The sequence below is a fragment of the Limanda limanda genome, chromosome 5 (genome assembly GCF_963576545.1).
Source record: "Limanda limanda chromosome 5, fLimLim1.1, whole genome shotgun sequence".
Classification (NCBI taxonomy): domain Eukaryota; kingdom Metazoa; phylum Chordata; class Actinopteri; order Pleuronectiformes; family Pleuronectidae; genus Limanda; species Limanda limanda.
This window is the reverse complement of record NC_083640.1, coordinates 14,438,933-15,015,648: the sequence shown is the minus strand read 5'-3', so window position 1 is coordinate 15,015,648 and position 576,716 is coordinate 14,438,933. Positions and strand designations below refer to the sequence as shown.

Sequence of the window (576,716 nt, the reverse complement as noted above, 5' to 3'; positions counted from 1 at the left end):
CATTACGTTCAATGCATTTTCGAGTTTTTGATGAATTGTTTAATTTCATAAGGGTAACTGAAGGTTTTATTTTTTCACCTCTGTTTGTTTGCTTCTAAGCATAACCTCGAGGAAGGATTAACACATAACTTGGAGGGTTCTGTCTGGGTCAGGAAGGAACATATTTAATATTGGTGTAGATCCGGAACAGGCGGTGGATCAAGGAATTGTTTTCCATTCTGTTGGGCCAGTGATGATATATGAGCGGTTTGTTCTTATCAGAGCAGCTCTGTGCTGCAGTGCAGTTTGAGCTTTACTGCCTGTACGCCCACTTCAAATGCTGTGAGAGTTGCCTATGGGGGGGTGCTATGAATACTCCCATTTTATTCAGACATCAATCTATAGTGCCTGTAAGAAGACAAATTGTTATGCCTGCTTCGATTGAATGCATCGATCCAAAACGAGCCGATCTAAAGGTGTGATTTTACATGCTCTGGAATCAACATCACATGTAACATGACTGCACCTGTGACTGTCCTGCCGCGACGGCTCTCGCTTTTGTAAAGGCATTCATTCGGCTCTGACTACCTCTGTCGCTGGCCTTAAGACAGAACAACCATCTCCCCCCCTTGTCCAAGTTTGTACCTTTTTTTTAACAAACAAAATAATGGAGAAACTTGATGTGAAAGGAGCTAGTATTAGTCTCTATCGATCCTGATTCTATCTCACTTGTTGTCTCTGCTTTAACCTTCTGTGTTTTAAGACGTTTGTCCTTGAGCTGGTTGTTCATGACCAAAAGCCTCTGAATGAGCTAATTCCACACACAGGTTATTACCAAGACCTTTTATGTTTGACTGTAGACCCCATGCATCCTATGTTCCCATACTTGTTTGTCGCAGTATATCCTACTCATCAATAGAGGGTGCTGTCTGACCTCTGTTTTCCCCTGCTCGGCATTTCTTGCCTTTCCAATTGATCTTCTGTGACGGCCGACCATAATCTGTTTCACGTGGTTATAAGGGCAGTATTATTATCCTTTGAAATCCACTTGATGGTTCACAGTATTTATCCACACTGTAGTGGCACAAATGGAGCCTAATGTTTTCCTTCAACCCATCATCTCAGTTTGGCTGACACTAACTAACGCTGCTGCTGAAATCTCTGCTGTGAGCCCCAGTTGATGGTGCAGAGGATGACACAGGCCTGCAGAATACTGTATCTCACTTTAGACTGTGGACGTGTGCCAGCTTACACACTGGAGACTCACTGTATTAGAGCTGCTGAAGTTATTCAATATGAGCTGCTGTTGGCTGTATAAGTGCATGGGCCACTGCTACTGCTGCTGATGATGTGTGAATGCCATTGATGCAAAGCAATAATGTGCATTATTAGCTTTCCTGTCATTATGACTAACTGTTTAACGAAGTGTTTGTTTTTTGGGATATTCTCCAGACCTGTGCGCCCGTGTGATGTGTCCCCCATGAGGCCAATGACTAAATTAGAGATGGGAATGAGAATATTGTCCCAGGAGTGTCACCTGCAGTGTGGGTGTAAATGAGTGTAAAACCAACATTTGCCTTTATGAATGACTGGAAATGTTCTGTAACTCCTCACCTGTTAAAACCCACTAGACGTGCAGGATGTGACATTTCAAGACACTAGTGCTGTGTTGGTTCTAAACATGCATGTTTGGAATGGGCTGTTTGTTTGGCCTGGGGTGATGCTAGTTGCATCTTTCTCTCTGTAAAATAAATCAGTAGTTAGTGAGCAGCTAAAGAGTGAATGCAGGTCTCAAGTTAAAGAACTCTGAATCTGGACCACTGCTGCACAAAGAGCTGTTCACCTGTTCATTCAGAATCAGTTGTCAATGTCGCGCGTGTCATGAGCGCCATTTGTTTGGTCCCAGCCGAAGCTGCCACAGAGCGCTGGTGGTCTGTTTATGGAAAGTTGATAAATATTGAACGTATATTGTATCCAAATAACACCATATTCAACACTGCAATACTTGGGCCCTTAAGAATACATACACCAAGTGTGAAGCCGGTAGGATGAACGTTTCTCGAAGTATGCCAGCCACATGCAGAGATTTTTGGAATTGGGCAATTGAAACCAGCATGTTTCACTTTTAGTTTCAGTCTGAGACATCTCACAGCAGATTCCGGCTGCACTTACAAGACTTGAGTAAATGTGATGTTATCCTGAGGCTTTTGATTTGATAGTGTGGTTATGCTTCCATGTGTTGAAGGTCTCCGTCTCTATTCACTGTGATGCGTGTGTGTGTGTGTTTGGTTCTTTCGTGTCCTCTCCACTGTTTTTAGAGGAGCAGCGGAGCGGTTAATGTGCTGGTTGTTATACTAAAGAGAGCTCCGTCAGTAGCAGTGTGTTTCTTTCTCTCCTCAGGTCCACACAACCTGTCTCTTTTGTGTCCCAGGCAGGACCACCCCAGGGTCCGTCTATATACAGGACACTGGGTGCACTCTGAATCACAAAAACAGACTTGCATGTGGTCTTTAGCAATGATTCCAGTGTTTTCACTTACTACAGCAAAAATTTGCAGGACTATTGCCACCATTTGAGTTCTACTGTACATAAACACAGTGCTTACCAATAATCTTTGGAGCTTGATCATATGATATCACATGATCCTAATTAGCAGATGTTGTTTGCTTGCTTGTCATGGAGTTACAGATGTTCTAATTATGTTGAAGATGTTCATTAAGAAGTTCTCAAAGCAGTAAACCTATGCAGTTGATGTAATGTCACAGTAATAGACCCATAAAATGGAAATTCTAACATACAAAATATTAGTTTGAGGCCTGTTGCAACAAAACATGTGATTGCTGTTTACATTCCGATCTCTAATGGTGTTGAAGGCACGTTGCACAATGATAGATGCTCATCAATTAGTAATACATTAGTTATATGCGAATATTTGGGGATTAGTGAAATGAGTCAAAACGGACATTGAGGAATAAATCTCTAATTTAATTTTGCAATCAGATGAAACAGATCAGCGACTAAATCAGTGATTTCCACAGTTCCCAGTTTTAACTAACTTCTTACAGATTTGTCCAGTTAAACTATAGTCTAACAAGTTAAATATACTTGAGTCATTGGTTGGTTCATCTTCTGGTGTGATATCGCTATTTTAAAGTTATTTACATTAGGTACCTTTGCCAAGGACGTTCTTGTTTTCACCCCAACTGTCGTTTGTTTATTTGTTAGTTAGCAGGATTGTACAAAAACTGAGGCTCGGTTTTCCATGAAACTGCAAGGATGTGCTCAGGGATGACCCCTGTAAAATGTTGTTGCTGATAGAAATCAACGTTGTGAGATTGGGGTATAACTCCATGGATGTTGATAAATGGAATCGGGCACATTTAGAGGACTGATATCTATGGTTTTGAGTAATTTGGTGACAGGACTGTTGGGCCTTTGCTCTACTTTCGCGTTCTAGTAGAAATAGTTTCAGTAAACCTTTTGTGGCTGCTTTCCTTTTCCAAACCAAAGCACTGGCTTTCATGAAATGGGTACGGAGCAGTAAGAAGCATCACAATACAACAGAAGTTACTTCACTAATACATGGTAATAGTTACATACTGTTACTGTGAATACTTCTTCCACGTAAACTCGTGTCTTGCAGGTGTTTGAACCTTGTTGTTCTGGTATAAACGTCTCTTAACTTGAACCGTCGGTGAATCTGTAGGTTTGGGTCTGTAGGTCAGTGATGTGATGGTGGTTGGACGTCCTCTCCCCACATGGTCCCTCCAGGCTCAGCCCCAGATGATCTTACTGCAATAAGTGGTCCCACCGGCTGTGTTAAAATCCACTGTATAATACCCCCCCCTCCATTAGTACCTTAACCAGACCAATGCAGTTGGCTAAGCAAAAAGCCTCCTTATTACCAGTGCAGTCAGTGCCGCTGGTGATTCATTCAGGCACATTCCCCAGGAGCTCGATATTGTGATGGATCTCTTGCCACAAAGCTGTCAGCCCATCAGTATTTGTGTTTGTTTGTGTCATAGCTTGGGCCACATGAGCAAGGGATTTTTGCAGTAACGTTGCAGACGGACGGCAGTATCACCAGTCCTATTCATTATGCTGCAGCACAGAGAGAAAAGGGCTGCTATCAGATGAAGGGAATTCTCGCCAGGAGAAACGGAGAGAGACGGACAGACATACAGCGATATGGACATAAAGCCGCGGCAGATGATGATGGAAATGAGGATATAGCTCAAAAGATGGAAATAATCATTTTGTGGTGTTTTTTTCACATTAAATAATAAATAAATAAGCCTACAATTCATCTAATTGCATTTTTTCATTCAAATTGGGTTCAATATCAAAATTCTTTAAACATAACTGTTGGACACGACTTTACAGATTGTGATAATATGCTGCCTGTTCTTGCACGTTTCGTAATGTGGCCATCTGAAATAACTAATGGATGAAAAATGAGGCACAAATTAAGCTATTCAACAACTGTCGCTGTGTGTGTGTGTGTATTTTTGTGTGTGTGTTTGTTTGTGTGTGTAAGATCGGCCATGCGTGTGGACTGTATGTGTATGTTTGAGTCTCTGTGTGAACTGTACGTGTGATGTATAGTGAGCCAAGCAAAGAGAGATGTTACAGGATCTTTTTTGCCTGCGTCAGCAGCATTGCAGGGAGGAGGAGAGAGGGAGGAGGGGAGGAGAGAGGGGGTGAGCGAGGGAAAAGAGAGCCAGTATACAGGAGAGAAATACCAGTAAACAGGTGCCAGCTCCATCACCAGCTCCCTTATTATAGAGTATCCATACCGTACATGAGCACAATACATACAAATCATCCATACATTTATGTTTAGAGCATCCGCTGTATTTTTATTGTATCCGCAGCTGTAAGGAGAGATGAAGGAACGGAAGGGACCAACCAGAAGAAGTCAATTAAGGGAAGCTTTTGTTGACGTTACTCTATCACACTTTATAATAGATGCTCAGGGAGTGCTGTGGACCAGCCTTATTGCTCACAGCCTCACTCTAATATACACCAGCACACTGCACCAACATCCTTGCACGGGTACCAATCCTGTGTGCTGCAGCGCCTGAACAGTAAAAAGGGAGGAGGGAGAGAGAGAGGGAGGGAGGGAGAGAGAGAGTAAACGAGTAAGAGGCAGTATTGTTTTATTTTTCTCCCTCATGCATGTTTTAGATTTTTTTTTATTTCCTCTCGTGCGTGTGTAAGTGTGCATGTGTGTGAGCTGGTGTGATTGGCTGTGGTGATGTCGGGTTCCCTGTGCAGCCTAGAGATCCTCCACAGATGGACACGCAGCAGGGATGTGAGATACTGAGAAATGAAATACAGGAAAAGGAAACAAAATCAATAGAATGTGAGGATGGAGGGCTGACTTTGGTTTAAAGCTGCTCGGGCTATTCCTCAACTCACTTGTCAGTTCCTTCCTTTTTAATTTTTGTTGAAGGGGAGGCGGGGGGGTGGATGCAGATTTTCGGCATTTTAAAGCAGTGGAGAGATAGGTGATGTAAAGAGGAGAAACAACTTGAGAATAAGAGGGGAAACCTGTGTGTTGGGTTGTTTATCCATTTTCTTCCGCACAGCAGGAGGAGGAGGGAGGGAGGGAGGGAGGGAGGGAGGGAGGGAGACCGGAGTGGAGAGCAGTTACTGAGCGAAGTGTACATGAGCGATGGAGAGAGGGAGCCTGTGTGAGCATGGGGTAGAGAGAGAGAGAGGGAGAGAGAGAGTTGCGCTGCAGTAGCATCCCACAGCAGACGGCTGAGGACTGCCGATGTGTGTGTGACTGCACTGCTGAAGAGGAAGAGGAGGAGGAGGAGTAGGAGGCAGAGGTTGAGAGCGCTCGCAGACTCCGCAGGAACACACGGCAGAGGCAGCGGCAGCGGCTACTGTTGGCCCGATCCAGGTAGCCCCCCCCCCCGTAGTCCCACCGCCGGTCAGGATCTGCACACGCCAACAACGACGCCGGCCCGACCCACGCCATGGCACAGGCGGCCAAACATCTCCGCAAGAACAAGGATTTAGAAGCCCAGCTAGAGCAGGAGCGCAAGGAGAAGGAGGAGGAGAGGTCTAAAAAGAGGAGTCGCTCGCGGGATAAAAAGCGCAAGGTACTGGGACCCATTCACAGGTGGGGTACAGTCAGGGGTGTGGGTAAGGTGATTGGGGGGGGGCAGGACGGTTGAGATGTCCCCCCCCCCCCCCTCCCTTCTGGTCTTTCTCTGTCATGCTAAGCTGTGGTCAGGGGGTTTGGCGGCACACATGGAAAGCCCAGTCTTGAGCGTGTTTCCACTGTGTGTACTCACAGTCTCCCTGCACACACATGTATGTCCCGCACATACACAACCCAGGGAGACGGCACCACACACTGCATGCTCTCCTTCTCCCCCCTCGGCTGCTTCGTACCTGCTTTATTGACTGTCCTGTCCGAGTCGTCTGATAAGGCAGCGTTGTACTTTACCTCTCACCGTGTCTCTGTCCCTCCTCACATCTCTGTCTCGTCTTCTCTCTCTCTCTCTCTTTGTTTTCACTCTGCGGTATCGTGTCAAGCGATTTAGAACATTTCACCATAGCAGTAATCTTGCACGAGGAACGGTGAGCCTTTTTTCCCTCTGCGTGGCATTGTAATGACTGCAGAGCAGCACCTGCAGCCCTCTCCCTGTCTGACCAGTCCCAGGCTGAGCTGAGCTGAGCTGGAGCGACTGGTTGTAAACAATAAATCTCTGTTCCGCCAGACACAGACTGCGGGGACGTTGTCATCAAGTCTACTTCATCCCTTTTGGCCCTGCTTGTCGCATTTCACTCCAACTCATTAATGACAATGAGTCATCTGCAGATTGTGCTGTTGTGTATTGGCGGCAAATTGGTCCTCAGCAAGCGAGCGCGAGTCCAGTCGCCCTGTGAGGCTGCGCCGTGCCAGGCTGGCTGTAAACCAATCTGATGCTGATGCAGTAGAGACAGTGTTATGGACAGACGCACACAGGACCACTTCCACTTCCACCAGAGAGCGGAGGCAGCACAGAAAGGGCTGGTGCAGGGATAAGATTTTTAGTTAGAAGCTCAGAAGGTGTGTTGTAGCAAAAATCAAAGAGAGGAGAGAAAGAGGAGGAGGTGGAAAGGTGGTATGACTCAGACGCACCCGGGTGGTTGTCTCTCAGCAGGGATTTTCTCCTCAGCTCATTTTTGTTTTGTTTCTGAGTGTCAGACTCCTTTCAACACATTCACCTACATGCTTCCAGTCTCTGTGATGACTGACAACTCCTGAGTTTGCATTTCTCCATATTTTACTCAATGTTACATTTTAGCTTGAATCAAAACCAGTAAACAGATGCCTGTGTGTAAAATGTGCAAGATCATAATTAAGTGGGGGAAGACCTGCAGCTCTTAACAGCATGGACCGAGGCAGGGGATGAGATTTCTGGGGAGGGTACTTGCGCGGCCCAACTTCGACTGGGAAGTGTGTGGTTTCAGAGGATCCCATATCACTTACGTAACCATGCAGCTTAAGTCGTTCAAATAAGCTTCCTGACTCCCCTCCAGCTCCCCCCTCCCAACCCCTCTCCTTTTTTTTTTTAAACAGCGGCTTACAGCCATTCCTGGTTTCTAGAGCAGATGTTAATACAGGGGGGATTCTCTCGTCTTTATCTCTCTGGTGCCCTCTTTGTTTCCTCTGCGGTGCCTGCAGCCACATAATACAAATTCTACACACTGTAATTCATAACTGGTTAACCTGATTTTAGCTAGTTCCTCCATCACATGTCTGGTGTATCGGCCTGTCTTCATTCTCGCAGTGTTGTCCAGGTCAGCCTTCTACGACAAAGCCACATTTTTAGTTTTAACACACTATATACATTTTGCCCAAACACACATTCATAAACTCATCAGTTTTGTTATTGGTCACAGGCAAACCAGGCTTTTGTTATTTAAGCTTCATTTCCAATGTTCAGTGGAGACATTTCAATCATTCATTGTGTACATCTGATGTGTTTTGTGTAATTAACTATGCTGAGGAGGTTTGTCTGTCTGTTAGTTGGCAGCATTACACAAAAAGTACGGATCCAGGAATTTTTTTCACTTTTAACATGGCAATTTTCAATATTTTCTTAGATTTGTCCGGGAATAATTCATGGATCTTGATGAAAAAGCAAAGTCAGACATGTTTAGAGGACTGATATTTCTCAGTGTGTGCAATTTGGTGCAGATCAAAAAATAAAATGAATAAAAATCCAGATCTTATGAATTTATATGTGGTTTCACAAGGGGACAGTTGGGCGGAGCTATGCTTTCTCTTAGTGCCATTCTCGTTATGTGAAGAATCACTGAGCTTCTTTTATTAATCTTCACATGACTTTTGCAAACAAATATTTCAACTCCTAGTGCTTGATTTATTGTTGCTCAGATCCCAACAGTAGTTCCTTAAATGGATGGCTGTGTCTTTCGGTCAGCCGGCTACTTAAACCTTCGTCTGATTAATCTCCTCTGGTTGAGTTCGGTCTAATGAGTATTACGGCCTCTAGGGGATGCTAGCTGCTGTTTTAGAGTCAAAAGCCTTGGTTATATTCCAGTAATTATTTTTAATTTGGTCTTTTTTGGAAGACATTTCCTGATTTGCTGATCCTCTTAATTGTTTTAATCCCTTTAATCTGCGGTTGGTGTTTTACATGATTATTTCCATCCCTGTGGGACATGAATCAGTGGCCGCTGATGAGCGTCCGGAGTCATAAAGCTAACAATTCGTCATCAAAGGTTGAGAGTGCCAGTTTAATTGGCTTCATGGTGTAGTGGTATTATACGGCGCAGGTGCTGAGCAGTGGATAATGTTGTCCTCAAATTACTATAATTGATGAGTGGGCTCATCTTGAAAAATGAGCATTGTCAGGATGTGAAGAAAAACCTTTTTTCAGAGTCAGCATCTATTTTCACCTTTTGGTTTGTGTCCACGTATGAAGCTGCTTCAGAGTCAAGTGGTTAACATGACAACCGTGGCTCTGAAGTATGAAGTGGTGATTCGTTGGTCTCATATCGTTTGCTTCATCAAAGACTGTTCCAAGGTCACAGGAAATGTACATCGTCTTAGACAGAAGATGTATTAACACTCCACGGATACATGATTTATTTGTTTGTGTTTTACTTGTCGTTGTGGCCCGTGCATTGTTAAGATAATCATCTGCCTTAAATCTAATGTATAAAGACAGAAAACTAGGCCAATATGATCAAACTCTTTTGTTTCTCATTATAATGAAAAAAAGTGACCTTTCCCAGTTTTCAAGAAAATAACAAAAAAAACGTACAACTCAAAGTTTAATATCTAATTCCAATTCTTTAATAATAAACTAAATATGTCTGGGAGCTGATAATAAAAGCCATAAAACTATTTCAGTTGGACTCTTTATGATCGTATAGAGAAGTGCTTCCTGCTGTTACCGGTTGTGTTAGTGCGACAATAGGGGATCGTTATTTGGTGAGGCCCCAGGCTGTTTTACAAATCCAATAGTCCCGGGTCAGGACGTATGTACAGAGCTATATTTTTCTGTGCAATAATATGGATTTCTCCATGGTGTCATTTGCCTTTTGCTCATTTGGTTGAATGGTTATGTTTTCTGTTACAGAGCGCACTTGGTTTGGAACTATGGGGTTAGCAAAACTACTAGGAGTTCTCTGTCGAAATGTTAAATCATTTAAAGGTTGTTGCATATTCATTTTTAGTTGATCACACATTACAATGACGTTTTTTATCCTACAATGAATTGCAATTATTACTGTAGAACTGGATTCTTTTTTATTACTACTTAACTTTTTTTGATTGATAATTTGATCAATGAACCAAAACTTATCAATACATATGGGCTATTAAAGAACAAAGCACAGTATAAATACCTTTCACAACTTACTGGAGTCCAAAGTGATCATGGGATATTAAATTCCAGTAAAATAAAAAACTTATGACATAGTTTTTTGTATTACTGGAATTTAATATTCTCCTGTGAGAAGCTGAAAACATCAGATGTTTGGTGATTGTTCTTAAAAATCACTTAATTGCTTAGCTGCTTACCCATTGAAGTGAATGGGTTTGTGACCTTAAGAACCCCACTATATATAATATTGTATCTATAAATGTAAGTCTGTATTTGCTGTGGCCAGAAGATCATTACTAGATTTTGACTTGTCATGGCAGCTGAGGTCTGACCTGTCTGTGGCTCAGATTTTCAGACTCGTCAAACAATGTCTTGTCGGAATCAGGCTGCACTGTATGTCTCCCTTTTGCTGTTTATTGTCTAGCCCTCTCTGCTGCAGTCTGCAGACCACAGTCCACCAGGCGTCTTTTCTAAAACTTAAAACACTGTCCTGTAGATGCTCAGGCAATTAATCAGCCGTGGTGCAGAAATATGGCTGCCGGCGAACATTGCGATGTTAAAAGTACCATCAGAAGTGCAATCTCCGTTTTCATATAAAGCAGAAGTGGCAGCCCTGGATCAGCATTCCAGCCTCGTCTCCGTCTGCCCTCCAAAATCTCTTACCCTCCCCGCCTGAACAAGAAGTGGAGCCTGCACTGAGGCTAATGTGTCGATGTCTGAGACAGATTGGTACTGTAGTGCTGTCGAGGTGTTGATGCGGTGGATGTGTGTGTGTGTTTCGGTGTGTGTGCTCAGGTTTGGTGCAGTGGATTACGGGTGATGCGGCAGTGATTAAGACCATCGGAGCCAGCACTAGTTGGCTGTGATCAGAGAGATGAATTTTAAATGACCCTGTTGTCCAGGTCAAACCACTGGCAGATGATTAATGGTTTTGTCATTGGCTGCTACAACATGTAAATATTTAGTTTTTATAAGTGCCGTTAATATCATTCTGTTCAAGGCTCAAGATAAATAAACAGTGGCAGCAGGATTGCATTGTTTTTTTAATTGTGGGTTTGGCACATGGGTTTTCATTAAGTCGGACATTTCTTGTTTTGTCTGAGCAACAATTAAAATCCTGAATTTTGTATGATTTTCAAAGTGACATAAAATGGAGAAAAGCCGATAGGAGGTAGTGTTTAAATGCAAGTGCTTCAAGAATCAATCATTATCAAAAGTGTTGACTCTACACTTTTTGTCTGACTAATCAATAAGTCAACAAATCATCCAAATCCAGTAACGTAATTTTGGTCTTGGTTGGTTTCAGCTTGTGTTTGAAAGATGAGATTTTGATGGATGGAGGAAAGAGCATACTTAAAAACATGAATGTGTGAGCATGATGGCCTAAACTACCTTTCAGTGATGGAATTCTAATCCTATAAACATTAAGAGCCCGACCAATTCATGGATGGCCCTTAAAAATCAGCCGATACGAGCCTTGTATGGACATAACGGCATCTGCATATGTGATTGCTGTTATGAAAGCATTTAAATGTTTACCTGAAGAGTTTTGTTGTATTTTTTTCCCCATTTTTATTTAGTTATTTGTAAAAAGTTTTATAGTTTTACTTCTTAGCCCATGATTTAATTTATTTCTCAATAGGGCTTGATATTGACTTCTGAGGAATCTCTGCCAATTGTGTGTTTAATATATTCAGGTATTGGAAATGTTTTCTTCTCCCCTATATTGGTATCTGTATTGTTTGAGTCTTCTTCAAAGCCAAGCTACAGTAAAGAAATGGAATTTGGTGTTTTTATGTGAAGCTGGTCTAACTAGTAAGTTAGTACTTTGTGAAGTTGGGGTTTTAATAAGGCCAAAATGTGGCAACTGTATTATGGCATTTTATAACACTTCCATAAAGGTCTTGGGTTTAAGATTGGTATAGAAGTTGTGATTGTGTGTGTGTATTTGTGTGTTTTTGTGTATGGGCCCAGATGGCCCTGTGGAACCCCTCAGACAGATGACTCAGCAGCCTGGCTGAGGCACTCACTCATGCTGATGGAGCTCGAGAACGAGTCTCAGTGAGTCCGGCCCCCGGCTCTACAGTAAGTGCTGCTGGGGCAGGTTGGCCAGGAGCTGCATCCTACTCTCCTGTAATTAAAATGGGAATGGAAGGTGCACGTGAGGCCAGTCCGCCAACCCCCACCTCTCTCTCCTCCATTTACCAGGGCAACAGCATTTATTTATGAGCGAGCAGAGACTGAGTGAAATTTTTTTCAGAGCAGATACCTCACCCCACCCATTTAGGATTTGAGAGGAAAAGTCCATAATTTGTTAAGATATAAAAAGCAATGAAATAAACAAGCAGCATAGCAACAAGCATCCAGCAGACACTCCTTCTCTGCGGGGGTTCGGCTTCCCCCAAAACTCCAAAGCCTGAGGATATTTTTACATTGTGATGAAGACGTGGTGATTCATTCTTTCTGTGCTCTAAACATACTCGCCTTCTTATTTTCTGCTAATGTATCTGGAATGAAAGAAGGCTCCATTGTTTTGCTTCTGCTCGTAAGCCTGCGAGACAGAGACGATGATTGTAAATGAAGCTGAACCGACACGTAGGACTGCAGTGCTTCAAGCAGAGCATTCATCTCCGAGACAGGTTTATGAAAACCTCCCAGAAAAAGAGAGACCGTGACAGTAGCAGCATCTGTCGGAGCGGGTCCCTCCACTGCACGGTTAACACGGCACGTGAAATGATGTGTCACATTGAGAGGGGCTTCCTCAGATTTTCCTCCCAGTGCCTCCCTCCCTCCCTCGCTTCATCATCCTCCTTCCTCTCTCTCCTTGGCTGCTTGTGCTAATCTCTCCTCCCAATTGTTATTCTGATAGTGCAGCTGTTACGTAACTCCCTGAAACAAGAATTGAGAGATCAGGCTTATTGAAATGGATCCTCATCATGCCCAAATAAGAGAGAAAGGGGGAGAGAGAGAGACGGAGTGAAGGAAAATGAGAAAGAATGAGGCGATACCTTCCTAGAGGAATTTGATAGGTCATTGCTGGACAGCTTGTTTTGAGAGAAGGATGGCTTTTGGTGTCCGTCCCCCAACCTGAGCTCTTTCCCTTAAAGTGTCTTCTGGCTGATGAGAGAGGAGAGGACATACAGTAACGGGGGGGGGGGGGGGGGGGTTGATGTCCAGGTACTCGGAGTCCTGCCTTGATATCCTTGGACTCTGCAGCATCCCTCCCACTGCTCCATACGATCGTTGTGTAGCCTACCAATTAAAAATATGGATTTTCTCAGGTTAAATGAAATATATCAATACTTTGACTGACCTTATGATCTTGTCACTGTCATATGTTTTCTTTTCATTCATGCTTGCAAAGACCTTTGCTGTTTTTCTGAGCCTGCTACAGCTGCATGGTTTTGGGTATGGCAGTACCAGTCAGACAGTCAGTCCAGACTAGTTGAACATTTCTTTATATAAGAATATGTTGCTCAATAACAGACCATGTTTCAAACTATAATAATTGTTACTAATTTCTATCAAATTAATGTTTCCGTAAGTGAAAAGGGAGTAATGAGGACACCATGTGTATCAGAAGCAGAGTGGATGCATTTTGGAATGAAAATGTAGGAGTGTGGATGTAGCATAACTACAGTCTCAGTGTTGTTTGCATGGCGGAACATTCTTAAGGCTCATCAATGCTACAAAAAGAGACATGTCTATATCAGACGCATACTTCCACAGGTAATTTACCTTTGTTAAACAAAACATCATCTGGAGGGCAGCGCAGAGTCGAGAGTTTCTGACAACAGTAAACATGGTGTCGGTGGAGGAGGTTGTGATAACCTGAAAGAAGAAAATGTGTCCGCGAGCAAAGTCAAATCATGTCGATGCCTGTGGTTTCTCACCAGCTTGCAAAGTCTTGTCTCAAAAAATGTCTGACAGTGATCACATTTCCACCATTTGTAATATGGTCATCTTGCCTAAACTGTCGGCTACACTGCCCCCTCTGGATTCCTGGTGGTACTGCTCCATTTTGTATGAGTATACCAGTATGGACAGAAGGAAGATTCCGTTTTTGTAAACGTATCTAATGTTAAGCATAAGTCTTAAGTTTAGTTTTCTTAGGTGGACAACTTTTGCCCTGCAGGTGCAATTCTATATTTTAGAGCATGCAAAATTGTGTGTCTGTGTGTGGTTGTGTGTTGACTGAGTATTTAAGTAGGACTGCATGTGTGTGTCAGTGATTGTATGAGAGTGTTTTGTGTGAGGATGAGTGCACAGGCTTAAGGAATGTAGCCCAGGGTTAGAGCCAGAGAAGAGGAGAGTGATGTAAAAAAGCACTGAAATATCAGGAGAGAGTGGGTGACCCCAGGGTGACTCTGCACCCTTCCCTTTTGTATTGGGTGACGGGTGTCTTATTTACCTGATTGATGCTATGATTACTTTCTTTTGTGTCTACCGGAGGGAAGGGGAATAATTCAATTCCCAACCGAGCATTACAGTAGAACAATCCTGCAGCACATCGGCTTCCCGACTGTAACTCTCAGTTCCAGTTCTCCGAGTACGGACAATAGAGAGAACGTCTGATTCGTTTAATGCGATGGGCTGGAGAAGATTGAGTTCACGATTGGGGTCTGAATTTTCTGACTAAATAAACCTGCATAGTTGAAAGTGGTGTCCAGAAATGTGTGTGTATATATGTTTTACCCGTTTACTGGACTTTTTGAAGAGGAGATTCAGATATGAACCTTTACAGATGATAATATTGAATTTAGGCGTGGGCGATATGGCCCAAGATCATAAGGTAAAAAAAAAAGAGTGTGATTCCCCTTCACTGCACTTACAATCCAGAAGCATTATATTGATAAACAGTGGACTTTAAATGTATTGCTATCGATGTCAATTATATAGCGATAATTATTGATAAAGTTTTATCACCGAGTCCTAGTTTGGCCTTCGTCTGTGCCTCTGAGTTTCTCGCTGTTATCCCTCATGACAAATCATACTTAGTGCAGTGCGGATTTCTTGAGTCATCTAATCCTTGTGTCAAGTGTCATCACAGCGTCGTAGCATCATGGACCCGTTATTAAAAGCTTATAGCCATTTGTGAACCCGTTCATCTGAATCCCCTGAAGCCAGAGGTGGTGTCACTTTGATTTGATCCTCTTCTCATCCCACCCAGGACGAGATGCTCTGCTCTCCGGGAAGACGGCCAATGAAATGTTGATCAGAGGATAAAAAACATGGCACCGGACATATTAAAACCTTCAGTCATTCATCCATTCCTCTGATCAACACTCCATATCTGTAGTCACTTGGGTAAACATTTCTGTGGAAATACCTGGGCTGGAATATTACGCTGCTTTTTAAAATTCTTATATTTTCGTTCTGTAGACTTCAATGTCAGTTGTTTCTGCATCTGTGTCATTTAATTATACTCAAGTCTGAACTTAGTGATGATTTGTTGATGTTTGAACAACATAAGTACAACACAATACAGAGATCTGCTTCAGTACAATGTAGGTAAATTAAAATTAATTTGTGATACTCTCCACATCGAAAACTACATTTATTTCTATAAACAATGTTCTGGATATTCCGGATAAATATCCAAAAACCTCTCAAAATTCCACTCAGTAGTCATTCTGAAGCTTTTGATCATATTCAATTCAATACCTTGAAATGTTACTGCACAGTGTACAATGTAAAGTGTCCCGGTGATACAGATAGTTACATAAAGAGAAGCAGTCGCGTTACAGTTTAATAATTAATTATAAAAACATACTATAAATAGAATAAAATATATGATAGGAGTGTATGGGCTCAGCTATGTTGCACATAGTATCATTGCACCTATTTCTGCACTTTGTTGACTTGACACTTTGTGACTTAGTTACAGGTCTTGTCATTTAAGAGACTATTTGCTGATTAGTGTTTTGAGCAACATGGGCAATTCTTATTTCACTTCTGACTACTACAAATAAAATGCATAACAGCACAATAAGTGTTGTCCATCGTTGTGGAGGCAGAAAGAGATGTGGATCTTAAGACCTAAAAAAGATAAAACCAAAATGGTCTTCCTACTTGGCTGCGTGTGGGCAGATGTTGGTGTGGAGTATAGTAGTAGTAGGTGTGTAGTAGTTTTGAGTGAATAGCCACGATACAGCATACGACCATTTACCTCTTTGCCATTCAAGCAGGTGACCCTGGTACTTAAACCCTTAACTGCCCCTGTTTTATAAATCGCCAGTCTCACAGTGTAATTACATTTTCTTCTCTGTGTGTGTGTGACTTTACAATTTCCCGTGTGTCTGAGTATGAGCTCACACGTTCATTGAACAGAGGCACGTGGCTTGTCTTGTGGCGCAGGATTTACTAGCTATAGCTCGGAGGATAGTGGTGTCACCCAGCCTTTAATTGGCTGACCCCAGAGATGTTTCTCGAGCAGATGCAGCGCCAGGTGCCCAACCCCTTCCTCTCTCTCCCTTTCCCTTTCCCTGCGTACATTCCTCCATTCGTCCGATAATCAATTCTGCTGCTTTAATATAGACCGGTACTCCTACCCAACCCCCCCCCCCCCCCCCCCCTCTCTTGCTGCCGCAGTTACTTGCAGCACATTGCAACACTGCAAGATCATGCCTTCAATCCTTGACACCTCCCTCGTTCCTCTCTCAGCCTCCAAGTGTGCACCGAACGTTATGGATCGGCATATAGCGAGAGAGAGAAACTAGAGAGATTAAGTGAGCAACAGAGAGAGACAGGAGGGGGAGCATCAGTAATTTTTACTGTTCCATGAGCCCAATGTTTTCATTCGGCAGGGAAAGAAAACAAAATGGGAGTGCTGATGAGTTAGATATAAAATCATCAACTTCCACCTTTTGTAAAAACATCTTTTGATGAATATAACAGATATTTGCCCAGATACTGTTTCAGCTGCACTTCCACCCCCTCCCCTCCACGTTATATCGGTTTCGATCGAAGAGGAGGGGGTCGATCCTTGAGGACTGGGGCGGTATTGGCTCAGGATGTACAGTATGAGAATCCACATTTATGCAGCAGCTTCACAAGGTCATCCCTACCTAGCACTCCATCACATGTAAGCACACATGTATGTAGAGTGGGCACACACACACACACACACATCTCACTGATAGCCAGTCCTTAGTCAGCACACTGCTGCTCTGTGGGAGGGTTGGATGTCGCCACCTAGTGTTGACATAGAGGATCTTTAACACTGACATCATCTCGTTCACTCTCATGTGTGTCCTCTCTCCCACAGTCAGATTCTCTGTCCCAGCATCAGCTCTAATTATTTCCCTTCAAAAACATTGTCCTTTAACTGTTGCCTATACACAAACGGTATATATGCCCACACACACTCACACATATTTTATTTCCTTTATGACCACATGCTGCACTAAAATCCATTTGAAGCTAATTTTACATTAGGTCACCACCTTTGAGCGCTGCGTCCTCTTTTAAAACAATCTTTTTCCGATCCAGGTTTGTCCGACGGATCGTAGACAGATTGATAGTTTCAGAAAGATCCCCAGGTAAATTATTCATTTATATTGACGGCCGGAGTTGGATTCTTTTTGCATTTGGCCGCGTTCATCATGTCCTCATCTGTTTTACTGCTCTTTTTCCAACTCTTGCATAAAGTAGCACCTCCTCCACCTCCTCCCTTCGCTCCTGCCGCCACTCTCCTTTACACCGCTGCCTCCCTATGAAGACTAAGTGAAGGAGAATAGATAGTTGAGCTTGAGGCGGTGCGGGACAGATAGTCTGCTGGTAATGAAGAAAATGTTTGTCAGAGCATAGAGGACTGTGACTTTGGCCTCTGCAGCCCCCTAGGCACAGACCATTAATGCACACACACACACACACACACACACACACACACACACACACACACACACACACACACACACACACACACACACACACACACACACACACACACACACACACACACACACACACTCTCTGGTGGAACGCTTCTGCATCTGACATAAATACAGTAGACGTGTGGTTGTGTTCAATCAATTAATGTCATTTGCATACGATTTATTGGATGAAGATATCTACATATCACAATAGGCTTCAGTGATCTCAACATGGTGTGACATCTTCCTATCTTACCCCTCGACTAGCAAGGAAAAACCTTTTTTCTTATCAAGATTCTTTGATTTGTAGACAAAAGACGACATTAAAAGACATCACTCTTGAGTCTGAGAATCATGAAGATAATCAGGATATTAATAGGTGATAATTCAATCATTGGTTGAAGCCTTAAACAGGTTGATGTTCTGTTAAATGCTCAATCATCTTTCTGTATCCATGAAGAAAATATCCCTCACATTTTACACTTTACAGCCTTATGGGCATTTCTTCCATTCAACCAATGTTAATAATAGAGGGGAAAAAAACATATTGAAATTTAAAAAAATCATCCACACTCGGATCTTGTTTATCTTCAATCTCTTCTGTCGCTTCAAGCAAACACGATTGTAGAGGATCAGTTTCTACGTGGTCAGGAGGCAACTAAAGCAACTTTCGTTAAAAAATGTTTCCCATCATTCATCAGTTTTCCTGTGCCACATCCTCCCCTGTCAATCCGTTTCAGTCCTTTTTGCATTATTCTTGCTTCCTGCTGAGTCGGCGAAACTGAATACACTTAAACACTTAACTCACAGTTTTTATTTCCACCTATCTGTGAGCCCTCATGCTCACTTAGTCCATCTTCAATTTTTCACGTCATCTTCATCTGATTAACTAGACCATATTTAACAGGAGCTGTGTATATTATGATTTTAATGTAAGTTACATGCAGAGGGTGATGTTATCATATAAACGATCTTAATTGCATACAGTCCACAACACCAGTAAATGTTTGAAAGGTTTATTTTCCAGCTTTCACCTCTCCTACAGTTTGAACTTATTGTTTGAATGTGAACACATTTATTTCATCTAGTTGTGCACGTTATCGTTCCAGGAAACATTTTTCTAATATGGTTTCTTTGTTATTCATTTTTTTCAGGGTTATTTCTGTGTTTCACTTGCCTGGTTTTACACACTTGTGGTTGTTATGTAATATGCTCAGAATATCCTGATACTGAGCAGAGGTGCATGTGTTAGTGAGACATTTTGGCATGTTCGACCAGCAGCATTCTGTTGGGTGAAAATCTTCCTTATTTCATCCAACAGATTTAATCCACTCTGTTAGTTTAGATGTGTCCTGTTGAGTCGTCTGCTGCAATCATAAAACAAGTTTAAACATATATGGCCTCATTGCCCCTCGTCATCTGTGTATGTAAACTGAAACTGATGTGGATGCAAATTTGAGAGTAAGAAAAACATTTTACTTTCAGTATTACCTGTGTGAATTGGGGGAAGCATGCATATGGGTCTTAGGTATCCTGAACCGGAAGGTTATAGAGAAATGCAAAACAGCTGGGATGAGAGTGGAACAGTAGAAGTTTGAAAGAGTATGTAGAGGAATGTGATGTCAAAAACATTAAAGATGGATTGTTTCACCGATGCCTGATGAGGTGGTCTTGGCTCCCTCTGCTGGTCAGAGCAGGGTGTGATCTCATCTGTGTTTGACTTGACTGGGACTTCGCTGACAGCACAGCATGATGCAGGCATCGGGCTGACAGTTGGTGCAAAGGTCATCCACAGACACGGTCCTCGAGAGAGTCGGAGGGGAGAGGACAGGAAATGTAGAGGACAGAGCTTCACACTGCCTTCACAGGGAGCTGCTTGTGTTGTGTAGTGCTGTTTTGTGTGGGATGCCTGGAGGACTCCGTCTTTCTCCGTCGCACATTGCCCCAGATAGCAGCCGAGTGTGCAGAACACACACAGGCTGTGTTCACACCCGCCTCTCCCTGTGATCTAGTGCAGCAATTCAACACTGTTCTGCAATACTGTTACGCAGAGTCATCAATTATTCATTAAGGATATCTGCACTTGTTCAGTCATCGCCTTCATAGACAGAGAGATGGAATTCGGGGGTGATGAAGTTAAAAAAACTGATTTAATTTTGCCAAAACCTCAATGAAACAGTGTATGTAGTCCATTACTCTTAAAAAAATAATTCTGATCCTGCTGTTATCCTAATGAAACAGTTATTGGGTGGGCAGATAGATGATGGTGCAACATATAATGATTTATTTGTCATGCGGGAAACATCTGTCGGGCCAATGAAGCATGGACATCTATGCGCCCGCCTCATAAAACCAACAAATAGCTCCATCATCTCTGCATAGATGACATGGGTCAGTCACCGGGGCGATTCTCAAGCCGGCTGCTTGTTGGAGGACACAATTCAACAAAGTCATCGAGCAGATCTTTGAGGAGCAACAGGAATGTGCAGGTTCATTAGCTCCTAATAAGTGGAGGAACATTTTGGCCAGGAAGGGGGACGACCTTCCAGGAGACGGGAGGACGATGGACGAGGGAAGCCCCTCTGCAGAGGCCAGGCCCTGTCACGTCAGACCCTGTGCGCAGCTCATGAATATGGACACCTGGCTGATGTATGGTGCAGGGAACGAGGGACTGTCAGAGGAGGAGGAGATTTAGACATATTTCATGGATTGATGCGGCCACTGAGGGCAGCGGAGGATACAGGTGCACAGAGACACAAATAAACGCTGAGTGTTTGTGAGTGTGCGTGTCCGCTTGGATGAACATCTGTAATTGCTGTCTGCAGAGGCTGATTTTAGTGCAGAGCTGAAAACAGAGTGTCCAGTGATGTGTGTGTACTGTCAGAGCGGAGAGGCAGATTGGTGGAGGCAGGTCTGGCACCGTGTGGTCCACAGCACTGCAGGGTCATGAATGATTTAATGGCAGAAGAGGTGAGTGCCCTCCTCCAGCTCTCAAGATGCAGAGGCATTTATGTGCCGCAGAACAGATTCATTTTCATGACCGAGCCAACCTTTGTATCGATACTCTGAATAAATTTCTATCAGTTATATTTATGATGATATGTGTTCAGCTGGGCTCCGCACGCTGTGCTGTTGCTGCAGTTTATCAAGTTCACTCCTACAGTCTTGTGTCGATGTTATTCTCGCCTAGTTTTGGTTGAAACTTATGTAAGTTACAAAAAACGTGGCGGAGGAGGATCTGCAGGCACACAATCTTAAGTAGTATGTTACAGAAATACTCCTCGTATCAATATTTTCCTACTTTCCTAGGTTAAAACATCTCTTCACCTCCTTCTTTCTACTCTCTCATTTTCAAATTCTTTTGATTTTTGGGCTTTCCATCGTCTCTCGTTTCTAATGGTTCAGTTTTACTGTGATATCAGTTTGATGGGTCATTGCAAACATTAAACTAAATGCAGATCTAAGGGAAAGAGCTGAGAAATGGTTGCATTTGTTTATTGACACATTTGATGCTCCTCTGGCAACAGGAGAGTCGATGTGAGATGGTCTCAGAATAAACTACAGTGCCCACGTGCATGGTAACGAAGGAGGATGTCACGGAGTGAAACAGCATATTATTTATGGTTTTAATAAAACGATGGAGCTTGGAGGAATAACTGCGTTATGCTTTGGCAACACACAAACACGTGCGCGTTCACACACACAAACACGTGCACACACACACACATGTTAATGCGATCAATCAATTGCTTTTGCTTGTTTGATGAGATTAGCTGGAATAACTCCGCAAAAATATAAAGAAATGACCAGTCTTGACCTTTTTAAGTTGGATTTATACATTCAATACATCTTTCATGTACTGTATAAAGAGGTTGGTTTGTGGCGAGGTGGAACAGTGTGCAACCTGAAACAGAAAACCTGTGAGAGAGAACACATGTCCAGCATCACTGGCAGAAGGACGAGTGTGGCAGAGATTAATAACACAGCATGACGGAGTGGCCATTGGAATAAGAGAAGGAAATAAACCGAGAGAGGGATGATGGGCTCAGGACGGTGGGGATGCAGCTCGGCACTTTTTTTTGGCTCTTCGTTCCTTTGTTATGCTCCATTTACTCAAAATGGGAGCCAATGTGCTGTCTAAGGTTGAAACTATTTTGAGGCATTGCTCCTGGTTATAGACTTTGTTTTCTTACATGCTGATAAAGCCGTTTCTCTGAGGCGGTTCTATACATTCAGCACTCTTTAAGCAGTGTGTGTCCCCTTGTCCTTTGTGGTAAGAATAGAGCAGCCAATATTTTACACAATGGGTTGTCCTTCATGTTGTTGGACTGTTGAAACTGTGTACACTACGAGGGAGAGTTGGTTAAATTCATCTTAACTTCTATGGCTGTGCAGCAGCCGTAAGTGGCGCCATTATGTTTTCAGGTTTTCCGTCCATCTGTCTGATTCTTGTGAACACAGTATTTCAAGAACTCCTTGAGGGAATTGTTCACTCGATTTCAAGGATGAACTGAATCAATTTTAGTGGTTGAAGGTTAAAGGTCAAGGTGTCCTATGTTCTTGTGAATATGACACATCAGGAACACTCATATGGCAAAGACATTCACTTGGCCTCAAGGATGTTTTGAATTGGTTCAAGGTCAAGGTCAAGGTCAATGTGGCCTCACAGAACTTTTTTTCTGTGAGGCACACTCAAACTGTGATAACACACTCAAAAGGCCTTTTGAGTGTGTTATCTTAAGAAGGCCATGACAGAATTCTTTCAAATTTGGAACCAACCTTCACTTAGCTTCATGGATCAACAGAATTGGAATTTGGGTGGTCAAAGATTATGATATCTCAAATCTGACTGAAGGGAATTTCCTCAAATATTTACCAGTGGTCATTTTGACTCAAAGATGAAGATTTCAGATATCAAAGGTCACAATGACATTACATGTGTCTGGAAGAAAATGTAAACAGCACTGTTCTATGGAGGCGTACAACTGTAATTATAGTTTCAGTGAATTATAACATGTCGACTCTGCTGGAGATATTTATTGAGTGGGACTCTCCAGCTTTGATTATCACACTAACGTGATGTTTGATTTGTTCCACTGTGCTTTAATCAGAGCAGAAATGACCGTCCCTCTCACTTCAATCCAAAGGATTTGTTATTTTGCTCACCTCTCTCTGGTGATAATTTATGCAGATTATTTTCCCACACATTGTGCCTCCCAGTACAAACATGTTCCTTCAGCAGGAGCAACAGTGTGTCACCTTTTCACTTTCTGCTTTTTCTCCCTCTTGACCCGCTCATCGTGCACAGCTTCAGATACAATGTGCGCTCTCATCACATCCAAACCTTTCCGCTCTCTCCACTCCTCTCTCTTTTGTGCTCCTTCTCTCTGTTCCTCTCCGGCTCTCTACTTTCATACAATGCTCACATTTTTGTCCTCTCCCCTGCTTTTGATTTCTCTTAGTCCTTGAACTGACCCCGAGCCTCTCAATGTGCGCGTCTTTGTGGGTTCTCGGCTTTGACAACCCCCTTGAGCCACTCTCCCCTAAATCCCAGCTCGAGTGCTCTCTTCCTGTTTCTGAGGGCTTTGCCAAGGGTTAGGGACTTGTCTGTGGTTGGTCTGTGTCTCTCCTGGAAAGGAGGAGGGGGGCTGTGCTTACATTGTGAGAACAGGAGTGTGTTTTTCTCAGGCCACAGGTGTGCAGCAGTGGGGAGGTCTTATTGTATGTGTCTCCTCTTGTTTGAGTGATGTGAGAGGAAAGTTAATTTAGACGTTGAGTGATAGTGGGGGGGTTCAGAGTTTGGAGGATTTATCCCAAATGGCCACTACAGAGATATTCAGCAATCAGCAGGTCAACGCGAAATGTTCATAAACTGCACGACACAGTTATCTGGAACATTTTCTCCAGCTAGACTTCCCTCTCACCTTCCAGCTCCGGGAGCATTAAATGGATGCTCTTCATTTTTGTGGAAGTAAACTTGCTCAAAAGGGCAAAAACAGCCTATTCTTTTTTTGTCAGTTCATTTTTCTTCATAAGAGTTTACCAGCCTACTTTTAGAGCCCATTAACTTTTAGTGCCTCTGGATATTATAAAGTCACTAAATCCTATTTTTCTTGGTTCTGTGTAGGTGTGTGTATAGAGTATGTTGTCATTATAACCTGTGTTTAACAAACTATAGATCTCACTTAATTACCAAATCAGTCTGATTAAGGATCTTTGTAAAGATAGCCGTTGTGCTTCTTTTTCAGGTGTAGAGCTGGAAGGATTCATCCGTTAATGCCTTTGTCAACTGACATTACTGCTCCGGTGCTGCACTTTGCTACTGTGGTTAGCCCTGTTGCCTCAAAGCAAGAAGCTTACTGGTTCTAACCATCGATGGGATCCTGAAATATTCCAGAGTGGCTGTATGTGAGAACACAAATGTCTAAGTCACTTGTTCCCGACATTCTCCAGTTTTTTCCCTGCCAGCCCTGAGTAAAATGTTTAGAACTTGAGGAATTCACAGCGACTGAGTGTGTTGATTTCTAACACCCCATGGACACCAAACTGGAAAAAACTAATATCTCAGGATTAAGAAGAGGTGTCACATATAGTTGACCTGGATTACGACATTATTAGAGGTTTAGCTGATAAGAACCAATGATGATGTTGATGTGTTGCCTCCTGCTCACTCTACCTAGAAGCTACCTCTCACCTGAATGCTCCGGACATTTTCCTGTTGTTGTGAACATACTGAAAAGGCAAAGTCCGAAGAAAGTCCGGACCCAGACATTTTCTGGAGTTCATGGCTGAAAAATGGCTCTGGAGATATAATTGCGACCTGTCGAAGATGTACTTCACTTCTTGTTGGATGGATGACATCGTTTTGGCTTCTCAGCTTCTCAGATAATATGCTGCTTTTCTTTGTCCTTTCTGAAAATCATCAGAATATGCTTGGATCTGGACCCAAAACAAACCAATGTCACAACGAATGACCCTATTTTCACTATTGTATGAATAATCTCTGACTTAAAGATTAATCGTGAAGTAAGAAATCAATGAGCACTTTAATCGATGATGGAAATAAGTGTTGTGATTAAGGTTGCTGCCAATAGCAGGATTTACATGACATGACATACTGTAGTGATGCAGACCTTATTACAGGTTTCAACTGCAGCGTGTTAAAGAGGAGCATCTCTTACTTCTTTTCTTCCTTTCGTTGTTTCACCATCTCATCTCTGCATCTCTCTTTTCATCTCGTTTCATCTGCTGTTAGTTGTGGTTGATGTCATTACATCTTCTGTATCAGTGGGTCCTCTTTCATCGCTCTCTCTCTCACTTTCATCGCTCTCTCTCTCGACATACTGCAGTGGGTGTCACTCATCGGTGCTTCCCGCTAAGCAGAGAGCAAAAAAGGGGGGAGGAAGGGACCTGGGGATTCGAGATGGAAATTTCAGAGAGGAGAGATGGAGGACAAGAACTGAAAGGGGGGGGGGGGTGTCAATGTCTATGGGGAGGTGAGGAAAGCTCCATGAAAGCGGCTTGACTGTCCACCAACTGAATGAGCCCATGCTGCCGATAAGGACGATGAAAGGAATAATGATGGCAGTGGGGGTGCCAGAGTGGGGGGCTATTTTTAGATGCATTCAGCTTGGCTGCGTTGTATGACTGTGCATGAGAGAGTACACCTCCCTTTACTTAGACCCCTCTATGTGTGGTTGTGTGTGTAGGTCATATGTGCAGGCATGTGCAGAGGGGAATTAATGCAGAGGTGTATGTAAAGGCATGGCCCGGTTGTGTGTGTGTGTTCGTGTGTGTGTGTGTGAGAGAGATAGAACGTGTTCACGAACGTGTTTATCTTAGCTGACGTCCTGTAGTGCACATGGGTATAGGTTTAAGCCACGTGCCGTTAGTGCTGACTACAGAATAAGGGAAGAGCTGCAGTAAGGAGCTCAATGTGCCCTCTTCATGTACGTGCAGAAAATGGCTTTTGAACAACACTGTGTGTGTGTGTGTGTTGCCTCCTAAGGACCTTTTCCAGCATAAACACTAATCATGTTAGGACCAGGCCTCATGTGGACCAAAGCCTGGTCCTAAAAATAATTTCTGAGCACCTGGTTAATATTAGTGGTGATATGTGAATAGTGACTATAGTTTTAGGTCAGGGTTAAGACTAGGGATAAGGTTTACTTTAGGCTGTTCACAATTAATGGAAGTCAATGCAAAGTCCTAATAAGAATAGTTGTGCAAACCTTTGTGTGTGAGATTGAGTGTCAGTGCTGTGTTTGTCAATACTGCAGGCAAGTTAAAGAGGTGTATAGGCTTGTAATGGCTTTTCACCAAGTGTGTGTGTGTGTGTGTGTGTGTGTGTGTGTGTGTGTGTGTGTGTGTGTGTGTGTGTGTGTGTGTGTGTGTGTGTGTGTGTGTGTGTGTGTGTGTGTGTGTGTGTGTGTGTGTGTGTGTGTGTGTGTGTGTGTGTGTGTGTGTGTGTGCGCGCGCGTGCGTGTGTGTGTGCGCGTGTGTTAGGGCTGCTCGATTATGGAAAAAATCATAATCACGATTATTTTGGACAAAAACTAAATCACGATTATTCAAACGATTATTAATATGTGCCCTTATTTTTTTTAATGACTAACCGGAAGTACCAGTCACTTCCGGTTCCGGTAAACACCGATTACGGCTGCGTGTCTTATTCCTCCGTGAAACCATGCAGGATATCGGTGCCTTGTTATTCAAACCCTTAACGATGGCAACATTCTCCATAAAAACACTTTGTAACTGAGAACCTTGAAATTTCCTCTCATTATTAAATGTTAGGGTTAGGGTTAGGGTTACCCAATAATGACCCAATAATCGTAATCACGATTATATTTCGATTAATTGAGCAGCCCTAGTGTGTGTGTGTGTGTGTGTGTGTGTGTGTGTGTGTGTGTGTGCGTGTGTAAGGTGTATCAGTGCTGTGTGTGTCAATACTGTGGAAAAGATGGGTAATGGGGAATGTGTGTCCTTCATTTTGATGTTGATCCAGTAGAAAACATATAAAAAAACAGTGTTAAATGCTACAGCAGCAAACTGCTTTAAAATGTCTGGCCTTTAAAATGTAAACTAATTGCACATGTCGTTGCAGCTGTGTTATTGTGTTATTGTCTGGTCTATAGAAGGTGGAACAGTAAAGATTTAGAAGCAGTCCACAGTTTTCATATTTACATCCTCTCTCATACTGCACAGTGTTACATACCGATACAACATGTATCTCTGCTTTTTGTAAAGTAATCACGTCACACTACACTACATTTGCATATCCATGTCGTGTGTATACTCCGGCACACAAACACACACACAAATCTTTACCATGGGCAACAGTACTTCAGCCTCACTGAAACCAAGCCAGGGCTGGATGGGGGAGTCTCTTGGGGACTGAGTCAGCAACAACAGGAGGGAAGGAGGGAAGGAATCAAGGAATCAATCTGAACATCAGCGACAGCAGATTTTACGCCTTCCCTGTCCCCTGCTATAAATAGCACTTTATATGCGTTTTCTTAATAGTCTGCTGCCATCTTTTGTCCTCATTACTTTCTGATAACAATCATATCCAGATTCTGTATTTATTCAGGTAAGTCATCAGCTTACTTTGAATCCAGTGTAGCTGAGTGCATTTGTGAAGGTTCAACATTGCTAAATGAAAATACTTCATTATCATGCAAATTCACAAATCAGAAGGCAACCACAGTGCTAACGTTAATTACTTCACACCAAGCTTGTACATTAAAGATCTTCAGATGTAATTTCCTCCGCTCATCATCGTTTCTCAGAGCAGGTGTCGTGGCCTTTCTCTGCCTAAAGAAATTAATGTGCGATTGGACCGCCTCTCTCCTCCCCGTCGCACCCTCACAGCTCACTGGCTGCTGTCTTCACCTCCTGAGAATATTACCCTTCAGTTTCAATATATCTGCTGTGAATCTAATAAAGGATCAAGGGCGTTTTCTCTTAATAGCTGTGCAGCAGCCATTTATTTTATTGCCCATCCACATAATGGCACTGCAGTGTGAACGGGTCTGCCTCTTAAAAATTCCACGGTAATTGGGTTAGGGTTCACTTCAGGTAAATTAACTCCAACGCTCAAACGCATCACGGTATGTTTTTTGATTTATATGAATATTGTTGTGATGCGTCAGTGTTGGCTGCAGCTGAAGAGGTTACGTGTGAAAATAAAACAAATATGTGGGTGTAGAGTCAGAAAGACCTCTGTAGCCACTGTCGCCATGGTAATAACTTGATATGATCTGCCTGATGTACATTCACTAATGTGTGATAATTTTGATTTTGGTAAGTTGTAACTAGTCTATGGTGTCTCATTTAAATAGTTTCCTGACATCATAGGAAAATAGAGGTATACTACAATATGCTTGTGACGTTATTACAGCCAAAAAAGCTACTCCCTGCATACTCTTTACAAATCTGACACAAGGGTTTGAAATGCAGTAGCTAATTTGACAAGAAGAATATATTTGGATTTCCCCCACCCCGTCCAATGTCCTCCATTTTGTTGCAAAATACCATCTCTGACTTACTTTGCTGGTCAAGAGGAAATATTATGTCAAGCTGTCAGTGGGCACCTTCTACTGGATCGTGGATCACACTACTTCAGAGGGTCTAATACACTTTATACTTCTAAATTTGAACCAACTCGAGTATTAAACTTTCCCCCGACGTGTGTATGTGTGTGTGTGCACATGCTTGTGTGTGAGCATTTAAACCACTGCATACAGGTGAGATCGGAGGACCATTTTCCTACCACAGCATATATAGGTCTTTAATGGGCACTACATGAAGCAGTGAGAGAGGTGGCATCAGTCTTTCTGTCCCAGGAGGGAGCAGGAGAACGTGAGGATGCAGCTCTGATGGATGACCACCAGAACCTGCAGCGCTGTTCTGCCAACTGCTGAGCACAGACCCACACATTGCATACAGTTGTGCACACATGAACATTACACTCATGCCTACTAGATTAATACTAGTGATAATGTAATAATAAATGAAACCTTACAATCACGTACTGTGATACAGGACGCTAGAAACCCGCCGCTGCAGCCTGTTGAACCCATTACTTAATGGGGCTAAAGTAATTAACACATAATCACAATTATTAATATAACCAGAGTTTGGCAGTATACTTTGTAAATATTGTATGTTGTATACTGCGGTAATCAGCGACTTTAATTAGCTCGAGGGTCAATTATAAACCTTGAACCCCCCCCCTTTTTTAACCGTTGTATTTTAAAGAATGATAAATGTAAATTTGTACAATCTCCACCAGATGTGTTTGTCCCGCGTTTGTCAGAATAATTTCTCATACCTCTGAATACATGCAGACCTTTTGTACCGACATGCATTGTTTGAAGGCTTATATTTTTCAGGTCTAATGTTAAGCAGCGACACTACATGTTGCGTTTTTGTTTCCCAAGCAGACGATGACCTCAGGCTTTTCTATGTCAAAACAATTACTTCTATCACTTCTGAACGTCTAATCTTATTGGCGTTCGGTTTTGAGACATGATGCTCTGTGGCTAGACTACGCACTGCATGCTGATTATCAGTGGGCAGCAACATATTTTGTCCAGTGCTATGATAGCGGTGCCCTGGTTTAAAGACCTAGATGTATTGTGTGTGCTGATATTTGCAGCACAGCAGCTGTTCCTGTTGGTTTAGTCCTGGCATGGCTCTTTGGCTACACTTATTAAAGCATGTAACGTTCATGCTACACTTGGCAGGGTCGATGGCTGGACTGGTTGGTGGCTCTGTCGTGGGTGTTGACGTGAGTGTGGGTAATCCACCGGCTGCTCTGTTATGCCCGTGCACAGCTCAGGGCTGGCCCCATACAAAGGAGCAGACCTGAAAAGCACCATAATGAGGCAGGGGCTGAAAGAAAAGGCATGTCTCTTTCCATTTCTCTGAGCGAAAAGAAAAGAGCAACATAAAAGAATAGGAGACAAGAAAGAAAGATGAAAATAAGCCTCTCAAATCCAGGTTCTTGGCTGTGCTGTCTCTTTGAGTTTATCTTTTTTTCATGCATGTGTTTTATTATGGTAATGCAATGTTGGATAAAAATAGTCTGGTGTGGAAGAGCAACGCCTTTCAATGGAAAAGGGAGAAAAACAGGAGGGAGGGGCAGGGGCTACAGCTAAATGTCATTGATAAAACACATAAAGAAATTTCAACTGGCTTCCCTCTCCCTTATGCTGTTCATTTATATGCCTTCTCTTTCTTTTCATCTCGTCTTTATTATACAGAGCTTTACTCCAAACGTTACCAGGGGTAAGTCCCAGGGGTTCTCAAAACATTGTTCGCTCCATGTTGTGTTATCGTTAAACGTCACAGAGCTCCAACTACAGTAAACACTAAAATTTCATTGTTAGTTTCAATTATCCAAAAAAATCCCTTTGTTGGTTTGTCTCAGTTTCATCTCCTCCACTGCTCTTTTTTTTTTTAAATCTAGGCTAACAGATAATGACTTGTGATTACTTACAGCAGCCATATAAACATGAAGTGCACCTCTATCAGTAGAAACTCGTAATCAGCCCCTGAAAAGCTTCTTGAGATGAAACGTGCTCCTCAACAAACCTTCACCATCCTCTGAGTAAAACGAAGAAAGCTACAAACAGAGCGGAGGATCAGAAGAGGTTGTGCTTTGTCTGCACTGCAGTGAACATCAAAGTGGGGTGTCCTCTGTGCGCCGCGAAGTTAATCTTTCTGCTTTAATGACCTCTGACCTCCACAGACTGAGCACAGTATGGGAACAGGGGGAAAAGGGAAGGTATTGAGTACAGTTCAATCCATTGGCCCCTGTGTAATCTATTGTTCTTGAAATACAGGAGATTGTAATTTGTGGTTTTGTTAAGGAAATATCCTGCTGAGGGTCGACATGCTCTCCTCTTTTCTAATGAGCTCTTTGTCTTTTTTGTTCGGAAGTTAATTTGACTCGTCTGACTTTGTGTGCATTAGTCTTTTCCCTGTTCTTTCTCTTATCACAAATGAAACTTAGGAACTTAAAGAGAGATGGTGTAGTCTAATGGTCTAAAATCATGGTGCATGTTTTTACTACATTTCATGGCTGGAAAACTGAACATTTTTAATGAAGAGGTCTAAATCACAGAAGACCCTTAATATACAAAATAAATGTAAACCATAACTGGATTTTGCAGACACAATATTTTAACAATTTAAAGCTTTTATGATGAATGTGATAGCAAGTGTGCTTAACATCCCAACAGATCTGAATCAAGTTTATCATTATAATCGAGTTATGCATGTGCAATTGTGTTTGTCCACTTGAAAAATGGTCTCTACCAACTCCTGAGTGGAAATATCTGGCTCTTTAACTGCAAGATGCTACATTATGTTCACATGCTTGTTGTTAACTGGGCCTTGCTGCTGTTTTGAGCTGGGAAATAGGCGTACCTTGTGTTATAAGAGGTTTTGGACTGAATACAGCTTCCTGATGTGGGTAAAACACTGTGAGAGAAGTAAGAGTGAATCAAAACGTGAACATTGCGTGGCAGAAAACCAAAAAAACAATCAGCTGAATTTTGCTGTAACCTTTCATTGTGCAGAGAAGAATTAAAGTCGGGTTGATTTGTCACTATAACCTTTTTGTGATGTGATACACATGCCTTTTTAATATGTATGTCAGAGTTTTCATAGAGTTTATGAGTGGAGAATGCAAAGTGGCCTTGTAAAGAATAGAGAGCCGTGGCTGCACGTGCTCCCACAGAGTGACTGTGAACCCAGATGGGGAGTTGGACAGATAGAGGCAGACAAACGGAGGCTGTAGAGGTGATAGGTGGAGGTGGATGCACCTTCCTTCTCTTTCATCCCAGCTGGCGGCTCCACCTGTGCCACCTCTACTCTGCTGACGGAGCTCAGGCTGGCTGCTCCTGGGCACAGAGCTGGCAGCCGTGTATTATTATACAGGCTGTGATCTCCTCATCTCCGCTCTGTTGTCTCTTTACTCTCCTTGTCTATATGTGCACTTAGTTACACCTGCTTTCATGTAAAACCTGCCAACCAATTTCTTGTGTTGGGTTATGGGATTTCTCTGTCATCATTATCAGCATTCATAAGTGTATTGTTCAAGTGTCAATATGACAATAGTATTCAATGAAATAATTGACAAGACAGCGCACACAAGACAGTACACACTTGATTTACTGTTACACAATACACCAGACAACCTTTCAATCAACTAAAAAGAACAATTGATTGTTGATTTTTAAATTGAATCAATGATACAGTTTGATGGTAAAGGATTTTGCTGACAGTTGATTTAAAATATTCCACCTTCCTCAACCTTTTAAATATTTGTAAATTGAATTCTGCTAATAAGTACTGCAAAAATACATAAATACTGCATTTAACAAACAATATGAGAACGGCTTATAGAATTTTCTTTACTTCTCAATTGAGGAGTAGCAACTTCTTTTTTCCATTCCTCTCACATTCAGTGAATGTCCCCTGTTCATGTTGAATCGTAACTGCAGACCAGATGTATCGGGTGAGATCTGAAGAAGCGGTCTCTCTGTGCCCCGGCACCTTAGTGAAGTTTCTATCTTGCTGTGTATTTTTTTTCCTCTCTCTCAGGAGTTGAATAATTTAGTAGAGGTCCATTTAGTTTATATACTGTGTCAGCCTTTCACAAAGAATAGCCAGGCATTGGCCTAGTTTGAGTCATGACATCAGAGCGTCATTACTTGATGTTTGTGCTGCACTTGATGATTATGGACAGGGAGCTGGAAGGAGACGTGGATGCACTGCAGGACCAAAATAAACTGGACTGATTGAGAAAGGTGCCTGGTTGTTAATGCTGCAGTCTTTTGTGTATCGCAGCTCCTCGGTTCCTTATTGTTTCTCACAGAGCGAGTGTGAGTTATGGAGACAGTGCAGGTCCATCGCTCCCTCCCTCTGGAGCACTTACTCTAATGAAAGCTCTGTGCACAACGCTTCTCAGTTTAGTGAAACCCAGTCACACAACCAATTATATATTGGTATTCCACAAATAATAATAATGATAATCATAATGTCAATAGCACAGACAACCTATGGGCCATTTTTAAATGGATGATCAATAAGCATTAACTATCAAATTGAAAATATCCTCTGAGTATTAACTCAGGCCACTGGGATTTGTCAGTTTCTTTCTGTTCTCACAAAACATTTAACAGTTTCTCATTTCACTTCCTTAATGTTCAGGAATTAAGGATCATGCTAAAAACATTATTGAAATATAAGTGACTAAAACATGAAATTACTTGTTTTACATCTGCTTGGTAGAGGACCATGTTATGCCTCTTACGGTGGGTTTATTGCCTCTGAGCCATCAGTAGCCCGACCCAATATGGTTTGACTGTCTGTCCTATTCTTTTTTTATAGTTTCTCCAAATTTGTTACAAACGTTAAGTTGGACTCAGAAATATATAACAATAACAAGCACCTGTACGCATTGTGTAGTAAATAAACACTTGTCTCTTAATGGGTAACTGAGGGACGGCTTATTAGTGCGGACACGTGTTTTTATGATGTTGTATTGTTTTTTCAAGCGGTGATTATTGTGTTGACTGTAACCATCAGTGATGAGCCGGCTTTGAATACAAATCTAAAAACCTGTTGTAGATGTAACACACTGTCTGTGTCGTGACTGATCAAGGAAAAGAAAAAGAATGTGTTTGTTTATAAACAGCCTTACACATAAACAACTGAACAGATATGATATCCATGGAATTGTCGTGGAGGTGGAGAAGTGAGGATCGACCCATTGACTTTTGGTGCAGATCTGCATCTAGGGGTTCATTCATATTTCACGGATAATAATTAATGGATCTAATATTTGAGTGTTTGCAGTTTGGTGCAGATCCAAAAGGTTGTGTTGGGCCTTGGTGGAGATATATGTTCCATTCTAGTGTGATAACATTTTGTATGGTTTCATCCAGTAAAAGCACTTTATTGAGTTCCAGTACTTTTCTGATTGTAACTTTCTTACTTTGATCAATTTCTCTGGTCTCCTTGAAGTCATCGTACATAGAACAAATGATGCTTGTTACAAATAAAGCGTCATGAAATTGTAATGTGATGTTTCACCAGTGCCACTTTCTCAGTGGGTTACTCCTTGACCATTCCTTTCTCTCTCCCAGTCCCCCTACTTTCACATTCCTTGACTGAAATGTGGCGAGATAACGGCCTCCAAAGTGGCCCTATACTCCGGAGGCCATCGGGAAGGTTTAAAAGCCCATAAAGCAAGCAGGGACAAAATGAGGTGGCCTTTTTTATTTTCTGCTGTACATGACTCATGCTGGTGGTCCTGTGCTTGTCTTGGAGTTTGACAAAGAGTGTGCCCTCAGATGCCAAAAGTCTGCCGGTTAGTTGTCCAGAGAGGGCGAGTGTTATCCTCTTATCCCTCTAATCTACAGCGTAACCGTTTGAGTTCTGTTAGCTTGTCTGTTCACTGCCCAGAGCCTCCAACAGGCTCCACACAACATGGCCTGTTACCCCTTCCACCCTCCTCCTCCTCCTCCACCAACTCTTCATCCCTCTCTCCCTGTCATCACTAGCCGTCTGCTACTTAATCCAATTATTCTTTTAAGCTGACACGCTCTGTAACTCACCACAAACTCTTTTGGGATTGACGCTGCTGTGCATCAGGCGCACACACACACACACACACACACTCACACACACACACACACACACACACACACACACACACACTCCTCACACACACACTCCTCACACACACACACACTCCTCACACACAGCCAAATGCACAGACAGTATTACTACAAATACCTCTCACAGATAAAGGTCGTGCAAAGTGCAAATTTATGCTTAGAAAGTTTAAAAAAGGATCAAATGCGAAACAGTGCCTTCAGGTTCTACATTTAGTCCGCCCCTTCTGCTTGCGTTATCTATTTTCGGGCGTCCTAACAGAGGCTTCGGCCTCTGCTGTCACCAACAGATTCACTGTACCCTTGAGGTGACTCCTTCTCTTTCTATGTGTTGTCCTCCACTTCCCTGCAATGTGTTCACCATCGAATAAATTTGTCTTTGACGACACACACCTCCGGACCCACAAGCCCCTTCTCCCTCTTTGTGGTCCTGTGTCTCTGTCCTTTTGGGGATCAGATTGGTTGAAAAATTTGGAAAATCTTATGATCTGTTCCTCACCTCGTTGAAATCATTTTCCAGGTTAGGCTTTAGGATTACGTGTGAAATTAACACTTTTAGTTGGTTAACATTAGAATGAAGTTTAAAGGAGCCAATATATGTGGTTGGACTGTATGTCGTTATTCATCAGCTGACCCTAAGGTTGGGTACGCAGAAGCTTGGTAATATCCTCACACTCTCTACTGATGTTCTGTGTAAAAGAAGCCGATCTGCAGTTTTCTCTTTCCCTCCTTCCCTCTTGTGCTAAATGGTCCTTCAGTGTGAAATAAATGTTGTTCTGCAGTGTGAACGTTTGACAGCCCGCATCGCTGCATCTTAAAAATATAACACGAGAGCGGAAATTTATGGCGTAAAGTAATAGTAAATAGTGCAGTCGTGGCCATGACAGGGTAATTAATCCTGTGATGCTGTCATATTTTTTTTTTTTTACCCCTGTGCAAAATCTGACACGTATTTCTGCCGCAGCGGGGCAGCGAGTGACACGAAAGAAGCTGTGTTTAGTCGTTTTTTTGGTGCTGACACAACAACAGTCAAAGAGTAACAGATGGTTGTGTGTGTAGGCACCCTCGTGTGTGTTCAGGGTGACTGGGGCCAGAGTTGGCTGCTGTGTATATATTTTATCTGAATCTCAGCTGAGGGAGTCGAAGCAGACTTGATCTGCCTGTCTGTCTGTCTGTCTGTCTGTGTATCTGTCTGCAGGGTGAAATCTTTGTGTTGTGTTGTCTGTGATTCGCTGATCTGGGCAAAAATACGTGTACTCTGGTCATTTTCTGGCTCTCACAGACTATTGTTGTCTTTTTTTCATTGTTCCAACAAGTCCTGCTGCCTTTTGTGCCTTTTGTATATTCATCACTGTCCATCTGTACACTGTATATGTTATGAGGAAAATTGCTACGTTTTTTTGCAATGAAACTCTTCTGAATACAGAAGCACATACATTGGTTCTCGGTGTCTCCCTGTCAGAGGTCAGATGTGGCCTCGCTGTATGTTTTTCTTCTGTCTGTGTTACTGACTTAAAGATGTGATTATGTCGTGTGTTTTGATCTGCACACATGTGGTTGCACATTTCAGTTGTGGGTAAGTACACTACACCGTGTGTCCGGATGCCACTCGCACCGACGCGACATGAAGGACTCCATCCACTAGGTCGCGGCTCTCCACAGAGACACGGCTGATTCATCCGTGAGCCACAAACCATCCACACCTCCAACAGATCTTCCTCCATCACCATCAGTGTGGCGCCGCCCGGCGACCACCACTGTATGCGTGATGCTCTCGTGTGTTTCATGCCCCACCATTGCTCCCACACTCATGCCACTCATCCTAACCCGACCCGTTTCCTGCAGAGAGAGAGAGTTTACTTCCCGGGGAGGGTGGGAAGGAGGGAGGGAGGGAGGGGTTGTTAAAGCAGGGTGGGACGGGACAGGGTGGGGTGGGATGGCTCCTCTTCCTCCTCTCCTTCCCTCTCCCACCTTGTTTTCTACCTATTTCGCTAAAATAATGTGTACCCTGTTCCTCTTTGAACCTTCTCATTTCCTTGCCATTGTTTTCTGTTTGTCCTCTTTCTTTCCTGCCCCACCGCTCCTCACCCTCTCTCTCTCTCTGTGCTGTCTCTCCATCCCTCTGTCTCACACAGTTGCGATTAACCGGGCTCTGTCTTTATGTCGTATGTCCTTTTAGGCCCACGCCGTGCATCGCTGGCTAATCGATCAGGACAGTAGTGTGAGCTCTGAGATGCCGGATGGCCAAGGAGTATGGCACTTTGATGATGAAGTAAATATCTGCAACACGTATATCTGGCTTTTCCTATTTCTATATATCTATATGTATATATATATATATCTTCTGTATTTATGACCATCCTGTACCTGTCACTTACAGTTTGTGTTACTGTTGTTGCTCTGCTGTTGTTGTTTTTATCTTTATCTCTCTTGTTTTCGTTGTGTGTGGCTTATGGTATCGTAGTTCTGGTTCCTTTGACTTTCTAGTGTTGCTGTTGTGCTGTGAGCTGACTCAGTCAGGTGTCGTGGGATCAGGCTGGAGCTTTTTCTTTGTTCCTGTCCCTGCTCGATGTATCGTACTAACTTGCTGATTTTAATTTCTTCATTTGGTGGATTATGTTTTGTTTTGCGTACCACACATTTCTATATGACATGAGTGTGTATCTGTATCTATATTCACATCTATATCGGTGTCTGTGATTTTCTCTGAACATAATGTTGACAAGCAGCATATTACACGCAAGAGTCCACGGGCAAAATATAGCTTTGACGTAATTTCCATAGACTCGAGTTTCAAGTTTCAAGTACGTCTGCGTTTTTCCTGCTTCACCAAGTATTTCTTGCAACACAGGTTCATAGTAGTAATAATAAACAATACTAATAGTAGTTGTACAAGTATTTTTCCTGTGGGTTCTTCAGATTCATAGAATATGCTCGTGTCACGTGTATCACTGTGTTCGTGTTCAGGACAAAATCAAGGTGTGTGAGTGTTTGAGAAAGTGATTGAAAGTGAAACTGTGTGAGAAGTGTGTGTGTTGGGTTGGTCGGGGTGGGACCTCTATATTATGGGTGTGTTTGTGCATGCTCTCTCTCCGTCCTTGCATGGCTTCACCACAAAGTATGATTTGAGTGTTCGTCTGTGTTGTGTCTGTGCTTCAGTCTGTGTTTGTGTGGGTTTCCAGTGGAGTGCCGTACATGTTGTCGTGGTGCCTCGTCTTTTCCCGACCCTTTTGAAGTGTGCAGTGTTGTGTATTGTGGCCGTTTTGTGTATTTGCCGTGTTTGTCTTGTTCTGTGCCTGTGTTTCCTCTGGTGTTATCAGTTGAAACAGTCGGGGATACGTTTGCCAAAGGTTTTATTGCACCTCTATCTAACAGATGATCTTGAATCCAGTGTTGCTCTATGGAGGGGAGATCATCTAAGTTGCAATAAAGCTGCTGGGAAACCTTTTCCAGACGACTCGAGCCCCTGATGATATCCCCTCAGATCCTAGCTCCCCCTTTGCGCCTATGTTATATTCCTCAACCTACTCTCCCGATCTCCATACTGCATCATTGGGTTAATCTCTTGTAAAATATTTCAAAGAGGAAAAGAACACATGACTTTAAAAAGATGGGTTGAACACTAAATTAATAGAACACACAGAAGGCAAGTGGATAAGTGTGTAAACCACCACTGGCCACACACAACAATATGGAGGACCGTCTTTCCCTCAGTGATGCTCATGATGCTGTGTGCATTGGGCAATTGTGTTCTTTTGTTCTGAATTTTCTTTTCCCATTTGGGTGAATGGATGAAAGATGATATTATAAGTTCATTATTAGTCAGGAATTTAAACATAATCCTGTTATAACTGCAGAGCCAGTATAGTAGACGCCCATGGAAGTCAGCGGGAAGGTCGTAGATGGAGTAAGGTGATCCCGTGTCATTTTCGGAAGGAAATATGGCGATCGCTGGGTGAGAGCAGAGCTGCACACTTTGCATGTGTCCAGAGACAGAGGGGGGGAAAGTGGTGCAGTGATAGATTGTCCTGAAGAGCTAGATCCCCCTTACTGGCCCTGAGCCAACACAGCAGTGGAAAACAACAGCAGCATAATCCAGATCCGACACCAGGGTGTCTGCTTCTCTAACTAGCGTTTACTAGAGACTGACACTGACTCCTCATCCCTCTCAACCTTATCATGCACTGCCCCAGTGCTGCCATCTAACAGGGCTTTATGAGGTTTTCATTTTAACAAGTCTAACAGAACACATTATTTTAATCTTAGAAGGCAGCAAATTGCAAAAAACTAGGTACAAAAAGCCAACAAACATGAAAGGTCAAATTGATCAGACAGTTTGTAAACAAGCTAACGGAGTAGCCTGATAATCTAAACATCTTTAGGATGGGGTTAGCGGGTTGTATCTTAAAACACTTTATCTCAGTTGTTGAAATTATCTTCACATACTGATCAGGACCTTGCAGGACAAAGTTGTTCAAACATCAGAGAGGCATACATCACTAAAGCTAAGACGATAACCAGAAGTTAACTAGTCAAGGTAAAAGGCGTCTTCTAGCAGTTGCCAGGCAGTGCACATTCACATATTTTAGGGGCCTAGCTTCGACAACAGGGCCGATGGGAGGAGGTGGGATGAATCGATTACAGAGTTTCAAATGTGTCGCCTGCCCTTGCTAGTTTTTCAGGGATTCCCAACCCTTTCTTTAAAACAGAAGTAAAGCCATAAATAACAGTGCTTGTACTGCCGCTTAAAAGCAAAACTGTGTTTACAACTCACAACTAAAGCATTTACCATAAGTCGGGGGGGAACCAGTTGGAAGTTGGCTGTATGCTTGGATTAATAAACACAGCCGCATGCAGTGCCACTGGTGAACCTTAAACTTTCATTTAAAAGATTTTACCCGTAAAGCTAATGACGAAACCATAAATGTATAATTGTAAACAATTATGTTTTTAACAGACAGTTTAGGTCCTGATTCTTCCAACAGCCTTTGTTTGAGTGTCTGAACAGGAAGTTTGTTTACAACCTGTTTCTGATCACTTATGTTTGTTATACACTTGAATCTGTTTCGAGAAAGATGGCTGAGTTAAGAGATCTTAGCAGCCAATGAATGAATGTCAACTAAAGCTGTGTAAATACAAACCTAAATTGTAATACGCCATAAGTTCCCTCCAGCTTAGTTTTTATTGTTCTCAGCTTTGGGAACGGGATTTAGTCCAAAAGCATTTAGTATCATGCAGATTGTCCACTCAGCATCTTAGCCATTGAAACTCTCCCCAGCTCTTAAACTGGTCACACAAACCACAACTCTCTCCCTGAGGGCCGATTTTAATTTACACAAAAATCAAACGCTTCATCAAGCGCCCCATCCTACCCCACCCCCTCCTGTAACAGAATTGTGAGATGTCAGAAGTCTGTGTAAAGGCGCCGTCCCCTTTGCCACCATTAATAGTCAGTGGGCCTGGTGAATATCCCTTATCATCCCATAGCTCTAATTACCCCTCAGTGAGTCCTCAGAGACAGATGCTGTGGGAGCCAAGCCCCATTCGTCACAGTACGGCTGCGTGGCAGTCTCAATATGAAAAAAAACAAACTGTCACACTCTGCACTGTCACATAAATTCTCCCCCGTCTCAGTTTGTCTGCTCCAGCTGCTCCCCGGCCCACTGTAGATGCAGACTACATTAGGAAGCCCATTCATGTCCAGCCACCAGCAGTTGGCTGTAATTTGTTTCGGCTAGGGGGGCAGAGTTTAATTTACATGTGAAAGGCCACGGCGTATTCAGATATTGTAACTCATTTTTGTCCCAGGGTTATTGATACCAGCTTCACAGAATTCAGATTAAAGGTTGAAGGGGGCTTCGCTGCCATTGTTCAACACCGCAAAAGTCGTGTAATAATGTCTCAGTTGGCCAGATACCAAGTTTAGGAGGAAGACGGGAGAGCAGGATTCTCCTCGTCTTGCTGACCCACAAGAAACTGATGTTTTCTGGCTTTTTGCAAAAGAGAGATGCCTCAAGGGAACAATATGGCCTACAAAGAACACTTTCAATGGAGCCATCCAGAGTAACTATAACCTAAATGGCATTATAAATGTAGACCACACCCAGTGAGTACAGCACTTGCTGGGTTTACTTCTAAATAATTAGAGCTATGTTTAAATTTGCAAATGTCAAACTAAAGAAGTCGCAGGGGATGAAAAACTGAGTGAATATAGTTATGACAAGTTCAGGGAAATGTTTATTTTTACCCTCAAGTACATGTGAAATTGTGCGGCTTTTGTCACATGAGCAAACGTCGTATACGTTGAATATTGCAAGGTCAAACTCAACAGCAACATCCAATCAACTGACTATAGGGTAGAGATTAGAAAATAAAATGTATTTGTATTGTCTCAAATCAACATGTCGATGCTCCAGTCAGTGTGGAGCGGCTAGCTCAGGATTAATGGAAACCATGGCCATACTTTCCTATTATCAGGTTATACCTTCTTTTTTCTTCACCTTACTCATAATTTTATTTCACATTTCTAATATTATTTCAATTTTCATTTAACTCAGCTTTGACTTCAGGTCATTCATGACTTATGTTAGTTTACCGACATTATAAACTTCTAAACCAGACACACATGACAGCTTTACATTGATTAATCTTCAAACGGCACCATTTGTTTTTACACTTCCATTGCATTTTAGTTATCAGTTTTTGTGTGATCGCAAAGAGAGCGAGAGAGAAACTGACCGAAACTGTGCATGCAGGCGTGCACGTGCATGTGTTTAAGGTGAATGCGCAGAGTGCATGACAAAGGTGAATGTACTGTATACTCCAAAAGAAGTGCTGGTCGGAAAGTCTGAAAGCTGCAGGTTGGTCAGGAGTGTAAAGTAGGTGCGTCCAGATCCAAATTCTGTAGAATATTCTCCTCATTCCTGCTCCCACACCGTCAGCATTAGCAGTGATGAAGACCCGACTGACTGGCGAGGTGGATCGAGACAGAAGTGTCTAAAAGAAACTCTAACAATGACCAGGATGAATCTGCTTTGTGGAACAGACTGAGAATCTGTGTGAAAAACATTCTCTAGTAAAATCTTCATGTTCAGCACAGACCAGAACAGGAACATGAAGTATCTTTGCTCCCTGTACCTGCCACACTGTGATATTTGTATGTTTTAAATAAATTATTGACAAAGGACTTTTGAGAAGGATTTAAATTTAGCACTTAAAAAAAAGAACATGTTACGGGTATACATTTACATTTAGCTCTCCATGAAAACCTTCCAATACTAGTGTGAACTATGTTTTTACTTTATTATTTAAAATGTCATGTCCAGTTTTCTGATGTTTGAACAAAAACTTCCAAAGCATCATAGCATTTTGTTGTCTTACAGTCTAACACCATTGAACCTTAAACAAAGGTTTATGTTGATTAATACTGGTGTATGGTGGTGTGGCCATGAAAAAGCTGAAATAGAGTAATTGTAAGGTGTATAAAGCCCATATACTGTATATAAAGATGGACAATATCCTGGATACATACGCTGCCATCTTGCACCAATGAAATCATGTGGAGATATGATTGAAGGATGAAGCGGCGATTTAAAGTCCTGCTAATAAACCACCAATCATGAGTCAATATCAGCCGTCAAATATCATCTTTCGTAAAAAAAAAAATTATATATCTTGGGTTTGGACTATTTAGTTTGTCCCAAGTCCCATCCACTAACACGGAGGAGAAGGGTTCATTTCTATGTACTATTCTGCAGCAAGCCCCTAGTGGATGATCAAGATTATTTGGCTTTACTTTTAACAGCCGTCATGTCGCCCATCTTTATATACAGTGTATGATACATTGCAACCAGGGCTTATGTGTAGATAGTGTTAGTGGCACAAAAATAGATCTCTGTTAAAGAAAACATTGTTTAGATGATACAAAAGCAGGAATTTGTAAACAATGTATAATGAAATCTTTGATTGCTATTTCCAGTGTCTAACAGAAACATTCATATCTTAGCCCCCTGCCTCTCTTTGACGACCAACGTCTCCCAGCAGCATCATGTGTCCTAACAGCAAACTTCAAACATTAACTCGGCCACATGGTCAGTTTGAGTATACGGCTCCCTCGACTGAATGCCTGCATATGGAAGGTTGCTGTGAGCTGCATATCAGTGTGTTGACCACGAGTGAATGTGTGTTATGCATCTGCATGTATTGCACTGTAGTGGGTTGGATGTGTGCGTGTTGATGAGTACGTGAGTGTGCATTTGTGAGCGTGTGTTTTAACATGTGGGTCTGTGCAAGGCAGCACTGGAATAGAGGCAGTTGATTATTTGGCGTCAGTTTTATCATTTTGCTTTTGACTTCCCTCGCCCTGATTGGTCACTTAATTGCATATATTCAGTATTTATTAACGAGTCAATCTCATATTCAGCAGGTAGCTCTGCATCAGGCCCCCAAGGCAACAAATAGTAACTGTTCAAGTGGAGAGCAGCATGGTAGACACATCAAATATGTATTTGTTAATTAAGAGGTTTCCGTACACCGTAGTCTGAATGGCTGCCTCTTTGCTGTAGATAACATTGTGATAGTGTGCTTGTGCTTGTGCTTGTGTGAGAGAGAGAGAGATCAGAATCTGACTCAGCTAAACAGTGCTGATGAAGCTGCCATCATACTGTCGACAAGGCTGGGGAAGAAGATGCGGCACACACACACACACACACACACACATCCGCTGAGGCATACACACACCCATAAAGCTCCCATGTATTTATTATCATTCACCACTGCGCCCAGAACGTCCACCCTTCTCTCTCTGCTGAGCCATGCACCTCCTGCTCTTTCCATCCATCTTCTCTTTCATCTGTTCCTCCCCAGCTTGTTTATCTCCCTTGTCCATGGTGAGAAATGAGGCTGGTGACGTCCACACCAATGTTTGGAAATACCACTGTCACCATCCAAATGATCACACTGTTAGCTGACAGACTCAAAAGCAGCTGCCCTGTAAACATGTGATGCAGAAAGGCAAAGGACTGTGGGTGACGATGGGTCCAACATTAAAGGTCCAGAGTGTAAGATTTAGGTGAAAGGGATCTATTGGAAGAAATTAAATATAAAATAATCCTATAGATTTGTTCACTAGTGTGTAAAAACCTAAATTGTACAAATTGTTGTTTTCTTTACCATAGAATGGGGCCTTCATATTTATATACTTTATATTTATATCAGGAGCGGGTCCTCTCTAAGGAGGATGCCATGTTTTTTTTACTGTAGCCAACACTGGATAAATGTTTTGAATGAGGGGTGTTAACCCCCCCTTTTTTTTTGCCGGGACGCATCAACAATATTGATACAGACCAAAAAGTGTCAGGTGTCATAGCGATGATTCCTCAAAGGAAAAGGGACAGTTGAGATTCTTGAGTAACTTCAAGTAGAATATCTGTCCAGGTTAACAGAGTCATGCAGTCAGTGGCAGGTTGAAACTCATAGTTTGAGGACAGTTAATAAAGTCTGAATGGAGTCTGAAAACGTCAGCTCTACGTATATTAACCAGACTGATTGAATTATGGTCTGGCTGCTGGGATCCTGTCTGAAGTTGATGCAAGCCCAGTTGGTCCGAGCTTTTGTTTTAAATGATGGAGTCTGTGTTCAGGCATACAAATCTGATAGAGCGATTCTTTCTCTCCTCCAATCTTGCACATCTTCACTCTGTGTTTCCCCATCTCTACCTCTCTCGCTTATGAAGATGAATGGGAGCCTGACCCTGCACAGACATATTGCCGCTGTCATTCTCCTCTATTGCATTCATCTTTTCAGCGCTTCCCCCTCGTTCGAGCATTTCTAACTCCCTGTTTTTGTCTTCCACAGGTCAGTCTGCCTTTGTCACGCTGAGGCGCATGTGCTTTTGTTGAAGCTGCTTAATATACCGTGTGTATGACGATATAATGTAAGTGGCTGAGAAGCAGTTCTCTGACGTGTGATATGTAAACTGTATGCAAAGTGAATGCAGTTTTACCACCAGCAGCTTTAAAAACTGTACGTCTGACTGTTCACGTTCATGCATCTGTGTGTGTAGGTGTGTTTTAACACCGGCTGCTTTTAAAACTATGCCTCTGACTGTTCAGGGACCAGACGTGTGTGTGTGTGTGTGTGTGTGTGTGTGTGTGTGTGTGTGTGTGTGTGTGTGTGTGTGTGTGTGTGTGTGTGTGTGTGTGTGTGTGTGTGTGTGTGTGTGTGTGTGTGTGTGTGTGTGTGTGTGTGTGTGTGTGTGTGTGTGTGTGTGTGTGTGTGTGTGTGTGTGTGTGTGTGTGTGTGTGTGTGTGTGTGTGTGTGTGTGTGTGTGTGTGTGTGTGTGTGTGTGTGTGTGAGGGAGAGGGAGAGGGAGAGGGAGTTTTGTGCCAGGGCTGCAGTCATCAGTCCGGCCCAGCCCATACTCCCCTTGGCAGCTGCTGCAGGCTAAAACTGCAGAGTATCACACTGCCACTAGATGGCCATTTGGCCAATCTCACATTTAGAAACATCATTAACACATTTCAATTCAAAACTAGGAATTATGTACAGTATATTTAGTTCTAAATTAAATAATCCTACACCGGTGTGTTTCTGTGTTATGAACCTGCATCTTTAAATGAGTTGTTAATACATCTGTTTACATAATACACTGGACATTTTACAGCTTTTTGTCTAAATGATTCAAATCCAGTTCCGTGTCTGTAATGTTCCCTGCTCTGCCTTTTTCCCCTTCCCTCTGTTGGCTTGGAGAGTCTGTAGATTATTGTATTCCTGCCATTCACATGTCCTTAGCCACTTCTCTTCACCTGGCAGTGGGGATGTTAACCAGCAAGATGAATGGCACAATAAGGTTCATGCATTCCTTCTTTAACCTTTCCATCACTGAAGAGTGATGAACTGACCAACCTGCATCATTATCTCAGCCAGGTACTTTGTGATATTGGTTTCCTGAAGCGTCAAACACTGCTTGAAATATTGCAGCGTGAGTTCAGACCTGCTGCGCACTCTTAGGTGCAGGTGTTTTCGATGCTTAAACCTTCAATTTATAACTGCCTCATCTGTGCAGTGTTAGGCATCATGTGAGCGTGTGAGAGGCAAAGAGAAGAGAGGCCATTGGAGGACAAAGAATAGAATGTGACAGGTTGAAGAAAGACAGCCGACAGACTGTCAGTGTTTATGTTGATCCCTCCCCCTGCCACCACCACCATCAGGACATGGGCAATAAACCGCAACAAGCGGCACACGTGGAAAGCTGGAGCCCTTTATCCTGCCAACAAGAGGGGCTCGACACCGGGTGCAGAGGGCACGTCTGTACCAAAACTAAATCAACCCTGTTACAAAAAGACAGGAGTGTGGCCTGCACTTTATAATGACTTGAAACAACACTGGGCCACAGACTGACAGTGAGACTCCCGTCTATTCAAGAGAATATATTAGACTCCATGCTGGCACCGAGCTACAGCTGAGGTACTGGGATGATGCTGTGAGCAGCCAGTCTGCATCATATGCAACCCTGGTTTCTTTCTTCATGCCAAAAGATTTCAGTTCGCTGACCTATAATGGTTTATACACATGTTCTTCTGTGAAAGATATGTTAAAATGTCATCTATTCCTCTCGCCATGAAAAAGCAAACATTTAGGAATATAGAAAAAGAACAATCCCCAAAGTTTAAAGGTTAGCTTTATGTTTGCACTTCTTGCTTGTTATAATCATCCCTCCTAGCTACACACACCTAAGAAAAGAAGATATAACTAACATTATAGACAGTTCACGTTCTGTACAACAATGGATTCCAGTGTCTGAAGTTATCTGGGTCGTTGGCACTTTAAGTTGATAAAAAATGTTTATTCCAAAGTCTATTCGTATCAAATTCATGCTTAAACTATCTACAAATTGTGTTTCTGTGCTGAGTTCAGACAAGTCAAGTATCTTCTTTAGTATAGTTGCCAAACACTTATCTTAGCCTCAGACAAACTGAATAAAGAGTCCGAAAACAGGGAAAACAACAAGAATAAACCTCTTCAATGTGCTAATGTGCACTTGACTCTTAACACATATCCCGACCCAGCCAAGATGTCTTTCACTACAAAACAGATTTGCAGTGAAGCCTCCACATCAGACCAGTCCCCAAATAGTTGTTGTCACACACTCTAACCTGTGCAAACACAACTTAAACTCAGCTCCAAGGTGAACATAGAGAAACCTGGGGGAAATCTCCCTCCCCTTTACACATGGATGTGAAAACAATATCTTAGAGCCCAACAGTACATATGCCTCATTGCGGTGAAGTTACACATTTCTGATTGGAGGAGGACTTTGAGTCAGACCTCCAGAGAAAACCTCCATCATCGCTGACTGGATTGTGCCACACCTTAAAGTCTTATCATCTGGGACCTGATAAGTTTTCCTCAGAGGAGTCGAGGAGAAGGCTGAGCCAGAGGAGGTTCATGTCACAGGGGAAGACATGCAGTCCCTCACCGCAGAGGACCGCGGGATAATTTGTCATGTCTTCATGGACATTAGTGCCTGTAAACCCATGCCTCACATTCTTTGGCAGCGGACCTCTCATCACTGTCCAAACTCAATGCTGTGGACAGGAGAGATGTCCCACGTGATGTTTTTGCCCAGGTCACGGTCCACTGGCACTAAGTAGTGCGTAGCCTCCTTTCTACACACCTCCCCTCCTCCCCCTCCTCCCCCTCCCCAACCAGCATTTATCTCTCTGCATGGTTTTGGCATCGATGTGCTTTTCCCAGCATTTAGCCAGGAGAGGGAGAGAGGAGGGGAGAGGTAGAGAAAAGGAGGCCTTTTCAGCCGGGGAATGACGGACGCTTTATTAAAAGAGGCAGGGCCTTTTCAGAGGCTGGCCCCTCCGTTCTCCCCCCGCCCTGCGTGTCTGGCCCATTGTCACGGGGCAGTGGCCGCCCCCCCCACCCGCCCCCACCCCATCCACCAGGCGCTTTGTCACTGTAAGTCACCTCACAGACCGAAACAGACCCACTCAAAAAAAACAAACCCATTCTCCACAGTAACTCTGGGTTATTCTGGTATTGCCTGGTCCGTGAAGAAAAAAATGATTGTGTGAGTGTCACAAAACATACAGGGGACGCAGAGACGGGTGTGACAAGTGGGGGGAGAAGGGACGGGAGAAAGGAGGGATAAAGTTGGGGTGACACAGAGAGTTGGGGTGTAACAAAACGTGAAGAGGACAGATGAGGTGGAGAATGGAAGGAAAGAAAGATGGAGATGGAGGAGGGAAAAATGAAAGGACTTCGAGGTAGAAGGCGACTAAGGACCAGGGAAAACGGAAAAAAGTAACCAGGATGTTGGCAGGAGACCTGGGGTGCGAGTGTGGGGCACCCATCTGTTTTTGGCTGTGTGTGAAATGTGTGTCTTTAGATACAGACAGCATTCCTCCAGAGATAAACCCATGGGCCCCTCCACCCCCACCCTCCCCGGTCTCTCCACCCACCATGCTTACTCAAGTGTGTGTGTCTGGGCGTGTGTGCATGTGTGTGTTGGTGTTTACGTTGGACGGGGGGTCTGCGTGCCCGGTACCGCATGCAGCACTCGCAGGGGGCAACAGGAAAGACAGCTGTGCGTTTGAGAGAGACAGAAAACGTAAGAAAGAGAGAGTGGAGGGCCGACAGGCATGCCAGTCAAGACCGTCACTTTTGGAGTGAGTACCACAAACTCTTCTGTTCTCCTGCTGTCCGTCTCCTCTTCACCTTCCTCCGTCTACACTCTCATTCTTTCCCTTTTCACTTTTCTCTCTCTCTCTTTTCATATACCTTTCTCTACCAATGAGCTTCTCCATCACTCTTGTTGTGTTGATGTCTTTTTTGTTTTTTGTTAAAGTCTGAAAAAAAATCCATGGTTGCATTTTTTTCTGATGTAAAGCACCTGCAAGTGCTTCCTGTCTCTACCACATCAGAGAGTGATGAACCAAGACTTCCACTTGCTTTCTCTCTCGGACATGAATGTATTGATATTTCCCTTTTTTTTAATTCCCTGTGTCTCTGTTTGCCATCTGTTTACCATGTAGTACTCTTGTTTTTCGTCTCTTCACGTCCACTGTTTTAGAGACTACCTGTTCTGCATTTACTGTCATTTCTCAGACCGACACTGGCAAAGATAAATGAAAGACAGGTAAAAAAAGATGCAGGTCATGGACTCAAACATTGCTCCTGCTTAGTACGAAAGTGATGTGTCACTTTCTTATTGCAGACTAACGTACTATTTAAAAAACACAAAAATTGATGGAGCATTAAAAACTCAAAGCGAGCCATAACTTACAGACGCAAACATTAACTTGATCGAACTCTTCAGTCGGAGTCTCCCACAGGGAGGGAGCTCAATTTCTTTGAGAGTATCTCTGAAAGTTGTGATGTGTGCACGTCCAAGATTAGTGTGTTGTGCGTGTTGGTGTGGGTGTGTATCATGTTCTGTTTTCCTCCTTAATCTTGTTTTCGACTTTATTCATTCCACTGTTTGACGTTCAGATTGTACCATGTCAACCAGGATTAGCTGTGGTAAGTAAACCAGAGGTCAGTAAAGTGATTAGCGGGTCAATTAATGAGATGCTTTTCAGCGTGGCTTCACCAAAGACTATAGACTTCTTAATCTACTAAACCAGTAATGGCAACACAGGGCACACGATCACGGACCCTGTTATGTGGATTTGAAACTGAGCAAATTTTTTGTCAACGGGAGTTTACCTGAGGTGATGTAAGATGCCGTTTGTTTGAGGTTTTAGTGTCGATGCAACTCGTAGAAATGTGTTTATAGTGAAGCAGTGTGCGGATGAACTACAGTCAATTTACAATACTGTCAGAAAACTTTATTCAAAACTCTTAATTTTATAGCATTTTATAGTTTCCTTTTTTAGTTCCATCAGTATTTTCCTGCGTCAGAAGAACAAGGGGAAATGTCTTGAAACCAAGTCTTGGATTGAATGAAGTTGAATCTTAAAATTCTTAATGAAATGATCAGAGTAATTGTCAGTATCAGCCCTGTTTTACTTTCACTAATGCTTTAACGGGGTAGGTGGCACTAATTTCAACTACTTTTAGTTTTACTGTTAAGTATTGACATTTATAATTTTATTAACAAATTTAATGTTATATTGGTAAGTTCATAAACAGAAAAAGTAGTGAGCCTCTATATCAGTCAAATGAATATTTCTTTTGTCTTTAAAATGTGATAAAGAAGCATTTAAGCAAAGTACAAGATCTAAAAATGTTAGTTGCTTTCCTCGTGTGTGTGTTTGAGTGTGTATGTGTGTGTAAAACTTACTTATTTCAGAGCTAGACATAGGTTTTACAAATTTAAGAACAGTCCATCATTTTGACAAAAGTTATATTCTTATTTATTCCCTATGACCCCACAACTGCTTTTATTCTGTATGACTATACTGTTGTGCAGTAAAACAGCATGTTTACAATTTGTTGGTCCTATGCTCCATAGGTTTCAAACTATCGCCACCTTATGGCTTTCACCCTCTTTGTCATCTCCACAAGAGATCACAGTAACCATGACAATCTCATCTACAGGCACCGAGGCTGCAGCAGGGCCAGATATAAAGAGACAATGAGTATGGCAGGGACAAACAGTGGGATACAGAGGGGGAGGCCGGGAGTGTGAGAAAGTAAATAGTAAAAATAGGATGCTTCATACAGGGAAGAGAGGCAGACAGACTAATGGTGGCATGGACAGGCAGATTTACATACAGATAGTGTTTAGTAGGGGGAATGTAACAGTTTCATCCCAGTGGCTCCGCTCGCTGGCTTCCTGTAAATGTGTCCAGGGCTGAGCAGTCCCATGGGTCTCAGTCGGACCGACTCTACACTTACTAGATCTCCGTATCCGGCAACAGCCCCAGCTCGCTCTACCTCTTCAAAGAGCCGCAGAGATGAATGCGGTGATGGAGGCCCAAGAAAGAAAAAAAAAAGGAAAGAGAAGCCGAAAATCAATTTCCAGAGTAAATGCAAGTCAGCAGAAATGGGTGATGAAATAGCTGTTTAAGCACTCTGCAGGAAATATCCATATCCGTTGTTAGGTGTTCCCCTAAAATGTCTATAAACGGTCAAATCACGTCGTTTAGTTCAAACACGTTAGTACATATGGTTTAGGAGAGAACAACAGCAGGCAGAGGGTTGTGCATTTTCTAATTTACTTTTATTTAAAGTTCAGGACATTTTTGCAAGTAAAGCAGGATTTGTGACATTCTGAACACACGTATACGCACCTTACTTTCACTTTTGTGTCGTCTGCACAAAGAGCTGTGGTGGCACTTTAAGTATTTATGATTTGCACCTGGTGCTGCGACTGCAACATCACGTGTGTGTACATGTGCGTGTGTGTGTCAGAGAGAGAGAGATTCTGTGTTTTGTGGATTTGTGTTAATTTTAATAGAAACACTGAGATTCTCTGAAGCAGAACGTAGATCCATATCCCAGAAACACCGCCCTGGTCTTTGGCTGAGAGATTCCTTCATCGACATTCGGTGGCAGAGCTCCAGGCTTTGTGTCTCGATTGCATCGTCTATTGGAAGTAGACCTGGTGCAGATTTAGACTCAGATGTGACCTGTCTAGACTGTAAGGACACATTAAAACAGTAGATCCTATAAGTCTTAGTGGTTAAATGATTACAACTTTCTCTCTCTTTCTGCCCGTTTCTGAGTTTTCTGTTGTGCAAAGCTTCCATGTCTTGAAAAATGGGGAACAGCTTCTGCTTGATCCATATGAGTACAGTCATAGGCTTGAGTAAATAACTCTCATATGTAATGTACAACATATGTTAAGCCGTGATGAATGATAAGAAATAAGCTGTAGAAACTGTGGGTTATTGTAGTGTGGAGTCGGTAGACTGCATCCAGGTCTCAACTGAAATGTGTCTACTTGCAACTCACACAGACATTTAACAGAATGTTTTCTTACTGAGCTGTAGTGGCTTTTACATAATATTTCATACAGATGGAAAGATAGCGAAGAGAGAGAAGAAGAAGTTCTAATTCCAGTCCCACTGTGGACATGGAACAGCTTGTCCTCTAATCCGGATCTTTACAGTTCGATCAAAGACTCTGTTTTAAGCTCGTCAGTCTGGTTCCTGCGATCCAGTATCACTGGCTTCACCCTTTACACACACAAACACACACATTCAATCTGGTTTCATTCAGAGTCATCACAAACACGCAATCGACCCTCTGGTGACAACAATGATCTCTCAGGTCTAGCTGTATGTTGCAGAGGATCCTCGTGGTCGGGACGTAGATCTCAGACGTCCCTCCTCACGCGCTGTATGTACACATTGAGTTTTCAAACACTGCAGTCCACCAGCGAGGGGGTGACGTCATTGTCTCTGCTGCAGCACCAGCAGAGGAGGCAGGCGAGCGGGGGGGGGGGGGGGAGAGAGAAAGGGAAGTGGCACGGGATGGAGAAGGGAAAGAAGGCAACAGGAAAGGAAAACTGAGAGATAAGGATGAAAATAGAGGGAGAGTTCAGAAGAGAGGGTTTTCAGTGAAGGGATGAATGGGATAACATTACTTGGTAATTGTTAGCGCATCATGATGAGGGAGCCTGGTGCTGTCTCACCCTGAGGACAGTTGCATGCAAAGCGTTGGACAGTCTCTGTTGATATTGCTATTATAAACCGTATAGCTGCTTAACAGGTTATTGTGTTGTTTCCTTTGTTGCAAACAGTATGATTAATGTGCTCGCTCGTTTCATGCTCAGCCCCCAGGGCCTGAAGCGTGTCTGCTCTCTGTGGCAATAATCAGAGAGGGGCTCATTCATCTGAATCCTACCAGAGTCCGACAAAACACAGCAGAGCAGTTACCACAGGACATGTCTACACTGCTCTGGATGTGTTTTTCCACTGGTATGTTCCGTGTGCATTGCACCTGTTTACGGCCGAGTAAGTGAGGGTGTGGTTCCCCTGCATCTTTATCTCACCACACCACACATACTTAATGACGCAAGTACACACACGCAGAAACACACACACACACAAAAACATGCCGGTTTGACGTGTGGGGACGCCTCGTCATGATGAGAAAGAAAATCAGCTGTAACCAGCAACCTCTCCCCGGAGTCTTTTCTGGGGGATTAGAGTCGTCTTGTAAACTGCAGCAGGTTGCAGTGCTCTGAGTGCAGGGGGGGGGGGGGGGGGGCTGTAGAGGGGCCTCTGTCGGGGTCAGCGCTGTGTTACCATGCCACCATACTGAGAGCATGTATGTTATGTGAAGTTGTGGGTGTCTCTGCGTCAGCTGTATTTGCTCCTGCTTTGATGATGGGTTTCCTCCTGGTCTCACCATGGCAGTGTGCAAACATCCCAGGCAACAGTGTGCTGCAGTGTGCATAGCTTGTGCCCTTTAATATTCATACTTAGCTTTAACAAACATAAGTGAGTTAACAGTGTGAAAAAGGTCAAATGTTTCAATTATGAAACATAAAACCTATTCATATATTGGATATATAGAATATTTTGTATTGACTACATGCATTAAGCCCAACTTATATAGGCTACTGCAGAACATACAAATCTTATGAAAAATATATTTGTTTTCATTTGGGTCCCCCTTCTAATGCTATATGGACTCACACACACACACACACACACACACACACACACACACACACACACACACACTCAACTATCACAAGAGTTGCAGTCACCATCTGTAAAGAGTGTTTTGTCATTCAAATCTTTATTCAGTGCATAACTTAAAGTGTGTGAGTTTGTGAGTGTGTGTGTTTGTGTTATACTGCAGAATGACATGTTTCTTAATTGTCTGTGACCAGAAGCTAAAAACAAATGTTTACTTGAGACAATGACTCCGAGGCTCCACATGAGTCAATGTTCTCACACAAAAGCTCAGGATTTATGACTTTGCACACAAGATGCTCCATGTTCTACTATATCTGATAAGTGGATACACTTTAAATATAGATATCTCCATCCCAGATACAAAAAAACAAAACTCACCCTGTCAGGTTGTCCTGATACTTCAGTCAGCTGGAGGAAACTTTCCCTTTTTAAAATTCAGTTCCTGCCATTGCCCGCTACTTTTATTCTTCTTTTTTTTAAAGTGACCTCTCTCTTTGCCCAGCGCTGTGCCACTGGTGTCATGCTGAGTGTGTGTTGTGTCATTTGTTGCTATGCCTTTACTCCAGGCATGTGGATCTTTTCTCTCTCTTTTTCACTCCCTCTCTGTCAAAGGACGACCAACAACCCCGTCACAATAGACGGCACAGCTTAAAGCTCTGTGTTATGAAGCAGTTTCTTTGGTGTGTGTCTGTGTGTGTGTGTGTGGGATGACAGCATACGTTGTTTTTCATTTGAAACAGAAAACCATTAATTTCTGCAGTCGTGCAAAAAAGCATCCGCTGAATGACTGGACGGCTGGTGAGTTTTCCTGACCAGCACTCTGACATGGCTGGTCAGAGGAAGGGCAGGGACGGAGACGAGGAGTGAGGAGATTATGCAGATGAAATTAAAAGGTGCAGGGTTTGCCGCAGTCGACTTTCTCCCTGTGGTTCTCCCTTGGTAGATCCGGCTCTCCCTCCTCTTCGCTCCCCCCCTTGTGCCGCATGAGTGATCCTGTTTCAGCAGCACCCCTCCTGGCTGCCTGTGAGAGGCATGAAGCACTCATACACTAACAGAACGCTGGGGGAAAAAACACTGGATGTGCCATGTGCCGGCCCATGCGCCAGGAATCACCAAACTCTCTCTTTCTCTTGCTCTCTTTTCTCCAATCACCTTGTGTGTGTCTTTCATTCAGACCGACACACCAGGGACTGTCGGTATTATCACACTTGCCTGAATAAAGAACATCAAATAAACCTAGGAACAATTTTATGGAGGTTTTATGGGAACAAGAGACCAGTTTACAGTCTGAGTGCTGTTTCTACATCACTGGCGTGCCCACCAAACCCCATAACATACAAAACTCAAGGTACAAATGCAGATTCTCAAACTGCGCCTACCAAAAATACCAGGGAGGAATGAAATGAGAGGAAAACTGATGGTTAACTGCTCGCTACTGAACGTTTTCAGTCTTAAAATGCTGTTTTTCATAAATAAAATAATAACCTAACTCTGTCTCCCTCTCCATTTCCCCTCTCTATTCCTCCACTTTATGTGCCTCTCGCTTTCTCTTACACCCCTTATCCCCCCTCTCGTTCCCTCTCTCCGTTTCACTTATAGGCAGATGCTGGCAACAGTTTTCTCAGAGCGGCCCGTTCTGGCAACCTGGACAAGGCCCTGGACCATATCAAAAATGGCATTGATATAAATACAGCCAATCAGGTGAGAGAACTGCATATTCCCCAGAGTGAAATTGGTGGAAAGTTATAACCTGTGACTGGAAAACTCATCAGCCAGTGAACCACTCTTTTTATTCACATATTCATTTTTTGCCTATCTGCAAAAATAATCTTCAGCTGTACTCGTGCATAGCGGAAATAGAAACAGAAATATTCAGTATTCTTATGCCCACAATTGAATCCTGCCAGGATCTAGTCTTCTCTCTCACTATCTGCCAATCTGAGTAAATCAAAATTCAGGAGGCGGTTGGGCTGCCCACTTTTTGTTGAAAAAAAGAACAGCAATGTGTGAAAGGAAAAAGGAGTTCATTTAATAACAGTGAAATGATGAGCCATTTTACATTCTTGTGATCAGATGTAATCCGAAAAAAGACCTGAAGTACAGTTGCTTCCACATCTGTTCCACATTGAAACGTTATACAACAAATATATCATTTATTTAAGGGTTTAGGTAATAACAGTATGTATGGCTCATATATTGTCCATGTATATCACCATTTGTTCTAACAGTATTTCTATATATATGTGCCTTGAGTGTCCAGTGTGCATGATGTGTCTGAGTTGACCACTGTGCCCATTCATCTGCCTGTGCACTCAGTCATGCACTGTACCACATGAGCATGCTCAGGTAGACTTAATCAGTGTCTGGAGGTGACAGGTGGAGTGTACAGAGTCTCCGGGGGAGGTGTTAAATGGAACAGGATCTTCTCCTTTGCCCCGTCTCCTCCATCCTGCCTCTTTTACTCTGACACTTGTTCCCAGAGTGTCCAGGAGGAGGCAGCGCCAGTGGGCTAGGACCACCGCCTTCAGGCTGCTGAGACAAGGCCTACACTGTGTGTGACAGAGATTCCTGTAGCTCATTAATCTAGCTTAGTCATGGTTTCCCTTGCATTCACTAATGCTGTCCCCAACATTTTGTTATTATAGCTGGTAATGCTTCTGTCAGGTTTTCTCTGAGGTCTATTCATAAGCCTCATTACAGACCCCACAATGCAATGGGGTCACAATTCATTTGTAGTCACCATTGTTGGGAAATGTGATGGGAAACATCTCATGGATTAAAAATGGAATTACATGCATAAAGTATGATTCCAGAATATGCAAAATTAATTATCTTGGTTTCATTGTTTGTGATGATAACCATCATATTAAATTGAGTGTTTGAGTTAAAGTGATGGTCTACAACACATATACACATTTGCATAGATATTTTTTTACACTTCCAGCTCCTGTAATTCAAATATTTGGTGGCTCTTTGTTCATAGAAAAATAAAAGTATGAAAACTGGTGCAGTCTGCTGTTCGTGTTGCTGTCAGCCAAACTACAGACTTTTGATTTCACCACCAGATGGCAGCAGAAATTAGATTTTACAAATTCTGCCCAGGCTCACTGCAGCATAAGGACAGTTAATGTACTCTATGCCATTTTATATATCTCCACGTTTTTACTTTACAATTAAACACACAGGCTGAATATCTACATGCTGCAACTATTGATATCCATAATCATTCATGTTTAGATGAACTTCTCAATGAATCAAAAAAAAAAATTACTGAAAATATAGTTGCAGAATTATTTTCTATCTACAGACCACTATAGCATTTCGTTTGGTGACACAGAGCAACATGATAATTACATGAAAACAGTTGTAGACCGTCACTTTAGCACTGGTTTGTGTTTGTCCTGATGCTGGTGTACAGAGTGTTGTGTGGATTTGACTGTGTTGGTCGTGTTGCTGTTCACGTGTCTGAGCTCTGCCGTGGTTCACTCACCAGCACGCTGCCGTTTCTCCTCCTCCCCTGACTGTGTTTTCTCTCTTCCTCTAAACCCTCACAACTGCCCCACTTCCCTCTCTCTTCCGATCGGGTCCTGGTTTACTAACTCACCTTCCGTTCTTTTTCTTTTTTGTTTGCCTTCCCCTCCTCCATCTCCTCCCTCTCTCCCCTCCCTCCTTCTCTCCTCTGTCTGCAGTAGAGTGATGGTGTGCTGTGGTCTCCCCCCACTCAGAGGAATAATATCAGTGGTGTGGGAAAGGTCCAACCTCACATGTCCTGTGCGGCTGTAGGAAGGCTGTGTGAGGTCAGACCTATTCCACACGGCTTGTATTCTTCCCAGCCACGAGACCAGCGGCCTGCCATCCCCCTCCCGTCCTCCTCTTCCTCTTCCACCTCCTCCTCCTCCTCTCCCCATCATTAATCAAATGGAAATGTTCACATCCTGATTTTCATCCCCGTAGATGTCGTTTTTGCTAATGACCACTTTGATTCTGAGAGTGCTGCATGCCTGGTGTAAGTATTTGCCTGCCATGTGTCGTGAGTTCTTCAGTCTCTGTGATAACAAGCCCAGTTGTTTTGTTTGGCATGGCCTACATGCGTTTGTGTATACATGTGGTTGTTTCTTTGAGTTTAGAGAATATTTGTATTCCAAGTGTGTTGCGGACCCTTCAGTGTGACGTCTGCTCTCTCACTCAGAATGGGCTCAACGGGCTGCATCTGGCCTCTAAAGAAGGCCACGTCAAAATGGTGCTGGAGCTACTCCACAATGGAATCGTTCTGGAGACCACCACGAAGGTAAAATCCCCTGGAGAAGAAAATATTACCCACCTGTTTTGTACCAAGCACAATTTGTGAAACACTGAAACTTGCTCAACCTGCTCAAATGTGGCCCTCTATTCATCTCCCCAATCCACATCAAGTTTGCATTTGCATGCTATATTGTTGTTTTGTTTTTATGTACAGTGGCAATTTCCAATATTTCCAATATATGCAACTGTTCAGTTTACTAAGAGGTTTACTTAGTTTAACCTCAGTTGACAAGTCACCAGAGTTACTTTTACACACAACAACACACACACACAGCTGTTTTCTTTGTTAATGAATATTAACTGTCACCGCCTATTCCAAAAAATCTCTGCACCTTAGTACTGTACGTGCCCATAACTCTCTCACTGTATATATTGTTTCGTTATATATATATATTGTTGTTTAATGTCTGATTGTTATGTGCACCAACCACACCAAGGCAATTTCCTGTATGTGCAAATATACTTGGCAATTAAAAGAATTCTGATTCTGATTTTGTATACTTTCAATTTATGGTTGTGCTCGTCCCTGTGTTTAAACAGAAAGGGAACACGGCCCTGCACATTGCGGCCCTGGCAGGGCAGGAGCAGGTGGTCGCAGAGCTGGTTAACTACGGGGCCAATGTCAATGCTCAGTCCCAGGTGAGATTGAGCGCTGCTCTCGTGGCGGTGTTCACAGGACACACTGAGGCCGTGCGTCAATACTATGTCAACTTTACTGTGAAGCAATTCCATCAGTTAACATTGGTCTTTGTTCCTATATTTCTGTGTTTGTTTCTTTTCACTGTTCATCCTTGTGACCGTCCTCCTATCTGTCACTTTCTGTGCTTGTGTCCCCTCTGCTGCTGTGTGTGTCTGTGTGCGTGCGTGTGTCTGTGTCTTTCTGAGACAGAAGGGTTTCACTCCACTCTACATGGCTGCGCAAGAAAACCATCTAGAGGTTGTGAAGTTTCTTCTGGAGAATGCAGCCAATCAGAGCACTCCAACTGAGGTATCAAAGAATTGAGAGAAGAGCAATCTTCAAAACCCCTCAACCCCATCCTCGCTGATCCGGTCTCGCTGTGTTCTCATTCTGTTTTGTGCTCAAAAGCCTCTTTCCTCACATCTCTCCAATTTTCTCTCCCTGGGTGAACCTGCCTTCTAACCTCCTCTCCTGTGTGCTTCAGGATGGATTTACTCCTCTCGCCGTGGCTCTGCAGCAGGGACATGAAAATGTTGTAGCCCTGCTCATCAACTATGGCACCAAGGGAAAGGTCCGCCTCCCTGCGCTGCACATTGCAGCACGCAACGATGACACGCGCACGGCCGCGGTGCTTCTGCAGAACGACCCCAATGCTGATGTGCTCAGCAAGGTGTGTGGGTGACCAGAACCCATCGCGTTTGGTGTCCTCGTTTGGTTTGTCTTTGTGTTTCTAAAGTGCAAAGGTAATGACAATGACGTGCACTCACCCTGACGTGTCCTTGCAGACTGGATTCACACCCCTCCACATTGCTGCACACTATGAAAACTTGAATGTAGCTCAACTGCTGCTCAACAGAGGAGCCAATGTCAACTTCACCCCAAAGGTAGAGAATAACTGACAGAAGGTGAATCTCTTGTCCTTGCTCACGTGTGTCTAAGTGCATGTGCATCTCTGTGCAGAACGGAATCACGCCTCTGCACATTGCAGCCAGACGGGGGAATGTGATCATGGTCCGTCTCCTGCTGGACAGAGGGGCGCAGATAGATGCCAAAACCAAGGTACAGCAGACACCTATCCCAATGTTTCCTAAACTCTTTGATTCACTTAATGCCTTTGATGCATCATTCACTTAATTACTGACATTCGTCTCTTGTCAGGACGAGCTGACTCCTCTGCATTGTGCGGCCAGAAACGGTCATGTCAGGATTATAGAGATCCTGCTGGACCATGGGGCCCCCATCCAGGCAAAGACCAAGGTAAACCATCTGATGTAGATGCATGAAGAAAAGGATTCACTCCTTCACTTGTTTATTTTACTCTTTAAGTAATGAAGATATAATGTGTAAACAATTCTTTGTTAACGTGTAAAAAAAAACTAGACAGACGGAGGAAAATTACATTTCTAGCCAGTTAGTCAGTTTTTCTCTTCCCACTGTTTTAATTGGTGACTCGTAATGGATCACGATTCATATTTGTCATCTTCTTCTGTCCAATCTGTGTGGAACCAAGAGGATCATGGGACAAGAAATGGTGGTCTTTAGTTTTTTTTTTTCTTTTTCAGAATGGCCTGTCTCCAATCCACATGTCAGCGCAGGGCGACCACATGGACTGCGTCAAGCAGCTCCTGCAGTACAATGCAGAGATTGATGACGTCACAATGGACCACCTGACTCCTCTGCATGTGGCGGCACACTGCGGCAACCACCGCATGGCTAAAGTACTCCTGGACAAAGGGGCCAAACCCAACTCTCGGGCACTGGTCAGTGACAAACACTAAGGTTAACACCCAGTTAATGCCCAGTTCTTTATTATCTTAGTGGTGATAACTGCTCCTTTTTGTTTTTACAGAATGGTTTCACTCCTCTGCACATTGCTTGTAAAAAGAACCACATGCGTGTGATGGATCTCCTGCTCAAACACTCTGCATCATTAGAGGCTGTGACTGAGGTGAGGGATCAGGAGGGAGAAAAGGAATGAGGATCATTTATCTAAAAAAGGGTTCAAATTAAAAGCACCTCAATGTGTGGCGGTGCTTTAATAAATCTAAAATGATTCTAATGCTGCTCTCTTTCTGAACAGTCGGGCCTGACCCCTCTGCACGTGGCATCCTTTATGGGTCATCTCAACGTTGTAAAGATCCTGCTGCAGAAAGGAGCTTCCCCCAGCGTCTCCAACGTGGTCAGTTCCCATCTGAAATTCCAAGAGCCACACAAATAACCAAATGACATCGTAGTGTCGCTGTTTGTTTCGACTCTGACTGTGTGGTTTGTCTGTTTGTGTGTGTGTGTGAGCAGAAAGTGGAGACTCCTCTCCATATGGCATCTCGGGCAGGGCATCATGAGGTGGCAGAGTTTTTACTGCAGAATGCTGCACCGGTGGACGCCAAGGCCAAGGTAGAGCTTTCACACAGCACCATCTGTGTATCCATGGACACAAGCAAAACATTCCTCACTGCCATATCATAAATGTGCTGAAAGTCTTGTTTTGATAAATGGAAAATGGGCAATATTTATGTGCCACTTTTTCAGTCTTGTTGACCACTGAAAGAGCTTTACAGAACAAGATGCACTCACCCATTTAGACATCCATTTATACTTCTATGTGTAGTGATTTTTCTATTAAACATCATTCACGCACTGTCTGCACAGCCCTTGGGGAGCAGTTTAAAGGCTCAGTGTCTTGCCTAAAGCAGACCGGAGCAGGGATCAAACCAGCAGCCTTCTGGTTAGTGGTCGACCCTCTCTCACTCCTAAGCCACAGCCATGAAAAAGTGCCTTTGCTCTCCTGAAGATTTATGCGAAAGAGCTTTGTTTCAAAACAGCCTCAACTTGACTGGTAGTGAAGATGACAGTGAAGACACTAAGAGCTTTAAGCAGGATGATAGAAGACCGTTTTTTCAGGTGTCTAACACATTAAGCTGTTACAATGCGTCTCAAGTCCTCTCTCCTCCTCCAGGACGACCAAACCCCTCTGCATTGTGCTGCTCGGATGGGCCACAAGGAGATAGTGAAGCTGCTGCTGGAGCACAAAGCCAATCCCAACTCCACCACCACAGCAGGACACACCCCCCTGCACATCACTGCCCGGGAAGGTCATGTACAAACCGTCCGCATCCTATTGGACATGGAGGCTCAGCAGACCAAGATGACCAAGGTACGGCCTCCATTCTGCGTATTCTACACAACCAAAGCAATATCTTCCAGAACCTAAGTCATTCATAACGTTGTGTTCCATTTGCTGCCTCTACAGAAAGGCTTCACTCCGCTGCATGTGGCCTCCAAGTACGGCAAGGTGGATGTAGCAGAGCTGCTGCTGGAGAGAGGAGCCAACGCTAACGCTGCAGGGAAGGTAAATAAATCAAAAAGGTCTTGGAGAGTGTGGGAGGAAGGATGTAATGGAACACATGCTGATGAAGGCTTCATTGTGTTTTCACAGAACGGTCTGACTCCGCTGCACGTTGCTGTACATCACAACAACCTTGATGTGGTCAACCTGCTTGTCAGCAAGGGAGGATCACCGCACAGTGCAGCCAGGGTAAAAGAATAAAAACACAAATGCAAACACAATCCCGAATGTTTAGTGCTTGTTTCTATGTCTGACCACTCCTCTTGGTGCGCTCCAGAACGGCTACACCGCCCTGCACATTGCATCCAAGCAGAACCAGGTGGAGGTGGCCAACAGCCTGCTGCAGTATGGAGCTTCAGCCAATGCTGAGTCACTGCAGGGGGTCACACCTCTCCACCTGGCCTCGCAGGAGGGACGGCCCGACATGGTCACCCTGCTCATCTCCAAACAGGCCAATGTCAACCTCGGCAACAAGGCAAGAACAATGAAAGAGGGATTGAAACTGTTATTTACTTTCAATTGTACCGTCATAATGTCTGATGTTTGTCCTTTGACCCCTGTCACCTGTAGAGTGGATTGACCCCTCTCCACCTGGTGGCTCAGGAAGGACATGTTGCCATCGCTGACATCTTGGTGAAGCAGGGAGCGTCAGTCTACGCTGCCACACGGGTAAAACCCCTTTTATGGCGCTGTAATCAAAACAAAACAAAGAAGAACTAGAAGAGGTGTCAGAAGTGCATAACTGTACCAAGGCCCAGCAGTCCCCTTATATCCAATCAAGCAGCACAAAATTGTAGGCTATACACATAGATATCATAGAGTTTGTTCATCTATAAAAACATTAAAAAACACAATGTTAAAAAGTAAAAAAAGATATTCCTGGATCTGCCCCCTGATCGAGGTCTGCACCAAAATTGAATGGATTCTTTCCGGACTGCTACAACATCTGTCAAATAATTGTCCTGGTAATCCGCCCTGTATTCTTTGTGTAATTCTGCAAATTAACAGACAAACAAACAAACAAAACACATAACCTATATTTCACCTGTAACTGAGGTCAGGGTAATCAGTGTAGAAAATCCTTCAGTAGCGGATAGCGTCTAAGTTCTGTAGCACAAATAGCCTGATGATGTCATGGCAGAGGGTCGTGTTACCATCAATACAAGGCAGACGCTAGTGAGACCAGATCATTCACATCCCTGGTGCATTGGTTTTACAGCTGTGTATTGACATAGAGTTGAGACAGTAGTTTGTAATGATTAATTTATGTCTTAATTTATATAATGTTATCAGAAGAACAGATCCACAAACTACAGCACTAAAGAATGACACCTATTTGTATTGCAATACTGTACTGTAAATGAGAAACAATTTGATCCACTCTTTCTGAATGTTCTTTTTATTATTGCTTTCTTTTCAAAATAATTTTGTTTGTGCATTTGAATTTGATCAGTTGATGTAATATTTAAGACGCTGACCACAAAAAGGATCAGATCTACATAATGGGATCAAAATGTGGTTGAAAAAATAAAAATCCATAATGACAATACTGCTGTATGATATTGATGATTTCTTTGTTTCTATTATGTCTCTTTCTACTCTCAGATGGGTTACACCCCTCTCCATGTAAGTTGTCACTATGGCAACATCAAGATGGTTAAGTTCGTCCTGCAGCAACAGGCCGATGTCAACAGCAAAACCAGGGTGAGTGCCAGTCAATGCATAGGGTCGAAGTTACTCCATTTGACGTCATGATCTGCTGTTTGTTTCAGAAACATCTCAAAAACAGTTGTGGTTATAAACTGTTGTTTTTTACTAATGTCTTTATGATGATAAATGTGTCGTGATTAGAAATACCGTCTTTTATAGAAAGTCTGGCCCGAAACACAATTTCTGCTCATGTCAGAAAATTGTGAAAAGGCATCCATCATGAGTTCCTGCAGCCCGGTCGACAAGTGGACATAGGGTTACATTTTGCTTGTTTTGCATTGTCTTTGGTCGCTCTTCCAGCTGGGTTACACTCCTCTGCACCAGGCGGCCCAGCAGGGACACACAGACATTGTGACGCTGTTGCTGAAGCACGGAGCTCAACCCAACGAGATCACTACAGTGAGCATGAACACAGCATATCTGCCCTCCAGCTCGTTAATAAGTTTGGTTGCCAGTGATCTGATCAGTCTGCCTCTCTCTTTTTGTTAGAATGGCACTTCGGCCCTCTCCATTGCTAAGAGGTTGGGCTACATCTCTGTGATTGACGTCTTGAAGCTCGTCACAGAGGAGACAGTTTCCATGGTGAGAAGTTTAGAGTTGCTATTACCGTCTTTCACATGGAATTTCACTTTTCTTTACAAAAATATATCAAGTTTAAAACATTTTCTCTTAAATTTGTATGTGTAACTTCCTCTTCTGTTCCCTGCAGACGACCACAGAGAAACATCGCATGAGTTTCCCTGAAACTGTGGATGAGATACTGGACGTTTCTGAGGATGAAGGTAGAGCAACAGAATTGTCATTATATGACTAAATCTGATTTTATTATGTATAAACTCGTCAGATACATTTATGTATTTGTTCAACTCTTTTGCCCTTTACCCTTTTTTAGGAATTGCACAGCTAACATTAGGTATGAATGTCTCTTTCTCTCTTCGTGCGGCATTCATAGGTTGTTGTAATAAAGTGTTTGGCTCCATTTCAAGCGCACTCTCTGCATCTTTACCTCTCTGCCTCTCTCTTGCGTCCCCTCTGTGGTGGTGCTCACTGTGATGGTGGCTCTGGTTTCTCATTGGCATGCTCCCATAGCACCCATGTCTGTAACCTCTAAACGTCCTTTTGATGACACCCTCATCCTCTAACTGTCCAGGTTATATAACAGCAGTTCTTGCTTTTACAGTCATAGTTTTATTCAGTATCAGCCCTATAATCATTGTTACCGATATCACATTTAAATCAATTGAATATTTTGCTGCTCTGTGAGCATTATGTGTTCCTAGTTGATTCTCCTGTCATTCTTTTTTATGACTTAGGTAGAGTCTGCATTTAAATCCGTCTCCCTGGTGCATCAGTGTGATTTGTGTTTGTTGGACATTAAGGGGGAATCGTCATTTAATAAATTGGTATAATCAGTATTTTTAAATGAACAATATACCTCACTACTTGTATATAAAGGGAGTTGATCGGATCACCCAGTGCCAGTTACCCTCAGCACTGCAGAACGAGACTTTCAGTGATTTTTGTGATTTTTCGAACCTGTAATGTTGGAGTTGTTTTTCAAGAAAAAAATGTAAACAATCAACTGTATTCTACTTCCCCAGCAGTCAGATACGGTTCACAGTTAGTTTGTGAACATATAGCATGTAGCATTTAGTAGCTCAACAGCCAGATATTTTCACCCATGAGTTAGTAGAGACCAAAAGCAGCTGAAAGGAGAGTGATTGTTGTTCGTAGTTCTTGCTGTAAACATGCAACCAACTTCAGAGAAGACAATCTGCTTCCTTTTATACCGGTACACACATGATGACCGGGATCATTACTGATGCAGAGCTAAAACACTCATGCCAACAGAGATTTTTATACGTCAGAGACCCCAGTTTAAAACGAAGAAGTGTTAGTGTGGATGTTGCCATTTTGTCTGCTCATGGTTAACGACCTGTTTCTGTTGCCCCCACATGGTCAAAAAGGTCAATAATTGTAAGTTTAACTAAGTAATACCTGAAGTTAAGAACGCCGACTTTACAGTGTGTCTTGATATTTTTAAACCCCCTGATAATTCAGCTGACAGATTGTCACTGTTACTCTAAATATAGAAAAATAGAGTTGCCTTCTAAAAGACACATCTCACATCCGGAATGGTAAAACGATATATAGCATATTGCAATGCTTAGCCTACCTGACGTGGCACATATACCTGGTTCACAAAACCGAACCTGTGGGAAGTGCGATGACACCAACAGTGTCACGTTGGCTCTGCAGCTCACACGGACGCCCACTCACACAGGCTGAGCTGATACAGTCACATTTACAAACACACTGGGGAGACTGACTTTTGTTTGCTGGTGAATTTCTGAAAATCACAGCCATTTTCGGGGGGGTAAGTAACCGAAACATCAGGATAATACTGTACTGTGCGTTCAAAGACGAGCAAGGAACAGATTGTGCTCCTGTCGTGTGCGTTGTAGTGTCCTGATGCTGTTGTGATTGTGTCTGTGTTTGAAGTCATGTGATTTTTTTTTTAGAGCAAATCTCCCCACACATCACTCAGGGCCAGACGATAGCTCTGAAACCTAAAGCTCAATAACTGTTTGTTCTCTAGACAGCAGATTTCTGGAATGAGATTATGTTGCTCTGTGCACAACTACCCAGACTACGTTCACCAGAAGTCCCCTCCTGTTTCACTGTAGTAATGTTTAGATGTGTTGAAGTGCCAGATTCAGCAGCCTGAAACAGTGACCTGCTGGACTGCTGAAGTGTTTTAGGTGATCTGTAGAAGTGACTGTATTTCAGTTTTTGCTATGGTAAGAGCAGTAAGGTCAGTGTACAGATCATCATCACTAATGGCTCATTTCACCAGTCCACCCCACAGAGCCATCACCTAAATCCTGGGTCATCATGTTTTCTAACCCGTCTAACCAGCGGTTAACCATCGTCTTCTTTTCTTTTCTCTTTCTCTTTGCTGTTTCACCCACCTGACCACGGTCTGTTCGCTCTCTTTGGCATGTTCTCTGAAGGAGAGGAGCTCTTGGGGACAGAAGGGGCCAGGTACGGGAAGATGGATGACATGAAAGACCATGATGACGATTTCCTCTCCCCCAAGAAATCACTGGAGTACGAGAGAGGGCTGGGCACAGCGTAAGGGGGGCTGGGTGGGGAAGTAGGGGGGAGAGCTGAGCTGGTAGCCACAGGCTAATAAGTGGATGGATGGATGGATGGATAGAGGGGGGCGCACCATAGACAATCACTGAACACCAGGGATGAGCTCTTGGGAGGAGGTGAGACGTAGATAAACTTCTTTTACCTGACTTTTTTTTTTTTCCTCTTTTCATACAACAGAAATTACTCGCCAGCGATTCCCAGGATCCCACGAGTCTCTCCAGAGACTGTTATCCTGAAAGAACATGAGATGGATCAGGTACTGTACTGACCAGCATGAGGAATATACAGCAACATGACAATATTAAAGGGGTAACAATTTACTATTGCTCCTCGGTAATTGTGGGTGACTGAAAAGACAGATTCAAAAATATAAATGAATTGTTCACATTAAAGCAGCACAGCCCAACACTGGATCCTTCATTTGCCATAAAAAAATAAAAAAGTAGCATCTTTCTTTAGACTTTCCTTAACTGATGTATGGCAACATCTTGGCATATACCAACTTGTCACCTCGTTTGCAAAGCAAAATTTCTGGTATAAAAGTGTCCAAACCCAAGATCAAATGACTCAAATCAGCTGAGTGGCCTTTATACTAAAGGTCCACTTCTACGTCTCCATTTTTAGTGGAAAAAGTTTGCTTAAGTCTCAGTCACTATGAAAACTAATAAACCAATAGACCATGACTGTGAGATGCAGTTGAAAGCCAAGAAACAAGGGAGTGAGTTGAACTTGAGTAAAGATCCACTTCTTGCATTTTACCTAAAGTCAAAAATAAAATTTCACAGAATGCATGTATTTAATGTTTTTTTTTTATTATTATATGGAGGGTTATGATTTTGTGGAGATGCTTTAATCTAAATACACAGTTTGATATTAAAACTACGAAGAGGATACTTACTTACTAAGCATGCACCGTGATCCAGTCATTTACAAATTCAATTTTTTGTAATATGACCTCTGTGGATGAGGATCCCTCCTCGACAGTCATTTGAAGATAAAAGATGTTTCATCTTCATTATCCACTGTCAAAATGATCGCTTCAAAAATAAAAACGGATAATCAATTTATCATATCCCTCTCCATATCCTCTCCTATACACAGATGATAGTGTAAGTAATACAGTTTGGGTTCCTATAAAAGATGATGCTGGACTTTGCTCCTTAGAGAATTCATAGATTTTCTTTCTGTTGCAGCAACACACTCCACTTCCACTTCCCAAAGAATATGATGATGACTCACTGATTCCCAGCAGCCCAGCGACTGAGACGTCGGATAATGTCAGCCCGGTCGCCAGTCCCATACACACAGGGTCAGCATAGCAGTAATGCAGAAAAATACAAAATAAATTCACTTAATCTCTGTTTGATATCGGATTTGGCAGCTGATTATCATAACCCACGTCTGATGGCAGGTTCCTAGTAAGTTTCATGGTGGATGCTCGGGGTGGCTCCATGCGAGGCAGCAGGCATAATGGTCTGCGTGTCATCATACCTCCGCGGACCTGTGCGGCCCCCACCCGCATCACCTGCCGCCTGGTGAAGCCACAGAAGCTGACCAGCCCCCCTCCCCTGGTGGAGGGAGAGGGGCTGGCCAGCAGGATCATCTCCCTGGGTCCAGCTGGGATGCAGTTCCTGGGGTGAGGACGCTTTAGAGCCGCCTTTATCTACGTCTACCTTTTTATTTCGTGTCAATACTGCCTATAAATGGGGGGGCAGTGACAAAAACGTTCTTCTCTTTATCTTCTGTTGGAAAAGTCGTGATTATTACAATAATTTCATTTGTGTTGTTTAGACCGGTGATCGTGGAGATCCCCCACTTTGCTGCTCTGGGCCGTGGCGACCGAGAGCTCGTGGTGCTGAGGAGCGAGAACGGCTCTGTCTGGAAAGAACATCGCAATCGCTACGGTGACGAGGTGCTAGAAACAATCCTCAACGGGATGGATGAGGGTAAGAGTTCAGACGCGTCACGCTTGATTTCAAACTGACTGTGCTTGGTATTGATTCTGAAGAACTACAACCTCCTCTCTTCTCTCCCCAGAATTAGAAAGTCAAGAGGAGCTCGGGAAGAAGCGAATTCGCAGAATCATCTCCACCGACTTCCCCCTTTACTTTGCTGTCGTATCACGCGTCCAGCAGGAGAGCGATCTGATTGGCCCGGAGGGAGGTTCTCTGACAAGTAAATTGGTGCCGCTGGTCCAGGCCACGTTTCCCGAGACGGCAGTCACCAAGCGAGTGCGACTGGGGCTGCAGGTGAGATTGGACGATGTGGAAAAGGATGGAGAAGAGACAGAATCGTTAATGCCTGTGTTGCCTGAAAAGAAAAAGCATGTTGGATGGATTTTTGATTGATTTTGTAATGAACAGATCATATCAGCCGAGTTTTCCTGATATGACGTTCTATTTCTGTTTGCTTATTTTCCTTTTGGTATTTCTAGAGGTCCTATTTTTCCTTTTATTTCACACAGTGCATGCACTTGGCACCTTTATATGACACAGACTGCTCATTTAGTGCTGATATGTTATTGTTATCTTCAGCGATGTCTTTCTTACTAATTAATTTATGTCACTGGTGAAGCCCTGTATTAAGTATATTTAACAGATTCATTTGAGATGCCTATCTCAAACAGGACCTAATGGGAAATCATCTGCAATCATGGTACAACCAGTACAACAACTGTGTTTGTGTTTATACTTATACTGGCCAATGGTTTTGGTATCACGAATGTCTGAAAATGTACTAAAGAGCCTTTTTATAAGAACTGAAGTGTTTCCCCATCCTGAGCACCTTCTCTGTTTGTACAGCAAACACTATTCAAGTGTCAAGTTCAGGTTCCCTCAAATATACACACCAAAGATAAGAGAATTCCCTTTTTAGTAAACTTTATCACACTTATATACAGCAAATATTTGTTAATAAGAGGACATATTTACAATGAACCTATGAAATTAGCACTTTTCAGCAATCTCACCTTTCTGCCTATCCTGTCACGTGAAACCAGTTTTCTTTGCACAAGCATCCATCCAACAGGACCCAGTCACATACGCAGACAAAACATAAAATAATAGACTTTCATCGGACTGTCCGCTGTAAATTCAAAATCAGATTTTTTTTTTACAGGGTTAAATTGCAGATTGTACAATCTAAAATCAAGTGTTTTGTCATTATTTTAGACTCAGTGATACCTTTCACTTAAACCATTTTCAGTTTTAAATAATTCAAATCTTTATTAAGGTTTAAAAGTGAAAGGGTCCGTAAATATCACATATTTTCCGCTGTCTGTTCTGGAAATGATTGCTACTTAAATACATTGAAAGTGAAATATTTCTAGGAAACTAACACAGAAGAAACCACACATGCTGTTACCTCAAAGCTGCAAATAGTTAATATAACCAAATGTAAGTAAAATAGACACAATTTTCTTCTGCAGTTTTATTTTAACCATTTCGTCATTTTCTGAATCACATTATATTGAACTTAAATCTTGCTGTAGTATCATCATGTGGCCTTATGAAACACCACAGAGCCTTTTCTTTGATTTCCTTTTTGTAATAATGATTGTAAAAGCTTCTTGTTAACACACTCTACTTTTCACAATAAAAAATGATGATTAAGCTCTACAACCAATGTGTGTTGCTATTGTCTTTCCAAATGTATTTATCAAAACCTTGAGGAATATTATTCACTCTTCGCTTCTCTCTCTCTCTCTTCATCTTTAATTTTTTCCCTATTCGGTTGTCCTCTCTTTGACCCTATTTTGCTCGTCCATCTCTCATTCTACCTGTTATCCCCAAAACATCTCAATTACCTGCTCATATCTTTTATTTTATTTTATCACTTCTTTCTTCCACATCGTCAAACCTGTGCCCTCGTTACGTTTCCCCCTTCCCCCATCGTTTGCCCTCAACCTCAGGCTCAACCAGTTCCAGATGAATTGGTTGCAAAGCTTCTAGGTAGCCAGGCAAACTTCAGCCCTGTGGTCACTGTGGAGCCTCGTCGGCGCAAATTCCACCGACCCATCGGCCTGCGCATACCCCTGCCCCCGTCCTGGAAGGAGAGCCCCCGAGATGCCGGGGAGGGTGACACCACCAGTCTGCGTCTGCTTTGCTCCGTCATAGGTACTGCATGCAATGACTGGGAGTTTTGTGGGTGGATGAGTAAGTGTGTGTGTCTCTGTTTTGACGTGGCCAGTTTCTTTCGATTACCAGGCAAGTTGAGAGGCAACATTGCTGATTCGCCGTGGTGATGTCAGTGCCATCGTTAGATAACAATGTTTCTGATCTATCTTAGAACAACCCTTAGACTATCTCTTTATTGGTTGTGTCGAAGCTAGATTAACCAGTTTGACCTTTCTCACCCTGCCGGTTTCCCAGGTGGCACAGCGCCAGCCCAATGGGAGGACATCACTGGCACGACCAAACTTGCCTATGCTAATGACTGTGCCGGTTTCACAACCAATGTATCAGCACGGTGAGTTCAGTTGGCACAACGCATACAAAATGTCAGCTGTTATGTATCAAGTTTAAATGTCCCTGTGCCATCTCAAGTTATCCGGTCAATCTGATGATGAAAGACAAATATATATGTTGAATGCTGTGATTACATTTCATTATGTCCTCTCAGGTTCTGGCTGGCAGACTGTCCTCGGACAGCCGAGGCCGTCTCCTTTTCCAACGTGCTCTACAGAGAGCTGTCAGCTGTTCCCTACATGGCCAAGTTTGTGGTGTTTGCGAAGATGAATGAGCTGCGCGAGGGCCGCCTGCGCTGCTACTGCATGACCGACGACAAGATGGATAAAACCCTGGAGCAGCACGAGAACTTCACAGAGGTGGCTCGCAGCAGAGACATAGAGGTCAGTCCAGAGACGAGTTTTCAAAACCACTATCAAACACATGAGACTCATCACTTGAAGTATGTTGAACTCAATGAAGGTGAACATAGGTACTGCTCTGCCATGCATTTCTACCATAGACTGTGTATAAAAGGTGGAAGACATTTATAACATCACATAACTACGTAAAACCAAACTTTTCAGAAACATGAGCACTTGAAGAGAAATCAATGTGATAAGAACTTCCCAAAATTAAAGAAAACATCTTGAGAAAGCCTTTTTAGTTTGGCCCATGTCCCATCCACTCACATGGAGGAGGCAGATTTTATGACCTACACTGCAGCCAGCCACAAGGGGGCAATTGAAACGGGTTGGTTTCACCTTTGGCGAGCTGTCGTTTCATCCATCTTAATATGCCGTTTATGGTTTCTACTGTAAGTTGTTGGGACTTTGGCTAATGTCTGAGTCACATGCTGCAGGTGATGGAGGGAATGCCGCTTCATCTGGAGTGTTCAGGAAACCTGGTGCCGGTGAGAAAGGCCACCCAGCAGCCTCGCTGCTTCAGCTTCCAGGCCTTCAAAGATAACAGAATTCCTGTGTCTGTTAAGGTACCTCCATTTTCTCTTAAAAATCTTTCCTGGATTTTATTTTACTTTGTTACTAACCATTGCACTACCAGCTCAATCTCCCAATCTATATCTCTCTGTGTCTTCATTGATCTCTCCTGTGTCTGTGATTCTAAGGTGAGAGACAGCAGTAAAGAGCCCAGTGGATTATTGTCCTTCCTGCGCAAGAGCACCAAGTATGAGGACAGTCAACACGTGCTCTGTAACCTCAACATAACCATGCCTCCATGCATCAAGGTAAAGCGCTGCAGTTTAGCTCACATAAACACAACATGTTAGGCATCTTTATTAACAGTCTAATTCCCTGAGATGTCTGACCTCTGTGGTGTTTGCATGTGACTGACAGATTGTGGGAAGTGAAGACCGGAGGAGAACTCTGACCCCGCTGGCTTTAAGAGAAAGATACAGCGCCCTGAATGAGCCTGCAATGGGTATGAGACTTCAACTGTACCACAGCATCATTCCACCCCATTCACAGCACTCTGTGTAGTATACACGGATAATCTCAACTTTACCTTTAATTGACACGGATGTTTAACTTTCTGTTGTGTTTTAATTTCTGCAGCATCAATGAGTGCCATGGAGAGGACTGAGCTGAAAATGGCTGTGATTGCAGAACAGTTGGGACTGAGCTGGGCCGGTAATGTACAGCTGACTAGTGTGTGTGTGTGCTGTAAACTGTCCATGTTTACCTTATGTCTGACAAGCTTTCCTCGCTCGTTGTTGATCAAACAAAGTTAGAACATGGCAACCGGCCATTCAAACTAATTACTGTTTTCCAGCCGTGGCTTTTTAACAGACAGAATATTTGTTTTCATCTGGTCGGAGCTTCTGTGAAGCAGGTTTTTATTTCGAGAGCAGCACAGTGACTGCTGCGACAGCATGTCACACAGGATATATTATACAAATATTGCCCCTGCTTGATCCAGATCTTCTCCTTCACTTTTTTAAAAACAGAGTTGGCTCGTGAGCTTCAGCTCAGCGTGGACGACATCAACAAGATCCGTGTGGAGAATCCCAACTCGCTGCTGGAGCAGAGCTCGGCACTGCTCAACGTGTGGGCCACCCGCGAGGGCAAGAGGGCCAAGAGTGAGTTCATGAGTTTTACGATAGAGCTCAACAGCGTGGATCCGGAAGTAAATATCCCATTCATTTAAAAAAAAAAAGAGAGATTTTGATGATCAGCCATAATATTGTTTTAAAAAATCTGTAGAAGACACAAGTCTGTATGATTTCAACTGCATTTTCGGGAAACTTATTTTATTCACAATGTCAAGGAAGTTTTAAGTTTACTTCCGGAACCAGATCCACTCTAAAAGTGGGCTGTCATGGTTACGCTCTTTATTCTTTAAGGTTCTGCCTTTTTAATCCAGTCAAAGTTCAGATTGGTGTTGTAATTGTGTTGCTGTTTGTCCCGGGAACCCCTCTCCTCCTTCCCCTTCTTCCTTGCTTTGTGTGTCTCCGGCATGTGTCGTTACTGCAGTGGAAAGCTTGTACACGGCTCTGAAGAGCATTGACCGCATGGACATCGTCAGCATGTCGGAGGGCCAGCCGCCTCAGCCTGAGAGGCGAGGCTCCCGTGATCTGACCCGGCGCCGAAACAACGAGAGAGAACACCTCTCCCCTGGTATGACCAATGGTAAGGTCCTTCCCACGTGCAGCCTCGTCCCTGTTTCCCTTTTTGCCTCAACCCCTGAGCCAATTTTCCAATAAAAACAAATCCTCTTTCCCTAAAATCCCCTGAAGGTAAAGTGAAGTTTGATTTCTCCTGTGTTGTCCCCTTGTCGTTCTTATTTATTCCCTATGATGCTGTTGGGTATGAAAGCTTCCACAAACGTCAAACTTTTGCAAGACTTTACCTCCAGCAACATGCAGAGGGACTCAGGACACTCCTACTACAGCCTCTCTAGTTCTTCTGCTTATACATTTATTTATAATGATGAAGGGTTATAGTGAATGGAGGTGAAACGCAAATGGTGAATGCCTGGGTGTCATCCAGCACTCCATAGCCATTGATCATAACACTCGAGCTCTAAGTTATTCCTCATACAAAAACAATAAACTCTTTTATAAACCTAAATCTTTGACTAGTTATAGTTTTATTAGTGTTTTTATTATTATTACCATTGTTGAGATTAAGATGTGTGTGCCTTTGGAATAGCAAGATAAGTCCGCTGATGGTTTAGTTTTTAAGCATCGTTTTAATTTAGATGGACTTAACTTTAGTTTGGATGTTTTGTCTAGAAAATCCCACTTTGTCATACATGATCAGTCCATGTTGATCACAAGTATAGCTTAGCATTATTGGGCTTCTTACCAACTGTCAGTCCTCAGTCTTTTACTCCTTTTCCTCATGGTTTCCTTCACACATGCATAACCTACATCTTTATTGACTCCATTTTCACCTCTGGACTGGTGTGAGCAGCTTCTGGTGCAGGCGACGAGTCCGTCCGACAGGTGAAAGGTCCTCTCTGTGAAAACTGGAGCAATAGTCCGAGATGTAACCATGCATACCGATATGACCATGAGTGTCAAAGGGAGAAAAAAGGGAGACGTTCAGATCACAGCTGCAGTGAATCTGAAAAGCGTGTATCTGTGTTGTCTGTCTATCTGTCCGCCTATCTGCCTCCAAAAGGCCGTTCCCGCTTTGACATTTAATGTAAAAACGCTGTGCCGCTCTGAACACTGGGATATTGTGTCTTCTGTTTATTTCAGAGTGACGGGTTTTCAGAGATTCGTAACTTACAGTTCCAGTTTTGTTTTTTTACCAAGCAGGAGTCCGAACATAACTTTTAAGGCCATAAATCCATAAATAATTTGTCAGATGAATGAGAAATAGTCAAATAAAAAAATAAAACACGCAAAGAATTGATGAATAGATCATAAATGCTCAAAGAAATTGAAAGTAACTCTCCTTAAAATACATTAAAATGTGAAATTATTCTTGATTTCCTTGTGCATTAGATTTATTCAGACTTATTTCTCAATTTGTCTCAAGAGTTAATTTATTGACTATATTAAAGGAATAGATTTGGAAATACGCAAATTTTCTCTCTTGCCGGAAAATGTCACGAATATGAAGCCTCAGACAGCAGCTAGCTAGCTTAGCTTAGCATTAAGACTGGAAACTGCAAGCCTAGCTCTGTCCAGGTTTTGGGAGAGGACTCTGAGACTGTTCAAGAATATATGGAGGACTGAGCCTGACTTAAAGTAATAATCGTTTGTTTAATCCGATCACAAGTTGTGGTTTTAGGCAGATTTTGTACTTTTAGTAATTCCTGAAAAAACAAAAAAATTAAGGTACAGTACCTGACCAAAAAAGAGATTATTTTCAAAAAAGCACAGAGCTTGGTCTTTATGCTAAGTTAAGCTAAGCTAACTAGCTGCTAGCGGTGGCTTCACATTTACCGTACAGAGATGACAGTGGTGTCCATCTTGTCTGCATTTGAAATCTTTGGCATGGAAGGAAATAGGTAAATTTTCACAGATTTGAAATTATATATATATACCATATATTTATTTTTTTATTAAGTCAGGTTCAGTCCTCCATACAAAAGACGCCATTTCAGTGTATTGAGAGGTGCTGAAGAAGTAACCTGAATATTTGCTAATAGAGTGGAGAAGTAAATTAGACTGCAGACTTGATTCTATCTTTACATGTCTTTTTTCTATAGTTCTAGTGCACCTCTATTATAGGTTAGCACATTTCTATGGTTTTTCACGACCATTTCCAGGTCAGCAAATAAAAGTACATGATATAAAACAGTAAGAAGCCTTCTCTCGGGCTTCTGTAATAGGAGATTAAAGTGCTGTCTGCCTGTGGTTGCATGAGGAGCAGTGAGAGACTCTTTAGGGCTAATGTTGGTGCACTGAATGTCCTTTTGGGAGCCCTGTTTTCATTCCCTGTGAATCTGTCCCTCTCTCTGTGTTTTTCTGGACATGTCATCTGCAGCCTAGCCGCCCTACTCTTCCTCCTTCTCACTCCTCTCCGAACTCTGACCTCATGCCGACCTCATGTTGACCTCTGACCCACATATTTATCTTTTTCCCCCCCTTTTTTTTTTGCGACCAGCCGTGCATTTTCTTTATTTTTTGTATTCTTGAAAACCCCACCTTTTTAAGTGTCTGCTCTGTGACCCCCTCACACAGACTTTACTCAGCACCCACTGGGAGGGGGGAGGTGACCCTCTCTGTCTCTCACCGTTTCTGTGTTCATCACCCTATTTTATATTTCTCTCTCTCTCTCTCTCCCTCTCTCTCTTCCTCTCCCCCTCTCTCTCGCTATTGCTACCTTTCTTTTCTCTCTTTCCGACCCTGTCCTCTCCCTTCTTTCCCTCCCCTCCTGCCTGACTGCATGTGCGTGGAGTTTGACTTCCATCGCTCATTTCACCCTGTGTTTGCATGGTGACACTGGGATGAGGAGTATCACTGGCATGTTGGACAACTCAAACACTGCATTGGAACCTAATGCTGCTTGACCGTCAGACGGGTGTTGTTGCATGGCACGAACACAGATAATGATCCTATAGTCTGTCTCTGTTCCTCCCCAGGGCTCTTCTGGTCTTTGGGGGTTAAAAAGGCCACAAACCTTTTTTGTGAGCTGCGTCTGCTCTGTTCATGTATGAATGTTGCTGTTGTTTCTATGTAAACTTTGTCTGTCTGATGGGTTATTTAAAATCTATGTTTTTAATGTCTTTGTGAGTGTTGTACAAGAGTGGGTTATTGTAAACGTGCTCATTGTTTAATGTGAAACTCATCAATCAGTCCGTGTGAGTTTATCAGTGTGAGCTTCTTTATTGTAAAGTGTTTGTGTCTTTCATTCACATATGTTGCCAGTGTTTAAGTCTATGTGCAAAAGGATTATATTTACTTTATTTATTTTTTTATGTGAGCTTCACTGCTTTGTTGTTGTATTTATGTATTTCAATCAATGGGGTCGCAAAAGCCACATTTTTTCATATTTCACACTTCCATTAATTTCTTCCTCTCCAAAAGGTCTTTCTTTTTATGGAAAACTGACTACAAGTCCTTCAAAAATATAGAGAATAGGTTTTTATAGGGATATCTTCATGAAATAAACAGTGAAAACTGATTTTTTTATTTAAATCCCTTTGAGAATATGCACTTTCCAATAAACAATATTTAAGAGTAATAGTTTCTATAGACAAATGACAGTAGTTGAGAGGCTGAGAGACACAACAGAAAGTAGGACGAGACGTCTTCTTGGCCGCTTGGTGTCACAAATATCTCCTGCACTCTCAGCAGTGCTCAACAGCACTGGTGCTAAACATGAGTCAAGTTACACCATGCAGCTTTCTCCTCAGTGGAAAGTGTACACATACAGTCCCTCTCTCTCAACACATCTCTCTCTCTTCATCTCTCTCACTCTCTCTCTCTCTCTCCTGAAGGGAAGTAACCTCTACTTCCTCTTCTTGTCCTGCACCATATCTCCTGTTTCATTTTCTGGTTATATATTTCTATACTGTAATAGTACCGCTCACACTTTGATTTTTCTACATTGCCAAAAGTATTAAAAGTTTCACATAAACTTTGTGCAGGTTAGTCAGTTATTTTCAGCATAATTAACTGTAAGAAAAATACAAGGCACATTATTTGTACGCTTAAAGAGTAAAAGCACACTCTTCATAGACTTCAAATATAATTAATGTAAAATATACAAAACAATAATTCACACTGCTGTGACATTGAGCTCGATCACATCCGATCTGCCTCTCCAAACAGGAGGAGTTATGAACGTGTGTTCAAGAAACACTTGTAGGAGTGACCTGAGTCCACAGCAAATTAACAGTATGCAGTTTGGATGAGTGACATAGCTTCAGTTGAAATAAATGTTCAAATACATTTTTGAGACAGCAACCATGTAGCCTATGTGTGTTAATTATATGTTATTACACTCAGTCGGCAGTTTATTGGGTACATATACCCCAAACTAATACAGTCTAATACAAAATGTCCTCCTATTAATCCTAAATGGTCATTTTGGAGGCGGCAGTTTGCCTTGTTTTGTGATGCATGGACATGATTTTGTCATCGTCCACCCATTGTACCAAATAGGGTAGGTTGAATAACAGAATCACATCTAAATATTTAATGAAATGCAATTCAACAGCCACACATTCTACAGCCTGTGTAATTACCATAGCTGCTGAATCAACAACCCTCTGAAATAACTTCTATCAAAGGAGGGATGTAAACAGGATTGTTTGTTACAGACTGTATTAGGTTTTGGTAAGTTCACTAGATAAACTGCCGACTAAGTGTAGCTGTGTTATTCGGTGCATTTTGAAAATTCTATGTGTCAAAGAGAGAGTCAGCACCTGTGTGGCGTGAGCTGGTGTGCTTGACAACGTGTGTTAGGACAGAATGAGATTGCCTGCATGCATGCTATCCAGCCTGGCAACGATATCAACCTGCCTGTTTTTGAGAGGGTTTAAATGCATGCATACATGAGAGTGAGCGTGTGTGAGAAAGAATGAGACAGTGAGAGAGTGTGTTTACGGCATGTGTACGTAGGACAAAGTGTGTGTCACTGTTGGACAGGTGTGTGTCCCAGCCTCAGGCAGAGGCAGTAATTCCTGTCCATCTCCCTGCAGGTGGCAGACAGCAGAGCAGCACCAGTCATTGCTGGGTTTGAACCTCGGTTTCTGTCTCGGTCCATCTGGCCGTGTCTGCTGCTGCTGCCGCTGCTGTCCTCACCGTCAGCGCTGGCTGATCGAGCTTGACACCCCCTCTTCCTCTTTTGTCCTAAGCTCCTTGCACCTTTATTTCAGCTCCTATTGTCTTGGCCCTCCCCCTCTCTCCCTCCCCTCTTCTCTCCCATTTGTCCCTTCAGCCTCCTCTCCTCCTCCCCTAAATGCCCAGCCACCTGGGCAGGGGTACCTATCCCCTCCCAGGGTCCCGGTGCTGTGGGGTTGAAGTGGGGAGCGAGGTAGGGGGGCCGGGTGTCAGTATGCCTCTCTCTGTCTCGCTCCAGGTTATGGGCTCGCGCAGGATGAGCTTCTCTCGCCGGCCTCCATGCAGTACAGTCTGCCCTCCCCGCTGGGCGCTGAGCCTTACTGGCAGGAAGTCTCCAGTCTGGACTGTGCACCCATTGCTACCACAGAAGAAGACACCCTCATGGAGATGTCTGATGTGCAGGTGTGGCCCTCAGGCAACAGTCCCTCCCTGGTGCCTGTGGAGGACTCCTCGCTGGAGTGCAGCAATGCGGACGATTCAGAAGGTCTGCTGGGGCTGCCGTATGGAAGTCTGGGTCGGCCGGCCAGTCAGGCCAGCGCAGCCAGTGGAGGGGGTGGGGTGCTGAGTGGTTCCATTGAGCTGCCCGAAGACGATTCAGAGATGGGCGTCGAATCGCTCAGCACAGCCACGCCAGCCTCGCTTGGGGGCACCATCGCTGGGATCAATCTTAACGGTCTGAACAATGGTCAGGGGTCAGAGGCAAGCTCGGAGGTTTCGGGAGTCACCAGCACAACTGGTTGTGGAGGAGGAGGAGGAGGAGGGACGGGCTCAGACGAAGGGATTTCTCTTGTTGCAGGACAACAAAGGGTGTATGCTCGGCTGAGTGAGTCACCTGGTCTGAGCTGTGTTGCAGATCGAAATGGAGACAGGTGAGTCAGACCCCTGTCTGCCCCACAGGTGCCTCTGAAAAGTTACAATTTGTACTTATTATCCCTTCAACTCTTTTGCACGTCAGCAAATGTCATTGATAAACTGGAGTTGTTCCGATGATACCATGAAGAGAAAGTGAATCCCCAAAGTTTATGAGAGTTCTTACTTTCCATGCATTGAGTAGCAGTGCATGCACGATGTCCTCACTGATCTGTTCTCTCGTTCCAGGTCAGGTAATGGTGGAAACGGAGGCGGTGGAAGCTCTTTCATTTCCTACCTGCAGGAGCAGGCAGGCCCGGGTTGGATCCCTGCTACTGACCCTACTCAGGCCTGGGTGGGCAGTCAGGCTAAGCCCAGGCAGGCCATGGACACCATGATGTCATCAGTACGTAACGCTGTGGATGGGGACCAATCTCCTATTTCCCAGGAGGCCTTGCTTCAGCCTGTGAGAGACATGGGTCACTCTGAGATCTTACGGGGTCACTTCAGAGGTACCCAGCCGTTTGAGAAGGGGCTGGGCTTCCCACACAGAGTACCAGAGCTGAGGGCCTGGGACGACGTTCGCCTGAAGGGCCAGGTGAGTGTGGTGCTCCTTCCAAGCAAAGTAAGAGGAATGTTTGTTCTGCTTTTAGAAATAAACTGCCGCAAAGTACTGAATCAGCTGAACAGATATTTTCAAGGTTATTTTTGCAGATACAATCAAAACTAGAACTGGATTGTAAACACACACACACACACACACACACATAGTCCCCAAGATGGGCACAAACAGTAAGTCCAGCCAAATATAGCGCGTATTCTCACTGTCCCACCCATGTCATATGATCCCCACCACACTCATTCCCACGTCTTGACTTTCTGGGACCACACAGACACCTCACACTGTAAAATACAAACACTGCTATGAAACTCTAAATAAAACTAAAAATAGAGTGTTGTGTTTAGGTCCCCTGTGGTCTTGATAAACCTTAAACCAGCTCATACAGCTCATTAAAAAGTCCACAAAGGCTGTATTGTGTGCTGCGTAGTTTCGGTTGCGTAGAGTTATGATCGATTTTGGAGAAATGTACCTTAAAGGCTGTGAGAATCATAGGGAAAGACAACTTAGTAACCAGTGTATGCTTAAAGTGAGGGGGCAAGTTTGTCAGTGCTCCTACCCCAGCATACACAGCCTCACTGGAGCAGCCAGAGGTATTTAAAGCCCAAATGTCACATGGTCAGAAAGAGAGAGAGGTGGGAATAGAATCCTCCCAAGGTTAGATTTGTCATTGAGTGGTTACTTCTTACCGGACAGTGAGACGGTCAGGGAATAGAGACTAGGGGAAAGGGTCCACAGCCCCAGCAAGAGGAGGACGGATACCAACTCAAAGTCACAAGAGGGCGAGCACTGCAGCTGTTACCCTCTCTCTCTCAGCTGAAGGAGGTGCTGCGTTGGCATACAGCAGCCGTGGAAGGTTGAGGGGGCGTGAAGTCGTGCATTGTCGTGTGCAGGCCGTGATTGATTTACTGGGAATCAAAGTGGGGCGATGTGGGCCCTGGTGACTGAGCTCCTCTTCAGCTTCGTGCTGCTGGCTTTCCTGGTGATCAGCTGCCAGAACGTCCTCCACATAGCCAGCGGCTCGGTGCGGTCCGTGCTCACCTACATACACGTTCAGCTGGACCGGGAACTCGGGGAGGTCGAGGGCGTTGCAGACGAAGAGGAGAACGTCACTACCAGGGTGGTGCGCCGCAGGGTCATCCTCAAGGTACACAGAGGGGGGGGGGGGGGCTGAGACTCGGTGAAAGAGCTAACGGGCAGGAGAACCAGGAAAGAGAGGGAGGAAAATATCTGCTGTGTGGAAGCTTGAGGGATTCAGGTCGTAAAGGATTTTGCTGTAGTGATGTAGGCATAGTGAGCGAGATGGCTGTCGGGATCAAATAAGGACACTGTGTAAATAAGGGAAAGGCAATGTACTGGGAAATAACTTAACTAACTAACTTAAGTTAAATCAAACTACTATGAGAATGGGACTTAATCGATTCGTCTGCATTAACAGATTATGTTTTTGGCTCAAGGGGACATGTCTTAAAAAAAACTTTTCTTCCTTTTTGTATCTTTAACATCATGGGCGTCGGTACAGTTTGAATTTTAACTTCACCGGCGCAGCTGACTCTTCTTCACTTCACTTGCTGCAGGAATTAGTTTGAGCTTAAAAATAGATGTGCTCACATGCTGCAAATTATCATGGTCTATAAATGTATTGTCATGAACTTCACCAACTGTAATTATCAATGCTACTTAAAAGCATCCATGAGCCTCATATGTTCCCAGCTGTTGGAACTGACATGCTTTTCTAAAACAATGCTCACAGCCCTCACCCATCTGTCGTTCATCTCCTCCTCTGGGTTTCTGATTAGTGGGTTGCTTGGCACACTAGTCCACTGCTGTGAAAACTATTTCCACACACTGTAGGCCCATAATTTAGTGCTAATTCTGACACTAAGATCGGGACTTTGCTGAGGAGGAAAGTGTATTTATGGATTATTATTTTAAAGCAACAATATTATTAAATGGTCCAAATGTTTTCACAGGGCGATGAGGCTGAAGATCTTCCAGGGGAGCATGTAAGCGAGGAACAGTTCGAGGACGAACATGGAAACATTGTCACAAAAAAGGTCAGTTAGTCTGTTAGTTTGAACATAACCAAACATACATGATTTCCTTGTGTCAGTGTCACAATACTCTCATAGCATCTCACCACACAATGATTATTACCTTTATAATCATTACTTTCACTTCAGCCTTCATCAGTGGATTTATTCCCAAAAATAAATTGTATTTCACCAACACTGTCTTTTTCCCATTCTCCTTTCATCCATCTCTCTCTCCCACCCTCCTGTGTGCTTCTGTGTGTGTGTGTACGTGATAGATTGTGCGTAAGGTTGTGCGCAGAGGGAAGGGCTCGGGTGAGGAGGGGGTTCAGGAGGTGTGCATGGAGGGTTCCCTGCAGGACGCCAATGAGCTGGAGGTCGATGCTGAGCAGTTCATGAACTACGCCATCCTGGGTCGGGACGGCAGCAAGGTGGGATTCTGATCTGCCGGCCGCTCTCTGTTGGCCTCACAACACCCGAGGCTTCTGTTACGTAGCTAAAGAAATGCGCTGGGAGCGATGGACTGAGGCCCTGTTTGATTTAGACGTCTCTTTGAACAGGGGACTCTGTGCTGCAGTGAGCTTCATAGTTTCACCTCATCCTGGTTCCCCCCCTCCATTAGTCCCTCTGTAGATTAACCTGCATGAGCCTGACAGACTGAAAAATGTTTGTGTTCATGTTTCATTATGTGAAGAAGATGGTGAGATGTGTGTTTGGTTGTTTGGACGCTGACCTTCTGTAACATTAAGCTCCACTTAAATAACCATGTCTTGCTTTGGTTTAGGTGCTCACACTCATTATCAGAGTCTCATCATTCGTGTCATCACTAAGCAACACCAGTTTGTTTTCCTGAACTGACTGTGGCTCCTTGCCGTGGTTTATATTCTCCATCCATCAGCTTTCTCACCTTTTCTGTCATTTTTGTTAGTTTTTTTTGCCTTCATTAAAGTTCATAGTCCCTCAACTATGACTGTGTGCTGTGTCACTCAAACCTACTAGAGCTGTGTCCGATATGATTTACAGGCAGTGGTTTTGTTCTTAGCGTTCAGGAAGGAGCAGAGGATTGGGCTTTAACAAATCAAGATCATTCAGACAGTGTGAAACCTAACACTTTGGAACTAAATCAAAAATGTCTGTGCAAATATTTTTGACGCTACTTTGAATCCCAAATACTGTAGATGTTTCTGATGCCATCTTATCTTCAACTGCCATCCATCTCTTCTGTCCTTTCCTCATTGTTTGTACATGATTTCTTTCTTTTCTTCCCTCTTTCTTCTCCCTTGATGCATTTCTCTCTTATGTTACTGTTTTTCTGTCCTCTCTTTCCCTGTTGCACTATTTTCTCCGTCTGCTTTCCTCTCTCCTCTGTCTCTTTCTGTCCCCTCTACTTGATCTAACTACCCTGTATCCCGATCTAACGTCCCTTCACCCTCTTCTTCTGCTCCTGTCATCCCATCTCTCCTCGATCCTCCTCCGCACCTTTTCTGTCGTCACCCTCCTCTCCCCCCCGATGTAGCCCGATACTGTGGATGTGAAGAAAGGTGCTCAGATAGTGAAATGCGCCAGTCTGCGGAGAGTTAAGCAGTGAGGCAGACTGAGCGCTGCGTCCCCTCAGGTACGGGACCGAGCCACGGTGCATCGTCTGACCCTTGGGCTAGACCATTTAATCCAGTCTCCCGGGATTAAATGCATCTGAATGTACCTTTAATTCAATACTAATGATATGTTATGTGAGACTGGCACAGCAAAATGACTATTACATAGTTATTTTAAGTTATAATTCAAAAAGAATTGACACAAAGAAAGATAAATGTGTCATTCTCAAAATATGAAAACATCAGAAAACCCTACTTGCCTGAAAAATAACCTGCTAACTCATGACCAATGTTGAGTTGAAAATTGATTTTGGTATTGGGATCTTTTAGTCTGTATTACTACAGGTAATATAAAGATAAATCCATAGAAACCTGATATGGTACTTTATGTATTAAGAGTCATCTATTTCTGTCTATGAATCTCAAAATTTGGATAAGTAATACAAATTCAGGCTGCTTTATGTTTACTTCATATGTATGGAGATATATATGTGAATATCTAAATGTGTTGGCGTCAGAATATGATATTTATTTGCTCAAATAAATCATTTGTAGAATTTGTTTTAGGTGAATACAAAATTTCTGTTGAAAAGGTCACATTGTGCAAACAGAAATTAAACACAAATATAATTCCATACAGGTGGATGACGGAGATTGAGTTTGATGCAAATAGATAAATAATATTGCAATAAATGGTACCAGGTCACTTCGGTGTCTTCATGCATGTCGTAACAAGCTGGAAAAGGGTTGGCACAACGTGCACTCAGCAAAACAACCGACCAAGAAGGATCTCAAGGTCACAGCTGCATAGCCAGTTTCCCTACACGTGTGTGTGTGTGTGTGTGTGTGTGTGTGTGTGTGTGTGTGTGTGTGTGTGTGTGTGTGTGTGTGTGTGTGTGTGTGTGTGTGTGTGTGTGTGTGTGTGTGTGTGTGTGTGTGTGTGTGTGTGTGTGTGTGTGTGTGTGTGTGTGTGTGTCTTGCCCTTTCTAATTTAAAGGCCGTGACATTACTGATATTTCTGGCGACTCACTTGTGAATGTTAAAACACTTCTGCCAACCATTTTGCTTGAATGGCTTTTGCGGAACTAATGTGCTGTGTTGTAGTTCTACAGTGAGTGATACAAATTTTGATCAACTTCAGATAGACCTTTTTTTAAATAATGCACATAGCTGTTAAAATCTGCTAAACATGTTCACTTTTGCACCGACTCACTGCAGCTTGCATGCCACCTGCCTTGTATGAAGTTTTTCTGTGATCTGTTGAGACAAACGTTTCTCTCGTCCTGACTCCGCCTGTCTCTCCTTCCCCACAGACTTCTTCGCAGGATTCAACCCCTTCACCAAACCCATCCTATATGGACACATGACCAGAAGCAGCTGGCAAGAGGAAGAACACGTAAAAAAAAAAGAAGCAGACAGGGAGAAACAAAACAGCTACAGACAACAACTTACTGACATCCACAGCGGCTCTGCTGACCATCAGCACGTGCCAGAAGAGACGGATACAGACTTACCTGTAGTTTTTATTACTTTTTTTTCCTTTTTTTTAAGAAACTGTGGGTAAAAAAGCATCTATTACTAGGCTAGAAGCATGATTTCGTATAAAACAAAAACCAAACAAACAAAAAACTAGCAACCAAAACGTGCTTCCTGTTATCTGTATCAGCATGAGTGACTGCTGCCGCATGGCCTGTCTTAAACTACAAATACTGAGGGAACACAGGGGTGGGTGTAAGGGTGGGCGGGATGGGGAGGAGACACTGCTGTATATGGGACAGGCATGCATTGTAGGGTATGGTCAATAACTGACCCGTTTTCTAAACCAACATGGGAAAATTTAGGAAAAAAAAGGGAGATGAATAAAATAATGAAGAATCTCTAGGCAACAGGTTCCTCCCCCTCCGACCTGCCATACTCCTCTGAGCATCTCAAACCTGTCCCAGTGCTCTCAAAGTCCAGTAAAGCTACAATTATCACGAGGATATTGGTGTTGTACATAATATCTTATGCACTAAAATGCTCTGCGTGACTGTGTTACGTGTGTTGTTTATGTTAAGATCCCTAAGCGACGCCACTGATGCTGCTGTTTCAGGTACATAAGAAATTCCTCCCTGTTTTTTTTTTTTTGTTTGTTCGTTTCTCGTTTGGTTCGTTTGGTCTGAACCTATGTATTATTCTATATATCTCGAGATCTTTGTGGGTACAAGAACATACAAATGTTGTGTCGCTCTGCCTGTTTTTAAACGTCAAGATTTCTGTGTGTCCGGCTGTTTGTTTCTTTGTGCTTCTCATGTGCGTTCACCCTTTTGCTTTGGACGTGTCAAACTGTCGAGGGAAGAGTGCAAATCATGACTCTCAGTAATGTTGGTTTTTGAGTGTTTGGAGGCAGGTTTCTGCAGCGAACCTGTCTGATAGTGACACATATGACAGGTTGTGAGAGATTAACCTACCACCCCAACCCTCCAACCGTTTTGGTCCACAGTTCGCTGTGTCCTTGTGAGGTCTGCGTTAATCCGACGTCTGTCTAAAATCCCAATACCTCTCTTCACTCCATGTTGCCCTACCTCCACCTCTCACCCCCTCACCCCTTCAGTCAGCCTCTCAGAGTAGATGTAGCAGTCCTGTCCCCCTCCAGCAGGGGGCAGGATCCCACCTTCGGCTCGTAGCAGTGTCTGTTTGACCTAATCGTGCAGAATCTGACGCCAACACCCATCAGGTGCACTCACAGACCATCTTACCACCACCAGAAGGTGTGACTTGATGAGGGCGCGGCAGCTGAGATGATGGTTGATAATGTAATAATAATAATGTAGCACTGGTTTGACTGGGTAGAAGACGAGGAGTGACACGTGTCAAGGGTCACAGACGTGTTGAGCTGTGGTGTTTGTCTCCTTGTAGCAAAGACAGTCAGTCAACGATCACTGTGATGAGAAACTGTAATACTGACCCGCAACTGTGAGCCTGACCCCCCCCTGAAGCGTGTCTCACCCCGTCCCCTCCTCTTGCGTCTTTTAGTTGTTCATGGTTTACTGTCTTGACTGTACTTCAGCAGAAGCAATAACTGCTTGGAAAAGGAGAGGATTGTTTGTGCGAGTGTGTTTGAGTGTGTTCGAGTGTGACAGACGAAGAGACGGAGAGAAAGAGGATTTTAGGATCATAGCTTCTGATAGCTAACGATCTGTTCACTACAGCTTTAGCCTTCTCCTCACTACACTCAGAAATGATGTCAGCACATTAGTATCCCGCAATTCATCACTCTTCTTTAGATTAGAAAACTACTACGCTTAAGTTTTACACTTAAGAAGTATCGGTATGACTTATGTACCAGCCATCCCATTTGCAAAGTTCCCGGCGTCTGTCTGGTCATGGTTTTTAAACCTTAATAACATTCATATGCACCTTGAAAGGAATCCGCGTGTGTGTGCATGTGTGTGTGTTTGCGTGCGTGTGTGCGTGGTTTTAATATCATGTATTCAGTCCTGGATATTGGGACATATCAACGTTGTGATAATATCACAGGAAGTAATATTGCAAATGGACAAAGAGCAGCAGCTCTCAGATTATATATAAATAGACGTGTAATTCTAATTCACATATTTTTTAAACATTAATTTACCTCAATAAGCGCATCATCTCACATGATATTGATTATATGCATTATTCTGTAAACATCAAACAATATATTAAGGGAAAAGTTGTAAGTCACAAAACCGTTGCAATAAGCACCCATCAATAATAAGTGTTTAGTTTGGCATCACAGCCAGAGATGATGAATGTAAAGTCTTGGTAAACTGTACGTCTTGTTATAAAGTAGACATCTGTGTTGGCTCTGTACTTTAGTAGATAATAGAGTAATTCACTCTGTTGTTTCAACTCAGTATCTGCTCGTGTCAGTTCATCGTCATCTCATTGCAAACACGCACACAGATCATGTAAGAAGAGTGATTTTAAGAGGAGCCTCTGTTGTTGTTTTTTTGGACATTTTAACAAAATATCCCTTCATCAGATATTGTTTATATTTTCTTATATTTTCTATGAACCACAAAAGGTCTGATGTCAGTTAAGATTGCACTGCAGTGTAATGGTGTTGCACCCCTCATGTCTTATGGTTTGCTCTCTAAGGGCTCATGATTATGGTATTCTTGGTTTCTGAAGCAGGGGGCTGTTTTTTAAATGCACAACTGATGTCAGGGTTGGAGCGAGGGGTGGGGGGGTTAGCTGCATGGAATTGTGTGAAAACTTGGTGGCTTCCATTGCTAGTCTTTCGAGATGACAAGCATTTTTACTCAACACAGCCCACTCCTGATCTATTTCTGCCCCCTTATCAAACACGAGACTGAGCCCATTCTAAGGCCTCCACGTGGTGACAGTTTGAACACAGTCTGAACGGAGGAGTCGGACTAAGTGCAAGCAGAGGGAGGAGTGGTCACGTCGGAGGAAACGAACAATGGAGAGTCCTGCACTGAGGGACGACTGAGAAGATGCCATGCACCAAGTTCATGCAAAAATATTAACTGTTGCAAAAACTAGAGAACACATGTATATTCCCTTAGAATGGATTGAAGACATTATTAACGCAATAGCATATTACTCAATACTAAGGAATGCAACTGCGCACATGCACAGAAAATGTTTTTAACATAAAAGGCTATATATATATACATATATATATATGAAATATATTAAAATATATATATATTTACTTAGAATGCTATGCACCCTTACTCGTCAACTGGGATTCTAGTTATGTTATGGATGTACTTTTAGCATCATACAGCTGTAGCTACCAAGAGACTGTTGAGTTCTGGGTAATGCCTGTAACCTGGGGAGAAATTGGGGTCTTGTGGGTATTTTAACATTTTTTGTTTGCTTTTTTTTTATTGTTCTGGAGAGTCCAACATGAATTTAAAATACACATGTTAAAAGCCTTTTAATCCAATCAAATCCGAGGACATCTATTGAAAATTTACTCTGTACACCAGCTCAACATTTACAAAAATTAATAAAGAAATGAAATGTCCTTGTGTAAAGCGTGTTTGTGTATTGTGTGAGACACTTAAATCCATGTGCACTCAGCTCCCGACCAATTGTGCCCACAGGCTTTGTCCCGTGCATCGTGTGGAGAACTTTTGCTTCTCATCCAACGTTTAACATGATATGGTCTCAAGCAAGGTTACTCTTTCAAACTCTGCATAAGCATGAGTGTCTACTACAAGTCATATAAACATACACATATACATAGCCTTACTTTCTGGAAAACAATCAAATGAGAAATGCACCATTTTCAGAATACATTTAAGAAATGCATTTTTACAAAAACAGCAGGTATTGCTTGAGGTTACAGCTCCTCTGACAAGGAGGTTATGTTTTTATTTGGATTTATTTGTTTGTCTGTTGGCAGGATTAAGCAAAAAGCTCTGGACGGAATACCTAGAAAATTGATGAATGCAGCAGGGAAAGACCAAGGATTTATTTATTTTTTACTTTCGTGATTGAACAAGTAAACATTTTCAATTTTCAAAATATATTCAGTGATATGTGGCTGATAAGGGAACTATCCCTTTATTGTTCCAGTAGGGGGCGCTGTAAGCCCACCGTGTGCAGCTGAGTGTGTTGTTTTGTTTGCACGCAGCAGTGAGTGCAGGAGGAAGAGGAGCAAGAGGAGGAACGTGTGCTCAGCTCTCGGTTAACAAAGAGCCTGGACGCTGTGTGTGTGTCCGTGTGAGTGTGTGTGAGACTGTGTGTTGTGATGTGTGATGCAACCTTTCCTCGTTTGCACTTATGATAAAAATACGTATTTATTTGTCGTAGCGTTAAAGTGGCCGCGCATCGGACACACACTCGGAGCCTGTGAGGTGTTTGTACATTTCCACTAGTTTGAGTCGGTCGCTGCTGAGAGAAGATGTCCACCGACTGTCAGAAGACCACGGCCAAGGCCATCCCGTCCACCCGGAGGGTGACGGTCAACGACGCGGAGCACATGCCCCACGACTACTGCACCACCCCGGGAGGAACCCTGTTCAGCACGACCCCTGGAGGTGGGTGCCCTTCATCGTGTTTACTCGTGTGTGTGTGTGTGTGGGGGGGTCGGTGTGTGTTGTTAAACCTTAGACACACACACGAGTTCTAATCTCAAACTGTTGCAGTGTGTGTGTGTGTGTGCGTGTGCTGCAGTGGCTCAAGCTAACTCCCATGAGGTCCACTCCTGTCAAACCACACAGGGCTAGCTCCGCCTCAGCTAGCTGCTAACAGCTAACTGAGGCTAGCAAGTGTCAGGTTGTCAATAAACACGATGAGGTTCAGACTCTGAGGCAGTAAAGTTCTGTCGGTCACAGTCATATGAGTGATGTGTACTTGTATCACTGTGATGTGTACTTATAGCACTGTGATGCGTACTTGTATCACTGTGATGCGTACTTGTATCAGTGATTTCTCATTTTAAAGGGACGCGTGTTTAGTTTGTATTGTGGCTCTCATCAGCTGATCACTGGCACTTTTTTCTCTGATACAACTTTATTCACAAGATTGTACGTGTACAGACATGACGGACAATACCCATTTACACTTAAACAGTCATGTTAACAAATGCATATTTCTTATTGCTCATCGAAGACTTAATGTTACACTTAGACAGTTACGTTTTAGTGTCTACAAGTTGTAGAATTGTCATGTGTATATATATATATATACATATATATATTTCCTGTAAAGTTGGGGGTATTGTTTGCCTTTCTGCAGTTATGGATATGAAATAACTGTACAGGATCATCAAGTTTTCAAAAAAAGTAAATGATATACAACTCATCTTTACAATGTGTAATGACATTTCTGCAGTAAAAGATCAAACCGAGATCAAATTTACACATATCTTCATTCAATGGAGTCGAAGAAGTTATCGAATGGATATATTAGTGAAATGTGTGACAGAGATTCTTACTGTCCGCCTCTGTCACAGACAACTAAATAACTTAATTATGTATAAATACGTATAATATATAAATAGATACTCTAAAGAGTGGCAGAGTGCTATATTTGTATCTGTCATTAGCACATGTTTCATGAAAATATACTGAGACGTCTAAACAGGAGATTTTCTTCAAACCTTTTGGCAAAAGGACCCTAGATCAAACTAATCCAACCCACTGATTAATTTATTATCAAAATAACAAAGTACACACTCATGCATCTTTACGTTATAGTCTTTAACCACACCTCTAAAATTATTAAGCTTTTGGCAGAAAGTTTGTAGCGATGGGGTCTCGTTGGGTTTCCGACCTTGAGGTGTGTAAACTTAGCTGATCATAGAATTTAAAGAGGTTCTTACAAAATTGTCTTTGCTGTTGGCTAACATAATCAGCCCACAGCTCGGACAATTGTCAAAAAAAGACTGGACACCTGCACACATACATGTATGAAGCATGGCTGAAGCAGTAGATGCACCTGCGACCTGAGTGCTCCATCTAAGAGAATGCAGTGCTCCGCTTCTCTTGGTCTTCCTTCACATTTCCTGCCTCCTCATACAAAAGGTACCCGGATCATCTATGACCGGAAGTTCCTGCTGGAGCGTCGCAGCTCTCCGGTGGCCAAGACACCTCCGCGAGGTCTGCCCAACATTCCAGGGGTGACCAGTCCTGCCACCAAAGACCCCATCAAGAAAGAACTACTGAACAATAATGTTGCTTCACCTGAGAGCAGCCACACTGGTATGTTTACACGTCAGACACACACCACAGGGTGACATATGGAAGAAGGGATTCAGTCCTATTGGCGTGTGAATAAACCATTAGATCGTACAATGCCGCTCTTTTCTGTCTAAAATAAGATGAGAAACGAAGATCATTTGTGTAGTTTCACATTATTGAGCACGGCCGTCAGGAGCAATGAGGGGTTCAGTGCCGTGACCCACGACACTTTAGCATACTGACTGGAGGAACTGGGAATCAAACCACAAGCATTTGATTTGATGGATGGCCCACAATTTTTCATATGTTTAATCTTTCTTTTTAAGGTGACGACGCGCAGTTTGAAATGGACATCTAGGTGGAATGAGTATTAAGATGCCAGACTAACCATTGTGATGCTGTGAAGAAAGGTTCCAGAGCACCTTCCCCTTTCCCATCATCCATTCCAGGAAGACAAAGGTTCACCTTCAGTATCCACAGCATCTTATGGTCTTCAAGTCTTCGTCAGTCTCGTTTACTCGTTTTGCCCAAAACAAATGTGTAATGAAACCAGGCCTCAAAGCTCAAACCTGATTTACGTGTGACAACAAGTGTGCCTTCCTGTAGTGGCTACGAGTCTGAAACCAACACTGGGAAGTACTTAACACCAACAAAGCCTCATCATTTGTTACAGAGAGAAAATAATAAGAATAAGAATTTTTCTGAATTTACGTGTATTCCAGAAGGAGAAGTCCGTCACTTGATGTGCTTTTATTTCTACACATTTCTTGACACCTCCCCTCAGATGTTGCCTTGATCATTTTGAAGTTTCTCTATAAGTTCAGGTACAGTTGGATCATGCTCTTAAGAAAATGAAAAAGTACTTCACCTGAAGTGTCATACAGAGAATGTAAAATAGAATTTTGTTAAGGACATTTTGAAACAGATTTTCACACGGTTTGAAGAGTGATTAAAAGCATTAAAGGAAAAGCAAACAACACTTTGTGTGTGTGTGTATTCACTGTGTGCTATTAATGAGTCTTGTACTATCATGTTGGATGTGAAAAATACTTTCCACTGACATAATTTGAACAATGTCTTCAGTGTTTAACTGGTTTGAATACACATTTCTCTTGCTTGGTGCCATTCAGAGACCTAAAAGACATATAAGGTCATTTCATTTCATGGTCTATTCATTTATAAAATGAATAGAACAGTTTTGGTGAAAAGAACAGAATTTTTAGTTTTTCAATTTTCAAAGTAAGTGGGAAGCTAATATACATTTGTAAGTGATGATTCCTGACTTGGGCTTGCATTGCAGCCTGTAGCACTTCCTGATCTCTCCTGATTCCGCACAAGCTAGAAATCAGGAATTCCTGAAGCGGCTCCCTGATAACCTCGGTCAGTGGACTGTATAAAGAGAGGTCAATATACAACTCTGCATAACTGGGAGGAACTCCTTTTCCTTCCATTGAACATTTTGACCTCCATGTATGCGGCTTGCCCCTTGTTGATTTACTGTATAAATGTTACTATTAAAAAACCTCACCAGGTCAAAAGGTCTTCTTAAATTCAATTCAATCAAGCTGCACCAAATTTCCCACAAATGTACCTGACTTTTTTTTCATCAAATTCCATTAATTATTTCCTGGGAAATCTGTAACAGTCATAAAAAAGTGGACTGGACAGCAATTTATCCCAATTTATGAAGGTAAGGAGTTATATTGAGCCTGTGATGGACTGGTGATGTGTCCAGGGTATCTCCCTGTCGTACATGTATGTTGTTAGAGGCTTCAGATGTCTATGACTCTAAATACAACTAAACAAAACAATACAATTATATTGATTTAATGTGATCATGTTTTGGGGCTTGCAGTGCTGGCACAGACAGTGACGGTAGTGAACTACTGCTATGGTCTGACCAACATGCTTGTTCAGGATGAATAGGACGGGACTTGATTTGGAGGCGATGACACCAAACTCAATCTACTCTGGGTTGTAGTATAAGAAGAAGAAGATGACAAAGCAGAAGAATAAACTTTATTTCTATTACACCTTTCAATTGCAGAGTTACAAGGTGCTTCACAAAATAGAAATACAAATGTGAGGATAGCAAATCATAGAAAAGACAGATCATATTCAGCACTGCAATGAAACAAAACAGATAAAACAACAACATTAAAACTAAGAAAATAAAAGCTTTACAAATGCCAGTCTATAGTTGAGTTTTAACTGCTTTTTAAAATGGTCCCTTCCTGCCCATTTCTATATCGAACATACACCAGCATGAGTATGAGGACCTATATTCTTTCATTCTTTTCAGAGTGTGAAGAATACAAAAGTATGTCCGAGCTTTTTATCTACTTATGGTCTGGACTGTGTAATTAGTGTTATTTAATTAAGAAATAGAAAACTCATAGTTCCATTTGTGGTGGTGTAACCTTTCTAAAGTGGTGGAAATCTTACGGCCAAGGACAGAAAAATAAAAAAATCGCAGAGGGAGCTGAGTCGGGACGTGTCTCGTCTCTCAGTGTGGATTGAACAGTTTCAGATGATCAGTTCCAGTCTGCCCTGTCCTTCCTCCACAGTAGCCTCAGCATCCAGACGTTGACTCTCTCCGTTCCCCCTCACACTGCTGTCTGTTTGTTTGGGGTCCGCTTGTCACCTCTGCTTCCTGATACCCACCCACCACCACCCCGCCTCCCCAAAACAAACAAGTGCTACTGCTTCTTCTCTCCCCCCATTGATCCGTGCTTCAGGGTACTTTGTGAGTGGCTCCACTCAGTGCGCCTGTTTGATCACAATCAACAAAAGAAGCCTGGCCAGAGAGCAGCTAATGACCTCTGATGATGATGATGATGTGTGTGTTTGCACTGTGAGGACCAGAGATGTGGATTGGAGGTGAGGAAGGCAAATACACTAAACTGTTCGATGGTAAACCACAGAGAGAAGACAAGTGGGATTAAGATTTGAATGAATATCTACGAGCAGGTTGAGGGTCTGAGGAGTTTGTTAATCCAGAGGGATTCTGTATAACAAGGTGTGTGAACGCACAGTAGCTGGTGGTGAGAGGTCGAATGGACATTGCTGCAAATGGAGCTGAAAGAAAAGTTAACGCTTCTACAGCACTGTTCAATTTTCAACAAATAAATTGTGTATAGAAGAAAATAGTACGTTTTTCAAATCTTGCAGATTAAGCAAATGAATGCTTTTCTATTTTAGTTGAAATGCCACAAGATGTTTCTTTGAAAATCGTCTTTTTCATTTATGTGGTCTGTTCCTCTTTAATATATATAAAATGTGCAATTTCACAAACTATTCAGAGTATAGATATAGGTTTTTGATCATCCCCTTCCTCCACTTTTTTTAATAGAGTTCAAGCAGCCTGACGGAAGCCTGACATCCTGTGACAAACATTAAAAGTAAAAAAAAAAACGTTCAAAAGAGTGATAATAATCTTCATTTAATAAAAAAAAAACGGCCTTTTCAAGGATTTAGATTTTGCTGAATTTACGGTTTCCTGCAGCAGTGGCAGAAAATTAATATATTTCTACAGGTGCCCAGACTTCTGTTGGTAAATACAAACTCTCTCCCTGTCCAAAGGCAGGGTCTGATGTATCATTAGAACAATACTGTACTGCAGGAGGTTATATTGTGTATGGATATCAGAATGGCAAGAAAAAGACCAATAAATAAAGGGGGGCAGACAGGTTGTTCAGGGTCTCAACCTACAGACAGACAAACAACACAGTCTCCAGACACGAGACCCCAATTTGGTTTGAGATGACAGGAGGTGAAGCTTAAAGTTTTTGTCAGGAAAAAAATTCTTACTCCACATTGCAAAGAAAACACCATAAATATGTTTGTCTTAAAAGTAAATGAAATTCAAATTTATTTATTTTATTTATATACTTTTACCTCCACTAAGGAGATAACCTTTACACCACTGTTCATATGTTTGTTGGATGATTTGTATGCAAGATCACACAAAAACTACAGGTGTGATTAATCATGAAACTTGATATGGTGCAGAAAGGAACTCCAGGACTTTAACATTGGTGATTTTGGTTGGTTTCAACATTTTCACTGATTTCCCAGGAAATTATTATTGGACCTAATGAAACAAATCTGTCATGTTCAGGGAACTGATATATATGATTGTGAAATTTGGTGCAGCTTGATTGAATTGAATTTACGGGGACTGTTGGGCCTTGGTGGAGGTTTGTGCGCTGCTGACTGCTCTTCTCGTTTTCTATGTTTTATTTTCAGAAACATTGGGACATTACACTGTACAAACTTCAGCAACAATGGGGGTGTTCTCAAACACTTGACTTGTAGTTTCCATGTTTGTCATTGCACCAAATTTATTCAAACCTAAAACAAGAGTAATCCATTTTTCAAAAATGAGTCAAGTTCTCAATAGCAGAGTGTTTGAAAAGACAGAAAACTCCGGGTTTGTCAAAATAAAATGTTTATTATTTATTATTATATACAAAATATACATTTCAACGTATAAATAGATACAACATATAATACTTGTATAATGGAGCTCACTCCACACCAAAGATAGAAAATACATTTGTGCAACACCCAGTATGGATGAAATATACTTTGAGTAATTCAGCCTCATCTGATTATGTGTTGGAAAAGGCCATGAAACAGAACTCTCACTTTAATATTTGAACATTAATGTCATGAAAAAAGTAAAGAAACATATGTATGCTCTGTCAGAAGTTGCTCTTGTGACTCATGGGAACACCGAGTGATGGGGGGGGGGGCCTTCAGTGACAGCCACACTCCTCAACAATCATTTCCTCGTGATGACGCAGCATCAAGTCGTCGTTCTCATAGTAGAGCATGGAGAGTGGGCTGAGCCGCGTCGGCACGCAGGACGGACAGGACACTCTCTCTGAATGGCGATGACGCATGAGGCTCTGAAAGATAGAAGAAGAATTCACATAAACAAACAAACAACTTCAGAAAAACCTGAAGATTCTAACAAACTCAATTCAATGAAAACCAGAGCTTCCATCTTACCTGCATGTATGCATGGTTGGTGGGCTGGAAGGACTCATCCAGGGGCGTCGGGCAGTCTCCCTCACAGCGATATGCGTTGAACCGCTTGGGATGCACAATCCACTCGTCCCAGCCAATTTGGTCAAAGTCCACCCACATGTCTACCTTGCGACACAGCAGCCTCTGCACCGGCTCCGCTGTCGGAGCAGCTCCACCAGCCACTCTCATCATTTCCATTCGGTTCCTTTTGTGCCGTCGACCCTGGCTCTCACTGCTGACTCTGTCCATGGTCACATACTTGGAGTTCTCCACAGTGTGAATGAGACTGTATGCCGCGTGGCCTTCCTGGGGCAGGTTGTGTTTGGAGAAGATGACCATCATGACCCGGTTTGTTATTGAATGGTTTATTTTTCTCTGCCTAAAACCAAAATTCTTGAAGAGGGACTGGTCAGTTGTCTGCCTCTCCTCCCCAGCACCGCTCCCACTGCCTGTCTCAGCCTCTCCGGAGGCCTCCTGGCTCGACACTCTGTCTCCTTGGTACAGCCAGAATTTCAACAGAGCTGTAACATTAAAAACCTTCCAGGAAGACTTTGTGCTGTTGGGCGACGTGCCAAAGCTCCCCAGGAAAAGGTGATTGTCCTGGCATGATGTGCTGCCCGGGTCACAGCTCTGCTCCCGGGAGTGATATAAATCCACAGTGGCTCGCTCGGAGGCAGAGAAGGCTGGTAGACTGATCCGAAGCTCTGCCAGCTGGACGAGATCGCTGGCAGAGATGGCTGACATGTCAAATGTGACTGTCCATCTGTCACCCACTTGGTGGCAACCTAAGAAAAAAAGAGACGTGTAAATGAGAACTCAAACAGTCAGCAGTTTGGGGGGATTCTTGGAAAACCAGATCCCTGGACAAATGTCAAAACAGTGGAGTGGGAGGGTGAACAGGACAGGATGTGTATTGAACCCCCCTGTGCAAAGATCGTCTGAGGGCTAATATACACACCCTGTCACATAAAACAGAGAAAGCCTTTAAAGTGGAATAGGCATTTTGACACTTGCTAGGTTGTAAAAAGGGAGGGTCTGATAACACAGAGTGCAGCAGCCAAAGAGCTGCTGGACAACAGAGTCTACACACACAGAAACAGACACTGTCTAACTAGTTCATGCCCAGAATAAGCTTTATTCGAAAAATAACAATTAAGTGTTTACTCACTTTTAGCCTTCAGACTTAGGACAGAATCAGAGCTGTACGCTGATGAGGTGTCACCTGGCGTGTTGACGGCGTTGACAGCTAATGGTGACGAGGAATCGACGGTCCTGAAGGAGCGGTACAGCTGCATCATGTACAGAGGGTATCTGCTGCGAGGATTAACTGAGAGGTTTCTGAATGAAAGACTTCTCTCGAGGCCGGAGCGAAACCTGTGGGCCCGACCGGAGAACATATTTCCCAAAGAGCCGAGGAGGAGTGTGCAGAAAACTGTCAGCACTCTTGTTTCCATTTTGACTGAAACTCACAGAGAGAGAGAGAGAGAGATAGAGCGAGAGAGAGGTGAGAGCTTCTTCCTTCCTTCCTCCAGCTGGTCTCAGGCTGAACTGATGCTGGCTGCAGACGGAGCTCCAGACAGGCCCCTTTATAGTGGACAGCTGCCCTTTGATGACCCCTGACCACGCCAGGCATCTCAGCAGACCCTCTGATCACCGGAGCACATCAGAGGGCCACAGACAAGAAAACATTTAGCCAAGGTCATTGTCCTGTCAAGCTGACCCGGCCTTTTTTTATTCAGCCTGATCCCTTTTCAAATGTAACAAGCCATTAACAAATAACACTTTAAATCTCGTATAGCCATTAGCACCAATCTGTTTCGTATCAGTGGCACAAGTTCCATGAAGTTTCAATGGATGATACATGTAAACAAATAAATGAACAAATTGATAAATCTTTATTTAATAATGAAGAATAAATACAACACTTGTCTCGTTGACTAGTTCCAGTTAGTCAGGAATGAATAAAACAGTAACAAGCTAAAAGAATCTGTGATGTTCAGTAAACTGCATTTCCATATGGTCCCAGTGGTGATCACACAGATTTAGTTTATAATTTACACTGGCTCGAAAACAAATTGACCGATCTGTGTTTCAATCACAGGAATATGTGAATTATTGTGTCAAGGAGAAAAACGGTTCTCGAGACTCTAACTAACAAACAAGCAAACAAAATAAACAATAAAGAGCTGAAAAATGTAACAGTAAAAGGCTCTACAACAGACATTCATATACAGACAAAAGTTTCATGTGTCATGTAGAGATGGAGGTTTATATGGTCTGTTTTATAATAGTATTATTACATAATATTATAAAATTGCTTCACTCCGATTGGCTCGTATGCGTTTATGTGTCACCTAACTAAATGACTGACGGCTGGTCTGTTGATGTTGTCTTGAGAGTGTTCCCTCACAACGAGCTGAAGAAGTTCTTCACCTGTGAATGAAAGATCACAATTGATCAGAACCGGGAAACACATCAAACATCCAATCAGAAAACAAATGCACCAGCGCAATGAGCTCTCACTAAACCAAAGGCACATGAAACATGACAGTGACCCCATGTGGTTAACGATGGCACAGCACATAAGAGATCCACTTAACGAACGCATACCTTTGTAATAAGCTGCTCCTGCACCTCAGGGTCCGTCTGAAACTCCACATTGGCATCGAGTCGTAACACAGGTATCTGTTTTAACTTCTCAAAGTGTATTCTGAAAAGACAGAGCCGAGCCGGTTAGACACTTCACCATGGCAGCAGACCACACACTGCTGAGCGTCATCTGTTTACAGCTGAGCAGCAAACAGCTGCTATGACAGCCATGTAGAACACAGGCTGTCAAACAGGAATCTGAGCAGAGCATCCTGTAATACAATGACTGCGCCACTCCTGGTGTCTTGGATTTCAGTTTTAAATTTCATTTCAAACCAGATTACTGAGGGACGATTTGCAGTCTGCATTCATAGGAAGCAACAAATAATGAAGTTGACTGAACATTGGTGAGCTCAGCTTATCCTCCATAGTAGTAACTTTAAATGTTGCACCTCAGAGGTTATGTTTGGATGATTCAAAAAACACATTTCAGCGGTCGATGGAAAATATTCAAACAGTAAGGGGCTGGAAACGACAGCCACGAAAAATCATCACTACTCACTCAGTACTTTTCTCAACCAGCCACCGCTCATGTTGGACATGGAGCTTCTCCAGGTAGTCCAGCTTCACTCCCTCCTCCTCGGACCTTCCCCGACTCGCCAGACGCTCCATACATTTCTGGGAGATGCACAATTGCTGTGTCATAATATCGTTTTTATGTACGTATAAATTACAACATATACAAAAGTGAATTGACCGAAATTTTAACCGTGTAATTCGGTTTGGAACAATGAATATTTAATGTGCATACCTCTGGTGGAGCCGTGAGGTAGATGATGCCCTCCAGCTCCACCTGGTGTCCAAACTGCTCCACCAGCAGGGAGTGCCAGTCCTGGTAAACGGCCCATTCTGTGGAGTTGATGCAATCCAACTCAAACATGTTCAAGGCAAAGATGTATCTGACAGGACAGAGAGTCGGGGTTATTTTACAAACACAAAATAAAAAATAATGTATTCTCTCGGTGAAATAGTTCACATATACATTTCCTACTAGTTCTATCCTAATTATTAAAGACAATAATAATATGGTAATATAGTTTGAATTCGGGGACAGCGCAGTGTATTGCTTCCAAACTCAGCCAGGTTGATCTAGTTTGTGTTAAAGTGGACATTAACCCCTTAACACCCATAATGATTGATAACGTGTCGTCTAACTGAAAGATCCAGAACTATACTTCCACTACCATGATCAAACTTCACTTTTCTGTCCATCTCGGTCTCACTCACCTGTCGCTGTAGACTGAGCGCTCGTACACCTGGACAGGCGTTCCCTCCGAGCTGAGCAGGCGAGCTGGAGGAGGCTGCAGCTGGGTCCTCAGTCGGCTCATACACGAATATGTCTGAAATGTGTAGGACCAGCGCTGGGGGTCCTGGTACATCATCTGCAGCAAGTTGCTGACTGTCGTCTGGGGGGACGAGTCTGCGCCCTGTCAAACACACAGGCAGAGATGGTTGGCCCTCTTTGGTTATTTTGTTTTGAACTGATAAGGATTTCAGGGAGAGTGCGCCCACCTTTGACGTCCCGCTCTCTATGTTCTGCCACTTGCTGACGGGTTCTGCCATCACCTCCCAGTCCGGACCAGCTGACTGCAGGAGTCTGGCAAAAGTTGACTTTCCAACAGCTGATAAAGGACATCACATAAAGCAGAGATTTTATACAGACAAGCCACAAACTGTTTGTGTGTTCCAGGTATTACCAATGCTGGAGGGGTCTAAATCTGTTTACATACTGGGTCACCCTTATGGGCACAAAATGCAACGTAAACCATTGCATTTTAAGGTGAAGGTTAGCTTAGGGTTAGGATTAGGTAACTAGTAACTATGACTAGAGTAAGTCTCCAGGAAATTAATGTAATGTCCTCTGAAGTCATGTAGAAACGACTCTGAGTGTGTGTGTGTGTGTGTGTGTGTGTGTGTGTGTGTGTGTGTGTGTGTGTGTGTGTGTGTGTGTGTGTGTGATTATAGTGAGTCTATAGTTTAGTTATTCTCATTTGCTTCAGCAGGACCTTTTCTTCTTGGGCTCCACAAAAAGCTTCACATGTGACAATTCTTTCTACATCGGAACTAACATCTTAAAATAAAGCATTATGAAATAAACAGGACTAAAGACACACACAAACCCGCCGGACAATACAACAACCAAGTATATGAAACAATTACTTTAAAGAGAGCATCCACAAGATTTGTAAATGATTTCCCTTATATTTACTTATAACTTTGCAATTAGAATCAACATAATGTAGATTCCTTGGTTATAATATAATAATATACCTATGTATATACAGAATTATCTAAACTCATTTCATAAACACACAACACTAAAGCACATCAGTTTTGTTTTATGCTCTGTGATCTTACCTATGTTGCCTTCAATAGAAACTCTCTTCACTTTGGATTTTGCATCTGGAATCGAGGTTGAACTCAGACTCCTGGAACCAGAAGCACTGATCATCTCTGCTTTCCTCGCCACAGAACGTGTGTTGCTAGTTGTCTGTGTGTTTCCAGCTCGTAACAAGCTGCCAGGTGTTTTCCACTGAAGAGGAAGAGGAGGAGGAGGAGGAGGAGGAAGAAGACCGAACCTCCTCACCTGTGTTAAACCGGTGTGTTTGTTAAACTTGGCCACAGGGTTGAACAGGACGAATCGCCACAGGCCGGCAGCCATGATCACAGGTACAGACACACAGCGACGCTCATCGCCATGCTGCTCTGTTACTGTCAGTGAGCTCTCTGTGGTCTAACACAAACTGAGAGGGTCATGTGACAGCTGTTTATGTGAATATAAATTATTGATACGTAACGATCGGTTGGTAATATTGCTCCTATTGCGTCCACTTGATGCTGTTTCGTATATTTGCTGTTAGCAGGTAGAATTGGTCAAGTTAAGCTAATCAGGAAGTGAGCTTAAATGCTACAAACAGTAGCAACAACAAGTACTTCCGGTTCACGCATTCGCCACTTTCACAATAAAAGCCGCCTGAGAAACACATAATTTACTATAAAGGTCAAATTCATATTTTATTGCTTTGAAACACTACATATAGCGATACACTGGCTGTGCTGTGTATTATGTGTTTGTACACAATCTGTGGTATAAAGAGATTAAGGTGGTTGCCCATGGTTACAGTTTTACAGTATGTGTTTGTTTGACAAACCGGAAGTTAATGATCTTGGCCGAAACATTTGGTTTTACAGTTGGATAACAAGGTTAAGCTTTTTGATTAAGTCTATACAGAGAATAATATTTTCAGGAGACAAAATCTAAAAAACATGTTCTTATCTTCACAAAATTAGACGATATAATTTTTCTCTCTATTCTGGCCATTACATCTTGTCAGAGATTCATCTGGATCATTTCTTTCTTATTTACAAGATATAGATGTGTTTTTATAAAGAAAATTACATATTTACATACAAGGAAAATACAACTACACAAAGATTCCATTCTGTAGATCACAAATTATTTTCCTTTGTAAAGTAGTTTAAGGTGAGTTAATAATGAAACTTTCACTTGTATATATAATTTATGTTTATTTTTAAAAACAAAAAAGTCCACAAACCTCCAGAAACTCTTTATTTAAAAAGCCATCACTACTTAAAAAAAAGGCTAAATTATATAAGAACATGATTTGACAAATCACATACAGAAGTTTGTTCAGTCTAAATTACACGACAGTTTTATTCAAGGTTAATCGAAATGCAGCACATCTGAGACTGTTGAAGTATTATCACTGGTTGAAATGACAAATGATGGAAAGAAACCTAAGAGTGAATCGATTTTTCTCAGTAGCTGGTGTTTTTGATGGTGATCTTCTGAGCCGCCTCAATCTTGAAGTCATTGATACCTGAAAGAGCAAACCAGCATTTTTGTTAACCAAAGTGAACTTAAAGCAACAGATCAAATGAACAAAGAGACTGAATATTACGGAGTCACAGTGTAACAGTATATGTGTGTGTGTGTGTGTGTGCGTGTGTGTGTGTGCAGGACCTTACCCTGACTGAGTGCGGTGCCATCAGAGGAGAGGTGCCAGTATCTGCGGTCACTCTGTCTGGCCTGCTCTCCGTTCACCACACTTAAGAAAGGTCCCCACAGGCTGGACTCATTCTCAAACCTGCCAACAGCATCAGATATTACTAGATATATACAATCATATTTAAAAAATCGGAAATCCATAGAGTTACATTAACTTAACTCACATGAAGCCGACTTCTCTCCCTTTGAGAAGTTCCAGGGCCTCCAACAGAGAGCTGCCCTTTGCCACATCGACAGAGTAAAGAGCTGCTTCCCCGCTGGACGTCACCACTTCCACTATCACAGCCACTTTGGTGTCACTTGGTAAAACCACCACAGGGTCTACGGGCTCCAGCACCAGAGTGTCTGTAGGAGGGCACATGCCATTACAAAACAATGATGGAACATAACAGTGACCACAGAGGGCTGGAAACAATGCTGCACATACCATCCTCGTTGAGACACTCCTTGTTTTTTACTGTCAGGTAGGATTTCTGCTGGAGAGCTGGCAGGATCTGAGATATGGCCATGGGGTTGTGGTAGGTGTTGCTTCTGGCGTCTGTCCTCATGGCCTCCATTGAGGCTGCACACTCTGCAACCGGGCTGCCCATTGCCAACAAGGCCTGGATCACATTGAATAAGTAGATTGAAGGTACAAAGAGTTATTTCTGCAGGATTTCATGCAGTGAAAGAGACAAAGTGAGCGGAATAAATATAACGGGAAAAGATTCTTACTTGGACTGCAAGACCTGTGCTGAACTCATTCCCAATATGGCCATCGGCCCGCCTAGAGGCCAAAAGCTTCCGCTTGATTTTGTCCAGGGCTGTGTTGAGCTCAGCAGCGTTTCGCACATGGAAGCCAGTGTCCTTCACACACTGAAGTGCCATCCCAGCCATTGCATAGGTATCTAGAGAGAGAGAGAGAGAGAGAGTCACATAAATTGTGAATGTGGCCGACATAGGAAGATTTAAGGCATGATAATCTATGCTGTTACAGGTCAGGTTTCTAGATTTCTTTCACACAACATTTTAAAAAATTTAAATTTTTTCCCAGACTTGTATACTAAACCTTCACTCTGTGTGAGGACCTAACAGAAAACAAGAATCTTACACAACTTCATGGAATTTCTAAAATATCTAAAATATGACTTAAAATATAGTATCTCAAACTAATTCTAAACAGAGAAAACACGATTCTTATCATACGATTTGAGACACATCCCTGCCTGTATATACAGTCATTTATACAACACATAAAATATAGGCCAGTTTCACTCACCGATGCACTCAGCATCTCCATTTTTAAAGTACTGGTGTTCCACCGCCTTGATGAGTTTGTTGCTGACATGGTCGTTGACCCTGATGCCACTGGTGCACAGAGCGAGCACACCCAGAGAGTACTGGTAATAGTTGGTCAAAGGGCGGTGGATGTCTGTGTAAAGGAGAGATCAAATAAAAGAAAACAAATTATATTGAATCACGACTTCCTCTATTTTCTCCAGTGCCTTTCGAACATTTTCTTATTTCACCTTAGAATAGAATTTGTCAATAGAGTCTCCAATTGCTCTGTTGATTTCAATCACAACTCGAACAATACCTATTACTGGAGACAAAGGAGCCATTACAGCTAACAATAAATAGCCTACATAACAATAAATGCTGAGTGGATTTTCTTTTTGTTATATTTCCTTGGATTTTCTTTTTCAAGAAATATCTTACAGAGGATTGTGTGGCCCAGTGTAAAACATCATGGTCGGAACCTTTTATGAAAATTGCTCACTTTCCCAAAAAATCACAGGAAACTTACAGGCAAGACGCTCTTTTTCTTTTTCCATCTGCTTCTTCAGGTGTGTCAGCAGCGTCTCACTGGTGTCGCTGACGGTGAAGGTAACTGTGTTGAGGTCGTAGCAGGAGGCTTTCAAAGCCAGAGTGTACAGCGCCAAGAGGCCGACCACAGCCGGACTGCTAGAGAGAGAGCTGAGGACGGCACAGGAGGCAAAGGGTCAGGTGAGAACGTCAAGAGAAGAATATATGAAATAGTTGCAAGACTAATTGAAGAATTTGGAAATGTTGAATTACTTTTGTAGGTCATTGTGCAACTGGGTGTTCAGTCTAATTAGGTGCTCGCTCTCCTTGGCAAGGTTGTGGTAGCTGGAAATGCGTAAAGCCAAGTGCACACTGGGGTTGGGGAGTCCTTCCTGCCTCCCCAGAGAGCGCAGCAGATCCTTGTTGAGTGACAGGAGAAGCTCATTGTTGGATGCTTCATTTTCTGGATAAATATTTTTCAAAAAGAAAGAAAATGTTTCTCAGACATTGTGATAACAAGCGTGAAATTGCTCAGTGACTCTCGCTTCTCGCTGACATCCACTTGAACTTTTGTATCCTTGCAAAACCAGAAGTGCAGCATCAGCAGACACAAGAGGAAATAAAGGCCGTGTAGAGTTATCTTTCAAATCCGGGTTCGACATCCAAATATCTTAATGTTGCTCAATATTTCTCCTCAGCACTGAAGACTGAAGAGACATCACGATTCTCCGCACTTTGACAATTTCACAACTTATGTCGACAACAGGCAACATGAACATTGTGTCCAGTGTCAAGACCAGTGAGTCAGTGTATTTGGGAATCTAGGTTTTCCCCATTGTTGACACAGATTGAGAAAGGACAGTGAGGTTTTTTTAATGACTGGTGATAGCTGTATTTATTTTAAATGTTACGTACCACATGGTTTGCTAGAGGCAAAGGCCAGCAGGCATATTGTAATGACCCAGGACAGCATTGTGGTGGATAACCTGCTGGATAACACAAACAGAGGAAATAAATCAATATGTTTGAGTAAAGAGATAAAGCAAAAACACGCATAAACTATAAAATGAAGAGATTCATAAATATAGTAAAGTTTTCATGTATTTGAGAAAGAAATACATATGTCAAACTGTAAATTTAAAAATAATTGCAGTAAACTTTGGGATTAGACATATAATCTCTTCACCCATGTTATGTACATATTACTGGATCTGTAATACATTACAATTACAAATAATGTAGCATTACAGGGATTTAGCTCGTATACGTATTGAATTCTTGAGTGAAGAGCGGCTCCTTACCTCCTCATGGTGATTCCAGTGTGAGGAATCTGAGCTGAGTTAGAAAACAACAGCTTCGACTATTTCACTGTCACATGACTCGTCACATGATATAAAGCGTAGGAGAAAAAATAGCTACGGGAGCCTTTAAACCAGCTGGGGCTCAGGCTAGGAGCAGGAAGTGGGAGAGAACTATCTTGTTGGCAGTTTGTAGTCTTTGGTAAGAAGAAGAAGGCAGGAGGTATATCTTGTTTGACGCATGTTAATGTTTCTATTGTCAAACCAAAAAACAAAAACTTCACTCTGCTTCACTCTTTCTTTCTTTCCTTTTATTATTTCCAAAGGTTTTGCAATAGCCAGGATCAATAGAAGAACAGGTTACGAGCCTACAAGTTCACTGAGTCAATCATAGCCCCTCCATACACCCCAGAAGCCCAGGTACACAACACAACACAAAGAAAGAGGGAAATAATAATACAGAAATAATAATAATAACAATAATTAGCGACAAATATAAATCAATGCAAATTGCAATAATGCATCTATAATTTATGGTGTCCAATACCCATAGAGGCTTAGGGTAAAAAAAATGCTCCATGTCTGTCATTCATAAATTCTAGGAAAGTTTTCAAAGTAAGATAACATTCTGATATTTGATCCAAAAACAGCTTAAAGGTTGGAGGGGATCATTACACAATTTGTCATTGTAATCAATAATCTGCATTTTGTTTCTCATCTAAATGGTAACCAAGCAACACATCTAATACACACGGGATTAAGTCAAATTCTATCTCCAAAACAGATTGGGGGAAACAGTGAATCCAAATCCTAAATTATCTTTCTATCCATCCATCAATTAATTCATTCATTCATCCATTCGTTCATTCGTTCATTTGTCCATTTCAACAGGTTGCATTTCCAAACCAGATGCATACATGTTCCTTCTGTTGTTTTACATCTCGGACGAGTATGTGAATTATCTTTGGAAGGATTTAAGCATCGTTACCCTAACGAGTTTCGACTTAACAAGACGATTACGTACTGGAACTACAACTCCCATGACCCCCCCCCCCCCCCCCCCCTTCGCACTTCTAGTATTTTGACGACTCTTCTGGCGCGACTCGTTTCTCCCCCCAGGAACAGTTCGCTCACGTCCTCTTCACCCGGCTCTCCCCTCGAACCTGTCTCCCCTGCAGGAGGTGTCACGGTGTCAGTGCTGCTGCGTGCTAATGCTAACAACTCAATGGAAACCAGCGTGAAGTGAGAGCGGAGTGCAGCTAGCCACACGTCCATAACAACAACAGACCCAGAGAGAGAGAGAGAGGGGCGGGACGGCTGCACAGGTCGGTCTGCGACGACACCAACTTTACAAGTTTCCTTGTGGCGTTCTCCACGGACATACGACGGGCATTGTGCGTTGTGTGTTTGTTCGTGTTACGTTGTATTTGTAGTTTGAATCACATTTACGTGCGGTGCGTTGTGGCTAGCTAACAGTTAGCCCAGTGTCGACAGACGTGTAGCGTGTGTGGCGTCATGTAAGCAACATCCAGTGTATCAGCTGATTCCTGTCGATCTCCCAGTGTTTTCAATTCAAGTGACCAGCATGCATCCCTCTGCCCCCCCCAGCAGTGAACCGGGCTGTCTGGCGGCCATGTATTCGTTCTCAGGCCCCACCAGCCTTCCTGAGTTTGACCTCGGACCTCCAAGCACGTCCGGTCACCTGCAGAGAGCATCAGCCTCTAACAAGTAGGTGTAGGTGGTGGTCTGCTAACCCCCCCCCCCCCCCCCTTGTGTCTGGCCTTAGCCTGACACGTGTTTTCTGTTTTTGACACATCTGTCTCACAGCAGCTGGGAGACCCGATGCCTCAGGAAGCACAGGAGGAGAGTGGATGATGAGTAAGTGAGAGAGAGAGAGGGACTGGCACAGTTTAACCTTTCACCCAATGCCTGGATTACTCACTATGGGAGTTTGTGTGTTGTGTTCAGGGGATGCAGTGCCAAAAGGAGAAGGCTAATGGTGGAGGCTGAAGGGGACATTGTAGAGGATTCAAACAGGAGCGCTCGCTGTGACTGGCCCACAGCAAACAGCTGCCCGCCCCTCTCTGAGGAGCGAGCACCTCGGCGGCCCTGCCCGGAGCCTGAGCCGCGGACCCCGCCTTCACATCCCTCCTCTGCCCTGTCCCGACCGGAGGCCGAGAGTTCCTGCATGGAGGTAGAGGCCGCTCAGAGGAGGCTTCAGGAGATCGAAGACAGGTACGCAGTTTGGAAACTCTCAGTCATCCAGGTCACGATGTCGTCGTAAGTAAGTTGTAAATGTGTCCAAAGGCCTCCCGGGATTGGACTTTGGATGGACACCTCCTTAAGAGAGATCCCAATTCCACCTGCCCTGTTGTTTATGGGTATAACATATATAAAGATATTAATGTTACTTGTCCAAGCAGGTCCAGACTTTATAGACCTCCTGTGTCAGCAGGGGTTATGAATGTAGCATCATTGTACGTAGAAGTCGCCACAGTCACTCCCCCGGCTGGCCAACACTTACAGTGTCAGTATCTGTCAGTGATGTGCTTACATGGAATGAAAACCATATGCTGGAATAAGTAAGGGCTGTTGTTAAATATTTGAGAGCATCACTTAATTTTAGGATTTAGTTTTAAAGAGATTGATCATTTCTGATTTTGAACTCTTAACTTGAATCACAAGTCCAGTGCATCTACAGTGGGTGTGTTGATCATGAAACATTGATCTATATTGATCTATAGACAGTTTAAAGACCTGGTAAATTATAAATTGTTGAGAAGACATCTGCTAGTTTTCTTCTTAGTGTTACAGCTCAACCCATTTATCTGCTAAATTGTGTTGTACAGCTGTGCAGTGACAATAAAGGCTTCTATTCTATTCTCAGCCAACCCAGTGAATTTGAGGGATCATGATTGGTTTGGGAATGTGTATCACATTGAAAGCTGACATCAACACATTCTGTTACCTCTCATTGAATACTGTGATATTGATGTTTCACAGAATAACGCTGGAAGACGATGACGAGGATCTGGACGTAGAGCCTGCCCCAAGACGTCCAGTGCTGGTGATGTCAGACAGTTTGAAGAAGGACCTGCAGCGCGGCATCAGCGACATCCTCCCCCACCAAGTAGCCCAATCTGTGTATGTTATCTTTATTTTGTATTTAAGAATAACATTTTTTCTTGGTTATATTTGTCTCACCGGCATCTCCTAATACTTTTAGGAGCCATTCCTGCATGGAGCTGGTGCTGTGGCGGCCACCGGACGACCCCTTTTGTCGGAGGCTAAAAGGCTCTTTACAAAAACAGCGTAAACAACAGACAGTATCCCGGCAACCCCCAACTCCGTCTCCTGTGCCTCACAGTCCTCTGAGCCTCCCCAGCGCCCCTGCAGACTCAAACTCTCTAATGTACAGCTTTCCTGCGGCCCACAGCTCTGGAGAGGAGGACATGGAAATGTAATTCTGTTTAATGACTTTAAAAGCCACACCAAAGTAAAAGAGGGGACTTGTAGTAACACAAAAGACACAAAGGACCCAGAACCACTTTGAGTTGGTCACTTTGGCAAAGGATGTTGGGCTTTACATGAATATTGTGCTGTTTTGGACAGTTTGTGCAACAGTATTTTCATTTTCAGTATCATGACATATTTTCAGTTTTCTGACTAGAATCCCAGCCAATTATATGTAACATGTACGATTAGCACTTACCTAATGGATTGGTTAATTTATATCTCCGATGTAAGTTCGGTCAATGACAGCCTTACATGACCAGTTTCTTATTGCTGAGGGAAATGCCCTTTGCCCTTACAAATAAGATCATTTGTATAGGAGGTTGCCAAAGCTTGGCCATTGTTCACTGGTGTATAATGAGTATGAGTTTGTTCTGAGTGACACATCAGTGTGCAGCACCTGAATTTGTACAGTTTTTACATTCAGCTCGTGGGCTTTATTAACGGGACACTAAAATGTGTTGTTGTGAGCTCGCTGCATGGCTTGCAGTTGTACTTGTGGTAGAAAGATGATCTTCCTACAGTGTTTAGCAAGTACGCTATCTGTGAGCCTTCAGAGTTTTGTAAAGAAGTCGTGGAAATGCACCTTTTTATGATTCGATTGTATTTTCCAATATGCATTACCAGAAATGCAGCCAGCCATTAAGTATTATCACTTTATATTTGTTTATATTAAATAAACTTAAATTGTCATTGTAAAGATTCTGTGTCACTTTTTACTGGAAGAAATTAAGCTTGAATTTAGTGAAAGTTTCTTTTTTCATCGTTAAATTCAGCATATTAGGAAAAGTCATTTTCAACAAATTGAAAATTAAAAACTACATTTGGTAGCTAATGTCATTATGGAGAAACTATATTTTAAAGTTAATTTATTCCCACCATTTTTATATCAATACAAACATTATTGTAAATAAGGCATATTAGATGCTACAGACAGTTTTTGTACCAGAAACCTACTGAACTTTATTGTACAGTTAAACTTCACAGAAGGTTTATGATTACACAAGGGATTCCTCGAGAAAGATCTGTCAGCTTTATGAGGTTATTTGACATAACTCACATGATCTTCACGTCTCTAGTAAAATGTCAGTTCATCACTCATTCACAGTTCACTGTAACAGTCAACCATAAAATGTGACTTTCTTAATACAGAAGGAGGTGAATGTCCTGACTCTTCAGTTGTGTCATTTGTCACTGTGACCTGCTTGTTAATATGCAATCTTAAGCATGTGTGACTGTAAATGATTCACCTCTGTGGCCCGGAACAACGACTTCGAATTCTCAAGGATCAGACTTTATTCATGTTTCATAAATGGCATTCATTAACACATTCTGTAAAGCATTTCCTTAATTAACTTGGGACGGTCCTGATCGCTGCCTTGCTCAGAGCTCCAGCACTGTCTTGTCCATGAGCGATCTGTGGAGGAGAGACCAATATTAACTGATATTATAATGACAAGCACAGAAATGATAATGAAATGCTGATGTAGTATTTCCCAGGTCTTGAACAGTTTTATATTTATGTTCCAAATGCTCTTTAAGAGGAGCAGCACCAGCACTCAAAACTTGCAGGAAGAACTTCTCCAATTCTGGTGCAGATCCAGATCATTTCCCCAGGGAATAATTCATGGATATTGATGAAAGAAATCAGGCATATTTAGGGGGATGATATCTATGAGTGTGAATTTGGTGCAGCTTGATTGAATTTAAGGGGACTGGTGGACCTTCGCAGATGTACACTTCTAGTTTTACCTCTAATCTTGTGACAGTGGTTTTAATTGGCTGCTCTGTGTGACCACACTTAACCTGAGTTATGAAAAGTGCTTTACAAATAAAGATTATTATTATTATTGCAACTGCTGGAACACATCTTCGAGGATCACGGATCTGAACAGAAATGGCTCACATGGCCTTACGGTACATGTACTAATATTTGCACCTCTTCACACGAAGCAAGTGTTTACCCTGAAAGGACATGTCAAGAACCAATGGCACTCTGCCAGTAGAAGAATGTACTCACTGCCCTAAGATAGGATCCTGAGTCAGGAGGAGAGGAGTTCCAGGTGTAGGCCTGGTTTTCTAGACGGAGCTGCTTCACTCTGCTCTGGAGGTAACGAAGGAGCTTAAATGAAGCCACGTCTGAGGGGCTATGGGAGGCTGCAGGGTCCACAACATGGAGGGAGGGGGAGCAAACTAAAGTTTGGGCATCCTGGTGGTAGGGAGACACAGGAAGAGATGTAACATCAGAGCAGCTAGTACCTACAGTGTAAGATATTAGTTACGTTAATGCTCACATGGGAACAGTCAAACATTTACCTTTACACTAAGAGCCTTCCCTCCTTCAGGCCTCTCTGACTTTCTCTGGCCCTCCCCCTGAGCCCCTGATATCTTTCTGTGAAACACACAAACCTACATTTGAAAGGTCCTGAACTCACAGGTGAGGAATTGTAGCATGAGATGGGTTGAGATGGGTTTATGTTTAGTTACTGTTAAATCTACGGTCTAAATAGCATATCACTGTGAGTCGAGGTGAGATCATGCTCTTGCATGGACAGAGAACTGGTTAGTATGTCATCCATGTTTCACACACACAGAAACCAGTTACCTTCCTCTTAACAACTTTGTCTTGCACCTGTGGGACGGCAAAAATTAGAGCACTGTTTGATTTCTATTTTGTGGACCAATAGGATTCTAAATGTAAAAATGTAGAGAAAACAAAGTAGCGACAATTATTGCTTCAAACTTTAAACTGTCCAACATGATGTGGCTGTTATTTGAAATAGTAGAAGAATGTTTTTATTTTTAGCTTGTTACCTTTCCAGTTCAGCGGTCAGCTCTTCTTCAAATTTGCATGCCAGACGAGCAGCAGTCTGTTGCTTCCACTGAGCCATGCTCCTCTGAACCTGCCTGAGCTCCACGTCTTTGGCCTTCAACTGCTTGCGCAGAGATCCAGCTGCTCCTCCTCCTTCAGCTCCTCCATCAGTCAGCTGAGTCCTGTTCAGGCTGCTCAACTCCTCAATGTGCTCCTGCACAGATGTCACAAGTCACAACATTGCAGTGACGCTTTAACTGTTGTGTTTTTGACCAAACATAGAATAGAGTTACCTGAATGAGACGCTCCTTCACAGAGTCTAAGGCTCTATCTCGCTCCACCCTAAGCTGCTGCCTCTGGGCGCTCAATTCTCGCTCCTGAAAACAAATGAACATTTAAAAAGTTGTATTTGCAAACACCATGCCCTTTGCAGTATGTAAAGCCCAAACTGTACCTTGTCCTTTCTCAGCTGCTCGGTAGTTTGCTTCTGTGAACCCAGCTCCTGGTGAAGATGAATAATCAAGTGCTCCAGCTGCTCTCTCAGCGCTCTCAGGGTTGTAAGAGCCTCAGCTACTGTTGGACTGCACAATACAAAGGCATCAGCAGGAGAAGCTAATGCAGCATGTGGGCTACAGAGTATCTACTTCTAAACCAGATAGAGATGTATTCCGGAGCAGGACATTATACCAGGCAGGCAGCTTCACAGCTCTTTGTTTGGCTCCACTCTGTTCCACTAAGAGTTGTACATGCTGGCACTCTGCTCCCAGCTCCTGGGCCCAGTGTCTGTGCTGCTGGTCCAGCTCAGCAGTGATTCTGTTGTGACCTCGCTCCCTTTCTTCCAGCGTCACCCGGAGCCTGTCAGCCTCTTTCTTTGCCAGCTGAACAGCCTTGTCAAGCTGCAGCGCCGTCTTCTGGTTCTCCTGTGACCACAGACCACAACATGATAACCCTATTAATAACAGTGTCTCCTTTTATTTGCCTACAATTGATTCATTTTTGTGGTTTCCTTCACCTGTGCCATCTGTTTCTTCAACCTCTGCAGCTCAGCCTGGTGCTCCTCTTTAAGTGATCTACAAATAACAGCCAGCAAAGACTCCTGCTCCCTCTGCTGTGCACAACGTTCACTCTCCAACTCCTGCATCCTCTTGCAGAGAGAAAGCAAATCATGCAAAAAACAGACTGAAAATGTATTCTGATTTATTTAAGATGGTAAGGTTGCATTTCATGTTTGCGAATCCCCTTACTGTTTTTAGTTCCAACACTTTATGTTGTAGAGCTTGTGCTCTACTCTTCTCTCGGTGCATCTCTTTGTTCTGCTCCTCCAGTATCCCACAGTGCACCTGCACAGCCTCCACTTTTTCTGCCTCCCACTTCCTCCTCTTCTCCTCTATTGCTTTGTTCACCTAAATGAGAGCATGCCGTCCATTTCATGTAATCGTACTGAATAATATTGGCATATTTTAGGCACATGGATTATCAGAATACCTTTTCAGAGGCATCTTTATGCAGCTCCTCTTCGTGGTTCTTTGCCTCCTCCCTCTGCTGCTCCAGAGAGATCCTTAGCTGCTTTGCCTCTTCTTCTTTTATCTGCCAGAACAGAAGAGGAATTTGAAAGTAACCATGTAGTGTTTTTACTCACTCTGTATTTTAGAGTATAACAAAAATTAAAACAACACAGAAAATGTTGGTTTCATAGCCAATAGAGGATTCCAAATATGTAGATTCCTGACAGAGTAATGTACTGTAGTGCCAGAGTAGTTTTACATGTTCCCGGTGACACACTGACCTGAATGGAGCTTTGCATTGCCTCAACGCATCGCGTCAGAACACGTGTGTGCTCTTTCAAAGCACTTGCTTTCTCCTCCTCAGCCTGCTGATCAACCTGAGGAGGAATGAGATGAATCAGGAATTTAACTTTTCAGACTCATTTGCCACCTTTTAGATGTTCTGCCTATGAGCCCCGCATTAACTCATTCTTCTCTTGAAGATGATAAATTGGAAATAATACGTTAGAAAAGTAACTTGTAGAATTACTAAAACCTCAGAAAGCCTCAGCACTCACCACCAATCTGTAGGCTTGTTCCTGGGCTTCCTTCGCTGCTTTGTAGTGCTGGCTTTTCAGGTGATGTAGCTCCCCCTTCAGGCCATCTCTTTCTGCTTGCAAGACCCCATGTTGTTCGTGGAAATCCAGCAGCTGCAGCTCCTTCTGTGCCAACCTCTCCTCCACAGCACCCACCCGGATCTTACCTTCTCCCAGTTCAACCTGCAGCTCGCTTACTTGAACCTCAAGTGCCTAAGTATAAGAGAGCATCGATCATTAACGGCATAAAGGATCTGTTCCGTTCAGGTAACATCAGTGTTTTCCTACTATTTCATGTAAAAATGAATGTCCCTGAAATACTGAAATATCTATATTAAGGAGAGTAATAGAGGAGAAAAGAATTACAGGATAGCAGAGGCCTACAAGTTACTATGTGCTTGACAGATTAAAATGTATAATTAGTGTGATGATAGAAGGTGTCACCTCAATTTGCTCCTTTTTCTCGATCTGTTTCTCTTCCAGAAAAACACATTTGTTCCTCAGTGAGCTCTCTGCCTCCGTGGCCTCCTGGAGTTCTTCACGAGTCTGCTCTAACTTCTGTGGAAACACAAGGATATTTTAAAACACAGAATCCAGATTTTATTAAAGTTTGTTATTGCATGTTGTTGCACTTGAATTGATTGACAGGTCTTCTGATACACAAACATATTTTTTTGTTTTACAACTATCATTCAATTTATATAAAGTTTTCACAGTGTGATGTGCAATTGATAGTGTTGACCGTAATGAGCAATTAGCAGCAAGAATCAACACCACGTGACGGATGCAGGAAGTGAAGCGTTTATCCTTGCCACAGTGCATACAACATGTGAAACGCTTCAAAATGCATGTGCTCTGTCCCATTCAGTGCTGCTTTTCAGTGCTAGAAATTGTCGAATATTTTTGGTTTTACTGTCAGAGTTTGTTTAATTTAATAATTGAGTATTTCTACTACACTGTCTTAGTACTTTTACTTGTTATGGGATATTACTTTACTGTCTTGGTACTTTTACCTAAGTGAATGATTACAATTCTTCTTCCACCATTGGTTAAGTTTATTTTGTTGCTTATACTTTAGTACTTTTTTAACTAGTACTTGTTGAGTATTTCTACTGTGCCGTATTAGTAATTTAGTTTCATCTTAGTTCTCCAGTCCAACAGGGGTCGCTGCTGGCTCGGAGCTCGGAGTCTCTGTTTCCGGTCGCTCGTTCTCTTTGACCCCTCAGAGACTCAGAGCGGCAGAGAGGAGGAACATGGCCGCCGTGCAGCTGCTGCGGGTGTCGGTACATGAGCGGATCAGCGCTGCCGCTGAAGACTTCCTGCTGCAGCTGGAGAAAGGAGGAGGAAAGGCTCGAGTCCCGGAGCTGAGAGCGATGCTCACCGAGCGGCTCGCGGCGGCGGGGGAGGACATCCTCGCGGTGCTTGAGGAAACCGTGGCAGAGTACAAGGAGCGAGTGGAGCGGTCAGTCCGGTCCGAGCGGGAGATCTGCCACCAGAGGAGGCTGCTCGAAGCCGCGATGCAGCCCGTAGTCCGGCTGAACAGAGCAGGTCAGTCCCTAGAGCAGTGGTTCTCAAACTTTTTCTGTCATGCCCCACTTTGGGTCTAAAATATTTTTCATTCCCCACCCGCTCCCCCGCCCCAACAAAATGGGCAAAGTTTAACATGTGTATTTGCATAACATACACATGAACAGTAAATCCACATTACTTTCAGGAATTTCTGACAAGAAGTTGTTTGAAAATCCTCTTTCAAACAACTTTTTGTGACATTTGTTGCTTCTTTCAAAAAAAGTGCCATAACTTTGCTTAAATTCAACATAATTGAAGTTCTTTTGGTGACATTTATCACTACATTCCTCCATCAGTCTGTACTTTTTCAATAATAGAGAAAAAAATAATTCAATTAAAATCACTTTGTTACAAAGATAATAAAGCTCAACCAAAAAGAACACATGCATGTGACTGGGGTGTAATGTTTCTAAGTGTCTTCTTAATTTGTTTGGTTTCATAGAGTTTTCACTTTTCAGACATAAAATACACACTGGTCTCTCCTCATGTCCTACCATATTGACTGTGGACCCAAGAGCAAGACAGGTTTCATCATACTTTCTTTTCAACTTGGTTTTTGAACACTGTCTCTTGTTTGTCCCTGACCGTCTGATATTCAGTGTGGGTAGTCAGAGAGGTCCTGAACACAGGCATATCAGTCTGACTCTGGAATTATTGATTGATTATTAAGTCTTTTTATAGTATTTTGAAATATCCAGAAATTACCTACTTGAAGCTACAAATGTGTGACTTTTATTTAGTAAAATCTCTTCATTGATACAGTAAAAATGCTTTTCATAAAAATGACACAGGTAAGACGATATATACTTCTTCTGAATATAATCCAATACATTTTACCTTCAATTATGCATTTTTTATAGGCGCCATGTTAACAGTTTATTTTGAAAACCGGACGTAGGCCCACATGTGTTCTTCCTCTAACTTCGAGTACTCAGCTGCCGTTCCCGGTCTGGGCGTTTTGGATGCGTTTACCATAAATGTCAGTATATGAGTGCAGTAGAATTTCTGTGTCAGCTGATTTAACCACAGAGATGCGAGTGTCGGCCTGCTTGACCGCAGTCGGCTGCTTCACGTGAACGATGCTCTCCACTGTGTGTGTCTCTGAGCGAGTGAGTGGGGGCGAGGGCGGAGCCCCGGGGCCTGAGCGTGTGCGAGACGTGCACAACACTGCACAGGGAGGGGCTGAAGCCGCGGGCTGCCGACCACTGGCTACGGCGAAAGAGCGATTTGTTTACAGCTCCGCCGTTAAAGAGATGCAGACGTCAAAACATTAGTTCGGCTCTAATAATAGTTCCGCCTCACATTTACTCCTCCCGGTCGCGCGCCCCACAGTTTGAGAATCACTGCCCTAGAGGAACCGCTAACAGGCTAACGTTACCTAGCATCAGCTCGAGCAGCGGAGTTAATACACCACTTCCTGTCTCTGTCTGCTGCATCCGGCTGCTCCACCCATAGATGTATATAAAGGCTAGATGTCACGTCCGCGTTGCCTGCCAACGGAGTCGAGCGTCTGCACATGGCGGCCATCCTGCCAGAGTCAGCTTGCTCACCCATAACATTGTAGTTGTACATGTACTTTTTAAATGAAATTAAGTAATTCTTGATATATATTTGTAAAGGGAAATCTTGTAGGCCTACCTATTTTAGAACATTATTCAATTTTTTAGAACATAACATAATTATTCATTAGTATGCAGTGTCGTAACTACATCTCTGCCGTTACAACAAACCAAACCGTTTAAAAATCGGTTGAAAATTGAGCAAGTTATGGTTATTTAAAAAGTACGTACCACCACCAACACAATGTTATGGGTGAGCGAGCTGGCTGTGGGAAGATGGCCGCCATGTGCGGACGTTCGACTCTGTTGTAGGGCTGCAACTAATGATTATTTTGGTAATCGATCAATCTATGGACTATTTTTTCGACTAATCTAACGATTATTTGCAATAGCAAATTAAAATAATGACTCAAAATGTTGGAATTTGAACTTCAAATGTATTTCAGGAACAAGTTGTGTAAACATGTAAACATCATAATAAACACACAAAATTGTAATACAAATTAAAGTGCAAATATGCTTTTAAAAGGAGAGAAAGGGCAAATAAAGTTTTAAAAGTAACTCAAAAAAGCAATCAAGCCTCTGCAAGTGTAAAATAACTCAAAAATAACTGACATTCAAAGTCCAAAAGTGAAAAAGTAAGTGCAAGTAAGGGTTTAAAAGTAATTCAAAATGACTTCAGGGGAACACACAATTAATACACATTTCAAATTGCAATGTAGAAACGTGAGCATATTGACATGCTCTGGAGTGAGGCTGGCTCTCTTCATGGAGGCGATGTTCCCAGCTGCTGAGAAGAGCCGCTCAGAGGAAGTAGAAGCAATCTTGTTCTCAGTTGCTTTCAGAGCATCTTTAACCCTGGCAAGTGTAGCTTCATACTTTCACTCCATGTGCTTTGTAAAATGAGTTCTGCAAGGTAAGGTGTAACCTGGATGGAATGTGTTGACCATCTGCTTTAAGCCCTCATCCGCAACCATTGATAGAGGTCTCATGTCATTGACAAGCATGTGTAGGATGCTCTCTGTCAAGACTCCTGCCATCTGAGGGGTGCATGAGCCTCTCTTCAGGACAAACTCGTCCACACGCCTTTGCTTAGTACTAAAAGAGAAAGAGAAAAAAACACAGCTTTAATTATCACGTTGTAGGCTATAGTATCATAGTTTTGTATTATGCTAGAGCATATCTTTTTTAATTGTGTTGATATGAAATTATTTTTTTCCACAATCTTTTGTTTGAAGAATGCTAAGTGGAGGAGGTTAACTTTTCAGAACTAGGGTTGCAAAAGGGCGGAAAAACACTGTTATGTGCAGATTAAGTGAACTGCATAACCGAAAATGCACTAGGCATACGGGCTGTAGACGTGATTTTAAGAATCAGTTCACAGCTAAAAACACTTTGGTGGTTTAAGAACACATTTCTAGCTGTTCATGAATCCGACTTTGAATATTCCCGGAATTTTGCAACCCTATTCAGAATGAACGAAAAGACGGGCTATTCTGATAATTCACTGATTTACTACATTGCACTTAACATAACTGAAATAGCGTTAGCAAGCATCCTCCATGAGACGCTCTGTTTTCCAACATGTAAACTTAAACCTGACGATAAGTTAACAAGGCTAACGCTACTCAGGAAGTGAATGTAAACTTACCCATCAGCAGGAGAAGACATGGTGGCTCCGGGATGCTTCCGTTTCAAATGTTCATTCATGACGTGGTGCTGCTATGAAATGCTAATTCCGTTTTGCAGATGCTACATTGTACATTTTTATTTGGTTTGCTGGTAAAATATTCCCAGACTTTTGAAAGTCTCAGTCTAGCTTGTTTCGGCTCTCCCACTCTCCGTTCCGCCATGATTCCAATACGTTCTTCTTAGGGATGGGACTTTACAGGAGTTTTCATGTTCCAATATTCATAACGTTATTGAACAATTATTCGAATATTCGTGACCCCCCCCCCATGTTTTTCCCCCCACCCATCACCCCCACACGCATTAGGGTCAAACACGCACACAACAGGACTGATATTTCTCAAAAATAGCTTCATTAAGGAAATGCACCATTTTGTCAAGTTTAACTTTTCATAGCGCATTATGCCATCCGACGGATTTTAACAGGTTGCGATTGCAACGCATCACTGCCTGGCTACAGCATAGACCCTTGAAAAATGAATAAATAATAATAACATTGGAAAATAATTTGAAAAAGAAATAAACACAGTCTAATGACTTACATCCATCCTTTTAAACGTCAGGCTTCCCGACGCTGGCGGCAGCCTAATTATTTGACAATTGAGTTTTAACTTAGCCTACGCTACTTAACGTAAAACTATGAGCGAAGTTGACTGGTCATCAGACTGGACACAAATACACAACAATAATAACAAAACATGGCTTAATGCCAAATTAGATCATTGTTTTAAACTGACAGTCATGGCAATTTATAAGCGAGATGTAGGCTATAGCTACCTTACAGGCTAGCCTACTGCATTGCGATAACTTCATGCCCACCGTGGTGCAGTGCACTTAAATTACGTGTTGAAGTAATATTTGGTGAGTCTCTGTTCGCTGATACTAAATTCGAATATATACTGAAGTTCTATTTTATTGCTTGAATATATGTTCCATTATCTGAATGATAAATAAATATACATGTATACAATAAATAAATGTGTTTATTTTTCAGTTAAGGTGTTAACTTTTTTTTCCTGGTCTGTGTGTTTAAGGCAGGGGGCCCGCCCGTTATAGGCTTGAGAGCTACTCTTGAAATTACCAGCTCAATAAGACCAGCTCTCCCCCATACAAAAATGTACTGGTATAAGAACAAATGAAGGTTACGCTGCATTGTTTCAAAATCAATTAAGAGATATATTAATAAACTAAAAGGTAACATGGAGCTATAGCTTTAACTTTTACTTATATTGTGGCGTGCACTCATGGGTGTGTCCTCTCACCCAGTGGGTCGATGGGAAATGTAAAGTCTGTAGCTATATATACTTCCCGTATGGGGAACATGTGCCTGTTCTTCCTGACTACTGATTAAACAACAGTAAGCAGTACCTGCGTCTCTGCCTTTCCTTGTCCTGCCACATTGGTGACCCCGTTTTTTTGAACATGTTCGAGGTGAAGGAGGATAGTGTCCCTTCCTCATCGGGGGAAGACGTTTTTTCTTCCCCGGCTCCCGTGGACCGTGTCTCCACGACGACCATGGCGCAGCAGCTTCCAGGATCGACCAGCTCCGCGGAGCACGTTAAGCTCCCGGAGTTTTGGCAGAACGACCCCGCGCCGTGGTTTCAGCACATCGAGGCTCTCTTCCATCTGCGAGGAGTGACGGCAGATGACTCCAGGTATTTTTTGGTGGTCGCGGCTTTGGACCAGCAATCCACCCGGCGCGTGATGCAGCTCCTGCGAGCCCCGCCGCTGTGGGGAAAGTACACCGCCATCAAGCAGCTTCTCCTCCGGCGCTACAGCTTGTCAGCCGCGGAGAGAGCGGACAAGCTACTGTCGCTTCCCGGTTTGGGTGATGGTTCGGCAGTGGACCTGATGGACGAGATGCTGTCGTTGCTGGGCTCCGAGGATGAGGGTTTCCTGTTCCCGCACATCTTTCTGCGCCAGCTCCCGCTGCAGGTGCGCGCAGCCCTCGCCAACTCTTCCTGTTTGGCGGCCGGCGACTTCCGTGGATTAGCTGAGCAGGCGGACCGGATCCTGCTGACTTCGAGGAACGTCTCCGTGCAGAGTGTGGCCGTGGAGTCCTCGCAGTCGACGTTGGAGAACGAGGTTCCGGCAGTGACGGCTGCAGTCTCCACCCGCACACAGCGCGGCCAGCTGTGTTTCTTCCATCAGCGCTTCGGCAGCAAGGCGCGCCGCTGCGTTCCTCCGTGCGCGTTCCAGGCACCGGGAAACGGAAGAGCCGGCGCTCGGTAGCAGCCGTGGGCGCTGGTGATCAAGAGGAGCTGCTGTTCGTTCATGACTCCATATCAGGTAATCAGTTCCTGGTGGACTCCGGCTCGCAGAAGAGCCTTCTCCCTCCTGCAGCTACGGACCTCTCCGCCCGTGGCAGTGGTCCGCGTCTGACAGCGGCTAACGGCTCGGCTATAGAGACGTTTGGTACCAAGTCTGTGACTGTGTGTTTCAATGGACGCAAATTTCTGTGTGATTTTGTTGTAGCCTCCATTACGGTTCCTATTATCGGAGCAGATTTTCTGTGCACTAATGGGTTGTTAGTGGATGTAGCTAATCGCAGGCTCATTGACCGTGCGGCGACTTCCGCCGTTTAAATAACATTACGGCCCATGACCGTTACCCAATTCCGCATGTTCAGGATTTTTCGATTCGTCTGGCGGGCATGACAATTTTTTCTAAAATCGATTTGGTGCGAGGTTATCATCAGGTGCCTGTGCGGGCAGAGGACGTGCCCAAGACTGCTGTCATTACGCCGTTTGGGCTTTTCGAGTTCCTGCGGAAGCCGTTCGGCCTTAAAGGCGCAGCGCAGACGTTTCAGCGATTGATGGACTCGGTGCTACGTGACCTCGCGTTTGTTTTCGTCTATTTGGACGACATCTTGGTGGCCAGCCCGTCGGCTGATGAACATTTGTCGCACCTTAGGCAGGTTTTCCAGCGCCTTGATGGGCATGGTCTCATTATCAACACAGCCAAGTGCCAGTTTGGGCTGTCTGTCATAGACTTTTTGGGACATCGCATTTCGTCGCAGGGTGCGGTTCCTTTGCCCTCGAAGGTGCATGCAGTTGCGGATTTTCCCCGTCCGGTCTCGGTCAGGTCGCTACAGGAGTTTTTGGGCATGGTAAACTTTTACAATCGTTTCTTGCCTAGTGCGGCCCAACTCCTGCAACCATTGTATGGTGCTTTGAAGCTTAAGAAAGCCAAGGACCAGGTTGACTGGACCCCTGTGAGGATCCAGGCTTTTGAGGGGGCTAAGGCTGCCCTGGCTAACGCGGCGCACCCCGCGTCTCGGGCGCCCATCGCCCTCACGACCGATGCTTCAGATGTGGCTGTTGGTGTAGTTGTTGAACAGCGTGTTGCGGGTGCGTGGCAGCCCCTTGCATTTTTTAGCCGCGGTTTGCGAGACAGTGAGCGAAAATACAGTGTGTTTGACCGGGAACTGTTAGCGTTGTACCTGGCTACGCGTCATTTCCGTTTCCTGCTGGAAGGCCGCCCTTTCACAGCCTTTGTTGACCACAAACCATTGACGTTTGCTATGGCAAAGGTGACAGAGCCATGGTCTGCTCGCCAGCAGCGCCATCTAGCGGCGATCTCCGAATTCACAACGGACATCCAACATGTGGCGGGTAAAGCGAACCCGGTTGCAGACTGCCTGTCGCGGGTGCTGGTGTGCCCTGTGCATCTTGGGGTTGATTTTTCCGCTCTGGCTGCCGATCAACCTGGGGACCCGGGTATCGTTGCACTGAGAGCTGCGAGTACCGGTCTGGAGCTGGAGGAGGCAGTTGTGCAAAATGGTGGGCCTGCCCTCCTTTGCGACGTCTCCACGGGCCGCCCCCGCCCGGTGGTGCCGGTTGCTTGGCGCCGTCGGGTCTTTGATATGGTGCACTCTCTTTCTCATCCGGGTGTCCGGGCGTCGGTGAAGTTGGTGTCTTCAAAGTTTGTGTGGCCTGGCCTTCGCAAAGAGGTCAAGGAGTGGGCGGCCACATGTGTGGCGTGTCAGCGAGCTAAAGTTCACCAGCACACTAGGGCGCCCCTCGAGCCATTTTTGATTCCAGCCAGGCGTTTTGATCATGTGCATATCGACCTTGTGGGGCCTCTTCCCCCTTCCCAGGGTTTTACACATCTCCTTACCATGGTAGATCGGACCACTAGGTGGCCAGAGGCGGTTCCTCTGTCTTCCACGACATCTGCGGACGTGGCACGCGCTTTTCTTTCAGCTTGGGTCTCACGTTTTGGTGCACCGTCTGATATCACCTCTGACAGAGGCCCGCAGTTCATTTCGGAGCTCTGGTCGGCGCTAGCAAAGTCTTTGGGCACACAGGTTCACCGTACCACTGCCTACCACCCCCAGGCTAACGGTTTGTGTGAACGTTTTCACCGGTCGCTTAAGGCGTCATTGCGGGCTGCGCTCTCAGATGCAAACTGGTTGGATCGGTTGCCGTGGGTGATGCTCGGGTTGCGCTCGGCTCCTAAGGCTGACCTGGATGCCTCGCCTGCAGAGTTGGTACTCGGTCAGCCGCTCCGCATCCCAGGGGAGTTTCTGCCTCACAGCTCGGCCCCCTTTCCGCGTCCTGCGTCACAGTCCGCTTGTGCACCGGTGCCCGTGCATCATTTTTCTCCTCGGTCTTTCGTGCCAACGGATCTCGCGACCGCTCGGTTTGTTTTCGTGCGTCACGATGCTCACCGGTTTCCCCTCCAGCCCCCGTATGACGGCCCGTTTAGGGTGTTAGAGGCGGGTTCTAAAAGTTTCATTCTGGACATGGGCGGGCGCAGGGAGCGTGTTTCGTTAGACAGACTTAAGCCAGCTCATCTGTAGGTACTGACTTTTGTCCCATTTTGTATTTTTCCCTCTGGGTGTTCGGGGGGGGGGGCTGTGTGGCGTGCACTCATGGGTGTGTCCTCTCACCCAGTGGGTCGATGGGAAATGTAAAGTCTGTAGCTATATATACTTCCCGTATGGGGAACATGTGCCTGTTCTTCCTGACTACTGATTAAACAACAGTAAGCAGTACCTGCGTCTCTGCCTTTCCTTGTCCTGCCACAATATAACTATAGTAGGCTCTCTCTCAGTTCTTTGCTTTTAGCTGTAAAATAGTTTGTAGTTCCAGGCCATGTGTAGAAAATGCAGGTGTGATCTCTCTGTCCCTCTCTCAGACTGTCCATTCACTTCCCTGCATGTAAAAAGCGGAGGTACCTCATTGGGCGCATCGGTAAATTAACTCTGACACTTCCGCGTCCGGTGTGAACCGGACGCGGAAGCGTCAGAGTTAAATTACCGACACCGCCGCGCTAATCCCTAGAGCGCCGGCTCTTGGCTGTTCACACCGGACGCTGAAGTGCCGCGCTAATAATATCACATACTTTCGCTGTTATCAGCCTGCAGTAAAAACGGCATTTCATCATGTTTGCTCCGTTCAACGTCGGGTGTGGAGGGTAAATTACGTATTCTCCACTCAAGCCTATGTGGTGAATACGGAGCCCCCCCTGTCTCTTTTTGTCTATGTGACTGCTTGTGTGGCTGTAGTGCAGGGGTGCGCACCCCCCTCTTTTTTTTTTGCCGACACGCTGTAGCGGCGCACTGACGAAAAGTCCACCCCAGTTGACGATCGAAACATCGTCCACGGTGAAGGGGGGCGTGGCGGCGGTGGCAGCAAAAAAAGGGGGATACGTGCGCCGGAGCCCACGTGACTGCCTCTTGTCCAGTCGTGCAATCGACCCACACTGCCTTCGCGATCGACGTTTTGGGCACCCCTGGTTTAAGGGAAGGGATGGGGCTGTTGGAGTGAATACATATTTTATTTAGATGTACACAGTGACCTGAACTAATAGTCCTTTATAGGGCTGCTCAATTATGGAAAAAAACATAATCACGATTATTTTGGACAAAAACGAAATCACGATTATTCAAGCGATTATTAATATGTGCCTTTATTTTTTTAAATGACTAACGGGAAGTACCAGTCACTCCCGGTTCCGGTAAATTGAAACCGATTAAGGCTGCGTGTCTTATTCCTCCGTGAAACCATGCAGGATATCGGTGCATGGTTATTCAAACCCTTAATGATGGCAACATTAACACTCATAAAAACACTTTGTAACTGAGAACTTTGAAATTTCCTCTCATTATTAAATGTCCCCACCTCCCCCCCACTACAAGCACACAGAGAGAGAGAAAGAGAGGGGGGGGGGGCTATGAGGACCATCATCATTTACCCCCGAACTCCGACATTGAACGGGTTCCATACAACAACAAGCGGAGAATCGCGAGCTGACCCGAACGGGTCTGGTGTGAACAGCCCGGCGGGTGCGCGCTGGAGAATGGACGCTGCGCGGAGCAGCCGCTCCACTGTGTGGTGCTGCTGCTCGTCGGATTCTTCCCATACAACATAACTTTTTCTACAGTTTTTGTCGATCAGACGGGGCTGCCCTCCGCCATTTTCCACTCGCGCTGTTTTATAAATACCTCCGGTCCCCACACAGACAACTCGCCTCCTTCACTTCACAGCTGCTTGAGAGTGAAGGCCAGTCAGCGGGGCTGCGTTGAATGCTTTGGGGGAGGGACTGAATTCTCTTTCGAAAAAAATGCCAAATAATTGTTTCAACTCGATTATAGTAGTTTGGAGATCGTTTGACCCAATAATTGTAATCACGATTAAATTTTGATTAATTGAGCAGCCCTAGTCCTTTAACTAAGTAGCAAACACCCCTCCCGTGGTCGCCTAGCAGGCGCTGTTTTACTGATCAGCGTTATTTACAGAACTCTGTCGTACAGCTAGGTACTACCAACATATCATTAGAAAGCTACGATTCTTCTGATTCTACTGATTTAAACCATTTCAAGATCCGATCACCACAGCCGGTACAATCAGCGTAACAGTCAGACAACTTACATTAAAAAAAAATTAAGATAGTCGACAACATTCAACTATGAAGCATCATATTAATCCACAGGTCGATAACATTCCAACAAAAACGGTGTTGGTACATTGCCAAAGGTCCAGACAATCCAATCCAGTAACATAATCACTCCATAACACACTATTTCATCAAAGAATAGCCACAGCCAGCTGATGCGTAATCTCAGAGTAGCCAGCAGCTACGTGCCAACTTTTACTTATTTTCTGTTCTAACTTCTGTTAGCAAGTAAACAAAGCAGCTCTCTGGATATCAAAATGGTGGCTGCACTCTGAACTTTAGATTGACAGCTCATTCGACCCAATTGGAGAAGGCATGGGCTGTCCACAGCCTGCAATAGCCAACTAGGCACCTTGTTGTCGGAAAGAGCCTGCCCCTCTGCCAATTGCAACCGATTGTTCTGATGACTGGCGTATCGTTTGGCCAATGAAATTCCCTAAATAATGATGTGCTGTTTGACGTGGGGAAAAAAAGTTCACACCACGCAAATCACTGCGCAACAGTGTCCAGCTGGTCCCAGAGCACCGTGCGTCAGTGTTTCGTCCCCGTCGTGACTGCTACATGCTGCTAAAAAAAATGAAAGATGTTTCTTTGTATAAATTTTAAACCATATGACCGGTTTTGTCTCCTTTATATAAAAGTATGATTTTGAGTCTAAAATTTGCCTTTTTAGCCTGGTTGGTTACCATGGTTACACAGGGTCCTTCGGAGTCTCCAAATGGCCTTTGTGGAAACGCTTAGACATGCGCTTAGGAAAAAAATCTGTCAAATATTCATTTTCTGTGGTATTGTTAGCAAATTTGAACTTGGGCTAGTCAAGGCTTCATGCTAGGGTCCCATTGTGTTTTCCAGCTCTTAAGTCCCAGCTAGAGTCATCAGCAGGCCTCTGTTTACCAAAAATATTCAGGCGAAAATAAAAACCTTCTACCTCACTGTGTGCCATCTGATATTACTCAATGCCAATAGCACTTAGAGTGATTCTGACTGTTTGGGGGGAAAAGATCAGAATGTTACCTTTCAAAATAGACCAATATCATGCATGTACTTCAAATGGTTCAAGAACAGCTTTCAATATAATTTGGGTGTCCTCAAACAGGCGTTTTAGGCGAATTTCACCCGCCTCTTAAGAGGTTAAGATGTCTGACGGGGATTTATCACCCGTTACACTCATCTGCTGTAGGAAGTCGGCACGCACAAGATACCGGAAGATGTTCTCATAATGCGCGGGACTAGAACGATTATTCATTATGCTTGGATTTTTATTCAAATAAATTCTTAATGACGAATATTCGAATATTCATTACCAACCCTAGTTCTTCTTCTACGCCTTGGTGCATATACACAATGGAAGCGATACTGCCCCCAGCACTTTCTGTAGTGCATTGCAATGCCGCCCGCCGCCGCCGCTAGCTTCCCCCGGACGGCTGTGAACCCCGGTCCGGGTCCCAGTCCGGCTCCCGGTCCGGCTCCCGGTCCCGCTCCCGGTCCGGCTCCCGGTCCCGCTCCAAAGAGCTGCAAAGTTGGTGAACTCGCCCGCGGTTGACTTAGAACTGGTGCGGACCAGGGGAATCCGACTGTTTAATTAGTATCGGTATCGGATCGGTATCGGCCGATACTAAACCTCAGATATCGGTATCGGTATCGGAGGTGAAAAAAGCGGATCGGTGCATCCCTAGAACAAGGCTGTGCAGAAAACCTGCTGCTGTGTTGCTCATGTCTGAAACAGAAAGCCTGGAAACATTTCTCTGAGTTTTACCCACAGGTCCCGACGGTGGCGGCAGAGCGTCGCGGGGGGTGAGAGACAGGGACACAAAAACTTAAAGGAATTCATGATGTTAATGTGTTTCTTTTAATGATTTTGAACTTTACATTGGATTTCTTACCGGCGTTGACAGGCTATTCTTTGATGCTCAGACATCATGTCTTTGTCCAGTTTGTCCTTTCTGTAGAACTGGCAGGGAGACTATAAATGGCCGGGTCTGGTTTCCTCTCCACCTGCCTGTTTATGCTGTCTACGGATTCGACAGAACATACCTAAAACCAAAATGAAAACTGAAATAATCCCCTATTCATTCTCTATGAACTGTAATTTATCTATTTATTTATGCATGCATGTATACATGTATGTATGTAATGTATGTGTTCACTGACTTCCATACGTAACCTGGATTGCCGGAATCCGGAAAAATTTTGGATCCGGTACTTTATGCTTATCGCGTCTGTCACGAAAACACGGAAACGCTGGAGCGGAGTGGTTGAAATCGCTGTAAAGACGTCATGGAGCATGCGCATAAAGTGAAAGAAGACAAAAGTTGAGATCCTACTAGCAATCTTCCCATAACGACTTCTCTACCACCTGAAAGCACTGTTACCACAGCAATCAAACAGGACTAGTTAGAATAGAGCACCTCCCCATAACCCTCGTTTGTGTTAAGTTACCGTTTTGAAACTTCCGTCTGTAATAAAAATATTTTCACGTAAGATTTGCCGTTTAAACAGTGATAGAAGGAAGTAACACAGCTGGATTAATAATGGTTCAGGCTGAAGTTGCGAGGCGAGGTGCGTTCACAGTTAAATACAACAAGCGGAGAAAGCAGAATCGAGGGCTGGACCGGCGCTGAGAAATGCGCGTCCCGTGAGAACAGCCAGGCGCCTGCGCGCTGGAGAATTGCGTCCGGTGTAATACTTACCAAGATCAGTCTTGAACAACCAGGGGGAGTATTTCCTAGAGATGAGCCGGATACTCGGCTGAAACGAGTATCCGGTACGGATAAAGCACTTTTGCCGATTACGAGTATAATACGAGTAATCGGAATCATTATCTGTGCTCGGACTGAATGAAAATCCTCACACAGCGTCACAGCGCTCCTCCCGTCACACACGGCTCTGCTCACTCACTCAAAGAACAGCTCTCTGTCTCTCAGTCACTCAGGTTCACTGCGCATCGGGACTGTTCCATAGGCTCAGTCAAGGAAGCAGAAATGATTGGTTCATTTCCCGACTGGGTCTTCGGGTACGAGTCTTTGGAAAAATTTTCACGAGACCTGCAATGGCTCAGTAGAGTAGCGCTGGAGATGCAAGGGACGTTCACTGTCTCCCGGAGAAATGAACACTGTGTTTTTAGTATAGAAAGACGTGAATTATATTTGTTCACAAGTCATAATGACTGGTTTTTTTATTTTCACTTTACATTTACACTTACTTTACAGTAAAGTAAACCTCTATTAAATACAGTACAACATGACAGTTTGTATGGTTTGAAATTGTCATCTATTATCACACTGGCATTTAATTATCACGGCAAACAATTACACTGCACTAAACTTTAAGTGTTAATGTAAAGTGAAAATAACAAAACCAGTCTGTATGACTTGTGAACGAATATAATTCACGTCTTTCTATACTAAAAACACAGTGTTAATTTCTCCGGGAGACAGTGAACGTCCCTCGCATCTCACTCACACACACACACACACACACACACACACACACCTGGTGTGGAAATAAATTTTAAAAAAATAAAAATAAAAAAATCATAAAAAGATTTCAAAGTTAATAAAGAAAGTTATGTTGAACCAGCCCACTTCCGGGTTAAATCACACCCACTTCCGGGTTAGGCCCCGCCCACTCCGAGTACGGATACGGATAATTCATAAGATTAACAGATACAGATAATGCTGTACTCGCTCATCCCTAGTATTTCCCCTCTGAAAGCCAAGCTGGGTCAGAACCTGTCATCTGGAGGTGACTGAGCAGATATTGTCTGGGGCAGGGCGTGTAACACGTGGGCTCTTCTCTGAACTCGGACCTGGAGCAGGAGAGCTCCACCTGTGTGTGCGCGCACGTGGCGCGATACAGAGAGCAGAGGAGAACTCTAACCGCGCGACCATGTCGAGACAGAAATGCAAGCTATAGACCTGTTTTATAAGAAATGTAACCTTAAAATGATTCATGTAGAGATCTGGCGCTATATTAAAAAATAAAATAAATAATTAACTTGACCTTCCAGGGGGGGCTGGAGATCCCGTTGGGGGGGCGCAGCGCCCCCCTAATAGAATGGTAGGGGAAACACTGCATTTTTACCAGAAACCCTTTGTTTTATGCTGCTTCCTTTACGAGCTGCGTTGTAACACCAACTGTAAACATCCTCAACATCTCTACGTCTTGAATGTGATCATTCAGAAATCACAACAGTTGACATTAAACGACACAACACAAGTTTTTCAAAACACTTCAGGAAACTCTGAAATGATTAACAGGCGTATTTATGTTTCAGTGTGTCCTGCAGACATCCAGCAAGTGAATAAAGAAGAGGTTCCCCCTGAGCAGCAGCAGTGGGGGGCCCCTTTTGGACCAGGATAACCCAGAGACCCCCCACATTAAAGAGGAACAGGAGGAACAGTGGACCAATCAGGATGGACAGCAGCTTCAAGGACTGGAGGAGGCTGATATTAAGTTCACATTGACTCCTGTCGCTGTGAAAAGTGAAGAAGATGAAGAGAACCTTAAATCGTCAAAGCCTCATCCGAGTGAGACGAAGGAGAACAGAGCGGACTGTGGAGAATCAGAACCAGCCAGGAACTCAGGTCCTGATGGACGTTTACAACAAGGTACTGAGGACAAGATTGAAGAGAGTGAGGATGATTGGATGGAGACCAGGGAACCTCAGACTGGTTTAAATACAAGAAGTAACAAACAGCCTCGAAGTGATATGAGAAGTAAGACAGAAAAAAAATCGTTTAGTTGCTCTGAGTGTGGTAAAAGGTTTAACCGGAGGGGCAATCTAAATTCCCATATGAGGGTTCATACAGGAGAGAAACCATTTAGTTGCTCTGAGTGTGGTCAAAGATTTAGCGACAACGGCAGTCTAAATTCACATATGAGGATTCATACAGGAGAGAAACCATTTAGTTGCTCTGAGTGTGGTCAAAGATTTAAACAAAGGGGCCATCTAAGTTCCCATATGAGGTTGCATACAGGAGAGAAACCGTTTAGTTGCTCTGAGTGTGGTCAAAGATTTAAACAAAGGGGCCATCTAGATAAACATATGATGAGTCATACAGGAGAGAAACCGTTTAGTTGCTCTGATTGTGGTAAAAGATATAACGCAAGGAGCAGTCTAAATACACACATGAGGATTCATACAGGAGAGAAACCATTTAGTTGCTCTGAGTGTGGTAAAAGATTTAACCAAAGGAGCCACCTACATAAACATATGATGAGTCATACAGGAGACAAACCGTTTAGTTGATCGGAGTGTGGTGAAAGATTTAAGATTGAGTCCAATTGTACAAGACGTGAGGATTAATAAAGGAGAGATGTGATTCAGTTGCAACCTTTGCAACAAAATATTTATTAGGATTTATCAGCAGATATTCATATTATACATATTCATATTTCGCTGTTTTAAATAGACTCAACCGTTTTTATGTCCCTGGAAATAGAACTCATTAATTAATACATCAGGTATGTGTTCTTATATCTTGTTTCTGCTGATTTCTACATAATTTATCTATTTTTCATAATGTCCTTCAAGTTATTTTAAGGTTAAAGTTTGTTCCTTGCACAGTATGAATGTGTGTTCTTAAATATGTTTCTTTTAAAACAATGGTTTCTTGGTTTGTGAGATTCAATGACAGTGTGTGTTCTTTTTTATGTATTGAATGTGTTTCCAAGAATAAAAGTCTGATAAAAAGATAGCGTCGTCGCCCTCCTCCTCTTTGTTTCTGTACGAACGGAGGCTGCACTGGCTACAGTTGAATTGTCTGATCAAGAGACAAATTAATCAGCTTCTCACAGTAAGAGATGTTTGTTTACGTTTGACGTGAAGTCGGAACTGGTCAATTTCAGGTCAGAATATCTGACATACGAGTCGTCTGGAACGCAGCATTACACTCAAACACACGGACAGTGAAGCAGCGATGACGAAGGGATTTCGTTGGCATGAATGACGGTAAAGGTCAAACAGCAGGATTGTTAAATTCAGAGACAGCTGTGATGTCCCCAATCTATAAATTGAAGATAATTATTTTTATATGCTTGTGTTTCATTGCTGCTTTGCAGTCCTAGAAACTGTAATTTTAATGTTTAATTGTTTTTGTTTTCATCTCAATTTGAAGTTGATCTGATGTAAACCTTGGTACAAGTACCTCAAAATAAAAATGTGGAATATGGCCAAAATGGCCACTAACTTTTTATTTTATTCAATTTTTTAATTTATATCTATTTTTTTTAGGGCTGGGCAAGTTAAATTGTTATAATCGAGTTAACTCATCACTTATTTAACGCAGACAATTATTTTATCTCGCATTAACGCAGGTTTGATTATTTATTGTTTTATTGTAAAAGTCAGGCTTTTATTTTGTGAAAGTCTGTTGCTGACTGCTGCGGAACTGGAAAAAACAAAAGAATTGGCGGATAAACAACCATGGATAAGGATACAAAGCTTTTACATGGCCATTTTCATTTTAAAGTTCTTCCAGACGGCGGAGTCGACAGAACCAAAGTTATTTGTAGCCACTGCCAAGGTGAATTTTCTTATCACCGGAGCACTTCCAGTCTAAAATATCACCTAAATGCAAAACACACAGTTGATATCAGCAAATCATTCAACGAAACAGCGAGTGGAGCGAGGCTTCGGCAGACTACGTTAGACGCAGGGAGGAGTATAGATAAACAACGGCAAGAGAAGCTAACAGATGCCAAAGCGAAGTGGATAGCTACAGACTGCAGGCCGATGAGTGTTGTGGAAGACGTCGGTCTGAGAAACATTTTGAGAAATGCAACAAATGACAGCAGGTATGAGATGCCCTCAAGACACACCATAACACAAAGAATACACGAGTTGTATGAAAAGGAGAGGACTGCAAAAGCGACAACTTCACAGCGTGCACCCGCTGTTGCGCTCACTGGGGACTACTGGACATCACTCGGTAACCACAATTACCTCGGAGTTACAGTGCATTATATTGACGAAAAGTGGGCGCTGCAGTCACATGCTCTGACTGTGATGAAAACAGAGGAGAGACATTATGCTGAAGCATGCGCGGGACACTTTACTGACGTTGCACAGCAGTTAAATGTGTTAAATAAAGTCACCACACTTAGCACAGATAGTGCACGAAATATGATCGCTGCTGCGAGACAATCGCCTTTTGATCATGTCCCCTGCTTCGCGCGCAGTCTCCAGCGTCCTGTCACAGTATCCCTGAATAACAGTGCGTTTGACAAAGACCTGGCTAAGTGCAGAAAGGTTGTGGGGCACTTTAAACATAGTCCAGCAAGTGCAGCAGAATTAGAGCAACAACAAGTTGAAAATGGACAGAAGAAGGAGTCGCTTATGCAAGACGTTCAAACCAGATGGAATTCTACTCTGGACATGATAAAAAGCATCCGCAGAAACGAACAGCCACTGAGGGACGTCCTCACCACAAACACCAAGATTGTCATGCCAACTACAGCTGAAATGGACAAACTGCAGAGGTTGGAAACGCTATTGGAGCCTTGCAGGTATGTTTTACATCATATTTCTCACTATCCTGTCTGAGTGCATGTAAGAGAGAAATTGTGTAAATGCAGAATGAATATGTAGAGGATAATTTTTCTGTATACTGTAAGTGAATACAATTTTTTTTGACTGAAGTGGAGTTGATTTTCTGTTGCAGATATTTGACTGAACTTTTGGGAGGAGAAAAGTATGTCTCATGCTCTGTGGCTCTGCCTGCTTTTTGCCATCTGTCCCGGGTGATGGAGAGCTCAGATGATGACCCTGCCTACGTGACCAAGTTCAAGTCTACATTCAGAAATGACATGGAGACACGCAAGGGAAATGCCAACATAGCATATCTGAAGATTGCTACTGCATTGGACCCTAGATTCAAGGACCTCAAGTGTATACCCAGAGCTGAGAGGAGTGAGGTGTGGGTCACCAACTTAGTCAAGGAACAGATGGTTATTGCAGAGAAACCTAGGGAAGAAAAAAACTCAGAGCCACCAAAGACAAAGTTAACCCTATTGGCTGTTTCATCTGAGTCTGATTCTGAACAGGAAGAAGACTCAATTGAGAACAGTGTGCGTCGATACAGAGCAGAGCCCGCCATCAGTTCAGATTCCTGTCCATTAGGGTGGTGGTCCAAACATGCAGGCTCACACAGCAGGCTGGCCCCCTATGCACAGAAGTACTTGGCCACACCGGCAACCTCTGTCCCCTGCGAAAGGTTGTTTTCTCTTGCTGGTCATATTGTCCAGAAGAAGAGAGCTTCTTTATCATCTGAAAATGTAAATAATCTTGTGTGCCTTAGCAACTGGCTTAGTGCAGAGGAGTAAAACACATCAAGTTTTAGGAATCTACACTGAAAGTGTTTCTTGGTTATTTTATGACCAAAGGAAATCCAGTATAAACATACCTTTGGGGTGCATCACCACACTCTAACATTAATGCCCTGGCAGTGGCAATAAGTTTTAGTTCTGTGTTTGTTTTGATAACATTGTTTAAGTTGAGATTTACACAAAGTATTTATTTTATTTAACTGCTACTATATAAAAATGCTGATGTTAAGTGTCTGTTTGCACAACATATGTTATGGCACTTTAGTTCATATGGCAGTACATTTAAAATAACAGTGTCTAGGTATTGGCAAACTGTACTGAAAGTGTTTTCTGTTGTCTCACTAACAGGGATATTTGGTACTAGACTGGTTATGCTGCTCCCTGAAGAAAGTAAAATGTTTCTGCTGTTACCTCAGAAATTGCCTCAGGATTTTGTGGCCAGTTTTTTTCTTTTTCAAAACGAAGAGGATAACATTAATGCCCCGGCAGTGGCATTGAGCTTTAATTTTGTATTTTCTTTGATAACATTGTTAAGTTGAGATTTACACTGAATATTTTATTTAACTGCTACTGTATTAAATGCTGATGTTAAAAGTGTTTGCACAACAAATGTTATGGCACTTTCGTTCATATGGCAGAACATTGAAAATAAAAATGCGCTATACACTTCTTTTTAATTCATTATTGGATTTTGCGTATACAAATGCGATTAATCGTCATTAATCAGGGAAATCATGCGATTAATCGCGATTAAAACTTTCAATCGTTGCCCAGCCCTAACTTTTTTATTTACAATAATTAAAATTTTTTAACTAAAAAACAAAACAACTATCATTCGATTTACATACAATTTCCAGAGTGTGATGTGGAATTAATAGCGTGGACCGTAATGAGCAATTAGCAGGCAAGGATCAACATCGCTCTACGGACACAGGAAGTGACGCGGTTATCTTTGCCGTAGTGCGCAAAACGCATGGTTATTGATCGTTTCTCCACTGACCGCCACAGGCTTCAAAACACCTGTGCTCGAGCCCGTTAGGGCTACGACGTAATTATTTCTAATTTGGTTGCTTAATAACATTTTGATGTTGTTATATATAAGCGGTGGTTTTATTACTTCAATTATATTAAAATAGATATGGATTACAATTTACATCGTGAAAAGAATATGACTGGGCCTTGATACTGCACCTCTTGCATGGACTCTAGCTTCTCTCTTGCACGGCTCTGCTCAGCAAACAGTTCAGTCTTTGCACCGTCCAGCTGTCTTTCCATCTCCTCCCTCTCCAGCACTGATATGATGACGTTGTTCTGTTTGAGTGGAGCATCGAGAAGAACAATAAATCTGACATATTAAAACATGTGACTTGACCAAAGAACCAGTTGATCCGTTGGTTTACACAGGTTTCATTACCTTTGAGCAGAATCCGTCCTTTAGAGTCTTCTGACGTTGACTCAGAGTTTCAAGTTCTTCCTCCATGTCTCTGATCTCATGGAGACAAGAATCTCTTTGTCTCTGCAAATTTTCCACTTGGCAACTACAACACATTCATCGTTGTGTTACTCTTTGACAGAACAAAGATTTAAGACCAGAATCCTTTTGGTTCAGTGTGACGTTGTCCATCTGCCTCTGTTTATAAAAAAAAAGAAGGATAAAGTATTGGGATACCTGAGAGAGTCTCTCTCTATCCTGCTGTCTCTCAGACTGGACTCCATAGTCTTCTTCTCCTTCTCCACCTGTGCTCTCTGTGCAGTCACTCGCTCTAATTCCTGCAAGGCATGCTGGGGGAAAAACCAATACCTATGAATATGTTTTTATAAGTGAGACTTCTATGCAGAGTTTACTAGTGAAGATGCCAGTTACCTTTCTTCTTAGCCGAAGTTCAGAAAGGCAGAGCTCAACGTCTTTTAACTGTGTCCTCTTCAACCTGAGTGTCTCCTCCACGTTCTCACATTTCTAAAACACACACACACACAAACATGATGTGAACTCTCTTGCACGTGTTCATGGAAGAATTTACTAAATAACATAATAAAATTCATTCTTACTTGTCGGAGATAAGTGTGCTGAACTTTCATTTTTATCCTCTCAGAACTTTCCTCATCTGTGTCTTTGTCGTCGTCTCCCAAATAAAACTTGAGTCTGGGAGATGTAAAGATAATCGGTGTATGAGACTGAAAAACTGTGAAATAATTCCTTTAATGAAAAGACTGCAGAGAAGACACAGATTTAAAATGTTGCTCCCTTTGCTTTACCTGCAACTTTCTCTTTTTTTATGCTGAGTTTTCCGAAGTTTTCTTTTTTGACAACTGCCAAACAAGGATCTGTGGACTTTACAATCAAAGAAAACAATGTTGTTTGTCGGAAAACTCTGAGATGAAGTTACTTTTAAGTCTCCACAGCCTCTTTGAATAAGATAATTAATAGTAAACTCTTACTTTACCTGATGTAGACTGAGGGTCACTTTCTTCCTGTGTGGGTGTGTCATCGTCACTCTGGTTAGTAAAGTAATCCTCCACGCCTGCGACAGACTGAATGAGAGAGCGCCATCCTGTGGGGGTGGGGCGACACTCACAATGTTAACTACAATTTAATACACATCTTTTTCTCTCATGCTCTAAATATTTTCTACATATCATTGTTAGCTCTTAGTAATGTGTACAGGTGATATTTTTTATATAATGTGGCAAAGTGCAAATCACAGCAACAAATAACAATACACAACAGAAAATCCCAAAACATGTTTTGTCAACTTTTCCTATTGGAGGGAATTGATTGGACGGATAGTGCCTCCATCCAATCAGCGACAAGCCTTGTTGATGGTTGGCACCATCGTTTGCTAGCGCTGTTGTGTTTGTTTACTCGCTGTTGTGTTTTGTGGTTGGTTCTTGTGTTTTCACATTGTGATTTGCGCTCCCGGGCCACTGTAATGTTTAGTTTTCACTGGTTCTGCCGTCTCTCACCCAGCTGTGTGTGGATGTGCTGTCTGACTCGCTCTGTGCTGACTGAGTCCAGGTCACTTGCAATGGATACAGAATCAAAACTCCTCACAGGTACTCCTGTAAAACACACGCAACCTCCAGTCACTGTTTGCAGTGAACAGATGCACAAGAGGATCAGTTGGACTGTGCAGCAGATGCAGTGTAATCTGTGTGTAGTACCTGCCAGGCACCTGGCCTCAGGAGAACAGCTCCTGTTGTGCTGTTTGTTTTCACGTTCTGTTACAACCTCTGTTCTGTGAGACACTGAGAGGGAAGTGAGAGAATCAAAAGGTGTAACTGGGTCGTAATGGGATCACGAGCAAGAGTCAAGAGCCAAGTTAGCAGAGCTCAGAGGCAACGATAACAACAAACGTGCTGGAACAAACAGTCCCCTTGAATTCAATCAGGCTGAATCAAACTCGAAATTTGCCTGGTTAAAAAGCAAATCCACATCCATGAATTCTTGCCAGAAAAAAATATATTTAAAGAAAGAGAAAATTGTGCAAACTTACACTAGGTTAAGTCGAAATCTGTTTTTGTGTAATCTTGCTGACAACAAAAATAAACAAATAAACATAACAACAAACAGACAGCGCTATAAACATAAACTCATTGGAGGAGGTGCTTACACCAATTTGCTTTTGTGAATCTTAAGGAAATCTCCACGTGAGGTAAAAAAGCTCATGTCCTAAATGGAAAGTTTGAATCCTCTGGGGATAATGAATGTGTTCAGCTATTTTCAGGGAAACCGGCCCATTAGTTGTAGGAAGACAAATTCTGTGTGCATAAGCTGTAATGTTCTAGTTACAATTAAGATTTCTTTATTAAATGCCTGGTTAATGTGGGTAGAGGGGAATTTTGACATGAATTTAGTTCTAAAGACAATTTAGAGTTGACAAACTGGTTGAGAATCATCCCTGGTGCATTAATACTAGTCTTATTACATGTTTAATGGCAACTGTCAAGTAATGGTTGAGTTAACCTGCTCTGGATCAAAATGTTGGACACACACATACAGACAGATGGATGAACGAGTATAGAGAGATGAATCATTTTCTCTTAATCCTAACAAACATCTCAAATTGGAGCTCTTTTATTGTCTTACAAAGAGATGGAAGGTTTTACTTACGGCTGCTATTGTGACCAAGCCTCCGTGGAGCCTTCTCACTATGTGATGTGTTCACTCCAAAGTTATTTGAAAGACACTTCTCCACTTCCTTTCGTTGACCTGGGCTGTTTAACAGGGAATAGTGAGAAGTCACTGCTTCTTTACTGCTTTTACGCTGTGCTGCTGATCCTCGTCTTTTAACATGAAGAACATTTAATCCTTTTTGTTCACTGTCAGATGTCTCTGTCCTCCCAGCCTCTTCTCCTATGTCTTGCTGTCGATAATGACTCTCGGGCAATGGCACTTCCACCATTTCTTCCCCGAAGCGCATGACAAAGTCCTCAGTGCAGACACTGTCTGAAAGAAGGTGTGCTTCCCCTGTCAATGTATCCTCCTCACAAGTGTCCCCTAGCAGCCTCCCGAGTCTCCAGATGACCTCCTCTCTCCGAGACTCCATTTCCTCTTTGTCTCTTGTTCTTCTGTCCAACCTCTTCTGAGTGTTCTCTTGAGTGTCAGGACTTCCCAGGCAGCCTGTGTTCCTCTCTGGGTTACAAGAGTGGAAAGATGTGTTGTTTTATTGTGGAGGGAAAACTTTTCCTTTTGCAGTAAGCAGAGAAGCCTTACATATAGACATATATATGTAAACACAGTATTTGCATACAGTATATATACATGTAAACATCTCACTCATTTCACTTTTGTTTTGTCTTTGCAGATTCAACCAGACAAAAATAAGTAATTTCCCGATAAATCCTTCAGCATAATTTGGCTCCTAACTTTTAAATAGAACAGTTTTTCTGCAACAATATTGAAATATTACCTAATGTTTGCTTCATTGTCGGAGTGCGTATTAAATCAAGACAAGACATGGGTGTGTCATGTGTCTGAGTTGTACTTCCAAGGCCTGTGTCTTTGCTTGGAGATCGACTCGGAGCTAGAAAAAAAGCAAAACACAGAATATTATAAAGATTCAAAATAAAAATCACATTAAGTTTTAAAATTACAGGAATTACCGGTATCGCTGCAGTCATGCTTTCTGAAAATGTCCTGCTGTTTGTGGGGCTGGACCTGGAATTGGAGGTAATCACATTATTGCTTAAAAGCTGTATTCCTGAACCCACATGCAGAGAAGCAGATAGATTGTGTCACAAACCTGCAGTTGACCGAGCTGAGCATCGATGGCATCCATCAGGAGGTCGCAGTGATCCAGTCTGAGAGGCCGAGGCTGCAGGTCCAACTCCCTGCTGCTGACATCCAGATCTGTGGGGTCACACATCAGGGTTAAACTCACATTAGTGGGAAGTAGATGTTAAAACAATGTGTAACAGATCAGACCAGTGAAGAGAAGCTCATCGGTGTCCTCTGCATCCGCCTCTGCTCCGTTATGGTGTTTCCCCTCCATGCTGCATGGGGACAAATGTGCAGAGGTTCAGCAGGAGAACAGACACAACACGACCAGTGAAAGAGTGTGTGTGTGTTTGGGGGTGTGTGGGGGGGGGTTATGTTGCTCGGTTGTCCAGGAAACCAAGACCATTCAGCTTGTTAGCTGGACAAACAGACTTCTTTTCACTAAGAGTACCATAAATTCCTGAGTCTGTCCCTCTTCCACCGGGATGAACATCAAGTGCAGAAGAGGAGCAGGTCCATGAAGGATCTCTCCTCTCAGATGTTTAGCTAACGTCGGCCACAATGACTTTAAATACCCGCGGAAAAAAGCATTTTACACACATTCTTCACAGACGTCACTCAGAAGATCGTTTCACACTGTTCAATTCTATAATCAGTGGATTTTGAAAACACAGTAAAGTTTAACTCAAGCATGTGGCTTCACCATGAGCACACAGTTAACCTGAATTCAGAGGCTTTTCTGGGTCAAACTGGCTTCACTCACCTGTAGCTGTGTAATACTCAGACACAAACATATACATCACATGTAAAATCTAAATCCCTCCTCCATCGCAGCTCTGGAACAAACTTATTAACTTTGTATCAAACTTACTCTGAGGAAACAAACCAGGAGACTCGACTCTGCGGACCAGCTGCTGCTCGGAGTCCTGATTGACAGACGCTTCCCTCCGTTGTCCTGGAAACCGTCAAACAGCTCGTGACGCCGAGTGGAGGCGCGGTGGCGCGCGCACTGCGGCAAGTTCAGCGCCACTGGCTGCGTCACATTGGATACTTTCACATTTAAAGAGAGTGAGATAAATAGTCAATGGTTTCTGAGAGTAACCGCAGCCTCTAACAAACACTGAGAGCAACACAGGGTCCGTACATTGATACAAATATTTATATAAAAAATATTAAAGTGAACAGATGGTTGATAAATATAAGGGAAAAAGTTGTTATGGTGACGATTGCCCTAGTTCTTGTATTTGTGTAATTATTTTTCCACCTAAAATGTAACTGTGGTTGGTTAAACTATTTAATATATGGTCAATAGAATAAAAAAAACGTATATTATGTAAATACAAAATTATAATAAAGATCTCACTTAAAATAAATTGCAGGAATATATATAGAACTCCTTTAAACTACCGAAGTTAAATTGTATATTTTGCATAATTTTTTCTTTTCTTTTTGATGAAGAAATTGTGATTATAAAGGTTAAAGATTGTGCTGTAGATAAGATACTACCACTGGTAAATTGTTAACCCCTGCTAAGAATACATAAGACACAGCCAGTGCTGCCCTTACTAGTACTTATAAGGCCCTGACAATATATATAACATAATATAAGATAGCAAGATAAAAAAAATATGGCCATCATAGTCCTGAGTTTTCCCTCAATTAAAAGAAATTGAGTGTGCCATTGCATGTAACTGAAGGTTTTCTCTATAGTGCAGATATATAAAAACACTAATATGAGGACAACAGTCATTTAAAACCTGTGACAGCTCCTTCAACAAATGTATGCAAGCCTTTTGTAATATGTTGTTTTTATTCTTGAGTCATCCCATTAAAGGTGTACAGTAGTTTTAGTTCTGGGAGTTGTGCTGTTACAGTGAGAGACAGTTTTTCATTCTAAAATCTCCCATACACCAAATATATTGATCCCATCTTCACACTTCCACTGAAAGTAAACCAAGCAGACAGATATTCAGTGTCAACAATAACAACTTTATTATCCTCATCTTCCATTATTGTGTCTTTGCTGTTTAAAGACAATGTTACAAGTATAAACGAAGGGAGAAAATGCACAATTAAAAAAAAAAGGAAAAACCTCAGTTGAGTCAGCAGTTTCAACTGAATACACTGTTGTGTATTTTCAGATGGTGAGTAGTAGTCAAGGCAGGTCGGTCACCTTTGACCTCCTGTGCCAGGTCGCTGTTGTGACGCGTTTCAGAACTTTTATACAGATTTTTTAACCCCAGTCTCACCTCTGTGAGTCACAGTCTGAGAAGAAGCAGGGTTCCGTTTAGACACCGTGAGGAAAATCTCCTTCGTCTTCATCAGTGAACCTCTGTCTCGAAACTGAGCATGAATGAGAAGGACGTGTGTGCAGCATGTGCACACATGTCCTTCTCATTATCCATACAAACAGTATGAAACATAAGAAAAATGGCACCCATGAGAAGATAGAAAACATGGCAGAAAAAGAAAGCATAAAAATTAAAGCAAAAAAAAGATCACACCACAGTGAATTAAGAGTCGGGTGGGATGAAACGTGAAAAACAGTGGGGGAGTGTTTACATTAGATCCCTCTGAGATAGGGAAGGCAGATGAAGAGCTTGTTTTAGTCTCAGTACACTCTCCATTTACACTTTGGTTGTTTTTCCCCTTTCTGCATGAGGGAGACAACTGTCTGAAGGAACAACAGCCATTATCTAACAAATCTACACCTCACTGCATTATTGCTACAGCTGTCCGAGACTGTACAGGCCTCAGTGGGGCAACTTCAACAGGAGTGTCCCCGTCACCCACTGAGGTCAAGTTATTTGAAAATATATTGACTAAAACGTATGATGAGCTCTCGGTTATCATTCAAAATATAATATGTATTCTCAAGTATAAAATCATCTCCAACACAATATATTAAAGTAAATCTCTAGTGAACTTCATATTGATCGCTGAAGAAAAAGGAAAATCTACAAACTAACTCTCCAGTTGTACAGTTTCCTTGGCACCACTCAGCAGTGATATGATGTCATGACTGTGCCGGATGATACAGAACTAACTGCACAGTTTTTGTAAATAGCAAAAAATAAAACATCTCGCTTGATATTTAGATTCAGATTTAAAGTGTGCAGAACTTCGACATTTTGGGAAATAAGCTCAATTGTCTTTTTCTGTTAAACGCTACATGAGAGGATTAATACCACGCTCATGACTATTTAACATACAGAAAAGACAGCAGGTACTTAGCCTAGAAACTGGAAACTAATCTGGCTCAGTCCAAAGGTTTTTAAAAAAACTAAATCCAGCTATATTCAGCTCTATATCTGACAAATTAACATCTCATCTTTGTTTAAAACACAAAGTGTGAGACTTGCGGTGATGATAGTGGCACGAAGGCGCTCTGCTCCGATGCACTTTGATACTTTCTGCTGCTAAAGCAAACCTAAGGTATTACAAATGTAGCCGACAGTCTTTCTGAATTCCTTAATGTGCCGACAAAAGGACGAGATTCTCAATGAGCTCCAAACACAAAGTGTAATATGTGAAAATATAACGTGTTTGTGAGCTTGAGATGCTGGTGGGTAGATTCTTTAACTTCAGACAGTACCCGGGTAGTTGTTTCCCCCTGTTTCCAGTCTTAATGCTAAGCTAAGCTAACCAGCTGCCGGTTGTAGCATCAGAAATGACAGAGGTGAAAATCTTTTCATGAAAGAATCCCAAACATATTTCCTATAAATGCTAAATTACTTCTTTTAGTTGGATGTTCCAGACAAGAGATTTAGAGATTGAGCATCAAACTGTGCTCGACAACCACAAATCAAAAATGCATTAAAACCGTTTATGTCGATGGGTAAAGAAGCATCTCTTGTGCAAAAAAAAAGCATCAATCATCTCAGCATCAAAATCATTAACATCAGTGAACATTGTAAGAGCTCATATCATCACATATCAGCCCACACGGAGGGGCACTCTATTATGAATGAATCTCTTTTCCACTTCATTTTTCACATCAGAGGAAATGATAACTGAACCACAGTTACTAATGTGCTACCATAAAGGACTCTATTAAAATTATTTTCAGTGTGTTAAGACAGTTTATGGAAATATAAAAGATGAATCGCCACACGATTAACTTCCATCTTCACGGAATTAATCTGGTTTAAAAATTAATATTTCAGGAAACTCTTCAGGCTTATTCAGTCAATTATGTCAGATTTTAAATATTCTGTACAGATAACTTAATACTCAGATTAGTATAGTTATTCTTAAATTTACATTACAGTATCATTCTTTTATCACAAAATATTCACAGAAATAGACAAACAATAGATACAATACCTCCAGCCTTGAAGTCTACATTCCTAACAATAGTTACAAAAAATACTAACTGCTTTTCAAAACTCTTGTCACTGTAGACATGTAGTGCACAGGTCAGAGGATTCTTTCCCTTGTTCAGTCGATTTAAGGCAAAAGACTGAGGGTACCCTTGTCAGCTGATCTCAGATCAGCGTGTCCACAAACACTGAATGAGAGGAGCGACATGTAAGCTGTGGTGAGTCTGGAGCAGCAACTGCGGGAGTCCTCTGTGGCTAAAGCTGACTGACACAGTGGTGTGCTACAGGAACCAGCCCTGACCTCCCGTCAGCTGAAGCCACTCCGGACCCCTGAGAGAAACCCCTCCAGTCTCAGGTAGAGTAGTCCTGCTGGAACCACTGGTTAGTGACTGATGGGAGGCTGTGGAGCTAGTGCAACATACACTATAGAAACCAACAGGATGCCCTGGGTGGCAATGACTGAATGCCTCATTGGTGATTTGGCGCAGAGTTAATACTTTGTACAATCACTGAGAATGATGTCACTCAAAATGGTCACCAAGGATACGGTATGTGTTGCTATGGGAGAGCACCAGGGGACGAGGTAAAGGACATGTACGAAGTGAGATCTTCTAAAACATTAACACAGAGCTATGTTCTAATCTATGGTCAATCACAGTGAAACGTGCATGTTCAGGTCTTTGATGGTGATTCCTTAAGTGATATGAATGTTTTACTGTTGAGTTACAATTAAAGGACTGATTATTGTAGAAATCTGACTCCAGAATTACAGATGTCTATAACATGTTTATACGACTGAAATGAAGCATTAGACATGTCTTATTTTCAAAGTGTGAAATGGGCCAGCAGCTATATTACCACTACACGGACTACAGTCTAACTGACTAGAGAACAGAAAACTACTTATTTGTTTGGAGCTGGAAGGAAACCCCAACATTCACACCAAGTAAAACACAATTCTACATCGCTGCATGTTTTATCATTTAGGATGAACCAGCCTCTAGTGTATAAGAACAAGATCATTTTCTCAGGCAAATATTAGCTGTTGATTATGGAGAACCAAACTGCTGAAAATGTCATAAATATAAACCAGCAACCATATAAATGAACACAGATATAACCACAGAAAAGGGAAATAACCAAGTATTTAAACTTAAATTTGTTGCAGCCCATTCTAATTCTGTTTAGCAGTTTTATTAGGTTTTGAAGTATTTTTTCCAATGACTATTGTTTGTGACTATTTACCGATCACATCATAAGCTTTTAACTAAAGTTAATATTTAAAATAAATAAAACTGCTGGAATAAGATACAACTGCAACAAAATATATGATTACTAATAAGCAGCAAGACATTTTATTAAAAAGGAGTTATATATATATATACATATATATATAATTTTAATTATTTCCAAATTTTATGTTTATATCTCGTTGTTTTGCATTTATTAATATGATGTTTTTATTTATTTGATTTGACACTTTGGTTCTCCATAATAAATCTTTTAGACACCATGTTCAGGCGTTAACTTCCCTCTTTAAGAGAAAATGAGCACTTGAATTCAATTCTGCGAAGGAAAACGTTAACTAACTTATAAAGTAGCTTAATATCAAATGTGATAAATATAAGGATGGGAACTTTCTTAAAATACCTGGCTGATGTGTATTCAACCCTTGTGTTTCTATGATGTTGTCCCTGTTTATAGTTGATAGTTGTGAGCTGCTTTGAACGGAGTTTCTATCCAATTGGTAAAACTCTGTGATAGGGTGATCCCAAAAAAGTGCATTGTGGGTAGCATTTACGGAGCACCTGATTTCAGGAGTGTGCAGGGGCCTTCATTGTGTGATGTCACCACCTCATTATCGCACATCCACACTTTACCTCACTGCTGTTTCAGTATGGTGTCAAAGAGGAGGACTCAGGGAATGCCCCTTCTTTTCCCCAGTGTAAGAACAGAGTGAGTGTATACATTTGGAGGTACAGTGTTATCCGAGAGCGTGTGAAACATACACGTTTGCATCATCACAGAAGGTTCAAATAGTGCTCATAAGCCAGGACCAGAGGCTGAGCCGTTTCCTGTCTGCTGAGGTTGGCTGTGATCTGGGGTCAGTTCCTGGGTTAGAAGATGTCAGCGCTCGTGTTCCAGTCCTGTCTCTCCTTGGACTCCCAGTAACCTCCCTTGTACACAAAGTTTGTCTCTCCAGTTATCGAGTTCCTCCTCTGGTGAAACCACAGCGGCTGGTAGCCTTCGTATTCTCGACCTGTGGGGAGAAGCTCAGGTGTCAATTCAACCACCATCATTCAAATCGCACCCTCTAGTGGAGAAGCCACACTTGCAGGCAATTCACTGAGAAATCAAATCACCTTCATGCAGCTCTAAACTTGGGACAACTAAAAAAGTGCAGTGATAAGTGCAATGCAAAACCTACATCACTGGCATCATGCCACTAGCATCAAGCATAACGTTAACTTGGTTTAAAGTAACTTATGCTGGGAAGTATATCAAAGTATAAAGTCAATAATAGCGTTGCAGAACAAATTAATCACCTGCCAATGTGGCTTCAAACTGAGAACGTTTGTAGATTTTAAAAGATTTTAAAGTTTAAATGTTACGTGTAATATATTATTGAGGCTGGCCCAATGTACAGGAAAAAGTATTTTTTCCTTTTCCTCCAGGATCTGGAGAAGTTGAGAGGGGCATCATGCAGTTCCCACACAGAAGCAGACCACACAGGGGACACACAGAGGGTGTAGTGTATGTATGTATGTATGTATATGTGTGTGTGTGTGTGTGTGTGTGTGTGTGTGTGTGTGTGTGTGTGTGTGTGTGTGTGTGTGTGTGTGTGTGTGTGTGTGTGTGTGTGTGTGTGTGTGTGTGTGTGTGTGTGTGTGTGTGTGTGTGTGTGTGTGTGTGTGTGTGTGTGTGTGTGTGTGTGTGTGTGAGATAGACAAGGGGCATAGGGCAACCCCACTCACCACAGTCATAATCACACTCTGATCACCAATAGAGGGAGGAAAAGAGAGACAAGTCATGGGTAGATTGAATACAGTCTAGCCTACGCACAACCCACACACAGGAAAGCCACCATGATGAAACATTTCTGCTGAGTTCTCTGTAAAGTTCAGTCTGGCTTCTTTAACATCAGGCTCCTCTGAGCTCTTCTCTAACTTCGGACCTTCAGGAACTGTTGTACTAATAGGAATAAGCAGGGCTTACCCAAATTTTGTCATAGTTTTAGTCAATTAAGTTGTTTTCTTACACCAAAAAGTCATGATTTCTGGGGAAAAATGCATTATTTTATGAGAACAGAGTCGTCATTTTAGGTGTGTCATTTTCCAGGGGGCATAATAGAGGACCAGTCTGTTGTCTGAGGAATAGGGAGCAGTAATAAAGTAATAATTTGGTAATATTATGACTTTTCTCTGAATATTATGACGTTGTACTTTTTTCTAGTTACATTTTGAGTTTCATCTCAATTATAACTTTTTTCTCGTAATATTACAAGTTTCCCCCCTTCCGTCTAAAGTCTCCCAACTTCTTTCTTGGAGATTAATTCCGCCATTGCTACAGAAAAAACTCTTTGTTGCAAACATAACACTGCATCATAGAAATTTGACCCAGAATCTAAAAGCTAACTGATTATAACTACCTGATATATTATGTCCGTTAAAACAATACAATTTAGCTTCCACATTAAATAATTTCAGCTACATTACTGGTGAACCAAATGCTCTTTGTTCAATGGTTAATTCTCTCCTACTGTTTATTACTATTTATTCTTTTGGGCTTTTCAAACCACAAACCAGGTATTTTAATGCGTAATTCTAAGCCAGTTGTTTTCTTTGTTATAATAAAAACATTATTTAAAACGATTAAGCATAAACTGAATTTGAATTTGACTCTGCGCCCTTTGCCTCACTTCTTCCTTTCTTCTAACTCTGCTCGTCTCTGTCTTTTTTACTCAGCATCTCTTTGCTTATCAGACATCACACTTGTGTTTTCAATTTCATACCGTCATCTAGTGCATCTGAGGCCTCTGCTTCTCTCCTCCTCCTCACAGCTCTCTGCTTCTCCTCTAGCCTCTGTTTTTCTGAGTTTGCTTCATCCCATCGCCCTGCCTCCATCAGCCTCTGGTCGGGTCTCAGGCGGCTATCAGTTAGTCCCACTCCGTCCTCCAGCTCATTCAGGGTCAATGCCAGAGCAGAGAAGTGGTACATGTTCTCTGCGTTCTCCCTGAGATAGCAAGAAGTACACTTAGTGTGTGATGATCAATAATATTGACTGAACATTGCAGCTGTTATACAGCTACAATGACTCATATATTGCACTGTTGTCCCTTATGAAGCTGTTGAGGTAAGCGCTTACGGGAGAGGGTATTTCTTCCACAGCAGTTTGGGGGACAACGTCTGATACACGGTCTTCTGCTTGCCCTCTGATCCACTGCCCCCTCGGCTGCTCTGAACGATCTTCGCACTCTCCATCTTATCATCCCAGGTACCAGAGAGGATGTAGTGAGCCTGGCCCCCGCTGTCTGACACTACACCTGTCACCTGATATCAGCAAAAAGAAAATCAGAAAATAGGCTTATTCAGACAGTCAAGCCAGTCATCTCACTGAGTGTATAGGTATTCCTAATGCTGAGCTCCACAGTCCCCCTGGGTCAGGTACATTTTCAATGGCTTATCTCAAATCAGTCACTACTAGGGTTGCAAAATTCCGGGAATTTTCAAAGTTGGAAACTTTCCATGGGAATTAACGGGAATATACGGGAATTAATGGGAATAAACTGGAAATGTTGTGGGTCATTTATACTAACTGTATTTACCTTGTCATATATAGACATAAATATAAACATTTTGTTTTGTCATAGGCTGATTTTATCCCTGAGGAAACTTTGGGCACTTGACTATATGCTTCTGCGTCGTTGTGTCATTCTTAACATAGGTCTTTGCACAGTATTTGCTAATGTACACAGCCTTTCCTTCTACATTGGATAGGGTGAAATGTCTCCACACATGATATAGTGCACGTGGCATTGTTCTGTAGAATAAGATGAGAAAAAAGTTTGTAAAAAAACACTAATGCAATGCCAGAGATATAAATAGTTAGCCAAACAATTGGAATCGTCTGTAAAAATATTTTACAATTGAAAGATAAATGAATAGAAATAGGCTAAATGAACAGATGAACAATCCTCAATCAGCATGCTAATATATTTTACCCAGTAATATCATCGAATCTTACCTGACTAGTCCTGCACACTACAGCAGGCCTCAATAGCCCTGCTGTAGTGTGCAGGATGCTGGAAATTATCTGTGCACCCTCCACAGAATATGTGTCTGGTCATGAAACACAGGTGTCCCGATTTTGTGAAGATTGGTGAAAGCTAACTGAGGGGCTTTTCGTTAGATGGCGCTGTTGAGCCATTTTGCCATGCCCATTTCAAATTACTCCCAAATTGAAATACTTTTTAGGGTTTTGAATTTCCTGCAATCTTTGGTGAGAATTTGAGCATGTTTAGGCCCTGAAAAAGCCCCAAAAGGGAAATTAAAATCCTTCGAAATACAGCATTTGACAAGTAACTTTGAACTCTATGACATCATACCAAGGTCAAAAATTGTTTACCTTACGTGGGACGTCCCTGGAGAAATAGCTGTAGGGAGAGAACTTGAGTTGGCAGGTCTCCTTTGTCCTGTGATTCACAATCTCAATGTCCCCCGACTGCACAAATACAAAAATATTGCAAGAGTGAGAAATACAAACACACACACACATAATGATATTTGAGTGAGTGTAAATAGGAGAGGAAAACATTCCTGGACAAGAAGGAGACTGACGGGTGCACAGAATGACAGACTAACCTGAAAATATAAAACAATGCCTCTGGACATGGCTGTTAAAGACGCATTCAAAACTTAAATACAAGGTAGAGGAAAAAAGAAGAATCACATTCTGAGGAGACAGAGAGATGTGAAGCCTTCCCCTCCTCCCCATGAATAACTAGGCCTTCACAGAAAGAGGAAGCTGTTATTTTAGGGTGTTACTGGAGATCAAAGCTACAGATAAATCCTTAGAAATTGTGATGCACCTTATTCATGTGCTGGAAGGCTTTGCTCTGATTCCCCTCTTCACTAAGGAGAATGAGAGCTCTCCTGGACTGTACCACTAAGCTTTTCACACAAGGTAAAGGCCAGACGTAGTAAAGTAGGGCTGCGGGTTTGAAGCTGTGAGTAGTAACCAATGAGGAGTGGCTTGAAAACAAACCTGGTCAATCCACAGCTTGCCCACGATGATGTTATGCACTGTGGAGGTGACCTTTCTCCAAACATAGTGGTTCCCACTGGATTGGAAGTGCAGGTGAATGGCACCTGGCGAGCAACAGGAACAAAAGGGTTTAAGAGAAATTAAATATCACAGCTACCATTGTTCCCAGTCTGTCACTACAGACCTGAAAGTGATGTGTTAGACTGTGGGTTGGTTTGTGTGACTGTAATTCTGTTTGTGACCATTGATAACATGTATTCCACCGTTGACACTTTCCACTTAACTTTATTACAGCTGTGTGACAAAAAGTGAGAGAAGTCAGAATAATATCCCTGTGTCCCTTGGTAGGCCTGTATTGATCAAATCTCTAATTTATCTAAACCAACAGACCACTGCTCGCTACTGTCCCACAGATACAGAGACCTCCATTTATACCCATATTTTATGTGCATGTCAAAGGGATCATAAAACGCTCCTGACTCATTTTCACACGCTCTGATGTGAGATTGTGTGGGAGGCATATCAGTGTTCCACTTCTGTCAGGTCTGAGACTGTGGCTTTTCAGTTTGTATGATGGAACCTATATTTACAAACGTAGTTTGCTAGCTTCCCAGCTGAATGTGAAATGTCTTACCTAGAGGCATAATAGAGAGGTATTTTCCACGGAACTTGCTGGCAATGGTGATTTCCTGCCACAGGGTCCAGCCTTGTTTGGAAATCACATGATGTGCAGCAGCAGGGGGGTGATGGCTCACCTTAGAAGATAGAGAGACAAAAAAGTAGAAAATAAGGAATATGTTCATATAAGCATGGAGAACACAGTCAGACCTTGTGCATGCACATCAGTGCCTGTGTTAACAAAAACTCCCTGTGGCCGCGCCGTTACCTGCTCACACAGCGAGCGATAGCCAAACTCTTCCAGGCGATCGAGCTCGTAGGTCTCGCCCAGGAGGGGGTTGAAGGGCTTGGCTGTCCGATGGACCGTGGTGGAGTAGGAGGAGACGGAGAAGGCAGCGACCAGGCACATCTGCTCCAGAGAGGAGTCGCAGCGCGCAGCCCTGTCCAGGAGCTCGTGGTACTCCAGGTCCTCGGTGAGTCGCTGCAGCATTGACAGCGGCTCATTGAAGTTCACCTGAATGGACGAGAAAGAAGTGAAGATGTAATAAACAATTTATGTCAAGCTGTCAGCAAGAGGAGAACCGTGCCTCAATCACTTACAGGCATGGGGATTTTAGAGAGCTCCTTGCCAATGCAGTTCTTCATAATGCTCCATAAATTGAGGGAGTAGTTGGGTTTGTCTGGGATGTGAGTCCGCCTCCGTCTGCGGGGCTGCAGCTCCTTCCCTGACACATCGTTACAGCCTGGAGACATCTGGGATTAGGGGGGGGGGGGGGTGAGGAAGGTGGGATTGTAACTTTGTGTAAAAATAATATTTGATGTATAACAGTTTGAAGAAAGGCTTTCAACTTGTGCTTGGCAGCCCACCACCAGACACAGTGACAGAGCGAGTGAAAGACAGGAGGAGAGGGAACAGAAGACATGTGTTTGAGAGAGAGAGAGAGCGAGCGAAGCAGCGAACAAGGGGCGAGGGAACAAGAGAGCAGATGTTTGACTGGTAATTAAGATTTAGTGGAAAGATGCAGCTGTGTATCTTTGGCACCGCAGGGATGACAATGAGACAACAGGAAACACAATAAAAGGCTGTGCGTGTGTGTGCGTGTGTGTGTGTGTGTCTGTGTGTGTCTGTGTGTGTCTGTGTGTGGATAAATGTAGGTTAGGGTGAGAACAGCAAGTAAAGATGGGTGCATGAATAAAGCAACGGAGAATGAGTCTATTTGAGATCAGAAAAGTCGGCAGTGTTCACAAATGTCGATCCTATTAGTCAGATTTGTTAGGAGCAGAGACGCTTACATGGTCGTCCTGGATCCAGTCGCTGGGGTGACCTCCGCTTGCTCCGCTCAAATTACTGGATCGCCTGGAACAGAGTGAAAATGTTCTCTTCCGTGGCTACTGGTCACGCACACACTCTCACATACATAGAGATAAAGTACATTTCTCTACATCCTTTACCACTTCCATACACACCCACTACACACACAATGCACACAAGGGAGCTGAGGGTTATTTAAGAGAGAGGAGAGAGAAGAGAGGAGCCATACTAATGAGTTGCCAGAACAAGACTGAGTCCAATGCAGTGAATAAATATGCTCGAGAGCAGAAACAAGAATAAGAAATTGTTTTTCTTTGCTACAGGAAAGAAGAAGCTATTTTCATCTATCTACTAATTCCAGAAATCAAAGGACCCAAGGAGATGCAGTGTCGAAATTGGTGCTAATTGGACAAGTGATATGTTTAATATTAATAAACTCTGAATAACAATGCAGAGTAGCAACGGCTGCTGGGAATCATAAAGTATTATTGTCAATCTCGACAACAGCACTTTCCTGACAACGGTAAACACTCTGCTTCACTGAACTTTGAATATACCCCATCAACAGATGTTTGTGCAGCAGCAGTGAAACAGCTTCAGGGTTCGGAGGACTGAGTCCTGCAGTCTGTCGTTACCTGCTGCAGGTCACTTTTACAGTTTCAGAAAGGAAGCTGCAACCAGCATCACCACAAGCCGAGCAAACAGCCCATTATGGAATGAACTGGTCCTTTGTTTAAAGACTTAAACAAGTAGAGTTGCCAGCAAGAGACAGAATCCAATACAATAAAGAAACAGGATACATTTGAGAGCAAAAACTAAAATAGGGAACTGGTTTTCACTGCTTTAGGAAAGCAGAGGCTTTTCTATATATGTAAAACAGATTAAAAACATCTGACAAAATCCCAAAGTGAAGGGACACCAGTATATGATATGTATGTGTGTGTAAGTTGTCACATCAATAGAGCCTTGTTCAGCTGTCAGCCACAGTCAGACTCACTGCGTGCTATGACAAATTAGACCACACACAGAAATAATTTATAGCAACTGTCTTCCCTGTGTTTCTCTTTCAGTTGTTCTTGTCCTTCAGTAAACACAGAGCATTGACCAGACGAAGACTGACCTGTGCTGTGTGTTGTCAGTGGCAGTCACTGTGATAAATGCAGGGGAATCCTCCATGGCATCAAAGTACTCAGTATCCTCATCTTCATCACTTGCGTCTTCTTTGAGCGGCCTCTCGCTTCCTTCATTCGGGACATATGCATTGAGTGAGTAAATGCAGTCATACAGACAACATGGAGCACCAGGAGAACCATCACATGTTGTTGACTTTCTAATCTATAGAGCTAAGGAGGGAGCAGCACATAATCACATACTCGTGGCAATTAATTATAGGAATAATAAGCTTAGTGAAATTGGCAATGTGCCTGCTGCTTAACGAGCCTGAATGATGCAGGTTCCTCAGGGTGCTCTTCTCATATTGTGGATCCTACATTCAATAATCTGCTGTAAGTGGAGCTTCCAACAGAGGAGCACAAATCCTTATATAAGCTTAGTTATATTGTTTCTAATGAAAATGATTGTTTTAAAAAAGGAGGGTAAACTATGACCTTCATAAACACAAATTTGCATTCCTTTCCATCTACCATGAAAGTTACACTATTTCCTATTTTGACACTAAATGCCGAACCACGCCCACGAATCACGCATTAAGCTCCACGCCATCAAGTGCAGACAACATGGTGACATTTTTTTGTAAATTGAAATAAAGTTGTGAAACGAGGCTTACTCTCTGTGGCCAATAGTTTGGTCTATATCACGACATACAGACGAATCGATCTGTTCAATGCACAATGCACAGTGGAGTTAAAAAACGTCCTGTTTCATGGCGAATCAGCAGGTGGCGCTATGACCCTGAGGTAATATTGACACATGGAGCTGTTCACGGCGAGATTTGTGAGTAAGAGAAAGAACTTGATGAATAGACAGACTACAGAGACCGCAGAGACCAGATGACCTGCAGCTCTGAAGATAATTGCTATCTCTAACATAAGTATAAATTAATTTAATCCTTCCAACTTAAATTGTCCTTCCTCCACACAAGGAATACCCACAGTATTGACCCTGAGCCCCACATGACTTTTAGCCGATAAAGTGAGGCCCATACTGAGGCCTGCAGGACTAGGCAACACACAGACAGACATTCTCACCCTTGTTGGTTGTCTGAGCACTGGGCTTGTTGGAAACAAGCGTGGGTGCTTCTCTCCACGCTCGCTCCAGGCTGTTATGCTGCTTGGCTAACTGCTCAATGGTCTCCTCTAGGTGAGTGCGCTGCTCTCGCTCATACTGCAGCGCCCGCTGCCATCTCCTACTGTGGGTGTCCGCTAGGTCCAAGAAGTCTCGACACGCCTGAGGGATCACACGCACACAAGTAAATATCGTCTCTAAAGGCACAGAAAGTTAAAGTTTCAAGTTACTTTTTCTATTTGTGATGACAAACAGCCCAGATTTTTGCAAAATAAAGTCAATTTTGCAGACAGCTGACAACTAGAGAGGGGACATAGGGGTAGAAAGGTTTAAATATATCTTTGTCAATCATCGTAATCAAGGCTCTTAATCAAATCTTTCAACACAATCCTCATTATATTAATTAGCTTTCTGGGGCACATTGACTGGGTCTCCCTGCAGTGACAAACGTTTCCTCCGAGCAAAGTGAAAACACAGAACACAACAGTGTGCAATGAGCTGATTACATTGCAGATTATATCGGAGTCAAGAGGGGGCATCATTGTTGCTGCTTTGGTTTTGCTGCTGAGACGAGGAGGTTACTTCAGATCAAACATATATGTGGGTGTATCAAGTGTCAACTCAAAGGTCAATGAACCTAAATAACATAGATGACTCCATGCATGACGGAAGTGTCATGGTACAGCCACTGAACTGTTAACGAGTGGACTTCAAGGGGAGGTTGTTTTTTTAAAATAATCATTACTATCAAGTATTTTGGGAACAAAAATGTGTGGGAACAGCACATGATTACATTGAGTCCACTCAGTATCTGCTGCAATTATCTCTTTGGTCCCAGAGCCAGAGGGGCTGTTCAGCGTTAGTTCAAGCTAACTGGAGCTAACACAGCTAGATAAAGCTGTGACTGCAGGCGGGGAGCTGGAGGGATTTAAGTGTCGCACAGCTCAAATAATCTCTGTTCTCTGTTGAGAGAGCAGTCCGCAAGTACGACAGCATCTGCATGCAGCAAGGAAGAGAAATAAGGATGAGGTAACATCAGGAAACAGGATATCTATCTGTCGGCTGAAGAAAGTCCTCACACACACACACACACACAACAAAACACACACTAAATGATACTCTATTCTCAAAAGTGAAATTCTTTCGGTAAAATTTAAAAGCAATTTCCACAAATTACACTATGATAAATAATACATGTTTCATAAATATTTAATCTTATGAAGCTTATAAAAAAATGTCTTATTCATTGAACTATTTCATGATAGCTACGATTTATTATTTTACTTTATTGATAGTAGTAGATAATATATGAAAGCTTGATAAATTTGCTTGGGATTCTGTGGAAAAGTATAGCAAAGAGAACATCTTTCATCTCTTACACCATTAAAATGAAAAGTGACTATCTCAAATAATAGTTAAAAAAGAAATTGAATAAAACAGATTAATCTAATGTTCTAGTTTAGCAAATGTAAAAAATACAAAATGAAAAAAATACTCAATTTAACTGAAGATACTTAGTGGAGGAAAGGATTTGAATTATCCAAATTATTTAAAGTTAGGTCAAGTTGGAATTTAGCCTCTCCGGTCAATCCCTTACCTTCAGCTGTCTTTGATGAGGGGTCTAAACTCCAGCGTCTGAGCATTAGTTTAAATGTTTGCTGTGCACGTGACATTGCCGTCAACTTCCTCAGACATAATCATGATATGAAACTCAACACCCACTTGAAAAACTATGACAGTTCCACTTTTTATGTGCTGACTCTCCGGTACAAACTCAGACTGCATGTGATGTCCGGTCGGGGGGGGGTGGGGGGGGAGTTAGTGGGCCTCTAGGAGTGAACGTGTAACTCAGTTAGGAGGTGGCAGCTACAGATGTCAGCATCGGATGTAAAAGTACGCAGAATCTGAATGAAATAAATGTGCATGCAGACACATACGAGCAAGTGCTTGGATTCACGTGAGAAGTTACATCACCACCAAATGAACGAGAGCAACCTTCTCCTCTGGCTGAGAGCATGCAGTTGCCATTATGACCTCTTTCTTCCTCCAACACCTCCTCTCCCAGCCTTACAAGTAATAACCCATAAAAACGTCATTTATATTATAGAGCAAAGAACATGTTTTGATAGTGGCTAAACATGGCCAGTGCTGTTCTACACCTATCAACCTGACAAGCAACAGATCAAACAATCACATGCACTTTCGGCAAAAAAGGCAATCTGAACTCAAGAATACACAAAGCTATCAACTGTTTAAAGTCAACGACAAAAGCAAGAAGGAAAACAAACCTTGTCTGGTTTTAGTCAGAGCAGGTCTGTGTGTCTGTGTCTCTGTTTGACTGTGGAAGGCTCTGACATTCCTCACCAAGCAGGGAGGGTCAAGGGTTTGAGAGGAGGTGGGGGGGAGCAGGGGCTATTCCTGTACCCCCCCACCCACTATCATATCTTGTATCACTGCCGCAGGACCTCAACCCTCCGTGAACTCTCATCCACTACTGACATACTGCAAAGCCCATGGTATTTACCATTGATGAGGATGGACCGGGGCCAGATACACTAGAGGATTTCATATTATGATGCTTGTACTCAGAACCGAAGCATTCGATGTGGTGGAAACCAAAAACCTGGTCCTGTGGGTTGTTGTGTTTGTTAAATGTGGATAAGAAAGTGACCCAACCAAACAGCAGTATCTCTGTTTGGGGGACGACGTATATTCGGCTGTATTACTAAAATGCCTTTACTTGACTGATTCTGACAGAAATGTTAGTATTCTTAATAGAGCCTGACTGAGATGGATCTTTGCTGATACAATATTAGGGAGTAAAAAATGTTCTATACCAATATATCAGCCGATACATTTTTCTGGCTCTAATGCTTAACAATAATGAGATGCAAGCACCGGGAACCACTATCACCTGCAGGTGTAGATTTTAAACATTACATTATAGACAGTAACGTTTCAAAGGATCTGGTGTGAAACTGTTTCTTTAAGCCTGTAGTATTTGAGCCTGCAGCTCAGTGGCTCTGCTTCAACATACCACAGTGTGAAGTGATCTCATCTCTCATCACTCCCTAACCGGTACATTATAGATGTCTGACATTCCTGTCATGTTAATCATGGAACACCATGCAGAATACATATTACTCTCTGCTCACTGCTGATGTGTCTCACACCCTGGTCTATACCAGCTACTTACATTGATCATAGCATTGGAAGTGATTCGGAAAAGTGTGGCTCGCTCGTTGACTGCCTTGATCTTCTCCCCTCCCTCCAGAGGGACCTTCAGCCCCTCGAGTTCACTCAGGGATCGCTGCAGGGCCGCGCCATGCTTTGCGATCAGGTCATTACACGTGCTGAGGTCATCGAGCTTGCTGACGAGTATCTTCAGTGTTCCCTGAATCTCGCTGCGGTCTGATTGGGATGTGGGTTCCTCGTCTCCTGAGTCATCTGGGAGGAAGAGGTCAAAGGTCACACAAATGGTCTTTAAAAGGAAAGGATTATGGGGAAAAACTTAAGTGCATGGCTGCGGAATCACAAAATATTTGAACACACCTTGCTTTTTTAAAGTAGAAATCTCAGTTACCTCCACTGACAATAAACGTAGCAAACTACAATGAATAATCATGATCCACAGCCTGCTTTTAACAGCGATGAATTCAAATGATGAAGATATTGTTAATACAACAGCTTCTAGAGTCAAATTTTACAGATGGCTTCTTTGACACACATCAATATACCCACAACAGTAGTGACACACCAACCACACTTTGAATGCAAAAATCCTTGAAAGCTCATCAAACACAAATGTGAGCGGTGTGAGGACGTTTGGATTCAGGCAGCTCATCCAATTCCTCTGAGCATTTGCAGTAGCAGCTGTCTTTCTGTATGATGTCATACTTACAGTTTTTTCTCAAACTTTTTCAGGCAAGATCTCCTTCAAAAGCACTAAAAATGTACCCTCACACACACACACACACACACACAATAGTTATCTATCTAATAAAAGCTAGAGACTAATAAAATAGGATTCAAGTTGGATTTTAGTTAAATTAGAGTCTGTATAATAACATCAGGCAAACTCTCATTCATTTATTTTCCCTGCATTAATGATTCATTCACTAAACGTTGCTGAATGGTCATCTGTGCCCCCCCACATATGGTGTCTCTATGTCCCTCTCCCCAGGAGGGCCCGCCTCCCAGTGCGAGAACCACTGCACTAAGCAGAGGTTACTCAAGGTTGACAGAACAAACGAGAACAGTGTTGCAGTGTCAGCTATAGATTACGTGCGCACACACAGGCGCACGCGCACTCACACGCACACACACACGTAAGCCAGTGACACACAGAAGGACAGAAATATAGAGAGGGAAAGACCTAGGTCCATAAACTGCCAAAAAATAAAGCAGAACTACTCATTATCTGAACTTAGGGGGATACACAAACTTTCTAGAAGAAAATAATACTCTGATATAATTTTATATCTTAACACATGCTCAAACAACCACATACTTGCACACCAGTGAAACAAATCTGAACTGACACAAAATTATATTTCCCCAAATATAAGCATTTGTGTTTATATTTTAAATATAGTGGCCTCTGTCAAAGCCCAACAGTTCCCTTAAATTCAATCAAGCTGCATCAAACCCATTCATAATTATTAGTCCCCCAAACATGCCTGATTGTTTTCATCAAGATTATTCCCTTGGAAAACAGTGAAAATGTCCAAAACCTTCTATCTACCAATGTTTACCGTCTGAATCTTGAATGTCTCGAAAGTGCTGTTTTCTGTCTTGTGCTCTGAAGCATGAGGGTCATGCTCTGTCTCAGTGAAAACGTGTGTAATGTAGCCAATGGAAGACATTGTCACAATGGTGGTGAGAGGCAGCTCCGTTGCAACACTTCCCACTAAGAACATGGCAGCTGGCTGTGACCTTACAGTGGAAGAGACTATCACCTCTGTCAAGCCTATTTACACCATGCAAGTATAACATTGACATATCCGCCTGGGGATGCTGGTAGAGCTTGGAATACATCATGTAACAGCAATATACTGAGGTCAAACTTAGAGGTAGGTCTAGAGCCCCTGAGAAACAAGCAGCACACACACATTCACACAGGACTAATCCTTAAGTTCCAAAGCTGGTGGAATACGTTTTCAGCACAGACGTTGCAGGACTCTGTGCGTAGTGTCAGCAGCAGCACTTTATGTCAGAGATGATATGCGTACATGTATGAAAGCAAAAAACATTACTGTACTTCAACATCACAGTCATTGAGGATGGAGTTAATTTAGATTAGGGAACCCAGGAAAGGTGAGCAAGGAGAAGGGAAGAGAAGGTAAGAAAGAAAACAACCTCTCACCATATTTGCATTCCTGGTCATTCATTTCCCCCAAAGGTAACCACAGTTCAGCCAGGAAGCAGCAGCAGCACACACACACACGAACAGAGGCCACTGAGCTCTATTCTGCCAGGTACCGTGTGAACATGTTGAACAGGCTTTCCGAGAAAACGCACACGCGTCTGACTATTAGAAGAGACCAAAACAAAGCTGTCCAAGCAAAGATCAACCCAGCAGCCTAGCAGCGGAACTTAAGAAAACCTTTTGAGCAGAAAACAACAGAACTCAGCAACTTATACCAGCCACCATTAGGGAAAGACTCCGAATACATTGAATTTCAATTAAGTCTCTGCAGAGAGGGAAAGGTAGAGGAGGGGAAACTGCTGACGACGTAAAGACAGAAAATTGACTGGAGTGTGTGTCATGAGACCAGCAGCTGGAAGAGAGTTAAAGAGGTGAGGGAGGAAAGCAAAGAGTGAGTTCAGAGGGAGCCGCTAATGGAATAAGCCTTAAATTGGCAAAGTATGACAGATAAGTTAGATGGCAAGTTGGGAGATTTTGAGCTTCCTCCCACAAGGCATCAATATGCCACATTCGCTTGGATGAATTTTAAGTTGATGCCCACAAACAAACAAAGAAGTCATCAAAACATTTCAACAATTTACAGTAAGAGAAAAGTGGAGATTATTTTTGTTATTTGAAAAGTTTGATCTAATTTGAGCATGCAGCTGCGGATATGGCCAATTATGATTTTCTTTAAATATTTTTTTGTGCTTGTCAGATGGAGCCAATTAGTTCCAGTGTTCAAAGCCAGAGCACAGTGATGGAATGTACCATAGTAACAAGTTCCCTCAAGGTCGAGTCAATGTTTACAGTTTATGGATCAGACAAAAAACTAATTAGTGTATATTGAATCTAAAATGCCAGAAACCTGCAAGTTGCTTTCTCTTCAGATAGCAGATCTGTCACTTTTTTCACTTAAAAAGGCAACCTTAGTTAGAAACATTCAATCTTATTTGCAGACTGCACACAACAAGTGCTCTGTTTTATTTTTGTAATAATGATCACACCATTTTGGTTGGTCTCGTTGGTCTCATTGGTCATGATAATCTCACACCCAGACCTAAACATAGGCGGTTCTTTCTTCTAGACCAGCATCGTGTTAGCAAGACCATGGTAGAATATTGGAAATAACCCATCCTGCCCTCAAGTCTCTTTGAGAGAACCATGTTAATTGTGAATTCGGAGCAAAAGAAAAAACTAACAAGGGAACAGTGGAGACTGACCCATGGTAACCCCTTTCAGGGAAATCAAACTGAAACATCAGATGTTTTGTCTAATGGGAGACCAAGTTTACTAGATGGCAAAGACACCACTGATTGAGTTAGTGTAATCTTGACCCCAGTGCTATGCATGGCGTCCACTTTGGAGGGTGAAATTACAGAGTGGGGACTGGATAATATTTAGTTAACATGTATTGCGTCGTGTTAAAGGGACACTGGGTGGTGCTGGGACATGCAGAGGTGCTGTGAGGAAAAAGCACCAGAGAGAGAGACAGCACAGACACTTTTTAAATACCAGTGCTTAGGCTCAATCTAATGATTTTTACCAGTGTTAAATGACACGTGCAGCAGGGACATTTGAAGATAAATTTAAATAATGACTCAGTGAAGACATTTGAAGTACTGAGGTGAAGGATGGCTCATATTATTCACCCTCATTCTGCCAATGAGTTCAGCAGCTCTGAGCACTGTCACTTAAAAATAAACTGTCACCTGTTCTGAGATATATTTGTCAAGAAAAGACTCTGCTTACAGCACATTGTCTGTAAATCTTACCCCGATTAAACACAACATTAAAACCAGAATCTGTATATAAAGATGTACATGGTCACCAGCCAAAAAATTCTGGATACGCCCGCCGCTATCTTGCACATTTAGAATTTAGATTCTGTACAGTAGCGATGGGTGGAGCCACAGTAGTATGGTCCCTTGATCAAACACGCGTTAGTCTCAGCTGTCCATCATGACCTTTCTCCTCAATTTTATAGCACCAAATAACTAATTAAAACTTACCAAAATAATAAGCATTTGACCTGAATTCATCTGGTTGATAAGACCTACCTAAAATGACAGAAATTAGATAAATAAAAATACATTTAACATTGAGTCTAATCCATGGTCCAGCCACTAACATAGCGGAGGAAGGGGTTCATGAGTTAAACTGCAGCCAGCCATGCTTTGGCTTCACTTTTGGGGGCAGTCGCGTTGTCTGTCTCTATATGCAATTTATCATTAGAACCAATTAAAGCTATTAATGTGTTTGATCGAGGTATTCTCTTTCCACAACCTCAGAGTATGGATTTTGCTGATGGATTCTCCTATAGACGATCTGACATTTCAGGGAGACACCAGGACACTTTCTTGACTCTGAGTATGTCCAAGGCAAGTATGTCATAAACGGCCTTTCTGCTCTGATATACAAAGATCCATACGGCATCGACAAAGTGTCCAGGACTCCCCAACAAGTTTGAATAGTAGAGGTGAAAACCCCCTCACAAGATCCAAACACGCTCTGTCAACGGTATAGCTGTCAGACCTTCAATAAAATGTGGATAAAGGTGGATTTCACACTAAACCTGTGACGATAAATAACCCTTTCATGGCATATGCATCAGCGTCACTGCCTAGATCGCCCCCTCACAACCACAACCCACAGCAGATGTGGATGAATGGCTTTCCGTAGCAAAGTCAACATCACGAGGCAAGGCCAGGAGCCCATTACTACCCAAGTCATGCCTCAAGGGTGGATTACCTCCCCCCATCCCCTACATTTGAAGAACACTCTGCATTGACACAGATGCAAGTGTGTTTTCAGCTCCTGCCGTGTCTCTACTGCACTCTCTTCCCCGAGATGATAAAATTGGCAACAAATACACATCTGTGTCTGACGCAAACAGAGATACAGGCTTTGAGGTTGCAGCTCATCGAATCACTATACATATTCTCAACACATAAACACTTCATCCACAGCATGTTCACAGCTTCTCTCCTTCCTTATTGTCCATCTCAGTGTTGAGCAGTAAAGAGTGAGTAAAGGACAGAGACAGCAGGGAAATAGGCAGTGGGAGACTGTAATTGGGAAAGCAGTACCCTGCTATCCCACTGTCAGGGCTCGTCTCTTTGCTCGTCCCTGAGGACAGGCTGTCAGATCAGGGGAGCCGGGCCTCTGGCTGACAAGACGTCACCCTGTGGTAGAGAGAGACGTGCATACCCAGCAGCCGAGCACAAGGGAGAAATGTACCAGCCCTCTGGATGAAAGATGTTATTTAAACACAGTAAAAGGCTAAAATATGAGAAGACTGTCAGAAGTGTTTTCAGCAGAGAGGTTACTTCATTTCTAATATCATTACAGTAACTTTTTAAAGGTCAGAGTCAACATGGTGCTGTAAACTGTGAAGCAAATTCATATGCCAGCAGCTGTGAAGCAGTTTAAATCTTGTTATGATTTACAGCATAATTTCTATTTATTATATCTCTGCTCTTTGATAATTTAATGGAATACATATTATCAGCACTAAAGCAATAAAACAGATGCATATACCTTGTTATCCTTTGTCTATAACCAAGTGAAAACCTAAGAAACATGTTTACAACATATCGATTACCATGAGCCTGCTTTAACACACATGTAATCTGAGATCATTGTAATGTTTCTATAGCTACGGCTGGAAAATGGTTCTTTCAGCATTGATAGACAAAAGACAGAAGTTAATTATTCTGCAACTCACTGTTTTGGTATTGTGCGAAGGGGAATATATGAGAAGTTTATCAGAGAAAGTAGCCTGGACAAGCTAGGTGTGTCCCAAAGGAACATGAGTGTAATCCAGGCCAGTAATTGCTTACGGGCTCCATACCTCCCCTGAGATGCATCACAAGGAGACAAACACAGGAGACAGCCGGTTAAACCTAGTAACACGGCGCTCCGCTCCACACAAGTAAATGAGGAGCTGTGCAGTGCAACTCATCACTGTCCCCAAAGCTCTGCAGCACATCTCCGGCAGTGTTTCCAATCGAACGCTCTCAGTAAGCAGCAAACAACAAAAGGAAAGATTAACAGTAAACTGCAGCTACTGAGCGATGGCTTTTAACTCAGAAACATTTTATAACGTGCTGGGATAGACAAAGAGAGTAAAACTATCGGCAGGCTGTCTGCTTAACTGCAGATTTATATTCTGCTGTATGCTGAGTAAATTTTTATAAACTCCCAACTGATGCATCAAACCTGTGAAAGGAAAATGGCTCTTGCTTAGTGCATAACTCCTGCAGTCTGAAGGCTGAGGTCATAAATCATCTGACAACCTCAGAGAACAGACTGAGCTCATGTACAAACAAGTCTGGTCACTGGGACAGGATTTCAATAAGAATTGTGTGAAGAAGTGTGAAGACAATATCAGTGTATCTAAAACCGTCTGCAGTGATCTCTCCATTGTCTAATGTGCACTATGTTCAGTATAATATCAGTAAATACAGTTTAATTAAAACACACTTACACAAAGCTGGTAAGCATGCAATAAATGCCTGCTGACATGCATACATTTATCTTTTACATGCAACATCTGGTCAGGCTGCGAGGTGGAGGCTCTGCTGACGGAGCCTGTTGTGGTTCATGTAGAGCGAAAACGTGAATATAATAATATTTATGCTACTGACAGACTGGTCTCACACATAAGGTGCAATTCCACGACATATATGCAACATCTCCAGACTTAGAATCTGCTTGTGTGTCACAATTCTAAAAAGTGACAAATGCATACAACAAACAAATATGGTAGGCATGGTATGATAAATGTTCAGCAACACATGTTTAAGTTGCAGTGTTATTAATAACATGTTCTCTTAGGTTTTCAATTCATAATACAAGACCCTGTTTTTGATTTAATTTGTGTTTGTCATTTCATCATAAATTGCCATTTAATGTATTTGCAATATGTGATTGCTTATCTTTATGATGTTTTCACTTTCGGTTACAGTCTGCAAATTCCGTGCTCGATTCAAGCTGCCTTCATAACGCATTGCATTCTCAAGAATCAAGAGCAACATGCACAATAATAAATACCTTTATCTCCCAAGGTGAGTTCACGGCATCCAGATGATTTCAAATTACCAAGGGGAGTTCAAAGTATCAACCAACCAACTGACCAAGCCACATAGAGACTACAGCCCTATAGCTTCTAGATCTCAATAATCCCAATAACATAACTTTTCAACATGAAATTAGAGTAATATTTGATCTGTATTGCCTTTTCAAACTCAAAAAACTTTTGATCGACATGCATACTAACTCCCTACTGAATTACGGTTACCATGTCTCATTGAAGAACCTGATAAAGTAGAAAGATTTAGCAAGATCCTAATCCATGAGTCAGTAACCTCAGAACACGGCCAGATTGAGATCCATTGGGCTAATTGCCCAGATGCCACAACTGCAAGACAAGGACATGATCCAGCTGAGGTTACTGCACCTCGAGCTGTGGAGGTGTCTCTAAAGTACTCATTAAGTTATGTGCATTAATATTTGAAAATTTAAAGACTACAGTCTGACCCCTCTTAATAATGAATGCAGTATTTTCAGGGGATATGTGCATTTATAACCAAGTAGAGATAAGAGCTTAGTGTCAACTGTCTCTGCACACTGACCGTTTCTACTCTATTCTTCTCCGGAAACCGTCTCAGAGCAGAGACTCAGAGTTCAGTGAGAGGCGATTTTCAAGGTGATGTAGAATCTCACGTGGTGGTGCAGCTTTAGAAAAGGTTGCACAAGCCAACAAAACAAAGTAGTTCTGTTCATCATGGCAGCCTCCACATACACCAAGCGTTTTCTACTGGGAACATCTCATTATCCCACTGCTTATGTCACTGACTATCAATGACTGCAAATTCATTCATTCACTACAGTGTGTGCGTGGTCCATACATGTTTATGCTTTGACCGGAAATTATATGAATGAAGTGCTGTAGGCCTGTGAGATCTGTAAAATACATCACATGAGGCAGACAGTGACTGTAGTGCAGACATAGGATTTTGACAACTGCATGATCATTTACATTTAATTAGACAGAAGTCCCAAAATGTTTCAGAGGCTTGTCAAGTGCAACCACGTTTGGTATCCTCCTTACATCAAGGAATTATTGAGGACATTTTTGTATTACCCTCTTAAATTGCTTTCTATTTTTGATAAATCCCAATGCCTGCCTCAATATGCAGCACTGCCTCCATGACAGTGACAATGACATGTCTAGCCAGATATGACTATCTGGCATGTGTGTTTTTTTCAGAGTTGAGTTGTGACCATGGGTTGTGACACTGTGGGGCACCTTCATATTTCAGGAGCCTAGATGAAACAGAAATTCTCCAGTTTACTGAGTTCAAGTGGTTTATACATCATTTAACTATTGTTATTGAACTCTGCTCTACTCAGAACTAGTCTTTTTCATGTACATATAATATGTTAGCCATAACTTTCTTCATTATTGTTTTTATGATAAGAGAACCAGATTTCAAGAATTTTGCTAACTGGATGGAAGTTGTGATGATTTGGGTTGAAGTAACTTCAACACATCCCAACATTCATATTTCACGAGCCTGCTCTGAACAAGCTTAAAACAACATGTACTATAATACCTTTGCCAAACTCATTTCACCGAGCAAACAGTGAAGTGAGGAGAGTGGGAGCTCGGGGCTTCAGAGCACAGCTGTTCAACTCAACATTGTCCAAGTCTGCCACAGGCGACAGAGTGATAGATGACGTGAGAGAGGTGGGAAAATAGAACAGGATGCACAGAGACAGTGAGGGGAAAATAATATAGAGAAAACAACAAGTACACTGTTTTCGATGCAATTAACCTGCCAGTAAGCAGTAATGGAATATATACTTTTTGTCTGTGCAGAATCCTTTATCATCTGAACTACATATTATGCAGGCAGCTATCGTGAGAGAACATGTAAAAATCCTATTAATCTGTAGTCCTATCCGTCCTCACCGCTCCATTTTATGAACAATTTAAACTTCCTGTCCTCACTAAGACAGGTTCTAGGACCCTGGGATATACAGCTGAACTCACTCTACAGTTTTTAATAGTGCAATAAGCACTCCACACATAATCTGCATCGATGCATGATGCCAACAGAACACGTAGGCCTGGCAGGCTCCGACTCATCCATATGCAAATGTGAAGTGGAGCAGGCGCACAGGAGAGAGAGAGAGAGAGAGAGGAAAGGAGTCTGGGTGAGAACTGCACAGGAGACCGACGGAAAAGAGGGAAGGTGATTGCATGCAGTGAAGAGCGCAGGAGAGGAGAGACACCGGCACTGCATTGTTAAAGTAGGCTGCAGAAATGTGAGCATCCACAGCGACAGATGACAGACGCCACAGGGAGATAGATGGATGGAGGAATGACAGCTACCTCCCAGACGCAGGATTAGGAGGAGATGGCATGATGAGGGAGTTTTTGTCATGGGACAGATGGACAGGAGTGTGACAGCTCCGTGCTACTGTGCTGTAGCTTTCGCCATCGAGGTACTGACCCTGGTTGAGTTTACTCAGGCAGCCCGAGTTGCAGAGGGAGCGCACCGTCCCTGGGTCCCAGCAGCTCCGGCCCTTCATCCCACTCTCTGTGGGCCAGATCCCACTCCACGCTCCCTGAGACACAACGCTGCCCCTGGGCCGCTACATCATCCTGGCGAGGGGGGGGCTGAGGCAGCGACTTTCTCCACTCAGCAATGCAGCATGCACACACAGACATGCATACTCACACACATACTTACAGCACATACATACAGTGATGTTGGGAGCACTGCAAGTGCATCTGCATCTCCTCTCCTGCATTGCTTCCCTAACACACGCACACACACGCAGCATACACACATTCACAGAGCTCGGCACATTTACAATTCTCTGCCACATGCTTCTCTCAGTGCAGTGCAGATTGGAGAGAGAGGACGTGAGTGAGCGAAGCAGAAAAGACACAGGACTCAGCAGCCAGCAGTCATCCACACAACTGACTGCTGGCTGCACCCAAATGCACTGAAATGCACCAATTCCACCTTTTTACCTCGCATCAGATTCTTTCATCGCTGGATGGCAAAAGTCAAAATATTACATGAAGGTTAAATGGCAGAGATTGAGTATGTCTCCTCAGAAATGACACCACGAGGTGACATGAGGGATGAAAAGATTTCACATTTATTTATTACATCTTAACTCAGAGTGGTGGCACTTCACAAAGGGCGAAAGGTCGTTTATTTTTTGTTTCCTTTCACACTGATTGATGTATCCTTTCTCTGTCAACTCTGATCACCAGACTCTGACGTCATTTCAGATCCCACCCCCTGCACGGTGAGGTCAGGGTCACTGTACCACACACCTCAAGCTGTATCAGCCCTGGGCAACAATAACAAGCCTCACTGCCTCATTTTTCTCGTTTCAAAATTACTGCCAAAGTACATATTACAATATACCACACTGTACTCTCAAGGTCACCCTGGCAACCTGAAGCCATGCTCCTCCTCTCAGCAATGACGCTACGGCATCTAGGTCGGACTGGAAGATTATTCACTATATACGTCATTCAGTTTCATGAAGATCACATTGGGATTTACAGTATGACAATATTCTGCTATCCTCATTATGATCCAGAGCTAACCTTTATGAAAATGATAAATTACTGTTCTTTTTGTTTGACACATAAAGGACTGGTTTCCTCTGATGCAGGGCAGTTAATTATCCAGGCTAAGTTGCATTGGTTCCTGTCTGTCAACAGGATTTCTGATTCCATGAAATCTTGAGGAGGGCTGAGGCATGACACAGAAGAAGAATTGTTATCCCTTTTCTTTAACGTGGCAAATTATGGTGCTCTTTTTTTAATTACCTGTAGTAATAAAACATTTTGCTTTCTAAACATAGTCTCCATAAACAATACAGATATGATTAAATAATCTATTAATGTGATGTAAGTGGCCTTAACACACTCTTCAGAGTGTATTTAAAAAGCACCAACTGTTTATTAGCATTTCATTATGCAACACTAATTCCTTCTTTCATGGGTCATAGCATGGATAAAATACACAAAAACATATATATATATAAACATATACAGTATATATCGCAGTGATCTGTATTTAAGAAAACAAAGGCAGGTACCAGAGGAGGGTCTCTGTGGATTGTGTGCAAGGTTAGAGAAGTGCTGACAGGTCCAGATTGTGGAACGTTTAATAAATAACACTGTCTAAATGCCCTGGGGCATGTTCGAGGGGGGAATGAAGCATGAAACTTCAATTAATTTCATATACTTGACCTTCATTATTTCTTTTCTTCACTGCAGTCAGAGTAACCATACAAAGAGAGAGGTGGAAAACACCAGGCTTTGGGTCATACAACTGTTCATTTTATCATCTCTATAATATTTGTTTAGGTATTTCTATTTAAACAGTCCTTCAACTCCATGAGATACAGCCAGCTTAAGAAAAGCTGAGTGAAAGTCTGACTTTTTGTCAATGACGTGATTGAAAAAAACAAGTGTAGACAAGTTCAGTGAAATAAAAAGGGTTAGAGAGAAGAGATGAGAGAATTAAGAATTTAAGAAAAAAACAAACAGGAATAGAATATGAATCTAAATAAAACGTCCAGCAAAAAACAAGGATGCAGATGGATGTGTGTGCGTGTTTGTGTGCCACAAAAAGCTGTTGTACCAAACTGAGTGGAGAAATGATGGTTTCCACCAAGCAGACAGGTTTGAAGTGATTAAAGTTGTTGATTGGTGGTTTGGCTGATAAATAAAAGATTCAATAATTGTATGATGCATATTGTTTGTCCAGTATGTAACAAATAAAGAAAGGTGAGGTGACTGGCCAGGTGATATCCAAAAGTTGGGGCTTTGAATCCACCCTGAGAAAGGTTAGACTTTGGGGTAGGGTTAGGAATTTTTTTTTAATAAAATACAAAAAAAAAGAAAAAAAGAGGAGGGATAGGACATGCAGTAAATGGTCATGCCAGGGAGGAACTGAACCAAGGCTTCCCTGCTGAGGGCGTTTGTGTCCATGTGGTATGTGTTGTAAACCACTCAGCTTTCAGGTCAACACTCACGTTCTAATTCTGGGACCAGTTAAATGATTAGGCCGTGTCATTTCCTACAGCAATAGCCATATACATGTTAATGATCCATGTCAAAAGACCTCAATATGCAAGACACTGTGCTTTTTCCATGGAGGCAGCAGAAAGACAAACATCGACTGCAGTGAAACACAAGCTGAAAATGAGGAATCCTAATGGACCCCTTCTGTGGTGATAATAACCCACTTATCCAAAAGGATGTGGAAGAGTGTTCATTAACCACAAATGCAAGAGTTCAGAGTTACTGCTTCCTGCCTCAGACTGCGCTGGTGAAGCATAACATTCGCACAACATTCCCTAAGTCATTACTGACAAGGACTGACAGTTTCAAGTTCAGGTAGAATCTTTACAAGGCAGCCGATAAAGATGGAACCGTAATTACCTCAGTGAAATGTGTCTTTATAGGGGTATGGCTGTGTTTATTAATGTCGGCTCACACAAGTACCGATGGATTTGAGAAGCTGCCTTTCCAGATTTTAGTCCCGGTTTGCTCTAGAACCTCCACACTGGTGAGAGGATGATTTATTCTAACTGCGAATCATGCAAAGCTACTCTAGTGGAGTCTTAATATAGAAATGCATTGGTCCCCTTGACAGTTTCAATGTTTGAAGAGTCTATAGCTGCACGTGCTTTGAAGCATGTAGAAGTAACGGTAGTTAAAAAATACATTTTCTCATTCATATGGAAATGAAGACACTCTTTTTGAACTGACAATCTACTGCACAGAACAAAAAGATCAAATCACAGAGAGAAAGACTTCATGGCAATATAATGTCTGACAAACCATGCATCACTGAAAATTGCTTTATATGCCAGCAGCCAAGGAGACCACAAGTACAATGGTCTTTTCCAAACCTATGACCGATGCCACCTAAAGCAGACTGTTACCAACCACGATATAAGCAAAGACTAATGTTAAAATGACTGAAATACAAGGACAAAAATAAGTACAAAATAAAGCAGTTACATAATGTTCTATCCCTCCCCCCTTTTCTTATATTTGAATAATCACTGTCACTATATTTACCTCTTTCCCACCAAAATAAGCAGTTATACGCAGGTTTTTTATTAACCTTTCCCATTGCAAACTCCTCTACTCTTCCATAGTAGAGGAGTTCGCCTTTCTTTCTTTGTTCCCCCCGGTGCTTCATGTTTGACGTCAGAAATGCACCAACAACTATCTGTCTTGCCAAATTAGCCTTTCACCTTTCTAGAGTCAAGTTCCAACACAGCCGATTAGAGCGGTAGCCGATAAAAACCTGCGTCTACTCCAGAGTCATTTGACCCAGGAGTGAATGCTGATTGAATCCAATTCCATTGTAGACATACGAGTGAAAGAGTCACAGACCAGACGACTCTATTGAAATGGGTGCAAATGAAAAATGAAGGCATTAAGTCCCACAGATTGCACCAATACAGTAAAGTTGTGAAGATCATTTTTACTGAAAAGAAACTGAGCTGAGATGAATACTTCATTGGAAAAATACAAACTGAAACCGTGGCCTCAGACAGGAGTGGCCTTTAAACAAAAACAAAATAATATCACATCGAAGTCATAGTGTGAGATTGCAGCTGAGAGTAAACACTCTTGGCTGACTGTGGAGAAAAGACCCGAAGTTGGCACTAACACTTTCACCTGACCAGGCGAGAAATAAGAAGGGTTACAGCACAGAAACCTACTAAGCGGATGAAAAAGGAGGAAAATGAATAACTCAGCCTGAAAAATGAACCACTATTGTCCTAGGTGACCGCCTCGCACAATGTTCGACTAATTCATAGTTTAATAGCCTGCCTGTATCTGCGCTCTCTATTTCTCGACTTCTCCTCGCTGCTGATAAAGCAGAAAAGTGACAGGAAGAAAATGTGCGTGTCCACTGGGACACAATGTGAGGTTATTAATGAATTCATCTTTCACGGCACATATAGCAGGTTACTGTAAACACTCAGAGCTGCACACAGCAGACAAACCCTAGTAGGAGAAATACAGTACAATACAACACCAGTGATGTAGTGTGTTCAAACAATAACACTGTCCACTGACTGGAGTCGTGATCATTTATAGATTATACATTAGACTGAGTGAAAAAGGGTGTAACACAAAAACACCAAGTCAGACACAAACTCCCCAACCACAGGCACACACACACGCACACACACACACACACAACACAATTGTTACTTCTATGCTAACAGTGTTTAAAAAAACAACAACAACTAGAATGGCCTCACTAGAGCAATTCATATCAAGCCGCACCAAAATTCACATAATTAAAGATAGCAGTCCCTTAAAGATGTCAAAGAACAAAGAAACTAATAAACCAAAAACTAAATAAGGGGACAGGGGGGGAAATATAATGTACTTGGCAGAGGTAACAATCACATAAAATGTCATCTAATCAATATTTCCACGCTCAGATACTTTCCCTCTTATATTTTCAGCAGACGTTAAGGTATATGGAATCTTATCTTCCTTGACTGGTTCTTTTAAAGAAAATAATGTGGCTGTGGTCAAAATATCCATCGCAACTTTTCAAACCACCTCTGCAGCATTATAAGAGTACTCCAAGATCGATATGTGCACATTGTCAACAAGGACGTGCATTTCATGGAAGGTACAGTAAAATCCAATCCACTGTGACACAGCAAAGAGACTCTTTCCCTTTATATTCACACATGAAACACATTATTTTGATCATTTTAAGTAGGTTGATTACTTCTGCAGCTTCAGTATCTGTGATCTCTGTTAGGAGCTTGGCTTCATCCAGCAGTGGCGTTTTATATGTGACAACACTGAATTTGACCCTGATAGCTTTGTCTCCATCTCACTTGTCAGTGTGAACCGAGCTGATCGAGCAAATCAACCTCTGCCGGCAAACGCTTTTAAATCTGAGACAGACAAGGACAAGTCATACGATTCATGGCCGCTGCAGAACTAATTGATGAGGATGATAATCAAGCCATCTGTCATTTCATAACATCCTTTCATGAATTCAGAGATGGGTGCTATGAATTAAAACTTTAAGATGCAGCTTTTGGTTCTACTTTGATTAACAGAGTAGACATAAATATTTTCCAAAACAGTTATGAGGGTTACAGATTTTGTTTTAAAGGGGGGAAAAAATCCTCCTTAATGGCAAATCATCGAAATACTTTCTGAGACATGAATGTTTTGATGTAAAGGAAGCTACAGATACTTTTCACAATACCTGAAATTCTCGCCATCAAAACACGTGTAGTATAACTAGCACAGGCATTATAAACTTTGTCTTACAGTCAGAGTCCTCTGCCCTGCCCAGAAAGATCAAATCACCCTCTCACAATACAAACAAAAGAGCAAAAAAATATATATACACAGTACTAAATAAATGCATAACAAATGTTTTCTATTTTCTGCTGATTGTAAAAAAAAAGTCTCTTCTCAATTAGCTCTAACAGTTTCAGTGGCAAACGTCAACTGTACACCATCTCTGAAATGTTAAAAGTACAGATACACTTGTTTTATCCACTATTACTAAGCCAACACACACATATATGATAAAAACAAAACAAATATACAGCAGCATCTTATCATTTAAGCAAGGTACAAATGTATGCATGCAAACACACACGCACACACACATTCCTGAGCACAACACAACTGGAAGAAAAGCCCCGTACTTACAAGGAGACTGTAGCTTATCTTTCTTCTATGTTTTTCCAAAGACTATACAGGACAATGTTAGAAGCCAAAGAAAACGGTTGAAGAGAAGAGGAGAGTTGGACAAAGCAGGAGGTCAGTACATTCAGAGCTAAAGCCCTGGCGGAAGAAAAGCGGAGTAAACGGTTTACTGCGAGGGAGAAGGGGAAAGAGAGGGAGAAAGAGGGAGGGGGGTAGGAGCATCAGAGAGCGAGTGAGTGTTAGAGGGAGCCTGGAAGAGAGAGGAAGAGCGAGTGCCTGAGTGAACATAGGGAGGAGAAAAAAACCATGGAGACAGCCGGGACTAAGAGATGGGGAGACAGAATGAAGGGTGGAAACAAACGGTGCGTGTTTAAGGAGGCAATCCCAATCTGTTCTCACGTCATCCTCTTCCCTCTTATATATCCCTACTGCTTCAGGACCATGGACAGAGCAATACCTGTTAATGTAAATAAGGAGCAGCAGCTGAGATGTCAACATAAAAGTCCAAAAAATACATAACAACAATAGCACAAAATAATAACACAAGGAGATGATTGTATATACAGTATCTATAATAACTGAGCTGTGACTTTCAGTTTACTCACATAATCGACCAGAATAATTTCAGGTAAAATCTCACCCCCTCAGTGTCTGATTCACTTACTGTTAAATGGGGATGCTGATTAATGCACTATTGTCCAAGGAACTCAAGATAACACCAGCTTCCATACCGTGCACATCAAGGTCAGGCACTGTTACTCTCCTGCCTGCCTCAGCTGTATCTGCATGAACTTAGCTCGACCCAGACAAACCGCTGATTAAATGATTGGTTCCGGCATCTATGAATTACTCATATTTGTCACACAAATTTCCACTAAATCTTCACAGTTTCCAAAAGAATCCCTTTTAAGGCAAATATTCACTCGAGTTAAATTCAAACAGGAGAGCGTCTCATGCTTGCAAATTCAAGCCACCACCGAAAAAAGCAATTCAACGGGCTATGATCACACTTTCACAAGCACTGGGGGAAAAAAGGCAGGCACAACCACAGAAGAAAGGTCATGTTGAAGTGAGGGGAAACACTGCCACCTGCTGTCTTTATATGAATCAGACTACAACAAATAGCTTCAGTGAACTGTCACAAATCCAATCTGAGCCTAAATTGATGCAAGATGCACTCATGGGAGAACAGGTAATTTACAAGAGAGGGCTTAGAAAGGCTGCAGATGTAACAACAGTACAAATGAGAAATTGATTCAAGGCTCTGGTCAGTTGTATACAGAAATAATCTCATGGCTGTGGAGGCAGTACTTGTATCTTCCTGTGTCATTCCACTGCCTCTTGTGTGTAATTCTTGGTTTTATTGGGTTTTTCCATAAACAATGAAAATGATCATGTAGGACTTAGAGCGGAAGACAAATCCCTCTGAGCTGAGTTTCTGTAAGATTCTTTGTGGCAGATAACAGTCATATCAAAATTACAATAAAAAGTATGGCGCACATTTGGACCGATAGAATAAATAAAATATGCAAACATTTGTATCTAAGATACAAACATAGAAAACCTAATCTGTCCAATAGATTAACAATACATGTCAAGACTTTACAAATATCAATGTGTTCTGAATTTAAATGGCACCAACATAAGGTCACAAGTGATACGTTTGAACAGTATCGATAGACATGATGTGTCCACAGTTTGCACAGTGCTCTCCTGAGGAGATCAATCAACGCTCTCTGTTCCACTGACAGAGAGAGAAGCGGAGGGTTACTGAATGGACGCATCCTGTCACTGTTTGTCGAGCCCTGTGCTAAAAAAGTGAGATGCACTGAAAGGGTCGGATGGTAAAATTATCCATAAATTAAATTTTTATAAGCACAGTGACCTATTCAATGACATATTAGAGCCCAAGTGGCCCCTTAGTGGCAGGTGCTTTAGCAGATATATGATTTTCTGTAGACAGACTCACACTGTGTCCCTTTCTCACATTCTCCTAAATCCTCCTCCCACAGATCTGTGAAAGGAAATGGTAGGAAAATACAAGACGGGTTCTTTCTCTAAGCTAAAAAGGTTTTACTAACTCAGAGCTTAAGCAAAGAATTTACTGCTTCATAAAATGAAAGTCTAACTTACAGCTGGTAATAAAAGCCATAATGCAGTAAATACTGGACTACTTATGAAACAGTTTGAGAGGTTCTGACTTTCAGACTTACTTCAGACTCAGATACTATAACAGAAAGTTTATGAAGTGGAAGTGAGGGTCTAAGGAAAGATATTATTGAGGTGCAATGTGAGAATTGTAGGATCCAACATGATCCTAAATGTACAATATCACGACCTCTGCTGTCTCTAGCTTTACTGACAAAAGACCTACAATGTCAGCCGTTTAATGTGAACTGTGGTATACAGAAATACTTTGACCTCATTCAAAAAGGACAAGCACCAATTTTTCATCAAAACATGCTTATCGCACATTTAAAGGTCAGAGCGACTGGGGAAGCAAACTTTTCTCAGCAATGAGCAAACATACAAATGGAAATTGAGTTTGAGGAATGCAAATATACAAAACCTGTAAATGAGATTGTACATTTTAATGGAAAGATAAAACGTGGTTATACTGAACTTAACATACAGATCTTTTTAATAAGATATTTATGTTCTACTATAATGGAAAATCTAGCCAACTTTTACCAAATACCTTATCTTAATAGCATCAGATTTTAAAATCAATCATGTTGTGGTTTCTGCAAACGTAGTTAAGATGGGATAACTACTTCTCATGTAACATATCAGGCAAAATGTAAAGTTGAATACACAAAGAAAGCTATGTTTTAATAAGAGACATCAAATAATGCACAACATCTAATTGTGGTGACACAAGAGCTGTAGCTGAGCATCAGTACAGCTGAACCTGACAACAGACTGTGCTGCAGAAAATATGCACAAATACACAACACAAACAGGCACATACACAAACACTTTCAATCCTGAAGGCAGCTCAATAGTCTAACCTTTTCAAAATTAAAATATACCAGCATTCCTCTCCCACTTACTGGAAAAGGCGAAGGCAAAATGCTCCTAGATTCCCTCTCAGTCTATATTTAGTGATCTGATGTTCATATGGAGGCCAGAGGAATATTTAGCCTGTCTCAGTCTCTGTGCTTCATCCCTGCAAAAAGACTTGGGCAGAGAGGCTTTGGGTTAAAGCCAGAGTGAAACGTGAAGAAAACGTCTCTCCCAGGCTTTTCCCACAGCCTTTGACCAGCAGCACCTCATACAACCATACAAGAATAAGTCCCCCTTGGCCAGGAGAGTGTTATGTTGTTAGGGGGAGGATGAATAGAAGCTCAGTTCTCACGGTACCATTAGCATACTCTTTCTCCAACTGGACTGACCAGACAGCGCTGCCCTCTCCTGGCTCGAACTGGAATCTAAATAACATGAAAGCCGGAGGGCCTGAGCTGAAAACACCAGCTGTGCTGAATATCAAATGCTGGACGACACTGGAGCCAAGTGGCTGGAGGAGAATCAAATGTTTGCCTGTTCTGAGAAGTATGGTGAACTTGTTGAATCAGCACTGAGCACACCTTTCACACACACAACACAGGGATCGTAATCTTTCACTGTCTTAATAGCCAAGCCTTTATTTAAAGATAGATAATGATCTTCAACATCCTGCAGCAGTGACCCAATGTTTGCATGATGCTCTTGCAGCGTGAACTGAATAAGTAAAATAAAAGGGATCTCATGCAGCTTATATTTTCCATATAGTTTCCTTGCCTCATCTGCCCTTACCAGACTGATCGTTCATCATGCGGATGGCTTTAGCTTTGGCCAGCTCGAGCGCCGTGACCCATCTCTGCCTCTCCACTTCTGTGCTCGCCTTCAGGTGGTACGTGCGACCGCCACTGCTCAGGACAATGTTGCAGGCGTCCTCTGTGTCGATGTGCGCTGTGGCCAAGTTTATTGTTCCGCGACACGTATGGGCCATCTCCGCCTGCGTCCTGCAACAAGATACCAGGCAGAAAGAGAGACAGAGACCATTGCTCACAGTGTCCGTCCAATAAAAACTGTCTATTCAGAATAATTACTAGCATAATTAAGCAAAGTGGCTGTAGGATAATGCAGCTGACATTCCTATGGCTCATAAGCACAAGCAGGGAGGCAAGGAGGGACAGAGGACCTCCTCAGTGGTCATGTCACAGTCTCCTTGAAAGCCAAGCAGGGGAGAAAGTACATGTGTCTTTTGACTAAACACAGACTTTATCTGAAGCGTGTTGATTCATACAGCTCGGATATATCTAATGTAAAACAAATGGGATAGTTTGAAATATTAATTCGCTCAGTGTGACCCGCCTGCCCTGCTGTGGGTGTGCAGAATTGTGGGTATTCTATATGGCCTCCAATAAGACCAACTGTTGCACATTCAGTGGGACACAGTAGTCTAGATAACAAGGCCATTGTCTGGCTCCAGGCCTGTTTAGTGAACAAAACCAAACAATGAATAACAGCCTTAACAAAGAGGGAACAGAGTGTGAGAGGTGGTAAAAAAAAGAGAGAGAGAGAGAGAGAGAGAGAGAGAGAGAGAGACAGAGAGAGAGAGAGAGAGAGAGAGAGAGAGAGAGAGAGAGAGAGAGAGAGAGAGAGAGAGAGAGATATATCAGGGTAATAGATTAGAACAAAGAGAAGAGGCAAAAGTTTTGAATGTGTTTGTGCATATTTGCACTGTGTAGGTCTTGAACAAATATATGTACTAATGTGTATCCCCTGACAATATAAGTACAGTGGAATTTATTCTTTGATGATCAGACAGTCTACAACCTGACGTGTTTTAGAAAAAGGCTCTTGTGAGAACAGCATTACTGCTTCTAATTTGATCAACTGAAATCAAGAAGAGTCAAGAGAAGGATTATATTACAGTTCTGTGGTGGAAAGCTGGAGGTCTGATGTTCAGTCACAGTTAGAAAAGCTAAGCCGCAGGGCAGGGACGGACCATTACGTCCTTCAGAGAGCTGAGAGTATGCAGGTTTTCAGTCTAGCCACAGACAGCTGATTTTAGCAGCAATTAATCAGCAAAATCATGTGCTGTAGTGGCTGCTTCAGATTAAACATCCTCATCACCTGCACGTCACAATTTCCAGTTCATACCCTTGGAAGCAAACACTTTGAAGCATGCAGCCATGCGGATGCTAAACTCCATTCATTCATTGTCAGCTGGCCCTCACCGCCGCATGCAGCTGTCCCTAAGTGGCACTAAGCTCGACACCAGCTCCAGTTTATGTTGACACTGACATGGTGGGTGCCACCGTGTTTACTGAGAAGCATATTTATGAGCTCTGCCAAGCAGTGTCTTTCCTCACACTGCCTCCATTGGCTGAAGTTGAGTCTTGTTGTGGTGTCCAGAACAACACTTAAGTGGACCAAAGCCGTGAGGCAGAGATCCTGTCCGGCCCAGTAAGCAGCCTCGCCTAGCAGAGCTGAGCTGCGGTGTCCTGGCTGTAACTGGGTCAACAAACTGAATGTGCTGCTGATGAGGGAGATGAGATCCATGTGGATCGCTTCTGTCCTGCGGGGAGGCCAGGCCATGCAAAGGCCACGATATAACACAGTCAAGGAAATTACAAAAGCTGGCAAAGAGAGATAAGGACAACAGGGGCAAGAAGGCTCTAGCAGGAGAAGGGGGTGAAGGAGAGGGGGGGGGCAGCAGCTGAGCGCATGAGAGAGGGTCCTGCGTGTTGCGCTGAGCCAGGAAAGAATGGCCCTGCTTTTACCTGTCAGTCCCCTGTGAACATATCCTCATAAAACACAAATCCACCGATCTGGAGCATGTAATGACAGAACAACAACCAGTGAATAACACAGAACAGACAGCCATGCATGAGGACCCATACACACACAGGCAGGCAGGCAGAGGAAATAGGCACTCAGAGGACAGCGTACATATGGTTTGGTTGTGGCTGGGAGCTGAAATATCACAAGACATGGAGAGAGGGAGAGAGAGGGCCGGAGAAACAGAGTTGACGACAAAAAGGAAACATAAGACAAGAAAACCAAAGCAATGATGGTGCAACATGGACAGCATGACATGACCTGCTCAAAGACTGAGGCAACGGGAGGGTGAGAACGGGCCCTGACTCCCTGCTCTGTAGAACGTCACTCAGCTGCTCTCACCTTCACATAAAAACACTGGACCACACGGACATACTCAACAGACACACACGGTAGCCTGGTGCTAAGACCAACAAAGCGCCTATTAACAAGGTTAGATCAGAGAATTCTCATTTCTTGCCCCTGTCAGTCTGCTGATGTGCCAGACTAGTAAACAGGGTTCAGGCTCTACCCTGCAGCTGGGCCCAGGGTTGGCCAACTCACCACTCTCCTTCACCCCCCACCCCCTCCCTCTACCCAGGAGCTGCTGGCAGTAACACCATAACCTGACGTTCCAGAGGGACAGGAACTGTGAACCCCCCCCCCTACTGACTGAGCACTTAAATTGATACCATCGACTTACTCGGCTGCAGAAAACCTGGCAGATCTATTCTACTATGAAAGACAAGGCCGGATTCACTGATACAGCAGCTTCAATAGCACTCAAAGCTTTAATGTCCTGTAATCTTCCCAGCAGCAAAGCTGCATTTACTTTAAGAGGTGAACAAGTAGTGCTGAGAGCATTAAAACTGGGAGGAAAAGTAAATTAAGAAATTAGAAATGAGAGCTGTTCGGTGACAGAGGAAGATCTTGTCACATGTCCTGGTGCATGGGAACGGCACAATGGAGCTCTTCAGGTGATTTAAACAAAAAATGAGGGACATAGGGCCGACATGGGATAAAAGACAGTCATCCTTGCAGCTTCAGAGCCAGAAGTGATCAATAACAAGTGCAATGTTCAATCACTATAAAGCTCACTACATTTTAACAGGCGTAGGCGCTGAGTGTGAGAGTTTGACCACAAAGCATTGATTATAGTCCACTGCCCTTTTCCAGCTGCAAGTTAGAGTTGGTCCTGTGGGTGTTTGCTTGTGTGCTGTTTCCATTGAATCATATCATACACTGAATTTTCAAGGGAGCCGGCACGTTTCGAAACAAACACAACCCTAACTCGTAGATAGCATTCCCATTAATCAATGTACGAGAACTATTTCCTGGGAAAACAGTGAAAATGTTGAAAGAATAAAAAAACTAAATCCTGGATCTGCCAAACAATCCAAATCTATACCAAAATGTAATGGGTTCTTTGCTGACCCGTACCGCATCCTTCCACAAGGTTCCGTGGGAATCAAACCAATGGACAAGGGTTGCAAGGGAGGTATCTGAGATGCTACATAATTATCGCTTGTAACACATGAAGATACATTAATTAACATATTGTCACATTTGTCTCGTTTTTTATCATTCTTCTTCGTTCACTATAGAAGTGCAGACAGTCGTCCAGACAAGGCAAAGTCAGACAGACAGCGTGTTGTGCCAGGAAGACATCGGTGGAGGGGGTACACCTCACTGCCTCTGTGCTCAGGTGTCGCTGGCTACCTTTACCTCAGGGACAGCAGGCACCTTACAACATAATGGACTATTAATAGAGGGTATAGAGGCAACAGGCATCTTTCCTTTCACCAGTAGTGTAAGCAGGAGTAGAGGGCCTTGGCTATCATACCCCTGTGTCAAATAACACTCTGCTGACAATCAGGCTAATTTAAAAAAGTGTGGCAGTGTTCCTGCAGGTTTCAACAAGTTAAATTCAAGACCTTTTAAAGATTATAATAACAGATATTTAAGACTTATGTCAAGTGTGACAGATCCAAAGGAATATCAGAGTCTCTGAATTACTTTCACTTCCCCATCTTTGAAGATAAGGTGAAGTAGCAGATTAGAGAATTAACCTCTCAAAAAGCCACATCATCTCTCAAACTACAGACAGAGGCAGTAGTCTTTCCAACAGACAAGCCGAGTCTACTGAGATAAATGCTGACAGGGGTGTTTGCCAATGTGCATGCCATTAAAATCTTTTTCTAAAAGAAATGTAATCAAAGCTCAACAGAAGTATAATTTTTAACAGATACAAGACTTTTTAAAGCCTAAGATTCAGATTATTAAATCTTAGACTTTTTTTTTTAGACTTCTTAAACCCCTGCGTTAACCCTGGGATGAGATGAGCTCCTGATGTGGTTTTCTACAAACACAGTCAGTAAAATATGTCCTCTATCCAATCAGAAAATTCCATGTCTGACTTTCAGAGATAATGGGAAACATCATAAGTCAAAGTTCTGCCTTGCAGTCAAAGGGCACAGACTCAAACCCTCATAGTGATAAAAATTCTCCCTGCAGAGGAGCCTTTAAACAAGGCACTAAATCCCTTCCTGCGTCATGGGCAATTTTTGCCCTCTTACCTCGCAGTGAAAGACGACAGTGGACAAGTACATTTTCCTGGAGGGATCCGCTTAGTGTCACATTCATTACTTTCATTACTCTAAGCATTTATACTTTGCGTTAACACATTGAATTGGTTGTTAGAGGCTTGTTTAATGACATCTTGTGAAGTAATATTCACTTCAGTGTCTCAGCGTTGACTAATATTGATGTTGTGTGTGCACCTTCATTCTGCTGTGAGCAATAAAAAAAAACTGGGTCAGTCCGGGTGAACAACTGTCGCAACTAATATTCCGGGTGGTTCAGGGGCTGAGCCATCATTAATTGTTTCCGGTGAAAAAGGTCCAACTGTTGAGTCTATTTATTAATAGGTTTTCTTGGCAAGAGGGACCTGTCGGAACATAACAGGAAGTTTAAAGTGCGTTTAAATTAGTAAATGTGCACCAAGGGCAGTGTGACCTCGAAGGGCGAGTCGGCGACAGAGCACAGTATTTCAACGTGGACAAAAGCAGTCAAGCGGCAGTCAGCAAGCTGTTTAAACATGCATGAACGACACAATGAAACCAGAGGGAAATAATCCAGATCGTGTAGAGAAAAACGATAACAACTCAAAGGTCCACTTTTTTAACAGCTTTTAGCTGAGTCTCAGAATCTTCTTGAGTGAATTAATCTGTAATGTAAATGGATGAAGTAAATGGTGAGAGTTGAGCTCATTTTTTCCCGATTAACTGTGACAAGGTCACAAGTGAAAGTCCTTCGACTTGTCCATGTAACAGTTAATTCACTTGTTATCAGGGTTTTCATGAAACAGTAAAGTGACAATGAGAGAAGATGTACTAGAGTATAATAACTATTTGAAACTATTTTGATGGATAAAGCCAAGCTGTATTTCTGACCTTTGACAACTCTGTGACACGTTAAAATCTCTGTGTTGGCTTAAACTGGATATCTGTAGGAAGGACTAAATATTTGTTATCCAGGAATAATAATTATAATAAATAATAGTATTTATTTAGCAGCTGTAACCAAGTGCTTTACAAAAATGACAAATAAAAACAAACAAAATACAAAACGTCAAGAGGCAAATTCATAAAAATATCATCCAAAATCAAATAATAATAAAACTAAAAACAAAGACAGGAGATAAAATAATACATCAGTAAAGAGACAATCAAGTAATGATTTGGACATTGTTCACGTGCTGTGCTGTGCCTGTGCGCACACACACACACACACACACACACACACACACACACACACACACACACACACACACACACACACACACACACACACACACACACACACACACAGACACACACACACACACACACACACACACACACACACACACACACACACACACACACACACACACACACACCTGTGGAAACATGACTCCCTTGCAAGGTGCACCTGAGCCACAGGTGTGAGTCTCACAGCCTCCACCTGTGTGATCCAACTGAGGACAGGCTGGGGACAGGCTGAGGACAGGCTGAGGACAGACTGAGGACAGACTGGGGACAGGCTGGGGACAGACTGAGGACAGACTGAGGACAGGCTGGGGACAGGCTGAGGACAGGCTGAGGACAGACTGAGGACAGACTGGGGACAGGCTGGGGACAGGCTGGGGACAGACTGAGGACAGACTGAGGACAGGCTGGGGACAGACTGGGGACAGACTGAGGACAGGCTGGGGACAGGCTGGGGACAGGCTGGGGACAGACTGAGGACAGGCTTGGGACAGACTGGGGACAGGCTGGGGACAGACTGAGGACAGGGAATATATCTGGAAACATGATCTCCTCAGAGAGATCAACCCTGAGCAACGTTTGCTAAAGTGATGAATCAGTGAGTTTCTTGACAGACTCACTGTAAAGGATAGGAAAACATGACATTGATATATTAAAAAGGGCAAAACTGCCACGGTGACTGGATGGAGATCCGGCTGTGTCTGTCGGTGAGGAGCAGCTGGATCTTCAGCTGTCACTCCACTCTACTGAAGCTAGCGGGATAGCTTGGTCTGCTAGCTAACACTTGCTGTGGCCACACATTTCTGTCACTTTACTGAGTCGGGACACTTAGAGCCGTGGCTGTTGTCAACCAGTCTGTCTGTTGCCTGTCTGTTTTCTGTCTGTTGTCTGTCTGTTGTCTGCCTGTCCACGTGTCTGGGTGTGCTGGTACCTGTCCTCCACCCACAGCCAGCCCCGGGGAAGCGGACCCGTCCTGTCCCTGTCAGCCCGGGGTAAACACGCCTCGTTAGCCCGCCGCTGTTAGCTGAGGCTGGGGCAGCTGTGGGGGGGATGCACCGTCAGTAGCATGTACCTGTAATACGAGAGCAGGCCGTTGCTGAGGACGAACCACCGCCGCTGGTAGCCTTTCAGATAGTTGGTCCACTTAAAGAGCCAGCCTTTGTAAGTGTCCGAGCCCGGGGCCGCCGGGGGGGCCGCCGGGGCAGAGGCGGACGCCGCCGAGCCCTTCCCCTGCTCGCTCATCCTCCAGCGCCGAGAGGAGACCGGAGAGGAACCGCGGGGCTCGGGGGCGGGAGAGAGAGACACACTGCCCCTGCGTGGAGAGACACCGGGCGGGTGCGTGGACGTCAGCGCTGACGAATGGGAGTGACGGAGGGCCGGAGGAGGAGGGTCCGGTCCGGTCCACGGAGAGACACGACCCCGCTCACATGACTCCGGAGTGGACCGGGGAGGAAGGAGGAGAAGTGACCGGGAGCTGACGATGCAGAGGAGCCACAGCACAGAGCTGCGCTGCATAGACACGACCTCCCTGTACCTTGGCCTCCGTGTAATGTGACCTAACCCTAACCCAGTCACAGGGCTGTACCCAAACCGACCGTGGTCTCCATGACGACGGAGAGGTGTGTGTGGGTGCGTCCGTGCGCGCGCGTGTGTGTGTGTGTGTGTGTGCGCGCCTGTGTGTGTGGAAATTGCTTCTCTAACATTACAAGTCTATGATCCAGACCTGAACCACGTGATGTTGTTAGCTCAATATTCCCAAACATTACTGCGGTCAAGCCAGCCGACACTCGCGTCTCTGTGGTCAAATCATCCCACACAGAAATTCTACCGCACTCATATACTAACATTAATGATAAACGCATCTCAGGCATATCAGTCTCTCTATGAACTTTTTGAGCAAAGTTTTTTTATAGTACTTTGAAGTATCCTGAAATGATCTATTCCACATTGAAAATGTTGGACTTCATTTTGAAAAATCTCTTAATATTTACAGTAAATATGTTTAATATTCAGTATGTAGGTAGTCAGAGAGCTCCTGAACACAGGCATATCAGTCTCTCTCTGAATTTACTGAGCAAAGTGTTTTTATTGTACTTTTAAATATCCAGAAATGATATATTGCACAGTTGAAATGTTGGACTTTACTTTGAAAAATCTCCAAATCTATAGCAAGTGTTTTACAGTACTTTAAAGTATCCTGAAATTATCTATTTTCTACAGTGACAATCCTGAAATTATCTATTCCACAGTGAAAATGTTGGACTTTATTTAGAAAAATCTCTTAATTTTTACAGTAAATATGTTTGATATTCAGTACGTAGGTGTTCAGAGAGCTCCTGGACACAGGCATATCAGTCTCTCTCTGAATTTACTGAGCAAAGTGTTTTTATTGTACTTTTAAATATCCAGAAATTATATATTGCACAGTTGAAATGTTGGACTTTACTTTGAAAAATCTCCAAATCGATAGCAAGTGTTTTACAGTACTTTGAAATATCCTGAAATTATCTATTTTCTACAGTGACAATCCTGAAATGATCTATTCCACAGTGAACATGTTGGACTTTACTTTGAAAAATCTCCAAATCCATTCAGTAAAAATGTTTGATGTTCAGTATGTAGGTCAGAGAGCTCCCGAACACAGGCATATCAGACTCTCTCTGAACTTATTGAGCAAAGTGTTTTTACAGTATTTTGAGGTATCCTGAAATGATCTATTTTCTACAGTGACAATCCTGAAATTATCTATTCCACAGTGAAAATGTTGGAATTTATTTAAAAAAATCTCCAAATCCATTCAGTAAAAATGTTTGATATTAAGTATGTAGGTGTTCAGAGAGGTCCTGGACACAGGCATATCAGTCTCTCTCTGAATTTATTGAGCAAAGTGTTTTTATAGTACTTTGAAATATCCAGAAATGATATATTGCACAGTTGAAATGTTGGTCTTTACTTTGAAAAATCTCCAAATCTATACAGTCAAAATGTTTGCTATTCAGTATGTAGGTAGTCAGAGAGGTCCTGAACACAGGCATATCAGTCTCTCTCTGAACTTATTGAGCAAAGTGTTTTTATAGTACTTTGAAGTATCCTGAAATGATCGATTTTCTACAGTGACAATCCTGAAATGATCTATTCCACAGTGAACATGTTGGACTTTACTTTGAAAAATCTCCAAATCCATTCAGTAAAAATGTTTGATGTTCAGTATGTAGGTCAGAGAGCTCCCGAACACAGGCATATCAGTTTCTCTCTGAACTTATTGAGCAAAGTGTTTTTACAGTATTTTGAGGTATCCTGAAATGATCTATTTTCTACAGTGACAATCCTGAAATTATCTATTCCACAGTGAAAATGTTGGAATTTATTTTAAAAAATCTCCAAATCCATTCAGTAAAAATGTTTGATATTAAGTATGTAGGTGTTCAGAGAGGTCCTGGACACAGGCATATCAGTCTCTCTCTGAATTTATTGAGCAAAGTGTTTTTATAGTACTTTGAAATATCCAGAAATGATATATTGCACAGTTGAAATGTTGGTCTTTACTTTGAAAAATCTCCAAATCTATACAGTCAAAATGTTTGCTATTCAGTATGTAGGTAGTCAGAGAGGTCCTGAACACAGGCATATCAGTCTCTCTCTGAACTTATTGAGCAAAGTGTTTTTATAGTACTTTGAAGTATCCTGAAATGATCGATTTTCTACAGTGACAATCCTGAAATGATCTATTCCACAGTGAACATGTTGGACTTTACTTTGAAAAATCTCCAAATCCATTCAGTAAAAATGTTTGATATTCAGTATGTAGGTAGTCAGAGAGCTCCCGAACACAGGCATATCAGTTTCTCTCTGAACTTATTGAGCAAAGTGTTTTTACAGTACTTTGACGTATCCTGAAATGATATATTTTCTACAGTGACAATCCTGAAATGATCTATTCCACAGACCTCCAGGGGCCCATGTGCCCCTCGGCCATTGCTTGTTGATATATTTTTTGTAGGTTCCTGTAATTCATAAGGCTCTGTCTTGTAGAAGAGATTATTTTGGTTTATAATATGCACATTTGATGCAGTATCTGAAGTGAAAGTGTGCTACATTAAACCATAGTATATCTAGGATTATAATCACCACAATGCCACCTTTAATTGAAAGTAGATAAATTATTACTTAAAATAACTAGATGATCCTCTAAATTTGTTGCATATACTGAGCATTTTCAAGACCAATAACTGTAGGAGGTTCATGTTTGATGCCTGATTCATCGTTTGCCTCTGATTTGGTAACATCATGTTACCACAGGGTGGCAATGTTGCCAAATGGTCTTAATGTGGAGTGTTTGTTGCACAGCATTGAAAAGGGACCAGAGGAATGTTGCAGTTCTCAAATGCATTTAATAATTCATCATGTTTCAAAAAAATACTCACATATACTAGCACAGTAAAAATAAATACAAGTAATGTCTCTGTTAAAAAACTGTAGCCCTTTTTATTTGGAAATGCGCAAACAAACAAACCGATGAGAACTCATGCTACACACAGTTGCTCTCTAGTGTATCACTGCTACATATTTCATTTTTTTTAAAGCAACCCAAATAAAAAAATAACACATCCATCTGCCCTGATTGAAGGGTTCGACACTACATCTCGGAGAGAATCATGAGCTTGTGCTCTCACATGCCAGTGAAAAACGGCCACATTCACTCCACAAAGCTGGTCGTTACGGTGTCAGAAAATCATGTAATACAAAAAAATAAACACAATATCACATTTTCACATCAGTGCAATTAAACCCTGACCCGTAGCCTCTACCAACAAAAGCATGCAAGTCACTTACTCTATAAATCACTCTTATGTACAATGGGTCTGCTCACTGTCAGTGGAGATATTCACAGAGTACCTATAGGTTTAATCGAATGAAGAAGCTCACAACGTTACCAATTAAATACTATTTAGATACTGATATGAATCATAATTAAGGTTCCCTGTGTCTGTGGTGCCCTCATGGGGTGTTTAATGGAAGTAATCAAGCTATATGCTTCCTTATGTCTGCAGGATGTCTGAGTACATGTAGATTATGTCTACTGTGTTTGAGGCATTTTCTGATATAATATGGTGGGACATGTAGTCAGGACATCCCGGTGGGATTCTATTGCTCCTTCCTAATCCAAAGCCTGTCTGTTCTTATCTTGCTGTGTCTGTCCTTTGCTTCCCTGAATGTCAGCTACTAAACCTGCCCCCTCCGCCTGCCCCACCCACCCCCTCTCCAGCTCTGTCTCACACGCACACTCACACAGATCAACATTGCGTGCACAGGTTCTCGTGTCAGACTCTGCAGCCTCCTGCAGGCCCCCGGTTCTCTGGATTTAATGTATTCATCAGAAACAGACACTGAGTTAGGAGAGGGAGCAGATTAAAAGTCCAACAGTACATCATGATAAGGGACTGCAGTATTTTTCTGGTGCAAGACAACCTTAAAACACCCTTCGTCTGCACAATCCGCATTTGCCCATTGGCCAGGTTTGGTATGGGGACAGGAAAAGAGGAAAAAACATAGGCTACTTCTAACAATCTAAATTTAACACCATCTAATCATATTTGTACATTTCCAGATATAATCTCCCCACAGATTAGTATTTTTTTGCTATTTTGTCGATCCTTACTCTCAGATAAATCCAAACATGTCAGCTATGAGCGTCTGCTGTTGATTCAAAGGAAGACTCGATGATATTGCTGCCTCTCCATTTTGAGTCTCACAAACACAGCTTCCATCATTTCAGGCCCTGCTACAGTCACAAGACAACCGGCATTGGGACCTGCTGCATCGTTTGTTTGGGCAGCACAGCCTCAAATGCCTAACTGGCTCGTTAATGTGAGAGAAAAAAGAACTGTGCTGTGCTAAATGTATTGGTTTTCACCTACTCCCTCTCACTCTTCTCTCCTAGCATTTACACATTTAGGCGGAATTTGACGAGGAAGTGGTTGGATGACCATGTGTGAATTTAAGTGTCTTTTACAGCGCAATTGTCTAATAAACCTCATTTTTAAAAATCAGCTCAGTAAAGCAGGAGGCCACGGGGTAGGTTTATCCAGCCATTTTGATAAAAGTCATCTTTCTCCAGTGCTGCTCCACTCCTGAGGTGATAGGGGGTGGAGGGGTCTCTTGGGGTCACATGATGGTGCAGCGATTCCTCTGTAGTGCCCCCTGCAGCCGGATAGAGGTGTGGTTGTGGCGCGTGCCCCGTGCCACTGCGATGCCCAGCAGCTCTTTGAAGAGCAGCACGACGTGCCAGTTGAACTTGGCAGAGCACTCGACATAACCGCACTTCCAGGTTTTCTTCACCAGGACGGAAACTGCCCTGCGAGGCATGAAGCGCTGCCGCTGCAGATCTCTCTTGTTGCCCACCACCAGGATTGGCACCTCACTGCTGCTGCCTTCCCTGCAGGTAAAAATGGGAAAAAAAGATGAATTTTTCAACATCTACAGTTTAATCATCTTGATGTTTGTCACACGGTGGTTGGCTGGGCTTGTGCAAGATGTCTGCATGCAGTATTCCCTTCCTTCTGAGGTGTGCGGGGGTGGACTGGAGGATTAGAGCTCAGAGGCTCAAGGGGCCTCCCACCACACTCACACTGCAGTAGCTGGTTTACAGCATTATGAGGTGTGAAACTATATGGCAAGCCAGTGGTATAGGCGTAAATTAGTGGCCCAAGACCGCTGTTTGTAATGCTTACTCCCACTGTGTTAAAAGTAAACATCAACATTGAAGAGGACATCGAGTCCAAGCTTGTCCCAATGACACATGATTGGTGGTGGCTTGGAATTCGGATAATAAAAAGGAGAAAATGATGGTTTACTACCACACTCGAGAAGAAAGTAGTTACCAGAGGAAATCAAATTAGATTGTTGTGAAAGTACTATGCAGGAAAACAGGCTGATTATATATAGATTTTTAACAAGTAGATATTCTTTACAATTTAGAAGGAAGCCAAAGCCGCAGGAGCTGGAAGCTGTTATTATGTTTTTTAAGAAAAATAATAACATTAGCATATGAGCTGTATAATAAAAATTGTGTCAAGTCAAGTTGAATTCAATGAGGGCGGATAAATCAAGTGCATTATGAAACTTGAAGGAGCAGTGATGTGTGCGAGCACAAGACATCTGCTCAGTGTCGGCTCAGGTATAAATTGTTATTGTTTGCGTTAACTATTCATCTCTTTCTCTCATAATGAATAAGGTTTTTTCTTTTAGTTACAGTCGTGTGTCATCTTCTGACGAGGACATTTTCCCGTCTGCCTCCACAGATGGACAGAAAGCTCAACAGAGGAGATACACACACGCACGCACACACACACACACACACACACACATACACACACACACACACACACACACACACACACACACACACACACACACACACACACACACACACACACACACACACACACACACACACACACACACACACACAGATGTGAACAGTACAGTTTTCATGCCCTGCAGCAAAGTTCTTAAAAACACATTGTGGTGATCATATCACTTTTCTGCTTGTCACAGGTTGTGCTCACATTACAAACTTAAAAATACTCCAAAGCACATTTCCTCCAGGTTCAGTGTTTCAGCAGAACAACATGTACTGAGAGAGTGTGTGTATGCATCTGTTTGGGGAAACTATCCGGAAGTAATGAAGGGACACAACACTGAGCTGAAGGGCTAAAACAAAATAGAGCAGAAAAAATGAGATTATTCTGTTTGAATGTATTTTGTCAGAGGAACTTTAAGGATACATTTTAGAGTGTAAAGAGTAAGAGTAAAATAAACAGCTTAATTCTTGACATTTACACTACAGCCACCACCGTTCTTCAATGCTCTCTATTATTTATGAATTCAGTTTATATACAATATCTGTTATTTTACCGGTTATTCCTCTCCTCCTCCAACAGATCCCCCCCCCTCTATGATTACAAATCTCCTCTTTTCCATTCTTCTTGCAATCACCCTTCCTCCCCCCTGCTGCTGGTGGTAATGGTTTTTCTGTCATGGGTCATAAATATTTGTGGGAACACATTCAGAGCTTCAGGACGGTGGGGATGAACTGTGCAGTGGAAGCTTGGTCATGTACAACACAGCAGAGCCAATGAAGCCATGCAGTGTATCTTTCAACATGTAAAAAAATGTGTAGGTATGCCAACAGTGAAGATGACAGAGCGTGTGGAGCCCTTTAAATGTTTTTGACAGTTGTGTTTGTTAAAATGCAGCCAGGAGTCTTCTGTGTTATCTTCCCTGGTCCTCGAGCCTCCTGTGTTCTACGTCTGTTCTCCGTCCAATAAAAGCAGATCGTGACGACTCTCTCTGGGCAGCTCTCATTCAGCGATGCCAGAATTAAATGTCATCCTAAACTGTCAGGATGCAGCGAGCTGTGTGCTGAATTAAAAGATATCGCCACAAGCAGACGATCCATCACTGTCACGCTGCCACAGACGTGTAATTGCGCAGCTTTGTGGACCGGCTGAGAAATTGCATGTCGTCTCCAGATGGGTGACAAGGGTGGGGTGGTGGGGTGGGGAGGGGGGTTAGTCGTTAGGAGTCACCAGCGAAGGTTAACAAGCTGTGGTGTCAGCACATGTGTGTTCAGGAAGTGTTTGGTCGGCTGAGAGTGAGAGGCCCGGCTCTACCTGTGCTCCACTATCTGCTGTCGGATCATCTTGACGTATTCGAAGCTCTCCACGCAGCAGATGTCATACACCAGGATGTAGGCGTTGGCGTTGCGGACGCCTCTGCAGCGCCGGTCCAGCCACTCCTTAAGAACAGACACAGAGAGATAAAAACATGAATGAATAATAAATACTGTATGGACAAGACTATTTCAGGCTCCAGGGACAGAATCCGTCAGTCCAATCCATGGAGCCCAGCAGTGGTGGGATGTAACATCCATAACATCTTGTGGCTCAGCTGGGATCTTTCCTCCTGATCCAGAGCCATTGGCTGAAGCTTTCTGCAGTGTAGCAGTGACACATGTAAAGCGTCGTTGCGTCTCTTGAAAATTACCAAATATATTCAAGTTATTCATATTCTTATTATTGTTATTAATACTTTTAATACTAATCATTTTAAATGTATTTACTTCTTTTACAAAAGTACATATTTTTGTTGGACTGCATCCTCACCCACTTGTTTCAAGAGGATGAATACCAATGACTTTGGTGATAATTTGACATTTAAATGAGAGTTATTCATGGTTTTGAGTGAAGTGTCTGAACAGGTCGTAGGTGGATCGTCAATAAATTTGTCGACCTCCTGTTGACGGTACAGCCTCTGGGATGGCTGGATCATCCAGAAACTGGAAGGTTGTTATTTCAATCCCCTATTCCGCAGTGTCTTGGGCAAGATACTGAACACTAAATGGCAGTGCCATGTAATTAGTGTGTGAATGTGATAGAAAAATCGTGCATTAAGAGCTAAATGTGTGTGTGAATGGATAAGTGTGCTGTAAAGCGTTTTGACTGGTTGTTCAGACAGGAAAAGCACTGTATAAATGCAGTGTGTTTAATCGTGCGAGGGGATGTTGGCTCAATGTCGTCAATTTGCTGCTTATCCTCTGAGAGAAAGTGCAACAGCGTCCTGGAGCTTGTATGACTCTGGGTCTCACAGACCAGAACAAAGTCATAAAATACGGTGCCTTCCCAGCAGAAAGCACTACACTGTGTCTTAGCTACACATGTTAAAGGATTGCGAAAGAGGTTTCAGCTTCTACTGTGAGAGATAAGCAAACACAAATGTCTCTGTCAGGACAGGATAAAGAAACACACGCAAGGTCACTTTTACACTTTTAATGCTTCTCTGCGAAGTGATGTGAAGCACGTGCAGCAGTGCAAACAGCAGCTTTTGTTTGATGGCACCGAGTTCCAAAATGTAATAAAATTACATGGCAGAAACTTGAAAATTGCACCTCACTGGGGGACAGTAGCTCCGATAGAAACACAGTGACCCATGCTCCTGTTCATGCTGTGTTTATCCCGAGGTCTCGCTAACCCACCACCACCCTCACCACCTCGAACAGCATGCAATGGATTTATGAGCATTTGAGCTGAAAAAAAGAGCGAGAGGAAGATGGAGGTACTTGAGGGGCTGGGAAGACAAGATGTGTCCATGGAAGGAAATGAGTAAACAACCACGGCCCATAAAGAAAGTCAAAGAGATGAAATAAAGGGAGCAGCGGGTCGAGGAAATGTAGACATGGTGCGTCTGCTGTACCCGCTCAATACTAATGAACGGACTGGAGAAGGGGCCTGTCAAGAACTGAACTCCATTCTATTCTATTGTGGTTCAGTCGATGCAATGTGACTGATTTGATTCAATTCAATTCATTCCACTTACTTTCAGCTCCATTCAACAATATCAGTTTTCAGGCATTGTGAACACGAAGCTCTGTCCAAGAAGCAGTTATGTAAGATGAATGTAGCTCTAAATGCTGTAATCCACAAACTTGATGGCAGCAGCATTGAGTTATACAGCATGACAGACATTATAACATCATTTCATCACAGGAGGAGTTCAACAGTTGAGTCTGTTCACTTCCTTTACCAAGACTCAACTTCATCCGTACTTTTTAGTCTTTGTTTAAAATGAATTCAAACTGAACTTATATCTGTCAACAAATGCGTTCTGGCTCTGCATCAACACGCCTGAAAACCCGTATCTCGAAACCAATCACGTATGCTGGACTTGCACGTTAAGGAGGCACCTGGTTGAATTGTCGAACAGAAGCTCGTCTCCTACACATGTCAGCAGTTGTATCGTTGTAAAATACTGAATTTAACTGTACAGCAGTTGTTAGTAAAGACAACAGGGTCAGCAGTGCTTGTAGGGATTATCCATGTTGCGTTCTACACTGTAGCCGAAGCTAATGCTGTTTCTTCTCAAAAGAGGGTCATGTGATAGGAGCCTGACAAATCAGCGAAGGCTACATTACTATAAGACCTGTCAGCAAGCAGTTGTTCGTGTCTATGTCCTTATTTTCAAACATATCCATCTTTTCTCACTAAAATGAAGCCCTCGGAGTTTTCAAACTAAAACGGTTCCAGCAGCGTCTCAAAGGTTTTTCATTTCAGCAATTTTAAAACTCCGGAGTAACGTGTGGATGCGACGGGAATCCAAAGCAGAGATAGTAAAACGAATAGCACAGATAAAGCCTAAAATGATCAAGAAGATCAAATCTAGACGGATATAATACTGCAGCCAGCCAGCTAGTTAGCTTAGCTGAGCAGAAAAACAGGAAACGAGGGGAAAGAGCTGTCAGAGGTCTGCCAGCACCTTTAAAGCTCACTTAACAAAATGGTATATGTCAGTTATTTAATCCGTTCCACAAAGGTGTTACATTGCAGCCACTGGAAACCACCAAAGGGAGCTGAGGAGCGGGCTAGTGTGTGTGAGTAAGTGTTAAAAGTGAGATTATGTGCTATTACTAAGCCGGAAGCAGTCGCTTCGTCACATGTTGTGAGGATATTCAAAGATGTTCTGCTTGTAAATAATGTTGTCTTTTTATTTTTGACTGATGCACCTGTGCCTCAGGGACAGATTATGTTTGTTACATCACGTTACTTTGAAAACTCAGCATTATAAATTCAGTTTGCCAGACCTCTTTCAATTTTTCTGCCTCCAATTAAAATCCAAACTAATTTGACCCTGGTTTGTAGAAGCTGTTTGCAACGTTGATTTTGCGTCAAAGTCATTTTCTATGTGGAAATTCTTCCACTTCTGTGCAAATAAAACCAAGTGATGAGGGAGCAGGCGATGATCTGTGTAACTTCTAATGATTATGACATTACCACATCTGTGTCTGTGAGAAATAATTTGTCTTCATTCAATATGGAAAATGACATTTGTGTCTGAAGGTGAGTTGTGAGGGAGAAACATTAGCCTCACACATCAACGGGGACATAATGAGGCCGATCAGGCGTGGACGCAAACATGTGGCATGAAGATCGCTGCCATCTGAAGTGAGAGGGAAGGCAGATGAAGGGGGGAGGTGTGTTGTGAAAACTGGAAGAAAGTGTGATTATTTTCTTTCTCTCCAGGTTGAAAATCCAAAAATAATTTGTCACAGATGTTATGATTTCTGCTTTTCATCTCTGTTGTCAAGTGTCCATTCAAATGTGAAGGCAGGCCAAGCAAGGCTCGGGGAAAAAACACGCACCTATTTTCATCACCCAACAGAAAAGACATATCTCCTGTCATAGCAGCTCATCAGGACGTCTCACTCTTCTCTGCTAATTGAGGCAACTGGTGACGTGAAATGCACCTCGGCTTCACGTGCAGCCTCATGTCCCTGGAGCTAAAAATAGCAGCTGGTTCTCATCTCATATCTCTTTGTCACCCGAGTCCTGTTTGTAAATGTGGAGGAGGGGATTAAAAACAGCAAAGACTATTTCTCCAAAAAAACGTAAACAAAAAGCACAGGCACAACAAGCGAACGGAGAGAAGACCACCGAGGCCTGGGCAGACAAGAGCAACTGAAATCAGATGAATTTAAAATGCATGTGCGGGCATGTTTATTTGTGTGTGTGCGCTGGCAGGGATGTGGGGGTGTGCTTGTGGGAGCGTGACTGTGAAGCGGGTGCCACTGTCTGTGTCTTCCACTCGGTCTCTTCGTAACACGGCAAACAGGAGGGAAAAAAGAGCATCTCATCCTTCGCTCCTCAAGAGCCAAACAGAACACGTTTCCCTGGCAACGGCAGGTTGCGGTCAGTTTTGAACAAAGCTGTCGTGTATACTGACATTGTGTGTGTGTGTGGGTGGGGGGGGGGGGCTATCTTAATGTTAATGAGAACAGGTTGTGATGGATCAATATTCAACTACAGGATGCAGTGTGATGAGTAATTAGAGATATATCACACGTAGGCCATGCTGGTTGATTTGCAATTAAAATCGATTACATTCCCCGGTGTGTGTGGGGGGGGATTACCATGTGGCGTGCAACCTTTAGGGGACATGGTGACTGATGGTCTAATGCTGGTTTCTCACACTCATGAACTATTAATTACTAACATGAATTTTATACAAGTTGAAGCAGCTTTAAGAACACGTTTGGCATTTTAAATACGCTTATTCACTTTTAGCTGAGAGTGACATGAGGAGATTAATGCCACTGCTCATAAATACAATGTAAAGGAGGCGTGGCAGGCTATCCTTCCTGAGCTTAGTCAAAAAGACTGGAATTCACCCACCTCCATCTCTGGCTCAATATATAATTATCAAATCTTCTTTTTATTAATTTTAATCTGTACTAAAGATTTTAGAACGATATGTCAACGATGTGTCTAACTACCTCCACCAAGGAGGTTATGTTTCCACCCCTGTCCATCTGTTAGTCGGTTGGTTGGTTTGTAAGCAAGATAACTGCTCAGCTTGGTGGAAGAATGTGGTAAAGTCCCCAAAGGAAGGAAACCACAACATTTTGGTGTGGATCCGTATTAGGGGGTAGATTCAAGAAGTTCGTGTCACTTATATAACGTTGTGAGACGTTTTAGAACATTTTCACTGAATATTGATGAAAAGAATCTGGCACATTTAGAGGACTGATTTCTATATGTCTCCAATTTGGTGCAGCTTGATTGAAATTAAGAATATGAGTTCTACTGAATGCTGTTCTAATTCATACGTGTGTTTTTCCTCACAAACCCCTAATTGTCTTGTAAACCTCATGCGGACGCACACTTCTTATTTCCACCACGTCTGCGAAAGCCAAAATTATACAATGTGTGACATGGAAAGCAATCATTTCCAGCCTCTTATCACAGACTCTATCGACAGAGATAACTGTGAAAAACGTCCAGAGAGCTGAAGGAGAGAGAGGGAGGAGAGAGAGAAGGAGTAGAGAGAGAGAGAAGGAGGAGAGAGAGAGAGAGAGAGAGAGAGAGAGAGAGAGAGAGAGAGAGAGAGAGATCTAGGTCTTGAACAAATATATGTACTGAGATAAATAAATAAATAAAGAGAGAGAGAGAGAGAAAGAGAGAGAGAGAGAAAGAGAGAGAGCATTCTGTGTGGGAGGAAGTCATGGAGATACATTATGGCAAGAAAAAAAGAAGATAGAACAAGACAAACTGTTGCAGAATCCACTGTCAGGCTTAAAATCATCTGTCATCACATCCTATTGACACTCTGTGACAGACGCTCTCTAAATGCCATACTATCAGCATCCGACAGATAAACTGCAAAGCAAAGAAATCATTACACCATCACAGCCTCGCAGTAAAATAACAGAAATCGTTCCTGTCTCCAGTGCTGGGAAGTGTAAAAATGGCCTTGGTTGAAATGGGGTCACGAGTTGCCTGCCAGAACATCCCTGTTCTCCTTTCGAATGTAATCTGAACTGATGAGAAATGGCCACGCTGCACAAGCATGGAGGCGGACTGACTCACTGCTTGTGCAGCTTGTTCATCACAGATTTCAGTGGACTTTATAAAAAGCTCATTCGGTAAATCTTCCTTCGACAGTGTCCATTAAACTTTGCGTAACCTTTCTAATTGACTGAAGCAAATTCCTGCTGTCTCCTCTTTATTCCCGACTGTATTCATGGAGGGAACTGTGCTGTGATTCAATCTGCTCTGCGCTGCAAGAAAGAAAGACGGATTCTCTGAGCTGGCAATGCATTGTGTCCACTGCCCCTCACCTGCAGGTTTCCTTTCTCTGCCCACTGAGCCCCATGTATCATGGACATATGGGACTACACTAGTTAACTGGTAAGCCGTAACATAATGCCACTGGTGTCACTTGTTGCAGTTTGTCATGCCTCCAAATAAAGCAGTCGGGAGAATGACATAATCCCGAGTCCCGATTGGTGGACATTTGTTTTTTTTTTAACTAGAGGGTGAAAACACTTCTAGTAGTGGAACTAGCAGACACTTTAGCCTCAACCAGTTACAAAGTAGTTCACTGGTAAGACCCAAACACCTTCGATAGTTAACTAGAAGACCCCCTTGAATCTTTATATTTAACTTGTGACACTTTTGAGCCCTACACTAGTGGACATTGTGGCTTTTAGTAATTAACAAGTCAATATTATCTTCTGACGTGCCGTGTCGGTGTGCTCGGCTCATTTCCCCAGAGACTCTCAACCTACAGCTCTCAAGGATACAGCTGTTCCACACTGCTCACCGCATGCTCAACACGGTGCTTCATGTTCCACATCACAAATGCACTCAATACCGGCGAACTCCCTCACTTTGTGTCTAGCCAAATTAGCACATTGTTTCCCACACTGCTGATTGGAGCTGCAGCCGAAAAAAACCTGTGTCTGCTGTGGAGTTATTTGAAGCGGGAGTGAATGCTGATTGTATCAATTCCCATCAGAGACAAAAGCCTGATCTTAGTGGGTTAATTGACCAGCGCAAAAGGAGCTAATGACTAAATTCCAAACTAGTGCGACCAAGTCTCCGACAAAGACTGAACTAGTTAAAGACACCGCTGTCTGATATCGAGGTTATATATTAGGTGTCAAACGGCTTCCCATGCATGTGAGCAAGCTGCAGGACAAGCAGGACATGACAGGGAAGGAGAGGGGGTGAAGTACAGCCGGCCTTGCAGGGTCGTTCCTCAGCAAATGAGCGACCATAAACCTGTCAGGTAGAAATGTTGTGGCAGCACTCAGCTGATGGTTTTCCTTCCACAAAGAACCGGCCAAACACTTGCCTCCTCACTGCTCTGCCACCAGAAAATGATTATGAAATGTTCTCACAGTATGGTACAACATGATATTATAATAAAACTGTGCGAGCTTAGTGACTCAACCTCAGGGACATCCGACACTCATAAACTCATGAGACACGTCCTGTCTCATTCTTGCTTTCTGCTCACACCTACCAGCTCATTCCCTGGTGGGGGTTAAGCACCATTTAGCAGAAGAAGGGGGGAGAGAGGGAGAGAGAGAGGGATGGGGTCTTAAGACAGGTTCTCAGTGGGCAGGAAACAATGAATCACTCTGACATGATGTAGCAAAATCTTAAATCTCTGGTAGACCAGCTACATGTTTTCCTGCGGGAGCCTGACAAGATGATGGCTCCAGCGTCTCAGCTCGCCTGTCAGATGTTTTCTGTGTTAACGCCCGGGTTTCAGAGCGTACAGCAAACCAGAGCTGCTCTGTCTCCTCCCCGGCCTGATCCTTATTTTTTCAGTGGCACCCTGTCTGTGTAGATAACCACAGCTGTTCTTGGAGAGGGCTACATGTGACACCAAAGGGGGAAAAGGAGGGAAATGTTCCGCTGCAGCAGTCAGCTCGGTGTTGTGACCTTGGAGATTTATATCTTGAAAGCATCACATCCTGGCTGAACAGGCAGGGCTCAAAAGCTGAAGCTAACAGAGACTGGGGGTCAGGCATTTTTCTTTCAATCCCTAAGGGCCTTTCACACTCACAGACACCAAATCCAGACTTCCTTCTACTTTTTCTGCTGCTGAAGAGAAGAGGAAGAGTTTCACTGAGAGGTGTTTTTGACTTCACTTTTAGATTCATATTTTTTTCAAGTCTATTTTGAGAACAACACTCCGTCATGTTGTCAATGTGATATCTTTAGGGATTTCTTCTTAGAGCAATTTTAACAGAAGTGTTTATTGAACTCCATTATATGAAATGTCTGTTAAAAATCCAGAACTGCTCTGGTGATGATGACAGAACTGAACGGTTGTTTAATCTTAATGACTAAAAATTTGCTTCCTTTGTTACTAAACCGTGGTTCATTATTCTAATTTTTTTAATACATTTTTCTCCCATCTCTGATTGCAAAATGCAATAGAGAATCTCTCTGGGGACAGTACGGTTATGAGGAGCAATTATAGCTTCGGATCAAGCATTTAATTAGTATTTTATAACCTGTTCTATACAGAACATTTTCAGAGAGGAAAAAGATGCAGGGACGTCTGAGATAATTCCTCAATATTCTAGATTCTTGGCAAGAGAGAAGCCAAAAACCAGGGACAAACCAGGGACGTTCTGAGCTGAAGTGCATTTGTGCCATGATCCTGCAGAAAATCTGATGTTTCTCGAACTAATGAGGAGTGGCATATGACCTGTGGCCATGAATAAAAGGGCAGTCTGTTCTATTTTTAAACTGGGACTTTAACCAGGTGCTGTGGTAAAAGCCCGCAGCACAATCCTGCGATTACTTTCTGCGCGTGTGAGCCAGATTCAACACAGCGGCCACCAGCAGCAGCAGAATAAAGTGTAATGTGATAATGAGATGAACTCACTCACACTATTTGATGCTTTGCTGTTAGTCAAGGAGACTGAAGAAGACATGTTTATGATTACTTTATAAGAAGAAATGCGTAATTTGCTGCAGTGGGACACACAAATCTGCAAATGTTTATCATAACATCATCAACTCCATGCCACCATGCCACTTTGCTTACTTTATATGTTGTTCTTATTAGCTATGTTGTTGCAGATTGAGATTTTTTTTTAACATTTTTATTTCTTCTTTGATACTGTGATTGTCCAGGCCTGTATCTTAGTTTGTTGCTTTGGCCACACACGGTGATGTCTTGACAATAAAGCTTACAGACATTTTTAAAAATGTAGAGAAGGAAGCTAGATTGATAGATTGAACTTCAAGTAATAAAAATATAAGCAAAGAATTCTACATCAAATGTGAAAAATATTACCCTGAATTTTAAGTTTTCACAAGTTTGACAAAAAGGGAGAAATGACAGTGACCATGAATACCTGTCATAACTGTGGACACCACAGGGACACATGCATTAGTAAATATGTTTTATAACATTATCAACTCCATGCCACCATCTCCATTTTAAATGTTGCTATTATTGTTGCTGTTTTTCTTTGATATTGTTGTCAGTATTGTATTTGTGCTAATAAAGCTTACTGAATTAAAGAAAATTAACTTAAGAGAGTGAGTGAGAGAGCGAGGGAAAAAGGTAGAGAAAGAGAGGGGGGGAGAAGGGAGTTTACAACGTCAAAGTGAAGCTCTCCATGGCTTTAAGTCAGTCGGGTCTCCATAGCAACTAGTAGACTAGGGACATTTGATAGTGATAGAAGAATAAATACAATTGGTGGGTTCGTCTTTGAGGGACGCCATTGGCTTTGAACAGGGGGACACTAGTAACATGAAGTATGAGATTTAATAAACGAGATTTGATCCGAGCACGAATCACCACACATGTTGAATAAAACCTCCTGTGTAAGTTAAACGCTCTATGAGCCGGATACCTGGCTGGAGCTGGATGGAAAAGAGGAGATTGGCGGGACGTCCAGAACCTTCAGCTCATACATGTTCCCGTTGAGGATGACGGAGGGTCTGTACACGTATCTGCTCCTGGTCGGCGTGTACACCTCCGAGAAATCGTTATAGATGAACTGGCGGATGATAGAAGTTTTGCCCACTCCGGGAGCGCCTATGACCGCGATACTCAGAGTCTCCACCATTCCTGGAGCGCGAGTTCAGCACCATGGACAGCGGCGCCAGATGTGACCGTCCAGAGAGCACAGCTGGCCGCCGCTGCTGTGCCGCAGCTCCGATGGAATTCAGACCCGCCGCTGCCCCTTTAACCGGCCGCCTCCGAGTCACCTCAGCCGGGTTCAACTGTCAGTGGCTGAACGAATGATCCGGCCCTCGAGCACAGAGGAGAAAACTTTATCTCCAGGTCTGGAAGGAGGGGAGAGAAGAAGAAGAAGAAGAAGAAGAAGGAGAAGGAGAAGCCACGCAGCTTGGAGAGCGCGTCAAAAACAAATCTGGATGCAGACGGGGGGGGGATTGTTTTCTGCTGCCTCCGCAATCCGGCACACGGAGAGACTCCGGGTTTTCAGGGGACATCCCCGGGCGACCTCGTCCCAGAAGAGGAAGCGTAAAAGTCCGTCCTTGTCGTCCCCACATGGATAGAATCTCATCCAGGCTAGACGCTGACCTTGCCCGAATCACGCAGGGGAGCCCTGGGTGTCTTCATGGATTGTCTCCTCTGCACCTCTCACCGCTCAATTCCACCGATGCACCACCACGGCGCGCCTCCATCACAGGGAGGACGGGCGCGCAGCAAATCAGCTTTCCACGTGTTCCGAGGTGAGATACAAACCCATCATCTCCTTTTGTCCTCCGATGGCAGAAAGATCAGTTTACATCTGCGTGATTCAGGAGAGAGGAGCAGATCCACGCAGCCCGCAGACGTGCGTCTCCACTGAAGGCATCTGGAGCCTATTAACGCGCACTGTGTGTCTGCTCTCTCTCTCTCTCTCTCTCTCTCTCTCTCTCTCTCTCTCTCTTCTCTCTCTCTCTCTCTCTCTCTCTCTCTCTCTCTCTCTCTCTCTCTCTCTCTCTCTCTCATCCCTTGCAATATCCCTTGCTCGCCCTGCTCATCCAATAGGATCGTCTGAAAGGCTGCGCGCTCTCCCAATGCGCCGCGAATAAATGGCAAAGGACGAGGCCACACACACGCCGCCATCCTCATGCATCATCTCCCGGAGACGTGGGAGCACATCAGACCGTGAGGCCTCATAGGGCGACGCACGCCATCGATCACACGGTGGATGGCAGCGGCTCCACATGTGGCCACAGGTCAACCTCAGTGACAGAGCTGAGGACCATCACACACACTCCACGACCCCTGAGGAAAGAGGCGATGAGCTGATGACCTCTGGAACTGCTCAGCAAGGAGAAAGTGCCTTAGAATACTATTATAATACTATACTATAAGGTATTAATACTATATATAAGCAGTTAATAACAATCACAGCTGTGAGTCCAGTGTGTGAACAGTTCTTTTGGCATCTGTCCTGGGGCCAAAAGAACTGTTCACACACTGGACTGTTAAACTAGAATTGTCATATACAGACATAAATATAAACATTTTGTTTTGTCATAGGCTGATTTGAGCCCTGAGGAAACTTTGGGTATTTGCAAATGTACACAGCCTTTCCACAAAAAAACACTAATGCAATGTCGGAGATATAAATAGTTAGCCAAACAAACATATTTTACAATTGATGGATAAATGAATGTCCTGCACACTGCAGCAGGCCTCAAGAGCCCTGCTGTAGTGTGGAGGATGCTGGGAGTTACTTTCCGCCCCTTTGCAACCCTTATTGGATATGAATGTTGTTTCCCAGCTTCAATAAGCCGTCAGGTTTTTACAGTAATCCGGAAATCCCGCTTATTTAAATGTTCAATTTGGTTTTAATCATTCATTTTTGATTGGATTCTCAGCAGCACTTCTCCAGGGAAGTGATCAAATAGAGGATGTCATTTTGATGAGTCATTTGCTATCCATAAAGCATTAATAAATGTGCGATTGACTGTTCAAAAAGCAATTGGATACAATGTATAAACCTTTAATGATGGATACCTTATTGAAACATGACCCCAGAGCCCACCCCTGGTGAATCTAAATGTTTGCTCGAGAACAAACATGAGAAGCCTCATAATGAACATCTCTATGTGTGGAAGTGGGAAAAATTTATTAGATTTCTTAGATTTCGTATTAGATGTCAGATGTGATGAGAATTTATGAGCTGACTTCCAGATATGTTTATGTGATAAAAAATGTGTGGTTTAATAACCTGGAGGGAATTTACAGTGCTTTACTATAGTGGGTCAGGTGTTACTGTAAATGTGTTTACTTTTAGGCCAATAAATAAACATTAGTAATTCCATTAGACCCTGGATGGGGTTTTTTCCCCCCCGTACCTCCCCTAACTGCTGTCTTTTAATGTGGGCTCTCAAATAACTGGATTACACTGCAGGTTTTTGCCCTCCCTTCTTTACTGAGCTTTGTAAATCCTTTTTTTCTTATCATGCACCAGCAACATCGAAACTTACAGAAAAATCCAAAACTCAACAAATTTTAACCCTCAGGGAAATTTAATTTTTTTTAATCTCACCTTATTTTACCTCCAGCTGTTCTCCCTATTTGTTTTAATTGATTTATTTGCTTTAATTACATTCTGTTTTCTTTTTCTTTTGTAAGCATCACTTCTTTTTATCTTTTCTTGGTGTTTTGAAGTGTTTTTTTTTTTTGTAGTTGGCCCCATTTTAAATGGTTTCAACCTCAATGTATTCAAGTTTAAAGAAAGGTTTAATGAATAAATTAGTTGCTCTTCGTATTATACAATTATTAAACTGTATTTATAGACTTGAATGACTAAATAAAATATGTTTGCTGAAATATTTTTGGGATTCATGGCTTTTTTTGTGACCTTGGTTATAATATTGTAAATCTATATTACAGTACAAAGCAACAATTACTCTCCTCTGAACAATAAGTGTTTCTCGGGGCATAGCCTTCACAGTAGTGCAATGCAGTAGCGCCACCTATTGGAATGCATTTATCACAGGATCGGTATTATAGATCATTCATTAGAAGACTCTTGTCAGTACGTCTGGATGTTTGAACATTGCTGACCTTTGTAATCCCCCGGGGAACAGAGCCCAGGTGTGTTTGTGTTCCGCGTTAAGGTCACCAAGCTGAAAGTCTGATTAAGCTTCCACGAGCAGCTCGGACTTTAAAAAGCTGCCGTCACCATGACAGAGGAGCGGCTCTGACTCAATGATGCATTGGAGTGTGGAGGAACCTCAGACTTCAGTCGAGGCTAAATGATAGAAACGCTGCTCTGACGGCTGTTGGATCTATAACACGAAGCAGAGTGAACAAGTAGAGAACACATGAAAACCTAAGAGCTCATCAGTGGATAGAAAGTATAGTGTGTGGACACAAGGCTCACTGGGTAACAGGGACTTTGGGCGTGTGGAGTTTAGGCAGCAAATCAAACAGAGATAAGGTTTTAAATCCAGTGACACTGAGACTTGGCAGAATGTGCCACCCGAAATCTCTAAATACTAACAAAAAAACTAAACATGTGAATTTATCAAGTCTTTTAATAGTTGTTTTTTCAGATGATGCACACAGAATGAACAAAATCATATCAATCAAAAAACAACAACATCTGATTAAACACTTCTTTTTTTTTTTAAAACAGCATTTCATATGAATCAGCCGTCACCACACACAAAGACACACACTCAGAACACACAGCCACCTCTGTTGTAATCTGCGTGAGGTGTTACCGTAGGTGCATACATCCCGCAGTCGATAAAAAGGGCTTGGGTGTAATGACTCGAGAAGGAATATAATTAATCTTTAGAGTCTGTGGGGTACAACAGCGTTACTGGATGTTGTTCTAGCCTGGTTTCAGCTAAGCCAGTGTGCGCTACCTACATGTGCACTCACAAGTGTTACAAACCAGGACGTCATAAGTTCTAACCTGAGCCTTCATCTCAGGCGGCCATGGTGCTTGAAAAGCTGCGATGAGGATGAAGCAATAGCAAAGTGGCAGAGAGAGCCCGAGTGGCTGCCACTGATGCAGGCGAAAGCCGCAAATACAAAATCCTTTACGCCCAAGGCTCTCTCCCAGTTTGCCGCACTAACAGGACTATAAACACAACAAGAATATGGACACAAATCAAACCATGGAATGATTAAGTAAGAGTGCAGTGAGTGGACAACTGCTGCTTGTCTATAAACTGTGCAGATATTGATGTAAAAATAAAAAAAAATGGCCACACATTGACAGCTTCCATGCACACAGCACATCAGTCGTTCTGCTTTCAGGGGACAGCAGAAAAGAAGGAATCTGATCCAAACACGGATACTAAAGAAAACTGTAAAATGACAAAGACGAGAATAGTGTAGTTTGTAAATATTTGACCCTGACAGCCACCTTCCACTTCACACACGCAGAGGGATGAGGAGAGTTAAAGCTTTTTGTTATGCTGTGTTTAAATAGGAAGTAACCCAAAATAAATATGCCCACAGTGTCGATTCACCTGCTGATTGCAGATGCTAAAAATAGACTGAAGGTTGCAGAGAAGACGGGCTAGATCATGATTGAAGAGCCTCATGCAGAGAAAACAGTCACGGGAATACAAGTGTCACAGCCGTCTGTCTGCAAATTAATTAAGGTTGGGGGGGGGGGAAGAGTCTCAAATATGTTCATTCACACAATTCATCACAGCATTATGTTGTGTAATTTATGGTGTGAACAAAGTGAACCAGACATCTCTTTAGAAAAAAAACAACACGGTTCAAAATGAGACAGTAGGTCATTAACCAGCTGAATGAAGCAAAGCAGTCTCCAGGCCCGACGTGGCAGGCGCTGGCTCCTGCACTGCGGCAATCGTAATATGGTGCGGGGGTCAGGTGAGGACGAGCAGGAGGAGGAGGTGAGGGGGGGCGGCCGGGTCAACAAACTGGGGTTCTTCAGTTCTTCAGCGCGGCCTCGTAGGTCTGGAACACACACTGGGAAACTTCTGGAGCTCTGCACTTCAGAGAGACCTGGAGGAGGAGGAGAGGTTTAGAGGGACATGTACAGACAGAGCAGGTTTAAGAACGTACAGAACACACGTTACCACAGGCAACACACATAAACCATTAACATCAAACCACACACAAGCTGATATATTGAGTTTTAAATAGCCAAATTACGAAAACCTGATATGAACAACCCCCCACCAACATGTACAACAAATATGTTAACATGTCCCACTGTGTATGACAGGTGCTTTACAAATAAAATTGCCTTGCTCCTTTATACGATAAGAGACAAGTTTTGAGCAAATAAGCAGTCAGCACCATTTTTCACCTTCAAGCAACACTAGGTGGATGTTGTACCTTAAAATAATAGCTGTTGATGGTACACAAACTCATGATAGGGAGAATGGCACACTGGTCATTCTTACAGCGCTGTTACATGCTGGAACATTACGGCCTGCTCTGTGTCACACATCACACATCAACAATCAGGAGTGGAGCTCATCAGTCTCGGTGTCGGCACCATGACAGAACCACTGAAGAAACGAAGGAGGACATTGTTGGAGGGAGTGAAAAAAAAGGAAAAGAAAAAGTGACAGTAAGAAACCAATCAGGTTTTCACGTTTACTGCCAGACTTGAAAAAGACAAATCAGTTAATATGATTCTTTGGCTTCTGAGGTTAACGGTTGCCAGTTTCTTCTCCGTCAGCTTGACAACAAATGGCCATGTGTACAGCTGTGTACATGGGGACGCTCACACTGCAACTTGTATTTATGAAAGAGAATTACGTATCCCAACTGTAGGAGGAGCCCGAGTATATGTGAGAGCCAATCTTGTGTCACTTCAGTACTGCTTAAAAATCTGATCCAAACAGCCAGAGTTTGTGATGTCACAAACCTAAGGAATGAACCCTATGGGCGGGGCTCCTCACCTGCAGATGAGACTTTCCTAATAGTATGAAGAAGTTATTCAAAACCTTACTGGGCTTTATGACTGAGAAAGACTGGCTGTTACGGACCTATAAGAAATGGCTCGTGAGGCCCGGAACACATCAAATAAACGAATCAGAAACAACTGTTGCCACTAAATAATAACAAATGTTTATTGGTTGAAACAAATATTTAGAAAGGCAACAAACCAAAAGGGTTGGAGGTTCCCGGCCAAAACAAACAAAAGAGAGGGGAACACTGAGCCAGCCATCGGCCGTCGAAGTCAGTGTTCACCCCCGAACTAAGTCTGCCTAAATAGCCCACTACCTAAATGAAAGAAAAAGGTTATCCGAAAACAGGACTACCGGGAACCCCCGAACCAACTACCAACATAACAAAAGTATCAAAAGGACTTCTGGCAAGGGGGAAAACGGAGCCTCGGTCTCCTCACCCGTTCACCTGCATGGAAGTAGAGAGAGAGAGAAAGAAATTCACAGCCTCCTTAAGTCAGCTCCAGCTGACGAGGTGATGAGTCTCACCTGAGGACTGGCTGCGTGGAGAGAGAGAGAAAGGTGGAGAGAGGCACAAACACACACATTCTCACACAGAGCCCCACCTCCTGGCCACACGTAACACCCCCACCCAGAGCTTGTGAATAGCCGGGGGCAAACGTGAAGACCAGGGAGGAAGGAAAAAAAAACACATTCACAAGACCTAACACCGTGACAACGTGTCGGCCAGGACGTTGTCCCGCCCCTTCACATGCCGAATGATCACGTTAAAGGACTGCAGGAAGAGCGCCCAGCGCATTAACCTCTGGTTAGTGTTCCGCATCTGATTCACAAAAACTAAAGGATTGTGGTCCGTATACACAACAGTTGGCGAACTCGCGGAACCCACATAAACTTCAAAGTGGCTCAGCGCCAGGACCAAGGCCAACGCCTCCTTCTCAATAGTAGAGTACACGCGCTGGTGTTTGTTGAACTTCTTGGAGAAGTAAGAGACGGGATGTTCAACCCCGTCCCCCCCCTCCTGAAGCAGAACAGCACCCGCACCCGCATCACTGGCATCAACAGACAGTTTAAATGGACGATCAAACACAGGGGCACACAGGACTGGGGCCGTAGTCAACAAAGCCTTAATACAGTCAAAAGCACGCTGACAGCCCTCAGTCCAGCGAAAACACACCTTCGGGCTCAACAAGTCAGTGAGGGAAGCAGCTACCGCAGAAAAGTTCTTACAAAAACTACGGTAGTAGCCCGCCATCCCCAGAAACCGGCGCAATTCCCGCCGTGAACGAGGGACAGGGAAAGAAAGAATAGCCTCCACCTTGGAGTGCACCGGCCTGACTTGGCCCCGACCAACCACTTTGCCCAAATAGGTCACTGTCGCCTGGCCAAACTCGCACTTAACAAGGTTTAAAGTAAGATTGGCGTCACGCAAACGCCCAAACACAGAATACAGCTGCTGAATGTGCTCGTCCCAGGACCCAGAATACACAACAATGTCGTCCAAATATGCCTCACAACCAGAAAGACCAGACAACACAACATTCACCAGCCGCTGAAAAGTTGCTGGCGCATTACGCATGCCAAACGGCATCACAGTGTACTGAAGGAAAGCGTCTGGAGTCACAAAAGCAGAAATTTCTTTCGCCCGAGGAGTCAGTGGCACCTGCCAATATCCCTTTAACAGGTCAAGTTTGGTTACATACTTGGCACCGCCAACATTATCCACACAATCCTCAACTCGGGGAAGAGGATAACAATCAGGCCTAGTGACTCCATTCACTTTCCTATAGTCTGTACAGAACCGGTCTGAACCATCAGATTTCATAGCCAGCAGACAGGGAGAACTCCAGGGACTACAGCTGGGTTCAGCAATACCGTGGCCCAACATGTAGTCCACCTGCTTCTGCAAGCGTGCACGTTTTTCTGGATTAACTCTGTAGGCATGTTGTTTAATCGGAAACGAATCTCCTACTTCAACATCATGTTGCAGCACCTGGGTCTGAGAGGGCACATCAGAGAACAGTGACATATGTGAACCAATCAAACGGACCACATCCTCACCCTGAGACGGAGGCAGATGCGAAACACAACCATCAAGATTAACCAGCAGTTCAGAGTTCTTCAAACGCCCATGAACAACAGCACTGGACAAGGCAACGACATCACCATCAAAATCCAACTCCTCAGACTCCGGCAAATCGGCACCGGACAGCGCCACAGCCGCCTCACCCTGATCAATCACTTCAGCACCGGACAGCGCCACAACAGATTTCAATACAACAGGGGAGGGTGAAACAGACCCTCGCTCCAGATAGGGCTTCAACATGTTGACATGACAAAGCCGACTTCGCCTCCTGCGGTCCGGGGTCGCGACCACATAGTCACGAGCGCCAACCTTCTCCCGGACAACATATGGCCCACTGTAACGTGCCTGTAACGATGAGCCAGGAATGGGCAACAGCACCAACACTTTGTCCCCTGGGCTGAAGCTACGGCTCTGCGCATCTTTGTCGAACCAACGCTTCATCTTGCCCTGGGCAACAACCATGCTCTGTTTAGCCAGCTCACAAGCACGATGAAGTTTTGAACGAAAATCACACACATAGTCCAGCAGATTCTGTGGTTCTGCACTACCAACCCATTTTTCATGTAGCAACTTAAGCGGACCGCGCACCGTATGGGCAAACACAAGCTCAGCAGGACTGAAACCCAGCGACTCCTGTACCACCTCACGCACAGCAAAGAGAAGCAGGTGGACACCCTCATCCCAATCCTTACCATACTCGAGGCAGTAAGTGCGCAGCATAGATTTTAGGGTCTGGTGAAACCGCTCAAGCGCACCCTGACTCTCTGGATGGTACGCGCTGGAATGACAATGAGAAATGTCAAGCTGCTTCACCACCTGTGCAAAAACCTTAGACATAAAATTAGACCCCTGGTCCGTCTGCACCACCCGTGGCAAACCAAACAAGGAAAAAAACTTAGTCAACGCTTTAATGACTGCAGGGGCGGTGATCCTCCGCAGAGGAATAGCCTCAGGAAAACGAGTGTTAACGCACATAATGGTCAGGAGAAACTGATGACCCGCCTTTGTACGGGGAAGAGGCCCTACACAGTCTACGATAACACGTTCGAAAGGCTCCCCTACAACAGGAATCGGATAGAGTGGAAACGGGGGAATGGTTTGATTGGGCTTACCAGAGAGTTGACAGACATGGCAGGTCCTACAGTGCTGACGCACATCGGCTTTAAGACCCGGCCAAAAAAAACAACGCAACACTCTATCATATGTCTTATTTACCCCAAGATGGCCAGCCAGAGGATTATCATGGGCCAGCTTCAAAACTTCTGGTCGAAACAGCTGTGGAACTACAACTTGCTTCACAACCCCCCAATCCTCTTGAAAACCCAAACGTGGTGGCAGCCACGCACGCATCAGCACCCCGTCCTTCAAGAAATACCTGGGAGACCCACCCCCATCATCATCATTCAAACCCACAGCCGCAAAAAGAGAAACCAGCGTGGGATCACGCTGCTGTTCGATAATAAGCTGTTCACGTGACATGGACAATTTAACATCTGAACTGTCCAATATAGAAAGGGGAGATGGCGGGGGAAAAGAAACCGGGCCTGGGGAGGGAAGAGAAACCGGGTCTGGGGAAGGAAGAGAAACCGGGTCTGGGGAGGGAAGGGCTGGTAACACTGACGAACCGTCCCCAGCCATAAAACTGTCACTCAATTCTACTTCCTCATCACCGGACTCAGGCTGCAGCTGACGTTGCTTTGCTGCCATGGCACGGGTAATGGCGCAGACAGAAAACACCCCTGGGAACTTTCTCACCAACTCATCTGAACATCCAGACCGGGGAACAGCTGTTACTTCAGGATTAAGCAGGACCTTCCCCCCCGCTAAATCGTTCCCCAGGATGAAAGACACCCCCCCGACAGGAAACTCATCACTGACACCTACAATAACAGGTCCCGTAACCAACTCCGAGTCCAGGTGAATGGTGTGCAAAGGAATCCCCACAAACTGCATCCCAAACCCACGGACTAACGCAGCCGAGTCGGTTGAAGATTTCTCAGACAGAGGCAACACTCCACTCAAAATGACCGACTGAGAGGCTGCACTGTCCCTCAGAATAACGACAGGGACTTTCGGGCCTCCCGCAGTCAGCGAGACCGCCCCCTTCATGACGAAAGGCAAAAACACACCATCAAGCTCCGGAGACTGCCCAGGATGAGAGCGTGAGAGAGATGAACTGGGAGCACTAGGAGACTGACTCAATGAGCTTTCGGTTTTTAACAAATTAACAGCTTTAGGAGGCTTTTCCCTTTTGTTCAAAGCAAAACAGTAATTAACTGTATGGCCACGCTTCTTGCAAAAGGAACAAACCCTGTCACTCTCCTTACCCCCTCCACTCTCCCTACGCGTCACAGGGGGCCTGGGCGCAGAGAAGCTGCGACCCAGGGAGGACTGTGGCTTATCATAACTGTCCCTATGAGTCAAAACGTATTCATCAGCAAGTACCGCAGCCCTAGAAATTTCTAGCACGTTACGGTCATTAATGTGTGTCACAATTCGTTCAGGCAAACAATTCTTAAAGTCTTCCAGCAACATCAACTCACGCAAGCCAGCGAAATCAGAAACCTTCATAGAGCGACACCAACGATCAAATAACACTCCCTTCTCATGACCAAACTCCACGTATGTCTTCTCATACGACTTCTTGAGACGACGGTACCTCTGGCGATATGCCTCGGGCACTAACTCGTAGGCCCTCAGCACCGCCTCTTTGACATGATCATAATTCAGGCTCATACCAGACTCCAAAGACGCGTAGGCATCCTGGGCCTTTCCCGTGAACACACATTGTAAAAGCAACGGCCAAAACTGCCTAGGCCACTCCAGGGTCTCAGCTACACGTTCAAACAGGGTGAAATATTTGTCAACATCTTTATCATTAAAAGACGGAACTAAACGGATGCATCTACCTATATCAAAACCACTGGCGGCAGGAGGGGGAGGAGAAGGAGGTGCATGCTGTAACTCCAGCTCCTTCAGACGCACCTGCCTTTTTGTCTCTTCCTCCAGCTTCCGCACCTCCAGTTCACCCAACAGCTCCTTCTCCCTCAGATCCAGACGGCGCAACTCAATCTGCAGCTCCAATCCCCTGAGACGAGCCGCTTCATCCACATCTGACCGTGACTCCACCCCCTTCATGACCGCTTCACTCAAAAGACCCTCTTTATATAACACAGACAGCAGCTCAGTTCTTATAGCCTGCTTCTTCATCTGCTTAGTCACCGTAACTTTAAGAAAACTGGCCAGAGAAATTAACTGCTCTTTAGTGCAAGAACAGAACTGCTCCATCGTCGGATGAGCAACAAACTCCTCAGCACTAAACGCCATGACGAGACTGGCCACACTGATCAGACCAGGGCGAGAGGAAAAAAAACAGACCGCTCACCAACCTACTCCCTCAAAAATACTACCCAAGAGGGCAAAACACAGCAGCACCAAAAAGAAAACCATGGTGCACAAACGTGCCGGCCGAAAAAACACTGGCAACCACACTAGGAAGTCCAAGCCAACAAACTCTGTCAGTGACGACCAAGTCACACCACAAAATCAACTAGACACGGCCTATCACAATAGACACGGCACTCACAGTTGGAATCAACAGAAACACTGAAGACCCAACATGTGATCCCGGACGAGCCCCCAAATATGTTACGGACCTATAAGAAATGGCTCGTGAGGCCCGGAACACATCAAATAAACGAATCAGAAACAACTGTTGCCACTAAATAATAACAAATGTTTATTGGTTGAAACAAATATTTAGAAAGGCAACAAACCAAAAGGGTTGGAGGTTCCCGGCCAAAACAAACAAAAGAGAGGGGAACACTGAGCCAGCCATCGGCCGTCGAAGTCAGTGTTCACCCCCGAACTAAGTCTGCCTAAATAGCCCACTACCTAAATGAAAGAAAAAGGTTATCCGAAAACAGGACTACCGGGAACCCCCGAACCAACTACCAACATAACAAAAGTATCAAAAGGACTTCTGGCAAGGGGGAAAACGGAGCCTCGGTCTCCTCACCCGTTCACCTGCATGGAAGTAGAGAGAGAGAGAAAGAAATTCACAGCCTCCTTAAGTCAGCTCCAGCTGACGAGGTGATGAGTCTCACCTGAGGACTGGCTGCGTGGAGAGAGAGAGAAAGGTGGAGAGAGGCACAAACACACACATTCTCACACAGAGCCCCACCTCCTGGCCACACGTAACACTGGCCAAATGAAAAAGAGAAGCAGATTGCGCCCTTTAATCTGCACAAATGTAATGATTCTACATTTTACAGCTGCAAGATCCGCAAACATGAGTAACATCTGCAATACTGCATTAGATTGATGCTACAAATGAGATCACAGTAAGTAAATAAATCAGAATAATCTCCCTCGTTTCCAGGAGACAAAATTCATTATTTTTCCAGACATGAAGAAAGAATCTCTTCTTAATTGAGTCTTATCGGATAGAGACAGAAATACAGACACACGAATTCACTTGAGAAAAAAGAGAAAGTCTCTTCGCTCTTTGAAGTCAGTCCCAGCTGGAGCCGGTTAAGGATTTGATACAGAGTCTCAAACTGAGATTTCCTCCATCCCACTGCAGTGGTTATTTCCAAAAGGAAGGTAACACACAGCAGCTGGAGCTTTGGAATAACTGTACCATTGGTGCTTAATGCTTAAATCAGAATTAATATCCTTTGTATTAATTCATATTTCCAAACGTTACATAAAATAATTGCTGTATAACAGGCTGTTCATTCTGCTGCGAGAAATGGAAACCACTTGTCTGCAATTACCGACCATCCATGACTGGTTTTCACTGACAAGTACAAACAACGCAGCAAGATGCTAAATCCACAAATACGTGGTTTTGTTAAAGTTGTGTAATTACCTGTCAAGTTTGATATAGCTCTACTTTCAGTGAGCGATTTCTCTTTTATTCCCTCGTCTTTCCAGCAAGTATTTTGAGCATTTTCTGCCAATTATCAGACAGCAGAGAGTTGACAGGAGGAGAAACAAGCTCCCTGGTCAGTGCCTTAATCCCAGTGTCCCCAGACAAGCTTTCATTTCTTCCTGTTTTCATTTCAATTAACTTATTGATTATTATTATTTTCTTTAATTCAAATAATTTTTTTTTATTTTACAGGAAATTTAATTTAATATCAATATATTTCAACATACATTAGAACTATAATTAGAGCTCCAATAGTATATCTGTTGGCCCCCCCAAAAAAACAGCTAATTTCTTTTGTCTTCGCAAATACGAAAACTTAGTTTACAGAACATAGAAAATATGTACATGTTAATTTCTTAATTTAAGTTATATATAATTTGATGTAGAAGTTTATTCTTTTATTCATAGCTTTTTATAACAGTTTATGGTTAAAATGTTATAAAATTTAATACAAACCCTCAATAACATTTATTTGTCATAAGGGTTTGATAGCATCATCTTAGGAATCATTGCCAAATTTCAATATATATATATATATATATATATATATCTCTTCTGATATTATCCATATTGGTTGTCCATATCAAAAGATCAATATCGGTCTGGCTCTTGACTAGCTGACCGGTTATTCAGCAGAAATGCAGTGAGTCATTGATGTCCCACTGGCCTCAGTGAGGAACAAGTGAAGGTCAGGGATTGTGCTGTGGTGGAGATCACGGAGCTGCAGTGAAATACAGCACTTATATCACAGCTCCTTCAGTGTTTCCTCTGTATACTCGGGGCTCTTTGCTAATGCAGACTGCTGATGGCAACATTTTAGACAGCTCCTGTCAGCAGGGGGTTAGATTTGAGGAAATGCAGATGCTACCGCCGGAAATGCGGATGCGGGGCTGCACTGAGTGCAACCTGCTATCGAGAAAGCCAAAACTAGAAAACAGGAAAAAGGGAGCTACATTAATGATGGAGGAGAGTCCCCTGAAGGTGTGTATGAACAAAGACTAAATTGTATCAGTCTTTGTTCCTTCATCCCATGACAATGAACTGCAAAGGTTATACAAATGAGACAGGTACGTGGGGGACATAACTCTCATCTAGCAAGAAATAAAGCAGCCTGACAACACTGCATGAGTCAGAGTCCGTGGAAATGTTCTTTTGTGATGCGCAATGCAACAGGTTCAAGCAAATATAGATGCTTATTCGATGCATGTTTGGCTCATCAACTTTATGTGTTAACAAGAGATAACATTTAACTTTTTATGAATAGAATGAACAAACAGTTTAAGATCTGACAAATTAAGTTAATCGATTAAAAACCCTTTAATAGTTTACCACAGGGCTTCTCAGTAACACAACCAACAAAGGTCTAACTGAGAAAATTCACCAATCTTTAAACTGTCTCATAGAAAATACAGTATGTTCCATATTTTCACCCCAAAATAGAACTTGTGAAGGAGTGTGTGAGACATCTATTTTTGAATTCACTTTGACCAAAACCATCAGAATTAACAGCAAAAGATATGGGAAGAGAAAACAAGGCAACACCACTGGTCACACAGTTGCCATGGGGACAGGAGATGGCAGATGAGAACTCCATGCTACATATCAAAAGGATAAGAGATCTCCCCATTTTCTGATCAAATTACTTTAACGTATAGATGGGCTAAGTGCAGGGAAATGAAAAGTTTGAATCAAACTGAATTTTGACATGATACCAGCTAGAGGCAGACATAGGTCGCTTTACTTAACCACAAGAACATTTTGGTGACAACATGAAGAACACAAATACGGATTCAGCAGCCAACAACATATCCCTCAGGAGTTTGTAGAGAACAAAACCAGAGCAACACAATGAATGCTCAATAAAAACTCGGAGGGGTTGATACATCATTTTGTGTTCACAAATTATTAACAAAGCCTTTTCTTTGCATTGGATTAGCAATGTAAGGCCAGTTACAAGTTTGCAGATAAATGTCACTTTACTCCACCACATTATCTGCATTCACAGGCGTCTGCCTCGCCCAATATTATTTGGATTATCCACAGGCCTGGCGTGCACCTGTAGTAGATTTTTTGTCTCATCTGGATGGAGATAATTTGTAATACGAAAGACATGTGGACAATTTTATTTTATTATTTTTAAGTGGAGGAGAAATATTTGGCCCAAGGCAATAGTCTGACAGCAGTATGGAGTGTGTAATTGGGGCACTGCTTGAATTCTTTAATACAAGTGGTGAGGCATCAAGGGACAGCTGGGGTCAATCAAGTTTGGGAAATATAAGAAAAATAGGCCAAGTCATGTTTACACCTTAAAACAGGCGCTGAAAAAAATGCATCTCCACGTCATGGGAATGAATAATAATCTTTTTTTAATGTTTCGTCTTCTAAAGCGAATTAAAACCCCAGAAAACGAGCGCTGGCAGGGCTTTACTTCTTCATGTCTAAAAATAGCTGCCAACAAAAGGCTACGGCAGCTTGGCTTTAATGTGCCAAGAGAGAACAGGGACCATGCAGCAGCCAGCAGCCAGCAGCTCACAGGGACAAGCGTCAGCATACACACCGAGCATGCGGCACACAGCTAACTTTAAAGTCTAGCTGTGTCTTCACTAAACAATTAATGACCCGTCTGCAAAAAGTAGGGGAGCCTTCTCAGCCGCTGTGAGGAATCATTTGGACTTAAATATCAAAAGGACGGGGAAAGTACGGTATCAGCTGATGGTGGCAGAGAACGACCTCCTGAATTAATGTTACATCACAAACTGACGCACAAGGGAAATATACAAGAAATCTAGAGCAAGAAATAAAACAAGTGTACCAAACCTCAAACAGAGTAAAATGGCACACAGTAAATACTGTACCAATAATCATTACTTAAAAAAACAGTGCCAGGTCAGGCTAGGTGACTAAACTGATGAAGGTCAGTGAAACGATTTAAAATTCAGAAGATTTAATGAGCGAGGGCTGGGAGACTGACAAATTGCCTTGTCTAGACGAGAGAATACAAGAAGACAGTTAATAGCACCTTATAAATAAAAACATGATCTGAAGCAGTGTGTGAGTGATGAGCGGGAAGGAGAGATCTGCCAAGGTCACCGTTCTGGACCGGTCAGGCAGAAACAATCCGTGACCGTGGCACCCTGACAAAGAGGAGTGACGGACAACAAAACCATGGAAGACGCAAACAAATACACACACTTCAATCACTGCACAATCAACCAGCCCGGCCCCTCCAGCACACTCATCACTCAATGCTTCACAGTAATCTCTGTCTCTGCTTGTTCAAATCAGTCACTGTGATGTCATGTGTCTCTCCAGAACGTCAGCGGCGTGTGTTATAAAACTGCCTTCTCTTGTATCGCTAATATGCTGCAGAGGTCTTACAAATGTAGGAAACAAAAACAAGGTGCTCTGTATTATTAAACATGGGGATTTGAAATTAATTAGAAAAACGAAAAATGTCAAAAAACAAGAAATATCTCTTTTTATCGTACGAAAACATAATTTAACCATACAGAAATCAGCCTGCTTATTCCCGGTAAACCATTATAACCTTTAAGATAAAGATTCATTAATCACCCCAGGAAAGGTAAAATCAAGTTTCACAAGTTCTAGTTTTTATAATATTGTCAACACTAACAATGTGAACAGATCAGATTCAAAGTGGTGTCCGTCCACAGGTCTTTGACAACTTTCTCTGAATCGGATGTATTAAAACTAGAGTGCTGCTGGGGCAATAACTTTCCCTCTGAGCCTGGAAAAAAAAAAAAACGGCCGACCCAGACCTGACAGACATTCTGTTTTCATGTACAAACCAGACTCCGGTGCTTTCAGGATAAACTGTTCTGAGTTTGTGTTACACTGACACACATTACTATTGATTCGTTTTCCTGATTGTGCATGAGCAGTGTAAAAACAGTCAAGTACCCTTGCCCAGCCAATGTAGCAAATTTGACCAGAATGGTCATACAACAGTCACATGGCATATTACAACTCCCTTCATCAGTTTTATTGAGCAACTTATGTGCTGCTTAATAAAACTAAATGTCCAGCTCAGCTGTTGTTTATTTTGGCAGCTAATAGTTAATACAGCAACTACGACAGTGACAGGACTGATGAATTCAGCTCATGCAGTACTCACCGTGTAGTTTGGGTTTCCTGCCTGCACCCTCAGCTCGGCCAGCACCCAGATTCCATTGCTGAGTTTCATGGACTGATACAGCATGTCCTGACCCTCCACTGTACGCTTGGCTATGGTGAAGATGTTACTGCCCTGCAGTTTGTTAGAGGCTGCGTCTGTTGAAGGAATGAAAAAAGTTATTAATTTTAAATTGTAGAAAACTGGACCTATTCTGTCTTTTCTGAATGCTCATGTTTAGTATTCAGTATCTGTGAATAAACATTGTAATTATTCAGTATGAAGTGTCACACACTGACTCCTGTCATGCTCTATGGCTGTCTACTGAAACTACCATCAAATGTACAATAAACCATGAAGAATTTATTTTTCAAGTTATCATCCCTTAAAATGTCCCCGCAGGCTGTCTGTGCATTGACAATACAGTCACTAATTTGGAATGAACTTTTCTCCTCAGAGTCTGTCTGACTGCTGCGCTCCAGCAGGATGTGAAACGTTCGCTCTCTCTGTTCATGAAGAAATTTAATCTGTGGGGGGGGAAATCTCCATTAAGTTGTCATTAGGAATTCTTCTCCAGTTCAGCTGCCCTCACGCTATTGTAAAACTGGATTATCACACGTAAATAGGGACTACAGCTGATGAGTTCTCATCAAATGCAATTTGCATCCGTAACGAGGGTCTGAGTTTTCACCCTCTGTTGCTCTGCTCGTCTGTCTTCACATTTAAAAGAAGCTGTGGGAGATGTTGTGTTGTGCAGGATGTGTTCTTCAGCTCAATCACCCTCACGTTCTCTGTGGCGTTCTCACCTGAGTTGAGATGGCAGTCTTTGATCTGAAACTGGGACTCATTGTCATTCGGAATGTCTTTCCATGTGGCGAGGAACACCTGTCGCTCTGTAGAGTAACAGACAGTCATGAGATTAGTCCAAATACAGAGCACATGCTGAAACCTACACAGTATGAGGATAGCAATAGAATTTTTGCTAAAGATAAATGTAAACTGTGGTGTAGTCGTGTGTGAGTTTTTCTGATTCTACACTAGAACACAAGGCTTCCTGCTGTGTGTGGCTCTGGGGCATTAGTCTGGAGCTTTTGGCAGCAATCCTGCTGCTAGCCCCATTAGGAATCTCTGCAGGGTGAACTGCCAACACGTTTTCACAGAATAAATCAAACAGCAACATAAAAATGAGAAAAAAAACAGCCCAGGAATGGCATCGTGTATGTAAGAGCAAGTGTGCAGCCACACACACACACACACACACAAATCCTACGTCAGACCTCTTCACAGGCTCAGATCAGACACAATGATGTACACTCATGGAAAGACTGACGTGTGTGAGTGTCATTCACGTCAGCTTAGTTTTCAGGCTTATAATGAAGAGATTTAGCCGAGACCCACTCACCCATCTTCCCGTCCTCGACAAACAGCATGTTGATGGGGTACTGGCAGCTGAAGTAGAATACGTCAATGTTGTTCTTAACAGCCACCTGCGAGAGTAAACATATCCAAGATGAGTCAGGAGGAGGAAAACGACAGCGGGAGAAACAAGAAGCAATTCACGGGTAATTACTTTTCAAGTGCCCTTCAAGGATGGGCACTGATGGTTTAGATTTGCGGTTTACTGAACAAGAGGGCTCCAGGCCATTGGGAGTCTTACTCTCTAAAGCAGTTTTCAGGTATGATATGACCTGTGTGTAAAATACGTAGAATTGGCTATGGAGTTTACCCAGGGTTTGCATTTCACACATGCACAACACAGTGGGAGGTTCTCTGCAAAGCGAGTTAACAACACTATCAAATCCTTCGTATTGTTCAGGCGAGAGGTGGATCAGCAGGGTGCAGCAGGCAGAGGCAGGGAGAGACGATTTAACTCCGCTAAGAATATCACGTGACATTCTTTACATCACACGGTCACCGGTGTAAAACTCTTTTCACCACACACTCTCTTGACACATTTGTCGGTGTCTTCTACTTGTAGGACACCACTTTTTCACTTGGAGATACTTGTTTTTCCTAGGCAGTAGTATTGATCAGGCTACTGAACAAAGAGGACCTGAGAGAGGGACACTGAGTTCCGCCACAGAAGAAGTAAAACTTATAAATAAATTAATTAAGGCATCTTATGCCTTGGTGCAATGCGGGACCACACAAACTAGAATAGATAATCTATCTTTTTGCAAAACATACATAGAATTATAAATTAAGAAAAAACAAAGCCTAGTTTTCCACATTTTGATAGAAATATAATTTCTTATTTTTTTGTCTAACACTTTCAATAATTTTCTGTCATTTTCAAGCAAGAATTTATTTGTTCCCAGTTTCCAATTGCCTGAGTATCCTACGATAGTAAATTAAACGTGTCGATTTTGGACTGCTTGTCAACTTAATTAAGCCAGTGTTTTCCAGAGTATTAATTCAATCTATGGCAGTAACACAGAATAGCACATATTATATGATACACTGATCAATCAAATCAAAAGCAAAACTGCAACAACGAATCACTTGTTAGAAGAGCACTCACACTGACAATGTGGAATATTATGCTCCAACAAGACAAAAATAACATAGACCCTTTCAAAGTGGAGTAAAAAGGTACGCAGGGCTGCTGAGGCCAGGGGAAACAAAGGCGTCATGTGCTGCGAGACCACTAATGACCGCCCCCACCTCCATCATCCCTCGACACTCTTATCTTCTCTCTCCAGCTGCACAGAACAGCCGACAACCATTCTCCGCAGTTAAAAGAACCACCCTGATCAAAAACAAGCCCGCCTCTGCCTCTCTTTATTTACAACTTATCAAAACCGCTCTGATGGCTGTTTCGAGTTTTAATTCCGTTTTATTCACTGCCTGAAAATTCATCAGTTTTGGTGATCAGTTGGGAGGATGCATGACTTGAGAAATACAGTCATATTTTCAAGACAAACCATGAGATGCAGTCAGGTCCATTAATATTGAAATATAGGAAACATTTTGGTTTTATTTATTATTTTAGTTTTAGTCCTGTAAGTTTTTGATATGCAATGACAAATTGAATGAGTTAAAACACTTTCAACTTGAATTAAGACTTAAAAACTTAATACAGCCACATCTAACAGATAACTTATACTCTGACTGACAGCTGTCTTGGTTTTCAAGGCCCTGGGTTCATTAGGAAGCCATGAAAGATATAACATATGAAGGGAAATGAACAGTGTGTTACCTGCAGGTTATTCAGAGGCTCCATCTTCATAACAGGGCCCACAGTACTCAGGGGAAGGGCAACTTCTATGCTCTGGTTTGGGCCGAGAGGAGTGAGAATCTGGAGTGGACCAGCTGGAGCAAGACCAAAGCTGCAGAAAAACACACAAAAAGTGTCAAAAACGTTCTAAAAATATAAAAATCTCAACTTCGATCGCATCCAGGTGGTTCTTACCTGTTTCTGTTGAACTGGATGGCAAAATCAGTCATGATACTCATTGCTTTATTATTGAGGGTCATCTCCATTTGGATGACCCCGGCACGGCGGGCAAAAGTGCCAGTTATCTCCAGACCTTTGGCCTTCATGGCAGGAAGCCAAATCTGCAGAGGAATAGAATCAGTTTTTTAATTATGGATACATCATGGACACATATGGTTACATCATTCTGTCAGATGTCTTATCCTAGCTTTTCAGAACTCACTGTTTTAGGTGCGCTGTTCACCCCCGTAGGAATACCAACTCCTCCACCGAGATCAAACAGGTCATCCAGACCACCGCTGACAGGGGCATTGAAAGACGCAGGCATTGCAGCTGGAGTTGGAGCGCCGAAACCAGTCCCCATCTGTGAGTAACAAAGCAACACGTTATCCTAACACGTTCCATTTCACACTGAGTTGCCTGACAAAGCCTTTGTAGAAGAAATTACTTACAGCAGCATTTCCTCCAAGGTCTCCACCAAGCTGGGTAGAAGGTTGAAGCAGAAAAAAAGTTATGTTGTTGCAATATTAAATAATTTTTGGGAAGGTTGGAAGCGGATGGAGGGAGGGAAGTGAGAGTCTAAAACGCTATTCAGTGATCGATGATATCTATGGGGTTTATTCTATTAATAACAAGGACGCATCAATGTTTCTCATTTTAGGTGTCTATTGTAATCCAGTATTTTTTTTCAAGTGCTATTCACTACCTTTATCTCTTGTGATGATGAAAAGGTTGGGGTACGGTGGAAAAATTACGTATTTCTATCCATAACTACTGTGTATGAAGGACAATTTCTTAAAAATAAATAAATAAAATCACACATAAATGGAGCAGGAAACGTAAAATGTGTAATACAAAGTGCAAACAGGCACAGGTCCACTGCTAGGGGGAGGACTACTCAGAGGACAAAGTGGTACACCAGGGGACAAGAAAGGGATCTAGGCTGGTGCTGGCCTTTACTGGTCCAGTGTGGTCTCCTGGACCAACCTCAGTGGGGCTGTAATCTGGGGGCGATGGGGACTGATGTGGGAGCTGAGGTGACTGAGGAGTGTCCGTCCGCTGGGGAATAGGCGGCTGATTGAAAGACGAAAACACATCGCAGAGCCCAGAGATAAGAGACGGACTCCAGGATTTAACAGCATTCTCACTCTACATGTCACTGTAACAACTAATGTTAAATGATGAATGAACATGTCAGACTGATGCATGAGAACTACAGTAAAACAGCAGTGGGTAAATTAATCCTCTAAAATGGTCTGACATGGTTTATAAATGTGGTGCCCTCTCCCTCCACGTAGTTACCGGCTCAGACTCATCGCCCATCTGCAGGTGCAGCGTTGAACAAAGAAAGGAAAACACACAAGGGTCAAAAGAGAAAAGAAAAGAAAAAGCACCAAGAGTAAAGAAAAAAAGAAAGAGACATATTACCCTCACCAGGTCCCACTGATAAAAATCAAGTAGGATGTGTTGTAGCAGCTTTATAGCACTGGGAAGTTTATCTCAAACAGTTGTGTGTGGAACGGAACACCTACCAAGCTGTCCAATCCTCCTCCAAGTAGGTCCATAGCACCCATTTGCATGCCAGAGGTGGGGGGTGGTGGTCCTGTGGTGGTAGGAGGCGTCAGGTCCAGATTAAGCAGATCTCCAAGGAGGTCTCCCTGGGATGGGATGACAGCAGGAGGTGCCTCAGAAGCTCCAGCAGCAGAACCTGTCTCTGGGCTCTCACTCTCACCACTAGCAGAAATAAACAAAGACAGGCAAAAAAAGAGTAACGTTAATTTTACTTATGTATTTAAATGGGGATGTCGGGCCTGATACCTGCTGACTTTGATTCAAACTATATGTAAGCCTAATGTGTTAAACTGCTGTCATAGCTCCATCTAGTCAACTCAGTCTGAACAATGGAAGTAAATGTAATGAGCTGAAGGCACCAAGCAGCAGGATATGACCCTGCTGGAAAGTGAGTTGTTCAGCAGATCTAAAGGGAATCAGCAGAGTCAAGAAGCTAGCTCAACTAAAGTAAACACACCCCTTTCCCTGCAGTGTTAAAAAAAGAAGAAGAAAAGAGCATGACTCACGATCCAACACTGCCAGTGATCCTCTTGTGCTGAACGCCACGGCTGCCCTCCACAAAGGCACTTGGTGGCTTGTGGTAGACAGAGGCCAGAGTACCGATGTGGCAGATGAGCTCCTCCAGCAACGTGGGCTCGATCAGATCCGTCTCCTCTGAGATCAGGGGCTTCTCAGCCAGTACCACCTCCTTAGCGGCCACAGGGTCTGTGGAGAGCAGACGCCAATAGATGTAGCCGCGGTCCCTGAGGTCTGGGTTATCAGAATCCTGCCGTAAGAGAGGGAGGCATGAGGAAGAGGGATTGTTATTTATGGAGCATATTTAATAAATTCTTAATGCTAGACTCTTTTCTGTCTTGGCCTCGATATGAGAGACTGAACAGTGATTCAAAAGATCTAAAAGTCAGAGCCTTGGGGTAGATCTTGAATTGGATAATGTGTGAGACAACCTGAAACTGTACATTTTTATAAAGGGTGTTTTCTCCCTGTTGTTGCGTTTTGCCTGCAGGAGCAAAAATATTATATAATAAAAGCCTGTATGTGTTAAGCTTATGATGGTTGTTTTTTTCGATATCATTCTCCAAGAGAAACTCTGCCTCAACCCAAGTCATTTTCGAAGCCACAGCTGCGGTGCCGTATCAGACTGCAGCAAAATGAGTTCCTCATGTTCCGTCATCCTCGTATAATTAATGATGAAAAACAAACATAAAAGAGCCCCACTTCATCCTTTCCATGATGATATTTCTCATTAAAGCTCTACAGGATATGAGACAACAAACAAGGATAATTCACAACATTACACTATTTACCCAATTATGTTTTTTTAATGTTACTGATTAAAGCATGCACATGGTTGAGTAGTTCATATATCATTATGCAGTTTATTCTAATTTGTCTGCTGAACCTCACTTAAAAAATGTTAACTGTTAAAATGCTGGTTGGATAAACTAGAGAATCAAGTGTTGTCTTTAAACAATCACACATACAATTTACAGAGATGCTGCACATGTTTTGGAATCTTTATTTTGGTAATTATTGACAGACTGAAACATACAAATATTATTGGGGCTGAAATAATATGAGATGGACTTCTTTTTTTTTTTTTAGAATCAACTCACTATCTAAAACAATTAAAATGCATAATTTGTACCTGCAGAGTGAGCCAAGATCACTGCAGTCATTACTGTGTAAGTGCAGGGCTTGGTTTCATAAAACCATTCCGATACTCCAGTGTCTCAACAACGATAAAGTATTGAAAAGGTCTTCGGATTCAGAATCCTTGTTGATGAGAGAGAATAACTCATACCTCAGGAAGAAGACATGGATGTGTCTTCAGATGAGGATAAAGCAAGTGAGGGCTGTCACACATCTGTACACAGAGGTGACGGCAGGAATGTGAAATGAATGCATCAAACTATGTGTAGATATATTTTTTCCTCACCTGTGTGGCCAGACTTAGAACCTGCTGCACCAGCTCCTGGGTCTCAGTGGGCTTTTTCAAGAACAACTTGACGATGGCCGTCAGAAGCTGCAACTGCACCTAGAGGGCATAGTGAACACATACAGAATGTTAAGACTAATCACATGCTCATTTTAAATACAGCTAATGCAAATCAATTGTGGCTAAAAACGAGTTCTAAACTTAGTTTAATTCTCAGGTTTCCCATGGGTGCCACACCCTGCTAAATACTAAACAAACCAGAGCACAAAGGGCCATTTGATGCAAATGCTTCTCCTTATACCCACAAACATCACTTAATATAAATCCGCTAAACCTCTTCAAAGCAATAACATGAATCTATTACTTAGGTTGAGCCGACACAAGCAGTTTGGTTTAAATCAGTAGAGAACTCAGGAAAATGCTATTCAGTGTCAAGGTTTGTGCTTCTGAGCCACATATCCTGTGGTGGCTGAGGCTCTGGAAACAGTGCAGGTCGCCAACCAATCGCAATGTCTGTGGTTTGATCCCCAGCTGCTCTTGTTGGCACTTAAAAATCTGCAAGATACTGAACCCAAACTGGTTGTACCCTCAGTGAGTGAGAATGTGTATAAATTAATGAATGGCAAGAAGCTTTAATCAATTAGACAAGAGTAAAGTAAGCGTATTAAAAAAAGATTTAATCATCTAGGATTTAATTTATCCTGGTTACCACAGATTTTTTCAGTTAAATTAAACCAGTTCTCTGTAGTACTCTGTGTTTCAGTGTGGCATGTCACTTCCATATTCAGAGCTTAGCAGCAGCCACCCGGTGGCTTTAATTATTTCCAGCTCCAGAAACCAAAGTGAGCTACTAACTGCCAGCACCGACTTCAAATAATTGGGGCCACCTCAATAAAAGGCACTTTTATGTTTTCGAAAGAACAATCTCCTTGCCCTCTCCTCAACACACCTGAGTGCTTTCATCGTGGAATCCCTCCAAAAAGCTCTCAAGCAGCTCATCAGCATTGTCAATGCGCTCAGCGTACTCTCCCACGATCCAGATCATGGCAGCACGGGCCTCCGGCTCATCCAGGGAGTCCAGGTTTTCACACAGAGTGGCAATCACACTCTCATACCTGGAAACAGACACATGTGACGATTTTGCAAATGTTATAGTAGAAAAAACATTAAATAGGAAGTAAGTATTTGATTTAAGGCTACATGAATATATTTTTGACCACTAGAGACAGCAAAAGCATCAAGAGCAGCAGTCAGAGAACATTAGCATCACTCCGTAGATGTGTTTTCTGGAAGTCTGACAAATCTAAATCCAATATTTACTGTCGTTCAACAACAGATCTGGTGCTTTGGGTCCTTTGCTTGTGAGATGCTCAACCATCTGCTGTATCTGCATAAAATGCTTGATAAGAGCCAGCTCCTTTGACATAATGCACTTCTTACAAGACATGTCACAGAGGAAAGATTTAGTTGGAGTCTATTTAACAGAAAAGACAGAAGTTTGAGTAGCTTAAGGCCTAAGGCATGGAGAGGAGTAAGCTTTGCAAAGCCGCTGCCTTAGAGAGACTCATGACTGCGGGTGATGGTGGGCTGCTGCGTGGCAGAGGTTTCTGTCTGGCACATGAATCCACTCTGTTGGAGTCGCAGCAGTAGTCATGCTCCAGTGTAATGTGCCTGACGTTTCACCAGGTGCATCACGAAAAGAAGTTAAGTGGTGTCCACTTCAAATCCCACACTTTGCTAGTGAAGACATTTTCTTCTCTGAAAACTCTCCTGCAAGTCATTTAGGATAAAGGCCAATCTGAAAACACTTTGCCTGTGTAATAAGCTTTGCCATTTTAAAGAATATAATCTGAGAAGGGAATACAATCTGAGAGGCGGTGAAGTGGAACAGTTGGGGCGACTGCTTGTGAATGAAACTATGCTTGAGTAAGTAAGTCTAAAATTTCAACATCAGACAGCGATGCAAAGCATTTAATAGGTCTTACAAAGTGTCCCACTTTAATGAAGGGGCCCAATTTTATGGCATTTATGTAATAAAGCACTCAAATTTTACATTTTTAGGACTGAAATCAGACTAAAAACATCAGGTGCTGAGTAATGTAATGTCAAGGAGGGAACCTACTTGTTGGGGTACTTGCGGAAGATGTCCTTGATGACCACGATGGCCTCCTGCACCACATAGTTGACCTTAGTCTGGATGAGGTCTAACAGGGTGCTGACACAACGCTCTGCTGATTGCTAATGAATGGAGGGAGAAAAAAAGTTGTCATTATAGGTCTATATAACCAGAATAGACATATAATGATAATGAAGACATAGGTAAAATCTAAAACACAGGTTTAAAAGTAAAGAAAAGAGGAAAAAACCCTAAGAGTACACTGGGTTTTTTCTAAGCACAAAAAGCCCTGACATGATGACAGAGCCACCTTTGGTTTATCATATAAACACTAACTGGAAACACTAACTCTTGCTTTAACGCTGACCCTACATAGTTGCCACATGGATGTAAACAAACCATTTGATGACAGTATTACATCATCTGCACTCACCTCTACTTTGATGGCACAGCGGCCAATGGCTCTGACCGCTTTACGGACAAAGTCCACATCCACCTCGGTGGCGTACTCCTTCAGCTCAGCCAGCACCTACAGCGAGGCAGACACGTATCCATGTAACGCAGATTATCTTTTCAACATTATATTTTCTGTCTTAAAAAGCGCCTTAAACAACAGTGTATTACAGCAGTGAATGTGTTACCTGAGCGATGTTGGCTTGAGACGCTAGACGAATCATGATGTCCAGCTTCTCCAGTTTCACATAGATTGGGTCATTGTACTTTACAAAGAAAACCTTCATCTCGTGCTTCAGGATCTCTGGGCTAAAAAGGGACATGAACATTTCTTATTATCTGTGGCAACTGACTTAGACAGTCATACAAAAGCAACTGAAATTTGCCATGCTACAGTAATGCAACTTTTCTTCAGGTTAGCAATAACCAAAGTTTGATGACACCTTCTCCCCAGGTTATCTCCCCACACTTACCGTCTCTGCACGATGAGATTGATGTTTCTTAGTGCCACATACTGCAACTCGGGCTCCGCAGAAAGCAGAGTGACCAGAGGAGGAGCCAGTTTCTTCAGCAGGGTGCCATAGTAGTCCAAGTCCTTGGGTAGCATCTCCATGAACTTCATTAAAACCTTTACTGCTGACAACACCACTGCCGAGTTGGCATGCGAGAGCCGTGGGGTCACACGTTCACAGATGCTAGTAGATGTTAATGATATGAGGAGGGAGACAGCAGAAAATTGAATGGAGTTTACTGGGAATTGGTTTTTAATGATATGCAGTGTTAATGAAGCCAGCGTTTGCTTTTACCTTTGGGATTCACGGTCATCACGAGGTGTGTAATTGGCCAGGCAGTCAAGGATGAATATCTGTCCCCACTCTGTGCACTCATTTAAAGCTGTCAGCAACTTGTTGATGGTCTGGGGATTCAGGTCCAGTAGATTACTGTTGGGATGAGACTCTGCTATCTCCGACAGTGCCGCCACTGCGTTTGCTACAACCTTAAGATAAAGACAATTGAACAGATAAATGCTAACAGGAAAAGTAAGAGCCAACAGCTATAAATAAAGACACAAAAGACGCCACTGTACAAACTCCAGTCTGGCATCAGGTTGGAACATTAGTATGCCAGCACAGCGCAGAGTATGTAGCCAGCTCAGTCCCCCTGAGTGAGGAATCTGGCTAGCTCAATGGAAAGTAAGCAGGATGCCGGAAGAAATCCTACCATGGGGTTGGAGTCAGAGATGAGGTCTTTGAGGGTATCCAGGAAACCTTGGTCCTCCACCAACTGGGCGTTGATATCATGGAGCTTTGCCACACACACAGCGGCTGTCTTCCTCACGTATGGGTCTTCGTCCTTCAGACATTTTCTCAGCGGCTCACAGAGGTACTCCGTGATCTTGTCCACACGGATGCAGCCCATTGTGCGAACAGCGAGGGCTCGGATGAGAGGGTTGGGGTCTTCACAGTCCTGGAATACGTGAATCAGAGAGGCGATAGCTTATTTCACAAACCTTAATTTATTTCTTCATCATCTGACTACAAAGGGCCGTGTTTAACCTAAACTGACACCCTGGGGTTTGGTTATTATATCATTGATGTCAGAGATTCAAGAAGAAATTTACAGCTGCACAAAACAGCATTTGCATGAGTTTATTCTAATTAGTGAGAAGAACATTTGTCCTTCAAATTAGTCAGTATTGAACTACATAAACAACAAAATGTGAAATTGGTACTTAAAGTTAGTTTAAGTGGTGAAATTCTCATTAAAATTAAAAAATATTCCTGATACATTTCAAGTAAAAACGTACCTACTATTCAAAATAATTGTATTCCTAATATCACTTGAAATGTTTGAGAAGTTCACATTTTGCACATGTTTTACAACATTGTACTAAAAAACACAATAACTCAGATCAAATAATAACAAACAATAACTACAAAAAGTGATTGCACATTTATGGCAGACTGAGCTTTACCTTCACAAACGTGTTTACAGCCATGATAGCCATGTCCGGCTGACTCTTGGCATAGTTCATCAGGTAGAGATAGACCAGCTTTTTCAGTTCAAGGTTGTCCGTCTGCATGCAGTTCACAACATCTGGGAACAGAGCGCTGAGGGAAAGACAGGGTGGAAGGTGTTGAGTCACAGTACATAATTACACTGTGGATATTCCTGAAATTATTTCTCCTTTCTCACCTTACATCCTTGCCAACTGTCATGGACGCTATGACCTTCTTTACAGCCTCTTTCTTCTTCTCTTTCTTATCACTGTTCAGCTCTGCCTTGAGCTCAAATATCTCTCCTGTATACACAAGAGGAAAAGATCATTCATCATGTAGCCTGTTTGGCTTGGAAAGGAGAACTGTACAGTAAAAATACTTCAAGACAGTTAATACTCTGAAAAAATCTATCCTGGGATTTGTCAACGTTTAATAGATTATGTCTGACTTTGTACTGTCAGTAGAGATACTGAATGATGTGTCATGTTATCATGTGAACTTCTCGTGAAAAATGACAACGGATTTTCTGTTGTTTATGTATCAATGATTATGTTTTATAATAAACTAAGCGAGATCATCTTCATTTGGTTTATTCCTGTGTTACTCTGGTGCGTTTCTGCATGAACTACACCATAAAGACCTACACTGTCAATTTTAAATCTAGCTACTTAGAGTTTCCCAGGCACCGTGAGCCGTTAATCACCCCCAATCTCCTACAAGATTTTAGCAACACTGAGCAAAGCCACAGGAAATGCAGACACTGAAAGAAACATGCTCCTACACTGGAGTCTCAAGAAATCCTAAATAAACAGAGTGTAGACACCATCACTCATAGTATCCGTGTGTGGGAACTTGCTTCAGGGATGTGTGAGGAAATCAAAAATACAGCAGTGGGGCCCAGCAGGACAGTAAAACCTCTGAGAAGTAGTGCTCCATATGTCTGATCGGAGCTTAAATAACCAGAGCTGTTAAGTTAGAGGCAATAATGTTGGCATAAAGCAGGGTACTAGCATTTTTTCTTTGTATTTTTTTCCAAGCTGTAGTTGAGTCAATTCAACAACAGTGTTTATTAAAGGATACATTTGGGACCATTGAGCTTGAGCTAAAAAAAGCATCTCCAATTTAATTGACTGGATGATTGTGATTGTGTAACACACTGTGGTGCTTCCATTACAAATTCATTTTTCTGAAACCACTGAACAGCTTTCAGTTAATTGGACACTATCAAGGTGAATCTAAAAAAAAAGTCCAGGTCCCTCTTAGCCGAGATAATAATTCAGTAGAATCCAGTTGAGCATGCCACAAAATACACAAAGCACTACGTTAAACATGTTAAAACCATTTATCAAACAAATTGACAAAGAGTAAGCTATCAGACCTTTCTTGGTGGTGGTGAAGTACTTGGAGTCCGTCATCTTGGATCCAAATTGTCGATTCTCCTGCAGCGTGCAGAAAGAGAGAAAACGATGATTGTGTCTTTTTCTGAAGCTTGGGACAATCACAAGAGCAACAGGAAACACTAGAAGTGCAAGCATAGGGAAATAAAAGGAATTCCTGTCTTCTCCTGGACAAATGACACTGATCTATCAAAATACATAACAATGGATTCTGGTGAGAAAACGGACGCTCACATCTCCTCTTTCTGGGTCAGCAATATCTCTTTTACTGAGCAGTTTCCTGTTGATCCAGTGCCTCTCTTTAAACAAGATCTAGCATATAGCTACAACAGTGACTGGTCTCTCTCTCCTCTTTCCCCTGAAGAATTGTGAAACTGTTTTACAGGAACACCTCATATATAATCAGAATCTATACACTAATTGAAGGTAGGGTTGAGTGCTAGGATTGGTGTATAAGTTTGTGTACCGAATAGACTGCTAACTGAGTCCATATGAGTGAGTATGCTACTTTGGTAGGATAGTATAGATACTGATGTAGTCCCTGGAATTTGTCTGTACTGAATGTAACAGATGGCTGATAATTTAATTGATTTAAATGACTTTCTATTCAATCATACATATGACACTGTACTCTTTGTCAGAGGGGAATTTCCCTTGAACAATATCAACATCTCTATACAACATGAGCTGTGTTTTACTGATAGTTATATTAATGAACATTCCCTTAAATAGTCCGGATGTTCGTTAGCATTACAGCGTTTGCAGTGATCAAATGGTATTTATTTATAAAGAAGTAACTTGGAGGAATAATGATACCAGCAGATCGTAATGTTAACTGATATTTTATATCAAATGTATGTGTGGCTGAGGCTTGTCAATGTTATAACACCAGTAGTAACACTGAAATTGAACGATAAACCTGAAAACATAAAATAACTTAATCGTGTTAGTTTCAGTTACTGTTGCGCTTCAGGCAAAAGCAAACACCAGAAGGGTTTTAGACTCCAGTGAAAAATACACAACTTTCAAAGCAGCGAGTAACGACACAGAAGACAAACACTGATAAGAGAGTTGAGCAAAAGTAAACTTATTGATCTGCACTTTATGCAGTTTTGAAATGAGTTAAGACGTAGTAGTTAGAGACTGTTTGGATCCAAGTGAAAATTAAAACTTTATTACAAGAAAATTGCATTTTAATGTCCACATAGGACCTGGTCTAGATCATAACCCACTATGCACTGATCTGGATAACATTCTCTCAGCAAACCCGAGACTGTTTAAAACACTGTTTCAGATTTACGAAACGTTTTACTCCATTTGTGGCGTTAAACAAAACAAGACTCCAGCACTTTTTCACCTCTAGGCCACAAGATCTCGAGTCTAATTCAAACCCCACTGAGCTGGGACTTCGTGTCCAACATCCTTCCACAACATTAAGAGAAGCAGAAAACTGTCAGAGTCTGATTCTCTTATCTTCAACTCAATCCACCCGAACATTATTCAACTATTCACTAGTATCACCAGTGGATCAGCATTTAGGTCAAGTTACCGTTAAAAGGTAATCGAATGGGGAGCTAACTTCAGTCTTCCTGTAGCAACAATATAACGATTACAATATGTTACGACAATTCCCGCAGCTGCCAGGTCACCGTGAACATGATGTGCTCTCATATAGTTTATAAACCAACAATATGAGCGAGTCACATCAGCTGACTGTAACTTAACACTGCTAGCTTAGCCACAGGGTACAGCAACGTTAGCTGGTTAGCATCCGGCTACATCGATGTTAAGGCTAGCATAGCTGGAGGTGCATTCAAAATACGAGACGATAACGTAAGTTCAGGTCGTTTAGACTCCATAGTAACATCGTTAACAGCGCAGTTCTACCGGTTACTCACGCAGAGCTGATTCGCCCATTCCTGCATGTTGGCAGCGGAGGGGTTTTCTGAATGAAGCTGATGCTAAATGCTAGCGCAGCGGTACAGGCTGCCTGTCAGTGTCAGCTAGCGCCCCGGCCACTTCTCCAGCTAGCGCCGCTGAGGCATGACCTTCCGAGCCGCGGCTTAGGGAAGCCTCTGCCGGGCGAGGTAAGCTCTTAATCTGTCTGCCAAGTTTAAACCTTCCCCCGTGAATTAGCGTACCTTCTGCGGTTAAATTTAGACGCGCCACACCGTGAATTTGCAGAGAAAATGTCCACAGACATCTTACCGTGACAGGCGAAGCAGGAGCTGTGATGGCCTTCGTCCCCTCCCACTCGATTTACTTCCGTCTTCTCCTCTAAATATCGTTTGCAAACAGACGGAGCAACGTCAGCTTTCATTCAGAGACCGAAGAGAGGGAAGTGGTTCAACATCTCCATCAACTACATGCTGCTTTAAATACTGTCCACTAGACAAACATAACTTAACATAAATATGAACATAAACACAACTTAACATAAACATGAACCAAAACACAACATAACACAAACATAACACAACATCAACATAAACATATACATATACATATATACATGTACATGTACATGTACATACATACATACATACATATACATATACATATACATATACATATACATATACATATACATATACATATACATATATATACATAAACACAACACAACACAGCTTAACATAAACGTTAACATAAACACAACATAAACACAATTTTACACAAACATTAACATAAACACAACATAACACAAACATAACATAACACAACACAACATATACATATATACATATACATTACATATATATACATAAACACAACATACAGCTTAACATTAACAGAAACACAACGTAACAGAAACATTAACATAACATAAACATAAACACAACACACACATAAACATAAACATAAACATAAACATAAACATAAACATCAACTCAACATAACACAACATAACATAACATAACATAAACACAACATAGCATACAAACAATCTAACCAACCTAACATAACATAACATAAACATGAACATACTGTAATAGACATTGCACTGTAGAGCTTGATCGATATAGATTGAATAGAATCTGATATAAGGGAGTAAAAAAGAGGAAATATTTAAATATAAATATAAAATTCTATTGGTAATGATTTTTTTGAAAGTTTTTGTATAGGCAAACAACAGGGATACCGATGTGTCTGCGACAGCCTCATATCAGCCAATTGGTCGGGCTTTGGTTCAAAGCAACTGCAGAGCAAACTCTGATAATCTAATGTAGACTTGGATGTGTTTCCATCATTTAGTCTATGCTTTGTTTTTCAGTTTATTGTGTTAAAAGTAGGTGTCTCTTCTTAGGACAGAAAAGTCTACACACAGAGATCAGTGTGCTACACAAACGGGAGGTTTACGCTCAGTGGGTTACATTTTAAGTACAAAATGTTGGTAAATCACATTGTGCAGGAGGAATAATATTATTGTTATTTACATTCAGACGATGCAGGACTTTCCCCAAATCCAACTCCAGTCTGTTTTCCACACTCTTGTGACCAAAGGGCCACACAAACAAATTGACGAGAGCTCAGTCATGAACTGCAGAGGAAAATATTTATTACAAGAACAACTTGACAGCGTTTTCAACTTCCAAAAACAGTGAAATCTTTCAGTATTGCTATAATCATACTGTACAAATTCAAAAAAATGTCAAGCAACCTGTACATTTGACTGAACGTTTTCGTGAAAGTAAGATTAGCAAACAAGAAACTATCTGATCGTGAACATTCTGATTTTGTTGACTGGGGATAGAGACTGAGAGAGTTTCATGAAAGTTGTGCAGAACAAAGAACAGACAATGTGAGGACAATCTTCCAATCACAGTTTTTGTGATCGGTTTACAAATGTAATGTCATGTTTGTATGAAGTCACAGTTGATATAATTGGTAGAATTGAAAACCAATTCATCAAAATGCTAATTTAGGTTTAGGCCCAAAATAAATTTAAACTTTGAGCAGAATACATGTTAATATCAGTTAATACAGGGGACACAAGCTACATATTGGATCAATGCAGCTCCATCAATACTGATACATCATAAGTTATGTGTTGCAACAAGAGACAGTATTAAAGCAAATTACTGAATCTCTGAACATTGCAAAAGAGCCAAAATAAAAATGTTTAGTTTGTGTGTTGGATCAGTTTTGAAACCGACATTTTAAAGAATCGTGTCTGTTTACATTTTACTGTTGAGAAAATTGAAAAACAAACCTGTCCCCCTCATTCGGATCACCCTAAACACTTGACAGTACTCGGGACACAGATGTCACTTGAGCCCACTAACACTCAGTTTCATAAATAAATAAATTAGACCAACATCACTCCCCTCTTCACTCTGTACATATTCTCAAACAGTATGTACACAAACATAAGCACACGCTTTACTTTTTTTTATAACTCATTCAGTGTCACTGCCCTGCAAAAAATGATTTTTTCCACAAATGTTTTATATTTGCCGCCACATTTTCTACAAGAAATATTTCACCCCTGAAAAAGTTGAGTTTTGATGCCTGTGAATCATTTTGCAATCAGTTTTTAAAAGATGCAACATAAATAAAGATTAGTTTTCAAATAAAAAAATGGCCACCGATTTCTCTTAAATTGAGGAAAACATGTGGGGTTTTGTGGTTGTAGTGTTTCTGCAGGGCATTGACACAGTTCCAACTTTTTCCACTTACAAATATATTTTACAAACTCCAAACCTGATAAAAACCAAATACAGAAGAGCTGGAGCTGAAGCCTCTCATACTGATGCCAACCGTGTGAGAGCCTAACAGGAGAACTTGGTATCCAGTTACAGTATCTATTATTCATGCACTGTTGCACACATGCAGTCACTCAAGTCCAAATCATTCTTCATCCATCTAACCGCACCTTAACGTATCGATGTTACTGGTTCTTATCAGCATCAGTTCACTTTATTCTACAAGAAACTGTCAAGAAGTTTTATCCGTGAGTAAAATGTGTATTTATTTAGCCACTAGATGTCGCCATACATTATGTCATGTCTTGGAAATCCTTCTGCTAAGGTCATGTGGCTTCTCGAGTTTCAAAACAACCGGTACGATTTAGAGGCAATAAATTATATATCTTTATAATGAATTATACACCTACATCACGTATAATTTAGAATAAAAATTGGCAAAATCCCTCGTTTTTTTCCACATTCACTCTCTCCAATTCCTATTATTGTAAAGAGATAATGACGACGCTGGCAAGTGTTACCAAATAGATCTTTGTGATGTGGAGCAAGAACATTCAAGACCTAACCTGCGAATAACATTTAAGGCAAAGGGGAATTGTCAAGGCATTTCCAACACCCATATTGCATAGCTAAGGCAGCACCGAACTCAATACAGTGAATATGTACATTAAACTGTATATTCAATGCCTTTTTATATACACAAAACACCCACACGTCTCACCAACACCTTATTTACACATTCATTCTTTTTAGCGTTTCTATGCTCATTTCTATGTTAAGCATCGTTTTCCAGAGTACAGTTTGGTCGGAGGAAGAACTCTCAACATATCAGTTTCAGTGACAATGACACAAAGTGATATACCCCTCACTGCTGCTCAAATTAACTGTTACACTCAATCCACTTAAAAGCAGAACATTTTACTGCATTAAACAAAAATCTTAAAAACCTGTAACACATTATAATTAATTTAGAGATCGGTAGTGCGTGTTGTGTTTATGAAGTCACGAGGAGGACGGGAGGGTACCATTGTCTATGTGACCTACTGGCGAGTATTTTGAGTCGTAAAAGAAGACCACTAGCGTGTAAGGGACTGGAAATGTCACAGTCATCTTAACAGCAATCAAGGCAGGCGAAGATTCTATGGCAAACCACAAGAGGGAGCTAATGGACCTGACTAAAGGTTTCGTGTTTACACTGTGTGTTCGGTTGCAGCTTTGAATCTCTGGCACTTGACCATGCCCCACGTCGGGGCACATGGCAGCACATATGCTCTCTCTCTCTCTCTCTCTCTCTCTCTCTCTCTCTCTCTAATTCCGGGTACCAACCATGGGAATTTCTTTTCGGGTGTTTTGCTGAGAAAACACCTCCTGATTGGCAAAAAGCATCCCAATGCACACGTTAAAACAACAGTTAAAGTATTAAAGACCATTCCTTTGGTAATAAATAATTTGGCTTGAGTGCAAAATAAAAAGCAATGTGACCCCCCTCTACCCCCCCCACCCCCCTGCAGTTATTCAGGCGAGAGACTAAATGTAAAAAGGAGTGTTTGACATGCAATGAAAACAGTCTATAGCCTCGTCTTATTTTACACAGTAGTCAAAATCCTCCACGTCATGCCCATCAGTTCCTGTGCTACATCCAAGCTTCATTATCGAGGCTTCCTGACTGTCCAGGGAAGGAGCAGTCTTTGTTACCCATGGCTGGGGATCGCGGCTGAGGATGGATCATGTCCGCAAAAGCGTGGTGCAGGCTCTTGCATGTGGCAGGATGCCCGGTGGAACGGGAGCTCTGAGGGGACATCGGGGGGGTGGGGCAGGGTGAGAGTGGGTTGCGAGCCTGCAGATCCCTGTAGCTGACCGGGGTGGGGATCCGCGACGGGCTGTTCTCCGGCCTGTTGTCAGTGCGAGGCCTGATTCTGGTTTTCAGTTTGTGCTTTGACAGAAGGGCCGCCTTGTCCGCCTTCCTCTGCCCTTTCTTAGTCTGCAGCACTTCACCGTCCGTGTCCCCGTTGGCCAGCGGGGACGTTGGCGGGGGGGAATCGGAGCGAGATTCGCTCAGACTAAAGCACATGGAGGAGCTTTCACTGGAGGAATCCTGGAAGGAGCAGTCTTCAGAAGGGGGAAGGTGCACGGGTGATGGACACGCCTCTGGAGGTGGAAGGTCATCACTCCCTTCACCATTTTCAAGGTTATGAGAAAAGTTTGGCTGGTGATTCTCCAGAGGGACACCGCCCTCAGGCCCTGTGCCCCAGCCAAGCTGACCCTGCTGACCTGTCAGCCCCCCTGCAGGAGGACCACCTCCAGGGTCTCCATTCATATTCCTACAGTGGAAAGCCGGTTGTGAGGGGGGCTGAATAATTAAAGTGTCGGACTCTGGCAGGGATGATGAGAGTTCCCTCTCCTCCATGGAGCTAGAGATGGCCGGCAACTTCCTGAGACCCCCTCCCCGCTCCCCCCAGTGTTCAGGCTCTCCCTGACAAAAGTTGTGTGGTCCTCTAAGGTTGTGTCCGTGAAGTAAATGTAAGGGGTCCTCTAGAGAGAAATGACTGGGATTAGTTCTCTTGGATTCCCTAAGGTCAGGCAGAGTTCCGATCTTTGACCCCACATTCACAGAGGAGGAGGAGGAGTTAGAGGAGGAATAGGCAGAGTCAGTCACATTAGGATCAGCGAGCGTTGGCACCAAATGTGTCACAGCTCCCTGCAGGGTGGCTCCTCCTCCTGGAGCTTTCCTCGACACGCCGCTAGCCTGCTGCGTGTTGGCCAGGAACTCGGCCTCAAAGCTGCGATACAGATCCTGCTCCTTCTGAGGGTCGAGCACCGGAAGGATCTGGAAGCCAAAGCCGATTCCTTCCTCCTCAGGATCCTGCCTCTCCATGCCTGAGCAGCTTTTGTAGTGGCCACGCCCAACAGAGCGAGTGCCCTGTGCCACCCGAGGGGAGCGAGCAGAATGATGGTGAGAGTTTCGCGGAGATGAGTGTGGTGAACGCCGACCTCCCGAGGTTACCGGCGGCAGCAGTCTGCCTTTCCCTGTGGAGGGTGAGCGAGGGGCAGGCGGTCTGGGGGTAGTGATAGTCTTCTTGTGGGGGCTGCTGTTGTTGCTCTGAATCCCTTTAATAGGTGAGTTTGAGCACGAGGACGATTGCCTCTTGGAGAACCCACCCCCCATTCTAGGAGAGGAAGGGGGCATTTGTTTGGCCCGAAGTTCCTCTCGTCTGTCAGTCGGGGGGGGCTGAGGTTCTCTGTAGCAGTGAGCGGGACTCGGGCTGGCATCACTGGCCCGAGTCCGGCTCTGTACCCTACTCTGGCTTTGGGAGCGTGGAGCGTGGAGCCTTCTGCCATCGTTTCCGAGGGAGCGTCCCCTCTCTGTGCGAGATGTCCGGGTTCCATCAGAGGATCCCTGTGGGGGGTTGGGTTTGAGAAGTGGAGCGAGTGCAGCTCGTTCCCGAGATTGACTGCGTGCTCGGGGCAGTGAGGGACGAAGGGACTGAGTTCCTGCTCCGGGCCTCTCGATCAGATGCTTCCCCTCTTTGCGATTGACAAGCAGGATGACCTCTTCACCAGAGCGCCGTGACGCGCCACCAAGAGGGTACCGCCCCCCTCCCCCTCCTCCTCCCTTAGATGATGCTGTGGAGGAGTCACTGTCTCCAGACAGACGTCTTGTTACTGGCAACATTGTCTCCTTATTCCTACAATGTGGAAGAGAAAAAACGTCATTAATATATTCCTTTGTATGAACATATCATGGCCAGTTTTCTCATGGATAGAAGATGTACATTTATTGGAGTCCTCTGTGTCATTGTCCATGTACAATGCTCTGCTGTTTAAACATTTGATTTGTAATGAAAATTGGCTATTTTAGATTCCGTTATTGATACTGTATTTATAGCATATACTGTATTTTTGCATCTCTGTATTTCTATTCACCTTTACTAATAACCTTTATTGAAGATTTTGTATATTTTGTATTTCATCTTTTTGTTTTATATGGGTGTGGTTTTCATATGGTTTCGACCAAACCCCACATTTAATTTTGACATTTTATTTATTTAGAATATTTTGTATTTATGTTATGTGAAATAAACTAAACTATATAAAATAACACCAGAAAGAGTCCAGCCTATCCCAGTATGCCCTCTTTAGTCATATTACTACAACAGGGACAGTATGCTACCTCTGACTCAGCCCTGACATATATATATAATAAATAATCTCTTCCTTTCGAACCATGAGATGACATGTAATGTGCAACACTGAGGATTTCTGAGTATTTCCCAAGCGGCCACTGCGGCACCCAGACAGTGTTTGTGACCTGAGGCTCTGTGCTTCTTGGAACAGTGGACAGTGACAGCCAGGGGGATTACAGGGAAGTTAAGAACAAGTGGGAGCAGGATTAGAGGTCTTGAAGATTTTCTAAACCAACACACAGCCGCACTGCCCTTTCTCAACCAGCCTGTCAATGCACTGTCACGCACCAGAGGGAGCATCAGGTTTAACTGTATAATCAAGTTCCCTTACAGGGGGAAGAAAACCTAGATAAATGTTAAAAACATCAGGTGTGCTGAAATATATAATCTTATGGGTAAAAGATAACTTGATGCAGATATTATATATTAAAAAGTATATCTATAATGGCAGATTCAGTAGAGCACACACCTCAACAGAGGCCAGTATGTCCACTTAAATTCAATCAAGCTGCACCGAATTTCACACATTCATTCCACTTTATATGTATAATTCTTTGTCATCAAGATCCGTGAATTATTCTCTGGGAAAAATGTTGAAGATGTAAACATTGCCTGATCTCCCAATGGAAGGTGGAAAACCAAATTTCTGGTTCCACAACTTGATCCGAATTCGCACCAAATTTCAACCAAATCTTTCCTATATCACACATCTTTTTGTAATTTTTTCTGCCTGTAATCTTGCTCATAAACAAACCAACTAGCGTACAAATTGACAGGAGTGACACTAATAACAGTAGAACATATTGACCTGTTTTACACAGGGTTCTGTTGTAACTTAAACTTTAAAGCGTAAGAAAACTGCCTTGCTGTCTGGAATCTGTGTCTTCATCAACATGTCAGTCGAATTAGAAATAACAGCATCCTTCAGTTCTATGTTTTGTTTTCGTTTAATCGCAGGTTGTGACTTCAATTAGTGTTTTAATTAAACTGGACTTCTGAAGTTATCTTTAGAAATTAGATTTGCACATATTCAGACGAGGTAAGTCGCCTGAATGGAACCCACCTGTTGACCTACTTCCCCAGTTAGCTGTAAACGGTTGTCTGGGGATAGTCGTGAGATTAGTCTTTATCTAGTCTGGCGCGCTTGTTAAGAGATGCCGCACCCACACGGGGTTAATTCAAATGAGCCGCTGTCCTGACGTCTGGTCCGAGCCATCACTCAATAAAGAAATGAACCACCCGTTGGCGGATAGCCAAAGTAAACCAACATTCTGCTCCTAATTATGCTCAACAATGGTGCTTTCACAATTTGGCATAGAGGGAAAAGTATGTGACCAACTAAACCTTTTCCAAGCATCAAGGAAAGTGGACGTAGTTTTGAATTGTCCTTTAAATCCCATAGAAACAGCTCCTGATAAAGATCTCAACCTGCTTCCTCTCTGGCTCTGATTCATCCAGCCTGCTCACAACCTGATCACTGATTTACCACTTTAGATGAACGTCAGACAAAAAGTATGTTCAGACCATGTAAAGAAAGACTTTAGTAAAAGCCCTTACAGAATCCCATCACCGATCAATAGTCAATAATTGAATTAATTAAATGAAAGTAGGGAAGAGTATGGAGAGCTGAGGAAATTTGTTTGGTGTCTTTCCTGTAGCCACTAGGGGGTGCTGTAGGGTGACTGTGTGAGAGGGATTTGACAGAGCAATGTCACCTGAGATTAGTTCAAATCTGCTCTGGTCTAATCTGTGGTTTCCTGGCATCTGTGTGTGTGTGTGTGTGTGTGTGTGTGTGTGTGTGTGTGTGTGTGTGTGTGTGAGTGTGTGTCCTGTCTGTCTGCTGCCTGGGCATGAAAGAGCAAGTGGCAAAAAACTAAGCTCGCCCTGCCAGTCTACTTGTGAGAGATTAATTTCTTATCATGGTATCATCCTCACAAAACCCAACACCTGCGTAGGAACACACACTCGCCTGAGAGGATTAAAGTGTCGGGGTTCTGAACGGTCCCGTGGCGGCCGTGGAAGCAGATTCCGGCCTCCGCCAGAGTCCGGTTCAGTGTGGCCCAAAGTGTTCTGGGTTCGGCTCGTCCGTGAGGAGGCACAGGGAGCAGAGGGAGGCTCCGAGGGGCGCCTGTCGGGGGGCTTGTAAGGTGCAATGCCATCGTTTCGCCAGTGTGGTCCTGGGCTGGTGGAGCGAGAGGAGTGGGCACTGGAGGACTTGCTGTGGGTCCCCTGACCTTGGCCACTGGCTTTAGCCTGGTGGTAGCGGTGGGCTGTGGAGACAGAGTGATAACAAGCGGTTGAGACCCAATGAGCTATTTAAGGTTCATAAATGCATCATAACAAACCACATCAATGGCATCAAGCCTATCAGCAGTGGAATAAATACACTTGCTGCTTCCTTTAATCAGAGAGACGAAGCTTTACTTTTCAAACAAGCGTATAAGAGAACTGCCGATGATCCCACCATTTAGGGAGACCATTTATAGAACACATATTTCCATAAACACCGTGTGATCTTCAGCGTGGCCTATTGTGGCTTGAAACGTAACACCAATTATGATTTCAGCCTGTGTCAGCTGTCCAGGCCGGAGAGTTCACCCAGACGTCACCGCCTCAGCAGCAGTTTGGATAAGGAAGGGCCGTCTCACCCTGCATAGTTATGAAGATGTGTCACTGCGCTGCTTATCTGAGGGACTGTAAAGATTGAGTGATTCCGTTTATTTGTTCCGGAATAAATGTTGAGTGTGTTGAAATGATCTGCTACACTTATGTGTTCAGGTCAGGGTGCAGGAATTATCACAGGGTCCACACATCATTAATTTCAGCCATAAATGTCTTGGTTGGATGTGATTTCAGTATCGTATATGGGCAAACCTGTTCACACTGTCTATATTGTGCTTAAACTGTAGCATTGCTTTTTTAAAATTTATTTCCTTGCATTTATATCTATTGGCTTGTTTATCCAAACGTTCTTACTACAGTAATGTTTCTGTTTTTCTACCCCCCTCGCTGCTGTAATGTGGCAATTTTCACTGTAATGGGACTAACTATGGAATTTATTTTCTTCTACTGGTTAAGGATTTAGTTATAAAGACTGATTGTAGCTATCATCCATCCATCCATTATCTATACTGCTTATCCTTAAAGGGCTGTGGGAAGAGTTGGAGCCAATCCCAGCTGACGCGAGAGGCCGGGTACACCTTGGACAGGTCGCCAGCCCATCACACGGCCAATATACAGAGACTACCATTCACTCTCAGATTCACACTTACGGTTCAAGTCTCCAATTAACCTGACCCAAATCTGCATGACTCTGGACTGTGAGAGGCCGGCGGAGAAAACCCACACAGACAAAGGGAGAACATGCAAACTCCACCCAGAAAGACCCCTGGCCGAATAAAATCATCTCACCAGCAAACATCAGGTAAAAAAACAGAGTTTATAATTGTTTAAATCATAGTTGCATGATCTGTTCCTCGAGGACCGACTGAGAAACGAACTTTAGTCTGGACCTGCTCCTGGCCCGAGTCTAACACACAAAACCTAGATCTTTTATAAAGAGACACAACAACACACGTTGTTGTGTAAGGGCCTGACGAGGAATAGTAAGTGAACTCACCAAAAGCAGCACAGCGACACGGGTCATGCTTGTCCAAATAGTGCTCTAATGTGTCCCAGCCCCCTCCGACGCGCACCATCACATGAGTGCGCAGGACCTGGGGCAGAGAAAAGGGAAAACAAGGCTTCAATAGATAAACAAGAGGGTGACGTACGAATTCATGCACAAAAAAAATGTGGCGCCACACAACCAAACATGTTGCACAAGTCAATAGATATTCAAATTCCAGCAGCGGGCCACCCTGCAGAAGGCCGGCTAAAGCCCTCAGTGTTACATAACATGTAGATGCACCCCTGCCTGTACCCCTTCCCCTTCTCCCTCCCCCATCCTCCCCTTTCTCCCACATCACCCCCCAGCTGCTGCCATTATGAGGGCTGTCCATTGCCATGCCAACTCATTAAACAAGAGTACGGTAGCATAATAAAGAGCCATAGTGCTGTGAAAGACTTTTTTAGGCCCCTCTCTCTCTCATGCCTCTCAGCTGGCTTCCCTGTTTTCAGAGGGCAGCAGGGTGAATTAGCATGGTAACAACTCCCCCCCCCCGCTGTCCTCCCTGCTCCTCAGCTGAGATTTCAGTCATCGGTGAGAGGAGGGAGGGGGGGCGGGGGATAGCCACAACAGAGGGGGTTGGTGGATATGTCACTTCTTCCTCTCCTCTGCGTTCTGAAGGCACACACATCCACAGGATCACACCGAGGAACCTCGCTCCCTCCAGGCAGAAGCTGCCGTCACCGTGGCAGCACACTCGGCCTGATGTGACGGCCCCGTGGATGTATCCCCTGCCTCGGGTTGTGTAACAGGGTCTGTCAGCCACATGTTTTAAAGGTTGTTGCCGTGTCTCTGAAGGGCGTGCAAGGCAGAGCAATAATGGTACATCCGAGTGGGATGGCACAGTTGTTTCCCACTAACTCACACGTGGCGTTTGTTGGAATTTCAAACTTTTAACTATAGTCTGTGTCTGATTGAACTCTTAAGCAATAAAGCTAGGAATAGTTTTAGCTAGATATAAGGCCTTAGTAGAAATGATTTAATAATAACCTTTTCCTCTCCTAAGGTTTAATCTACAAGAATTGTGTGTGTGTCAAATTGATGGTCAGTCTCACAGCTGTCTTGATAGGAGGTCAGACAGAGTGACGTTGTTGACTTAATTCTGTTTCGTTGCTTTGGTTAAGTTGCTGCGAATGTTTACACAGTCAGGTTTATTTTGAAATAGCTGAAACATAATAATCTTTTCTCCAATTGTTAACACCTTTGCCCCATATTGCATCTGTGGTTCAAGGACCTTCTTGAAGTAAACAGGTTGCCTAGCAACTATAGCGTCATTGGGAGTGTCTCCCTGTTCTACTTCCGTATTCCAAAAGCCAGGAGGATGGATTACGCCTGCGCACTTCCGAGGAGGAGGAACGAAGATCTACTACTATAAAATGGACAGATGCCGGATGTTCATGGCGCTCTGATACACCTAATGTACTGTAAGCCCATTGTTTTTTCCGTAACCTGTTCATTGTTTCCTAAATAAATACTTTAATTGACCAAACTGAGTTCGGCTCTACTTCTCTTAAAGGATAAAAGAACACATTTTTCAACACATTGAGACTCATCCCTCATCTGTTGAGGTCCCAGACTCAGACTGTGTCTGACCTCCGTCTTTCCTCTGAGAAGAGGTGAGACATTGTGAGTCTCTTCATTGACCTTTCTCCTCTATTACATCAAATTCTTCAAAACAGCTGATCTGCTATCTCTATCGGACATGAGAGTATAATCTGCTGATCCTCTCCACTGCTCTGGTCTTATGTCAGTGGCAGGTTTGTGTTTTACTCTCTGTGTGACCGTTATAAGGCAGCAGGGAGAAGCAGGGCTCATATTTAGGAGGAAGTGATTAGATCTGCTGACTCTAATTGTGACCGCTAATTCTATCTGTTTTATCTATAGTGTTTACCACGCCTGAGGTGTTGCTGTGACATATTAAGACTTCACCTACCCCTATAATTAAATTTTGACAGTAGAGGAGCAGTAGGTTCCATAAAAACAGCCACTGGGAATCCAAATAGTCAAATGTCTTATTGCAGTCTGATAATTGCGTGACTATAAAGATAATTATCAAGGGTCATAAAATGCTACTTGCACAGTGTGAATTTCCAGTCAGTCAGCTCATATAATCCCTTGCAGTCATAAAACAACAGACATTCTTTGTTAATGATTTTTAGCCCTTGTTTCATTGCAAGACATTTATTATAACGCATTTCATATATTATGCATGATGCTGCGGCACATCTGTTGAGGCTGAACATGTTTTGGGACCATGTCTCCCTTTTGAATCTATGGCTAGGCTTCCAGATTTCTAAAACCTCTGAAGGGGTATCAGTCTTCGCCAGTGTAATAGCGAGAGAGACCCAGTCCCTGTTTCTATGGCAACAGTGAACAGAGAGACTTCTTGTGATCATTGCGTGGGCGTGTTGAACAAATTTCTCCTTGAACCTTGCTGGTTCAAAAATTAAGCTCATGGTCCATTTCAGCTGTTGTGCCCCACGACTGAAGGCATCTCTCCCCTTTAGCAGAGATGCCTCCCTGGGGACAAAGACGCCTTATTAACTCCCTCCCTCTGTTCGCATGGCGCCTTCGACCATTTGCTTTCACCACTTCATCCCCTCGATCAGCCTGAGCTCCTTGTAGCAGCTTTGGCAGCTGAATAGGGGTTTGTCGATTTCAAAAGCGGCTGCCCGCTTCCTGCCCTTTGGAGGAATAAAGGAAATGTGTTGGGTGCACTTGTAGCGGCTCAGGCATATGGATGGCCATCGTCATCCCCCAGTGAGGCATCAGGAGAGGGCGGAGACAGAATGAAGAGAGCTAATCTGACAAGTCAAATGCTCCCTAACACACACACACGCACACACACATATACAAACACTGATTCCTGTCCCAGACAGGCCGTTCAAAACAGTCTGTGACAAACATGTTTGGCTGCTCCAACACACACTCACTCCATTATATGGAGGGCATGAGTTTTCTAAAGGGTGGAGGGAGGATTAGGTATTTTTATAATACAATGAATGCTTATTTATTTATTTCCTTACTCTGGTATGATGAATCTTTTAAGAGGGAACAATTAATGGCTTTTTTTGTGGCGGGAGGCTCATAAAGGACAACTATCCTATCTCTGTCTCAGGACTTTATTTCTCCCATGGCAGTTACACTCAAGATCAATATTAATCTATCATGTAGAAAGGTTTGGAGAAACACAACACATTTAGATCTCTATAGTGACTTATGTCTAACACAGCGATGGACTGTTGTCTGTAATAAAACCTGTATTTCTTGAAATAGTCTGCATCTTAAATTTAAGTTAAATGAGTCAAAAGAGTGGATCTACTTTACAAATCGGGTTCAATCTATTACTTTATATACTTTAATGGATAGAAAATTATACATTTTCTTGGATTTGCCATAAATTTGGACTTTCCACTTTAAGTCTAATGGCGGCTAATGTGAAAATTATTGTTCTACTAATGATTTAAGGTTAGATACCGGCATTTTAAATTATTTATGCTTTTGGAGAAGACAGTCAAAGAGTGCCAAAACTGGGTATGACTTGCCATTTTAAATTACAAAATGGAGAATGTTATTTTTTCTATGTCAAGGGGAGTTTCCAAAAAAATATATAAAATTCCCGATAAAAAAATGTTCAAACTGTCCCTTAACAATAGTCATACTAAATTCAGTTCATGTGACTTTAGCTTTTTGAATAAATGCGCAGTTCCCTATGAAAAAGAAGTAGAAAAAGACACGTGTGCTGTATATTTTAGCATGTTGAACGTATCACGTGTCCCTGTCTGGAGAAAGTGGCGCTGCTCAAAGTGAGAAATATTGACAGGACTGGGCAGTCATGCCCAGTCCTGTCCATGCAACTTGGACAGCCACGCAAAGAGACCATTAATCTGGCTGCGGAACATTTTCGGTAATTGAGACCAAATCGATCCCTGGTATCATCCAGCCTTCCTTCCCAGTCCTCTGAGGCCTTCTGTGGGAACGGTGGCGGCTCTCAACCTGAAACTGAGACAAACAGTCTCGCCCAAACAGGCTAGAGGCAAGATAAGGGCAGAGTCAGGAAATGACCTAAAGCTCTATTTGTGTCTCAGTGGAAAAAATGTCCAGTCCTGGGATCGAGCCATGAGAGAGAGAGAGAAATTATAATCTTGTTCCATACACTGTTGAGTTCTCTAGGTTGTGATGCAGCAGGGTGGTTCATCTGTTGATACTGTATATTACCCTGCCCCTGTTGAAACATATGATGCCATATGTCTGCACCATATGCTTCTATACAATTACAGGCTTCACGCTCTTTTATGCTATTGACCAAAGAAGCCTGTTTATACAGAGCTGAACCGTTTCAACGGACCTAAAGGATCATTAAGGTTTGTATCAAAATAAAAAGTAAAGCATACACAGACATGTAACTCAGTGACGGGTAATTCTTGATGTTTGTTGTGATGACAGCTCACCCTGATGAAGATCAGTGCACTGGAGTCTCCCACTTTGTACTTCCCCTCTGACACCTTGATCATGGGGAACTGAGCCGGACAGGAACATCGGCCCAGGATCTCTCTCACCTAAAGAGGACAAAACATTTCATCAGTCAGAGCTCGCAAACATGACTCACACATCTGTAAGGAACCTAACAGCATTTCCTGTTCCTGAGGTCAGTGCCCCCATTTGAAATCATGAAATCATGTATAGACACAGAAAGCCCTATGGTCCTGGGGCCTATGTGTCAGCAACACAATGACTCGGTTGTATGGTTTGAGAAACGAGCAGTTAGATGGGATATATGAGGGTGATGCAGTGAGTGTGCGTCATCTTCCTGTCAACTCCTCTGCTCTCTCCAAGCACCTACCCTGTGCTGAAAGGCCCCACCCGGCTCCCTGACCACATTAAAAGCCCTCATCTCATTCCTCCAGAACATTTTGTTAGTTTAGTTCACCACAAAGTGCCACAAAAGCACAAAAATACATATGTACACGTGGTAATGAAGACCCCTCCCTCTGCAGCTCCCTGCACTGTTACATGACGACGTTCCTGCCGCTGACATCACAAACTGAGGAGAGGAAGAGAGAGAGAGAGAGAGAGAGAGAGAGAGAGAGAGAGAGAGAGAGAGAGAGAGAGAGAGAGAGAGAGAGCTCATAAACCAGAGCGCCGGTGCTGATGATGTCAGCAGGCCCCCGTGCTGCCAGCTGGGTTTTGATTCGAGTGCCCGTGCCCTTGCTGTGGTCGCGGGTGCTTATTAGCCAACTGGAGTCAGACACAACTGCAGGGTGGAGTGAGACCCGCCTGTGCAGCGCAGGGCCCAGCTCATTCAGGACAACTTTCATGTTGTTCTTGGCGTCTCTCTCTCAGACAAAAGCGTGTGAGTACTTGTCAGGCCACGGAGGGAGAGAAAGTCGAGCAGCACAGTGACAGAGGATAAAAGAGGAGGATGAGAACAGCTACCTGTGTGTGTGTGTGTGTGTGTGTGTGTGTGTGTGTGTGTGTGTGTGTGTGTGTGTGTGTGTGTGTGTGTGTTTGCGTGTGTCTGTGTGTGTGTGTGCGTGTGCGTGTGCGTGTGCGTGTGTGTGTGTGTGTGTGTGTGTGTGTGTGTGTGTGTGTGTGTGTGTGTGTGTGTGAGAGGGCGGCCATTACAAAGGGAGGGAGTTCATATTATTACTGTAACAGCAATCACACGCCGTGTCACAGAAGTATTTCAGGTTGTGAGCTCCCTCCCTTGGGCTGCGTAGAGCATCTTTCAGGCTGCCAATACAGCTAAAGGGATGTAGCTTGTTTGTAGTGTGTGTGCGTGTGCGTGTGTGTGCGTGTGCGTGTGCGTGTGCGTGTGTGTGTGTGTGTGTGTGTCTGTTTGGCCCACAACACCTACATTAAAGTGAGCTCAGAAGATTAAGGAGGCACCGTGTTATTTTCTTGAAATAGCACCCCTCTTCTCTGCCATGTAAATTAAAGGGGCCGGGATAAGTGATAAGCCTCAGCAGCATCTCACCTGCCTCTCTGTTCTCCCTCTCACCTGCCTTACCCCCCCCCCCCCCGCCCTCTCCTCTCTCAGCTGCTTTTTGTTGCCTTTAAGTCTTTTATTTTTAGCCGAGTGCAGGAGCCGACGGGACCTATATTTGTCTTTTCTTTGTTTTGCTTACATTTCTACATCTGCTTTCTCGCTCTGCCCCTTCTCTCTCCGCTCTGTCAGTCTGTCTGTCGTTGTGTCAGTGGGTGGACTACAGCCCTGTTTGGAAAAACCCCAGCCAGTGACTTCATGGAAAGATTGCTATGGCAACAGACACACACACACACACACACACAGCCGTACCCTTCCCTTTTTACCCGTGCAGTTTTCCTTCTTTTTTCATTCTTAGTATAGTGAAGCTATTCTCTTAGCACCAGAACACCAACTCCCCCCAAGAGCTGAGGTCATAAGTTTTCCTCCAGAGAGGAGGTGTAGCGCTCACACACCGCCTCTCACATGAAAGACAGAGCGGGAGACATAGTCGAGCCATGAGGTGTTTTAATAAAAACTTAATCAATAGCAGACCTGACATTTGATCTATTTGCTCTGTCGAACCTCTCACATGTGCGCTTCCCATGCCGCTACTGTGTCAACAATGGATACACACACTGAAACTAGAATACACACATGAACTCTCTCGCTCACACGCACACACATGCTTATACATACACACAGTGGTGGGATGTAAACAAAGTACATTCACTTAGTTACAGTACATGAGGACATTTTCCATGTATCTGCACCTAATTGAGTAGATTTATTTTTGGATACTTTAACTTTTACTCCACAAAATATATCAGCAAATATCTGTACTTTCTACTCTATATTTTTTACAATGCACTGTGTTACACGTTCACATTGTGAACATTTACATAATTTTAAAAGTAACCAATGACGAGACCGGAATTGGTCCATTGATCCAATCGGAGCGGGCTGGTAACCTTAGAGCCCGCCTCCTTTAGAAGAGGCCACTGCTGAGGCTCATTCATAAGAGAGTCTGCGTTATTCTTATATTAAACAGAATGTGCAGTAAAGGCACAGTTGGTGATGTCCTAGAGGATTGCATAAGGAAACATACTACACTCTGCAAGTATTTCTACCCTTTATACATCGTATTGTGGCACTTGTACTTGAACACATTTTTCTTTATTTATTTGTACTTTTACTTCAGTAAAATGTGTAGCTACGTCCTCCACCGCTTGCATACACACAGTGCAGAGAGAGATAGGCCGGGAGGAGCGAGACAAGGTCACGCAGGAAACATGCGGAAGTGGAGCCAGAAGAGTGAGAAAAACTGCAGGATGAATTATAGATGTGTGCAGGTCACAAGAGAGACACTTTCAGACCGAGCTGCAGATGTTTGAGAAGGAAAAGAGACAGAGAGAGAGAGAGAGAGAGAGAGAGAGAGAGAGAGAGAGAGAGAAAAGAACAGTGACTGAACAATCCACAGCGTGGCCCTATATACTGGGAATGTGCTACATCTGTCTTCAGAGTGGAATGCAGAGATGCTTGTGCAAGAGCAGCAAGAGAAACATTTTCATTATTAAGAGGCCGCTGTGACGTTCCCCATGAAACTGAGAAGGTGGGTTTTGTCTCCTTGCGGCTTAATGCACAAGAAAATACACAGGACATATTCCTTTAATGACCCCCCCTGCTCAGATCGCGTCATGTGCTCAGTGTAAGTCAACAATCTATTCATTCTTTTCCTTCCTGACCTACAAACATCTTAAAGGACTTTCGTGGAGGAGATAGGCTGAGACGGAGGGCTGCCCAAACCCTGGGGATGTACAGAGGAAATGGGAGGAGGAGGAGAGAGATAAAGATGTTTAGGTCCACACTTTCTTCACTGTTATGTGACGTGGACTCCCATGTCACACTGTGTAAGACTGTGTTCTGTAACAATGATATCATAAAACAGGGGGTGTAAAACATTCCCAGTTTTGTGAATTTCTTCTAAATCTATCGGCAATAATCATGAGAATACACAACAAATAGTTCTAAGTTTCACTTCCTCATTCATAAAGGGATTTGAACTTCATAAATGTACACACAACTATATAAATATCTGTCTGTTCTCCTTGTGACTCAACAAGCCGTGTACAACTAGTGCTCTCATCAAACAGAGGTGTGCTGGCCTGCAGTGACTGGTTCCGTGTGCTACAATTGTTGCAAAAAAACCTCCGACAATAAAAAGCTGATCATTACAACATCTCACTCCACAGGAATTTACACGAGGGTGGTTTCAGCACTTACTCCTGCGCATTTCTGTGAGAAAATTGTAAAGAGGAAGAGGTTTATGACGGGAAACAAAGTGCTTTCAAAGAAAAGAAAAATGCGAGGAATATCAGCACAGGCGGCATATTCATTGGGACTTTAAAAAATGTAAAAAATTAAAGAAACCCTGTTCTTTGATGACAGAGGATCTTCTGTCATTACTGGCACCTTCCCATGTTGAAACAACCTCACCATCAGATAAGCACAGAAGGATATGAAAACTAGGCCACAGGGGGCGACTACTTGGCGGGGTGGAGATTTTTTGAAGCTTGGAGAGGTTACAGCTCCACCACCCACATGTAAACATTCCTAGATCCTGTGAGCACACACTGAAAACAGCCACATATAAGACTCTCTGCTCCTATAACCGCTGGTCTGACAGCCCGGATAAACATCTCCTCTGTGGACGACCATGCTACATCTCATAAACATGAAAGTGCCTCCTTTGCACAAATGATCTCTCTGGACAACCTGAGGGGCGAAGGGAGGATATGAACGGCTGATAATTATGTTTTCTGATTACGATGGACCTGTAGCCTGAGGGGAGGAGCTGCAGAGAAACTGAAGTATTTTGAGGCTGTTAGCAGCTCGACCAACAGGCCGGACGAGCTGAGACAAGATGGATAAACAGAGCGGGATCAAGGTCGGGTTAGTCAGTTAATGCTGGTAACACAGGAGAAACAGAATAATAACAATATACTTTAGAAATTAAGATAAATGAAGAATTCATTAAAGCTGTAGTTTGACGTTTTGGCAAATACTTTTCTTGCTTTTTGCAGAGTTTGATTGACAAGTTAAAACGAGTCTTAGCTATAAGCCTCAGCTATAAGACTCGTTTTCACATCAGGTTCTCAGCTACAACTGGGTGCTAGTTATAGGTTTCTATCCTCATTTGGTACCGTTCAGGGGCAGAAAAAGCCGACACCCCTCATGAAACCTCAATAAAAATCCATTAGATCCCAGTTGGTTTTTCATCTGCACAAAATTCAAAACTCTGATCGATATAATCGAGGCGGATTATATTACAAGGGATTATGTTAGCTTCATATTACCCATAAACTGAGCTCGGGCTGCATGTTTTCCCTTGTTTCCAGTCTTTATGCTAAGCTAAAAAAAAGCAGAGGCTGGCTCTCTAAATATTAACCAATCAGATGTGTGTGTGGTGACGATCTTCTCGTCTAACTCTCTGCAAGATGTCTTCTTCCCAAAATGTTGAATTATTCATCCAAAATAACTGTTTTGATCAGGTAGAAAAAAAGCAATCATACTGGGTCAGACATCATCGGAGAGAACCATGCTCTAAAAAAAAATCAATGTCTGTCTTCTGGCCACATGACAAACAGCCCATCAGGGGCTGGGAGGATAAATATAATCTAATGGACATCAAGTGCTGTAAGGTGAATAATTCCATCATTCATCTCTTTCAGCCAGATAGCAGTGTAATAAGTGGGTGCAGGAAGCTGGATATCACGCCGGCGTCTAACTCATTTGCTGCTTTGTTTTGATGAGGCTCCACAACACTCAGCACTCTCCTCCTGACATGCAAGGTTAGGGGAATGGATGACCGTCTGAGGACTCTCTGTCTGCCTGACAGTCTCTGCCTGAGACCAGCTGAGAGTCTGAGGCAGCCAGGTCACTCACACAGACAGTGGCTTGCTCAGATACACACCAACTTCACTGATAATTATGCAAAAGATAAGTAACTGGCACCAAAACACTGCAAATAAAGACATGAAGACGTGCAATATGCGAAGCCTGGAGTCAGCTGTTTCACCTCCATGTAAAAAACAGTGACGCGAGATCTGCTCTCTGCTGTCACTGTGAAGATAACCTGTAAAACACTAAAGCCACACAATTGCTTGTGACATGCGACACAAGATAGAGAAACAGTGAAGGATGCCACGCTCTCTCAGCAAAGCGTGTAAGTGTGACCCAATGCAGAGCATGATGACCTACTTTTCCCCTCCACTCTCTCTACTGTAGCTCTGCCTCCCACAGCCACATTCACGGCAGTCAGGTTTAACAGAGTGTACAGTAAAGTCACTCTAGGCACCCTATCTGTGCTCCACTCCCCTTTTCTATTCCATGAATGCATGTATTGGACCATAAGGTTAATGGCCGAGAGTGGCCACACACACATAATACACACATTCTTTGCTTTATGCCCTCTGCTCCGCTGGTGTTTCCATCCAAAGACGGAGACGTCAGCCTTTGATTACCTCGCTGCCAACGGTGTCAGTCTATTCATTTCCTCTCCTCCACGCCACCAACAAGACATATCGTTCTGCTGCTTGCAATCATCTCCAGTGGAGACAGGAGTGGGGGATGGTGGGTGGAAAACAGGGCTCGCACATTTATGAACTAAACAAGCCCTGAATGTTGAGGCCTCGGGTGAGAAGAGACATGAAGCAGTTAAAATGAGTGAGCAGGAAGAAGGAAAAGATGATGAAGGAAGGGAGACGACAAAGGCTGGGAAGCTCTTCTGGTCCCTTGTTTATGAGCTAGAGTATTGTTCTCTATAGATGCCGATATGCATGGAGTAAACATGTGAAAAATTAGAGTATGCATTAAGGGGTCAGTGAGTCGAGTTTTAATTATTATATATATGTCAGTTTGCCAGAGGCCTAAATGCAAGACCTAGAAAATACACAAAAAGGCTTGTGTAGGTAGCTAACCATGCTCCTTTCCCTAAGGCTCAACGCAGCATATAGGAAAATACTGCTTCAATCAAAGTCACTGTTATAATCCCTCTCCAATGGAAATATTATAGAAAATCCCCTAATGCACAGGATAAATGTATATGTGGAGTATACAGTGATGTGGACCAGCTGCTGTCTGTGTCCCTCATGAGGAGAACAGATTGCATGAATGGGGGGGTAGGAACCTTTAGACTCACAACAAATCACCGACTTAAACTACGTTGATAGGAAATGAGATGCCGGCCACTTCCTTAACTCTGGAGTGGAAAGCCGTCTCACTGTGAGATGAGTAAGAACATACGCAGAGGCAGATCGGAGGGAGGCGCAGTCGGGAGGGGAGTATTTACATGAGGGTGTGTTTCAACCAGGAAAGTAAACCTTACAGACAACGGCTTTAGAGTAGTGTGAGATTAAAACCTTTTATATCCAGCGGGTAGTTGATATGACACATCACAGAGTTTAATGAGTCACTATACTGTTACATAAGTTGTCTGGGTGAGGGATAATCATCATGTTCATTATTTAATTATTGTGAAATGGACCCCAACAGGGTGATGCAGCCCCACGACGAGAAGCAGACTAATAACTGGTGATAATTGGTGATTATTGTGCTTATCAAATAGTCACATATCCTGAGAGTGAGTTGCACTATGAGCGATCACTGTCTGTTAGTTTATACTAATTAGAATAACGACACATAATCCTGTTATCACTACGCTTGTATTCTCTCAACAGGAAGATTAATTTGATCACGCAACTAAAAAATGTCTAGAGTAATGGAAAGTTGGTAAATGTACAAATCTCATTGAGATGTTTTGAACAGAAAAGGAATCAAGTGCCACACTCTTCACTCACTTTCTCAGTGGAGCACTTGGGGGGACTGGCACCAAAATTAACACACTCACAAATACCAGTGCCCTTAACATGTCTGGTTGACTTCATCAAGATCCATGAATTATTTTCTGAGAAATCAAGGAAAATGTGTAAAAAAAAAAAGAAACTATCTCCTATCACGTGATATTAAATTAAGTGAAAATAGATTCCTAGATCTGCCCACTGATCCTGATACACACCAAAATGGAATGGGTGCGTTCTTGACCCACACTGTATCCTTCCGCCAAATTATGTGGTAATCTGTCCAAATTGTTTTAGCGTAATCCTACTAAATAACAGAAAAACTCAGACGACAACATAACCTCCTTGGTTGAGGTAATAACACACCAGATTTTAACGTACTGTTCATATGTGACCCTGAATATTTAAACATACATATGATCCTATAAAGTGTAGCTTGTCAGACTAAATGGTATTACTCCTATAGTTGATACACTGCGCCATAAAACTATTTGGAGGTCACACACACATACACTATATAATTCACATTTACGACTTGTGGTTTGATATATTGGATGTGAGCATCCTTGGGGTGCACACATGCAATCACAATGTACTGGGTTCACGTCTAAAAAAGATCAGAGGTCCAAATGGAATCTCAACACTTGCAGCATTTCAGCTTGTGCATGCATGTGAGGCACATCTCAGTGGGAGGTAATGACCTGATAAGTAATTGATGGCATTTGATCAATAATGGCAGTGGATATGAAAAGGCAAGCAGATCATGAATAAGTGAACAAATTATGTGTTTTGTTTTATTTAAAGCAGCTCCAAAACTAAGCCATCATGTCTCTAATCTCTTGCCTAATGCACCAGACAGAAATACACAGAAACATGTGCAGGTTTTCTGCAGGTTAAGCTTGAGTCTGATGCTATGAGAGACAGACGCCTGGTGATCTGCAGCAGGAGATGAGCTGGCGGCTGATTGAGCAGATATTGATCAAACTATTTAAAAAGAAAAAGGAATTCATTATGAGTTTCTTTCTGGTAAATACAAACATCGGGCCAGGATTCAGTGGAATTATGTCTCAGACAGTCTCAGCCACAAAATGGGAAGTGGACCACAGGGCTGGAGTCATTAGACAGGATGTCTTAGTACAAGTAGAAAAACTGCAAAACACTCATGATAATACTGCCCTATTTTACCACTGCAGCCATTCATCTTAGTGCCACTGTGGTGTCTAGTGTGAAGAGCCTTGTGTTGCTGATAAACATGCAGCTTTTTCCTTAGGTTTGACTTTTATTCACCAGACACATGGGAGTGCCACATCCTAAATCAGTCAAAGTCTGCCCCAATGCAACAGCTGAGGGACGTGTGTGTTAGCGTGAATGACACAGAACATCACAGACATACGCTCTGTGGCTCTCCTGTGATCTTTCCTGTCCTGAGTCTCAGTCAGGTTGTATAATCCTCAGCAGTCAGTCATATGAGTGAGTGTGTCGGACGCATGTCTGAGTACGAACAGCGCACATCCTCCGCCACATGCTCTCCTATTTCTGTCTGCGGAGGTCACACTCAGAAAGCTTCTCGCTCCAGTGTGACTGTCAACTGTCTTCCACCCAACTCCCTCTCTGCTGTCCCTCACATCTTTAGTGTCAAAGACAGACATTGTTCTTCTCAACAGCATGAAAATATTAAGTTCCCCCCCGCCTCCTACTCACAACCCAAGCATGTGTTCTTCTGCTGGTCTGTCTAGCTGTCTGTCTCCTCGTTAGCTGGGCCCTCTTGTAGACTCATGTCCTATAGCTGAGGTCAACCAGTTCAACAGGGCCAATGGCAAGAGTTGATGGTTTGAATTCCACAGGACAGGACACGTAAAGGAGGCAAAATGCCAAAGGACATTTTTGGAAGTGCTTCAGAGGACAGCAATCAATTAGTTAATAATTCATTAATCCATCTCTTCTTGTTTGATGTTGTATTGATTATTCCTGGTGGACAAAGTCAACTAAGAGGCTGAAGATGACCATCAACAGAATTAACATGTCAGTCTCTTGCAGCATTGTGAAGAGGCGGAGCTGACCTTTGTTACTCAGACCAAGCAGGTTGTGTTTTTTTAGCACTATTATGCAGAATTTTCTTAACTGATCTCTATGATATTTTGAGGAGGTAAGAGACATGACCCAAAGACGAAGCCCTTCAATTTTGATGCTGATTCCCATTGTGAGATTGGATGTTTTTCAACATTCTCCTGGATTTCTAAGAGGATAATTCGTGGATCTTAATCAGGCATGTTTAGGGACTGATATGTATAATTGTGCTCAATTTATTACAGATCCAAAATGAAAGAAATCTGGATCTAGTGAATGTGGTTTCATAAAGGGGACTGTCTTGGGGAAGGTATACACTCTACTGTGTGCCTTGCTAGTTCAAGAATGCAGGTAAAATGTCACAGAGTTGACCTGTGACATTTCAGAGCTCCAAGACAGAAACAAGAACTCAGGTGTCACACACACACACCGGCCCTGACAGGTGGGCAGGAATCTAACAGCACAGCTTCAAAACTGAGTTATGTGTAGATTCATGTACACACCCACACCACAGGGACTCTATAATGTGCCTGTGTTCGTCATAGCATCAACATGATGTTTTCAGAGAGGGTGTTTGACTTTTGACACATGTCTGTGTTTTAGAGTGGAAGGGATGTGCTTCTATCAGCTGATCCTGTTTAACCCACTGGTTCTGTGGAACCAAGGCCTGGGGGGGGGGGGGAAGCCTGTGGGAAAGTGGATTCATCCTGCAGGGACCATGACATTCCAGTACATCTGTTGTATGAAAACTGAGCTAGGGGATCATTACACTCCTCTAGGTTGACTTTCATGAATCATAATGTAGTTATGAAACATTTTGGGAAGCAGCTGGGGTCAGAGTATTAAACCACAGGCTAACACGTGGCTCTATTCAGATGCAACTCACCAGCTCATCCAAATTTCGCATGTCACATAACACTCTCTTCGGCTGCCAGATGAAGGGCTCTGGTTCGGGTTCATCTTCGTCCTCCTCCGCACTGTGGTGGCTGCTCTCCTTCCGACTGAAGCCCCTGCTGGGTGAGCTCTGCTCGGCCGGCGGCACCGCGTCGATCCGCAGGCTCTCCTGGTCCCGGATCTCCTCCTCGATCTCCTCCTCCAGCTGGATCAACATGGGGGCCAGCATGCCAAACTTGGAGCCGCGGCGAGCCACCTCCAGGAGGCAGAGGATGAAATTCTTCTCGTTGCACCTCTCCACCAGGTCGTTGGTCTCGAACATGAGCACGTCCTTGATCCAGAGCTCCTGGCGGCACCAGCTGATGAAGTTGGACACGTTATCCCGGGCCAGGAAGGAGCCGGGCACGACGTTGCGCGACTGGAAGCCCACATCCTTGGACGGCACCTTCATGGACCTCGCAGCCTCCGGGCTCTCCAGCTGGAAGTCCTGCGCGGCGCGGTTGACGTGGTTGGCGTGCCGGCACAGGGCACAGCCGCTGCCCAGCCCGTCCATGAAGGTGTCCGCGGAGACATCCAGGTCGTACAGGGTGTTCAGCCACTCCGCCAGGTCCTCCTTCATGGCGTACAGGTACTCCTCGCTGGATTTAAAGGGCCGGATGCTCTTGGAGGCGGACGACTGGATGTTGCTCTGATCAGCCATATTGTCGGATTTATGTATCAATAAAAGTCTACCTGATGAATCCGGGTTGTCTCATCGCACGACCGCGCTCCAAAGCCTCGCCCGCAGGATGCAGGGAAATAGCCGTGTGGACGCACCCATGCCCGGTGTGCATGTGTGGTTTCTTATCGCAGCTCCTCGTAGCCTGGCTTTGTGCTGCCACGAGCATTCCTGGATGCGGACTGGCCCACTGGCCCTGGCGCATGGATGCGTGTTCCGGATGTCTCTGCGCAGCCTGGTTCCTTCAGAGAGCGCATCGCCGGGGGGAGCCGGGGTGGGAGAGGAACGCGTGCGCTCCCGGACGGCGGCACACGCCCATGCGGCGAATCCACCCGGGGTCCGGTGGCTCGGCTCGCCCGCTATCACAATCCACGTGTCACCACCATGTCTGCGGTCGGATCCTTCTCTTCAGGAGCACTGTGCAGCAGCAGCAGCAGCAGCAGCACTGACTCCACGGATCATCCTCCCCTGCAAATAGGCTCAGCCCATGTTGCGCCGCCTCTCGCTGGATATGTTGACCCGCGGTGGCTTAGAGCAGCAGAGCGACTCGGTGGCACATCCCATTATGAGGGATCATCGCTCCGCACAGAGGAGGCAAACTTAACCCCATGTTCTCCAACTCAGCATATGCCATAATACTCCCCCGACGTGTGGGTTATCAGGCAACAACATGAATACATACAGTTCAAATACTCATCATTTAAAATAGACCCTATTCTTTATTTTATTTAATATTAACTTAACCCCATGCTCTCCAACTCAGCATATGCCATAATAGTCCCCCCTAAACCGGACGTGTGCTTTATCGGGGGAGCAACATGAATACATACAGTTCAAATACTCATCATTTAAAATAGACCCTATTCTTTATTTGATTTAATATTAACTTAACCCCCTGTTGTCCAACTCAGCATATGCTCTTATACAACCAACGTAGCTGACATCATAACCCACATTTTGTCACTGCAGGCCCCAAAATACTGTTAACGTTGAATTCAAATACTAAACTATTCAAATCCATCGTACACTGAGTCACAGAAGTTCACTAAGCACATGGTCTTATTTCCACTGAACCTTATATGTTTGATATCCTTACCCACTATCACTGCAGGCCAACAACTAGTTAACAATAAATTCAAAAACTACACGTATAGTATTGTTTTGAATTGTTATGTTAAACTTAACCCCACCTTCACCAACTCAGCAGAGGCTCTCTTAAACCTGCTGAACCTGATATGTCGGTTATCATTTCCCACATTTCCCACTGCAGACCCACAAATACTTTACATTGAATTGGAAAACGTAACATTTGAAACTCATGTCTAAACTCTAACTGTAGTCTTAATAATTAAATTAGAATATCAAGCAGTACAGCGCTTACCTCTGCCAAGGCTCAACAGTGCCCTTATGAAACCATATTTAAATTCACTAGATCCATTTCTCTCTGGATCTGCATCAAAGTTTCATGGATTGGTCCTTGGGTCAATCATACTTAAGGTAAAAAAAGTAAAAGTACTCACAATCCAGAAAGGTCTTTATCAGGTTGTCTTCTATGTTATGGGACTATAACTCTTTGCATAAAGGTGTAATTGTAACTTGGAGGTGGAGAAATGATTCATTTAACACACTCCTTTTTAAAATATTGATCAAATGTTTCATGTAATCAATGCTGTCAAATAAGTGTAACACAGTAAGTAAATAACAGTATGTGATTTCGCAAATGAAGAAGGGAAATCAAAGTACTTCTCAAAGAAGTGAAAATTCAAGGTGTGTACTTGCAACGATCATACATTTTTTTTAAGTTTATTTCAGGTGCTGAGACTTTTACATGTTGGTATTTTGAGTTCATAATGTTGATGATTATATATTCATGCAGTTTTTTGCACCCTGTGATCAAACAGGCAACTAGTATTTTTAATTTACGAGGACGAAAAGATCATTTGGTTACATAGTCGCTCACTGAGGACGTCTTTGTGTGGCCTTTTTATACCAAGTAGCCTCAAGTGATAAAAAGCATTTACAGCTGCATCTCAGTATCACGAGACAGCCACTGTGATCAGTGCAAGAATTTCCATTCCCACTCTATAATCTCAAACATGATTAAGGGATAAAATGAAGAGGGAACTGTGATACGTTAGTTAAGCTTGAGAAGCTTTATCTAAAACTTTTGCAACTTTGTGATTGATTTGTAAAAGACAGTGAACAAATCAAGAATCTCAGACCTGGGAGACAGAGTCTGTAAACGTTGAAAAAGCAAGAGATTAAGAATTCAAAGGGGAGATAGTGAGATAAACAAGAGACGGGCAGTGTTACTCAGTCCACTCAAACAGTGGTTTGCAGCACAAGACAGTAACTAACTCATGATAAGAGAATCTAATGATAACAAAGAGAAATGTGTGTTTGTCACAGTGCACAGGTCTGTTGTTAGAGTGAGGGAGAGGCAGGCTCTTTCTATAACAACTTGAATGTTGCATTAACCTGGGAAAAGTTGATTCCTCTTCTTATTCTATACATCTGTAAAACTTTCAACGACCAGCAGGATCATTTAAGACCAACACCAAGTCACATAAATGATACAAGAGACTTGTCTTGATGTCAGATCTGCTGACTCCTCGGCACCAAACTTCAGTCAAATGTTGATGTTGAAACCTGATTTTCAGGTTTTTATGGTAAAACATCAGTGAAACTTGCCTGAGGCACAGTCAGTGATCTAAATTCCAAACAAGATGGAAGCCTCACAAGTCAGATCTGGAGCACGTGAAAACTAATGAATCCTATTGGCTATTTGAATACAAACTCAACCAAACCTAAGCTTTTTTAGGACTATGTGATTATCTATAGAGGCTTACATTCTGAGAATTGTCTGAAAAGCACATTCTCTTCAATTATATGTGGGTCTACCTGTCATTTCTATCTTGATAAACTTCTGGTTGTGTCTTTAAATAAATCTTTCCACCTTCTCATTTCCCTTTCAACGATCCTCGTTGGAGCGGCTCATGTACTAATGTGCTATTGTTTGAATTAAAATGAAGTCGGCTGCCAAGAGGGTGGTCTTGTTTTCATTTAAAAAGAGTCATGTGTCTTTTTAAGAGAGAAAGAAAGAGCAAACGAGAGGAAGGAAGGGAGGCAGCAGAGAGAGATAGAGAGAAAAAAAAGAAAAGAGGGGGTGAGAGGGAGAAGGTGGGGGATGATGAGATCATTTTCTGGGCCGCGATGAATCAGCTTTTCTGTCGGTAAAGAGAGAGGGAGAGAATTCCGGGCTCTGTTAATCCACACGAGCAACTGGCCGCAGTGAATGAGAGGCACTTCAAGATCTCAGCTGTGGCAAAAGTAAGTTACAAATAAAAAACAAACCACACATGGACATGAACCTTGATTACTGTGTCTCATTGGTCTGAGGATGTGAGGTGAGATGCTGATGTACATACACGAGCGGTTACAGAGCGACCTCTCTGCTTTTTTAAATGTTCTCCCTGTGCTCTGACAGCGAGGTTATCGATCAGCAACCCTGGAGCTGGAAAAGGTTTTGTGTCCCAACATGAAACCTTCAGGATATTAAACTCAGGTGCTCAGATGCTGTATCCTATATTTTTTCACACACACCTATAGAATCTCACAAGCATATTCACTATCTGTAACGTTGCCACAGGAAAGTCAAAGCTCATGTGTTCAACTGAAGCAACAAACAAGTGTCTCAACTCAGTATTCATCAGGTCAGGCAGCATGTTTGGACAGAATCCTGACGGCTAAACAGAGAATACTGCAGAAGACGTTGCACAAGAAACAAGATGGAAATGCTGTAGGTAACAAAAAGAAAACACCAAAGAGCTGCAAGATGGTCTTAGCCACGTGTTCAACAGATGTTAAAAAAAAATGCCATCTGTGATTTATAACAGCACTTAATGCAACTTGATTACCTTATGGCCATACGGCTCAATCTAAGAGGGGAATGAGGGCCACACCTGAATGAGTAAAATTAAATATTAATCGTCAAGGCATCTGTGATAGCTAGGTTCCCACAAGGTCATTTTGTTGTCCTGTCAGCTTATGTCAAGTCTATTGGTTATAAATAAATCATGGATGGCAGAAAATATTAGTGCCCACATTATTTGAATCCAAAGGGTAAAATCCGATTCTTTAGAAACAATTGAAGTCCTGTATGCTACTGCTGTTTTGTTACATCACTCAATTCAGTGTTTTGTATGAAGGTCAACAGTGTCACTGATGCAAAGCTCGTGTCGAGTATCAATTTGATTCCTGAGCTGCAGCCGCACAAGCTTTGGTCAAACCGGCACCACCTACTGGCAGAAGGAGCAACTGCAGCAGCTGTGCTCCATCTAAGTCAGTATGAACACACCAAGTATTCAACTGACCGAATCATGTGAATAGGACAGAGGAGACTGCTTCCATCATCTCTCCAAGTGAGATTCAAGGTATGTGACCCATGGAAGCTTGAAACTACACTAGTGACAAGACAGTTGCTTTTTGCACAACTTTCATAGAGACTGATTAAACAAACCGGGTCAGGCATTTCCTTTATGAATTTATTTAGTAAACGTGAGTATCTAACATCACAAAGACGTGAAATCGGTAAAATTTTATTTCCCAAATTTGCCATAATACAACTGTCACTTATGGGAAAGGGGAGGCAATTATGCAAATGAATGAAAAATATTGCATTTTACAATACAAAGTGAAAACTAATATGAATTTTAAAAAAAGCAACAACGAAAAAAAACATGCACAATACAAGATGCAGCATAAACATGGAATACTAAACTTAAAAAAAAATATATGGAAACACAATTTGAAACTGCACAGGATGTTTGACAGCAGTTCTATAACCATTGGAATATGGAATCATAAATTAAAAATCTGCGCCATAAAAATCAAATTCCACAAGAGGAACGGTCATGAAGTCGTCCTTCAGTAGGGTCGTTCTCTGCGCTCCTGGCGATGGTCCCTTTAACAAAGTAAAGGAAAGGGATCAATGACAGACCTGAGCAATTTGCATGACAGGTTTTAACCCGGTTTCGGTCAAGACATGTTCATTCTGGCTCTTTTCAAATTGCATCTAAAATTATAATTGTGGCGAGTCATCTTGGCATTACTAAATACTGACAATTGAGTAGTTTAAAAGAAAATAAATCTACCTCATTTCCATCTTGCCACCTGGTGGGCCCATTCCTCTTCCACCTCTGCCACCCATTCGGTCCATGGGGGGTCCTCCACGCCCAGCCCCACGAAAGCCTCCCCTATCCATTCCACCACGTCCTCTGAATCCACCACGGTCACCTCCCCAGCCTCCACGGAAACCTCCGGGGCCACCTGGGCCGCCTGCACCTGCTGGCCCACCTCGGTCCATACCTCGGCCTCCACGCATTCCCATTCCACCTCTGCCACGGTCTCCACCAGGGGGAAACGGAGGACCACCGCCTAACCCTTCTGGTTTGGGAGCTTTGCACTGGTTACACTCCATTCTCCAGGCAAAGTTCTGGTTACTACAACCCCTGAGGACACAAAAAAATTATATTAAAACATATCCTATAACAGGGGAGGAAAAAGGTTTTAAGTTGACTTTGAACCATGAAAGGAATACATACGGGTTAGGACACTCCCAGTCCCCAGCTCTTTGCTGCATGTTGCCTCCTGTGGGTCCACCTCTGCCCATTCCACGGGGACCACCTCGTACCCCGAACCCTCCGCGGTCTCCTCCGCGGCCCATCATACCTAATTAGATGAGAAAATTATATGATTTTCAAAATATTATTGCGGTATTGACACCTTCTACAAACTAGTAACTGAAAGTTGTTTCCAGCACGAGTATATCCTCCTAAAATAATCCAAAACCCGAAAAACTAAATTCAACAGGAGACATGTACCTCCACGACCCATCATACCGTCTCGCATTGGCATGCCCCCTCTCATTCCACCCATCATAGGTTTCCTGCGTGCCATGGAAACCTTAAGCCTTCGGCCTTGGAACTCCTTTCCTAAAATTAAGAATACAAAGATAAAAAAAATGTACAACCATTCATAAATCCAATTTTGGTGCAATCACACATATATACTCTTTTTAATTTGATGTACACCCAGTCAAACATACCATCAAAGTGCTCCACAGCCGCTTTAGCACAGACCGGCTCCTCATAGGACAGAGTGGCATCTCCCTTGGGCTTTCCAGAGTCCTTGTCTGTGTATATGTTAATGGCTGGCTGGCCGAGTCTGCGGTTCATCTAACACACAATGACAATTTGATTTTAGTTACATTATTTTGCTTCCATCAACATTCAGGGTGAATGTCGGTGACTAATCCTACCCTGATCGGACCGACGTGTTTGAAGAATTCAGCCATTTCCTCCAGGTTTGCCTTCTCAGACAAGCCTGTGATGTAGATGGTGCTGTTCTCTGAGTCATCCTGCTCTTCAGGGCGTCCTACATCATATACAAAACAAAACATATGAATCACAATGTAACCGTTTCCTAATATCACTTCAAGAAATGTGGTTCACTGTGTGAAACACAAATGTCAAGAGCATAAAGGGTTGAGTGAGAGACAACTCACCCATTTCACGCTCGTCGCTCATTGGTCCTGTAGTCCATCAATTCAGGGGGAGAGAGACACATTGAAAGAAGTCAGTGTGTGCGCATCTTCAGTCAAGTGTACAACACCTGAGTACTACAACAGAAAATCCAGACACTTCCTTATAGACTCCGTCAGACGTACTGGGAAGTTGAACATGGCTCCTTATGGTACACCACAATTCCCACAAGTGATATATTGTATCGAAAAAGAGAACACCTCAGACCCTTTGGCAAATAATTGTGTGTCATTTGAAAAGCCTCTAAGACCAGTACGAAATCCTCAAAAAAGAACAAAACTCAGGCCTGAGATTTGTCAAAAGCAGTAACGGACACGTTTGAGTGAAATTTTCTTATTAACCCGTCAAAAACTTGCTGTCAGACCTTAAGCAGTGATTGAATTATACCAAGTACCCCAGAGAAAATGGTCACAGGCTTTGAAATAAAAAAAATTGCCCCAATATTTCCAGCAGGTTCATAAATTTTGAAATACCACAATGTAAAAGACACATCAATACTTGAAGCATATTTGCTCAAAAAGTGTAAGGCTTTTAAAGGACTAACCAGTGTGATACTCGTAACTTACCACCAGGCTTACTGAAGCCACCTCTGTCTCCAGCGCCGCTATGGGGGAATAAATGGAGATATGAAGGCGTTTTCCCTTTTACAGCCACTTCCATGGCTCGAGCAAAGTGGCTTGATTGAGGGAGTAATCATAACATTCTAGCTAATCGAACAGCAGCTGAAAACCCCCCAAAATCATAAATACACAGTTTAATTGAGGGTATATGTATTACGTATGTGCCATTCCTTTACAAGCCTAGTACAATCTAAGTGACAGTATATTAGTAGATACATCTGTGCAAAAATATATATATATTAATGGTTAACATTTTTTTTACTGCCTCTGAAAATGTAACAACCCCCAAACATTTGTACAGGTAAAAATGATTTCAGATGCATTGATATTTGTACCCAGACCCCAATCACCCCAATAACATTAGCTCTGACAATTCAGAAATGTACAATTAAAAGTTAAAATACAATGCATCTGAAATTTCACAACATTGTCAGGTGATCACATTCACCTGGTAATTAAATAAAAAATAACAGTTATACAAAGTTTAAAAAAAAACACCAAAAATTATTATTACTGCGTTTACCAAGGTTGTTAAATAAAAGAAAAACAAACACTGGAAAACCAATGAATATCACCATCATGCTAATAAAAACCACCATCCTCAGGTCTTGAAAAAGGGCAGACCCCCGAATCTTTGTTTAAGCTCCCTCCTGTTGCTTAAGCGGGCGGCTCTGTACTCAGTACAGATACTTTTTAGAGAAAAGATGGTTTTAAATGGCTCTCAGTGTTACCTGTACGGTATAAATGTGACAAAGCATGTTAAAAAGGTGCTCAAAGAATGTGATCAAACATTTGTATTCCAAACCACAAAAACAATTTTAAACATTTCAAAATGACATGTGCACCCCCCCCAGAAAACAAATACAACTGTGCAAATCTAAAACTTTGCTAAAATTCTAAGGTATAAAAGCTTCTATGCTACAGCTGCATTTGTGTATTTATTCCTAGTCATGTCATTGTTTTTTATGTATTCTGGTTTACAACTGCTTTAGTTAGTTAATAACGAGTTGCTTCGTTTGAGTAGTGTATGAAATTTCCGACAGTGGCTAAAAGCGGCCTACCTGTGTGTTTACTGTACCAAAAACCAAGTCATCTCCGCGCCACCAAGAAACCATGAACCAGAAAAGAACGTGAGGAACCGATGATTCGAGGACCCTTTCTGACCAAAATCTCAGCCAAGGCTTAAAAAAAATAATCTTAAACGATGTGAAGATTTATCAGGTGAAGTACTTCTGTACACTTTGAGATGTCAAAGTTGCTTTTTCAACCATATAAAATGTTTTCATGTTTCAGTTTTACATAAGTCTTTACAAATCTAAACCAAAGAAAATGCCCCATACATTCTGATCACCTTAATATGTCCGACCTGTTATGCAAAAATAAAAATCCTGTTTATTGAGTTGAATGTTACTCAATCTGATTTGGGGTTGGGTCAAACCTTTGTTTAAACAAACTATTAAAATGCCCAATGCCCAATGTAATTTGACTGGCATCTCAATAAGGGCACCCGAGTGTCAAGGACCATCTCAATTGAGTTCTAATTTTATTGTCATGAGGGATACACATCTACATAAAATACAAAAAAGGTGCAATACACCAGAAAACCCGTTTGGGAGCCAGTGTGAGATTAGATTGGATCACACTACAACCAAATCCCTGAGTGTCTGAGAGTCTCTTAACCCATAGAACTGCTAAGATATTGTGACAGTAAACATATTCTCTGCCAATTTTGTATTTTCCCCATGTGGTCTGGCATCACTATAAACGTTTTTACCTTTGAATTTGGTCATGGAGGTGATACACCACAAAACACTGCCATTGCATGGTTGGCTGATACAGAAACGAATGCGTTAAAAAGACATGTGATTTATTTCAAATTTGCTTTCGATTTCTATTGACCTGAATGTTACATTTACAGTTTCCACTTGAGAATTTTAGCTTGGCTGAATGTTGAAACTTCGACCACAAAAACACACTTAAGAGATTTCAAGATGTCTTTTAGTACAATAGATGATATATATTGATTTATTGATATCTTCTAAAACCAATGTTGATGCAACAGGCACAAAGTTCGTTGAGAAACTTAATAATGGGCTAGTTCCTCATTATCTTTGCCTCTTTGTAGTTGATGCGCTGTAATAGTGAGGTCTACTAGCACATTTGATTCCACCATTTCCATGATGTCATTATTCCTTGTTGTGCTTCTTCCTTGGGCCACTAAACCAAGAACAAATGCGTATTGCCTGTGACAGCCTCCCAAAAACAAGACAAAATAAGTGAATGTGTCTGTAAGTAAAGAAAAAACTTTCATCGGAAATAGTTTTACCCAAATATTGCACTAGAGTAAAGATGGAACAAAAACGCCCTGAATGAGGTCTAATAATTAATTATTTTGAATCCAAACACTGTGTGGTTTAGTTTCACGTTAAACTAAAATTAAAGGACTTAAGCACCGCAATAATTGAAAAGTCTACAGAACTTCTGCAGGATCTCGCTTCGTTCTCCTTCAACCATTGGTTAGTGAATAACGCAACAGGGTGAAAAACTGACCTGTATTGTTGAATGTTTGAACCTTCCTTAGTAAAAAACCCATCATAATTTGGATGTAATAGGATACACTTCCCTTGTTCCCAACCATGGATCCTTCTCAGTAACCCAGAAACTACTTTTAATCATGTTCTAGGTAATCATCTATTCAATCTAATTTTTTATGCACAGGAATCTGATAAGATTTACAAACAGAGATAGACCTCAATCTTACCTTTGGCCAAATGAGAGGCAGGGTTGAGAGAAACTGAACAGCTACAATTTCAGCCATCGACAGCATGTATTACATCTCAGTCCTTGGACATTATAGGAGAGACCCATCCTTTACCAGCACTGACTGCTGTCAAATAATTGATACCTTTCCATTTTAAGAAGAAATAAGTATAATACATTGAATGTTTATTATTTTGATTATTTCAACTTTTCATTGGGAATTGTCTCAACCCTGCCCCAAGTGGCCACAGCACCTGTAGAGTTAAAATACATTTGAGGTTAGTTGCTAAGGAAATACACTTACCCCATGCCACGACCCATGCCGCGCCCACGGTGCATCATTCCACCACGATCAAAGCCTTCTCTGCCGGGGCCCCTGCTCTCCCCTGAACCTGAGTACCTTGAAGACTCTGAGCCAGAGTAACCAGAACCACTACCCTGGCCATCCTGTCGGTAATTATCTAAAAAGAAGAGCACAAAAGCATTAAAACCAAGTCAATGAATGTCTACAGTGAGATTAATGTATGAATGCCCATTAGAAAACCACAGTTCGGCCAGGTGTGAAAAGCAAGGCGTACTGTAATGGTTGGACTGGTAACTCGGTGGTCCACCTTGTTGGCCATACTGACTGGCTGGAGGTTGTCCGTAGGAGCCAGCAGCCTGCGGGGGGTAAGCAGGGGGAGCCTGGGACTGCTGCTGGGTCTGCTGCTGGTACCCTGGCTGCTGGCTGTAGCTTGCCTGCTGGGCCTGGTAACCAGCCTGTTGCTGCCCATATCCTGCTGGGGCGGTGTAGCTACTTTGGCTGTAACTAGCCGGCTGGCCGTTAGCATTGTAACTGGTAGAGACAAAGCAAGACAGATCTTATGTTTAAGAGCTATGGTCATACTTCATAAATGGGGAATCAAATGTATAAATGGGGAGTTCCTACCTCTGCGGTGTAGTGGGAGCAGCCTGCTGGCCATAACCTGGGTAAGCAGACTGGGCAGTATAGCCTGGCTGAGAACCATAAGATTGGGAAGCAGCTGGAGCAGCAGCAGCTGGAGTGCTGTCATAACCACTTGCTCCATAACCCTGGGCGGACGATGAGTAGCTGTGAGTTGTAGACTGAGCAGCAGGATAGCCAGCTGTGGAGAACACAATTAGAAAAAGATTCTTAAGATTTCTGTGGTTTGACAAACGGATGACCCCAAAACTTGTTCACATTACAGAGAATAATGATGGCGAAAGATAATTTACTGTTCACATTGTCTAGTAGACAGGTCGAACGGCTTGTTCAGATAAATATATAATTGCTGGTCAGTTAAGCAGCCTGTTTTACATTGAAAAACTGTATGTATAGCATACACACAATAAAAAAACATTAAGAGCATATGACTTTGGTTTAATAACTTATTTTAGGCTGAATAGGCATCTATACTTGATTAAATAAATAAAGAACTTGTGAATGGGCCTGCGACTTATTTTTGTCATGTCCAACACAATCTATACCATGAATTCTTAGGCAGAGCCACGTCTCTCTGCTTTAATAACTGACCTGAAGCTGGTTGGCCATATGAGGATCCATACTGCTGTTGCTGCTGCTGAGGGTAGCCTCCAGCAGCAGGAGTTGTCTGGGTGTAGCTGCTGTCAGCTGCTGCAGGTTGGGCATAGGATCCATAACTCTGCTGGCCATAGCTCTGCTGAAAAGATAATTAGAGTATGTTAGCTGACGGTTAGAATATAGATCTTACATTCGTACAACTTGAACATTGTAAATGGTTGTGTAAACTTCTAAAATCACCCCGTAAATATGAGCACAGCCTCCATTTATATATACACACACAAACTTTAAAATTATTTGTTTTAAACGAATATTATCACAATATTAACAAATTCACTTGACACATAAAATCCAGCTACAACTACTCAGGCATGTAGAATCTCACCTGTGCAGACTGTCCATAAGTCTGTGAGGGCTGCGCAGCATAAGAGGCATACCTGTAAAAACACAAACCACATAGTTAACTCATCTGCAGTAGTTGTGGAGGAAGTACTTAGGAGTAAAAATACTACTACAACTCAAAGTGTGTGAGCTACTTTTAACTACTTTATATAGTTAGCAAGTGGTTCCTTATCATATGGGATGTAGGTCACTGTAAAAGGTCAACACACCGACTCAATGGTAGAACTTAAAAGCAGTGCGATAAGGCTAAAAGCTTTATCGTGATTAAACTGTACACATCAGACAATGTCAATTGTTATCAGAATAAATGTCCTCCAGTTTTTTTCTGCTAAACATTTTACAAATCTGATGATGATCACATGTGTAATAGATCCTCACTGTCCATGTACAGTAAACCTTTATTACTATTGATAAACTTGCCCAGCTCTAGCTTAAATTCATTAATCTGTTTTCAGTTAGACCTTCTGGTGAAATCTTGGGATTAGTCACAAGAGGCCACCACACAAAAATGTTAGGAACGAATATTGAAATCTTAAATTACATAACTCTTTTCCTAGTAACTCTGATAAGTAACTAGTATATCAATTGAATATTATGTAGTGGCGTTAAAAAGGACAACATGCTTCTTAATTGAACTTAAAGTGACGTAACGTGTGGTGAGTGAACGTGGTGATCTTACCCCTGCTGGGCGCTGGTCTGGTTGTACGAGCTGTAATCTGGAACAACAGGGGACATGTTTGTTAGCTCGCCAGATTCAAACAAAGCGCCCTGAGCCCGCCACACACACACACACACACACACACAAACACCGGCAGTGAGGTCGCCATTCAACCACAGCACGGCGACGCTCACCAGCACAACACGACGCCTCGAAACCGACTCTACGTTACACGAATGTGAGGTTAACAGAAAAATTTGCCCGAATCTGAGAAGAATCCGCGTCTGTTTCCAGAAACCAACTGACAGAAAATAACCGCGAGGAGCGCGGAGCTAGCACGACTAGGCCCGTGTGGCTAGTGCTAGCTTAGCCCCGCGACGACCCGGCTTATATCATCAGAAACCCGGATTACACACACCGTGTCTTTACATTAACCACATCAGTAGTAACAAAATACATCGAGGCACAAGATTTCTTTGAACTCCGTGTAAAATAACACAATTGTTCCCTTACCTGGAGCCGACGCCATTTCGGTGTACGTGCGCAGGACGACTGGACAGCGCGGAGTGCCGGAGGAGGAGGAGGGGCTTCTTCACCAGCAGGCGAGATGTCGCGAGACGTGGCGTCACAGGGGCGGATGTGGCGTCACAGGGGCAAGGAGCCGGAAGTGTTTTCCACAACTTCAGCCCTTCATAATAATAATTAGAGCCCGAGCACTAATAGTCACTGACAGACGTGAGTCCCTATTGAAATTGGAAGGATTCATTTTTTTCTTTGAGGCCTGATGTACCAGGGCTTACATCAGATCAACTTCAAATTGAGATGAGTGTCATAATAAAAGTTGTAACTGTTTACATCACAAGATAATGACCAAGATTTATAATTTTTTCCAAATTCACATTCACCTGAGTCTCCTGCTCTTCTGATATTCTTGTTATTATTGTTTTAATTATCATTATTATTTATTTTATTTCATTTGTGCGTAACGTGCCTTGTTACTGGATTTATTTGTCATGATTTCAACGCCTTTATATCTGTACGATTCAAGTTAGATAGATAGATAGATAGATAGATAGAGTACTTTATTCATCCCCGAAAGGAAATTAAGTTGTCATAGCAGCCGGTACATTTGAATACAATAAAATACAATACAATAGAATAAAATAAAAAATATTGAGGTAGAAAGAATAAAAAAACAGAAGCACAAGATAAAATAAAATAGGTAGATAAGGTGCAGTGGCAAGATGATGGTAATAGTACTGATGATATGATGGTAATGTTATTGTTAGACAGTATATATGAATAGTACAGTATATATAGTATATAATATAACATAATATATATTTATATATGATAGTAATTATACCAGTATAAAAGCAGTATATAGTAGTAATGGCAGCAACAGTATATATAATAATAATAATAGTAATAGTGATATAATAATAGTAATTATAACATGTACACATGTATAAATATGTGTATATAGACTTATGTATACAAGAATATACAGAGAGTATGATATAATATATGATATATACTAGAGGTATGAATATGAATATAAGTATTTGACTATACAATAGGTAATATAATATACTATGAGTGTAAGAATATGAAGACAGTGTGAAAAAGACAATATTACTGTATAAAATGATATATAATATCAATATGGTTTATATGAACACATATCACATATGATGTGAAGTAAGTGTATATGGAGCGGAGTGTTGTACAGGTACACAGTGCAAGGAGACAGGTTTAGTGCAGTTCTGTGATGGTGGCTCTGACAGAGGTAGAGGAGTTGAACAGTCTTATTGCAGTTGGGAGGAACGATTTCCTGTATCGTTCCTTCGAGCAGCGGGGTTGAATGAGTCTGTGGCTGAAGCTGCTCCTTAACTTGTCCAGTGTTTTGTGGAGGGGGTGAGAGGGATTGTCCATGATTGCCAGCAGTTTTGCCAGCATCCTGTCCTCCACCACCTCCTCCAGTGTGACAAGCTTAGAGCCAACCACAGACTTTGCTTTCCTTATTAGTTTTCTCAGTCTGTTGGCGTCCTTTGCCTTGATGCCCGCACCCCAGGACACCACAGCAAAGAAGATGGTGCTCGCCACAACAGACTGGTAGAACATCTGCAGCATCTTGTTGCAGACATTGAAGGACCTGAGCCTCCTCAGAGCCGGCTCAGGCCCTTCTTGTAGACGGCCTGTGTGTTGGTGTACCAGTCCAGTTTATTGTCCAGTGTGACACCCAGGTACTTGTATGCAGACACCACCTCCACATCCGTCCCACCGATGCAGACAGGAGAGGGCAGGGGCTTGTTCCTCCTGAAGTCTACCACCATCTCCCTCGTCTTCGCCACGTTGAGCTGCATGCAGTTCTCCCCACACCACTTCACAAAGCGGTCAACCAGGTCCCTGTACTCAGCCTCCCCCCCGCCCTCAACACACCCCACAATGGCCGTGTCATCAGAGAACTTCTGCAGATGACACGACTCAGTGCAGTGCTTAAAGTCAGCAGTGTATGTGATGAAGAGGAAGGGGGACAGTACAGTTCCCTGGGGGGCCCCGATGTTACTGATCAGACGATCAGACACACAGTTCTGTAATCTCACAAACTGCGGTCTGCCCGTCAGATAGTCATCGACCCAAGTGATGAGGGAAGCACTCACCTGCGTGCCCTCCAGTTTGGCCTTCAGCAGTCTGGGCTGGATGGTGTTGAAGGCGCTGGAGAAGTCGAAGAACAGGATCCGGACTGAGATGTTGGGTCTGTCCAGGGAGGAATAAGCCTTCTGCAGCAGGTAGATGATTGCATCATCAACCCCAACATGGGGCTGATATGCAAACTGCAGGGGGTCTTGTGATGGGAACACCAGCGGCCTGAGGTGTGCCAGGACCAGTCTTTCCATGACCTTCATGATGTGAGAGGTCAGTGCCACCGGCCTGTAGTCCTCCATACCAGCAGGACGTCCTTTTTTGGGCACTGGGACCAGGCAGGATGTTTTCCAGAGCACTGGCACTCTCTGAAGGTGTAGGCTCAGGTTGAAGAGCCATTCTATGTATATTACAATGTTAATATTGTTAATTATTATAATTTCCCTACTATTATAAAAAGAATTCTACAAACTTTAGGGTAAAGTGTGATCAGTGTAGATTCAGAGTGATGAAATTAATTTCTTGTATCTATTAAATTATAATCATGACATCCTGTCTCCTTGCTCTCATTCTGCAGGTATCAGAGTTGTACGGCCATTCAACTATTATTATTTTTATAATTATTAATATTATTATTGTTGCGTTTGTTAAGGAACAGATTTAACAACAAATGGTTACAGCACAAATTATGAAGTTTTAACCTACCTGCAGTGTGTCCAGTAGGTGGCAGTAATGCGCCTTTTTTCGCTAAATTGCCAGCTGCTCCATAAAGAAGAAACGTACCATAGTCAGGAAGTGAACGTGTGTAAACATTTCCACACTGGGAGTTTTTTTATTTAAAACATTTATTGCTCTAGTTTCAAGGATCATCGTAGAACACAGTTGTTGAACTCGCAGACTCTTCTTAGGGGTTCAGTATCGTTGCAGAGAAGATGTGACGAGACATAGAGGACTTTTCATCCAGGTGTAGTTTAATGCATATCACTGAAGAATCCAGCTCTTCATCTATATCTAGCCTTTCCATTTCTGTATGAGCAGCTACAGATGGTTCACCCCAGTTGCACCGAGGACCAGTGAGAGGACAAACCCCAGCTGATCTTTAAACCATGTGGTCAGTGTGGTTCTGGTTTGGATCAGATCGTCCTGGTTTCTGTGTGGGAACCTGCTCATGGATAATCCTCATGCTGCTGCTGTATGCTGGGGGCATCCAGGCGAGTCTCAGCCCGGGTCCAAACGGAGACTTCCCGAGGCTCAGAGGTAAATGTCCTGGCTGGTTTTTTTATCATAATGCAGACCTGATGTTTCAGTGTTGATGAAATCACGACACATTCCCTCCTTCAGATGTGTTCCTGTACGCCCTGAGTCATGATGAGCTGCCCTCTCTGCTGGTCAGTGTTGCTCTCCTGCTGCTGTGTGGAGCCAGCCAGGAGCGGCGATGGGGAACAGTCGCTTTCCTCGCCCTCTCCGTCCTGACCATGACCATATTACCTCTTCTCTACACCCTGGTCCTCTTCGTCGGTGGCGGAGAGGCGAGTAGGATCTGTGGTTACTCCGCCGTCCAGTTGGCCCTGTTCACAGCGCATTGTCGTCAGGTGAAGCAGAGGAGGGTGCTGAGGTTTTTTCCAGTCTGGTTTCTTCCCTGGATCTTTCTGCTGGCTGGATTACTGCTGCTGCCGTCAACACCCGCCCTGCTCCACTTCTGTGCAATATGCATCGGACATAACTGTATCCTTTCCTTTTCAGACAAAGTTAACCTAACTATACCAAATATAATACCATTTTCTTTCCCTTGATGGATACCTAAACGATATACAACTTTATCGTTCTTATTGGGAAACAGAAATACATGCTTAGGGGACTGGTGTTTATGAGTGTGTGCATTTGGTGCAGATCCAAATAAAAGTCTGGATGTAGTGAATTTAATGTAGTTCCATAATGGGACTGTTGGCCCTTGGCAGAGGTATAGACTCTACTGAGTGAAATTCTAGTTGATAAGTTGTTTCAAGATTTGTGGTGAATTAGGACAAATTATCACATTTAAAATGAAAATGATTAAATAACCCATAAATAGGTGTCATTTGTTATTAAGGGTTTGGGCCAACGTGTGCACTTATTCATAAAATCTATGATTTCTTAATACACCTCTCAGATCGTCAGCCCTTCATTGGGACGTTACAGGAGCTGGAGGAGGCCCGGGTCTTGGACTTCATTCCTGATTGGGCATATGTTTCCACATCAGCGAGGTTCAGATTACCCACCTACACTACCTCACCGAGGTGCGATTCATCTCATCCATATCAAAGTCTCAATGAACATCAGCAGTTGCAGATTTTTAAGATTTCATCATCCTCTGTTATCATAGATCCAGATCCCCGTCTCAGATCCCACCTGTAGATCAGGCTGCTGCTGCTGCTCCCCCAAGGTGGGACCACACCGCTCTGAACCACCACCCCTGGAGCCAGCCGTTACCTGCCTGGATAATAGAGGAGTCTGCGGCACTGTCTGAAGCAGAGGTTCTGGAGGCACAGATGCTGAGAGCAGGGATACTGGCCTCATTACAGGATGCTCCTGATGACCCTGATGCTAAAGTGGAAGTTGCCAAATCATCCGTCTCCTCGTTGCGGTGAGTGAGAATTTAATATCCTTTAATAACTTTTTTTACACTTTAAACTGATCACATTACTTTGGAAATACATTTTTATCTGTGGATTATTCCTCATTCACTAAAACACCAGTGTTCCTTCACAGACTCCAGCAGCTGGAGAAGATGGGCTTCCCCACAGAGAAAGCTGTTGTTGCATTAGCAGCTTCAAAACAACTAGATGGCGCCATCTCTCTGCTTATTGATGACAGAGTCGGGGAACAAGCCGTGATGGTTTCCAAGGGGAAGAGTCCTTTGCCTCCGCAGAGCACCTAGACGACCTCACACTCCCAGAGTCTGTGACAGTATTTGCACATATGCAGTGAACTTTACATAAATAATGCTTGGGTTTTGCTGAGCTTCAACATTGTTTTATTTTCCCTGTGGGCCTCTTGTTGAACTGTTTTAATGATTGGATCTCCAGTGGATCTGTTTTAGTGGAGTTGTTCTTCCGCCACAACTGTGTGTTTAATTTAGTGTGAATGCAAATGTGATGATTGGATAGACATAAAATGCACATTGGAGAGAGTGGATGTAATTTATCAACATTGTGATGGTGTGTAAAAAAACAAATGAAGATGTGACACAATTAAAAAAACAACAACAATGAACATTATTTTATTACACCGATCATCTAGACAAGATTATCTTAACACAATAACACATTTGCATGAAAATAAAGTTCAAAAATATGAAATGGTTACACAAAAGCATACAAAATAAACTACAAATGATCATTATTTAAATAGTTTCACAATAAGTTTGATATAAGATGAAAAAACAATTATCAAGTCTTTTCATCAGGACAGTTTAAGCAGTTTACCAACACAGCAGTGGTAAAAACAGGTTCAAGTTCCAGTAACAGTTTTGCTATTTTCTTGTGTGTTAAAAGATAGTGAAATGGACAGTCAGAATGCAACATCATGATCGTTTCAATTGATATGCAGCCAAATTCAAATGCTAATATTTGTGCATTTGCAAAGATTAAATGCAAATATATTATTGTTTATTGAACCACTTCATCAGTGTTGACTTCAAGGGGGAAAAACACTCACACCAGAAAACCACAAATCACTGTCAGCAACATGTATCTCAGTTAGAGGAGAGATGACTTCATTTTTTAGTGCACTAGATAACATTGAGTTAAACAATATGATAGAAGTATAACAAAAATGAATACTAGAAGAAGAGGTTTGTTTATGTAATTGTGTCCTGCAAACTGCACATGCTGAATACACTTAAATAATGGAATCTCGTCAGGTTGCAGTTACATAGAGAAAGCATTAGAAAATCAAATCCAGTCTCTTTGCTCACATCTGATTCCTCCTTCAAATTATTACTCTAAATGACCCTTATTGTCCAGAACTGTGTGTACTCGAGGAGCACATCAGATTTTCCTTTTTCAAACATGATCTGAGGCTTCAGTTCTTTAGCCAAAGAAAATGAGACACAGAGAGGGGGCTGCTGGGTGTATTGTGTATAGATAAAGAGTGTAGTTATGGCAACAGGTGGGGAGGTGGGGGGTCAAACTAGTTCTCCAGTTCCCGATAGAGGAGTATTGTGGAGTATCAGTGGAGTTTCCCTGAGGTGTGCCCCCCCCATCCTAAATCTGACGGTATCAGATACGGTCTAAATCTGTTGAGTGCCGATGAGACCTATAGGAGGGGGATTTCAACCCAGCCCGTGATCCTCAGGGTGAGCGGGGGGGTGGGGGCTACTTCCCTCGAACCTTGGTGTCGGAGGACAGAGGAGAAGCGAGTCGATATGGAAGCGCACCTGCTCGTTTACCTCGGTAGAAACTAGGGATGGCTGTGCCAAACGGTCCATCCCCAGACCCTAGATCAGGCTCTGTTGAAGAAAGACAGCAGTTGGAACGGGGCCTCCCTGTCTATCAGTGTGTGTGTGTGTGTGTGTGTGTGTGTGTGTGTATGAACATGTGCACTGCATCGTCCTGAGTCAAGTCTGCTCTAAAGTATCTGCTGTGCGTCATGACTGGGTGCTTTGAGATGCCAAGATGATTGACTGATTGATATTTCTTTCTTGATAAATGACAATTAATTGATCATCAAAATTCTGAATTATTTTCTACAGTTTGATTTCATTGACTTAACACTACAGCAGTACTGCTTCGACTAACATAGTTTACGTCTATTGATACATGCAAAACTACAAAACATAATTACGCAAGATTTATCTTGATCTTAACATTAAAGCCTGAAAAACTTGGTTTAAAAACTTAAAAAACTTTCACGACGATATAACAAAGTTAAAAGCAATCTTAGGTTTAATCAATTGAAGGAGTTGAGTTTATTTAGTGTTGATCCTCTTCAGCAGGTCTGTTTGTGTTTTGTTTGATCACATTCAATTGATTGTGTTGGTCATGTAAGCAACCAAACAACACTGAAACACGAAAAATGATTTGTCAACTTGAAAAACTGTTAGTAACACAAAAAAAATTAATTAAATTGATCAACCTAAAATTAACAAGTTATATTAACACAGTTAGTAAATAAAACTGTTGTTTTTTTAAGGCTGCTCTTTTCAGTGAAGTCAACTATCATCTGATTTGATTTCCAAATCTTGCCATGGCCTAATTTACTGCTTGGAAGCAAGTTTGTGATATCATCTTTTCCCAGCTGAGCCTCCTCCACTGTAAACTAGTGAGAAGAGCAAAGAAAAATGCAAAAATACAGAAATAGCTCATGTGAAATCACCAAAGATGTTCAGACTTTGGCAGGAAGCCAGTTCATGTTCAGGACCTTTGGAGTCATATCTGTGCTGCCATGACACGGAAGGATCATCACAACCAAAACAATTCAGACATAAAACATATATTTCTAAAGATTCATCTATTTGTCAGCAACCAGATCAGCATTCAACGATCAGAATTGTTGCGCTTCTAACGCTCGATCAACATTCTTTAAATCTTGTCAAAAATAAAGTCAGTGAGGGCCGGCAGAGCTGTGGGTGGGGATGTGTCAGCGTTACCTGGCCAGATGATAGCCTCCAGCAGTGTCACCCTGCGAGCCAGAAGCTCAAGGTCTGCCTGCAAGTCGTGGAACATCTGCAAGCTAACGTCCTATCAGAAAGCAGTGACAGGGGGGGGGACTGTGTGAGGGGGTGGAAACACCAGCTCCTGGGGCTGCTCGAGACTGTTCCCACTCCCTGTCCCAGTGCGGTGAGGTGCGGTGGGAGTTTGAACACCCCACAGCCCCCCCACATTTGACCCCTGCCTAAAGCTGACCCCGCCTCAGGCCTCCTACTCACCATGAATACCGATCATAGTCTCGAGGATTAAAACCCTCTCGGCTAAGATCTTCAGCGCCTCTCTGATCTGATGTATTCCGTCCCCCTGTGAAGATAGATACAGCCGTCAAGGTAAAGAGCACAAGCCGAAGAACTGCTCGCCAAGATGCAAGGCGTTTGTCTCAATACAGTTCAGCAGTTAGAAGGTTAAAACAGTCCACACATCTGCCCAGCTCTTCAGACACAATCTGCTCCCTGGATTTCTCTGTATCTCCCTCATTCTCTGGCCATGCTGCTGTATGAAGTCACTCTCTGTCATGCTGGGCTGGGCAGCGTCAGCATGCACATTACACACCAGCTGCACTTTGGTGACATAACACAGGTGTGTTACACTCTCCCAGGATTTGGACTCCATCATGCCATCTACATTCCTTTATGTCTGGTATTACAGTTAAGCCAGGCAAGTATTTTTTAGTTCATTCTTAAGGCTGTGGTCACAAATGCTAACCAGTCTTTATCGGACAGAAGGAGCAGGATAGATTCACATTGAACTCTGTTTGATGTTAAAGGATAAGGCATTGGCTTCAGGAGTCACACCTTCAAAAGCAACACAAGTAGTAGAACAAGAGAAGTAAAGCAGACGACGAAATTGGAAAATATCAACTTTACAAAACAACACATGCAGAGATAAAACTATTGGTGCCCGGGTGAGTGATTCCACTAGGAAATGCTCTGATTAGTAAGACAAGGACATAAAGAGAAAAGGCAAAGTTTCACTGACTCAGAGCTACAAATTTTATTTTAATGCTGCAGGGATGACAATGACGATATGGCCTTAAATTACATCAAGAATAATTTTTTGACATCAGCAGATGTTGATTATTATCACAATAAATGTCACATTAAGTTAAAAGGCAGATTTTTGCTCCTGAGCAAGTGTTGTGGATTTAAACTCTTCATTATGAGCCAAGGATAACACTATGAATCTGAGGTAGATCAATGCGTTACACCTCTTCACTGTGCTTGCACAATGCATATTGAACTTTTGTTCTATTGCTGTTGATGAAAATTATGTTGATATTGTTTTATTACCCAGTCCTCTGAAAAAGTCAACACAGTCTGTTCAGGGCAGCTATGGTTTGCCTGTATTAAGCCTTGCAGCTCCGTATAAAAGGCATGAACATGCTTTTTATACCTGCTAGATTAATGACATTCCAGATTATTTACATTCTCAAAGGGAGTTAGTAGAAACTTTGCCTTTTTTTCCTTTTTAACAGAACAATGTTTTCATACGGATTACATTCACATTGTAGTTGACTTTTAACATCCAGAAAATACATGAAATGGTGCAGCACAGAAAGATAAAGTCATGCAAGGTTGCATTGTGGGATTAAAGGGGATAGCTGTATCCACTCACATCAGAGCACAACACCTCTAAGCCCAACAGGACCCACCACTGACATATATGGAGTGATTTGGCATATACATTTGTGGATCATAGAAACTTTGTGAATCTTAAAAATCGATCAAACTGATAAGATGTAAGACAGAATAGCTGAGGTTAATTTAGACATTTAGGGTTATAGTTATTTTTTATTGGACTATATTCCACATTCTCTCACTCCGTCAGAGTTGGTGCATGGTGTTGTTGCACAATTGTTTTTTTTTGTATTTTTGTATATTTCTATGTATATGCCAAAGTCAGATGCTGAAAAGGTGACTGTGAAAGGTAGCCATGGGGACAGCAGCTTGCAGAGGGAGTCAGACAGCTTTAGGGTCAAGAGGACAGTGTCGTGACAGAGGACAGCAGTCCAGAGCACACCCCAAGGACCAACAAAAACAAGAACACATTAAACAGCACAACATTTCACACATAAAACCACACAGATCAACACAAATCACATATAATCAAACAAAAATCACCAGTGACTGACAGACACTCTACGACTACCAACAGGTCGGATAGTACGGACTGGAGAGAGACTATCCTGCGATGAATGTCATGGTTAGATTCATTAATAGATTCATTGCATCGCAGAGTGAACACATGATTACATAAATAAAAATATCTTACATTTAGATTGCTCTTGTTAAAGGAGAAAGAGATAAAAGGAAAGTACGGGTTAGAAAGACACAGACAAAACATTAAAAACACAGCAGAGGAATCTTAAAACCTTTTGTTTAACTAAGGGGTAGTTACCCTGTCACCATCATGTGAACTATCACCAACTACTTTCTTACCGGCAAGCCCTTCTCTCCTGGCTCTCCTTTAAGACCTGGTGTTCCCTGTGAAGAGATTTTAACATAATTTTCAAAAAAAAGTTTCAAGTTTACTGGGACCTCAAACCATTAATAATTGCAGTGCAGCAGTTTACACCAACAGAACGAGCTCTGATTCTGTGGTGTGTCTGTGTCGTGCTGCTGGTTAGTGTCGTTTACAGAAGTATAACCAGCTGTGACATGTGTTGATGTTTCACCCGTTTACTCAGGCAATAATCTTAACAGGGTGGAGGTATCTTACCGACTCGCCTCTGAAGCCCCTCTCTCCTTGGTAACCTAAAGGACCCTGAAAAACCAGAGGCATGTCTCAGAGTTTTGTTTAAGGATGTGGAGTGAAATGCAGAAAACCTACATTATCAAGCTCTGAGCGCACTCACTCTCTCCCCACGCTCTCCTTTTGGCCCCACAGGGCCCTGTATTCCAGCAACTCCAGATTTACCCTGTATCGAGTCAGGTTAGAAATTAAAAATGACAAGGACAGATTTTTAATAATTCTTGCAGTGTTATAGTCAGTATGTGACTTCAGTGCAAAACTGTAATGTGAGGGAGCTTACATTCTGTCCTGGTGGACCAGGAGGTCCTACTGGGCCTTTGGGACCTGAGGGACCTGCAGAATAGACAGAAATATACATAGTAGCACAGAGTACCTTTACCCACTGAGAGGAGGTGATGCTACTTTTAACTGTTTTTCTTTTTGCTTTCAACTGCCCTGGTTTAGAATCAAACTGAACCTAAAACCCTCCGACAGAGTAAATTGAGCCTTTAGGTCCAAATAGCGCTGGAAACATTCAACAAAAAGTGATGCAAAACAGTATTCACTAGATAAAACTGGACTATCAACACTGACTCACGTCCTGTGTGCAGTTATAGGTAAACACAATAAAGAGTCAGATAAATAAACACTCACCGACAGGACCGGCGGGGCCCTGAGGTCCTGGAACGGGCGACCCTCGTGAGTCATGAAATGTGTTGGTGTAGAAGAGGTCTTTTCTGCGAGCTGGGGGTGAAACAAAATGTGTTACTTTTATGGGATGTAGAAGCAACAGTTAAGGAAAGTATTTGCAAACAGGATCTTAACTGACTACTGTAATTTTCTGGTAATAAAATTGGATCTAGAACAGTAATAAGTCTTTACACAGCATGGGGCTGCTTCATTGACAGAAAATGTAGATTCACAATCAATAAAAAATTTCAATTACTGCACGAGGTATTGTAATGTTATGTTATTGTCCTTCAGGGAATCACTGGGACTTAAACCTCCCTATGCCACAACAATCAAACGGGTCCATTTTGGTTGGGTCCATGTTGCCGTTTGGAGAGACACATTTCTCCAGCAGGAAGGCTTGATTAGTATGTGGCCTGACAGAACGTGGTGTCGGAGACGTGAACCTTTTGTGGCAAAATGCATTCTTCTCTATGAACTGCTGAAGAAAACATATGCTTCACTTTTGTGTTTGTTGCTGTGTGCTCACTGCTGCCTGAAGCAACTGGTAAACTCGCTTTGTTGACATAAAAGATCCTCTCAGGTTCCTAATTCACAAATTAGATTTACCACTAGAGTGCAGTGTTTTCCATTGAATACTCAAATTCATCCCACAAGTTCAACAGAGCAGGAAACTCTAATACTGCTTTTTACTAAAGAGTACAATCTAAATCACTATTACAAATCGATCAAACTTTTCCCCCGAAAAAGTTGTGAATCATTGCATTAAAACACTTGCATTACATATCCACCATGGAACAACACTGACCAGGCATGCATGACTATCTGACTAGAGAGAAAGCACAAGAGGAAGAGATAGGTGAGCGTGCGAGCCGAAGAGGAAGTGTGCGGTCATTGGGTCATTTTATACTGACAGGATACGCAGATCCAATCACAGCGTAACGCTTCAGGAGACACAGAGAGGAGGAGCCAGTAACATCCTCCAGCTGCCAGATCGCAGCACACCGCCAACAGATCAGGACCAGAGGTGACATCCAAACCTCTGTGTCTGTGTCTATTTCTACACACTCTCTTCATTTCCTGCACAGTGCGTGACATGAAAACCTGCAGAGGCACTAAAACTATACTTTTTACACAACTGCACAGGCTCTCCACTGCTCCAAGTCCTGGCTGCTGCTGCTGCTGGTTTTGAGGAGCCTCTCCTGATCAGCACAGGAGAATTCCATCCCCCTGATGCAGATGTAAAAGCCAAATAATCCTGTGTTTTCCAAAGGAAGCTCGGCACAGGACCCCCCAACCCCCAACCCCAGCCTCTGGTGCTCCCCGGTGTTACTTTGATGTGAAAGAAATGGCCCACTATCGTAATGCCAAACTCTACGCACCCACAGCACCTCTCCACACAGGAACCCGGGGCTTACAAACCTGCGCACCACATACTTTATTTCACCACTGAATCCACCTATAAAGCCCCAGCGATGTGTTGACCTTGTACGAGCCGGTGCAGGCCCCCCCCCAGCTGTCTGAGCGGCCTACATCTGGAAGTTGTTGAGTGACATCAGTGGTGGACAGGTTCTCATCCCAGCATGTGAAGTCTGTGTCAATCTCTAAACGTCTCGGCCTCCCTTTAATGCTCTTCGACTCTGTTCTCGTTGGCCGATAAACAGTACGGAGCAAGTAGCAGTTAAAGGATTACCGTCATCCTGTCTGTTTCTCGTTTCTCTTGTTTACCATTAGTCCTAAACCCTGTGAGAGCTCTCACGCAGCACGAGAGACCAAAAGGCTGAGGCTGCAGGCATATATATCAGTGGTGTCAAGCTAGAAGTCAGTAAAAAACCTACGTCACGCTGCCTCAGAACAAAGGCTTTGATTGAATTTCAGTACAAGTACTCGTGCTGGGTTCATGGAAAGCTGTTTTTTGTTTGGACGTAGGATCACATTGTCTGGTGTAGCCAAGAAGGAAACTTCTCCATACGTGCATGAGGTGGTGAAGTGATTGTCTGACATGGGTCTAATTTATAAGCTGTACAAAAGCGGATTTCTAGCGAAAAAACTAAACATACAGCCAAATATAAAGATCAAACGCTGCTTACAGGTCTTGAGGAATACTACTGTTTATATGAAAACACATAAATATTCACAGTGTTGGACGGGGGTGAGGACAAAGCAGATGTGGATTTAGAGAGAAGTGAGTTTCACAAGACCTCTAAGTGTGAATGTAAATGTGGAATGGTTGTTTGTCTCTGTGTGGCCCCTGGCTGATGACCTGTCCAGGTTGCATTATAGGTTGTATGGACTACTTTCAAGACAAATGCAAAGAGTGCTTTTAACTATTTGGTGTGGAGGGTGTGTCTGTATAAGGTCTGTTGGTTGTCCAGGGTCTTACCATTGTCTGGCTCTGGGATGTGGGCACTGGCTGGTGCTGGAGGCCCTGGAGCCCCAGGCGGCCCTGGTAGACCCCTGTCTCCTGGGAGTCCTGATGGACCACGGGGACCTAAGGGAAGGGATGACACACACATCACCACAGTGACAGACACACAGTGACTGCATCTTCTGGAGAGGAAACGCTAAGTGTCAGAGTAATAATAAATGACCGTGGGAGATGTGAGGATGTGGAGGAAAAACTATGACGAAAAGCAGAGAGGAAACAGATTAGAAAAAGTGCTGATTGATACATTATAATAGTGTGTGGTAGGAGTGTCTATGTATGCGCTTGTGCACATGTAGAGTAAAATCAGCAGCTGGACCGAGGAGGAGAAGTGAACTGGCCAACTCCTCTCTGTAATTAACAGGAGGAGGGTCTTTAATGGCCTGGTGCTGGGAACTTACTCAGGGACACGGGAAAACTCAAATAAACACCAGTACGCTCTGCAAAGTGTTACTGGCACCAGTTCATGGTAAATTAAATACTCCCTGCACACGCTTTAGTACGTGTGTGAACCAGTAACAGTCTGCGGCTGGTCCGTGTGGGCCGATCACTGAAAGTGCCTCTCCTCCTCCAGCAGACTGGGTTTTTTGGAGCTGGGAAAAAAAGCACCTGACCTCATTGTGTGGGCGCTGCCCCCTGACCCCCCCCCACCCTCCTACAGACCAACACTCATCAACTTTCTGTTTATACACGGATGCATCTGACAATGGCGGTCAGCTAATTATTACTCAGCAAGGTAATGTTATTACAGCTCTGATTTGACACCTCCGTGGGCCGTTTTCACTTAGCCTCAATAAACACTGCAGCGTGACCAGCTGTGTTTTGGCTGCGTTGGAGAGATTGTGAGCGGCAATCTGCAGCAGAGCGGCTCAAAGGGCCTGTTAAAGTGGCCTTTTAGAATATATGTGACATATTTTAGAAAAGAGTTTTGTGTTTTTTATCCTGCAGTTTTCCTGTAATGGTTCCCCAGAGCAGCCGGGGGGATACCTTGTCAAAATATGAATCACAGTTTGTAATTCAACTCTGCTGTAACTTATCAGGACCTATCATAATGTACAGTGTCACTTCTCCTAACATCACAAGTTATTCACCCCCCCCCCACACACACACACACACTTCAATCTTTCCCATGACCCCAGGCTAAAACCACATTTGTCTACATTTTGCTCTGACGTTGGACACGTTCCAATTGTGTGTTTATCTTTGTCTTTATAATGAAATTTAAAAAAATCTGCACAATAAGGAAAACACAGCTTGGGATCCGAGACATAGCTCTGGCTTTGGGTACTTATGAAGTAATGGAGATAGAAAAAACAATAACACCACAGGCATATGGAAATCATAAGAACCTGGGATTTGTGTATATATAACTCATGTTCATTTCAGATTGAAGTCACATGGCGTGGGTTTGCAGTTAAACTCTTTTGCTAAATCTCGTCTTTACCCAGCAGCAGGCACCGAGCAGGGGTCATATGTTGGCCTGAAACGAGAGGCACTCCCTTCATGATCCTGAGCGGAGGAATAACAGCCGATAGCCGGAGCAGATGTTGTGACAAACTTATACTGCCATTGACTTTATTATCATTCAAGTCACAGCTGCGTGTGGATTTACTTTATTACCCAACAGGTCATTTATTATTAGTACGTCGAGGGGTGAGCTCTAAATACATATACATGCGTCTTTTCCTGTTCTGGTTGGTGGCCATGAGCGGCAGTGAGCACATGTTGGTGAGTTTAAAAACAAATGTTTTTACTGCCCACCGAGACGGCACTTTTAGAAACATATGATTTTAAAAGCCAACCACCACAATGGCCACATTCCAGTAAGTTACCAGCTCCGACATTTGCCGCAGGAGGGTCTGTGGGTTGTGCTTTTCAGAGAAAGACAAACACTCTGCAAAAGGACGGCTCAGGGTTTTGTGAGAGATCTCTCAGATTTTTTCCACAAGTGTTTGGTCAATATTGTCCCATTGAAATGTTTTGTTCTGCAGACAATCAGCTAAGTGGATGGGCAAGTATACAACTGTCCAGCAGTGACGCACACAAATCTTTATGGAGAAACTATGCCAACATTCAAACTCAGCTGTTGGCCACAAATCGTCTGTCTGGATTTTACTTTCCATCCACTCTTACCTGCTTGTCCGTGGGATCCCTTTGATCCGGGGGCTCCAGATGGGCCCCTTGCCCCGGCCTCCCCCCGAGGCCCACTGGGACCTGGCAGCCCCCGAGACCCTAACTTCCCTAAGAGGAGGAAACAGTCATGAGTAATCACGGAGCCTTAACTGGTTTACATCTTAAATGGTTTTACTTCGACTGAAAGGCAACTACGATTACAACCTACCATCTCTGCCAGGAAGCCCATCTCTCCCCTTTTCACCGTGAGGACCTGTAATGAAAGCAGAGATGACTTAATTGAGAGATAAAGCTCCGTGAACAACATCTTGGCTCAAAACACTTGGAGGAGAGGGAAAGTAAAATCCACTGAGGGATGAGCTGCAACTCTCTGAATCCAAGTAATAGAGCATATTGTGTTTATACTTCATTGAGTCTAATTTAAACCTCTGTTACAAATTGATAAATTAGCTTTGACTCAGCCAATAAATTCCTGAAAATTAAAATGTTTGTTCAGTGAGTTCAGTTGTATCAGGCCTTAGTTGGACCTTTAATAAAAAGTTCAACAGAGAGCTCCGGCCACAGTGATGTGAGGAAGCCTCTATTTGTTAAAGTGGAACACCAGCAGTTGTAAACATCGAATTCTGTTTGTAGGACCTCGGAAATACCACTACACAACTTTGTTTAAAAGAAGGAACGTGGCGTTAGCAAGAAATGATCTCTGCATGCTTCTTACCGAGGCCCAAGGCTACATTAGCCTCTATAAGCGTAGCATAGCCGACTCTCCAACTAAACTGACGACAGTCAAGTTGCATTTTGGGTTTTATTCCAAAATGCAACTTGACTGTATTTGTAAGTTAACAGAGTGATTAAAATCCAAAGGGTGTTATTCCCTGGGAACCATGAATACACTCTTGTGTGCACATTTGCACTTTGGCCTGAGGGTGGCACTAGTGGAATGATCATATAGCGTCCAAAATTGAAAAAAGTTTATCCTCTGGGGAGAGTGAATGCATCAGTAATTTTTTTTTTGTTATTTACACGTGTGACTTTTGGCAGAACTATTCTGCTCTGTCATGATTAATGTAGACAGAACTTAAAGCCACTTTGTGAGATCCCACACATCAGGTTTTGGTTCCTTCTAGCAGTCGAACAAAAATAGACCTTATCAGACAGAAATGAGCGCCACATATCTCTGTGATGAATAGGCTAATTCTGAAAATCTGTGGTATAACATGCACTATTTTTTCCCTCCATCATTTTATGTTTTATGTGTTCAAATTATGAATGTGAGTGTCAACATAAATTCCTCTGAGCATCCATGGTATGTACACTCCTTTCTGCTAACAATCCAATACATCACATTTTACAGATACAAATTGATAACAACTGTTTTCACCAGGATTGTCTCATTTGTCCACATCTGAAAACTTCAGCCAAAAACTTTGGAGTAATTTTGAACAGAGTGAAAAATAGTACAAAGATTATATTGGAACAAGAGGGTATTTTTTTCTGCGTGACAGCGCAGCAGTGTTGATTAACCTTTTAGCTGCAGAGAGTTCATCCACTTCTCTGCTACTAAGCTTGTTGTCAAATAATGCTCTAAAGTGTTGCACTTTTCACGCAGCCACAGAGAGCTCACGGAGAGCAAAGCGCTAAAGGAAACGAAATGTGTGTGCAGAGGAAGAAAAAAGAGCAGAAGTGAGCAGGTGGAGGGGAAACGGAGTTGCTGCTCTCAGAAGTAGTTTCTAACTCAATTATCAAAACCCTGGACTCCCTCAATGGAAGCATACAGTATATTTTGTACTTATACAAGACAGCAAAATGTATCTACCTGCAGGTCCCTGCTCACCAGGAGCCCCCTGAGCGGGCGCAGCCCCAATTAGGGATGAGGCCTCTGGTGCAGTTTCTCCTTTACCCTGAGGGTGGCGATGCGATATGGAGGATGGGGCATTGAGTAATTGGACCTGGTACAAGGAGAAACAAGGGCGGCCACATAATATTACAATCATGTTGAATGCACGACTGTGGTGTTTGTCAGTGGTTAAGAAACTGTGGCTGAAGTCAGACATCAACTGTTACCTTCGCCTCCACCGAGTTCAGCCTGTCACTCAGAGCTGTGATTCTGCTGCAGTTCAGACAGCCTAAGAAAAACAGAAAGTTTCTTGATTCACCTTCAGGATTCAGACACATAAACGTGATCATTTATAAAAGTATTTTTAGAATCAAAGTACAGTAGTGTCATGTTCAGAGTTCTTACTAGAGGTTGCTTCTCCTGTGCGTGCAGGCGGCCGGCGTAGCGTTGATGGTTTCCTCACAGCCTCCTGGGCAACAAGCTGGTTCCCTGCATCTGTAACAGAAGATAAAGTGAAAAAATATGTTATTACTGTACTTAAAATTTAAACTTTTATTTAATTTAGAAAAGATTCTTGGATTTCATTTTCTAAATGTGAAGAGATGCAGTTTTTTTCTGTTATTAATTAATTAAATTTAACATTGTAGGGGCTTTGGATGTTTGTCAGACAAAACAGGAACTTTGAAGAAATCCACCTTGGTTCCAAAAATGATAGTGTTTCCCTCTGATGTTTTATAGACAGACAGGAATAAGAAATTGAAGTACTGAGGAGGACTGTGGATCTTAGTTTGAAGTGACATGAACAGAAAGAAAGAAAGAAAGAAAAAAATAATGCTTCTGATAAAACTTCTTAACAGTCACGGTCCATTGAAAGGCTGCAGGTGTATTATTACTGTTAATGTCATCACTACAGAGGCTGTGGGTTGTATGAAGCATTTTCACAAGAAATCTTGTCTGTCAGTGGGCTGTCGTCCTCCAGGATTTTTTATATTATCAGGCAGAAAGAGCTGATAAAAGGTTAACGGTGAATGGAGAAGAGAGAAATGGGGATCGCACACGTCCAAGAGAGAAAACACTGCGCATGCTGCGTCTTTGCCAAGTTGCCTTCCTTTCACCTTGTTTCTTTATGGAGTATAAAATCGCAAGGCCTGGGAGAGAGGGCGTGTAAAAGACAAAACAATAGTTTCCTTGTGCGGAGAGAATGGGCAGCCTCGGCTCACATTCTGTCTTGCCTTCACTTTATGAAGTGTGGGAGTTTGTGTCTCTGGACTGTGGATGTTTTGAATGGGCAGACTTTGGTGGAAATGCGAGACCGACTCCTTTGTCTGGCCCGGTCTGGCTCTGCTCGGCCCAGGTGCTCCTGGTACAAACGAGGGGGCCGGGTTCAGCACCTCATTAGCCACCAGGACGCACGTCTTTCAATGCAGTGGCCAGCAGCCACGGCCAAAGCCAAGGGCTGCACTAAAAAGAAGCCGTGAAACAGCACCTGCAGCACCGAGGCCGGAGCAAGAGAGAGGTGTTCTTCTTAAACAGCCTCATTTGTTGTAACATCACATGTCCCGATCCGCCTCTACTCACTGGAAAGAGAAACGGAGAGCTTATCGTCACCAAGGAAAATAAACGATTGGGAATTTAAGACAGGAGAGCATAGCGGGTCAAGTGATTACCCAGAGAGCAGGGAGAGCGAGAGAGGGCAAAGGAGGAGCATGAAAAGTGCAAAGAACACATGGTTACGGGTAAATTGAGACCGCTCCAATAATTCCTCTTCCTCAACCTCTGTGCTCATGATTTCACTGTTTTGGGTTGAGGGCATTTCTCAGAGGATTAAAAGTGTAGATGGAATCAAACCATGTATGACCTGACAGGGAAATGTTATGGCATGAGCTGGAGGTTGTAGAAAACTCTAATAACAACATAAACCTGGCACGAGGACGAGGAGAACACACACTTTGAACCTGCACGTCTGCACCGCTCTACTGTCCACTCTGGGAGGACGGCAGAGACAAAGAGAGAGAAGTGCATGTGTGCGTGTAGTATGTGCACACGCTGGAGTTCGATGGCTGCATTCAATTACTAAAAGGGGCTCTGGATAGGAAATCTAGCTCTCGCCACTCCCGGCCCGACGGCACCTCTTCTCCCTCAAGAGAAAAGAACGTCTAAGTGCCAAGATCCCCTCACCCACACATGAGCTATTGTGCGAAGCTTAAAGCCAGCGCTGGCACAAGGACAACTGTCTCCCACACACACCTCATACACACACTCCCTCTGTCTGTCTTCCAACAACAAATTTCAAATCCTGCAGGGCCCCGATCATATTCTGCTTTCTCCAGTGACAGTGTCTGTTAATTGCGAGGCCTATGGAGTGTGTTTGTGTTTGTGTGTGTCTGTGTGTGTATGTGTGGGTGTGGATCCAGGCCGTGCTGGGGTAAAGACTGAGGATGACTTTGATGCCTCAAGTGTGATGCATCGGTCCGGTCGGCCAACAACAACATCATCACAGCTAACGAACCCCCCCGGTGGACACGGTTCGCTGTGTCCCACTCTTTGTTCTCAGTGGGCTAATTGCCTCAGTGGGGGAGGGAGGAGGGTGAGGAGGGTGAGTGTCAAAGCAATGTGTGAATGTATTTGACCTGCTGGCCCCGTGTTGCACTGGGCCCTAATCAGTGACTGAGTCAGAGCTCTTCATTAGAGAAATCTCCCCACAGAGACTTCAGCCAGCCAAAGGCCGTCCTGACATCAGCTCTGTCTCTCGTCCCATTTTTCTCTGTCTCTCTCTCACACATACACACACACAGAGAAAGTTTAATTATCTGTATATAAATACTCTTTGACCAATATTTGCCCCTGCTGGTGCCAAAATCTCACAGGAATACGAGGAAGATATGACCAAAGGTCACGAGAGTATCTTTTTCTGATCTTTGTTCGTTTGGGGCCGGGGCTTGAAGGATTGTTTCTGCTCGAGCACGTGATGATCTGCTCCATATATCGTCTGTTGGGGGTTAGGACTCTAAAAAGGATTTATATTTTGCAGAAAATCTATTTCAGACTGAATTTATCATATTAAAGTTTATTTCAGAGGTCTAAAGCTACATCTTTGTAAGCATGTAGCTGGTGGCTTTGGTTAAACACCAATGAAACTCTCTGACCACGAGCCTGTAAAACAAAAATAGATAAAATAAATAAAAAGACCTCTGAGACACCACAATTCAGTCAACAGCAGATTGAATGCGAGCCAACATCAGAGTTTTATTTTTACCAAGAGCGAACTGTGCAGAAGTGGGACACCCTTAAAAACTGAACTGACTGCACTCGACGGAATGCCGCATTTTCATTTTTGATTCCTCAAAAGATTACGAAACTGCTACTATCGATAAATTATGTTATTATAGTAGCGGCTTTATTCCAAAGCTGTTATTATTGGCCTTAAACCCCACTTGGAGCAGTGCTGGTGCCATCAGAGTTAGAGCCAAGCGCACAATGACCAGGACTGCAGCTGCACCACTCACTCTACATAAGGTACATGTGCTCCAGTAGGGTTTTGCCTGTGCATGTGTGATAAATACACAATCGCACTGGTTGTAATGGGACAAGGTCATTCCATCAGTGATTCTCTCCCAGTGAAAATAAACCTCATGCCAAAAGCCCAGCTAGCTCTGCCAACCAGAGGCCTCTAAACACACAGCTCACACTCAGCAGCCTGATCCACCAAGCTCATCACCTATTGTTGTTTATTTATTCTCTACTTCTGCAGAATGATCCAGCAGCGTGCAGACTGGCCGGACTGAGAGAGCTTTGTGAATGTACCAGTGAGAGTTTTGTTGTTCTGTCATATTGTCTGCAGCAGCGTGGATGGATATGTGAAGACAGGGCCGAGGCAGACATTTCCTACACATCCTCTAAAAGCTCACCAGGACTTGTTTTCTAGAGTGTAACTATGTTATGTCAAAGTTTGAAGAACAGTGCGAGGTCTGGCAAAAGCTGCACGCAAAACACACACACACCAACACAGCGAGGTCCTGATCCATCTCTGTCTGGTCAATGAGCTGTGCTCAGCACTGCAGCATCATTAGTGACCAGGTGCTGACAGCCAAGGGGGGTGTTTGTCTCCGTCTGCGCTGCCTCGGACAGACTGAAGACTGCTGCCTTTAGATGAACACACACACACACACACACACACACACACACACACACACACACACACACACACACACACACACACACACACACACACACACACACACACACACACACACACACACACACACACACACAAAATAAACCAAGCCAAGCAGAACAAGGTGGCTACTCGGAACATGTGTTTGCTGAGCTAATCATTTCTTGTGTCTACTTTTGATACAGAGGGAGACATATTGAGGTGATGTGAACCTGGTCTGGTTTCATTCTGCTCCTCTCCCTCTCACGCTCTCTTTCTCTCTCTTTCCTCGTCTTGTACTTAGTTTCCAGAGAAGAACTGCATAGAACCCAGTTATTGTGCAGAGCTGCAAAAGTGCAGATGTCAAGACAGACAGTGAGGTGCAGTGAGATGTGAAGATTCACAATTTGGGAAAAAATAAAGGGCTGGTATCAGAGCTGAGGTATTGCAATTGGTATCAGGGCTGAAAGGGGACAGATCTGTGCATCCCTCCCTTTTGACATGAAAAACTTTCCCCTGGTGTTCTACTAAAACCAATCATAACAAAGCAGGATCATTAGCAGTTTCCACTTCCCATGCAGCTGATGGGTCTCAGTCTGGTCAGTGCCCTGGCAAGTTCAAACCTGCATCTGAACCCCAGTGTTTATTGTGCTTTCCCAGGGTTGCAGGTTTCCTTTATTAGGTGACTGACTTAAAGCGTGGGACACACTTCATCATTTCCTTCCTTTAGAAATTCCACTCTGCCTCCCTGCCTCTCACACACTGCACAGGTTCAGCTGTAATTACAGGTGAGCGGGAAGTGCGGCGTCGCTGTAGCAATTGGTCAGATAATTGATCCCAGAGGAAAAGCAATACCGAATCCTCACCTTCATACTGTGTTTAGGCTGAAAACAAGTGCACTGAGGCAGCCGGTCTACATCTGCTCTGGTTTAATAGTCTTGCTGAGGTGTCGGAAAGACCTGCTGCAAATGAAACCACGCCGCAGCCTCTGGGACCCTGAGGTAAGAGCACGAAGGGTCAGAGAGGTTCTCGCTTAATGCACACACATCTCACCTCATCAATCAGAGCAGACACTTGAGCCAAGGCAGCGTAGGGCAGAGCGCACACTCGCTACAACAACACCCTGACCACACTCTCCACAGAGCGAGACCTCCATCAGTGATGATCAAGGTGACAGTAATGAATCACATTTAGTCTCCTTACTGCAACGGAGGAGATGATTTATATACTTGTACTTTCTGGAATAGTTTTTAAGTCAGTGATTTGAATTCTAGTAAGCTTACGTGAAGTTAGGACAGAAAACGTTATCATGAGAAATGGTAATTTTGTCGATGTGAAGTTGAAATTTGGAAATTGTCTTATATTGCTGTTGAATAAACTTTTAATGATAAAATGATAACCTCTGCAGGGGAGATTATGTTTTCATTTGTATTTATTTGTTTGATATATACCAGGATTACACAGAACCTGCTCAATGGATTTCAGGTTTGTGGAATTCATTACATTTTGTTGTGGATCTGGATTTACAACAGAGGATTCCTCAGAGAGGAATAAATGGAACTATATGTTTAGGGGACTGATATTTTTGGGTGTGTGCAATTTGGTATAATATTGGTGCACAGACACTATTCACACGCACGCACGCACGCACGCACGCACGCACGCACGCACGCACGCACGCACGCACGCACGCACGCACGCACGCACACACACACACACACACACACACACACACACACACACACACACACACACACACACACACACACACACAGAGATAAACGCTCCAGAGGCCAGTCAAGTGTCATGAACGGTGCTGCATCACTAATCTTCTTCAGTTTGGCTCTGCAGATTCTCACACTCTCCTTTCAGCTCCTCCAGCCCGTCCAGATGCGCTCACGCACACAGCCTCTAATCTTCCACAGGAAGGAGGAGGGTCTCCCGCCTCTCAGTCCCAGACAGGGCTGTCTTTACCTCACCCTCCCTCTCACTCACTCTTCCTATCTCTCACTCTCTGTTTTTCCAGCACATGCCTGTCGTGATGCTGAGGGCAGTGACAGGTCCTGCACCTCAGTCAGGCTGCCCCCCCCCCTCACAGCAGGAGGTGGTGTGTAATTACAAAGCAGAGCCCGGCTGAATGGTCGGACCTGTGGGGGTGACTGCGGTCTGCTGACAGAGGTGTCTGTCTGGCCTAAAGACATGTGCTCTCCCATTGGCATTCTGGGAGGGGTGACTGGCCTCACTGGGTAGAGACATCTGTGTGGTAGACCTCTGTGCACAGGATGCAGCACTCACCTTCCATAACCTCCCTCCTGTCAGGCTTCCTGCCTATTGTCTCTTCCAGAATGTTTCATCATGAGAGACCCACAACTATCAACCCCACAGAGGCCGGGTCCAGACTGACGAGAATACCTGCAAGGCACTCGTATATACTAATGACAGGAAAGTGGACCTCTGCTTCACAATCACTTAGCACCTTCGCTGCTAATTACTGAGCAGAGCAGGTCTGCTTTGACTGTTTGTTATCGGTGGAGCATAGTGAAGCCAGTGGGACTGATGGACATCTACACTCTCTGTCCACAACAGCGAGGGAGGCATTTTTTTGCGATGGAGCCACAAAGCAGAAAGAGGATGTGGTGTTTACTCAACCTTGAGAGAAGAAGAAAAACAAGTATTTTTAAGTAAATGGTAATGACTCCAACATGGTGATTGTCCCAGGATCATCCAAGAAACCCTCCAGTATATGGAAAAAAAAATTCTCTTTGCCATGAAAGCAAACAATGCTGCGGTCTGCGTAAAGTGGCTAAAATTAGCAGCGGGCACATCTGTCGAATTGCAGCGCTCTGATTTGAGATAGTATGTGGTCGGTACTGGCTGCACTGTAAATCCAGCCAGCAGTCTTTAAACATTTCCTCCACTTGAAAGAAGCAGATGTCTAATAAAATAGCGGCAGAGGCTGACGATCCTGCTCACACCCTTCACTTTTATTAAGAGAGACACAATAACACGGAGGCCCGGTGAGACTCGGCTCCACCCTGATGACCCCGGTCGACCTGAATAAAAGCTGCTTTGTAAACTTTTCCTTGGCGACGCTCTCCCTTCCAATGCACTCGGCTGGCAGCCGCTCCTGTGATGTGCAAACGTCGTCCCTGTCTCTCAGTCCCTGTCTTGACTGGTGTCGCCAAGGAAACAAGTAAAAACAGGACGGTGGAGATGCAGTCCAGGACTGACTGGATGAAACCACACTCTCCTTGGTCCCTGTTCTAGTGCGGCAGGGAGGGTCCCGTCTTGTCTTTGACCTCTGCATAAAAAACACTCCCCACACACCGCAGGAATTGAACCCCACTGCTCTCAGCCAACACGCTGCCACAAGTGGCTAACAAACAATAGTTCTAAAAACAACCAGCAGCAGAATTAGATCTCCATGCGCACACAACCGACAACATAGTAACTGAAAGTTATTGCTGCTGACTACACAAGTTTTGAATATCGCACGCTGAGCTGTTTTACGGTTTGCACTTTATAAGCGTTTGGGACTAAAACTGGCAGATTCTCCGGACTTTACGTGCAGTTTGCCTTTCACACACGCACAACGCAGCGGAAGGTTTCTTTGCACAGACGTGTTCACAACAGCAACAAATCTGCCGCATTATTCAGGCAAGAGGTGGAGCAGCTGGGTGCAGCAGACAGAGGCAGGAAGTAACGTATCTATTACGCTGCGGAGATCACCTGATCCCGCATTAGAAGCTTCAACAACCCCAATATCTAAGGCCATATCCCTTTGTGAAGGTTAGCTTCCACAAAGGGATATCGCACAAGACTGTGGCTCAGGAAGTAGAGTGGGTCGTTCACAAACCAGAAGGTCGGTGGTTTGATCCCCTGCTCCTCGTGTCCACATGCTGAAGTGACTTTGGACAGGACACTGAACCTTACATTACCTCTGATGGCTCCAGTTAATGCATTACCTCCATCCTTCTCCTGATGAGACTGCAGACGAGCAGACCTCTAATATCTCCAACCCATGCGTATTACTGGGATTATTAGATTTCAAATTGCAATTCTTTACTTATTAGTATAAAGTTCCCACGTTCTGCTCAGGAATGAATAAGACGACAGTTATTAAGTTTTAAAGTGGAAGATGAGATGTTACTGTTGGGAGGATCAGACTTATCCAAACAATAGGTTGCAGAGACTAAACAATAAAAAAAGATGTTGAACCGGCCAACTGTAATAGGAACAGCAGTGGAGAGGTAACACACTGTTGCTCTGTGCAAAAACATGCAGCTGAATTCCTGGTCAGCGGACCCTGGACTCTGACCCCGTTCCAACCATACGGAGGCTGTGGAGCGCTCCAGCTCTGCCCAAGGCTGCAGCCAAGCAGAGCTGCAGGCCAATCCACAAATCTTCAGCGAAACATCCTGCCCCATGTTCTCACTGCACACACTCGGTGCTTGGCGAGTAAATCCTTTGCCCTCAGTGTTTGAAGTTCAAAGATATTGGTCCGACCGCTGACTTATGACGTCTGAGAGGCCCGTGTACACACCATCCTGATGTCGTTTCCCTACTGTGTGAGCACACGTGACACTTCTTGAGAGGGTTTGAATCACAAATGTTTTTCCATAACCACCCATGTAAACAATAAAAGCAACCGAGTCCCCTCTAACAACCGTGCAGCCGGATCCATAACAACCAAACAAAAAAAGCTCCAGTCCAACACAATGACTGCGTGATAGTGACTGCACTCGTTCGCCCAGAGCCAAGACTTGATTGCCAGACTGCAGCCATTCCAGCTCCCCCTAGGACAATATTTTGCTCCAATATCAAACCATAAACCTGCCTAACTCTCCAAGGCTATAAATGAAGTGAGAACAGCAGACATGTGTGGTAATAAGGAGGCCAAATCTTTCTTCACCATTTTTTTCAATTTTCCTCATGATTCAGTTTCTCTCGCAGAGCGTTGTCCATTTCCTCCACCATAACAAATCATTGGATTTGTCACTATCCTCTGGGACCTCTCATGTAACACCCTAATCTCCATTTCGCCTTCATAAGCTTGGATCATTTTACCTCAGAGTATTTGTCCCTGCTCAGAGGGTTGTCAGGGAGAGTGAAGCAGCGGAAACCAAGTGTTTCAGCACACACTGTTAAATGGGACCGGGTCAGAGAATTCTGTGAGGAGACATTTTATCCATAACCTTTTCTCATCACATATTCCCCTTGTCGTTGTAAATATGCTCGACTGCCAATATAAACGTTCTGTGGAAGAATGAGAAAAAAATTAACAGTTTGAGTGTCAACGTTTCATGAGCCATTTATTGTCTTTTTAATATGTTGATGTAGAAGAAATTGTGTTGATCTGAAATTATAGAAACCCAAAAGGTGATTGAATAAGATTCTCGGTTTATAGGTAAGTACATCTCTGCTAAGGCTCAGCGGCTCCCTGAATTTACACTAATAGATATCAGTCCACTGAATATGTCTGTGACATGTTACAATCAGGCCCTTTGTCCTAATCCAAGCCAAAACATAATTTATTCTTTCTTGGCCCAAATCCCATCCTTCCCAGATGAGTGAAATTATGGAAACGGCATTTTAAGTCCTCAGTCTGCTTATGTTTCTTGTTCATAAAATTGATCAAAAATGTACGCCCTCAAGTACAGATTGTCCCAAAATTTGCAGTGTCATAACCATTTGAACCCCAAACTGTTGAATTGATCCATGGTTATGAGGCTCTGCCGATATATACAAACACTGTTCCAATCGTGAGTCAGTCTTGCCATCAAAAAACATCAAACTTGCTGAAAAAGTGAGCACTCGGTCCAGTGTGATGCGAAAAATGTCTTTATTTTATATTTAGTTTTGTTATGTCCCTTCCACTAACATGGAGGAGGTGAACACCAGCAGCCGATAGAGACACTTTGGCTTCACTTTGGGGAGCTGTCATGTCGTCCACTTTACAAAAAGTCTTTACACGCTCACCGACTCTCAGATTTCCCCCCCCACCATCCTGAACAGCGCTCAGATGACATATTGTACAAACTGGCTTGTTTTAAACATATGGAGGCCTTCAGAGTTCATAAGTTCTTGCAGTATATCCCTGCAGACACACTGCAACGTGTCTTACTTACACTCAGTCCCCTGGATAGGTTCCCTGACAGCAGATATGTTCATGCATGAAAGAGAAGCAGACATGGAAGTCTGGCTGATAAAGGTGCAGCCGGCTGTGTCTGTGTGTCCGTCATGCTGCTTGTTTGAAGAAGTTCTTTGTTGTGGACCTGGCCGTCTCATACAGTCTCTGAACGTGGACACGGACGTGACTCGACAGCACGGTTTCTAAGCCTCTGAATTAGACCGTCTCATGTTCTCTCCTCCAATTAAAAACTTTGCTCTGAGTGCAGAACACAAAAAACTGCAGGATGGAGCAGTTACTAAGAATAGGCCAGGTAACAGATATCACATGCACCCCCCACCCCCTGATCATATGGAATGGACCTACTGATGCTCTATCACGTACGTACAGCACGGTCACATATGGGTAAGCTCTCACAGCAGTGGCAGCGGGCCAGGATCAACATCACTCCCTCCACACTCCAGGTTCAGTGGGAGATTGATGAGTCTGCTGCACACTGCTGCCTCATTGTCTCCACCATCAGCGTAGTGCCAAATCTGAGCATCACTCCCAGCATCATTACACATTTCTGTGCAACTGTGCACCTGTTAAAACACACACGTACAGGACAGGGACTGACCACGGTGCCGTGCTTCTGAGACATGAGTATGAATAACATTGTCGTCCACCTGATACGACTGCTTCCCACCTCTCTGTGCGTTGACAGACGGGGTCTCCGCGCTGCCTATTTGCAGACACATACGATCCCATTCAACTTTTACAAAAGGCAGAACGCTGGAGCTCTCTGTTCTGAGCTTCCTCCTGCAAGGACGAATAGAGTTTTCAGACAATCTGTTCGGAGGAGTGTCGGTTTGATCAAACCAGATGGTGACTTGCTGCTGTTCATCTCTGGGTTACAGATGTTTATAAAACTGCTTCGAGTTCCAGAATGAGAAATTAAGAGACACTTATTTGATTACTGGGGGAATAGGGAACGTGAACTTGAAACAAATTCCGTAATGCTCTCATTGCTCCATGTAAATATTTGGCTCTTTTGTCATCATCTTTTACAGACCTGCACTATTATTCAATAACATTGTACTATACCAGCTTTCAGTGGACGCTCATGACGGTACAAACCTTTATCATTTATTATTCATGTGCAGTCGTTGGTATTTTGGGAATTTTTTGAAAAAAATCTTGTTAAGAGGATACAAACAGTTCTTTTGTCACCAAACCCCAGTTTAAATGCAGGTTTTCTTTAATATGTATTTTAGAGCAAAGTATCAAAGAGCTGATTGCAAAAGCGGCTAATTAGCATTTAGCCTGATATGACCTAAATTTCTGGCAGCGTTAGCAAAGTCCTCTAGAGGTTTTAAGATCGTTTTATCCACTTTGTTTGCATGCGCGCACGCAGAATTTGCATAGATGCACATACGCACGTACACACCACAAACCCACACATATGTATATAAACTCCCACACAGTGAGTGGAGTAAATGACTGTGTGAAGCTGAGCTCCTTTCAGTCTAATCCCTGGGTGAATGGAGTGCTGTGTGCCAGGCATTCCTCTGTGTCTTGCTGAGGCTTTCTGGGGATTAGACCCCACTTACTTCCAGGGGCCGCGGGGCAGGATCAAAGCTGATTGGGCTTTTTGGGTTCGTGGGTGATAGCTTGTGGAACAGCGAGCCTTGACTCAGGTGGAGTCAGAGGGAGGCATCGGGGAACACAACACCTCGGGTGAGACGCGAGACGCTGACACAGGTCGCACACACCTGGTCGGGTCAAACCTGTACTAATCCAGCACAGGGCTAACCCGCACTGTGCTGATTGATGGCTGGCCTGCAGGAGGTGAGGCTTTAACTCCAGCATTAATGCAGATATGCCGCACCCCGGCTCACCGAGGTTAAAAAAACACAAAATGTAAATCACACAATAAAGCTCATATTAACTTTGGGTTTCCCCTGTCTTGCCTATACAGTTTACACAGTATAATGAACCTTTCATGAGGAAGACATCAATGAAACATGCATGTGCAGCAATCTGGACTTCATTTCTCTCATCACGTGCTCGGCACTGCAGGCTTTACACCGGCTAAACTTAGATCCAGTTAAACAGAGGACAGTCAAAACAAACATGACGACTGATCTGCAGTGACCTCCACACACGCACACAGCGTCTGACCTTTACCCTGGAAGGAGAAACAGGAGGTCTTCTATAATCCAGAGGAAGTGCAGAGAGACTTCAATCATGACACTACAATGTGTTAAGTATTTGAATAACCAAAATAGCTCAGAGCAAGACAAATACACAGAGATTGTAAAGAGCTCTGAGCTCTGCTCCTCTGTCAGAGATACAGCGGCAGGATTAACACAGCGAGATCCTCTGGGCGCACGAAGAGTAAACAGAGCAGATCCTCAAATATACACAGAAATTAATGAGAAATGTGTGTGTCTGTGCGTGTGCAGGATTCAGGGAGAAAACTCACACCAACACACACAGATCAGGTGCTGAATGACACTAAAAATAGCTCGTAGGACTTCCAAAGGCTAATCTGTGTGCAGCAAAGCTATCTTCAGCATCTCAATCCTGATCACAAACACTGACGTCCGCCATGTTTTGGAAACTTCCTAGGAAATAAACAAAATTACCTTCAGAGGATTTGAGCACCCGGCAGATAAACATAATCATGACAGGAATGGTCCGGAAAACAAAACAAAAAATAATAGATTGTGTGGGCACGCCACTTAAGCTGCAGTGCGTTATCTTGATGTCATATTCCCGCTCTTTGTTCTGTCAGTACAGATGGAAGGTTATCATCCATGAAAGACCTTTGAGCATGTCATGGATGTCTTTGTTGCATCTACGTTTTCTATCTCAGCCCTGTCTGGAGCGAAGGCAGCCCCCCCACCTACACACCCAAACCCAGTGACGACACCTCGGGTCTGGGCAGCGTTACTCCAACATGTGGTTCTGTCTCACGTCGGCTTCCTCTGACAGACAGAGCTAAAGTGGGCCCCCCTACACATGGGGGCTTTGTTTGTGTTTTGCACCATTGGAGATAATCACACATGCTCTGTGTGCTCCACAAAGGGATGATAAACTAAAGAGGGGCATCCAGAGCAGAGGAGCAGACGATAAAATCACAGACAGTGTGGAGAGTGGGTGTTTTTCTACAACTCGGTCTCCAAGTCGGGGTCCTGGAGAGTTTGGTACAAGAGCAAAAGACAAGACAGGAAAAGAAAAGAGAAGAGAAGAGACGAAAGTTGTCTGGCACAACTTTACCGATACTTCCAAAGTAGACATTATGGCTTGCGGTGTTCATTGTGGTCATCATACATCATACACACTACAAAGAATATTGACATTGGGTGCCATGAAAGAAAGAATTTAAAAAAGTTAAATAAATATAAAACCACATACCAAACAAAGGGCATTCACACATGATTGCGTAAGAATGAGAAGTATATGACAGAGGCCGTTCCCCAAAAATACATGAATGAATGAAACGAATAAGAGGGGTGATAGATACCCTGCTTGTGGGCTGTCATTCATACATACGATTAAACATGATGGGTTGATCTAAATAAGCTGTAGATTAAGTCTCTAATCTTATTTGTTACAAAATATGCATCATTTTCTGACTTGATTGTTCCTAACAATTTTTTTTTAGCATCAACATGCCTTCATACCGCGAATCAACAAAATAATTGTACTTGTAGCTCTATATGATACAAGTTCAGCAGCACTGATTGATGTAAACGTTGTTTTACCTGAAGTTATTGTAAGTTTCATCTGCAGAGTGAATGCTCTGTGTTGAAGAGCAGATGTGGGATTTCTCTTGTTTTTTGGCCACAACACTGGATGATTCAGTTGAGGGAAGCTCTCTGTGATTCTGTGTCCAGCTCGTGTCTCTGCCAAGGCTGAGATGCTGATGGAGTGCTCCAGTGTTAATGTGACATCCTTTCGCCATCGCTCGCTGGCTGAATATCGTGATGGGGACCCAGAGAACTCTCCCACAGTGCAATTTACTGCCCTGTGCTAGAGATGACTCAGAGAGGAAGATGAGCAAACTACTGGCACACATGAAAAAGGAATAAAGATACGAACAGGAGATGAAAAGGGGAAACAAAGGGAGATAGAAGCAAACACTTCTATTCACAGCATTTTTTAACTCCCTCATCCTCTACTCCTGCTGCAAGTCAAAAGCGAGTGAGGGTCTTATCTCTGAAAGGTGCTTGAACACAACATGCCCGCAGATGGAGCTGACTGTGTGAATACACTCACACGAGGATGAAAGCACACACATGCAGGGGAGTGGAAGCAGATTACAGGATCAGAGGAGTTGGGAAACACATCAAAACGTAGCAGAACCGTCAATGCCTTTACAGCACGGAGAAACAACAGGCCGAACGAGAAGCTAACAATGCAGAGCCATCAATCATGTCGCTCCTGTCGGCCAATAAAACAGGCCGTGTGATCACAGTTTGGGGTCGACAGGGGCCGGCCGACCCTGGGGGGCTCCAGCAGGGGCTGACGTGGTGGATGTGGCCCTAATCTCAGCGCCGCATTACAAAGGAACACAGGCTCGCCTTCAAACTCCTCCTCGCCGGCATTCAGAAAGTTTCTCAATAACGGCCTTGCCTGCACTCCCTCACTCCCACACTGTAAGAAAGTGCTGATCGACCAAAGGGAAAACTTCAAGAAGTCCACAGTAGACACTTCAGTAAGAGCAATGTTTTCTTAGGCTGTGCCTCTAAAAGAATGAGGCTGTAAATAATTACTTTTCATGGTTGGGTGAACGAAGGATTGTTTTGTCAATAAAATGAAAAGAGCAAAGAAAGGTCCATCTGAAGTTTACAGAGCACAAGTGTTAGTGTGTTAGTCTTAGAAATAACACAGATATTCACACACGCAAGGTAAAGCAACTGGATTTAGCTTGATGATTCATCCAAGAAAAACAACACCTTATTTAATTTATATATTAAAAGTGATCAAACAATATTTAAAAAGTCGGAAGAAGGAATAAATGATGTTTAGATGTTGACACTACAACATCACTAAATTAGACTGATTCAAACGTAATACTGATTTATGATTTATGTGTGATTTCATTTTTTGGCCTTTTAATCTCATTACTGTAGCACCACAGTAATTATCATCATATCAATGTTTTTTCTTTCTATTTCAGTAACTATATAAACATTACACCAGTATAACAGTGATTTAGGGATGAGTGATCATATATTGACCAGCAGAGAAGCTGAAGATAAAGTTTTGGTTATCGCATTTCAGAAAGTGTCTCACAAGAGAGAAGAGAGAAAGACTTATCCTGTTCGGGGTCTCGTATTCTGTTTCTAATCTAAATCATGTGCAGGTGAGACCCCGCCTCCACCCCCCCATAGTCAGCGTGGTGTCTTTTATCTGAGCGGTCCCAGTCACAGCAGTCGTGGCAGCGTGCCGAGCCACGGACATTAACACCCCTCCGTCAGAGTGAGTGCAGCGCTCCGACACATACACACCCAGATAAAACATCTGGCCTGTCTCAACTAAACACATCCCCCGTGTGTGTGTGTGTGTGTGTGTGTGTGTGTGTGTGAAGTCCAAACGTGATGCGTGTATCTTCTCTGTCCTCCCCTCGTCATCGCTGAGGTCTGGCAGTGTGAGTTGTGCTTCGGAGCAGACGTGGAGGTCTTGGCTGAGATTGACCTGATCTCTCCAGACATTTAAATGCTGTAGTAAAAACTGGATGGATGCGTCCCACTGTCTGACTCGCAGCCCAAACACATCTAAAGCACAGTATATCAAAATGCTTGGTATGGAGAGAGAGAGAGAGAGAGAGAAGGAGTGTGCTCCCTCTTTATCTCCTCCTCTCATAGTAGCAGAAAACAGACAGAGGTTAAAAGCACAGAGCAGCAGCTTCTTGAGGGCTTCAAGATGCAAACCATCACCGGCACCTCTGAAGACTCTCACCCACCCTCTCTGCATTGTGTTTTAATTGATTCATAAAGTCACTACTGAGACATCAAGTTTTACCATCGACACATGAAACGCGGAGGATAAGTGTGCTGACTTAGGAGACTGTTTTCTGTTTCATCTGCCGAATGTTTAACTATTTATGAGAGCTGTAAATATCACAAGTGACAATTTAGAGCGATTCAGCCTTTAAAACTCATTATACATCCATCTACATAAAACTATACACCAGACCGCCATAAAAAATAAAAGCATTTAAATTTAAATCTCAATGAAAGCTTCAGAATTACACATGACGTCATTCGGCAGTGAGATGTAAAGACTCTGTAAAGACAAGCGGAACATTTATTTGATGCTGTTTTAGCACTTAAGTCGCTATTTCTGTAAAGTTACGAGGGTGAAAACCCGGAGAGAGCTACTTGTTATCGTAAACCAATCATCACTCACTCACTCACACTGCACAGCCAGAAAAAAAACGAGCAACAACTCCGGGAGGTTCTTCATCTTGGAATATGGAAGATAAGGTGTTCACTCTATGGCTTGAACCTGGACCTCCAAGCCGAGCATTCCTTGGCCTATCAGTGCGTCTCTCTTCCCACGCCCTGTGCAGAGTGAACTCTACCACATTACACATCACACCTCTTTCAACATCCACAGTTCAATTCAAAAGACATTTTCAGATGTCATGAGTACAATATGTATATATATATATATATATGTTTGACATTTACACATTTGCATTTCTGTATTGTGTAGTTACCTTTGCATGTCCCATAGACTGGATACAAAGATGGACGACATAAGAGTTCCCCTAATGTAAAGCTACAGTGTCTCAATCACCCTCTAGTGGCTGGCTGCAGTATATAGGTTATAAACGCTGCTTTATCCATGTAAGTGGATGGGACATACACAATCTAAAAAGTTCAGTTAAAATAAAAAATTCTGAAAGATTGTTCCCTTCATTTAGGTAGTTCTTATGTGTTAACTGTTTTAAGCAGTTTGGTTTTAACTAGATATTTGATGCTTTAAAAACTGGTTGAAACGTCATGATTGACAGCTGAGACTGGCTCGCGATTGGTTCGAGTGCGTTCATCAGCAGGACTAGCTTCTGGATAGTGGGAGGAAGTGGAGATGCAACGTCCATCTTTATATAGACTTTATGATGTGGACTAATGTGTGTAATTTGTGTGTTTGCTTCACTAAAAGTTTGTTTTCTGGTGCATGAATATTTGATCCATGTGTTTTTGTCTTTTGTAGACTGCAATTTGTCTAAAAAAATTCCATAAAACTGAATGAAAAACCATCTCTATTCAGTGAGTAGTCAAATTTCTGTTGATCAATGCTCCGGCCGTGCTCGGGCTCTCACATGGATCCTTCAGGCTCTTCCACGGTTGACGGCTGCTGACAGAAAACTGCCTCGTACTTGACTGAAAACCTCCTGAAAAGTTCCAGCAAACTCAGCTGCACTTCTGGAACAAAAAGCGAACTGGCGGCGGCTCGGGCTAAGGTTTCTGCACTGTCAGGTGCAGCCAGGGGAAAGGAATTCCAGCTTGGCCAGAGGAGCTGCTCTGATGGATGAATGATCCTGAGCAGTGTTTGTAATTCATCTCCCAGCGTGCCCTCTCCTGTCCCGATGAGGATCAGGGAGTGTGTGAGGCCCGACACATCCCAAACACACATCTACAGTGAAAGTCTTGGTGGGAGGTTGAGACTCCAGAGGTCATCATGAGTGGACCTGGCAGGTCAGTGTGTCTCTTACCTCATTTAGATGAAGAGACACCAAGGGGACAGAGGACAGTTACACCACAAAACTACAGAAAAAAGACACAAATTGCTCTCAATTATCCTCTTTTGATTTACTGATACCCGGGCGCTAAAAGGAAGACATTGTGCTGCCTTAGCATGACCAGCTCGCAACATGCAGCTCTGAAGTGTCCCTGAAATTTAAGACCGACGCCAAACAAGTGTGTCAAGAAATTTCCTATGATAGTCTTGATACAGTGCTGCCACTTAAGGAACAATACTTGCCATTCTTCTGCAGCAAAGCACAAACCCTGCGCCCCTCAACCCTCTGCCCTTTCACCCCTTTGGCGTCCCTATGGCTACCCACCCACACCCAGGGGGCAGCGGTGCGCGGACCGTGAGAGCGCCAGGCAGAGCATACAAAACCTTAGCAGCCTCAAATCTAATTTTATTTCTAAAATTCAGTTACATTGTGAAAAGATAAATTACTTCAAAAAGAACATTGTGGTTATGGCTCACAGAGAAAGTATGAACGATGCTCATCAGGATTATTGCTTCAATCTGTTCCTTGTCCTTTTCACAGTAACATGAACAGACCTTTCCAGTTAAGAAAACCCTCCATTTCTCCCGCTCTCTATTTCCCCATGTAATATATTTCCTCGCTCTGGCTTAAAACAACAGTACCATCTCATTTCTTTGCAACTGTCAGCTTATGACAACAGGAGAGAAAGAGAAACTACTCCTCTTCTCATTCTCGCTCTTGTTGTCTTTCCTACTGGCAGCACTTGGGGGGAAACGTGTGCCACTGGAGCCGTGCCACAGTTTCACTAGTGCAGCCGTTCTCGTTTTACACGCTCATCTCTCCCTCCATCTATGGGCGAGCCCCATAGATTATCCCGGCCTCCGAGCCAGGCCAGAGGGATGAAAGGGGGCGAGAGCCGAGCTCGGACTTCAGGACAAACTGTAATTCTCTACTTTGTCTCGGGGACGAGAATCCATCTGCTCGCAGATTTAGTATCTCTGCTTCAATGGGGCTCTGTTTACTCGAGTAGCTAGGTTTACACAGGCAAAGTGAAGAGTTCATATAAAACGCATTAACTGAGAATAATCCTTTTGGTCTTTTGTAAATAGGATGTAATGATGGGGGGATGTCCAGAGAGGGTAACCATTCTGAAAGAGGCTCAGAGAGGCCAATTTGCGTGCAGGCCTTGATTTAGAGGTCTGCACCCTGAGGAGTACGACTGTTGTTTCTGACATATCAGTATCAGTATTTACCTAATGTCAGACAGACTTATACTGTTCTTTCTTTCATGGTAAAAACTACAAACCTATACTTTTCCTACAAAAGTAGTTGTGTGTTGTTTGTAGTACACTACCTGCCTGGTATAGAGCATTTTACAATTTCCTAAAACCAAAGCTCATATCTTCAAAGAGCTGTTTTGTCCCACAAATAGACTGAAAGCAATTGAGAAGCTTGGCTTCACTTAAACTGTCAAGTCGTCCATCTTTATAAATAGTCTACGACTGCAGCCCCTTGTGACCCTCGAAAAAACAAGCAGTATAGACAAAGGAATGGAATGATTACTTTGCCAAAATATGACCCAATAATATAAATCCACACTAACACAATTGCCATTGAAGTACAGGATTGCAACAGAACTTTAAAAGTTTGGAGTTTTGATTGTGGAATCATGGCTTATAGCCCCAGTGTCTCCACAGAGCTGAGCAGACATGGCCTCATGGGGCCACATGCCGGCCCCAGAAGGTGAGACAGAGCTGTAGGAAGACAAGGTGGAGGGCAGCCAATAGAAATAAACGCTCCATGACATCATCCTCTGTCCTTCGACCTGCAGTCAATGACGGCAGCAGAAAGAGCTCTGACTCTGGCACAGTAGTGAGTTACTGCCCTGTCAGTCTGTCTGTCATAGAGGCACACATGTAACTGATATGCAGGATGAGCGGACACAGAGACAGGGAGCAGGCGTCTTTGTCCTTCATCAAGTCGACTAATGACAGCGAACCAGCAAATTCGGCTCACTGGTTCTGTCGAATCATGTCTGGTGCAGAAATGTAAACGTTATTGTCTGTCTGTACAAACTTGATATATGTGTCTGTGCTTTGTGGCGGCAGGTGTTTTTGGTGTGCGGGTGTGCGTGTTTGTTTGCTGCCAGGCCCCGGCTGTGAGCTCGGCATGAATGAGTGAGAGAGCCATAAACACCTGAGGAAACAGGAACACACAGACACTCTCTCTGGACTGTATTTATGGTCCTGATTGAAACGGGGGGGGGGGAGTCGTCATGCACAGCTCAGCTCTGGCTGTGGCGAGGCTCCAACCACAACACCGGGGCTGTTAAAGCCCCCCCCGGACAAGTCCCAGGGGGCACTGGAGCGGACGGAATGCAGGCCTGGGTTTAGAGGTTCAGGGGTACGTCCTGTTGTTAATGAGCCCACCTCCCCGGGCCTCTCTGGCTCGGAGCCCCCGACACTGCCGCACCAGCCACACCAGCGCTGCCGCAACCACACTGGACCTGGGCCGCTGATGCATGCTACACTTCCTGCTCCCACTCCGACTCGGTGCCCCTCAGATGATCTCAATGAGCTGTGTGTCTCCCGCAAACAAGAAGACTGGGCCAGACAGTGCCTCGCCACGCTGGGAGAGTCTGAGCGCTGCAGGTAAGTGGACGAGACGTCACCCCAGACGATGCAGGGAGAAAGGTGTTTTCTAAATGATGCTCGTCTGACACGCTCGACTACCGCAAAGTAAACATCTGCACACATACACAGTCTTTCTGTGAAACACAGCCCTGGTCTCCTGCTTTGCTTTGCTGACTTCCTGGTTACTTAATTTTGTTATTCTTTTGAATCCATTACAAAATTAAAACAAGCTTTCTACCAGATCAGGTGAATAACAACTGGATGACTGAATTTCCATGACTAGGTCAAAAAGTAATAACAGAAAAGCCGATGTTCCACTCAAAGCCTTCTATAAACTCTTGTGTGACTTATTTTACAACTTTTGATTCATATGCTTCACCATTAGCTTACATGCCATTCAGGAATCCGTTTTTGGACCACAGACCGTATATAAAAATGGACGGTGCATCTCCACTTCCTCCCACTAATGAAGCTAAAATATCCTGGATTCAAACTCTGCCATCTTGCACATTTGGAGCCAGAGTCTGTGCAGTAGTGATCGGGTGACAGAGCCTCGGTTGTGAGGTTTCTTCCATGCACACGCTCGACCAATTGTGAGAGAGTCTCAGCGTCAATCATGAGGTTTCACCCCATTTTCTTTACATCAAATATCTAATATCTAAAACACTTGAACAGACATCAGTGTGTCTGTGGATTGGTCTGTATCTGAGGCTCACTGCAGTCTAGGCTCTAGGTCCTGGGCTTAACTGAAACTCAAATCCAATTCTGGTTTCCTGCCGTTGGAGTTGAATGTACGACTTTGACTTGAAGTTTGATAACTGTGGAGTCTTGCAATATCTGCTCGTCTGTGACACTTAGATCTCTTCAGCTTAAGGTGCCAGCTGTGTATGGCTTCGGCTTTACATATCATTTCATCTCCAGAGGCCAGCTCCATTATCCTCCTCTGTTTTCCTCTTCCAGCCAGTCAGGTGAGGTCATTTCTCTTTGGTCAAGGTGATCAGCTCCTTGAGGGAAATGCCTGCTCCCCTGTCAGGTTTGAGCTCTTAAAGCCGACCAGGCATGTCTCTAATTAGACCGAGTGCCGGTCCCGTTCCTCCAAACCTCCTCTCCACTCTCGTCTTCAGTCCAGAACTAATCACAACCATCAGCACCACTCCCCTCATGCCCGCCGAGCACGGTATCAACTACATGAGCAAATGGAAATATATGCAAAGACCAGCTCAAAGTGGAGCTCAAGAGTCAGACAGGGGCAACTACTTTTGAATCCTGCACCTTATCCAAAAGTGCAGCCTTTAATGGCGGAGAAACTGAGACTGGAGGATGTTTGGGAGGTCTGTGATATGTGAGGCCGTAAATGATGTCACCACAACACACCACGGCAAGATCTCTGTGATGTGGTGGTCTGTTTGTGGTTTGGTGTACATGGGAGTGGAGGAGCTCAAAGCTTCATGAAATCCCCACCCACGGAGCCACAACACTGGAGCGCCTTTTATGTGGTGTTGTATATGTTTATGAACTCATAACAGAGACAAATGAGCAGCTCGCTCATCAGGACTACTGGGAGGAGGCAGAAACCACAGACTGATACAGTGGGACAGAAGAACCTCTGACCTAAAAGCAACAGTTTTCATTGTGTGTTGATGCGTTTGTGGTTCTGAATGTGGATAGAACTGGGAATGAGTTGGCGTCAAGAAGGAGACATGAGGGGTTTTACAGGGGACTCTCATGACTGGGGTTATTTTTTGGAGAAGAAGGCGCCAGCCCCCGGCAGGATAAGCGATAGAGATAATGGATGGATGGATTTCTGGAGAGTTTAACTTCTTCTTAACCAAATGAGGGAAAATCAGTCAGCAACAACTGATAATCACTTCATTATTTACATGTGACGGGTTCAACTTCTCCAGTTTGATAATTTGCTGTTTCTCTCTGTTTCAAATGGAACTAAATGGAACAAGTTTTGGATGTTTGGGTTGCAGTAAACAAGACACGTTAATCCATCACCATTGCATTGACAAAACGATTAATCAAATAGTCTTCGGAACACATTTTTCACATGTGGCCTGGTTTATGAAGACAACTTGGACAGTATTGCAGTATTCTTTGTTGTAGATTAGAGGCTGAAAGTGGAGACATGCCTTTAAGCTTTAACATGTTTTAGAGTCCATGATGATGTTACATGTGCTTCAACACTACTGTATAAACTAAAAACATATTTTTCCTCATGGTTTTGTGGCTTCTACTTCTGTGGTAGCTCACAATCTGTGCAGCACATTGCGCGTCCACCTGGAAGGAAATGTGCCATAAAGATTTGCGTGCGTACTTTGTCTTTAAAACCATCAATAAAATAAAAAAATTAAATCAGTTCAACAATACGATAGATCTCAAGTTAATACTAATGCCAATAATCAATTGCTACAGAAAAAAAACACACTGTACAGTTGTATGAAGCTAAATAAAGATTAGGTTAGAATAAGAATATAAGTGTACAGGTGACCTGATTTCTGATAGATTATTGAGATGGTGACTTGCATTTGATGGGGCCAGCCAGCAGCTACTGGGACCATTGAACTCATCACAGCAGTATGGAACCTACAGGATCCAGAGCGCACCAGCTCCATCAATACTGCCATTGTCTCTGCGCTGACGTCACAACACCAAATATGCTTCATTACCTTCTACCTTGAGACAGTGGTGCTGTGTTGTCCCGCACAGTGCCTCCCTCCTGCCACTCTATACCTGCCAGCTGAGAGATGGTGATATGCTGAAGGGCAGCGAGCAGACAGGTTAAAGAAGTTCAGTCGCTGAGTGGATCAGAGATGAGCGAGAGGAGATAGCGCCCACACCTCGTGCTCGTGAGGAGGATTTAAAAAAGGCCAGGATTTTAACGGCTCGTCTTTATCTCTCCACATGATAAAAGCGCTGTTACCAGTTCACTTGGCCTTGTCTTTCTTCCCTCTGCTCATGATTGCGTGACCTGTCGGGCTGTGAAGAGCCTGTCTGTTTGTGGGTCACGCGTTCAGCGCAGCAGTCCACTTAGTCAGGCACCGGGTGAAGGGAAAGGCCTCATCTTTATTGGGGACAGAAGAACACTCCAGCTGCCAGGGCTTGGGTGTGTGTGTGTGTGTGTGTGTGTGTGTGTGTGTGTGTGTGTGTGTGTGTGTGTGTGTGTCTATTTCAGGCTTTAAAGTTGTTGTTGCACTGCGCAGCTGGTACACCTCATTTCTCTCAGACTGCAGGAAAAATTGTTTTGAATGCTCTCCCCGGGGGAAGTTTGGGGAAATGATAAATAAATCAGTAAGCAGAAGAGGCATTTCCAGTCCAGGAGCCAGAAACATAAAACTTAACTCAGATTCAAGGTTAAGCATATATGAGACTAGAAAAAAAGAGAAAGAAAAAAGTTCAGCGAAAGAATATGCATCTGTGTTTCTTGACGTTCACGTCCATTTATTTCAGATTTAACAGACTAAACACCAGAAGGTACAGGTCAGGAAATGGAGCGTAAAGCATTAAACCAAATGTGGCTCCTAATGTATAGGCTCAATAGCACAGAAATAAAAAGCAACTTATGATAGATACAATTTACAATCTTATAAATATGTACATCTGACTGAACTTGGCTTTGCTGGAAAAACATGAACTTTAAAGACACAGGGAGTTATAATTATAATCCTTGTGACCCCATCATTTTTATTCCACAGTCTGAAATGCTCCTGCTGCTCAGTGTGTGCCCTGTATGTGGTTTGCATGGAACATTTCAAAATAATGTCATAATAATATTATCATAATTATTAGTATATATTCCAATTTAAAAACCTGAACCCTTCTACGAAGTATAATTTGGGGATTTTTCATAATCCTGATGCACATACCAGCACATGCTTGCATAAGAGCAAGACAGTACGAAGGAGAGGCAGACAGGAGAAGAAGAAGAAGAAGAAGAAGAAGAAGAAGAAGAAGAAGAAGAAGAAGAAGAAGAAGAAGAAGAAGAAGAAGAAGAAGAAGAAGAAGAAGAAGAAGAAGAAGAAGAAGAAGAAGAAGAAGAAGAAGAAGAAGAAGAAAACTTTCCTCCATTGTTTGGTTTACATAATTTTAGTTTATGTCGGTATTTTCAGTGGTGTTATTTGTTAATTAATGGCTATTATGACAGTTCCCCTGAGAGGAGCAGCGTGGGCTCAAAAGGCCTGGACGCTCCCATGTCTAATCTCATCTGGGGCCCTCTGCCCAGTTCGCCTTAACTTCATCTGCTTCCAATTTGGGCTCAGCATTTGTGCATGAATATCAGCTGCTGTAGCTTTTTGTGCACGCTCGCTGCAGCCCACCTCCCTCCCTGCATGTATGCATGCATTTTCTGTGTCTTTGCAACTCTCCTCTCCTGAATGCATAAATGCAGCGGGTGTGTGAATGCTGCTACATCAAATCTGTTTTTTGTGAATGAGCTGGAGAAAGAGAGACTCGCATTTTTAACATCTGCCAATGCAAACAGAGGGGAAACCAGAAATGCTGCTGAGAGAAAAGAGGTGGGCTGAATGTAAAGGTGACTGATGTGTGCGGCTCCGTCTAAGAGGAGTGGGAGTGGAGGTCACCTGCTCCGGTTCAGCCCCATCCTCTCTGACCTCCGGCTGGGGTCCCTCCACTCACAGCTGAAGCTGTGCCGCCATTAAAGCAGCTAATCACAGTGAACAGCTGCATCCTTGACTGTACAAATCCTCAACACCTCTCTCTCCCACCCACATGTTCATTCTGGCAGTCAGACAGACACATGCACCGACGTCCGTGCACTCCCACTCTTCCTTCGCTAATGGCAAGCTGCAGCCGACTGATGTTTAAAGCGTGGGGTTTAGCGTGTAGGCCTGTGATAAGCTGCGCTGAGCTGTGAAAACACAGATTACATTTCTGCGGCTTATTACAGACAGCGCGCCTCTGCCTCCCAGCCACACCGTAATTGCAGCCCAAAAACCGCAGCCTCCGCTTGGCTGCGAGATACGGCTTGATGGGGACCCCCCGCGGCAGAGTTTTGACAGCCGTGCTAATTCAAGTCTACGTCCCCCCCCCCACATGTTTTGCTGCATGGCAGCCCCCCTCCTGTGATAAGCCCCAGCCGTATTTTCTTTTAAGTGCCTTCCTCCGTAAATAAAATCAGGGCTGTGATGTCAACTGTCAACTAGTGTCATCCTCATACATTTAAGACGCCGTCAAAAGAGGGGGGGCAAAATGCAAATGAATGTTATAGATTTCCAAGACTGCTGAGTGTGCAATCACATTTCACTGCTGTACTATATGTGGATTCTGATGTAGCCTGTATATGGGACAGCTCCAATTTAATAATCTTATATTTTAATGTTACATTCGATATTCTCTTGATATGTAATTTTGATATTTGTGTTTAGTGTAACGTAAGTTGGGATATCCCATCTGAAAACAAGCATTTACTTACTTGGAAATGCCAAAGCCAACCAAGCATACATTAAATCTCTTATTCTGGCAGCCAATGAAAGTGCCTACATCTGCAAATACTTAGCTCTTTTTTTCTTCTCAGGCTCAATCAGAGATAAAGCCCATTGTGTTCCAGGTCCAGAAGTAGGACAATATCTCCCAAACCTCATAGAAAACAATTAGGACTCAGTAATTACACCATTGGCCTGGAATTCCTGCCAAAAATGAGAGTGAATGTGAAAGGTGCCTGTCTGATGCAGTGTTATCTTACTCTGCTTGGACTCTGCTTGAGAACCTTTGTTTATCAGCCTGAGTGTGATGTCATGTTTTACTTTTGAAGCCTTAAATTTGAACACGAGAGGCCAACAAAATCCTCACAGGAGTGCGACTGGATGACAGAACGGCCTGATCTCTTCCCATAAAGTTCTCTCATTTATATCTGCTGCTTTGTGTCTGGAAACGCACGATTCCAACATTTAAACAGAGACACGTTATCTTAGGTTTAGACTGGACCTGTTGATTTACAGATGGTGACCTGTCGGCTGGCAGGCGGACGGGTGAGGACAGAGGGACACAAGAGAAAACAACTCTCTCATCTCCATTTAAAATGTAAGCGCACCAATAAACATGCTCTGGGTTTATAACGCACTTCCTTTCCCTCCCTTGCACCTTAACGCAGCCTCAGCCCCAGAGTCCTGCTGGAAATGGATGTTATTGAGATCTGCTGTAAAGCACAGCGGCCTTGGGAGTCAGACATGGCCAGGGGCTTTGGAGGTGGACTGGTGAGAGAACCGTGGAAGTTAAAGTGGAGCAGCAGTAAATGAACGGATCATACACATTTTCCACAGTCTGAGCATATTCAAGGTCAAACAAGTGCTTAGAGCCGTCTGAAAATCTGCAAAGAAATGTGTAGAGATTTACAGATGGAGCCACACACAGGTATTAAGACCCTGGATTTAAAACTTGCACCCACTGAACCGTGAACGCAGCTTTAACTTCACTTTGCAACACCACAGCAACAGATTTATGCACAATCCTGTTTCCAACTTTGCCCGTGTGGCAAGATTTTATTTCTCCTTTAAGCGCCGAATGAGGCCGACAGCAGCGGGATATCAGGTTCTGCGCTGGCAAGAGGTTCGGCTCACGCGGCAGGCACAGAACAAAGCGCCGGTGGCCCTGGATAGCATCCATGGTGCCGGAGAGTGAAGGCCCCCGTGAATGGGACCTGTCACTTCCACTCAGCGCTGCCTGTGATCTGAGCCACCCGTAATGACGCTCCCATAAGTGGCTAATCCCAGCAGCATCCCTGCCCGTCAGCCCCCCAATGCCATGACAACCGGAGGGGAATCTCCTCCAGCAACAACTTAATTGGATAATTCCCTCCCATGTTTGACTGTGTGTTCCTCTCTCTTTGTTAAGCAAAGTCTGGTTTGTGCTTGACTTTGAGAGAGAGGAAGGTCTGAGACAACCACCATATTCACGCAGTCCTGATGTGTGTGTCGTGTGAAAACAAGTGGGAGAATTGGACCCATTTCTCCAGTTGAGGCCACAGTGAAGCACACGACAGGCGGCTGAGAGTTGTTCTCAGCTCACCGAGGACGGAGAGCATTAAAGAGAAAAACGGCCTCTGCTTTCAGCACCACAGCAAGTTGACCACTCGTAACTACTGTAAACATTTATTGTCCTTTGTCTCGCAAAGCCCGGTGATTTATGTTACACCCAGTCAAGTCCTGGGTCCCGGCATAAACAGACGCTCCACCCTTCTCCCCAGACTGCTGAGACCCGGGGGCCAGTGCCAGGGGAAGTCATTACACACTGTGTGCGTGTGTGTGCGTATGTGTGCGTGTGTGCGGTGGGCAGCTACTGTAGTTGAAAAATGAAAACAACAGTCGGTACGAGCAGGGGATGAGAGCCGGGTTGCAGCTGGACCATAAAACTCCAATCCAACCACACAAAAGAATCAACCCTCGCACTGACTCTTAGAAGGAGCACATTAAAACTGATTAATAAAGTGAAGGGAAGCTGACTCACCCCGAAGACGCTGAGGGATCTTGTTTCTTAACTTCATTTTAAAGACAGAGGCAGCCTTATGTAAACCTAATGGGAATCACTCCTGTTTATAAGTATTACTTGTACACGTGTATTGGAAGGCACAGCGGCAGGCTGTAAGACGGCAACGCAAAAGCGAGCGATGCAGATGGTGGTAAATGAATAAACTGAAAGATGTAAAGAGTGATAAAATGAGGTAATGGAAAGACAGGAAGTGGAGGGAGGACAGAAGACTGAACCATTTTGAGGTAACTTCTTCCTCTGAACCATTTCTTGGTCATAGATTACATTGTTAGCCCCCTGTGAGAGTCCAACGTGTCTGCAAATCCATGAAAACCCTGCTTCTCTCCTGACTTACCTTCTTCACAGGCAGCGCCGCTGAATCCTGGACAGCATTTCCACTCCAGAGACGTCACTGTGCGGTACACAACTTTGTAGGAAGGTCTAACAACGGTCCTGTAGCTGCAAAAAGAGACACAAACTCTCAGGGTGGCTTTCGGATGATGATGCAGGTGTTTTTTATGACTCAATCGCCCTTAAATTCGGTCTTAACAATATGACTTGACTGTGGCATGAACTGGAGTCACTTCAGCTGCTATCAGACATGCACTGAATTCCGGATAACTTCCTGATATTATCTGCAGAGGTGATATATGTGAGAGCGTGACTGTCCGATGCCGAGGGATCCTCCTAAGTTTTTCCCTGCCAGCCCCCAAGTGAAAACGTTGAATATTGTCTGAATCAGTCCATGTGAGAATGCAGCAAAAGATTATTTGGAGGATTCGTAGAGAACGGAGATTTCAACAAGAGCAAGTGGGACTGTAGAAGGACACAAATATACTGGTAGAAAAAAGCTATTTGCTATCAGCTACTAAAGACTTTTACAAGTGGACATGTTCGTCTAGTATTACATCTCATGTATTACAACAAGATTTAGGGAATAAAGGCTGACGATGTTGTAAACAAAATGTCTACAGCTGAATTTATAAGTAATGTTCTGCCTCAACACCCTGGAGAGTTACTGATAGTGTGAACGCGTCAGAACTGTTATTCTCTATTACTTCTAGAGGTCATGTCTGAAAACGGCGATACAGTGAAGCTAAGAGAACACACTTCAAGCCACAAAACAAAGAAAAATTGTTGTAGAACATTGGTTTGTTATTTTTATCTCCTCTTTGGTTAAAGTTTTTTTACAGGTGCAAAATATAAAACCCTGAAAGGGTTGTAATCACACATAAGGTTTTAGGTGTTTTAAGGTTGTTTCCCCCTCGTTTGAGTGTTCACATCTCAGTGGTATGTCAATGCATTAGTGGTACATTCCGTTGGCCTCCTCACCTCCCTCCCGTACATCCCTGTGGCCAGCGGCATGTCTGGTAGACTCGCTGGAGAAGTGTCCCGTTCTGCACCTGGCACGTCACTGTCTTGGTGACCGTATGAGGACACCAGTTCCTGACGGGAGAAAAAAGGGAGAGGAAGTCAGCAATCCGGGGAGTTGAGAATAAAACAACAGCAGCAGCATCAATTTGTTATTCTTAGACACAGAGGGAATAAAAGCCCATTTTCAAAGTAAATAATTCAAGGGAGAACCGTGTATATTTTATAAACACCTTCAGACAAGTGCACTCACACTACAGCACTCTCATAAAAGTAAATAATCCATGCAGTCACAGTCAATGCTCTGTTGTCTCCTTGTGGGATCTGATTCTTCTCTCCCGTTTCCCCACCCTTTTGTTTTGAAACTTCTTTATGGTGTTTACACAGTTTTTTATCAGCCGCGAGATTTGCAGGAGTGCATTGTGGGCAGTATTTACATTGCAGCGTCTCCTCGGTCAACACACATCCGTTTGCACTTGGCTTACAGGGGAGGTAAAGTCTCGCTGGAGGGAGCACAGAGGAAGACGAGGTCTCGTAGGGGGATTAAAGCTTTTTATCACCGGTTAATGTTGGGTCATGAGTCCACTCGCTTTCCACAGAGGACCTGCGAGACATTATGAGGATTCACTGAGGCTGTTAAGAGCCTGACCTGCTCATGGAAAGGTCAGAGATCTGATAGCGAGGATATGAACACTTAGAGCAGGCAGGGTCATGTGTGCTCACCTACGGCCACAAACTCTAGGAGAAAAAAAATCGATATATTCTCCTCCTTTCTCCACATTTGTGAAACCATGAGGCTAAAAGCACCACAAATGAGTAATGGAGGAGATGACCAAAGTTTAGCACGAGAGGCAGGTTTCATCTCATCCCTCTGAACGGCTTTAATACATGGAAAACAAAATATACCCTGATTAGTATTAATTCGTATGGGTATGTTGGAGGAGAAACAAGGAGAACCATTACTATAGGCTGTGTTTACACAATCAATAAGATGTATGGAAAGGGGGCTCTAAGTCGAAACTACAAAGGGGGCTTGTTGTGGCTTGTAGCACAAAACTGCACTTTGTGTGTTCCACTGCCAATGTGTGTAAAAGAGAGGGAGGGCTGTTTGTCAATATGTGAGACCATGTGTGTGTGTGTGTGTGTGTGTGTGTGTGAGCAGTTTACAATAAAGGAAAGTGCCAAAGGCGGAGGATGCCGAGCAGCCCAGAACCACCTCACATTAACAATCTGCACATGTTGCAGTGGCCGCACACACACAAACCTGAAGCTCTGAGAAACGTCTGTGTATGACTGCACTTACTGGTACTTTTTCACAATGTGTCTCTCCCAGATAAGATACAGATAAATAAATAAAGACCACCTGATTCTATCAGTGGCTTCAGAACTCTCTTCTTTGTTCTGCACCTTCGCCCTGAGTCCTGGGTTATTTTGGGCATTTTTAAAAGTCTAGTAACCTTGCTTTGTATTTCACAAGGTACAATGTTTTCCACACAACATTACCTAAATATTTCACTTTAACATAACACATCAAAATATATTCAACAAAAAACACAAGACACATCATGTGATTTGATCACGCTGGCGTACACAGCATGTATGAAATGTGTCTCAGACCGTGATCGGGACAAAAGGACCAACAAAAAGAGTTGGTCTTGGTCTGAATCAAACTTAATCATTACTAGTTTGATGCAGTGAAAAAACTTTTTAGGATGGTTCAGACCTTTCACTTGAAGTTGACGAAAGCTTGTTACCCATTAAAGAATAAAAGGAGAAAAATAATGACAAGAAAAGTAAGAATTAGTTCCTGTAGAACATCTGGAGAAGAGGATATGAACTATTGCATTGTAATTTGGTTAAATGAGCCAAGTTGAAAAACAGGCTTAAAAAGGCTGAAACTGAGAGAGTGAGAGGATCGATGTCAAGTGAAGGGAGACGCAGCACACGAACATGATGATGACAGGACGTAGGTGTGTCCTGCTAAGAGTTCATGAAATTGCAATGTGAAACCAAAACTGAGTGAACATGATGTAACAATAACCAATGAACCTTGATTCAGTCATTGGTTCTTTCAGGTGTGAAAACAGCCCGAGACAATATATCCCACTAACAAGTCAAAGGAAATCTGCAAACACAGTTTGAATTACTCAAATATTTGTCTAGAAAAGTGAGTGGGCAATTAATCTGCCACACATGTCATCTAAATATATATATATATGTATATTTATTCCTCAGCCATACGGCAACAAACACAGATTTATATGATCTGGTTTCTGTCCCTTGTCCAGAAAGACCTGCTCTGATTGTTGGTGTTATTGGTTTGTAAAATTCAAACCCTGAAGGAGCTGTGGTCAGGTGGAGCTGGACACTGGGTACCAACTCCTCACCACCACCCTGCAGACTAACATCGGAGGTTCCCAGGCCGAGAAGACGTTTCACCTGGGAAAGCTAAGACAGTCACCAGGGGGTAAGAGGAGGGAAGTGAATTGAGGTTTATGGTCTCCCCCTCTCTCTTTGCATTGTACTTATGCAATTACCAAAGAGGAAATGCCAACCACCGCCGCTACTGCTGCAGTGAATAAAAGAACAAAAGCAGCTGGCATTACAGACTTCACCGTTTCCCAGATGGCTTTGCAACCAATACCTGCATTAACTACATAACTTGCTAAAGCTGAGTCAAGATAATTACAAGGCAGCTCTAACAATACTTTCTTTCACTGCAAAGAGGTCGGAGATGATGTTGTATTCCTGGTATTACCTGCGGGCACAGGTCACACCATTATCACCTCTGGGATGTAAAAGGCTGAATATTAAATATCCGTCTTATTACAGAGCCCTGAAGCAACAATTCCACTCATATTGTTCCTGAGAACTGCTTCACAATGGACTATTGAGTATTGAAATGATAATAAAGCAACGCAGGTGCATGGTGCGCCCAGTCTCTAACTGTCAAATGTTTCCTAGTCAACACCTTCTTCTTACTGCAGGCGCCCCTGTGTTATGAAGTGTGAAACCCAGAGGCATCGTGCTGTTTCCCTGGCAAAGGAACCAACGCGGGCCCTCGGTGAGTATCAGGTCTCTAAGCACACATGGCACACACTGAATTGCCGGACCCAAGCTAAATAAATCTTCAACCATCTCCCAGAGTCACACATATCAACAGCCAACAGTTAAGACAGAAATCCACGATTTTAAAGGGACGGAAAAATCACAGCTTTGGCCCATCTGTTCCTCAACGCCACGGACGCCAAGACAGTAAAACGCTGGAGAGCAACAAAAAAAACTTTGCTGAAGAGTAAATGATTGCAAATGCTGACAGAGAGCTTGTGAACTTGTCAAAAGGCTTATGTGGTGTATTCTGGTTACTGAGCATGCCCTCATCGTGCCCTGCTTTCTGTGCAGTCATTCATGATCACACTACTGGTGCACTGGAGTTGGTGCACTTTCAGCAGCAGACTGTGTGGGGAGGAAGGAGCTGGGAGTTGAGCCGTGTGAACTCACAAGAGGGCTGACGAGGGCAAAAAAAATAAAAATGAAAATCTCAGTAACTCCCTTTCCTTCCACCCATCCATTCATGTTCTGTGGGAGGAGGGCCGGACAGTCAGAGAAATGTTTGAAATGCAGGATGGATATGAATCTTGAGGAATTTCTGTAGATCTCTGTCTGTTGGCAAAATACTTGGGGGGAACAAAGGACAAAAGAGATGTGGCACACGACCAGAGGAGAGGAGAGGGGAGAAAGGGGAGGAGAGGAGAGGAGAGGAGAGGGGATGAGAGTAGAGAAGAGGAGGAGAAAAGAGGAGGAGGAGAGGATAGGTCATTTTTTCATAAAGGTCAGATAAGGGAGCTTCCCATGGGAAAAGGGAAGTGAAAAGATGGACAACTATGAAGCAGTGTTGGTCCCGCGGGGGGAAGAAGAGGCGTAAGATAAATGTGCTGCAACAACAAAAGACAAAGCGGGAAAAAAGACAGAGAGTAGAGCCACTGTGGAATTAATGAAGAGAGAGGGATACGACATTCCTGGAGTCCTAATCTGCAGCTTTTAGGGAGAGCAGAAAGAACCAGAGGAGCCTATGACAGAGCAGCGTGAAATGAAGTGTGACAGAAAATGAAAAATCCATCTGACAAGAGCTATGTTGGGTTTGCATTTGAAGAATTATGAAGTAAGATAATAGAGCAGATTAGTGCTGGTGGGATACGGAGCTGCGGGTTCAAGGCTGTGCTGTGTTTTTCTTCAGCGGAGGACAGTGAAGACCATGAAGCACCTCGGTGAGGCCTTGAAGGTCAAGGCTAAGTGACTCTTCACAGCAGCCGCACAGGAGCAGGACAAAAACTCTCATTTGTCTTTGTCTGTTTTGAGCTTTCAGGCCTGGGCACCTGTGAGCTTTAAGTGCGTCAATGTGAGTAACGGGTACGTGCATCTTTAAGTGTCTGAGGCAGTAAACACCTGCTCTGGTCATCATGAATGAGACTCTGCAAAACGTGTCACTTGCAGAGTGTGACTGAGACACTGGGGCAGGACTGAAACTGATGATTCATTTCTCGATTCATCATTTATTTAATGAAATTTGAGAAAATCAAATCACAATTCAGTCTTAACCCTTAGAGAAACCTTTAACAATCACTCAGTCAAGCGGGTACCTCCTTCAAGGCCCAAAAAATTCAAAGCTGCAGCAAATTTCCCACACTCACAGAAATTAGTTCCCTAAATGTGCTGTGGGAAACCTGTAAAATGTCGAAAAACACCCAATCTTAAAACTTTAAAGAAAGTGATAAAAGAATTCCTGGATCCCTGACCTGATCCCTGACCCCTCACCCAGATCTGTGCCAAAATTGATTAGGTTCTTCCCTGATTCGAACCACATCCTTCCAGCAAGTTTTGTGGAAATCCATTTGTTGTTTTTGTGTAATCCTGCTGATAAACAAACAAATCAATTTGATGAACTGTTTGGTGTATAAAAAATCAGAAAATAAACAAAGAAAAGAGTGCAAGGTGTTGTCTTATAAGGTCTTATTCACTCAGTCAATGTTTTCACCGCTGTCCATTTGTTTGTTTGTATGTCAGCATAATTAATCAAAAACTAAGACTTGCAGGAAACTTGGTGGAAGATTTTTTTTATTTTAATCACTTTCTTTAACATTGTGAGAGCATTGTAGGCATTTGTTTCAGAGATTTGTATTGATTTCTCAGAGAACAATTCATAGAATCTTAATCAAAACAAATCAGGCATGTTTAGACTTGAGATAGAGATATGAGCTCTACTGAGTGCCATTCTAGTTTTGTCCCGCCACTCTGTTACCATCATGTAATCTTATTTGAAATTTGTTTTGCTTTAACAGCGACTCAAATTAATCTATCAATGAAATAGTTGCAGATTAGTTTTGGTTTCTAATCAATTAATCGTTGCAGCTCCTCACTGATGTATGGTCTTGCTGTGTACGAATAATCCCCAATGCTGGAAATCATCTCACCAATCATCTCAAATCATGTATCTGTACAACTGGGAGCTTCTCATATCCTGCATGAACAAGTTACCTGAACAAACATAAAGTGAAGTTGCCTAAGCAGTCAAATCCAAAGCCAGTTTTAAGCCACTCAGGACCCAGCCGAGTGGAATCGTTCGTCTTCATTCCCATGCTTAGAGAAAATGTGGATATGGTTAAGATGGGTGAGGAATGAGGGCGGCCACAGGGCTCAGACTGCCTGTCAGACCATGACAAGTCCTCTGAGGGAGGATAAAGAAGTGGGCGAGACAAAAAGTAAAGAAGCAGCTACCTCAGTAACCCCTCATCCAACTGAGCTCATATAGTCGTTAAGAACGCCAAGGGTGAACGAACACTTTATCAGCTCCTCCACAGAGCGAGCGCTACAGTCCAGGAATTACTCAGGAGCTGTTAATCCCCTTTGATTTGGGTAATCACTGTGTGAAGACAGGCAGGTATGGGAGGATGTTCACAGGGAAGGTTTTTGTGACAGAATCCTTTCCCCCAGTTTTCTAAAATGAATATTTATTTCCTTTCAAGTGCCTGAGCCACAATGACAAGTTAAGTCTCTGACATTGAATGTCAAGTTGTTAATGCCGATGAGAGCCTCCTGTTGTCTGAAGTCCCTCGGCCACCGGCTTTGTTGACACACCATAAACGGCAGCTCTCCCAGATCGGGCCACACAGCAGGTGGATCGAGGCTTCCAGCTCCTCTGGTGTCACCTCGAACCCGCTGACCTCTCCGCCTCTGGACTGGGGGGTTGACTCACAACCCACAGCAGCTTCCTCTCTGTCACATCCCTGCCATTCCTCCTCTGGCGCACACAAACAGCGGCGAGCCGACTGTAAACTCACCTCCCCTTCCCAAAACAAGCCCAGATGCAGTGGAGTCCCAGCTGCCTGTGTTTAGTAAACACGTTCCACAAACCTCTGGCTGGGAGTGACAGGGGGAGCTGAGTGGTTGAGGTGATGTGAGCCGGTGGAGCGAGGCTGCAGGGAGCGCTGAAAGCCACCTGGACACACCCAGGAGAGGGGGGCCTCCTCAGAGGGGTAGGGGGTCTCATGCAGGCTCCAGGACCAGGCTTAGCCCACACACACTCACATACACACGCACACACACTCACTCACTCACTCAAGGCCTGACAGCATAAATATTTGCACCAAGGTAAACCTCCTCTCATCACTAAGCACTGGCTGGTCTCCGAGCTAAACACTGGCCCTGTGCAGGAGGGAAGCAGAGCTGGGTGATGCTCTTGTCTGTGTTTAGTCTCACGATTGTCTCCTTTAACATACGTTTTTTTTAACGAGTCTGTCTGAACCCCCCTTTCATTCAGTGACCTTTCCTGTGCACTGTAGTAGATGAGCATGACAAACTCATTGACAAATTCAGGATGCCCCCTGGGATCCACACAGGTTCTCTAGGAGCAGCAGATGTTGCTGCTGCTGCCGCTGGGTTAAGAGCCGGCAGAGGTGCTCTCAGGAGCCTCACAGAGAAACGTGGGTGAGCTGGGAAGACAATGGGAGTCAGCAGAGCCATGTGTGCTGCCAGCACAGGAAAAAGGAAACCAAGTGTCAGGAAGACAATAGGAGCTGCTAGATGGATGGAGATGGGAGTAACTCTGCAGAGGCATGCATTAAAGGGCTGCTGGGGTCAAACACACACTGTCAGGACAGATACAAGCTAAACATAAGGGCCTACTACTTACTTCAGGATACTCTCTGAGCCAAACCTGATCCACTTATATTTTATTCATTCATTTCATTTCATTATTTCTTTATTTTCATTTATTGTTATTAATGGATGATGGTACTGTGATGGGATGTAGAGATTCAGTGAAGTTCCTTTTTTTCTATATCTCTTTTTGGAAGATTAACTTCTGTAAACTCCACCATGGCCCAACAGTCCACTTAAAGTCAATCAAATTGCACCAAATTGCACAGACTCATAGATATTGATCACCACATTCTTTACATGAAGATCTATGAATTATTTCTGGGTAAAACCGTAAAACTGTCAAAAAAGGTGAAAAAACTCGTGCATAATCCTACTACCAAAAAAACAATTAATGAAATCATAACCTCATTTGAAGTGCTTAGAACAGAATATTTAAGGATCAAGTTGAGAATAGTTATTTAAGTCAAATTGTGTCTATGTTCTTTGTGTCCATCAGGTGGATGAGGGAGAGCCCAAGGTAATGTGGCTATTTTTAAGAAATAAAGAGCATTGAAACATGTGAAGCAATAAAGACGGTTTGTGTGCATGTAACAGGACATGAGTCAGGATTCACATCCAGAACAGTGTGAAGGTATATGGCAGCACGAGTACTGGATGCTTTCTTTACCTCTTCTGGTAGACGGAGGTGTGGGAGGCTGCAGAGTAGGTCTTGTAAAGTCCCGTCTTCCAGGTCCCGTCCGCGGCCGCGCTGATCCACAGCAGCAGAACCGTGCACAGCAAACTTCTCCTGCAAAGCGCGGACACGCTCTCCCGTTGGCGCGCTCCCATTCCCGTGGCATACACGGCCGAACGGCCAAGAGGAAAAAGTTTTTTCTATGACGAGCCCAACTTCCCCCGGTGAGAAAACAGACCGGGGAACGGATCCAGCTCTCGGGGGGAACGTGTCAAACAGCAGCGGGTCGGCAGGAGAACACACGCATCCTATTCACCACGCAGGAAAACGCGCAGTTAAGTTGACACACGACTTCTGGCACAAGTTCGTGCGTAAAAATGCGCTTTTGTTAAATCCTGAGGGCGCCGGAGGAAAATGCCACCACTGAAACCCCCGCCTCCCGTTTGCCTATAACACAGATCTGCAGTTTGTAAAGCTTGCGCACAGTGAGTGTGTGCGTGTGCGTTTGCGTCCTCCTCTCCCTGCTCTGCCTGCCTCTGCAGCAGCGGGCATGACACCGCTTTTATAGTCTCCTCGGGTCCTTTGAAAAGCGCAGCCTGCTGGGTCTTCTCTCCTTTTTTCCAACCTCCCCAGTTTCCACCTCTCGCTGAGGACAATGCGCGCTGAAGGCGACGGCACGTTACGCACGGCATTGGTTCCAAACGAATTATGAGCTGCAGCTTCTCAGAGGTTCTTATGAAATCACTGGAGCTGAGCCTGAGATGAGGAACTGCGGTTTGTTTTTAACAGGAGGGGATATAAAACAAATCTATCCATCTATCTACCCACACATCCTTCTATGCATCCATTCATCCATCCATCCATCATCCATCCATAAGTGTCAGGTGACAGTATCATCTCTCTACCTGTGCATTGGGGACATGCAGGTTTGGATTCATTAACCACAAAGCTGCTCCTGCTTCAAACTAAATATCTGGCCCTGCAGCTGAGAACTCAGGCCGACCTGTTGACCTGTGGTTTGGGGATGACTCCAGCTCTCAGGGCCCAGAGCTGAGCTGCAGGTTTCACCTGCTGTGATGCTGTGGGCTGCAGAGAGAACTGGTGAGGCTCTCAGCTGGTGAGAGAGGGGGAAGCAAATGTGTGACTGAGTGAGCACACCTGCTCTCAATCACAATAAAAGGAAACTAGGATTGGGGGGGTGCCAGAGTTTTTTGTTTCAGGGCACCCTTGGCATTTTATGAGGCCGTTTGGTGCAGAGCAGGAACTGGAGCAGTGTAGGGTTCATGTAAATCCCACAAGCAGCTGAAAATAATTCGACCTCTGAGGAGGGGGACGGGGTTTGTTCCATCGAGAGGATTTATTCTCCCCCCCCCACGTATCTCTCATTTGTCTCCTACTTCCACGAGTCCCTTCCCTTTTATAGTTCAAACAAAAAGAGCACCATTGCCCATTGTCTGTGTAGTTCAGTGATCTGTTCACTCATATAAAGTGGTAGAGACTTAAGCAACACACCATTCTGTCCCTCTTTTCAGCAGGGGAACATAAGTCACCCCCTCCTGTGATTGGTTGCAATCCTCACTCTTTATGATTGTCATACCAGTACTCTACCACTGGGCTCTTTGGGCCTGCACAATACTGTTATGACAAGCATGATGAGGATCTCAAATGAGGACAGCGACCTTTAAGAAAGACACCTGAGTAAATTTTACATATTTTCATGTTGCTGGTTGTTTAGTCAAACCTGCACATCCCTGTTTACAGCTGCAGGACTCAGGCTGCATGATGTATGTTTTCAACGTTACGCCACACCAGTTCTCCAGGGGCTGTCTGATTATTTTTTTAGAATAAACTTCACCTGCTTTAACATGCTGACCTCAGCAGCCTCAGTTACTCAGTGCTGCACTAGATCTGCTACATATACTGCAGAAAAGACTTGAAAAAGCTACTTGGGCAAAGTGGAAAACTTTAGCAACCTTTGCTTGTGTTGTATTTTCCACTGTAGGCAGCAGCTTATGTTTCCCGTACAATCTCAGCTGTCCTTTCAAACAATGGACATAATTATGAAAGAGTTTCTTTAAGAAAGAGGAAAATCAAATGTGATTGAACAGTGTTGAAAACATTTATTCTTAACAAAACAGTAGAAGACGTTTAGACCAGAAATCCCGACGCACTGTAGAAAACTGGCACTTAGCCCATTAAAACCAAAGAGAAATCCCTAGAGCTACTGCCCAGACTGAGGAGCTCAGTACTGTTGCATACTGCCATCTAGTGAGGAGATAATGAAATGTTTGAAGAAAGCAATAACTTGAAATATTTAGTTTTCAAATAACTGTATGAATTAATAAAAAAAAAACATGTACAATATTAAATCGTAACTTCTTTGTTTGAACAACACATCAACTGTTGGAAGCTCAGTGAGGCTGAGTCCTGTCTTTAGTCTGCATTGAGGTATAAACAGACACCCTGGAGCACCCATCGGGAGATGTCAATGGTGGTGAACAGGTCAGCCTCAAACACCAACCCCACACCCATCGCATTCCTCCGCAAGGACGTGGTGTACACTGGTGTTCGTAGCGTATCCTGTGGTAAAGAAACATACAAAAAATCATCACACCTTTCAGAAAAATGATCAAAATAGTGAACTTAAGTGTAGAATGGAGGCAAGAAGTTCCTGTGGTCCACACCTGTAACCTGAGCTGGCGTGCCTCTATGGGTATGACTTTGAGAATGGGCAGTTCAGTAACCAGAATCTTTGGTTTACTCCTCACCAGGCAGCTCTTCTCCATGTCCCAGTCTGCTCCCTCCAGATACAGACCGGACACAAAACAGCCTGCAGGTAAAAAGGGGATCAGTCTTAACTCAATTCTAATTACGCTGCAAAAGGATAAAAGTAATTTCCTTACCTTGTCCAGGTCTGTCACTGACTTCCTCCTCACTGCGGTACTGAGTCACTTGTGTGTACAGGGTTGAAAGATCCAGAGGCCAACCATTTGTCCTGCATGAAGCTTGGACCATGGCAGTCAGGTAGGACTCTGGGATATGAAGTCCTGATAGCCACATTACCTTGGGCTCTCCCTCATCCACCTGATGGACACAAAGAACACAGACACAATTTGACGTAAATAACTACTCTCAACTTGATCCTTAAATATTCTGTTCTAAGCACTTTAAATGAGGTTATGATTTCATTAATTGTTTTTTTGGTAGTAGGATTATGCACACACAACTGGATGGTTTAACACAATTTGGTGCGGATCAAGGACGAGTTTTTTCACCTTTTTTGACAGTTTTACTGTTTTCCCCAGAAATAATTCATACATCTTCATGTAAAGAATGTGGTGATCGATATCTATGAGTCTGTGCAATTTGGTGCAGCTCGATTGAATTTAAGTGGATTGTTGGGCCATGGTGGAGTCAGGTGCTCGACTGAGTGCCATTCCAGTTCCACAATAAAACAGAAAGCTACATGTAAGAGATTATATGTAATAGGCAGTGTCGGATCCTCACCCAGTGGATGTACTGTTCATTACGCCTCTTGAAGTGGCTCATCCAGTTGCCAAGTGACTTGAGTGTATCAGGTGCCAACTTCTTCCACATGGCAGGAATGTGTCCATTAAAAAGGGACTGAGCGACTTCATCCAACTCACTGCTCATACCCACCTCGCCAGCCAAAGCCTGTGGGACAGAAGCGAATTAGAGCAAATACTAACCTGTGTGAAGCACAGTGATTCGACACCTGTCTGTTAGTGTTCTACACATCTTGTCTCACCCTCTGCAGCTCAGCCAGGGAGCGCTGCATGCGGACCAACAGTTTGTTGAAGCGTTCTAGTTCCTGAAGCAGCACCACTGACGTCGGGGAAATGTCCTGTCCAATCTTTTTACGAATCACGTCCATGTCGTATAATTGTGGAAGCCTACTCTGAATGTCCTGGGCCACCTGGCTGATGTATTGATCCCGACTGATGCCTCCACCCGATTCACCTGAGGAATACGAGAGTAAGTAAAGACAGTAAGAGAGATAGGAAACAGCCTTTAACAATATGGAACAACTTCTTCTGGAAAATAATTGATGTTATGACAAAGGACTCAGAGTTGGATGTTGAGTTGGGTAAAAGACGAGAGATGACAGATGCCAAATCATACAATACCTGTCTGAGGCTGCAGGTATATTAGGTGGGTCCACATGTCTTTAGCTGCTTGTGTGTAGTATCCTATCTCTGCATTAGAATGCAGGCCCAACACCTCTGGCGTATTTGCCAATGGCAGCGTCTCAATCTCATCTGTAACACAACAGTGTAAATCTGTGAGTGGTGGCACAATATTCACTTCACCTTAACGTAAGGGAATGAAATAAAGTGAAAATAACAACTGACCAACATATATTGTCTTGGGCCCGTTTGGAGGGATCTTGTAATCCACATCCTTGTTTTCAAAGAAGTGGAAGCGTCGGAAGGTGTAGAAGAGGAAATCTCCAAGGTACTCATCCATGTACACACTGAGGATCCTGCGGTCAAAGCTATCTATGGCTCGTCCACCATACATGACCTATAGAAGATTAAACACGCATATTGAACTTACTGCATCAGCTAGCAGGATGATACAGATACAATCTTTTCAAACTAAAGTAATTTAGACTAACCTCCCCAATGAGGTATTTAAGACTTCCCCAGGGAATGTTGCTGTCTCCCTGGTTGTATGACTTGGACAGGTAGGTATTCATGATCTCCACACACACCTGTTGAGCAAAGTTACAATGTTAATAGAATGATATCACGTGCCCATAAACAAACAAAAAAGGAATATTAACAAATCTATTTTTCCAACACACTGTAAATTAATCTGTGGCACTTACAAAGAAATCAGAATCGTTGAATTCGTAGGAGACGTTCCAGCCAATCTTGCCGTACTTGCGTCTCTCTTGCACCACAGCATGGAAGAAGGCCAGCACATACAGCAAGCTACGGAAGGCAGGGTGTGGGCATTGGGTCAAGGCCTCATGGGAGATTTTGGCGTACGTGGATCTCAAGTTGAGCTTGAGTCCATTGGGAGGCTCTGTCACCACCTACATGCATAATTAAATTACATGTTAACACAGTGATTCATCTTTGAAATCTGTCTCTATTGTTATAGTATTTTCTGGATTAAGTGTACCATGAAAACAGCAGTTTGAACAAACGATGTGATCTCATATACAGCTGTAAAACTCTTTACACAAGAAATATCTATATTGACAACTCATGTGTTCCAACTGACGTTTCCTTTTTTAAAATGTTATTTACGTGTCTATTTGTTCAAATAAAACCAGTTAAAGAAGAGTATCACTTTGCTGTATAGGAATCAGTGTCTTTCCCATTACATAGAGTAAAACTATTTAAATTCAGCGCCTATATGTAAAAAACTTGGGGAAAATTACTAGATCCCAAGAAGTTAACTCTGCCGTCTACAAACACTCTGAAGAAAACACTACTGAAGGCAAAGGGACACTTCAGTTTGACCTTTAGTGACTTTTGTAGTATGCCAATGGGGAAATCTTGAATGGGGTTGGTGGTGATCCACAAGCGGAAGTTGGGATTGGGCTTGGTGATCATCTCTAGGGACTTCTCTAGATCCTTCAGCCATTTCACCAGCAGGTGGCAATTCTGTAGCATCAACCACTGACCACGGGAGGCTGCATTCTCCAGCAACTGCAGTGCAACCTTTGTTAGAGGAACAGAAGACGATTACCCTCAACATCTTTACTTTCTATACTTTCTTATTGGGACGGTTTTATAGCAGTGATATTTAAAGAATGATTCAGTACCTTCTCTTGGCCTTGGCCCATAGCAAGGAACTTGAACTTGCTGCCTCCAAAGCCTGACCTGTCAGCTAGTTTCATCAGGTCACCGGCTGGGTCAGAGCCAGGACTCAGGGTGAAGATAATGGGGGAGGAAGGTGTACTCTGTTCATAGATGGCATCAAAGTTGATCACAGGCGGCTGAACATACCTGAGCAGAAACACAAGATCACATGTGGAAACTCTTGATAAGTCTTTCTATTAAAATAATCACATGTTCTGTTAACTTCATAAAATAATTGTGCTTGGTCAGCCGCAACCACAGTAATGTAATTGTGGTGTATAAACATACAATGTATATACGTATATAGACACACAGTGGCCATCTGCCCCACCAGATGGCGCTGTTGTGAAGAAAGCTAAATACATCTGTTGCCTACTTGGTGGCAAAATATATTTTATTTCATTTTATATGCAAAGTAGCGTGAATGTTTATGCGAATAAACTTGACTCACAAGCATTATAGTCTTGTTTTGGAGGAATTTGATTCGTGTGTGTTTCTGTCTGTGTGCTTGCTCTGTGAAATGCGTAAGACTTGTTGCCATGGAAACACCAATGAGCGTGAACCACACAGGCCAAAGTTAACATTGGGAGATTGGGCACTTTCAGATGGGCCCAGCGAAATCTGCCTAGCAACTCGACTCGAATAATGCGACTCCAGCAACACCACTCCAGCGCCTTATCCTGTTGACTGCTCGGCTTCACCTGAGCTAACAGGCTAACAGGCTAATAGGCTATCCCCCGTCAGGGAACGCGACCCGAGTCTGTGGAGAGGTTTCACTCACATATCGGATGAATAATACGTTGTGAAGTTCTGCTTGTTCTCCTGACAGAGAAGCTAAAGATGTCTGGGCTCCTGTTTCTGTGGTAAGTCTCCAGTATTTATGTGTTAGTAGTGATGAGCAGGTATCGGTGTCTCTGTACCTGGCTGGTTAGCTTAGCTCCGCTAGCCCGCAGGCATGAGAGCAGCAGCAAAAGCGATGATAACGGGAGTGTATGGAGTTATTGACCCAAAATGAAAAGACATGATGCAGCCCATAGTATATCGTACTGGTCTATATATAGGCCTACTGCTTATAATAATCAGCTACCTCTATTTTTGTGACGGTGACATGACGTCATACAAAATTGCCCCACGAGAAATTTCAGTCTAAAATCGCCACTGTAGACACATATATCCAGTGTGTGCGTTTATACAGAGACAGAGAGGAACAGACTCACTTCTTGCCCATAGTGACAGTGACGTAGTCGGTCACAGCTCTGTAGACTCTGTCAACACGGAAGCAGCGCAGCAACAGCAGCTTCTGAAAGGCTGACAGGTTCTCCTGATATTTCATGGGGAACGGAGCCTGTTCTGGTCCATCCAAGTCATACCACTGAGGTAGGGAAAAAAAAAAAGAGTTTTAAACAAGTTACCAATTAATCAAAACACCCCCAGTGAGACCTGTGTCACTATGTTCACTTACAGACTTCCAGTCAGCAGATTTTTTCTCCACGTCATCAGGCAGAGAACCAAACTTTTCAGGAAAGAGCTCTGCGAGTTTCACGATGTCTTCCCAGCCCTGGTCTTGGAGCCAGTCACAGGGCTTTTTGCAGTTACTCTTTTCCAGGGATAGATTACCTTTACACAGGAGGTGGAAAAACATTTACATTGTCTTTGAACATTGGGTGCATACACATGTTTGTGTCTCTGAGTTCAACTTCTCAGGATATCTCACCCTTGATGAAGAACTCAAGCTCTTCCTGAAGTGCTCTCCCTTCTGCCTGCTCGATCTTGATGGTCATGTTGAAGGAAAATAGCAGCTTGTGTCTCTCAAACAGACCTAAGGATGTGCGGTCAGTTCAGGTTATAAAATAATGACAAACCGTGTGCTTTATCAATTGTTTCTGTAATTTTGTATCATTTCCAATTGCTTTACCTGTGCAGCCATAGTTATAAACACTGTATGTCAGAGTGTTTATGATGTTCTTCAGTCTTCGGGTCAGAACAGAGTCTGGCAGAGATTTGCGCAGTGAAAAGTCAAACAGTTCCAGGTAGGAGGCCAGAGAGTACTGGTACATGCTGTTCACCAGAGCCATTTCTGTCAGCACAAAGAACAGGATAGCACCACGCTTGGCTGCTGGTCGGTAGCCGTCTCTGAGTTTATCAACGTCCACAGATGTCTTCACAGCCAACTGGAGTTTTTCAAATACCTGAAAATCACACCAAATAAATAAATTAAATAATATGAATGAACTCAGTGAATTTGCCATTGTTCATTCCATTGTTTGCTGCGGCCAAACTGACCTCACTGGCTTTTGACTTTGTTTTCTCCAGTGTGCAAACCAGTTCAGTGTTATCCAGTATGTTGCCTGTACACAAGGACAGCTCTCTGAGCAGGGAGTCCCCAAGGTTCTTTAGCAGCTTCTTATTGTTGCTCGTTTCCTGGATCAAACTCTCACGCTGCTCCTCCAGCTCCTTCTTCTCAAAGCCCATGATCACACTCAGCAGCTGGTCCTCCAGACCCTTCAGGGTCACTACATGAAACACAGACAGACCAAGGGACTCTTAGACCTGCTGTTCACATCTTACAGACAAAAACTATGGTTACTATGCCAAAGGATCTTACCAGTATAGTTAATGACCATAGCTTTTCCAAACACTGATGGGTTATATTTGGGGTTTGCCAATTTGGTGTTGAGATAAAGTTTAAAGTTGGGATCATAGTCCACCTCCTTGTCACCCAGCATGATGACCTGTCTGCCCTCTGCTCCTTTGACATTCTTCTCCAGGACATTGTCAATCACAGGGTCAATGTACTCGTCCACATCTTGGAAAAGGAATGGGAAACCATATTTGACGGCCATCTCTAGCTGCTTCAGGAAGTCTGGATCATTGAAAGATGAGATCTGGGAAAAATAGGATCACAGTGTCAGGACCACATGCTGGGATTCTTTCCAAAATGCTAACTCGTGGGCTGTCAGCTGTGGAAACTTGTCTAAAGTTACTCTGGGACTTGCTAGTAGTAATAAGACAAAACTTGTTTTTGCATTAAATCTTTTGTACCTTGAGTTTGTTGTTTTCTTCTTTCTTCTTGATCCAGGTAAGGGCTTGCTGTTGAGGATCAATACACATGGGAAATCGGCTCCCCCTGGTTGTGAGGATCCCGTTCTGCACTGACAGCTCATCTGGAGGCAAGCCCTCAGATCCCCATCTGTTGTAAAATAGAGGGTTTATATGAAAAATATATACTGAAACCCACAGCCCCCGTAGTTGGAGTCAAGAATAGTTGAATAAAGACAAATACACCACAAAACAATTCAAGTTTCAAGTTGCAAAACCTATAATGAGCACACAATCTAATTCTCACCTGCTGATTTCTACTTCATCAGTAAGAAGGCTTTCCACTTTGAAAGGCTGGCTCAAGGGGATGCCTCTCTCTTCCACATCCTTAACCCATACTTGGTAAACCATCTCATTCCTGAAGTCCCAGCTGAAGGCGCCTTCATAGCTCAGGAAAGCAGCAGAGATCAGACAGTCGCCAAGGAGACGCACACGCCTCTGCTTCAACTCCTCTAAATCTTGCGTCCACCTGAGTGGGGATAGTAGAGAAGAGTAGGTTGTAAAGAGAGATAGGTAAAGAAACAAATATATAGTGAGAGAGACATTTGAAAGAAGCAGATAAGCAACACTAGCAGACTAAGTTAGTCTCATAGAGACAAGTGTTGTAACTTCCTTTGTTGCACCTGAGTCTCACCGTTCATTCTCAGAGCTCAGGCCGGTGATGAGTTTGTCAGCGGATATCAGCCTCCTCTCCATGACTTCAGCCTCCTCCTGAAGCAGCTGTTTCTCCTCAATAGCAGCTTGATACTTATCTCCCAGAGCCTGCAACTCTTTCTGGATTTCGCTGAGCTCACTCTGAATTCTTTCCAGCTCCTTCTTACTCTGAAAGAAGTTCTTCTCGAGAAGTGCCACCTAGAAAAGTAATGGAAGAACCACTGTTTACAGATTACGGAGTTCCTCCTTATGGACCATGAAGGAATACCCCTTTCAAACTTTGCAATACCTTCTCTCTCTTAGGTTTTATCTCCTTAGCAACCTCACAGAAACCCATGATAGCCTCAACAAACTTGAGCATTCCTGAGCCAGCTCTACTGATAGCCTGCATCTCCTCAAGGGTCGTATGGAGGTTCTTCAGGAAGCCTGGTCAAACAAAATGGCAAAGATGGCGCAAAAAGTCACCAGTATTGGTTATTATTATTATAGTTTTTTATTGGTTAAAAAAAATTATTAGTTTTTACGGTAGTTTTCCATTGATCATGAAACTGACTTACCTTTGACAGTCCTAAGCTGAGCGTTACTTATGGAATCACAGTCCATCTCCATCAATGAACGCAGGAAGTTAGCCTCTGACATCATCCCCTTAGCTGCCACCCAACTGATCTCCTTGTAGCCACGCAGCACCAAGATGCACTCACAAACCATCTGCACCTGTTTGGGAGGCTTGGCAAAAGATCTGCACAAGGAACCAGTGAGAAGGGCAGACAAAAAGAGATACAAATAGATGGTGTACCATTTTTGTAAGATATGTTTAGCAAATTGTTTTCGTCTGCAATTAAAGATCCTGCAATAATAATCAACTTCCTTTACAGCATGTTTTGGGTTATCATCTATCTTCTTTACAAAGTTTTTTTGTCTATAGAATGAAACCAAGGAGGAGAGTTTACCTGATCTCTGTGACATCAGATTTGTCAAGGTCCTGAAGGGCGTTGCGGGCCGCCGCTAACGCTGGCAGAGCTTCAGCAAGGGAACTTTCAGCTTCTTTCTTCTCAACAGCAATCACTTTGTTTTGCTCTTCAATCTCTTCGGCTTTGTCTTCTGCCAACTTCTTTTTCTCCTCAGCTGAAAGGAGAAGTTATAGATAAGTGGTTTGTACCAGCTGTTTCTGCTTTTGGTAGCTTACAATGCATATAATTCTGTTGTTCTGTTCAAACCACGAGATAAGAGATGTAGTCAGTCACTGACCTACAGTGGTGTTAGTGACAATCTCATTCAGCAGGATTTCACAAGCTATTGACTTCTCAGCAAGGACCACCTTCTGCTCTGCTAGCTTGACATTCAGCTCAGCTAGCTGCTCACTGGCCTCTTTTAGTTTATCCAGACCTCCCTCTAAGTGCTTGCACTGAGCTAAAAATGGAGAGGAAAAGATAACAAAATAAAAATGTCTCAAATGATCACAAACATGCACATAAGGAACAAATTATTGACGTATTCCATCCTCTCACCCAGGATATACTGGTCGTTTTCCTCTAAGAGTTTCGAGTAGGTGCTAATGAAGTCCAGGTAGTTCTTTGGAGTAACGTAGTTACTACGCCTGAGTTTCTGCAGGAACAGCTTGCTGTAGTCCCCCACAGAAGAATGGACCATGCATACATGATCTATCACGTCTGCAGAGTGCACCTGAGGAATCATGGGACTCTCACCTGTAGAAAGAAAAAAAAGTGTCATAAAAGACTGAAAATAAATAAATATCTGCAACAAATGCATTTTTAAAAACATATGAGCTTTATTACATACCAAGGAAAGACTGAGCCACTGCAAGTAATGCCTGTGGAGGCCATGGCAGGAACCAGTCTATCACAGTGTTGTTCATCAGTCCTGAGAAAGAAAGGTAAATACAGCTGGTGAAATATATTCTGAAATTATATTACAATTCAGAGATTACTGGCAATATATTTCACCTGGGAAGTTCCTGCAGCGTGTCCTCAGGGTTTCTCCCACTGGGGACATGCCTAAAACAATGTGCAGGTTGTTGGCACTCTTGTTGACAAAGTACTGCCACAAACTTTCTTTCGAAGAACCTATTCCCATCTTAAGAGCCTCGTCGCGAACCTGGTTGACAAGTGAATCCTTCTCATCATCAGCGAACAATGCAGGAACGATGCCTGTTAGGACAGAGAATGTACTACAGCTGAAGCTTTAAAGATAGACCAATATACTGTGAGCCAAGACATAAGAGCGACAACCAACCTGAAGTCAGCATGTTGTTGATGAGTTCCAAGAAGCCCTCCTCAGCAACATGGGAATCAGTAAAGAGGAACACTATCTTCTTATTCTCAATGCCGAGCTTCAAGTACAGTGTTTTCAGGTCTTCGCGGAGGTTTGACTCATTGTATCCTCTGCTTAATGTTATCTCAAATACCTGGGGAAAGCAAATTTCTATTATGGACTGCTTTAGATTACTTTACAGATACAGTTTAATGCTGCTTAACCCTTCAAACCCAAGTCCCCCCTTGAGTTTCTCTTTTAGCTGCTTTAAATAAACGACTGCTGTTTCCACACTTGCTCAAGATTCACTGAAGCTATCACAGTACTAAGATAAATATTCTGAACATTGCTGTGACATTCTTATGGCAGTGAATGGAAATACCAAAATTGTAATGTTTTGTGTTCATTTGTCCTTTTGTGTGGTGTAAAACATTTAGTGTGTAGGTGTTGATTAATATGTTTTTGTGTAACTCTCCATCATTAGGAATCATTCATCCTCTAACAAACCCATCATAGATTTTTATCTACCTCACATCCAGCAGTAAAAGCAGCAAGCTTGGTCAGGGACTGTTTGCCGGAGCCCCCCACGCCGACAAGAAGAGCATGGCCTAAATCGACACGGATAATGCGGTGCACCCGGGTAAGATGTTCCAGAGCGTCATCAAACAGAACTAGATTCATGCTCGACATGTTCTCATTGTATTGCTCTAAAATTTCCTGCAGAGACAGAGAAAAAAAAGTGTTTTTTCAGTAAATCAGTCCACAGATCAATTAAAATAGTCAGCCCTCAAAGGGCTGGAGCCAATCTCTGCTAACAGAGACCCAATGCCTGGGTTTCTTGCCCTATTACTAAAAAAAAATTGCAACCATATTTTTTATGTCCTTGACCTTTGATCGATCAGCTCCATCCATGTGTTGTTGAGTTATTTTGTACACACAAAGAAAGTAGTGAAAATAATACCCTGTTTGTGTGAATATGACTGCTCTCAGGGTAAATATTGGAGTAAATGACAAATAACTGTCAAAATGTACTTTTGTAGTATGCTATTACAAGTTGGCAATACCTCAAACAGGGCTTTCGAAGCATCATAGTCGTGAATATCCTCATAGACTCTTGGTTCAGTCTCACTGAGGGCTGTCTTGTAGTCTCCAAAAAGAATTGGGTCCTTGATGACGACCTCAAAATCGGACTTAAAATGCTCCTCAACCAGCTTCTTTATGTGGCCTTGTACCTGATAGCAAAAACACACATTTGATACATTAAATTAAGCACTACACTATTTTTATATAGTAGAATTTAAACCAGGAGGAACAGTTATACGTATTATACTAAGTTATTATGATATATTATCAATTATTACCAAGGCTTTATCAGTCTCATCAATGAGTCTGTCATGAAAGATTCTCAGGCACTCGTTCCTCCAGACTCGCACAAACTGAGTGACAGTCAAAAACCTGTAAAGCACAGATAATATGAAACACAGCCCTTTTACTGCAAAGTGTTAATCTATTACGTGTTAAGTGAGTGAATGTTCTTGATCAGACCTGTCTGGTTTGGTGAGCGTTAGTCCATTGTAGACCCGTGACAGGTCCCTCAGGTTGAAGATGTAGTGGAACTTGGACGGAGTGGGAGGCAAATCATTGATGATGCTGTTGTAAAGTTCCAGTGTGCAGAACGTGACTTTATCACACACCTTCTGTATGGCGTCCTCAAACAGCTAAAATATGGAATCAAGTTTATTAAATTTGAGTGATTATATTTATTTTTTTACGACTGAGATTCAGATTTTGTATTGATCCATGTGGGAAAGAGAGACTTACTCTGGTGTGGCCTTTGAGAATAGAAGTGTATATAAGGTTGAGTGACTCCACTGCAGGGAAGGGGATGCTGAAGACACTGAAGAGCGAGATGAAGCGAGGATCCACCTCGTTCCTCCCACCTCCTGCTTTTCCCATGGAAGCAACAAAGCCGAGATCTTTCAGGAGTTTGTAGTTCAGCTGATTCCCTCGGTCGTACATGCCTCCTCGATCCAATAACAGCTTCAGAAGTGCGATTGGCTGCTGTGTGTTATAAGTATCCACCTGGATGAGCATAGAGAGTATTAGAATAATGTTGATCATATGAGTGCTGTCATTCTGCAACGCACAGGAGATAAAAGACTTGGTTGAATGCTTAAAGCAGGAACCTTTGGCATATTCATGTCATCCATAAAGATCAGCAGTCTCTTTCCCATAGGAGGCCCGTAGATCTCTTTGGTCCTTTTCTCCACACTGGCCTCTAGGTTCCTCTGCACGTCCATTGAAGTCGTTCTGGATGAGAAGTTGATGATCAGGGTAATCTGGAAACAGAAAGGAAGACAAGGGTTTAACCTCAAATATGATGCAATTGGATGAAAAGTTTGGACAGCAAACGTACCTTTTCCTCTGGATTGAGGTGCTTGAGGAAGTTATGAATGGTGGCAGTCTTAGAAGTGCCAGACTCTCCAACCAGAAGCACTGGCCTTTTTATTTTCACCATCTGTTCCAGGATCCAGCTGGCCCTTGTGGTGTCGACAGTTGGCACTAAAGCAAAGGAGGACATGGAGGAAATCAAAGGTGGAGGAATTTAAATCAATATTCATGTACGCTGGAAGCTTGATTTGTCCTCAGAATTTATCTTTACCTAGTATATCAGAAAATTTCATTTCAGGGTTGTGAATGTATTTGGTGACCAGGTAACTCCAGGGAACCCACTTCTCCTCTGTGCCATCAAAATGGAAATCATAAAGAGTCTGCAGGTATCCTGTATAGATGGAGACATTTTCTCATTAATAAAAGGACATAATAGAAACCACACGCAGAGTAAATCTGTCAAAAAGTTAAACTTTCATCGTGATATTAATTGATTGAACCTAAAACCATAAATAAATCATGTCCATTGACGTTTATGACAGGCAAGGATATTTGTATAATCTCATATTATATGTACTCAACTCTTAACCCTGTTCTCTCGTATAAGATAAGACATGTTACCCACAATCAAACGGTTCCTAAAAGGGTATATTTAAATTCATAATCTTGATGATGCCTGCTAATTTCCTAATCATCTACACATAAAGCCTTTCTTCTTACCTGGGATCTCACCAGGTCCTGCCAGGGTTTTCTCGTCATGTACGACAGTTAAGCAGGAAATTGTCCTGATTAACTCATCAAACTTGATCCTGCCACTCTCCAGCAATGTGGCCCCGAGTGAGCAGTACAGAGCTTCCAGGAAGTAACACTCCAGGACTTCACCTCTGCTGCTTTCACTCTCAAGCAGTGCATCCAGTGTCAAGCACAGCTGAGTCACCTGGACATACCACCAACACAGGCACAATCAATGTAAGTAGTCTGAAGATGTGAATATACTGGTCTTCATTCAATTATTTAATTACAACACAGGTACTGGAGTCAGATGAAGGAGATTAACCCACCATATTTAGATCTGTCTGTGGGACAACAGTCTTCAGTTTCTCGCCTTGTTTCCCATCAACAATACCATCCACAATCATTTCAATACAGACGTGCACATATTTCTCAAACAGTTTTCTTAGAACTTCTTGTTCCTAGAAAAGAAAAAAAGGACAGTGTGAGTTTTTATCAAATTTCAAACAAATAAAATTATTACAAAGCGCTAATTTGTTCCCAAACCTTTTCAGGTCTGTTGTTCAGCCATCTCTGCCAGTATGGGGTGTATCGCAGGTTTTTAGGGTCAACATAAACCATTCCACAGCGGGAAACAGTAGCAGGGGAAGCGAATTGCAAATCTCCCACCTGTAATGGTAAAGTTTTCTTATAATTTAAACATTGACATTTGGGAGAGGTACTCTGCTGACAGCAGTCTTGATTTTTAGACAAACCTCAAAAATCATAGCACAGTGATTCTGTAAACGGATCCGTTCTCCATTGGCCAGCGTGAGGAGCTTGTTGTCATCCATCACTGAGTTCATATTCTCGACCCACAGAGCATCCACATCACCGTCAAACAGGATGTACCTGTCAGTCAAAGGTTATGTCAGTTTGTTGTGTCGCAGGAATTACCTCTTCCCTCAATTTATGCATGAAAAACATAAATATAACAGATCATCATGAATAAGTCTGTTCTTAATCAGCTGTTTTTTACCTTCGCTCTTCTTTGTCAGTGGGTTTGTTGATGTCACGAAAGATGTTGGATAAGATCCCATCTGTCCAGTCTCGAGTTTCAGGATCCAGAATACCGTAAAGTTCAATGACACTCATGGCTTTAGGGTTCAGTGGATACATCTTTGTTTGTAATCCCAGTCTAGCAATGAGATACAATAAAGATTAAAACATGATATTTTCTACATGAAATATCAGGAAGGTGGCACAAATGTAGGTGATGTATATTGAAACTGACTTGGTCTGAGCTTGACATAATGTGCTGATGACAACGGATTTCCCTCCACCCGTTGGTCCCACAATCATAGTAGTATGTCTGGTCATCATTGTCTCATAGATCTGCACCACTTTATCCACCTGAAACCATAAAGAATAGGGCATAACGACATCTAATAACTCATAGGCTGGAACAAAATATTTGTTTCTGATATGTAGAAGTCTAACTTGTGTATCTGAAATAATTAAATATAAAACTTGGATCAGACACCTGGTTAGATATTATGACGTATTTGCTTTCATGCAGAATGTGTTCCACAGCATCGTTCAAGCTGGGATAGCAAACACGAGGGCAATCCAGCGCCGGGAACAGGTCTGAGATCAGCCCGAGAAAAAGAGGCACGTCCTCAAACACAAACTTTGGAAGGTTCATGTCCCGGAGAGCACGCATCAACACCACATCCTGCAGAGTGGATATGGAAACTTTGTCATAAAATATCATCGAAAATATTGCAGTCGGTAATCTAAACAAATAGCCAGAATTCTCCCAACATCAATCAAATATAATTCTACACCTGTAGAATAAAAATAATTTATTATGAATTTAAATCCAAAGCAAAAGTTTTCTTTTCACTATATGAAAATTAATTACAAAATTGACCCTGGTCTCTACCTCATTGATTTCTGGCGAGTCTCTCTTCAGCTCTCCTGCCATCACAAGAACAGACTTCAGAGCTCGAAGACCAAAATCATAATGAGCCTGCTTGGAAAGCTGTTCACGAGCCAACTTATACAGTACTGTCATCTTCTTTGCCAGCACCTGAATTGAAATGTACAAGTGTAGGTAAACAGTTAACCCTTTTAGTTTAGAGTTACAGATTTATCCATGTTTACTGTAAATGAGATGAGATTTACATAAATATTTTGTACATTATATTGACATCGCTTATACATGGAGGAACACTGTGTAAATTACTCAGGATGAGGGCATCACATAAATGTCGTGTGTTTTTTGTGTGTGTCCATCACCTTTGCCATTAGGAAGCCCTCAGAGAAGAGCATGATCTCACAGATCAGCTGCAGGTCAGGCACAATGACCACCACAGGCCTGAAGAGGGCTTTCACTGATTCTGGCAGCTCTGTGCGTCCTGCATAACCCGGGTTCATGGTGATGAAAATCCCCATGCGACCATCCAGGCTGATCTCCTGCCCTTCAAACTGATGTGCAGAGGAAGAATGTGAGAGGAAGGTGGTGAAATAAATCCCTTTAATCTCTTATATGATTAAACTTATAGGAAAAATTGAATAATGCATTACTGGCTCTGTGTAGCTACAACAGCCTTACCTGAAATCTTTTAAGTTGAAGAATGAGAGCATTGCGGATGGTCTGGATTTGGGAGGAGATGACTGACAACACAGAGGCATCGATACGATTGAACTCATCGAAGCAGCCCCAGGCTCCACACTGGGCAAGGCCAGACAAGATCTTACCCACAGCCTGCATGGAAAGAAAGAGATGAAGGGAAAAAATAAAATAGTCAGAAACTATAATATATGTGTGGGCTTTTATTCAGGTGATTTGTTCATATTTAAACAGTTTCCAGTCCAGTGCATATTCCAAGTGCATAAGAACACATGTCTGCTCATTATAGAAACCCACTATTAATCAGGGAGTGTGGTTGCATTTTAACATGAGACATAAATAGGACAGTATGTTTTATGATTAAAGATATTGGCTCATCTTTTGGTATAAAGCTATGTCTTAAAGGTAAATTAGAATGTAAAGAATTTGTTGCCCTTTGTCACATAACAGGTTAACTGTACTTATTAGATATCATTAGATAAGTGGTGGCTTCTTACCATGTAGTCCATGCCCTCACCACAGTTTGTAACCACACAGAGCAGACCTAGAGCCTTGGCCAGATCTTTTGTGGACTCTGTCTTCCCTGTACCAGCTGGTCCAGCAGGAGCTCCCCCCAGGTACATGGATAGAGCCTGCATCACAAACACACAAAGACATCCTGGCGTCAAACACCAGGTGACAGAACAATTTACATATGTCTGCTTGTTCATTATATATTATTTGTTTTGTAGGTACAAACATGCAGAAGTTCTCAGACCTGGGTGAGGGTGAGGTAGATCCTGTCTGTCAGCGGGGTTATAACCAATCGCCCATTCAGTCCCATGTATTCGTACCCGTAGGAGAAAGAAGCGCTGCACTGACGCACAAACAGGTCGTCTTGTTCCTGCACCCAGTAGAATCTTAGCTGGCTTTCCCACTCAAACTCTCTTGCATCCATTATACTGTAAAGAATTTTTTTTATTAATACATTATTTATATAATCATACACAACAAATAAAGTAAAAAGTGGGAAAGGTTTACCTGTTAAGTACAAAGCTGTCTACAATGTCTCTTGCATGTACGTTGATGATGAGCACAGAGTTATACTTCCGTCTGTCATTTTTATTCATAGGTTCTGTGATGCGTGCTACTAGCTCGTCAATCTGCTGGTGCATTTTCTTTGCATAGTTCTTCAGTGCATGCTTCTCTCCTTTCTCGATATTTTTAAAGACGTCCTCTACCTCCCAGGTCCACCACACTTGATTGACACCCAGCACCACCATGCCCTGGTACAGCAGCATCCAATCCACCCTGAGATAAACGGGAATGAAAGATTCACTGAAGGTCATTCGCACACACAGAACATATCACAGCACAACACTTTAAATAGAATGGTAAATGGACTTTAACTAATACAAATTAATAGAGTACTTCTATGCTTCTAAGTATACAGCTCTTCTATATTAATCATACATCCCGTTCACACACTGCAGGCCATTGTCAGGGGAAATTGGGATTTCAGAGGACTAACCAAGGAAACCTGGGCATGCAGACTGGAGGAGGCAGGGATCAAACCTGAAACCATCTGACTAGGGGATAACCAAATCTCACCCACTCTCCTGAGCCACAGTCTCCTATACACACACCTGCTTGTGTCTTCACAGTAGTAGAAGATTGCTTCTTTTGTTATCAGTCTATTGGTCCTCCTCATCTCCAGTAGTACGCCTGTCATCCATTCCTCCACTCTGCCCTCCACTGGGACAGGTTTCCTCAGCTCCATCACCTCTCCCTCAGCAGACACCAGAGCTCCAGCCACTGTCTCACCGTGGCCATCCACGTCAAACCGCAGGGATGCAATGTTGTCATACATCTTGCGGACCAAAGAAAAGAAAACATTTAGGAAGGCCTTTCACACATGGAAAGCATTATTCTACTTCCTACTTTGAAAAGAAGAATAGGTTAAGTGTCTTGAGGATAATACCTTGATAATGTGCTCCTGGACACAGGTATGGTCACTACTCCCCAGAATGCTGAGCAGTTCATCATCAGAGATGAAGAAGAAGCGAGGAAACACGTTCCGCTTGGAGTCTAGGTAGTCACTGAGACTCTTCTGGCACCTCTCCAGACCTTCACTCAGGGCCTGCAGGTCTGTTAGCCGGTTGGGAACCAGGCAACACCGTTTAATGTTTGGGCTCTTCACTATGTCACTCATTATCTAGACAAGAAATGAAGAACATTATATTATTTTAAGATGGTTACAGACTACTGTGCTTTCACCAGGCTAATATTCTGACAAAACTCACTTCTTTAAACTTTTTGTCAATGTTGTCAAATTTCTTGGCTTCTTCTGGTAACTGCGAGGAGATATCTCCTCCAATGAATATGCTTTCCAGGTACATCCACTTTCGTTGTACCTGCAACAATACCTGTGCAAGAAATATGGTTTGAGTCGGGATTTTATGTATTAGCTAAAAAGTGAAGAGATATTTGGTCGCTCTCACTGACCTCTATGGTCTCACAAATGAGGGACAGGTCTTTTTCCCATTGTTGTATGGTGCCAAGAAAGTGTCCAACAAAACGGCTGCCTGCCATGCTCTGTAAGTTCATCGCATCGTTTTCCACAGTAAGCAGGATTTCGTCCGCAGCACCCAGAACAGACCCACGTTCCTCAGTCCCTTTGAAATAGGGCAGAACACTGAACTTCATGCTTTCCCAGGTCTCCACCACCTCCTTCACTCCCTGGAAGCACACACACAACAGATTGAGAATAAGTCTGAATGATTTGACTGATGAACTGAAAACTGATCCCTGACTCCTGTTAGAAGTCATTCACCAAGACAAATGATTACCTTCTCAATACTGAGCTCTTTCACAGCAGAGGTGACAATGTCACCTATTACATTTACATGTTTATGCAACTCCATAGCAAACATGTTCTCCAAAGTGAAAGTGCCAGGGTTCATCTCAAAGTTAGTGCCGGTCCTTTCCATCAGTTCCTTCCAGTGTCTGTGGCCCAAAATATAAAAGCACATTTGTTTATATCCTGTATGTCCTATATCCTCAATATTTCAAATGGCAGTTTGTTTTCTGAAGACTGACCTGTCTCTGATGGCCTCATTCTTCAAATCCAGCAGTAGAGGCAGAGATTCTTTGAACTCCTTCATGTGATCTCTGAGGAAAGAGGCCGCAGATAACGCCCTCACATCTTTGGGTAGCTGCATCAGGTTTTTGATGAAACCCTCAATGCCATCCTGGAGCAGCTGGATGTTTAAATCCACCCACAAGGTCTGAGACCACTGTATCTTTGCATCCTGGAAGATTTCATGACAAACATTTTTCACACTTGACCAGAATTATGACCCAATATGTAAATTGAATTTCTAAAAGCAAACACATCCCACCTTCTGAGCTTTATACACATCATATATTTGTCTCAAGCCTTTCATATCCTTCTGAATGGTGTTAACCTCTGGGTATACAGTGATTGGTAGGTCCAACAGCTTCTCAGCATTAGTTAGCTCCTGGCGTCCACCCAATACCTTGCCAAGCTCTGCCTCATATACTACCATAACGCTAAATCCTGCAAGGACAAAAGGAGAGAGACTGGGGTAAATACCCAGCACTTCAGATAAATCTGGGGAATCACACAAATAAACACTTTAAATACCTTTTTCCAAATCAGCCCCGACAGCTTGAGGACCATGCATACTGAAGCTCTCAGCAAAGATTGACAAGTCGTGTGTAAACTCTTCCATCTTCTCCTTTGTAGTCTGTGGACAAAAATAGGAAAATAACCATACATGCAAATCTATTAATCAATATCTATTAATTTACATTTTCACTTCAAGTAGAATGTGTCTTACCTGAGTAAATGATTTCTTGACATCTGTCAAACTTCGATCCACTTGTTTGGATTCTTTAAAAAGGTCACTCCACATCTGGTCAATACCGACCTCGAGCTCATGTTCATCGTCTCCAACCTATGCACAGAATTTATCGTATGAGACGTTCAGCAAGGGAAACCAATTGTGTTTTCAGGTGATAATAATTTAACATACAGTACCTCCACTTTGTACATTGCCAGTGTTCTGTATCTTTCCTTGATATCCCTGAATCTCAGCTCGACCTCCAGAGACATGTCCCTGATGCCTGAGATTGTAGCAAGGACAGACTTCAGGTCTTCAAATGTTTCAGGACTTATTTTCAGCTTTGCAGAGAGTTGCTTTTGTAGAAAACAACAATAAAGATTGCTGACATCAAAATCAAATACTATTTACATTAGAAACACATGCATAACTGTGAAGGGCAATTCAGTACCATGAGTTCATCTCTCAAGTTGAAGAGATCCTCTTTGGCAGTATTGTTGAGCTGGCTCCCAAGTGAACTGATCCTGGACTCAACAGTTTTCTGCACAGTGTGAACCAGAGGCTCCAGGTTTAGATGGATGACATGGTCAGTCTTAAAAAGTGGTTCCAACACAACCTCCTGACTGATATGAGTAAGGAACTGCAGCTTGTCATCATACATGACAAAGGAGGGTTTTCTTGCTGCAAGTGTTTCATTGACCATGATTTTCTTCTTTTCCCAAAGAGGCAGATAGCGTTTCCAGTGGCTCAGGTACTGATCCATAGAGAGCAGAAGCTGCTGGACATTCTGGGAGACTGTCATGGCACTTTCATTTATCTGAGGATACTGACACACATCGCTGTAGAAGCTAAATGTCACCAGTTCATCTTCACCTTCCACACGTTGTGGAGGACACTCAATGCAGGTCCCGCGCTTCCAACTCATAAATTGCTGAAAAACAAAATTTTGCCAGCATTAAGTCTAGTTGTAAGTGTTAAAGCAATACAAATAATGTGTTCAAAAACGTGAAACACTAGAGAATCATTATGATCACACCTTGGTGCTCTCTACACAGTCTCTAATGCTTTTCGTGATCATCGAGTGGATTATTTTGCTTTGGGGCTGCAACACAATCTTTGGGGCAGACAGGATGGCATCAATTTGGAACAGGGTGGTACTTCCCATCAGTGCAATGTTGAAGGCCTGAATGCTCCTGAATGTGAAGGTTATCAAGAGGGATGTTACAGGGGATGAGAGATAATGTATGCAATTCAAAAGAGCCTTGATAAAAACTGCTCACTAAATAGATGACTTCAAAAACATTGACTATTTGTATTTACCTCATCACCATCTTTACAAGGGAGTCGAACACTTTGCCTTCCCAGTGCTTGTAATAATCTGCCATACTTGTGGCTTTGCCACTGCTGCTTTGCATGATCAAGTGTTCTGTTTTAGTGATGAGGGGTCCAATGTCAGCATACTTCCTGCTCAGCAAATGCACAGTTTTTGCCCGCTCTTGCTCAATATGTTCACAGAACTCCTTGATGCCTTGGAAAAAAAACAACATGCATTACGTCAATAAAAATGAGTTTGAATGATTTTAATCAAAAGATAATATTCAGGGTTCTTTTACCTGGCAAATTGTTAGATTCATCTGGGACTGGACATTTAAGCAGGTTGGTCCTCGCCATAGACTGAAGCATGGAATCAATGTCTCTCTCATTGTTCTGAATCTGATTGACAACAGACTCAAATTTAGTGACAGCCTGGAGAGCTTGTTTGATGAATTCAGGAACACCTAAAAGCAAATAACACAGTTCATCTGAATTATTAATTTCATCTGACCCCGAATGTGCATAAATCAGCGTTAAAGGGATTAAACATTTCGCCGTGTCTATGCAACATACCTAAGGAACTCCACTTGAGTCTCTTGCACCCAAAATCCATCACTTGTTTGACCTCTCTGATCTGTTGAGCCAACATGGTGAACTGTGCTCTACTCAGGCTGTCCATCACAGAGTGGTAGCAGTTGACAGTTTTTTTCAGATCATCAACATACCTAGGTACAAGAATGGAAAAGGCAATTGATTGCTTTTGTTGTTTGAAAATAAACTCTGCTCTCAGCTACAGAGAGTTTGTCTTTCTTTTACCAGGATTACACAAAAAAGTACTGAGCTTATTTCTTAAGTTTGGTGTAAGGGCAAAGGAAGAACCCATTGACTTCTGGAGGACACAAACACACTTTTTGAGATATTTTTTCAAAATGTTTGTGAATTTCTCCTGATGAAAAAAAGGAGGACTAATATCTATGAATGCTAGCAATTGCGTTGGTATATTTAAGAGGACTTTAAGGTATGCACTACTGTTGAGTGCCACTCGAGTTACCTGAAGAATGTGCACCACTGTAGAGTGACATTTTGAGCTAGATTAGGTAAAGAGAAGCCCATTAACTCCATGTGTTTTGTCTCGGAAATGATTTCCCTGATCTCTGGAGCAAAGTTCACATGGTATTGCACATCCCTCTGTAATCTTCCTTCCTTTGGGGGGACATCCTTAGAGACAGCCTGAGAATTCGAATTAGAAACGAGTAAAGAGAGACATAAGTTTATATATATTTTTCACAATACACAGCACGGGTCAAAAGTAAATAAAAAAGCAAGAGATAAATACCAATTCTGCTGGGATTTGGTTTGGAGAGGCAATCATGACCAACAGGGCTTTTTTCATTAGCAATGGCAATCTGTGTTCCGTCTCCGCCAGCCAGTGCTCATACTTCTTCAGCTCATAGTCCCTGAACTTCATTGCCATTTGCACATACTTTTTCTTGGCCTGAGCAGAATGCAGCAAAAGTCAAAGAAAGGTTTTCAAAAACATTTTGGTGTTTGTCACCTTACAACAGTCCAGTAACTCACCACTTTGCTCTGCGTATTCTCCAGCGTCTCTGGCTGCTCCAGGAAGGTAAGGAGGGTGTGTTTGATGCGATACAAAAGAGATCGGACCCAGCTGATGGCTCCTGCCACAGGAGGCTCATCCATATTAAGCGGTGGTTTATCCTTGTTTGCCTTAAAGATTTCATGTATGTTGTCCACCTACATCAAGGACAAAAATACTTAGGCACTCTGCATGTGGCACACATTGATTAATCTCTTCAAAACTACACCAATAGTATATTTTTAGTTGAACTGTAACTTCCAGGTTTTATTTTCATTAATAAACTCTACCTGGATCTATCCATAGTATATAAGATACATGTCATAGTTAATAACAAAATTTTGTTTGTAGCAATGCAGTGTAACTTTGCAGGTAATTAAGGTTTGTATCATTCCTTGGATTTAGTGACTTTGCACAACACCTGCATGGACTTACTGTTCCTCCATTCTAATGATCTGATATTATCACATACTACCACATGCAATTTTTTGAATCGTAACTTCATGGCAGAATACCTCTTTGCAATACTGAGCCAGTATGTCATTGAACTTTCTCATCAAATGTTTACTGATGACCTCTCTGGAGCGGATGTGCTTGAATTTCAGGAGCATGTCAAAGCCGGCAGCTGAAGAGTGAAGTGTCTTAAAAGACTGATCAATGAACTTGATGGCCTCTTCCTCGATAGCCTGTGCAGACATATGCAAAAAGTAAAACAGCTTGATAACTAAGGGACAGCATACAGAAAATGTTGCAATGGTATTGGATGAAAATGACAAAAGCATTGATCCTGCTGTTTTTAATTACACTTTTGATTCAGAACATTTTCAGGGCTTCTACATAGTAGATGCTGAACTCACATGAGCTGTAGTGTCGAAGTCTTTCATGATGGTTTTCCAGCTGCTCTTCTTAGACACGTTGAAATGATTAAAATTGACCCCCTCAATGGGCAAAACTAGACCATCCACATCGGATACCAGTTCATCGATGCGTTTATAGTCACCAGTCACCCTTTTCAGCTCTGGACCAAAGATGTTACAGAACTCCTCCAAAACCTGCACCAAACGAATCCAGGAGAACCATCAAAACTGAGGCGCTTTTTAAACATTCAGCCGTTCAGCTATTGAGTGAGGGCTAAGTATTTTAAAAGTGTATGATCCCTCACCTGCAAAACATTGTTCAGATCCTGGCAGATGGAAGCCATGTAATCAGTCCTCTCAAACAGTCTCTTCCGGTCAAACTCCCATCGTGGATCTCTTGCAGATTCTTCAATTTCAGCGCGCACCACAAAGTAGGTCGACTTCCATCGGTCCAGAACCTGTTTAGCATCACGCACCTTGGATCTGGCCACTTCCCTCTTATCTCTGTCCAGGGCACAGCACAATGTTGAGTTATACTCCAACTACTAAACAAACTATTTGAATAAAAGGTTCTCCCTGAAGCCTCAATGATATTGAAATTATGAAATATTGTATTGTAAAATGTATCTAAGATTCCATGTAAATTTAGGTGTATCCGTACATACCTAAACAATGTGTTGACATCAATTACTTGAGACACAAGTTCGCACAGCTGCCAGGCAATACGCTCCATCAGAGGAACCATACGTTCATTTGTGTTATAGTGAGAAGAGATTATCCACACAATTTTCAGGCTGTCCATCAGATTAGGGATTGTCTCTAGGATCAAAGCAAAATTTGCTCCAAAGGCCAGATTCTACAAAAGACAATGGTAAAATAAAACAAAAAGTTAACTGTGAGGATAGATGATTTTTGTCATCAATATTTTTTTATTTCAAAACATTCTAGGCAATTGTGTTTCATGTAACTACCATTAATGATAGTACACTGTCATTGTAAAAAAGTGATACTACATTTCTAAAATGTGCAGCTCACCATGAAGTGTCTTTCCAGCGTGCTGAGGAAACGTAAATTATCGTCTGACTCAACACGGTATTTATTAAGTTCAGCAACTGTTCCTTCCAGGGTCTGAACAATGGCTGCATCTGCTTTGGTTACCACCTCCAGGATTTTCTCTACCATTGGCTGTTTGAGCTGCTTGAAAAGAGCACTCAGGATGGAGGCATGCTCCTGCCAAAAAGTGATCTCAGCCATAGGGCCCGGTGCCTGGAGGCAAAAGGACAGACATTGATTTTTCAGGCTAAGGTTCCAGATAAAAGACAAACACAAATACACAGAATAAAATTCATATAGAGGCATAAAAAACAGATTTCACATTGGTATATGGATATCACCCCCGAGTATGTTTTTCTTGACCTGATAATTTCAATTTGAGCTGACAGGGATTTAATCCTGAAGATATTTAATTAAACATTTCAGCAGCATCTACACGTATAAATTCAGGTCTTGAGTTCAAGTTTCTTAACTTCGATACCACCAAACCCGCCTGAGTTGAAAATCTGAATACAAGAGGAATCTCAAACCTGTGGCTTTTTGTCTTGCTGCTCCTCAATAACAATGGTAATCTGAGTGTGCCAGTTCATTACACACACACACAACTTCTCCACCATCTCTGGATTAGAAAAAAGCACATCCACCTCTGGCTGTAGGTCAAGATCTGGAATGTCCAGTGTGACCTTATCTGTTACAAACATGGTGATCTTTAGATGTAATTGTTATTAAATGGTATGAAAAAAGTTTTAAAACTGAGCAGGTGTCGTATATCTTAGGCTGTAGTATATCTAAGGCTTCCTAGACTATGTTCCACAGGATCCAGCTGGAATTGTGGGTGTGTCTTGGACTCCAGCTCTCCTAAATGATAAGGATCCTTTGATCATGAAGAAGGCTCCCTTGCTGACATAGAAGAGGCTGTCATCAAAGAAGCCTATGATACATAGAAAATGCTATGTCATCCAAAAGAGCCTTCTTCATTTAGTAGAGCTGGATTCCAAGACACCCACTACTCCAGCTTGATCGAAACAAAGTGTAGGTCATCAGCATCTGAGATTTCAAACTCGGAATCAATTTCCTCCTTATCTTCCTCATCCTGTTCTTCATGTAGCATCTCTATGACCATTCAGCTGTAAGTCTGGAATGACTGTCACGAGCCATACTTAAACTCTAGATAAAGAAAAGCAAAAGCAAAAGAATATTTTCAAATGCACATCAATCAGTCTATTTAAAATATACTGTTATATTTGTAGTTGTATTTTGGTAATCTAGCTATGATTAGCTAGCCAGAAAAGAAGCTAGCTAGCTAACAGTTAGTTTGTATTGTACATTTTTCTCTTTATAACTAGTAATGGATTATAAAATAAGACTTACTTGCATCAGTTTTGCAAAAGCACCTGTGTGAAATGTATGGTTGGTGTTCCATAGTGTAAGCACACTTTATGGGTCATTGTTTTACCCATGTGTGTAAAAGTGATGTAGAAATACAAAAATTATGTTTGTTCATAATGTTAGAAAGGAAATAGGAAAATAATGAAATGTGTGATCAAAAACCAGATATTTAATACATATTAAATGATGAAATACATTTACTTAAAAAATATAGCAAATAAACAAAGGAAATGAATATGGGTACATTTTTACCCATGTTGTACATTATAAGACATTTGCATAGCTTGTGTATCAAGGGGTTAAACGCAATCGACTTCAAAATGCGCCATTCGATTAATTTTCACCCTCTGTATTTTTTGTTTCTTTAAAATTCATAGAGTTATAAAAAAAAGAAAAGATTTCACATTGTTATATGGACCTAATAATTTCATTTTGAGCTGACAGGGATTTAATCCTGAAGATATTAAATTTAACACTTCAGCAGCAACTACACATATAAATTCAAGTCTTGCGCTCACGTTTGTTAACTTCGATACCACCAAACCCACCTAAATTGGAAATCAGAATACAAGAAGATAGTAGGGTCAGGAACCTCAATTCCGTGACCATTCTCTGGCTAAAATGTTTTGACGACTGATTTCAAGTTTCAATCAATCAATCATGTTTATTTGTATAGCCCACATTCACAAATCACAATTCGTCTCATAGGGCTTTAACATGGTGTGACATCCTCTGTCCTTAACCCTCAACAAGAGTAAGGAAAAACTACTAAAAACCTTTTTAACAGGTAAAAATATGTAGAAACCTCAGAGAGAGCCACATGTGAGGGATCCCTCTCCCAGGACGGACAGAAGTGCAATAGATGTCAAGTGTAGGAAAACATCATCAGGATTAAAGTTTTTAGCAGCATCGATGAGGGTAAACATTTTTCAATACTATATGTGAAGCAGTCCTGCTGCAATCATAGTCTCTGGTCAGCAGCAAGATCACGATCCAGCATCAGGATTGGATCCACTATAGTCCACAGTTATTGTCCACTGCCGCCAGTTAGAATCCATTATCAGCTGCCGCCTCGGTCGTGGTCCACCATCAGCCGATGCCAGCGCGACAAAGGAGCCTCCATTACCACTACGATCAGCAGACACGATACAGAATCCACCGAACTGGATCCACCATTGCGACCTCTGACGCGCGATCCACAATCATATCTATGGTGCGGCCACAGCTGTGGCCCTGCATCCGCGGGCGCTAAGGCACAGAAACTCCGGGAAAGGGGTCAAGTTAGTAACATGTACTGATGAGATAAGAATTACCTTGATGTGTTAGGGATGGAGAAAAGGAGGGAGAAGCAGGAGAGGCAGGAAAGAGAAGCTCCGTGTGTCTTGTGTCATAAATTCCACTAATTAGCTCTAACTATAAGCTTTATCAAAAAGGAAGGTTTTGAGTCTACTTTTAAACAAACAGAGCGTGTCTGCTTCCCTAACTGAAAGTGAGAGATTATTCCACAGCAGTGGGGCTTGATGGCTAAAAGCTCTGGCTCCTACTCTACTTTTAGAGACTTTAGGGACGACAAGTAAACCGGAATTCTGGGATCGGAGTGCTCTAGTAGGTTGATATGGTATTAACATCTCTTTAAGGTAAAAAGGTGCCATATCATTAAGGGCCTTGAAGGTGAGGAGGAGAATTTTAAATTCTATTCTTGATTTAACAGGAAGCCAGTGTAGCGATGCTAATACTGGGGAAATGTGCTCTCTTTTCTTAGTTCTTGTCAGGACACGTGCTGCGGCATTTTGGACCAGCTGCAGAGTCTTAAACGACTTACTGCTGGAGCCTGATAATAGTGAATTACAGTAGTCCAGTCTCGATGTAACAAAGATTTTTGAGATATTATGCAAGTGGAAAAAGGCGGTCCTAGAAATTTGTTTTAAGTGACTATTAAAGGACAAATCAGGATCGAAGATCACTCCCAAGTTCCTGACTGTTTCATTGGAAGCAAGGGCAATGTCATCTAGCGCAGCTATATCATTAGATAATGTTTCTCTAAGGTGTTTAGGGCCGAGTATTATAACCTCAGTTTTATCTGAGTTTAATAAGAGAAAATTGCGGGTCATCCAGGTTTTTATGTCCTTGAGACATGCTCGAAGTTTAGTTAATTGATTACTTTGATCAGGTTTTATTGACAAATATAACTGGGTGTCATCCGCATAACAGTGAAAATTTACCGAGTGTGTCCTGATAATGTTTCCTAGTGGAAGCATATATAATGAGAATAAAATTGGGCCGAGCACAGACCCCTGTGGAACACCATGGTTAACTTTGGTGCGCACAGAGGACTCATCATTAATTTGTACGAATTGGGAGCGATCAGAAAAATAAGATTTAAACCAGTTTAGGGCCGTTCCTTTAATGTTAATTAACTGTTTTAGTCTTTGTAATAAAATTTTATGGTCAATTGTGTCGAATGCTGCACTGAGATCTAACAGAACAAGGACAGACACAAGTCCCTGATCTGAAGCTATTAGAAGGTCATTAGTGACTTTTGCCAGGGCTGTCTCTGTGCTGTGATTGGTTCTAAACCCAGACTGAAAGTCTTCATATATATTATTTTCCTGGAGAAACTCACACAGCTGATTGGCTACAACTTTTTCTTAGATTTTAGAGAGGAAGGGGAGATTGGATATTGGCCTGTAATTTGCTAAAACCTCTGGGTCTAGGGTGGGTTTTTTGAGTAGGGGTTTGTTTACAGCTATTTTAAAAGACTGTGATACATAACCTGATGATAATGACAGATTTATTGTGTTAAGTAACAAACTATCTATTAGGGGCAGAATTTCTTTAAGTAATTTAGTTGGAATCGGATCTAAGATACAGGTTGTTGGTTTAGAACCTGAGATTATTTTGGTAAACTGATCACGGGTGATCAGAGAGAAGCTGTCTAAGTAATGGGAAGGATTCTCAGCCGTTTCTGAGATCTCTGTGGTTGGAAGGGTATTAGTGCCAATTGAGGGCAGGAGATGGTTGATTTTATTTCTAATAGTTAGAATTTTATCATTAAAAAAGGTCATAAAGATATTGCTATTTAGGGATCGAGGAATACTGGGTTCGGTGGAGGTATGACTCTCTGTCAGCCTGGCTACAGTGCTGAAGAGAAACCTTGGGTTGTTTTTATTCTCTTCTATTAGTTTTGAATAATAGGCAGCTCTTGCTTTGTGGAGAGCCTTTTTATATTCTTTAACACTACTCTTCCAGTCTAGGAGATTTTCAACACTGTTGCTGGAGCGCCACTTCCTTTCTAATTTTCTTGATATTTGTTTCAACTCATGTGTCTTGGAATTATACCACGGAGCTAATTGACTATGTTTTACACATTTCTTTTTTAGAGGCGCTGTTGAGTCTAATGTTAATCGTAACAAGTCTGCAGAGCTATCTACGAGGTGGTCAATCTCAATAGAGCTCGGGTTTTTAAAGAATTTGTTGTTTATGTCGACGGATAATACGGGTTTAAATGTAATCGGAATTATTTCCTTATATTTAGCTATAGCACTATCAGGTAGACATCTAGAAAATGAGTTTTTTATTAGGGGCATATTCAGATAATGAAAAATCGAAGGTTATTAAATTATGGTCCGATAGTACTGGATTGCGCGGAAGTACTGTTAAATGTTCAATTTTGACACCGTATGATAATACAAGGTCAAGTGTGTGGTTACAACAATGAGTAGGTTGATGTACACACTGACTAAAACCAATTGAGTCTAGTATTGAAATAAATGCTACGCTCAGGCTATCTTTATTATTGTCAACATGAATATTAAAGTCACCAACAATAATAATTGTATCGGTCTTTAGGACTAGGTTTGATAAAAACTCAGGGAATTCTGTTAGAAATTCAGTATAAGCCCCAGGAGCACGATAAACTACAGCAAATATGATTGGCTGTTGGTGTTTCCTGGATTGACGTGGAAGATTAAGAAAAGGCATTCAAATGAGTTGTAGCTGAGTTTAGGTTTAGGATTAATTGATAGACTGGAGTTAAAAATAGCAGCAACTCCACCTCCTCGCCCGAGTTCCCTGGGAACGTGTGAATTTATATGACTGGGGGGAGTAGATTCATTTAAACTGACATATTCATCAGGATGCAGCCACGTCTCAGTAAGGGACAATAAATCTATGTTGTAGTCTGAGACTAGTTCATTAACTAAAATAGCCTTTGAGGACAGTGATCTTATGTTTAAAAGACCACATTTGAAAGTCTTAGTTTCCTGTGTTGTTCCAGAGGTTGTGTTAATTTGTATAAGATTATTGTGAGTTCTCGCTCTGTTATTGTTTAATTTAAATAATTGAATCGGACGGTAGACAGAGACAGTCTCTATGCGGTTGGGTGACTGATCCAGAGGGAGCGCAGAGAAGTGTTTAGCACTGCAGCTCTGCTTCCTGGTCCCAACTCTGGGTTGTCAAGGGATGAGCGAGTACAGCATTATCTGTATCTGTATCTGTATCTGTTAACCATATGAATTATCCGTATCCGTACTCGGAGTGGGCGGGGCCTAACCCGGAAGTGGGTGTGATTTAACCCGGAAGCAGGCTGGTTCAACATAACTTTCTTTTTTAACTTTGAATTTTTTTTATGATTTTTTTATTTTTTATTTTTTTTTAATTTATTTCCACACCAGGTGTGTGTGTGTGTGTGTGTGTGTGGGTGTGTGTGTGTGTGTGTGTGTGTGAGTGAGATGCGAGGGACGTTCATTGTCTCCCGGAGAAACGAACACTCTGTGTCCCCAGCACAGAAAGACGCGATCCACATTCGTTCACAAGTCACACAGACTGGCCTTGCTATTTTCACCTTACATTAACACTTAAAGTTTAGTGCAGTGTAATTGTTTGCCGTGATAATTAAATGCCAGTGTGATAATAAATGACAATTTCAAACCATACAAACTGTCATGTTGTACTGTATTTAATAGAGGTTTACTTTACTGTAAAGTAAGTGTAAATGTAAAGTGAAAACAACAAAACCAGTCACCATGACCCGTGAACAAATACAATTCACGTCTTTCCAAACTAAAAACACAGAGCGTTCACTTCTCCGGGAGACAGTGAACGTCCCTCGCATCTGCAGCGCTCCTCTACTGAGCCAATGCAGGTCTCGTGAAAAATTTTCCAAAGACTCCTACCCGAAGACCCCATGGAACAGTTCCGATGCGCAGTGAACCTGAGTGACTGAGAGACAGAGAGCTGTTCTGTGAGTGAGTGAGCAGAGCCGTGTGTGACGGGAGGAGCGCTGTGACGCTGTGTGAGGATTTTCATTCAGTCCGAGCACAGATAATGACTCCGATTACTTGTATAATAATCGTACTCGGCAAAAGTGCTTTATCCGTACCGGATACTCGTTTCAGCCGAGTATCCGGCTCATCTCTAGTTGTCATGTAATAGACTGGGTAATATTCCTAGATAAGAGAGCTGCTCCATCCCAAGTGGGATGAACGCCGTCTCTCCTAACAAGACCAGGTTTACTCCAAAAAGTTTGCCAATTATCTACAAAGCCCACACCATTTACAGGACACCAACTCGACAGCCAGCGGTTAAAAGACAGCATGCGACCAAACATGTCCTAACCTGTTGTGTTAGGAAGAGGGCCAGAGAAAATTACTGTGTCCGACATCGTTTTTGCAAAAGCACACACAGACTCAACATTAACTTTAGTGATCTCCGACATACGAAGCCGGGAGTCGATGCTGCCGACGTGAATTACGATTTTACTGTATTTGCGATTAGTTTTAGCCAGCAGCTTCAATTTGGATTCGATGTCTCCGGCTCTGGCCCCCGGGATACAATTGACTATGGTCGCTGGTGTTGCTAACCTCACGTTTCTGAGAACCGAGTCGCCAATAACCAGAGTTTGTTTCTCAGCGGGTGCGTCGCTGAGTGGAGAAAATCTATTTGAAACGTGAGCTGGTGGGTCTTTAATCGTGGGCTTTCTAAGGGTAGCACTATGCCCCCTCCGGACCGTCACCCAGCCGCCCTGGGCTCCCGGCTGCCCGGGGCAGGTCGAGGGACTGCTAGCTGAAGCTAAACTACGGGCTGAGCTACGTGGCTTCGCTGCGACTAGCACGGGACTGCTAACTACAGCTAACGGGGGTTCTAAGCTGAGGAGCCGAGCTTCTAAGTCGCTAAGCCTCGCCTCCATCGCTACCAACATACTACATTTATTACATTTACCACTACTGTTAATGGAGGCGGAGGAGTAAGTAAACATGAGACACTCGGAGCAAGAGAGAGCGGTGGCGCGAGAGGGAGAGAGAGAACACATCGCTGCTAAAACTACGAGGGTGAGATTTAAACAGAACACAGACTCACAAAGCACCAGAGTGTAGGGGCTGGTATGTGAGGGTGCTTAACTATATACCGGTGATTTTAGCCGTAGTAGAACAGAAAGACAGTTGTGTTTTAGCGGAGGAGCTAATTCAGATAGCGACTACACCACCCGTGGCAATAACAGGAAGTGACGCAGCACGCTTGATTTGACTTCTTTACACCTTTTATAAAAGATTTAGCCCCCATGTCCCTCGCAAAAATGTCGGCAATTTTCGCTAGAGGGCCAAATCAAAAATGGCAGCCAGCACCATCTTGTAAAAGTAACTTTTTTACCAGAGCACCTAGAATAATGTATGAATACACTTTTTGGGGTAAATTGACCATAAGGATTGTGATTCTGACATAATTTTGCCATTTAGACATCATCTTGACCCCGAAATCCAAGATGGCCACCACCTGGTAGAGCGAAAACTTTATTTTTGATATACAAATTAACCTTTTAACCAGAGCACCTAGAATAATGTATGAGGACACTTTTTGTGGTAAATTAACCATGAAGATTGTGATTCTGCCATCATTTTGACATTAAGACATCCTGTTGACCCCAAAATCCAAGATGGCCACCATCCGGGAAAGCAAAAATGTAAAGTTTTATACACAAATCAGCCCCCAGGTCTCCAGGAGATGGGTGATGTATGTTCTTTAAACATTTATTATTATGGAAGGACAAAAACAAAGAATATCAGAAATAAGTTTTATTTAATAACTGTAACTTAAGAAAGGATAGAAAAACACTTGAAACATGCCAATAAGAAATCATTGCACCCCAATAATTTTAACTTTTGGTCATTAAAAAAAATACTACAAATTGTTAATTACAGGATGCTTTCATGTTGTTAAATGCTACTAATTATTCTAACAATGTAACTGGTGAATAATAAGGACATTGATATATAAGATTAGTCCAAATCAGAGCATTCTGCCTCACTAGAATCTAAATCACCACTATCCGATGAATCCCATCGCCTACTCTGCACATCATCATTTTTCTTCTCATCCAATCATACTTGCTCTCATCTTCCTCGCTGTCTTCAACTGGCCTTGATGCAGGTAGATGAGTTGGAAGAGCAGGTCGTGTGTAGCGGACAGGGCGACAATAACTATCCAGCAACTCCCATCCATGTCCAATTGGCAAGGGGTGGTGCTTAAGGGAGGGATGGCGTACTAGATATGCCAAGGCACAGGTGGAACAGGTGGCTCCTGTGTCCACACCAGTGGACACAGGAGCTGGGTCCGAACCATAGACTGTATATAAATCCGAACTCATGGGTAAGTTTGGCAGGCTGTCGTGTTGGCAGGACTTCAACCACCTATGTATTGCACAATATTTAATAATATGTAAATTTAAAAACAAAAATTAACCATAACCATTTCAAATTTAATATTAATTTTTTTTTTTAATTTAGATTAAATTAAAAAATTTAATTTAATTAAATAAATTTAAAAAAAATGCGCACGCACATCCTGTGCAGAAGCCCATTGCTCACATCCTGCGCAGAAGCCCACTGCGCAGGAATTGCGCGCGCAGGTATTTAAAAAAATGTTTATTCATTTCATTTAATTTAATTTAATTTAATTTTTATTTTTATATTTAATTAATTTAAATTTACATAGTGTAATATATTTTGCAACTAATAGGTGATTGAAATCCTGCCAATTTTGAGAGTTGAGTATATTGCCGGCACGAAGATAAGAAAGTTTGGGTTTCAATCCGGCGACCTTTGTGTTGAAGAATGACCACTCTACCCACTAGACCAAACCGCCTAATGACTCCCGTGAGGAACTAAGCACCCCGATAAGATGGACAAATTATTGTGTGTGTGTGTGTGTGTCCGTGTAATTCTATGCGGCTTTTTATACACACTTCAGAAAAAATATTTTCTACTTTACTACCTTACTTAAAAGTTACTTTTATATTTTGGGATTTTAGATACTGGAGGATTTAACATGCTTTAAAAACCTGTTGTTAGAGAATAACCCAGTAGTTTCCAAACTTGTCTTCTGCTGTTGCTGGTTTCCATGTTATGTCCTGAGGCTGCCCCCTGCTGGCTGCTGGGTTCCTCTGCTGCTCTTGCTTGGTTTGTGCAGCTTGTGATTAACTAAAGCTGTCCATAAAAGAAAATCTTTATTATCCTTCAAGGGCAATTTGATGTACAACCAGCAACCAGTGCACGACAAAAATAAACCAATATATACAATGTAAATAAAACACAATATAAAAACCCTATAGACTAAGTAGCAGGAGAAAATGAGCTTTTAATAAATTAATTGATAAGTCGAACAACAGAAAATGACCCGTCAACTATTTAGATATTCTAGAAACATTTCATTCTACTTTTAATTTCCTCTTGTGTGTCTAATTATTAATAATGTTGTTGACATTTCCTTGATAATGTGTGGAGGTTTTATTACCTCTGCTAAGGAGGTTATGTTTTCACCTCTGATTTGTCAGTCAACATGTAATAAACTACTGGACCAATAACCACAAAACTTGGTAGAAGGAAGCTGCATGGATCAGAGATGAACCTGTACGGCTCTGTTGACCTCTGCTGAGTGCCAGTCTAGTGAATGAATCTGGAATCCTCTCTCAAAAAACATCCCCCCCCCCCCACAGGGTTTGTAGTGTGAAGCTAATGAGGTGTTTTATAAAGATGTGATCAAAAACATCAGACCAAGTGAATCCACTTTATTTCAGCATGAACAGAAAAAAATAAGGGAGTTTCATTTCACCGTTAGCAGTAGGACATACATAGCATGAAGGTTACTCTATCTCTTCAGTTACTAATAAAGCTCTGTTCATTTAGAGTGACAAACAAAGGGATATAAGAACTGGGGTTAATGAAAATGCAAGAGAATTCAAAACCAACACAAATTAGTCCTCCCCACGTAACACTAAGTTTTACTCAACCTGCGTCCCTGAAATTCAAGTATGTGTCCCTTCTGTATTTCCAAAAACACTTTTAGCATTTAAAAAAAAAACACTGGCATGAAAATAAATTAAACATGGACACTACAGGGGTATATCAGGCAGTCCATGCCCAACATACTATATTGCCATCTTTCTGCAGAAGGAACCTGAGAAACAAGAATGCATAACACATCAGTATCATTACTTAGGTTTCCATGTCTGTGACCAAACAGCTGCACTCCAGCTGTTGTCCTGAATGAGCTGTGCTAATGAAAGAATACTGCATAGTCACATGCAGTATGCGTTGAGAGCAGAACATCCTGGTTTAAATGCTACTATCAACACATCTCCTTTGGTACTCTGTGTGCAACAAGCAAACTGTGTCAGGGTGAAAATTAAATTAATTCATTTTGTATTATTATAATTGTGTACTGACAGGAGAAATATTACGTCAAAGTCATATGGATGATGGGTACCCAGTTGTAGCGATGGATACTTGTGTATTCAAAACAAATGAGATGTTAAAAGACCTACCTCGAACATAAGTAACCGTCAAGTAGATAAACTACAGGTCTATTAGAAGAATTTAGATAAACCATAAATATTATAAGAAAATTTCCTTCTCAAACTTCTCTGTTTACACCTTAATCATAATATAGCTTAGAAACCCAAAGCAAAGAATTAAATAATTTCAACATGTATCAGTAGACATTCAATTATCTGAAATAGTTTTAATAAAACATGCACTTGTCAAAGTGTAGGTGTTCGGATTCCTATCACTTGTGCACATGTACAAACTTTCTGGAGGCCAAGTATGAATTACGAAATGTGAGAATGGATTTTAAAAAAAGAACTGTACTTGTGTAACAGTGTATTGTATATAGGGGCATCATTGTCAGCCGAATAGCCAGTTACAGTTTTTAAGTGCAATATTGAATTAGCTTGGACCCTTTAAGAATGTTTGTATTAAACTATGAAATGGTCTCAATCTCCTTATTCGCCTTCCTTCAATGTTTCTTCTCCCTCTCCCTCTCTCAGCAGCAAAATGACAGGCTGGAGGCAGGATCACATCGTTGGGTGTCGGAGGTCGGCCATGGCGAGTTGACTGGCATATGACGTTCCACTCGTTCCATTTTTGTCGACATGACATGATATGCTATTAGTACAGCTTATTTCAGACTCTTTATATTTTTTGTTATATATTTTTATAGCTTACAATTTTGTCTGCCTGTGTGTGCATCTGTATACAGTCTAAAAGTTATTGTGGATGCATGACAGTTTGTGTGTGTATGTTGGGGCGCGCCAATTTTAAATCTCGCCTAGGGTGCCAACATTGCCAGGGCCGGCCCTGGGCTGCATGATGTATGTTGATGACGTTACGCCACACCAGTTCTCCAGGGGCTGTCTGATTATTTTTTTAGAATAAACTTCACCTGCTTTAACATGCTGACCTCAGCAGCCTCAGTTACTCAGTGCTGCACTAGATCTGCCACCTATTTTGCAGAGAAGACTTGAAAAAGCTACTTGGGTAAAGTGGAAAACTTTAGCAACCTTTGCTTGTGTTGTATTTTCCACTGTAGGCAGCAGCTTATGTTTCCCATACAATCTCAGCTGTCCTTTCAAACAATTGACAGAATTATGAAAGATTTTCTTTAAGAAAGAGAAAAATCAAATGTGATTGAACAGAGTTGAAAACATTTATTCTTAACAAAACAGTAAAAGACGTTTAGACTAGAAACCCAGACCCACTGTAGAAAACCGACACTTAAACACCCATTAAAGCCAAAGAGAAATCCCTAGAGCGACTGCCCAGAGTGGGAAGCTTAGCACTGTTACATGCTGCCATCTAGTTAGGAGATAAAGAAAGGTTTGAAAAAGGCAATAACTCGAAATGTTTAGTTTTCAAATAAACAAATGAATTAATAAAAAAAAACTCATCAACTGTTGGAAGCTCAGGGAGGCTGAGTCCTGTCTTTAGTCTGCATTGAGGTATAAACAGACACCCTGGAGCACCCAGTGGGAGATGTCAATGGTGGTGAACAGGTCAGCCTCAAAGACCAACCCCACACCCATCGCATTCCTCCGCAAGGAAGTGGTGTACACTGGTGTTCGTAGTGTATCCTGTGGTAAAGAAACATACAAAAAATCATCACACCTTTCAGAAAAATGATCAAAATAGTGAACTTAAGTGTAGAATGGAGGCAAGCAGTTCCTGTGGTCCACACCTGTAACCTGAGCTGGCGTGCCTCTATGGGTATGACTTTGAGAATGGGCAGTTCAGTAACCAGAATCTTTGGTTTACTCCTCACCAGGCAGCTCTTCTCCATGTCCCAGTCTGCTCCCTCCAGATACAGACCGGACACAAAACAGCCTGCAGGTAAAAAGGGGATCAGTCTTAACTCAATTCTAATTACGCTGCAAAAGGATAAAAGTAATTTCCTTACCTTGTCCAGGTCTGTCACTGACTTCTTCCTCACTGCGGTACTGAGTCACTTGTGTGTACAGGGTTGAAAGATCCAGAGGCCAACCATTTGTCCTGCATGAAGCTTGGACCATGGCAGTCAGGTAGGACTCTGGGATATGAAGTCCTGATAGCCACATTACCTTGGGCTCTCCCTCATCCACCTGATGGACACAAAGAACACAGACACAATTTGACGTAAATAACTACTCTCATCTTGATCCTTAAATATTCTGTTCTAAGCACTTCAAATGAGGTTATGATCTCATTAGTTGTTTTTTTGGTAGTAGGATTATGCACACACAACTGGATGTTTTAACACAATTTGGTGCGGATCAAGGGCGAGTTTTTTCACCTTTTTTGACAGTTTTACTGTTTTACCCAGAAATAATTCATAGATCTTCATGTAAAGAATGTGGCGATCGATATCTATGAGTCTGTGCAATTTGGTGCAGCTTGATTGAATTTAAGTGGACTGTTGGGCCATGGTGGAGTCAGGTGCTCGACTGAGTGCCATTTCAGTTCCACAATAAAACAGAAAGCTACATGTAAGAGATTATATGTAATAGGCAGTGTCGGATCCTCACCCAGTGGATGTACTGTTCATTACGCCTCTTGAAGTGGCTCATCCAGTTGCCAAGTGACTTGAGTGTATCAGGTGCCAACTTCTTCCACATGGCAGGAATGTGTCCATTAAAAAGGGACTGAGCGACTTCATCCAACTCACTGCTCATACCCACCTCGCCAGCCAAAGCCTGTGGGACAGAAGCGAATTAGAGCAAATACTAACCTGTGTGAAGCACAGTGATTCGACACCTGTCTGTTAGTGTTCTACACATCTTGTCTCACCCTCTGCAGCTCAGCCAGGGAGCGCTGCATGCGGACCAACAGTTTGTTGAAGCGTTCTAGTTCCTGAAGCAGCACCACTGACGTCGGGGAAATGTCCTGTCCAATCTTTTTACGAATCACGTCCATGTCGTATAATTGTGGAAGCCTACTCTGAATGTCCTGGGCCACCTGGCTGATGTATTGATCCCGACTGATGCCTCCACCAGATTCACCTGAGGAATACGAGAGTAAGTAAAGACAGTAAGAGAGACAGCAAACAGCCTTTAACAGTATGGAACAATTTCTTCTGGAAAATAATTGATGTTATGACAAGGTACTCAGAGTTGGATGTTGAGTTGGGAAAAAGCTAAATCATACAATACCTGTCTGAGGCTGCAGGTATATTAGGTGGGTCCACATGTCTTTAGCTGCTTGAGTGTAGTATCCTATCTCTGCATTAGAATGCAGGCCCAACACCTCTGGCGTATTTGCCAATGGCAGCGTCTCAATCTCATCTGTAACACAACAGTGTAAATCTGTGAGTTGTGGCACAATATTCACTTCACCTTAAAGTAAGGGAATGAAATAAAGTGAAAATAACAACTGACCAACATATATTGTCTTGGGCCCGTTTGGAGGGATCTTGTAATCCACATCCTTGTTTTCAAAGAAGTGGAAGCGTCGGAAGGTGTAGAAGAGGAAATCTCCAAGGTACTCATCCATGTACACACTGAGGATCCTGCGGTCAAAGCTATCTATGGCTCGTCCACCATACATAACCTATAGAAGATTAAACACGCATATTGAACTTACTGCATCAGATAGCAGGATGATAGAGATACAATCTATTCAAACAAAAGTAATTTATACTAACCTCCCCAATGAGGTATTTAAGACTTCCCCAGGGAATGTTGCTGTCTCCCTGGTTGTGAGACTTGGACAGGTAGGTATTCATGATCTCCACACACACCTGTTGAGCAAAGTTACAATGTTAACAGAATGATCAGACAGTCGCCAAGGAGACGCATGCGCCTCTGCTTCAACTCCTCTAAATCTTGCGTCCACCTGAGTGGGGATAGTAGAGAAGAGTAGGTTGTACAGAGAGATAGGTAAAGAAACACATATATATAGTGAGAGAGGCATTTGAAAGAACCAGATAAGCAACTCTTAGTCTTATAGAGACAAGTGCTGCTATAGATCTAGAAGGTCGATAACATCAACTGGCGGTATGCACTAATTAGTGTGGCAGAACGTAACTTGTCCGATGTTCTAAAATAGGAAGCGTTAAGTTCAAAAAGGCATAGAGGTATTGATGTCTGATCTACACAGTGGGCCACATGGTTTTCCTCGTACTACCATACAAACCAGTAGCCAGTGAGATTTACCTTGAGCCTCAGGGTACCTTCAAGTTCGGCCTGTATCATTGTATCATTGATTACAAGGCAAAAACACCTGATGACTAAGGCGCAAAGGGAATTTATGAATTTATGACACATGACACACGGAGCTTCTCTTTCCAGCTTCTCCTTCCTCTTCTCCATCCTTATCACATCATAGTAATTCATACCTCATCAATACATGTTTCTGACCCTTGTTCCCCTTCCCGGAGTGCCTTTGCCTTATCGCCTGCAGATCCAGGGCCGCAGCTGTGGACACTTCATGGATTACAATTTGTGGATCGCGTATCAGAGGACGCAATGGTTGATCCAGTATGGCAGATTCTATATCATGCGGGCTGATCGTAATAATAATGGCGGATCCTTTATCGCGTTGGAATCAGATAATGGTTGTGGACCACAAAAAAGGAATATTAACAAATCTTTTTTCCAACACACTGCAAATGAATCTGTGGCACTTACAAAGAAATCAGAATCGTTGAATTCGTAGGAGACGTTCCAGCCAATCTTGCCGTACTTGCGTCTCTCTTGCACCACAGCATGGAAGAAGGCCAGCACATACAGCAAGCTACGGAAGGCAGGGTGTGGGCATTGGGTCAAGGTCTCATCGGAGATTTTGGCGAACGTGGATCTCAAGTTGAGCTTGAGTCCATTGGGAGGCTCCGTCACCACCTACATGCATCATCAAATTACATGTAAACACAGTGATTCATCTTTGAAATCTGTCTCTATAGTTATAGTATCTTCTGGATTAAGTGTACCATGAAAACAGCAGTTTGAACAAACGATGTGATCTCATATACAGCTGTAAAACTCTTTACACAAAAAATATCTATATTGACAACTCATGTGTTCCAACTGACGTTTCCTTTTTTTAGGTATTATTTACATGTCTATTTGTTCAAATAAAACCGGTTAAAGAAGAGTATCACTTTGCTGTATAGGAAATCAGTGTCTTTTCCATTACATAGAGTAAAACTATTTAAATTCAGCACCTATATGTAAAAACTTGGGGAAAATTACTAGATCCCAAGAAGTTAACTCTGCCGTCTACAAACACTCTGAAAAAACACTACTGAAGGCAAAGGGACACTTCAGTTTGACCTTTAGTGACTTTTGTAGTATGCCAATGGGGAAATCCTGAATGGGGTTGGTGGTGATCCACAAGCGGAAGTTGGGATTGGGCTTGGTGATCATCTCTAGGGACTTCTCTAGATCCTTCAGCCATTTCACCAGCAGGTGGCAATTCTGTAGCATCAACCACTGACCACGGGAGGCTGCATTCTCCAGCAACTGCAGTGCAACCTTTGTTAGAGGAACAGAAGACGATTACCCTCAACATCTTTACTTTCTATACTTTCTTATTGGGACTACTTCATATACATATTTAATCTGGCCACAGTTTTATGGCAGTGTTGGGGGAGTCTCCCAGTGTGCTGACCATCAGACAATGGGTCATAAAGCTTGAGACCAGTCTAGAGAAACCCCTCACATAAAAAATCCAGCATGGAGCTCTTATCTCCATGTGGCAGCAGATCACTTCCTGGGTCCTTCAAGGACCCCATCGTTCAGGCACTCCCTGAGATTTGACTTCTGACCTTCAATTGGCTGATAGCCAGTTGACCCCTGACCCCCCTTTCTCGAGGAGGCAGGAACTCCTCACAGGAGATAAAAGGGGTGAGCTCCCAGAAATCTCTCTCTTTTTCACTCCAGCACAGATGTCCCCACCAGGCCTTCCGGGTCTGACCAGAGGTTCCCGTTGCTTAAGGAGGCAATAAGATGTTTGTTTCAATTCATTTCATTCATTTATTCTTTTATCTTAGTCGACGTTTTTATTTTGAAAAGGACTTTTGCTGTTTTAACTTGGAAAGACCAAACAGGAAATTGATGCTGGACGATCTCAGACTGTTTCATTTTCCCCACGGACTTCACTTTTGTTTTTCCAACGATCTACAAACGGCTTCAAACCAGCCGTCCCCTGCAGAAGCGCGAGATTCATTCCGCTGAGGAGCACAAGCTCCACATCCCTGAAGAAGAAGGACGACGTTCATCCCGTCACGGAGCACGAGAAAATCCGCTCCTTGTCCGGTCCAGCGGCCGAGCTCCGGAGCACCGCTTAAGAGACCACGTGATTCACTGGCCCGACGCGCACACACACCGCGAGGGTGGTACAGTCAGAGGCTTTATTGTCTGGGCAGACACTAGTGTTAATACTTAGTATTGTCTTTATTTGAGTGTATTTTGATTGCGGAACCTCCGTGTTTCTTCATTGTTTTAGCCGTGACGAGCCGGCTACTCCGAGCTGCCACTTCCGGTTTCCGGTCTGACGGCAATGTTTTGTGTTACAGTGAATAGGGCCGCGAGGAAAGCTTCCGGCCGCGCTGTTAACGTCTGTGTGAGTCTGCAGTGATTTTACCGATCAGAACCTCAGCCCACAACGTTCGCCTGAGGGCTGAGGGTTGAAACCACTGTTAACTTATCTATGGCATATTTTTAAGAGCTTTGTTCTCTCCTTGCATGTTTCTCTCTCTCTCTCTCCCTCTCCTTCTAAACCGACCTATACACCCGTTCCGATCTGTATTTAGAATACAGTTCATGTAACATAGTTAAATCTATATTTAAAGGGCCTGAACGCATCTGGCCGCCATTTTGAAGCCAAAACTAAGCTAGAACAAAGAATCCTTTTGTTCTGCCTCCTCCTTGTGTCTCACACGTGGTCCAGCGGCCATTGGAGATTATTCATCTCTAGACCCGCCCTCCATTCTGGCTCTAAATTCATAACGGCTCCGCCATCTTGTTTTGTAGTCACAACCATTTTGAGAGTTTTTAGGCCTTGATTCCACGAATCATGATCGGCCACCATCTTAGACGTGACGTCACCACGTGACTGCGTCATCGCCACGCCCCCTTCTTTTTCTCTCTCTCTCGCTCTCTCACACACACACACACACACACACACACACCCACACACACACACACACACACACACACACAGACACATTGATAGACACAGACAGATACACACACGCACAGAGACACATAGATGAATACATGTCTTTTCTAAATTGTGATAAGCTGCTGCCGTTGTTATCTTTGAAATATGGGAGTTTGTTAAAATGATGAATCATTAAATAACACTAACTTTATTTCACATACACACACATAGACACACACACATAGAGAGACACTTTGACACAGACACACACACACACACAGAGACAGACATACATAGGTAGACCGCAGGTTTTACATGTATTTTCTGAATTGTGATAAGTGCTGCTGCTGTGTTTATCTTTGAAATATTGGAGTCTGTTAAAATGATGAATCATTAAATAACATTAACGGTATTTCCCCTTTTTAATAAATGCTATTGTAATTAAAGTATCTGTAGTCTGTGATTATTTGTGCATAAGTGTGTGAATACAGCTGGATTATGATTGCCTGTGCTCGAACTTAGAAGCCTTCACTGTTTATTAAGTAATAGTTAATATTAACTATTAAGATTATTAATTGAACCAATATCATATGAGACTGATATTTATAGCTTGATTTCGTTGGTCCCTGTAACCAGGGTGGTGCCCCTCTACGATAAGTTATGGCCTTATCAATTTTTTAAATTATTTTTAATAAATAATCTTTTATTATTTTAATAATCATATTTCATGATTATTAATAATTAGCCAACATCAAGTCTACTCCTATTGCACAACAGCAGTGATATGTAAAAGAATGATTCAGTACCTTCTCTTGGCCTTGGCCCATAGCAAGGAACTTGAACTTGCTGCCTCCAAAGCCTGACCTGTCAGCTAGTTTCATCAGGTCACCGGCTGGGTCAGAGCCAGGACTCAGGGTGAAGATAATGGGGGAGGAAGGTGTACTCTGTTCATAGATGGCATCAAAGTTGATCACAGGCGGCTGAACATACCTGAGCAGATACACAAGATAACATGTGGAAACTCTTGATAAGTCTTTCTATTAAAATAATCACATATTCTAATAACTTCATGAAATAATTGTGCCTGGTCAGCCGCAACCACAGTGATGTAATTGTGGTGTATAAACATACAATGTATAAACGTATTTAGACACATATATCCAGTGTGTGAGTTTATACAGAGACAGAGAGGAACAGACTCACTTCTTGCCCATAGTGACAGTGACGTAGTCGGTCACAGCTCTGTAGACTCTGTCAACACGGAAGCAGCGCAGCAACAGCAGCTTCTGAAAGGCTGACAGGTTCTCCTGATATTTCATGGGGAACGGAGCCTGTTCTGGTCCATCCAAGTCATACCACTGAGGTGTGTGGGGGGGGGGGGAGAGTTTTAAACAAGTTACCAATTAATCAAAACAACCCCAGTGAGACCTGTGTCACTATGTTCACTTACAGACTTCCAGTCAGCAGATTTTTTCTCCACGTCATCAGGCAGAGAACCAAACTTTTCAGGAAAGAGCTCTGCGAGTTTCACGATGTCTTCCCAGCCCTGGTCTTGGAGCCAGTCACAGGGCTTTTTGCAGTTGCTCTTTTCCAGGGATAGATTACCTTTACACAGGAGGTGGAAAAACTTTGAAACATTGTCTTGGGTGCATACATGTTTGGGTCTCTGAGTTCAACTTCTCTGGACATCTCACCCTTGATGAAGAACTCAAGCTCTTCCTGAAGTGCTCTCCCTTCTGCCTGCTCGATCTTGATGGTCATGTTGAAGGAAAATAGCAGCTTGTGTCTCTCAAACAGACCTAAGGATGTGCGGTCAGTTCAGGTTATAAAATAATGACAAACTGTGTGCTTTATCAATTGTTTCTGTAATTTTGTATCATTTCCAATTACTTTACCTGTACAGCCATAGTTATAAACACTGTATGTCAGAGTGTTTATGATGTTCTTCAGTCTCAGGGGCAGGACAGAGTCTGGCAGAGCTTTGCGCAGTGAAAAGTCAAACAGTTCCAGGTAGGAGGCCAGAGAGTACTGGTACATGCTGTTCACCAGAGCCATTTCTGTCAGCACAAAGAACAGGATAGCACCACGCTTGGCTGCTGGTCGGTAGCCGTCTCTGAGTTTATCAACGTCCACAGATGTCTTCACAGCCAACTGGAGTTTCTCAAATACCTGAAAATCACATAAAATAAAGAAATTAAATAATATGAATGAATGAATTTGCTGTTGTTCATTCCATTGTTTCCTGCGGCCAAACTGACCTCACTGGCTTTTGACTTTGTTTTCTCCAGTGTGCAAACTAGCTCAGTGTTATCCAGTATGTTGCCTGTACACAAGGACAGCTCTCTGAGCAGGGAGTCCCCAAGGTTCTTTAGCAGCTTCTTATTGTTGCTCGTTTCCTGGATCAAACTCTCACGCTGCTCCTCCAGCTCCTTCTTCTCAAAGCCCATGATCACACTCAGCAGCTGGTCCTCCAGACCCTTCAGGGTCACTACATGAAACACAGACAGACCAACGGACTCTTAGACCTGCTGTTCACATCTTACACACAAAAACTATGGTTACTATGCCAAAGGATCTTACCAGTATAGTTAATGACCATAGCTTTTCCAAACACTGATGGGTTATATTTGGGGTTTGCCAATTTGGTGTTGAGATAAAGTTTAAAGTTGGGATCATAGTCCACCTCCTTGTCACCCAGCATGATGACCTGTCTGCCCTCTGCTCCTTTGACATTCTTCTCCAGGACATTGTCAATCACAGGGTCAATGTACTCGTCCACATCTTGGAAAAGGAATGGGAAACCATATTTGACAGCCATCTCTAGCTGCTTTAGGAAGTCTGGATCATTGAAAGATGAGATCTGGGAAAAATAGGATCACAGTGTCAGGACCACATGCTGGGATTCTTTCCAAAATGCTAACTCGTGGGCTGTCAGCTGTGGAAACTTGTCTAAAGTCACTCTGGGACTTGCTAGTAGTAATAAGACAAAACTTGTTTTTGCATTAAATCTTTTGTACCTTGAGTTTGTTGTTTTCTTCTTTCTTCTTGATCCAGGTAAGGGCTTGCTGTTGAGGATCAATACACATGGGAAATCGGCTCCCCCTGGTTGTGAGGATCCCGTTCTGCACTGACAGCTCATCTGGAGGCAAGCCCTCAGATCCCCATCTGTAGTAACATACAGGGTTTATATGAAAAATATATACTGAAACCCACAGCCCCCGTAGTTGGAGTCAAGAATAGTTGAATAAAGACAAATACACCCCAAAACAATTCAAGTTTCAAGTTGCAAAACCTATAATGAGCACACAATCTAATTCTCACCTGCTGATTTCTACTTCATCAGTAAGAAGGCTTTCCACTTTGAAAGGCTGGCTCAAGGGGATGCCTCTCTCTTCCACATCTTTAACCCATACTTGGTATACCATCTCATTCCTGAAGTCCCAGCTGAAGGCGCCTTCATAGCTCAGGAAAGCAGCAGAGATCAGACAGTCGCCAAGGAGACGCACGCGCCTCTGCTTCAACTCCTCTAAATCTTGCGTCCACCTGAGTGGGGATAGTAGAGAAGAGTAGGTTGTACAGAGAGATAGGTAAAGAAACACATATAGTGAGAGAGGCATGTGAAAGAACCAGATAATCAACTCTTAGTCTTATAGAGACAAGTGCTGCTATAGATCTAGAAGGTCGATAACATCAACTGGCGGTATGCACTAATTAGTGTGGCAGAACGTAACTTGTCCGATATTCTAAAATAGGAAGCGTTAAGTTCAAAAAGGCATAGAGGTATTGATGTCTGATCTACACAGTTGGCCACATGGTTTTCATCGTACTACCATACAAACCTAGCCTGGGTGCCAGACGAACTTAGCCCCGCCCACAACATTTGAGTCCGGGAAGTTCGGTCTGGAGTCGCTCCGTTGGGGAGAAACTATGCTCGTACAGAAGCTGGTCGATCCAATCAAATCGTCAGGGCGGGCTTTATACGATGATTGACAGATGATCCACAGTGACGTAGTCAACCACGTCAGCAAAGAGCGCTGCCTGCCGCTGGAGAGCTGAGACATATTTAGACATATATAGTGTTTATATCTATGAGCTGAGATGTGTTGATGCTGCCATCGAGTCTGTTTCAGAGACATCGACAGCCGGTTCATTTTGAAAGAGGAACAGAGGAACGCGATCAAGGCATTTGTAGATCGAACAGATGTTTTTGCCGTCCTCCTACGGGATTCATAAAAAGTTTAATTTATCAGCTGGCCCCGAAGCTGCAGCCACACAAGCAGTCATATAAATAAAAAGAGAGTGGGGGGCGCGCTACGCTCCTCAGCACATATGAGACAAAAAACACACATGTTGGGACGCTGTTAATGTTTGAGCAACAAGGAAGTGAATGCTTGAAAAAAACGATTAGCTGCCGTTTCTCCTCCTCGCTGATCTCCTGCAGAGCCATGACAGCGGAGCTCTGCAGCGCAGCTGGCGGATCAGCAGCTCCGTAGATTTCTGGTAGCGACGGATCTCTCTCAGAGCCTCGGTCCCGGGACCGGGAAGGTCCCGGGTCCCGGTAGCGGTGAGGCTTCTTCACGCCGCCGCCGGCCGGGGCTCTCACAAGAAGCCCTGGTCTCCAGCTGCTTCCTGGGGGCTTTGCCTCCGGTGGAGATAATTCCATTGATTTATTTATAGAGTGAACAAACTCGTGAAACAGACAACTGACAACAACTATGCGTCGCTTGACATACGTCACATACTACGTTGCTCTGATTGGTTGTAGGTCTATCCAATTGAGCGAAGAGGCATTTTGTTTTCTGGTTCCGTTGAAACACGCCCCATAATCACAGCCCAATGGAGCGGTCTCAGACTCATATTCTGACTAGAATAATGAGTATGACAACGTCAGGCTAATACAAACCAGTAGCCAGTGAGATTTACCTTGAGCCTCAGGGTACCTTCAAGTTCGGCCTGTATCATTGTATCATTGATTACAAGGCAAAAACACCTGATGACTAAGGCGCAAAGGGCATTTATGACACATGACACACGGAGCTTCTCTTTCCAGCTTCTCCTTCCTCTTCTCCATCCTTATCACATCATAGTAATTCATACCTCATCAATACATGTTTCTGACCCTTGTTCCCCTTCCCGGAGTGCCTTTGCCTTATCGCCTGCAGATCCAGGGCCGCAGCTGTGGCCACATCATGGATTACAATTTGTGGATCGCGTATCAGAGGACGCAATGGTGGATCCAGTATGGCAGATTCTATATCGTGCGGGCTGACCGTAATAATAATGGCGGATCCTTTATCGCGTTGGCATCAGATAATGGTTGTGGACCACGACCCCGGTGGCGATGATGGATCCTAAATGGCGTCAGTGGAAAATGACTGTGGACCCCATCTTGATGGTGGATCATGATCTTGTTGGCTGCTGACCAGAGACTATGACTGCAGCAGGACTGCTTGACATATAGTATTGAAGTTATCCTTCAAAATGTTTACCCTCATCATTGCTGCTAAAACCTTTATCTTGATGATGTTTTCCTACACTTGACATCTATTGCACTTCTGTCCGTCCTGGGAGAGGGATCCCTCACATGTGGCTCTCTCTGAGGTTTCTACGTATTTTTACCCTGTTAAAAGGGTTTTTAGTAGTTTTTCCTTATTCTTGCTGAGGGTTAAGGACAGAGGATGTCACACCATGTTAAAGCCCTATGAGACAAATTGTGATTTGTGAATATGGGCTGTACAAATAAAATTTGATTGATTGATTGATTGATTGAAGTGTTAAGTAACTTCCTTTTTTGCATATTTTACAGTCTCACCGTTCATTCTCAGAGCTCAGGCCGGTGATGAGTTTGTCAGCGGATATCAGCCTCCTCTCCATGACTTCAGCCTCCTCCTGAAGCAGCTGTTTCTCCTCAATAGCAGCTTGATACTTATCTCCCAGAGCCTGCAACTCTTTCTGGATATCGCTGAGCTCACTCTGAATTCTTTCCAGCTCCTTCTTACTCTGAAAGAAGTTCTTCTCTAGAAGTGCCACCTAGAAAAGTAATGGAAGAACCACTGTTTACAGATCAAGGAGTTCCTCCTTATGGAGCATGATGGAATACCCCTTTCAAACAACGCATTACCTTCTCTCTCTTAGGTTTTATCTCTTTGGCAACCTCACAAAAACCCATGATAGCCTCAACAAACTTCAGCATTCCTGAGCCAGCTCTACTGATAGCCTGCATCTCCTCAAAGCTTGTATGGAGGTTCTTCAGGAAGCCTGGTCAAACAAATTGGCAAAAATGGTGCAAAAAGTCACTAGTATTGGTTATTATTTGCAGTTTTTACAGTAGTTTTCCATTGATCATGAAACTGACTTACCTTTGACAGTCCTAAGCTGAGCGTTACTTATGGAATCACAGTCCATCTCCATCAATGAACGCAGGAAGTTAGCCTCTGACATCATCCCCTTAGCTGCCTGCCAACTGATCTCCTTGTGGCCACGCAGCACCAAGATGCACTCACAAACCATCTGCACCTGTTTGGGAGGCTTGGCAAAAGATCTGCACAAGGAACCAGTGAGAAGGCCAGACAAAAAAAGATATAAATAGATGGTGTACAATTTTTGTAAGATATGTTTAGCAAATTGTTTTCGTCTGCAATTAAAGATCCTAGAATAATAATCAACTCCCTTTACAGACTGTTTTGGGTTATCATCTATCTTTTTCACAACGTTTTAGTATGAGTTACACTGTCTATCTATCCATATATGATTATTGGTAGCTTTTTCGTCTATAGAATGAAACCAAGGAGGAGAGTTTACCTGATCTCTGTGACATCAGATTTTTCAAGGTCCTGAAGGGCGTTGCGGGCCGCCGCTAACGCTGGCAGAGCTTCAGCAAGGGAACTTTCAGCTTCTTTCTTCTCAACAGCAATCACTTTGTTTTGCTCTTCAATCTCTTCGGCTTTGTCTTCTGCCAACTTCTTTTTCTCCTCAGCTGAAAGGAGAAGTTATAGATAAGTGGTTTGTACCAGCTGTTTCTGCTTTTGGTAGCTTACAATGCACTTTTGTTCTGTTCAAACCACGAGATAAGAGATGTAGTCAGTCACTGACCTACAGTGGTGTTAGTGACAATCTCATTCAGCAGGATTTCACAAGCTGTTGACTTCTCAGCAAGGACCACCTTCTGCTCTGCTAGCTTGACATTCAGCTCAGCTAGCTGCTCACTGGCCTCTTTTAGTTTATCCAGACCTCCCTCTAAGTGCTTGCACTGAGCTAAAAATGGAGAGAAAAAGTTAACAAAATAAAAATGTCTAAAATGATCACAAACATGCACATAAGTAACAAATTGTTTGACGTATTCCATCCTCTCACCCAGGATATACTGGTCGTTTTCCTCTAAGAGTTTCGAGTAGGTGCTAATGAAGTCCAGGTAGTTCTTTGGAGTAACGTAGTTACTACGCCTGAGTTTCTGCAGGAACAGCTTGCTGTAGTCCCCCACAGAAGAATGGACCATGCATACATGATCTATCACGTCTGCAGAGTGCACCTGAGGAATCATGGGACTCTCACCTGTAGAAAGAAAAAAAAAGTGTCTTAAAAGACTGAAGATAAATATATCCTCAACAAATGCATTTTTAAAAACATGTGAGCTTTATTACATACCAAGGAAAGACTGAGCAACTGCAAGTAATGCCTGTGGAGGCCATGGCAGGAACCAGTCTATCACAGTGTTGTTCATCAGTCCTGAGAAAGAAAGGTAAAGACAGCTGTTGAAATATATTCTGAAATTATATTACAATTAAAAGATTACTGACAATATATTTCACCTGGGAAGTTCCTGCAGCGTGTCCTCAGGGTGTCTCCCACTGGGGACATGCCTAAAACAATGTGCAGGTTGTTGGCACTCTTGTTGACAAAGTACTGCCACAAACTTTCTTTCGAAGAACCTATTCCCATCTTAAGAGCCTCGTCGCGAACCTGGTTGGCAATTGAATCCTTCTCATCATCAGCGAACAATGCAGGAACGATGCCTGTTAGGACAGAGAATGTAGTACACTTGAAGCTTTAAAGATAGACCAATATACTGTGAGCCAAGACATAAGAGCAACAACCAACCTGAAGTCAGCATGTTGTTGATGAGTTCCAAGAAGACCTCCTCAGCAACATGGGAATCAGTAAAGAGGAACACTATCTTCTTATTCTCAATGCCGAGCTTCAAGTACAGTGTTTTCAGGTCTTCACGGAGGTTTGACTCACTGTATCCTCTGCTTAATATTATCTCAAATACCTGGGGAAAGCAAAGTTCTATTATGGACTGCTTCAGATTACTTTCAGATATAGTTTAATGCTGCTTAACCCTTCAGACCCAAATCTTCCCCTTGAGTTTCTCTTTTAGCGACTGCTGTTTCCACACTTACTCAAGCTTCGCTGAAGCTATCACAGTACTAAGATAAATATTCTGAACTATGATGTGACATTCTTATGGCAGTGAATGGAAATACGAGAATTCAAATGTATTGTGTACATTTCTCCTATTCAAATCATTTAGCCTTTACCAAACCCATCATAGATTTTTTCTACCTCACATCCAGCAGTGAAAGCAGCAAGCTTGGTCAGGGACTGTTTGCCGGAGCCCCCCACGCCTACAAGAAGAGCATGGCCTCTAGGGACACGGATAATGCGGTGCACCCGGGTAAGATGTTCCAGAGCGTCATCAAACAGAACTAGATTCATCCTCGACTTGTTCTCATTGTATTCCTCTAAAATTTCCTGCAGAATAAAAAACAGAGTGGTTTTTCAGTAAATCAATTCATCCATCAATTATAATAGTCAGATCTCAAAGGGATGGAGCCAATCTCCGCTTACATAGACCCAATGCCTGAGTTTCTTGCCCTATTACTTGTGGAGATAACCCTGAAAAAATGTTTTTGCAACCATATGTTTGATGACCTTGTCTTTGACCTTTGATCGATCAGCTCCATCCATGTGTTGTTGAGTTATTTTGTACACACAAAGAAAGTAGTGAAAATAATACCCTGTTTGTGTGAATATGCCTGCTCTCAGGATATATATGGGAGAAAATGACAAATAACTGTCAAAATGTACTTTTGTAGTATGCTATTACAAGTTGGCAATACCTGAAACAGGGCTTTCGAAGCATCATAGTCGTGAATATCCTCATAGACTCTTGGTTCAGTCTCACTGAGAGCTGTCTTGTAGTCTCCAAAAAGAATTGGGTCCTTGATGACGACCTCAAAATCAGACTTAAAATGCTCCTCAACCAGCTTCTTTATGTGGCCTTGTACCTGATAGCAAAAACACACATTTGATACATTAAATGAAACACTACAATATTTTTATACAGTAGAATTTAAACCAGGAGGAACAGTTATACGTATTATACTAACTTATTATGATATACTATCAATTATTACCAAGGCTTTATCAGTCTCATCAATGAGTCTGTCATGAAAGATTCTCAGGCACTCGTTCCTCCAGACTCGCACAAACTGAGTGACAGTCAAAAACCTGTAAAGCACAGACAATTTGAAACACAGCCCTTTTACTGCAAAGTGTTAAACATTTAAGTGTTAAGTGAGTGAATGTTCTTGATCAGACCTGTCTGGTTTGGTGAGCGTTAGTCCATTGTAGACCCGTGACAGGTCCCTCAGGTTGAAGATGTAGTGGAACTTGGACGGAGTGGGAGGCAAATCATTGATGATGCTGTTGTAAAGTTCCAGTGTGCAGAACGTGACTTTATCACACACCTTCTGTATGGCGTCCTCAAACAGCTAAAATATGGAATCAAGTTTATTAAATTTGAGTGATTATATTTATTTTTTTACGACTGAGATTCAGATTTTGTATTGATCCATGTGGGAAAGAGAGACTTACTCTGGTGTGGCCTTTGAGAATAGAAGCGTATATAAGGTTGAGTGACTCCACTGCAGGGAAGGGGATGCTGAAGACACTGAAGAGCGAGATGAAGCGAGGATCCACCTCGTTCCTCCCACCTCCTGCTTTTCCCATGGAAGCAACAAAGCCGAGATCTTTCAGGAGTTTGTAGTTCAGCTGATTCCCTCGGTCGTACATGCCTCCTCGATCCAATAAAAGCTTCAAAAGTGCGATTGGCTGCTGTGTGTTATAAGTATCCACCTGGATTAGCATAGAGAGTATTAGAATAATGTTGATCATATGAGTGCTGTCATTCTGCAACGCACAGGAGATAAAAGACTTGGTTGAATGCTTAAAGCAGGAACCTTTGGCATATTCATGTCATCCATAAAGATCAGCAGTCTCTTTCCCAAAGGAGGCCCGTAGATCTCTTTGGTCCTTTTCTCCACACTGGCCTCTAGGTTCCTCTGCACGTCCATTGAATTCGTTCTGGATGAGAAGTTGATGATCAGGGTAATCTAGAAACAGAAAGGAAGACAAGAGTTTAACCTCAAATATGACGACATTGGATGACAAGTTTGGACAGCAAACGTACCATTTCATCTGAATTGAGGTTCTTGAGGAAGTTATGAATGGTGGCAGTCTTAGAAGTGCCAGACTCTCCAACCAGAAGTACTGGCCTTTTTATTTTCACCATCTGTTCCAGGATCCAGCTGGCCCTCGTGGTGTCGACAGTTGGCACTAAAGCAAAGGAGGAGATGGAGGAAATCAAAGGTGGAGGAATTTAAATCAATATTCATGTACGCTGGAAGCTTGATTTGTCCTCAGAATTTATCTTTACCTAGTATATCAGAAAATTTCATTTCAGGGTTGTGAATGTATTTGGTGACCAGGTAACTCCAGGGAACCCACTTCTCCTCTGTGCCATCAAAATGGAAATCATAAAGAGTCTGCAGGTATCCTGTATGGATGGAGACATTTTCTCATTAATAAAAGGACATAATAGAAACCACACGCAGAGTAAATCTGTCAAAAAGTTAAACTTTCATCGTGATATTAATTGATTGAACCTAAAACCATGAATAAATCATGTCCATTGACGTTTATGACAGGCAAGGATATTTGTATAATCTCATATTATATGTATTCAACTCTTAACCCTGTTCTCTCGTATAAGATAAGACAAGTAACCCACAATCAAACGGTTCCTAAAAGGGTATATTTAAATTCATAATCTTGATGATGCCTGCTAATTTCATAATCATCTACACATAAAGCCTTTCTTCTTACCTGGGATCTCACCAGGTCCTGCCAGGGTTTTCTCGTCATGTACGACAGTTAAGCAGGAAATTGTCCTGATTAACTCATCAAACTTGATTCTGCCACTTTCCAGCAATGTGGCCCCGAGTGAGCAGTACAGAGCTTCCAGGAAGTAACACTCCAGGACTTCACCTCTGCTGCTTTCACTCTCAAGCAGTGCATCCAGTGTCAAGCACAGCTGAGTCACCTGGACATACCACCAACACAGGCACAATCAATGTAAGTAGTCTGAAGATGTGAATATACTGGTCTTCATTCAATTATTTAATTACAACACAGGTACTGGATTGAGATTAAGGAGATTAACCCACCATGTTTAGATCTGTCTGTGGGACAACAGTCTTCAGTTTCTCGCCTTGTTTCCCATCAACAATACCATCCACAATCATTTCAATACAGCCCTGCACATATTTCTCAAACAGTTTGTTTAGAAGTTCTTGTTCCTAGAAAAGAAAAAAAGGACAGTGTGAGTTTTTATCAAATTTCAAACAAGCAAAACTATGATGTAGTGCCAAATTGTTCCCAAACCTTTTCAGGTCTGTTTTTCAGCCATCTCTGCCAGTATGGGGTGTATCGCAGGTTTTTAGGGTCAACATAAACCATTCCACAGCGGGAAACAGTAGCAGGGGAAGCAAATTGCAAATCTCCCACCTGTAATGGTAGAGTTTTCTTATAATTTAAACAATGACATTTGGGAGAGGTACTCTGCTGACAGCAGTCTTGAATTTTAGACAAACCTCGAAGAGCATAGCACAGTGATTCTGTAAACGGATCCGTTCTCCATTGGCCAGCGTGAGGAGCTTGTTGTCATCCATCACTGAGTTCATATTCTCGACCCACAGAGCATCCACATCACCGTCAAACAGGATGTACCTGTCAGTCAAAGGTTATGTCAGTTTGTTATGTCGCAGGAATTACCTCTTCCCTCAAATTATGCATGAAATAAATATATCAGATCATCATGAATAAGTCAGTTCTTGATCAGCTGTTTTTTACCTTCGCTCTTCTTTGTCAGTGGGTTTGTTGATGTCACGAAATATGTTGGATAAGATCCCATCTGTCCAGTCTCGAGTGTCAGGATCCAGAATACCGTAAAGTTCAATGACACTGATGGCTTTAGGGTTCAGTGGATACATCTTTGTTTGTAATCCCAGTCTAGCGATGAGATACAATAAAGGTTAAAATTGTCCACATGAAATATCAGGAAGGTGGCACAAATGTAGGTGATGTATATTGAAACTGACTTGGTCTGAGCTTGACATAATGTGCTGATGACAACTGATTTCCCTCCACCCGTTGGTCCCACAATCATAGTAGTATGTCTGGTCATCATTGTCTCATAGATCTGCACCACTTTATCCACCTGAAACCATAAAGAATATGGCATAACAACATCTAATAACTCATAGGCTGGAACAAAATATTTGTTACTGATATGTAGAAGTCTAACTTGTGTATCTGAAAGAATTAAATAAAAAACTTAGATCAGACACCTGGTTAGATATTATGACGTATTTGCTTTCATGCAGAATGTGTTCCACAGCGTCGTTCAAGCTGGGATAGCAAACACGAGGGCAATCCAGCTGAGGGAACAGGTCTGAGATCAGCCCGAGAAAAAGAGGCACGTCCTCAAACACAAACTTTGGAAGGTTCATGTCCCGGAGAGCACGCATCAACACCACATCCTGCAGAGTGGATATGGAAACTTTGTCATAAAATATCATCGAAAATATTGCAGTCGGTAATCTAAACAAATAGCCAGAATTCTCCCAACATCAATCAAATATCATTCTATACCTCTAGAATTCAAATAATTCCCTGTTTTCATAATTAATTTAAATCCAAAGCAGAAGTTTTCTATCCACTCTATGAAAATGAAATACACAATTGACCCTGGTCTCTACCTCATTGATTTCTGGCGAGTCTCTCTTCAGCTCTCCTGCCATCACAAGGACAGACTTCAGAGCTCGAAGACCAAAATCATAATGAGCCTGCTTGGAAAGCTGTTCACGAGCCAACTTATACAGTACTGTCATCTTCTTTGCCAGCACCTGAATTGAAATGTACAAGTGTAGGTAAACAGTTAACCATTTTAGTTTAGAGTTACAGATTTATCCATGTTTACTATAAATGAGAAAAGATTTACATAAATATTTTGTACATTGTATCGACATCGTGTTTGTGTTTTTTGTGTGTGTCCATCACCTTTGCCATTAGGAAGCCCTCAGAGAAGAGCATGATCTCACAGATCAGCTGCAGGTCGGGCACAATGACCACCACAGGCCTGAAGAGGGCTTTCACTGATTCTGGCAGCTCTGTGCGTCCTGCATAACCCGGGTTCATGGTGATGAAAATCCCCATGCGACCATCCAGGCTGATCTCCTGCCCTTCAAACTGATGTGCAGAGGAAGAATGTGAGAGGAAGGTGTCGAAATAAATCCCTTTAAATCTCTTAAATGATTAAACTTATAGGAAAAATTGAATAATGCATTACTGGCTCTGTGTAGCTACAACAGCCTTACCTGAAATCTTTTAAGGTGAAGAATGAGAGCATTGCGGATGGTCTGGATTTGAGAGGAGATGACTGACAACACAGAGGCATCAATACGATTGAACTCATCGAAGCAGCCCCAGGCTCCACACTGGGCAAGGCCAGACAAGATCTTACCCACAGCCTACATGGAAAGAAAGAGATGAAGGGAAAAAATAAAAGAGTCACAAACTATAATATACAGTATGTGTGGGTTTTTCTTTTTGTAATTTGTTTTTATTAAGACAGTATTTTCAAGACCTTACTGAGAAGTGCATAAGAACACATGTCTGCTCATTATAGATGACCACTGTTAATCAGGGAGTGTGGTTGCATTTTTAACATGAGACATAAATAAGAGAGAATATTTAATGATTAAAGATATTGGCTCATCTTTTGGTATAAAGCTATGTCTTAAAGGTAAATTAGAATGTAAACAGTTTGTTGCCCTTTGTCACAGAACAGGTTAACTGTACTTATTAGATATCATTAGATAAGTGGTGGCTTCTTACCATGTAGTCCATGCCCTCACCACAGTTTGTAACCACACAAAGCAGACCTAGAGCCTTGGCCAGATCTTTTGTGGACTCTGTCTTCCCTGTACCAGCTGGTCCAGCAGGAGCTCCCCCCAGGTACATGGATAGAGCCTGCATCACAAACACACAAAGACATCCTGGCGTCAAACACCAGGTGACAGAACAATTTACATATGTCTGCTTGTTCATTATATATTATTTGTTTTGTAGGTACAAACATGCATAAGTTCTCAGACCTGGGTGAGGGTGAGGTAGATCCTGTCTGTCAGCGGGGTTATAACCAATCGCCCATTCAGTCCCATGTATTCGTACCCGTAGGAGAAAGAAGCGCTGCACTGACGCACAAACAGGTCGTCTTGTTCCTGCACCCAGTAGAATCTTAGCTGGCTTTCCCACTCAAACTCTCTTGCATCCATTATACTGTAAAGAAATGTTTTTATTAATACATTATTTATAGTGTCATATACAATAAATAAAGTAAAAAGTGGGAAAGGTTTACCTGTTAAGTACAAAGCTGTCCACAATGTCTCTTGCATGTACGTTGATGATGAGCACAGAGTTGAACTTCCGTCTGTCATTTTTATTCATAGGTTGTGTGATGCGTGCTACTAGCTCGTCAATCTGCTGGTGCATTTTCTTTGCATAGTTCTTCAGTGCATGCTTCTCTCCTTTCTTGACATTTTTAAAGACGTCCTCTACCTCCCAGGTCCACCACACTTGATTGGCAGCCAGCACCAACATGCCCTGGTACAGCAGCATCCAATCCACCCTGAGAAACACGGGAATGAAAGATTCACTGAAGGTCATTCGCACACACAGAACATATCACAGCACAACACTTTAAATAGAATGGTAAATGGACTTTAACTAATACACATTAATACAGTACTTCTATGTTTTCTAAGAATACAGCTCTTCTCTATGATTCATACACCCCATTCACACACAGCAGGCCATTGTCAGGGGAAATTTTGGATTTCAGAGTTTAAGCCAAGGACACCTGGACATGCACACTTGAAGGGGCAGGGATCAAACCGACAACCCTCCGATTAGGCGATAACGCAATGTTCTGGCTCCTGCAAGTTTAGGAGCCTTATAATTTATTTAAAGAAAGTCATATTTTTTACTATGTTGACCTGTGATGTGACAGGAAGTTGAAGGTTAAACAGGAAGTTGAAGAATAAGCAAGTAGTAGGAAGTTCACTTGTTGAGCCATGGATCCCAGCCATGCTGAAGCCCCCAGCCATGTATGCCAATGCTGAGCACGGCCTGTAAGTTGTTAAAGTAACATATGACTTTTAGAACATCATGTGATGCATAAAAACACTACATTTAAGCACACTTAGTTGTGAGCATAATGGCGCTACGTTTGTGCGCTAGCTCGGTAGTGTAAGCATTAGAATGTATGCTCGTTAGCATGCGTATTGTGTGTTAGCCTGGCGCTCTAGCTTTATTGGTTAGCTTATTTTGTGACATGTGGAATGAACACTTAATTTGCATTATGGGGAATGGGATAATTTGTACCCTCGTGATGGTTTGTATTTATATCTTGCTATTTTCAATCTGTCTAATGAGTGGCAACTGCGAACAAAGTTCAGAGAAGGAGAACTACTTCAACGTGTTCTTAATTGGACGTAGTGAGGGCAGAATACCCACTTTACCTCCTGAGCCACCGTCCCCTTTAAAACACACCTGCTCCTGTCTTCACAGTAGTAGAAGATTGCTTCTTTTGTAATCAGTCTATTGGTCCTCCTCATCTCCAGTAGTACGCCTGTCATCCATTCCTCCACTCTGCCCTCCACTGGGACAGGTTTCCTCAGCTCCATCACCTCCCCCTCAGCAGACACCAGGGCTCCAGCCACTGTCTCACCGTGGCCGTCCACGTCAAACCTCAGGGATGCAATGTTGTCATACATCTTTCGGACCAAAGAAAAGAAACAATTGAGGGAGGCCTTTAACACATGTAAAGCATTATTCTACTTCCTCCTTTGAAAAAAGTTATAGGTTGAGTGTCTTGAGGATATTACCTTGATAATGTGCTCCTGCACACAGGTATGGTCACTACTCCCCAGAATGCTGAGCAGTTCATCATCAGAGATGAAGAAGAAGCGAGGAAACACGTTCCGCTTGGAGTCTAGGTAGTCACTGAGACTCTTCTGGCACCTCTCCAGACCTTCACTCAGGGCCTGCAGGTCTGTTAGCCGGTTGGGAACCAGGCAACACCGTTTAATGTTTGGGCTCTTCACTATGTCACTCATTATCTAGACAAGAAATGAAGAAAATTATATTATTTTGAGATGGTTAGTAACAGACTACTGTGCTTTCACCAGGCTAATATTCTGACAACACTCACTTCTTTAAACTTTTTGTCAATGTTGTCAAATTTCTTGGCTTCTTCTGGTAACTGCGAGCGGATATCTCCTCCAATGAATATGCTCTCCAGGTACATCCATTTTCGTTGTACCAGTAACAATACCTGTGCAAGAAGTATAGTTTGAGTAGGGATTTTATGTATTAGCTAAAAAGTGAAGAGAGATTTGGTCGCTCTCACTGACCTCTATGGTCTCACAAATGAGGGACAGGTCTTTTTCCCATTGTTGTATGGTGCCAAGGAAGTGTCCAACAAATCGGCTGCCTGCCATGCTCTGTAAGTTCATCGCATCGTTTTCCAAGCTCAGCAGGATCTCATCCACAGCACCCAGAACAGACCCACGTTCCTCAGTCCCTTTGAAATAGGGCAGAACACTGAACTTCATGCTTTCCCAGGTCTCCACCACCTCCTTCACTCCCTGGAAGCACACACACAACAGATTGAGAATAAGTCTGAATGATTTTACTGATAAACTGATAACAACTGATGCCTGACTCCTGTTAGAAGTCATTCACCAAGACAAATGATTACCTTCTCAATACTGAGCTCTTTCACAGCAGAGGTGACAATGTCACCTATTACATTTACATGTTTATGCAACTCCATAGCAAACATGTTCTCCAAAGTGAAAGTGCCAGGGTTCATCTCAAAGTTAGTGCCGGTCCCTTCCATCAATTCCTTCCAGTGTCTGAGGCCCAAAATATAAAAACACATTTGTTTATATCCTGTTCAAAATGTATCCTCAATATTTCAAATGGCAGCTTGTTTTCTGAAGTCCGACCTGTCTCTGATGGCCTCATTCTTCAAATCCAGCAGAAGAGGCAGAGACTCTCTGAACTCCTTCATGTGTACTTCAAGGAAAGAGGCCACAGATAACGCCCTCACATCTTTGGGTAGCTGCATCAGGTTTTTGATGAAACCCTCAATGCCATCCTGGAGCAGCTGGATGTTTAAATCCACCCACAAGGTGTGAGACCACTGTATCTTTGCATCCTGGAAGATTTCAGGACAAACATTTTACACATTTGAACAGAATTGTGACCCAATATGTAAACTGAATTTCTAAAAGCCAACACATCCCACCTTCTGAGCTTTATACACATCATATATTTGTCTCAAGCCTTTCATATCATTCTGAATGTTGATAACCTCTGGGTATACAGTGATTGGTAGGTCCAACAGCTTCTCAGCATTAGTTAGCTCCTGGCGTCCACCCAATATCTTGGCAAGCTCTGCCTCATATACTACCATAACGCTCAATCCTGCAAGGACAAAAGGAGAGACACTGGGGTAAATACCCTGCACTTCAGATACATCTGGGGAATCACACAAATAAACACTTTATATTGATTTTTCTTGATATAAACTATAATTGCAATCTTTGAGTACCTTTGTCCAAATCAACTCCCACAGCTTGAGGACCATGCATATTGAAGCTCTCAGCAAAGATCGACAAGTCCTGTGTAAACTCTTCCATCTTCTCCTTTGTAGTCTTTGGACAAAAATAGGAAGATAACAATACATGCAAATATCTATAAAATGTAAATGTTCTGTTCAAGTAGAATGTGTCTTACCTGAGTAAATGATTTCTTGACATCTGTCAAACTTCGATCCACTTGTTTGGATTCTTTAAAAAGGTCACTCCACATCTGGTCAATACTGACCTCCAGCTCATGTTCATCGTCTCCAACCTATGCACAGAATTTATCGTATGAGACGTTCAGCAAGGGAAACCACTTGTGTTTTCAGGTGATAATAATTTAACATACAGTACCTCCACTTTGTACATTGCCAGTGTTCTGTATCTTTCCTTGATATCCCTGAATCTCAGCTCGACCTCCAGAGACATGTCCCTGATGCCTGAGATTGTAGCAAGGACAGACTTCAGGTCTTCAAAGGTTTCAGGACTTTGTTTCAGCTTCGCAGAGAGTTGCTTTTGTAGAAAATAACAATGAAGATTGCTGACATCAAAATCAAAGACTATTTACATTAGAAACACATGCATAACTGTGAAGGGCAATTCAGTACCATGAGTTCATCTCTCAAGTTGAAGAGATCCTCTTTGGCAGTATTGTTGAGCTGGCTCCCAAGTGAACTGATCCTGGACTCAACAGTTTTCTGCACAGTGTGAACCAGAGGCTCCAGGTTTAGATGGATGACATGGTCAGTCTTAAAAAGTGGTTCCAACATAACCTCCTGACTGATATGAGTAAGGAACTGCAGCTTGTCATCATACATGACAAAGGAGGGTTTTCTTGCTGCAAATGTTTCATTGACCATGATTTTCTTCTTTTCCCAAAGAGGCCGATAGCGTTTCCAGTGGCTCAGGTACTGATCCATAGAGAGCAGCAGCTGCTGGACATTCTGGGAGACTGTCATGGCACTTTCATTTATCTGAGGATACTGACACACATCGCTGTAGAAGCTAAATGTCACCAGTTCATCTTCACGTTCCACACGTTGTGGAGGACACTCAATGCAGGTCCCGCGCATCCAACGCACAAATTGCTGAAAGACAAAATTTGGCCAGAATTAAGTCTAGCTGTCAGTATTAAAGCATCACAAATACATTTTTTTGTTAAAAAGTGAAACCCTAGAGAATTATGATGATCACACCTTGGTGCTCTCTACACAGTCTCTGATGCTTTGCATGATCAGCCTGTAGATCTCATTGCTTTGGGGCTGTAACACAATCTTTGGGGCAGACAGGATGGCATCAATTTGGAACAGGGTGGTACTTCCCATCAGTGCAATGTTGAAGGCCTGAATGCTCCTGAATGTGAAGGTTATCAAGAGGGATGTTACAGGGGCTGAGAGATAATGTATGCGATTCAAATAAGGGGTTGATACAAAAAGGCTCACTAAATAGATGACTCCATAAACATTGACTATTTGTATTTACCTCATCACCATCTTTACAAGGGAGTCGAACACTTTGCCTTCCCAGTGCTTATAATAATCTGCCATACTTGTGGCTTTGCCACTGCTGCTTTGCATGATCAAGTGTTCTGTTTTAGTGATGAGGGGTCCAATGTCAGCATACTTCCTGCTCAGCAAATGCACAGTTTTTGCCCGCTCTTGCTCAATATGTTCACAGAACTCCTTGATGCCTTGGAAAAAAACAACATGCATAATGTCAATGAAAATAAGTTTGAATGATTTTAATCAAAAGATAATATTCAGGGTTCTTTTACCTGGCAAATTGTTAGATTTATCTGGGACTGGACATTTAAGCAGGTTGGCCATCGCCATAGACTGCAGCTTGGAATCAATGTCTCTCTCATTGTTCTGAATCTGATTGACAACAGACTCAAATTTAGTGACAGCCTGGAGAGCTTGTTTGATGAATTCAGGAACACCTAAAAGCAAATAACACAGTTCATCTGAATTATTCATTTCATCTGACCCCGAATGTGCATAAATAAGCGTTAAAGGGATTAAACATTTCTCTGTGTGTATGCAACATACCTAAGGAACTCCACTTGAGTCTCTTGCACCCAAAATCCATCACTTGTTTGACCTCTATGATCTCTTGAGCCAACATGGTGAACTGTGCTTCACTCAGGCTGTCCATCACAGAGTGGTAGCAGGTGACAATTTTTTTCAGATCATCAACATACCTAGGTACAAGGATGGAAAAGGCAATTGATTGTTTTTGTTGTTTGGAAATAAACTCTACTCTCAGCTACAGAGTTTGTCTTTCTTTTACCAAGATTACACAAAAACGTACTGAGCTTATTTCTTAAGTTTGGTGGAAGGGTGGGTATGGGCAAATGAAGAATCCATTGACTTTTTGAGGACAGACACACACTTTTTTTCAACCTTTTTGTGAATTTCTCCTGATGAAAAAAAGGAGGACTAATATCCATGAGTGCTAGCAATTGTGTTGATATATTTAAGGGGACTGTAAGGTATGCACTACATTGAGTGCCATTCAAGTTACCTGAATAATTTGGGCCACTGTAGAGTGACATTTAGAGCTAGATTAGGTAAAGAGAAGCCCATTAACTCCATGTGTTTTGTCTCGGAAATGATTTCCCTGATCTCTGTAGCAAAGTTCACATGGTATTGCACATCCCTCTGTAATCTTCCTTCCTTTGGGGGGACATCCTTAGAGACAGCCTGAGAATTAGAAAAATCCAAGCAAACGGTAAGAATAAGAAACAAGGAGTGTGCGACATTAGTTTATATGTATTTTTCAAAATACAGAGCATGAGTCAAAAGTGATGTGAGAGATAAATACCAATTCAGCTTGGATTTGGTTTGGAGAGGTAATCATGACCAACAGGGCTTTTTTCATTAGCAATGGCAATCTGTGTTCCGTCTCCGCCAGCCAGTTCTCATACTTCTTCAGCTCATAGTCCCTGAACTGCATTGCCATTTGGACATACTTGTCCTTGGCCTGAGCAGAATGCAGCAAAAGTCAAAGAAAGGGTTTCAAAAACATTTTGGTGTTTGTCACCTTACAACAGTCCAGTAACTCACCACTTTGCTCTGCATATTCTCCAGCGTCTCTGGCTGCTCCAGGAAGGTAAGGAGGGTGTGTTTGATGCGATACAAAAGAGATCGGACCCAGCTGATGGCTCCTGCCACAGGAGGCTCATCCATATTTAGCGGTGGTTTATCCTTGTTTGCCTTAAAGATTTCATGTATGTTGTCCACCTACATCAAGGACAAAAATACTTAGGCACTCTGCATGTGGCACACATTGATTAATCTCTTCAAAACTACACCAATAGTATATTTTTAGTTGAACTGTAACTTCCAGGTTTTATTTTCATTAATAAACTGAACCTGGATCTGTTACAGGTATATAAGATGCATGTCGTAGTTAATAACTCAATTTTGTTTGTAGCAACGTAGTGTAACGTTGCAGGTTATTAAGGTTTGAATCATTCCTTGGATTTAGTCACTTTGCACAACACCTGCATGGACTAACTGTTCCTCCTTTCTAATGATCTGATATTATCACATGCAATTTATTCAATTGAAACTTCATGGCAGAATACCTCTTTGCAATACTGAGCCAGTATGTCATTGAACTTGCTCATCAAATGTTTACTGATGACCTCTCTTGAGCGGATGTGCTTGAATTTCAGGAGCATGTCAAAGCCGGCAGCTGAAGAGCGAAGTGTCTTAAAAGACTGATCAATGAAGTTGATGGCCTCTTCCTCGATAGCCTGTGCAGACATATGCAAAAAGTAGATCAGCTTGATAACTAAGGGAAAAGGACAAGTGCATTGATCCTGCTGTGTTTAATTACACTTTTGATTCAGAACATTTTCAGGGCTTCTGCATAGTAGATGCTAAACTCACATGAGCTGTAGTGTCGAAGTCTTTCATGATGGTTTTCCAGCTGCTCTTCTTACACATGTTGAAAGGATTAAAATTGACCCCCTCAATGGGCAAAACTAGACCATCCACTCTGCACAGCACTTCATCGATGCGTTTGTAGTCACCAGTCACACTTTTCAGCTCTGGACCAAAGATGTTACAGAACTCCTCCAAAACCTGCACCAAACAAATCCAGGAGAACCATCAAAACTGAGGTGCCGTTCAGTTACTGAGTGAGGGGTAAGTATTTAAAAAGTTTATGATCCCTCACCTGCAAAACATTGTTCAGATCTTGGCAGATGGAAGCCATGTAATCAGTCCTCTCAAACAGTCTCCTGCGGTCAAACTCCCATCTTGGATCTCTTGCAGATTCTTCAATTTCAGCGCGCACCTCAAAGTAGGTCGACTTCCATCGGTCCAGAACCTGTTTAGCATCACGCACCTTGGATTTGGCAACTTCCCTCTTATCTCTGTCCAGGGCACAGCACAATGTTGAGTTATAATCCTATGAAGTATAGTTTATGTCAAATGTATCTATGATTATATGTGAATTCAGTCGTATCTATTCTGAACATACCTAAACAACATGTTGACATCAATCACTTGAGACACACGTTCGCACAGCTGCCAGGCAATACGCTCCATCAGAGGGACCATACGTTCATTTGTGTTATAGTGAGAAGAGATTATCCACACAATTTGCAGGCTGTCCATCAGATGAGGGATTGTCTCCAGGATCACAGCAAAATTTGCACCAGAGGCCAGATTCTACAAAAGACAATGGTAAAATGAAATAAAAAGTTAACTGTGAGGATAGAAGAAGGATTCTGTCATCAATATTTTCATTTCAAAAAAGTGTGTTTCATGTAACTGCCAATAATTGTTGGTTACAATGTCAATCAAAAAAAAAGATAAAAATAATAAATTTCGAAAAATGTGCTGCTCACCATGAAGTGTCTTTCCAGCGTGCTGAGGAAACGTAAATTATCATCTGACTCAACACGGTATTTATTAAGTTCAGCAACTGTTCCTTCCAGGGTCTGAACAATGCCTGCATCTGCTTTGGTTACCACCTCCAGGATTTTCCCTACCATCGGCTGTTTGAGCTGCTTGAACAGAGCACTCAGGATGGAGGCACGCTCCTGCCAAAAAGTGATCTCAGCCATAGGGCCCGGTGCCTGGAGGAAAAAGGACAGACATTGATTTTTCAGGCTCAGGTTCCAGATAAAAGGCGAACACAAATACACAGAATAAAATTCATATAGGAGGCATTAAAAACAGATTTCAAATTGGTATATGTATTGTATTGTATCACCCTATGTATGTTTTCCTTGACCTAATAATTTAAATTTGAGCTGACATGGATTTAATCCTGAAGATACTAAATTAAACATTTCAGCAGCAACACGCTAAAATTTTGGTCTTAACCTCAAGTTTCTTAACTTCGATACCACCAAACCCGCCTGAGTTGAAAATCTGAATACAAGAGAACTCTCAAACCTGTGGCTTTTTGTCTTGCTGCTCCTCAATAACAATGGTAATCTGAGTGTGCCAGTTCATTACACACTGCTCCAGCTTCTCCACCATCTCTGGATTAGAAAGAAGCACATCCACCTCTGGCCGTAGGTCAATCTCCGGCATGTCCAGTGTGACCTCATCTGTGAAAAACATGGTGATCTTTAGATGTAATTATTATTAAATAGAATGAAAAGAGTTTTAAAACTGAGCAGGTGTAGTATATCTAAGGCTTCCTTACTATTCTGCGATGTGAATAACCTTTTAACTTTTGTTGTGTTTTCTTGAGGACTTTCGATTTCGATTTTTTCGGATAAATTAAATAAAACAAACCTAGAATCTGAAGGTGTTGGAGAGTTGTGTTGATTAGTCCCAAAAACTTGTGTGTCCTGTTGAGCAACTCGTCACGAATCATGACTTGCTCACTTGACTTTGCTAAATTATCCTCTTCTCCCTCTCCACTGCCGTCCTTGTGAGAAGAAACATCCTCACTGTGATAACCGGCACCAGTTACCTCCATCCGCTTCACAGAAAGCAAAGGTATGTATATCTGAGAGGAAACAGACACACAGTTATCATCCTGTACTAATTATTCAAAAAACAGTGAGACTTTGTGGAAATATGTGGATTTTCTGTTGGATTTAGAATCTAGTGGTTGTGTTTGGTTGTTGAGGAATTTTACATTTTCAAGTTTGTTCCGCAGTACAAGAAGGGGGTGTCCTCTGTGCATGCCGATGTCAAACAGCCTGGGCATCAGGATATTGGCTTCAGTCATGTCCAGTGGCTCAACAATGGTCTCTAAAACACAAATAAGAATCTGTTGGTTCAGACTGTTTTTAAATGGAATAGACTTCAAAATGCTCGGTTGGATTCATTCTCACCCTTTGTGTTCCTGATAAAGTAGAAGACACTGGATTTCAAAAATCTCTCCAAGTAATTGTTGACTGCTACATGAAGCTCAATGTGATAAACCACTTGAGCCTCAGTTCTCTGAAAATTCAAAAAAACCGACACAATTCAAAACCTAGTTTTAATACAATTAAAATGAATAACATTAACATTTAATTGAAAGTTTAATTAAAGAGTATTAAAGTTAATCTCACATGGCTGGGACTCTCTTCATCTGTCTCCTCTGGTCCTGTGGTTATCTCTGTGCCTCTTTGAATCCCGGTGTTATTGCCAGCATCTGAAGGGTCGGTGTCTTTCCTCCTCTCTGAGGTATTACATGTTTCACTTATCTTTTAATATTTAAAATACAGTACAAAAACCTTCTCTTATGCAATCAATATTTCACAACATAGGACTAGATGGTGAATATATCGCGCACGTTTGAAAATCTTCTGCACAATTTAAGTTACCAACAACCAGCCGATGTTAGCAGGTGTTTTGGCCTTGAAGTCAACGATGAAGGCCGAACTTTAGGGAACACTGAGGCTAAAGTTAAATCTGACTGGCTACTGGCTTTTATGGCAGCACAACAAAATGTATTTAATTCGCTGCAATGTATAATTATTACTATTATTATTATTGTTATTATTTTATTTATAAATTGCTTGACCTAGTAGGCTACATAGATATCATTTGTATTGAATTACTCTGGGTCAGTGTTTGAAGATCTTATTCCGTGGGCCCCCTTGATGACTTTGCGCACCTGGCCCTCAATCAGCCTCTGCACGGCCCTGCCTCGGTGAAGGCTAATAACACTGAAGCTAATTCACCTGCTGGAATCTGAACTTCCACTTCCTCCTCTCGAATGGTTTTGAAAAACAGGAGACACGAGGGCGAGTCCTCCTCGGAGAGCAGGTTCAGGTAGCGGAGGACTTTCTGCTCCTCCTCTCCGTCGCCTCGGCTCAGCAGCTCGTCGAAACTCTCAGGACACTTGTTCAAGTTGAAGCCGGCGGACACTCGCTGTCGGATCCACTCCACTCGTAAATCGTCGTGGACCATGTTTCTATCTCTCTCTCAGCAGCCAGATGTGAACATGTAGAGTCACCCCCCCCCCCTAAAGTCAACTACAAACTACAAACCATCACTGGGACGTTGTTGTAGTTTAGAAGCTACACGTTGCCTTGGTGACCATCAAACCTCCCGAGAGTTTGGTTCCCAGAGAAGAGACTGGAAGGCATCAGCCTGCCTGAGGTGCCTGACCTGTCTTTTTAGCTGAACACAGCTTTAGTGGCGTTTTTGTTTGGCATGTTAATTGTAATTACTCACTGATTCCTTTTTCTGACTCTGTTGTAATATTGTAAATTTTCCAATTGCGGGACAAATAAAGGATTATCTTATTTTATTTACAAATGTCTGTATTTATTTATATGCCTTGTAAGGTGACCTTGAGTGCTGTGAAAGGTGCCTATAAATAAAATGTCTTACTATCAAATGCAAGCTGTGTCAATATCTCAATCTTTTATCACTGGCTTGTCTCTGTAGCTTAATTAATGGAATAATGGAAAAACTTAATCTGATTATCATTGATAATCAAAATAAGGCTAAATTTAAAACAAATTATATAAGAATTAAGCAATATTAATAACCATATACATTTTCTCCCCAGAAATGACATTTTCTTAAGGGTCTGTAGACACAAGATTTAAGTGAGTTAATTTGGTCATATTTAAGATGTAAAATGCTGCAGCATGAATTGGTTAAATGTCTTGTGAACAAGTAACTGCAGCTATGGTCTCAACACAAAACAATTCAGACAAACAGATTTTATTATTGACAAAATGATGAAAATAGGATTTTCTCAAAACAACTGGATCATGGAGTGCTTGAAAAATTTTGACTGAATTAGAGGAAATAATCACAAAATGCCTTTAACCCACCCACAACACGTCAACGTTAATTAAGCCAAACATCTCTTGGCCCAATAATTGAGACACCATATTTAATCCATTTTAGAGCTTGCTACTAAAGGTCATGACCCTTACACACGTGGCAGCAGTTTACTAAAGCAAACTTTATTGCCATTACAAAAGTGCAGGTCAACAATTCAACAATGATAACATTTAGTCTCCCTCGCTTAGGAAAAAATCCCAATACCAGTTCTTTATCATACTTACAAATTCACAAAATTAGAAAATACCAGTCTGTTATCGGTATATCATTCAATCTTCTAATAACCAATCACAGTGTTGATTATGTATAGAAGATCCTTCATAGTAGGAGACTTCTAACAAGCAGAGCAGGGTCAAATAATCAATAATTTTAGTTTTTCATGCATGGAATGTTAAAAATATACAGGAAGCTGATGCGTAGGCAACACTGTGAATGCATAAAAGTAGAAATCTCTTGACATTAATAATCATCTTTAATGCTGATGCAACATTTTAAAATAAATTAAAAAAGACACATTCTGCAAAAGTATATACACCTCAGCACTTTTCAATACTAAAAAGTCAAAAATACTTTGCAGTGTTTTGGTACCACAAAGTAGGAATACGAGAGGAATCTGAAGAAAGATACAGTCATTTGGTTGTACTTAGATAAGGCAATCAGTGCACCTAAGAGTTGAAGAACTATGTGTCTGTTAGGAGGCTCTCTGCCTAGTGTATCGAAACCAGATCAGCCCAAACTAGATTGAAAATACTAGAATTAAGATACAAAAATTATGCTGAAATTAATTATCAAAAACAACAAGATGTAAAAGAAACTGAAGAACCCAGAAAATAAATAAAGAGAAGACTTTATCTTTTATCCTGGTTTATCAGCAAATCCCATGAGAGGACCAAAAGTGTTGTCCGAGTAGTCAAACCTCGGGGGCCAACCATTTACTTATTACTGTTATCTTAACTAAGTTATCTCATACTAAAATCATATGTTGTTGATCATTAATTCTACATTAGAGGGATGTGTTTCTCCATATAACTGTTGATGAAAATCCAATAATAACTCAAAAGAAAACTGATGGTTTTCAAAATACCAATTGCATTACCGTATATATTTGACACTCACACTTCAACAGTGACGCATACTGATCCAGGATCAAAGTGCCCCTGTTATATAAATTTGTAATAGGAAAACTGTATTTTCTCAACAATACATTCTGCACAGGCTGTCCGTTTTCCAGGAAATCCACAGTTTGTGAGGCTCAACACAAAATGTCTTTACTAACTAATTCAAGAAGAGAAGAAAAGTCTGAATCACTTCATGACATCGCTGGAACATGTCTGTATGAGCACAGAACCGTGTTTGCTCGTTTTGGTTCTGTTTACCAAATCCACAGTATTACCAGGTAGTCCTTTCACATTAAGCCATCATGCTCAAAGCTGGAGGGCATCAGAGAGAAGGTGAAGGGGCAAAACTTGACTCCAGTCCCACCGTAGAACTTATTCTGAAACTCCACCCTGAGGAAGAAAAACAGATGCTGTCAAAACAAATAAATAAAACAAAACACTCGGGTAATTTATAAAACTATTGGCACTGTCAATGACATATGTGGGCAACTTTAGGAGTTAGGGTTATTCTTACCAGTGCAGCCGGAGTGCATGAAGGAACGCAGACAGACTCTCCATTATCAGGAGGATGGACACAGTGAGAACGGCAAACAGGCCGAACACAGGCACCAGGAATAAAACTCCAATACGGGTGTCCGTTCGAAGTCCTACTCGCATCACCATGGCCCACAGCACCTCGGACAGCTCTGTGAAAGCACCATCCATTTAGAGAAATGCAAAAGAGACAACAGGTGTATGATAACTACTATTAGTCATGATATATATATAATATAAGACTTGTCAATGATCTACATGTCCATTGGACTCCTCTTAATGTTATTAAATCCCTTTTGTGCTCAGTCTGTGGTGGACAGGTTTGAAGGAGGGACAAACTACCTGTGTGTTGTAATGCAAACCCCAATACTCACGGGCATGTGCCAGGCTCAGAGCCCAGAGTCTTAGATAGGAGGCTGTGTTTGAGATGCATCCCAGGCAATACTCTATAGTGTGGATGGCCTGATGCAGGAACTCATCTGCAAAGTCAAACTAGCACAACAAAAGTAAAACTCAGCATGACCAACAGAAACCAGTGAAAGAAGAACAACATTGGTCCCTTTTAATTAAATGGTTATAATGGTTTTATGCTGTGCTGACCTCTTCTTTCTTGTGCTCTGTACTTGTGGAGAGATCACTTTCACTGCTGCCCTCCTCCATGTCATGAGCCCTCATCAGGTATAGCTCCTCCTCACTGTTACGCCGCACACGCTCGTATCCCTGAGCAAACACAGGCACAAACTAATCAGATGTGCATATTTACAGTCAACGAACAAATATTTGGAGACGGTTTTTTTTCACTCATTCATAGACATGCATTTCAAACACTCACCCTGTACATTCCTATTCGGTGGCTTCCCTTGTGAAGCCAATAAAGGTAGATGGGTTTGCCCAGGAGTAGGACAGGCACTGAGAGAACAGCAATGACCACTAGAAATACCTGCAGGCCAGCCTGAGGAAGAAGCAGCAAAAAACACAGCATTAGTCAGTGTGAGTAATTGTATTTCACTTGACATTTGATTAAATCTGTTCAGCAAGTACAGGGACATATATTACACCGATGCAGGAGTGGAGCTTTCCATTGGATTCTCACCTGTCCTGGGTAGAGGGGCGACACTGCGTCACCCTGCATGAGGAACATATTAATGAAGTGGATGAGGATGCTCGGGGCCAATCTGGAGTCCTTTGCAGAGAATGCCAGCCACTTGTAGATAATCATGAACACCAGGTAGCCAAACAGACACAGCAGGAACAGCAGCTCAGGCAGAAATACCAAGTACAGGTTGTACTTTTTCCTAAAGTGCCTGTTTTTGTTGACAAAAAGAAGGCAGGTTATTAAAAACTGTAACATCTAAAGAAAAATATAAAGAAATAAGAAACAAACTGGTACTTACAAGTGATTGTAAGTGCTGAGAATGACCCCAAAGCTCATGTGTATGACGCCCAATATCACTGACATCTTCATCTTGTAGGAGTTCAGAAATGTTAGACGGTTGGAGGCCAAGTTCCAGATCTTTGCAACAGAAAAATGACATAATCTATTATACAATAAGTAGTTTTGAGTGGTAAAAGATAACAGTCAACATTGTTGTAAACAAGGGCAACCTCAATGAACTTTGAGTATAAATAAATAAATCAATGAAACCTGACCTAATAACCTTATTTAATCTTATAAAGAATAACCATGTAACAGATGTACTATTGTTCCTGAGGTAATCTAATAATGTTATTTTTACCAAGAGGATCCAATCATTTCAATTCCAGGAACTCAACTTAGTTTCTTTTTTAATCACACAATGTGTGTCCCTGGAACATTACCACTAATCAAGCAAATAAATAATGAGTGATGATTTCAATAAACTGATCCAATTTACTCTTTTGGTACAGAATATGACTGCTCAACATTAAGTCTGCACGATATTAGGAAAACATGCGGTAATGTTGTTGAGGGTTGCGATGACGATATGTAAATAAATAAACAAATGCTCCAATACACAGTGTTAAAGAGAGACAGATGGAGAGCGAAAGACAAAGAGAGCCGTTACCTTTCCCTGTCCTGTTCTGAGACTACAATAAAGAAGCGACGCAATTCTTTTTTTGTAATCAACTGCTTATAGACATCAATTTGGATCAGGACAAACGTGATCACAAGCAGTTTATGTTTATTTTAACATTTATTATCTAGGGTAGTAGGGCTTCATCTTGGCCAAATATGTTTAAATGCAGAGCAGGAATGCATAGCACATGTAACACCATTTATCGTAGTTCAAGCAGTTTTTGTGAAACATATATTGCATATGTTGACATTGCGATTGTTAAGGAATTTTTTAGCATCTCCACACATTACTGTAAATGCCACTTACTATTGTATATTACACTATATCTGTACAGGAGAATAGTGCCTGTCTAATTCCATATACACACTCCCTTCTCTCCAAGTAGTACCCCAAGGTCAGGTTATAGATAAAACGGCCAACTAGCAGTACATTGTAGTGTCTACACTTCATATCTAACTCAGATGCCCCAGACAGAAAAGGCACCAACTTCAACTCTTTTCTAAAATTACACCAGTGGCAAAACTTAAAGACACAATGTGATTTTAGGCATTGCATACTTAACTATCCAATAGGATGTGAACCCCTACATCTAACATATAGAGAGTGACAGCAATTCTAGCCCTTCATGGATGTGCTGTTGGAATGGGTGACGCAAGTAGAGGGAGATATATGAGGATGCTGTGGGAGACATCTTCAGTCTTGGGGGTGACAATTGCTCATGTTACTCTGTTAAAGTTTGTAAATTGTTTAACCTTCTGGTCTCATTGATGCATCAAGTCTACATTAAAATCTTCTTAAGACATCAACTGCTGCCTGAGTTCTTCTTTCACCATCTTCCAGAAAACTTGCATAACATAGTGATGACGAAAATATCGTGCAGCTCTACTCCACATCACTGGCATAGTACTCAAAGAAACACAGTCCTACACACCTTTCAAACATTTAAAAAGCCTAACAAAAAAGTTTTTGTGGGAATGTCTGAACTCTTAGTTAAGAACTTTAATTTAAAACACATGTTGCCTTGCACACCATAGGATGATCCTAATCAGTTGCACTCAGTGACATTTAAAAGATTTAAAATTCCATGGAGTATCCAATCATTAATTGGGATTGACCAATATCATGTCTTTTGGAAATCAGTGTGATGCATGATGACTCCTCATCAATACTCTCTACTCACCGGGTCGATTCCTAGCGGATATGGTCCTTTGAAAACTCCTGTAATATTTGGATCCAGGGAGAGAAAACGGTTCCCAATGAGATCTTCGGGCCTGTTTGTCACAAATAAAGCCACAAGTTTGTTCAAAGAATGTGATGACAAATCAAACAAACTTCTCAACTGTAAATATTTTAACATGTATAACAGGTTGTTCATTACATGTCATAGCTGTAAGAAAGGTGGAGCTGGGTTTACTATAATGATAAATTCAATTTTGTAATGAATTACTTACTTCCACACATTCGCTGTGAACATGGCCTTTACACTCCATCCAGAACCAAAGATGTTCAGGGACTTTGAGAAGCAGTCATTGTATATCAGACCAGTGTAGATGGAGAACAGGCCCATCATCAGGATGATATAACGGCCCTCAAAGAATGTGTTCCAGATCTGCACATAAACACACTCACTTACACATCAGACCTGCTGTTGAACACACACTCTGGTTATACCCTGGTTAACTGAGTATTAGGTAAAACAGTTTCTCAGCTTCGGAGAACTCACTCACCTCATTCCTGGTGTTTTTAAGTTTGCGGTTGTTCTCGTACAGCACCATCCAGAAAGCAAAGAGAGCCATGATGAGTCCGTGACCCAGATCCCCGAACATCACAGCAAACAGGAATGGGAACGTGATGATTGTGAACGGAGCTGGAAATGAGCAAGAGAGAAAAAAATATACTTCTAAACTGCAGCAATACTAAGATCAAAAAATAAAACTATAAAAAGAACTTGATATTAAAATCTAGCAATAGAGTAAAACATAAAAAACAATGATGAGAAAACATTAATTTGCAAGTTAGCATTCATTTGGATTTTTGGTTATATCAATAATTCAATGTCACTTTTTGGGACTTTTTCTTTTTCAAATACATATGCATGTTACTGTCGCATCTCAGACTTCTGATACACTGCATATAGACCTTGTAAAATGTTTAAACTGATAAATAAAATTCCCATGCACATTTCTACTTTCCAATCTCATTTGATGATAGATATGTAAACATACAGAGGGAAAAACTCACCAGGGTTAACCTCCCGGTAAGTTCCCACTCCGTAGGCATCTACAATGTTCTGGAAGCCAGAGGTAAATTTGTTGGTCCTAAAAAGGGTTGGGGGAGTGTCACTGGTGGGGATGCGATTGACAAAGGATGGAACTGTCGCTCCACTTTTTCTCTGAAATATCCACGTTAAAAAAAAAAAAATCACAATCTCAGTATATCAACACATTTTAACATCTGACAATCACCACAACAAGTAGGGGAAAGGGACAGTGGATTGTTACATCAGCAAATATGGCATAATTCAATCCTTTAAGTGCTAAGTAAAAAAAAAAAACTCTGTAGGGACACTTCAGTGCACCCAATAGTGTGTCTGTGCATTTTTTGTCATCCCAAATACAGGGTGGTCTTTCAGTACCCTAACCGGGGCAAAATAAAAGCACTGCCTAAATACAATACTTGCTTTTATGATAACAGTATCCCACCTCATGAAGTGACTGTCCCAGTTAAATAAACACAAAAGCAAAGCCTGCAGTGAGTAAAAAATAGAATTTACTCACCGATCCTTCTTCCAGGGCCCTCCGCAGGGTGGGGATGTCGTTGACCGGACACCACACCTCAGCAATCAGACACTTGTTCGTAACATCCAAACTACACAGGTTCAGAATGTAGTAGATGGCTTTAATCTTCTTGACCTGGATGACCCAGGTGTACACAGATTCTGAAGCCTTCATGGAGACCTGTTTCAGGTAGTCCTCTGTCCTATGAAGTACCTGCACACAGGAAGAGATAACGCTGTGTTTTAAAAATATATTCAAGACTTCCAAGAGAAAATAAAAAAACATTTTTGGAATTTCTATGATTGTCAGTGGAACATTACCAAGAAAAATATTTACCACTTTAAACAAGAAGCATTTTATTGTTTGTGTGTGAATAAGATACTAAGACATAGGAAAGACATGAGCATTTTCAGGAAAAGGGAGAGGATGAAAACAAGAATGCATGAAAGAGAGAAAGAACATCCTGCTGAGGCCTCGTGTGGATCATGTGCTCCAGGGAGTGAGTGGGGGCAAACCCACTTTCCAGTTACAGTGGGTTATAGCTTCCAAAAGATTCACGGTGCACTGCCCCACACCAGAAATGACTGCGAGGTCTGGCTCGCAAGAACAACAGTTGGGTTAATCTTTAAGAAAATAAATCAGCCATTTAATTTTGCTCTTTTAACACTAGAAGACTGGCTTAAAAGAAAAACCCTTGCTGTACGTAATGTGACTCACTGAACACAAGATTTTCTGCCAACTTGTTTTAGAAAATGTTAAAAGTCTTGTTTTCCTTTATCCTAAAAATCCATCCCCCAGGGCAAATAACTCCCAGACAACTCATGTTCTAAATCCTCCAGGTTGCTTTTTAACAAGAGACAAACTGGGAAAGTAAATTTTTAGTGAATGACAAACAGAGTAATGCATTTTTCCATCACTAATTAAAAAGGCATATTTAGACACTTAAAGAAATATTTCACATACTGTGTGCAGGTCCTGAATGCGAGTTTTAAGTCCTTCTACGACATCATTCCTCTCGTCATTGCTCGTGGGATAGGGATACAGGTGACAGTGGTAGCTATGGAGAGGAAAAAGATAATATTATTCACAACTAAAAAATACAGGCGAGTTTTAAAAAAAGCTAATCTAATCAAACCATTTTCTGCCATAAATACGTGTAGAGCAGCCACGTGATCGTGTGTTGCGGAATAGTTACCAGTCACAGATCTTCTTTACTTTCTGGCCAATTTGGTCTCCCCAGTAAGAGATCAGAAACACCATCCTTTTGGTTGGCTCCCCCTGCAAATAAGAAGAAAACAAAGGGGGATGTGTTGTTAATCAAAGATAAGACCAGTTTCCTCTATTAACAACAAAGTGTCACTTAAAGTCCAGAGTTCATTTTTCTGTTCAAAATCTATATTTAATTAAAAATTGACTTATTTGTACCAACCTGATTGATGCAAAAACAAAACAATAACAACAAAACAAAAAGTACTTGTGACTGAAAGTTAATTCTTGATCTTGGAAATAGCAGCATTGCTCTCTAAGTGGTTTTTGAAAAGCATGACTGGTGCTTCTAACTTGAAGTCAAGCCTCCTCTTTTCCAACCATTCAGAAACACATGTTAACATGGTTGTACATTTTCCAGTGAAGTATGTCCTGACATTCCACCAGTGATCAGTTTCAGCCCTGCATGCCTGCCTTCTGGTCAAGCAGAGGAAACGGATAACTGGATTAGTGCTGTCACTCAGTATGAAAGAACACGATCACAGTACTCATTGTGTATGTGATCAGCAAGGGGGATGAGAACAGACTTCACAGCAGCTTCACTAGTTTCATTTTCAGTGTCTTCACTTTGTATTTATTACTGTTTCAGGACTGTCTTTTGCTTTATGTCATTTCCACTGCGCTACACTGCTCTGCCCTCTGCACTGCTGCTACTTCACTATAACTGTTATCAGAGATGACCTGTTGCACAACACAGTGGGAGGTTCTCCGCTCAGATGCATTCTCAGAAGAAACAAATCCAGAAAGTCCAGAGGCTCTGACTCAGACATTTGCCTTCACACATACACCTCCTCCAGAGAAACTGCAGAGAATCTCTGAAGTTCTGTGCATGTCTGAAAGCAGCTTATGAAAACAAAATAAAAAGGGGAGTGAGTATATGTGCTGATATCTTAATCTCATGGTGTAATGCAGGGAAGAGACATACAAAAATGCAACCTCAGCAGAAATGGTGCACAGTTTTCCTTGAGAAACTTACTGTTTCAGGATCTTCCAGATATTCCTCGACCTCAGAGTAGCTGAGGATGGTGTAGCCTTTACAGACTCTCCACAGCATCCGCTCAAAGGCTTCGATCTTTACCCTCTGAATAAGCCCAGAGATGAAACTGCAAGTGAATGATGTAAACATTTATTATCAGCATAAGGTATACACATGCACCTATTAGGGAAGATAAACTTTTATCCTAAAGCTTATTAACAGTATATGAAATATTAAAGATTAATATAGCAACCATTGATTATTTTCGATGTAAAATATATGGTGCAAATGAGAATGAAGTTTGTGTGTGTCTGGTTCATGTCTCAATGGTACTGTTGCTGTTCAGAGTCAATACGGTCACAAGTGATCAGCTCCACGTACAGGTGTTACTGCACCCAAGATGCATTGAGATACGATCACTCATTACCACACTAGGAAGTGGTACTAGGTCACATGTAAACGACTTCTACTAGGCTGACATCCTCACAACGCTAGGGTTTCACAATTAACCAGAATCATTTTAACATGTCTCGGTTTTTCACATTCTTTGAGCTATCAGTACTGAAAGACACATATTGATTTTGCGATCTATCAAATTCATAAAATCTTATTTCAAAGCAGATCTCAGCACAGCGCCTCGATTTGCTCTGCTCCCTCCATGACACTCTGTAACATACATACACACACGTCAGTGGTCACACAAGGCACTAATTATAGACTATTCCCACCAAACTGGTTCTGTGAGCAACATGATGTTGGCAGAGAGCCAGAGCTTCACTTGACTTATTGTAACTTGTGAATATCTGGTCTCTCAGGTGTGGATACAGAATATTTAGATTGTAGTGGGAGACAGAAAACCATTTAACCATTTAAGACAAACTAAACGTGCAACTGGTCTCATTTGAAACTCTTGAAATGTGTATCAGAAGCTGCTCACCTCATTTACTTTTTCCTCATCATCACATGATATAACGATTTCACACTTTAAAATGCCATGATGATTGTGACAGAGCCAGGGTTTACTGTCAACTCTTAAATAAACCACACTCCATGTCCAAACACTAACATAAACATAACGCTGATATGGCCAACAGGATTTCATTCCTCACCCCAGTTTGGCTCCTAGCCTCTGCATGCTATTGTAATCCATCACCGTGTCTTTTTCTAGGAAGGGGAACTCCTCATACTGCATTTGCAGGGGCTCTCGCTAAAACGTAAACACAAGACAAACAAGGGTTAAAATGAAAATCAAATCAACAGATTCCTCTTGAAACAGTGTGAATGTAAATAATCTAGCCCAAGTCGACCCACTGACCTCACACGTTCTCTGTACAAAGCTGCGGGTGACCTGCAGCATGTGTGTGTACTCGATCAGCTCCAGCAGATTCTTCTGCAGCTTCTCTTTATTCCTAGTGACTTCCCCCAGCTCCACTTCTAGTCTCTGTAGCTGCTCCTGTGAACACACACAGACAACCAGTGATCAGCAGCATGACTACAACAATTATTTTATTTATTTGTTTAAAAATAGATTTGGTGTCATCTTCCAAAATGTTCCAGACTGGAGGAGAATATAAATAATTAAATCAATTAATTTAGTTTCAGTGGCAGTAACTCAACACAATAAATTAAAAATGATCTGTGAACAAGTTACTAACCATTATAGCCATGATGTGCTTCGGCAAGGGAGCCACTGGGTTCACGTCTCGTTCTGGCAGTGAAATGTCTGCTTTCTTAATTTCCCTCAGAAGGTATCCTGTTAAAAAAATAAAAAGCAGTTGTTTCTGAGACCTTTACAAAGTTTGCAAATTCCACAACCAGCCTTTGAACAGCACTGGATTCCAAGCAGAGTCTAGCACTGTGGCTGTCTCTTCTCTTAATCTAATAAGAAACTAGTTTAGTTAGCTAAGGGTGGCATTTCATTCAAGTCAATACAGAACCAGCTGACAATTCTCATGACTGCAGGGTCACTGGCTGTCAATTCAATTCAATGAGAAAGGCCCTCTGCGGCTTCATGGATCCACAGCACATTGTTTTGATCTCGACTACAACTAACTAGACAGAGTAGGAACTTCTTAGACGGCCCTATCGTTAATTTGTAAATTAGCTATAAATGTGATCTCACCAAGAATCCTCTCCACTTATTAATGACATCTTTGTTTTGATCCTGTCAAACGCCAACCACACAGACCACTCGGTGACTGGATAGGGGGCCTGATTGGTAAAGTGCATATTAAAAATCAATGTGATCTTACCAAGAATCCTCTCCATTTCTTCACATTTTTTGATCTCGTTGACATGTTTTCGCTGGAATGTGTTAACACTGGGATTGAGCTGAAAAAGGCATAAGACAAAGTCAACTATTTAATGATTAACAATCAGCGTGGAAGCAGCAAAGACCCTGGGGGCAAACGCATCATAACCCCCTCAGCAAGCACCTGTAAGGCCACTTGACAGGAGGGTTAACCCCCTGATCTGCTGTGTTATGAATGATAACAGACCCCGAGAAGACAGATGCATGCACTTTGTCCACTCGGCAGTAACTTTCACAGAGACAGAGACGAGTGGATACCGGGACGTGTGTGCACTCACGTCTCTGAACTCCACCAGTCCCAGCTCCCCCAGCTCGCTGATGCAGTCGTACGCGGAGCCGGACTGGAGGAAGAGCTGGGCCAGACACATCTCCTCGCCCCGCAGCAGGGAGCTCATCGTGGCACTGTGGGGGGGTCCCTGCTCAGCCGGCGGGCTAATGCTAACAAGCGAACTCCTGCGGTTTGAGCCAAGTCAACGTCAGCGGCGGCCAGTCGAGTCTTTCTTGTCTTTCTTGGTCTTTTTCATGTTTAGCCTCCGGTGACGGTGTCTTGACTTCACACAGCCCAGAGTTCACAGGCTGGTTCCTGGAGGCTAATGTGGGAGCTAACCAGCCGAGGAAGCGCCGCCGACACCTGGGTGAAACACTCGGCTCGTCACGGCCGGAGGTGGAGACGTGGAGGTCCTGACGCTACAGCCGCCGGGCTCGCATGTCCTCAGCTCCGCTCCGGGTCTGTGAACTTTGACAAACCGTCCCCTGGTTGTGTGTCCGTCTCCTCCACGTCACTTCACCTCACACTGTTGCATACGATCAACTTCCCCAGCCGAGCCCTGCACCAATGAGAGCAGCCCGCTGGAGTCTGCGCACTGCGGATACGCTCTCTGCCCTCAGCGCTGTCTTGAAGGCTGCAGGTAGTGACGTGTGCTTCCGTGTCGAGCCTTCGGAGCGTGTGTCCACGAAGATAGTTGTGAAGTTCGTAACGAGGCTTGTGTTGATGACGTTTGTGGTGACGTTCAAAGCTTCGCGAGCCGTCCGTACCACGTGACACAGTCAGGAAATGGTTCGCGGGTTTGGCGTGAGATTCGAAATATAAGGGGCAGCGAAACGCAATGGACCCCCCCTCACCTTTTGTGGACTTGGGACTGTACTGCGTGTTTGTTTGCACAAAAAAAAGAGAAACCGCCTGAAACCCAGTTGTTATTTTTAAATAAAAATTAATAAAATGTTGTCCATATTTTACGTGTTACATGTTGTCCCTAGTAACACAAGCACATTCACATCACAACCCTCTGCCCAATTTGTTTCCACTTTCCCTTTTGATCCCGCCATTGTATCATAGAGACAGACACCATATTAATAAGTTCATAATTTTTGGTTTGGCATCACAAACATCCTTCATTGATTTATTCAATTCAAAGCTTCACACAACAAAGCCATGGTGTCATTATAAACACTCTGGTGCAGTGTTGTAGTCCACAAAACACTTTTGGAGTTCCAGGGGTAAACAGCGTTGCAGCCAAATCAAATACAGTTGAAATAATGGTGAACACTTTTTCACACATATAAGAAGAACAGAAAAATTTACATAAAATGCCTGTGGTGTCAACCGACATTCAAATTCCACTAGAAAAAGCATCCTTTACTCCATGTTTGTAGCCTAAATATCCCCTGTTACCCTCCTCCGGGCCACAGTCGAATATGAATGTCGGGGCTTACAGGAGACACCACAGGAGCAGTATTGAGGCACTTTATGGGGGTTTTCTGTTTTGTTTTTTTATATTTGAAGAATCGGTCACCATTTTCTTCAACTGTTTTGGATTTGGCTGCAACGCTTGGTTTACCCCTGAAACTCAAAACACTTCAAACACTTCACCGACCCCTCCATTGGCATAGTGGGTTTAACTGTCCGTTAAATGCTAAAGTAAGAGCACCCCAGGAAAGCAACTAGTACATTTTACTTTTTAAATGAGTACTGATCACAAGACCTGCAACAAAAAGATGTACAAAACAAACCATCGTCAAATGTTGTTCAAAGCAGTGGAAATATAAAGTCGCTGTTTCCTCGAACATTAACACTACTATACAAGTGGAAAAGACAAATTAGATTTATTTCAAACTCTAACCTTTAGTCTATATCAAGGACTGAAACTGCCAAAATAAAAAATAAATAAATGAAAACATTTCTATATAAATAAATGTAGAATTACAATCTCGACATTGAAGGACTTTAAAAGGATAATGTTATCTTAACCTATTGTTGAGGTAGTAAAGGGGTCCACACACTTAAGGACCAACAGCTTTGTTTTGACTGTTGTCATCTGCACAATAGTGAATCAATATTGGGCTTGTGGATGATTACCCCTTGTGGAGCGTCTACAACCTGAATAAACAATGACTCACAGTTGAACCCCGAGGCAGGAAACTAACTGATGGGTGGGACTGAAATAAGATTAGAAGTTCTAACCACCATGTCTGACAAGGTTGTCCTCAAACATATGATGGAAACAAATATTGTGATTGAGCCTGAAATAAATAATAGAAAAATATTTTATTACAAAATAGTGCAGCAATACAACTATTTACATTCCCACAAACATATAACCTGTATTATAATTAACAATAACTAATGGGGAAAAAAGGTGAAATTACATTTTATTGAGCTTAAAATAGATACTCTAGTTTAGCTGGATATTCACTTATTATTCCGCCAAATATTTTTCTTCCTATACATTTTTCTCTTTCAGAGAGCTTTCCATGCCTGTCGGATTTGTCTCCATGGAGTCCCAAGAATTGAGGCGGCGATGAAGAAGAAAACCAAGATAAGGCCCTTAGCCAGTGACTGAGAATATGGCTCACCTGGGGAGGAGAAAGGTAAAACAAATCAGAGGTGGTACAATCAGTATCCATTTTCCTACTTTGTGTTTTTTGCACGTTGTACTTATTCACACTATTTACAATTTTTCTAGCAGTTTATTGTTTACTAAATAATCTCCTAAAGTAAACAATAAAATACAAAATTAGACAGATTCCTACCTGTGTAATACCTGGTGAGTGGAAAGGCAAGCTCAGGCCAACACACATCATTCCTATTACAATCATACTCTGTGAAGTTAATCTGAAACCTAGGTGAGGGAAAAGTCAAAATACTCTCAGTTAGGATCAGTCAGGCAGCTGATACAAAAAATAATAATTAAACGTCTCTCCTTATAAGGGGAGTCTCAGTGTTTCAGGAAGCACCTGGTTTTTGGTGGTTCTGTGTTGACAGGGATGTCTGTAAAGGTGACTGAAGAGGTGATGGGGAGTAACCAAGTTTCCTGAGGGTCCACGCATGGAGAGATGTCACCGCCTCCACAATCCAGAGACCAGGTTGACATGCTGTAGCTACAAATGATCAAAATAAGATACACATGTTGGTTTACAATGACATTTGAAATTGGACTCAGGACATTTGGTAACTTATATACTGACTGTGAATACAATTTATTTTTCATTGCGGTGAGCAACCTGACACACCTGACTTGCAAAGCGCGGATTTCCCTCTGAGGTCTGCCCTCTATCGTGCCATCGATAAGACTCCAAACTTGGATATGCTGGTGGAATTGAATCCCATAGCAGGAACTTGTGGTGTCTTCTATGGTTGTGCTTGAGTTCAGCATCACAACTGGAATATAGATGTTACATGTCAAATTCAGCTAAACCGAAAAGATATATTGTGTTGAATGTGCTTTATAAGTTAAAATAAAAATGTATCAAAGGTTGATTTGAGTTAATTGTTTATATACAACATTCACTTACAGGTTATGTTGATCCAGTCTGTCCCAGTTAGTGGATCTGGGTTTCCAGTCCTTGCTACATATGTGGCTGTAGTCAGATCAGCTTGGAGAGAAGCAACTGTCTCTCTAAAGGAAAAAAAAAACTATATTTTATCTCAGTGCAATTTCAGACATAGACATCAATCAAACATGAGCTACTGACCTCAAGAGATCACACTGAGTCAGATTGTGTCGGCTGACTGGCAGCAAACATCCTGATGTAGAATTCTCCCCAAATAGAACGGGTGTCTTCTCCATGTTGAAACAGAGTCCATCACCAACTGTCAGTTGGATCAGAAAATGGCAGTGTCTTTAAATCTAGTTGCTTTTATTGAAAAATTGATAATTAACTGTCATATGCTTGCAGTGAGCCAGTAATCAACATCACTTTTTACCTGATTTCCAAAGGTTGATTGACGTCCTCTGTATTGACCCTGTATTGTTGTCGAAAATGTCCATGATTCCACCAATAACAGGCCTTCCCACCTGGTAACCTGTCAATGAATTGTCAGCGTTACTCACTAAAGTTGTCACAGTGTGCACTATTTTCTACCAAACAGTTCACTATCACAACCACTCTGCGGAATACATTACATTACATTAGATTGAGCTGCTTTTATCCAAAGCGACTTACAACAAGTGCATTCAACCACGAGAGTACAAACCCAGAACAACAAGAATCAAAAACGTACAATTTTCTTCAAGAAAGCCAAACTACTGCTATCAGTAAGTGCCATTTAAGTGCTACAACATTTTTTTGTTTAAACTTTTTTTAAAAAAGGGGGGTTTATGTCGCTCTCACCTGGGTTCCCTGAATTGGGCTCACTCATGAAGTCCCCATTGAGAAACACAGCAGAGTACCGTGTAGTTACCACCACTGTTCAGAGGACAAATGCAGATGTTAGTTCAAAGTCCATTAAACATATCTCTGAACATGCATCTAGTGATAAGTCAAATCAAGGGCGAGATACAGTGTTTGAACACTTACCACTACCATTCAAAGGGACGGTCCCAACAGTACGTGTGAGTGTGATATTTGTGATGCTATTTTCTTTCCAGTAGAATTGATAATCCAGTGCTAAGGTCACATTCTCACACAACAGGCTTTCTGCTTGAGAGAAATGTTAACATTCAAATTAATGGACAATTAAAGTTGTTGATTCTAGTGATGATATGTTGTTATCCACATACCCGAAGTCGCTGCACCGTTTGTGGTTGAAATACTCTGACTCGGGTCGGTGGCCACTTCATCAGTTACCTCCACTATAACGTCACCTTGAAGGACAAAATAAACAACATTTTAAAAACACACAGATTCAAAGACGTACCAGGATATACCAAAAAATGTTTAGCAGAAAAAACATATACCCCCTTCGCCATTCTTCACTTGAATCCTAAAATCCCCTGGTAGTGTCTGTAAAGGAGGTTCAGTTGGACAGGTCCGTAGCCGAGTTACACACTCGACTTTGAAATTCTTCAAGTATGCCACAGGTGCATTATTTACACACTGGCCGAACAACTTCTGTGAAAGACAAATATATAAGATGATAGTTGCTACATAGAATAACACATATAATCTAAAAACACTGTACTGGATTTTGGTGTAAACAACATACACACAACTAACCTGGGGAATAGTTAAATATTGATCATTTAATGTCAAAATGGGACTTCCTTCAACATAAACATTAACTGGGACTGGGGCTGACAACACTGGCCTGTGGAAGGTTGGACCAGGTTTGGATTTGCTAGACAAGGAAAACAGCAAAAGATAAATAATAACGTGAAACAAACATTAATAAAGGACACAAAAAAAACATATATTTAGATTCACATTAATGACTCACACTACATTTCCTCGGTAAAAGAGCCCAAGGAAAGGGTTGTTCTTAGGTGGTGAATGGACACACAAAAATGAAAACCAATCTGGGGAGTTTTCAGCGGACTGCACAGAGCACTGATAATCTGGAGGAGGAGACACTTGTCCACCAAAGGGACCAGGGAGACAGTGGGATGCAAACAGTGTCAAATCTTCATTGGAGCAGTCCTGAAAGAATGAAAAATTTGTCAATTATTGGTAATCAATGGAGAAAGAATTACATCTGCCAAAGTGAAGTGTTGTTGAAACACTACAGCAACAAATACCTTGTCACAGCAGCAGCGTACATCACATGCTCTGAATGTGAGATCACAGGGACAAGGGCCCAGTGGTTGGTACACCTGGTTTGGAATGCTTGTTTTGTTATCTGCTGTGGACAGAAGATTTATAATTATTAGAAATGTAACCCTCTCTTAGTGCTTACATCCCATAATGAATAGACACTCTTTCATTTAAATTACCTGGTGCAGCATTACCAGGGACCAGCAGTGCATGTATCTTGGCCTGGATCAGCAGTGATGCCTGAGGTGTGTCGCCCACACAAGCAGAAACCTGAAGCGTCTCCAGCACACACAGTGGATTAGAGCAGCAGTCTGGGTCCGTCTCATTCTCACCACACAAATGAAGACTTCTTTCCAAACTCAGCTGAACTCGTACCGCAGTCTGAGGCAAGAAATAAAGAAACGTTAATAAAAGGGTGGGCAGTGCAGCGGTTAACACTTCTGCTTTGTAGTTTGGATCCTTAGTTGAGTTAGCATATTCTCCACCTATCTCTGGGTACTTTATTTCCTCCCACAGTCCAGAGATGTGAAGATTGGGGTAAGATTAATTGGAAATTCAAAATGAAATGTGTGAATTTAAGAGTGAATGATGTTATCCCGCTTCTTGCCAAATGTCATCTGGGATTGGCTCCAGCTCCCTTTGCTGCCCTCAAGGGATATGTGGTAATGATGTATGGATGGAGGGATGGAGCTCTGAATATCAGCTCTGGTAAATGAATGCGGTGTAAACCCTGTTTAAGTGCCTCAAACTTCACCTTCACCCCCTTATTTAAATCATTGGTAAATCTGCTTAAATTAGTGTGTGGTGTAAGGTTTGATTCTCACCTTTCCCACCTGCTCTCTGGTGAGCACCCACTGCGTTACCTCAGCCCCACATGACGGAGGACCAATGCTTCCTGTGAAAGAAAACAAACCAAATCTGTCCAACATGACCACAGACTGCATAATCGCAAGGGAGACACATGGCTGCCTTCCCTCTTTCTGTTAGTGACCCCAGGGTTTATCCGAGTAACCAAACACCACTCATTTCAATAACGAGACTAAATAAAGGCTGCTAGTTAGGAATCCAAGTTAAATAGGGAGTTAATATGATTTTGACTAATGTCAAGTACTGTATTATATTAGATGTGATCATATTCAGGTAAAATTAGCTGCCACAGAGACGGAGTCTCCTCTGGCTGGTACCTGTGGTGCTGGACGGAGACACTGTCCTCACACTCAGGGACATGTTCGACGAGTTCCCGAGCAGAAGAGCGGACACCACTGGGCCAGAAGCGGTGAGATGTGAAGGCTGGAAAACTGTCGAACATAGTTTGTTAGCCGAAGCTGGACAGTTGATTCAAAACGACCGTTACTGCCCCAACTTGAACAGGTTAGCAAGATGCTGCTCCAGCTAAGGAAGCGGCTGTAAAGTACAACCGGAAGTCTGTGCGGACATGTTCCAGTGACTTACCGACGACATTTTGAGTGTGAGCCAAGGTGAAAAGCATGAGAACACCCAGGAGCTGAGGGGAGGTGGACACACCTAGCACGTTAGCCATTTGCTTCCCTTCAGAGAGTCGCCATGTTTGTAAACCGTGTCCTGGCAACGCACCTCAGTCTTCTTCTGGAGAAGGGTGGGAGACAGAAGGCCTCTCAAATAAACAACAGCGACCTCATCTGGTCTGGATGCTAGAAATGTCATACTAGATCAGCAATAAGGGTAATTTCTAGTGATGGGTCCTCCCGTGTCGAAGCTTCGAAGCGTGTGTCGAGTAATCCGGGATGATTTTTGTGAAGCGCGTATCGAGGCTTGTGTTGATGACGTATGTGATGACGTTCGAAGCCTCGCGAGCCGGCCGAACCACGTGACTGATTCAGAAAGTGGTCCGCGGGTTTGGTGTGCGATTCAAAATAAAAGGGGCCGCGAAATGCAACGGAACCCCCCCCCCCCCACACACACACACACACACACACATGTACTTCTCTTGGGACTTTATTGTGCATTTGCTTGCAATATATTCTAGAGTATTGGCGGGGGGGGGGATTCATTTTTTATCTAGTACAAACTTGCGGTACCTTTTCTTCGTACCCCAGCTTCATCTGTGTCCTGTGAAAGGATCTTTTCTAAAGCAGGCGAAATTATTTCAAAAAAAAAGAAACCGCCTGAAACCCAGCACTGTTGAAAAGCTGTTGTTTTTAAATTATAATTAATAAACCGTTATCTCTATTGTATGTGTTACATTTTGTCCCCCCACACACATAAGCATAGTCACAAACCCAGTAACACAAGCACATTCACATCACAACCCTCTCACCAATTTGTTTCCACTTTCACTTTTGACCACGCCATTGTATCATAAAGACAGACACCATATTAATAATAATCGTTTATGTATTGGCATCACAAACATCATTCATTCATTTATTCAATTCAAAGCTTCACACACCAAATCCATGGTGTCATAATAATTACATTTACATTTAATGTCCACTTGATGGCGCAGTAGAGCAAATGAAGCCCCATGATGCTTCGGCCCATGAGCGAACAAGTTGGATGGAAAGCTTCTAATCAAATGCTGATTTTTTTCTTTCATTTTTTAGTTTTTGATATGCTAGTTCTTTTTTTATTATGATTCATCAAGTCTTGAAAATTTTGTTATATTATATATGATCTGTTTTTCTGATCCATGTTTAACCTGCGCACTCCGGCCTCTAGGTGTCAAAGTGTCGCTCTGATTCCGCAGTGACCACCGAGTAAGAGTCTTGTGGTCACGTGACCAGCAGCAGCATGAACGTGTCTGACAGCATCTGAAGTTTCATTCAACAATGTTGTCGTGTGAGGATCTGATGCAAAGTCTGCAGGAGTGTGTGATCGGCGGGGATCGAACTCCCGAACATGTCCGTTACACACTCAGGCTCTTCACGGACAAACTGTCTCAATCCTCCAGGTTAGTGAATAGACTTCAGGGTGTGTGACAACTTCCAGTGACTCTCTCTCTCTGCTCAGTGTGTGTGTGTGGTGATGGATAACGGTGCCTCCATGAACAGGAGCGGTGTGAAGAGATGCAAGGAGCGCTGCTTGGAGGAGGCTGCTCAGCTGCTCGGAGCCCAGGAGGCTCAGCTCGGGGCTTTAGAGGAGAGGCACCTCCTGCTCCTGGTCAAACTGCTCCTCTCCATGCAGCTGCAGACGGCCAAAATCTCCTCAGCCTGTCGCAAACTGGACCAGGTCAGTCCCACTCCGGGCTTCTTCACTGTGCAAGTGTCATTGTGAGGTCGGGAGGTCACTGAACCCGCATGTTTGCTTTACAGATGCTGCAACATCTGGCCAAGGTGGACCACCAACTGGTGTTTAGAGAAACACGTCACTGTTTGCTCTCCATAGTCCAAACTGACCAGGTACAGAGACGTATACATGTTGATACCTTTTAATTGTATAAAATATTCCTTAAAAGTTAAGTGTGTAAGATTTAGGTGTAAGGGGTTTTATTTGCAGAAATTGAATACAGAATGATCCTAGTGATGTTTTCACTAGTGTGTTTCATCTAAATTGTACGAATTGTCATTTTCTTTACCCTAGAATTAGCTTTTTATTTTGAAATACTTTATATTTACATCGGGAGAGGGTTCTTTCTACGGAGGCCGCCATGTTTTGCACAGTAGCCCAGACTGGACAAACTAAACTTTCTTGTTTAGAAGGGGCGGGTGAGGTAAGGCATACTCAGCATTTTTGTACTTGATTGTACTTCAAGTTTTTTGGTTTGACTGTTTGAAGTGAAGCACATACCTCGACCAGGGCCCAGCAGTCCCTTATAAAATCGTTTGGATTTTTATTTGGATTTTATCTGCACCAAATTGGACACTCTCCTAAATATGTCACAATGTTAAAGAAATTGAAAAATCCACAGCGAAATTGAATGGGTTCTTCCTTGGGTCACACCCTACTCCTTCACAAAAGTTGTGGAGACTGGTTGAGTATGTTCTGCGTTATCTTGCTAACAAACAAACAGACTGAAACATAAATATTAATGCACAAGTGAGGCTTATCGCGTAAATAATTTTATAATAACACCAGTTAGAAGTTCGTCCATCTTTCATTGAACATCTCTGTAGATCACTTTAATCATAATCATATATTATAATTTTTATGATATCATATTTGCAAAAAGACACTGCAGATAACTTTGAACTCGTCTTTGTTTCAGATATTGTCCATTGAGGATTTACAGAGAGGTAAGTGCTGGCATAACATGATGCATTATTAGAGTACGGGACTCATTTCATGTATACGTTTTTTATCAATCTGTTTTTCAGCCTGCATGTTTCTGGAGGACAGCAGTGTTGGTCGTGAGGTTTGGCGAGAGTCGTATCTGTCCTTGCTGAACAAAGTGTCCGAGTTGTTTCCTTTTATTTTGCTTCAAGAGTCCCTGAGAGATGGGCCGCTGTGTTACACTGCTGTGAAGGTACATGCAGAGCAGTGTCCTTCCTCCCTCACGTTCATTAAAGACTTTCTGTCTGAACTCTGTAACTGACCGGAGAACTGTGATCTCTGCAGTTGTCCCTGCAGATATTCCAGCTGCTGTCCAGTGAGCTGGCTCCTCTAGTGTGGGAGAAGACACACAGCAGCTCAGCGGTGCAGACGATCCTGCAGGCGCTCGTGGACATTATACTTGGACAGGTTTCTAATTAACTGACTAGCTCAAAGGACATGTATCAGTTGAGTTATTGCCTTTGTTTACATCTCATCAGCCAGTGTTGTGTCCTGCAGTGCTGCAACAGGGACATCTGTCTTTTGGCCGGCACTGCTGTGGCCATGCTGATCAACACAGCACCAGAGAGCAGAGCTGGAGGAGCTGCTGCCTGGAGTCTGCTGCAGGTCTCTGCCTCAGGTAGGTGACCACCAACACTGCTGGACTAATACTTTGAGCTTGTCAGGATCTCCATATGGCAAAATGGAAATAGATTTAATCTTTTTCATCCCATTTCTTTCTCCGGTGTATCAAATACTCCAAAAAGCTATGAGCTACAAACTCAAGAGTGTGAATAGTTTCCTGACAGCTATTATTCCTGTTGCCTCTCAGAGCCCTGGCTGCTGACTGTTGGCGCTCTCCAGATACAGTGCACCCTGATAGGAAATGAGGCAGTGGCGAGACTGGCTGTGAGCAGGGGCCTCCTGACCTGCTGTCGACCTCACATCTTGCTCAGTTCACGCCTGGATGCCACAGAAGTAAATCTACCTGAAGCTCACATCAAAAACACCTTTTACTTTGGTTCTTCCTTTAAGCCCATCACTTACTTTTTTTCCCCAGATGTGTTTACTGCTGAATGGTTTGTTTCCTCTGGTCTACACTTTGTGTGAGGAGAAGCTTGATTGTCACCACTTTGCCTTCGAAGGTGAGTAATGTCAAGGTCTCATATTCACGTGCCTAACTGCTGATGTCATCCTGCATATCTGACATGTGGTTGCAGTGTTGGCACTGTGGCTGAAGAGGGTTAAAGAATGTCTGGCTGAGATCTGGAGGATGACGGGTGTCTCCCTTCTGTCGGACAACAGCAGCCTGCAGCAACAGCTCGTTCACACCCTCTGGACCAATGCAGAAAGCCCAGTGAGTCAAGTTAACAGCATTATATTATTGCAATTCAAAAAATGTATAGAGTATAGGTATGTACAAGGACATTATTTGACTTTGTAAACTGTGTGGACAACCGAATACTGCAGGGTATTCTACACAGTATGTTGAAACTCGTTGCTTGACATAGTTCTAATCGGAACCATAGACTGTATATAAAGATGGACGACATGACAGGCTGTCATTTGAGGTAGTTCCTATTTATCCAAGTGTTCAAATTTAGTTATTTGATCATAAAAAAAAGAGTGAAACATCATGATTGACCGCTGAGACTCACCATTGGTGGAACGCTTTTATCCCACAAGACTTTGTTACCGCGGCTCCGTCGGATAGTAGGAGGAAGTGGAGAAGTGTCCTCCGTCACCAGGATCTGAACACATACCATGACTAAATAATCACAATGCAATGTTAGATCAAATAGTTAAAATTTTACTCTCAAAAGAAGAAGAATATTCATTCCTTGTGTGTAGTTTTGCTCTTTTCTATCATATTCAGTACCACCCACATTAACAGCCATACTCTGAAAGGATCATCCAAGGACTCAGATATTGGTAATGCCACATAGTGGACCTCATAATAGCAGCTTAATTAATTCAAAGACATATAAGATATGTCACTTTTCGTCGGCAGGTGGAAGGCGTGTCTGAATTTGTCCGCGATGCCTTCTGTCTGCTGCTGGACGTCTACGAGGAAGACTGTGAACACTTCTGTGACACAAAGAAGATTCTTTATTCTACTTTACTTCAGCGAATAATTGAACTGCCTTGGGAAACAAAAGCCAAATATCATCGCCTTTGTGCCCTGCTGCCACATCTGGGTACTGACACGGTGAGGGTCGAGGTCTATTCCAGTGTTGATGATGTTATAATGTTGGAAGAGGATCATCATGACTTTGCCTGTTTCTTTAATTAATCAGGTGCTGGATCAATATGCTGCAATACCCAATCATCTCCTGAAGTGCCTATCAGCCAATCACCTCTCACCATGTGGAGCGGAGCTTTACAAGTGTCTGATCCAGCAGCAGAGACGGGAGCTATGTGCTGGCTCTGAATCACGCTCCGAGCTTTATCTGGCAGAGCAGTGGGCGAGGCGTTGGCGGCCCATCCTTCACGAGGCGCTGACTTCTGATGTGCCTCTTCTACAGTACCACAGCTCGTCGCACTTACTCCCCTCCACCTTTCAAGTCTTCCCCTCTGCTGTGGATCATCTGCTGGCTGATCTGGACCCGTTTGCCCCCGGCCACCTCCACGCCTGGGCCTGCGTCATGAGCTCCTACCGAGCCTCGACTGGAGGTTCTCCCTGGTCTCTGCAGGGCAGCTCCACCCTGGAAACCCTCCGGCTAGCTCTAGGATCTGCAGAAGACAAAGTCCGTCTCGCTGCTCTGAACCTCCTGTGCTGCAGCCCAAAGACCAAAGAGACTCCAACCACAGAGGAGTTGTCGCTTATGAGGATGTTTATTCCTCAGAACCTGAACTTGGATTCTTCGCCGTTTCGACAGCATATTCAGGCTGGAGTCAAGAGGTTTGTGGTTCGTATCAGAGACAGCTGCCTAGCACGTATCAGAGGACAAAAGAGCAAGAAAAAAGAAGATGCCACCCACTCTGAGGATATACTGGAGCAGGGAATAGGTGAGATTATCGATAGCTGATGTGTTTCATCCTGAATGAAATATTGATTTACTGTAAACTTGAGTGTTTCAAGTTTGTATTTTCTGATTCCTCAGTTGTTCCCTCAAGCTTTTGAATGCTGAATTAAAGATGAATAATTTAATCAAAATACTTACCCACAGAGACTACCCACCATTTTGTGGGAAAATACTTAATTATGATGATTAATTCAATAATTCAATGGGAACAGGACTTTAATATCAGATTAGGCTGCTTGGCATCTAAGGTTAGATTATTTGCCTTTGTTGCTGTGTTTGTGATGTTCAAGTTTTCCTGTTCAATCTTTTGTCTAATTTCTGTTCATCAAAATCTTTCTTGTGTGTCCTGCAGGGTTTGTGGAATGGCTGAGTCAACTTCCGTACAGTTATCTGGCCCCAGGACACAGTTATCAGAGGAAGAAGACTGTGCTGCAGTTGCTGTCTGTGGTGCTGGAAACTTGCACCGACACCTGGAATCCAGACAAAAAGAAGGGACAACCTCCAGGTAGGTTTAGCAAACCAGTCACTGGAGGCAATATTAAACACTAACATGTGGTTTGCATGCCAACCTTCTGTCATATTTCTAATTTGACTACTTCACAAAATCATTACAGCAAACATTGGGTCTCTTATTGAAAATGCCAGACAAAGAGGACAGTGGGATTTCTTCAGCCGGACCAAGCAGCTGGTGCTTATCAGCTGTTTAGAAGATTCTACCAATGAGGTAGAGCACCTTTAAAGGCCAATTTATGCTTTTACGTATTTTCAAAAACGGATAGATAAGACTGGCCTATCCGTCGTGGAACACCTTCTCCGAGCACCTCGGAGAGCTTTTCGTACACGTCTGATTTTTCTAACTATCCGTCTTCATGTCGGAAAGCCCACGGACAGCTCTTGGCTGTGATTGGTCCGCGAACGACATCATTTCCCTACGACGTCATTTCCGGACCTCAAACTTCCTGTTTACTTCCCTGTAGCATCAAACACAACTACGATTCTACGATTAATGTGACGTGTGGGTTAAGCCAGCGGTGTTGTCCGGCTGACGATGGCTCGTTAGAGCACTGACAGCATGTGTGCACGGTCACATACGGTTATAACAAGCTTTCAAAACGGCGCTAGCAGGCTAGGCTAGCGGGCTAGCCACCATGCTAACTGCGGTGGTAACAGTGCAAGAACCCGCCGTCACGACTTTAATTCCACTTCTATCATGACACTGTTTCTATAATACCGTCAGGTTAGAAGCAAACACTGGATAGTAGTTGTTAGTGCCGGGAGTCCCTGCTGACTGTGTGTGGAAGCTGGGGGGGAACTAGCTCCGTGTAGCTTCTAGCTACATGTAGCCTCAAGCAGATTCAAGCTGTGGAATCAGCAACACAGTTCGGAAACAAGACCGGGGAACCGCTGCGCTAAGAAACGATAACATCAGCATTTTGACCCGCTGGGTGTCACTTTATTTAGTTCTGTTAGTTATGGTGACCAGACGTCCTCTTTTTCCCGGACATGTCCTCTTTTCGAGACCTAAAAAATGCGTCCGGCAGGGATTCCAAAAACGTCCGGTATTTTACCTCGTCGCAAAAAAAATATTAATAATTTTTTTTTTTTTTTTTTTTGCCTCGTCGCATATTTGTGTTTCTGGGTCTTTCACATAGCCTACTAGTTATTTCGGCCTTCCAAGTTCTGGAAATGGTACCACACTTACGTTTCACCTTCTTGCGCGAGCTGACTGTAGAGAGAGTCTGTCATTGTGCGACCGATCTCAGGGTTGCCAGAGCCACGATAATTATCCTCCAAATACGACTATTTTGAGCCTTTGGAACGTTACTTTGCCATTTCCAATCTGGCAACATTGAGCACCTTGCCGCTTCCACTCCGTGCGCTGTTTACAACAGCACATTACATCTGCAGCCATGCCTAAACGTAAATGTAAGTTCACGGACAAACTAAAAAAAAAATACCCATGTTTTCGCCTCGGCCGTGATGCTTCGGAAGCTGAGTGCATGACATGCAGAGCAGGCACTTACGTGTCAGTGGCAAATAAAGGTGGCAGCGATTTGGAAGCTGTGCACCCAGTACAATTTCAAAAACATGACCTGCAAGGACTTTCATACCTATTTGATAGGCAATCGCCAACTCCTGGGTAAGATTCAGTCTTCAGAGAAATATGGCCAACCACATGAGGAGGACTGAAAAGTGTCTTAATTTTCTTATTTTAATATGTGGCCACATAAGTAATTTATTATTTGGAATATTGTATTTGTTATCATTATTGCTTTAATATATGAGGAGGACTGAAAAGTTTCTTAATTTTCTTATTTTAATATGTGGCCATATAAAGAATTTATTATTTAGAATGTTTTATTTGTTATCATTATTGACACATTTAAATGCCACAAAAAAGATTTGTTTTACATTTGCACTTTGCAATTTTGTTAAAGTTCAATAAATAGATGTTCATATAGTCATTTGTGTCATTTTTGTCATTTCATTTGTGACATTTGTATGCATTCACATGGTCATGGTGCGGCATGCTATACACTACACCTCCCCACGCCAACCCAACCCCCCCCTCCCACACCCTATGTTAGTTGCCATGGTTCAGTGTGTGGGAGACAGAGATAAACAGACACACGTGGACTTCTTCTTGGGGGTAGGCTTCTCTGAGCTCGTCTTCCGTTGCGCCACCTATGGGTTTGGCGGTGAATTTTTTTCGACGTACAGTGGTCGGACTAGTAAAAATCAAAAAGACTCTTCGCCCCCCGTCGAGCCCTCTCCGAGAAACAGATACGTAGAAGTATATAAGAGCCTTTACTCGCTTCATATTTTGTTTAGATTGCTAAAATCAAAAATCAAAGAACATAGATGATTGGTTTGTGTTCTCTTCCAGATCCGGGAGCTCTCAGCTGGGTTACTGTTGAGATTTTTCCCGCCCAGTTTTCCAGACGATATCACCACAGTGCTGCTCATTCGAACCAAACAGCTCCTGCGCAGTCCTCGGGTGCACGAGGCTCAGATGGGAGCGCTGACGATGAAGCTCCTCCTTCTGAAGTAAGCCCTGCTTCCCCCCCACACACATGCGTTATGATGTCTGCTTCCAATGCAGAGGATCAGCAGTGATGATTTGTTCTGCTCATAGATCACAGCACCAGCCTGAAGATGGCAGACTGAACGGCGACGTTGGTGTCAGCAGTGGAAGTGACTCCTCCTGCATGATGAGGTTCCTGGTGAAGGAGCTGGAGGAGCACTATCTGACTGCTAAGGCTGATATGATTCTTGCTGCCAGAACCAAGCCCATTCATGGTGAGACATAAGATATGCAACACTGACGTTTATACATAGGATGTTCCTTGATGTCAATTTCTCCTGGATTACTTTCCATAGGTGTTGTTAGTGCCCTACAGAGGTGTTTGATTGAGGCAGGCAGCAGTGTCCATGACACACTCAACCGCAGTCTGACGACTGAGCTGCTGGTTCTGCTGGAGAACATCACCCTGCTGTTGCTGGGCGTTCTGTACGGAGACCAGGAGGCTTTTACCACTGAAACCGGTAATGGAGCAACCTGGACAAACAACGGTGATTTCTGGATGAAGTACATCATATTTGACGCTAACCACTCCCTTTTGTCTCAGATGCCCCACCTTCTCTTTGTGAAATGGGAAACGCCATCAGCTCGCTAATAGCCCAAACATCTGAAGGAGGCCAAGTGGATGAAGAGGAGTGTGTCCTTCTGTCTGTAGAGCACAGCCTCGTTCTCACCTGCTGCTGGGTCTCACTCAAGGTAAAGCAGAACCAGATGCATAAGTTGATATCTAACCATTTTGGAAGACTAGTGCAGTGCCCGAGCTACACCTGCCTGTTCGCTTGACTTGTGGTAATGCTGGTTTCTGCATGAAACTGTAACAGTTACCTGCAGTGATTGAGCCACATAAAGTAAAGACATAGTGGAGGACTCAGTCCACAGAAACCTGAAACTGCTGCTGCTACCACTGCTGCACAGAGAGCTGTTCACCTGTTGAAAGTGAAAGCACTGTTGATATGAACGACATAATCACTTAAGTTGATGAGTCCCAGCACCACTGTTACAGAGCACTGGTCGGCTGTGTATTCAACTTTTATCAATATTGAACGTATTGCATGTCCAACTTGCACCACATTTAACAGTGCACTTCCATGGACCCTTAACAATACGTAATAATGTCAAGTTTGAAGCTAGTAAAATGAACGGATCTCAAAATATATACGTGTCACAGTACTCTCATGATTAGGTATAAATAAAGTCAAATGGTGTTTGACTTTTTGTCTAATTATAATTTAATTACATTTTCTTATCATCAGGAAATAGGAATCTTTTTAGGTTTTCTGGTGGAGAAACTTCTCACCGAGTTCAAACCCAGCAAACACCTTCTAGAGAAAGAAGATCTAATCAGAGCATCGAAAGTTTACAAGAATATTCTTCTTAAATGCCGTCACTGGGTAAGTTTTAAGAATCTACTTACTTAGAGGTGTTGAGTTTGAATACCCTCAATTGTTATGTTCCTTTTTTTTTTTTTTTAAACACACATTTCTTATCACCAGGGGGCAGTAGAGGGATGCTGTGTTGGCTTCACCAAGTTCTGTGCCTCTCTTTTGAGCAGCAGTGACCCAGAGCTCAGAGATATTCCAGCCCACATGTTGAGACAAGTGAGTTCAGATAAACACTCGTATGACTCGTTTCATTGATAAATGGAGATGCTGGATTTTTTCTGGATTCTCTCTTGACAGGGATTGCAGGTCGTGCAGTGTCCTCGCTCTACGTCGGTGACTCGGCGGGCTGCAGGGTTGCCTATGCTCATCCTGTGTGTTGTATCTGCAGAGGAGGCCAGTAAAGCAAGGCCACTGTTAGCCCACAGCATGCAGACCTTACTGGAGACGGCCAAAATGCCTCTGCCGCAAAACTGGGACCAAACTCTGGACCTACCACAGGTTTGGAGTCATAGTGAATAGTAAGATTGAGGGAATTGGTCTTCATAACCAGACACGGTCACATTATCTTCCTCTTTCTCTCACAGGTGTGTGCGGTTCACACGCTGCAGGCGCTGGTGCATGGCTCAGGTCTGGGAGTAGCTGTGCTTCAGTTTGCTCCACCTGTAGCCATCGTGTCACTCACGCTGCTCAGCTCTGCGTGCTGGGCCATGAGGAATGCTGCACTGCAACTTTACAGTAAGGGACAAATATTAAAGAGCTTTACTTTGAGTCTGCATTTGCAATATGAAGGGTTGCAGTAGGATTAGGGCTTATTGATCAATCTGTCTAGTATATTCAAGATGATTTGTTTAGTTCTTAAGTCACTAAAATAGCATCTATTTACACATCTAAATTAACTGATTATAATTCCATGTTTTATCTCACTGATATGAAACCAAATAATGAATTAATTCACACGTTCAGTTTATTTTTACTCATTTTAAAAACCCTATGCAACTTTTTAACCTCACAATAGCCATGTGTGGCTGCAAGGGGCGCTGTTGCTCAGTAACAGTTACATAGCTTTGCTTTAAGCAATTTGCTGATTTTTTAAATAGTTTCTTTCTTTTTTTAAATGTATTGATCTGCATTGTTCGGTGCCAATTAACACCCCTAACACTTCAGTGATTAAAATCCTGTTTCCAGGTTCTCTGTGCTCGCGAATGCTCGGCCAGAGGCCAAGCAGTGAGGAAAGCGGCCCTACCCAGCACTGCATGTCCCCCTCCGCCTTCTTCCTCCACTACCCTGCTCTCCAGCCCTTCCTCCTCGACGAGCTGAGGGGGGCAGCACAAGACCTGCAGACTCAGCTCAATGAAGCCAAGCTACACCTCCAACCCTCGCTCTACCCTGTGCTCACGCTGCTAGCTCAACTCCAGCCTGGAGTCCAAGATCCAACAGGGTGATTACTGTTTATTTATCACTAAAGTGTGATCAGGTCAACTACTGTACTTTAAAGTCATGTTTTCCCTCCTGTGTGTTTTTTTCCATTATATGGGAGAACAGTGTTCTCAATAACTTTATCAGTGAAGGAGGAACTGAGCAAAGAAACCAGCTTTAGTTCATTAGAATTAACATTAACATGTGTTTTGTCTTCATGTTGTGACTGAAGAAACCTCTGCTTCTCTGTCTTTTCAGAACTTTGTCAGACTTCCTGCCTCCTCTGCTCCAGCTGGCTGCCAGCCCAATTTACAGTGTGAGAGTCATGGCTTCTAAGGCTTTGGTTGCCATGACTCCCCCCTCGGAGTACATGAACGTCCTCGTCACACTTGCGGCTCAACTGCCCGGGCCTCAGGAGCGCTGCTGTCACAACCGGCTCCACGGACAGCTGCTGCAGATCAAAGCCGTTCTCGAGAGAGCTCTGATCTCTGCAGACAGGTGAGACTTAAAGGAGCTGCTCATTCATTCATTCATCTCCTCTGAGACTTTTAAAATCCTTTTCATTCATTCATTCATAACCCACGCTCAGGCTTTGATGTCCTGCTGTGTTTCTGTTCTCAGTGCTCCTCCTCCCGCTCTGTCCGAGGTGCTGCGTAAAGTGGATGAGTCGCTGTGGCTGGTGACTGAAGCTCAACGCTGCCCCCTAGTGAGAGCGGTCTACCTCGGAGTGGCAGACTCGCTCAGAAGATTCTGCTGTGAGACCTTCCTGTCAAAGATCAGTCACATTCTCATAAACGACCTCCAAACACCCCAAAATGGCCTTCAGGTTTGTTTACAGAGTCATATGATAACAGACCTGTGATTAAAATATGTTTAAAAGACTTTGGGGGTGAGTTTAAGCCTTCATTGATTGTATAGATATACACAAGATTAGATATGGGTGGTTTACGGTCACGGTGGACTCAGAAAACATGTTTTTGGCCTCTTGATCATGATATCTCTGCCTTTTTCTTCAAATTTTAAACAGTTGTCACTTTAAATAGTTCAGATCTGCTCTAACCACTGACTGGGATTTGCAATAAACTTTGAATTCCATCACAATATTTTGTTCTCGTCCTGATCTATAGGAACATTTGCAGCTGCAGTCTAAACATAATCAGATAGAAGATCAGTCAGCTGATGCTACAGAAAGGAGAGATTATGTGATGCTTTACATAATGTATCTACAGCCCATTGTTCTTTGTGAAGGCTGAGCTACTGTCTAAACCCACTGTTTGTTGGCATAGCTACAGCTGTTGTGGTTAAAGCTGTGGCTGTGCACGTGACTGCACCTCAGGTGCTATGGATGTGGCTGCTGTAGCTGTTGTGTCTGGTCTGTAAAGCTCCCCAAACTGTCAGCAAAGGGATTTGAACCCACGGTGCTTCTATCAAATTTGTAACTGATACACCACAGGAGCTCAGGAATACAGTCGAGATAATGGTTTATCGACATCATCTCCACAGGTTGGTCTGTCGTCCTTCCATCAGCGAGCCATCCACTTTCTATGTGCGGATCTGAAGTGGGCGTGCCAAATCTGGGACAGCTTCCCTGCAGCGAGCCCGGATCTGAAGCTCTCTCTGGTTACGTGGGTGGCAGAAGGGCAGGGTTCGCAGCAGACCAGTTTGAAAGAGGTGATGCAGAGGGTGTTGCAGGTGAGACATGAAAGGTTCCAGAGACTTCGGTGTAAAGAAAACCTGTTTAACAGCTTTCATAATAACAAAGTCCCTAGAGAGCACAATGTGAGGAAGCAGAGAAACACTCAAATCTGATGCAGTGGGAAGCTGAAATCTGACTGAAGATCTGTGTCCCTATTACATAAATAAGAGTGTAAACCTTAGAAGATAGGGACTGCTGATTATGTGGCCTGGTTATTTATTTAACATCACTTGTTTACCTCTATTACGTCATTTAGTTTGACTAGAGCACATTTCTTTACATATAGTTCAATTTATTTTAGTTGTTATTACTTTTGGAGATAAAATACCCACATTGTACACAGTAATCTGTAAGAAGTGCATGATAAGAGAGATTATACTGTTTTAACAAGAAAAAAAGGTTCTGTTTTGATACAAACATATGATATAAAATATAATATACTTAGGCAGTTATACATTTCAAACATGGTATTTGGATTGAAAGAACTAAACTAATGAAAAAGATCATTGTATGTTTTGGTATGTAAAAGCACGCGGATCATTTGTCAGTGCTCTGTATCACCAGTCAAACCTGAGGGAGGCGTTGCTGAGTCACAGCGTGGAGTACCGCAGGACCTACCTCACCGCCCTGGTGGCAGTGATGGCTGCTGGAGCAGAGTCTTCTTTACCTCAACATCTTCCTCAGTCGGCCTCTCTGCAGGAGCCAGTTCTATCCGTGTGTGTGGATTTGTTGCTCGGGGACCTGGAGGAGCAGCGAGGTGGTCCAGAGTTTCTGTCCCAGGCTCTGTGTGCAGCTAGTCTGCTGCTCCCCCAGCACTCAGGCTCCAGGTTACCACACGTTTTTTATTACTTCATTGCGCTGTCACAACTGGAACACTCCTGCTTGAAGCTCTAACTTTCTTTTCCCTGCTCTTGTCCACCTTAGTCAACAGATATCCATGCTCCAGCGCTGGTGTGGCATCTTGGAATGCCACCGATGCCCAGACGCCCCTGAGGTGCTCAGGATGGCGTGTGCTGAAGCTCTGTGTGTTGCTGGAGTTTCACTGATGAGCCACAGCCTGAAAAAACACAATACTATCATGATTAGGTATAAATAAGGTCAAATAGTGTTTGATTATGGTTTGTATTTTATATTTATCTCCATCGAGGTGGTTGACATTGTGCGATAGGACGATTTTCTACATTTTCATTGGTTCTTTGGTGCATATCCAAATAAAAATGTGGATCTAGTGAATTAAAATGTAGTAACATAACGGGTGCCATTCTAGTTTAATATGAGATTACATTGTGTATTTTATATTTTAAGTCTTTTAAAAAATGTTAAGTGTCTTTGAGCATTGTTTAAACTGCTATATAAACAAAATGTATTATTATAATTATTAGTGCTACACTCTGATGGAACAGAAATTCAAAGTGTTGTCTCTTTGTGGTTTAGGTTGATCAACACAGGCCTTTACTTGCTGCAGGACCAAGACCAGCAGGTGAGATTAAAAGCAGCTTGTTTTACCTCCATGCTGCACCAGTTGAGAAGAGGAGAGAGCCAGCGGAGCATCTACGTTATGCAGGTGAACCAGGCAGTCCAGTTTCTGCTGGAGCTGCTGCTGGAGGATTGCTCCGATGCTCCCGGCACGCTGGAGGTGCTGCTCAGTCACCTGCCTCAGTCTGACCTCAGGCGTGTGCTGACAGAGGCCTCAGAGAAGGGGTACGTCGCGGCCTTGCTCCATCAATTCACTAACAAACAGCGATATTGACCGGGTGCTTTTTAACTGTTCTCCCTCTCTTATTCAGGTGTTTCAGTTTGTATGAGCAGGATCAGGCCAACGTGTTTGCTGAACCGTCTGTGATGTCAGCACATGTGCTGCCTCACCTGCTGCAGATGGCTGTTAAACACTCTGAATCCTCCGCTTTGGCACAGAGCCTGCGTGCCTGGGCAGAGCAGAGTGTTGAACATGTGTCTGACGGCCTTGCAGTGTGTAAAGAGCTCCAGCCAGGTACTACATCAGCATGTCAGTGTGACTGTGAGAACATGTGTTACTGTATGTTCCTGGTCCAGGGGAAAACTGGACATAACATTTATTAGGCTCCCTAGTCCTCCGAATCCCAAAAAAGGCAGCAGGGTCAAAGTTTGTTGAAAATGCAAAGCAGCAGTTTTTATTTATTGCAGAGTTGATCAATGGTCAAATCAAGAAGCCATTCATTTTCTCCAAACTTTTCCTATCAAGGTAAATTAACAAACGACACCTTTCTAACCTAAGCTCTTAAACAATTAACAAGCGTAAATCATTTCAAAGGTAATTTATCTCTATTCACAGTTAAAATGTAATTCTAAAGAAGGCTGGGTCCTTTGCTGTGATGTGGGGAGGAGGACAGAGAGGTTCGTTTCAGCTGCACTTTAAAAGTCCTCTGTTGGGCAATGGTCCAATCCAGAGACAGCAATCTCTGCAAACCCACCAATCACAGGGCCCCACCTGTTTAAGCACTAACACACCCTTTCACAGACACACTCGCACACAAAGAGCAGGAAAGAGAGATCTGACAGAGGTTCAAAACATATAAATGAAGTGTGTATAAGTAAATGTTGAATATTCCTTGTGAGGGGCGGCTGTGGCTGAGGGGTAGAGTGGTCGTCCTCCAACCTCAAGGTCGGCGGTTCGATCCCCAGTCTGAACCATCTGCATGCCGAAGTGTCCTTGGGCAAGATGCTGAACCCTCAATAGCCCCCCATAGAATAACAAGTAGATGTATGAATGTGTGTGTGAATGGGTGAATGTGAAACTGTACTGTAAAGCGCTTTGAGTGGTCTTCATCAGACTAGAAAAGCGCTATATAAATACAAATCCATTTACCATTTACAATGTGATTGTTTATTCTCTGTGCAGCGGAGACATTGACCCCGGCCTGGCTGTCTCTCCTCATGGACCACTGGTTTCACAGCACCCTGTGTGGCCTGTTCACCCGGGCGGCCTTCCTCCTCCGACTTATGGAAACATGTGATGGTGCACGACGCCTGTGTGATCCTTCTTCCCTGCGTACGAGTTTACAGCAAGTTTTGAGTCTGCTCGGTCAGAACGGTGTCCACTTTCCCTCTGCTCTAGCAGCTGCTCTGGCTGGAGAGCAGCCACTGTGATGGAGGGGAGGAGCTGTTTTTGTGCACTCGATGAGCAAAGACTTTTGGACGGTATGACCCTGGATACAATTACTGTACCTCATGACAGCTACATGTGCAGCTGCAGTCTTGAATGGGTGCTGCAGTTGCTGATGCTGCAGTCCACTGGTACTTGGGAGGCTAACTGAGTTATGTAGGAGCTCATGGGCTGAAACTACTTGTTTCCATCATCATATCACCTACACAGATAAAGGGAACCAATAGGTGTAATGTGCCATGTGAATGAGGACTGTGAAGGAAAACAGTTATACCTCATAACCTCAGGAGGTGTGGTTTTTCTTCAATGAGTTTAAAATATTACATTTTTTGCAACTTTATTCATTTTGAGAATAAAGCTTTTTATGTAGAATTACAGCCTGGCTCTGTCTTTATGATCTCCATCACCCCACACACTGATCATTCTTATTTCCAGAGCAGGGCTCCTGTCCTCTTGTTGTGAGTTGTTTGCCATGTCTCAGCAGCATCAGCGAGGCTCAGTCTGACGCAGTGATGTAATGCAACAGCATCTGGAGATATTGGCTGCTCGGTGCCCAGCAGGGGAATAAAGTGGACGCGTTAATGTTCCATTAGAGGCCTTCTGCCTGGATAAGTGTCCACTTTCCAACCACATGAGGGCTGAGGATGATTGACTGGGTCTGATAGAGAGCAGGCGGTTGCTCCGCAACACACCACACACTAGAGCAGTCTGACATCAGCAGATAGCCCACTGCTTATGTTTGACATGGGAGGCTCTAGGTGTTGGACAAACATGGCAGAGATTATACATTCTATGGTTGATCATATTAGATAATTAACTAAACATACATGGACCTTTTTATTATTGTATCCTCACAATGTAACTTTATGGTTTCATCAGATAATTAAATCCTCAGAATTGTTTCCAAACAACAGTAAACCAACAGTATCTTAATTTTTTTTACTGTTTCACATTCCTCAATGTGAACATAAGATGGATCTATTTCAGATAATGTTTCCCCTGTGTATGCATGAAGCATCATGCTTATGAACATCAAGGTTATGCAACAGTTATGATATGAAGCTTATTGATGATTCATAAATAAAGCTGCAGTCTATCTCTGTACAACCCACGGCAGAATGAGCAACCGGTGGGCAGGGCTCTGTGAGATGAACATGTGCCTCAGGTGAAGCGACAGGTGGCGCCTGTCAAGAACATGACTCACAAGAAGAAGTTAAAATAGGTTCATGTCCAATATTGAGAATTATAGCAAAAAAAGTGACATACGGAAATAATTTTTCATAAACTATAATTTCACACAATTGTGTGTGTGTTTGCACACATTCATACAGACGTGCACCATGTTGAGCACAAAAGGTTCATTTTACACTCGTCATAACTAACATGGTTGAAACTTTTTTATTCTACAAATGGGATCATAGTAAAATTCATGATGAATTCAATTAATTTTAAAAGAAGGATTATGTTTGATCAACTCTGTATCTAGATTTTTCAAAAGAATGTTTAACAATATAATTCACTAGCGATATTTCATCAGTGCTGTTGTAGGTTTTTTTATTTTTCAAAGCCCTTGCAGAGCAGGAAATTTCCAGATATGTTTACAGGAATTTAACTATTGTGAAAATGTGGATATTTTTGTCAGGTATGTCATATGTTGTCAGCTCAACTATAGCTGATCAACTCTGTTCTCCAGCTTCTTCACTCAACTTCAGCTGAGTTTGGCTACATATATTATAGTATAGTATTCTAGTATATAGCATAGCATAGTATAGTATAGTATATACATTTAAAAAAACGTTTGTTAAATTATCAAAGTTTAGATTCATGGAGTCACACAAGAGACCTCTTCCCTGAATCATGTGCTATTAAATCAGGTAGTAGTTAATAGATAGTTATGGAAGACATTTTGTACATATAAACATATAAATAGCATGAATGTTTTTCCATCTTTGCTTATTAGGGCCCGAGCACTGACAGGCACTGACAGACGTGAGGCCCTATTGAAATTGTAAGGATTATTTATTATTATTATTTAGGAAAATGAATTGGCTTTTTGAGGGTTTTAACATGCTCAAATTCTTACCAAAATCTGCAGAAAATTAGAAAGTGGTGAAATTTTACATCTTCTGGAGGAATTTTCAATGGGCGTGACAAAATGGCTCAACGGTGCCCCCCGAGACCCCCGGAACATGTTCACATTGACTGATCTTTCTAGAAATTGTATTTTATAGTTTGAACTTTCAAGGGTTGAGCAATCCTGGTTTACAGATGTTTTCCTAAGGGCTTGTCTATGCGTTTTCATCAAAGGGCATTTGGAGACTTAAAAGGACCCTTTGTAACCTACTTTTACACTCAAAATCATACTTTTATATAAAGGAGACATAACCGGTCATATGGTTTAAAATGTATTCAAAAAACATCTTTCATGTTTTTGGCAACATGTCAAGCATTGTAGTAGTCACATTTATGGACGAAACACGGACGCATGAGGCTCTGGGAAAAGTTATATACTGTTACGCACAGACTTGCGTGATGTGGCCGTATATTTATACTACTGTTATTATTATTATTTGTATAATAATTATTGGTTATGCCTTGAGCCTTTAAAGGTACAGACAGTAATCAGAAGCACCCCTGCAGTCTGACTGCACAAAAGCAGTCAAATAAAGACCAGACCAGGCTGTGGACCGGGCTTTATCCACAGTATACCCTCTACCCCCTTCCCCTTCAAAAAGAGTCATGCTGAGCTACACTGGAGAGGGTAGGAGGGCACAAGGGAGAACTCAGGCCCCTCTCCCACTCACGCTCAGTTTTTAACCATATCTTTTCCATGACCCAGTGTGCACGCACGGCAAGCCAAAATAGATAATGAGGAATATCAGCCTAGAAACAGAAAATCACCTCTACCAAGACCAAGCCGTTCCAGAGGACTGGCTTACATTCCACAGCAACTCTGAGTGATTTATTGCCAAGACAGTCAGCTACACAGCTGGTTTTAATTAAAATTGGAATGGGACGGAGCCAATGTACCAAGTTAATATTCTTTCTTAATGCCTTCATTAGACAGATCTGCTTTTACTTTTTATTTTTCTTTGACAAATCTAAGTCTGAACTACAGATATAGAAACATAATGGTACACGTAAACACAAGTCAAGCTCTAAGCACTTATTTTGTGTCATTACTAGTTACTTCCTCGGTTGATGATGAGTGAATTTTCTTTTTTTGTGTGAACTATCCCTTTAATCAGATGACTCACCTGTATTTTCATTTGTTTCTGTGGTAGAAATGAGTTCTCACAGTAATTGGTTTGCTCTGTCCCAAATGTGTTCCTTCTTAAATGGTGTAGTGACCTATGATTTCAGCCAGTGCATGCTGGGAGAGGCTCCAGTCCCCTGTAGCCCTGAATAAGCTGAGTGTGGTGGAGAGTACCAGACCGATGCTGCATGGTTGCTCTGGTAATTCCCTGAAAACTGTGTGAGCCTCTATTTAAACAGTGGCTGAGTGAACAGGCTGAGTCACACGTTGGCTGCCCTCTTTCCCCATCAGCCCACAATGACACAGGGCCTCACTGCTCCCTGTCAACTCTCTGCTGACCTTAACCAGCCTCTGCAGAGCCCACATCAGACCACCACCAGCACAGATCAGGCCTCATGGAAGCCTGGGAAACAGGAAGGAAAAGGGGGTTTGGACCAAAGCACAAAGCACTTGGAGCCAGATAACGCAGGGGATCATAAACGAAAAGTAACGACTCGGTGTGTTTTTCAAATGAAAATGAAAGCAGAGTAGGGATATTTACAGACAACCCGAAAACATGGGATAAGTCAGGAAATGTTCAGGGATAAGGAGAAGTAATGAAAAGTTAAGAGGATGAATTATAGAGGAAATTACCTTTATTAATCATAAACAACAATGGGAATGATAAAACTTTCATTTTAGTTTTGACTGTTCTGAAGGCTGCAGGGTTGTTTTTCAGCTGATGTTCTTTCCTGTGTGGGTGTGTGCGTGAGTGAGAACCTGGTGAGGCTTTAGGACCTTGAGGTCTGTGCAGCAGCAGCTCCTCCTCCCACTGAGGCTGTTTATGAAGAAAGCTGAGCTGCTCTGACAAAAACAAGGGCTGGGACTCCAGAGCAGAGGAGCAGTGTGCCTGAAGCCCCTTCAGCACAGGCTCTTCAGCCATTTTGCTCAGCCCCGGTGCGTTTTTCTTTTCATTTCACTCTCTTCAGTTCGGACAGAGAGGGAACTCCTTGACGCAGCATGGTGTCCCTCGGTTCAGCGGCTCAGCTCTGCAGAGTGCTCCTGCCTCTGCACGTTGTTTTCCTCAGCGTGTGGCTGGTGGAGAGCAGTGCCTCAAATGGAGACATAAAAGGTAAAATCCTACATTGTTATGCATTTGATTCCTCATAAATACACACGCTCTGCTGTTTACTTCAAATTACATGCATCACAACAACATTTTTGAATTTCTATTATTGACTTTTTTTTTAATTATTATTGCGCAATACCTCGTGTTCATGTGTTATGTGGCCACATGACATTTTGTTGCTGTTGTTGTCAGAATGCATCAGATCCAATGGTGTTGAGTACAGAGGTGAGCAGCTGAGCTCCTCCTCAGGTCTGACCTGTCTCAACTGGACCAGCACCAACAGAGACTATGATGTTCAGGTCCATCCGGATTCACTCACAGGTAAAAAATACTTCTGCTCTCTTTTTCTTTAAAGTAGGGGTCACTGAATATCTTATGAGATAATGAAGGGTAAAATTGGGATTGTTTTCTCTGTTGATTTGGCATCACGATGAAAACAGGAAATGGGGGATTTAAATTTTAAAATGTCCCTGAGGCGGATGAAGAGAAACTCCAAACACATTCGAGGGGGGGTCATTTGTATTAATGCACGTTGGCACAGACAGATAATTTTGACAGCACACACTGCAGATATACCACAACACTGATTTGTGTGTTTACAGGTTTTAATAACAGCCCCTTTTATAGAGCAGCTGCTGTCTCCTCTCTTTGTGCTCATGGCCGCCTGTTCATTGTGGTGTGATGAAGTAGTGTTAATGATTAATGAATCCAGTGGTTCACTCCACAAACAGCAGGGACAGACAGACAGACAGGCAGGCAGACGGAGACAGGCCTGCAGTGTTTCCATGAGGCATCAGTGACATGTTGTTCCTTTTTGTTTATCCTCCCTCCTGTAGGTGTTGGAGATCACAATTACTGCAGAAACCCGGACTCCTCTCCGAGGCCCTGGTGCTACATCGTGAGCCCAGACGGGACAATCCAGAGACAGTCTTGTGCAATTGAGACCTGCAAAGGTTGGTCAACACTGCACGTAACAGTATTCAATATCATTTGTCACATTCTTAGAGAAACTTCAGCTGCAAAAGTCTAACTTGGTTAAGACAAATATGCATGTTCCAAAACAACAAAAACTCCCAGAATGCTCTGGAAGTTTTTTTAAGACTGCATTCTCTCGACGCTGCTGGCAGCTTCCGCTCCTTCCCTGTAGAGCTCTCATTGTTTTTTAAAAAGTGGGCTACGCTCCGGCAAAATAATGAGGTGACATTTTTGTAGCCATGCAAATGTCCTATTTGCTCGACAGAAAATAGATTGTGAGAGAGGATGCAGCCAAGTTTGGATCTTTGTTGGGCCCCAAAAAAACTTTAAACAAAGTTTCCTCTTGTCTTTTTCCCACAAATGAACAACGTGCAGTTCATCAGTAGAGAGTTGAATTACTGACATTTCCCTTTTCCCAGTATTAGTCTGCAGTAGGTCAGTTGGTCAGTGTAAAGCTTATCCAGGAAGCCTTGGACACTTTGCTCCTGGTTTCCTCTTTGTTTCTGAAGCCAGCCCAGGTCTCACAACAACAAAGCCCTGCAGTCACATGTCAGAATGTTCACTTTCTAGACAGACGCTGACCACGCCCTGAAACGGAGCTCATTGGCAGAGACGAATAGTCTTCCCACAGAGACAGCAGCCAACTGGCTGTTTGAATATATGACTCTGTGCTGTTAAACCCCAGCCGAGTTGGTAAACAACCTGTAGGAAGGAAATGGAAAAAGAAAAAAAAAAGAAACAGTTGAAGAGCAGCCGTGAGACATGTGCAGCTGAGCCCTCCTGTCTTCTGAGAGAAGCGAGTGTACAGAGCCTGTATGTGTGGGGCACATATGATAAAAGCAATTTGAGCGCAGATAATCTGCTAACTGATTAATGACCCAACAACTTACTGAGAGCAGCGTCAGGGCGCTCGTCCTGCATCCGAGGAGGTTTCTGTGTCAGTACTAATGTCATTGAATCAACAGTAATTGGAAACCACAAGGTCAACATGATGCATCTCTATTAAAGTCAAATGAGACAAAGTTGACTGTTTTCTCATTATATTAAGTGTCACCACACACATAACAGTAACAAATCACAAAAGAAAAGGGCAGATAAAGATAAATTACATTAAGTAGGTGAATGAAAACTTCCACTGTTATCTAATAATGTTTGAGGGTTGAACTGTTTGTATTCATACTTTATATTATTTTAATGAGCTCCAGTTGGCATGCAAGGGGAATCTGTGAGATTTGAGTATAGATATGGATAAAGTCTGTCATGACATAAATAATCTGTTGATTAACACTTTATCTACAAGTTGACTTAAAGTAAACAACCTTTATGTCTAATTCAACAAATTTAATCACAGACCAATAAAGACACCTCATTTTATTCATATAAGAAATTATATAAAAAGACATAAAGCTAATTGCTTTGCAATGTAACCCACATTGGTCCTATACACCACACAACTATGCAGCTCAGATTCGATAGAAAGAGATGAAAAGTCATTTAACACCAGCATTGTTTTATTGTGTCTTTAGAACAAAACTCCACTGAGCCAGCAGAGGCCGAATCTCTCGACCCGACAGGAAGCGCTCCCCCCACAGAGGGCTTTCAGCCGGCCAAGTCAGGAGCTTCTCAGGGAGAAGTCGCTGCTGTGAAGCCAGTGATTGGAATCAGCCAGCGAGTGCACACAGCACCCAAAAAGAAAAAGGACCTTGGCACAACGGGTATGTTCTAGCTATATTTTCTCTGACAGAATATATATATGATATTATTTGTGGTACACACTATCCTGCTGTTTTAGTCAATGTAGTTTTAAGTCTTTGGGGATGCACTTGTAGGGTCAGTTTTTAACCTTTTTATGTTCTTTTGTTTTCCAGGCTACGTCCTCGGCATACTCATGATGGCGGTTATAATCCTCCTTGGAGCAGGCATCACAGTTGGCTACTTCTATAAGAGGTCAGTATCTAAACCCCTCCGAGATGATTTTTTCATTATCAGTTTGGGTCAGATGAGCCAGTGTGGAGCATTTATCTTGTTTCCAAGGTTGTCTTTATCGTGAACATGCAGACATCTTGTGTTTCTGTTTCCATCAGCACATGTTGTGTTTTTAGCAGTTTTCAGATGTGCTGGAAAGTCGCCAGTTTAGTCTGCAGCTGTCGTTCACATCCCACAACAATGCTCTCTGTTTTTCCACTTGGATGTAATGAAGCCATTTTTTAATGCCTTCAGCACAACAACCACAACAGAACAGCGGCAGAAAATGAAATGCCTGCGGCCTATTTTGAGCGTTTTAGAAAGAGAAGAGATTGTGGAGGAAGACTTAGATTGGACGGAAAATCCCCCCCACACAATGGCTGCTGTCATGTAATGCGTATAATGACGGACCCTGTGTTGTAAAAGAGGGGAGGTCTCTGTTTCTGTTTTGGCACTTCACAAAATGCCCAAACAGTTCTGTGATACGACATCAGATCTGATTAGCCGTGCTCCTGTCTTTATTTTCTATTTTTAGAAGTAGATCATTAATAAGGGGGAGCAGGATGTTATGTCATAGGGTTCATACCTGCGCTCAGCACTGTGACATCACTCTCAGTAATGTTATACTGTAGATGCATGCGTGACCATAATCTTGGTAATTCATACGCCCTCCACTGGCCAGGACTGGTCGTAAAACGTATTCCTCTGTGAATATAAATGACTCTATGAACTCTATAAACCACTCAGTAGGTGTAGGCAACATATCACAGGGACCCTAATCCCCTGCAGGCGTCCCCTCCATCTGAGTATGTGTGACCGGTGATGTCTATCTTTGTGATCGATGAAAAGTGCCGGACTATGAATATCATCAAATATCAAGTTCCCCTTGTACAACAGCAAAAAGGGGAAAGAGGATGAGGATGAGGATGGTTCCTCCAAAAGTAATTGTAGGGGTAACGAAAACCAAGACATTCCACGATTGACTTTGGAGGCCTTTACATGTCATCATTAAATATTAAAAATGTACACTCTGTTACGTATACAACTGCTGTATAATATGTATTTTTACACATGTAGAACCCTGAAAAGCCAGAGGTTCTGGAGTATTTACCCCCTGATTTCATCTCACTTTAAATCATCACTAAGACTGGAAATGGCGAACTGTTGTCCTGTAGCTCCAGGAAGTTTCTGGTTCTGGTCACAAACTAAATAATGTAAAACGTTAAGTCATCAGGATATGAGGAAAGAGAAAACTTTTGTGGAAAACATGAAAAAGGTTTAAAACAACACCAAGAACAGTTTGAGCTGAAATGGAACTCTAACCCTTTTCAGTCAAGGACAAACAGGATATTTTCCTGTGTTGGCTCCGGATCAGGAGAAAAGGCTTCATGCTGCCTCCCATCCCTGTGTTGCCTTGGAGCAGATAACTCCCTGTTCCCTTTCACCATCTGTCCCTCGACTGAGTCACAGACCAGGCTCTTGTTATAACAGACTCTGTTATCTGCATGTACTCCAGCTATCAGGAGCTCCTTATCATGAATATTTGGCTTGGGTGTCTCAGAAAACAGAGCTGTGCATAGTATCGGCTACAAGGCTACGCAAGGCATCACTATAATCACTGTTTTATTTAACTACTGTCAAATACATTTTCACACTGATTTCTTCATAATAGCTTTTATGTTCAGCTCAGAAATAATGAAAGAATAAAGTACTACTTCATTAACAGGCGCACAACCTTGCTAGTATTGAACTCATAATTCTGAATGCCATTCAGCCCTACAGACTGTTTAGCTTCTTTCAGCTAATTGTTTTGGCAGCTAACACCTTTCATTCACCCCTCTCCGCTGTTTCTGGAGGGAAATCTCAGATATTCACTACATTAACTTTAAATAGCAGACACAGACACTTTCAAGCCGGACATTTCCTTGGTGGAGACCAAAAGAGAGTTAACTCAAGAACTTAAAATGTGATGATACGTGTTTTGTTCACAGCCTGTTTCCTCTGTTGTGTGTTGTTGTGTAGGGGTCGCGACATAAAGAAACAGCATGACCAGCGGGTGTATGAGCGCGAGATGCAGAGGATCAACCTGCCTCTGGCAGCGTTCTCAAATCCCACCTGTGAGCTGATAGACGAGAACACCATCGTGATCACAGCCGAGCAAGAGACCACCCCGGTCCAGGAGGGTTTGGAGGGCATGGAGGGCGGGGACCCCCTCATGGGCCAGCAAAACGGAACCCCTGGAGCCTGAGGAGGGGTGTAATCATCAAACGGGACGGTGATATGTAATTTTGGACCAAAACACTCCCATCTCCAAGTTTCTCCTTTTCTGCCTCCCTGAGTAACTTCTGCTTCTTAAAAAAGGAGAAAGGGAGCAGACTTTGCTCCAAAGACTTTAAACTGAATGCTGTGTCCTTTTCCCTTTGGGTTTTACTCAAGAGAAGCTGACACACAATGGACACTATTTTAACAACTAGGAGCCATCAGGGTCAATCTGTTGTTAATGAAAAGGTCTTTAATATTCATATTTGGTACATTTGATGGCCAAGAAGAGAAGGTCATGGACTGCCCCCTTAAACAACAGTATGAACATTGAGAATAATATGTAGTCCAATGGACGTTGATGAGTGTTACTAATGGTGTATAAGGTTTTGATTCCACTTGGAGATTATGCTCTCCGAGGTAGGCGTGGTTACATGGGAAATATGAGGTGGATTACCATACGTGTTGACCCACTGGCTGTGTTGGCGAAATGTGTTAAGACTGGTTTGTTTTGGGGACACCCTGGTGACAAGTATCCAAAAATACTCCTCGTCTGAGCACGATGAGGGATCATGAGGTAAAACAGGCCGGACAGGGGAAGGCCTTCAGCTCAAATTGCCTTAGCATGATACTTCTGAATGTATTGGCCTATCTTTGCCCTGGTTATTGTTTTTTTTCTGTTTTTGTATTTGACTGACAGGCCAATGCTGTTATAAAGCATGACAGCAGTCATTGGCAGACATGAAAGAGGACTTGCCCTTTTCTTCCACAGGTTAGGGAGTGACAGGAAACACAGAGTGCTCTCAGGAAGCATGAGAGACCGTAGTGAGTCTGAAGGACAAAATAGCACTGCCAAAAACGCAGAATAGACGCAATCAGACAAGGAAAAAGCCTAAAATACTGTCTTTGCAGAGCCGGACTGTGCACGTGTGTGTGTGCATGTTTGTATGTTTGTATGAGCGAGTGTGTGTTGAAGTTCTGAAGAATCCTGACATTTGAGTTATGCACTTGATGCTTCAGGGTAGAGACGGGGATTGGGTAGATAAGAAAAAGTCCAAAGTTCGGTGATGTTCATTGAGAAAAGTTGAATGCATGTCCATGTTTACCTGCATGTTTGTTATCGGGAACCTCTTTTCTTGAAAAGTAGAGCAACTCTTTTTCAACATTTTTAGAGCCAACCTGCCTGAAAACATAAATCATTGTATGTTTGTTGATGCACCAGATACACTGTTACTCCCCAGGTTGTTTTATCACTCCTGATGATCTTTGCTGTGTGATTATTGCTGGAACTCCATCATCACTGTTTATCTTTGGTTACTGCTACCACATTTTGTTCACTGTCTGTGAGCTGGCTGATGTTATTTTTCTTCTTCATACATGCAATGGCTCACAATGCAGCGTTTGGATTTAGTACTTGTATTTGTATGGATGCAGAATCTCACTGCCGAGACTGAAATAAAACATGAAACACACATTGTGGAGTGATGTTATCTGTATATTTAAAACATTAAGAGGTCGATGGAACCCATGACCCCCGCTAGAACAACATAACACATCAGGACTGCTTGGGCTGTAGAAATTCTCCTGGTGCTCATAGTAGGGACCGTTGTTTCCACCGGCTCCCTCTGTTGGCAGCTCCTAAATACTACACTTTAGGCATTGCCTGAGAAAGCAGGTTAAAGGATTGTAAGATTTAGGTGAAAGGGGTCTATTGGCAGAAATTTAATTTAAAATAATCCCAGTGATGTTTTTAATAGTGGGTCTTATCTAAATGTATAAATAGTTTTTACCCTAGAATGGGCCCTTTATATTTCATAATTTATATTTGTATCGGTAGCAGGTTCCCTCTATGGAGGCCACCATGTTTTTTTACAGTAGCCCACACTGGACAAACTAAACACTGACACAGGTTCTCTCCAATGTTTGGCAGGGGAGGGTGAGGTGAGGGGTATTTGGCTGCAATATGCAACTTCACCAGTAGATGTCGCTAAACCCTCACACTGAACCTTTGGGAAGAAGTGAAGCAAAGAGATCTGAGGAGGCCTCTGAAGACTCAACACAACTAAGAAAAACTAAAGAAACAAATCAACCTTGACTATTTGGATTTCAGTTACTCTCACATACACTTTATCGGGACCCACTTTTCTTTCAAGACCCCAAGACCTCATTTGACCATTAACCATTTTCTGCCGATAAACTGTTCTCCTCCAAGGTTCTAAAAGAAAAGATATAACCTACGATCAAAAAGGGAATTCTTTCAAGGTTACAAGTGACTTACAATTTAATATTTGTATTTATCAGTTGTCAGAATCAGAACTGGGTCATTAATGAATCAATCAATTAAAAATATGATCATTTCAGCTTGTCCTGTGAACTTGTGAATGTCAGATTCTCTGCAGTTTGCTTTTTAATGTTAACACAGATCCTAAAATTATTTAACTGTGGTAGTTTTGACATAAGATGATTTTTCAGTTTTCGTGAAATGAAAAACACCAAGAAAAATGACAACTGGCATCTTTCTGAAGGTTTATTTATGAAACACTAAAGTGATATAAATAATAGTGGTTACAACAGGTCGTAAGTACCTTGCATGATGAGACCAAAAAGGCAAAAACGTTCCATTGTTGACGAAATGTCTAAAAATCTAGAGTTCCCGTTAGAAAAAGACATCCAATTAAAGGCATATATACAAATTTATACACATTGCTTAAGAAAAAAAAAATCCAGTTTTCTGTACAAGTACAAATTTTCATGGTTACGTCTAACAATCATTAATAAAAGCTCTTCTGTTCCAGAGGAGCTTCTGCCCTATTTCATCATGGGTTTGATAAAAACATGTCAAAATCTAAATGCTGCTCATACATCATTCTAAGAAAGGATCATTAAAATCATTAGAATACAAACGAAACTTGTATCCATTTCGTCATAACAAAAACAAAAATCTATCAGTTGTGCTAAGTTGTGCCCATAGTCATCTTGTGCCAAACCTCAGAGTGATGAAACTATTCTGGATCAGTGTTTTTGTTTGTTTTGAGTGCTGCCTACAATCACTCCGGTTTTCATTGAGCCCTGCCCTGACATGTTGATCAGATAAATCGTAACAGCTTTGTCTTTGCTGCTGCGGAGGTGAAGGGAGTTCTTTTATTGGCGAGGAATGATCTGGCAAACAACAACTTCCCACGCAGAAAAACAAAACTGCAGTAACACAAGGACTCCTCGTTAATTTCCACCTTACAAAATGTCCACCTTACTGCTCGTCCTGTGTCGGAGATAGGGTCACAGAAACTTGTATTTTGTCTTTATACACAGTAAACATTAGTACAACCCTGCGTGTTGAATGGGACTGAGGTGGTGGTTAAATAAAAGAATCAGTAACTAACACTCTTTTTGAAATGCATCTTTCCGCTCACACTGCAGTTAACCTCCCACACTGGGAGAAATTGGCCCAGCTACCTCAGGTTATCCAGTTCCGAAATGGCCCGGGTTCAATTCAGTTTTCCTCTTTTTCACATCCACAGTATTAGTGCAGCATTTCAGAGGGGTTCAACGAGGGAGACACAGGTTCTAGGTGCCGTTGTCTGTCACGCTGGAATATTTTTGAGAGGCAGCTGTCGGGTTTGACGGGTGATCTGTGCTCGGCGAGGGAGAGCTGTCTTTAGGCCAGTAGAGTTGACTCAGACTTTGATGCACTTCCTCAAGTTCGGCTTGCACTGGGATCCCGAGCTCCTGGCTGAAGGACATCGCACCGAACCAGTCCTCCAACTTCTGGAAAGGTGGACTGAGGGAGGAGGAAACAGAGAGGAGAGCACAGAGGGATTTGAGGTTAAAACCAGATTGACAAGGTTGAGAGAAAAACAAGAGGGAGGAAGGAATCTGGCAGCAGAGGCGTGAACTTGTCAGACAGACAGAGAAACAGGCAGACAGGCAGACAGACAGAGAGACAGGCAGACAGAGAGACAGACAGACAGACAGGCAGACAGAGAGACAGGCAGGCAGGCAGGCAGGCAGGCAGGCAGGGAGACAGACAGACAGGCAGACAGGCAGGCAGGCAGGGATACAGACAGACAGACAGACAGAGAGACAGAGAGACAGAGAGACAGTCAGACAGGCAGGCAGGCAGTCAGGCAGGCAGGCAGGCAGACAGAAAAAGAGAGCACACACCAGAAGAGAAACCCTGCCCTTTAACTGATGTTTTCTCATCTTTGTGACATATTCCACAGAAGTAGACATTTTAACTATTGTTAAAGTTGGACTGCTGCTTGTATAATGTCAAAATGAGCATCAACAGATCATTTTTCATTGTCTACTTTGGTGTGAACTGACCCTGAATCTCTAGAGGAGCAGATACTATGTTTACATGGTACATAGTCGTTGTAGGCAAATCACATTTTTGATCCAATTTAAATATAATAAAGAATCCAATTTGAATGGGACAATAGAGGAGGATTTACAGCCCTAATCTACACCAAAATGATATTAAGTTATTTGCAGACCTGACCCTTTAACACGTTTGATGAAAATATATATACTAGTTTTGGCTGTTTGTTTAATTCCTGCTTACAACCTCACTAACTAACTAACTAACAGACATGGGGGGAAGCTTTGGCAGCAGCTGGAGCTCACCGGTTGTCTGGTGTGAGGTCACAGCAGGCCGCAGCCAGTGGGAAGAAGGCTAGTGGGCAGTCGTCGGGGAGGAACTTCTCCACAAACTTGCCAACATTCAGGCCAAAGTCCAGCGTCCGGGGGAGGCACTCGGGGTCTGCATAGACTTTTCCAATGATCTGGATCATAAGACAGAGGAGGAAGAAAGGGTCAATCAATTAACAGACACAGTTGGAAATAACAGGGTGGATCCTCCCAAACATGAGCACATCAGCTACAGGGGAGTCTAATTTATGTGATGCCCTGTTCTTTTCTAAAATATATAGTTTCACTCTAGATCTGTAGCTACTTTAAACTTGCTAAGTGTTGAGTTGCCTTCCAAACAAGCACAGCACAGTCACAGGTTCTGTTACCAGACAATCAGATCAGATAATCTACGTTAAAGCTGCATGTTCTCACCTCACAAAGCACAATTCCAAAGGAGAAAATGTCCACCTTCTCGTCGTAGCGTTTACCTGAAATAACATCAAGTAAAGATGATTAAATACACTTTTTAATCCTCTGTAATCATCCTTAAGTTGACTGAAATGTTTTCTGTTAGCAGCTCACCATTCAGCATCTCTGGGGCCATCCAGTACGGGTTTCCCACAACAGTGTACCGCTTCTTTCTGTCACTACGCCTGAAAATCCTCTTTTTATTGGACGTTTTTTCAGATTGGGGCTTTACTTTGTCCTCCACAATGAGACGAGAGAGTCCAAAGTCGGCAACGACCACTGTGTTGTCCTGTTGAAAGATAGTCAAACGTTTTTTTGGTTCTGTCTCAGCTCAATCTGAAGTAAAGAGCCACCTTAGTATAAAATACAGCTAAAGGAATCATTATTATAGAATTAACTTGGAGGCTCTGTGAGTATCTGTTTATATAATATAATTTTGGCTTGTGTTCAGATACATTTTTTAAAACTACAATTATATTTATAGACACAAGTGTCTTGGCAAATCACAGGAACAAAAACTTTTTTTTTTCAAATCGTTCCCACCTCGTTTTCTTAGTGTTCAATGTTACACCATGTGTCACTTACCAGTTTAACCAGGCAATTGTGAGAGTTGAGGTCTCTGTGTATTATGCTCATTGAGTGAAGGTAGGTCTGAAACACAGAGAAAAGTCAATGAGGGTAAAACTCAAAACACAGGCAAAATAAAATGCACTCTCATATAGTAAAACGTATCAACATATCCATGAATGTAATGGATGACTGCTTTAATTTTGGTCCTGCAGCACAATCTCAGAAAGTTTTACAATGCCTTAGCATGCATGCTAACACTCTACAGCAGTGCCTCCATAAACTGTTTGTATATGAATACTTAATATAAATCCATGTCCACTTAAGAATAACCAAAACATAACACCCATTCAAATCTAGGAGTCATTTTAAGTGGCCTTTTACAAACAAAGTATTGCAACATTTACTATCCCAGTAGTCATCTGCTATTCCTCAGATCGATCTCAGAACACCTTGTGTTGGTTATGTAGCTCTGAAGCACAACTACACATACTTCAACGGCTGAAAATATCAACCAAAGGTTTCATGTCTTTGCAAAAAGCCAACTCACCATGCCAGAGGCGATGCTCTTTGCAAAGCTCACCCTCTGCTTCCATGTAAATGGGTCCTGTGAGTTAAGAATAAAAAAAAAAAACATAAATAAATGAGAGATGAATTGAATGTTGCTCAGAGATTATTCATAACAGTGATAAAAACAAATCGATATGTACCGAGGTAAAGACAGGGAAGCAGTGGTCAGTATCAACAGAAAACAAATTCATAAATTTAACCAAAGTTGAAAAGATCCCTGTCTGACATTCTTTAAAGGAAATTACAGGTAAAAAAAGACAAGATACACTTGTGCCACGTGCTGAGCTGAACTGTTTCCTATACACAGTTGGCAGTGGGAGAAGGGGAGCACAGCTCTTTTAACTTCACCTGGAAACACTTTCTACAACTTATCTCATTCCACATCGTAGCCAGTTGACTCTCCTGCCAGCCCACAATAAAGCCGTGAGGCCTCTATCGGTGTTGAGTTTACTTCAGGTCAGCCCCCTCCTACACTTTCTGTGGCCACTGAAGGGTTTTTTGTGCTCCAATGTGGAACAGGAGAGGAAGAGACTTAAGTGAATAAACTAGTTTAACTCACAGTGTCTCTGATGGAGTCCTTCAGGGTGCCTCCCTCGATAAACTCAGTTATCAAATTAAGCCTCTTGTCCTTGTACAGCACGCCGATGAACTTTAATACGTGTGGGTGATCGAGGCTCCGCATCACTTTGACCTGGACATAAGTCGAATGACAGAAAGAAAGTCGTTCAACACTATGATTGCCTGTAGATTACCCCTTTGAAATTGAATTCATGAGGAAAAGCATTTACCAAGGTACAAAGAGGTCACTGTTGGAACATGTGGTGTGCTTTCAGTTATGAGGAAAATAAATCACAGCTCCATCCAGAGCCAGAGGATCCGGCTACAGATTACCAACCTCCTTTAGGAACGTTTTCTGCGTCTCCTCATCACAGCGGAGCAGCTCCTTCATCACCATCACCTCTCCTGTGGCTTTATGAGTCACCTGTTAGTGGCACAAAACCAGACATGACTTTAACCCAACTGAACAAAAAGAAAGTCCAAGGTTAAGAGGCAATGTGAGATGAAGGCTGACCTTGATGGCCTGTCCGAAGAAACCTCTTCCTAAGATCTCTCCGTGGATGAGGTCACATGGGCGGAAGATGCGATGAGAGCAGCTGTTGTACGATCTCAAGGACTCAGAGCGACTGATGTCCCGAGCAATAAATGGCGTCTCCTTGGGAGAATTTGGTCCGGGTGACTTGCATATGCTGTTGCTCCTCCTGGAGTAGAGAAAAGTGCAGATAAAAAATTACATAAACTCATCTCTTCTTCGTCACTGACTCATATTATGTAAGCTCTATTTTTTGCCACCTTATTTAGGCCTAACATACCTCAAAGATCTCCTTTTCAGCGTGCCTTCATCAACTACATCCGTTCTCTCCAGGACTGCATCAGAAGGTGAGGACAGACGCATGCGGGTGGTGGCGGGGACTCCCAGTTGGCTCGGGGGTGATCCCAGTCTGAGGCGATCCATACGCTGCCTGACTGGGTCATACTCGATAAGCAGCTGCAGAGTTTGACTGGTGCGATGGATAAGATCGTCAACCTATACAGACAAGGAGATTTACTTCCCAAGAATATGTTGTGCAACAAAGGTTTAGCTATGTCCACAGACAATGCTTCAAAAATATGGACGTTACGGCAAATGATAAAACTGCATTTCACACACATGACCTACACAATCAGCACAGTTTGTTACCAATTCAGTACCTGACCCAAATGGAAATATGTTCAGTATGTCTCCTTCTTTATTGCTGATGAGACGTGGCCATAAATGTGTTTGTCAAATATTATGATGTAACAGAGAAATTGAGCTTCGACCTTTTGGATAAACAATGTAATGTTTTGTCAAATTATATTACATTTGTACTAATTCCATTACATGATTATTTGAGTTCTGGCCAAAAAGGTGTTTGAGATTAGAGTGAATCAAGTCATCAGGCAGACCTAATTGAACCTCATGACCTGAATGCAGCCAATCAAATTCAGTCTAACTGAACTCTTTTGAGATGGGATGAAAGATTGAAATACTTTGTTGTGAGAACCGGACAGGTGGGAATTTTAAAACAAAACAAAAATCTCAGCAGTGAACTGTGACTGCGTTGGAATGCACATCACTCTGTGAGGGTGAGGTTGTGGGAAAGAGCCTTTAAGTGCAGTCACTCTACATACCATCCCACCCAGCTCAGGTATGAATAAATGATGGAGGAATGTGAGGAATGACCAAAATCACATGTTGTATGTGAACATAGCTTTGCAAATCGCACTCAACTAATTGATTTGCACCTTAATGAGAACAGTAATTAGCTTCAGATCACACATCTCAGGGATGTACTGAGGTTTGAACCCACCTCCTGCTCCAATAACGTCCCGACCGGAACGCCATTGATCTCCAGGATCCTGTCTCCAACATGGATGGCATTTCGGACCTCTGGACTAATAAGCATCCCTCTGACCCTGGAGCAAAAACAAAGTACCAACACTGTTATGTGAGTATTAGCATTGTAGAATGAATGTACTAATTTGATGTCAACAGATGAGGGTCAGCTTGCTCTGTCTCCAGGGCACTCAGTAAACCAGGACTGAGGTGAAATTAGTAACTGACCACCTCTGCATCAATTTTAAATGATCAATAAAAACCTTTGGGAGCATTGGAACTTAAACACACACTAGGGCTCTGCTGTGTATCAAGCCTATAATCAGTCTTACGTCAAAGCATTAGTCATGTGTCTCCACACGAAACAGGCACAGAGATCAGCCCTCTAACATGTGACACTCACTCTTTGACTATAACGCTCGCCAAACCGTTGCCGTCCCTCAGCACTGAGACGGAGAAGCCCCTCTTGCCGTTGGCTGCGGAGGGCATGGAGATTAGAGTCACAGTGTGTGGCAGGGAGTCCAGCACCGAGTCATGTGAACGCTTCTCCAACATGGGTGTGAGGACCACCTGCTTGTAGCACTTTCCACTGCAAACAACCGGAGAGAGAGGGAATGGTTACATGTGAGGTCATGTGCTCTCCGTTCAGTTACAGTTGGAGGAACACAGTGTTGTGTAATAACAAACAATTATTGATGGTTATGAACATTTAGGCTGAACATTAGCTTGAATACATTGTTGTTGCTACTCTTCATGTACAGTACATCTTTGAAAAATAAACTGAAAAATACACATGTCATGCATGAGTGAGATCAGTAAGTGTGGTACAGGGCTGCGCAGGTGACTTACCAGAAGAGTTTCGATCGCTCCACTAAGGCGTAGGTGTCCCGGTCTTCAATCACCACCGTGCACCTCAAACATACAAAGCACTCGGGGTGATACTTGTGTTCTCCGGCCACCTGGAAATACAAATAAACTGATCTTCACAGTGCAAAGCTCAAAGGGGTTATGTGTTGACGGTGAGGCTGCTCTCCTGCTGCGCTGTGCTTTGCTCTTCAGAGTCGAGTGCGTTGTGCTGCGTGCTTGTTTTCTGCCCTCCTCCCACTGTGAGCGGTGACACAGCCGCAACACCTGCTTTACTCTCAGTCTGTCTGGAATCTGCTATGATGTCACCTCTCCCTGACGTTCTCGCTCTCAGCAATCAATCATGTGCTTCAAGTCTCATCTACATCTCCTGATTTTCCCTTTCAGCAGTTTGACACACTTGCACGTCATTAGGCTTCTTTCCTCTGCTTCTCATGCAAGATGAGATCATATATCCGGCCTCCAGTAAGCAGGTGATATAACTTACAAACACCTGAACTTGAAAACTTTGAGTTCCGGTTCTATCATGAAATTTAAGTAACACAAATTAAGTATTTTTAATGTGGTTCGGTGGAAAACCTAGTTAGGCGCCTGAATGATGTGTAGATTACTTCAGGATGCTGTTTCCCACTTCGGTAATACATACCAACAGTTCAGTTTTTATATTTAAGATATTACATTATCTGACAAAGAGAGATCACTTAGAAAAGCCTAAATTTGTGCGAGTAGAATCCAGAAATAGTTAAGAAAAGCAGTAGTTTTGGTGACTTTTACTGTGTAATCACTTTTCAAAGAGTCAGAAGCTGATAAATATCTTCGCAATAGACGTTATATCAAACAGTAAGATTACTCTCTTTATTCAACTGATAAAAAAATATTCATGATTGCAGCCCAAAGACTTTTGCGAATCTATGCCAGTAAATTTATGAGGGCTGCGGAGGCAATTTTCACAGTCTCAGACTTTGAAACTTCCCTCTCTGTACTATACAGTAATCTAAAAGAAAACTATTTTAGCAGTTTTAACCCGTTTTACACCAACAGGTAAATATATACAATACATATAGTGCGTCTAGGACGTCAAAACAAGATGTTTCTTTAATAATGCAACTGCCGGTTTTAGTTGACAAAGAAAAAGCAAGATGTAGCTTTTTTCACAAATGTAGTGGTTGTTTTTTTCTCACAATTTTTTCAAAAGCTCTTATACCACCAGTGTTCGTTTAAATGTTTTCCAGCTGTGGGCAGCTACACAATCTAGTGTGCATCACTGTTGGAGAATTGGTGTTAAATATCAAGGGTCAAATAAAAATATATAAAAACAAAAACTACTTTTGTCGTGGTTATTACTTAAATCTTTCCCTCTTTGGGTATCAATACATGATGCTCACTATTCTTACAGAATCCCAGTTACAAACAAGTGTTAAGAAGGATTTTTTCCCACAGCTGTGAGTCAGTGAGTCGAAGCTGAGGAAGGCTTCCCCGCTGCTATGGAGAGATTAAAGTGATGTCAGCCAAATCATTGCGACACCTCAGGAGAGTCTGTCTGTAATTCTGATTCCACGCCATGAACAGAACAACCAGTAACAACCACAGTCACAACCTGCCCCAGGCTTAAACAGCAAGACAGAGTTGTAAAAACAAAGTTTAACAGGACTCATTTTGGAGAGGCAGAGATTAAACCGGGACAGCAAAACTATGAACATAAATTATAAGACAAGGGCATCGAAAACAGTTGCTTTCGTACTTTTGAGTGCATTTGTAAGGAAACATAGTCGCTCAAAATGGTTGAAAGTTGACGGTAAAGGGACGAGTACTGTTTCTCACCTAAAACTTGTGGTAATGGCGGCAGAGGAAAGAGAACACTAAGTCAGAAAAGTAAAACTGGAAATTTGAAAACTTTTAAGCAAAGTTAGCAAAGCAATCAGTGGACATTTTCTGCTAGGAAACAATCGTGGTCACATGTTTGATCCTCATTTCTGGTGATTGCACGACAGCCTCGGTAATCACGCACTATGCCAGTGAGTACACTGTGTGTACACAGAGTACTATCTGTGAGTGCAGTGACTGATGTGTCCAATCTGAGACACAACAAGCAGCTCAAAATACAACAACAATCTTCAGTGAACCAATGCACTGAAAAGAATCTGGACAAACATAATACTGTTGTGGACTTGAGCGCCTAACAAGAAGCAGCAGTTCTGCATGACCCTCCTCTGCTGATGCACCACAATGATTCTCTTTCTGGCTGAGATGCTGCTATGCCAGTTCAGCTCTGCCAAAAACACTTGGCTTCACAGGCTGATGGAGCTGGATGCCAATACTAAATAGAAGAGTCCATTATGTGTGTTGCTTGGTGGCAAAAAGAAAAAACTTCAGTCTGGTTCCATGTTAGACAAGTGACCCCAGTTGTGACCAGCAAGAGCTACTGCCACCTGAATTTCATGTTTCAATTTGTAGAGGATACAATCAAAGATGGCTGCCAGTGAATTAATTGATGTTTACCATTAGTGGTTATTTAAAGCCTATCTTGACTTGCACAAAAAGTACTCTTCTAAACATGGGAGAAGAAAGCATTGTGCGTCAGGGAAGAACATCTTACTTTTTGTGCATTTTTATTACTTGCCAGATAAGGCACTTTCTTATATTTTCATTGATTTACCACAGATTTATTCATGGATCTAGGTTTTTGTCATGGTCCGTGTGGGTCTGAAGGCACAGCCAATCTGTGTAAAATGAATAGTTAAGTTTGCTATGTACTAAATAGACTGTTCAGTTCACTGGAACTTTACAAGGACAAAAGTGAGGTGATGGAAATTATGTAAAACATAAAAGCTGGTATTTATTCTATAGCTAGACTATAACTTCTGCTGAACTGTGGCCCCACTTGGCAGGTAGAGGATGTTCAACAATGGCATACCAGAAGCAGGACTAGAGAGGAGTCATAAAATTGACTGAGCTGACAAAGTTAAGTCAGTTAGATAATATCTAGCTAAAGTTTGGAGCAATAGCCAGTGAGCCAATGGTCAAAAGGGAGCAGTTTGACTGTTTTTCAATTAAGTTTTTATTTTGTAGAGTGAAGAATGTGTTACGTCCTCATGCTTTAACAACAGGTTTCTGAGAGCCCATCAGCACAGACACATAATATGAGTAATAGACTAATAGAGCTACCGCACCACAGACAACTCAACATGATGAGCTCCTAAAAACATGTTTGAGTCTTCCCACCAGATCCTCTGTGTGCTGGAGGAAGTGAGCTGTGGAGTGCGTCAGTACAGAATGGGAACAGTGAGGGGCCTCAAAGAGGGAAACTAATTCACAAGTGAGGTCGAAGGTTAAATGTGCTATGTTAAACTGCAGCCTATGTAAAGTATCAGTCAGCTGTAACTGCCAACCCACCCACCCCTGTTTTTTTAACGCCTGTTAGTATTAATGTGGAGCAGCAGAGAGAATCGGGTACACACACAGAGCACTCACACGCTCTGTGGGCACTCTGGTATTATTTAAGTACAGGGGGGGGAAACTGTTAGCAGTTGTTATGTGAGTCATAACAAGGCAGACTGAGAAACATGGTAATGACATGTAGCAACAGGATCAAATCGTCTTAATTCAGTGTTTGATTTAGGGCTGGGAATTAAAATAATATCAATACTTATCTCAATTTATTTTCCAATAAGGCAATACAGCAACCGCTCAATATCCCGGTATATTGCTTAAGCATTGTACAAGCACAGTGAGAAGGAAGAACACATGATGGTTTTAATGTTCTACGTCTTTGTACCTTTTTAAACTTAAGACTTTATAACCACAACCTTCACTCAGCGGCTAAAATCAGTCTTTAAACTTAAGAGATTATAAGGATGTTTTTGTGATAATTATCGATATTGAATAAAAGGATTTGTTTTCTCTTGATATAATTTTTTGCCAAATTGCCTAGCACTAGTAGGATTTTGACGTTCAATAACACAGACAACTGTTTTCAGAGTTTCACTTGAGGACAGTGCCAGAGCATGAGCCATAGTTAGCTTGGTGATATTATTTAATCCGTACTTCAAGAAGTTAATATAGCACTTCCATAAAGCAGGAAGACTTGGATGATCATAAATTCAGCAGTGACAGCCGAAACGTCCTGACCCGTAGTTACTTTTAAGGATTAAATAGACAGGATTCTACACTTAACAGCTGTTTTTCAGGCATTTGGCCTTTATTGACCGGATAATAAGTGTGAAATGAGGAGACCAAATAGGGAAAGACATGCAGCAAAGGGCCGGGTTGGAACATAACCTACGGCCGCTGCAGGACGACTCAGGTCTCCGTATGCAGGGTGCTCGCTCTACTAGGTGGAAAAAGCTGATGTCTTTTTGCTACAAGCCCCAGCCCCAGTTTATAACTTTAAATTTCTGTTACAAATATATAATCTTCAAGCTACAAAAGAACAATGAACTGGATGACTGAGAAAGAGGTTTATAAGATGTTGTGTTTAACCATGCAAAGAATAGCCCTGCCTCAATCATTTCTTGCCGATGAGTAATAGCATTGAAAAGTGGGAGCAGCAGACGTACCATGGCAGGTCCAGTCATGAGCAGAGAGCAGCCGTGGCAGAGCTCTCCAAACTTCTCCCAGTAGTGTTCGCGACAGTACAGTTTCCCATCCTTCTCGTAGTACCAGTTAGTCAGGTGGTCACAGCACACGGAGCATCTGTGAGGACAAAAGGAGAAAGAAGATATGAAGGTTTTCACAAGGTTTTTTAAACTTAAACTCATCTTTGAGAAGACGCTGGGAACAAAAAGAAATACTGACATAATACTTCAAATCCTTTGATGACTTCAAAAGGTGCGGGTGACGCCTGAAAGATTCTCATGAAGCAATAATTCTACTGCTATCATAATAATACCTCTGTGTCAGACACTCATTCTGTCTTCTACAGGTTTAGATGATCCTCTTGTATATAAAAGGATGAAAGTATATTCAATTTGAATTGTAATCTATGAATCTTTTATCAAGTTGGGAGAGATAAAAAATATTACCTTCAAATATCTTTAGTCATTAAATTAAATAAATCAAAGAAAAGTGCCTCATTAGATCACGTTAGAGAAGCTCTGACATGGAAATGTTTTATTGTATTAAGAGGCTTGGAAAATTTGTTAACGTGTTTCAATAGTATTATGAACAGAAACAGGGAAAAGCTGAAAGCAGCACAAACACAGAGACTTAAAAAATCCAGAGAAGCATTTGCAGTTTGGCAAAAGTTAAGCATCAAAACCATCATACAAAGTAGGTGAAACTCATTCCTCATATTCCATACATCATGTTCCAGTGAACAGTGTGGAATTATGAAAGATAGAGATCACAAAGATACCATCAAAGTTATGAGAAACATTTTTAACTTAAGGTTGGATGTGGTAGGAAGGGACATTTGCTAGAGGCATGTTCACAATCACAACAACATGTACTTTTCTATGTGCTTGACAAGGTGTAAATACCTTCTTCGTTTGAGTTGCTGCCGGCTCTTGTGTCTATGTGTGTGGTCCGGTATACAAAAGCAGAAGGCACAAGTGTTGTTCCACTTATTAGCCTCAGTACATGACCAATAAGGAGACCAAAATACTAATTTGTTTAATAATACTAATTTAATTAGTAAAGTAATTTCATTTCTGGCACCATAAGAAGATCCACAGGTTTGAGAAAAACTGAATCAACATTCTTACCTCTGTTAAAACAGGCTCGGAAACCTCTACAAATTAAGTCCTCATGTGGTTCTTTATTGGGCAGATTTTACTGTAAATGATAAGGCTTCCCATCATCCTTGTGGTCAAAGGTGCAAAACGCATTAACAATATCTTAAGTTAAGTCAGAAACCTAAGTTACATGGTATCCTACACTCTCTCAATTCAGCAAATACAACACTTACAAAATAAAATATTTTCAAACTAATTCCACTTTGAATTCCAATAATACCACTTTGACTGCTGACTGATACAAGCTGTCACCTGAGAGGATACTTTGTAAATTTAAGGCAACTTTTATGGCTGCATCTTTGGGACAGAATGTTCAAAGTGAGGAGGTTTGAAGTTGCCAGCAGACAGGGAAGCACCTGCAGGCTACGAGTGTTCTTCAAACAAGCTGCACTGGTTATGCAAAATGGTGGCAGCAGGTTCGACTGCCAGAATACAATCAAGGATGAGCCACTCCGACAGAGATTAGGTTACTGAAACGTCTGCAGCCTAGATTATATTTGAAAGCCGCTGCTGCCATTCAGAGTATGCAAGTGCTCAGATTGTTTCTCAAGCCTTTTTTGTTTTCACCTTGGTTTCAAGGTAATTTGAGCAAAGCTGCGGAAGCCCTCAGATTGAGGTGATGAAGTGCAGGCACACGAATTATAATGAATTAGATGTGTCACTACTGTTTGGACATGGTTTTGTCATTGAATAGGAATGCAACACAGTCCCCTGGACTTTTAACTTCACCTTAACACAGAGGTTGAGTTCAGGATTGACTACAGTAACTGACACTTCCTGGTTAACAGCTATTTCAAATTCACAGATATAATTTAATCAAACGTGACTTTGAGAGCTCTGCTGATGCTTTTGCCATTTTGGAAAATACTCCGAGTTCAATGTCTGTGATGATATCAAGAATATCACGTTTACCTCTTACACAACCAGTGTGCATGACGAAATGACATGTTAGACATATTATTTTGAGAGGTAATCTGATTTTAATGCATTTCTAATCTTTCGTTGAATTGCTGACAGCAGCCTTCAGCAGAGCCTCATGCATCACGTTGCTCTCTGCACTGCAGGTATACTTGATCCAGGGTTATTGACTTTGGCAAAGAGTCCAGATATTTCAAAGTTTTCTGGCATAACTTAAGAAGGAGTGAAGACCACATGTCTGTGAGTGAGTCTGTGAGTGTGGGGGGGAACAGGCAGGATGATGTTTCACTCTTTAACATCAAGTGGCATCTTTGACAATAGACTTATGACAAATATGTGAAAAGACAAACAATGACTCCTGCCTGATTCATCACACGACATCCCGAGATAAAATATTTCATGAGTGATGGTAGCTGACTGTCCTGCTGTGGCCACAGCTGCACTTAAGGCCAAACCTCTGATAAAATGTTTGTTTGAAGATACACTTAAGCTTTTAAACATGTATAAAAGACCCTAGACATTTGAATCATTTGTAAAGCTTTGTGAACTGAACAGTATAGCCCAACCCCATAACCGAACCCAGTAACTGATATTATTCTAACACAGACATTGGCTTGAAAGCTAACAAGACATTTCATTTCATTTAATGCATTGGTATCCACCGATTTGCAAAATCCAGATATCAGAACATCTCTGTTGTATGGAGTATCTTAATCTCAGTCTCAGGGGTGCAAGTCTATTTGCTATTTTAACAATATTGGTTCTGGATGGGTAAATAACTGCATTGGTCTAAAATTGTAAAGACACATGCGATCCACACCAGATATAAGATCAGACTCAGTATGTTTTGAGTAATTTAGAGGCTGTGTTGGAATTACACAGTTTCTCCAGCTGGTATAACTGGAATGTTTTTATTTCGACAGCGACAATTCCTTTTCCACAAATAAAGTTAACTGGTCACAATTCTTTTATAGGCCAATTTAAGGGGATCCTGATAAAAATAATAAATGCTGTTAGTTTAAGTATTTGTCAACTCTATAAAATGATCACCTTTAAAAACCCAGCATCAGTTTAGCTACACCATATAACTGTACTGGTGGGGGAGTATCAGTATTGTCTGGTAGGAAGAGAAATAAAAGTGAAAAGTGCAGCATTTCATCTCATGCGTCACACATGACTATCAGTATCTGTCCAGGTGTGGCATGAAAAACAACTTCCACCGTGTCCGCCTTGTGCTGAACAAAAAGCATTCCTGGACCAAACCAGCTGATAAACTATAATTATTGTCCATTATGTCCCTATAATATGTCCAGCTAAAGTGATGCAGGGCTGCTTATAAAAACACCTTCATTCTTTGCACGCTGGTGAATGGGGGGCGGGCACGCTACACTCAGGTGGTTCTTCAATGAACAAAACAATGGTCCTGCCTGCACAAACACTACAAAGTAAACATTACTCATTTCCTTAAATCCACATTCCAGCAGGAGTGTATTCTTCTGTTGGACCATGAAGTAGAGATAGTTTGTAGTGGCCTTGAAGAACCGCAGGGTGAGTATTTTACATTTTACATTCAGGGAGAGCTTATCTCAGGGTGCTGGACTGTTGTGTTCTTCACAACAACCTCTTTTCAAGAGCCACAATTATTTCCTCATTCATATAACCGTTCTGTTGATCAGTTACTTGTTTTAGCACCATGTATTTGACACAATATTTCACTTATTATGGTCTAGAATGCACAGGTCGTAAAAGGTGTCACTGTAGACTGTCTCTCTTGTCTCCATCTATAAATACAATGCCATCAAAAAGTAGAGTTAGGAAAAAAAGAGAGCAAAATCGAGCTTCTACAAATGTATCTAATGGTTTTGTAATATTGGTCTCCATTTGTTTCTGTGGATATTAATGTTCTCATATTTCCAATATATCTGGAATTTAACAATTTCCTGCAGAGAAATGAATCGAGGGAATAGATGAGAAGTACTAAATATCACCTGATCCATTATTGAAGAAAACAATATGACATACAATACTGTTTTTGTGGCTTAGTTCTAAGGGGATATCTGCAGCTGTGCACACCCCCAGTGAAATCCAACATGGGAACCTCTAACTTTGTTTGTCAGTGTCTGACACAGTCTGCTCACCCGTCTGAATCGTTGTCTAGGAATGCAGAACATGGCGGGGTAGAGCGTGCTGTTACCTATAGGAATCATCAACACTGCCAGGTTTACTGGAACAAGAGTGACCTCAGCTTGTAAGAATGCTACACAAGGTGGAGGTACACGGACGCCTGAGTGGCAGCATGTGGACAATGGACAATAGGAACACTTCTGAGGGTACTGCAATAACAAGGAGATTTTATTTTCACTGTGGTATTTCTTTAAAGACCTCAGGGACTCAGCTTTTTAAGCAAAATAATTGCCTTGCAAAAAATGCAAGCTGTGTTTAGACGACACAGCTTATAATAAAAAAAGGAATTTGAACTCTCTGAATGACTAACTGCAGCACAGGTATTAGCAATGGGATCCAATATGCATGGAAAAACATCTAATATCTGCAAGATTTTAGGGGTGTCATGAGGAAGGGAGAGGATCAAGACTGAGTATCGCAGCGACAGCAGAAACGCTGTCTCTGAGATGATTCAAGGAGCCGTATGCATTTCAGAGGAGACAGTGCAGGAAAAGAGTGAAATCCGAGGTTATGCAAGGACGCTGCTACTGGCGTAAAACCCAGAGAGAGATCTATTTCAGTTGTCAGAAACAGGCAACATAGTCAGCGTTAGTTTTTCTCTATTCTTTGGGCTTTTTGCAGGAAACCTTTAAGAGCCAAACTCCTGTCATTAAAAGAAGAAATATTTTTTGAAATAACTCAACAGTGTGTGCGCTCTGAGAAAAGAGCCTGTGCTCCTGTCTGCTGGATTCGGTTTCAGACACTCAGTTCTTACTCATCTAATTTATGATATTAGTGCCTAGGGATTGGCATGGTGACTACTTGGCACACTCTTTTATTCCCTTCACAAAGTTATGTTTTTGTCTGCATTTATTGGTGGTAATAATAATAATAATAATAATACATTTTATTTCACAGCGCCTTTCATGTCCCTCAAGGACGCTTTACAATTTAAAACAGGAGCAAACAAATAACAAAACAATTAAAATTAAAAGTGCAAGTAAAAACAGCATGGCATTTATTGGTCTGTTGTTAGTTAGCAGGATTACACTATAACCACTGAACACTACTGAACAAATTACCAGGGAAATTCAGTGGAAGGATGTGGTATCCAGGGAATTTAGACCACTTTATTTACAATTTCCAGATGAATTCCAACATTTTCGTCACTTGATGGAAAACAATTGGGCTAATTTAGGGGCCTGATATTTATGAGTGTGAGCAATTTGTTGCAGACCCAAATAAAAAAAACCTGTATCAAGTTAGTTGACCTTTGGATTCATAATGGGATCATTAGGCCTTGGTAGAGGTACCTGCTCTACTGGGTGTAATTCTTGTTATTAATACAGATGTGGTCCTGCAGTCAGGTCAACCCTCACAGACAGTTTGATCAGCAAGTGTCATCAGCTGAACCATCTTATCTCACATTACATTAAAGTACTGATGACCAAAGAGAACCCCCTGAGATCATGTTGGAATCCAGCCACAGGTTGACTAACCTCCCCACACAGACATATCTCAGTATGGGGGCCTGAGAAAAGCAGAGAGCTCACATCAGCTCCACCGTGGCAATCATTAAGCCTCCAAGCTGAGGGTCAAAGTCCTGATGGTCAGAATCACTTCACTGACAAATCTTTTCTCTGGAAACTAGACCCGTCCCCACGCAGATGGCCTGGAAAGCAGTGACAGTGCAGGAATGACACCCAACCTGGTGCATACTGTGCAGGGAGCCTCTCATACAATGATGAATTGTTTAAAAAAAGACCCATGTTCAGGCTACAGGGTCGAAGCTTCTGGGATCATCCACCAGGGCCATTTGTAAGTACACACACAACTGTTCGTAACACAATTGTATCCATGTCCATGCAAAGGGTTTGCCCTCATCTTTCTGTGAACACACGTCGGTGATCAGTCTGACAGGAGGTGTAGTGTACGTGCATGCGTGTCTCAGGGCAGACACTTACTGAAAGCAGGCGTTGTGCCAGATGTCCTGGAGCACTTTCATGTGGAATGAGTCCTGGATCTTTCCTCCACAGCCCACACACAAACCATTATCTGTACCTGCGGACAGAACAACAAAGAACACAAGGTCTCAGATTAAACCCGGAGAAGAACCACAGAGTTAAATCACGTTTAAAAGATGAGCAAGTGGTGAAACTGAGGGAAAGCGAGGAGACAACGACAGGTATGTTGCAGCCTGCGTAGTAAAGTCACCGCGTTTAAAAAACACAAAGAATACTACATCTCCTCCCCACCCCCCCACCCCCGCCTTGTAAAGTGGCTCCTCACCTTCTGGCCCCTCCATCTACTTTCTGAGTGTCGTCGATTTTCAGATATCGTCTGTAGCTTCTCGTCCTGAGGCAGGAGAGCTGCGACACGGCTTCATTCCTCTCCACTGTCCGACCGAGACTCACACACTCCCGACAGGAGACCGGAGGAGGAGCAGAGGAAGTAGAGAGGAGTTAAAAGGCTCCGCAGCGGAGAAGCATTAAAGGAGCAGTGGACGGAGGTGCTCTCTGTGCTATGGAAGCCTGAACTGACGTAATGCTCTCCGCACATTCCTGTACGGCGAGCGGGAGGGATCAGAGCAGCACCTGGAAACAGGAGAGGAGCGAAGTCTGCGCCCAAAGCGACAGGGAATAACAGCAGCGCCATCTAGTGTCGAGGCGACCACTCTGCTGCCGCTGCTGCCGCTTCTCCTTCTTGTTGTCGTTTTCTCTCCCTTCTCTCCTTCTCATTGTCCTTCTTCATCGTCATCTGCTGTACATTTTTACATCTTCTTTTTCTCCTTCTTAATTTCTCCCGTTTCTTCTTCTCCTTTTCAGGCAAATGAATTGGCTTTTTGAGGGCTTTAACATGCTCAAATCTTACCAAAATTTGCAGAAAATTAGAAAGTAGTGAAAAACAAATCTGTCTCATGATCAGAGTCCAAGCCTGAACAGCTCTATGTGTCAATATTTCCTCAGTCATCATTATTTCTTTCTTTCAGGCAAAAGGCAAAACGCATGCAACGCTTGAAAATGCATGTGCTCGGCCCGCTAAGTGCTGCTTTGCAGACCAAAGTATAAGATACTTACTGGGAAATTACAATTCATTTGAATATTGTATTAAAGAATTGCCTCAACACAATGACAAAGGCAAATTTCATAATTTGGAATGAAAATATTTGGAACAACCTAGTCTTCCTCAACGTTTGTCTAGTTAATTTTCTATTGAGACCTCTCTAATGGACTGTGTGAACATTTGTGTTCACCCTTCATGTATTAAATAAAATACTGGTTTACTTTGAAAGCCTCCTGCTGGTTTCCTGTTTTTAGACCGGTTTATTTTTGAATTGTTTGGCCCTCATGAAGTTGTTCCTTAGCAGGACTCTTGATGATAGCCTCTGTTGATAAATAACATGGATAACTTCAGGCTTGTTGTCATGGGGGCGTTCTCCCTGATGAATGCAAGTGCCACCCTGGAGGAGGTTTTATCCCAGATGTTGTTGTTATTAATTGTACATCATATCTATGAAGGTAAAGCATCAATTAACTATATATTAACAATGAATAACCAAAATTATGCAAAAGACCTTCAAATGTACGACTGATTTTCAACATCTTGTCCCATATTCTAAATAAATGAATAATAATAATCAAACCTTATAACATCTTTGCACAATGTGCCACACTCATCGGAGTGTGGCACTGATCTTACAGAACCAAGCTTTTACATACACGCCCACAGTCTCTGACGCAACAGGGACGTATGCGCAGGGACTCCAATGATAGGTCGAAGAAGCTGACCAATCAGTGGCCTTAGGCAGATGTCTCAGTGTTATGAATGAAACAGTGCCATAGTAATATGACACCAGCAGTTTTACAGCTAAACTGCCTGTGTAGAGTAAAACACACAACATTGATCTGCATTGAAACCTCAGAGTTTTACCGTGGATGTGATTGGATCCAGCAAAATGTCCTGTTTATAAGGACTTCCCCCAGAAGGGCAGATGCGTATTTATAGTCTGTGGTTGTAATTCTGCTGAGACTCACTATAGGACCCTACAGAGCATCACCAACACCAACAGCGTCTATAGAAACCACACTGCACTTCAAAATAAAAGCACCAAACTCTTGTATTGTAAGCGTTAATTTCCACTGTTCATGTTAAGGTGAGGTTAAAGTACAAGGTTTACTGCAAACCTTTAACTTTCATTGTGATAGATTAACTTGGCTAAATTGTAAGACTAGGGCAGGGCTAGGCAACCTTTGCAATCAAAAGAGCCATTTTTAAGAACTATGCTTTCCGCTCATCTCCAGCTTGGTGCTTTTCAGCAAATGCTGTGTGCTTGTTCTGGAAATGTTTCTCAACATTACATTTTTTGTTGTTTGCTAATTTCTCGCCACAGAAGCACACAGGAAAGTCAATATCGATGGCAGTGAAAGCAAATTAATCTGTCCACACAGAGATATGTAACAGAAAATATGAACAAAAACATTAATTGTATGTTCTTGCACTTGCCCTATAAATAAAAACAATTTCCAACTAAAATAAAACGCAAAAACAGAATAAAACTTTGTGGTCAAATACAAAGGTAATAATAACCATACTTGTCAATCATTGAACCTGAACTTAATAAAGACATAATTTTGTTACCAAAATAAAGAAAAATAAGTAACCTTCCTGCAATTGAACATGATCTCGCCTGAAAAAAGAGTCTTGTGCAAAGCGAAAAAGATGCAACGTCATGTCCAAAATCAATGTGTGTTGCCTGTAATGCAAACAAACTTCCCCATGTGACGCCTCATGGTACACAGTGAATCCCCGGTCGGCTTTTATTTTGGTGAAAGGCGTATCCTTAACACCCCTGTGCATGTTTCAGTGGTCCAACCAGAAGGGATGGAAAAAGGACAACTGCACTTATGTCATAGTACAAGTCAGTGGCTGAACTGGAAACAGATCGTGTTGGGGTTTGAATAGCCATTGTGTTGTAAGGGTTTGGTGTGCTGCGGTCTCAGTAGCGCGTACAATGTGCTTTTATTGATTATCATAGTTGAGAGAGCCATAAAAAGGCCATAAAAACCCGGCGTTTATTTAATGCTCCGGCGTGGTCGTTGCTCCGTATGTCGCGTATTTGTCATTTTCTCTGAAGCAGCCTCGTCTGGAAATAGCAACTAGACCCTCCACTCTGCTCGGATCCTCATGGAGGTCTACAAGTCACAGACAGCAGCTGATGAGGGAGACCGTGCGGCTCTGAAATCTCTGGATCTCAAAGTGATCTCCGAGAAGACCGTGGATGGGGAGCCGCAGAGACCCACGTGGGACAGCCGCCTGGAGTTCATCCTGGCATCGGTGGGCTACGCGGTGGGACTGGGCAACGTGTGGAGGTTTCCGTACCTTTGCTACAGCAACGGCGGAGGTGAGACTCTCAGGCTGCCCACCACACATGATGGTTCTAACCTGGGGTGACTGCTGCGGTGCTTTGCCTGTGGTCAGATGAGGGTGCTGCTGTTATAGCCTAAAGAGAATAAAGAGAGGAAAATTCTGGGCTATGTTCATGTTTAAAATGAAATGGTCTTATTCAGTTTTTGTTATGCTTCCTTACACTGTCCTTTAAGGTTGTAACATCAAGAACAGTCAATGCCTCCTCATGGAAAGACACAGTCTTTACACTAGGGCTGCAACTAACGACTATTCTGATAGTCGATTAGTCACCGATTATTGAAACGATTAATCGACTAATCGGATTATGAATGACACAAATTCTCAATTGCTCTTATTTAGCAAGCAGCTTTTAAATTTAGCTTGAGGTTGTTCGAGGCATGTGATGACTGAAAATAAAGGCAATAAATATTGATACTTCATTAAAAAAAAATGTCTTTTAATAAACTTTGTTTCATATAAGGGTACTGTTGACACAAAAGCAAAGACAAATCAAGTTTTTGTCCATTTAAAAGCAAGGACAGGCAAAGTGCTAATAAAACAAATAAATTAAAAATCAAGTATTCATTTTTCCTGTTAACAAAAATGACAGGGAAAGTAACATCAATAAAAACATCAACAAACGAAACTACAGTCTTCTTCTGACTAAATAATTGTGATTAAAACAAGACGTTTGTCAGGCAATAGGATAACATAACGCTTTTAAACTCGTTAATAAAAAGTTTAAACCATATTTTTGTAATGGATGCTAGAATCCTGCGCGCAGATATATACGTGTATATATAACATCTGACAGAGGCGAGTCCGCATCGTCTCCGTTACGAAGTCACACGTGCCTCCTCCTCCTCACATGCGCGTGTCTTGCTTCCATGCAGAGCAGGTCCGCCGCACAAATACTGCAGGTAGTTTTTCTCGGGCCATGTCAAGAGTGAAGTTCTCCCGAACTTTTTACTTCCTGGTGCGCGACTGCGCGCGGCAGCGGACGCCGACATTGGTCCATGTTTCGTCGGTATTGCACATGCGCGACTTTCAGAGATAGGAAGGAAGCGAGATGACTCACTCCTCAGGTACTTCCATCAGCACCTCCGGTAAAACGCCGTTTAGTTCAGCTGCGCGGCACGAGAAACACGCGCTATGACGTCACCAACGAATCATCGACGGGTAAATTCGTCGGCGACTATTTTGGTCATCGATTTTTGTCGACGACGTCGACTAATCGTTGCACCCCTACTTTACACAAAGGAACAGCAAAGCAATTGTGGAGGATACTGAAGAAATGTCAATATGTGCCTATTTAAATAACAACAACAACAATAATTATAATTTGGCTATTATTGTTATCAGCTCTCTCTCTCTCTTACTCGTTTTGGGAACTGATAGATTTTTCTCCACTACATTGTATAGTCTTGACTATTCTCTGCCCTGACATAGTATATATTATGATTTGGTGCTATATACAAATATAAGAGAATTTAATTGTTAATACTTAATCTGGAGGTAGAGTATGTTTTCTTCAGCCTGTGTATGGGTTATTGCAGCTGAAATCAGTTAAATATTAGACTTTCATAACTTTCGTAAAAAACCCAAAAGCCCCTTCACAATATACATGAAGCAAAGATTATGTGCTTGTTGATAATACCTGTGCAGACATGTAAAAAATGCAGTTGTTGTAAAACAGGATTTATCTGCATTGTGAGAGGGACTCGACAAGGTATCGTATTTAAATGATCTAGCTGTCGTTAAGCAAGGGCCTCAGCAGATTACTGTTTTCTTTGAACTAACACAAGAGTCTTCTTTTATTATTTATTTATTAGGCATGGAAATAAAAGAAAGTAATTTATAAATAACAGGGGGCTGGATCTGAGTATTCTTCCTGAGTGAGGAGGGTTATGGATCGTGTTTGGTTTAAGGATGTATGTCTACAAAGACGGCTCTGTATACATGGAGACCAGCTATTTTCAATGTGTGCTCAAAACCTGGCCCCCTCCAATTGAGTTTGTACCAATATATCACCCAACAATACAATCATGTTATTAGTGTTTTGTTGCACATTATAAAAAAAACTCATCAACCTAATTGTAATAACTCAAGAAGCTGTATCTAGGAAGTATTCTTTATCTAGACAATGATACAGCAGCTACAACATCATATCCATCTCCCCAAGCCACATACTTGCGAGCTACTTATTATCTGGTTTCTACTCTTCTTCTAATTCAGGGGCCTTCTTGATCCCGTACTTCACCATGGTGCTCCTGTGTGGCTTCCCTCTGCTCTTCTTGGAGTTTTCTATTGGGCAGTACACTCGTTTAGGACCAGTGCCTGCTCTCGCCAAGATGTGCCCCTTGTTCAAAGGTGAGTGATTCTCCAGGCTAAAGGCTCTAACGTGAGTAGGGTTGAGCATCTCTCATTAACACAGACTCTCATTAACACAGACAATGTTTTTGGTTACGTGACATGTGCTGACACCCCTTAGAGTTTCTGGGTCCTGTTCCATAAAAATTACAGCAAATTGTACTCTAATTATGGATCAACCATACATCTGTTGATGCACTTGAACACACCATGAGTCATAGTAACAGGGTTTACAGCTGTTTGAGGTTTTTAAACCCAACTCACTGTCATCCGGGAAACCCGACCACAAATGATCACTTCCCAGCCTTGTCCAAGAGGCATTAGTCAACAGGTTGTCCCTCTTGATCCACAAACCCCTCGAGGGTTTCTCTACTATCTCTGCAGCTCTGCTGGTGGCTTTTCTTTGTCATGCGCTGGGGACGCATTTGAAGTATTTGGCATTGCACAGTGAATTTCCTGTTCAACCACTGCCTACTAGTTCAATGGACAAGGCCCTTGCACACCACTCCTCCAGCAGTTCTGCATTCTTACTCTCATATAGCATGCTGACGACCAATGACATATTGATTGTTTCAAAAGCGGTTTCTTCCATGTCTTCGGGGAACCTGTATTGCTTTCCCAGGTCCTCCCTCAATTGCCCTGTCATGTGCTGTTCCAAGAAGGCCTGCTTAGGTCCCTTCAATGTGACCCTAGTCATTGATGGTCTGAGAAGCCTAACTCAGCGGGATGGGTTGAGCAGAACATAAAGCACAGATGCATTAAAGAGTTCAGCCCCCCAACAGTTACATATACACATAGCTCAACAACCCCAGCCCTCACTCCCTTCCAGACCAGGTCTTCTCTTTGTTCTTGGTTCAGCTGTAGTGGAATGGTGCCCAGACCTGCTTCCCTAGGGCCTACTACTTTAATTTAAAGACAAAAAGAAATAAATATACATGTGTTTCATGTTCGAGATCTATACTAATGTTTTGAGGGTTTAATATTGAGCCCTGGTAAAGGCATGCTCTCTCAATCTGTAATAAAATCGGCATTTTTCTATGTGATAAATGATTTGATTTCACTTGTTGATGGATGAGATCTTGTTTACCAGAATTTAAAATCAGTGTCTTTTTTGATTTCTTAAACTGTTTTTAATAGCTCATTGAAAGCATTTTAAATTCACAAGAAAGAGATAATCAAATCATTAAAACATGAACCAATATTATGCCAAAATCCAATAATCAAATGCTGCACAGTTGAATGATAAATAATGGATCTGCTGGTGATTGTGGGTGTTCTCTTACAGACGACATTTGTTTGTTTCAACAAATCGCAAACATTAGTTAAATTGTTGCTCAGCATAATGGGTGGTTTGTGTAAAGGCTTACCATGCACATGAACAAAAAAAACAACTCATATATTTGGTATTTGCCAAATTGTACATGTGAATGATCGGGGATGTGTGGTCTCGGACTCAGAGAGCACCGACAGTCACTATGCAGCTCTTCAAAAGAACCACTTTCCAATTCAAACAAGAGCCCAGCCATCAACAATCAGTGCTTGGTGGTGTGAATTGAAAATGCTGTTTCTCATGTTCTAACTCAAGATTTTTCTCCATAGTTTCCTTATCTCCTTAAAGACAGAGATTATCTACCCGGTCAAAACGTTTGGGTCCTTCACTTGATTTATCGCTCATTTCTTCCTGGTTATTGCACTGTGCTAAACAAGGGCCAAAAGCAGGTAGTTGTTTTCTGTATGTTCTTCTTGAATAATTTCCCTGTGCAACCCAAGTGCAGTTAACTGTGATGTATCTGTGATCAGTGATTTAGATGCCCACAAATAACTACCACAAATCAACACATATGCTCATGATTAATATGCTGCAGTAGACTTTATCATGCACAATGTATTATTTCAACTGGTTACATTCTCTTACACTTCACATGTATGAATTAATTCAGTGATGATAGTGGTGAGGCATGACCGGACAATAAACAATGAATTCAAGACTAAACCAGACTGTTGTTAAGGAATTTCTTCCTTAATAAAGATGTTAATAAAGGTCACATTGTATTTAGGGTCAAATAAATCCTTCTCTTCAAAGACAAGAAGATGTTTACTAAAAGGCAAAGCTTTGGTTTGATTAGGAAATAACCATGGTTGCAAAATGTGAAGACAGTTCCTGTTTCCGGCGTACGGAGGGGAGTAAACCCTCAAGCTTGCCACTGTATTTAAATAGTGTGTTTGGCAACAAACCAAGTCACACACTGATGTAGTGGGAGTCATAGGGTCCAGTTTGAGAAAAGCCTGATAGCTCCAACTGAATGACACAATCTTGACATGATTGGCTTTGTTTTTCGATCCCAGTAGACTGATATATTCTTTGGCAGTTTGAAATGAGCTATCATTACACCACTCGCAGGGTATCTGGTGTAACAGTGGAGCGGTCGACCATGTAAGCTAGATTAGTAGAGTGAAAGAGGCACTCCTTTGCCTCTGGCATTCCAGGATTGTCACTACAAGAATAAACCTGTAGCTGGAACCAGCAACCAGTTAGGCTATCTTAACACAAAGACTGGAAACATATGGTTTATAGGGACTCCAAGAAAGTTCCTGATCCCAGCCAAGAAATAGTCGAGTCCATAATCCCTGTAAAAGTTGTTTTTCTTTACAGTTTTTCCCCCCCATTAAAAATCACAAATTGCTTTATTGCCAAATCAGTTGATTAATTTGACAGCCAGAAGATATTTGCTGTTCCTGAGTCAAGATGTCTTAACCATAAAACTGGGGCCTTGGGGGAGACGTTTGACACTGGGCATATAGCAGAGTGAGTGTATGTTGTAATCAGATTTGATCTGGTCTTTGTTTTGGTAGCCAATCCAAGTGTGCAAGCATGTTATTGTGTTAGGGCATGTGCATTTTAGAGCATGTGAGTACCCCTCCTTAAAATAAGTTTTATAAAACACACATTTATCGACTGAAGTGTCTAACATGGAGGGTCCAGCACAGACAGCTAGATTGTTTTGTTGTGTCTCATTTATACAAGGTATCTTTATTCAGTCATTCATCCTCTATTCCCCCTAGCATTACCTTGCGAGGGGGAATAGAGGCTGAAGGGAGGTTCGAATTTTTGCCAACGATGCACTGGATTTGGTTTTATAGATTCGACATCAAGTGGCAGGGAATATTGTAAAAATAACATTTAAGTATCTTTACAGATTCAGAGTAGGGTAAACAATTAAGGGGGGGCGAGTGTTGAGAAGATCGGGCCTATTCAGCAAGAGACTTATACCCAGCACCTAAAGTTTGTCAAAAAGTTGCAAGGGTACAATGGTGTTGAGTGCTGAGCTCAAATTGGTAAACAAAAAGCAGGGGTTGCAGGATACTGTAAAGGCCCAATGAACCATTTTCCTCTATTAGCCGCTATCTTCCATTATCGTTCATTAGATCAATGGGCTAAATTATTACAGACCAGTCACACAAACAATTTCATTACAACAGATGTCAGAGAAACAGACATTAGACTTGGGTACGTTAATAACAAAAACAGATTTAAAATATACAGGCACTTTACATTGCCCAAGAGACCGGTTTAATTATCTGAAAACAAATGCGTGTTGGTCAGTGCTGTAACTGCTGCCTTTTTCTGTAGAGCTGTAACCTTAGGCTCACAAAATAAGGGATTGCAGTCTCTGCTTGATCCTATGATCTCTCTTATTTATTAAACTTCAAGTCAAATCATGAATTCAAACGAACGTCTGACTTCAAATCGTAACTGCCAAAATAATTTTTTAGACTTCTCAACATGATTTGCGCCTCAGGAAGATTTTCAGTGGAAAAGGTTGTGGAAACAACTGCTTCATAATGTCATCAAACTAGGTCTTTTGTAATTGGTTTGATTAAGCGATCCCTTGCGGCTGAAGTAACATGTTGTTGTTAAAAGTTGCTAAGATGTGATTTAGTTACCTTTGGCTGAAGGTGGGCTAGCTATTTCTCGGTTTCCACTCTTTGTGCTAAGCTCATTAGTTTACTTGCCTTAAGCTCCATCTACATGATAAACATGAGAGAGGGGTGACATTTTTAAAATAAACTCCTTAGAAGTTCTTTTGTTGTCCTAGAAATGACAGTTTATATAGAATAAGTGTGAAATATATTCTCCTTTATACTTAGAGTGTAGCAGTTCGGTTCCCAAGGAAGCTGCACCCGCTCTTGATGCCGACGTCTTAATTGAAAACACACATGGCAGCCAGCATGAAGACGCACACACCCCAACCTGAAACCTGACACACAGCTCAGAAGGTGCTAAAAGACTGAATAATTGAATCTGTCTGAGCTTTGATCTCGTCCTATCTCACTCTGGCCAAGAGCCGGTTTTATTCACCAGCCAAATGTCACGGTGGAATTTGTAATCCATGGCTGCAGGAATCCCTTTAATCATTAGCTCCATTTGCTTAACTTCATCTTATGATAGTGGCTCTTCTGTCATCTATATGTGGAGACCAGACAATGCCTGTAATTTTAATCCTGGGCCCAAATCATTAACAACTCACTACAATGAGAGCAGTTTTACAATAGTTTGAAGAGGTGAAGTGTCCAATTTCTCCCCCTTAAGTTTTCCAGGCTTGAGTTGCCCAGAGTCGTCTCTCACTTTGTGTCTCCCCGCCCCCCCCTGCTGCATGTCATTCCACAGGTGTTGGTCTGGCCACAGTTGTTCTCTCCTTTGTATACTCCACGTACTACAATGTGCTCATGAGCTGGGCTCTTTACTATCTCTTCAACTCGTTCGGAGCCACGCTTCCCTGGATGTCCTGCAACAACACTTGGAATGTTGTCGGGAACTGTTCCAGTGGTTTCCAAGGCAATGTCACTCACCTGCAGTCTGCCAGTCAACAGTTCTTTGAGTAAGAAGCTTATGTATTTGCAGTATTTATATCACTCTAGCTGTTTAAAAAAAACATGTCTTACACATACTTACACAAACACAAGTCATGTTTAAGCAACACGTGAATCAAAATAAAAAATGTTGCAGGATCATGTGCTCATTTCATTAGGCCTGTGTCATACAAATATCTGATCAAACGTTCTCATGAACCACATTGGCTTTGTTTTTGGGGTATAAACAATAATGTCACCCAATCGTTTGTTTTAGTCTGGAAACATGAGTCTTTGATGTCATAAATTGAACTTGAAAGTTTTTTATAGCTTTATGGGCTGAATCACTGAATCCTTATTTTTACATTCTCACTCTTCTTTTTCACTTTTCCAGTCATAACCTTCTGCAGAAAACCGATGGCATTGAAGAAGCAGGTGGACTTCGCTGGGAACTCTTTGGCTATCTGGTTTTGGCCTGGGTCATTGTGTACTTGTGCATATTTAAAGGAATCAAATCCACTGGCAAGGTCAGAATTACGCTGCTTTCCAGGAAATGTTTATACATTGTGGTGGTTATAGTTTTTGTCCTGTTTGCATTCTTTGACTTTATTGTTTGTCCTCTTACATTAATCATCGTTAGTGCCAGAGACAAAGGCAAGAATTTTTCATTGGATAGTATATAGTCTGTCAGATATGTTTTATTTTCTGTAGTCTACAATTTGTGTTATCTCTTTTGCAAATGGCATATCTTTGTTTTAGGAAGTTGACATACACACATTTCAAAATGCATAACAAATGTTCGCTCAGACAAATCCGAATAAGAACATGATCAAATGAAACAGAAGAGGTTTGTTGTGATATACTGAAAAAAATATATCTGTCTGTGTTTACATGGACAGAAATATCTGATTTGGCTTTTGACCTTATTCTGAGACACTACCTAGATTCAGAATATTCCATTCATATTCCTGTTCAAATGTTACAGAGCACAGTCCAATTATGAGTCACGTCAACATCACATCCTGCTACTTGTTTACACTCCAATGTGTCGTGAAGCATTTGGTTGGCTGTCTTTATCGGGTTCATATCAGTAAATTGGTATTTATGTAAATTCATTTGAAATGAAATCATAGATCATCTGGCGTCACTGAAAACAGGTCCACCATCGCTGTTGCAAACTATGGCAGCAGCAAACCCCCACATTCACGTGGTTCTGCCTCTTTGTGTTTGTTTTGTGTCACACAGGTTGTGTATTTCACTGCTATATTTCCATACTTCATTCTGTTCGCCCTGCTCATCAATAACCTGCAGCTTCCTGGAGCCAAAAATGGTATCCTCTACTTTGCCACACCTGTCTGGAGCAAACTCTTTGAAGTGAAGGTGAGAGTGTGTTAATATATAAGTAGGTCAATAGAAATGGTGGTGAAGTCTTAAGGCCTTTATTTATGCCTCTCCGTTTTTTCTTTTACGGACAGATAAGACCGCCCTATCCGTCGTGAAACGCCCTCTCCTAATGCTTCGGACAGCTTTTCGTACACGTCTGATTTTTCTAACTATCCGTCTTCATGTTGGAGACCCGACGGACCGCTCTTGGCTGTGATTGGTCCGCGAACGACATAATTTCCGTATGACGTCATTTCCGTATTTCCGGACCTCAAACTTCCTGTTTACTAGTAGCAACAAACACGAACACAACTATGATTCTACGATTAATGTGACGTGTGTGTTAAGCCAGCGGAGTTGTCCGGCTGAAGGTGGCTCGTTAGAGCACTGAGGGCATGTGTGCACGGTCACAGACGGTTAGAACGAGCTTTCAAAACGGCGCTAGCAGGCTAGGCTAGCCACCATGCTAACTGCGGTGGTAACAGTGCAAGAACCCGCCGTCACGACTTTAATTCCACTTCTATCATGACACTGTTTCTATAATACCGTCAGGTTAGAAGCAAACACTGGATAGTAGTTGTTAGTGCCGGGAGTCCCTGCTGACTGTGTGTGGAAGCTGGGGGGGAGCTAGCTCCGGGTAGCTTCTAGCTACATGTAGCCTCAAGCAGATTCAAGCTGTGGAATCAGCAACACAGTTCGGAAACAAGACCGGGGAACCGCTGCGCTAAGAAACGATTACATCAGCATCTTGACCCGCTGGGTGTCAGTGTGTGGGAGACAAGCTAACATGTAAACAGAGACATGTGGACTTCTTCTTCCCAAATGGGGTAGGCTTCTCTGAGCTCGTCTTCCGTTGCGCCACCTATGGGTTTGGCGGGGAATTGTTTTTAGACGGATAGTCGTCGGAGAAGTAAAAATCAAAAAGACTCTTTGCCCCCCGCTGAGACCTCTCCGAGAAACGGATACGTAGAAGTATATAAGAGCCTTTAGGACATTGGTTACACATTGCCATCAAGTTTTAGATAAAGTCTGAAGTCTTTTTTTCGAGGATAGAGGCCTTCACCTTTTGTTTGCTCAAAGTTCACAAGCAACAAAAGCAAGAACAGCAAAAGATAAAGGGGAAGCGGCCATTTCAGGAATGAACCACAAAAAAACCATCTCATCTTTCTAATCAGAATTCAATTCAATCAGTGGAAAATTTGTCTTTGAATATTTTTGAAATCCAGTGCAGAGGCTGGAAATGTCCCAGAATAGTCTGGTCTGACTACAGCTGGGTGTCTCCTGACTCCTTAGTACCACAAGAACGGGAACACTGAATACTTAGTGCATTTAGAATAGTTCAACTTAGGTTAATGTGAACCCACACTGGACACACCAGATCACACATACAAGTAAATCTTTATCTCTTAGGTGGTTCTCTTTAACAAAGAATATCCTATACTTAACCAGCCAGCTATACCAAATACAAAAAACAAATGCAGAAGTTGCTCCATGAAGACCAGGGGACTTTACAACAAAATTAAAGTAGAATGACATTCCCATAGCTTGGCCAAGGTAAAACTGATTGAACTGATCAATTAGATTGCACACACTTCTACAAATTAGTCCCCTAAATGTGCCCGATTTCTTTTCCTCAAGATCCATGACTTATTGAGTGGTAAATCTGTAGAAAACATCAAATAAATCAATCAATCAATAAAGAAAAAAAGCCCTATATCTCCCAATGTTAAAGAAAGTGAAAAACTAAATTCCTGGATCTGGTTCCACATCAAAATATTGTATGGGTTCTTTCCAGACCCATACTGCATCCTTTAAGTTCCGTAGATCTGCTTTTTGTGTGATCTTGCCAACACACAAACCAAAAAACTAACAGGGGTGAAAACATAAGCTCCTTGGCAGGGGTATTTAAACACATTTTATTCTTTTGTATCTCCATCATAGGTTTGGGTTAATGCAGCTGCTCAGGTGTTTAACTCACTTGGAATAGCATTTGGGTCCATGATTTCGATGGCTAGTTACAACAAGTTCAACAACAACATTCTCAGGTAAGAACTGAACATTTTCCTTTTGTCTAAGATGGTTACTCCCATCCTGCAGAGAACTGAACTGAACCCTGTCTGGAACTAGTACCTGCCAGAGACAGTTCCTGGTTTTAACAAAAACATTTGAGCACTTTGGTAATGTAATAAACAGCTCTCTTAACGATCTAATGGCTGCTTGGTATCCTAGAAATGTGATTTTCCTGGTTTCCTGGGAACTGGTTTGAAATTGCAGATTTTTTCGTCCCTCTTTCCCAGGGATGCTCTTATCGTGGCCGCTACCAACTCATTCACTAGTATCCTGGCTGGCCTTGTGATCTTCTCAGCCATTGGCTACATGTCTCATGTACACAACCTCCCAGTGGACAACATAGCCACAGGTGGTAAGCATCAAGCCTGGAATGATTATTGCTCCACAATAACATAGCTTTGTTTTATTGTAAGTACTTGAACAAAAGCACCACAGCATGGGGTTGATGTGGAATACATACTGTACATTCCAAGATGTTACAGAAACAGAGATGGACATTTTGTTTATATATTTATGATACCAAACTCTAGTGTCAAGTACAAGACCTGTTTTTTGTTATTATCCTCTGGGACAGATTTCTTTCTTGCTTTCATGATAAAACTAAACACAGATGTCAAGAAATGCATTACTTCAATGGTCTGCACAGAATAGGTGTGCAGGTTATATGAGGACAACTTAGTGGCAATTTAATAAACATCCACCAGGTTGTACAGCTAAGTCATCATGAGGAGTACTACTCAACATGCAAAAACAGTTGCACAATGTCTTCTTCAGCTCTGGAGAAGATTTTTTTTTTTTTTTGGCGGCACCAAGCTTTGACCAACGAAAACCTGTTCTGAAGTCACTGGGGCAATGTTTCACTCACTTAAGCTTAGTTTACCCTAGCTGTTATGAGTTATAGTGAAGCAACATGAACACAACTTTGTGTGTACTGTAAATGTGAATGTAATGTGAATTATATTAACAAAGCTGGCACATGTCTAATCGGCAGTGAGGGTTTGAGCTTGAAAAAACTGGTCTTCTTTGTGCGACATAAAAAAAAACCCAGAGAGGGTTTTGGCTTCTGTTACTGGATGTTTGAACACGTCTGAAAAGGAGCTTTGTCAGTTCAGTAATGCATTATTAAATACTGTGACATCATATGTTCAGCCCCTGGCTCAGATCAGAATCCCGTGAAGTGATGAAAACATGGCCTCTGTCCGTTAGAATCCCTGCTTAATGATGAGTTGCTTGTGGTCTGATCTGATTCTCCCAGTGTTAAACTGGTCTTTAATTCTCCTCCAGAATTATCCTCAATGAGCATACAGACATGGTCGGCCAATCAACAACACCTTCTGAACTGAAATCATAGTTTCAAGACTATCCATATACCTCATGCCTAAACAAGGTGATTGAATCCATTATCATGGCCAGTAAAGACATTTGCGTTGTCATGTCGACGTCACAAACACAACCAAAACTGAGGCTCTATCTCACCTCCCTAACTTGCCAAACAGGCCATTCAAGTTTCCATCACTGCCAATCGGATTAGATTAAAACCTGTATCTACTGCTGAGTCATTTGACCTGGGAGTGAACGCCAAAGTGAATTTCCAGTGGAAGAGGGGCTTTAGTGATCGCTGCAGATTTCTTGCTGCTATCTGCTGCCAGTTCTCCTGCATGTGGGTAGAAGATTAGTGGGTTAGTTAATGATTCAGCCAAAGTTCAGTTCATTAAAGGTAATTACAAGAATTAGCTTATTTTGAGTTCTGCAACCACACAGCAGCAGCGTCATTGTAATAGGTTCACTGAGCTCTTTGTCTGTCTCTCACAGCGAGATTGCTGTAATTTTAAAATCCATTTGGATTAAACCTGACAAGTTGATGGGGCTATGCAATCCATCAAAGATCAAGGTCAAAGCGTTGGGCTCCCATTTTAGCGCAATGCAAACAATTAAATAAATGGAACCTTTTTTCATTTTGACCAATCTTGGTATGCAGCCTACAGGGACAGGGAAAGACATCCATTCATCATCTATATCCCAGGTGACATTGGGCGAGAGGCGGGGTTCACCTTGACCAGGTCGCAAGTGTATCACAGGACCAACATACAATCAACCATCCCTGCTGACATGCTACAGTTAATCCACCTAACCCATGTCTGCATGTACGGAGCACTCGGAGAAAACCCACACAGACACGTGTAGTACATGCAAACCCTACTCCCCCCTACTCACTGCTGACATGTTGTTCTATCTTTTGAACGTCAACACCAAGTTTCCTTCACATCTGATCGAGAAGTAATAATGAAGGAACACGGAGTGCACAATGATGAAATAGGTGAGATTGGTTTCACATCGGTCTTTAAACAGAATGAAACCATCTGAACTGACTGATTGAGCTGTTTCCTCAGATTAACGCAGAGGGTTAGAACTCACATATTGGACTATAATTACGCATGTTGTTCTATATAATTGATATTACACCATACATATGCCCACAAACCAAATATATTACCTAATTAGGTCTCAATCTCATTTTACAGTAGCGCTATAAATGTATTATTATTTTGGTATCACATTAGTTAAATCTGTACAAAAATCTGAAATCTGCCAGGCAATTCCTAAAAAAGGATTTTATAGATTAAAAAAAAAGATATAACCATACATCAATGGATAGAACATGTTAAAGTTGCAGTTGACAGCTTTTCAACGTCAAGTGGTTGCTTTCACTCTATTTTTCACTTTCTTTCCCACCTCCAGCTGTTCACTTCTTCTTATTTTCCCTGGTGGTTTTTAGGGATAAAGCCACTGTAGAAGCTACTGTATAATAAGACAGATTTTGTTACCTGTTCTGTAGAACTAACAAGCTCTGTGTTGTATCATGTTTTCAGGACCTGGTCTGGTGTTTGTCGTGTACCCTGAGGTCCTCTCAACTATGCCCCTCTCCCAGCTGTGGGCCCCTCTGTTCTTCTTCATGCTGCTGTGTCTGGGCCTCGACAGCCAGGTAAACATGTCTACCTCTCACAGAATCATGTACTGGAGAGGGAGGACAAAGCAGATCACTGGAGCTCTGCAAATCTGAATCTGTATTCTTGGGAAACAATCACATGCAGTTATCAATGAACCTGAGATCAAGGAGATTTTTAGGGCCCGAGCACTGATCAAAGGTCAGGGAGGACCCTATTGTTATTGTAAGGATTATTATTATTCAGGCAAATGAATTGGCTTTTTGAGGGCTTTAACATGCTCAACTTCTTACCAAAATTTGCAGAAAGTTAGAAAGTGGTGAAAATTTACGTATTCTGAAGGAATTTTCAATGGGCGTCGCAAAATGGCTCAACGGTGCCCCCCGAGACCCCTGGAACGTGTTCACATTGACCGGTCTTCACAAAAATCTATTATATTTAAATATTTTGGTGCAATTGGAAAAACACAACAGGAAGCCTGCTATCTTGCATTTAGTGGCCATTTTGGCCATATTCCACATTTTTACTTTGATGTACTTGTACCAGGGTTTTCATCGGATCAACTTCAAATTGAGATGAGTGTCATCACAACAAGATGGAGATAAAAACTGAATGAAAGATTTTTTTTTTGTGACATGGTGTGACCGTGGCTTGGCGTCAAAGTTTGATTACACGCCATGAAAACACGATGTTCTGGCCATTAAAACATGATCTCCTGTACATACATCGACCATGAATCCTTTGATGCTGAGCCGGTCAAATATCAAAGGAATCTTTGTTTTTATTATTATTTTCAGGTAAAACGCATGCAACGCTTCAAAATGCATGTGCTCGGGCCCGCCCAGTGCTGCTTTGCAGCCCTAGAAATTTTATTTTATTTTGATACTGTATTTTTGCTATCATATTTATTTTTATTAGTATTATTCAGGCAAATGAATTGGCTTTTTGAGGGCTTTAACATGCTCAACTTTATACCAACATTTGCAGAAAGTTAGAACTTTTTGAGGGCTTTAATTATTATTATTATTCAGGCAAATGAATTGGCTTTTTGAGGGCTTTAACATGCTCAAATTCTTACCAAAATTTGCAGAAAGTTAGAAAGTGGTGAAAATTTACGTATTCTGGAGGAATTTTTAATTATTATTATTATTATTATTATTATTATTCAGGCAAATTAATTGGCTTTTTGAGGGCTTTAATTTTAGTTAGTTCTCTCCTCTAGGGAGTGATCTCTGACCTGTTAATGGATGAGTATAGAACATGGGACATCATCATTAGAGATGAGGCATGTCTTTATGAATACACTATTTCATTTACATTAAATGCTTAGACACATGCAGTTATGTCCTGCTGAACCACGAGATTTGGGACGTTGTTTTTCCTTGGGTCGCAACCTCTCTATAAAATGTGGGCTTGACTCCTGCAAAGGCAGGCTTCCATTATTGGCGTGTGGATGTCTCCGGATTTCTAGAATCCGTCCTGACCTGTAAGACTTTTGTGTAATAAACTTTAAACTATACAAGCAAGTTTTGGGTCCGCAGAGATTTCAGCATCAACTTCACCATCATCGACACCTCTCGGCTGCTAAAAATAGACGATACAACATATTCTATTCATTTATTGATTCTTCAATTAATTTGTAAAAAAAATGCATTAATGCACGTGTTTTTTGAATCAATTCCATGGAAATGATTCATTAGCATTTCCTTGTAAGTTGTGCTCTTCCATGGAACTCATTTCTAACTGGTTTTACTTTGTCAAGAGGAAAGTACACATGAGGCGTCTCGTCAAACTGTTGTTCTTTTACTAAACTACTGTAGGCAAAACAATTACAGAAGACATCTTCTCCAACTGTGCTCGTTCAGGCTCAGATTGTTCTGTTTATAACATATAATAATACAATATAATAACTTAATAATGTAGTATGAATTTAATGTTACAATGTAACACGTGTAATATTACATATCTCTGAAAATAGTATTAAAAAAAATTGGTCCATTTGGTCGGTTTTATATTCACCATAATAAACCTTTTAGGAGAGAGGGGGCAGAGTTTTCATGGGTTCAAACCAGTTCTACACATGCAATGGAATTACTGTTATACAGTCTACATATGTTTGTGTTCACTGCAGTTTGCCACAGTTGAGGTGGGTGTGGCGTTTGTAAAAGAACAGTTTGGACCTAAACTTCTGCCATATCTGAAAAGAGAAGAGCTGATAACCCTGGCTGTGTGTTTCCCCTGCTTCATTTTGGGAATTCCTCACATTACTAAGGTACACTAAGGAACTCCCAAACACATTTGTTAGAAAACATAACAACGGTTACATCACTTGTGACAGTGGTTCTGTCTCTCACTTTCTCCTTCCTTCTTGCACAGGGGGGGATCTATGTGTTCCAGCTGATGGACCACTACACCGCTATGGTTTCCCTCATGTTCTTGGCTTTCTTTGAAGTTGTAGCTGTCTGCTGGATCTTTGGTAAGATCCACGTGAAGTTCATGAGTTCAAACCATGGACTGTAGATAAAGACATATACAGTAGAGTCGACAGTTCTAACCTTGATATCGTGTTTATATGCTACATGCTTTAGACTTGCAAGCCCCCGGGACTTCATGAGGCTGATTTATGATTAAACTGAATTCTCAACGTCTTTGAAACCACATCAATAAATTTGAATTAGTGGTTTGTGATTATTTAAAGTGTAAAATCAGCACACGTCGTTTTCCATCAGGTGTCCGACGTGTCTCCTTAATGATCAAAAGGATGCTTGGGAAAACTCCAAACATCTGCTTCCGCGTCTGTTGGCTGGTGTTCAGTCCTGTGTTGGTGATGGTGAGGTTCTGTCCATTCTAAGCTAAGCAGTCTAATTATTGTCCTGTAATGATCAGATTAATCACATTAGTAAGAGGGGTTGTGTATAGGACTTGAATGTTTTTCCTTTTTCTTCTAGTGCATTCTGATCTCCAGCATTGTGCAGTACACTCCAGTTCAGTATGGGAAGTACAATTACCCGCTGTGGGCTGAATATGTGGGCTGGTGTATTTCACTGGTCTCTATAGTGTGGATCCCAGTCTTTGCCATTCAAGAGATCTGCAGCAACAAAGGCTCATTTCGTCAGGTGAGTACAAGGCACATTGCTCACTGCTAACATTAGCATGCATTACTGTTTTGCAAGTACAATGTTTAGCGTAAATAGAAAATAGATAATAGATATATTATACTCATTTGCAGGTTCATAATCCTAACTTGGGTTATTGAGCTTCAGGAACAGTGTTTTCAGTGGTGGAGAGCAGCTTTTCAGACCTTTTAAATAAAAACAAAAAACATAACATATTAGTAAAGAGGGGGAAACGAAAGAAGCAAAATATGTCTCCTTTTAATTTTGGTCTGATTTTGGTGGTTGATCTTGATGAAAACATGTCAGTTCCCCATTTAAATAGCCTGCAAAATCTCATGGTGGTTAAAATAGTTGCCTATCTGTTTTACTGCTTGAACAGACCGGACGTGTTCTAAGATGTTGCTTTTCTAAAAATAAAACCTTCTCTAACCCCCAGAGACTGAAAACAGCCGTGACTCCGACAATAGACCTGGATGCTGAGGATCCTTTACCAGAAAAACAGGCTCTAGACCAGCAGGAGTCTGAAACCTTGTTCACTTTAGGGATATGACCAGAGAGGAGGCCAACGCCACATATCAAAACCACTGCCTGGGGTACAGCTCATCTTCTACTGAAGACTGCTGTTTAGTGATGTGTTTGAACTGTATTTGAGATACAGTCTTTACGTTCTGGTCATAAAATGATTATTTTATTCTATTTGTTCTACCAAAGGATGGGTTTTTAATGTACCTTAGGCCAACTGTAGTCCTTTAATACCTAAACCGCTTATTCTTTGCAGTTGACTTTTGCATCTTGTACTTAATTTAATTTGGCTTAGGAAGAAGTTGACACTTCCTAGACAGTGCAGGTGTTCATTCCAACTAAAGATTAAAATGTAAAGGATTATGTCCTTCACTTTGGTGATTTGATAGGTATGTGCATGCAGTGAGTTTGTCTGATTAATGTAAGAGAGACTTGTTGTGTAATGTACAAGTGCAATTTTATCCCTGAGCAGGAAAAGCAGTTTCAGTACCCTTAGGTTAAATCGCTAGCGTCTGACCTACAAACTGTGACACAACTTGTTTCTAAGCCCGAAAAGAAGATAGCTGCAACCATTAATGCTTCAGCCTTTGGGTTTTGGCCTGCTATTTAAAAAAAAAAACAACCTCCAGTGCACAACAGCATGCATCGTTAAAAAAAACACATGAAGAAGTGGTGCTAAAATGAAAATGTGTTTTTTTTTCTACTCTCCTCAGGTCAAGGAATGATTTTATATTATTTTTCAGTTTAGTTTTATTTTTTATTTTTTTTTATACTTAATCACGGAGCAGGTTACAGATACATGATTAGCTGTGCCTTTGATGTTCTGCAATGAAGTTGAATTGAGCTGATGAGGATGGAAAATCTTCATCAGGGCAACGCCCACTGTGTCTGGAACGCTCGTACTCTCTATTCCATGTGAGACAGTTTATCACTGTTTAACTCACACTTCGTGACCCTTCCAGCAATAAATGTTGAAGAGTACAGTTTGGTTGAAATGTAACAGATTTGAACTCAAACTTGAACTTTGAGAAGCTTTTGTCATGTTGATCTTTGGAGTAAGAAGAACTACCTCACCTTGAAAAAGACCAGAGGAGAAACAGCAGAGCCATTTTCAGATGGAAACTCTGCCTTTCACTTATGACCAAATCAGCAGGAGATTCTCTGGGTCAGATATGTTTACAACAACAACAGGAAAATCTCAGGATGGCTCAGGCGAACGGTGGCGTCTGGTTAGAACATGCAGAAAGCAGGACATGACTGGCAGGACATAAATCTGAACATCAACGCTGGTTGGGCCCATATCACCAAAAGCTCTTGAATCTCGTTTTCTTTCCAAGTTCTCATCTTCAACGGATTCATGGGATATTTGTCCAGAGCAGCTGACTCACATACAGCCTCTCCGGAGTCTTTTCAGGGGAATATCAGTTCAGAGTTCAGAACATGGCTGAAAGCAGCTTTTGTGTAAGTTGTACAATCGCAGTTTGATCAAACAAACCAGTATGTAGGAGTGCCTTTTATTCCAAAGCACTGAAAATAAGCACTTGTCAGAAAAAATTCAAGGTATTTATTCAAGAAATATTTATCCATTGAATTGTGATGCACAAGAAACTAACCTTTGGGTTGAAAAATATTGAGTCTGTTGCTATTTTTAAAGATTACACAAGAGAGGCATTGGTTAACTTAAAAAGTCATGTTACCTGCCTCAACTGTTTGTTGTGATTTATTTTCGATAATATGTATTTAATTGGAATACCAAAACCTTTGTGTAAAATGCTGCATACTATATGTTGTTAAAATATTTTTTTTATAGTCATCAAGTGTATTAGTAGTATTTAAAAGTGTAGGGATGATACAGTTACACCTTTTTACTCTCAACACTCAAATGTATTTCCGTGGGTTTCATGTTTGTTTGTTAAACAAAATACATCTTCACCACATTACATGCTGATTTTTCATATCGATGACTGTTAAAATTGTCCTACTGTTATTGTCTTATTTTAACTGTTTTGTTATGTGGGATGTTGAATAAAATGCCTTAATTTTTGTTCTGGTGGAAAAACACTGTCATTTGGAGTAGAGCTTCAGAGAGTCACTGGGTGGCAGTGTAACAGAGGAGATTGTGAAATGTTTGCATAACTGAACTGCTTCACTCTCCATTAGAAGCAAAACTGCTTTCTAAATTGCAGTGCAGCTCTTTAATTAGTTTGGTGACAACATATTTTAAAAGGAAGAACATTTAAGCAACACACACTTTGTGTGATTTGCTGCTGTGACTGTAATGACAAACATATTTTTTAAATTATGTATTAGATGTTAATTATTTCATCGAAGCTGCCTACAGTGCATCAATTTCAGAATGGATGACCCCACTGGGAATTGAACCACATCTTCTGGTGTCACTGGTCCTGAAGGAGAGCACGGATGAACGCAGTGCTTTAAGAGGTTTGGAAGTTAATTAGACTCCTGTTGTAGAGTGCTGCAGCAACGCCCTGAGCAGAGCTGCACGTTAATCAATGCTCCCTTCCTGCTTCCCCTCATGACAGAATGTATCATTGGCACTAAATTAGCACTGGGACTGCTGTTTGATCAATAGTCATAAACAGTGCAGCCCAGGGGTCAGTAAATTACTATGGCAGAGGGAAAACAGTGAGCCCGGCTGGCCAATGAAGGGGGAGATGGGCCACTGTCTAACTCCTGGCATGGTGTGGGGGTGTGAAGCCATTTATCTGTTGCGTGCAGGCAAAGAGTTAAACCTGCAGCTGATGCGGAGCTGTTTCTGATCCTGTCTGACATTTCTTGAGAAGGAGTGAATTGTGCAGCGGGGCAGGAAATCTACTGGGGCGTCTGACCATCTCTGCTTCACACTCTGTAATAACTGTGCCAAAAACAGGAGATGAAAAACTGGCACACTGCCCGGGAAGAAACTTGAAATTTCACTCCCTTCTGACCATTTACAGTTTCTTTTTACTTCTCTTCTCTGTTGTTCCGCTCTCTTTTTTTTTCCGTGTGACGGTCGAAAGATCCCATCTGTTTTCATTTGACCGTGCCTGCATATGTGTGTGTTCGTGTGCAGAGATGATTAAGTGAAGAAAGCAGAGATCAAGGTTGATTACATTCTGCTTCTGGTCTTGGTTGTGGAGTCTGTGTGGAGTTATAACAAGCACCACGTCCATGGTGAAGAGTTGTACCTCATCGTTGACCACTCCACTTCAGTGTGATGATCTGGGACGGCATCCCTTTTTCATCTGAGGAATCCACAGCAGCTATGAGGTCCCTTTTCTTTGACTTGTTAATGACATCACTTATCATATGATACTTTATAATGTGGAATCTTTTTCTGAATGAATTAAGCTTGATGTTGTCTCCCTATTATTGGTACAGATCTTTAGAAAATTGTTTTTCAGGCAATATTGTTATTGAACTTGACCTTTAATTGATCCGCTCTGCACACAGACAGGGACACAAACAACACAGCTTCCAGCTATGCCGGAGCAAAGGGTAGTAAACAACAAACAAGAGCTGTAGTCAAGATGGCTAGCGATAAAACTTACAAAATCTTAATCTAATCCTCAAAACATTTCTGACTTGGCATATATAGCTGTTTACTCCAGTGTTTCTGGCCCTGAGAAACTAGAGTTATGTTACTATACTGAATCCTTAGTTCTTCAGGTCCAAACTCCAGCTGTTCAGTTTTATCGTCCTCCAACATCTGAATCTATTTTACTGTGCCTAAAAAAGGAAAAGGTTTTCTGCAGGTTTTAACGAGTGGAATTAATGATAGTTCTTCTTTGAACCGACGAGGAAAGCAGAGATCAAGGTTGATGACATGAACGTTCAAGAGGTTTCTTCAGCTCAGTTCTTCTTTTAAATGAGGAAGCCCTTTGGATGAGAGATGTGACATCTTAGTGAGTCCAGTTGCTTTTATGTACAGCATCGTACAACACCTGTAGAAGGAGTCAAGAGGAAACACATTTTTAAGAATTTTGGACATAAATGTCAATGACATTGTTCTAAGGTATGTGAATGACATCATTTTTAAAACAAGTGGTTGGTTGCTTGACAGGACCTGATTTAATTTTGTAGTGTAACTGTTGCTCTCTATTAAGATTTGAGCTTAAACCAGAACTGAGCTTTAACTTTTGCTTTTCTAGCTCTGTATGGGGCAACTGAGCTGAGTTTACAGGTATGACACTGTTACCAATTATTCTGTGGTCAGACCAGCTGGGGGAGCTCTAACGGGAGCAGAGGAGAAGGAAGGGAGGTTTGTAATAGACCTTACTGGGGTTAAATATACCTTATTGCTAAGGAAAAGAGATAATAACGCCAGCAATGTCTTTTCTCAAGTCTGTAAATTCACACCTTTCCTTGTCCTCATGACCTTTTCCATCAAGGTCAAGGAAAAGTGATGAGGAAAGGAGACTTTTTTGACTTTTCAAATGCGGCCCAAATAATTTCCTTGGAAAGTGGATTTAGAGGTCTGAAAGGAAGCAAGGTAAAAAATATTATCGGTCAATAATCAGATAAATTAACACTGTTTTCCAAGATATCCAACATATCACAGTTATTAATGTTATTTTTCACTATTTCGCATTTTATTAGTTTAAATTGTAAATAAATAAAATTCATGTTCAAAATCCAACTTCTTAAGTGTACAATAATCACTAAGATAGAAAATGTAAAGATATACTTTGCACTGCAGCAGTGCATTTAGCTCTATAAATACAGTAAACCCTTTTCCTGTGACCTCAGTGGAAGTGGTTTCAGATCACACCTCCCGTGGCTGCTGACTGGCATCAGGCAGGTTTTCACTTTGCAGACACACTTCTCTGCATCTGCACGGCTCATTATTACTTTGCTCTCTGCTGTGGTTTACTTCATGTGTATTTGCTGCAGTCTCCATGCAGAGCTGATACATCTGGGCAGTGTGTGGTGGCAGTAACCCGTATAGAGAGGCTGTGTAGTCACGAGAGGAAAAACATGAACAACAAAAGGTTCAAAGGTTTGAATTTACATTTCATAGGAGGAGGATGTAAACTGCTGCTGCCTTGATTTGCACTGGTTTTCAACCTCATCCTTTTCAGAGCTTTGCCATGGTTGCCTTTATATTCAATTCATACCTTATATGTCCAGTATATTTGAATAAGCATACTTATTTATTTTCCATTTCAACCTCTTAAAATGCTAATGAGTTTATCTTGCCAAATATTCATATGCAGATACGAGCTTGGTTTAGATGCTGCATCGTGTCCCTGCTGCACAGTTGTCTTTGTTTAATGAGGATTTTTTTGGGGTGGGAGCTTTCTCCGTTTGGGATGTGCATACATAACAGGTCCTTCCCTAAATAGAGCTCACCTCCTGCTGGCAATGAGGCCACAGCTCACGGCATGCGAAGGCCTTTCTCTCAGATAAGAAATGCTGTTACACGCTTGTGGCGAGTCACTTTTCTTTTCAAGAAACAGTGACCATGCCACATCTCGCTTCTCCCCTGGAATCTATTTTCACTGTGCAAAGGATTCCTCATTGTGACCAGATTTAAGTTAATGGCTAACCAAAATGTAAATCATTGCCACCGCCTAAATGATGATGATTTTAAATGTGTTTATATATATTTGTAAGTATTTTGGAAACTGTTCTGCTGATAATGGTATAGTGTTTAGTTTAATCTATTTGGGTTCATGAAGTTTCAGGGTAGACAGAGAACAGTGGGTCCAATACCCTGCAGATCATTCCCTCATTCACTTGTATGGGGAAATTGTCTTGTGATTGAGCTCAAGGCTAAATGTGACAGAGTTTGGGGTCATGTGCTGCAAATCTCATACAACATGGATGGTGTAATAGCTCAGAATTGATAGTTTTCAAAATAATGATTGTCTTGCTTTGTGCATTCTGGTTAACAAGACCTTCCACCCATTCAAAAGAGCTAGTAAGGCTGAGATATACTGTATGTCATAGAAGAAGTTATGCATATGAGGGAATTCTGTCTTTCATAGCCTAAAATGTCAGTTATGTTTTTTGTATATCACCACAATGAATAATCTTTTTTCTATGGATGAATCTTTTATCTCTCTGGAGGCAGGACGTGTCATGCTAATCTAATGAGATTGCACAGAAATTTCAATATGTCTGCTCTGCGTTCATAAAGCTGCTGGAAATTGAATATGACCCTGGGGTTGATAAAGCTTCTGTGTGCTGTTTCTACATTTGCACCCCTCTTCAATTCATTGCATGTGCCTCTCTCCAATTTAAATGGGTTTTTGCAAAACACAAGTTCAATCTTGTCTTGTTCTTTTCCACCTACAATTTCCCCAAATATGTTCCCTTTGCTTTCCGACTGTTATTAACTTCTTTATTGTGATTTACTTTGATAGAAATTGAAAGAAGTGCAGGAAAACTGCCGTCCTTATTAAATTAATTTGTATTACTCACATCAATTTGCCTACAGCTGCTGGATTAGGTATATTGGTATTAGTGGACAGCTCGTAACTGAGATTATCTTCTGATTTATTTAATGGAGATCATGACTTGTGATACGCATTAACACCTAATCTCACCAATGACGGCACTCATTTGTTTTAGCTCTGCCTCCTCCACTCACTGTGAACTGTCATCTGCTACTTGTAATCTCTAATTGTGGAATCAATTGCTGATCCTTGCACAGCAGAGTTAGGTCCCCATGCAGATGTCTTGGGCTTTTACACAACTCTGAAATCAGGGTAACACAAAAAGTAAATGCAGCTAGGGTGCGATTATTGAAGGGGTCATTTGTTACTGAAACCCCTCAGATTAACATTGAGTCTAGTTTATCTCAATATAACATTAGTTTATACTGTGTGTCCTTCATGTTCTCAGCACGGTGTCGCTCAAAAAGTCTATTGACATTGCGAAGCAAAGTAAAACAGCCCAATTATACACAACCAGAAGTGTAGGTGAATTCCTCTGAAAGGAGAAGCAACAGCAAAAACAACAATCAGGTGATGGCTGCAGAGCCATGAAACGGATCTGTCACATGTGATTCATGAGTTTGAGCTCCTGTCAGCGTGCGTCTGAGCCACCGCATATGATGCATGGCAGCTAGCATGGTTAGCGTCGTAAGCATATGTGTAAGGCATAGACTGTGTAGAGATAAGAAGTAGCTGTGTTGCGTTGTGTTTAACCAAGGTTGACGGGTGTGTTTACAGTGTTTGAATGGTCTCAGAAACCTCGCTTTATGAACATGGTGAAGGTTTCTGTGAGAGGCTCATAAGCATTAACATGCTCGCTCCTGGACCTGCCACCACAACCACCACAGCAAAGAACTGAGAAACTGGAATCACAACACACATAGAGGGAGTGTGAGTCAGGACACCATCTTAATATCATCTTTACACAGAGAAAAGCTTATTCATTTCTCATATACAACCTTTAAGAGCATGATTACAAATCCTGTTCTCAAGTTGCAGTCACTGCATTCAGAATCGGTGTAGGCCAGGATGTGGCATGAACTGTGTAAAAAACAAAGTTGCTTCCTGTCGATCATTAGCGATTTAAAACAGCGTCAGTGTTTGGATGGAAAAAATAAGGCTACTTCCTCTTTGAGGTCGTCTGAACTTATTTAAGGTGACAATGGCAGAAAGAGACAGAAGTGATAGAAGTTGTCACTGAGACAAATTGCACCATGAAGTGGGTCAACTCTCCTGGGTATGCTCAGAATGGATGATGGCGACAAAACTGAGCTGCCATTTGACAGCTCCTACAAAAACTATGTTCTTTATGTTCAAGAGTGAATGTTCAGAACAAAAACACTTACCAGTAAGTACAAGCAATTTCTAAAATTTATGTGGTAAATTAAAAGTTTGCAATTACACCATGGTCATTGCGTGTCGTGTGTATTGCAATGAGTTTACTTTGGACAAGTCTGAATGTGGGTGACGAAAACCAGAACATGCAGCGATGGTTAATTGCTCTTGCAGATTTGCAAATGATAATTGGTTTGGTGATGCCAAGCTATGTGGGTGGGGGGTGAATGATTTTAGTGAGGTGTAATAATCAGTAAATGTTAGAATTCACAAAATGAGACTATTTGCTGAACACAGTAAAAGAACATGAGGTCATAAACAAAAACAAAGGTGACAGTGAAAAGGGAACAAAGTGACCAACTACAAATCTAAGAGTGGGTATGTTCAAAGGGACTCCGCTGGGGCCGTGTGTTCTGTTGCAGGGGAGCAGACCCGAGTGTTTGTCCAGGTAGGATCTCGGGGACAGTGTGGCTGAGGGACCTGAGGGAGCGTGAACGACAGAACAAAGTGTGCAGGTAAGACAGACCAGGGTTAGGGCAAGCAAAAATACTGACTTTGTCCAATAGCATATACATACAAGTCGAGTTGGCTGATGCTAAAATAAAACAAGGTAAGTTGACGTTCGGGCAGAGACGTAGTGATGTGGTCCTCATACACTGCAGGTGAGTGAGTGGATGAGGACCAGCAGTGTGGAGGAATAGGTGCATACCCATAACCATAACGTGCACCAGAAAAAAGCCAAACAGTTCAAAACCCTAACAGTAAAGGTGTGGCAAGGTGTTGTGGGTATAGATCAGTAGTCAAGCGGGAATTTCCTGAAGAGACACAAACTCCCATTTAACCAGAATGAGTTTTTGTTGCATTGTGTTCAAAATCACACACTTCAGTGAGTACAGTAGGTTAATGCGCTGTAGATCTGCGGGAAATGACAAATGTGTTAAATTTGACATATTGGTGCTGGATCAGGAAGCATCATTGTAATTAGTTTTCACAAAGTATGAAGTAATTAAAATCTCGTAACCTCATTATTTTTCCCACTCAGTGATAATGTGATAATGTGGCAAAGTGGATTTGGCACTATAGCCTTACTTTACTCAGGAAGAGGGTCGCTAAATTTGACCTACTATCCCCAAAAGAAATGTAGAAAGTAGAAACTGACTCTGATGTGTAACTTAAAGTGTGGGAATCCAAACGAATATAAGCCATATACTAAAAAGCTGCAATAATATCTGATGCAGTCAGTCACTTTTCTGGCTCTATAATTTCTTAAAGAGATGAACCACAGCGAATAGGTGAAAAATCTGCTCTGTTTTCAGAAATAAACAAGACAGTTCAAAATCCTGCTAGCAGCTCTCTATATTAATTAATGACACAAGTATTTACTAATGTCTCCTCACTCCAAACCTGGGACATGTTTGCTTCAATGCTCTCTGTGCTTAATAAGAGCTTGTTTGGGGATGTTGAGGATAGGCTGTCTCGTTATTTCAGAAAAACCGAGCAGACACAAACTCTAATATTCTCTACATCGTTATTGTCACTCAGCTCCATCCACGCTGCAGCCATTAATAATACAAGGCAGCAGTCAGACACTGTGTAATTTAAGGCCAAACTGTTGAGATATGAGCAGGCTGTTATTCAGAACAAATTTGGCTGCCAGAGCAAGGAGTCGATTTCTTGAAATTATATGTCAGACTGTCTGCCTCATCAAAGCACATACAACGTTGAGATAAAATGAAAAATAGTTATGTCAAGGAATCCAGTTAAGGCTTATCATTGCAAAAATAATCCAATTACCTCTTAAAGTAATCTTTTAGCATTTATGTGCTAAAAATTTGATTTGCTTGTTTTTAAGGAGCGAAACCAGACCACATACCCTTAAAGTAAGAATACAGAACAAGTCTTTACTCTGGAATTATAAACAAACAAAACATTTGTACATAGAAATAGCCTTTGCTTATTCCAAGCAGCCAAGTTTCCTCTTTTCAGATGAAAGCATCTTCATATCTAGACAGTCTGGCCTTTACAATATACTTTTTCAAATACACTAGGTCTAAGTGCAGGCACAAGAGACGTGGTGGAGCTTTCAGGCAGTTAGGAGAGATAAAAATGAGGAAGTGCAGCAAAGCCACTTGAAGTTGTCATATTTTAGTTATTTCTAAATGTCTGCAAGTGTCCCCCAAAGTATTTTAAACAGGATAATGTCATATTTTTCTGGCAGGTAGGGATGGCTCGACTCTTCTCAACGTCTGCATTCCATTCCCATGATAAAGTGCAGTAAAGTGAAATTGGAGCCATAGATCAAACAAATGTGCTGAATATAGATGCTTATATGCATCAAGAGTGTGACTGGGTTTAAGCCGAGGCACATGTGTGACTCTGATAGCACAGCAGCCATGAAAATTAGGTTACTGACCAAAACATCCCAAACTGTGTCAGATTTGTCTAATGAGATGCGACAGGCAGCAGAGTCAAAAGGATCAAATGAAACTCAGTGAACGAATCATTATTTTTTCATGGTGACTGAAAGATGTAGGTCCCCATTCACACTATCCTGCTGCGGCAGCATTTTTGAGCCACTTGCTGCAGAGCAATTGCAGCGTGTGGTAGATTTCATAGCCTCGGTCCCACAAGCAGAACAATTCTGTGAGTGTGTGTGTGCTCCAGGTATTACTCTTCATGTGGGTACTCATCACACTTTGGGGACTTGTTCTCCCTATCGGGACAAAAAACAAAGTCCCCATAACATAAACTGTTGAATTTTAAGATTCAGTTAAGGTTAGGTTTAGGTTACTTGAGGGTTAAGGTAAGGGTTAGGGAAATAGTATAACTATGGCTAAGGTTGGAGTTAATCTCTAGAAAATGAATGTCAAAAGTTCTCTGAAGTCATTGAGATGTATGTGTTTGTGTGTGTGTGTGTGTGTGTGTGTATGTGTGTGTGTGTGTGTTTGAGCTGAATGTTTGGGATAATCTTATCGTAAATTCATATTTCTAATTAGTTCATGGTGCAATTTAAATAACACAGGATGTGTTTTTGGGGTGGTTTCTGAAGAGGCCATTGAAATATTAAAGCCAGCCGCCATCACTAGGCTCAACAGATGACAGTTGCTATTTCAGTAAATCATGCTTCACCTCCTCAACCTTCTCGGCCACAACCTGTTTTATTTTACACCCTCGTCTACTGCATTAATTATATCTCAGGACATTTCCATTTGTCATACCTCACCCTAAAATGTCATGCAGCTGCCATGTGGTGTGTGACCTCAGGTTTTTCACAGCACTGCTTATGTGAAGACAGTGCACGTCCCTCTGAACAGTCACACTCACATAAATAAGATCAAAGCCTAATGCAACCAACACAATGACTTTAGTTTGTATAAATGGAGCCACTGGCAGCTTAAAAACACAACCACGACCCACTCAGCGCCACAGTCTGACAGAAGGTAAGTGACACTGTCTGTCACTGGGACTTGATGTACGATCTCCACTCAGTGACAGCACTTAATCCAGACTGTCGCTATCAGCACTTGGCAATGTGGTAGTGCAGATGGATAAAGTGATCATGCAAACGGCTCCTCAACTCCCTGCATGGCATTCCCTGGTTTTTGTAGGTTACAGCCTGACTATATAGAGCTATACATGAAGGAGATAAGAAACCAGAGGATGTGCATGTGTGAAACTTTTGAGCTATTTCTTTAGCTGAGTTGCCTGAACTGGAAACAATACATTAAGCATCTTAGAGAGCATTTGTGTGCATCAACAGCAGCAACATTTGATCTTGAATAAGTCATTGAGTGGTTGATGACATAATGTTGCTTTAAGATCAGGAGAACAGTTGGAGCATGTACCACAAAAAATGTCACGAATACCCAGGGTAAAATAAGGTGTATGTTACATTAAAAGAAAAGATTTGATCATAATATAAAGCTGTTAAAAAAACATGTATGTAGTTGGAGCTGAAGCCAAAGAGCTGCCTGAGGAGTGGGAAGCGAGTGTTTATCCGTTTAAAGGTCAAACAGAGTGCACAGCAACTACAAGTATTGATCGGGTTATTCGTGTGTCAAATCAATGAGAACTATTCCAGAAAGGAATTGTAAAAAAAATCTCATCAGTTAGAAAATGATTACTGCCACAAAGAGCAACTCAAACGCAGTAAAGCAAAGTCCGTCTTGAACGTGTCAGACAGGGGGAGGTTTCCCTTGACGATCCCATTGACGGGCACTGATTTGTCCCACAGGACAGTGGCTGGCTGGCAAATAATAAATCACTATGGACATCGTTAAACATGACACGTGATTATCGGCTGATTGACGCGAGGAACAAGCAGAATCAGCAATATCCCAGTATAAAATGAGCAAAGGAAAAGTGAATCAATTATGTTTGTTGCAAACATCCCCTCAGACAGTATTGATACAGGTCTAGAGTTAGCTGGTGAGTGCCGTAGTCTATATATTGTCTAGCTTCATACCAAGGCCCAACAGTCCCCTTGTGAAACCACATTTAAATTGACTAGATACAGATTTTAATTTGGATATACACCAAATTTCACACAATGATAGACTTTATGGAATCTTTTTGGGGTCACGCCCCACCATTCCACGAAATCTCATAGAAATTGGTTGAGTAGTTTTGCATTAACCTGCTAACGAACATACACAGACGAGAACATAATCTACTTGGACGAGGTCATAACATTTAGATCCTCCCAACAGCAATTAACAGAAATGTGTTTGAGCCAAAGGCAAATTTAAATGAGCTGATAATTAGTTAATCAATTCATCCATTGACTGAAAGAAAATTACTGCAATACGCATCTTTTTTAAGTATTTGAATTATTGAAGTCACATACTCCTTCCAACTTCTGGTTGGATAAAAGCTGGACTAACACACACACACACACACACACACACACACACACAAACACACACAAACACACACACACACACACACACACACACACACACACAAACACACACACACACACACACACACACACACACACACAAACACACACACACACACACACACACACAAACACACACAAACACACACCTGAGGTTCTACATTCAAATGTAAACACCATCCACAGAAAGATATTTATTTATTTATGTGTAGCTCATGACATTTATAGGCTTTGTTCCTGTTGTAAGATGATGCATGTGGACTTTTTCCCGTTTTTGATATCATGACGATGAATAAAGGTTGGAAATGAAAAGAGACACAACTGCTAGTGTTCTGAAAGATAACGGCATTTTGAGAGTTTTCGATAACAAACTAGAATCTGAAAAACAGCCGGAGGCAATGAGGCAAATGATTTCTGACATTAGGATGAGGTTTCTGTTTCTCATAAAAACTCACAAATTAAAGTTTTGAATACTTTTTTTGTCATGAGGCTCTGTTTACTTTACAGCATGAAGAAAGATATTGGCCTCCTCACAAAACTCTCCTTGACAGACTTTGTTCTCCTGCTCGAGACACAATACATGCTGTTTGTACTTTTGTGCTTGTTACTGTAGTGAATGATTATATTTCCAGTGAACCAGGCAAAGATCCAACAGCACAGTTCCACTTGCATGCCTGACTTGTTTGCTGGACTGGGAGATGTCTGTGCTCACAGGTTTTTGGATCCTAACATAAAGCAGGACCATCAGAACAATTTAACTGATCACAATCTGAAAATAGAGGAACATTATTTTCCCTCCTCACAGCGCCACCATATAAGAGAGCAGCGATTTTACACAATGAACCGTTTGCCTGGAGTCTTATTTCTTGCACCCCATGATTAACATATCTGACCTCTATCAATGAATGAAGGTGGGTGTATCATTAAAAAAGATTTTTGTCTTAATTAGGAGATATGTATTTGCCTCAATTCAACTAAAACAAACTCATTGGTCAAACATCTGGCAGTGAGTTTCAGGATTCTGTTGTTTGGCTGCTGTCCCATCCTGTCGGCCTGATTCAGCATGAGTAATACCACCGCAGCACACTGGCGATTTCGAGAGTGGCCCTCTCAAGTTGGAGTCCGACGCTGAGTCACCATGTAGAGGAGAGTAATTGTAGGCGACAGCACAGACAGCAACCAAGCCATGAATTGATGCCGCTGAAATATGCAGAGTCATCTCCCTGGTGTCAGCACAACATCCCTTAAGGACAGACAGGAGTTAAGCCTGTAACTGATGAACTGAGTGGCTTATTCAGAGCTGAGGGTATGACTCACCTCTCAGGTGAGACGAACCCACAACACCCTCTCATTCACATTTAATCTTTTAGTTAGACGTTCTGAAACACGGCAGCCAGGTGGATGAGAGACTCTCAACTCCCTGTGTACTCTCTGTCTGTGCATACGGGCCCCCTGCTTGCATGTGTCTATTTGTGTACATGGCCTTTAAAGATCTGTCTAATTCAGTTGCTCTTAGCCATTGATTCAATAGCCGTAACTTAACTGTCAGGGATGATAAAACCGATTGAAGAGCACAGTTTACACACAAAGAGATTTGCGGTTAAACAGAATGGATGATCACCCAGATCCGGTGCAGGAAATCCTGCGTGCACAGCAGCTGAACATCTGGAGGTGGCATGAGAGGGGTGGAGCGAAAACGGAAGTCAGGATTAAAATCTGAACGCAAGACAGGCGGGAAAAACTCCCTCTCGGTGTAAATCACAATGTGACGGTAATGTGAAAAAGATGCAGCACTGCAGGTTGAGTTTTTGTCCATTTACTTCTGGGCTGTTTTCTCATGGCTCTTGTGTTCACCCTGTAATGGACACAGCTGACTCTGCTCTGACTTCCATTGTGGACGGCCGAACCAAAACCTTATCCTTAACCATGACTAAATCATGACAACAACAAAAAGTACACACACACACACACACACACAAGCAGAAAGACAAACTCTAACTACCACTGAGTTGGTTGAGCCCAGTGTTATATTACTGTTGTGTTTGTGACATGATTATATTAACAACAATCCTACATTTCAAAATAAAACAGTCACACACCTATTGTCACTCTTACTAAATAATGTGCATAATAAATCCTCAACTGCTTAACAAAAAATGCCTGAAAAAGTTGGTTTAATGATTGACAGTTAGGTTTGTGATTTTTTTTTGACACATATAAAACTACAAAAACACACATAAGTCTCTGCATGGCTATCGTACTTGGTTGGTTGAGTCTCTGCTTGGTATGGCAGGGGGCTTCATTAGATGTAAGTGCTGCAGGCTGTCAGCATCTATTTGCTCCATACAATTTCCCACACAGTATAATTAACCAGGGCCCAGTCAGAACTAACCCTGTGGGACCTGCTATAATTATTGATGTCACTGTTATTGCTTTGGCTGTTTGTTTTTATACCACCATTTCCCATTGTGTAATCAGTGACACCACTGCAGTGACGATGGAACCATTTCATATTGGTTCAACTTTTCCATTTCAAATCAATAGCCTCTACATATACCGCGGTTTTAAAGGGATATAAGCCTATGCACATGTCTGTCAGTGAACACAGCAGAAGTGAATGTGTGACTCTGCATCTGATCCCGTCTGATTTCCTCACACAGAAAGCAAAGTGTCCGCAGGGAGCGCGTCCCCGTGCCAAACCTCTCCGGAGAGCAGCGGAGCGCGGAGGACACTGCGCCCGGGCTGCGGTGTCTCTTTAAGTACAGCAGGCAGTGCTGTTGGTCCGTGTGTGTGAGTGTGTGTGTGAGTGTGTCTGTGTGCGTGTGTGTGTGCTTGTGTGTGTGTGTGGGAGAGCTTGCAGGGCGCACGGTGCGGCGCTGCCTCTCCTTAACATCGGACGGGCGACGGGAACAGATAGGTCGACCCCGCGCGCACACACACCCACCCCCCCCACACACACACACACATGCACATGCACATACACACCCCGCTTGCAGCAGAGCCACGCACGGACCCGAGCAAATGAGTGGAGCGAGGGAAAGAAGAAGAGGAAGAGGAAGAGGAGAGAGGACTGTCTGCTGTAAACTGGAGAACACACCGGGGCCATTTCCATCCCTCCTCCTCCTCCTCCTCCTCCTCCTTCATGTGCGCTGCAGCAGCCACAGTGCTATCGAGCGCCTAATGGGATTGATCAACTAGCGCTGGTCGGATGGGAACACAGTGAAAACCTCTCTGCTGCCGCCGCTGCTCGTATTGGTTTTGGATGATGGTGGAGAATGAACCTCACGCGTGAGCCTCGACGGACACACTGGGAACCATCCCGAGCCGGGTTCCGTCCTGGGAACATCCCAGCGCCCCCTGGAAGCCTCACGTTCAAGGTAAGAGGAAGACTTCCCACATGAGAGAACCTGTGCTCACTGTAGCAGCTCAGTGTTGTGACATGATGTGTACAGATGTCTCTAATATAGCATAAGTGTGTGTTTGGTGCATGAGGGTAGAGCTGCACCGAAATGAGCACTGATGCAAATCCAGTTTTCAGTTTAGTGGGCTGTTTAAAGGCCATATGTTGACTGGACTGAGTCTTATTAAAAACCTGAGTAAAGTAGAGGTATCAGCCTCTTTCTATTTTATCATTCTATCTTAGGCCTGGTCAGTAAAACAATATCAATAGTTATCTTAATAAAATGTCCATTAATAGCAAAACAACTAAAGTTTAAGATATCTATAAAGAAATAATTACCTTTATCGTTATATATCGATATCGACTGACATTAAACATTTCGGACCATAATCTCCCAGCCCTCCTCCTCTGTCTATTAACTGAGAGGTCCATCTGACCTGGGATGTTTGCATGATGTTGTGTGACAGATGTTCAGGTGCCTCTCAGGTTCACTGCACTCAGTCATGCTCAGTGGGCAGTGAAGATGCATTAGTCTGTAACCAGGTGCATGGTTGGTGTCCCGCAGTCCGAGTGCTCCCACCATTTCCCCCCAAAGTGTGAAGTCTCTGGACTTTCATTAGAGCCCTGCTGCTTATTTTTTCACCAGAGCTGTAAATCAGACCGAGGCAACAGGCACAGCCCAAGATGTGTTTCCGTCCCTCGTTTATTTCTATTGGAAAGATCTTTTCTGGATGTTTGTGTCTATCTGTGCCTCTAGTGCTGACAGAACCTCAAGGTCTTGGTTCTCGCCTTCGCATATTTCTTTTTCAGCTACTTTGTGTTTGCCTTTTGCTTTTCATGATTATATTGACAAACTGTTTCAGTCATTGTTAAGCGTAAAAAACACCAAGTTCCAGCTTTGCAAATGTGATGATTTGCTGCTTCACTTATTATTATTTTAAACATGAGAAAAAATAGAAAAATCCTGGATCCGCTCCCTGAAGTTTGTGACACCTGAAGATACCACATAGAGAAAAATAAAGATGATGTTTCATTATTATATTGACATTTTATGAAAGACCCATTAATCAGGAACATACAGTATAGTGGACAGATTAATCAGTAACTGGAATAATCTTAATTTGCGGCTCTACAAGTGTCTTATGTACAACGTGACTTCGAATGATTTCAATGAGGTTATGTAAATTCAGCAGAACCACTCGCATTCATTGTTTCCGATGACCTCTGCGTACTGTAGATCACTTTATTGAACTGTTCAGTGTAAAGTGTTGAAGTAGAAGAACATTATGGTCGTTAATATTGATCAGCTGCTAATATCAATTGATGAAGGGCAGTAATTACTCATGCTGCTTCTATTTCAGCACTCGGAATGACAGTAAATGAAAAGGCACAGGGCATGATGGACCTCTGGTCATGGTGACGGGAACATGGCACTTAGTTCACAGCCGCTGAGGGTAGACCAAGCGAAATTGATCAATACCATTAATGTGAATGAAAGATAAAAACTACAACTCAACTCTTTATTAAACTTCTGGCGATATGAGTTTCCATGTCTTTCTGCTGTGCAGTGCAGGAATCTTTGGACATTATATCTACACTATATTTTATTTGTTTCCTTCTGCATTTGTTTGTTAGTTAGCAGGATTACAAAAATACTTTTTTTCCACATTGCTTGAAAGGCATTTTTAGGGGACTGATATTTATGAACGTTTGTAATTGGGTTCAGATCCAATCGAAATAATATAGATTTGATTCCACTGTTGTCAGTGGCTGTGCTGTCCCATGAGCCCAGTGCTGCCCCAGGCAGAAGTGACCAGACGTCGGAGAGCGAGGCCAACAACTGAAATGCATAACTGTGCACTGGAGAATGAGAGGACGCTGTTCTCTCTGCTGCTGTTGATTTATTGAACAATCCTACAACTCACAGTATTTTGCATGAGCTGGAAATCCATGGTGATCAAGAGGAGCATCAGCCTCAGAGGTTTGCCCCTTTGAATCATGAAAGAAAAGAACTAGAAAGTGTCTCAGATATGAAGCGCTTTGTGTAATGAGGAGGTGGCCGGCAGAGGAGCGAGAAGGCTTTGAATTCCTTCAGAGCTTATCTCCTCATCCTCCTGACGACCTCTCAGGGACGTGCTGCGGATCATATCCAATGGCCTCAGGCTTTGAAGATCGCCAGAAGAACTGACAGGAATTACTCTTTGCATTCTTGTGCTAGCCGTGGCAGTGAGAAAACAGTGGGGCAGTGCGAGCTCTGTGGAGGTTGGATGGCTCTGGCTCTTGATATATCACCATCAATAAATGTCGTTGAGATCCTCATTAGAGCTCCCACAAAAATAGCTTGGCATGAAATGCTCCAGTGTAAGACTTGCAGAGAGTTTCAGACGGTTTATGGTGTCTGACGTTCCAAAGCAGAGCAGTAGTTTCCAACCCAGTGCCATCAATTTCTGTTTTAATTCATGTGTATAAAAAAACAACATCGCTGTACCTTAATTTATTATACTTCACAATGACTCTTTTTTCATTTTCCTCAAAAGAAACGATGATTTCAAAAAGAGGATCAACTTTAAGACTATGTTACGGTTACACAGATCCAAGGAGTGGGTCAGCCTTTCTGCATGCACATCTCAGCCAGATTTTCAGCTTATAAGAGGATTATTCTCAACTCTGGACGTCTTCTGTAAGACGCATCCAGATAATCACCACCTAGACAGGTGGTAAGATAATACAGGGAGGCAGATGAAGATGAAGATTGGAAAACCCTGAATCCAAACTTGAAAACCAGTCCTTCATTGATACATCTATTCATGCTTTTATTTTAAGTGTGTTACATGACTCAGTTTAGAGTGGACACAACGAGGCCAACAAAATATATTGTGTATCTTTGGAACTAATGATTATACAACTGTAGTTTTGTGAAGGCTTGATATAATACTTGTTTTTCATTTTAATCTGCAGCATGTGATTAATAGCCAATCAGATTTTTGAACTCAGACCTGCTGTTCATACTTTGCTCTCAGACAGAGACAGATGCCCTGCTGAGGACATGGATGTTGTTCAGTCCAACTAAGCCTAATATGAGGTGTGTGTGTGTGTGGGTCAGTGTGTTTGTGTCGCCTCCAGTTGTTTTGGACAATTTGTTTCAAAACCATTGTTGTATCAAACCACATTTAAAATCACTTGATCCTTTACATGCCTGATGTTTTTTATTTTAAGACCAGGAATTGTTCTCTGAATAATCAACAAAAATATAAAAAAAAAACAAGGTTAAAGAAAGTGAAAAAAACATCCTGGATCTGCCCCCTGATCTGGATCTGCACCAACATTTTATAGGTTCCCTCTTGACCCATACCACATGTTTCTGCCAAGTTTCACTGTGTGTGACTGTGTGTGTGTGTGTGTGTGTGACTGTGTGTGTGTGTGTGTGTGTGTGTGTGTGTTTGTGTGTGTGTGTGTGTGTCTTAGCCTGAGAGCAAGGTTGTGCAAATGCAAGGCTGTCTCAAGTGTATTTTCTAACCTTTATTATTACCACAGAGTCATTAAGTGAGTTTATTATTACATCATGATTATATCTTCATAAGGTGCATTAATATAATTATTGTGGTGCAAGAAAATATGTCTCAAACCAGCATTACTCATCTGAAACTGAATTAAAAAATCCCCCAATGTAAACCGAAATACTCACCCAGCACCCAGCAAAGTCAAATTGCAATAACATGATCGAGAAAATGAACCGGAAAACTGCAAAAATGCAACTTCAATTTTTGAGTTTTTATTTCAGAGAAGACACAGAAAGTAACCCTAAGTGCACAATAAGCTCTGTCCCATGAATCAAACTACGATGGGTTTATTTTTCAAATAAGTATAATTCATAGCTTGGATGTAGAAAAACATCTCTCGCCTTCTCAGACTTTGTCCCAGAGCACAGATTATCACAACATTCACAATTCAGCTGGAGGTCGGTCAGGGTCCCAGTTGTGGCATCAACTCTGGCTCCCCTCAGTCTGACCCAAACTCCTCCGTCCTGTCAGACCGACTCACAGCTGTGTGTGTGAGTGTGTGTGTTTGTGTGTGTGTGTGTGTGTGTGTGTGTGTGTGTGTGTGTGTGTGTGTGTGTGCGTGTGTGTGCGTGTGTGTGTGTGTGTGTGTGTTTGTGTGAGTGTATGTGTGTGTGCCAAACACTATCACAAGGCTTGACTGCAAATGTGTGTGTGTGTGTGTGTGTGTGTGTGTGTGTGTGTGAGAGAGAGAGAGAGAGATAGAGAAAAGGAAGATAGTGGAAAATAGGAGTGTGAAAGTGATTGAGAAAACAGATAAGGAGAACACTGAATAAGAAAGCCACAGTCTCTCTGTGGTGCACGGCTCCATGTCCGACCTTGAGACGGTGCCAGTCGCCAAGATTAACACATCACCACTGTAATTGCTCACCTCAAGTCGCAAACCCCCTTCACCTTTCCTGAGCTCGGTCGCTGCCTCACAAAAAGGCCTTTGTCGGTTGTTAAACTGCTGAACTCTGTTTTCTGTTCGTGCTGCACCAACAGACTCCAACCTGGCAACAGCCGCACCTTCAAATGGAGAAATGAAGTTGACCGACTCCACTTTTAGGAAACCGGAGGAAAAATGTGGCCTCAGTGCTGCCTCTGTCCAGACCTAAAACTAAAAAGTCAATATTTTAAAAGAAAACTGAATAATGTTGGACTGGAGATAATTCCTTTCCACAGATTTAAGGGATGTTGGAGGAGGGAAGCATTATTTAATGACAACACACTCATAACGTTTTTGTTTTTTTTTAAGCTCTATTGGAATGCTAAATTAGATATCACAACCATATTAGCGAGCAGCCCTGTGGTGTGATGAACATCAGTGTTAGTCAATCTGTGGAAACACATCCATTCACATCCAGACTGCACTGAGGAGAAATAGACAGGCAAGGAGATTTTGATAAACCCTGCTCTCTACCTACATTCTGTGAGGAGCAGCGGTAGCAGGAGCAGCAGGAGCAGCGGTAGCAGGAGCAGCAGTAGCAGGAGCAGGAGCAGCAGTAGCAGGAGCAGCAGGAGCATGAGTGGCAGGAGCGGCAGGAGCAGTGGTAGCAGGAGCAGCAGGAGCAGGAGCAGCAGCGTGAGTAGAGCCTCCTCTGGCTCTTTCAGTGTTTGCAAGTCAGAGACGGCGTCAGATCTCAGAGCTGCCTGCTATAGGCCCTAATTGGGGTGTCACACTTGCAAGAGAAATTTGTCAGGTTTTTGCGAGATAAACCAAATCAAGATGTGCAGATCCTCTCCAAATTATGTCGTTGAAGGATAATAATGGAAACATACCATGATAGTCGTGTGCTTAGTACCTGCATCTTCAGTCACCGAGAATTGTCTGTTTAAACACACTCAAAGGTAGGGTCAGTAACAGTGACGGCTGGTGATAACATTTATTGGGGAGCGGCTCAGTGTTGGTGGGGGAGGACAAACAAACTGAAGCCAGACACAACAAAAACAACACAACACACAATATGCCAATCCTGTAGCCTCCATCAAGCTGCCGAGCAATGCTAAGCATGCAGCAAAGATGTAGCCTCCTTGTGTTGACTGTGGCAACTTTGAATTTTTTCAGAGAGATCTTTTAGTTCTTGCACCCCCGCAATGAAAGACATTACTTACACCATGTCCGGTTAGCAAACTCTTTTCTCATAACAAGAACAGGAGAAGCCCCAAGTGCCGGCTAATGAATCTGTAAAACTGGCTGATCCAAACCAAGCTCCATTGAAAGCCTTGTTAAAGGGTGTTCACCGGATTTGCTTCAGTTCTACCTAAGGTCGCCATATCTTCGCCGGGCAGCTCGTTTTGTCAACAACTAATAAAAGAGTAGCCTCAGGTCCCGTGTTTGTCAAAAGTTTAGGGGCTTACATTCTTTCCTGACTGTCATCACACAACCAAACATTTCATAATTTCATTCGGACGGAATTAAATGATTGGTTGGCGTACCTGTCTGTCACTAACCCACTTATCTGCCTGCGCACAGCATCCCAGGCTCTCAATGCACATGACCAAGGTCTTCAGCCGGAGAGACTTACACCTCTGAAGCAGAGACAATGGAGTTGTCAGTGCATGTCCATGTGTTGTAGTGGATTTTGACAGGAGGGCTGATGGAAGGGGGTGGGTTGTATTTTAGCTTTTCCAGGATTACCTACCCTAGCTTTAAATGAAAGTCTTATTATTCTTACACTCACTTTTACATGTCCAGCAGCAAACAGAACGAGTTTATCCCCTCATCATGTACTTCTCTGAATCTGGCTATTAGCAGAGCACAGACCTTTTCTCCATATGTCAGTAAAGCCGTGCAGGTTGTCCGCGCTGTTAGGAGCCATTACGCTAATTAAACGGTGCACACCTGGACAACCACGAGCCCGTCGCCAAGCCGCTGCCAGCCCCCATCACCACCTCGGCTGTCTGTCTGTGACCGGGCAGATGTCTCTCCCAGGTTGCTTAGGGACAAGATGACTCAGCTCCAGCTCCTACTCAGCGCTTCACTGACTCCTGTTGAGATATCTATGTTTTACCTATATCCTATGAATAATATCAGCTGCATAGTATATATAACCAATAATGCATAATACAAAGTATAAACTGTCACTGTAGCCTGTGTACACTGAAACAACATGTATATGATAGTTGGTTCTTCAAACACACTGTGTGCCAGAAAGGGGGAACTTAATACCCAGACCATACTTTGAATAAGCTTATAGCTGCAACTGTAGCACACGATGTGTCAATCTGATAATAAAATACAGTTTGGGTAATGTTGTGATTATATCAAATGTCATTTGCTTGCGCGTTTATATTCGCTGCATTAACACACACACATACAGGATGTGGAATGAACTTATGGGACCTGAAGTATCGCTCAACAGGGCAGAAGCCTGCGTTATCTAGGCAAATGTCAAACTGCTATTGCTTGCATAGATGAGTGGTGTCCGTTAAAGGTTTTCACTCCACTAGCAGGTATTCAAATGCTTCATATCTACACAGAAAAGACGTTGTTGAACTTTCACTCCGGGGTTTGCATGAAGGTAGCGTTGCCACATCTCAAACACCCATTGGAGGACTCAAACCTTCCCACCTCTGAGGTGTACGTCTTCAATTGGACTCAAACCACCCTCATGCCAAATGTACTTCTCCCATCTCAGGCCACACCCAGTTTCTCTCTATATAATGTGTTGTAATTTGTCACTCTGGGCTTCTTCAGACATGATCTAGAGAACCTGGTGACGTGTCCGGCAGAACCCCAGAGACTCTGTAAGTATTGTTCTTATACAATAAATATATTACTGTGAAACTTTTGAACATGGAACTTGTCTAAACTCATTAAACCTTTCCCACTTGAACCTCGAATCCATGAACACGATGCTGTCCGGCCCAGACGGGACTGGGCTCGACACTCCCGCTTCAACCCTCTTCTCAGTCAACCGCAGCAACTTAAATAAGGTCTGGCTGCTCAGTTTGAGATTGAGGCCAAAACGCAATCCTCATTATTTCCAGCGTAGTGGTTCCCAACTTTTGTTTTTGTTTGTTTTACCACTGCAGCAGTTTCAGACACCCTTTTAGTGTAGATTCAGTGGCCTCATGCAGATATTCCAATGTTGTTTCACCACCAAGAAAACACAGAGGGGCTGTTGTCGATTTGTGAATCTGTACAAGACATCACAGTGTTGTTATTTTCTCAATTTTTGTCTCAAGTTAACATTGGACCCATCCCATTTTAACCTTTTATCCATTACACTTAGCTTTAGTTTGACTTTTGCTAACCATCTTAAAACTCTCACGTTGCAATTTACAACTTAAGTGTTTCCAAACAGACTGGTTGGTGGGAGTTGTGTTCAGCCTGTCTCAATAATTATATAAGAAATTAGATATCCTCTCTTTATTCCATATGTTATATCTATTCATATATTGTATAGTTATATACGTGGATGTATGTTTTTATCAAATAATATCAGTTTTTAAAATTATTCAAGCAGACCTTCCACTTTTCCCGATTTTGGATGTCACTGTTCTTAGAATCTATCAGAATGAATGCTGCCAAGAGGCCAAACCCTGTTCCCTTCTCTGAGAGCATTCTGGGTTAAGTATGTTTTCCACTCACCACCGCTGTTGTCTATTCATGTAGATCTGCTGATGGTTTTTAGATGTCTCCCTCTGAGAATTCTGCCTCCTACGCAATACAACAAAGCGCTTTATGGATTTTTTTTTTGTGGTTTGAGGCTCACTGAAAAATGACATTTGAAAAATTCAGCACTAACATTTTTCCATAAACAATGCCCCAGTTACTCGGGGGGGAAAAAACTTCACTCACATCTTCTCTTCCACCAAAAGAGCTCCTTTAGGTTTTGAGAGGCAGAAACTCAAAGCTCTGGCACATAACATCCAAAGCGCCTGCCTGGGAAGATGTCATGCAGAGAGGGAAATGAAAAATAAGGTTTGGAGAATTGTGCGAACTGCAAAAGCAACCACGTCCACTGGAGCGAGGTGTATTCCTTAAGAAAATAATTGAGCATGTTGTGTTGCTCTGTTATGTCAGAGGAGGCATCAACACACACACACACTCTCCTCTGTCTTGCTTTGCTTTAGAGACGTTGTTATATGTTGCATCAGAGCAACAGTGCAACACCACCGTATTGCGCTGGTCATATTTTATTCATCTGAGGAGAGGCTAGCTGCTTCCTGTAAACCCAGAGCAGGCAGCTGTCAGAAAAGCCAGAATCCCCAGATACTTTGCCTTTTTCTACTTCTATCACACGGCACACTCACACATGCACACACAGACATGTAGGTGCATGAAATTGCTTTTCTCCCATGTGTACAAATGTACGTGTAACCTTTGCAATATTGCAGAAATTACTCGTTCTAAATATACTTTGGATTTTCAGGTTCACGTAGTAACTGAGGACAGCAGCTCTGACACCGTTCTCTAAAATATTTCTAATAGAGTGAACGAAAATAAATGTTTGAGCAAACAGATAGTCTTCAACAAACATCATGTTCTTTGTTTAACTGTATTAAAAGTCAAAGGAGAACATAAAATAATCTCAATTGAAATGAATAAATAAATTAAATAGAACAAAAATTGCATTTACATTTCCTGAAAAACATACAAACATATGTATAACACATATGTACATATATATACACTCACATGAAGTACAGTATATATACACAATAATACGTTAGTAACTCATGCCCAAAAGAAACGTTTTGTAGTATGTTTAACTCTTACTACTTCAAGATTTGGCTTAAACATACAATAAACCTGCTCATTTCAAAGAACATGCGACTTTAAAGAAAAATAATCGAGAAGGATGCTCTGAGAGATGCACATACCTCCACCACAGTTACCATGTCAAAGCAATGTTTTCCCATCAATTATCTCTAGACTGTGACGGCTGGCCATACTCTTATAGACACAGTTTCATAATCAATCAAAAAGTTTTTGTCCCGTTCACATAATAATTATTCGCAGCTCTATTTGCTGCCTGCTCACGCTCGCCATCATCTTTAAAGTTGTTACCGCCAAAGCAGACAGTAAGTCTTCAGAGGTTCAGCTGCAGTTGCGCACATTCCAGCAACTGGCCTGTGATGCAGTTCTCTTACTCACGAGAGAAAAAGAAAACCAAAACACTGTTTCACTACAACATTTATTTCCATTTTCTAATAGGTTCAGTTTTTTCATAATCCTTCTAACTATCAAATGTCACATGTCAGTTTGAAGCCATTAAGTTATTAAGTAGAGTCTTACAGATTTAAACATTGATCATTTATCGTTCGTTACGATGTTGTCATTTCATGTAGAACCGATGCTGATCAAAACAACAACATTTGAGTAAAAATAGGACGTCGGTCTGTAATGATGTTCACATTTAATTGGGGAGGATATGTTGACAGCAGGCCTCTGGTGCTGCTCGACCTTTTACAGGCAGATTTGTGTGATGCTGATGTGGCCCATGGTTCACTACACATTTTGCAAGGCATGCTCACAGAGCACCCAGCTACATACTCACTTCATGTTCCTCAAATGAATTCATCCACACCAGTGCACCGGGCTCGCTGGCCTGCGTGATTGTGCACATTGAACTGCTCATCAAAAACACCTAAATAGCTTGTGCACAGCAACACTCAGAGTGACAAACAAGCCGCCCGTTCTCGCACGACCCTGAACAGAGTCAGCACGTCTGTGATGTTCTTCACTCATGATCTTTTGTGAGGAAGTTCTCTCTGTTGTACCTGTGGTTTTCTTTCACCTTCAGTTCCTGTTGATTTTCCAGTTAGACCTTAACAGCTCCAGAAGCATGGGAACCGAACGCTTAAAATTCAGCTGGGGGTTGTTTGTGTGGGTGGTGACAGCTATACAGTAGACTGCATACTAACAGCAAGAGAGCATTTTTCGTGTGGAGAAAAAATAAGGTTTGTGTCGTGACTCAAAACACATGTTTTGAGTGCATGATGTTGAAATATTGAGGCGACAGTCAGTAGAAAAGCTATGCTGCTTTTAATGTTGTCATTTTATATTTGTATTTGTGAAACTGTAACAGTATCTGAAGGTGAATTATATATATAATATATATATATATATATATATATATATATATATATATATATATATATATATTCCTTAGTGTAGTATGAACTGTCACTGCTGGAAAAAAACAAAAGTACATTAACTCTTGTTAATGCTGGGCTTAAGTCCACTTTATATTATACTTTACATTAGTAATTAGATCCACTAATATATCGTTATGGAGAATACTTCATTTGTTACTGTTGATAAACACAATGATCACAATTTAATGTCTCAATGCAATAATATGATAGATATGCTAAAATAACATTAAGCAGTATTAACCACATTACCAATGATATTTAAGTACAGAAAGTACGTCTGCACTTCCTGCCTGGATTCAAATGCTGCAGTGGGCAGCATCTTAAACAACCAACAAGTGGTGTTATTTTGAAACAGAAATCACATGCAGCGATTATATCAATCTGATAACCTTTGTTTTCTCCAGAATATACAAAAGTCTTAACTGTTTTACTAAATATCTTGTGTTTAACGGCCCCACACTGAGACAGCAGCTTGCAGTCTCAGGATCTTGTGTTGTCTGAAGGGATCCCAGCATGTGGTGCTGTGAGCCGGATCCCCCCGCTTCTCCAAACAACATCTTTAGTAGCCTCTCTAATCTAATCCGCTCTTTTCCCAGCTTTGTCGCACACGTACCGATTTCTCAAGCATTTGCAATAAATTAATAAGGCAAAGAGGCGTTGGTTTTTCTATTTGAAAATGGGTTCAGTTGTGAAGGATTACATCTGAGACCACGCAGAGTTTTACGAGGTGAGAAAGAGCAGGACTCTAACGAGAGGAAACTGAGATTTTATCAATGCTGATCACTTCAAGCACAACTATGTCTTCACATTAAAAAAATTGGCTGCTTCTTCTGGCCAAGTATTTGACTCACAAATCTTTATACAGTTTTGAAGTAAATACAAAAAGCTCCTGTCTTCCTCTCCCACTGATGAAGGTCATGGAGAAGGTCAGCTGCAGGAAACTGATGCTGGAGGATTGGGCTACTTGCTCGAGGACACTTCAGCAGAGTTGGTGCTCGCAGACACAGGAGCTCACAAGCACGTCCTGCAGTAGTGTATCTATCTCCCCTCGCTCTCCAATGTATTACTGTTCGGCCCATCAGACCAAAAGGAAATCTATGAATTAGTTTCTCTAATAACAACGCAGATTCTACATGATTATGAAACTACACAACTATTAAATGCAAAATTAAGATACTTCTTTTTAGCGATTACACCTAAGGGTTTGGTCTATATTTGTGATTTTGCTGGAAACTGGAGTTAAGTATTTGCTGCAACAGGATTTTGAATCATGACTCAGTGCTTTGTGAAGTATGTTATTTAACTATTCCCGGTATGTGACGAAAAAAATTAAACCACCTTTATATTGCTGCTTTGAATCAGCTGGGTTTTTTTTGGCAGCACAAAAAGCTTGCAATATGCACAGCCTTTGTTATGTCGAACGTACAAAATCAGCATAAGATTACAGATTTATACATTTTGCCTATTTCTGGCCACTTGACGCATCTAAGAGCAATATTTACTCTCTTTTTGTTCTGTCTTTGGCACCCCCCACGATCAGTGCTAAATGAAGCCAATTTTCCTGTGTGCTGATCATCTGGTTACTGCTGCTGCTGGAAATGACACTGAACCGAACATTAAAGTTGCTCATTGTAAAGTCAAAGTAATGGACTGGACTACAGGAAGGTTTGTCCATCAGCATTCCACATCCTCTTTTATTCCACTCTTAATATACAATACCCTGATCAGACAGAAAGTGGTAGAATCAGAGTGCTGTGGTTTTACAGGGAGTCCTGTGCTGGATGTGTTTCACCAGACAAAACGTGCGCTAACTGACCGTGTCTGGCAACCTGCTCAACATCCTGAGAGATGAGATGGATTTGTAAACAGGAAACCGTAATGCAACAAATCACACGTTGCAACCTAACCGCAATCTGTTGTGTCGATTGAGCAAATGAGACAGTACATGATAAAGTACAAGCTTGAGAGCCATTTCTTTATTTGGAAAATGTAGAATGCACTGTTAAAATGCATAATATCACATTTTCAAATTCACAGGCTCTTACTTATCATCCTCAAATTCACTAATCAGCTCTTAAAGTAATATCACAGGACAAATGACCCTTTTAGCCTCTTGTTTTATATGACAGTGGTGAACTAGTAGTAAATACGCAGTCAAATTAATGTAAAATATAATAAAAGCAGTTCAAAATATAAGTGAGTCATGCACCCACTCTCTGCTGCTATAGAGGCTTGGAGAAAAGTAGGTTTTGTCATTGTCCAACCTGGAAAAAAAAAGTGCCTTGTTCTCAGTTAATAAATAACTGTATTTCGTAGCTGCCACTTGTTAAGATGTGTCTGGCCGGGTTGTGCAGTATAACTTAATGTTGCGCTGTTGAAAATTGCATCAAGTTCCATACTGAGGCATTTCCTATTTCACCCCCCTCCTCCATCCTTCCTCCTTCTCCTCAACGTCTAAACATTCACAGAGACCCTTCGCAATCCGCTCATAAGTCTATTCAAGCAAAGAGGACAGAGATTCACAGCAGAACTGAGCCGGCAGAATTTGCTTTTAATTAAAACGGAGAGGTCGTCTGTGCTCTGCGGAGGTGGGAGAGGAGAAGGAGAGAAAACCTCCTTTTCCTCTTTGAGAAAAAAAGAAACCCTGAGCAGCAGATATTCTTAGACGCTCTGAATGAGGAGCTTTGTTGAAGTTGGATAGTGGAAGACATCATTTGATCTCCCATTGACAGCACCTCCCCGCTGCAGAATAATTGCCTCTTTTATGAAGCCGTTAGAGGGGGACCGATTCAAGTGATTATTTTTTCAAATGTCCATATGTGGCCAAGTGGGATACGGGATCAGCAGCTACTGAGGGTTGGTCTGAAACGTGCACAGCAGGAATCTGGGAAGTTTCTGTCTGCTTGGAGCTTAGTGGTGCATCATTAGTGTCTGACTGCTATTCCTAAAAGGTTTTTCATCATTTCACTCCCAAAATGTGGTCTAACGCCCATTTTTCTAATTTGTTCTCTCCCCCCAATCCTTCAGATTTACAAAGAAACTCGAAATTGTCACTTGCAACATCATTGCTGATTCATATTATGTGCAAATGATTTGTCTGGTCTTTGTCGCTTTGCTCATGCCTAATTGAACTCTGCTGCTTTGTGTCCACAATCTCAATGGCTGTATTATTCCTTCACTCCCGTTTCCTTTCTGACTGTGTCCTTGCTTATCATGTGTCCCCGGTGGAAACCACGTCCATCAGTCACTCCATTACATCGCTGCAGCTTAACACTACTGTGCACCAGTAAAAGAAGAGGATTACATTATTTTTAGACCCTTTATTTACCTCTTCTCTTTCAGAGTAAAAAGGTCACCATTGAGCTTAATGGACCATGGAGTATTATCAGGATTACAATGTCCTTTTCCCTGCCATCCTAGGCTTATTTTTTTTAATAGCTTCATAGGTTGTGTTTAAAACTCTTGCTGTGATTGGTCTGGTCAGTCTCTCCAATGCCAAATGGGTCGCTGTCTGTAATTACCAGCAGGCTTTGAGAGGGTGTCACCAACACGGCCAACGCTGCAATCACTTAATGACTGTGACTCTGAGTCCTAGAAATGATGTGTCTGTACAACCTAACAGCAAGTACATGCTCTATTCCTTCATTTAGTTAGGACTTAATCCTGTCATTGCCCCCTGGTGGTTGGCTGCAGTATAGGTCATAAATCTTGCCTCCTCCATGTTAGTGGACGGGATTAGAGCCAAACAAGAATAAGTAGTAAAAGTATGTGCCAGATAAATGAATGTATGGTAAATTATGTGGGTTAAATGTCTGAGTCATGATTGGTCTGGTATATAAAAGAAAATATTTTTAAAAGACCACCTTGGTGCCTCTTATTTTTATTACAAAAATATGTCTGTCTGCTTTGTTTTTACAGCTGAAAGTATATAGGACTGTTTTAACACGTCGCAATAGAGCTTCATAGTATTTGTATTGTCTTACATGAACCTATATGTGGACCTATGTGGAAATATAAGAAACCTCTTTGCAAATATTCATACAATCTACTGTTTAGTTAAACTGAACAAAGATTGTTTCAACAGTTAAGTGGTTATCTTTGAGAGGTTTCATAAATTGAAACAACAAAATATCTTTGAAATTAATCTGAAATGAATCGTATCATTAATCTCTCAGCAGGTCATAATGAGAGCCGTGGTGATGAGATCTAATAATTCACCAAACTGCAGCATGTAGATTTGACTATCTGACAGATTACAGACAACAGATAACCTACGGATAGATAACATACTGCAAACGGCAACGCCTGTAATGGCAATCTGTTTTTAGAAACTTAATCTCCTGCTCTGTTAAGTGGCACTTTGAGGAGTCAACAATGAGACAGTGACGGTGCATAGTGTCATAGATGGTTCAAAATCGCAGGAGAGAGTGTAATGAAGAACAATATTCTGCTTTTCAGGAGTTTTTAAACTGCTTTACCAGCTTCATATAATCTGTGACTGTTCAGAGACTCAGACACATCATTGCTGTTCACTTCCTTATCAGTGTCCATCTTTAATTAAACCTACAGGGCAATAAGCCAATCACTGATCACATGTGAAGCCAGAGCCGCGGTGCGTACCATGGTAACTTTTGCCAAATGTTAAGCTGAGAAACTGCTTTGGCAGTTTGATAGTGTTGTTACTGGAGGCCGTTATGTTCACACTCACTGGTTTGCAGAGGTCATGCCCTCCTAAGAGCCCGTCTGCACTGGGAGGGCCACTTGAACCTGCTCTGCAGAGCAGAAGAAGTTTGGCATGGTTTATTGAGATTTCTCTTTTTTTTTAATTTGAGCTGCAGATGTCTTCAGAAACATTTTTTTACTGCTACACCCAGTCCCTCAACACATTTTTTTGAGGCATGTTTCCATATTTAATGCATTTTATATATTTAGTCTTTATTCAGAGATGCTCTCAGCACCCTGCCTGCCTTCTGGTGGTTCTGTCTTCTCCTCTGGACCTCTAATGAGGCATTGGGCAACTTCACAAGTAGGACGGCACGTAACAGTCTGTGTAAACTTGAACGCAAGCACGGTCAGAGTTAATACCGGGGGAGGAATGTGATCTTTAGTTTGATTTGATTTGACAAACATGGCTAATGTGCACAGGCAGGCCAAACACACCAGGAGAGCGGAAAGACAGGCCCCAGGGTGAGGGGGGGGTCAGGGCTGCTGCGGCTGATGCCGTTAACCCCTCTGCTGCTGAACAGCACAGCACATCCTACATGTTACAGCCGAGTAAAGAACTTTTACCGGATGGGATTGAAGGCGATTTCCTTTCCCACAAATTGCACCGGGGCACCAGATAACCTCTTCTTCCTGCCACTGTTACCCACTGTTTCTGTTACACTAATTTGCGTTTCTTCTATAGGAGCCCACTGTTAATGACTATCATTGCGGCTTTCAGCATGGAGTAAACATAGCCTCAGTGACTGTTCCCTGTGCTGTAGCTTTCCTGTACTTTTATCACTGTGAAAACACAGCAACCAAAACAAACTATGGGAGATTTGCCCTGGAGATTCAGAGGTCTAGCAGTTAAAATACCTCATTCGGGTTGTAGTGAAGAAAAATCCTTTTTGGCAACAGAAAGATTGGGGAAAGGAAGTTGATCACATCTGCAGGACCCAGTAATAAAAGTGAATTTTTATCTTGGACATTAAAATATCCACCGCCTAAATATCAGGCCTCTAGATTTCAAACCCTGTTGATATTTTTAGGAGATAAAACTTAATACCAGAAACATTTATCATTGTCTTTTTCCATCTTGCATAAAGTTTCCTTTTTGTTTAACCTCATATCACATTATCTGTCCACTCATTGTTGTTTCTTTAATTCAAACCAGAGCAAATACAGCACCTTGTGATTTTAATTACCAGAGTTCGTCTTGTAGTTGCTCAATCGATGGTCGCATGACGGATGTGAATAATTTTTATGGATAACCGAGAGGTAGCACTGCCTGTTGAGCTGCTCGACAACGATTAACTTTGATGTTTCCTTCCCTAAATCCACTCTGATTAAATATTTGCTGGCTCATTTAATATGAATGTGAATTAAAGGTCAACCAGTGTTTTCATGTCAACTCCACCTAAGTAACTGCTGTGGTCCCTCGTCTGAAAAATGTCCTCCTCCTCCTCCTCCTCCTCCTCCTCCTCCTCCTCCTCCTCCTCCTCCTCCTCCTCCTCCTCCTCCTCCTCCTCCTCCTCCTCCTCCTCCTCCTCCTCCTCCTCCTCCTCCTCCTCCTCGGTCTGTTTACTAGAGTCATTCCTGATTTTCATCTACTGCTTTCCGTGAAGTTCACCTACCGGCTTCAGGGAGAACAGTTACCTCCACAAAAGAGGTTATGTTTTCATTGGTGTATTGGTCTGTCTGTCTGTCAGCAGGATTACTCAAAAACAAGAAAAACTAAATCAGGCATATTTAGGGCACTGATATTTATTAGTTCGTAATCTGTTGCTGATCCAAATAAAAATCTGGATAGTGAATTTAAATGTGGTTTCATAAAGTGGACTGTTGGCTCTTGGCAGTTAAATACTATTGAAAAGATTGGCCATGAAATCTTGTAAACATATTCAACCGTATTAACTTTGCAGATCTCTTCCCTTTTCATCAAGTTTCATCACCAAGGGAACATTTGAATTGACCTGACACAGGAGAACCAGTATAAACTTGTTTCATTTCACCTAACACAACATGAAGGATCAACTCAGTCTATATATCCACTCTCCAGTTATTGTCATTTGAACTTTCAAATTATCAATGAGTAGAGTTCAATTTCATCTTCGTAAGTAGGAGGATTATAAATTATTGAGTACCAGTAATTAACCTGTGTGGCTCCATTACACGTGTAAGAGCCAAAAGGTGTGGTATGTGCTGCATCTTTATTTCTCCATCAGTTCATCTTCATAAACCTCTTTACTAAGCTCTTAGAATAAGAGCACCTTACTAATGTTTAGCTTTATCTTCCATCATATGACCTGTGTAGTCAGCTTTGCTCTCTCTTTGCTTGTGACCTTCTAGCATCTGAATCATAGGGTTGACCAGCACATGTTTAATGTTCCCATCCAGTTCATCAGGAGTAAGAAGCCTACTGAAATCTGCAGCTACATTTTTCTATCTAGACCTTGTGACCATGTAGGAAACCTAACCTAGATATGATACAGTCTCTCTAAGGCAAATGACTTATTCATATTGAAACAAAGACTAGCTTGTTGGAGAGTTACTGTATGTCATTTGCCCTGAAATATGACTAATTTATTCATCCAAAAGGAGCAAAGATACTGAGCAAGAGAGTCGCTTTTCAATATTCATCCTACAGCTGTGAAGCTATAGAAATCAATATATAGAATTATTATACTCTGTAACTGCATTCTTATTAATCACTCTGTGTTAGAGGCCGTCCGTGGGAATGACGAGCACTGAGATTCATTGACATATTAGATACAGGTGTCTTAAGGACAAGTCCGTGAAAAATGATGAGTAGAAAAGGCTCAATGCCACACTTGTTTACATTCTTTGAAATGCAAAGCTTGAGCCCGCAGCTAAATTAACTTGTATGCTCCTTGTGAGCATAAAGACTCACGATGAAATAATCAGAAATGCTATGACAACAATCTTTAAACGCAACAGTTATTCTGATATTTTGGTATATTGCCCGTTGCGGGACCAAGACAACCTAGAAAAATGTTAAGATTGATGGCATGACAGTGTCTCGATCGCCACCTGGTGGCCGGCGGAAGTACATGTTGTGAATCCTGCCGCCTCCATGTTAGTAGATGGGACATGGAGAAACTACCTTAAAAAAACGTTTTCTTAAAGATGGTTTCTGTCTAATTGTGTAGTTGTAAAAAAATCCCTCCAACACGCCACGCTGATACCAAAGTATTCTCTGATTACAAACAGCCCCATTCTAATAAACGTGAAGTTGTAATTGGTCACATATGAAATCTTTAACGTGGAGTGAGATGATGATTATGATTAAGTCCTCTGGCCTTTCTCTGTGTAAATCCTTCAGCCATCTCACCCTCTTCAGTGCTGCTCACGTTCAGCCACATTAGAGCTGCGGCACAATCGCGGCATCTAAATAACAGCACGCCTGCAGGATTTACTGCCTCATCTGTCTTTGTAATAAACTGTTCAACAACCCACGTCGGCCAGTAAAGGTTTACACATAATCACACTGCCATGCTATAGTGAATTTTTTCAGTTTCAGTTTGGTTTTAATTAGTTATAAGATTATTTGATTGTTGTTATAGAATATGGGTGAAACATCATTATTCATGAATGGTTGAGGGTGTGTATCGATTGGACCTCTGTACCGTTGTTTCATCCCCTGATCACTATTATGTGCAGTCTCTGGCTCCAAATGAGCAGATGGCACCGTTTATATATGGAATCATTTTAATTTTAATTTATGGATAGTAACACGAGGTGGAGACATGTCGTTCATCATTAACAGTCGTTGATAACCAAACTTTGTGCTATAGGCTAAGCTAACTGTCTATTGGCTCTAGTGAGTTTCATCAAATAACAGATTGTACCAGACTGTATTTTTGTTGGATTTAATATCCTCAATGTCAACCCCAGTCGTGTGATTTACCTCGTTTTCTGTGACCTTTTAATTCATCGTCAGCAACATCCTTCATTGATACGGGAGAACACTGTGTTTGAACATTCATTTGAATGCAGACAATGACATCAGTAATGTAAGAAGTCGGTGAACAAGATACCAGGTCAAAGTTTTGAGAAGTCAGACAAGATGAGGATTGTCTTTGTGCCCGGATGCTGTAGGTTGAAGCACATCAGCAGAACGTGATCCTTTTCTCCTTGAGGGTCCCAGACTCCTCCCAGACAAGCGAGGGGAAAGGTAGAGGGGGGCGGAAAGCCGAGGGTGGCCATTGAGGTTTCAGGTGACAGGTATTCTGCAGATTTGTCCGTAGGCAGACAGAAAGCCACAGGGCCGAGCGTCACCTTGAATGTTCGGGAAAGTTCCCTGACCCCGAAGAGTGTAGCGTTACCTTCCAATTGTAGCCTCCTGGGCTGGTCCATGAACAGAGACTCCTTTGACGGAGGCTCCTGACAGTTTTCAAAGTCCAGATTCAGCCATTAAGTAAAATGCCGTAATCAAAGTTAACACTTAAATATCATTAGAATAAGAAAAAGACACTTATTTGTTCTAGATTTGATGAATGAGTGAACTTGACTTAACCTCACTTGAGCACGTTTGCCTTTTTTTCTGTCAAAGATATTTACATTTATTATTTTCTTGAATGATGTCTGTAATTTCCCACACTCATTAGTTCCCAAAGACATCGGTGAAAATGTCGCAGAGAAGAATGTTGTTTCTGTTTTTCTCCTCGCAGCTTCATCAGATTCATTTCAGATAATGAGGAGCCGTCTGACTGTTTGCCAAACAACTGAAATCCTCTTCCAGATACTTGATGGCTTTTAATCCAATTATTTGTTTTGCTTCTCTAATATCTCTGTGTTCTTATTATTGTGCGTTTGACACAAGACACAAAAGTGAGGAAAATTCACAAGAAACATCAACAAAACTATAATAGAGTCTTACATTTTGGATCAGCTTAGATTTAGTAGACTTCATTCTGATTTAACTTGCTTGTGTTATCTCTCTTTTTCCACATGTAATAACATTTACACAGATGTGTAACTTTTCTTTCTTTTGTGTGCGTTTCTCGTGTGTGTGTGTTTCTTTCCTCCAGATGGTGAGTCACGCCCTCTCTCTCCCGGACCGTCTGAGTGAATAGTCGGCAGCACAAAGGTGAAAGGAGCTGAGCTCAGCTGGTAAAGAAAGCCTTCTTCCCTCTGCTCAGCGTGGGAGAAAGTGCAGCAGCGCGGCTGGTGTGGCATCTCTGTGGGCTGATAACTGGAGTGAGAGCCGTGTGGAGCGATCATCTTTCACCAGGAGACGCTCACCTTTCATGCTGTGGCCCTGGAGCCGGCTCTCCGGACTGGACTGTCAGCGGGAATGCAGAGAGAGACTCTGATGTGGACACGATCAGCAGGGCTGCACAGTGCACCAGTGTAAAGCATCTTTCATTCCACCGGAGAGGCACACATGAGAGAATAGTCATGCTATTGTCTGGATGACCTTGCACGGGATTGAGATACTCTTAATTTTTGTAGGTGCCCAGTGGGGCTGTTTGGTTGATTCTTCTGCTTTATGAGTTTTCATCACTGTGAGAGTGTCTCTGAGAGGCAGGGGGAGGCAGCATGGCCAAGGCTCTGCTGAAGATACAGCGCTATTTCCGCAGGAAACCTGTCCGATTCTTCTCCCTCATCCTCCTCTATCTGACCGCCGGGAGCCTCGTCTTCCTGCACTCTGGCTTCGTCGGGGACAGCGGCCCTGGGGGCAGAGGGAGCCGGGACACTGTGGCAGTTGCAGAGATGGGCAGCCGGACTTCATCGTCAGACACTCGAGGGCACACCATCACGGGTAGAGTGTTTAAAGAGACGCGCAAGCCTGGCCGGAGGTATGGCCCCCCCTGGATGAAGAAAAGGAGCCAGGAGAGAGAGGTCCGGGGGGGAGACTACACCAGCAACTGGAACCGTGCACTTAAAGGACGCAATGCCAAAGACATGGACGATGGAAGAGGTGGGTTGAACAGAGACTCCATATTATGCTGTCGCAGGGATAATGTTCTCAGTTTGGCAGCGTCCCAAATTCAACATTGGAGCTCTGTTAAATCTTCTCACACATCTCCAAACTCATAATGATTTGGCTCATACTGGAGGCCGGTACATTTTGCCCTGGGCTTCTCTTACACAAAAAAATGTCTGGAAAAGTACCAGATATCTAATTAATAGATATTCCAGATACCAAAAGATTTTTTTTTTTTCATCTGACAAAATAATCCAATAGAATAAAAAAAGTAGTTGCACCTTTGAAACATTAATGAAAACTCACTGTGCGACGCTGAGCTCCTGTGTTAATTATTATTGTGACAATCATTATAGGCTAATAACATCCAGATGTTTCTGTCCTAGCTGCTGATTAGAATACTCAACAAATGATATGAATTCTAAACCTTTCACTGGCAAACAGGCAGCTTGTTTCCCTCCAACACGCCACGCTGATACCAAAGTATTCTCTGATTACAAACTGCCCCATTCTAATAAACGTGAAGTTGTAATTGGTCACATATGAAATCTTTAGCATGGAGTGAGATGATGATTATGATTAAGTCCTCTGGCCTTTCTCTGTGTAAATCCTTCAGCCATCTCACCCTCTTCAGTGCCGCTCACGCTCAGCCACATCAGAGCTGCGGCACAATCACGGCATCTAAATAACAGCACGCCTGCAGGATTTACTGCCTCATTTGTCTTTGTAATAAACTGTTCAACAACCCACGTCGGCCAGTAAAGGTTTACACATAAACTCTGGCACGTGACTTCGAATCAGAGACAGATTTGAAAACATAAGTGGGAGGAGTGTGTGTCCAGAGCTGATGTGTCTGACCTTGAATGAAACAAAAGGCCTCGATAGTTTTTCCTTTGTTAATGAAACTTGGTCAAATTAGAAGATTTGATTTACTCTTGGCTCACTTCTTACCTCAACATCTCTGCTCTTCTTTCTCTCTCCATTGAAGAAAATGTACTGATACAGGTTTGGCCCCTAAAGAGTGTTAAATATTGTATGTATTGTTAAATGATTACTGATGCATTAACATTAACAGATAAATTGAGATGGACCAATTTTCCACACACACACACAAAGCAAGTAGAAGCATGGTGTGGCACGAAATGGAAATACTCAAAGTAGAAGAGACCTTTTTTGTCACTGAGCAAATAAACTTGCTTAGCTTTCCAGCACTCCTCTTACATAATGTAATTCCTCCTGTCATTGGAATGTGGGAAAAATGCGTCAGATATCACATTATATCCACGAGCAGACATAAATAAAACTTGACGTGTCTTCCAAAGGGAAATGGAAAAAGATTTCCTTCTCTCAGAGACATGTGTTACACGTTCCTCATGTTTTATTCCATGTTTGCACATTTGAACAGCAGCAAGTAGATCTAGAAATGTGAAATACATATTTAGTGGTTTACTGTTGTGAAAGTATGTGAGAATGTAGGAACAATAGATAACTATTATTATCACTCATGATTGGAGGTGGAGCTAAGATAACTGTATAATGTACTGCAGGGACGTTTAACGATGCATGAAGTTTGGGAGAGGCCGCTGAAAGAGGCTTGGCTGTGGTGTAAAAGAGGGAGAGGAGGTGGAAGCCGGGGGGGGGGGGGGGGGGGGGGGACGCCAGGAGGGAGGGGCCAGTGACTGTGGCCACAGCTGCCGACCCACCAACCAGAGAGGGTCTGGTTAGAAGGGTAGAAACACCTCAACTAGGCTATGAACTGTAGGTTGGAGGGCATCCTATACATATCTTAAAACCTAAGCATATGTTTAGTATAAAAAAAATCTTGATGTAAAAAAATAGTCTAGCTGTTACGTAGATGTGGAGTTAAAACTAAATTTTTCTCTGAACCCTCACAAATGGCATGTAGCCAATTGTGTTTTAGAAACAGTTCTTTATTCTACAAATAAGAAAAACGCTGAACTGGTAAAGTGTTTCAGATAGATCTCTACTGGTTTGAGAGATTATGTTCATTCATCCATAACATCTGAAAATAGAGACATCTATTAATAATTGTGATTTTCACTATAGCTGCACTGTGACTTTACGTGGGCTGCTGGTTTCCCTGCAGACTGCAGCACAGGCAGGAGAATCTGGACTGTACATTAATATGAGAAGTGCTGTAAGTGTCACTGACTGCTGCTCGCTCTGTGCGATGAATTTAACCCGCGCTCCTCTGAAACAGACCTCCACCTCTCTGAGCTCGAGGAGAATCAAACCTACAGAGAGAATAAATAAATAAGTGGTTCACTTACAGACTGGTTTACAGAACTAAGTTTTTCTAACCATGACACTGCTGATCTTTCTGGCAATTCAAGACCATGAAAACATGGCCATGTACATCCAGGCTTAGGTTATCTGATCCAAAGAAGGCCTCTTCCCCCTCCTCCTCCTCCTTCTCCTCCTCAAATTTTCTGAAAACGCTATAACCTCACAGGACTGCAGCTAAACGTGATGATGGAGTAATTAACAGCTTCAAAGCATTCGTTAGCTCTGAAGTCTTAGCTATAGCCCAGAATCAGCTATGAGATTTTTTTTCTCCTCCTCCTCCTCCTCCTCCTCCTCCTCCTCCTCCTCCTCCTCCTCCTCCTCCTCCTCCTCCTCCTCCTCTCTCTGCAAATGTGCTCATTCTCTCTGGCTGTGAATTTCATTGGAGGGAATATTGCAGCATAAGATGAAAACATGGATCTGCACTGTGCGGTGCAAGCACAGAAGCACACAGTACTGAAGGAGCAGACCAGAGAGAGAATACACCTGATACCCTCCTGATTAGTGACATTATACTTTTAATAAATCCTCGGGTATGAGGAGGTTGTAGTAGAAAGTTGATTAATATGGTTAAATTAAGGAAATGAATAATCCCACATCAGCTAATAATAATCATATGGACAAATCCGTTGCATCTGCTGCTCATCCTTTAGCCTCGCGTCCTGCTGAGCTGAGAATATTGTATCTGCAGCATTTCCCCTCATCCTAAAGCAGATTATTTTACATCTACAACAATAGTAAGGAGGAGGATTAAAGCTGAGTCCTGCAGCTGAAACGCAGGCATACAATTAAAGTAATGCAGGGGACTAGGACTCCATGCCCCCCCCGCACCACCACCACCACCACATCCATTTAGCTATTAACAGAGGCTCAGTGGGGTAATGGCAGTGCACAGATGGCGAGAGGTTTGTTTGTTAAAGGTACAGCATGAGCCCGGGTGGCATGCTTTAAACAGGGGAGCAGTGTTTTTAATGAGGAGCCGTGGAGGGGTTGCTGTATACTCCTCTGCAGAGGTTCACTCAAGCCCCACCCCCCACACACACACTTGTGAAAAATGCAGAGCGGTGACTGCTACTAACTTACAGGCCACTAGAAGGGGTTGTGTGTCTGCATAAATAAGTAAAGGCTCCTGCCCCAGTTTGGATTCCTCATGGGCTTTGGTACTACTCTGTGTATGAGGATACCGCTGCGAATAGTATTCACTTTTCACACACTCACTTTTCTATGATCAAACAGCTTTTTCAGACATTGTTTTGATTGCTGTGAACGATTAACTCTACACTTGTGTTTTGTATGTTATCAGTAAGAGTTGCTCCCTGGTTACATGACTAACATGTTTCTCTCTCTTTCAGCGAAGTACAGCGGCTGCTACGTGGACGACACAACGAAACGAGCGCTGAGAGGAGTTTCCTTTTTTGACTACAAAAAAATGACTGTATTCCGTTGCCAGGACAACTGTGCTGAAAGGTACAATAGCAGCAAGACAGCAAAAGCCACTCGTCCACTAGACATTCCTCCATTTGTCAACTCCTTATGCTCACTGACAGGCTGAGATTTAAAGTAGGGCCTGGAAAAAACACTTGTATAGAAATATTCAAAGGGATGACAAAGTGTTTCCTTCATTTGTAATATTTTATTGAGCCACAATGATATTATAGATGTAATCACTCAGTCAGTGATGTCAGAGATATGAGCTCCAGCTTATAAATCCATGTGCCGGATATTAAATTGCACTAAAAGAAAGGGAAATGTTAACGCTCCTGTACGTAACCAGGACAACTAGGCAAAGTATAACTGCTGATGAAGATAATGAGATGTATTAGACATTTTTTGAAGTTTTTTTAAGAGGTCAATCATTAGTTGTATTATCATATCTGAAAATACACTGAAGTTTATAATGGCTATCTGAATAAAATACATAAACATATAGTGAAGAGGAATTCTTAATGCTACAGGGACCAGAGATATTTTAGACAAAACAGTGTCTCCGACTTTTCAGCTCGTTGTAGAGAAACTGTACTCGTCTATAAAATATTAATAATCATCAAGCAAGCATTAACCAAAAAATGATATGCTAATAACCACCCTTTCCTCCCATGTCACTGCTTCTTCACATTCAAACATAGAATTGAAATCACAAAGTTTTAAAAGTTAGATTATGACACCAGCCAACTCTCTTTTCAAGGCCACATTACATAATGAAACTGCAGGAAAAACAGATACATGTATATAGGCTCCAGTTTATCTCTCAGCTCCACTCCTCCATGTTTCCTCACATCCTGTCTTCTCCTCTCTGTGACCTCACCATCCTCCTCTCACCTCTTTTTCCTCCCTGCGGAAAACCAGCGACGGCTCTATCGAATGCATTGAATTACACACATCACTTATTCACAGAGCGAGGAACAGGAACAGGGAGAGATGCTTGTTTTCACCTCTCTCCTCCTCCTCCTCCTCCTCCTCCTCCTCCTCCTCCTCCTCCTCCTCCTCCTCCTCCTCCTCCTCCTCCTCCTCCTCCTCCTCCTCCTCCTCCTCCTCCTCCTCCTCCTCCTTCTCCTCCTCCTCCTCTTCTTCTTGCCTCTCGCAGCCAGTTGCCTCTTCCACAGCGGGTTTATAAAAACAGACAAACAAATGAGGGCAACCGCACGAGGTCTGGGTCTAATTGCGCCTAAAAAGTGTGGAGTCAAATCCTCCTTGAAGCAAAAGCAGGGAGGTCTTGTGTGATGGATTTTAAGGAAACTACACTTATTAATAATTGGGTTTACTTCAGAGCCTCACAGCATGTGCTACTCTCATTTCAATAACCAAAGAGAGAGATGCAATTTCAACGTTTGTGTTTTTCATATTTCCCTCAACATGCTGGGTGCATCAATTGCTCATTTTAATGCCTCCACGCCGGCAGCAGTTAGTGACGAGAGGCATTGTGTCTGCAGGTGGTCTGTCCCATTCTTCTGAACACAAAATCTCAACAGCACCTCGAGGGAATTTCTTTAAATTTGATTCAAACATTGAGTTTGACTCAAGGATAAACTGATTACATTCTGGTGGTTGAAGGTTGAGCTTACAAATCACATTTTTAACATGGTGAATGACACATCAGCAACATCTTCAAATTTGATACAAATGTTTAGTTTGATTTGAGAATGAACTGATACAACTTGGTGGTCAAGGGTCAAACCATTTTTTTGCCCTGTGAACGTGTTATTTTGAAATCACCTTGAGAGAATAATTTCTAATTTGGCAGACACTCACAGATTAACTGATCAGGTGCGGGTGGTCTCAAGACTGCATTAATGTTATTTCTTCATTTGGACACAAAGATGAACTTCAAATTAAATACATTTCAGTGATCAAAGGTGAAAGGTCATGGTGATGTCATATGAGACTGAAAAGAATTATCTAGAAAGAAACTGGAATCCCGGAGTAATACAACCACAGGGTGGTAGTTCTAGTTTGGGATTGCAGAGAATGGATTAGGAAACACTATGAAGGCTGCGAATAATCATTGGAACATTCCTCTCTTCCTTTTATTTCCCTCTCTTTCCTCAAGAGGTTACATGTACGCAGGCCTGGAGTTTGGAGCCGAGTGCTACTGTGGTCACAAGATCCAGGCGCCCAACACTTCAGAGAGCGAATGCAGCATGGAGTGTAAAGGAGAGAAGAGCAACCTGTGCGGCGGAGCCAACCGACTGTCCATCTACAGGCTGGAGCTGAGCCAGGAGTCAGCGCGCCGCTGTGAGTCTGACTCAAAACACCCCCCACCCCAGAGTCATAAAGTCCACGGGAAGGTGGCCCATTTGAAATGTGAAGAATGAATTCTGTAAATATGTTTTTCACACATTTTTCACTCGATTCGTAAAAACATTTGAAATTACGTTGATGTACCTGAGCATTCTGGGTAACTGACAGTACTGAGGGTCGTAGCCTGGCTGCTTATAGGGAAAAGATTGGTTTTATTTTTGGGTTATTGCCACAGTTGAGTTCCGGCTGCGATCTGGTGTTTACCTCTGTCCCTATAGAGCTGTTCCATCTCTGAAACCTGACCAGCTGTCCCCTGCATTCTGAGAACTCGCATCCTGCCAACAGGAAGTGAAGTGAATAGAGGAAGGGCCAATTATCAGAAGTGAAAAAGATCTCTGCGAAGAGATAGCTAAAAGCTTTTCGAGTTTCCTCGGGTATTTTTCTGGTGTCAGATTCTAAGAAAGTCCCGTTCAAAAGGTGATGAAACTTCACCTTTTCTTTCTTCCCTTTTCTCCGCAGCCGCTTAGATATATAGAAATAAGGTGATGTGAAAAAATTGTGGGTTAGTTTTTCTCTCTGGTAAATATTTACCTCCAACAAGGAGCTTATGTTTTCACTCCAGTCTCACCAGTTTGTTTGATTTCAAGCTTGACCACATTAGGGATGTGATATGAGTCCGGGAAGATGCCGTTGAAATTTTGTGCAGATTAGCAGGTGGATCTGAGAATTATTTAAAACCTTTTTTTTATCTTAACTGTCTTTAACGATGTGCAAATGGTGGTTTTTAATACATTTTCCCTGTTTTCTCAGAGAATAATGAATGCATCTTGATGGAAATAAATCAGGCTTTGTTAATGGAATGATATTTAAGCTATGTATGCAATTTATTTTGATATAGTGAGTTCGAATGTGGTTTCATGAGGGGACTGTTGGGCCTTGTATGCTTCCTGCTGAGTGCAATTCTAGTTCTTAGACATAATCTGTTCATATGAAAGGTTCAAGTTAGTTTACCTCTCTGGCGACTGGTTAAGTGCGCTAGAACCGTGATGGTCACTTCCTATTTTCCCATTTCAGTCCAGTGTTCTTTGTTTATTATTATTTTCATTTCTCCTTTTTTTTCCTGGTTTGGCTTCAGTCAGACTGCTGAGTTTGCTCTTCGTGCTCGTGTCTTCACCTCTGACCCTGATCTCTGTCATGTGAGCCCCTCTCAGAACATAACAGAGGAAATGCAGCCAAAGTGTCGAGGTGGCAGTTGTGTGGGTTTAGTGACGATCACGTTCACATGACGGAGTGTTTTCAGAACAAATCAACTGTTGTGAACATTCTGCATCTATTTCATATACCTCGCTGTTGCTACACAGCCCTGCTGAAGAGCATTTGATCCCACGCATTTCACGCAGCTCTGTGTTTGAATCCGCAATTTAGTGTTAGCGTTCCAAGACTTTGCTTGTTATTCAGATGCCGCATGGGAACAAGTCAGTGGAGCACACAAAGAGCATTTAAGTTTGATGTGAAAAGCTCTGCCACATGTGATAAGGGGAAACAGAGGAGATGCCACTGAAGATGATCTGCAGGCAAATAAAAAAAACATGGTCGTGACTTTAAAAATGCAACTTTAAGTTAGAGAAAGAACAAAAATAAATTAAACGTTGGACACACACACCCATCGCTACAGCTAATGTGCAATGAGTGTTACCTTGTTTTAAAGCCCCACAGCACCGATGGTTAATAGAGACAGGAGTCTTGTTGAGTCGGTGCTATAGACAGTATGATATTGAATAAGAAGGAAGATGCACAGCCCATTTGCATATTTCATTCAGCCATGTTTGAGCAAAGCCAGCCGTCTCCATCGTGGCATCTGTCACAGTAAAAAGCTCTAAGTGTCTGCTTTCCTTCCTCTGTTATTAACAACAATCTATTGACAGCGAGACAGCTTCTTCTACAGCCTGACGTTAATGCGAAATAGATGTTGACATTTTTCAGACATTTAGAAAAAAACTTCTCAACCATTAAAGACGTGACACACCGTGAGAAACTTTCTTTCCGGTCCCTTTTGTTGGATTCTTTATGTTAAGAAACCTGGAGACTGAACACTAATTATTGTCCAGCTGTTCTGTACTTATACTTAAATATACTGGTTTCGAAGGCAAATTAAAAATACGTCACGTGAGAGAGCAGAGAAGAGATGCTCCTCTCTGCAGACTTGATTTACGGTCTATCCGCCACACCAGAGCGACGACCCGAGGTTAAAGGTCGTCATCACACTGCTGGGAAGTGAGCGCTGCCGTTGGTTCAGCCAGGGCCTTGGCAGACTAGAGGAGAGTCCCAGTGGGATCTCTTCATCACGGGTCAGTGGATAGAGGACATGCTGATGGAAGCTGTGCTCAAAAACTAGAAAACCGAAGCTCATGTTTTCTTTTTTCATGTTGACGAATAACATTGTGGTTTGCATTTTCCATTTCAGACGGCAGCGCCATTTTCAAGGGGTGTTTTCAACGGCCGGAAAATGTCACGCTGGCGCTACCTTTCAACACAGTCATCCACAACATGTCTGTGGACAAGTGTGTAGACATGTGCACAGAAAGGGTGAGGAAACATTTCGGACGTGTGTTCATGCTTTGCATATGTGTACATGTAGATGTGTCTGCAGTGGTTAACGGCAGCCGTATTTCAGGAGAAAACCCTCGCTGTCCTGGCTGGAGATCGATGTTACTGCGGTTTCCCCACAAACCTGTTCTCCCTTCATGAGCCGGAGAACGAGGACATGTGTCTGCACCGCTGTCACGGGGAGGAGTTTGAGAGCTGTGGGAACGACGAGTACTTTGTTGTGTACCAGACGCAGGTTCAAGGTAAAGTTTGGCAACGCACGTGTGCCACCAAACTCACAGGCACATTTGAATAAGTAGCCTTTCAGGAAGCCGAAGCTACTTCCTGTGTGCAGGACAACATACATGCACAGAATCAAGTACAAGACTTTACTCCCCGTTTCTTTCATTTTTTCACATGTCTGTGTATGTGACGGATTTTGTGTTAACACAATACAAATGCAGAACTGTGAATGTCGGAAGCATTTCTCTCAAATCAACTGCATTGTTGTAAACTCTATATAATTATAAAATTTTATGTTTCCTCATATAATTTATAAAATATTCACATTTGACCTTAAAAACACAAAATATATAAATTATATTATCTCTTGTAATTAAAGCAAATCCTCTTATTGCAGTATAACATATAACACATATCTTTCTTTATTAGACTACGGTATATATATTTACAAAGATGTATAGTTAATTGAGAAATTCAAAGTAATATCTGTTGTTGGCTTATTCAGCTAATTAAACCACACAAATTAAGTTTGATATTCAAAACTGTCATGTTACATTCACTGGTACTGTCTTTAATATTCGCCATTTTTCACCAAGGCAAAAACTTTATCACAACTGTTCAATAATAAAACTTTAAGTATCCGTAGTAAATAGCTTTGTATAATATGATAAGTTAAAAGAAAAGCTTATATATAATTATTTAATTTTTTCTCTCTGTCAATATCCAGTGTTGTTTTGTCTGTGGTTTGTGTGCGATGTTTCCTTGATGCACCAGACAGTTGGAGCTAACATCAGCAGAAACCAAAGAGCCCAGTAAACAAAAAGTGACGTTCACATCTGAGAAGCAAAAAACACAAATACAGGATCTCATGAAATTATTTTTTTAACTGACCAAACATCCTAAATGACACATACACGTCAGTATGTGGGTTTTATTACGCAACTATTGAGGATCAGCAGTGAGTCAAACTAACCCACACACAGCAAAAAATAACACTTTAACATCTCTGTATCCCTGTGTTGGACCTTTTCATTCTCTCTTACGAAGCTAAATGTTTCTGCCCCCAACTTCCAGTGTTTCAACATAACAGTCATTTTTGTGTAGTCCCTTTTTTACAAAATAAACAGGAAGTGACTTATTTTCAGTATCTATCTGAACTTTGATTGTGTGAAACATTTTGTTTTAATATTCTGCAATGTCACTGTGTCTCACAGTCAGATGTCCGTGTTTATCACTGCAGAAGTTCCTGTATTTCTATACATATAAAAAATGAATAATATAACCTGTGTGTTTTTCAGATAACCGCTGCATGGACCGACATTTCCTCCCCACCCGTGCTAAGCAGCTGGTGGCCCTCGCCAGTTTCCCCGGGGCCGGGAACACCTGGGCTCGCCACCTCATAGAGCTCGCCACGGGCTACTACACCGGCAGCTATTACTTTGATGGCTCCCTTTACAATAAAGGCAGGCCTCAATATTTACCTGACATGATTCACAAACATACAAGTTCAGGAATAACACTGTGCTGGATTAAACATGATCACTGTTTCCCAGGATTCAAAGGGGAGCGAGACCACTGGCGCAGCGGGAGGACGATCTGCATTAAGACACATGAGAGCGGCAGGAAGGAGATCGAAACCTTTGACTCCAGCATCGTCATGATCCGAAACCCCTACAAAGCCCTCATGGCAGAATTTAACAGAAAATATGGCGGCCACATCGGGTTTGCCTCCCAGGCCCACTGGAAAGGGAAAGGTGAAAACCATTCTACTTACTAACTTATCTCAAATTTAGAATCTTTAAACATAAAACCAAAAGCGCAAAATAACAAATAAAGAGCATTGTTATTATCTGTAGTGATGCAAAATGTCAAAGAAAATGAGGAAACAACCCTCTGGGATGCTTATGTGGTTTTCACCTAAAAGCCAATGTGGCTGAGAAACAAAGTTTTCAAAATGAAGACGTTACAAAACCGTTTCCATGATAAACGGAACAACAAAGTGTCTCTTTGAGCAATGAACCCAGTCAATCACTGCCTGAGGTCAAGAGGTAGGTCACTTTTTATGACAGAAAGAAACGAGAGATATTTGACTTTGATTTTTTTTTTTTAATTGGTCCATATCCCATTCACTAATATGGAGAAGACTGGATGTATAAATCATTCAGATTTTGTCCATCTTTAAACACAACTGTAAAACAAATCTGGGAGGAGTTTTTAGCTGCTTCATTTATATTTCTACAATATATCAAGAATGTCTGTATGCAGTGATGTTACCTATCACTTCTTAAATGACTTCATTGGTCATGACTTAAAGAAATTAAACGTTTGGGTCCAGTAACTCATGAAATTAAAAAGACATATTTTTTCATCCCTTGCTAAGATAACATTACATTCACCTACACCAAGTGTGTTCCAGTCGCCATGGCAACTGGTTTTTGTCTCGTCCACGTATCTCTCTGTGAGGTTTAATTGAATTTCCAGAGAACTGGAGAGTTGCTGACGCAGCAGTTGTCACTCTGTTGAAACATCAGCACATTCACGCTGCCATTTCCAATGAGTGTTTATTCCTCCTGTTGATGGAGAAAAAACACGATGACATCAGTAAAGAGAAAAGCTTTTTGACAGCTGCCACTTTGAATACAGAAGAGAGGCTCCGGTCTGAGAGTCACGGTGACATTGTGCATTGTGCTCCTCATGTACAATGTGATACACTCACCTCTGTGGAGGGAGACCTATTACTAAGCACAGGCTGCTCATTTCCAATATGATGGATCTGCATAAAGGCTGTTTCATCGACGTTCTTTGTTTGGATTTTTGAAGTTAAACCTTTGCTGCAAGGAACATACGTATCGTACATTTTAATGCTGTAAAACATCAGAACAACATGTTCATATCAGTTCTTCAGCGGTGTAAGACGACACAGCAAACTTCAAAATTCAACTACAGCCTCATCTCAAGGTGATGATGTGAGTTAATGAAACACAGACCCTGTCAGCAGCTGCTTGTTTGAGCCAGTATTTATCAAAGATTAAAAAACGTTTTTTCCTTCAGGACTTCTGTAGTTTGATTGACAGAAGGTCAAACATTTCACAAATGACGTAATCTAGCCTGCCCGTCATCAGTGTTCGGTTCCTTCCTCTTCACGTTTTTTCATTTTCTTCTCATGCATTTTTTTGATTTTTGCTTTTGGGACAAATCTGGTAAAAGGGAAATTTGAGACTAAAGTCAAATCTTGTAGTTACTTTGATTGACATGAAGTAAATTTGTTGTTGTTGTTATTGTAAAAGATACTTTTTTTATTTTGTGTTTGAGACCTGTATTTTTTGGTTCTCTGCAGAGTGGCCCGAGTTTGTGAAGAACTATGCTCCGTGGTGGGCGTCCCACACACTGGACTGGTTGATTTATGGAAAGAACGTCCGTGTGGTCCACTTTGAGGACATGAAGAGGGACCTGTTCTTACAGCTCAAGGGGATGGTCCAGTTGCTGGGTCTGAAGGTCTCTGAGGACCGCCTGCTCTGTGTCGAGGGCCAGAAAGATGGAAACTTCAAGCGATCGGGGCTGAGAAAACTGGAATATGACCCATATACGAGTGAGATGCGAGCGAACATCAATGAACTGATCAGAACGGTGGACGTTGCCTTGAAGAAAAGAAAAATGTCTGGAGTGCCAGCGGAATATATGCCAAGATGATATCTGTGATCCTCTCATTTCCATTTTTCCCTCACTCACTGGACTGTTCCGTTTTGTAGAGTTAAATCACATAAATAGTTGTTTCAATTATTCATACAGGTGGAAATTGTAGTGAGAAGAAATCAGTCTCTGTAAGCTCCTATTTTCATTTTTTATTCATCCTTTTTTTATTTTCTGAACTCCAGCAGCTTTGTGCATTAGTAGAAGACACGACTTAAACTATGGAGGTTTGTTTATCTCGAACAAAAAGCACTTCTTATTCTGCTCTATGCACATGTGCTGTGTCGGCATGTGCACATGCCTTAAAATGAAGACAGTACAACGCTGACTACAAAGATCTGACTGTGCTGGGTGATTTGTTGCCAGTGAAAACAAACATTTGACCCAAAATATTTAATACAGTTCTGCAAAGTTTGTGTTGTATGAGCTTACTTGCCGCAAAAGAGACGTAACTCTTATGAGAAATCAAAACATAACATTTCTGCTGCTATCAGTGACAGAAAAGTTCTATTTTATACATGAACTTCACTGAGAAACTGAAAACTTTGAGCCCTTATTTCGAGGGGAAAATGCAATATGCAGGCTTTAATTACCTGATGACGATACTGTGTGTTTCCAAGCTTTTTGTAAGTTATTCAACTTCAGCTGTATGTTAGAGAAATCATGTTTTTTTATGATGAAGAGGTAAAAAAACTCAATTCTCAGCTCCTCCTGTTCAAGAAGAATCTCTCTTGAAGGCACTGACTCAAAGAGAGAAGAGGATTTATCTCGACAGCATTTATTTATGACTAATTTGGTTCTGGATTTGTTTTCTTGACACTGGACTCGATGCATAAAATCCAAAAAGCACTTTGCCGTGCAACACTTGCCCCAAAGATCACTAAGGAATTAGGAATAATACAATCACGTTATTGACCGGAGGTTCTCATTAGCCGTAGTGATTGTTAGAGATTTATTTTTAGTTAATCATACAGAATGTGAACATTTCTATTTTGTATTGCTTTGTTGTAACAAGAGCTATGAAACAGTTAAAGCTGGTGATAACAAAAGGCAGCACGTCTTATAATGCGACGCCATATGCATAAAAATAAACAAACACACAAATAAATAAATATACACATATATAAACACATACATATATATTAGCACTGGTGACTGAAAGACATTAAACAAAAACATTAACTGACTTCCATTTTCAATATGATATGAATATATTTTTATAGTGTGTGCTGAGACATCAAAAATATTTGTATTGCAACAAACAAGACGGGAGTCGTTTCTATTTTTAACACATGCTTTAAACTTTATTGGCTCTCACTTTCATTGACAAGCGGACACTCTCTGAACGTAGGTGTCACATTTGAATGTATTTTCTATGGAATGAATGTAATGTGATAAGCCCCAATAAATAAGTATATTGAGTACGTTTCTATGGCCTGCTTTTTTTGGCTGCACCGACTAGGGAGTTTGTGAGTGAGAAACAAAGTTGAGTTCAGCATGAAGGCACACCATTGGTCGGTGGAGTTCCGTGTGACTGACTGAATTAACCCCATTGGTCAGACAACTAAGTGTGGCATTTCTCCATTGGCTTTTGCTCTTTAACAATGAACTGGTGCAAACTGTCCCTATCACATCATCAGTCAGGCTTATACAGGCATTTTTAAACTGATGATGGTGCCGATGAAAAGCTAAGACCATCAGATGAATGTCACTCCAGTGTATCTCGTTTTTTTTGCTCTGATTTGGTCTCGACCAACATCTGGCTCTTTAGCAGCTTAACTCTCTTCGCCAGCTGTTGTCTCTGGGTGTTTGCCACATGGTGACACAATTGCCTGAGGCTCAAAGAGGGGAAACGTCTGAACCAATGCACATAACAACAAAAGTTTTTGTCTTGTGCAACCAAAATGTAACCCTGAGGAAATTAAGGCTACTAACCTCAGGAGTAGTAAAAGTTATTGCCAAAAGGGGGGGCATTATGCGTTCCGTTCAAGGGAACTCCCCACGAATAAGAAATCCCCTTTTCCTTCCAAGATTTTCCCATGTAACGTGTAGAGAAAGAAGCTCCCGGATTTCGACGTCCAATTTGAGAGTAATGAAATGATCAATAATCTGATACTGGAAACACTGGTGAGTGAACACGATTAGCTAGTCACTACTAGATTCATGCTAGCGAAATTGGGAGAGAACTTGTACTGCTTTTAAGTTGCTATTTGAAAGATTACCTCTTTAAAACCAATCGGAGTAATAACATAGTGATTATCAATGTTTCCAATGAACTTTAGCAGTCTGTTATCATAGTTAACACCATGTTTAATGTTATAGATGGAAAGAGTAAATGTTAGCCCCCCATACCGGTGCTCACTGTATCGTGGAGGTAACGTTGCGACTAACAGCTAATGTCTTGATTGACTGGCGCAGCTAGTCAGCGTTGCGATTTTGAATGTTATAGGATGCGTGGCACTTAGTGCTAAGTTGTTTACGGTTCAGCCACGCAGCTTATGTAAGTAGCGGATAGCAATGGTTTACTATGCAAGTGCATTGCAGGGGCATAGAATCTGAATAGCCAATTGCGGTGTGATCTATCGTATGATACAGACCGAACCTGATTCGCATATCAACAAGACATCAGACCCCAGTCCTGCCTGTCAGGTAGACAGGTGAGTTTAGAGATACAGTACACATAAAGAAGGGTGGAACCTTCAAGCATACACTATTCATGGACTGAACGGACTATATCCTGGGAATTGTACATAAACACACACTGAAAGGACTGAGTTCTTTTACAAGAATCATACAATTTCCAAACAATCTACTCTTCTTTTTTATTTTACACTGTTTTATATTGTGGTTGTTGCATGACCGATTGTGAAGCAATAAACTGGTCATTTGTTCTACTTGTTCTTTATCTTAAGCCTACCTCTCCTTGAAATCTAGGTAGATGTTTAGTGCTTTTGCTAATACTGGCCCCAGACAGGTGCTACAAAAACAAGGAACTGAAAGACTCTAAAGCGCATTGTAGAACTGAGCCCCTTCAGGTTAACACATGGCACAGTGGTTACAATAACTAATAATAACACTGCCTAATGCAGCTTTAAAATGTGACTCATTCAACATTTTTGGAGTCTGGCTGTTCCCTCTCTTCCACTTTTTCAACATAATAAAAAAGATGCTCAAGCTCAGAGTTAAGGGGACAAATAATTATTAAATGACAATTATTTGATTAATTGGGAATAAATCAAATAATAATGAAAACGCAAAGCCTAGAGATTGAGACAGAGATGATTGTAATAAAAAAGAAATGACACTTCAGAACTGGGAAAACCATTAAACACTTTATTGCACAAATCATTTCCACTGTACACTTCTCATAAATGAAATCAAAAAATATGCATTCATTTAACAAACTGGTAATAATAGCTGGAATTGATGTTATTTGTACTGCATCATGATGAGTTGTTATACAGGAAAATCATCCCACACAGTTATCGTCCACCCATCTGAACTTTGCATTTCAGTCAAACTATGGATGCAACTAAAAGAATATGATGCTACACAGAAGTTATTGCACGACGTGGTGTCCATAAACAAAACCAAATAACACCTCTCTTCGGGTGTTATGTCAGTTGAGAGTTCACGTAAGTTCAAACAGAAAAAACAGTCACCAGGTCTTGTTTCCTTAAGCAAATGTTAATCTTCAGTTTAGCCTTAATATTGTGTTAGTTCAGAGGTCAAGGACACAAATGACCACTTTACAACAATCAGTTCTATGGTAAATGAGTCACAATAATAATGATATCACATGTTTTATCTGTACATCATATTCTACAGCCATTACATTTTTAATCTGAAACATGAGACTGATTCCACTCACCCTGCAGCGTGAGCTGAGTATGGACTCAGGCTTGCAGATTCTCCCCAAAATCAAAGGCATATTTGATGAATTGCAGATTTTAAAACTGTAATATTTGGATATGTGACATCTCTAGATGTGTGTGGAAGCTCTGCCGTCCATCGAGCTGGACCTGGACAGGTATCTGCTGGTGGTGCGCCCTTCCTCTGCCATCGCGTTCTCCATCTTCGAGAGCACGGAGCTCTTGAACTTCTGCTTGAAGTCATTGCCCATGAAAACATACAACACCGGGTTGAGGAAGCTGTTGGCTGCTGCCATAGAAGCGCCTACTTTGAGTCCAGAGGTCAAGATATCATGGTTGTAGTTTTGATGGTTCAGCTCGAGCAGGACGAACACGTGGTAGGGCAGCCAGCAGATGAAGAAAGCAGCTACCAGTGAGCTCATCACTTTGAAGGGTTTGGTGGACTTGGTCATCCTGCTGGTGCGGAGCTTGAGGATGATGATGGAGTAACATAAAATGATGATGATGAATGGGATTACAAACCCGACAATGAAGCGGCTCACTGCAACTATTTTGTGACTGTCTTGATGTAGTGTGTAGTTGTTGAAGCACATGGTCCTTCCCATGTGACTGCCTACGTCCCGGAAGATCATGGAGGGAATGCTCAGTGCGACGCCGAGAATCCAGGCCAGGACGGCGACAGCGGACGCCTTGTTGACAGTGCGCTGGTTCTGGGCCCAAACCGGAAACATGACAGAGATGCAACGGTCGATGCTGATGAAGACCAGGAGGAAGATGCTAGTGAACATGTTGACGAACATGATGGACGAGGTAAACTTGCACATGTAGCGGCCAAAGAGCCACTCATCCATCACCATGTTGGTGATGCTGAACGGGAGAAAGGTGCAGAAGACGAAGTCGGAGATCGCCAGGCTCAAGTACCAAGTGGTGTTCACCGTCTTCTTCATCTTGAAGCCAGAAATCCAGATGACTAATGCATTTCCACAGAAGCCCAGCAGGAAAATCCCCACGCTGACCACCAGCAAAAATACACACAAGAATTCCTTCAAACACGTCGCTTTGTGCTGAAAGGCGGACTCCTCGTACGCAGGAAATTGTGAATCGTTACTGTACTCATAGTCTGAATATTCATAATCTTCCATTGTTTCTTGAGGAGCAGAGGGATTTCTGTGGAGAGAAAAAAACAACTAAATGTCCAGTATTTCATGAGCACAAATCTCTGATAAAGTTTATTTAATGTAAATATTCTGAAATCTACATAAATTGCCATATTAGATATTTGAATAATACCTGCAGGACAGATGTTGGGCTGCTGCTCACTTGATGGTGTCCGAAGCTGAGTGTTAAAAGAGCTGAGCTGTGACTGACTTCACACAACCTACAATCAGCTGACGGAGTTATTTCTCAATACTTATGTCCTCTAAACACTTTCAGTACTGCATTTTGACGTCTTGCATCTCATTGGACTCTGAGACATGTAATCTTTATCTGTGGAGGAAGATTTCAATATTTTTTATGTATAAATGCCATGAAGCTAAATTATTTGTGAAGCAGATGATTTCAGTAACAAAGTCAAACAGAATACACCAAGTAAAATAAAAATGTAAGCTCTTAGAAATTCAACTTAACTCTTTGACCATAATCCCATGATAGTTTTATTAAAATCATTGATTCAGTCCTGCACTGTTTTTGTTTTACAAGTAAAGCTTTTAATTGTATTTACCTCCGTCAATAAGTTAATGATTTCACCACAATAATGATTTCATCCCAATACAATCAATACAGGATGGATTACCATGAAACTTGGCAGGACGTGGAATGGGTCGGGTATGGGTCGGGCATGGTCGGATTTCCAGAGAGGTGTCCCCATCAATATCATTGCAAACATAAGTAATGATCATGGTAAATATTGATAATATGTCATGACTATATGTACTGAAAAATGTTTGCTAATTATAAACGCAAAATAAAGCTTTCTTAAACTTTGACGGATTGCAGCCCCCGCTATTTTTGCCACTTGTCCACCACTCCCCCCCCCCCTCCCATGTCTCAAACACACACACGCTCTCTCTCTATCTAATAACTCACATACTTCTACCCCTCCGTGTCTGTGTTTTGTGATATGGCTCTCACGCTACAAGAATGTAAAATTCGCCAGATGTATCTGTTCAAACCAGAGCAGGAGGATGACATGTTAGGCTGAAGTGTAAAACCATAAAATCATGATTGCATTGGGCATACAGCATCGCAGGCAATGAACACACTGATTTAATATTTAAGCCAATGCTCAGGATGCAGATGTTTCTAATCACACACGGGAAAAAATCCCAGCTGTTGTAAGCACAGGCCAGAGAACAGCGCTGCAATCCGGACCAACTAATTCAGCTTTCTATGCTTGTCGTGTTTCATGTTGTCATAATCTTTAAGGCAGATGCATCCGTCCACAGTGTTCTGTTTTTCTACTGAGCTTGAGGAAGCAGCAGCTGCAGGAAGAAGAAACACAGATGCTGCTTACATGGTTTGGAAGGTTATCATGTGTGAGGAGGACAACGTCGATCACATCGGATTCCAGAGTCCATCTCAATCTCCCATCATCAAACAGTAGGCAAGTTGGATGAAGATGGTGATGGAAGGGAGCTGGATGGAGATTTTAAGACAACGGAGCTGCAGAACAGGGAGAAAGAAATAATGAGGGGAGCAAGGTAGATGAGACGGGAGCCGGGGGATAGAGTCAGAGCGGACATCAGGCAACAGGAGATGGACTGAAGCAGATTAGTGAAATGTAAATCGTCGTGCATCATTAGCTTCTAGCATTATTAAACTGTCAAATCTGATTTCATATTATTCAAATACATTTAATGGCAATAAACTGTAACTGGAAATAACAGTGGGAACAGAAACCGGTATATATAAATAACTATATATAGATAGAAAAGAGTAGATGCACTGTAAAATACCAGAATCTTGCTGGCAAGTGTACTTTAATGGGGGAAATCAAATCAAAAAGTGACAGGGCGGAGTTTGGTATTTGTACAGGGTTTGATGATGGTGCAGCTGGTTTATCTCTGGTCTCACTCCAGCACATGTACATCCACTCGGACACAGGAGCAGATAGGAACAGATCCACTGGGAATGGCCGGTTAGGGAGGCTGTGGATGAATAGTCTCTTTCTTTTGCTTAGGAAGTTTCCCAACTGAGTGAATTGACAAACAAGTATCTGCCATGGTCTGGTCAGATTCTATAAATGCCTGGAGCTTCAGTTGTTTTGTCTTATCTCCTTATAGTATGGGAGACACTTAACCATCCTTTTTCTCAGTAGCAACATTTATTGACCCACATCAGTAGCATCCGCTGTCACATAATTACACAGTCTGCTGTGACTCTGGTCGGATTCTCTCCGCACGGTGATCCTCAAATACTTGGATAGATATATTCTTAACACAAAGCTGATGAGATCTTTGTTGGCAATTTGTTCCTCAAGTCCCAATGTACATTTCCTAATAAGATTATACAGCAACTGAATAACTATACATAAAACACACACATCAGTAGAGAAGTTGGACTTTGAAAATGTCCCAGTGCGTTGGAGAAACAAGCTGGAAATGCTTTTATACCTGAATGTGTATAGCTCTCTGGTAAATGAGGAAATATCTAATTGCACGGTGCTGAATGCGTACCTGACCTATTTAGATGCATTTCAGCTTAATCACTCACATCGCAGGGCATACAGACTGTGTCCTGCAGATTGGATTTCCTAATGAAGGCTGGGGTTATAAATAATCAAACATACACAGAGAGAAGGCTTTCCATCTCTGGGAAATGCAAAGCATCTAAGGAAACAGTGGGGATGATTAGAAGTTCTATGCAATTCTACAAAAAAACTACAGAAAAAACCTTTATAGAGTCTAAAGGCAATTTCAATGTGGATTCAAGCATTTAGGTGAGTGAGTCCCATAAAAGATTGCAACGTCTAATTGTTTCAAGTTTCATGTTTCCTTCCTACCTCCTGTTTTATTTTGTAGCCCACATTACTTCACTTCGTGTCACTAAAGTTCCTGATTTGCTTCACCAGAGAGACTGTTTACTTCCTATTATTCACCAGAGGACACTCACAAGGTAGTCCTCGTGAATCACGGTGAATGGAGCTAAATGGCTACAATAATATTTATGCCTCCACAAAAAGAGTTTTATTGTAGTTTTGATATAGATTATATAAGATTTTCAATTAAATCATACTAATTTCAGACTGATTGAAACAGTTTTATATATATATATATATATATATATATCCCAATGTCATTGCCGAAAGAATAAAGAAAATTGCAGAATATTTCTTTACATTAAACTTAACTTTTGTGGCTACACCTCTGTGTGCCTACTCCCCTGGTTCCTGCCTCTGTGGTTCCTGCCAGTAGACTTTGCCTCAGTGCATTCAGTTTATTGTTTTTGCCAGATTTCCATTGTGTACATGCTTTCACGTGTTTTTCCCAGTGTTGCCTTCCTGCATATATGACTTGGTGCTTGATTAGCTGGCTTTGGATTTTTCTGTGCTCCTTCCCCTGATATTCTCTGCGTGACCATTTGCATTGAGAGTTTCCTCATGTACACCTGGCCTCCTCTGAATTTGAGACTCACCTCTGGCAGTATACAAAACAACGGAATTGACATCACTTCACGTGTTCTTGGTTTAAAAAATACAATACCCAAGGTTTGGTGGAGTTTGGGGAAATCTAAACTGGCATCAAATTCACATTAATCCACAATGAAAAGGTTTTCTCCAGTGGATGTAAGCTGACGGCTTCACATTGATACCCTCGGTTCCTCACGGCGGCACAGACACATATTCAACAGTCGACTTCAGTTCAAGCACTGAGTGTATCCTGATGATCCGTCCTTCAGAAAACAAGCTGTTCTGCTCGCTGACCTCTCTTTAGAGGAGGCAAGCTGAAAATAAAATGTATCTTTGTCTGTGAATAAAACACTGTTTCACATTTAGTTGTATTATTTAGACACTTGCTGTAGCGATGGGGGAAGCACTGTGGCCTTGTTACTGGGCCACAATAAACCACAAGATTTTCTTGATTTGAAAAGAGCTATATACAAACATGAAGTTTCAAAATAAAGAACCCATATTTATTGTAAATTTCATTGGGCAACATTTGCAGGCTATGTGAATGTGTTAATAACTGTGTAGCTCAGGCAAATTCAAACCAATGCTCAATTTCATTTCCTTTAAAACCTTAGGTCACACTTTCCAAAGGTAAATCCTTGATCACCAATTTGTTTATGCATTTTACCGCACATTTTAGAAAGCAGATTAGATTTTAGAGGCACAATATTTTTCCATGCATTAAGGCTATAACTGTGCCTTCAACACTATATACTATAGAAGATTAAATAGAATTGTTATTATAGAAGTATTATATTCCTCCAACACACAGTTTTGTCTACAATTCCATGACGATAACAATGACCAAAAGAGTTTTTCGTCAGACATTGTTTTGTGCTCTGCAATTCATTGAATGAGTTATATCAAAATAAAGGTTTCATAAGCACTTTACACTTACATGCTTCTTAGACACTGAGAACACTTTTTCAACTTAAACTTGTTTTATTGAGCAATCCATGCTGAACTCTCTGACATTTTAACAGGAAATGCATGTGGGTGACTTTGGAACATGTTAATTTTCAGCCGTCACCCAGCCTGAACCTCCCAGCAGGAAATTTCTTGGCTGAAATCCAACTAAAACAAATAAGCGGATCAATGATCTTATAATTCTCTCACAGATTAAAACCTCAATGTTAATATTCATCCTGCGTTTCTTTGAACTACGAGTCCAGTTTCCAAAATTCATGAAAGTAATTGTTTTCATTTGTATAACCTTTAACATCATGACATTAAATCTGCTATTTCAGTGACGACCACATGAATCATCGTTACAATAACACAAAGAGTAATCCAGTTCCTCTGCTCCATAAGTCAGTCTGTACAGTTCATGAAGTAAAATAACTCGACAATCATTTTAAGCATGAAAAGAAGACAACAGCCTGTGTCCTCATATAAATATCTTTTTTCATTAAACTTTCCTGTGCCAAATATCTTTAAGCTTTCAATCCTGCAACGAGCCACTGAACATTTTATTCTTTTTATTTATTCCTGCAATCAGGACCAGTCTCTCCCTCCCCTGCAGTTTGATGAAGGCCCCTCTGCTGCAGTATATCAGGTTCCTCTCCTGGCTGCCAGTGAGCAGTCTGAATTGTATTTTAAAGTAACATGAGCATTATTGTGACATTAGTGTCTTCTCCTTGAAGCCCATTATACAGATTAGAGCATAGCAGGGATGCAGCAGTCAACAGCATTAATCTGCTTACCTAAAATCCACCTCCGAATACAGATTAAACGGGGCAGACTTTTGTATTCCAGTAACAGAAATAGATAGTAATCAGAGGTTGAAATGATTTGTGGAACAAATGCATTAACCTCAGGAAGTTAGTTCATACGTCTCCATTCGGCCTTTTATTATTAGAACTAAAAGGGTTTTGCAGATTACTTTTGATGCTTACTGCAGCATCATCACAACCACTGTTGTGCTGCCTAACTGCATAACTGATAAATTAATGAGAAATCTGAGTATTTTGTATTTCTTCACCTTGAATTTGTGTGTTGTGTATGTCTGCTGCACTGTCTTAATGATTTGACATTTGTCATTTGTTTGTCATGAACGATATCTGGAATTCTGTGATATAGTTAATCTTCGTTAGTTGTCTGGTAAACAGACACAAATACAAATGTCAGGCTTTATTTGCAAACATATATCACTGTCCTCCCGTCTGACCTCCCCAGCGTCATTGTCACAGCCACAAGTAAACTAGGCAAGTCAATTACCAATCTCCAGCTCAGTGAATACAGACTGCAGAAGTATTGAGCGCCTCTGAATATGACATAAGTGTTATTGACAGCAGTCCTGCTTCTCTGAAATGGGCCAGTAGTTTGATGTTGAGATGAAAAGTATTAACATTGGTTGCTATAGGAAAATGCAATAGGCAACAAGATTGTTTTTATACATGATGGCACAGAGACTCTTGTGATAACGTGGCCCCCTATTGGTTGAACGTGGTCCAGAAGGAAATATCTCAACATTGACTGGATGAGCTGCCATGAAACATTGTACGTTTGACAACCAGGATTCCTACAGGATGAATATTATGATTGATTGATTATGAAATTTGTCCATTTGAACTTTGTTCAGTGTATGATAATATGCCAACAAAACTAATGACATCTCTATCAATAATAGCAAAACCATCAACACAAAACCAACTACGACAACAACAACAGACTATCACCATTTTGTCAGTGTGCTAGCTTGCTGACATTTAGCTCAAAGCACAACAAGACAGAGCTGCAACAAGGTAACAAGAAAATCCGAGGCAAAAAGATGAATGAGCTAAAATATAAGGTATTCAATTCAATTATAAGGGCCAAATCTTAACATTATAAGGTCAAGACCTTAAGATTTATAGAGAAACTCAACAGTTTCGACAATGAGAGAGCACTTCCTCATTAACTGGAAGAAACTTTAAATAACATTGGGCAAACATCAAATTGTCAGGATAAGCAAAACAATCAACACAAAACAAAAAAACACAAACTCAGAGGACCAATTGAAGGTGTCGACGCTCTGACAGCAACAAACCAAACTGAACAAGGAACCCACCAGCTGAGGGTCCCATGGTGCAGCCCCTTGCTCCTCATGAGCTTGGGAACCTGGACCTGGAGTCTTATCTCCACATGATCTCTTTGGCCACGACAGTTATCTGTGACACCACTGACTTCTGAGCATTCAGCAGATCGCAGAACTCCGCCAAGGCCCAGCAGTCACATTTAAATTCACTAGAACCAGATTTTTTATTTTGATCAGCACCAAAATTCACACACTTATAAATATCAATCCCCGAAACATGTCACATTTTTTCATCAAGATCCATGAATCACTCTCTGAGAAATCAAGGAACATTTTGAAAAGCGCCCGATCTCACAATGTTTATTTGAGTGAAAATAAATTCCTGGATCTGCACCAAACTTTCTTGACCCCGACCACATCCTTCCACCAAGTTTTGCTATGTTCTGAGCGGTAGTTTTTTAATTTGAATATGATTTAATTAATGATTTTTTAGTTGGTTTTAAAGAACTAAATTGCCTTGGCCCATTCCTCTATTATAATTAATAATAGTTTCCCTGTTTGGTCAGATTTTTCTTGTTCAGGCCTTTGGTTAGAGGTTTAGCTTTTGTTTATTCTCTTACATTGTTTTAGATCTCCCAGTTAATTTGGCTTCGTTTTGCTTTTATGCAAATTCATCATATCATATTGTATGTACACTTTTATTTTAGTCATTAACTCTGTGTTGCATTGTCTTTGTTGTTCCCTCATCATCTACTCACCACTATGCCGATGGAGGGGTGGGTTTACTTTTGGAATTTCAGTGGTAAACTGTGTGGTAGTCAAATCATTAGAAAAAAATAAAATAAATGAGATGTCTCCATACGGCTCCTGTGTTGTCATCCAAGTGTGTGTAAGCTCCAACATTCAAATTCAATTCAAAACGGCGTAATTAACACCATAACGCAAGTAGATAATGAGTGAAATAGAATTTCTTGCAGTGAACTATCCCTTTAATGAATTGTTGTACAGACAACATGTATTTTCTTTCTTTTCAGTATTATTATAGGATTCATTTGACCTCGTTCAGGAATTGAACTGAGATTACAGAGGCTCCAGTCATTGATGTTTATTCATTAGTTTATATTTGATTAGAAAAAGAGAATGGACACACACATGTGTACCTTCACATATATGAGTACACACACACACACTGCACAAACTCATGCACACACATATACACTACACTCAGGAGGATTAGAGCTGGCTTCATGCTGACAGTAATATGCACAGATGGACCAACATCGCTGTATGTTAAATCTTTATGCAAACAGGCTTTTATCCATGATCAGTTCAGAGGTGAATTATCATTCAGACATGAGACAGTGGGAGCTGCACTACATTATCAACCCTCACATTATTCTAGGAAAGTGTGGAACATTGTCAACATTTCTACAGGTTCACATACAAAACTCCACTTACCAATAGTTATCCGTCAAAATGTAATTTTCTTTTTTTTTGCAAACCTACTGCTTTTTCCTTTTGACAAATTAGAAATGTACTTTCTGTTTTCGCTGAATAAATGTCATGTGACACAAGAGTATCAGAGGAAAAAACACACCAGAGCTCGAAAGGCTGGAAAAGAGCAACTTCTGTTTCCTTCACTGACCGCATGTCACTGACCTTTCTGCTTTTAATGGAGAAAAAAACTGTGAGGCCTAATGACAACTCAGTCTGTTGCTTGTGACCTCTGCCGGATTTTATACTAACACACAGCTTCAGGGAAAGGGAAGAGCTGAAACGAATCTGTACCAATAAGTTAAAAATAATATAAATTCTGATAAAAAAGAACATTTGTATTTATTTCGCATGTTTTGACTGATCTACTTTAATCAGGACAACAGAGAGAGAGTGACGGTGCTCAATCACCAAAGTCCGGCATCGCCAGATCAATTCACACGTGCAAAATGGTTTTGGAATCTCTCCGTTCAGTTTTGATTTCTGAGGGGTGGTGCAGAATAAAACCCACGACCAGTTACGTTGGCCGCCTGACTGCAAAATGCAAACAGACATAAGCTTCACCTTTTAGAGATGTTATGCTGTGGTATAGGGTCGTAGTTGTGAATGGATTGTGACCGGTTTCAGGATTGGATTGGTAACAAAACATGAGCCTCGGGAATGGTCTGGGTTTCTATCTCATTTCTTGCCCTCCGAAAAATGTCAAAGTTGCTCGTTATTTAATTTGTTGTTTAAAAAAGGAAAATATATCAGGGGGTCTTATATCCTTGTTCATGTTACTGTTACACTCTGTACTGTATCTGGTTTCATCACCATATGAAAACACCATATGAAAATAGAATCAATGCTTTCATCCCTCTGGTAACTAATAGATATCTGATCTAATGTTTTGCACTCTTATCATCTCACTTACTGTAGGAAGATTAGCTTCTGAATGTGTTTGCACCATATAACCAGTATATTTTATCCCCAAGCTCTTCCTCTACCAAACATTTACTGTTATCAGTATTCTAATTTGAAAGTAATTGGATAGAGCAGACATGTCATAAATCAAGCAGCTATGATAATCCAATATGGCTCCGGATCTGTCGTGTTTATGTGATCATCTTCTTTGAACCTTCTAAATCCTGTTGGAGCATTCGCACAGATCCTACAGCTGTGAAAAAGTCTGTTTACAACTAATCCTCAAAGTGATCCCAGCTCATGATCATGGGATTTCTGCTTTTAATCACAGCGTCACAACATAAGGTATTAAATCATACAGTCAGTGATAATAATCAGGCCACATGTGGCATCGTTTAAACTAGAGTGATAACAAGATTCTTAAATAACCGATTTTGAAATATAATCTGGGTGAAAGTTTTTAATGAGAGAAACTTTCTTCAATAGACAGCTGGGATCAGGCTTCTGTCCTCTGAAGCTTGTGAGAGCAGAGAGTGGGAGGAAGCCGCTGGCTATTTGTTTTTGTTTCATATGTTGAAGGCAGCCCCCAGATTGGATCTGTGTAAGATAACCATATGGGCCCAGAATGATTAAATACATAACTGGGGAGCACAAATAACAACAGAGCATTCTGTCATGAGAAGAAGCATGTTAGTTTACATAACAGATTTGTATAAAACTGTTTTGGTAAGCGTATTGACACCTGAGGATTAAGTGTGAGACATTTGTTTTTGTTATTTCGACATAAACCGTACATACAGCTGCATTTTGATCTATGGTCGATTGCACTATCGTTTTATTAACCATTGAACAATCCGTCCAATAGTTGTTGAAATAGTTGAAATTGGTGCGAAGCAGTCGACCGACATCCTCTGAGCCAGGGGGCTACCTCAGCTATGTCCAAAAAACACATGGGCTGTCAAATCACATGTGGTTTTTTCTGATAAAACCTTACAGTACATTCAAAATAAAATCCTTATTATACAGGTCATTGGTTAATTCAGATTATCGCTTGAACTACACATATTCATAGGGTCTATGATTCATGATTGATTCATAAATTAAAGCCAAAATACATCCAATGAAAAGCAGATGACTTGTATATTTATTGTATTGTATGTTGTGTGTAGAATGGTGAAGACTGATAGATGAGTCTTTATTTGTCCCCTTAAGAAAATGGGTTTGCAGCAATAATCACAGGGAATTTTCAACAAAATCTCACATCAGCAACATTCACACTTACAGTTCACCTTTCAGCAGCTATGGACTGACAGAGAGCAGCTGGATATCCAACATTTTGGGTTTGTTCAAAAATAGTTGAGGAATAATGGACATTTGGGGATTTGTTTGTAGAGGGGGGGGAATTCCACCGTCCAGTTGGGAGCAGTTAAAATGAGGAAAGAGGATTTGTCTCATCACCCACAATGATCCTATTCCTATAAGAGCAGTTTTTCTCCGATGCACTGATTCAGTTTCTCTTGCCTCAAAGTCACCAGCCTGTTTCATGAACAAGTTTAAAACAGCGAATAGAATAACATTGTTATTCAGTTGTAATGGGTTTTATCTAATTGGGTTTTATGGTACTAACATTTATGTTTTGCACTTTTTGTGTGTCACCAAAGAAACCAAACAAAGTCACCAGCCCTGTCAACTCTTGGTGGTTGAAGGAAATAATGAGCAACCCATGTTTGCTGAGTCATCGCTGCGTGTTGTAAGATGTGCCTGTTAGTGCTGGATCCTGTGAGCTGGGTGAGCCAGTGTGGAAGTGAGATATTAAGTGAACGAAGCGCCTGAAGGAGGTCTCTGGTAATGGCTGCACCCATCAGTGGAGAGCTAATTATTTCCGTCTACTGTCTTTCTACCACATCATTTCCTCACCTGTTGGTGGCACCGACGCCCTCGAGCAGGTGACCGGCCTTCACGACCAGAAAGCGCACAGGAGACATGGTCCTGAGGGACATCTATAATCTGAGGTTACGTGCTACAGCTGAAAAACAAGTATAACCATACTGAACTCATTGTGTTCTATTGTAAGGCAGGTTTCCCTCCAACATATAACTTACTTCAGTGGTGTGGGTAAAGCAAGAGCACAGGGACAGATTCATTTGTATAACCTTAGTTTAAAGTTTAATGATGCAGGAACATTCCACAACCAAAGTGACACATCTCACATCGTATTATTACGCCACCGTTACACATCACTCATATTACGTGCATGTAAGGTGCACTGCATTACATAACCCCCAGATCTACATTAAGGAAAACAATATATAATATTTATATAATAAACATTAAATATATTATGTAGAACGGAAAAATAAATGTTATTTTTAAAAAAGCATTGTATTTTACATTATCACCAAGACCAAAGATCAGGCAAAATATCGGCCTGTCTCCTGCACTGTTCCTCAAAAAGTCAATTGTATTGTCCTCATGCACAAACACAAATTATTATTATATTCATAAAGAGTGCACATTATACCCTGCACTGTATTTAATAGACAATCATTCACTAAACTCCATCATCCATTATTCTCTCGGTTAAATGTTTCACATTTTTATGTCCTCTGTGACATTGAAATTCATTCATGCACATTCATGTCGTACGTCAGTGGTGGAACCTCTTATTTAGGAAACACCAGATGAGTAACAGTAATGCCTGCAGCAGAGCTCACAGAGGAGCAGTGAAAAAGAGTGAGGGAGGAAAACTAACAGCTTCATTTTAACTGTAAAGCGCACTGTAAAGTGTTTTCATTGAAGAACCTTTGGACAGCCTGAGGGCAACCAGACACGACCCTCTGTCCTCTGCTCTTGTAGCCAGAGAAAACGAGACATCCCAACCCCTCAAATGGTCTGGTAAAAGCATTTGTCCTTCTGTGGGTGGATCTCGTGTTTTGCAGCGAGCCCTCCATTTAGAGGTGTTCTGGATACTGACAGTTGAGGACAGTTGTGGCTCCCAGTGCAGTTCTCCCTCACTCTGTCATCCATTTCACAGTCCCCCTGATCCCTGCTCTCTGAGCCATCCATACTCCGACAGTGGAAAGAGAGCCACCATCCCTCTCTCTGACTGTCTAATGAGGTCCTCTATCGCTGACACCCAGCTCTGTCACCCAGAACAAAGCCTCTTCTCAGACAGAAAGGCGAGCAGACTGACGGCTCCACAGAGGCAGCAGAGAGGAGAGCCGCTTGGGGAGGAGGCCTGTGCCAGAGGGATTTATTTCCTACCCTGACAGGTTGCTCTTTTTCCAGGTGGGCAGATGGATTTTCTACCTCTAGAAGCACGGCGCCAGCAAGCAGTGAAAAGACAGGGTGTTATTTTAATCGTGTGCGACAGGTCGTCTTTGGAGTGTGCTTCAAGTTAACATGTCAGCTGGTGCGAGGATCACACTGATGCACGTAGCATTCTATTCAGTGACAATACTCCCACACAGTTTAATGAAGAGGCTTATAATTCATGTTACACAATATGATAGCAGAGGCTTTAACTTTTCTAAAAACTACTCAATCCTGATAATAATCCCTATGTGACATGAGGCTGTCAATTGCATCAACACCAATTAGAATTAGTGCTCATCAATAATTCTAACTGCAGACTCATGTAGTTTTATGTGTTTCCACAGCTGAGGGGGTTTCAGTGAGCATATGCCAGATGGGGGTAGAATTAGTCCACAATATGACCAGAGGGCCATTCATTTCAAGCCATCATTTCTCCCTGATCAGTCGTTCATTCTACCATATCCGTCTTTGCCTTTCAATGAAAGCAGAATCTGCACATGCTCGTTGTGAAGGCTCATGTGGAGAAATGGCCGACATGTCACAGCTTTCATGCTTATTTTTGGTGTCAGCAGCTGGACCAAAGCCAGACAACAGAATCCAAGAGAGGAGCAAAACTTTAGGAAGCTGTTATGAGTTTGAGGCTATGTAATATTTTAACGGTACACATTTATCTGTCTACTAACTAGTCAGCATGTTTGGTTGTTTGTGTGTTGAGCCACAACAGGGCCTCTTATAGGATGAAGGAGATCTTACAACTATCATCTAACGTTCATTTTTACTATGAAGGCAAAACTGATGCTCGTTCAGCACCCACTTATTCTTTGAACGCTGAATTTAAGGAAGATAAGCATCCTACCTAATTGATTCCTCACTACTCTTTTTGTGAACAACATACCAGCAAAAATTTGACCTGTTTATCAGTTCTATGCCTCCGCTGTCTGTGGCCTCTGCCAGGTTGCAGGTTATAAGGTCATAATCCTCCATTTTGCTTGTGAGTTGTGGTGTTGAATAACGGCCAGAAAAAAGGAGGGAGTGATGTAAAAGTGATGGAGGGAGTGATGGAGGGAGTGATGGAGGGAGTGATGTGAGAGTGATGTGAGAGTGATGTGAGAGTGATGGAGGGAGTGAGGGAGGAAGTGATGTGAGAGTGATGTGAGAGTGATGGAGGGAGTGATGTGAGAGTGATGTGAGAGTGATGTGAGAGTGATGGAGGGAGTGATGGAGGGAGTGATGGAGGGAGTGATTGAGGGAGTGATGTGAGAGTGATGTGAGAGGGATGTGAGAGTGATGTGAGAAGGATGTGGGAGTGATGTGAGAGTGATGTGAGAGTGATGGAGGGAGTGATGGAGGGAGTGATTGAGGGAGTGATGTGAGAGTGATGTGAGAGTGATGTGAGAGTGATGTGAGAAGGATGTGGGAGTGATGTGGGAGTGATGTGAGAGTAATGTGAGAGTGATGTGAGAGTGATGTGAGAGTGATGTGAGAAGGATGTGGGAGTGATGTGGGAGTGATGTGAGAGTGATGTGAGAGTAATGTGAGAGTGATGTGAGAGTGATGTGAGAGTGATGTGAGAAGGATGTGGGAGTGATGTGGGAGTGATGTGAGAGTGATGTGAGAGTGATGTGAGAGTGATGTGAGAAGGATGTGGGAGTGATGTGAGAGTGATGTGAGAAGGATGTGGGAGTGATGTGGGAGTGATGTGAGAGTGATGTGAGAGTGATGTGAGAGTAATGTGGGTAGATTTCTGCGCAGGATGTGCGCACACTGCCAAACTTACCCATGAGTTCGGACCCAGCTCCTGTGTCCACTGGTGTCCTGGTTCCACCCATGGCAGCGTAGTGGCGTGGGGCTGACTTATCCCTGAGGCCCAGGGAGCGCATTTCTCCGCGGTTCAGAGGTAAATGATGCTGGTCTTCAGAACATGGGCGAGGAAATGAGGCGGACCGCTTTTTACGGCGCTTCTACCTCCGGTGTGTCCCGGGGTTAGAGGATGATGGTGTGACGTTAATATATTGTTTTACATTGCATGTGTCACGTCATGATAATTCAGTCTCTTGTGCCGCCCTCTCTGCATTTTTCACCCTAGGCAACCGCCTATGTCGCCTGTACCAGGAGCCGCCCCGGGCTTTGGCTCACAGCCTCGAATCAGTCCTCATCACCACACAACCATGTTCACAGCTGCTAGTAATTTCTGAACAGGCCCTTTCACTAGATGATGCAAACTCAATTGTAAAGGCTTTTGAAATATACATAAAGGCTGACAAACTGAATACCAAGGGGCACGAAGGACAAGTGTAAAAGAAGTCAAAGATTACAAATTGTTATAAAAACAAGGTAGAGGCTGAGCAGTAAGGTATTAATCTTAATTTTCATTTTTATTGCTTTGAAAAACTGCATGGTGTTCAGATAAATCTTTTCGAGGCCAATAGTGTTGCTGCTGTCTTTACAGGATTATACTGCAATATGACTGTGATATTTGCATAACAGAGCAAGGCTGCCCTCTTCTGTTTGCTCTGCATTCAAATTACAGACGAAGAACAAGTGTTGCAAAGCTGCAGGAGCCAAAATATGCATCATCAAAAGATACTGAGCAATTAACTTTAATTGTACTTTGAAAAAGGTCACTCTAAGGGGTGGTTTGAAGACCAACACTGCAATATAAAGACAACCCTGAGACAACCTGTGCCTTTTTTAAACCTCAGAAATTAAAATGAAACAAGAAAATTCATAGATGGAAACAGAGACAGCTTTCTATTTGATGTGAGGTCGCTGATATAGACTCAGAGTGTGTGACCCTTACACTCTGTGCTGCAGTTGACAGGACCAATATAAAAAAAAATTGTAAAACCGTATGAATGCCAGAATGTTTTTCGATGGATGTTCAGAATGTTATCATATAATTATGAGTACAATTAGAGTACTATTGGACAAAGAATTCATAATCAGGAAAAAGAAAGTTTCTGGAGATATGTGTCAGATTAAGATGTTATATTCTTAAATACAACTGATTTAGTTATTGGCAGATGGACAGACGCCAAACCATTTTTTTTTTCAAATCAAGACATATGTTCATATAAAAAGAAGACCCTTACTATTATGTTTGAGAAATTTTTATGGACTGATGGTACATAACTTTTTATTCTTTCTTTCGTTTCTTTATTCTTTCTTTCTTTTTTGTGAACATGGACCTAAATATAATGACATTGATTCAATTTGAATTGATGCACGTACGTTATTTGTACGAGCGCAGAGACTAATTCTGTTCAGTTCTACAAAAACAAGTATATAAAACTCAGCATTAAGCTGAACTGCTCAGTTCAATCAGTGACAGAAATTTAAAATTATTTGGAGAAAAGATGGAGAAAAAAAAAAAATTAAACAAGCTTTAAAATTGCAATAGAATCAGAAAATGAAACAACTATACGAATGTATTTATTACTTTAAGATGCGTAAACCTTATAATTAATAAACCTAAAAATTGGAGATATGTTGTGTGGTTTTCTCTGCTGACGTGTTGTACTGGGTTGAGGACAGAGTTACCTGAAAGAGTAAACTCAGGGCGAAATATTCCAGTATTCAGCCAATCAGAGACGGCTACGAATCGTTAGTCGTATTGCTACGTCTCAGCCAATAGAAACCGTCCTTTGATGAAACCCTGACCAATGATATTGGAGAATGTTGACTCGTCATGTCTCAGGAAGTAGATGATGTGTGTACACAGACTCTAGTGACACTGAGGACAAGCGGTTTGGTGAATGATCGAATCCTTCGTTAAACTATAGTCTCACTTCAAAGCTAAGTAGCTAACAGCTAAGCTAACCGGTGTTTCTTGTGGGCCGGGCTCTCCTCCCCGACAGCCGCCCTCCGCCTCTCCTCGCTGGGGTGACCATACATGGGGACCCTTGTCGCCGGAGAATGGAGGCTCTAGCCCGGCGTCATCATGGCTGCTGTGTCGGTGTGGCGCTTCACCAGCGGCCGAGTCCTGGGAGGCTGGGCCCCGCTGCTGTGCGTCCTGCTGGGCTCGCTGGTGGCCCTGCTGCTGCCTCTGGTGGGAGTGGAGGACCATTGCTGCGCCGCCATGAGGGGCATCGCCCACCTGCGGTGCCAGCTGTGGGGGAGACCTCCTCCGCCTCCCGCGGTGCAGTCCACCAGCCTCACCGTGCCCTTCACCGCCCTGGACGTGCTGCCTCACCGGTCCAAGCCCAGCACAGGTACAGCCGAGGACCCACCAGTGGACTGACCCGCCACAGACACACCACACCGTGCCATATGTCAATTAGCCTTATGCTAACAGTGAGTCATTTGGGTCTGTGGGTTATCAACATTCACAGGTTCCTGACGTAAACAAGAATAATGGTTTATGTACTTTCTAAAATCATTTTTATCAGCCAGGCGCTAAAAGTAAAATATCTGTCCACTTTTTCCTTCCTCCTGTTTTGGTTTGACCTTTTGAGATACAGCTTCTACAAGTTGTGTAACTTAAATACATATATTTATATTTTAGACAATTTCTAAATCGTTTAGTTGATTTTTATTAAGATTCTAATTCAGTAATCAAAGGATAGATGGTGAACTAATGAACGCACAGATCAAGGGTAGATGTTTTGAGTGTGACACAGGAAAGAATTCGACTGAAATGGACATGAAATTTGTAAAAATTGTTTATCAATTTTTGTTTTTCTAATAGGGGAATATATGCTGATGTTAATAGTTTCACCCTGTTTCACTTGTGTTGGAGTTGACCTTGTGTATCACCCTCGGTTCACAGAGATGCTGCTGGAGTCTAAAGCGGCGCTGCAGCAGGCTCTGGAGATGAGGAAACTGGGGAAGAGGGAGAAGGCTCACAAGCTGCTGGTGCACGCTCTGAGTTTGAACCCTGACTTTGTGGACGCCCTGACGGAGCTGGGGACCATCCTGGAGGAGGAGAAGGATGTTGTCCAGGCAGACCATCTCTACACCAAGGCCTTGGTCATCTCACCGTGTAACGAGCGGGCCCTAATCAGCCGAGACCGAACTCTACCCCTGGTGGAGGAGATTGACCAGCGTTACTTTAGCATCATTGACAGCAAAGTGCGCAAGCTTATGTCCATTCCTAAAGGCAACTCTGCGCTGCGTCGAGTGATGGAGGAAACCTACTATCACCACATCTACCACACGGTGGCCATCGAAGGCAGCACGCTCACTCTCTCTGAAATCCGTCACATCCTCGAGACGCGTTACGCCGTCCCTGGCAAAAGCCTGCAGGAGCAAAACGAGGCCGTTGGTGTAGATGCGGCCATGAAGTATATGAACACCACGCTTTTGTCCAGATCAGGCGCCATCACCGTCAGCGACATCCTGGAGATCCACCGGCGGGTGCTCGGCTTTGTAGACCCTGTGGAGGGGGGGAGGCTGCGCACCAGCCAGGTGTTTGTGGGCCACCACATCCCGCCGCACCCTCAGGACCTGCAGAGACACATGCAGGAGCTGGTTCAGTGGCTCAACTCTGACGAGGCCCTGCAGCTGCACCCTGTGGAGTCGGCAGCTCTCGCCCACTACAAACTGGTGTACGTGCACCCGTTCATCGACGGCAATGGACGCACATCGCGCCTGCTCATGAACCTTGTCCTGATGCAAGCACGATACCCACCGATCACGATTCGCAAAGAACAGAGGTCTGAATATTACGCAGCTCTGGACACAGCCAACGAGGGGGATGTGCGGCCTTTTATTCGCTTCATCGCCAAATGTACAGAGATAACATTGGACACTTTACTGATTTCTACGACGGAGCACGCTGCAGGGCTGCCGGGGTCCAGACATGACCAGGACTGTTCCGAGTGCAAACAGACCATCCCAATACACAACTGAGCGGGAGCAGGGGGAGAAAAGGATGAACCATGAAAAGCATTTAGAAATAAGTTCTAACCTCTGTAATAACAATCAAATCCATGTCCTCAGTTTGAGTTCTTTCCAGCGGAATTCACTGAAACTGCTGCAGGATGATGAATTGAAATTTTTTGGGTTTAGGTTTGTTTTTGTACAAACCTATTTTATCCCCATTTTAAGTTTAATTTAAGGAGTTTAAGGTATTTTGATTCCTATTAGAATCCAGTTTCAGGTTTGACTGCTAGTGATGTGAGGAGGAAACTGCTTAGTGAGATGCGTAAGTGATTTTCACTGCTGACGCGTCCAGTGTGTGAACATTCACTTCACCATCTTTGGCATCACGATGTGTCATGACACTGTAAAGCACTTCCATCTATTTGATAATTTATTTTATTCTAAACTTAAAATTGTTCTATAACTTTCACTATGTCTTCGGGTTATAAAGTTTATAAATGAAAAATGCTGTGAGTGCCATACTGGGATCAAAGATGATTTACATGACTTTATTAAAACAAGTTTTAGACGAGAGAAAAAACATGTTTTTTTTTTTTACAGGACCCAAGGAAAAAATGAGTAAAAACGGCTAAAGAACAAAACAAGCAGAAAAAAAGCTATTTACTGTTTTCACCTTTATACCAAATTTAAAACAGATAGAAATTATACAACACAATGCACGTAAACCACCTTTGTGAAGGTGGATAGTGACTTATAGAGATGAACATATTTCAATTTTTTTTAATATCAGGCCACTTTGGTGAAAGCAATACGTATAGCTTGTATTCCATCAGTTGTTAAAACGTAGATTTCTATTTATTACAAACTACAGAGATCTTTTTGAGATGAGCATACGGACCATAACGTACACCGTTAGTATTAATCCGAAGAAGAAACGTGAGGACAAATGGTTGAACTCTAAGAAAAACTCTTCAGCCTCAAGAAGGAAATAGGAAGTGAAGTGGCTCATTTAACAACCAGGTTCATTCAGAGGGTGAAAGTCTACTCTACAGAACACACAAAGAACACCAGGTCCAAACCACATTCATTAAACTGCACTACTACTGTCCACATGTACTTACAACTAACTTATGATTTCTCTTATATCATTGATGTTGCAGATTAATCGTAAAATGTTTGTTCTGTATAACTTAGGGAAACTGAAACACTCAATCCTCAATACATTAATTCCACGATAATGTAAGAAAAGGAAAACCTTACAAATCTCACATTTGAGATGTTAAATGATTCTCTGTTGATTCAACTAATGTTTGCAGCTGTTTCACTCCTGGGTGAGGCTGAAGATTAAAACCAGTGGACACATTTGAAAGCACAGCCACATCAGTCTGGGATGAAACAGATTCCGGCAGCATCAACAACACTCCGCCTACGTGTACACTCTTTCACAAAGATGGACAGAAGATGGTTTGTTTCTATCTGAATCACTTTCATTTCACAGCGGACTGATAAAGGTTATGTGGTGATAGATGTTTTTTCCTGAACACGGGCCACATTTTCACAGATGAAAGTATTAGAACAGATAAACTATATCTAGATATACTCTTAACTTGTTATCAAGCATGAGCCGAGCGATACGACATGAGGCCAGTTCTCCTGGTTTAATCACATGGCCTCAGACAAAAAAAACGAACAATTTGCTGGCCCCTCCAGCAGGGCTCCATAGCATCATAACTCAGATCGTAATATGAGGAAAATGTGATTTAGTCTTAATATAGTCAGAAATCTCTGCTAACCTTGTTATCAGTCTTCAGAGGTCAAAATAAGCTACACCACTTATGTCCTAGGTTCCCTAAACACAGCTGGAGAATATGTCTCATCACTGTTACACACTCACCTTATTTACACTCACACACCCCAACTATATTACACTTTTGCATGTCAGCCTTTTTTTCTTTATCTTTTTTTTTTTTTCTTAAACAACATTCACAAGTTTGTCTGTTCTGAATATTTAAAAAAATACTCTGCCTCGGTCAAATCCCCTTCACGTTACAACAAAAGAAAGACACCTGGCAACATACAACTTACAATAGTTACAGTATATTTACACACAAATATGATACACTTGTTTTTATAAAATTGCCTGTCAGCCATCTTTAAACACACCCAACAAAAACGATCTGTCACAGGATTTAAGATGGAAGGGGAGAGTGTGGCGATTCAGGCCGTCTCGCAGTAGCGGCTATGGGAACGGAACTGGGATCAAAGGGAAATAAGGAAACCAACTACAGAAGAATCACGGACACTAGTTTGTAAGGACACAAGAAGGTTTTTCAGTGTGATTCTCCCGCTCGTCTTCTCACTTATTGAGAAGCATCCTGGCAAAGTCTGAATTCGACAAAGGTTTTGTCTCCGCGGCTGCGTTCGCTGATGCGCCGCCAGGTCCTGGCTCCAGCTCGGCTGCGGACCCGTTCTCCACTTTGCTGGCGGGCCCACTTTGTCGGTGCAGGGAGCGAGGGAGCAGTGACAGCTGGGTGCGGCCTCTTCCTCTCCTGGAGAAAGAAAAGCCAGCTCTGTATCAGTGCAGTTACAAATTTGAAAATGGCAGACTTGCAGAAAAGCAGAGAAATGAACTTACGCTCCAAAAGCATGGCGAGGCATTATGTCCGCCATAAGTCGACTGGAACCAGGTAAGTCGGCCATGCTTCTCCGAGGAGGGTTACTTATAGCAACAGCGATTTTGTTGCCCTCCACTTCAGTGCCGTCTAATTTAAGCACAGCCTGAGACGCTTGTGTTTCATCTGCAAACTCTACATATGCCAGACCCTGCAGAGATGGTTAACAATATTAGCGACACAGTACAGCTCCACTTTCCTCCGCGTGTGTGGAGTCCCAAGTGGTAACCATTAGCCCAATCAAGAGCACACTTTAAATACGTCACCTTGGGTTTTCCTGAGCGATATGTGACCAATCGGACCTCCCTGATGGTGCCGTGGCCTTTGCAGAGCTCCTCCAGTTGATCCTTGGTGCAGGAGAACGGCAGCCCCGAGATAAAGATTTTGTGTCTCTCCAAGGTTGTGTTGTATTTAAACACCTACAGGGACATGATTGTGAAGATGTCATCAGTGTTTGTGTGTGGTTCCCCAATTTAAGACACTTTTTAAACCAAATAGATTCAACCTAATGACGGAAACCTTGTGGCTTAAATTAATAGATTACACATTTTTCAATAACAGCCACCAAAATGTCACAATAAATCCAAATGAGAGGCATATAATAGATGGATTAGATAAGATTATTTACCTTAAAGTCAGGGTTTTTGTTTTTATCCACACAAGGGGACACAAACATGGGCCTGCCCTCCACCTCCCGTCTGTCCAGCTTCAAGGCTTCAGCGACGGACACCGGGGACTCAAACTGTACGTAGCAGTAACCTTTGAAGTTTCCTTTGGGGCCGAAGACAGGGCGAACCTCTTTGATGGGACCGCACGTCTCAAACAGCATCCTGAGCTTCGACTCCGGCTCCTCCAGGGTGTACGCCATGTTGCTGATGAACACGCTGCTGTTATCGTTTCGGAGCTCTGGCTTGTCATCGTTGGGCTTCTGAGCAGCAGCCGGGGCTCCCTGCTGGCCTTTTTTAGCCGGCTTATACCCGGGGGGTGCGTTTCTCCCATGGAGTCCTGTCTCGGTCTCCATGCGCTCCTCTCTGCTTTGCTCCCCGTTGCCTCTGTGCCTTTTAGGAGCTTGTTGTGTCACAGAGAAATAGATTAATGTCTATAACTTATTTTGGCTTAAAAATAAAAAGTTCATAATTCACTTAATCTTACCAGAGTCTTCATTCCACTTGCCCTGATAATCATTATTTTCTGCTTTCCTCTTCTCTCCAAATCGAGTTCTGTTCGGCACCTTCTTCTGAGGCTTCTTATCGGTCTTTGATTTCCGCCGCTGATCCCCTTTGTCGTCCTCTTGGCGAGCAGAGTTGGCTTCTTTCTCAGCCGCCTAACAGACACAACGTGGGAACATTAGCCAGAAGCAGCTAATTGATGCTCCTGCACTTCACACTGCTGATACATGCTCTTACCTTTGCTCGTTGCTCATTGATCCTGTTCAGCCGGGTCTCTGTCTTCTGCACGGCCACGTCCCAGCCCTCCAGAGAACCTGACGCAGAATACAGGCACAATGTAATTCAGGAAAATCTCATTTATCTTTATGGTAACTTTGGTTTTGATGTTGTGACTCACCCTCCACTCGCTCGAAGGTGAGCAGGACTTCACACACATGCTCTGGGTAGTCGGTGGTGCATTGAACTGCTCTGTGAAGAGCTTTCCGACAGTGAGCTGGGTCACCATAAGACCTACAGAGTCAAATCATTTTGGATTATTGAGCGGTCAGTACTTCATTTTAAATAAACTTTTCTCCTTTCAGACAAACACTAACAAACCTTTCGAGGTTATAGTACTCCAGCCACATATTGGCATATTTAGCGTTTCCTTTTGTCATGATGCTGTCCCACAGTTCTCTGGCTTTTTGCATGTTCTTGCAGTGGAGGGCCTGGTGGACAAAGAAAGTTATCAATTTATTCAAACTGTTACACGTACAAGTGATAGGGTTTTTGTCTTAAAATAACTTTAATCACATTAAAAATATCTTAAATAGTATAATCCACTAAAACTGTTACATTTTTGGGAAATTATTTCTCCGGGTAATTATAAATCTCTGAGCTTTTACTAACTTTTTCTTACCAAACACAAATACACACAACCAAACAGAAATCAAACTCTTGAAAACGGACGTCATAGTAACAGTTCTTACCTCTATCCTCGCCCAGATCTGCATAATGATACAAGATGGATCTCCACTTTCACCAAATCCTGCAGAGCCACGGCACCAAGAACATGAGTCACTATATGAAATTCAAACGAGTACACCGTAAAAAAAAAATCGTAGTGAGATCTGCTTACTTTCTTCCACATCTTGTTTTATGTAGTCTAGAGATCGAGAGAAGGCTCCTCGCAGTTCCTCTAACTCTTTACTTGATTCTGAAACATAAAAAAAAGAAAAAGTAACACCATCAGCAGGAAAAATAAATGAATTTGTTCTTTTTGTTCCCGTTGTTGACACACAGCTGCTCTCACCTTTACTGAAATCCACACGTCTCCGCAGGTAGTCCAGGTACGCCTGCCAAATGTCCACATAATCTGTAGCTTGAATGAAACCGGCAGTCAGCGCCTTCTCAAAAACATCTGTGTGGGGAAAAAATGAACATTATGTTAATAAAGCTGTTTTCAGAGATGCAGTGGACTCTGCAGTTCCAGTAACAGACATAAAAATGCAAAAAGGAAAAAGAAAACAAATATCTCCCGGTGAAAAAGCAGCGTCATGTAACGCCTATGAAACAAGATCCAAGGTACCATTGTAAGGGTCTAGGATTTCTCTTAAGAGTTCTCCATAATGGGCTAGTGTTTAATAACATATTCAAGATAGGGAACACTCAACATCTTACACATCCCGGTGTAATCAAACATATGGGTAAATTTCAGTATGTTTATAACAGATATATGTATCAACAGTAATAAATGAAAAACAGAGCTATCTGGTGACCTGAGACAATCTGATGCTCTGCTCCATGCCTCTCCAGAGCGAGCAGGTAGCTCTTCCACAGACCCATGGTCCAGGGGCAGTTCCTGACAGCACGTTCATGAATAGGAAGAACCAAGTCCTTGATCTTCAGCTGACGATCCTGAAGGGTCACAGAGAAACATATGATTAAATGAATACTCCTAAAGAAGCTGAAATATTTCCTACTGAAGATCAAACAACTATATTTCCTTCTAACACATTCATGTATATGCTTGTTTGCCCAATTTACATGCTGTAAAAAATAAATAAATAAATAAATAAGTGGATAAATGAAAACACTTTGAAGTAGGAGTGATGGAGTGTGAAACAAGTCCAAACTCTACACAGCTAATATCACAGACAGCACCAGGCCAAACACTGACTAACACTCACAAGATACAAGGTGTATTTTGCCCAGATGTCTGGCACCAGGCAGTTCTCTGTCAGAGTCCGCTCAAACGTTATCTGGACGCGAGCTGGGTCGCCATCTTTTAGTTCAAAGTCGATGTAGGTCTGATACTCTGTCATCTTCGGGGGCTCTGCTACAAGCTGCAGCAGATAACAGCACACAAATGTTAAACGGTGAAATAAAGTATGCACATGATTTTAAGACTTTAAGGAGAACAACTGAAGCAAACAATAAGTACATTACCAGTGACTCCTCAAAAGATCTGCGCTTATCCATCTGCAGCATGGCCTTTTTGTACTGATGCATGGCCGTCTCAGGAACCCCGAGTTCAGACCACTCGCCATACTCTGCATAGGTGGCTTCCATGTCTACAAAGCAATGGAGCACAATCATGTCCATTATCAGTGAAGATTTATCCCACATACATTAATTACAAAATGTAGAGGGGTAACATTCAAATATATAAATAAAAAATTTGCTAATGTGTTAAATTCAATTCAACTGGGCGATAATAAAAAAATAAAAAACATTCTGGTGAACCTTTGCCCACTTCCGAATCTTGAGTGCTCTCTTTCTAAATCTGATTTCAAAGGCCACGTCACAACAATAGACAATATTCATCACACCAGGCAGCCTCTTTTTTTTATGTAGTAATTCAGCTTTTCAGATGGGCCTTGACATGCAGCCCTCACAACAGAAATCCTGCCCATTTCACAGCAGCGTGTCTACACGGAAGTGGCACCATGCTTACCCATTAAGGGGACGGCTAGCTGACGGCGAAACAGTGTATGGATTCGCTCCAGCTGAGCGTTGAGCAGCTCCTGCTCCTCGTGGCTGGGAATCCGGCCAGGGGGAGGCTGAGGAAAAAAACGATGTGTGAAAATGTAGCAAAGACCCATTACTCTACGATCAAATGACTTCCACATGTAAAGTATTTTTACAGAAAGGCAAACTCCTCTTCTGGCCAAAAAAGTTATAAGTGTCTGATTATCTAATACCATTTCAGAAAAATTAAATCTTCTATGGCATTCACACTTACACAAAAATAAAAACCGAGTCTATTTGTGACACTTAATAAGATCTCTTATTTTGATGGAAACACTCACCTGCACTGTGGACAGAATGGCGTTCTCAAACTCTCTGTACGCCTCCCACACCGTCTGTCCCTTGTTCATGTGAAGCCCCACAGCCGTCACCGCTCGCTCAAAGATGGATCTCACCTTGTCTATCCCCCCGGGTGAGCCCATGCCACCAATTGAATACTGAGCATATTCAAGCCAGATATCTGGACCTGGGTTTGAAAACAAAGAGTGTAAACAAATGTTAAGTTCGAGTTGACAAATGTTAAGCGTGTGTTATTGTCTGACTGTCAGATCGAAGGCAGTAACAATGCTGCAATGCACTCACAGATATAGTCTTTTGTTGATCTCTCGAAAAGTTCATACACCGTTTCCCGGTTCGACTCCTCCTCAGTCTCAGTCAGACGGATCTCATCCTTGAGCCAATCCAGCCAGATCTCTGCAGAATTAAACAAAATGAGATATTGGGTTGCACAAATAATGCAGGGCTGCTGTCAACTCAAAGCATCTTAGACCAACACCAACCTTCAGTGAGAGGGAAGAGTTCACTCATCTTCTGCCTTGCCTTTCGCAGTCGGATCAGTTCTCCCTCCTGCCGCAGCAGCTTGATGAGATCCACATGGCAGTTGTAGTCGAAAGCGTTGATTGACAGCTGAAAAGACAGAGAGATGGTCAGTGACGCATAACAATAACTCTATCATCCTAATTAACCCATTCTCTGCTGAATTTACTCAGTGATGTATTTACTCCTCCAGAAAAAATCCTCAACCATATCAGCAGCAATGACTTTGAGACATTGAGCACAACAGTTTTGATATTATAATTACAGCAAGAAATCTAACCAAGATACAAACAACATGAAATATGAGACAGAATCTAGACATATCACCAGGCCTTGGTACCACAGATGTGTATATACACTCAGCTGCAGGTTTAGTGGGTAGTCCAAGTTAAAACTAATGATATTTAAAACCACAACCAGGGTAATAGCTATAGTGGTGCTGAAAACATCTGAATATTTTGATTGTAGTGCTGGAGTGACTCTTCAGGGAAAGTGCCAAACAACCCCTGGTCCCTACTTCTTAATTTAGAGGAGCGGTCTTTTGAGGTAATCAATAATTTGGGGTATTTAAAAAATTATTTGTCAACATTACTGAAACATTGATCAACAATCAAACTAAGTTAGTTGCCGCCCTAAATCTAATCATAAGAAATCATTCTCAGAGGCTCCTCTTAGCTGATACAGTTTCATTATGGTCCCTGTGGAGGCTGTAGTTTATGATCCAGTGTTATTTTGCAACAGCAGCAACACAAAGATCCTCTAAAACATGAATTAAGTTTAGTCAACACTTCTCTTGAAGTTTCAACTTACTTACTAACTAAACGATTTGAAGATCTGTAGAAGTAGTATCATACATGGTTTAAGCTAAGTGTACCTAATAAAGTGGAAGCTGTGTGTAATCAGTTATGCTGCAGTGAATGAAGACTCGCTTTGATTTCTAGGCACAGACTATATAATATAGTATATATATATATATATATATATATATATATATATATATATATATATATATATATATATATATATATATATAAATAATGAGACGGAGGTAATCCTACATATTGAACACAACAGAAAAGACCCATGTGTCACCACACAGCACGTTAGCATCACATGCTAACCACGACTGCTAAATGAATGGCGTCGCATCATACGCGCTGGTGTACTTGTTCAGTGTGGAAGCAGCTAACGTGAGAAAAGTCTCATTCTCACACACAGGGCAGCTCGGGGGGTTCGAGCTGCTGTTTCCCGCCCTTCAGTCCCGTTAGCACGGCAGTGAAGTTAGCACGGCTCGGTTGTTGGCTAGTCACCTGCTCCTCCAGACGCTGGATCTCGGCTTCGTTCTCCTTCTCGTCCTCGGAGGAGTCGTCCTCTTCGTCGTCTGAATCGTCTTCTCCCATACCTTCCTCCTCCTGCTCCTCCTGCTCCTCGTCGTCCTCCTCCTCGTCCGACTCCATCTCTCTCCGCTCCATCCCTGCAGCTTCTTCCTCCTCCATGTCCTGCAACTGCGTTTGCTCTGCGTTGCTCGGCGCTGCCATGTTGGAAAAGATTCAGTCTGCCTGGTAACAGGCGGAGCCCGAGCCGAGGGAGGCGGGGCCCGAGCCCGCCACGGAAATCCACGATTCCCGCCAACGGCAACTTGATTTCGAGATGATTCATTATTTCATACAAAATATTCTAGGTGCTAAACAGGGACAAAAAAACTTTAAAATGAGAAAGTACGGTTAGAAAGATTTGAAAATATTAATAATAACTGGAAATGACGGACATCAAACCATCACATATCAAGGTTTCCATCAGAAGACCTAAATCTGCATGTATATACACCGTCAATTTAACTTAACTTAACTTAACTTAACTTAAATTAATTTAATTTAATTTAATTTAATTTAATTTAATTTAATTTAATTTAATTTAATTTAATTTAATTTAATTTAATTTAATTTAATTCAATTTAATTTAATTCAATTTAATCTAATTTGATTTATTAAGTAATGTACCATAATGTGTACAATAGTATTGTTAAAAGCGAGGGTGGAATTCATGTGCATTAAAAATATAATAAGCTGCTTTAAACATTTTAAAAACATCTCTTTTAATGATTTTACCTCCTTTATTCTGCTTTTTTAAGATTATATATAACATGCTGATAAACAGTCTGAGGGGGCCCCCCTTGGGACTTTTTTTTGGGTGGGCCCAGTAGATTCTAGATCTCCGCTGGTTTTACTTATTGTATATTTTGCCTGGGGATGCCTTTTGCCGTGCAAACAAACGTGCAATAAAGTCCAAAGTCCACAAAATGTGAGGGGGGGGGGGGGGGGGGGCATTGCGTTTCGATGCCCCTTTTATATTTCGATCTATGATTTCGATTCGCACGCCAAACCCGACTCAGTCACGTGGTACGGCCGGCTCGGTACGCGCTTCACAAAAATCCTCCTGGACACAGGTTTCGAAGCCTTGACACGGAAGGACACCTCACTAGTCGAAAGCCAACAACTCTGTAAAGACCTTTAATCTCGGAGTTTCGTCCTTTAAAGTCCCTGCTGCGTTTAATAATAATAATTATACTGATTCTGCTGAAATAAGATCTTTACATCAATTTGAATATACTCTGGAATATTAGCTGAAGTGACGCATTGTAAACGGTAGAGGGCAGCATTGTTTTAGAAGGAGAAGAAGAAGAAGAAGAAGAAGAAGAAGGAAGTAAACATGGCGGCCGTGTCTCTGCGATACTCTGCGACCTCACTGTTGTTGTTCAGCCGCAGGTTGTTGGTTCCGGCGCTAAATCCCGTTTGTTCTTATCACAAAAAGGTAAAAGACTAAAAAGTACATGTTGTAAGTTGTAATTGAAACCAGCCTATCGACAATTTGCTGGTGTCACACGTGTGGTCTGGTGCTGCTAACGTGACCGAGCCACTTACTGGTTTTTCACTTGTTTCCTCAAACAGCAGCAGTGACACGTTGTTTTGTGCGTTTCTCCTGAAGGTGGTGGATCACTATGAAAACCCGAGGAACGTGGGCTCTCTGGACAAGAAGTCAAAGAGCGTGGGGACCGGGTTGGTGGGGGCACCAGCCTGTGGTGATGTAATGAAGCTTCAGGTAAAGAAGCTGGAGGTCGAGACCCGGCTACAACGACTTATAACTCCTTTTATTGTCTTTTCTCACGGAGGACATGTTGAAATGTCATAGTAGGAAAACCACAGGTGTCACTTAACATCGACACTGACTCTGTTCATTTTAAAAGTCCCATTAAAAGACAATGTTACGGTGAACCAGCATGACAGCTGCACATTGATCAGCCATCTTATTATTTACACATGTGTCTGCTCAAAATGTCTGCTGTGAAACAGACCTGTTGTTACATGTCTGATTCCGTGTTGTGTGCAGATCCAGGTGGATGAAAATGGCAAGATAGTGGACGCAAAATTCAAGACGTTTGGCTGCGGATCAGCAATTGCCTCCAGTTCTATTGCAACAGAATGGGTGAAGGGGAAGTCGGTAAGTTGGAACAACTCAGAATTGGTACTCTACCTCTGCCAAGTCCCAGCAGTCCCCTTACATTCAAGCTGCATAAAATAGGACTGACGCATAGAGATTAGATATCGGTTTCCCAAATAATCCCTTTTTTTAAACCTTAATTATTCCGTCTGAAATCAGTGAACATGTAAAAAAAAAATTGCTGGATCTGCCCCTTAATCAGAGGGGGCCAGTCCAAATGTCAATTGGTTCTTCCACCAAGTTTAAAGAACATCTGTCGTCCTGCTATCGACAGATAAATGTCATTAAAATCCTAACGTCTTTGTTGGAGGTAATTTAAGAAGTAGAATGATTTAAATGTATCTTGTGTTTTGGTTAGTTTGTTGATCTGTTCATTCGACTCTCACCCTGCAGATCGATGAGGCTCTGAAGATAAAGAACACAGACATTGCCAAAGAACTCTGCCTTCCTCCAGTCAAGCTCCACTGCTCTAGTAAGTTCAAGGCACAGATTCTGCTTGACAGTTAATTCAAGTTACACGTTTTTGAGATTCATAATCAATTTCTCTGAAAATGTATAATATAATATAAATGTCAAAAATAGAAAGTTTTTCTTACCAAAAGTAACGACAGTAATAGATTTTGTTTTAACTGCACTCCCAAGCTTTATTTCTGCAGTTCCTCCTCATAATGTTCTCTAAAATCTTCTTCTTCCTTTTCTTTCAGTGCTCGCAGAAGATGCCATAAGAGCAGCGCTGTCTGACTACAGACTAAAACAACAGGACAAGGAGGAGCCTCGTGTGAAGGCCAGCGGTTAAAGAACTGTTATTAACCGTCCCATGTGGCGGTATCCCATCGATATTTCAGCACCGGCCGGTGTCTCGCAGCAGAGAAGTGCTGTATGGAAGATGAGCTGCCAATATACTACATCAGGTCTTGCTCCCCTCTGGGATTTCTGGGAGTTTTAAAGCCTTGAACTCAAGCCTGGATGTTCAATTTTCAGGTGTTAACGGTGTTTATTGAATTCATTTCATCATATAATCAGAAATCACAATATTTGGGAATATTGTCTCCTAATTTCTTGTGTTTTTCTACAAAATAACTAAGGAGATGCATCAGAAACTGAAACTGAAGGTTCCTCTGTGTATTTTTTGGCATTTTGTCTTTATTTTGGCTTGACTGTGTGAAACCTCTGCTCCCTCATTGATGGTTCATATCAAGAACTGAAGTACACTTACAAAACCATGATACAGAATATTGTATGAGACTGTTCTTATTGTGCATTAAACAAATTAAAAAACATTTCCTGTGAGTCTGTGCCGATGTCACCCAGCGGACCCTGCATCAAGCGGGGCCACCCTCATTTGGCGCCGAAGCACCAGTCTCAACACGAGTAGCACTGCCAGCACTAGGAGAGTTACTAATACACACAGCACAGTGAGCAGAGAGATGACCGCTGCAGAACTGTGTTGTGTGAACTGTCTCGGGGCTGGAGTGAGCCAGGGTGCGTCTCTGTTCGTAGGGAGTAACGACTGTGTCTCTCCAGCAGAGGTCCTGTTACTCTGAGGGTATCGACCTGTGATGTTTGGACCTTTCTGTTCCTCATCAGGAGGATAAGTGACAGTCTTTAAGTTTGATGGGCTCACAGACTGTGTTTTATTCAGGATTAAACACTCCTCATAGGTGAGCGTCTGTAAAGTGAAGTGTTCAAGTAACACACGAGTCTCTCGAACATCTTTGGAAAACACAGCCACAGTGGTTAATTTTGATATTTGCAAGTCTCCCAAATCCTTCAGGTTTTCAAACGAGCTTCGTTCTGTCGGCTTCACTGTCGCAGAGCTGAGGTGTGACTGTGGCGTCCTCTCGTTTGGGGTCAGGACTCGAGGACAGAGAGCCATGACGGAGAGGTCCAGGAGCAGACGGTGAGCCAGATGGCCGGGCTCCGTGCACACCAAGTCTGTCGCCATCTTCAGCCTCCCGTTCAGCAGCCAGCGGTAGAGATACAAGATGTCACATTCGCACACCCACAGGTTGTTTGTGAGGTCCACAGACCTGAGGAGTGGCAGCCTGTCGAAGGCGCGGTCCGGGACCGAGCGCAGGCAGTTGCTGTTGATCTTCAGGACCTGCAGGTTTACCAGGGGGGACAGCGAGGGCAGGTCCAGGGTCGAGATGCAGTTAGCTGAGAGGTCCAGGTGGGTGAGTGATGGGGGGAGGTTCCTGGGGAGGCTGCTGAGGTTGTTCCCCTTCAGCGTCAGGACCTGCAGCTTGCTGAGAGCCTGGAGGGCCCCGGGCTGGATGGCCCGGATGCGGTTGTCCTCCAGGTCCAGATGAGTGAGGTTCCCCAGCTGCCTCAGGGCGCCTGCTGTGATGTAAGTGATGCGGTTCTCCTGCAGCAGCAGGGACTCCAGGCTGGGGGGCAGGCCACGAGGGAAGCGGGCCAGCAGGTTGTGACTGAGGCTGAGCTCCTGAAGGCTGGAGAGGGGCCGGAGCAGGTGGTCCACATTACACAGCTGGTTCCTGGCCACAGACAGAGCCGAGGTGCTGAGAGGGACCGGGCGAGGAAGGGACCTGAGATTCAGGGACTCGCACAGAACCAGAAATCCTGAGCCAGGACAACAGCAGCCCGGCGGACAGGAGGACATCGTGAGGCACGTTAGTGGACAGATGCAGAGAACCAGTAGGAGGCCACATCCGCACCAAAGCATGACATCACTGAACAGAGTAACAGAGGAGAGACGACCACGTTAGCCAGGCTACTTATTAAATCAAGCCCCCTCTTTAAGGGGTTTATAAGTTAGTAATTTATAGCTTTAGTACTGGTTAATCACTCATTTATTGATGTTTATATATCAGACATGTGACATTACACTTTGGCTGTTATACCTATACAGAGAGGTGCAAGGCATCTGGACCAAAATACATTTATTAGAAACTTATTAACATGTATAACAACAGACTTGATTGATTATTCATTGATTTATTAACATTTATAATTGCAAATGACTCACTAGCAATGATGGTTAACTTAAATATGCATTACTGAGTTACAAGAAAGTGACTATTGGTGATCAATCACCCTGGTCAACATACTGACTATGCTCAATTGGTACATTTATAACTACATTATTAACAACTTATAAGCAACTTTATAAAGAAAAAGCGCTTACCATTCTTCTATTCCTGTATTATCTGCTCCTCCGAAGAGATGGACAGGCATGATTCCACATGGTCCTCACAGGATCCTTCGTCTCTAAAGATAACTACTGCGACTGTCGAGAATTTCAGGCAGATGCTCATCAAAGTTTAACGACAGCCTTAAGGTGCAGTGTTACCTATTCTGGATCCTCTTCAGCATTCACATCGATGGACAGGCCCTCGTCAGTGGGACACAGCGAAGAGGGTCAAAACACTCACATCAAGAAGTTCAGCAGGACAGATTGTGTCGTAAAAATACAAATGGATAACGACACAGGTGACCCAGATAATCCTTTTTCTGCGGTTACCAAAGGTTGATGTTCCCTACAACTCAGAGAGGCTGCATCTGGCGCCCCATGAGAGAGAGTTCTAGTGACTGGTCCACTGGTCCGTGTGTCCTCCAGCTGTGAACAGCGAAAGTGACAGGATAGTATTTTCTCGAATTATTTAGCACCTCGCTGACAAAAGAGCAGGGAATCTGACCCTCGAGCAAGGCTCCGTCAGGGCTCATGTTTCAGGAGCCACAGGGTCACACTTGCTGTTGTTTTTTCATCTTTGATGTTTGATCTTCGGAGAAATTTGAGCCGTTCCTTCATGAATGGGTTTGTGTTTCAGCCATTGAAGCGATATTTAATTACATTTTAGTGGATTTTTAGTTTTAAACCTGGTCTGAATGTAGCCATATGAAGATGGTAGGGGTAGATAAAAGAAGAAAAGTGAACATGCATAAGTGATGAATCATTGTTCACATGGGGGCAGTATGTCATCGCTTGTTAGAAATATAAACAAAGTTAAAGTTTTACTTTTTGTTTAAACAACCTTGTACAGTAGCCATTGAAGGACAAAGGGGGGCTCTTGTCATCTCCAGATTCTAATAACCTCTGTGGTCCCTGTGTTTAGGTGTGATGTTGTTAACCAGAAAACTGTGGAGGAGTTACCGTATCCTTTTAAATCCAATCAAGCTGCACAAATTGCACAAAGCCAAAGATATCAGTCCTTAAAATCTTTTTGGTCCAGATCCATTAATTCTTCTCTGAGACAACAATAAAAAATGTTGAAAACATTCTCTCAATGTTACAGAAAGACACATGATATTCCTGGACGTGTCCCTTGATCCACACTACTACAGCTACACTCAAATGAAATGGGTTCTTCCCTGATCCACACCACATCCTTCCACCAGGTTTCATGGTGAAAAGAGAGACTCGTTGGTGGAGGTAATAAAAACAGAAACACCGTTACCAACACTTTATTAAACATAAGCGAAACAAAACTGTCACTTACAAAGGAAGCATGTCTGGAAACATCTGAGGAAAAAAATCTAATCAGGTTCAGAGGAATATAATATAAAATCATGACCAAACTCTTAACTCTGGCCCATTAATCACACAAACTGTGTTTCATCAACAGGTATTCTCAAAAACATTAATTTCAGTCACAGGAAACTGAGGAGGAGAGTTTTTCCAAATTATCTTCTCCATTGCAATCTGAGGTTTTACACTAATAAAGTCAAATTACAATTACACTTACATGCTTTAGATTTTTTTTGTAGCCACTTTAGGTTAAAGTTGAACCTGAAAACACACCAACAAAACAGGCTAACAAATGATCACATTAATAATAAAAAACATAATTTATTTTGTACATAAGTATTACTTATTAAAAAAAGCTTAAACCCTTACTCATGAAGTCTGTTAACCAAAAACAGCCAGATTTTTATGTATATACCAAATGATACTAGACTTAAATGATCAACAAATAAATATGTGGATAGATAGATACAAGATGTTTGACATTTTTCTTTTAGTTCAGCAACTGAATTACAAAATTGTGTTTTTGGTATAAAGCTTTGAGAAATCGGTTCTAAAAGTAAATAAAAAACAATATCACATAAAATAACGCAATGAAGACAAAAGTAGGTAAATATGAATGAAAATATAAGAGAATAATTTCAAGTTTACTGCTGTCTCACATTGCTTTTTTTACAGCACCAAAGTTTTGTCGAAATGACAGATGATCAGGATCTTAGCCTTACGTGAATACTTTCATTTTTGACATTTCTATTTGGGAACACAAGGAAATTGAATCTGCTCTTTTTTTTAATTTTCAAACTAACTTTCTTCCTGCCTGTTTTAATCCACAAAATACTTTTGATAAAGGAATGCAACTTTAATAGCACAATGTAGAGAATTAGCGACACTGATTGACTGACACTGTAAAGGAAAGTTTTAATGCCCTTAGATGCTTTTATATTTGCCATAGCACCTCCCTTCACTCTGGGCTCTTTCTTCCCTGGATTCTTCACCTGACGTTTATCTGGGTAAAGCAGCAAGAGACTTTCTGGAGAAAACCATTTTTTTCTCCCCCCGTTGTAGAAACTTCTCACATGAGAATCAGCACTTGTGACAGTTGCATACATTTTCCCACCACAGATATCATCAATAACCGTTGCTCACGTCTCCTGTTATCAGTTGTTGACCCTTTAATCAGAAACTAAGAGATATACAAGAGGTCATATATCTTCTGCTGTGTAGTTTTCTTTTTCTTTTTCAGGTAGTACTTCATATTTTTATAAATATTATTTTTTATTACATTTTATAAAGATGGATGATTTTTCATTTGAGACATTAGCCTCATTTAAATATATCTCCCCATGTAGGTATTGATTGATACCTTTTTGGCACATGCTGCCTTTGTGTGTGGATTAACCATCCGGTCTTCATTTGTCACCTTTCACCTTTATGTAATGGCTGGCTTAGTGATGGCTCTTTTTCAGGTGGCAGGTGCACGCAGGCGGACTGGAGCTGGTGCTGGGGCTGGAACTCTGCTGCACCTCCTCCCTGTACTTGGACTGCTCTTTGTGCTTGGGCTCCTCTCTCCGTTTTTCCACCTCCTCAACCTCCCTGACTTTTCTGACCTCCTGGCGAGGTGACGACCTGACGTCTCTCCCTCTCTCTCCCACCAGAGCCTTGGAGGGGGTGCGCAGGTTCTTCGGGGAGGCCATGCTCTGAGTCTGGACCCTCTTGACGTGGTCGACGGCGTAGGGCCTCTCCTGGAGCTCGCCTGAATTCTTGCTGGAAGTTTTATCAGCCATGTACTTCCTGGGTGGATTAGCAGGCGGCTTGTAGGCCTCCAGCTTTCGCTTGTGACTCATCGCAGTGGCACAGCAGATGATGAAGACCATGACGATGAGGAGAGAGGTCACCACGATGATAATGAGCAGATTCTCCTGCAGGAAGTCCACGACTCGGGTCAGCACAAAGTCCTTGAGGCGGATCATGGTGGTGGTGATGCTGTTGGTGAAGGTTGGAGCTCCAGTGGCGGTGGTGATGTGGACAGGAGCTCGGGTGGAGAACGAGGTGGGGAAGATCAGCTCCAGCTCTGCTTCGTCGCCGCTGCCGTCTGACATGTTGTAGAACATGGGAGTGGAGTGACACACGCTGTACCACAGAGAGAGCAGGGTCACACAAGTGACCAAGTGAGACGTCATCTTTTCTTCTTGAGTCCTGCAACAACAATAGAAGGCTGTTTAACTTAGAGTCAGAGGAGGAAGTAAGTTTAAACCTGAGGAGCCACAGATAAAATGGCTTGATGCACCTTACAAAAAAACAATTTGGGAATATCCACAATTGGGTCTGGATATTCTCTGGAGTTTGCCTTTCACATATGAAGAACACAGCAGGAGATTGGTCAAACAAGCTCACAACAGAGAACTCTCCAGTGCCTTCAGCACACAGGAGCCAGGAGGCAACGTATAAATTCAGCTGCAGAGAACACGTGTTTACAGCAGTTGTATCATCTTTCTTGTGAAGAGAACTCAGACAAGAAGATTCTGTCAGGAGGTAAGTAGCTTAGCAAGAAAACTTAAAAAAAGGAATAAAACATTTAGCCTGATCCAATGTAACTAAACCTGCCTAACAGTACTTCTACATTTTTACCAACGTTAAATCAATACACAAAGAGAAGAGTACAAATGACAAGTGTTGTATTTCTTGGAATTTCACATACTCACTTGAACTAACAGCATTGTTCCTCTTTCAGAGGTTTTAGATTAAAAGTTTTTAGAGGCCTGAAGTCAAAGACTGAGCTTCATTTGTGCAGGAAAAAACGTTGTCCTCATTCTCTTTTCTTTTGAATCACTTTGCAGGCCCTCAGATTTCCCTGGGTACCTATTTACCCACTTGTGTTTGCAGCCTCTCCTGCAGCAGACACACAAACAGATAACAAAACACTTTTCCCTCTCAAACTCCAGTCTCCATCTTGACTCAGGTTTTTCCAGGTTTTCTGCCGCCCTCTGTGTGTCTTGCACCAGATCTATTTTAGCAGGCTGCAGAGTAGCCATTACTTATTTGGGGTGGAGACAGTAAGGTTGGTGCTGAAGGCCTTATAATTTGAAAAGAGGAGGGAGGCCACCCAGCCACCACACCAAAGCCAGGAGGAAGCCATATTGCAGAGGGAGCAGAGAGGCGTGGGAGCCCTGCGGGCACGGCCTCTATATTTACAGTGGGCAGCAGCAGCTGCCGTACACCTCCCACAGCAGCACAGACCTGATGAAGATATTTCTGCCTCCAGGAGAACCTGCATTTACTCACAGGACGACGGACTGAATAAACTTCCCAACCTAGTATTACATCTCTTCCAGGACTCTCTCTCTCCAGTGTGAAGTCGAGCTTTAACACAGAAATCTGAACCTTTTGTATGTTGACAATTAAAACCTGTTGAACTGATAACACAGTGTGGAATTACACAGAGCTGAGCTGCACAGAGCAGCTTCTAATCAGCATCATGCTGGAGTGAACCTGCTGCTGCTGGTCTACACTGTACAGGAACCCCCTCCCCTCTCTGTGTGGTCAGACCTGCTCTCTGCTGGGGCAGATGGTAAAGGCTGGCTCTTCATCCTGGATGTACAGCACTGCCCCTTCAATCCCCATAATTACAGCCATAAATACATTTCCTGTATGTTACCAGAGGGTCCACATTATATCTTTGACTGAAGGACATCCAGATGCAGATAGGCAATTAATCATGACATCCTATGACATTCATTTAACACAGAGACAGAGCTTTTGCCACTCTGAGGTGTTGAGTGCAAAACTGTATGATAGAGTCATATGTGTGCCTGTTCAGTAAAAAAAAGTATTTTTGGCTGCATCTTGTCCTGGATGTCCTGTTCATCAAGTAAAACATAGTTAGCCCAGATTCAGTCTGAAATATGGGGAAGTTTGTGAAATTTGGAATATTAACTAAAAATTCAAAACTAAAGTTAAGAAGTTTTAACAGTGTTTGACCATAAAACACATAT

General features: G+C 42.5%; 28 protein-coding genes and 1 long non-coding RNA gene across 42 annotated transcripts; 11 read left to right on the top strand and 18 right to left on the bottom strand.

Moving 5' to 3' along the window:
* Positions 1-56,835: 56,835 nt before the first annotated feature.
* Positions 56,836-85,234, top strand: LOC133001568 (ankyrin-1-like). Its single transcript, XM_061071175.1, has 41 exons — positions 56,836-57,300; positions 57,855-57,953; positions 58,204-58,302; positions 58,478-58,663; positions 58,779-58,877; positions 58,954-59,052; positions 59,152-59,250; positions 59,556-59,753; positions 59,843-59,941; positions 60,074-60,172; positions 60,289-60,387; positions 60,950-61,147; positions 61,244-61,342; positions 61,430-61,528; positions 61,617-61,814; positions 61,910-62,008; positions 62,945-63,043; positions 63,350-63,448; positions 63,539-63,631; positions 63,759-63,831; positions 66,064-66,184; positions 66,386-66,464; positions 67,402-67,517; positions 67,620-67,844; positions 68,000-68,175; positions 68,246-68,457; positions 70,119-70,323; positions 70,579-70,675; positions 70,829-71,057; positions 71,516-71,644; positions 71,780-71,899; positions 72,009-72,093; positions 72,228-72,302; positions 72,620-72,751; positions 73,146-73,301; positions 78,657-79,287; positions 79,517-79,903; positions 80,808-81,033; positions 81,860-81,943; positions 82,198-82,350; positions 84,828-85,234. The coding sequence occupies exons 1-41, from the start codon at positions 57,010-57,012 to the stop codon at positions 84,879-84,881; spliced, it is 6,216 nt and encodes a 2,071-aa protein (XP_060927158.1). The 5' UTR covers positions 56,836-57,009; the 3' UTR covers positions 84,882-85,234.
* Positions 85,235-89,147: 3,913 nt separating this feature from the next.
* On the top strand, positions 89,148-92,175 carry LOC133001551 (eukaryotic translation initiation factor 4E-binding protein 2-like). The gene is made up of 3 exons (XM_061071156.1): positions 89,148-89,552; positions 91,041-91,217; positions 91,523-92,175. Exons 1-3 carry the CDS (start codon positions 89,417-89,419, stop codon positions 91,552-91,554), a joined length of 345 nt encoding a protein of 114 aa, XP_060927139.1. The 5' UTR covers positions 89,148-89,416; the 3' UTR covers positions 91,555-92,175.
* Positions 92,176-95,940: 3,765 nt separating this feature from the next.
* Positions 95,941-97,684, bottom strand: spaw (southpaw). Its single transcript, XM_061072269.1, has 3 exons — positions 97,399-97,684; positions 96,213-97,015; positions 95,941-96,109 (listed from the first exon to the last, which is right to left on the bottom strand). Exons 1-3 carry the CDS (start codon positions 97,682-97,684, stop codon positions 95,957-95,959), a joined length of 1,242 nt encoding a protein of 413 aa, XP_060928252.1. The 3' UTR covers positions 95,941-95,956.
* Positions 97,685-98,156: 472 nt separating this feature from the next.
* Positions 98,157-101,763, bottom strand: dguok (deoxyguanosine kinase). Its single transcript, XM_061071610.1, has 7 exons — positions 101,238-101,763; positions 100,392-100,501; positions 100,107-100,306; positions 99,631-99,778; positions 99,382-99,497; positions 98,841-98,940; positions 98,157-98,663 (listed from the first exon to the last, which is right to left on the bottom strand). The coding sequence occupies exons 1-7, from the start codon at positions 101,539-101,541 to the stop codon at positions 98,637-98,639; spliced, it is 1,005 nt and encodes a 334-aa protein (XP_060927593.1). The 5' UTR covers positions 101,542-101,763; the 3' UTR covers positions 98,157-98,636.
* A 624-nt stretch (positions 101,764-102,387) lies between these two features.
* tcn2 (transcobalamin II) lies at positions 102,388-106,084 on the bottom strand. 2 transcript variants are annotated; one of them, XM_061071324.1, is made up of 10 exons: positions 105,996-106,084; positions 105,610-105,683; positions 104,968-105,157; positions 104,696-104,865; positions 104,168-104,320; positions 103,624-103,796; positions 103,337-103,511; positions 103,074-103,254; positions 102,870-102,988; positions 102,388-102,721 (listed from the first exon to the last, which is right to left on the bottom strand). In XM_061071324.1, the coding sequence occupies exons 1-10, from the start codon at positions 106,001-106,003 to the stop codon at positions 102,660-102,662; spliced, it is 1,305 nt and encodes a 434-aa protein (XP_060927307.1). In that variant the 5' UTR covers positions 106,004-106,084; the 3' UTR covers positions 102,388-102,659. The 2 variants fall into 2 exon arrangements, with proteins under 2 accessions (XP_060927307.1, XP_060927308.1); XM_061071325.1 differs by having other exon boundaries at positions 105,610-105,680; positions 105,996-106,071.
* Positions 104,747-110,155, top strand: ccdc117 (coiled-coil domain containing 117). Of its 7 annotated transcripts, none has more exons than XM_061071332.1 (6): positions 104,747-104,895; positions 107,601-107,720; positions 107,820-107,870; positions 107,961-108,227; positions 108,996-109,136; positions 109,219-110,155. In XM_061071332.1, exons 2-6 carry the CDS (start codon positions 107,626-107,628, stop codon positions 109,454-109,456), a joined length of 792 nt encoding a protein of 263 aa, XP_060927315.1. In that variant the 5' UTR covers positions 104,747-104,895; positions 107,601-107,625; the 3' UTR covers positions 109,457-110,155. The 7 variants fall into 7 exon arrangements, with proteins under 7 accessions (XP_060927315.1, XP_060927316.1, XP_060927310.1 ...); XM_061071333.1 differs by lacking the exon at positions 104,747-104,895 and adding an exon at positions 107,084-107,317 and having other exon boundaries at positions 107,823-107,870; XM_061071327.1 differs by lacking the exon at positions 104,747-104,895 and adding an exon at positions 107,084-107,317.
* Positions 110,156-145,401: 35,246 nt separating this feature from the next.
* On the bottom strand, positions 145,402-184,512 carry osbp2b (oxysterol binding protein 2b). The gene is made up of 14 exons (XM_061071580.1): positions 184,285-184,512; positions 177,391-177,599; positions 157,620-157,870; positions 154,387-154,585; positions 153,300-153,420; positions 152,161-152,224; positions 151,468-151,620; positions 151,136-151,381; positions 150,884-151,004; positions 150,250-150,353; positions 149,611-149,706; positions 148,351-148,535; positions 147,998-148,218; positions 145,402-146,245 (listed from the first exon to the last, which is right to left on the bottom strand). Exons 1-14 carry the CDS (start codon positions 184,452-184,454, stop codon positions 146,103-146,105), a joined length of 2,283 nt encoding a protein of 760 aa, XP_060927563.1. The 5' UTR covers positions 184,455-184,512; the 3' UTR covers positions 145,402-146,102.
* Positions 184,513-189,377: 4,865 nt separating this feature from the next.
* rasl10a (RAS-like, family 10, member A) lies at positions 189,378-201,648 on the bottom strand. Its single transcript, XM_061072401.1, has 3 exons — positions 201,433-201,648; positions 191,888-192,012; positions 189,378-189,648 (listed from the first exon to the last, which is right to left on the bottom strand). The coding sequence occupies exons 1-3, from the start codon at positions 201,646-201,648 to the stop codon at positions 189,378-189,380; spliced, it is 612 nt and encodes a 203-aa protein (XP_060928384.1).
* Positions 201,649-205,069: 3,421 nt separating this feature from the next.
* Positions 205,070-233,781, bottom strand: ap1b1 (adaptor related protein complex 1 subunit beta 1). 2 transcript variants are annotated; one of them, XM_061070779.1, is made up of 22 exons: positions 233,736-233,781; positions 231,509-231,569; positions 230,327-230,432; positions 230,106-230,241; positions 229,352-229,597; positions 228,937-229,127; positions 228,604-228,825; positions 228,319-228,439; positions 228,111-228,206; positions 227,684-227,799; positions 226,511-226,676; positions 225,562-225,660; positions 224,129-224,388; positions 223,583-223,784; positions 222,503-222,532; positions 222,274-222,414; positions 222,027-222,172; positions 221,814-221,943; positions 220,017-220,101; positions 219,421-219,507; positions 218,618-218,772; positions 205,070-206,543 (listed from the first exon to the last, which is right to left on the bottom strand). In XM_061070779.1, exons 2-22 carry the CDS (start codon positions 231,543-231,545, stop codon positions 206,469-206,471), a joined length of 2,847 nt encoding a protein of 948 aa, XP_060926762.1. In that variant the 5' UTR covers positions 231,546-231,569; positions 233,736-233,781; the 3' UTR covers positions 205,070-206,468. The 2 variants fall into 2 exon arrangements, with proteins under 2 accessions (XP_060926762.1, XP_060926761.1); XM_061070778.1 differs by lacking the exon at positions 233,736-233,781 and adding an exon at positions 233,426-233,494.
* A 1,298-nt stretch (positions 233,782-235,079) lies between these two features.
* gas2l1 (growth arrest-specific 2 like 1) lies at positions 235,080-259,972 on the bottom strand. Its single transcript, XM_061072303.1, has 5 exons — positions 258,861-259,972; positions 248,536-248,643; positions 244,037-244,133; positions 242,387-242,687; positions 235,080-239,919 (listed from the first exon to the last, which is right to left on the bottom strand). The coding sequence occupies exons 1-5, from the start codon at positions 259,566-259,568 to the stop codon at positions 237,867-237,869; spliced, it is 3,267 nt and encodes a 1,088-aa protein (XP_060928286.1). The 5' UTR covers positions 259,569-259,972; the 3' UTR covers positions 235,080-237,866.
* A 4,140-nt stretch (positions 259,973-264,112) lies between these two features.
* ewsr1b (EWS RNA-binding protein 1b) lies at positions 264,113-272,741 on the bottom strand. 4 transcript variants are annotated; one of them, XM_061070875.1, is made up of 15 exons: positions 272,682-272,741; positions 272,190-272,226; positions 271,494-271,545; positions 271,103-271,247; positions 270,497-270,692; positions 270,147-270,403; positions 269,873-270,029; positions 266,755-266,792; positions 266,152-266,178; positions 265,906-266,021; positions 265,693-265,822; positions 265,469-265,579; positions 265,190-265,316; positions 264,740-265,096; positions 264,113-264,549 (listed from the first exon to the last, which is right to left on the bottom strand). In XM_061070875.1, exons 1-15 carry the CDS (start codon positions 272,695-272,697, stop codon positions 264,513-264,515), a joined length of 1,803 nt encoding a protein of 600 aa, XP_060926858.1. In that variant the 5' UTR covers positions 272,698-272,741; the 3' UTR covers positions 264,113-264,512. The 4 variants fall into 4 exon arrangements, with proteins under 4 accessions (XP_060926858.1, XP_060926860.1, XP_060926861.1 ...); XM_061070877.1 differs by having other exon boundaries at positions 265,487-265,579; XM_061070878.1 differs by having other exon boundaries at positions 270,180-270,403.
* Positions 272,742-275,606: 2,865 nt separating this feature from the next.
* Positions 275,607-278,165, top strand: rhbdd3 (rhomboid domain containing 3). Its single transcript, XM_061071702.1, has 5 exons — positions 275,607-276,071; positions 276,156-276,539; positions 276,964-277,090; positions 277,177-277,437; positions 277,563-278,165. Exons 1-5 carry the CDS (start codon positions 275,921-275,923, stop codon positions 277,729-277,731), a joined length of 1,092 nt encoding a protein of 363 aa, XP_060927685.1. The 5' UTR covers positions 275,607-275,920; the 3' UTR covers positions 277,732-278,165.
* emid1 (EMI domain containing 1) lies at positions 278,086-327,794 on the bottom strand. Its single transcript, XM_061071701.1, has 20 exons — positions 327,634-327,794; positions 319,770-319,883; positions 318,793-318,896; positions 298,473-298,481; positions 294,980-294,996; positions 291,634-291,676; positions 290,722-290,805; positions 290,544-290,605; positions 290,296-290,428; positions 288,691-288,735; positions 288,483-288,590; positions 286,308-286,415; positions 283,889-283,978; positions 283,536-283,588; positions 283,359-283,421; positions 283,223-283,267; positions 282,943-282,987; positions 282,776-282,787; positions 280,723-280,807; positions 278,086-279,303 (listed from the first exon to the last, which is right to left on the bottom strand). Exons 1-20 carry the CDS (start codon positions 327,792-327,794, stop codon positions 279,170-279,172), a joined length of 1,515 nt encoding a protein of 504 aa, XP_060927684.1. The 3' UTR covers positions 278,086-279,169.
* Positions 327,795-330,072: 2,278 nt separating this feature from the next.
* On the bottom strand, positions 330,073-354,604 carry LOC133001565 (dynein axonemal heavy chain 10-like). The gene is made up of 73 exons (XM_061071172.1): positions 354,434-354,604; positions 353,886-354,116; positions 353,516-353,706; positions 353,156-353,354; positions 352,851-353,045; positions 352,509-352,679; positions 351,975-352,151; positions 351,733-351,891; positions 351,448-351,626; positions 350,970-351,121; positions 350,696-350,860; positions 350,403-350,610; positions 350,119-350,275; positions 349,534-350,013; positions 349,280-349,438; positions 349,080-349,196; positions 348,884-348,986; positions 348,618-348,796; positions 348,316-348,527; positions 348,066-348,222; positions 347,722-347,955; positions 347,520-347,642; positions 347,198-347,431; positions 346,863-347,086; positions 346,258-346,527; positions 345,995-346,178; positions 345,735-345,869; positions 345,220-345,372; positions 344,904-345,092; positions 344,548-344,694; positions 344,146-344,337; positions 343,897-344,015; positions 343,642-343,800; positions 343,379-343,514; positions 343,170-343,292; positions 342,953-343,084; positions 342,612-342,828; positions 342,163-342,282; positions 341,917-342,062; positions 341,687-341,839; positions 341,322-341,582; positions 341,046-341,218; positions 340,862-340,955; positions 340,565-340,732; positions 340,029-340,217; positions 339,483-339,654; positions 339,194-339,397; positions 339,030-339,110; positions 338,738-338,935; positions 338,478-338,639; positions 338,180-338,354; positions 337,787-337,968; positions 337,519-337,655; positions 337,210-337,427; positions 336,823-337,044; positions 336,519-336,666; positions 336,082-336,361; positions 335,760-335,989; positions 335,392-335,665; positions 335,191-335,295; positions 334,939-335,093; positions 334,694-334,848; positions 333,440-333,623; positions 333,135-333,335; positions 332,492-332,701; positions 332,279-332,374; positions 332,013-332,184; positions 331,788-331,919; positions 331,409-331,620; positions 331,147-331,314; positions 330,543-330,723; positions 330,324-330,469; positions 330,073-330,219 (listed from the first exon to the last, which is right to left on the bottom strand). Exons 1-73 carry the CDS (start codon positions 354,602-354,604, stop codon positions 330,073-330,075), a joined length of 12,984 nt encoding a protein of 4,327 aa, XP_060927155.1.
* Positions 354,605-366,549: 11,945 nt separating this feature from the next.
* Positions 366,550-397,625, bottom strand: LOC133001564 (dynein axonemal heavy chain 10-like). Its single transcript, XM_061071171.1, has 79 exons — positions 397,397-397,625; positions 396,782-396,891; positions 396,560-396,668; positions 396,361-396,476; positions 396,180-396,228; positions 396,012-396,134; positions 395,664-395,821; positions 395,111-395,341; positions 394,741-394,931; positions 394,435-394,633; positions 394,146-394,340; positions 393,839-394,009; positions 393,315-393,491; positions 393,073-393,231; positions 392,773-392,951; positions 392,298-392,449; positions 392,024-392,188; positions 391,732-391,939; positions 391,446-391,602; positions 390,858-391,337; positions 390,604-390,762; positions 390,404-390,520; positions 390,219-390,321; positions 389,913-390,091; positions 389,611-389,822; positions 389,361-389,517; positions 389,014-389,247; positions 388,812-388,934; positions 388,486-388,719; positions 388,151-388,374; positions 386,958-387,227; positions 386,695-386,878; positions 386,435-386,569; positions 385,915-386,067; positions 385,598-385,786; positions 385,297-385,443; positions 384,886-385,077; positions 384,637-384,755; positions 384,389-384,547; positions 384,130-384,265; positions 383,921-384,043; positions 383,704-383,835; positions 383,363-383,579; positions 382,914-383,033; positions 382,668-382,813; positions 382,438-382,590; positions 382,073-382,333; positions 381,797-381,969; positions 381,613-381,706; positions 381,316-381,483; positions 380,759-380,947; positions 380,294-380,465; positions 380,005-380,208; positions 379,841-379,921; positions 379,550-379,747; positions 379,289-379,450; positions 378,998-379,172; positions 378,556-378,737; positions 378,318-378,454; positions 378,009-378,226; positions 375,518-375,739; positions 375,214-375,361; positions 374,777-375,056; positions 374,455-374,684; positions 374,092-374,365; positions 373,891-373,995; positions 373,647-373,801; positions 373,400-373,554; positions 373,003-373,186; positions 370,366-370,566; positions 369,724-369,933; positions 368,739-368,834; positions 368,473-368,644; positions 368,248-368,379; positions 367,886-368,097; positions 367,624-367,791; positions 367,020-367,200; positions 366,801-366,946; positions 366,550-366,696 (listed from the first exon to the last, which is right to left on the bottom strand). Exons 1-79 carry the CDS (start codon positions 397,623-397,625, stop codon positions 366,550-366,552), a joined length of 13,707 nt encoding a protein of 4,568 aa, XP_060927154.1.
* Positions 397,626-398,374: 749 nt separating this feature from the next.
* atp6v0a2b (ATPase H+ transporting V0 subunit a2b) lies at positions 398,375-410,367 on the bottom strand. 2 transcript variants are annotated; one of them, XM_061071122.1, is made up of 20 exons: positions 409,834-410,367; positions 409,497-409,575; positions 408,900-408,997; positions 408,560-408,697; positions 408,354-408,451; positions 407,245-407,371; positions 406,198-406,280; positions 405,966-406,059; positions 405,003-405,215; positions 404,467-404,617; positions 403,953-404,092; positions 403,677-403,834; positions 403,406-403,496; positions 401,563-401,681; positions 401,262-401,472; positions 401,001-401,120; positions 400,769-400,888; positions 400,543-400,660; positions 400,149-400,320; positions 398,375-400,024 (listed from the first exon to the last, which is right to left on the bottom strand). In XM_061071122.1, the coding sequence occupies exons 1-20, from the start codon at positions 409,948-409,950 to the stop codon at positions 399,922-399,924; spliced, it is 2,550 nt and encodes an 849-aa protein (XP_060927105.1). In that variant the 5' UTR covers positions 409,951-410,367; the 3' UTR covers positions 398,375-399,921. The 2 variants fall into 2 exon arrangements, with proteins under 2 accessions (XP_060927105.1, XP_060927106.1); XM_061071123.1 differs by lacking the exons at positions 409,497-409,575; positions 409,834-410,367 and adding an exon at positions 409,367-409,375.
* Positions 410,368-412,122: 1,755 nt separating this feature from the next.
* Positions 412,123-417,318, bottom strand: tctn2 (tectonic family member 2). Of its 2 annotated transcripts, none has more exons than XM_061071508.1 (19): positions 417,119-417,318; positions 416,978-417,029; positions 416,710-416,823; positions 416,350-416,420; positions 415,705-415,906; positions 415,510-415,613; positions 415,212-415,411; positions 414,992-415,112; positions 414,733-414,886; positions 414,556-414,639; positions 414,353-414,475; positions 414,167-414,241; positions 413,760-413,858; positions 413,528-413,645; positions 413,348-413,451; positions 413,066-413,213; positions 412,790-412,933; positions 412,586-412,674; positions 412,123-412,408 (listed from the first exon to the last, which is right to left on the bottom strand). In XM_061071508.1, exons 1-19 carry the CDS (start codon positions 417,206-417,208, stop codon positions 412,293-412,295), a joined length of 2,208 nt encoding a protein of 735 aa, XP_060927491.1. In that variant the 5' UTR covers positions 417,209-417,318; the 3' UTR covers positions 412,123-412,292. The 2 variants fall into 2 exon arrangements, with proteins under 2 accessions (XP_060927491.1, XP_060927492.1); XM_061071509.1 differs by having other exon boundaries at positions 414,353-414,472.
* A 987-nt stretch (positions 417,319-418,305) lies between these two features.
* Positions 418,306-433,809, top strand: si:ch211-225b11.4 (tRNA (32-2'-O)-methyltransferase regulator THADA). Its single transcript, XM_061071614.1, has 31 exons — positions 418,306-418,454; positions 418,555-418,732; positions 418,816-418,902; positions 419,709-419,736; positions 419,818-419,966; positions 420,059-420,181; positions 420,272-420,392; positions 420,585-420,730; positions 420,813-420,897; positions 420,973-421,109; positions 421,764-421,961; positions 422,050-422,761; positions 423,131-423,283; positions 423,393-423,502; positions 425,666-425,826; positions 425,915-426,078; positions 426,160-426,324; positions 426,408-426,556; positions 427,114-427,251; positions 427,354-427,458; positions 427,540-427,740; positions 427,827-427,977; positions 428,428-428,680; positions 428,917-429,156; positions 429,280-429,484; positions 430,162-430,350; positions 430,919-431,181; positions 431,279-431,440; positions 431,789-432,055; positions 432,142-432,344; positions 433,233-433,809. Exons 1-31 carry the CDS (start codon positions 418,333-418,335, stop codon positions 433,478-433,480), a joined length of 5,613 nt encoding a protein of 1,870 aa, XP_060927597.1. The 5' UTR covers positions 418,306-418,332; the 3' UTR covers positions 433,481-433,809.
* A 3,807-nt stretch (positions 433,810-437,616) lies between these two features.
* pik3ip1 (phosphoinositide-3-kinase interacting protein 1) lies at positions 437,617-444,531 on the top strand. Its single transcript, XM_061071055.1, has 6 exons — positions 437,617-437,863; positions 438,053-438,181; positions 438,697-438,813; positions 440,362-440,550; positions 440,704-440,782; positions 442,823-444,531. The coding sequence occupies exons 1-6, from the start codon at positions 437,752-437,754 to the stop codon at positions 443,046-443,048; spliced, it is 852 nt and encodes a 283-aa protein (XP_060927038.1). The 5' UTR covers positions 437,617-437,751; the 3' UTR covers positions 443,049-444,531.
* A 1,041-nt stretch (positions 444,532-445,572) lies between these two features.
* On the bottom strand, positions 445,573-463,944 carry limk2 (LIM domain kinase 2). Its single transcript, XM_061071275.1, has 16 exons — positions 463,676-463,944; positions 463,351-463,447; positions 457,130-457,265; positions 452,559-452,668; positions 452,113-452,298; positions 451,684-451,789; positions 450,664-450,878; positions 450,366-450,552; positions 450,189-450,275; positions 449,853-449,984; positions 449,274-449,330; positions 448,742-448,807; positions 448,271-448,445; positions 448,121-448,176; positions 447,683-447,840; positions 445,573-446,837 (listed from the first exon to the last, which is right to left on the bottom strand). Exons 1-16 carry the CDS (start codon positions 463,689-463,691, stop codon positions 446,624-446,626), a joined length of 1,998 nt encoding a protein of 665 aa, XP_060927258.1. The 5' UTR covers positions 463,692-463,944; the 3' UTR covers positions 445,573-446,623.
* LOC133001650 (uncharacterized) lies at positions 463,064-464,659 on the top strand. Its single transcript, XR_009678233.1, has 3 exons — positions 463,064-463,204; positions 463,423-463,571; positions 463,720-464,659. It is a non-coding gene; the product is annotated as an uncharacterized LOC133001650 (long non-coding RNA).
* Positions 464,660-466,102: 1,443 nt separating this feature from the next.
* On the top strand, positions 466,103-486,076 carry si:ch211-225b11.1 (uncharacterized protein LOC561694 homolog). The gene is made up of 13 exons (XM_061072300.1): positions 466,103-466,787; positions 469,028-469,162; positions 473,832-474,042; positions 474,408-474,540; positions 475,259-475,393; positions 477,338-477,441; positions 477,694-477,818; positions 480,337-480,449; positions 482,543-482,683; positions 482,788-482,887; positions 483,141-483,241; positions 483,360-483,527; positions 483,964-486,076. Exons 1-13 carry the CDS (start codon positions 466,571-466,573, stop codon positions 484,075-484,077), a joined length of 1,797 nt encoding a protein of 598 aa, XP_060928283.1. The 5' UTR covers positions 466,103-466,570; the 3' UTR covers positions 484,078-486,076.
* Positions 486,077-499,939: 13,863 nt separating this feature from the next.
* On the top strand, positions 499,940-535,406 carry wscd2 (WSC domain containing 2). The gene is made up of 9 exons (XM_061071602.1): positions 499,940-500,101; positions 520,526-521,418; positions 525,081-525,195; positions 527,276-527,460; positions 529,931-530,052; positions 530,141-530,315; positions 531,594-531,758; positions 531,849-532,049; positions 533,633-535,406. Exons 2-9 carry the CDS (start codon positions 521,037-521,039, stop codon positions 533,983-533,985), a joined length of 1,698 nt encoding a protein of 565 aa, XP_060927585.1. The 5' UTR covers positions 499,940-500,101; positions 520,526-521,036; the 3' UTR covers positions 533,986-535,406.
* Positions 535,407-537,298: 1,892 nt separating this feature from the next.
* cmklr1 (chemokine-like receptor 1) lies at positions 537,299-539,219 on the bottom strand. The gene is made up of 2 exons (XM_061071453.1): positions 539,148-539,219; positions 537,299-539,024 (listed from the first exon to the last, which is right to left on the bottom strand). Exon 2 carries the CDS (start codon positions 538,997-538,999, stop codon positions 537,968-537,970), a length of 1,032 nt encoding a protein of 343 aa, XP_060927436.1. The 5' UTR covers positions 539,000-539,024; positions 539,148-539,219; the 3' UTR covers positions 537,299-537,967.
* A 15,733-nt stretch (positions 539,220-554,952) lies between these two features.
* On the top strand, positions 554,953-557,645 carry ficd (FIC domain protein adenylyltransferase). Its single transcript, XM_061071231.1, has 2 exons — positions 554,953-555,465; positions 556,023-557,645. Exons 1-2 carry the CDS (start codon positions 555,195-555,197, stop codon positions 557,102-557,104), a joined length of 1,353 nt encoding a protein of 450 aa, XP_060927214.1. The 5' UTR covers positions 554,953-555,194; the 3' UTR covers positions 557,105-557,645.
* Positions 557,600-566,281, bottom strand: sart3 (spliceosome associated factor 3, U4/U6 recycling protein). The gene is made up of 19 exons (XM_061071230.1): positions 566,054-566,281; positions 564,707-564,833; positions 564,510-564,620; positions 564,209-564,393; positions 563,854-563,959; positions 563,346-563,470; positions 563,087-563,242; positions 562,676-562,814; positions 562,210-562,317; positions 562,036-562,113; positions 561,887-561,945; positions 561,516-561,625; positions 561,316-561,428; positions 561,156-561,232; positions 560,902-561,073; positions 560,378-560,817; positions 560,016-560,168; positions 559,713-559,900; positions 557,600-559,626 (listed from the first exon to the last, which is right to left on the bottom strand). The coding sequence occupies exons 1-19, from the start codon at positions 566,279-566,281 to the stop codon at positions 559,434-559,436; spliced, it is 2,868 nt and encodes a 955-aa protein (XP_060927213.1). The 3' UTR covers positions 557,600-559,433.
* Positions 566,282-567,417: 1,136 nt separating this feature from the next.
* On the top strand, positions 567,418-569,521 carry iscua (iron-sulfur cluster assembly enzyme a). The gene is made up of 5 exons (XM_061071530.1): positions 567,418-567,554; positions 567,729-567,842; positions 568,131-568,241; positions 568,635-568,713; positions 568,946-569,521. Exons 1-5 carry the CDS (start codon positions 567,453-567,455, stop codon positions 569,035-569,037), a joined length of 498 nt encoding a protein of 165 aa, XP_060927513.1. The 5' UTR covers positions 567,418-567,452; the 3' UTR covers positions 569,038-569,521.
* A 23-nt stretch (positions 569,522-569,544) lies between these two features.
* si:ch211-191d15.2 (leucine-rich alpha-2-glycoprotein) lies at positions 569,545-570,861 on the bottom strand. The gene has a single exon (XM_061071168.1). The coding sequence runs from the start codon at positions 570,859-570,861 to the stop codon at positions 569,545-569,547; it is 1,317 nt and encodes a 438-aa protein (XP_060927151.1).
* A 3,308-nt stretch (positions 570,862-574,169) lies between these two features.
* Positions 574,170-574,904, bottom strand: tmem119a (transmembrane protein 119a). Its single transcript, XM_061070904.1, has one exon. The coding sequence runs from the start codon at positions 574,902-574,904 to the stop codon at positions 574,170-574,172; it is 735 nt and encodes a 244-aa protein (XP_060926887.1).
* Between the last annotated feature and the right edge of the window lie 1,812 nt (positions 574,905-576,716).

Coding starts and splice junctions, on each gene's coding strand:
- ccdc117 (XM_061071326.1), top strand. CDS start 107,578: ATGCATCCCTCTGCCCCCCCCAGCAGTGAACCGGGCTGTCTGGCGGCC. Junction 107,871..107,960: donor AGGAGGAGAGTGGATGATGA/GTAAGTGAGAGA, acceptor TGTTGTGTTCAG/GGGATGCAGTGCCAAAAGGA. Junction 108,228..108,995: donor CTTCAGGAGATCGAAGACAG/GTACGCAGTTTG, acceptor GATGTTTCACAG/AATAACGCTGGAAGACGATG.
- osbp2b (XM_061071580.1), bottom strand. CDS start 184,454: ATGAGCGAGCAGGGGAAGGGCTCGGCGGCGTCCGCCTCTGCCCCGGCG. Junction 153,421..154,386: donor TGCTCAGACAACCAACAAGG/GTGAGAATGTCT, acceptor TCCCGAATGAAG/GAAGCGAGAGGCCGCTCAAA. Junction 151,005..151,135: donor ATCGCTCGCTGTGTGAGCAG/GTAACGGCGCGG, acceptor CTATCTTCTAAG/GTGAGCCATCACCCCCCTGC.
- LOC133001564 (XM_061071171.1), bottom strand. CDS start 397,625: ATGGTCCACGACGATTTACGAGTGGAGTGGATCCGACAGCGAGTGTCC. Junction 395,822..396,011: donor CCAACACCTTCAGATTCTAG/GTTTGTTTTATT, acceptor TGTTTTTCACAG/ATGAGGTCACACTGGACATG. Junction 368,835..369,723: donor TCAACGATTCTGATTTCTTT/GTAAGTGCCACA, acceptor TTTGCTCAACAG/GTGTGTGTGGAGATCATGAA.
- gas2l1 (XM_061072303.1), bottom strand. CDS start 259,568: ATGGCTGATCAGAGCAACATCCAGTCGTCCGCCTCCAAGAGCATCCGG. Junction 244,134..248,535: donor GTGCACTGATCTTCATCAGG/GTGAGCTGTCAT, acceptor TCTCTGCCCCAG/GTCCTGCGCACTCATGTGAT. Junction 239,920..242,386: donor CGACACTTTAATCCTCTCAG/GCGAGTGTGTGT, acceptor TCCACATTGTAG/GAATAAGGAGACAATGTTGC.
- LOC133001565 (XM_061071172.1), bottom strand. CDS start 354,604: ATGTTTGTAACAGATAAGGTCACACTGGACATTCCAGATCTTGACCTA. Junction 340,956..341,045: donor ACGCTCACCAAACCAGACAG/GTCTGATCAAGA, acceptor TGTGCTTTACAG/GTTTTTGACTGTCACTCAGT. Junction 336,362..336,518: donor AAGAAAACAACAAACTCAAG/GTACAAAAGATT, acceptor TATTTTTCCCAG/ATCTCATCTTTCAATGATCC.
- sart3 (XM_061071230.1), bottom strand. CDS start 566,281: ATGGCAGCGCCGAGCAACGCAGAGCAAACGCAGTTGCAGGACATGGAG. Junction 563,960..564,208: donor CCATTCTGTCCACAGTGCAG/GTGAGTGTTTCC, acceptor TTTTTTCCTCAG/CCTCCCCCTGGCCGGATTCC. Junction 559,627..559,712: donor CCTCGCCATGCTTTTGGAGC/GTAAGTTCATTT, acceptor TTCTTTCTCCAG/GAGAGGAAGAGGCCGCACCC.
- cmklr1 (XM_061071453.1), bottom strand. CDS start 538,999: ATGGAAGATTATGAATATTCAGACTATGAGTACAGTAACGATTCACAA.
- atp6v0a2b (XM_061071122.1), bottom strand. CDS start 409,950: ATGAGCTCCCTGCTGCGGGGCGAGGAGATGTGTCTGGCCCAGCTCTTC. Junction 408,998..409,496: donor AGAAATGGAGAGGATTCTTG/GTAAGATCACAT, acceptor TTTTTTTAACAG/GATACCTTCTGAGGGAAATT. Junction 408,452..408,559: donor TTGTACAGAGAACGTGTGAG/GTCAGTGGGTCG, acceptor TTTACGTTTTAG/CGAGAGCCCCTGCAAATGCA.
- tcn2 (XM_061071324.1), bottom strand. Junction 105,158..105,609: donor TGCCTCTAGCAAACCATGTG/GTACGTAACATT, acceptor ATATTTATCCAG/AAAATGAAGCATCCAACAAT. Junction 103,797..104,167: donor TGGAGATGCTGAGTGCATCG/GTGAGTGAAACT, acceptor CTCTCTCTCTAG/ATACCTATGCAATGGCTGGG.
- si:ch211-225b11.1 (XM_061072300.1), top strand. CDS start 466,571: ATGGAGGTCTACAAGTCACAGACAGCAGCTGATGAGGGAGACCGTGCG. Junction 466,788..469,027: donor TTGCTACAGCAACGGCGGAG/GTGAGACTCTCA, acceptor CTTCTAATTCAG/GGGCCTTCTTGATCCCGTAC. Junction 474,043..474,407: donor GCCAGTCAACAGTTCTTTGA/GTAAGAAGCTTA, acceptor TCACTTTTCCAG/TCATAACCTTCTGCAGAAAA.
- ewsr1b (XM_061070875.1), bottom strand. Junction 271,248..271,493: donor CTTATGGACAGTCTGCACAG/GTGAGATTCTAC, acceptor TTATCTTTTCAG/CAGAGCTATGGCCAGCAGAG. Junction 266,793..269,872: donor GGCATGGGTCGTGGCATGGG/GTAAGTGTATTT, acceptor ATTCCCCCATAG/CGGCGCTGGAGACAGAGGTG.
- LOC133001568 (XM_061071175.1), top strand. CDS start 57,010: ATGCCTGGTGTAAGTATTTGCCTGCCATGTGTCGTGAGTTCTTCAGTC. Junction 61,529..61,616: donor CACCGCACAGTGCAGCCAGG/GTAAAAGAATAA, acceptor GGTGCGCTCCAG/AACGGCTACACCGCCCTGCA. Junction 71,645..71,779: donor GAATTCCTGTGTCTGTTAAG/GTACCTCCATTT, acceptor TGTGATTCTAAG/GTGAGAGACAGCAGTAAAGA.
- ap1b1 (XM_061070778.1), bottom strand. CDS start 233,452: ATGCAGGAATGGGCGAATCAGCTCTGC. Junction 230,433..231,508: donor CTTCACCACCACCAAGAAAG/GTCTGATAGCTT, acceptor TTGTGTATACAG/GAGAGATATTTGAGCTCAAG. Junction 222,173..222,273: donor TGAACAGCGCACCTAAAACA/GTGAGTTCTGAA, acceptor ATTCCTCTGCAG/ATTTGGCTTCCTGCCATGAA.
- si:ch211-191d15.2 (XM_061071168.1), bottom strand. CDS start 570,861: ATGTCCTCCTGTCCGCCGGGCTGCTGTTGTCCTGGCTCAGGATTTCTG.
- rasl10a (XM_061072401.1), bottom strand. CDS start 201,648: ATGGTGGAGACTCTGAGTATCGCGGTCATAGGCGCTCCCGGAGTGGGC. Junction 192,013..201,432: donor TTCCATCCAGCTCCAGCCAG/GTATCCGGCTCA, acceptor TCTGTTCTTAAG/GAGTGGCTGGACCGGCGCTG. Junction 189,649..191,887: donor CAGCAGATAGTGGAGCACAG/GTAGAGCCGGGC, acceptor TTTTACCTGCAG/GGAAGGCAGCAGCAGTGAGG.
- dguok (XM_061071610.1), bottom strand. CDS start 101,541: ATGGCTGCCGGCCTGTGGCGATTCGTCCTGTTCAACCCTGTGGCCAAG. Junction 100,502..101,237: donor TTCTATTGAAGGCAACATAG/GTAAGATCACAG, acceptor GTCCTTTATCAG/CTGTTGGAAAGTCAACTTTT. Junction 100,307..100,391: donor TAGAGAGCGGGACGTCAAAG/GTGGGCGCACTC, acceptor TGTGTTTGACAG/GGCGCAGACTCGTCCCCCCA.
- spaw (XM_061072269.1), bottom strand. CDS start 97,684: ATGGAAACAAGAGTGCTGACAGTTTTCTGCACACTCCTCCTCGGCTCT. Junction 97,016..97,398: donor CCTAAGTCTGAAGGCTAAAA/GTGAGTAAACAC, acceptor TTTTTTTCTTAG/GTTGCCACCAAGTGGGTGAC. Junction 96,110..96,212: donor CCAACCATGCATACATGCAG/GTAAGATGGAAG, acceptor TCTATCTTTCAG/AGCCTCATGCGTCATCGCCA.
- LOC133001551 (XM_061071156.1), top strand. CDS start 89,417: ATGTCCACCGACTGTCAGAAGACCACGGCCAAGGCCATCCCGTCCACC. Junction 89,553..91,040: donor GTTCAGCACGACCCCTGGAG/GTGGGTGCCCTT, acceptor CTCATACAAAAG/GTACCCGGATCATCTATGAC. Junction 91,218..91,522: donor ACCTGAGAGCAGCCACACTG/GTATGTTTACAC, acceptor TTTCTTTTTAAG/GTGACGACGCGCAGTTTGAA.
- tctn2 (XM_061071508.1), bottom strand. CDS start 417,208: ATGACATTTCTAGCATCCAGACCAGATGAGGTCGCTGTTGTTTATTTG. Junction 415,614..415,704: donor CCCTGGTAATGCTGCACCAG/GTAATTTAAATG, acceptor TTCTGTCCACAG/CAGATAACAAAACAAGCATT. Junction 412,934..413,065: donor ATCCGCGCTTTGCAAGTCAG/GTGTGTCAGGTT, acceptor GATCATTTGTAG/CTACAGCATGTCAACCTGGT.
- limk2 (XM_061071275.1), bottom strand. Junction 457,266..463,350: donor TGGCACAACGCCTGCTTTCA/GTAAGTGTCTGC, acceptor TTGTCCTCACAG/ATGCTCCGTGTGCTGTGACC. Junction 447,841..448,120: donor TTGGAATTGTGCTTTGTGAG/GTGAGAACATGC, acceptor CTTATGATCCAG/ATCATTGGAAAAGTCTATGC.
- pik3ip1 (XM_061071055.1), top strand. CDS start 437,752: ATGGTGTCCCTCGGTTCAGCGGCTCAGCTCTGCAGAGTGCTCCTGCCT. Junction 437,864..438,052: donor CTCAAATGGAGACATAAAAG/GTAAAATCCTAC, acceptor TGTTGTTGTCAG/AATGCATCAGATCCAATGGT. Junction 438,814..440,361: donor TGCAATTGAGACCTGCAAAG/GTTGGTCAACAC, acceptor TTGTGTCTTTAG/AACAAAACTCCACTGAGCCA.
- emid1 (XM_061071701.1), bottom strand. CDS start 327,794: ATGGGAGCGCGCCAACGGGAGAGCGTGTCCGCGCTTTGCAGGAGAAGT. Junction 290,806..291,633: donor AGACCGGGCCAGACAAAGGA/GTCGGTCTCGCA, acceptor TTACAGATGCAG/GGAACCAGCTTGTTGCCCAG. Junction 288,591..288,690: donor TGGGCTTCCTGGCAGAGATG/GTAGGTTGTAAT, acceptor TCCTCCTCTTAG/GGAAGTTAGGGTCTCGGGGG.
- ficd (XM_061071231.1), top strand. CDS start 555,195: ATGGCTGCTGTGTCGGTGTGGCGCTTCACCAGCGGCCGAGTCCTGGGA. Junction 555,466..556,022: donor CCGGTCCAAGCCCAGCACAG/GTACAGCCGAGG, acceptor CTCGGTTCACAG/AGATGCTGCTGGAGTCTAAA.
- rhbdd3 (XM_061071702.1), top strand. CDS start 275,921: ATGTGGTCAGTGTGGTTCTGGTTTGGATCAGATCGTCCTGGTTTCTGT. Junction 276,540..276,963: donor AATATGCATCGGACATAACT/GTATCCTTTCCT, acceptor TACACCTCTCAG/ATCGTCAGCCCTTCATTGGG. Junction 277,091..277,176: donor ACCTACACTACCTCACCGAG/GTGCGATTCATC, acceptor CTGTTATCATAG/ATCCAGATCCCCGTCTCAGA.
- si:ch211-225b11.4 (XM_061071614.1), top strand. CDS start 418,333: ATGTTGTCGTGTGAGGATCTGATGCAAAGTCTGCAGGAGTGTGTGATC. Junction 425,827..425,914: donor ATGAAGCTCCTCCTTCTGAA/GTAAGCCCTGCT, acceptor TTCTGCTCATAG/ATCACAGCACCAGCCTGAAG. Junction 429,157..429,279: donor GCTCTGATCTCTGCAGACAG/GTGAGACTTAAA, acceptor TTCTGTTCTCAG/TGCTCCTCCTCCCGCTCTGT.
- tmem119a (XM_061070904.1), bottom strand. CDS start 574,904: ATGACGTCTCACTTGGTCACTTGTGTGACCCTGCTCTCTCTGTGGTAC.
- wscd2 (XM_061071602.1), top strand. CDS start 521,037: ATGGCCAAGGCTCTGCTGAAGATACAGCGCTATTTCCGCAGGAAACCT. Junction 527,461..529,930: donor CCAGGAGTCAGCGCGCCGCT/GTGAGTCTGACT, acceptor TTTCCATTTCAG/ACGGCAGCGCCATTTTCAAG. Junction 532,050..533,632: donor GGCCCACTGGAAAGGGAAAG/GTGAAAACCATT, acceptor GGTTCTCTGCAG/AGTGGCCCGAGTTTGTGAAG.
- iscua (XM_061071530.1), top strand. CDS start 567,453: ATGGCGGCCGTGTCTCTGCGATACTCTGCGACCTCACTGTTGTTGTTC. Junction 567,843..568,130: donor GTGATGTAATGAAGCTTCAG/GTAAAGAAGCTG, acceptor TGTTGTGTGCAG/ATCCAGGTGGATGAAAATGG. Junction 568,242..568,634: donor AATGGGTGAAGGGGAAGTCG/GTAAGTTGGAAC, acceptor CTCACCCTGCAG/ATCGATGAGGCTCTGAAGAT.